We start from the raw sequence: 547263 nt of genomic DNA, 5'->3' as shown, positions 1-547263 counted from the left end.
TTAAGATTAGGGTTAGGAGAAAAACCGATCGGTATACTGAGTCTGTTCAGATTTCTTAGAATCCTTGGGATTGCTCGACATTGGGAAGCCTTTGGTGTCAGGAAGTGCAGAGTAGGTGGTCTCATTTTCTTAACCATGGATCTCCTTCCCTAGACTTGTTTCCTAGGGTGAAAACATACATCAAGTAATTTTTAGTACAAAGAAGAAGAAAACCCTAAGAACATAGCTTATCGTATTCTTCTTCTTCCCTCATAATGCATAGCAGTAACCTGTCTCCCCGTCCCCTGAGAACCATCTTGTGGGTATCACCTGGGCTTTCACACTCTAGTATTAATTCCTACATATCCCTGTGTTTAAAGCACTCGTTATTTTTTTGTGGAAGACTCATTTAGGATGGTAAGTGGTCTTGTCGGTTTGTGCGTTTTTCTTTCTCTTTGGCATTATGTACAGCCAAGGTCCCTGGTTTCAGCTGCTCACAGGAAAACGATAAAAGAGCTAAGGTGTTCTTGCATCGTAATTTTTGGGGATACCATTCACCTTAACACAGAGAGGGCCCGAGGTATTTGTCATCAGTTTTCTTACCTTAGATCTTCAAAGACGAAAGTATTTCTCCAACTAAAACACAATGATTTAAATGTGTACCAGATAACTAGGTAGAGCCCCACAGGTTTCAATATCAGCTTCTTTACATGAAAACACGGGGTTTATTTATTTTATTTTATTTTTTTTGCAGTACGCGGGCCTCTCACTGTTGTGACCTCTCCCGTTGCGGAGCACAGGCTCCGGATGTGCAGGCTCAGAGGCCGTGGCTCACGGGCCCACCCGCTCCGCGGCATGTGAGATCTTCCCGGACTGGGGCATGAACCCATGTCCCCTGCATCGGCAGGCGGACTCTCAACCACTGCGCCACCAGGGAAGCCCAAAACACAGGGTTTTTGTTTTTTTACATAATTTCACACCTTGAGGGTATGACCTTTTATTAAAGAGAGCGGTGGGAATGACTTAAGTTTCAGGCTTGGCATGTCATGAATTCCCTGCCACCTGCAGCAGGACTTGGGGACGCTGCTTCAGAGCAGCGAGGAGGGAAGATGAATCTCCAGTTCGCTTCCTTGTGCCTTAACTGGATGTCAGTGTCCAGTCTCAGCTGGGTTCTGAAGGAACAGAGGCACTGCGGTAGGAATCTTGTTGGCTGGTAAAACGCAGTTTAAATGTGCGGCAGGAAAAATGGGTGACAAAGCTCCTGGTGAAGGATGGAGGAGGTGGGCGTAAGTGAGCGCACACCCGTTCCGGTGAAGGTGGCGCCCTTGGGTGATGCAGGCTCGGGTGTGGTCAACCGTGTGCTCTCAGATCTAGAAAGATACTTGAGGACGTTTCAGGTTGCAACATGTAGAAAGGCCATGTAGGAATTATATTCATTTGTCTGTTTTAAAGACCACAGTTTATTTAAAATACTTCTGTAAAATTTTATTTTATTCTTGTAAATTTTACTCCCAATATTTCCTCATTAATCGCTATAGTTGCCTCAGGTCTTTAGCTGAAGCTGCAGTCAAAGGGGGAGGATTCCGAGCCAAAGGTAAGATAGAGGGGCAGGCCCTGGGTGTGTGGCGGTTCTTCCTCAGGCAGGGCCATTGCCACCAGCCGAGCAGCTGGGCCCAGGGCTGGGGCCCAGGGAGGTCTGTGAAGAAGGAGGAGCTTTGCCAGGAGAGTGTTGAATTGGTTAAAATAGAGCCCAGGGTGGTGAGTTTGTGAGTCACCCTTGACTCACTGTTGCATAGGAATGCAATAGCAGGCTGGGTGAGGATGGGGGTTGTCAACTCCCTGGACACTAAGATGACTGCTGATGGTGTCAAAGGATTATTTATGTTTTTAAAGGTCTAAAGCACGATATAGTGAAATAGTGACCCTAAGGAGAAAGTCTTCACGTACATCGCAGGCAAGCCCCCGTCTGTTGAAGAGCTGACATGACACACGGGATCCTGAGCTGGGTGAAGTAGTTGACTTTAGGCGCTGCTCCATTAATTGCCCAGCAAATCCGTAAGCAAGCTCTGGGGAAAAGAAACGGTGTGTTTGGTGAACCCTAGGTGATCTTACCAAACTGTTAAATCAGTGCTCATCAATTTAAAACGAGTTTTCAACCCTGCCACACATCTGACTCACCCGTAGGATTTTATAAAATCACAGATGTGCTCATCACCCTCCCAGAATTTTTGATTCAGAGAGTTGGGAGTGGGGCCTGGGTCTCTGCTTTTTAAGTGGCTTTACCGGTGACTGTGCCCTTGCATAGGATGACTTGGAGGGCCCAGAGATTGGCTTGGCTAACCGGACAGGAGTCTGAACTGAAGAACGTTTTTTTTTTTTTTTTTTTATCTGGGAATTATATATGGTTCTTTATTCTTTTTTTTTTTTAACATCTTTATTGGAGTATAATTGCTTTACAATGGTATGTTAGTTTCAGCTTCACAACAAAATGAATCAGTTATATATATACATATATTCCCATATCTCTTCCCGCTTGCATCTCCCTCCCTCCCACCCTCCCTATCCCACCCCTCCAGGCGGTCACAAAGCACCGAGCTGATCTCCCTGTGCTATGCGGCTACTTCCCACTAGTTATCTACCTTACGTTTGGTAGTGTATATATGTCCATGCCTCTTTATCGCTTTGTCACCGTTTACCCTTGCCCCTCCCCATAGCCTCAAGTCCATTCTCTAGTAAGTCTGTGTCTTTATTCCTGTTTCACCCCTAGGTTTCTCATGTCATTTTTTTTTTTTTAAATTCCATATATATGTGTTAGCATATGGTATTTGTCTCTCTCTTTCTGACTTACTTCACTCTGTATGACAGACTCTAGGTCTATCCACCTCATTACAAATAGCTCAATTTCGTCTCTTTTTATGGCTGAGTAATATTCCATTGTATATATGTGCCACATCTTCTTTATCCATTCATCCGATGATGGACACTTAGGTTGTTTCCATCTCTCTGGGCTATTGTAAATAGAGCTGCAGTGAACATTTTGGTACATGACTCTTTTTGAATTATGGTTTCCTCAGGGTATATGCCCAGTAGTGGGATTGCTGGGTCATATGGTAGTTCTATTTGTAGCTTTTTAAGGAACCTCCATACTGTTCTCCACAGTGGCTGTATCAATTTACATTCCCACCAACAGTGTAAGAGGGTTCCCTTTTCTCCACACCCTCTCCAGCATTTATTGTTTCTAGATTTTTTGATGATGGCCATTCTGACTGGTGTGAGATGATATCTCATTGTAGTTTTGATTTGCATTTCTCTAATGATTAGTGATGTTGAGCATTCTTTCATATGTTTGTTGGCACTCTGTATATCTTCTTTGGAGAAATGTCTATTTAGGTCTTCTGCCCATTTTTGGATTGGGTTGTTTGTTTTTTTGTTATTAAGCTGCATGAGCTGCTTATAAATTTTGGAGATTAATCCTTTGTCAGTTGCTTCATTTGCAAATATTTTCTCCCATTCTGAGGGTTGTCTTTGGTCTTCTTTATGGTTTCCTTTGCAGCGCAAAAGCTTTTAAGTTTCATTAGGTCCCATTTGTTTACTTTTGTTTTTATTTCCATTTCTCTAGGAGGTGGGTCAAAAAGGACCTTGCTGTGATTTATGTCATAGAGTGTTCTGCCTATGTTTTCCTCTAAGAGTTTGATAGTTTCTGGCCTTACATTTAGGTCTTTAATCCATTTTGAGCTTATTTTTGTGTATGGTGTTAGGGAGTGATCTAATCTCATACTTTTACATGTACCTGTCCAGTTTTCCCAGCACCACTTATTGAAGAGGCTGTCCTTTCTCCACTGTACATTCCTGCCACCTTTATCAAAGATAAGGTGACCATATGTGCATGGGTTTATCTCTGGGCTTTCTATCCTGTTCCATTGATCTATCTTTCTGTTTTTGTGCCAGTACCATACCGTCTTGATAACTGTAGCTTTGTAGTATAGTCTGAAGTCAGGGAGCCTGATTCCTCCAGTTCCTTCTTTCGTTCTCAAGATTGCTTTGGCTATTCGGGGTCTTTTGTGTTTCCATACAAATTGCAAAATTTTTTGTTCTAGTTCTGTGAAAAATGCCAGTGGTAGTTTCATAGGGATTGCATTGAATCTATAGATTGCTTTGGGTAGTAGAGTCATTTTCACAATGTTGATTCTTCCAATCCAAGAACATGGTATATCTCTCCATCTATTTGTATCATCTTTAATTTCTTTCATCAGTGTCTTATAATTTTCTGCATACAGATCTTTTGTCTCCTTAGGTAGGTTTATTCCTAGATATTTTATTCTTTTTGTTGCAATGGTAAATGGGAGTGTTTTCTTGATTTCACTTTCAGATTTTTCATCATTAGTATATAGGAATGCCAGAGATTTCTGTGCATTAATTTTGTATCCTGCCACTTTACCAAATTCATTGATTAGCTCTAGTAGTTTTCTGGTAGCATCTTTAGGGTTCTCTATGTATAGGATCATGTCATCTGCAAACAGTGACAGCTTTACTTCTTCTTTTCCGATTTGGATTCCTTTTATTTCCTTTTCTTCTCTGATTGCTGTGGCTAAAACTTCCAAACCTATGTTGAATAAGAGTGGTGAGAGTGGGCAACCTTGTCTTGTTCCTGATCTTAGTGGAAATGCTTTCAGTTTTTCACCATTGAGGATGATGTTTGCTGTGGGCTTGTCATATATGGCCTTTATTATGTTGAGGAAAGTTCCCTCTATGCCTACTTTCTGCAGGGTTTTTATCATAAATGGGTGTTGAATTTTGTCAAAAGCTTTCTCTGCATCTATTGAGATGATCATATGGTTTTTCTCCTTCAATTTGTTAATATGGTTTATCACATCGATAGATTTGCGTATATTGAAGAATCCTTGCATTCCTGGAATAAACCCCACTTGATCATGGTGTATGATCCTTTTAATGTGCTGTTGGATTCTGTTTGCTAGTATTTTGTTGAGGATTTTTGCATCTATGTTCATCAGTGATATTGGCCTGTAGTTTTCTTTCTTTGTGACATCCTTGTCTGGTTTTGGTATCAAGGTGATGGTGCCCTCGTAGAAGGAGTTTGGGAGTGTTCCTCCCTCTGCTATATTTTGGAAGAGTTTGAGAAGGATAGGTGTTAGCTCTTCTCTAAATGTTTGATAGAATTCGCCTGTGAAGCCATCTGGTCCTGGGCTTTTCTTTGTTGGAAGATTTTTAATCACAGTTTCAATTTCAGTGCTTGTGATTGGTCTGTTCATATTGTCTATTTCTTCCTGATTCAGTCTTGGCAGGTTGTGCATTTCTAAGAATTTGTCCATTTCTTCCAGATTGTCCATTTTATTGGCATAGAGTTGCTTGTAGTAATCTCTCATGATCTCTTTTATTTCTGCAGTGTCAGTTGTTACTTCTCCTTTTTCATTTCTAATTCTATTGATCTGAGTCTTCTCCCTTTTTTTCTTGATGAGTCTGGCTAGTGGTTTATCAATTTTGTTTATCTTCTCAAAGAACCAGCTTTTAGTTTTATTGATCTTTGCTATTGTTTCCTTCATTTCTTTTTCATTTATTTCTGATCTGATTTTTATGATTTCTTTCCTTCTGCTAGCTTTGGGGTTTTTTTGTTCTTCTTTCTCTAATTGCTTGAGGTGCAAGGTTAGGTTGTTTATTCGAGATGTTTCCTGCTTCTTAAGGTGGGCTTGTATTGCTATAAACTTCCCCCTTAGAACTGCTTTTGCTGCATCCCACAGGTTTTGGGTCGTTGTGTCTCCATTGTCATTTGTTTCTAGGTATTTTTTGATTTCCTCTTTGATTTCTTCAGTGATCACTTCATTATTAAGTAGTGTATTGTTTAGCCTCCATGTGTTTGTATTTTTTACAGATCTTTTCCTGTAATTGATATCTAGTCTCATGGCGTTGTGGTCAGAAAAGATACTTGATACAATTTCAATTTTCTTAAATTTACCAAGGCTTGATTTGTGACCCAAGATATGATCTATCCTGGAGAATGTTCCATGAGCACTTGAGAAAAATGTGTATTCTGTTGTTTTTGGATGGAATGTCCTATAAATATCAATTAACTCCATCTCGTTTAATGTATCATTTAAAGCTTGTGTTTCCTTATTTATTTTCATTTTGGATGATCTGTCCATTGGTGAAAGTGGGGTGTTAAAGTCCCCTACTATGAATGTGTTACTGTCGATTTCCCCTTTTATGGTTGTCAGTATTTGCCTTATGTATTGAGGTGCACCTATGTTGGGTGCATAAATATTTACAATTGTTATATCTTCGTCTTGGATCGATCCCTTGATCATTATGTAGTGTCCTTCTTTGTCTCTTCTAATAGTCTTTGTTTTAAAGTCTATTTTGTCTGATATGAGAATTGCTACTCCAGCTTTCTTTTGGTTTCCATTTGCATGAAATACCTTTTTCCATCCCCTTACTTTCAGTCTGTATGTGTCTCTAGGTCTGAAGTGGGTCTCTTGTAGACAGCAAATATATGTGTCTTGGTTTTGTATCCATTCAGCCAATCTGTGTCTTTTGGTGGGAGCATTTAGTCCATTTACATTTAAGGTAATTATCGATATGTGTGTTCCCATTCCCATTTTCTTAATTGTTTTGGGTTCGTTATTGTAGGTCCTTTCCTTCTTTTATGTTTCTTGCCTAGAGAAGTTCCTTTAGCAGTTGTTGTAGAGCTGGTTTGGTGGTGCTGAACTCTCTCAGCTTTTCCTTGTCTGTAAAGGTTTTAATTTCTCCATCAAATCTGAATGAGATCCTTGCTGGGTAGAGTAATCTTGGTTGCAGGTTTTTCTCCTTCAACACTTTCAATATGTCCTGCCACTCCCTTCTGGCTTGCAGAGTTTCTGCTGAAAGATCAGCTGTTAACCTTATGGGGATTCCCTTGTGTGTTATTTGTTGTTTTTCCCTTGCTGCTTTTAATATGTTTTCTTTGTATTTAATTTTTGACAGTTTGATTAATATGTGTCTTGGCGTATTTCTCCTTGGATTTATCCTGTATGGGACTCTCTGTGCTTCCTGGACTTGATTAACTATTTCCTTTCCCATATTAGGGAAGTTTTCAACTATAATCTCTTCAAATATTTTCTCAGTCCCTTTCTTTTTCTCTTCTTCTTCTGGAACCCCTATAATTCGAATGTTGGTGCGTTTAATGTTGTCCCAGAGGTCTCTGAGACTGTCCTCAGTTCTTTTCATTCTTTTTTCTTTATTCTGCTCTGCAGTAGTCATTTCCACTATTTTATCTTCCAGGTCACTTATCCGTTCTTCTGCCTCAGTTATTCTGCTATTGATCCCATCTAGAGTACTTTTAATTTCATTTATTGTGTTGTTCATCGTTGCTTGTTTCATCTTTAGTTCTTCTAGGTCCTTGTTAACTGATTCTTGCAATTTGTCCATTCTATTGTCCATTCTATCTCCAAGATTTCGGATCAACCTTACTATCATTATTCTGAATTCTCTTTCAGGTAGACTGCCTATTTCCTCTTCATTTGTTAGGTCTGGTGGGTTTTTATCTTGCTCCTTCATCTGCTGTGTGTTTTTCTGTCTTTTCATTTTGCTTATCTTACTGTGTTTGGGGTCTCCTTTTTTTCAGGCTGAAGGTTCGTAGTTCCTGTTATTTTTTGTGTCTGTCCCCAGTGGCTAAGGTTGGTTCAGTGGGTTGTGTAGGCTTCCTGGTGGAGGGTACTAGTGCCTGTGTTCTGGTGGATGAGGCTGGATCTTGTCTTTCTGGTGGGCAGGTCCACGTCTGGTGGTGTGTTTTGGGGCGTCTGTAGACTTATTATGATTTTGGGCAGCCTCTCTGCTAATGGGTGGGGTTGTGTTCCTGTCTTGCTAGTTGTTTGGCATAGGATGTCCAGCACTGTAGCTTGCTGGTCGTTGAGTGAAGCTGGGTGCTGGCGTTGAGATGGAGATCTCTCGGAGATTTTTGCTGTTTGATATTATGTGCAGCTGGGAGGCCTCTTGTGGACCAGTGTCCTGAAGTTGGCTCTCCCACCTCAGAGGCACAGCACTGACTCCTGGCTGCAGCACCAAGAGCCTTTCATCCACAGGGCTCCTTAATTTGGGATGATTCGTTGTCTATTCAGGTATTCCACAGATGCAGGGTATATCAAGTTGATTGTGGAGCTTTAATCCGCTGCTTCTGAGGCTGCTGGGAGAGATTTCCCTTTCTCTTCTTTGTTCTCACAGTTCCCAGGGGCTCAGCTTTTGATTTGGCCCCGCCTGTGCATGTAGGTCGCTGGAGGCCGTCTGTTCTTTGCTCAGACAGGACGGGGTTAAAGGAGCCGCTGATTCGGAGGCTCTGGCTCACCCAGGCCGGGGGGGTAGGGAGGGTCACGGAGTGTGGGGCGGGCCTGCAGCGGCAGTCTGCCGGCGTGTCGTTGCAGCCTGAGGCGCGCCGTGCGTTCTCCCGGGGAGCCGTCCCTGGATCCCGGGACCCTGGCAGTGGCGGGCTGCACAGGCTCCCCGGAAGGGCGTGTGGCTAGTGACCTGTGCTCGCACACAGGCCTCCTGGCGGCGGCAGCAGCGGCCCTAGCGTCCCACGTCCGTCTCTGGGCTCCGCACTCCTAGCCGCGGCTCGCGCCCGTCCCCGGAGCTCTCTCAAGCAGCGCTCTCAATCCCCTCTCCTCGCGCACCAGGAAACAAAGAGGGACGTAAAAGTCTCTTGCCTCTTCGGCAGGTCCAGACCCCTCCCCGGACTCTCTCCCGGCCAGCCGCGGCGCACCAACGCCCTGCAGGCTGTGTTCACGCCGCCAACCTCAGTCCTCTCCCGGCGCTCCGACAAAAGCCGGAGCCTCAGCTCCCAGTCCCGCCCGCCCCGGCGGGCGAGCAGACAAGCCTCTCGGCTGGTGAGTGCCGGTCGGCCCGATCCTCTGCGCTGGAATCTGCCCGCTTTGCCCTCCGCACCCCTGTTGCTGTGCTCTCCTCCACGGCTCCCAAGCTCCCCCACTCCGCCTCCCGAAGTCTCCACCCGCGAAGGGGCTTCCTAGTGTGTGGACACTTTTCCTCCTTCACAGCTCTCTCCCGCTGGTGCAGGACCCGTCCCTATCCTTTTGTCTCTGTTTAGTTTTTTCTTTTGCCCTAACCAGGTACGTGGGGGGGTTCCTTGCCTTTTGGGAGGTCTTAGGTCTTATGCCAGCGTTCAGTAGGTGCTCCGTAGGAGTTGTTCCACGCGTAGATGTATTTCTGATGTATCTGTGGAGAGGAAGGTGATCTCCGCGTCTTACTCTTCCGCCATCTTCCCGGAAGTCTGAAGAACGTTTTAAAATAGTTTCATTATTGAAGTGTATATAATTAAATATATATCAATGGGTAATTAAAATTCACAACTTAGCCTGCATTATAAAATATTATAAACAAGCCTCCAAGAAAGGCAAAAATAGCAGATGTAAGTGTGTAAACCTTTCACAGTTTGTTTCTTGTCATCTTCCCTTTTGGAAGGGGTTGGTGTGACAACCTATCAGTAGCTCTCAGATGTCCCATGAGAATGGCACGTGTTAAGTTTATTTCCCAGAGATGGGGCTGGGCCGTGCTGCTTCACACCTCAGTCTCGAGTGGTCTTTGTTGGCCCAGCGGCAGATTCTCCAGGGCATGAGCCACCTGGTCTGAGCGTGCAGACATTCCGGAGGGCTCCGCAGTGCAGTGGCCGCAATTTTCAATCTAGAATCGGGTTCAAGTCCGTGCTATCCGTGCTCTTATCCTGGGCAAGTTGTTTTACTTCTCTAAGCCTCACTTTCCTTTTTTTTTTTTTTTTTTTTGGTAAAATGGGAATGACTGTAGTATTCACTCTGGGATTTTATGCAGCTTCACTGAGATAATGTACATAAGAATCTTAGCACAATGTAGGAGGTGCTCAATAAATATAATTTGTAACTAGAGAGCTTGGGTCCACAGTATGAATGGATCTACTTCTGTATCAATTTAACAAGCATCCTGTGGGAAACCGAGTAGTGTTCTCTGTGAAGGATTAAATAGGATTACTTTCCAGTTTACTTTTATTTCTGGAGTCTGTAACTGGACGTTATTCCCTTCCTACTTGATTTTGCTACTGCACAGTACCTACATCTATTTTAGAATTTTGAGGTTGTGTGTTTTGTAGTTGGCTTTGATATAATGTGTGATATTTAAATGTTTTATAAAGGATTTTTCTCTGTAACTTAAAGGAAGCTGTTTGGAGGCCTAACTATGGAAAGGGCCCATTTTTTAACAAGCACTGTCATTCAACCTGGCCGTCATGTGTCCGGTGGCCTCTCCCTACGTCCCTTTTCCCACTTGAAGGCATATGTTACATTTTTAGCCTTCAGAGATTTGACTTAGGGAGAAAGGAGGATAAGTAAAAAAATCAGTTCCCAAGTTCGTAAACAGCGATATAATTGGGGAAGCTTTCAAAACTTAGTTATAACCCCCACGTTAAAAGCTTTAAGGAGCTAGCTGCTGCTTGTTTTTTTTTGTTTTTATTCTTTATTTTGTTCATATGTTAGAGGACTGTGTACCTCCACCAGCTTGGGGGCCTGTAATTTGACTCCCTTTTCATTCCTAAGGCATCCTCCTTTCCTCAGAGCAAGCATAAGGACAAAAATGCCTTAAGACAGAAAGTCTGTTCCTTCGAGTTAGAACATATGTGTGTGGTTGACGTTACTGCACAGGAGCACGTGCATAACATGGCCTGTGGCTGCAGCTGGGTGGAGCTCACGATGGATCTAATAATGGATTTAAATGTTTCCCTGAGGTAGATAAAATGCTTTGGGGAGACAAGAGTTCCCCACGATCCTAAATTTCACATACAATGGACAGCCTCCTTCTTGTAAACCAAACCGGGCTGCCTTTGTGCCTCTTAATAGTTCTCCGTCTTTCCCTGACCTGCGGGCACATCTCTGCCCTCTGGACATGCCTTTGGCGTGAGGGCCTAGCCAGCAGGAGCCCTAGTGCTGACTGCACACCTCGGATCAGAGTAGGATGGGGGTGAATCTAAGACTGCTGTCAGACCTGAGAGATACTCTGCCGTTTGCAGGGGGGCTCACACGGTCTTCATCACCGCCACTCTCTGACTCAGTACGACTGTCGCCCAGGTCCTGCCCCCGGCGTGGGGAGGTGGGCGCTGCTGAGACCGTGGACACTTTTCTGAAGGTGCCTCCTGCGCACGTGTAAGGGCAATGATTTCACATCTGTACTGGTCCAGGAGGAGTCAAGTTAGGGCTTGTCCCGTGCGGCTTCCCCCGTAGTCACCAGCTGCGGTCCTTCTCCGCAGCTCAGCTTGCTCTGTGGGTGAGGGCCCTGCCTGGCTTTCACTAGGAGCGGGGCGCTAGCGGTGACTCCCCTCACTGGTCGGATAAAACCGGAGTGAACTAGAAACATCTCCCCTGCTGCCTGCAGACGACACTCCGAATCGAAGGAAGCAATCAGTACTAACCCTGGAAGTAGAATTTATAAATGGAAAGCCCTACTCTGAGTAAAATGTCTTACTAGCTGGAGGGAGGGGGTGTGTCTTGAGGCAGGTGACATGAGGACTGCCTGAGAGAAAAGTATCATGACCACCTGTCCTGTGCAAGGCACTTGGCTACGTCCTAGGGCTGACGCCAAGTCCATCACTGTTCCTGGGGGTGGGGCTCAACTCCAGCTGAGCCGAGTGTTATTAGGGTCAGGGTGTGAACAGGGACCCTCTTCTGGTCCAGGGACTGGACGGGGTTTCCCTGAGGAATTGAGGGTTAGGCTGCTAACCTAATGGGTGAATGGGAGTTAGCCAGGTGGTGGTGGGAATGTTCTAGAATCTTGAAGAAAGAGTATGTTCAGAGCCTGACGAAATGAGGAAGTGAGAGGCCTTGCAGGTATCTGTTCCTAAGCAGATGGAGTCCAGAGCCACTTAGGAAGGAGAGCTGGCAGGCCTGGGGTGTGGATCGGACCGAGTGAGTGGCGGGGCGGGGGGGGTGGCAGGAGTGGAGGCGTTGGCCTGAGCAGCTTGGTGGCGGCCGTGCTGTCAATGGTATCGGGAGCGTTTGAGGTAGAGCAGCTCTCCTACACCATCTCCCTGCAGTTCAGGACTTTTGAGTGCTAAGGGCTTCCAGGACATTTAAGTGGGCATGTCGAGTAGATCGTTTGATATAAAAGGACAGGTTGAAGGGGTGAAGGTGAGGCCTGGGGTGGTCGATTTTGGTCCTTCTGTAAGCAGGTGATGGGGACTGAGATGACGTAAAGGGAGGTGGGAGGAGAGCCCGGGCACTTTCACCAGAGAAACCTGTACAGTCGGAAAAGTAAGAGCCCACGCCTGCCTTGGGCCTTCAGTTGATTTAGGACTAGCGAGGGCAGAGAGGTCACCTAGACCCTCGCCACCCGGCGTAGTCGGGACTTGCAGCATCAGCATCGCCCATTCTGCCTGTTAGAAACGCAGATCCTCAGGCCCGGCCCAGACCTACTCAGAACCTGCGTATTAACAACGGCTGTGGGTAATTGATATGCACGTGCAAGGGTGAGAATCACTTGCTTGGCACCTCACTGGGTGAGGTGAAAACCTAAGAGAAACCTTGGAGAAAACCTAAGAGTTGAAGCGGCTTGTTCAAGATGCCACACCTGACCAGTGACAGCCTCCAACTTCCAGGCCAGGCTCTGGCCGCCACGATGACCTCGACTTTTGGGATCACATACCACAACCTGCAGCCGGACGATCCCTCCAGCTGCTGTGACCACCCGAAGTGGAGTTATGGGTGAGACTAACATCAATTCATGTAGACTCTTGGCATATGGGCTGACTAAGCTTAGTGATTCTGGAAGGACTGCATTGTTCTCATGAACCACGATAGACATGGCTTTCCTGAACCTGGAAGTGTTGAACAGGTTTATCTCTGATTGTCTTTTCATTTAACTATGTAACTAAAATAGCTCCCGGGAGACTCTGAAGAGTGAACACGGAGACTCTGCTGCTTCCCCTTCTCCTCCTCTAAATGCTGTCCCTTGTCCCCCTTCCTTTCTCCCAAGGTCATTTTTGTTCCTTCTGGTTTCCAGGGTCCAGCATTCTTCTTCCGGCTTCACCTCTTCCCTGGCGGTGTTTCAGGCTGGTGTCTGGGGAGTCGTGTGACAAAGTCGGGAGCCCTTCACCGAGACTGTTTCTGCCACGTGGCAGCCATAGGCCCCTTTTGTCTCTCCCGCCTGTCCGCCAAGTCCAGACAAATCGTGCAAATCCAGATTGTTAATTCAGGCCCCCAGCCCATGCCTCTGGATTAAGTGAGGCTCTTGAGGACTCTCTGAACAAAAGTAAAAGTAGAGTTGTAAATGGAAGAAAAAATAAGGAGATTCATGCTGTTTTAGTGATTATCAGGGAAGCCTTCCCTTTTTTCTTCTCTCTGGAGCATTTCAGCTTGCTCGCTCCTTGCTGCCGTTACTCACATTTGCCCACATGCGGCTGGCAGCAAGCCCTCAGCACGTCCTTCCAGGGCGGTGGGCCCCTCAGGAACAGGAGACTCCGGAAAAGCAGGGATGACTTTGGCCTCTGCTTCCTGTCTGTCGCCAAAGGTTAGGTGTTGGCAAATTACAGCCACCCTCCTGCTTTGGTATGGCCTGCCCAGCTAAGAATGGTTTTTATATTTTAAATGGTTGAAAAACATCAAAGGAATAACATTTCATGTTGTGAAAATTATATGAAATTTAGATTTCAGTACCCATAAGTGAAGTCTTAGTGGAACACCACCACATTTTAAAATCTGCATATTGCCCGTGGTTGCTTTTTGCTACACTGGCAGCGTTGAGGAGTTGCCACAGAGCGCATGCGTGGCGCACTCACTTTGCCCTGCCGTTTGGTGCCCTGCACGTGGCAGTGACGGTTACAAATCAACAGTATTTTCAGTGCTGCCTATTTTGCCATGCCACACATTTATTTTTTATTACCAGTGTGGTCATTATGTCAAAACAAGAGAAGGGGAAAGTGGATTTCAAATATCACAGCTTTGATGGAGTGTGGGTTATTTTGTTCCTGAATTAAGTGGCAACACGCAATGATATGGTAGCTGTCACATTACAAAGAATACAATATGTGTTGGCATTACCAGTCTAAACATCCAACAAATGACTTCTAACTCACAAGGAAGCAATGGTCAGGAAAATTAGAAAATTTAAAATTGAACATCTCATCACAGAATTCCTTCACAGAAATAAAAATGGAAAAGGAGGCTGCAACCAAAGACAGTTTCTGATTGGCTCGTTTATTAGGCAAGCAAGGAAAGCCACTTACCTATGGTGGGTTAATTCAACCGTGTGTGATGCAGCAGCTGAAGAAACACCACCAGAGAAAGTAAGCCTGTTTAGAACTACCAGCCTTTCGATGGTAAGAGTTGCTCCAAAATTTTGCAGACAACAGGAGTGACATCAATCGTCAATTAAAAAACAAAGCAAATGATTTTGAGTGTTTTTCTGTGACTCTTTTTTACAAGAGTTGATGTATGTTAGCTTACTTGAGGAACCTGTGCTAAGTTGGAAATTAGCCTTTGTGCACACCCTGTGGTGTAACAACTACAGACAAAAATATTTTCAAAGTTGAGAAACTGAGTACAACCTGAAGTGGAATCTGCTAAGATGTGCTACAACTGATGGTGGAAAAAATATGTGAAGAGTAGAAAAAGGATTAACAGGACAAACTTACAATGCTTGTGATAATATAACATGTTAAAGTGTAGGGTTATTTGTTGTATTATTTAAATCACTGGGTATGTTGTGCAAAATATTTGAATCATGTGTTATTGAACCAATATTGTCAACAGTGAACTTCAGTTGCTGTTGTGGACTTACCTGGCAACAGTTCCATGAATTCTTGTCAGAAATAGTAGCTGAAAGTCCTGACCTGGTCTATAACACAACAGTTCAGTGGTTTAATAGTCGTAAAGTTTATTTCAATTTTGACCTCAGGACCAAGACTGAAACTTTTCTGAATAAGAAGAACTGCCCTCAACCACTATTGTCAAACACTGAACAGCTTTGGAAATTAGCTTTTGCTGCAGATTGGTAATGTTTCCTAATGAATTCTATCTAAAATCACAAGGGAAAACTGTTTATACATGGAATTCACACTACGGTAAAGTCATTTCAACAAGAACTAACGTTGTTGGGATCGCAACTAATGTTAACATGTTGTCAAAAGTTGAAACAAGAAGGAAGAGTTCCATTATTCCCACACACGTTTGCAGCAGGTATATTATCTGAGCTCATACTGCAGTTCCAGGAGCCATTTTTAGACCTTAATGTAAACCCAAAAGAAATGTGCACATTTCAAAATCCATTAGCTGCAATTGAGGAGCTTCCACGTAACCTTCAATTGAAGTGATTAATCTGCTAAAAAGCAAACATCAAGAGAAAAATCTAATAGAATTCTATAAATGTCTTTCTTTCTTTTCTTTTCTTTTTTTTTTTTTTTTTTTTGCCACTCTGCACAGCATGTTGGATCTTAGTTCCCCAACCAGGGATCCAACCCATGTCCCCTGCAGTGGAAACGTGGAGTCCTAACCACAGGACCACCAGGGAATTCCCTATAAATGTCTTTCAAGTGATAAATGTGCAGTTAAAAACCTTGTGCTCATCGACTGATATCAGTACTGGGAAGTACCTATCCGTGGGAAGACATTTTCAAACATGAAATATGTAAAATCTCATTACAAATCAGCATTAGCATATAAAGGTGTGCAATTAATTTTGATACTAATCACTAGCTTTGAACTTCAATTAAGTGAAATGTTATCTCCCCCAAAGAATTCAAATTATTCTTATTACTAGACCTGTATTACACAAAAATTATACTCAATTATTATTATAGTTGGCTTTCACCAATTAAATTTTTTTTATTAATTATATAAATTCCTACACAATATCCTAGAGTTTTGCTTCTTGGTCCAGAAAACCTAAGACATTTAATATCTGGCCTCTTAAAAAGTCTGCCTTTGGGGCTTCCCTGGTGGTGCAGTGCTAAAGAATCCACCTGCCAATGCAGGGAACATGGGTTCAAGCCCTGGTCCGGGAAGATCCCACATGCTGCAGAGCAGCTAAGCCCATGCACCACAACTACTGAGCCTGTGCTCTAGAGCCCACGAGCCACAACTACTGAGCCCTCACGCCTAGAGCTCATGCTCTGCAACAAGAGAAGCCACCACAATGAGAAGCCCGCGCACCACAATGAAGAGTATACCCCACTCGCCGCAACTAGAGAAAGCCCACACGCAGCAACAAAGGCCAATGCAGCCAAAAATAAATAAATAAATAAAAATCTGCCTTCTCCTACAATAGATGGAGCAAAGAAAGAGTAAGTGAATTCAGTCTCCAGATGAGTACACCAAAAGGCAAGTTTGGGACAGAGGTCCAGGACCCTCTGGCCGTACTCCCAGAAACAATCTCTGCTCCCCAAAGAGTCTTTGGGCCATGGTCTGTTGGTATAGGACCAGGCCATGATGCAGAGAACCACCAACGGGACAGCCCCGTGTCCAGCAGCAGGGAGTGATAGACCAGTTTGTGGCTCAAAGCTTGTCTACTGACAAGGTCTGTCCTCGGATGCCTGACCTCCACTCATCAGTTTGCCCGTACAAAGGCGTTGAAAGGTTTACATTTTCCTCCTGATGCAGACTTCAGCCGGGTGTCCAACAATTCAATTCAATTCTGACACTATCTACCTGGAGTCAGCATCAGATTCTGCATGTAAAAGGGTTCAGTCCCACAAGACTGCTCCCACTTCAGATGCCAACCACAAGTTCTCAGACTCCTGTGCTTCTGATCGACTAGGGTACTCAACTTCTCTGGGTCTCAGTTTCTTCATCTGTAAAATGGGGATGAGACTATCACCCACCCTGTAGGTTATTGTGGGATTAAATACATTTATATTATATTATAAATAATCTTAGAACGGTGCCTGGCACATAGCAGAGCTTAGTAACTGTCAGTTCTTATTAGTTGTTCTAGCTTTCCAGAAGGTAAGGACTGTTACCTGCAGCTCAGTAACTGGCCTAAGGTCACAGAGCTGTTAATTTTGGAGTCAGTTTTCAAGCCTAGGTTTTCAGACTGAGCGAGTTCACTCACCATTACCCCAAACGGCCTCCCATCCAAGCCTCCACCCCGACTCCAGCTCTGTCTCTTGCCTCCTAGGCCCCCGGTCCATCACTTACCTGATAGCATTCTCACAGACAAACATTGACCTCCTCCATTTAAAATCCTACCCCATCACTGCCAGGATATAATTTAAGGTTCTAGAAAATTCATTCAAGAGCTGACACCCACCTGCCCCACTGAGCCGCAGCCTCCTGTGTTCCAGCTTCACCAGCCTCTCAAATGTGCCTGCATCAGCCTTTGCTCCCAGCCTGATCTTCTGTGATGCCTTCCTGGTCCTTGCCAGTGCCCCCTCCCTCCATGACCCAGGGTCCTGCCTGTGTTCCACGGCTCCTGTGTGCACCCGCAAACGTCGACCAATGTGTCAAAGTTAACAATGTCTCTCTGGCCAGCACCTGGAGGGCAGGGCCTGCTTCTCCTTCCTCCTCTCTCTCCAGTGCTTGGGGTAAAGTCAATACAGGATGCCGGACGCCTGTGGAGTAAAAGAATGAATGGGAGCATGTGCTTCCTGGAAAGGAAGAGAATTTGGCCGGACCCGTTAAGTCTCTTTCCAAAAGCTTTTTGAAGTTTGTGTGTTTGGGACTCCCTGAAGCAGGAAGTTGCTCACAGAATCATGGATGGAGAGACACCATGTCTCACTCTTGTACCTGGCAGAACATTCTCAGGCCAGAGAGAGGAATCAGCTACCTCTACCCCTCTGGCTTTAGGGAAACAGAGGGGTGCTACACCTCCATTCATGGTGTTGACTGAAGGAAAAACACACAATGTAAGAATTATGAGTTAAGTTTTATTCAAGGATCTGACTGAGGACTATATAGCCCAGGAAACAGCCTCTCAGTAGCTCTGAGGGGACTGCTCCAAAGAGGTGGGGGGAGAACCAGAATATACATGATTTTTGGCTCAGGAATACGTGCAGTCAAGCACACATCTTGGTAAAACACTACTGCTAGTCACAAGGAGTAGGTATCTCAGTTAATGATTTTAGTGCTTTTCTATGTAGGGGAAGATGCAAGAATCTGGGTTCATTAAAGTTCTTTCTGAGATATACATCCAACTATCTGAGGGGTATGTTTTTTCCAAAGCACAGAGTGCCTCTTCCTGTTTTCTGTCCTGAATTTCTTTCAGGGTGAACTAGGACTTAATCCTTGTAGAACTGAATGGAGGGTAACATTCTTTGTTTTTACAGTGGATACCACCCTGGGGCAGATTCTTTTTGTTTTGTTTGCACAGATCGGAAGCTTGGGGCTGGGGGCCATCGAAGGTGACCTTTGTGCACCCAGCATCCAGGCTGAGCAGGCCTGGGTGGGGCTGGAGTGAGGGTGACATGCCCGCTATCAAGAGGCCAGGGTAGGGGTGCAGGTGGTTTGAAGGAGGCTGGAACAGGCATTGGACCACAACCAAAGACTGGGAAACGGGTGAAGGAAAACAAAAAAAAAACAGGTAAGAATTGCACCAAGGGAGTTTTGTTTTTTGAACCTGAAGACAATTTTTTAAAAATAGACAAGTTTCTTTGGGTCTCTGAGTATTTAATAAATGGTTATATGTTTTATAAGTCTAAATTGCAAAAAAATCTGTGGTGATGAAAAGTCTGGGCTTGAGAAGTGTGCCCATCTGGGTCCCAAGTGATACTCCTCCGTTGAGAGACATGGAACAGAAGCCCAATGTCACCACATAGACCAGAGTCACAAGAGTAGCATCAGGGTTTTATAAGGTGAAAATAAACCCTATTCAAGATTAGATATGTAAACCTCGGGTTGGGAGGTGACAGCAAGTGTTAACATACTGTCAAAGGAAACTTCTTGGACCTTAAAACTACCTCTAGAGCATTGACGGCTCAGTCTTTCTAGAAAGGCCCACGGCTGCAGGGGACCAGCTAACTGCCCATCTGTGATGCTTCCGGTCAAGCAGAGTGGTGACTTTTGCCCTGGAAAGGGTGAGTCTGCATCTCCTCTCCTTTCTCTGACTAACTTTCAACACAGAGAAAGGGTTTTTGTTTTTGTTTTTGTTTTTTGCGGTACGCGGGCCTCTCACTGTTGTGGCCTCTCCCGTTGCAGAGCACAGGCTCCGAACGCGCAGGCTCAGTGGCCATGGCTCACGGGCCCACCTGCTCTGCGATATGTGGGATCTTCCCGGACCGGGGCACGAACCCGCGTCCCCTGCATTGGCAGGCATTGGCAGGCAGACTCCCAACCACTTCGCCACCAGGGAAGCCCAAGGGTTTGTTCTTGTGTGACCAAGTTCTCCCAAGACACAGCAGCCTTGGGATGAAAGAGGAACTGTGGTGAGAAGACAGAATCTCCCTAGCTCCGCCCCCGCCCCGCCCTTACCTGTCCATGCCCAGCCCTAGCTCTCCCCAAAACCTGTGGAGCGTGATGTCACAGTCCTCCTGCTGCTGGAATGACCCGTCTCCAGGCATCCTGGGCTAATCTCCAGCAGGCCCTGAAAACACTGTCTGCCCATCACTTCCCTGGCGGCCTGGTCTCAGATCTGCAGAGCTGAGAAAGTGGGGCAGCCCCTTCACCCCAGCGCTCATTTTCCCAGGGCTGCCCTGGGCCCCCAGTGCTGGGGGGCTGGGAAAGCTCTGGGCACGCCCCACTGCAGGACTCCTTCCAGACAATTCCACTGGTTTGCTGTCCTCAGCTCTGGCTTCTGGGCCTCTATGTCCTTGGGAGGAATTATTTCCTCTTTCCCTTTTGCAACCGCCCCGGCAGCTGCCCTGGCTGGCCTTCGGGGCCGCGGCAATCCTTAGGTACTAAGCCACATCAGGCACAGCTGAATGTGAACGTCCACTGCTCAGAGTTTGATTTGGGTGCCATTTGGGGCATTTTCTAGAATGATATTTTTTGTGACAAAATTCCAGCTATAGTTTCTAACTGCAGTAAGGACAAAAAGGCAATGAGTTTCCCAAACTAGAAGCATTCAGAGACTTTTTGAGTTTCTATGATAATACGCCAAAAATCTCTTCAACTTACCTTTTTTTTTGTTTTGCTGAAAATGTGATATTTCACCCAAATTACTTCAGTAATTTGCATCTCTAAAAAAAATGACAATTTCCTGCTTAACCAAGCAAAATTAACAGTAATTCCTTACTGTCACATCCAATACCAGGTCCACAGTCAACTTTCCCCATTGTCCCCCCAATATATTTCACTGCTGATTTGTTCAAACTAGGATTCAATCAAGGTCCAGACATTGCATTTAGTTGTTGTGTTTCTTAAATCTCCTTAGATCCAGAAGTTTGTTCTCTATATTTTGGGTGATAGAACAGTTTTCCCCACTCTAATATGTTTAATAGTTTCATTTTTTACATTTAAATCTTTGATCCATTTGTAATTTATTCTATTGTTATCTTGTGAGGCAGGGATCCGATTTTGTATTTCCCCAAATGGCTATGTGGGTGTTTCAACACCTTTTATTAAAAAGTCCATCTTTCTCCCATTAATTAAAGATTTCACATGTATCCTTTGTCATATGTTAACTGTCATAATTGCTTGGGTCTTTCGTACCTTCTAACATGTTGCATGGTGTGTAAGCCTACCCATATGCCACAAGCACACTGTTTTCACTGCAGAGGTTCTGTGGCACGTTTTAGTATCTGGCAGGCCAGTACCCCCAATTTATCACTCTTTTCCTCACAGTTTTCCCGGTTATTCTTGCTGGTTTATTTTTTTCCATATGACTTTTCAAATAAATATATCTAATTTCAGAAGAAAATTCTGTGAATGATGAATTGACTTGGGAAGAATTGATTCTCTTTGATGTTGAGTCATCTTATCCAAGAACATGGTCTGTCTTTTCATTGGTTAAATCCACTTTTGTGTCTTTCAGGAGTGTTGTAAAATTTTCTCATAAAAGTTTTACACAATTCTTTTCAATTTTACGCTGAGGTATTTTTCCTTTTTTGTTTGTACTGTAAGTGGGATTTTTCTCTTCCCTTATATCTTCTAATTGGTTATTATATGAATATAGGAAGGCTATTTATTTTATGGTATTTTAATGTTAATTTTATATCCTTACTAAATTCTCTCATTTTTTTTTTTAGTATATTGTCCATGGACTCTTGTGCTTTTCTAGTATGCAATAAAATCATCTGCAAACAGGGATGTTTTATATTTTCCTTCCAGTGGCTGTCATTTTGTTGTTCTCTCATCTAGCGACATCAGCTAATAATTCCAGTGCAGTTATTGGAGTGGTAGAAAACATAGTGGGTCTCCTTGTCTTACTCCTGACTTTCTTTATAATTTGTACAGTTGTACCAGTTATCTTTTGATTAGTGTTTGCATAATATATCTTTTACTATCCTTTTACTTTCAGGCTTTCTGTATCCTTTTGTTTTCTATCTGTCTTTTGTCAACAGCATAGAGTCAGACTGGACATTTTTATCCACTCTGAAAGTCTTTTTGTTTTTAATTGGACTTTTAATCCACTTAGATTTAATATAATTGCTGATGTATTTGGAATTGTACATTGATTCCATATTAATTATATGTTAGATTTAATATAAGTAAGAATATATTTGGAATTATACATTATTTAGAATTATATTACCTACTCTTTTTGTCCCCAGTGATTTCTATTTCTATGTAATTTTCTTCTTCTTTTGGGTTGATAGTATATTTTTCAATTATCATTCTATTTTCCCCATTAGTCTGGAAGTTATCCAACACTCCACTTGTCTTTTAGTGGTAACCATAGAGATTAAAAAGTGTGACACTCATTTATCTAAGGTTACTATTATTAAAGCACTTCACCCTCTTTCTAGACAATGCAAGGATCTTAGAATATTTTTAACTGTACATACTTCTCAATTTACATGATATGATTATTATATCTGAACTCTATTTTTAGCCCACAGTAGATTTTATTGCTTTCTATGAAGTCAGCAGTCGGTAGGATTTACCCACAGTAAGATTCACCCTTTTTCATACTCTTCATTCCTTCCTGCATCTCTGAGCTTCCAACTAGGATTGTTTTCATTCTGCTTGAAGGACACCTTTTAAGTTTTTTTTGTTTTGTTTTTTGTTTTTTCTGGTATGCGGGCCTCTCACTGTTGTGGCCTCTCCCGTTGCGGAGCACAGGCTCCGGACACGCAGGCTCAGCGGCCATGGCTCATGGGCCCAGCCGCCCCGCGGCATGTGGGATCCTCCCGGACCGGGGCACGAACTCATGTCCCTTGCATCGGCAGGCAGACTCTCAACCACTGCGCCACCAGGGAAGCCCAAGTTTTTGTTTTTTTTAAATTGCAGTCTACTGGTAGTGAATTACTTTAGTTTTTGATATTTGAAACTATTCCTTACGTTCATTTTTTAAAAAATAAATTTATTTATTTATTTTTGCTGTGTTGGGTCTTCGTTTCTGTGCGAGGGCTTTCTCCAGTTGTGGCAAGCGGAGGCCACTCTTCATCCCGGTGCGCGGGCCTCTCACTGTCACGGCCTCTCCCGTTGTGGAGCACAGGCTCCAGAGGCACAGGCTCCAGAGGTGCAGGCTCAGTAGCTGTGGCTCACGGGCTTAGTTGCTCCGCCGCATGTGGGATCTTCCCGGACCAGGGCTCGAACCCGTGTCCCCTGCATTGGCAGGCAGATTCTTAACCACTGCACCACCAGGAAAGCCCTCCTTACCTTCATTTTTAAGGAATTTTAGTTTTAACGTTTAATTTTTAAATAATTTCAGGATTATTAAAAAGTTAAAAACATAGTGCAGAGGGTTCCCGGATACTTTGCATCCAGTTTCCTCTAAAGTAACCATGTTCTGTAGCCACAGTACAATTATGAAAGTCAGGAGGTTAACACGGATACTATACTACTCACTGATCTACAGTCCTTATGCAGATTTCATCAGCTGTCCCACTAACGTCGTTTTTCTGGACCAGGATCACGCGTCGCATTTAGCTGTCATGTCCCTTCTGTCTCCTGTACTCTAGGACAATTCCCCAGTCTTTGTCTTTCAGGACCTTCACACTTTTGAAGAGTTCCATCCCGGTATTTTATAGAATTTCCGTCGGATTTGTCTTTTCTGATTTTTTTGTGATTAAATTAGGGTTATACATTTTTGGTAAGAATACCAAGAAGTGATATTGTGCTCTTCTCATTACATCACACCAGGAGGCATAGGCTTTTGTTATATCTTATTACTGGTGATGTTAACTTTGATCCCTTGGTTAAAGTGGTATTTTTCAGTTTTCTCCACTGTAAAGTTATTAGCTTTCCCTTTGTAAGTCATAAGCATTTGATGGAAGATACTTTGAGACTATGTGTATACATTATTTAATACTGTATAACAAGTTACCCCCAAAGTTAGTGGCTTTAAAGTAATAACCATTTATTATCTCACAGTCTCCTTGGGTGAGGAATTTGGGAGAAGCTCAATGGGATAGTTTCGCTTGGGGTCACTAGGGCTGAGGTTGTAGTCAAGATGTCCATCAGGGCTGCAGTCATCTGAAGGTTTGATTGGGCCTGGAGGGTCTCCTGCCAAGATATCTCCCTTCCAGACTGTTGGTAAGAGGCTTTAGGTAGTCACTGAATTCATGCAGAAGCTTCATTTCCTCACCATGGGGATCTCTGCGTATGACCCCTATAGCATCCTCACATAGCACCTAGCTTCCACCAAGTCCAGTATGCCAAGAGCTTTAGGTAGAAGCTACAAAGTCTCTATGACTTATCTCCTCACTCTGTCATTTCCTCAGTATCTTATTGGTCGTCCCTAAATGGGGAGGGGTCTACATAGCAGCAGGAGTACTGGGGCCTGGGGATCATCGTTGGCCATCTCCATGGACCTCGGTTCCTCTGGGCTTTTGACCCCACCTTCTCAGGCATCCTTCCTTCTCCATGAAAGGCAGCTGACGTTTGCTGCGGAATTGTTTGCTTAGCCTGTGTGTCAGTCAGGGTCCATCCAGAAGACAGAAACCACACAGAAATTTGTACAGGGCAAGCTTAGTATAAAGAAGTATGAACAGGAGTACCGGGGAATGGCTAATAAGAGGCCGCTAGAGAATACAGGCACAGAGACTTCCCTGGAGGACCAGTGGTTAGGACTCCACCCTCCCAATGCAGGGGTCGTGGGTTCAGGCCCTGGTCGGGGAGCTAAGATCCTGCATGCCGTGCACTGGGGCCAAATATAGAAAAAAAAGAAATAAAATAAGAACAGGCACAGGGAGCCGACACCACACCTGGGACTGAGACAGGCCCCTGCCAGGACTGAGATCCAGACCCCGCCGTGCGGGCACAGTTCAGGGGATTACAGGGACTTCCCCAGGCAGGATTTGCTTGCATTCCACCCTGCAAAAGGAGGTACCACGTCTCGGAACCCTAGCGGCTGCCTCAGGAGGTGCTGCAGAGGCCCCGCAAGAAGAGGGTCTGGCTGGCCGCCATCCTGAGCGAAGGCACCTCTGCGAAGCGCCGAGCAGTGTGTCCAGGGCACGGGCTCCTGGCAGCCTCACCTGCCGGCACTCTGCCCTGAGCCACCCGCGGAAGCCATCCGTGGGCGACTTGCTGCCAGCCATCGAAGGAGACATGACTAGCCAGCAGCACTAATTCATACCGACGGAACTAAATGACTAATACGAGGTCAAGCGTTTATTTCCTTTTGTAAGGAGCGAAAACATAGCTTCTTAGTTCCAATCTAACCGCCCCCTCATTTGCCAAGTTGCCAAGGTCCTAGCTGCGTTCAGCATAAACTCTCAGCAACAGCCCCGGGGAATGGATGGATACAGTTAAAGGGTTTGGGACCTCCCTGGTGGTCCAGCGGTAAAGACTCCGTGCTCCCAATGCACGGGGCGTGGGTTCTACCCCTGGTCGGGGAACTAAGATGCTGCATGCCTCACAGCGTGGCCAAAGATTAAAAAAAAATAAGTGTACAGTTTGATTAGTTTCAATGTACGTATACACATGTGTAACCACCACCATTGTCGGATAACAGTTCCATCTCCTCCAAAACCCCAATTCCCAGTGCGATCCCTCCTTTCATCTGCCTCAACCGCCGATTTGCCCAGAGCGTTTAATCGGTTAAAACAACCTTAAGATATATATAGGAGAATCATTTCCTGAGAGGACAGACAAGAAAGACACAATGAGGAAGAGTGATAGGGGCTGCAGGGACTTGCTTTACCAGATGTCAGAAGGTTCTGTAAAGCCACTGCAACCAAATCAGGGTTTAGGAACAGACCACGAGATCCGAGGAAGAGCAGACAAGCCTGAAATACGGCCCACCGTCTATGGGTGGAATTTAAGACATGACAAAGGCAGTTCTCTCCAATGGAAAACGTTTCCTGGTGCGTGCGTGTTCTCAGTCTCAGGGGCTGACATACGTAGTTATTTTAACACAACATGGACACGCTTCAAGGATTTACAGGATCAGAGGAGGAACAAAGTGGGTAACAGAGGATATAACACTTAAGAAGGATTTTGAATGAGAAACGAGTTTGTTCCGGGGACAAGGAAGTCTCGTTTTGGACTTCTGACCTCCAGAACCGTAAGACGATCCACCTGCGTTTGTTAAAGCCAGTGAAGTTGTGGTCATATGTTACAGTAGCCACAGGAGCCCATGCAGGCCAAGTAGATCAGGTTGGTGGTGCCTCAAGTCTGAGGGGAAGATGGAGGCGGAAAGGCAGACTGGGGTTTGGGGCAAGACCAAGGGGCTTACGTGACAGGGTGGCAGTGACTCCCGTTTTCGGACCATCACGCTGGCAGGAGGGTTTGGAGGCACACAGCGAGGGGAGGTACTCTCTGTTCTGCACAGATGACGTTTTCATCTTGGTGACCTCACTCTTGAGAACAGCCTCTCAGGGGACGTGTTAGTGGGTATCGCTGTCACGGTGCGCGAAAGGTCACGTGTGTTTTTCTGTTTCAGGGTTTCTGCCAAGTTTCTCTTGACCTCCCCCTTTGACAGGCTGGTTAATTCATTCAGGCGTCACGAGGCAGAAGAGCTGTGGACAAGAGGGAGCTCCAGGTGAGTCAGGCCGCCAGGTGGAGAGGAGGATTCAGGTGGAGGGTGACACCGGAAACAGCAGAGGCCATGCAGGAGGGACTGAGGGGCCCCTAGACACATCATCTGTGACACTTGCTGCCTATCTTGGTCAGAAGGCCACACCTGGCTCCTCTGGGGGCTGTTCTTTGGCCGTCACCTCTGCTGTCGTCCAGGGTTTCTGTGCATGGAAACCCCTTTACTGAGGTAGCCCAGGGGGCCTTGTGACCAAAAGAGCTGAAAACATTCTGATTATCATGAGTTATTATTGTTATAATAATCATTATATGTAAATCTCTCATCTAAAGTTCATCTGACCCAGTTTAATTAATTCCAGGATTCAGGTCAACGCGTGGTTATTTTTGTGTTTGCTCAAAAGGGTGTTTCTTGCAGATGGCAAGCAACATGAGTGTTTGCTATTTGGTGACAAATGGAGCTCAATTAAAAGCCCTGTCACTTTCAGGAGTGGCTGTTTTGCACAAGGGTCATTCGCTCAGTCGTGCTGGACAAGGAACCACGCTTGTTAAGAGGTTGCCGTCTTTAAGCGAAGCCAAATTCCCACTACGCTCCCCTGTGCATGGTGAGATCTGAGTCCACAGGACACGAGGCGCTCGCGCCCCGCCCCTCCTGACGCTCTCCAGGCAGCCTTGGTGACAGCCGGGCACTGAGACGGGCGCAGCGGTGTCCTTTTAGGTTCTGAAGCACGTGGTGGGGAAACTGAGCCTGTGCCGCCCAGACCTTCAGATTCTCTTGATAGATGAGAAGGGAAAAGCATTTATAAGATAACAAATTAGGATTTCTGTGTTGCCATCTGTGATCTGGTAGATGATCAAGAATGTACATTTCCCTTCCTCCCAATGCGTTTCTGGGTGTCTTTTGAGAAAATGCAAGAACTGAGGATTTTGTGTCAACCTCTGCGGCCTGTGAGTCATTCCCGTCAAGAGTAGTTAGAACTGAGGGGTGGAGGTGAAAAGGGGGGAGAAACTGAAGGCACAGGAAGGGGCTGTAGGTGGGGACGGTTTGCTCATGCGTACGGGCTGAGGGTCCCCGTGCGGGCAGGATGTTTTCACGGGCAGCCTGAGGCTCTGTCCTGTCATCCTGAGTACCTGGGAGGGAAGCTGAGAAATAAACAGGCAAAACAAGGTTAACAAAGCTCTTCCATGTCAGTGGACAAGGTAGTGGGACCTCATTTTTACGAAGTGTTACTGTCATCAGTGTTGTCCTGGGTACACTGTGAACACAGAGGTGTGTATAAAGGCCTCCTCTCTGGTCCTCTAAACCGTACTCTCCTGTCGAGCCTGTAGTCCATCACCTCCCCACCCTGTTCTCAGGGTGCTGGGGGGACCGAGCATCCTTCCCAAAGACTCATTGACTTGTCGCCTTTGGTTCAACACAGACCAGACTTGCAGCCAGTTTGCCTTTGAAGGGAAGGTGAAGACGTAGCTTCGGGAGTTGGGTGAGCAATGACAAGGCTGTTGGAAAGGGGACACTGAGAAACTGAGTTCATTGGGATTGGCTTTTTATTTGCTTCCTTACTCAAAAGTATTAGCTGTTTATGATTTCAGGGTAATGATCTTGTTTAGTACAGCAAACAATGATTTAGTGCCTACTGCCATGTGTCTCTGAGTGTCAGATGTTGTCAGTGATAAGATGGACGGTTCATTTATAAGAGCCATGCGGGAAGAATGGGAGGAAACACCATGACATAAAGGGACCCACTGATTGTGGGATTTGTTCTAATATTTGAATCATTGTAATGCAAATAAATAGTGTGCTTGTTTCAAACTGAGGGAATAAGTCAAGTGTGACGGGGGAGAAAAAACATTAAGACGAGCAATAAAAATAAGGATCCTTGGTATTAAGAACGCTTCCTTCATTTGATGTTATGTGTTAGGTAGACTAGGGTAGGTTACAAATCAATGTAAACCTAAGATGGTTTGGAGTTTCCTTCAGGCATTGGCGTTTCTTGTAGGGGAAGGGGGCCCAGGTGCCTGAAATGCACAACCAGGCGTGGGAGCTGCAACATGCATAATATTAATTAGAGTTCAATATTTATTTATAGTCTTTATTTTTAGGTAAAATTTATATAGAGTGAAATGCACAAATATTAAATGCGTATTTAATGAGTTTTGACAAATGCATACAACTGTGTAACCAAACATCTGTCAAGTTATGGAAATCACCATCACTCCAGAAAGGTCCCTGATTACCCCTTCTAATCAATCCCCACCTACAATACTCAGAGGTAACTATTGTTGTGATATTTCACTACAGATTAACTTTACTTCTTCTGAAACCTCATAAAATAGAATAATACAGTTTATATCGAATACTTTCTTTTAATTAAATTTTCTTTCACTCAACATAATACATTTTAATAGCTTTTTTTAGGTGTAATTTGGCTTTACCATGAATTTCACTGATTTTAAGTGCCTAGTTTGATGAGTCCGTAAATTCAGAATCCAGCTTTTAGAACACTTCCATTACCCTCAAAAGTTCCCTCTTGCCCATTTGCGATCCATCCCTACTTTCATTCCAGGCAACCATTGGTCTTCCTTCTGTCTCTATAGCTGTATAGACATATGTGTCTGGATTCTTCCACTTAAGTTTTTTTTTTAAGATCGATGTATCTCTTTTTTTAACGTGATTTCAAATGTGTATACATAGCTATATTTTATATTTTATTTTGGTATATGTCTTTTATTTATCTATTTTTTATGGAAGTATAGTTGATTTATAATATTGTGTAATTTCAGGTGTACAGCATAGTGATTCAGTATTTTTGCAGATTATACTCCACTTTAGGTTATTACAAGATAATGGGTATAATTCCTTGTGCTATACAGTATATCTTTGTTGTTTAACGTCTTAAGTGGTTTTAATGTCCATTTATGTTGTTACACATATCAGTAGTTAATTCTTTTTTATTACTAAGTTGTATTCTGTTTATAGATATACCAAATTTTATTTGTTGCTTCATCAGTTGATGGATTTGGCCATCGTGAATGCTGCTGTGACTGTTTATGTGCAAGTCTTTGTGTGGACATATATTTTCATTTCTCATAGGAAATGGAGTACAATTACTAGGTCATATGATAAATGTTTGTTTAACATTTCAGGAAATTGCCAGGTGTTTTTCGAAAGTGGCAGTACCATTTTACATTCCCACCAGCAATATATGAGTGTTCCAGTTTCTTCACATCCTCACTAATGTTTGGAATTTTCAGTCCTTTGATTTTTTTTTTTTTTTTTTTTTTTTTTTTTTTTTTTTGCGGTATGCGGGCCTCTCACTGTTGTGGCCTCTCCCGTTGGCTCCGGACGCGCAGGCCCAGCGGCCATGGCCCACGGGCCCAGCCGCTCCGCAGCATGTGGGATCCTCCCGGACCGGGACACGAACCCGCGTCCCCTGCATCGGCAGGCGGACTCTCAACCACTGCGCCACCGGGGAAGCCCCAGTCCTTTGATTTTTAGCTATTCTACTAGGCATATAATAGTATTTCATTGTTTTTTTGTTTGTTTGTTTGTTTTTGGCTGCGCCATGTGACATGTGGGATCTTAGTTCCCTGACCAGGGATTGAACCCATTCCCCCTGAAGTGGAAGCGTGGAGTCTTAACCACTGGACTGCCAGAGAGTCCCTCATTGTGGTTTTAATTTTCACTTCCCTGATGACTAATGATGTGGAACAACTTTTCAAGTGCTTACTTGTTATTTGTATACCTTCTTTAGTGCAGTGTCTATTAAAATATTGTGGGTTTTTTTTATTGGGTTGTTTGTTTTCTCATTACTGAGCTGTAAGAGTTAGTTGTGTGTTCTAGATATGTCTTATTGGTTCCACCGCGTGGATATATGATTCACCAGTAATTAACTGCTAAGTCAGACAAAGTACAACACATTTTAAAGAGAGGCAATAAAACTCAGAGTCTCAATAACAACATGAACAATATCCAGCAAACAATAAAAAATTACAAGGCATCCAAAAAAGGCAGGAGGGACTTCCCTGGTGGTCCAGTGGCTAAGACGCTCCATGCTCCCAATGCAGGGGGCCCAGGTTCGATCCCTAGTCAGGGAACTAGATCCCGCATACCACAACTAAGAGTTTGCATGCCTGAACTAAAAGATCCTGCATGCCACAACTAAAAAAGATCCTGCATGCCGCAACTAAAAAAAGATCCCACATGCTGCAACTAAAAAAGATCCCACGTGCCACAACTAAAGATCCCATGTGTTGCAACTAAGACCCAGTGTAGCCAAATAAATAAGTAACTATTAACAAAAGCCCAAATACAAATATTTTTTAAAAACCAGGAAAATATGATCCATACCTAAGAGGAAAAATTGTGCAAGAGAAATAGAAGCTGAAAGGTTTATTTTGGCCATGCCACACGGCTTGTGGTATCTTAGTTTCTTGACCGGAAATTGAACCTGTGCCTCCTGCAATAGAAGCTCAGAGTCCTAACCACTGGACCTCCAGGGAAGTCCCCACATTTTCCAGTCCTGATGAGAAATATCCTCCCAAAAAGTTCAACAAAACCTAAGTAGGATAAACACAAAGAAAAACCACATCTAGGTGTACCATATTTAAATTGCTAAAACTCAAAGATGGAGAGAAAAATGTTAAAAGTAGCTAGAAAAACTCCTCATATTACATACACAGGAACAATAGGAATGATTCTGACTTCTCATTAGAAACAATGTGAGGCAGCATAATGGCACATTTTTATAAGTGCTAAAAGGCAAAATTGTGAATCTAGAGTCCCATTTTCAGAGAAAATAGCCTTTAAAAATAAAAATGGGGCTTCCCTCGTGGTGCAGTGGTTGAGAATCTGCCTGCCAATGCAGGGGACACGGGTTCAAGCCCTGGTCCGGGAGGATCCCATATGCCGTGGAGCAACTGGGCCCGTGAGCCACAGCTACTGAGCCTGCGCATCTGGAGCCTGTGCTCCGCAACAAGAGAGGCAGCGATAGTGAGAGGCCTACACACCGTGATGAAGAGTGGCACCTGCTCACCGCAACTAGAGAAAGCCCTCGCACAGAAATGAAGACCCAACACAGCCAAAAATAAATAAATAAAATTTTTTAAAAAAATGAAATGATTCATATTCAGAAACAAAAAAGTTAGGAAAATTTGTAGACAGCATGCTTGCTCTACAAGAAATGTTAAGGAAATTCTTTAGGCTCAAGGGAAATTGTACTGAAGGAAACTTGAATTAACACACAAAAATGAAAAGAACAAGAATGGTGAATATGGGAAAAGTATAAAATATTTTCCCCATTTCCTAATTTCTTTGAAAGCCAATTTGATTAAAAGTAACAATATTAACATCTTGTAGGGCTTATAAAAAATGTGGATGTAAAATTTCTGAAACAGTATGACACGAAGGGAAGGAGAAAATGTAAAATGTCCGGGAAGATCCCACATGCCGCGGAGCGGCTGGGCCCGTGAGCCATGGCCGCTAAGCCTGCACGTCCGGAACCTGTGCTCCACAACGGGAGAGGCCACAACAGTGAGAGGCCCGTGTACCGCAAGAAAAAAAAAATTTTTAGTAAAGGTAAAAAAGATTTAAATAATCCTTTTGATCCACTTAACCTGTTTATCATTAACAAAATTCTACACCTAACAAAAGCAAAACACTTCTTATTTTTAAATACATATTGAACAGTCACTAGAAAAGACCACAGAATAAAACTCAACACTTTAAAAAGTATTGAAATAATACTTTCTGGTCTCAGTAGGATTAATTAAGAAATACTTAGAAAGTCCCCAAATATTTGAAAGCTAAGCAACATACTTTTAAATAACTCATGGATTAAAGAAGAAATCAAAATAAAATTAGAAAGTATTTTAAAAATACTTTAAATAGGATTTTAAAATTTGTGAAATTCAGGTAAAGTAGTGCATAGAAGGAAACTTATGGCTTTAAGTACATATATTAGATAAGAAGAAAAAGTTTAGCATCAATGATCCATAAAGCTAAAAGTGAAGAAAGAAATTAAATCCAACAAAGTAGAAAGAAGGCAATGTGAGCAGAAATTGGTGAAATGAAAACTGTGCAGAAAATCAATAAAACAAAAAGATGAATAAAATTCATAAATGCCTCAAAAGACTGAAGAAAAAACCCACAAATTATTAATATCAGGAATAAAAGAGAGACATCACTACAGATTTGAAAGGCATGAAAAGGATAAGGAAATATGAACAGCTTTCTGCTAATAAATTCAGTAACTTAATTAACATGGCCAAATTCTTGAATGAAGCAAATTTATAATAGTCAAAGAAAAATAGAAAGTCTGAATCACTCTATATCTGTTGAAGAAATTGAATTTGTAATTATAAACTTTCCCGCAAAGAAACTCAGGGCCCAGATTGCTCACTTGTCAATTCTACCAAGTATTTAGGAAATAATAATGTACATCTTGTGCAAATTGTTTGGAAAATGGACAAGGAATCCCCTGACATCAAACCAGGCAAGAACATTTCAAGAAAAGAAAATTACAGAAGGTAGTCCTTTAAAACACAGATGTAAAAATTCTTACCAAAATATTGGCTATTAGAATCCAACAACATATAAAAAGGGTAATCATGACCAACTAAGATTTATTCTAGGAATTCAAGGTCATTAAAACATTCCAATCAGGGACTTCCCTGGTGGTGCAGTGGTTAAGAATCCGCCTGCCAGTGCAGGGGACGCAGGTTCAAGCCCTGGTCGGGGAAGATCCCACATGCCGCAGAGCAAGCTAAACCCGTGTGCCACAACTACTGAGCTTGCACTCTAGGGCCCGCGAGCCACAACTACTGAAGCCTGTGAGTCTAGAGCCCGTGCTCCGCAACAAGAGAAGCCACCGCAATGAGAAGCCTGCGCACCACAATGAAGAGTAGCCTCTGCTCACCACAACTAGAGAAAGCCTGCACACAGCAACAAAGACCCAACGCAGCCAAAAAGAAAAAGAAAAAAAAAAAAAGAAAGAAAAAGGGGCAAGATATTTGAACATATACTTCACAAAGGACACATTAATTGCCAATAAGCTCGTAAGAAAGCGTTCAGTATTCATCAGTAATATGCAAATTAAAATCATAATGAGGTACTCCTACGCCCCAGGAGAATGGCTAAAATTAAAGAGCCAAAACACCAAATGCTTGTTCAGGACATGAAGTCACCACAACTCTCATATGTTGTCATGAGCGTATAAAACGGTACAATCTCTTTGGGAAAATGGAAGTTTCTTGTCAAGTGAAGCATTCACCTCCCCTATGACTAAGCGTTTCCACTTGTTTACCCAGAAGAAATAAAAACGTATGTCCACTAAAACAGTCGTGCAAGGATCTTCATAACAGCTTTATTTCTAATAGTTAAAAACTGAAAACAACCTACATTTCCATCCCCAGGAGAGTGGATTGTGATGTATTTATATGATGGAATACTACTCAACTACAGAAAAGAACAAACTACTGATATATGAAACCGTATGCATTTAAGAACATTATGTTGAGTAAAGCAAGCCAGATGGAAAAGAATACACACTATTTGATCCTATATATGATGTTCTAGGACATGACAGGCTAGTCTATGCTGATAGAAACCACAACAGTGGTTTTCTCTGGGGCAGAAAGATTAATAGGAAGGACGTGAGTAAACTTTCCGTGGTGCTGGAAATGCTCTTTATTACTACTGGGGCTAGAGTCACACGGGTTTATCCATTTGTCAAAACTTGTTGAATGGTATACTTAGGATCTGTTCATTCCACGTTATGTGAATTTTGCCTTAACAAAACAAAAAGAAAAGGAATAAAAGCTAAAGGAACAGACCTAACACATTTAAAAGAAGATGAATGGTTAATTCCCAAATGTACAGTCCTTGACAAGGCCACCTTTGAGATGCAAGGGGCACCAAAAATGCTTTTCAAAAAGCATTACCACTGAATTAAACAGTGATTATGGGAGGAAGCAGGAGTTAATTTGAGAAAAGATATAGGGCTATGAGTAGTTTCCAAGAAAGATTTGCGGAAGTCAAAGGTCTACAGCCAACCACGTTACGTTCACACTACTGACTTCAGACATGTAATAAAGTGAAGGGAGTCTTCACATTACTTATATTTATTATAGAATTATCTAACACAACAAATGTAAAACATAAAATGAATTTACCTAAACTAAACTATTTTTTTTAACCACTCACCCTTTTCTTTGAGGCAGGGTTAAGAATCCAAATTACCTTAACCTTCAGATGGGCGTTTATGGAGTCTCTTTCCAGGATGACTTTGTATCAGATTGGATGCTGGGGGTCAGATCCTGTCCCAGGACTCTCCTCAGAGATCCAGAGCTTCTGGCCAAAGACTAGACCTACAAATGTCCAGAGAGTACAGGGACCACCACAGCCTTCCTGCAGGGAAGCAAGTTCTGGGGGGCTCTGAAAGCACAGATATTATATATTCAGTGAACCCCAATCTGTCGGCTGTGGGCGTTATGCCTGCTGATTCTGGCCCTGCTTTCCCCAGCCATCTACTTGTGGAACAGCCAATTACACATCCTGATAGATGTGATTGCCTTCCCTGGAAGAAGGCAGCTCTTGTAGTTGGTTACCCATCAGGAGCTGTGGCTGGGACTGAGATTTCAAGTCTCAACTCATACACACTCTACATCTGGAGTGACATCCTTGTGTTACTATTTCACAATCAAACGGAGCAAAGATGTTGCAGCCATGGACGACTCACCCTGAGAAGTGCCCCGGAAGGAGAAACCCTGGGCTGTGGCCAAAATTAAGGGAGGAAAAACATTATAAAAGGAAAACCAGTGGCCCCAGGCTGTGAGGACGGCCTGGAGCTCCTGCAGGAAGATGCCCTAAGAAACCAGGACCCGGCCTCTCACGCTGGGGTGTGCAACTTGGATGGCAACTTGGATGAGTGGTGTGTGTCCTGCCTGTTTTGCATTTCAGAGAGAAAGGAAGAGAATGAAATAGGCTTGGTCCACAGCAAATTCCAGGCCTATTTCTTCCGCTATTGCAGTGCAGGGGCTCCCGGTCCAGCAGTATTTTGAATGACAAGGGTGGGAAGTTGTGGGTAGTTGGTGGGATAAGAAAGGAGGGGCTTCTCCCATGGAGCTGGACCCAAGAGTAAGGAGTCTTTGGGGAAAGCCCGTGCTGTGTTCCAGGATATTCTATTGTTATTTTCTAATCTTTTAATCTCATAGCCTCTGGTTCACACACTTAATCTCATTAACCTTCAAAACAATCCGGGAGGTAAGTCAGATGATTCCCGCTTTACAGATGAGGGGCCCAGAGCGATGAAGTTGTTGATGCTAGATCACACAGCCAAGGAGGACCAAGGCTCAGCCCAGGTTGGGGAACTCCTCAGGAGTGCATTCTGGGGCTGCCCTGTGTTCTCTTAGAGCACACGGGGGCCCTGGTCCGACAAGGCCATTGATCTGGCGGGAGCTTCACTAACGACTCCAGCATGAACATCTTCCAGGAGGATTCTTCACTGGGCAATGAAGCAAGAAATTTGCGGCAACGCCTGATTTATGGGCCAGGCAGTTAAGAGTGCTTTGCCAAGCTATGAGCATAATTTAAAGGAACCATGGCAGGAGGAAAGGCCTCATAACTCACATCCTTTAAGGGCTCTTAGAACAAGAGACACGTTGGATCATTGAAAACATCTCTGCTCCTCGGGCCAAAAAAGATGGGTGTGTTTCTGGGTATTTCGGTCAAAGAACAGGGAGTCTGGATGAATATACATGGCGGAAAAAAGTAAGGAAAATACGTGCAGGTCGTAAATTTCTGGCTGATATTTCCTTTGTTATTTTCTGACCAGCTTGGTATTTATTCAACCACGTGCTCGCTCTTCATGCCTCTCCCCACACCTTGTAAATGCCACCCTCGGAGCCGAATAATTTTTCATTGAATAGAATTGAAATGCTGCCAGGAAAATGGGTTTGGGGATTGCGGAAGCAGAGCTACAGAAGACAGAGTGGAAGAGTCCCGGTGGGTCCTGGCCCTTTTACATCTCTCTGGGCCTCAGTTTCCTTTTCTGTAAAATGAAGAGTCTGGACCCATCATCTTCCCTAGTTTGAAAGCTCTGTGAATTTCTTGCAATCATGACAACCCACAGTATTATCATTCAGCATCTGGAATTAACACGCCCCCTCTGCTAAACCCCCGGAACCATTTTCTCTAAGTGTTTATCACTTTTCATCTCAAGTTCTAATTATTTATGGGCATTTCTTTCCTTTTTCCCCTCCCCGCCTGGACTCTGAGTGCTTCGGGCGAGCTGTCTTTTTCCCCCTTGGACCCCTCCCAGCCCCCGAGTGGCACACTGTCACCCAGTAACCCTCTGGTGTGAATGAAAATGAATGAATAATTGAAGATGGCCTCTACTCACTATTTGTCCTGAGGTCGGATGACTTTGAAACCGACAGAACGCATCTCGGTACTTAGTAGAGTGTAGGTTCCCCTGTCTCGGCACAGAAAGAATTCAGTGAGAGGCAGAGTGACAGGTAAGGAAAGAGTTTATTAGTATAGGACACTTGTGACAAATACAAGCGGCGGGCAAGAGGATGCCGTGCCCAGGACAAAGTGGGCTACAGTTTTATAATCCAAGGAAAAGTGGGGAGGAGGATAAGACCACCTTCTTCCTCATTCTTTTTTTTCTTTGCGGTACGCGGGCCTCTCACTGTTGTGGCCTCTCCCGTTGTGGACGGACGCGCAGGCTCAGCGGCCATGGCTCACGGGCCCAGCTGCTCCGCGGCATGTGGGATCTTCCCGGACCGGGGCACGAACCCGCGTCCCCTGCATCGGCAGGCGGACTCTCAACCACTGCGCCACCAGGGAAGCCCCTTCCTCATTCTTGAGTAGACGTCACGCTTCCATCATCAGCTCCTCCTCCACGTTGGGTGGGGGAGTTTTCTTGTCCCTACGTGGTCAAACTGGGCCTATCATGGTACTATTCAAATTAGCAGAAGGGTGGTATATGCTAACAATGGTAAATCATCTCAGGTTTTAGTGTAATGTCACTCTTTCCTTATATTTTTATTTTTAGTGTGCACAGAGGACCATGTGCTAGGAATCGTTGACTTACTGAGCTCACCAGGCAGGATGTGGGTCTCACGCCACCATTGTTTTATTGTTTGGGGGCATGTCTCATGCTTCTGTTGCATGGTTTTGTTGCTAAGTGAGCCTGCTTGTTTTTGTGGTTAAACAAACCTGCTTTCTTGAGTGATCATTAACTTACAGGGTCTCCCATACTTTTTTCTCTATTTACAATCCCCTAGTGGGATTAACTATTTCACCACCTACTTTGTCCCTTTACTCTGTCCCTATCAACTTGATTTAGAGTTTTTCTTATAAAAAGTACATTATTTCTATTTGATAAATTTTACTATGTGTGTTTCAAAATGCAGAGTTAGAAATACGTTTCATTTTTGTAAGATACTATTATTTTAGAAGACTCATTAAAATGAGTCTTTTCTATTGCAGACTTTAAATCAAAGCACCACGTTTTTCGTGTTTTCTGGAAGATGCTGCTCCACACATTTCATGGTGGCCACTGTCCCCTCTCCGCCCCAAATTGATCACGTGAATTATTGTTGAGCAATAATTCCCCCTGTCACTGTGGACACGATATACCCATTGATATTGGCTCTGACCAGGTTGGCTGGCTTTGGCAATGGAATGTTAGCAAACATGGTACAAGCAGAGGTCTTTTTTTTTTTTTAATACACCTTTATTGGAGTGTAATTGCTTCACAATGCTGTGTTAGTTTCTGTGGTACACCAGAGTGAATCAGCCATATGTATACATATATCACCATATCCCCTCCCCCTTGAGCCTCCCTCCCACCCTCCCTATCCCACCCCTCTAGGTGGTCACAAAGCACCGAGCTGATCTCCCTGTGCTATGCGGCTGCTTCCCACTAGCTGTCTATTTTACATTTGGTAGTGTATATAAGTCCATGCCGCTCTCTCTCAAGTCCATTCTCTATGTCTTCGTTTATTCCTGCCCTGCCACTAGATTCATCAGTACCATTTATTTTTTCAGATTCCATATGTATGTGTTAGCATATGGTATTTGTTTTTCTCTTTCTGACTTACCTCATTCAGACCTAGGTCCATCCACCTCACTACAAATAACTCAGTTGCGTTTCTTTTTATGGCGGAGTAATATTCCATTGTATATATGTGCCACATTTTCTTTATCCATTCATCTGTCAATGGACATTTAGGTTGCTTCCATGTCCTGGCTATTGTAGATAGAGGTGCAATGAACATTGTGGTACATGACTCTTTTTGAATTACGGTTTTCTCAGGGTGTATGCCCAGTAGTGGGATTGCTGGGTCATGTGGTAATTCTATTCTTAGTTTTTTAAGGAACCTCCATACTGTTCTCCATAGTGGCTGTACCAATTTACATTCCCACCAACAGTGCAGGAGGGTTCCCTTTTCACCACACCCTCTCCAGCATTTATTGTTTCTAGATTTTTTGATGATGGCCATTCTGACCGGTGTGAGGTGATACCTCATTGTAGTTTTTATTTTTTTATTTATTTTATTTTTGAATTTTATTTATTTTTTTTATACTGCAGGTTCTTATTAGTCATCAATTTTATACACATCAGTGTATACATGTCAATCCCAATCGCCCAATTCAGCACACCACCATCCCCACCCCCTCGTGGTTTTCCCCCCTTGGTGTCCATACGTTTGTCCTCTACATCTGTGTCTCAACTTCTGCCCTGCAAACAGGTTCATCTGTACCATTTTTCTAGGTTCCACATACATGCATTAATACACGATATTTGTTTTTCTCTTTCTGACTTACTTCACTCTATGACAGTCTCTAGGTCCCTCCACGTCTCAACAAATGATTCAATTTCGTTCCTTTTTGTGGCTGAGTAATATTCCATTGTATATATGTACCACATCTTCTTTATCCAATCTTCTGTCGATGGGCATTTAGGTTGCTTCCATGACCAGGCTTTTGTAAATACTGCTGCAATGAACATTGTGGTGCATGTATCATTTTGATTTATGGTTTTCTCTGGGTATATGCCCAGTAGTGGGATTGCTGGATCATATGGTAATTCTATTCTTAGTTTTTTAAGGAACCTCCATACTGTTCTCCATAGTGGCTGTATCAATTTACATTCCCACCAACAGTGCAAGAGGGTTCCCTTTTCTCCAGTATGTTGAACAATAGTGGTGAGAGTGGACATCCTTGTCTTGTTCCTGATTTTAGAGGAAATGCTTTCAGTTATTCACCATTGAGAATGATGTTTGCTGTGGGTTTGTCGTATATGGCCTTTATTATGTTGAGGTAGGTTCTTTCTCTGCCCGCTTTCTGGAGAGTTTATGTCATAAATGGGTGTTGAATTTTGTCAAAAGATTTTTCTGCATCTATTGAGATGATCATATGGTTTTTATTCTTCAATTTGTTAATATGGTGTATCACATTGATTGATTTACATATATTGAAGAATCCTTGCATCCCTGGGATAAATCCCCCTTGATCATGGTGTATGATCCTTTTAATATGTTGTTGGATTCTGTTTGCTAGTATTTTGTTGAGGATTTTTGTATCTATATTCATCACTGATATTGGTCTGTAATTTTCTTTTTTTGTAGTATCTTTGTCTGGTTTTGGTATCAGGGTGATGATGGCCTCATAGAATGAGTTTGGGAGTGCAATTTTTTGGAAGAGTTTGAGAAGGATGGGTGTTAGCTCTTCTCTAAATGTTTGATAGAATTCACCTGTGAAGCCATCTGGTCCTGGACTTTTGCTTGTTGGAAGATTTTTAATCACAGTTTCAATTTCATTACTTGTGATTGGTCTGTCCATATTTTCTATTTCTTCCTGATTCAGTCTTGGAAGGTTATACCTTTCTAAGAATTTGTCCATTTCTTCCAGACTGTCCATTTTATTGGCATAGAGTTGCTTGTAGTAGTCTCTTAGGATGCTTTGTATTTCTGTGGTGTCTGTTATAACTTCTCCTTTTTCACTTCTAATTTTATTGATTTGAGTCCTCTCCTTTTCTTGGTGAATCTGGCTAATGGTTTATCAATTTTGTTTATCTTCTCAAAGAACCAGCTTTTAGTTTTATTGATCTTTGCTATTGTTTTCTTTGTTTCTATTTCATTTATTTCTGCTCCGATCTTTATGATTTCTTTCCTTCTGCTAACTTTGGGTTTTGTTTGTTCTTCTTTCTCTAGTTCCTTTAGGTGTAAGGTTAGATTGTTTATTTGAGATTTTTCTTGTTTCTTGAGGTAGGCTTGTATAGCTATTAACTTCCCTCTTCGAACTGCTTTTGCTTCAGCCCATAGGTTTTGGATCGTCGTGTTTTCATTGTCATTTGTCTGTAGGTATTTTTTGATTTCCTCTTTGATTTCTTCAGTGATCTCTTGGTTATTTAGTAACGTATTGTTTAGCCTCCATGTGCTTGTGTTTTTTACGTTTTATTCCCTGTAATTCATTTCTAATCTCATAGCGTTGTGGTCAGAAATGATGCTTGATATGATTTCAATTTTCTTAAGTTTACTGAGGCTTGATTTGTGACCCAAGGTGTAATCTATCCTGGAGAATGTTCCATGCACACTTGAGAAGAAAGTGTAATCTGCTGTTTTTGGATGGAATGTCCTATAAATATCAATTAAATCTGTCTGGTCTATTGTGTTATTTAAAGCTTATGTTTCCTTATTTATTTTCATTTTGGATGATCTGTCCATTGGTGTAAATGAGGTGTTAAAGTCCCCCACTCTTACTGTGTTACTGTCGATTTCCTCTTTTATAGCTGTTAGCAGTTGCCTTATGTACTGAGGTGCTCCTATGTTGGGTGCATAAACATTTATACTTGCTATATCTTCTTCTTGGATTGATCCCTTGATCATTATGTAGTGTCCTCCCTTATCTCTTGTAACAGTCTTTATTTTAAAGTCTATTTTATCTGATATGAGTATTGCTACTCCATCTTTCTTTTTATTTCCAGTTTCACAGAATATCTTTTTCCATCCCCTCACTTTCAGTCTGTATGTGTCCCTAAGTCTGGAGTGGGTCTCTTGTAGACAGCATATATATGGGTCTTGTTTTTGTTTCTCTTCAGCCAATCTGTGTATTTTAGTTGGGGCATTTAACATTTACATTCAAGGTTATTATCGATATGCATGTTCCTATTACCATTTTCTTAATTGTTTTGGCTTTGTTTTTGTGGGTCATTTTCTTGTGTTTCCTGCCTAGAGAAGTTCCTTTAGCATTTGTTGTAAAGCTGGTGTGGTGGTGCTGCATTCTCTTAGCTTTTGCTTGTCTGTAAAGCTTTTGATTTCTCCATCATATCTGAATGGGATCCTTGCTGGGTAGAGTTATCTTGGTTGCAGGTTCTTCCCTTTCATCACTTTAAGTATTTCATGCCACTCCCTTCTGGCTTGTAGAGTTTCTGCTGAGAAATCAGCTGTTAACCTTATGGGAGTTCCCTTGTATGTTATTTGTCGTTTTTCCCTTGCTGCCTTCAATAATTTTTCTTTGTCTTTAATTTTTGCCAATTTGATTACTATGTGTCTCAGTGTGTTTCTCCTTGGTTTTATCCTATATGGGACTCACTGTGCTTCCTGGACTTGGGTGACTATTTCCTTTCCCATGTTAGGGAAGTTTTCCACTATAATCTCTTCAACTATTTTCTCTGGTCCTTTCTCTCTCTCTTCTCTTTCTGGGATCCCTATAATGCGAATGTTGTTGCGTTTAATGTTGTCCCAGAGGTCTCTTAGGCTGTCTTCATTTCTTTTCATTGTCTTTTCTTTATTCTGTTCTGCATCAGTGAATTCCACTATTCTGTCTTCCAGGTCACTTATCCGTTCTTCTGCCTCAGTTATTCTGCTCTTGATTCCTTCTAGTGTAGTTTTCATTTCAGTTACTGTATTGTTCATCTCTGTTTGTTTGTTCTTTAATTCTTCTAGGTCTTTGTTAAAGATTTATTGCATCTTCTCGATCTTTGCCTCCATTATTTTTCCCAGGTCCTGGATCATATTCACTATGATTATTCTGAATTCTTTTTCTGGAAGGTTGCTTGTCTCCACTTCATTTAGTTGTTTTTCTGGGGTTTTATCTTGTTCCTTCATCTGGTACGTAGCCCTCTGACTTTTCATCTTGTCTATCTTTCTGTGAATGTGGTTTTTGTTCCACAGGCTGCAGGATTGTAGTTCTTCTTGCTTCTGCTGTCTGCCCTCTGGTGGATGAGGCTATCTAAGAGGCTTGTGCAAGTTTCCTGATGGGAGGGACTGGTGGTGGGTAGAGGTGGCTGTTGCTCTGGTGGGCAGACCTCAGTAAAACTTTAATCCACTTGACTGCTGATGGGTGGGGCTGGGTTCCCTCCCTGTTGGTTCCCTGGCCTGAGACAACCCAACACTGGAGTCTACCTGGGCTCTTTGGTGGGGCTAATGACAGACTCTGGGAGGGCTCATGCCAAGGAGTACTTCCCAGAACTTCTGCTGCCAGTGTCCTTGTCCCAATGGTGAGCCACAGCCACCCCCACCTCTGCAGGAGACCCTCCAATGCTAGCAGGTAGGTTTGGTTCAGTCTCCCCTGGTCTCACTGCTCCTTCCCCTGGGTCCCGATCCACACACTACTTTGTGTGTGCCCTTCAAGATTGGAGTCTCTGTTTCCCCCAGTCCTGTCGAAGTCCTGCAATCAATTCCCACTAGGCTTCAAAGTCTGATTCTCTAGGAATTCCTCCTCCCGTTGCCAGACCCCCAGGTTGGGAAGCCTGACGTGGGGCTCAGAACCTTCACTTCAGTGGGTGGACTTCTGTGGTATAAGTGTTCTCCAGTCTATGAGTCACCCACCCAGCAGTTATGGGATTTGATTTTACTGTGATTGCGCCCCTCCTGCCGTCTCATTGTGGCTTCTCCTTTGTCTTTGGATGTGGGATATCTTTTTTGGTGAGTTCCAGTGTCTTCCTGTCTATGATTGTCCAGCAGCTAGTTGTGATTCTGGTGTTCTTGCAAGAGGGAGTGAGAGCACGTCCTTCTACTCCACCATCTGGTTCCTCCTCCCTCATTGTAGTTTTAATTTGCATTTCTCTAATAATTAGTGATGCTGAGCGTCTTTTCATGTGCTTCTTGGCCACCTGTAAGTCTTCTTCGATGAAATGTCTATTTAGGTCTTCTGCCCATTTATTCATTTTTTTTATTTGCAGTACGCGGGCCTCTCACCGTTGTGGCCTCTCCCGTTGTGGAGCACAGGATCCGGATGCGCAGGCTCCGAGGCCATGGCTCATGGGCCTAGCCACTCCGCGGCATGTGGGATCTTCCTGGACCGGGGCATGAACCCATGTCCCCTGCATCGGCAGGCAGACTCTCAAGCACTGCACCACCAGGGAAACCCCTGCCCATTTTTTAATTGGGTTGTTTGGTTTTTTGATATTGAGCTCCATGAGCTGTTTTGTATATTTTGGAGATTAATCCTTGGTCAGTTGTTTCATTTGCAAATATTTTCTCCCATCCTGAGGGTTTTCTTTTGGTCTTGTTTATAGTTTCCTTTGTTGTGCAAAAGCTTTGAAGTTTAATTAGGTCCCATTTGTTTATTTTTGTTTTTATTTCTGTTACTCTAGGAGGTGGGTCAAAAAAGATCTTGCTGTGGTTTATGTCAAAGGGTGTTTTTCCTATGTTTTCCTCTAAGAGTTTTATAGTGTCTGGTCTTACATTTAAGTCTTTAATCCATTTGGAGTTTATTTTTGTGTATGGTAGTAGGTAGTGTTCTAATTTCATTCTTTCACATGTTGCTGTCCAGTTTTCCCAGCACCACTTATTGAAGAGGCTGCCTTTTCTCCATTGTATGTTCTTTCCTCCTTTGTTGTAAATTAGGTGTTCATATGTGCATGAGTATATCTCTGGGCTTTCTATCCTGTACCATTGATCTATATTACTATTTTTGTGCCAGTGCCATACTGTCTTGATTACTGTAGCTTTGTAGTATAGTTTGAAGTTAGGGATCCTGATTCCTCCAGCTCCATTTTTCTTTCTCAAGATTGCTTTGGCTATTCAGGGTCTTTTGTGTTTCTATATAAATTGTAAAATTTTTTGTTCTAATTCTTTGAAGAATACCATTAGTAGTTTGATGGGATTGCATTGAATCTGTAGATTGCTTTGGGTAGTATAGTCATTTTTACGATATTGATTCTTCCAATCCAAGAACATGGTATATTTCTCCATCTGTTTATGTCATCTTTGATTTCTTTCATCAGTGTTTTATAATTTTCTGAGTACAAGTCTTTCACCTCCTTAGGTAGGTTTATTCCTAGGTATTTTATTCTTTTTGTTGCAATGGTAAATGGGATTGTTTCCTTAAATTCTCTTTTTGATTTTTTGTTGTTAGTGTATAGGAATGCCAGAGATTTCTGTGCATTAACTTTGTGTCCTGCAACCTTACCAAATTTATTGATGAGTTCTAGTTGTTTTCTGGTGGCATCTTTAGGGCTTTCTATGTATAGTGTCATGTCATCTGCAAACAGTGACAGTTTTACTTCTTCTTTTCCAATTTGTATTCCTTTTGTTTCTTTTTCTACTCTGATTGCCATGGCTAGGACTTCCAAAACTATGATGAATAAGAGTGGAGAGAGTGGACAACCTTGTCTTGTTCCTGATCTTAGTGGAAATGCTTTCAGTTTTTCACAATTGAGTATGATGTTTGCTGTGGGTTTGTCATATATGGCCTTTATTTTGTTGAGGTAGGTTCCCTCTATGCCCACTTTCTGGAGAGTTTTTATCATAAATGGGTATTGAATTTTGTCAAAAGCTCTTTCTGCCTCTATTGAGATGATCATGTGGTTTTTATTCCTTAATTTGTCAATACGGTGTATCACATTGATCGTTTTGTGTATATTGAAGAATCCTTGCATTTGTGGGATAAATCCCACTTGATCATGTTGTACGATCCTTTTAATATGTTGTTGGATTCTGTTTGCTAGTATTTTGTTGAGGATTTTTGCATCTATGCTCATCAGTGATATTGGTCTGTAATTTTCTTTTTTTGTGATATCTTTTTCTGGTTTTGGTATCAGGGTGATGGTTGCTTTGTAGAACGAATTTAGGAGTGTTCCTCTCTGCAATTTTTTGGAAGAGTTTGAGAAGGATGGGTGTTAGCTCTTCTCTTAATGTTTGATAGAATTCGCCTGTGAAGCCATCTGGTCCTGAACTTTTGTTTGTTGGAAGATTTTAAATTACAGTTTCAATTTCATTACTTGTGATAGGTCTGTTTGTATTTTCTAATTCTTCCTGTTTCAGTCTTGGAAAATTGTACCTTTCCAAGAATTTGTCCATTTCTTCGTGGTTGTCCATTTTATTGGTACATAGTTCTTTGTAGTAGTCTCCTATAATCCTTTGTATTTCTGCGGTGTCAGTTTTGATTTCTCCTTTTTCATTTCTCATTTTACTGATTTGTGTCCTCTCCCTTTTCATCTTGATGAGTTTGGCTAAGCGTTTATCAATTTTATCTTCTCAAAGAACCAACTTTTAGTTTTATTGATCTCTGCTATTGTTTTCTTCATTTCTCTTTCATTTATTTCTGCTCTTACCTTTATGACTTCTTTCCTTCTACTGTTTTGGGTTTTCTTTGTTCTTCTTTCTCTAGTTGCTTTAAGTGTAGGGTGAAATGGTTTATTTGAGATTTTTCTTGTTTCTTGAGGTGAGATTGAATTGCTATTCCCTCTTAGAACTGCTTTTGCTGCATCCCAAAAGTTTTGAGTCACTGTGTTTTCATTGTCATTTGTTTCTATGTATTTTTAAAATTTCTTCTTTGATTTCTTCAGTGATCTCTTGGTTATTTAGTAGCACACTGTTTAGCCTCCATGTATTTGTGGATTTTACAGTTTATTTTTTCCTGTAATTGATTCCCAATCTCAAAGCGTTTTGGTCAAAAAAGATGCTTGATACGATTTCAATTTTCTTAAATTTACCAAGGCTGGATTTGTGACCCAAGATGTGATCTATCCTGGAGAATGTTCTGTGTACACTTGAGAAGAAAGTATATTCTGCCACTTTCGGGTGGAATGTCCTACAAATGTCAATTAAATCTATCTGGTCTATTGTGTTATTTAAAGCTTGTGTTTCCTTATTTATATTCTGTTTGGATGATCTGTCCATTGATGTAAGTGGGGTGTTAAAGTCCCTACTGTTATTGTGTTACTGTCGATTTCCCCTTTCATGCTTGTTAGCATTTGCCTTATGTATTGAGGTGCTCCTATGTTGGGTGCATAAACATTTATACTTGCTATATCTTCTTCTTGGATTGATCCCTTGATCATTATGTAGTGTCCTCCCTTATCTCTTGTAACAGTCTTTATTTTAAAGTCTATTTTATCTGATATGAGTATTGCTACTCCATCTTTCTTTTTATTTCCAGTTTCACGGAATATCTTTTTCCATCCCCTCACTTTCAGTCTGTATGTGTCCCTAAGTCTGGAGTGGGTCTCTTGTAGACAGCATATATATGGGTCTTGTTTTTGTTTCTCTTCAGCCAATCTGTGTGTTTTAGTTGGGGCATTTAACATTTACAGTCAAGGTTATTATCGATATGCATGTTCCTATTACCATTTTCTTAATTGTTTTGGCTTTGTTTTTGTGGGTCTTTTTCTTGTGTTCCCTGCCTAGAGAAGTTCCTTTAGCATTTGTTGTAAAGCTGTTATGGTGGTGCTGAATTCTCTTAGCTTTTGCTTGTTTGAAAAAGCTTTTGATTTCTCCATTGAATCTGAATGAGATCCTTGCTGGGTAGAGTAATCTTGGTTGTAGGTTTATCTTTCATCACTTTAAGTATATCATGGCACTCCCTTCTGGCCTGCAGAGTTTCTGCTGAAAAATCAGCTGATAACCTTATGGGGATTCCTTTGTATGTTATTTTTTCTTTTAATATTTTAATATTAAATATTTTTAATATTTAATATTTTTTCTTTGAATTTAATTTTTGTTAGTTTAATAAATATGTGCCTTGGTGTGTTTCTCCTAGGGTTTAACCTGTATGGGACTCTCTGCGTTTCCTGGACTTGGGTGAGTATTTCCTTTCCCATGTTAGGGAATTTTTCCACTATAATCTCTTCAAATATTTTCTCAGACCATTTCTTTTTCTCTTCTTCTTCTGGGACCCCTATAGTTCAAATGTTGATACATTTAGTGTTGTCCCAGAGGTCTCTGAGATTGTCTTCAATTCTTTTCATTCTTTTTTCTTTATTCTGCTCCTCAGCAGTTATTTCCACCATTCTGTCTTCCAGCTCACTTATTCGTTCTTCTGCCTCAGTTATTCTGTTATTGATTCCTTCTAGCATATTTTTCGTTTCAGTTATTGTGTTGTTCATCTCTGTTTGTTCTTTAGTTCTTCTAGATCTTTGTTAAACATTTCTTGTACTTTCTCAATCTGTGCCTCCATTTTATTTCTGAGATTCTGGATCACCTTTACTATCATTACTCTGAATTCTTTTCAGGTAGTTTGCCTATTTCCTCTTTATTTATTTGGTCTTCTAGGTTTTTACCTTGCTCCTTCATCTGTGACATACTTTTTTGCCATCTCATTTTTTTTTTTTTTTTGATGGGTGGGATTGTTTTCCTGTCTTATTGGTTGTTTGGCTTGAGGCTTCCAGCACTGGAGTTTGTAGGCTGTTGGGTAGAGCTGGGTCTTGGTGCCGAGATGAGGACCTCTGGGAGACCTCATTCCGATGAATATTTCCTGGGGTCCAGTGGTTTGAACTCGGAGCTCCCACCACAGGAGCTTCAGCCCGACCCCTGGCTCATGAACCAATATCCCACAAGCTGTGCAGGGTGGCAAAACAAAAAAAAGAAAAAAAGAAATAAGAAAAAAAGGAGCAGAACAATAATAAAGAGTAAAAAATAAAATTAGATAGGAAACTAACAGATATGTTAGAAAGAATATAAAAATAAAAATATAGATGAAAAACAACTGGAAGGTAAAACAGAACCACAATAGTAAAAAAGAGGAGAAAAGAAAAAAAAGGTGGAAAAGGCTTTGGCTGTGAGGGGGCGGAGCTTAGGAGGGGTGGGGTTTACGCAGTGGGTGGGGCCTATGCTTAGGACTCACAGGGCTGGAAAAGGCCCTGGGGGGGTGGGGGCTGGGTCTTAGGCTCAACCCTACAGAAGGGACCCAGGTGTGCCTCTGGTCTCCGAGGGTGGGGGGACCCGGCCTGGGAGCCCACCAGGCTTCCCAGGCTCAGGTGGGCGAGGCATATGCCCTCTGCTCCTCTCCCACTCCTCTGGTCCTGGAGGGCCCCTGCCACCTGCCTCTCCTCTTCTCTGCCAGCCTCCTTCCTATGCCCCCAGGACCAACATGGCCCAGAGTGGGCCTCTGAGGGTGTAGGACCTGGCTCAAGAGCTGGGAAGGCTTCCCACACTGATTGAGCAGGGGAAATGCTAGGCTCGCTACCCCCTGATCCAAGCTCCCGAGGGTCCCTTCAGGCATGGGGACCCCTCCCCCCACCCAGCCACCCCTCAGGGGCGCCGGTCCTGTCTGACTTCCACTTCTCCCCTCTCAGTCCCCCCACCTCCTACCCGATTGCTTGGGGGTTCCTCCCATCTCCTTGGGCATCGAGGTCCCCCACCAACATCCAGCAGGTGCCCTAGTTGTGGGGAGACCCAAACTCCACGTCTTCCCACGCCGCCATCTTGACTCCGCCCCTTGCAAGCAGAGGTCTTGAACGTGTGGTTTTCCTCGCCTCTGGTGCTCTGCTATTTATCATAAAAAGAACATGGGGAATAGACCAGAAGCCACACTGCAGCCTAGATCCACCAAAGTGCAATCAACCTGCCACAACCTCTAAAGGTCAACAAGATGCAGAGTGCTGGGGTTGTGTGTTAGGCAACGGTATTGCAGCGATAAGACCTCGATGACAGATTGACGTCATAATGGAGTAATTATAGCTCAGGCATACAAAAAGGAGTCAGCGGCCATGAGGATCTGGTCTCAGACACGTCCTTGCACCCCTGGGAACTTGGACTTTCTGTGAACTGTACCAAACTCAAGGACACCATCAGTCATTTTTAAAACAACACCTGCCAACTGCAACCTTGTGGTCTCAAGGCTGTTCTCCCTTATAACTATGTAACCACCTTGGACCCCAACCAATCCTTCCTGCCAGCTCCCATTATAATTCTTGATAAACAACTCATGTAGCTAACAATGGCCTTGCAGTTTTTGCCTTTACAAGCTTTCTCCATTTTGTGGTCCTGTGGAACACAGTTCAGGTGCCCCTGGAATCCGTGTCTCCTGGCTACAATCCTAAGAAACCCCAAAGAAATACCTCTTTATTTCAATCAGATCCCCATTTCTGAAATTTTGGTTAACAAACAATATTTCCAATTTCTAGTTTTGTCCTTGTATGGTTTACTTTCCCCCAACTTCTCCATCACGCCTGTCTTTGTGACTTTGGGGATAGAGCTAGAAGCCCTGCTTGGATGTCTACTTTTTGGTAGATACAGGTCCATCAAGCAGGGGACTTCTGGAGTTTCAAGCCTTCATTTTGAGAACTGAGCTGAGTATCTCTGATTCTCTATCATTGTATCCATATTTAATTTGTTGTTCTTTACATTTGGAGTATAATGTAAGGAAACTTTACATGATTCACTAAATTTTCTTTAAAAATTAACACATTTTTTTTATCACATTTTATGGAATCAGAATTTCCAGGTTCCTCCTCCTTATTAAATCAATGGCTGAAATAAACATTTTAAATGGGATTTTAAAAAGTTAAAAATTAAACAAGACTTAAAATAAGGGTATTATTATTACTGAAATGAAGCAAAATTCACATTACATAGAATCAAGCACTTTAAAGAAGGGTGTTAGTCTTCTTTTTCTTTAAGCCCCCTCCTTTCATGAACAGAACCCTTTGTTTCTCTCCCCATTCTTAGCCACAAGATTTGAAGAGGTTGAAACCCATCCCCAGCTCCAGGAAAGGATCCCTAAGTCAATCAGGGAATCCCAAGCCTCTGGCCATCAATAACTAGTTCAAGGAAGGACACAGAAACTAGTCAGAGGCAAGGAGATGCAAAGAGGTCTTCCTGGGGCTGGTGGGCTTGGAGACAGTCTCTCCTCATTCTGTAAATCCACTGGATGGAACAGTATGAGGGAAGGATTAGAATTCCAGCAACTGCATTTTTTCAAAAACGTTCTCATTTTTTTTTTTTACCTTTTCATCCACTAGTTTTTTTTTTTTTTCACGGTACGCGGGCCTCTCACTGTTGTGGCCTCTCCCGTTGCGGAGCACAGGCTCCGGACGCGCAGGCTCAGCGGCCATGGCTCACGGGCCCAGCCGTTACGCGGCATGTGGGATCTTCCCGGACCAGGGCATGAACCCGCGTCCCCTGCATCGGCCGGCGGTCTCTCAACCACTGTGCCACCAGGGAAGCCCCATCCACTAGTCTTAATCTACTCTAGTAAGTGGCCAGCCAGCTACTTCTTTCATCTTAAATGTTATGGTAAAGTGTAATTCAGGCTATGCCAGAGTCAGAAGGGGAAGGAGGAGGAAGGAGCCCAGAGCAGTTAGAGAGAAAGAGGGTGGGGCTGAGGCAGAAGACTGGAAGAGAGAGGAGCTCCTGCATCCTCACTGCCCTTCTGCTCCTGGCCTGGGTTCCCTGGCTGGGGTGGGTCTAATAAGGACTCGTGTGTGTTTGTGTGTGTGTGTGTGTGTGTGTGTGTGTGTGTGTGTGTGTGGTGGGGAGGGTGGGGGCACGAATGCTCCCCAACATCCATCAGTTCAATCAGTTTCTAATTGCACGTGCAGCATCCAAGGGTTCTGCACCCTTGGATTCAACCAACCGCAGATCAAAAATATTTGGAAAAAAATTCCAGAAAGTTACAAAAAGTAAAACTTGAATTTGCCACACACCGGCAACTAGTTACATCGCATTTATACTGTATTTACAACTATTTACATCGCGTTTACGTTGTACTCAGTTTTACAAGTAATCTAGAGCCGATTTAAAGGATATGGGAGGATACGTGTAGGTTACGTGCAAATACCATGCCGTTTTGTTTTGTATGAGACTTGAACATCCTCGGGTTTTGGTATCCTGGGGGTGGGGTGTCGTCCTAGAACCCATCGCCCTTGGACCCTGAGCGACAACTGTAATCTTGGAAGTAGTGGAGGAAAAATGGAACTAACAAGCAATGAGGGGTTATTCATTTTTCATTTCTGCTTTTTTGACTTTGCATCTTCAGGTGGGAGGTGAAGATGCTGGAAGTCATTGACTTTGACCCGCCTTATACTTCATACCTTCTGCTCAGGCTTGGGGCATTTTCCTCACTTGTGAGATCAGTCTGTTTGACTAAGGTGGGTCATAATCCTCCTCTCCCACGTCACAGTGCGCCCGGGCTTGCTACGGGTCTGATTTCTACTTTGGTCCACACGCGTGAATCTATGGCTGTGGTCTGGGGACTCCTGGGGGTCCCCAAGATACTGCAGAGGGCCTGCAAGGTCAAAACTATTTTTCATGATGATCCTACCACATTAGCTTTCGTTCATTCTCATGAATGTAATGTGGGGTTTTCCAGAGGTCACATGATGTGTGATATCCCAACAGATTGAACGCAGAAGCGGACATGAGATTCCAGCTGGCATTTAAGAGATTTGCAAAAATTTAAAAGAATGCCACTCTTGCAGTGTTTTTCTTTTATGAAAATATAATTATTTTTCATAAAATGTTATTTCCATGAACATGTAATGGGCTTAATGTTTTAAAAATCTCTTAGTTCTAGTGTGGTGAATATTGACAGCTATTCTCCACATCAGCAAAAGCTCTTTGGGGTCCTTAAAGGGAGGAGCTAAACCCAAAAGCCAGAGGACCGCTGCTCTAGGGTCAGAGTATGTACACTTCCTCACTACACATTCTGTGCTCAGCCTTGTGGGAATAAAAAGAGAAGGTTGCAGACGGGGCCCCTGGGCATTTTGCCTCTTCTCTGGACAAGGGTCTGAGCCGGTCTGCCCTGTGGGATTGCCCATCGTGGGTCTGCTCTCGTAGGCACTGAGCCTTTCCTGTGCTGCGCCTTCCAGACCACCTGCCTCCCACTCCGGCCCCAGAAGCATCCTGAGAACCTCAGGAGGTGTCATTTGCACTGAGAGACTGAATATAGCATGGAGAGACCACGTAGATATAAATAGAACCTCTGCAGCTACGGGCCCCAAACGCCCAGGACTTGGTCAGTGACTGCCAACTTCCCTAAATTTTGCCCTGACTTCCAGCTCAGGACCAGCCAGAGAAAGCTAAACTTGCGCTTTTCTTAACCAACCACATAGGATGCCCACTTCTAGTCAGCTGCTTCCAGCTTCCCTGTGCCAGCAGCCTCCCATCAGGGACCCCCTGAAGCCTCCCCTCTCGTTCACGCTAAAGCTTTCCCACTTCCTGCTTTGCTTGCCTTTGAGTGTCTGCCAGAGGCAAATGTTATGGGTTGAGTTGTGTCCCCGAGAAATTCACTTTTTTTAAATTTTTGCCTTGCCGCATGGCTTGCGGGATCTTAGTTCCCCGACCAGGGATTGAACCCCGGGCCCTCGACAATGAAAGTGCTGAGTCCTAACCACTGGACCGCCAGGGAACTCCCAGAAATTCGTATGCTGTAGTCCTGATGCTCAGCAGCTCAGAATGTGACCTTATTTGGAGATAGGATCATTGCAGATGCAATTAGTTAAGATGACATCACACTGGAACAGGGTGAGCCCCTAACTCAATATGACTGGTGTCCTTAGAAAACAGAGACGTTTGGAAATGGATCTGCATAGAGATCTGCACCGAGACCCGGGGATGCAGTTACTAGTCAAGGAACACCAAAGGTTGCCAGCAAACCACAGGCAGCCAGGAGAGACGCTTGGGGACTTTCTCCCTGACACCTTCAGAGGGAGCACGGCTCTTCTGATTCCATGCTCTCAGACTTGGCCTCTAGAACCGTGAGAGAACACATTTCTGCTGTTTCAGACCCTCAGTGGTGGGTGCCTTGTTACAGGAGCCTTAGCGTACCAATACAGCTCCCTTGCTATAACAAGCTGGGAAGAAATGAGAGCCTTTGCCTGCTGTCACTGGGTGGTCTTCATCTATTTCCACAGCACCACATCCCTGCTGGGAAGGACAGGTCTTCAGATGGAGTTAGCAGGACCCCAGGCAGCCAGGCTTTCAAAGGGTCGAAGGCTGCTAGAAGCTGTTTCTCAGGCTGGGGTACTGGGCCTTGGCACAGCCCGGGGGTTGACCTGAGACGATCCCATAGGCTCCAGACTGACCATCAGTATTTCTGTTCCATCACCTCTGTGGTTCGTTACCAAAGAGCTTCCCATGAGACAGTGAGAGGCCTGGGCCTTGGCTCAGGGCGGTGGTAGGCTAGCTGCCCAGCTGGCTGCACCCCGACCCCAGGCCCCGGGTGCTCACAAGACAGCTGGAGCCCTGGAATTCCATGCTGCTGTTTTACTCCCATTTTGTAAAGCATTTGGGCTCATTCAAAGGTGTCCGTTTGGCCTTCCATGTGCGTGGGGAACAAGGGCCTCTTGCCTCACATGGCATGCGGAGGCCGACTGGAAACAAGTTATTTTGAGACCAGCACAGTCTGTACGGATAACAGTAATAGTATTTTATTGCTGAAGTCGTGTGAGAAATGTTGGGCTTTGGGGGAGAAGAATGCAGATGAGTTTAAAAATAGAAGGCTGTAATTAGCCAAGCACGGATTCGTTCTGGAAGATATCGATTACTACGGCAACCACACATCCCACTTTCTCCAGGACAGCCTTCGTTCTGTGGAATTTGATTCTTTTCAGTTAAGGTGATCCATTAAATGTCTAAATGCAACTTACTGTTATGGAGTTGTACGACTGTTACGCACACATGAATTCACAAATCCAAACAAACACTCGGTGTGTCATCACTCAATTTCTTTCTTTTTTTTTTTTGTTATGGAAATATAGGCATTGTAGCTGTGGTCCTTTCCTATAGGTTAAGAACTAGTTACGAAGATAAGAATCCAGGAGGGCGTGTGTCAGACGTGGGGCTGCTAATAAGGTGTGAAGTGGGGAGTTAGGCTTAAACTTGTTGGTTGGAGAGCTGGACGTTTTTTATTGGACGTAAATCCAAGAGGCCAGTTTTCAAGTCTTTGCTCTGTGCTGCAAGTTGTGTCTCATGGAATTCCAGAGTGGTTCTGCAGGGGACATGCGTGTGAGCTGCTCTGGGTGTGGATTATCATGGCACATATGCTGTGCTTACCCATGAAGTGACGGGTGTGCGATGAATGGGATTTGCACGAATGCGCCCCTGCAAAGCCCAGAGCCCAGAGCTTGGGGCTAAAGAGACCAGAGCCCCTCGGGTGGCAGCAGCATGGGTGGGGTCACTCTATGGACAGAGCGTAGGAAACCATCTTTCCATTTCCTGCCTCGGTTCTCAGAGGAGGTGATGGCTGTGTTGTCCGGTGGTTGGAGGGGGATACAGGGCAGCAGGAGTCCAGGAGGCGAGGACACTGGGGGTGGCGGGTGGGAGGCGCCCACTCACCGCTGGTGGATGGTCATCTTAGCACCAGAAACCTCCATTTTGGAAACTTGCATTTTGTTGCTATTTGTATTTTCAATAAGGATTCGCCTTAGTTTTCTGCAGTCTTAGTTATATTAACATTCTTTTGCAAATATCAGCTAATTTTGGTTATCCTCAGGGAGTAAGAGGAAAGAGACTTTGATCTAGGACTGGAATTATGATGGGCATCATGGAAATCAGAGTTAACAAAAACAACAACAACACTCCAAGGGGAAAGTTAATCTTGGAGGGAAGAGCCTGGGAGCCCTGGAGATGAGCTGAAAAACGCACTTTATCTATGCGGGATCCCTCTCCAGCACTTCTCTGCTCGAATTTTTTTTTTTTTTAAATCAACTCATTTTTACTTTTTTTTAAAAAAATTAATTAATTAATTTATTTTTGGCTGTGTTGGGTCTTCGTTTCTGTGCGAGGGCTTTCTCTAGTTGCCGCGAGCGGGGGCCACTCTTCATCGTGGTGCGCGGGCCTCTCATTGTCGCGGCCTCTCTGGTTGCAGAGCACAGGCTCCAGACGCGCGCAGGCTCAGTAGCTGTGGCACACGGGCCTAGTTGCTCCGCGGCATGGGGGATCTTCCCAGACCAGGGCTCGAACCCGTGTCCCCTGCGTTAGCAGACAGATTCTCAACCACTGTGCCACCAGGGAAGCCCCTGCTCGAATTTTTGAGGGGTTTGCGCTTTGGTTTTAAAAGGAAGCTGTTCTGTGTTCTGACTGTGTGCCGCCCTAGGAGATGGCATCTCAGAAAACTCGCCTCAAACACTACCTTTGGTTTGTAAAACAGTAAAACCATTTCTCAACGTGTGCTTTGTGGACCAACAGCACGGGAAGCTCCTGGGGGCCTGTAACTGGCAGAATTGCAGCTTCCTCTTCAGACTGAACGTCTGAATCTGAATCTCTCTCTGGGCCTGGGGATCTGCATTTTCAGCACACACCAAAGTTTAGGAACCTCTGCTGCAAAATCTCAGCAAGTCCAGCTGAACTCTGAACCTTGCCTAACCTCCGCAGCCCCTTAAAGGGGAGGATGCTTTCGGAGCGCCGAGGCCACGTGTCCCAATTCCTTCTGCCTAAGTGCCGTGGGCACGTGTGCGCCTTTGTAAGGCTAAGGCCCAGCCGAAAGAAAACAACAGGCGGACATGCCCTGGGTGGGACTCAGAAGATGTGCCGTTTCCAAAGAGAGAGACACTAAACCCCGCTGATGACTCTGTGTGTCTAGCCGTGTGCCTTATACAGAGCACGGAGGCCCCGGGAAGGATCTACGGGGGGACAGACCGAGCGGCGCTCCTGAAGGCGCCTTGTCCACAGTGTCACCATGTGTCTGCGTCTGTCTTTTTTTTTTTTTTTTTGCGGTACGCCGGCCTCTCACTGTTGTGGCCTCTCCCGTTGCGGAGCACAGGCTCCGGACACGCAGGCTCAGCGGCCATGGCTCACGGGCCCAGCCGCTTCGTGGCATGTGGGATCTTCCCAGACCGGGGCACGAACCCGCATCCCCTGCATCAGCAGGCGGACTCTCAACCACTGCGCCACCGGAGAAGCCCCTGCGTCTGTCTTTGGAGAGCTCTCAGCCCGGTGTGTTGAACAGCTGATACATGCTTGTAGCAAGCAGAGCTGGGCAGCCGAGCCATCTGCAAATGGGAGCAAACGTCTGGAATGGTTTCTTGTGGCAGTGGGACCGTCGCTGGTCTTACCGACAGAGGCAGAGGAGAAACCACAGAACCTCGTTAGGTCCTGCAGGAGATCCGGCAGCGGCGCCAGGATACGTAAGTCGAGGTCAGTCCCACCCCCCCTCCCCCCCGCCACTCCGTCTTCCCAGATGTCACCTTCTTAGTCATATCTTGACTCCTCCCTCTGAAAGGGCACACCCTCTCTTCCCTCCCGTTGCTTTACGTTCCCTCAAAGCGTTCCTCCACACCCACCCCATAAACGCACGTGCTCAGCATCACTCCCTCACTGGACGGTGGGCCCCGAGGGCAGGCTCCCAGGCTGTCCTGGTCATCACAGGATCCCCGGTGCCTAGAGTGCCCCTGGTGCGTGGAGGTGCTGGAACAGTGTTTGTTGAATGAATCAGTGGTAGACAAGGTGCTCAGAGGAAGAGCCGTGGGCTCCTTCTCGCCCCTCTGAGTGATACCTGCCCACCGCAGCAGGAAATCTCCAAGTCAACGTTGCGAATGAAGCCGAGCGGTGCGAGTGTCTGGCAAAGCTGGCTGGACGCGGCAGGGGTGTAAATATGCAGCTGTGGATTGCACACTCTTAGGCCTCACCCTTGGGCTGAATCCCATCCACGTGGAACCCCAGGTGGTCTTGACAGTGTCCCCCAACACACACGGCACTCACCTGCCCCTCGTACCTGCCATTCACCAGAAGCCTCCAATTCTTTAAGGCCAGCTCGAGGCCGGCCCTCCAGGCAGCACGTCAGGTCCTTCTGACGTCACCAACCCATCCTGATCTCTGCTGACTCCCAGTGCCCATGGCCTTGGGGCCGTGCCGCCCGGGGCAGCTCTGCCTGGCTCTGGGTCTTGTGAGGTGAGAAGCAAGTGGGATTGATGGACCCCTGGGTGCAGGGTCTGGGCATCTTTTATCATTTAAAAGATTTTATTTACTTATTTTCTTTATATTTTGGCTGCATCGGGTCTTAGTTTGCGGCTCGCGGGCTCTCTCGTTGAAGTGCTTGAGCTCAGTAGCTGTGGCGCGTGGGCTTACTTGCCCCGCGGCATGTGGGATCTTTGTTCCCCAACCAGGGATCGAACCCTCGTCCCCTGCATTGGAAGGTGGATTCTTTGCCACTTGACCACCAGGGAAGTCCCTGGGCATCTTTTAAAATCCCTCAGACCACCTTGTAGGTGGGGGGCCCCACAGAGGCTCACATGGAGCCCCTGTTGGTTGTTTAATTGTTCAGCCTCCATCCCTGGAGGAACCACAGTCCGTTTTCTCCCATCTTCCTCTCTTTAAGTGACTAGGATGTGAGGGACCCCTTGTTGAGCTCAAGAAATGTTTATCAAACAGATGCACGTAGTTGAAGAATTATCTAGAACAGAAAGGCACAGACGGTGAGGGCTGTCCCTCGAGCCACTCCTTTCCCCCCATAGCCATGCTTCCCAGAAAACCGTTTCACCCGTTGAGCTGTTGCTTCTGGGCATTACCTCCTGTGTTAATTTCCTGTGGTTGCTTTAAAAACTACCGCAAACTTAGTGGCGGCAACACAAATCTGTTATCTTACAGTTCTGGAGGTCAGAAGTCTGCAACGAGTCTCACTGGGCGAACATCAAGGTGTCAGCTGGGCTGTGTTCCTCCTGGAGAGGCCGGGGGAGAACCTGTTTCCTCACCTTTTCCAGCCTCGGGAGCCCGTCCACAGTCCTTGGAATGTGGCCCTTCCTCCGACCTCACAGCCATAGTCACATCACTCTGACCTCTGCTTCCATGGTCTCACCTCATTCTTGATCCTCTCGCCTCCCTCGTCCATCTTTTAAGAACCCTTGTGATTACACTGGGCGCACTGGGATGATCCGGGATCATCTCCCCATCTCAAGGTGGTAAATTTCGTCACATCAGCAAAGTCCCTTTTATCACATAAGGCACCGTAGTCACAGGTTCCAGGATCTGGACGTCTTTGGGGACCATTACTCTGCTGATCACGTCCATATGTGCTGATACTGTCATTTCCTGACACCCATCTTTTCCGCATTATCTGTTGATTTCTTATTACTAGACTGGAGGATTTCACTCTTAACATCTTTATTCACCTCCTCCCCTTACACTCTCAGTGTGTTATTATGACAATGTAACAATTGTTCCCTGCTGAGCCAACTCATATACTGTGATTTCATTTCCTTTCTTGTAGAGCATTTTCTCCCCTGGACTTCTACTTGCTTTGATCTCTGCCCTACAATTTAGTATGGTCATATTCCCGTGCTTCTCCCGGAACGCTCCCTGTGAGAGCCTTCTGACCTCAGGTCCCATAGGGTTTCTGGGCACCGCACAGCATGGTGGTTGGGTTTTAAGCATGTATATTCTGAGAGAGAGACAGAGAGACACACACACACAGAGAAGGAGGAGAGAGGTGGGAAGAGAGGTGGAGAGAGAGGTGGGGGAGATGATGTGTCGGGGGGGATGGTGGAGAGAGAACACTGCTGCATTCTAGTCCTCACATTCTATTCCCAAAGACCCTCTGAGTTTCAAGGGCGGCAGGGGATAGACACCATCTCCTAAAGGGAGTATGCTACCTCCTGGAAGGATATGTGAGACCAGAAATATTACATTGACAATTTTGGAAAATATTAACCTACCATACAGTGTACCACAGTTGTTGTTTTCTTTTTTTTCTCAAACAAGAAATTTGTTCTTTAAGAGAGACTGGTGCCACCCAAATAAAAAGTATTTTTTACTCCACTCCACTTGCTTTGCACCGTACACCCAAAATACAGCTTCTATTTCCTTGTGTGCACAAACCACATTGTCATGAGCTTTTAAGAGAACTTTCTCTCACGCTGTTTGCATCTCCTTTTTTTTTTTCATTTTATATAATAATTTTTCTTTGCTCACTGTTAGAAAAATTGCTTTTAAAATAAGTAATCATTTTCTTTCAAAGGATATATCCAGAAACAGTTGTACTTCCTAAAAGTCCTTCAGTAATTTGTTTTATCTGAGAAAATATAAGGTGTTTTGACAGACAGATTTTTGGGGGGGGGGATTTTTTTTTTTTAATTCAAACAGAAAGTCACAAAAATTATCATCCTCATCAGTTCACTCAGTCCCATGTAACTAATTTTTTTTTCTTGATCTTTTGTTAGCACTTTTATGAATTCATCAGTTTTCCATTAGAGTTCTGAAAATGCTTATTCATTCAGTTCAGCAGTACAGTCAGTTACCAGAAACCTGTACTTGTCAGAGTCTTTTCCATGAATTCCTTGAAGATGAAACCCTTTTATAGGAACATTTTTGCAAAAGCATCAGAGTACACCCAGAACTGTCTGTAAATGACAAAAGACTTGAAAATGACCACGGGTAAAGATTTCATGAAAGTTCATAATAATTCAATTGACAAAGAAATTTAGTTATTTCTGAGATATACATTTTAAAGTAATAACTAGAATTATGACTTATAACATTATACCAGAACATATAATATTTTTAGAAATTTCATGTCATGTCTGAAACATTTATGTTAACATATTTCCATACAAGTAACCCAAAGAAAGTTTAGTATTAGTTGTTTTTTTGTTTGTTTTATACTGCAGGTTCTTATTAGTCATCCATTTTATACACATCAGTGTATACATGTCAATCTCAATCACCCAATTCAGCACCCCACCATCCCCACCCCACTGCGGTTTTCCCCCCTTGGTGTCCATATGTTTATTCTCTACAGACATAGATTTTTGTTTCATGAGAAGGCTGATGTTAGGACAATGGCCATGCAAACTGTGACCATACCCTGTCACCCCCCACGCCCATCCCCAGCTTGTTCTTATTTCAAAAACAACTCTTTGGAAAATAATTTTAAGCAACAATATGATACAATTTTAATTACAATATGATATATAACATTTGGGCCAGTTGACCCAAATCGACATTAAATCGAAACCTCCAATTATTTAGGCAAAAAGCAAACCTAATAAAGTACGTGTGGATTTCACGGTATGTACAATATTAAAATCATGCCATGGCAAGCCGGGGCTGCCTGCAAGCCCCTCTGCGATTGTGTATCGTGAGTGCCCCTGAGGTCTCACACAAGGAAGCCTTACTTCTCTGAGCCCTGCTGATGCAGGGGCTGCTTGGACCTTCGTGAGACCTCAGTGGCTTTTTTTATCTTAGGTCCTGATCACGGAGTAGATTGTGTTTGGTGCTTGGGGAGCCTGATCAATGGCCCATGCGACCCTCTGCCATGGAGGGTGTCCGAGTGTGTTTTCCACTCTAGGCTGCCTTGTATGGCAGTGCATGTCGTGCACTGAGCAACTCCAGGGGCACCATTCTCGTCACACTATCTTAGGTCAGTTTTCTGGCAGTCAGCAGTATCTTGAGGAAGGGGTGCTTCTTCCTAACTCGTGCAGAGGTGCATGCTGCCTGGGAGGTGAAGGAATACTGTGACTGGAATCAACGAATTGGAGAATAACCCTACCTCTTCCGCCCCATGGCTGTGTGACTGTCCTCTGAGTACTAGTCTGCTCAGGTTGCCATGATAAAGTACCACAGACTGGGGGGCTTAAACAACAGATATTATTTTCTCACAGCCCTAGAGGCTAGAAGCCTGAGATCGAGGTGTCAGCAGGGTTAGTTTCCTCTGAGGCCTCTCTCCTGGTTGTGTAGATGGCCATGTTCTCCAAATGTTCACATGCTCTTTCCTCTGTGTGTGTCTTTCCTTTCCGGGTCCTAATCTTCTCAGTAAGACAAAGACTGGTCATATTGGATTAGGGCCTCTCCCTAATGACCTCATTTAACCGTAATTACCTCTTTAAAGACCCTCTCTCCAAATACTGGGGGTTAGAACAACCTATGAATTTGTGAGGGGAAACAGTTTAGCCTAGAACACTGTGCCCCAGCGTCCTGATCTAGGGCTTGTAATGATAACCTTCTTAAAGGAAGTTACATGAAAGTACTTTGCAGACTGTAAAGTGCTGTGCAAATATAAAGTGTTGCTGCCTCCTTTGTCCTCCTGACCTGTGCCTGGATCTCTGATGTGATTGCTTAGATCTCGAAGAAATACCAGGCAGAGTCCCTCCCCTAGAAGGTGGGAAGAGCCAATAAGGGGTGGTGGGGCTGGGCCCCGAGGTGGTGGCTCGTTCTTCCCGCATCAGGGGCCTCTCTTCCCTGCCACCCCAGCTGGGTGGCAGAGCAGCATGGTACCTGCTCTGTGCCATGCCTCTGGTGGGGGGGAGGGGGCAGTGTGGAGGGAGGAAAGGGAAGGGATGTCCTTACCAAGATGTAGAAGGCCCGAGAGTTCTGGGTTCACTGGCCTTCCATATAGTAGAAGTGGTGGCATCTTTACTGGGGGACCAACAAGTTACTGGCGACTGGCTCTGCCTTCCCTGAATCACATCAGATTCTCAGCAATGTGAGCAAGCATTTGCCCGGGGGAGGGGCGGCAGCAATGAGGATGGATTTAGTTTCCTCTGGACCACTTGCTTCATTTTGATGATAACAGTTCTCAAAATTTATGGAAGTGCTCTTGCTTTATGAATCTACCCTTTATTTCTAGAAGAGTGAGGAAGGAATGTCAGATCTCCTCCTCGGATGATAAATGATAAATCTCTTCCTCCGCGCCCCTTCTGCAACTTCCACACTCTCAACCTGGGCTTTGAAATCAGGAGTCTGAGCAGATGAAGAGACAGGAGTCAAGAGCATGTCCAAACAGTAATTTTTCCTGTTTTAATAATAATGTGTATCGCCTTGGGGTTCTTAGTTTCTTCTTTAGAGCCAACACAACTGATTTATCAATTTGTTTTCCTTTTTCCTTTGACTTCATGGCTCTTTCTCGTTATTTCCTGAGTATAGCTTTGCTTTGCTTCCCCGCATGGGTAACAGAAATGGTTCTGATGAATCTTGGGAAAGGCCTGGTCTTACTCTCTGATGACACGGCTGCTCAGAGGGAAGTCTGGCCAGTAGAGAGCGCTGGGATTCCTGTTCATATCCCTGGTATGTGGTTACATGGGGCCATGAGCATTCAGTAGGCTCATGTGGTCTCAGAACCCCACAAAGGGAAGAAAAGCACCCCTCTAAGGCTTGGGGAGTATTAAATGAGTTGGAGAAACCAGGTCTTATAACTTTCTGAGTGATCTGCACCAAGTGGAAAGACCCCTCTTATACTCTCTTCAGAGGCCCTAGTGGTGGGGGGTAGGAAGGAGGCTTCCCCCTCCTTTGTGTCCTCTCTTCCCTCTCCCTAGGAATCCTGCGCTTTAAGTTACCTCCTCTCCTATCAGGAAATCAGGGATTTAGTGTCTTTTATCTATTAAAGAATCCAGAAAGGATGATTCTTTTTTTTTTTTTTTTTTTTTTGGCGGTACGCGGGCCTCTCACTGTTGTGGCCTCTCCCGTTGCGGAGCACAGGCTCCGGACGCGCAGGCTCAGCGCCCATGGCTCACGAGCCCAGCCGCTCCGCGGTATGTGGGATCTTCCCGGACCGGGGCACGAACCCGCGTCCCCTGCATCGGCAGACGGACTCTAAACCACTGCACCACCAGGGAAGCCCGAGAGGATGATTCCTAATCTCAGAGAATCGCTAATGGAATTTCAGGCATTTCCACGGAGTGTTTTAAATGGCAGGGCAGCCTCTGACTCACATGCAGGTGGCCGAAATAGACTGGTGTGGCTCTGCCAGGTATCCTGGTGGGCCTGAGACAAATGTTCATTTGACGTGAATAGATTTAAGTTGGGACACTGTTAATAACCCCTGAGGAGTTCGCTCAGAGAAGTGTATCTGACGGAGGCCATCTTTCACTCTTGCCCATCTCTGTGGTTACGAAGTGGCCCCTCGTAGCCAGAGCGTTCACATTACCGCTGGAGTCCATGGTGGGCCTCCTTCTTCCTCCAAGGCCCCGGGGCTGGAAGGCTGGATCCAGGGGCGGGCACCAAGCCAGAGGCATATGAGGAGCTCTGGGGGGTACTGCTGACAGGCCGTCTTCTCCTGGGGACCGGAGGTTGGGCTCAGCAGCTGGCACATCTGGGGCCGGGGATCAAGCGTGCAGCCCACCCCCTGATGAGTGCCCAGGGGCATCGAGCCGAGCCTGTCCCCTCAGACCTCAAGGCCCACCTGCCGGCCTGCAGCTGGTCACTCACAAGCAGCTGAGATGCAAAGCCTGGCTTTGTGCAACCTTGGGCAAGTTCCTCAAACCCGTCTGAACTTCTTTCCTCGTCTCTAAAATGGGGACGAAGCCCGCCCTGCAGGGTAGTTATAGGACAGGTGAGGTGATCTGGGGAGAAGCTGGAGCCTTTGTGGGATGCGCAGACACGAGCTGCTCTCACCACATCTTCTCAGATGGGGTCGACCCCGGATTTCCTTCTGGAACGTTCTCCCATGCCTCAAGGTTTCCAGTGGGCGGAGGGTAGGTGGTGACAAAGATGTTTTAAAGCCGGAGAATCACGGGATCCTAAGTCCCCAGTGACACCCGTTAACCCAGTCACTACTTCCGGCCCCGGGAAGTGCAGGTCAAGGGCCTGGGGTGCCCCCGGGGTCGGCTGGAGGCGATTGACACCAGGGCGGCGTGCAGCCCCGCGGAGCGCTGCTGTCCTGGCGGGGAGGGGCAAGCCGGCTGCAGCTCCCTCCCACGCTCTCGCCCTTGCCCTCCCCTGGTGGGGCCCCCCGCACGCTACGCCGGCGCCGCGGAGCTTCGCAGCCTCTATTCTGGGGTGCGGCTACAGGCGGCGCGGAACAGAGGAGACGACAGGCTGTCTGAGTTGCTCTCCGAGCAGACCCTCATCCTGCTGGTGCCAGCACCCTTCCGCCACGTTGGGCCGAGCTGCGAGGCGGAAGGCGAAGGCGGCTGCCCCCGGCCGGAGGTCACGTGACCCGGAGCCCGCGGCACCGATTGGCCGGACTCTCCCGGGCCACGCCCTGAGGGCCGGGCCCTTCGCTCCCAGAGGAGGTGCGGCTGCCGGCGAAGTGGCGTCCTCAGGTGCACTTGGGTGGGGACATCTGGGCTTCTCGGCTTCCGGGTCACGTCGGGATCTGTGTTGCTGCGTCTCTGGTGGCTGGACACATTAGCTGTGCTGAGCTTGGCGTGCTGCAGGGCAGCCGTCCGGAATGGGGCTTTCTAGAGAGACTGCTCCAGGGCTGCGCTAGGGAAAGCAAGCCCTCCACACGGGGTCACATCCTCGCCGTGCCCCTGACGTGGTGCCCGAAGAAAGCCCTCACCGCCGTGAAGGAACCCTCCCAGGAAAATCCTTGCAGAGGCCATCTTCCCCTCCCCTGGTCCCAACTTGCTTTTCACTCCTGTTCCCCGTGGGGAATGCAGATTGGACCTCAGGACACCCCGCCTTCCCCCGCCTTCCGCCTCCCCCCCACCCCCCCGCCCCGGGTTCCCCAAGGTTGATATTCAGTGAGACGTGTACTGTGACTCACGGTTGCAGGCATTATTTCTCTCCGTCCCGGCAGAAGGTGGCAGGCTGCAGCTGGCCTTCATTCCTGTGTCTGGCGAATCACAGCTGTGATTTCTGAGTGAATTTACAGCGGAGCCTGCTGAGGAGTCCCACGAGCTCTGCCCGCATGACCAGCGGGTCTCCCTCCTCCACATCATCCTACAGCTCGCTGCAGCGCCAAGCACGGTATAAGCACCGACTCAGGAGACCTGCAGAAAATAGGGAACCCTGCCCAGTGGGACTCACAGTCTGGAAAGGGAGAGAGAACAGGCCCTTCAACAATTATAGTGCAATATGCCACAGCTTCCACGGCCAAGTAGCCCCAGTTAGGCATTTATTTGTCAAATACAATGACCCTGTGAGTTCGATGTTACCTTCATTTCACCCAGGAGGACTCTGAGACTTAAGAAGTGAGACGCTGTGAAATCACTCTTGAGTTTTCTTCCCATTCATCAACTTCTAAGGTATCACCTGTTGTAGTTTTAAATGGTTGAAGTCCTTTGCGGTCCCCTCCACTTAATAATCGATACCAATGTTGCCTCAAAACCAACAGGGCTTCTTAACCCCTATAGGACCCCTGTCTTCACTGACTTTTTTCTGAAGAAACTTAACTCCAGAACTTCTGATTGAGATCTAAGGATATCACAGTGGATACACTATTCCATAGAACTCCAGGTTTTCAATGTGAGAGAAAAGGAAAGGGGGACAGGAGAGCAGACTACATTTTCCAATGAACTGTGGGAGGGTCCCTGACCCAGGAGACAGGGTCCAGGTGGCGTTTATGGGGGTGCACATATGGAAAAGGTGAGGAAGCTTCCATGGAGGAAGAGGAGAGAGAGAGAGAGAGAGAGAGGGAAACTTTAGAGCCTTTGCAATGTAAAGCACTGGGTTGCATCTTCAGAAATTCCTGCAGAAGAGTCTACATTATTCTTCAAGGCTTCTGGGGTTGATTTATTTTACTTTATATTTTGTTATTTTATCTAATTTATTTTTGCTTCAACCCGCAGAGGAAGACTTCAAGGCACTGCAGTTATATTCTGGCTATCTAAATTGATCAGAATATGAAAACACATTTACAGACTTCCCTGGCGGTCCAGTGGTTAAGACTTTGTGCTTCCAGTGCAGGGGATGCAGGTTCGATCCCTGGTCAGGGAGCTAAGATCCCACGTGCCTTGCGGCATGGCCAAAAACAAAAACAAATAAAAACCCAAAATGTATTTAAATCGATCTCAAAACACTTGAGCAGATTTGATTTTCTTCCCAAAGTGAGGTACAGTTGAGTAGCCCTGGAAGGAAACTGAGCAATGATTCCGTCCTTCCCTAGATGTGGTCCAGGCCCCACCTGCATCAGAAGGTCAGTCCCTGGGCCACAGTAGGACCTGCTGAATCGGACTCTCTGGGACAGAGTTTGGGAATCTGCAAGTTTAATGAGCGTGGTTAGGACATGGAAGGTGGAAAGAAGGCTGAGACCATATTCGAGGCCCAGAGCTTTTTTTCTAGTTGAATATAGCAAAAAAAGAGAAAACAAACCCTAGTCTTTAATAATCTTTTATTTCTGTCATTGGTCAGTCTGCCCAGCAAAAGCTTTGGGGTGGAAAGTGCATGGAAGGAGGCCTTTGCACCCTGTGGATTGGTGTAGGTCGTTTAGGCAAGTGTGAGAAAGCTCCCTGGGAGCTTCTGAAATGTCTTCCCCTAATTTGAGAATTAGACCTAAGAACCTTGCTACTCCAAGTCTGTTCCTTGGATGGTGTCACTGGGAACTTGGAAATGCAGAATCCCAGGCACCTGCCTTATAACAGGGTCCCCAGGTGGTCCACCTACCCAAAAAATTGGACAAGTGCTGCTCTTGATAATAGTGTAAATGTGCAGGCTGGACACAGGGGCCAGAGGGAGAAGGACATCAAATTACTTTTGATAACAATTTCAGGAGAAGGAGCACTGTTGCACTCTTCTCTGTGGCTCTGAAGCTCCACCCACCCACCCACCGTCTCCACCAGTGAAGGGGCTCCCTAGTGTGTGGAAACTTTTCCTCCTTCACAGCTCCCTCCCAGAGGTGCAGGTCCCGTCCCTATTGTTCTGTCTCTGTTTTTCCTTTTTTCTTTTATCCTACCCAGGTATGCGGGGAGTTTCTTGCCTTTTGGGAAGTCTGAGGTCTTCTGCCAGCGTTCAGTAGGTGTTCTGTAGGAGTTGTTCCACATGTAGATGTATTTTTGATGTATCTGTGGGGAGGAAGGTGACCTCCACGTCTTACTGCTCCGCCATCTTGGTCCACCTCCATGACTTCTTGAGTCTCCTCCATGGGTACCTTCTGCATATTATTTCTCACATCATTTGAAAAATCCTGATAATTATTTTTTTCCAGTTTTATTGAGAAATAATTGACATACGTCACTGTATAGGTTTAAGATGTACAACATAATGGTTTGATTTACACATATTGTGAAATGATTACCACAGTAGGTTTGGTTACCATTCATCATCTCATATAGCTACAATAAAAAGAAAAGAAAAAAATTCCTCCTTGTGATGAGAACTCTTAGGATTGAATCTCTTAAAAACATTCAAATATACTGTACATCAGTGTTAACTATAGTCACCATGCTGTACATTACATCCCTAGTACTTATTTATCTTATAATTGGAAGTTCGTACTTTTCATTGACTTGAAAAAAAACACACAGTGTGAGAGCTGTGAGTTTCAGTTGCAGGGGACTTACTGAGGACTAGAGCCCGGGAGACATCCTCTCAGATAGCTCTGAGGAAGTGCTCCAAAGAGGGAGGGGGAGAGGTCAGAGTACACGTGATTTTGGCAAAGGGGTATGTGCACTCAAACATAGACCTCAGTGGAAGCTTACTGCTCATCATGAGGGACAGATATCTCAGCTAATGATTTTACTGCTTTTCTAAGTATGGGAAGAAGCAAGAATCCAGGTTCATAAAAAGTTTCACCTGAAATATTTCTAACTCTCTAAGGGCCTGTTTTGCCTCATTCTTCATCTTCGCCCTGAATTCTATATATAGGTCAGCGACTGCAGTGACTAATAACTCAATCCTTGTAGAGCTGGATGGTGGGCAACATTCTTTGCTTTCCACTTTTGACCACCTTCCTCCAATTCTCCTTTCCCCACCCCTATTTTTCACTTCATTTTAATGTACTGCAGTAGTTCCCCCTTATGTGTGGTTTTGCTTTCTGTGGTTTCAGTTAACTGAGGTCAACTGTGTTTCAAAAATATTAAATGGAAAATTCCAGAAATAAACAATCCATAAGTTTTAAATTGTGCACCATTCTGAATAGCATGATGGAACCTCATGCCCTCCAGCTCCATCCCTCCAGGATGTGAATCATCCTTTTCTCTAACATGTCCCACCCGTTAGTCACTTAGTAGTCCCCTTGGTTGTTAGATCACCTATAGCGGTATCACAGTGGTTGTGCTCTAGTAACCCTTATTTTACTTAATAATGACCCCAAAGAACAAGAGTAGTGATGCTGGCAATTAGGGTATTGTCTTACTGTGCCTAATTTATAAAGTAAACTTTATCTTCAGCATGTATGTTTAGGGAAAATCACAGTATATATAGGGTTTGGTACTATCCTCGGTTTCAGGCATCCACTGGGGGTCCTGGAATATATCCCCCAAGGCTAAGTGGGGATGACTGCATGTATTAATTGGAAGGGCATACTTGGGAGCTTATCAGTATCCCATTCTGAATTGTTATTTGGTAGTTCTACGTGTTGAATCTCTCTTCTAAGTGACATTGGGAGCTACAATGACTGGACACCAGTTTTTTCAAAATCTTTGAATATGCAAAACCTTTCCCATTCTTCTGAAGGTAACCAATCAGAAGCAGTGACTCCTTAGAGCTGAGTCAGATCTCGTGCTGTAGATCATACTTTTAGCATTTTAACTAAAATTGCCTTTAGGACTGAGGAATCTGATTATCTTCACTGTACAGTGGAGGGGCAGGGTTCAAATCATTTGGCTAAAGCCACATGGTAACTTTGGAACTTAAGTGAGGGGCATAGGCAAAGCCACAGCATTCAATGGTAGTTATTGAGATGACACAAAATAGGAATAAATATAGTAATGCAAAGAGAATTAGAATTCAAGTTTAAAAATCCAACGTCTGAGGAAAACCATCAAGCCATCTGCATCATGAAAATGTGTTTCATGGTAAAATGCTATTTACTGTCGTTTTGAGTAAAACAGATAACAAAACCAAACCAGAGTTAAAAAGTTCAGAACTTTTTTTTAAAAAAACTGAAGTATAGTTGATTTATAATGTTGTGTTAATTTCTGCTGTACAGCAAAGTGATTCAGTTATACATATATATATATTCTTTTTCATATTCTTTTCCATTATTGTTTCTCACAAGATATTGAATATAGTTCCTTGTGCTATGTAGTAGGACTTTGTTGTTTATCCATTCTATGTATAAGAGCTTACATCTGCTAATCCTAACCTCCCACTCCATCCCTCAGCCATCCCCTCTCCCTCTTGGCAACCACAAGTTCATTCTCTATGTCTGTGAGTCGGCTTCTGTTTTGTAGATAAGTTCATTTGTGTCATATTTTAGATTCCACATATAAGTGATGTTATATGGTGTTTGTCTTTCTCTTTCTGACTTACTTCACTTAGTATGATCATCTCTATGTCCATCCATGTTGCTGCAAATCCATGCTCTGAGAATTTTGTTGTTATTATTGTGTTCTCAAATATTTTTGCCTGAAGAACTTTTCAGTCTAAGGACTTTTCTCCCCTAGAGGAATGGCTTTTCAGTCTTTCTGTTGAAATTACTCTCACATCTCTTCTGACAGAGTTGCAAACACGCCGACAACCCCCAAATGATCTGATATGGGATCCTTAATAGGTGTGGAGGTGTTCTCCAGACAAGAAGTGCTGCCCTCGCTGATGGTGCTGGTTCTGGATTAGAAAGCCAGGTGGGAGTTTGTTTGACAGATCTGCCAGGAACTGCAGGATGACTTTCCTGATCTGGAAGAGTGAATCTCACATACTTTACCCATTTGTAGGTATTTTAAAATAGTTTTTGTAAGATGCAAACTTTACATGTACAGTATCTTGGGGTTCTCCCATGTTTATTGCAAGAAGAGCTCAGTGGTGTTTATACTGAATTTCGGGTGCTCTCTATGACCCCAGCCCCCCTCACCCACCAACTTCTCTCTGGTTCTCAAACTCCACTCCCCTGGGACCCATGGTGCCGATGACTGACTGGTGTCCTTTAGGCTTCATGCTCCAGGACCCATTCCTCCCCCTGGGTCTTTGGCCAGAGTCTTTCTTCTGCTAAAGCAAATCTGCCACTTCCTTCAAGATTCTGCTCAAGACTCTCTCTTCTGAGGAAACTTTCCTAAAAACCCGACTCCATATTTTCATCATTGGCCTACCCCATGCCCTTGGTAAGATGAAGTTTGACCAACGACTCTATGGCAATAGACATTTGCATTCACATAACTTTTCTCTTCTCTTGAATTATTTGCTTAAATTCCCAGGACTGAGTTTACTGAATCAAAGCAGACAGGTATTTTTATGGCTGACAGAATTCATTCATTCAAAAAATATTTGTTGAGCAGCTGTGGGGTGCCAGGACTGGGCCAGCTGCTGGTGGTGAAACAGCAAACTGTCAGCCTTCCTGGAACTTACCACTAGTAGAGGGAGAAGACCACAAACAAACAAACAAATAGATAGATAGACAATCAGGTAGATGACCACCATAGAGAAAAACAATGCAGAGTAGGAGGCCTGGAAGTGCCTGGTTGGGGGATGGTGAGGAGGGCTAGGGAGTTGCTGTTTTACACAGGGAGGTCAGGAAAGACCTCCATGTTGAGGAGATATTTGAGTGGAGACCTGGAAGAGGAAAGTGAGTGAGCCATGCTGATAGATAAGGGAAGGACAACTCAGAGGAGCGGTAGGTGCAAATGTCTTGTGTGTCCCCTTCAGAGACTTCCATTAAGTGCATGTTGGTACACTTGACGATATCCCACAGCTCTCTTGAGACACTGTTCATTTTTTAAAAAATTCTTTTTTCTTTCTGCTGTGGACTGAAGGTTTGTGTTGCTCTCCCCCCACACAACCAAATTCATGTGTTGAAGCCCTAATCCCTAGTGTGATGGTATTTTGAGGTAGAGCCTTTGGGAGGTGATTAGGCTTGGATGAGGTCATGGAGGTGGAGCCCCATGATGGGATTGGTGTCCTAATGAGGGGATGAAGGGACCAGAGATTTCTCTCTCTCTCTGCCATGTGAGAACCAAGAAGAGAGAACTCACCAAGAACCCAAACATGCTGGCACCCTGATCTCAGACTTTCAGCCTCCATAACTGGGAGAGATGAATGTCTGTTGTTTGAGCCACCCAGTCTTTGGTATTTGTTACAGCAGTTCGAGCTGACTAAGACACTTTCTTTTCCTCAGCCTGTGTAATCTCAACCAACCTGTCTTCAAATCTGCTGTTGAGCCCCACTCTTCAATTTTTCTTTGCAATTACTGTACTGTTTAGCTCCAGAATTTATATTTGTTTATTTTTAAAAATAAGTCCCATCTCTTTAGCGATATTATCTGTTCAGTGGGACATAGTTCTCATGCTTTCTTTTTGTTCTCAGGCTTGGCCTCCTTTAGTTCTTGAATTTATTTATAATAGCTGATTTAACATCTTTATTTAGTAAGTTCAACATCTGGGCTTCCTCAGGGGCAGTTTCTGACAGCGTTTTTTTCCTGTGGGCCATACTTCCTGTGTCTTTACAGGTCTAATAACGTTTTTGTTGCAAACCGGACATATTAAATCATATGCTGTGGAAACTCTGGAAATCACATCTCTCACACTCTGTTAGCAACAGCTGCTGTTTGTTTACGAACTTTCCAAACTAAATGTGTATAGTCTATTTTCTTCATCGTGTGTGGCCACTGGGATTTCAAGAAAACTCGCAGACAGGACAATAATGGCAGAGTCTGGGAATAGGGCTTTTGGGGGGAGCAACTTGCCCCAACTGCCCCAGCTGGGAAAAGGAAGATGGGCCCAGGGCAAGTGAAAATGCTACAAAGTTCACATTTCTTACCAAGATTTAGTCATTTTTATTGAATAAATCTCCTCAAATTGTTGCAAGCCTTTGGTTAATTTTCAGAGTACTGAAAAAGTTGCTTTTGACAATTTTCTGTTATTTGCAGCCAAACCTAATTTCAACATTTGCTTGAAACTTACTTTCACATCACTTACATTCAGGTTTGCAAAACCTTTGCTCATCACTCACTGGATTCCATCTTTAATCCAACTCACCCACGTGCTGTCAGATGCTCCCTGGTCATTTCCTCTCTGTGGTAACTCTTGCCCCTCTAGGACACTTGCCTTTATCCCAAGCCTTTTTCACATCTGGGCATTTTGCTTTCCATTTTCAACTGGGGCATGAGGACAGGAAGGGGCTGTTTTCTGATTATGTAATCATCATGCTTTCCATGGCTAAGTGATTGGAGAATTGACTAAACTTTATATCTGGGCTTCTAGGTCAGTTTTCTTGATACACCTTTTTAAAATTGAAGAACAGATACAATGAGCTAACACTTTATTGGGTGTGTGTGTGTATGTGTGTGTGAAAATCCCTGAGAAGCCAGAGTAGGGGCAATTGATTGAGCAGACAAGGAGGGAAAGCAGACAAGCGGGTGTGTTACTTACCCGTCCCAGCCTCGCCAGACAGGCTGGCTGGTTGTTTGGTCCCATGCACTGTCTCCGGGCTGGCTGTATGAACATGCAGCTGCTCAGAGCCATCCTTCAGGAGGGAGGCAGGTAGAATTCATCCACTGGATCCTCCTGTTCCATCTCCCATTGTCAAAGTTCCCTTCACAGAGATCAGCTTCCCACACTTCTGGGTCCTGCCACCTTCCCAGGAAGCCCCAGGGGTTGGAACCTCTCCTGGGCTACTGTCACCCTTTCTCTGGTCAGCCTGTCTTATTTCTCTTAGGGAGCACATGTTTTTTGTTCCATCTTTCCATGGGGCCCTTTGGCTTGGTGGTGGAACCACTATTACCTTCTGCTTCAGAAGTGGTCTTGGTGGGTGAAATGGTCCCAGGATGCTTCCCACTTCGGGATGCTGTCACTTTCATTAACATGACCGACAGCCCTTCCTTAAGGGGGAAAAAGACAAATCATAAAAACAAACCCAACAAACGAAAAATAAGAGACATTGGTGACTTATTTAAAAGAACCTGGGGACTTCCCTGGCAGTCCAGTGGTTAAGTCTCTGCACTTCCAATATAGGGGGCGTGGGTTTGACCCCTGGCTGGGGAACTAAATCCCACATGCCGCATGTGCCAAAAAAAAAAAAAAAAAAAAGAACCTGAAGGGTATGCCCTTGCATCCCCCAACCCCCACTGATCAGGGGATGTGGCCAGTGCCCATGGAGACTGGCCAGTTCTCTGTGTGGGTGGAACTAGGTTTTCCGAGGCCCGAAGCTTGTATTATTGGAGGGTCCATTTTAATAACAAATAACATGAAATTATGAATATGGAGTTAGGTTTGATGGTGAATATTTATTTAGGAGAGAAAAAATCACCATCGATCATAAATTTAATAGCACACCCATTAAAAAGTCCAGAAAAGTAACACACTATTTATTAGTTAGCTGCCCGAACCACCTCTTTCCCCCCCTCTCTATTTTTTGGGCTGCATATTCTTTGCTTTCCTCTTCATATGACAACGATTTTAAACTATATTTAGAAAGAGAGAATAGATTGGTCATTTGGTCTTTCCTCTGGCATCTGTGATCAATATTTGTTATTGATAGTGTGGCAAAGATTAATTAATTAGTTAATTACAACCTCACAACTAATTACTGGTAATATCATGTAAAGTTTTAGGATTGTTAAAATTGGGACCATCTCTATTGAGTTTCTGTCACCCGTGAGCTTTAGGACTGCAAGGCATTTCAACTTTCTTGTGATTCACTATTCTTAAGTATTCTTTGAACCAATCCTCTTTAACCAGATGGTCATCAACGTCCTTGTTGTAGTGGTGTTAGGAGTTTTACGTTATCTTCATCAGTGTCACAATTTAGTGTCACAGAAGCAAAATATTGAAATCTTATTTCAGTCTGATCCTATGACTCACTTCTCATTATTAATTGGATACCATGTCATTCAAGAAACAATTATTTCTATTAGAAATTTATGTCCTTGTCTTAATGATCGACTACTTTTAGGATCATCTAAACTTTTTCATTATTAACGTTCTCTCTTTGATAGCAGAATGATTTCTGTTGTTCATTTCTCATCTTTGTTGCTTTTTAAATATTCTATTTTTTTTTTTTGCTGTATGTGGGCCTCTCACTGTTGTGGCCTCTCCCGTTGTGGAGCACAGGCTCCAGACGCACAGGCTCAGCGGCCATGGCTCACGAGCCCAGCTGCTCCGCGGCATGTGGGATCTTCCTGGACTGGGGCACGAACCCGCGTCCCCTGCATCGGCAGGCGGACTCTCAACCACTGCACCACCAGGGAAGCCCTCTATTAATTTTTATGTGTATTTTCTTTCAGTGCTTTAACAAATTTTAGTGTCAAAAAAGGCACTTTTTATACAAGTCCTTACGAGTCTATAATTTCTCATTTGTTTTATTGAAACATTCCAAAGCACATTTTCAAATTGCAGTTAAACTGGCATATTCAAATTTTATCAATTTTTCTGAATAATTCTTTTTCTCATTCCTGCTGTGTTTGGATTTCTCTCTTGAATCTTTAAAAACATATATTAAAGTCCTTAAAATATTGTTATATCCAAGTTACAAGGCTTGAATGAATTTATAGTGTTATCTCTCTACAAATAGACTCTTCAAATAAAAATCCAGTTGATAATGTGTACTTAAATTACTCAATCACTTGAACCTGAAAAAAAAACCATATAATTACTGCAAAATATTACAGTAGTTAACAACTTTAGGTCTTATGAAGGCAGTTTTTTCTCCTATGAAATTAAAGAAATGAGATGCTCAAGGCAAACATATTGTGATATTTGTGTCACCAAGCCAGGTGAATTGGAACAGAGGGCAGGAAGAGTGTTCCTGGAAATCATTTCTGCACTAGATTAGTTTCTCATTTTATTTCTCTGTTACAATTTCTTATATTTTCACGAATTTTGCCCATTTTTCACTCTAAAAATGTTAACGTATATATTAATACATTTAAAGTCTTTATTTGCACATGACAGTTCTGGATCATCCCTGGGTCTGTTTCTACTGACTATTTTTTCTATTTATGGTTGATACTTTCAGGTTTATTCACATGTACTTTAGGTTTTTTTTCTTGTTGTTTTTTGTTTGTTTTTTAATTAAATACTACAGTTTGAGTATAACAGAGCAGTGAAAACAGACAGAAATTATAATATTTTCCAGGAAGTGCTCGCTCTTTTTTGAGTCAGGTATCTTGGTCTAGGATCTGATCTCTTCAATCTAATCATTAGTTGAGCTGAATTAGCACTGGGTTTGTCACTCTGGTTAACTTAATTCACCTCTGTTCCTAAATATCTTGAGTGTGGGATTACCCTCCTTCCAGCAGTGCTGTGAGATCTGATACCACAAAATTTCTCTTTCTTGTGTCATCTTCCTGCCCACCATTTACTCAGTAAATTTCTGTGAGAGAGGGTTGGCAGACAGTGATGTCTGACTCTGTGTTTGGGACTCCACCAGATTCAAATCTACACATCAGCTCTTAAACACTCAGTTTCTCCTTATCCCCTCAATTTTTCTCTACCAGTAGCAAACTTGCTTTTCTGCCCATCCAGGCTCCCATACTTGACCACTTACCCCAGTAATGGAAGAGGCCATGCTCAACAAAGAAGGGCTCATCCCTCTCTAGATTTTAGTTTATTCAGACTTCTTTTGAATCTACAACTCTTCAATGGTGTTAAAGAAAAATACAATTTCAAGCTTATCCAGCACTTTCTCATAGCTATGGTGTAGTGGTGGTCTTTTACATCTTAACCAGAAGTGGAACCTCTTCATTTTGTTTTGATTTTGGAAAATCTGCTCTTTTATATTTTGTTTCTTTTAAGCCATTATTTGTTTTGTTTATTGCTTTTGATGTCTCTGTTAATTTAGTTACTTTTTTCTGAAAAATTTTCCTTGTACTTCTAATCCTGTTCTGAGTTCTGTTACCTGTCCTTTCAAATCCTGTACTTCTAAAGGTTTCTAGTTTTGATTTTTACACTTTTTTTTTTTTTTTTTTTAGCCACATGGCTCAGCTTGTGGGGTCTTAGTTCCCCTATAAGGGATTGAACCTGGGCCATCGCAGTGAAAGTGACAAGTCCTAACCACTGGACCGGCAGGGAATTCCCTAAGTTACGCTTTAATAACATCTATCATTTGCTTAATTCCTTTCACCTCATTGCAAATATTAGGTTACATTTTCATCTGCATTGTGCAGCATAGCTTTCTGTTTTGCTCTCGTTGCCTGTAGGGACAATATTATGTTCTATTTCTCTTTCCTCTTATAACAACTTTATATTAGAATTGACCATGATCCTTTCTATTGTGTTTTGTTTTTAAGTGAAATGAGTTTTTCTGTATTTATAGGAGTGAGGGATACAGCAAAATAGGTTTTGTAGCTTCCTGGCTCTAGTGCTCCCTCTTCTGCTGCTTTTGCAAAGTGACAAAAAATATTGTATTCAATATTTTCAGAGATCTGACTTTCTGATCCCCTCCCCCAATTTTTCCTGCACCACCTCTGTTCTCTGTACCCTTTATTCCTGATCTCTTCCTTGTGGAGTTTGTCTTGACAGGTAGCTTCCCTGTGCTGTTTTTGAAGGCTTCCAGACTGCTCCTTCATGGTCAGAATGGTGTGTCATGGTCCCCTCGTGCTCCCCTGTGAATTGGATGCTACAATTTTCAAATTGGACCTCTGTGCTGTCAGTGAATACAGGTGAGCAATGTTGTGGTTTTTCTGTTCTCTGTACTGTCGGAATCCCTTTCTTTCCTCCCACACAGATCCTCAACCATACGGGTCTTGTAGCTGTTGGTGATTTACCCCACATGCTCATTCTGCAAGATTCATTGGAATACCTTGTTAATTATTTTGTTGTAGAAGTTCAAGGTCTTTGATTTTTTTTTTTTTTTTGCTGTACATGGGCCTCTCACTGTTGTGGCCTCTCCTGTTGTGGAGCACAGGCTGTGAACGTGCAGGCTCAGTGGCCATGGCTCACGGGCCCAGCCGCTCCGTGCCATGTGGGATCTTCCCAGACCGGGGCACGAACCCATGTCCCTTGCATCGGCAGGCGGACTCTCAACCACTGCGCCACCAGGGAAGCCCAAGGTCTTTGATTTTGATACACTGGTTGCTTGGTCTGATTTGATGGAGGAATTTGAAGAGATGAAAATATTATGCCTCACAATCTCCCCAGAATCCTTGTCATAATTATTTTCATATGATTCTAAAGGAAAAAAAAAAGATTTTACTGATGATTCAACTCTGATGCCAGTCAACTGGGATATTTCTAGAGAAGATGGTTCTGTTCTGGTTTGGTGGCTAAACAAGGCTATGTCACCATCTATGACTGTTTTCACAGAATCCCACAAACTCTGATCTGATTTCTTCACACCTCTTATTTTCCCTGTTTTGGGCTGAATTGTGTTTCCCTAGATTTATGTTTTGACGTCCTGATCCCTGGTACCTCAGAAAGTGACTGTACTTGGAGATAGGATCTTTAAAGATGTCATTAAGTTTACATGAGGTTATATGAGTGGGCCCTAATCCAATAGGACTGCTGTCCTTATTAGAAGAGGAGACTCAGACACAGAGAAGTACAGAGGGTGACCATGTGAAGACACAAGGAGAAGGTGGCCGTCTACACGCCAAGGAGAGGGGCCCTCAGAGGAAACCAACCCTGCTGACACCTTGATCTCAAACTTCTGGCCTCCAGACTGTGAGAGAATAAATGTATTTAAAGCCTCCCAGTCTGTGGTACTTTGCTATGGCAGCCCTAGTGTGATTCAGCCCACTCCCCCCAACCCCACCCCCCGCCCCCGAACAAACAAATGCACAAATGCTTGTGAGAATCTGTTCCCAGTTCACCACGTCTGGAGTGAAAAGACCATACCGGGACCTTATTTTCCCTCTTGTTATATAAGAATAGCTCCCTAGACGTTTTACTCCCTTAAAAAACTCATTTTGTGGGAGGGATAAGCTACAATATTTTTCATTTTATTTTGTGATCTTGGTTCAGGCAGAACTCAGAGGTGACTGACCTTTTGTCTGTTTTCTTATAATCTGTTCTCTTATAGCTGTACCTTCAGATGTTTAAATTACACTAAATATATTCTCTGCCTTCTCTCTCTCAGACTTTCACTGCAAAGGCTTTCTGGAGAAGGAGTATGACAGAAAGAGGCAAGCTTTGTTGGAATAGAGAGGTGGGTTCAAACCTTCTGTCTGTTGCTCATGTGTGGGATATTGGGTGAGGCACCTAACATCTCAGAGCCTTTGCTTCCTCCTTTTGAAACTGAAATGATGCTCCTCCTTCAAGGACAGGCCCAAGGGTCACAGGAGACAAAGCTGTCATTTGCTTCCTGGCACATAACGGACATCAAATAAGTGCTATTTTCCATTTTTTTTTTCTCTTCCTTCTCCCAACCACAGTTAGCCAGAAAAAAAAAAAAATCATGGATCAAGGAAAATTTCAGTTAATTGAATATATGTTTAAATGTGCGTAAATTAGCAACGTATTACTCCCTGCACTCCAAATGAACTGTCCTCATCGGGAGTCCAGAAGGGTGCTGCTTACACACTCGGGAAGCACACCACGAACAGCTCTCTGAGCGTGGTCCTCTCTGCAGAAACAGAGGCTGCTTCAAGGATTCCCTACGTATCGTTTTTATTCAGCAACTGGCAAGCTGGTGTCCTACCTAGTGGTCAGCAGGAGGTAGCCCATTTCGAAAAGAGATGAGAAGACATTTCCTATGATCTTCAGAAGTCTGAAGAACTATCAGTTCATCCTTTTCTCCCCATTTACAGAGGTCCGGGCAGTGTAAAGCCCACTGTGTGAGGGTGGCAGGGGGCATAGTACGTGTGCAGCTGCCGGGGCAACCGTGGGACTGATAAAAGAGGTCCTGCTCAAGAGAAAAAGAGTCACTACATTAAGAGGCACACTTTTGAATGCTTTTCTTAAAATATGAATGATTTTAAATACACAGAAAAAGTTCATGACAAACACAGCCCATTTACCACCCAGCTCTAGCGAGTTCCAACATTTTGTCATACATGCTTCCTATTTCTTTAAGAAGCAAAAGAACACACATGCTGGCAAAGCTCCCAGTATATCCTTCCATGATCCCTTTCTTTTCCCCGTCCCTCACCCAGAGGGGAACTGTCATCTTGAATTTGGTGTTTACCTAGAATGGCATTTGAAAATTCTATTAACATCCTATATGTGAATCCCTATTTTTTTGTGTTGTCAGAATGTATTTTATTGATGTCATACTGTGTATATTTTTTCTATGACAAACAAATAATGCAATAAACTCTCTTGTGCCATTTTCCCTATGGAACTTCTGTAAGAGTTTTTCTATTCTTTTCCTAGAAATGGAACCGCTGGATTGAAGAGCAAGTCTTTTCTTTCCAGAGTGATTGTAGCAAATTACCCTTCAAATACCCATGTGTAAGTTATCCCATGGCTTTATATCTGCACTGATACTGAAATCATTAGGCTTTTGCATATTTTCCAATTGGGTGGTTATAAAATATTTCAGTGTTTTAATTTATCTTTCCTTAATTAGTATGTATATTGAGCATCTTTTAAAAAAATGTTTTGTTGAAAAATAGTTGATTTATAATGTGTTAATTTCTGCTGTATAGCAAAGTGACTCAGTTATACATATAAATATTCTTTTCCATATTCTTTTCCATTATGGTTTATGATGGGATATTGAATATAGTTCCCTGTCCTATACAGTAGGACCTTGTTGTTTATCCATGCTATATATAAAAATTTGCATCTGCTAATCATACTGGCCACCTTTTTTTATATTTCTTGGTCTTGTATTTACCTCTTCAGGATGGGGGCTGGTTTCCAGAAAGGTCACACCAGGAATAGAAGCCTGGAACTTTCAGCCTCACCCCCTCAACCTCTGGGGAGGGAAGAGGGGCTGGAGGTAATCACCAATGACCAGTAATTGAATCAATCACATCTATGTAATGGAACTTCTATAAAAACTCCTGAACAATGGGATGCAGGGAGCTTCCACGTTGCGGAACACATCGAGGTGCTGGAGGGTGGCCTCCCTAGAGAAGGCATTGAAGTTCTATGTCCCACCCCCAACCCCCATGCTTCTCTTCCATTTGGCCATTGTTGAGTTGTATCCCCTATGACAAACTGGTAATAGTAAGTGAAGTGCTTTCCTGAAGTTCTGTGAGTTGTGCTAGAGGATTATCAAACCTGAGGAGGGGGTCTTGGGAATTTCTGATTTATAGCCGTTTGGTCAGAAGATTGGGTGGCCCAGGATTTGTGAATGATGTCTGAAGAGAGGGCAGTCTTGAGGGGCCGAATGACCCCTTTTAACTGACTGACTCCAGGTAGAGAGTGTCAGAACTGAATTGAATTGCTGGCCACCCAGCTGGTGTTGGAGAGTTGGAGAAGTGGTGTTGGAAAAGACACCATATATTTGGTGTCAGGAGGAAAGAAACCTCTCAGGACTGTACATAATGTGTGTGTGGTGCCGTCATGGAGGGAGCAATTAACAAATTCATTCACTGATTCCACAAATATTTATTGCACAACTGCTTGACACCAGACACTGTTCCAGGCACTTGGGTGGTGAATAAAATATAAAAAATCCCTGCCCACGTGGGATTAGATTCTAATAGGGAGCAAAGAAAAAAAAAAAAAGAAATCAACATGTAGCAGATCAGGAAGTGTATTCGTTTTCTAGGGCTGCCTTAACCAAATACACGGACTGGGCAGCTTAAACAATAGAAATGTACTGTCTCTCTGTTCTGGAGGCCGGAAGTCTGAGATCAAGGTGCCAGCAGGGTTGGTTCCTTCTGAGGCTGTGAAGGAGAATCTGCTCCAGGCTTCGTGGTCATTCTGTTTCATCGTTTCTATATCATCTTCCCTTTGTGTGTGTCTGTCTCTGCGTCCAAATTTCCCTTTTTCACAAGGACACAGTCATATGAGATTGGGACCCTAATGGTCTCATTTTAATTTGATTAGTTCTGTGAAGCGTCTATCACCAAATAAGGTTCCGAGGTAAATGGGGGTTAGGATTCCAACATATTTTGCCGGGGAGGAGACAATTCCACCTCTAACAAGTAGGTATTGGAGAATACAGAGGGCAAGATTGGGTAGGTTTGTATATAGAGAGTGGTCAAGGAGGGCTTCCCTTAGAAGGTGATGTCTGAGCAGAGACCTGAAAGATACTAGGGAGCAAGTCCCACAGATGTCGGGATGTTGGGGGAAGACCTCCCAAGGCAGGTTGGTGGGGGGCTCTGAGACCCTTGCTGAGGGTTTGAGGGGCAGCAAGCAGGCAAATGGGGCTAGGATGGAGCTGGTGGGGAGGGTCATGGCCACGTCTGCTCTAGTATGAAGGGCTGTATCAGTTTCCTGAGGCGGCTGTAACAAAAGACCACAAACTGGGTGGCTTAAAACAACAGAAATGTATTCTCTCACAATTTTGGTGACTGGAGTCTGAAATCAAGGTGTCGCCAGGGCCATGTTCTCTCCCCTGGTGGTTGCCAGCATTTCTTGGCTCACAGCAGCATCATTCTAACATCTTCCCACCTCCGCTCCCCCCTCCCCCATCATCTCACGGCCATTACCCCTCTGTGTGTCTGGGTCATCGCTTGGTGTTCTTCTTTTTGCATCCCTGTCTCTGTGTCTCTTCTCCTCATCTTATAAAAACACCAGTCTTATTAGATGAAGAGGCCACCCTACTTCAGTATGCCTTCACCCTAATGTACATCTTAATTTTATCTTTAAAGAGCCCATTTCCATATAAGGTCACTTTCACAGGTACCCAGGAGTTAAGGCCTCCACATACCTGTTGGGGGACACAATATAACCCACACAAGGGCCTTGTACGTGAGGTGGGGCCACTAGACAGTAGGGGTTCCTGTGTGTCTGATACTCTGCTCAGGGCTCTTTGATGCGTGGAAGTAGCTGCATGGAATAGAGCATCTTTTTAGCGACACATCCCTTGCCTACTTTCAGAAAAGCTTGGATGCAGCTTATAAAGGTCAATGCATAGGTAATAGGACAATTATGAAAGAAAGGACAAACTTCTAACGACAAGACTGAGAAATAACTATGTTCTGGCCCCAGGAATGCATCAAGGACTGAATTCACTGGCCGCAAAGGCAAAGGGGAGAAATTGGTTTAGTTCCATAAATGCCTTATTTTTAAATTACAACGTAAAAGCCATAGGTTAGTATGATGACAAAGGTCTGCAGCTACAGTTTGACAAAGTCGGGGAAACCTCCCCAGCATCTGTTTCCTGTCCTGATGCTCTCGCACCTTTGCCCGGAAGTGAGCATTTTGGGGACCAGCTGAGGGTGTGCAGCATCCTGTTTCGGAAACCTGAAAGCATCGTATTATCTCTGAATCCAAGGAGGGCTTTCTTTGCGGAGAGTTGAAACCACACGCTTCCTAATGATTCAGTTGAACACATCGTTTGCATTTAGAAGTCCGAGAGGGAGAGACAGCTAATGGAATCAGTAGGTCGAGACTGTGCTGAATTGACCTCAAATCACCCTTAAACGGACCACACCAGTCACGTTACCTGCCCCCCCATCTCCCCACTGTGTGTCACCCCAAATCCTGCTTCTTTTTTCCCTCCCACGTCCCGGTGAGTCCTCCTTCAGCACCTCCTGTGTACATCACTCCGTATCCTCCCTGAGCCACAACCCCAAATCACCCCTTGTACCCGTTTCTGGATGACGGCACCAGCCTTGACTAGCCTCCCAGACCCCTCTGCTCTTAGAGGAATCTTCTCAAAACCTAGCACGCGCATGTCAGCCCTTCCGTAAGAATGGTCAGTGGCCCCAACCCTTCAGCCTGGCCTCAGAGAGTAAGTGGAGGGTGGAGACACACAGCCCTGCATCCCTATATTGATGCTCCCTATTGAGGCTCTCTGAACCGCAGTGTACTTTAGCCGAGTTGGCTACAGGTGTCACTGGGGGGATCCTGCTGACCCCACCCTATAACGTCGGGTAAGGATGCCAAGTGTCTTGGGTGGCTTTGCTCTCCTCTCCCCTCCCGCTGACACCACAGTTCAAAGCTCAGGGAGCAGTCTTACTTCTTTCACTTTTAGGTTCTTAGGGGGTGCACCATCACGCACTAGCCATGGTGTTGTGACGTTGCCAGGATCTGGGGTGTTGGGCAATCTGGATGGAACTCAGTGATGAAATGGTGAGCCCTTTGGTTCTCAGCTGCATGCCGTCTCATGCTCCATCCGCACAGCTAGGGGTCCACCTTTCTGAGAAGAGAACCTTCTAGAAAGCAGACGGTCGCTTCTTTTTTTTGCTATAAGAGTCTCCATTTTTAACCTAATATGCATAATCTTCTTATTTTAGGGGCTAACATGAGAGCAACTTTATGGAAGAAATGATAACTTTCAGTTATGCCCCAAATATTTGTTTCAGGGTGGTGAGAAGGGGTGGTGGGTTGCTAATGAAATAATTAGAAGCGGCTGCTTGAAGTTTCCTCAGTTTTAATAAAGCGGACGTTCCTAATTAGGGGTGACAGATGAGGCTGACAGGCATTTAGACAGCCAGATCCACCTGAAACAATTATTTTACAGACAGATTATGGTCATTACAGCCTTCGAAGCTTCCAGAAATTTCTGTCAGCTCATGGACCGTGGGTTCCTAGAAATCTAGTTTCAGACATCGGAGGGGTCTGAACATCCATGGGGAGGCCACCCAGGATGCTTTGTGTAGATGCTGGATCTGGAGGTGGATAGCATGTTGGCTCCCCCTGTTGCTAGCTATGAAGCCAGGGCAGGTTACTGAAAGGTCCTGAGCCTCAGTTTCCTCATCTCTAAAATGGGGGTAATCAAACCTAGCTCATCAGGTGTTGTGGGGAATCTCATGAATTGATGTACGTGAAGCACTTAGCCCAGCGCCCAGTATTTGGAGGCCAAGTAGCTTCTGTTTTTACTCTGTGATCAGGTGCTCACAAGCAGAACTTTCCGTGTCGACCATGATCACGTGGGCAGCCTGCTTTTCTTTGTTCAAATTCTTTCTTTGAAGGATGGATGAGAAAAGGGCTTAAGACTCCAGACTTACAGGAAGCTGCTTGCTCAAAGCAGGGCTTCCTGGAGACTGATGATATTACAGTCTGGAAAGGCTAGAAGGTCAGGGGGCGTGATTGGCTTTCTCCTTTTGCATGTTCCGGGAGGGCCTATTTAGGCTCTGGGGATGTGTTCCCCAATTTTTCAGGGTCAGGAAAAAAGTGAATTTGTAGCTGGACAGTCTTCCTTCTCCGTGCTGTGCAGTGCCGAGGTTGGCCCCTCAGGCTGGGGCAGTGCCGGGGAGGACCGGGGAGATGACACCAAGCATGGTTTGACTTGGTCTCAATTGCTCGTTGAGGGTAGAAGGATGGGTCGTGGAAGGCAGGTCCTGGCCTGGGATGTTAGCCATGGGTCACTCTCCCGTCCCTACTCTGGGGTTTCCTGCTTCGGTTCTCTTGGGTGGAAATTCCAGTAGGGAACTTGGATTTTTCCCGTGCAGTAACTTGAAAGATAATTGATGATAATACTTCTTGACTGTAATTGTTGAATCCTGGTATGGTCCAGGCACTTAGCTAAGCTTTCGCTCACAGTGACTCATCCATCCTGGCAATACCACTCAAGATAGGTCCTGCCGAGGGTGCTGAGGCTCAGGGAGGCTGAGTGACTTGCCCAGAGATGCACAGAGTATGTCAGATACACACCTGAGTCCAGAGCAGCTGCGTGTAAACACTGCGCTGCTCTGTCCTCCAGGGCTGTCTTCCATGGTCAGTTCCCCCTGTGGCCTCTGTAAACTCAGAGCAGACACACAGCTAGGCTTGCTTGCTGGGCTGTGAGCCCACCTGGACCTTGTGTTCAAGGAGCTGGCAAAGTCGACAGGCGCAGGTAACAGAACAGCGTCATCCTGGGTGGGAGTGCGAGGTGCATGCGAGCGGGGTTGGTGGACTGACGGCAGGAGGTCTGGGTCCTGCTTCTGACTGTCACCACTGGAAAGGGGACATTCAGCCATCGGCATCTTCTTCTGGCCTGAGGAATGGGACTGTGTCCTTCTGATGTAAATCCTTACCATTCTAGGTCTCTGTGTGCTGTAGGACTTTAGGAAGAAAGGAAGCCATACGTGGCTAGCTGGAGCCAGGGATGCACTGGTGCTCTCTGGCAAGCTGTAGGCTGCATTATGTGCTTTCCAGACTGATCTGGGCTTTGTACTGCTCCCAGGCGAGCCCTGGCTTTGCCCTGCGTGAACCCTCGTACTTACCTGGTGGAGCCCTGGTCCCATGCCTTGCACTGCCCTTGGGGAATGTGTGCAAGCCTGGCATGTCCCAGTGCCACCTAAGCAGGTGAGTTGGCCCAGTAATCCCGCAGAACCAGCCCTGGATGCCCAGGGTCACAGAGTCACAGAGTCTGGTTGCCTTTGCCTCCCTCTTAGTGGAGCTGCTCCCCTAGCCCTCCTTCATCCTGGGAATGAAGAACTCCAGAGGGACCCCAGACTCCCTTCTCCCTTGTGGGACCCCCTGATATCAGTGGATGAGAAGGGGGGGGATTGCATCCCACAGAGACTCCTCCTAAGCCTGTGCTCTGGCTTCATGCAGACAGACCGTGAACCCCGGAGGATGCGTTGTAGCCTGAAGGGAAGGCAAAACAAACCTCAACACTGTGGATTTTTCCTTTTAAAAAATGCACCAGGAAAGCGTAACTAAACACAGACATGCAGGAAAAGCGAATACAGTTCCTCAGGCTCGCTTCTGTTCTTCCAGGATGCATTTCAGAGGGCGATTGACCTTTCTAGTCGTCTCATTATCTCCTCTGAAGGGTGGCAGCCTGCAAGGTTTAGCGCCTTTTATCGGCTGAACGGTGGAGGTTGCCGAGTGCTCTAGAAGTGGTTTATGTTTAGACCGTGTTCCAAGTTATGCAAGACATCCCCTCCGGTGGATAACGGCAGGTCCCCAAATCCCTTGTCTCCTGTCCCTTCTGTCCCTCCCTCTTCCCTTCCCTCTCTGCCTGCTGCCCTCTCCTAGTTAATAGAGGAGACTCCACCTTGGATGTCCTCCTCTCCTGGTGGCCATTGGGAATTCATACGTGGGTTTCAGCCCCTGCTTCCTTGTTAATGCCCTCTGCTTTGGTGACAGTAGCCTGGACAGTAAGAGAAAAGCCCCCTACCCCAGAGTCTGACAACTTGGGTTTGACCCTGGCATAGCCTCCAGCAAACCTCTAAGTGGACAGGTCACTTAACCCCTCTGAGCTCCCATCTCCTTGCCGTTCCATGAGGTGCCAGTAGCTCCCACCCACTCGGGTGTCGTGTGCTCTTTTGTTCTTTTCCCATGAAACTTGAGGACAGGGCCGGTCATATAGAAAACTATCAAGGTGAACTGTCATTGTCATGATGCCTTCAGGGTGTCGCCGCAGCGTCTTCTTGGTGGAGCCCAGACACCGATCAAATCATTCCTGTTCAGATTGGAGAATCACAAACCTCAGGTCTCCCAAGATGAGGGAAAACACGTGGGGTTCCAGACCTGACAGTGTGGCTGGCTTTCCTTGTGTGTGTGGTTCTATTTCTGGATTTCCCTTTCTCTGCCGATTGGACGCCTGGGGGTTGGGCTTTATATTCAGTTCCCAGCGCTGCTGTATGTAGCAAGTTACCATGGACCGGGTGGCTTAAAACAACAGACCTGTATTATCTCACAGTTCTGGAGGCCAGAAGTCTGACATCAAGGTAGCGACAGGCCCCAGCTTCCTTTGAAGGCTCCAGGGGAGGATCCTTCTTGTCTCTTCCAGCTTCTGGTGGTTCCTGGCATTCCTTGGCTTGTGGCCTCATCACTCCAACTTCTGTTTCTATCTTCACTTGGCCTTCACCTCTGTGTCTGCCTTTTCTTCTTTGTAGAAGGACACTAGTCATTGGATTGAGGGCCCACCTTATGATCTCATCTTAACCTTAACTAATTATGTCTGCAAAGAGTCTATTTCCAAATAAGGTCACATTCTGAGTTTCTGGGTGGACATGAATTTCTGGGAAATACTATTCAATCTACTATAGGTATTAACATTGGGGTCAGCATGGGGTAGCCCCACATTCATGCCCCGGTGACCTGGAAGCTCCTTTCTCCAGGCCCTGATACAGGCTGACCAGACTGTAGAATGTTCCTCTACTTTCTTTCTCCAGCACCCAAAGCAGCTCAGACATTCCCTCTTACTCTCCACTGGCATTTCCCTGACTCTTCTTGCAGACTTATCTTTTGAAATCTTCCTATTTTTCTGTCATCCCAGGTACCCTACAATGAAACCAAAGGCATGTCTGAATACACTGTAGCTTCTGAGAGGGTAAATAATTTTTTTAAATGCTAAAATGTTTAAAACAAAAACATTTTAAATTTGAAAAGAACACAGAAATATAACCACAATCTATAAATCAAGAAATCGGTGGGGCTGCAAAAACGTCCAAACCGAAGTCTGTCTGTTCTGCCACCCTCAGCTCTGTTGTCTGTCTCTGCGCCCATCTTGGGCTTTGCGGGGATTTCATTCTGCTGGCTTTGTGCACACAGAACAGACCTCCAGGTCTTGGCAGCCCTTAGGGAGCAGGTTCTGGCAGGCAATTATGGACAAGACTCCTTTCCTTTCAGGAACTAGTGGTATTTTGTTCGTATGCCCTTATGGGCTTATGCAGCACTTCGGTGCTTAGAGGCAGAATTTTGTCATCTCTTTGTGCACAGAGATGTTAGTTGCAAGTGGATGAGTGGCCTCTTTGGCCCATGGCGGGTGAAGGCACAGCCCAAGGTTTGGTTCCCCTCCAGTAGCTGGCGATATGGTTGCGGGGCAGGGTAGTGATGGGGGTGGTGGTTCCAGCTAATTTGTTTCTCGTGTGTCTTTGGCCCTGGCAGTCTCCCTCTAGCATTTCCCGGAGTGGACAAGACCCCAGAGACTGTTTGGATTCTGTTTGACATCAATTACCTTGGTCAAGCTGTGTCCTAGGGCCATGAGGGCAGCTGTCTGACTGCATTTCTCATCTTGGGCTTCTCCCGTCTAGGGCTTGTTAAGGCCCATTAGCCAGTCGTGCATCTCATATGAGTAAAGATCTTTTTTTTTTTTTTTTTTTTTTTTGTGATTCAGCTTAATTTATTATTTAAAAAAATTTTAAATTGAGCTATAGTTGATGTACAATATTATATGTTACAGGTGTACAATATAGTGATTCAAAATTTTTAAAGGTTATACTCCATTTATAGTTATTGTAAAATATTGGCTATATTCCTTGAGTTGTACAATAGACCCTTGTACAATATATCTAGCTTATTTTATACATAATAGTTTGTGCCTCCTAATCCCCTACCCCTACTTTGCCCCTCTCTCCTTCCCTCTCCCCACTGTAACCACTAGTTTGTTCTCTATGTCTGTGAGTCTGCTTCTTTTTTGTCATAAGGATCATCTTATAAGGCAGCTCTCTGTGATTCCAGCACAGGTAGGAACTCAGGAATGACATGAATAGAGGTCTTGGCTGTTGTGTTGTCATCAGAGAGCCACTATAATGCTCTAACAGGAATGTAATTAATATGATAAGGTTCTATTTTTCTTGTTGCTATTTTTTCTTTCTTTATTTTTATTGTGATAGAAGGAATGTGTGAATTATGGGGGAGGAAGTTAAGGAGGGCCTCAGTGCATGTTGTCTGGAAGGACGTGGAAGGGGGTGGGGGCAGTGTCCAACCTGGGCTGAGGGAGTTAAACCTTTCACTGGGCCCTTCCAGATCTAGTGTCGGGAGGGTTAGAAAGCAATTACAGTGCACTGCAATGCGGGCAGGCTGGGCTTTTCTACTAACAGGGGCAATGGGTAGTGAACTTGTCCCTCCCCTGTGGTGGAATAGAGTCTCTGCCTCCTTGGATCTGGGGTTAGGGTGGGCACTGTGATTGTTTGGGCCAGCAGAGTGTGGTGACAAATGGCTCAGCTCCTGGTGAGACAGGCTGGGACCTGGGGCCCTTTACTGCAGGGCTTGCCCCTGGACAAACATCTCCTCCAGCAGCAGATACAAAGAAACTATAAGGGACTAAAAATAACTGCGTGCATGCACAGCTGGAGCAATGTATGAACAGTAAGATACAAAAAGGCCACAAACCAACTGCAATTTCTGATGTGCCAGGAGCATAAAGCAGGGGACTGCACATGGTCCTTGCACACAGCACAGCCCAGGGGGTGGGCCGTCCACCTAAGCTGTCCCTCTGGGCCCGACCCACCGATCCGTCCCTACCCCCACCCCATTTAAGAAACCAGCTTGCCCACACTCAGGGAACGAGCAAGGGAACCTGTTACTCGTTTCCTCTCCCTCGTGCTGCAGCACGAGTCCCAACAAAGCCTTGCCCGTGTTCCTAGTCTGGCCTCCGATCAATTTCTATTGATTCAAGAATCCTAGAACCCAGGTCAGTAACATTGGTGCTGCCCTTCACTGAGCAGTCTGGGCTTCTTCCCTCTTGGAAGCGCTGTCGTGTGAGGAGTGGGACACCTGGAGACATCCACGCTGGGAAAAACCTGCATCTGGTGGCTGTGAGCATCCCGGGCCACGAGCAGGTACGTGGAGACAGAGCTGGGCGAGGAAACCAAGGCGCCCAGCTGACGGCTCATGGATCCGAGACACGTCATCCCCGCCCACAGTTTTGTGGGCGCTCCCCTGCCCACAAAACTGTGAGCAAAATACGTGGTTGTTTGAAGCCTCTATGGGTGGCTTCACGTGAAGCAACCCGTACCTGGGGCATTTTGTCAAGACAAGATTGGTCACCCAGCTGGGTCGGGGGGGAAGCTCTATGAAAAGTGGCCCAATAAACTGGTAGATAAAGATTTCAGCTGCTCTCTCAGGTGAAGGCGAAGAGGGGCGTCTATTGGGGACCAGCGAGGGTACACGATCACTGTGCAGGCCTGGATGAGGCCCCATCACCCTGCCTCCTGGTGGGGCAGGGCAGCTGGAACAGTCAACACACGCGATCCCCATGTCCCTTGTTCCACCACTTAGCAAACGCCTACTGAGCTCACAGCTGCTTGGCACACGAGACAGGAGGAGTCGACAGACAGACTCTGGTCCCAAGAAATCCGTGCCTGTCCTCGGTGGGACGGAGTTCCTGCGGGGTTACTGCGGAGAGGGAGTGGGCTCGCTGGGAGTTTGGCCTCCTTGATTAGGCAGCTGACCAGTGTCTTCAGACCTGGTATATCCTGGTCGACCTGCCCCATCTCTGCCTGCTGGATGCCCTCCCTGATGGCCAGTTTGGGGAGAGACCCAGCCAGGCGTGGCGTAAGCGGCAAGACCCTGCTGAGGAGGTCACGGACACCCCATCAACTAGTTTCCTTCATCATTAGCCAGCGTTGGGCCCCTGCTCGTCTTGGCTCCCTGGCTAACATTCTGCTGCCCCCTCCTGGCTCTAGCCTAATGACCTGTCACTACATGGGTAATGATGGTTTGTCCTGGCTTCCATTTCTTCCTCTCAACACGAATCTGTGTATTTGCTGGGTCATCTCGGAATGTTTAACACATAACTGGCAGTATAGCTTTCAGTTCAATATTATCATTGTAGCTTGCCATGTCATTTTGGACTAAGTGTTATAATCTTTGAGCCTCTGTTTTCTCAGATAGAAAATGGACTAATATTACTGATTTTGCAGGGCTATAAGGATATGGAATTCCTTGCACCTATATGTAAATGTGCTAACAAGTGGGTTTTTTTTTTTTTTGTGGTTATGCCATCAAACAATCGGAGTCCAAAAAGGGAAGAATCATCAGCTTGCCTTGAGTCTATAAAAGTAGAAAAACCATGTTTTTTGAGACTGGCCTGTGGAAGAGAAGCTGGAATGGAGAGCTACAATGTATTGACAGTGACCTTCAGCAAGGCGGCCCTCTCACCTCTATACCAGCTCTGGTAGGGACAAGCTGTGTTTTGAGAAACTGGCCTTCTCATTTTCTTGTCTTTGGGATTCCTTGATGCTGGAGGGCAGAGAGGCAGAACCTGGTCTGCTCAAAGCATCTTTTGTGGGTGGAATTGAACTCCCAAGTCTTCCTTCTAGAGATGACTTCAGGGCTTTGAGAAAAAGAAACATGATGCTGTGATTTAGGAAAACTGTAACTTGAGCAATTACTGAGAAGACCCAAAATAATGCATTTCTTTGTAAGAGAGGAAAGATCATATTATACAATCAAAGCATGTAAAATGATGTGTGCATTGTGTTGGTTAAAGAAGCCTAAGGTGAGCTTCGGGAAAGCATTAGCGGTGGGAGGTGCTGGCTGTTCTGCGTCCCACTGGATACAACGTCCATCCCTCCTCATGGGTCCTGCCAAGAGATGAATGAGAAACACCTTTTTGTAGGATATCTATTGAGCTTAGGTGGCTGAATTGTAGCCTACCGGTTGTTAATGCCCAGGTCACAGTGATGGACAATGCAGACAAGAGGACCTCTTTTTTTTTGAATTTTATTTTATTTATTTTTTAATACAGCAGGTTCTTACTAGTCATCAATTTTATACACATCAGTGCATACATGTCAATCCCAATCGCCCAATTCAGCACACCACCATCCCCACCCGCCCATGGCTTTCCCCCCTTGGTGTCCATACATTTGTTCTCTACATCTGTGTCTCAACTTCTGCCCTGCAAACCAGTTCATCTGTACCATTTTTCTAGGTTCCACATACATACGTTAATATATGATATTTGTTTTTCTCTTTCTGACTTACTTCACTCTGTATGACAGTCTCTATATCCATCCACGTCTCAACAAAAGACCCCATTGCGTTCCTTTTTATGGCTGAGTAATATTCCATTGTATATATGTACCACATCTTCTTTATCCATTCGTCTGTCGATGGGCATTTAGGTTACTTCCATGACCTGGCTATTGTAAATAGTGCTGCAGTGAACATTGGGGTACATGTGTCTTTTTGAATTATGGTTTTATCTGGTCATATGCCCAGTAGTGGGATTGCTGGGTCGTATGGTAGTTCTATTTTTAGTTTTTTTTTTTTACATGTTTATTGGAGTATAATTGCTTTACAATGGTGTGTTAGTTTCTGCTTTATAACAAAGTGAATCAGTTATACATATACATATGTTCCCATATCTCTTCCCTCTTGCGTCTCCCTCCCTCTCACCCTCCCTGTCCCACCCCTCTAGGTGGTCACAAAGCACCGAGCTGATCTCCCTGTGCTATGCGGCTACTTCCCACTAGCTATCTATTTTACGTTTGGTAGTGTATATATGTCCATGCCACTCTCTCACTTTGTCATAGCTTACCTTTCCCTCTCCACATATCCTCAAGTCCATTCTCTAGTAGGTCTGTGTCTTTATTCCTGTCTTACCCCTAAGTTCTTCATGACATTTTCTTTTCTTAGATTCCATATATATGTGTTAGCATACAGTATTTGTCTTTCTCTTTCTGACTTACTTCACTCTGTATGACAGACTCTAGGTCCATCCACCTGATTACAAATAGCTCAATTTCATTTCTTTTTATGGCTGAGTAATATTCCATTGTATATATGTGCCACATCTTCTTTATCCATTCATCCAATGATGGACACTTAGGCTGTTTCCATCTCCTGGCTTATTGTAAATAGAGCTGCAATGAACATTTTGGTACATGACTCTTTTTGAATTATGGTTTTCAAAGGGTATATGCCCTGTAGTGGGATTGCTGGGTCATATGGTAGTTCTATTTGTAGTTTTTTAAGGAACCTCCATACTGTTCTCCATAGTAGGTGTACTAATTCGCATTCCCACCAGCAGTGCAAGAGTGTTCCCTTTTCTCCACACCCTCTCCAGCATTTATTGTTTGTAGATTTTTTTTTTTTTTTTGCGGTACGTGGGCCTCTCACTGTTGTGGCCTCTCCCGTTGTGGAGCACAAGCTCCGGACGTGCAGGCTCAGTGGCCATGGCTCACGGGCCCAGCCACTCCGTGGCATGTAGGATCTTCCCAGACTGGGGCACGAACCCACATCCCCCGCACTGGCAGGCGGACTCTCAACCACTGCGCCACGAGGGAAGCCCTATTTTTTCTAGATTTTTTGATGATGGCCATTCTGACTGGTGTGAGATAATATCTCATTGTAGTTTTGATTTGCATTTCTCTAATGATTAATTTTGTTGAGCATTCTTTCATGTGTTTGTTGGCAGTCTATATATCTTCTTTGGAGAATTGTCTATTTAGGTCTTCTGCCCATTTTTGGATTGGGTTGTTTGTTTTTTTGTTATTGAGCTGCATGAGCTGCTTGTAAATTTTGGAGATTAATCCTTTGTCAGTTGCTTCATTTGCAAATATTTTCTCCCATTCTGAGGGTTGTCTTTTGCTCTTGTTTATGGTTTCCTTTGCTGTGCAAAAGCTTTAAAGTTTCATTAGGTCCTATTTGTTTATTTTTGTTTTTATTTCCATTACTCTAGGAGGTGGGTCAGAAAGGATCTTCCTGTGATTAATGTCATAGAGTGTTCTGCCTATATTTTCCTCTAAGAGTTTTATAGTGTCCGGTCTTACATTTAGGTCTCGAATCCATTTTCAGTTTATTTTTGTGTATAGCGTTAGGGAGTGTTCTAATTTCATTCTTTTACATTAGCTGTCCATTTTTCCCAGCACCACTTATTGAAAAGACTGTCTTTTCTCTATTGTATATCCTTGCCTCCTTTGTCATAGATTAGTTGACCATATGTGCGTGGGTTTATCTCTGGGCTTTCTATCTTGTTCCATTGATCTATGTTTCTGTTTTTGTGTCAGCACCATATTGTCTTGATTACTGTAGCTTTGTAGTATAGTCTGAAGTCAGGGAGTCTGATTCCTCCAGCTCCGTTTTTTCCCCACAAGAATGCTTTGACTATTCGGGGTCTTTTGTGTCTCCATACAAATTTTAAGATTTTTGTTCTAGTTCCGTAAATATGCCATTGGTAATTTGATAGGGATTGCATTGAATCTGTAGATTACTTTGGGTAGTATAGTCATTTTCATGATATTGGTTCTTCCAATCCAAGAACATGGTATATCTCTCCATCTGTTGGTATCATCTTTAATTTCTTTCATCAGTGCCTTATAGTTTTCTGCATACAGGGCTTTTATCTCCCTAGGTAGGTTTATTCCTAGGTATTTTATTCTTTTTGTTGCAATGGTAAATGGAAGTGTTTCCTTAATTTCTCTTTCAGATTTTTCATCATTAGTGTATAGGAATGCAAGAGATTTCTGTGCATTAATTTTGTATCCTGCAACTTCACCAAATTCATTGATTAGCTCTAGTAGTTTTCTGGTGGCATTTTTAGGATTCTCTATATATAGTATCATGTCATCTGCAAACAGTGACAGTTTTACTTCTTCTTTTCCAATTTGGATTCCTTTTATTTCTTTTTCTTCTCTGATTGCCGTGGCTAGGACTTCTAAAACTATGTTGAATAATAGTGGTGAGAGTGGACATCCTTGTCTTGTTCCTGATCTTAGAGGAAATGCTTTCAGTTTTTCACCATTGAGAATGATGTTTACTGTGGGTTTCTCATATATGGCCTTTATTATGTTGAGGTAGGTTCCCTCTCTGCCCACTTTCTGGAGAGTTTTTGTCATAAATGGGTGTTGAATTTTGTCAAAAGCTTTTTCTGCATCTATTGAGATGATCATATGGTTTTTATTCTTCAATTTGTTAATATGGTATATCACATTGATTGATTTGTGTATATTGAAGAATCCTTGCATCCCTGGGATAAATCCCACTTGATCATGGTGTATGATTCTTTTAATGTGTTGTTGGATTCTGTTTGCTAGTATTTTGTTGAGGATTTTTGCATTTATATTAATCAGCAATATTGGTCTGTAATTTTCTTTTTTTGTCGTATCTTTGTCTGGTTTTGGTATTAGGGTGATGGTGGCCTCATAGAATGAGTTTGGGAGAGTTCCTTCCTCTGCAATTTTTTGGAACAGTTTGAGAAGGTTGGGTTTTAGCTCTTCTCTAAATGTTTGATAGAATTCACCTGTAAAGCCATCTGGTCCTGGGCTTTTGTTTGTTGGAAGATTTTTAATCACAGTTTCAATTTCAGTGCTTGTGATTGGTCTGTCCTTATTTTCTATTTCTTCCTGGTTCAGTCTTGGAAGGTTATACCTTTCTAAGAAGCTGTCCATTTCTTTCAGGTTGTCCATTTTATTGGCATAGAGTTGCTTGTAGTAGTCTCTTAGGATGCTTTGTATTTCTGTGGTGTCTCTTGTAACTTCTCCTTTTTTGATCTAATTTTATTGATTTGAGTCCTCTCCCTCTTTTTCTTGATGAGTCTGGCTAACGGTTTATCAATTTTGTTTATCTTCTCAAAGAACCAGCTTTTTGTTTTATTGATCTTTGCTATTGTTTTCTTTGTTTCTATTTCATTTATTTCTGCTCTGGTCTTTATGATTTCTTTCCTTCTGCTAACTGTGGGTTTTGTTTGTTCTTCTTTCTCTAGTTCCTTTAGGTGTAAGGTTAGATTGTTTATTTGAGATTTTTCTTGTTTCTTGAGGTAGGCTTGTATAGCTATAAACTTCCCTCTTCGAACTGCTTTTGCTTCAGCCCATAGGTTTTGGATCGTCGTGTTTTCATTGTCATTTGTCTGTAGGTATTTTTTGATTTCCTCCTTGATTTCTTCAGTGATCTCTTGGTTATTTAGTAACATATTGTTTAGCCTCCATGTGTTTGTGTTTTTTACGTTTTTTTCCCTGTAATTCATCTCTAATCTCATAGCGTTGTGGTCAGAAAGGATGCTTGATATGATTTCAATTTTCTTAAATTTATTGAGTCTTGCTTTGTCACCTAAGATGTGATCTATCCTGGAGAATGTTCCATGCATACTTGAGAAGAAAGTGTAATCTGCTCTTTTGGATGGAATGTCCTATAAATATCAATTAAATCTATCTGGTCTATTGTGTCATTTAAAGCTTGTGTTTCCTTATTTATTTTCATTTTGGATGATCTGTCCATTGGTGTAAGTGAGGTGTTAAAGTCCCCCACTCTTATTGTGTTACTGTCGATTTCCTCTTTTATAGCTGTTAGCAGTTGCCTTATGTATTGAAGTGCTCCTATGTTGGGTGCATATATATTTATAATTGTTATATCTTCTTCTTGGATTGATCCCTTGATCATTATGTAGTGTCCTTCCTTGTCTCTTGTAACATTCTTTATTTTAAAGTCTATTTAATCTGACATGAGTATTGCTACTGCAGCTTTCTTTTGATTTCCATTTGCATGGAATATCTTTTTCCATCCCCTCACTTCCAGTCTGAATGTGTCCCTAGGTCTGAAGTGGGTCTCTTGTAGACAGCATATATATGGGTCTTGTTTTTGTATCCATTCAGCAAGCCTGTGTCTTTTGGTTGGAGCATTTAATCCATTCACGTTTAAGGTGATTATCGATATGTATGTTCCTCTGACCATTTTCTTAATTGTTTTGGGTTTGTTTTTGTAGGTCCTTTTCTTCTCTTGTGTTTCCCACTTAGAGAAGTTCCTTTAGCATTTGTTGTAAAGCTGATGTGGTGGTGCTGAATTCTCTTAGCTTTGGCTTGTCTGTAAAGCTTTTGATTTCTCAATTGAATCTGGATGAGATCCTTGCCAGGTAGCGTAATCTTGGTTGTAGGTTCTTCCCTTTCATCACTTTAAATGTGTCATGCCACTCCCTTCTGTCTTGTAGAGTTTCTGCTGAGAAATCAACTGTTAGCCTTATGGGAGTTCCCTTTTATGTTATTTGTCATTTTTTCCTTGCTGCTTTCAATAATTTTCTTTAAGATTTGCCAATTTGATTACTATGTGTCTCAGCATGTTTCTCCTTGGGTTTATCCTATATGGGACTTGCTGCACTTCCTGGACTTGGGTGGCTATTTCCTTTCCCATGTTAGGGAAGTTTTCAACTATAATCTCTTCAAATATTTTCTCTGGTCCCTTCTCTCTCTCTTCTCCTTCTCGGACCCCTATAATGCGAATGTTGTTGCGTTTAATGTTGTCCCAGAGGTCTCTTAGACTGTCTTCATTTCTTTTCATTCTTTTTTCTTTAGTCTGTTGCGCAGCAGTGAATTCCAGCATTCTGTCTTCCAGGTCACTTATCCGTTCTTCTGCCACAGTTATTCTGCTATTGATTCCTTCTAGTGTAGTTTTCATTTCAGTTATTGTATTGTTCATCTCTGTTTGTTTTTTCTTTATTTCTTCTAGGTCTTTGTTAAAGATTTCTTGCATTTTCTCGATCTTTGCCTCCATTCTTTTTCTGAGGTCCTGGATCATCTTCACTATCATTATTCTGAATTCTTTTTCTGGAAGGTTGCCTGTCTCCACTTCATTTAGTTGTTTTTCTGGGGTTTTATCTGTTCCTTCATCTGGTACATAGCCCTTGCCTTTTCATCTTTTCTATGTTTCTGTGAATGTGGTTTTTGTTCCTCAGGCTGCAGGATTGTGGTTCTTCTTGCTTTTGCTCAAGAGGACCTCTTTTAAAAATGTAAACTAATGAATTTCACAGAAATTACTCATTAGATGATGGTAGGATGTGAGCAGTGAAGCATGTTTTGTCAAAATATCAAATGATGTAATTTGGTAGGATAAACCATTTTACCTTAGACGGAAGGAAGCACCAGACCATTCCTGGTTGGCAAAGAGTGGGATTTTCAAAATATACTGCAACTGTGAAAGCAATAATAGGAGTTTCTGTGGCTGCTGTTGTTGCCTGAGTGGCAAGCTACGATTGCACTACTCTTTCTACTCCACCCATCCAACCATCCATTCACCTACCCACCCACTTACCCATTCACCCACCCATCCATCTACCCATTCACTCATCCACCCATCCACCCACTCATCCATCCATCCATCCATCTATCCATCCACCCACCCACCCATCTACTCATCCATCCACACATTCATGAATCCATCCAGCCACCCATCCACCTACTCATCCATCCATCCATCCAACAAAAAAGCACCAACTAAGTACTGAGTATTGTGGAAGGTGCTGGGGACAGATGAGTGAGACAATATTTGGCTGTAAGGAGTTTGTTGTCTACTGGGGACGACAGACAGGAAGAGTTAATATACAGTGCAGTACTAGCTTATGAGCTCTGAAGATGGAAATTTGGAAGCCTGGTGGGGTCGGAGGAGTTAGGGAAGGATATCTGAGCTCCCCAGATGGCCCCAGATTCACATTCCATGTGGTCTTGGAGGGCGTGCCCTGTTGGGGAATGTAGACATTTGATAAAGAGGGCTAGTGGGGTGGAATATTGGCCCATCCTTATAAGGCCCAGCACGAAGTTTGGAAATGATGCTGCACAACAATGATTATTAACCTGGGCTCCAAGGACAGGGGCCCAGGGCACTTGGGTTTGAGAGGCAGGGCTCCTAAGCTCCACCCCTGCTGCAACTGGGCAACTCATCTTTTGTCTAATTTAAATAATGAACTTCCGCTTGAGAGGTCTGTCAGAGAAAAGTTTCTGCAGCTTAGTTTAGAAACCATCAGAGTAGATGAGGGGGCTCCAGCTATGGCTGTGGCTGGGGAGTTGCTTTAGACAATCGCTCCAGGGTAATGTGGAGGGTGGCTCCAGGGGAGTCAGCTAGAAGCAGGGACGGGGGCTCTTCTCTTGGGTACCTGAAGGGATGGAGACATGCCCATGGGTTTCTGCTGGCCCTGGTGAGTGCTAAGTGGGACAGATGTGTAAGGGGCCAGGGGGTGCAGAAGATGGGTTAGTAACTCTACCAGGTGCAGCAGCGAGACTGGCGGGGAGGTCACACTAGGAAAAGTGGGATGAAATAGTGACGGTGTCCTGAGGGTTTTATTTCACATCCAGCAGGCTCTGGGAAATGATATAACCCAGGTATATTTTTACGCAACGTCTTCTGTTCATGTTATAGTGTGAGGCAATCAATATGCCATTTGGAAACTCCCTAGAGGGGGCTGGGGGCCAAGGCTCTCTGGAGTCAGAGCTGAGGTGCTGGAGTTGGGCAAAGCCAACCCCATGCAAAATGGAACACTGAGAACATGGAAAACTCTCTTAGGAACGTTTCTTCAGTTCAACATTGGACTTTGGTATTGTTAAACTTCTCTAATTGAGACACTTAGAGCTGTGACAAGCAGCTGTGAACTGCTCTGTGAGTCCTGAGGTCCCCTTCCTCTTTTAAAGTTTCATGAGGTGCAAACAGCAGATGGGTATAGAATGGGTACTGCCTGGGTGGGCAGGTGTGGGAAGGAGCAGGGCCGCCTCAATGCAGGGATCTGGCCATAGGCAGAGCGTGTGGACAGGTGGGTGGGGGAGGGGAGGGGGGAGAGAGACAGAGACAGAGAGACAGAGAGAGAGAGAGATGGAAGAGATTATTACAAACCCATGACACCGTTCTTGATTTATATGGGGGGAGGTCTGACCTCCTGGTGGTCCTGTGAAAGGATATGACACTTCAGAAATGATTCATGTTCCCACATGCAGAAAAGGCTAACTTCCTTGGACACACACACACAAAGAAGAAACCAAGGACATATCAAATTTTTCTTTTATTGTTCCGGTCAAAAAAAAGAGGAACACCTCAATATGTAAACAGTTTCCCTAACACAGCGAGTTCTTAAAGATATATTTTTTTATTCTAAAAAAATTTGGCATTGTAGTGATTTCTCAATACATAGTTTGTGCTCTCGCATTTTGCATGCTTTCGCCTCATTGTCCGTGCACAGATGTACTTGGAGTTGCGTTACAAAAGGACTGAAAAGTGGGTCAGGAGCCAAACCAGCACTTGAGCCCTACCTGGCTTTCCTTTCCAAAAAGCGTGGCGGGAAGGTTGATAATACTGACTTCAGAAGCCAGTCTAATCACTTATCACGAGGAAAAGTCAGAAGCCTTGGTAGGATTTTTTTGAAAGATGCATTTTCGTATTTTTTTCTGTTTATCATTAAAGGATTGTTGGTTTTGCTCAAGTAAAACTTCATTTTTGCATTGTATTGTTTAATATCTATAAATCTCTCTTATAATAACCCTTGTTTTACGATTTTTCTGGACTTGTAATTTACTACTAAATGGTATGGAAATTCCACCAATGATTTACTCTGTCTCCACAGACTCACTGAATCATATCAAAGTGCTTGACAGTTTTGTCGAGGACATTTTGCCTTTTTCTAGTGAAAGTTATTCTGTTAAAAAAATTCAATCCTAAAGCCTTAAGAGCCTTTTAAGCACAATGTTGGGTTTATTAATAAATGCTGCTGTACTATTCTTTCTGTGGTCTGTGTTCCTTAGCCTGGAATCCCGTCTTCTACAATTTAGCACCAGTTTTCAAAATGCATATCTCATCAAATCTACAATAAGCCATCCCAACCCATCTAGGCTGGCCTAGGTACCATCTCCCAGTCTTGCTTTGTGTATGCCTATCTTTGGACCCTCTCTCATGCTGGCTCCTCAAACTGAAAGGAAGGCCCTCTCTCCTGGATCTCTATCTTCCAAATCCCATTTAATCTCAAGGAATGTCAGGACAAATATCCCTTCCTTTCCCAGGAAACCACTCCTTATGGCTTTCTTTAAATTTCACAACACTTGTTGTGCCCTCTCTATTAGGCTGTCTTCTTCCTAAAACTAGAGTATGTTAATTTCCCTCTTAGGCCTCAGTATCTTCATTTGTAAAATGGGAGTCAGAATTTGCTCACCAGGCTTTTGTGTGGCTTGATGCACTCAGCACGAGTTGTCATGTGGTGAGAGCTGGTAGCCATGAGGTTGTAGACTTGTTGAGGGCAGAGGAAGAAATCAACATTTCTTAGTCTTCAGAGTAACTTGCCTAGGGCACCACCCACTGTACTACAACTTTTCATGGACCAATACTCAGTCAAGGTCATGTAGATATAGAATAATAAAATATGGAGCATCAGCCAGCTTTCAGAATATTTTGAGTAGAGTTCTTTCTTTTTCTAGTTTTAGTCGGTGGTTTAGATCCCTGAGAATGGAAATACAAGTGCATGGCTGCTCCCAGCATTGGTGAACTTCGTGCACCTTGAAAATGAAATATTTTATTTCTCTGTAGGAGAAATTTATCAAAAACTCAAGTTCTTAAAAGAATTTCTGGGAACAACACTGAAGATCAAATATGTCTGTGCCTTGTCTCTTTTTAGAAGACCTGCATTCTCTAGGAATGGATACTGGACCTGGAACACCAACATGCACCCCAGTGACACCCCAGCTTGATGACCTGGTCCTGGGAGCGACCGTTCTTTGTTTTGCTTCAATAGTTCCTGACAGCTCTGTGTGATGGTAGGAATGAGGACTTCCAGGTCAAGAGAAACATGGATGTCTAAAAACAGGCAGTGCTCAAACCAGATTAAGAATTATCCTCAATTTCACAGATTCAGATTAAAAAGACTATTGAAGTTTACGCACTGCTCAGGACTTTTGAACTAGCGAACTTTCCAGAATAGTTTTCTTTCTATCTTAGGAAATGGCTCACAGAACAACCTCATATTTTTTAGGGCCAGAGTAAATATTTGGGGCCTTAGTATTGTGCTATTTTATTGGGAAAGACAAACATAAAGATTATCTTTCAATTAGTAGTGGAAGAGAGTGATATGGTTGAAATAAAGCAGTTGAATGAAAATGTTATTATGGTGTAAGCTTTTTGCCTCCTTAATTACGTTCTGCTTGGTTTAGTATTAATTCTTTTTTTTTTTTTGGCTGGCCTGGGATCCCAGGTATATGCTTCAGGAAAGGTAGAGTTGGATTCAGGTTAAAAATAAGTTGCCAATAACCTGCTGGAGCTGACTGAGCTGTTCATGGATGAACCTAGGATGTAGGCATGCACTTATTTTCTATCAAAGATGCTAAGCTTCCTTGGGGCTTTTTCTACTGTAGAAGAGAGTATAGTGCTTCTCTGGTAATACCTCATTTTTCTAGAAGGTACCTAACTCACACGCACAACTTGTTTATTTGCTACAGGTTTAGTTGTGGTGAAAGAGAGGAGAGAAGGATGTGGTTGGCAAGGGGATGCTGGAGACAAGCATATGGGTGGTGATGAAATTTCACTGCTGCCAGCAAAGGAATCAGTGAAACTCTTAAAAGCAGCTAAGACTTCAAGCTAAACCATCTTGGGCTATTTAGTGTAAGGAAGGATGGTATAGACCAGATCCTATGGTGATGTAGACTGGAACAGATACTGAGTCATAGACTCAGAGACTGTGGGATTCAAATACTTGCTGAAAAAGATGAAAGTAACAACAGACACATTTTTTTCCCTCAAGCTTACATGAAACATTCACCAAGATAAACCACATTCTGGGCCGTAAAACACACCTTAACAAACTTAAAAGAATAGAAATTACGCCATGTCTGTTTTAGACCGCAGTGGAATTAAACTAGAAATCAATAACAGAAAGATAGATGAAATATCTCAAAGTACTTGGAGGTTCAACAGCACACATCTAAATAACACATAGGTTAAAGCAGAAATCTTAAGAGAATTAAAAAAATATTTTGAACTCAATGAAAATGGAAATACAACTTATCATAATTTGTGGGATGTGTGAAAGCAGTGCTTAGAGGGATTTAGAAGGAAGAAATAAAATTGTCTTTGTTTGCAGATGACATAATTGTCTAAATTGTCTATGTAGAAAATCTGAAAGAATAAAGCAAAAACTCCTGGAACTAATAAGCCCTTATAGCAAGGTTGCAGGATACAGGGTTAATATACCAAAAGTCAATCACTTTCTTTCCTATATACCAGCAATGAACAAGTGGAATTTGAAATAAAAAACACACCACTATTTACATTAGCACTCCCCAATATGAAATACTTAGGCTTAAATCTAAGAAAATATGTATGTGGAAAGCTACAAAACTCTGATGAGAGGTATCAAAGATGAACTAAATAAATGGAGAGATAGTCCATGTTCATGGATTGGAAGAGTCAATATTGCCAAGATGTCAGTTCTCCCTAAATTGAACTACAGACTCAATGCAATTCCAGTCAAAACCCCAGCAAGTTATTTTGTGGATAATGACAGACTGATTCTAAAGTTTATATGGAGAAACAGAAGACCCAGAATAGCCAACTCAATATTGAAGGAGAAAAACAAAGTTGGAGGACTGACACTACCTAATCTCAAGGCTTATTATAAAGCTACAGTAATTAAGATGGTGAGGTATTGGTGAAAGAACAGACAAACAGATCAATGGAACAGAATAGAGAGCCCAGAAATAGACCCACATAAATAGTCAACTGAACTTTGACAAAGGGGCAAAGGCAATACAATGGAGCAAAGATAGTTATTTCAACAAATGGTGCTGGAAAAAACGGTACATTCATATTAAAAAAAAATGAATCTAGGGGACTTCCCTGGTGGTCCAGTGGTTGAGACTCTGTGCTTCCAATGCAGGGCATGAGGGTTCTATCCCTGGTCAGAGAACTAAGATCCCAAATGTGGCGTGGCAAAAAAAAAAAAAAAGAATCTAGATGTAGACTTTACACCTTTCACAAAAGTTAACTCAAAATGAATCATAGATTTATATGTAAAACGCAAAACTAGAAAACCCCTAGAAGAGAACCTAGATGACCTTGAGAAAACCTAGATAACCTTGAATATGGCAATGACTTTTAAAATACAACACCAAAGGCATATTTCATGAAGGAAAGAATTGATAAGCTGGTCTTCATTAAAATTAAAAATTTCTACTCTGCAAAAGACACTGTCAACATAATGAGAAGACAAATCACAGACTGGGAGAAAATATTTGCAAAAGACTCATCTGATAAAGGATTGTTATCATCCAAAATATATGAAGAACGCTTAAAACTCAACAATAAGAAAGTAACCTGATTAAAAAATGGGCAAAGAGATTAGACCCATGCACCTATGGTCAACTATGTGACAAAGGAGAAAAATGACAGTCTCTTCAGTAAGTGGTGCTGGGAATGAAATTAGAGGTCTCTCTAACACCATACACAAAAATAAACTCAAAATGGATTAAAAACCTAAATGTAAGGCTGTATACTATAAAACTCTTGGAGGAAAACATAGGCAGAACACTTTCTGACATAAATTAGAATAATGAAAATAAAAATAAATAAATGGGACATAATTAAACTTAAAAACTTTTGCACAGCAAAGGAAACCATCAACAAACCAAAAAGACAACCCACAGAATGGGAGAAAATATTTGCAAACAAAGTGACCACAAGGGGTTAATCTCCAAAGTATACAAACAGCTCATGCAGCTCAATAACAACAACAACAAAAAACCAAACAATCCAATCAAAAAATGGGCGGAAGACCTAAATAGACATTTCTCCAAAGAAGACATACAGATGGCCAAAAAGCACATGAAAAGATGCTCAACACCACTAATTATTAGAGAAATGCAAATCAAAACTACAATGGGGTATCACCTCACACTGGTCAGAATGGGCATCGTTAAAAAAATCTACAAATGGACTTCCCTGGTGGTGCAGTGGTTAAGAATCTGCCTGCCAATGCAGGGGACACGGGTTTGAGCCCTGGTCTGGGAGGATCCCACATGCAGAGGAGCAACCAAGCTTGTGTGCCACAACTGCTGAGCCTGTGTTCTAGAGCCCGAGAGCCACAACTACTGAGCCTGTGCGCTGCAACTGCTGGGGCCCGCGTGCCTGGAACCCATGCTCAGCGGCAGGGGGATGCCACCGCAGTGAGAAGCCTGTGCACCACAAGGAAGAGTAGCTCCCACTCACCTCCACTAGAGAAAGCCTGTGCACAACAATGGAGACCCAACTCAGCCAAAAATAAATAATAAATAAATAAATAAATAAATTTATTTTTTAAAATTTACAAATGATAAATGCTGGAGAGGGCGTGGAGGAAAGGGAACCCTTCTACATTGTTGGTGGGAATGTAAATTGGTACAGCCACTATGGAGAACAGTGTGGAGGTTCCTTAAAAAACTAAAAATAAAGCTGCCATAGGTTCCAGCAATCCCACTCCTGGGCATATACCCTGAGAAAACCATAATTCGAAAAGATACATGCACCCCAATGTTCATTGCAGCACTGTTTACAATAGCTAGGACACTGAAGCAACCTAAATGTCCATTGACAGAGGAATGGATAATGAAGTTGTGGTACATATATACAATGGCATATTACTCAGGCATAAAAAAGAATGAAATAATGCCATTTGCAGCAACACGGATGGACCTAGAGATTTTCATACTGAGTGAAGTAAGTCAGACAAAGACAAATATATGATATTGCTTATATGTGTAATCTAAAAAAATGGTACAGATGAGCTTATTTACAAAACAGAAATAGAATCACAGATGTAGAAAACAATCTTATGGTTACCAAGGGGGAAAGTGGGGGGAGGGATAAATTGGGAGATTGGGATTGACACATACACACTATTATATATAAAATAGATAACTGATAAGGACCTACTGTATAGCACAGGGAACTTTACTCAATACTCTGTAATGACCTATATAGGAAAAGAATCTAAAAAAGAGTAGATGTATGTATATGTATAACTGATTCACTTTGCTGTACAGCAGAAACTAACACAATATTGTAAAACAACTATGCCCCAACAAAAATTTAAAAACAGTGGGCAAAGACCTGAACAGACACCTCATCAAGGAAGAAGTACAGTGGCAAATAAGCATATGAAAAGATGCTCCAAATCTTATATCATCAGGGAAATGCAAATGAAAACAATGAGATATCAGTGCACCCCATTAGTATTTTTTTTTTTTTTTTTTTTTTGCGGTACGCGGGTCTCTCACTGTTGTGGCCTCTCCCGTTGCGGAGCATAGGCTCCAGACGTGCAGGCTCAGTGGCCATGGCTCACGGGCCCAGCCGCTCTGCGGCATGTGGGATCTTCCCGGACCGGGGCACGAACCCGTGTCCCCTGCATCGGCAGGCGGACTGTCAACCACTGCGCCACCAGGGAAGCCCAGTGAACTCCTATTAGAATGGCCAAAATCTAAAACACTGACAATTCCAGATGCTGGCATGGATGTGGAGCAACAAGAATTATCACTCACGGTTGGTGGCAATGCAAAACGGTGCAGCCACTTTTGAAGGCAGTTTGGCAGTTTCTTACGAAACTAAACATAGTTTCATCATATGATCCAGCCTTCATGTTCCTTGGTATTTACCCAAATGGGAAAAAAAAAACCTTGATGTCTACATAAAAAACCTGCACACAAATATCTACAGCAGCTTTATTCATCGTTGTCAAAACTTGGAAGCAACCAAGATGTCCTTTGGTACATGAATGGCTAAATAAACTATGGTACATCCAGACAATGGAATAGTATTCAGCACTAAAAATAAATGAGCTACCGAGCCACGAAAAGATGTGGAGGAACTTAACATGTGTATTACTAAAGGAAAGAAGCTAATCTGAAAAGGTTATATACTGTATGATTCCAACGATATGACATTGTGGAAAAGGCAAAACTATGGAGACAGTAAAAAGACTAGTGGTTGCTAAGGTTTAGGGGGAGGCAGAGCACAGAAGATGTTTAGGCAGTGAAACTATTCTGTATGATTCTACAATAGTGGATACATGTCGTTATACATCACACATTTGTCAAAACTCATAGAATATACAACACCACCAGTGAACCTTAATGTAAACTATGGACTTTAGGTGATAACGACAATCAAGATATCAATTGTAACAAATGTAGCCACTCTGATGGGGGATGTTGATAACGTGGGAGGTTGTACATGTGCAGGGACAGGGGGTATATGGGAAGTCTCTATATTTTTCACTCAGTTTTGCTGTGGACCTAAAACTGCTCTAAGAAAATAAGGTATATTAATTTTTAAAAAGATGAGAAAACTGTTTCAAAGCAGTTCATTTATTTATCCAAGATCACACGGCCCATCTGGGGATGGAACCAGGACCAGAATCCCAGTCTCCTCAGACTGAATCCAGGTTTCCTACATACCAGTGAAAAAAAAGGCTACTTTATGTATGACCCGTTGCCTGTGGCTTCAGGGAAGCATATGGTACATTTCAGAAAGAATATCACAGTGATGGTGAGGGGGGTCCGGGAGGAAGTGATTATTATTGTTATGGCTTTGGCTTTCTGGAAATTCACTTATGTGGACCAGCTCATAACGGATTGGGAAGGATAAGTGTGTGTGTGTGTGTGTGTGTGTGCGCGCGCGCGCGCGCGCATGCGCGTGCACGTGCATGCGTGTGCATGTATATAAGTGCATGTATATTTGTGTATATGTGTGTATGCATTTGTCAGTTGATGTGTTAGTTACAAAAGACTGGAAACTCCCACTGCATTGTGTACGTTTAGCGGAGTCTTTTAGAAAAGGAAAACAAGCATATGAAGATACAAATAGAGAGGAACCACAGGAGAAGAGCCCACACGTCTTGTTGATGCCTGTTGTAATAGAATTAAAAAATAAGATGGAAGTCAAGCTGCTCAGGTTGTGGAAAGTTCTCACTTATTCCCTAACACCCATCTGAACACGGCCAGCTGACCCAATGAAATGCAAACTCTGGGATCTGATCTGGCCTGACTTGTACAGTTTGGGCATGACTTAGAGATTTGAATGTTAAGATCGTCTCTCTGAAAGCAGGCCATCATCTTGAGTACCACAATGTCCAAAGTTTCCGTGAGGTCGGTGTCCAGCGGGATTGCTGCTGAGACATTCCTGGTTAGCAGAGTTTATTCCAGCCTGATTTCTGGGGCCAGACTGAATTGAACTCTAAGAGCTTCAGTGCTAAATTCCACTTCACCTTTCATACCAATGTCAAGGAGTTTTTTTCTCAGTTTCAAAGCCAGATGGAAAATGGCAAGTTCAAGGAGAAATAGTACTGGGGGGAGTTTGCATCCTGGCGGCAAAAATGAATATCTCTGATTTGAAATTAGGGCTTCTAAAGGAATTTGTAAGTAAATTTTAAAAATTGCCTTTGTTTGTACTTGAGCTTATTATTGAAACACTATATATTGTGGACCAATTTTAATCTTTTAAGCAGAGATTAATAAGATGGCAGCTCTTTGGATATCTATTACATCAGATGATGTGAACTTAGTTTTGGTTTTGGAACCTTTTTTTTTTTTTTTAAGGCAAATGTGATTTGGGTGTGAGAGTGTGTATGGGGATGATGGCTTAAAGAATAGCTTTTTTTTTTTTTTTTTTTTTTTTTTTTTTGCGGTACGCGGGCCTCTCACTGTTGTGGCCTCTCCCGTTGCGGAGCACAGGCTCTGGATGCGCAGGCTCAGCGGCCATGGCCCACGGGCCCAGCCGCTCCACGACATGCGGGATCCTCCCGGACAGGGGCACAAACCCGTGTCCCCTGCATCGGCAGGCGGACTCTCAACCACTGCGCCACCAGGGAAGCCCTTAAAGAATAGCTTTTTAAGGAGGAGTTTGGCCACCTAAGTGCATGCCATCCTAGGAGGAATGGGTAGGAATATCTCACACCTGGCATGCTGAATGAATATCTATTTGCCTGGGCACTGTCCCATGTGTCCTTGGTTTCCCCCAAGGCTATCTACAGGTGGAGCAGTCCTGGGGGGCCTCAGCCCCCTGGGGCCTCTGCCAATTCTCATCAAAGACTCCATGGAGTGGTCAGTACCAATAGGCTATGGTTGCCATGGCAGCAGCCATGAATGTCCTGGGTAACCAGGCACCACATAGGTGCTGGGTTTTTCCCCAGAGCACAGTCTGTGCAGATGGTGAGGGAGGAAAGACCACTTTGCACAGGCAGATTTTGGGGTCATTGTTTCAGAATCCTGTACACGCTTGATAGTTCACTGTTGTCCCTGCGTGGCTCTCACTTTAGATGCAGAATCATTGGGTGGAATAAAGATATTCAAGACTATCTTTGGTAAGCTGGCTAGCCTAGTCACAAGGACAAGAAGGTTTCCCTGGAAAAATACAGCTGTCTCTTCCGCACAAGACTTCACTGATGTTCTGTTCAGTATGGGCTGATGTCAAAATGCCCGACCATCACTCGTGGGCTCTCAATAGCTCATGTTTATGCAGCAGGAGCAAAATATTGTACGTTTTGGTCTCAGGTAGTCAGACCATGAACATAGTATATGCTCAATTAAAACTGGTGGTGGACAATGAAGTGGTAAGAAATAGGACTAGCCCCAATAATAGGTTCTCTGCTACTGCTCAAGAATGGAATGAACATTCAGAGGAAGGTGCCAGGAAAGATGACTGTTAGTGGTTAGCTGAGGGAGGAAATTCAGAAAGAGGAGCAGGGTAGAAGGCTTGGATGACCACCTGAGGTGACGTGAAAGCTGCGTGGGCACCTGGGAACAGCACAAGTTGTGCCTCCAAGAGCTGCAATCCAGAGGCGTTCCTTGCAAATAAAAAGAAAAATCCAAAACATTGCTGCCACATTTGGTGGCTCTGCTAGAGGAAAGAGAAGGGATGTAAAGTTTCTTGACTGGGGCAGCATTTGTTTGGTTGTGGGGTAGATTTGTGGTGACAGATCAAGACCTCTCACTTAACAAGAGGAGACAAGGTCAGACCATCTAGGGAGATGGCTGAAAAGTGAGAATTTCTAGAGGCTGAAGAAAGATATGTAAAGGAAAACAAAGCAGTGAGGTAATCACCATGGGAAATGAGAACTCTTTTGGACTTCCTTATACTTACTTCATTTATGCATTAGTATTGTTTGATTTTGACTTACATATGGGAGGGGCATCCCTGTGCATAGGGGACTCAAAAGGTCTTACTTCAGTTCTTCTAGGGAGAGTCATCATCCCTAACCCACGTGGGTGCTCTGTGGGGTCAAGTGTGCTGGCCAAGAGAAGCTCAAAAGATACAGGCTTCCCAGCAGACACTTCTGGGGGATCATTGTCTAAATGGGCAGAAACCAGGGCTGGAGGGAAAGGCTCACCCAGAGAGGTGGTGGGTATGAACAAGGCTTCTGGACTACCCAAGGCTGAGCCAATGGACAAGGGAGGAAAAGGCTCATGCCCACCGCGCCCCCCCCCCCCCCCCGCATCAGCCATGCTGAGAGATGATGCCAGAATGGCACCTGCTGTGCCTGGATCTTAGAACAGTGTTCGTCTCCTTCTCTAAGAAGGCTGGCGAAAGACCAAGAGGTTCCAGTCATGCACAGCTGTCGACAACCCAGCTCTGTGCACTACAGCTGATCCAGTTCCGCTACTTGTGCTTAGTGGTGATAGACCCAATATTGAAATATTCCATAAGGCATTCAGCTTGGACTGGGGTTTTAGTAGCCAAAGAGATCCGATCCTGGATTCCAGGGACGTTTGCTCCTTTGGATGGATATTTTGTGGTTTCCATTAGAATTTTAGAAATGATGATGAATTACATGTTTATTTCACTAGTGCCTGTTGGTAGCAGATATTTACATTGCCTGAGAGAAACAGCCCTTCCTATTCTTATAAAGATTGGCTGGTTGATATCACAGTATTCATGATCCCTGTTAATACAACGGGTGTGTAGCCTTAATCTTGAAATGGTCAATTACGCTTTGTTAGTAGGAAGATTTAGTTCTCTGAAATCAAGCTCTGTTGCTTGTGTGGTCACAAATCTCTAGCTGACCACAGGGCACGTTAGGATTGATGTCTAGGGAGGGTAGTGTCTAAAATTAACTTTACAAATACCATTTTCACTGGTGGTAAATCTCAATCACTTAGTCATGCTGACTACTTCAATTAGCTATTCTCTGAGTGCTAAAGTATTTTGTCCTCTTTCCCCTACGACTCTCTTATTTGAATTAGGTGGATGCATGAAGCTTTCTTTCACCAAGGTAATGAGGCCAAGTAACAGTTTGACTCCTTTTAACATTTATTTAAGTTTTATGGTGTTGAACTTTGAGATTTTTTCCCCTCCCACTTAGTTATGCTGTTCCATGCAGTTGCAAGATCGCAAGCTTTTTGCACGATTGCAGATACCATCAACTACTTAGTTTCAGACACAGGACCAAATTCATCTCAATTTCCATCATTTATCTGTCAGCAATACAACATCACAATGATTTATTACAAAATTTTTTCTTTTCCACCTAACTTCCAGGAAAGCACTCATAAGAGAACTTGATATATTTTTCAATAGAACTAAAGAGATAAAAAACGTAACTTGGCTGACCTATGTCTGGATTTGGAAATGCTTCCTTAGAATACAAGTGAGTTCAGCTTAGTGATACTAAAGAATGTCATTTAGTATTGATTTATCTCAAAACTCCATGGTCTGAATTTCTTTGATCCAATTGGTAACTACAGAGTTACCAATTTTTATCTTGCGCTTCAGACTCAGAAAGCAGCAAACAATGCAATAACCCTTTACTACGCTTCTGTTTCTTCCTGAGCTCTTTCACAGAACCGGTTTGTTTTCTAAGAGAAGCATTTAGTTTTTATTTGCATGTTAAACTTTTAGCTGAGTACCTAGAGGGAGCCAGAACAAGTACAACTAAACAGGAGTGGTGGTTTAAGATTCTTCTTATCACGCTGATCAATTGGGAGCTAGAGGAAACTAGCAAGGGAAGATGGAGAGACAGCTCAGCAGTCTAGTTAGTTCTATTCCAGGAAAGAATTAGAAGGAAGGCATGTAGGGGAGGGGAATTTGTTCGGATGTGTGACAACTACTGCAAGTCTAGTTCATCCCACTCAGCAGAGGCCCAGGCCCCAGCTGTCTACATATTTAAATACCTATGCATGTCAGCGAAGCAATAGCTCAGTCCCTGGAATTCCCATTTTTTAAAATTGTTTATTAATGAGTAGTTGTGCCACATCACTTTCTGAGCTGGCCACTGGCTCTTGCCTGACTGTTTACTCTATTTACCACTCTTGGGGGAATGGTTATGAAAAGAAAGGAGCTTTTCTTTGAGACTCAACTCAAAGTCCTGTGAAGCAGTTGTCTCTCTTACAAAAAAATGAGTTATTTTTCCTTGAACAAACCTAAGCACAATACTGGAAAATAGAGTCATACTGGAAAAGAATGTCATCATTCTAATTTGCCCAGGAATATTTTAATAGTACAGTACAATATGTAATAGTACTTAATGGTATTAATAGTAGTTAATAGCACAGTACTGGGGTTGGCAAACTTTTCCTGTAAAGGGGTCAGAGAGTAAATAGTCTTCTGGCTATGTGACCTCTGTTTTAGTTACTCAGCTCTGCTGTGTATTGTGAAAGCAGTCATAGAAACAGATAAACCAATGGGTGTGCCTGTGTTCCAATAAAACTTTATTTATGGACACAGAAATTTGAATTTGATATAATTTTCGCATGTCAACAAGTATCCTTCTCTTGTTTCTTTTTTTTTTTCTTTTTCCCAGCCATTTAAAAATGTAAAATCAGTCTTAGCTCGCAAGTGGTGCAAAAACAGGCAGTGGGCCAGATTCTGTGAGCAGATTTGGTTTGCTGACCCTTTTTGTAGTAAAAAGAGCCCATGGGTTTAGCCTCAGCACCTGGATTTGAGACCAGGATCTGTGATTGACTTGCCTTGTAGCCTTGGGGAAGTTACTCAGTTTGCCTAAACCCTAGTTTTCTGTCTATAAAACGTAAATTATAATACTCAAGCTCTGATGGTGGATTAGAATTAAATGAGAAAACTTGTGCAAGTACTCTGAATGCTCCAAAACACCATACAACGTAGGGTGTAATATTGTTTGGTTATTATTGTACATACTGTGCTTTGTCAAAATCAAATAGTAGCCTGACAGAGCTTGGACTGCTAGATGACATTCTACATCAAAAGCTCTCCAAGACGTTGAGGGCAGAAATATTAGGAAGAGGTATGCTTTACTCAATTTTAAATTAAAGGATAACATTTTCTTAAATGCGGGGTGGCCATAGAGTCTAGAAACAAGGTCTTATTAGTTGATTATATTGTAATGCAATATCAATGAATCATCTATTATGTATATGTTGCCTATGTTTTTTGACTTTATAGCCATCCATTGAAATGAAACCATAGAAGATAATGTTTACCATTTATGTAGGACATTTAATCTTCGACTACCCTTATGACTCTTCTGAATCACATAGAGTATCACCCAAGTCAAGGAAAGAAAGACTGTAGTCAGACCCTTGGCAAGCTGTTTTGGAAATGACTATGAATATATATATATATACATATATATATATATATATATATATATATAATTTTAAATCTTGTATCACTTAGCTAAGCAAATGCTTTCACATTATTTTGCTGAGTTAAAGTAGTTTTCTAATGGAATTTTTAGAGTCTCTTTCTCTGCCCACCAGCTCCCATATTTATAAACAGTTTCTGAACATCCCAAAGATACTGGCTTCAATCTAAATAAAAAAGCAAAGGGGAAAAAGTAAGAAACCTGAAATGTAAGAAAATGTAGGAAGGGAAAACATAAGAATGTTGCTTGGAGACTTCAAAACTTAGGCTTTTAAATGAAGTCATAAATAATTTTTAAATTAGAGTATAATGAAAAACAGACATTTCAGAGCCCTAGTCTGGTTAAACCAGCAAGAGAAAATTGTGCTTAAGAAATAGATTGACCTTTTTAGAAACAGTAGCTGGATTTCTGTTAGGGAACATAAGATATTGAACTAAATCAATGGAACTGGAACTGGAGAACTAGGGAAAGAGAAAAAGAGAGGGACAGATGGAGGAAGGGAGTGGGGAAAGAGAGGTTTTCTTCTCCTGGACATAGAGTGTCTATGTATTGGACCAACCAGGCTAAAAGGCCATATTTCGAAGGGATGGAAAAGTAATGACCTGACATTACAGTGATTGCAAAGGTGTTAATCCAAAAGAGTATAGTTTGCCCATGGGACATCCAAGGACATAAACAATTTTATCAGTTACATAAAGCTGACATAAATAAATAGGTGCTCTTCCAGTTGGAAAGCATGTTGAGGTGGGTGGAAATGACAATCTGAGGGTCTTGTCAGCCCTTGGGGAGGTCATGCTCCCAGCTGAGTCTGCCCTTTCCTCCAAACTGGAGTCAATTGTGGCAAACTGTAACCCTTTAGCCCAAAGTTCTTATCTGGCTAATGGATACTGCCATGCTTTTATGGGAAAGGGACTCAAATACATCATCAAACAGACCAAAATATCAAGTTGAGTGTGATCCTCATTCATTATGAGTATTGGTGCATTAAAATAGGCTTATTTATTTCCATAGCTCTGGATTTGCTAACAAAGTGACTGAGTGATTGGAGCCTGGATATGGTGGAAGAGAATGGATAGAAATTGTAGGGTCATCTTTGCTGAACTGTTAATGAAAAACACCATTCAATACTTGCTACTTAGAAAATTCAGTCTTAATGAGCTTTTTTCAGTTCCAAATTTTAACAGTTGACACAAAATACACTGTTAAACTGTGTTATCAATAATTGTAGAAAAATAGACATGTTTGATAAGGACATTCTAATAAAAGGTTCTTCTGGAGCATCCTCATTTAAAGATTCAGAGGCTCACATTACAAAAATGAGATTTGGTTCATGTTCCATCTCCAACCACATTGACACCAAAGACAGTGAGAAATAGGGAAAGACCTCATACCTGGGTGCCCTGTCACAGATACAGAACTGACGTGTGTGTCTGACCAAAGGGTTGTCAAGGCTCTTCATTCAGTTGTGCTCAAGGGCCCCCAACTGCTCTTCCAACCAGACAACAGGGTCTATGTTGTCCTTTAAGCATTAGTAATGGACTTAGAAAGGCCCATTGAGTCTTTAGGAGCTAAATTAGCAGACTTTTTGCAACCCCAGCTGATCTTGCTTTGTGCTACCATGCCTGGCCCTGCAACTCTGGTGATGCTGCAGGGATAGCGCCCCCAAGGCAAGAGGGCCCTTCCTAAGGCTACACTGAGGTAAGGCCACAGTACCTCCCCACAGCCTGGCAAGAAGTGTATGGGGCTCCCTCCTCCTCCTCAACTACAACCTCCTCTTTGGAGTATGTGGAATGAATAAATGATTCAACAAATATTCAATGCGAAAAGTGAAATGTTGGCAAAAGGAAAGAGTTATGGCCAACAGTTTTGTTTTCCATACTGTCAGTACCAAGAAGCAGTTGTCTTGATACAAGGTGTCAGAAGTGGGAGAAGAGAGACCCAACCCCCATGTCAAATTGAGGAGTTACTTTCCTTATCTCTGGGACATGCTTTTTAGTAGACAAGGTCCCCAAACTACAGTGTGAAGGCCTGTGATATCTGGTCAGGGAAGGCAAGGGCAGCAGGGAGGGACAGCTAGTTTGAGCTCTTTGACCTCCATGGTGCAAAGCCTCAAACTGAGCACAGCTGTAGAAGTTGAAAATGAACTTGGATCCAGTCAATGAATATTTATGATGGATGATTATGTTAGGGAACAAACAGTTTATAAATGCCAACTTAATGTGAAAGATCTGTTTCAGTGCAAAATCTCCACCTGCCCTTGAGGTTTTGTCTAAGATTCTCTTCCTTTTCTTATTTTTTCATTTGAAAATTTTTTCATTTTGAAAATTAGATTTTCAGTACAAAATACTATTCCTTCCTTCCCTCCTCCTCTCCTCTCCTTCCTTCCTTCCTTTCTTTCTTCTTTCCTTCTTTTTATCTTTGCAGATTAAAATGAATTAAGGCTGTAGTTTTTTGTTTTCTTTGATTGGGAGACACTTTGGATTTGATTTCTAACCTGTGGCATACTCTAGAAATATTTCTTAGACAGTCACCAAGATTGTTGATCTAATCTTTAAATATTGAACTCTGGAAATTTCATAATAATAAACTAATAATAATAATAATAATAAATACCAATGCAAGGAATGCTGATGGATAAGCCCCCCAGGTATAGGAAGAGTGCCAGATGGAGTCAAGGTGTGTGAGATCAGTGACTACAATATACTTCGCCCATTACATGCCATTATGAATTTCATGACTTTAGACCCAAACCACCTTTTACTAATTTAACATGTCTCATTTTTTAACTGTGATTATAGAGTGAAAATAGTTGGAGAGTCAATGGTTTTGTAGAAAAAAAGTTTCTCAAACTGTGGTACTACAGAGGGTGAGAGCTAACTTGAAAAGCATAAACACATAATTCCCGTCATTGGTGGGAATTCCCTAGTGGTCCAGTGGTTAGGAGTTGGCACTCTCACTGCTGGGGCCTTAGGTTTGATCCCTGGTCAGGGAACTAAGATCCTATAAGCTACGAGGTATGGCAGAAAACAAAAACAAAACAAAACCAAAAAACACACATCATTGGTGACATGCCAGAGCATGTCCTCCTCCTGAAATTCTGCCCCAGGCTAGTCAGTGAGGTCTTGTTACTTAAAAAAGAGACCTCAGTTTTGTAAACATTTCACAGTATATCAGCATACTGGTGGTGTGTTTTGCCATCTACTGAACCTCCAAACTTCTCCCAGACCTATGGCTTATTAGATTCAATTAAAGGGAACAGTGAGGTACCCAAACGGCTGCCAGTCTGGGACACAGAGCAAAGGCCATGCACTAAAGGGCCAGCGGTCAATGGGACCAAAGAAATCCAGAAAACAGGACATCAGAACCGAAATGCCTACTGTACTTTGGGAATCCTTTTTTTTTTCTTTTAATCTTATTTCTAAAGTTATATATCTAAACCTACATTAATTTTACATCTATGTACATTATTTAGAAGTTTTGTTCTACAGTACTTTTGTACATGCTGGGTTTTATTACTAACTGCAAAAGAAAATAATTACATAAGGCATATATATGTACAGTATTTTGTCATTACCTCACCTGGGTCCTATAAATGCAATGCCCGCAGAGGGCAAGCACCTCGCCCTGTAGATGAAATTTATTGAGATGTATAAAACTGAGGGCTCAACTCTATGTCTCACTGCATGAATGAATAGGCACCAGAGACCTTCCTCATCATATCCCAGGTAGACTCTTTGATGCACTCTTTTGAGTGATCTGGTATTGTACAACACATGCAGGTAAGTAGCAGAAATCTCTAGGACTTGGATGTGTCGTATTCAGGGAGGAGACCAGGCTTGGGTCACAAATGAGGGCACATGACACCTTAACCCAATCTGAATCTGCCTTGTCGATCTGAATAACTGAGAGGGCAGGTAGATATTTTACACCTTGAAGATTTTTTTTCTGGTAATGCCAAACTTCAATATAAGGAAAGAACAAAGTAAGAGAGACAGAAAAGAAAGAGAATGAGAGACAAGGGAAGGTTGTGGGCGGAGAGGAGAAGGGGTGGCCCAGCCAGGGGACTAAACTTTGGATTCGTTCTCTAGATTCGCCACATCACCATTCCTCTCCGTCTGCTCCTCAGGGTTCTTTTCTTCCTCCTCAGTCTCCAGTTCTGCGTGTTGGTTGAGTTTGCTGGAGACGGACCAGCTCAGGGGCAGCTCAGCCCTGCTGGCTAACTCGGCCAGCTCTTTGGCACTGAGAGATGGGGTGCTGGTCTCGTAGGTCTCGTGGAAGCTGTTGTAGTCGACTTCGTAGAACCCGTCCTCCAGCGTCAGAACAGGGGTGAACCGGTACCCCCAGAGGATCTCACTAGTGATGTAGGAGCTTCGAGCTTGGCATGTCATCCCTGCAGAGAGGAGAACAAAGGCTTTAGTGTGTGTGTCTGTGGGCTTTGTATCGCCCAGGGGACTCAGGGAGACAGGCAGGACTGCTGCATGTGATGTTGAGACTGTGACCCACATAGGCTGCTATAATAGGGAAGAACAGAATCTGACTCCATATTAAATCTGCTTCTTTTACTTTAACATTGTATTCAATTGCTTTTGCTACAAGTTAAGAATGTTGCCTATAGCCTGAAATATACAGGATATCCCATTCTCAAAACTCTGACCTTTAAAGGTATAACACTTTCCCATTCATATAGAGGTAAAAAGTTGCAGAACAGAGGATAACATTTGTCTTGTTGGAGGTTTACAGGGGCATTATGACCTGACCTACATGGACAGCTGCAAGAACAAAGGATTCTGACCCCAAGAAGTCTGCAACAACCAGCCATACCCCCTCCTCTTTTAGTATAAAAGAAGCCTGAATTCTAACTCAGGTAAGATGTTTCTTTGGGACGCGAGTCCACCATCTTCTCGGTCTGCTGGCTTTCGAATAAAGTTGCTATTTCTTGCCTCAACGACTCGTCTCTTGATTTATTGGCCTGCCGTGAGGTGAGCAGTACAAGTTTGGACTTGGTAACAGTGTCACAACTACAAGGAGGTGTCTTTCTTGTTGTAGACATGTGCTACCATGCAGGAGGGCATGTGGTGGAGATACCAGGCTTCCGCATGGAATCCCAGGGAGCAACGTGAAAGTTCTGGCTCACACCAGGCACTTGCAGGCACTTGCCTGCAAGGTCAGGCACACACACAGGAAAGCATGTGTGCACATGCACACAGGTGCACACTCATGTGGTTGTGCCTTGTCCACTTTTTACTCCAGGATCATCTGAGGTCATGACTTTTGTCTCACACTGCTTTTAGAGGTTTTGCCTGAGTCCTGCTGGGATTTGAGTCTTGGTTTTGGCCACAGACTTAGAATGAAATTTGACATTTTAAACTAAACTTATGCTGCCTTTCAGCTGGAGGCCACAGATTTGTGGTACCCTCCCATTGCCGTGACACAGAGGCAGCTACTGTGGTCACCCAAATGAGGTTGGAAGGGATGCTGATCTGAATGTGTACTTTCCCCAGGACCAGTGGAGATGGTTGTTCAGATCGTGTGATAATATAATACTTTAAAGTCGCCCCCCATCTCACCCGCCCTTCCTGCTTATAGACAAGAAGACTTTTTCTAATTTGCACAAAAATGCCATATGAGCTACTGGCAGCCCAGGAGCTGGGGATAGCTTCCTTTTAAATGTGAAAAGGCAGAACAAGGGAAATCCCACCCACCTCCTTAGAAAAGGAAACTAGGCAACAGGCTTGGTGTAAAATACGGGGAAGCCATTGGTGCATTTTTTTTCTGAGGTCGAAGAATTCTCTTATGAAACTTCTCAGGAAATGGAAGCGTTCATTCAGCCATTCCTTCAGGGCTGATTTTCCATTAGCTCAGTAGGTCCAGTACCAAGGGCCCACAGTGCTTTTAGGGGCCTATCGTAAAGTATATTACATATTACATAAGGTAGATTATATACTTATTATATTATATAATTATATAAAAATATAATTAGAAAATTTTTAAATGGAATAAAGGGCCCGCAAAGCTAAAACCACGTAGGACTCACCATAGTCCTACTGCAGCCCTGTATTCATTCATCCAGGGAAGCAGCCAGCCAGTCAGTCAATATATTATTCCTTAGGACAGCCTATAATATATATTAGGCAATTGCTTTATGCTGAATGCAGGTGTGGTAAGGAGAAGAGGGCACATGTAGGTTTTACACAGAAGGTTTTACATAGTAGGTTTTTCAGATCTACAAAATATTCCCACAGCAGTGCACCTGTTCCTCGTGGCTAGAAGAAGAATGTTGGGGCCCAGGGACTGAAGTGACTGACCCACTGCAGCTGGCAGAGTCTGAGCCCATACAGCCCTCATTCACATTCTGCTCTTCCTCTGAACCTCAAAACTGAATGCTACCCTTCTTCAATGTTTCCCTGATTACCCAATTATTTGGTCTGCCCACCCCCATGCCTCTGAAACAAGTAGAGCAGGGTTACTGGGCATTGCAAAGCAAAGAACAACAGCATCTTGCTTTTATTTCTCAACGTTTCTCTTCTGAGTTACCAACTCTTTATCTGTGTTTGGGAGTGATGGGGGAAGACAGGTGATGACAGGGTTCTGTGGGCTCAGAGTGAGGCACAAACAGGAAGTCAAAAAGAAAAGGTGATAAAATGACTTTCAAATTTTTCTTCCCATTGAGGAAGCATATGTTTATTGTGACATGACTAGAAAACAGAGACAGGCATATAAAATAAAATTCACCTAGATTTTGATTTCTGGCTATGTAAATGGCCAAATGGAACTAGAAATTAAAAATACAATTATTAAAATTAAAATCTATATGGAGGTTTAACATCCAATTGGAATTGACTGAAGAGAGAATTAGAAACTTGGGACACAGGTATGAAGAAACAACACAGGATGAAGCCAAGAGGTTGTCATTGGGACTGCTGGAGAAAGGACCTCTGAAAACCCTCTCCTCCATGAAAGCAATGAGAACGCTGGCAGAAACGGACAAAGCAAACTCTTTTAGAACTCTGTAAATGAACTCCAGGAGTGTTTGCTCAAGAAAAATGGCTGAATTGCAGTAAGAACCCTGAGCTTTGGGAAATTTAAATTTTCCCCCTGCTCAGCTTTACGTTAGCCTTAAAAATCAACAGCCTGCAATCATGGTGCAAAAGAGCAGTCTAGCAACTGCTGGAGGGGTCAGAACAGGATTGGAGCTCTTTCAAAGCCTCATGCTCAGAATTGTCATCAGTTGAAGTTTCTAGCAGTTCCCTAGAAAATCCCATTTACAAGGCTTGTCTCTTTGTGACTTGGGACAGAGTTTGCCCAATGCAAATAACTTGTTCCCTTGGGCTGTTTGTCAAAAACAAACAGTGGTTAAACTTTGTACTCTCCCCCAGCCCAAATTCCTATGTTGTTCTAACCCCCAGTACCTCAGACTGTGACTTGTTTGAGAGAGGGTCTTTAAAGAGGTAATTAAGTTAAAATGAGGTCATTGGGAGGGGGTCCTAATTCAATATGACTGGTGTTGTTATAAGAAGAGGAGATAAGTTACACAGACATGTGTAGAGGAAATACCATGTGAGGACATAGGGAGAAGATGGTCCTCTCCATCTGTAAGCCGGGGAGAGAGCAACCAACCCTGCCAACACCTTGATCTTGAAATTCCAGCCTCCAGAATTAGGAGACAATAAATTCCTGTTTAAGCCGCCTAAGTCTGTGGTACTTTGTTATGGCAGCCCTAGCAAATGAATGTGCTTATTGAATTCCACAGGGATAGTAAAATACCTTTTCATAGTACCACTTTAATAGGATTAATTTATGTAATCAAAAATGAATAAGAGAGATTTAAACAAATGTTTGTGGATGCTTTCCCAATTTTTATTCACCTTTGGTGTCCTGATTCATTTGAAAAGAGATGAAAAGAATATTAATATATTTGTCTAACAATATCGAAAAGTATTTCTAGTGTAAGCTGATAATTTCCATTTTCTTCAGAAAGATTCCTGTCTTACATGTTGACATTGGTCCCAGTCCATTCTTAGAAAAATTGTGATTTTTACTGATGTTGAAAAAGTAACAAAATAAAACCAACTAAGGTGCAGCCACCAAAATTACATCAGTGTGTGAGAGTGGAGCCCTTGTGATTTTCGATGTCACTTAACTCACTGAAGTGTGACCGTGACTCTAAGACCAATTTTTCACGGATTGTGTTTCAGGCTTTGAAATGAGTGTGAGCTGAGGATGCAGAATTTTCTTTGCTTAATAAAAAAGATTAAAAATGAAAAACATGAAAATATCCACAACACTAATAACGGAAAACAGGAATGACACATGTATATTTACCACGCACATAAAAGTTTAGATACTACCTGTCTATGTATGTACAGAAATATAAAGTAAAAGGAGACCGCCTGGTCATCAGAAAAAAAAAAAGATTCAATCAGTGTGTATGCAAGTTGTGTTTGTTTTTCATATCAGAAAGATCATTACGGTGTCCTGAGGTAGGTTTTTTATTTTAAAATTAATTAATTAATTAATTTTTGGCTGCAATGGGTCTTTGTTGCTGTGCGCATGTCTTCTCTTGTTGCGGCGAGCGGGGGTTACTCTTTGTTGCGGTGCGTGTGCTTCTCATTGCAGTGGCTTCTCTTACTGTGAAGCACGAGCTCTTAGGCACATGAGCTTCAGAAGCTGTGGCTCGCGGGCTCTAGAGTGCAGGCTCAGTAGCTGTGGCGCAGGGGCTTAGCTGCTCCATGGTATGTGGGATTTTCCCGGACCAGGGCTCGAACCCATGTCTCCTGCACTGGCAGGTGGATTCTTAACCACTGCATCACCAAGGAAGCCACTGAGGTAGGTTTTTGAAGTGAGTGAAGTAATCTCTGGAAAAAGAGAAGCTCCTTTTGTAGAGATGAATAAAACCTGAAAAATCTGATCTCCAAGTTCAGATCACAGCCTTTACTCTGAGCATGCTGGCTGTCTTGCCATTTGCATTTATATTTTTATGACTGTATGTGTGCTATTTGCTTTATCTTGAATGCCCTTCCCCCGGTGGACTCCTGTTCATCTTTCAAGAGCTGATTTATTATCTCCTTTCTAAAGCCCTCTGTGACCGACCCCACTTGAGTTGGAACTAGGAGCCCACGGCTATCAGGACATTTCAGTGACACCCCATCACAGCCTTCTCACAACCTTTGCAGCTCATGCTAAGTGTCTGGTTTCCTTGTTGGACTGTGGATGCCTCAAAGTTCGTTTATCTTCTTTATTTCCATATTCCTAGCATTTACATAGTGCTTCAACATTGGAGGTTCCCCCCAAATACCTGTTGTTAAGTGAAGAGAATGGACCTAAGGAACTATAGAGAAATGTTGACTGGAAATGTCTGACATGTATTATTAAATTAAAAGATGGCTTGTGGTTCTTAGAAAAGAAAGTGGGAGATTTCTGTTTCTGCGTCATGTCAGATTACCTAGGAATGACCCTCAGCTAAAATACAAGCTAGACACTGGAAAGTTACAAACTCCCGAATTTTAATCAAAAATAAGTTCAATAACAAGTAAGGGATGGAACTTCTGGGCTTGGTGAAGATGGAGTCAGTGCAGCCTTTGTCTCCCGTTGCTTACAATGAAGACTTCTAGACAAAACACAAAATGCAACAACCTGCAGACTCTGAAAAGTTACCACTAGTGGGAAGATTGGGGAGGGGTACCAAAACTTGAAGAATGACTTGTTTGGGGGTAAATTTCTTGTTTTTTTTTTTCTCTCTTTTATCATCTGGCTTTAACCTGAGAGTGGTCCCTATGCAGAACTGGGCTGTGGTGCTGCAACAAAATCTCAGAGAGAAACCCTGTCTTTCTGGCCAAAGGACCAGGACAAGGTCCCCTCTGGGCTGGAGAATGGGGGTGGGGAGCTCTCATTAATTTTGTATCTCTGCACCCAGCTCTCAGTGCTGCGTAGTCCAGAGCTGTGAGAAAATCTTTCTGGCCAGAGGACTGGGAAAAGAGGTCTCTGTGGACCAAAGAGTTTGTGGCTGCGTTTTCCTCTCCTCACTGCCTTACTCTGAGAATGAACTCTGAGCCTGTGAAACCGGGCAGCAGTATGGGTGGCCAACACGTGGAGAGAAATCCTGTCTTCACAGACAGAGAAGAGGGGGTCTGGGAGCTGAAAAGGATGGGGAATCTCACAGAGGACAAAACTGAAGAAGAGTATCCCCTAATTCTGTGTATGAATTGATGCAAATCATGAATAAAAAGAAACGATGAATGAAAAGAAACTACTATGTGTTTCATAACATATAATCATACTTTGAAACGACTTCAATGAAGAAACTCTAATGGGAGTTCAATAATACTTAGAAACGAATGATACTGAAATGTAGAATGTCAAGATTGTGGGATACATGGAAAGTAAGAAACATGTATAGACCTAAATGCTTATATTAGAAAAGAAGAAAGTCTGTGCAGAATATCCAACTTAAGAAATTAGTAAAAGAACAACAGGATGAATCCATGGGAAATAGGTAATAAACATCAGTGTGTAAATGAATAAATTAGAAAACATAATATTGAGTGAAAAAGCAAGTTGTATAGAATATATAAAATGATACCATTTGTACAAAGCTAAAAGTAAGCATAAGTAATATATCATTCAGGGGCACATTCAAAATTATTTTTTTAAAGAAATTAAGAGAATGATAAAAATAAGTAGTTACGTTAGGGTGGAGAAGGAATACAGAAGGAGATATAGCAGTAATGTTCTAGCTCTTAAATCGAACAGTCAAATTGGAAGTGTTTTCTTATACCCTGTAATGTAATACGTGACATGCATTATTTTGTACTTACCAAGTGCTATACTTTAAAAGCTTGCTAATTCCATTTGTTGTTGCAGTATTAGCCTGCTTATCTTTTGTGCAAAGGCTCCTCTTGTTCTGTGTTTTCAGAACTGTTTTTTCTTCTTTTTTTAATTGAAGTATAGTTATTTACAATGTTTCAGGTATACAGCAAAGTGGTTCAGTTATACATATATATATATTCTTTTTCAGATTCTTTTCCATTATGGTTTATTACAAGATATTGAATATAGTTCCCCTTGCTATGCAGTAGGTCCTTGTTGTTTATACAAACTTATATTTTTATGTAAAGAATTGGAAACAATAAAAAAGAATTGTGACATAATCTAATCTATATAATTCTGCTTTGTACCATCATTTAAATGTTTCCAAACATCTGTTGGCTCAAAATAGCTATAATGTCTTTTCTTAAAGTTACCCTGTGATAAGAACTGTTAACCACTCATTTATTCGGGTCATGTTTATTAAATGGAATCCATGTGCTAGGTAATGAGTTCCCAGCCTCAGGGAGCTTACAGTCCGTCTTCTCATTCCTGTAGAAGCTCAGAATCAGGAATTCTGACTGGAACTTCCAGAAATGAGGACCCTTGCCTGCATGCCCTAATGACCAAGGGTTCATGATAACTGACATCCAACTGGGTGCCTGGGGTCTTCGGAATGTATGGTGGGGGCAGAGGAAGGAGGGAGGCTCAGTGCCTCTGGGGCGTAAACTCCATCCATGGTCTCCTTGGCTCCGTGACCCAGCTAGTGGGGTTAAACAGAAATACATGATTGTGTTTCTCACCCTTCAACTAGTTTTTCATGCATTTTTATTTCCTTGATGGTGAGTCAGAAACTGGGTCTCTGTAGAGTAGGATGCTGTCTACTTAGCCTCCTTGACGGCTTTCTGTGCAAATAACCATAGGAAATTCCACAACTGAGAGTCAGCTTAGAGGTGGACAAGACAAAATTGGGGGGGAGGACGTGACATGTGAGACCTGTGCTATAAATGATAGTCCCCGTTTCTTCTCATTCCTCATTATCACGTCACTGTCATCTTCATGGAATATTCCCAAGTAGTTACTGTGAGCTGGGGATTCCCTAAGCCCTTTACCTTGTCTATTTCATTTAATCCTTATAACAACCCCATGAGCATGTGCTATGATTCTATCCCTGTTCTACAAATGAGGAAACTGAGGTGTGGAGACCACTGATGTCACATCCCTGGGGAATCTGGCCTCACAATCTCGAAAGAAACAGGTGGACACTGACATTGCAAGACAGCATTGAGGCCAGTGGGGTTAGAGGAGGAATGGCCTGTTGGTGTGTTCGTGGGTCAGTCATGCCTTTGACTTTGTGTTTGAGGAGTCTGCTTGATTTCCATAGCAACGTTGTCTGGTCTAAGTTATTTCCCCAAAGCCCAAAGGCACGTGCGCATGTGTGTGTGTATGTGTGTGTGTGTGTCTTAAAAAGAATTATTGCACTTCATAATTTCTCCACTGAGAGCTTCTCTGGTTAATCTTCCAAGAGTTTAACTCACTTGAAAGTGAATAGAAACAGCCCATCTTTTTGGTGGTGTTTCATTCCTTGAGTAAGAGTACGTTAGAATAAGGAGTGATGAAGGAGGGACTGCTTGTCATTGGTGGTGAACAAAAAGCCCAGGAAGCTGGGAAGCCAGACTGAGGCCCAGTTGAGGGATCTAACAGGCACTGAGCAAACACAGGTCAGACCCTGCAAGATGGAGATTTAACAGGCAAAGCCTTATTTTTAGATTCACGGCGACAAATGATGACTGGAGATGTTTTGTGCAGAATACCAATATGATGAAAGCCATCCTCAAGAGAAAGCCCTCTGGATAAAGCTGGAAGTATGCACTCAGTAGATAGAAAATGCATCAAAATTGCCTGGAGAATGTGATTCCAATAAAATAAGATGGAATAAACCACCCTCACCACTTTGGAATTCTGTAAAATTAACCTATATTGCCAATATTCAGAAACAAAGAATTGACTGCAGGCGTTTTGTCTTTTTATTTCAAATACCAGGCTACATGATGTAATGTTTTCCTTTACTCTTTGTTCTCATTCTCAATAAAAACTGCACTGAATTAGTGCAGTAATAAAGTGTTCTGCACTAATGTTTATAAGTCTTTGTGAGGGAGAACGATCTTGGTGATTTTCCAAGCCCAGTGTCAAAAAGAAGCAGTATAGAGTAATCTCTGCCATAATGTAATGGTAATTCTAATTCATTAGGCTCAGCCAACTGCTGATCATTTAAACAACAACAAGCCCTGTCTTATGCTCAGGTTAAGAATACCTTCAATAAACAGTTGTACTTCTTCTGTTACTGAAATTTTGGGTGGCCAATGAGGTTCACCTTTAGCTACACAAAAAAAATATTGAAAAGTGTATTTTTTTTAATGTTTAGAGAAAGGCATTCTACATGTGTACTCCCAATTGTACTCTCACCAAAGTAACTGATAAATTCATAAATCAGGTATTGAATTAAGTAATACACATTATTTATTAAGTGTTTATTGTATGCCTGGCACCAAATGCTTTATGTGCGTCAACCAACTAACAACACCTTACAACAGCCCTCATAGGTGGGTGATGCTACGATATCTACTTAACATATAAGCAAACTAAGACAAAGAGAGGTTAAGTGAATGTTCTGGGTCACACAGTTTTATGGACTGAATTGTGTGCCTCCAAAATTCCTATATTGAACCCTAACCCCCTCATGTGACTGTATGTGGAAATAGGAACTTTAGGGAGGGAATTAAGGTTAAACAAAGTCACCTAATCCAGTAGGACCATTGTCCTTGTAGAGGAAGAGGTACTAGAGAGCTTTCTCTCTTTCCACGTGCCACATGAGGACACAGCCAGAAGGTGGCTCTCTACAAGCCAAGAAGAGAGGCCCTACCAGAAACCAATGCTGATGGTGCCTTGCTATTGGACTTCTAGCCTCCAGAATGGTGAGAAAATAATTTCTGTTGGTTAAGCCACCCAGTCTGTGGCATTTTGCTATGACAGCCCTAGCAGACTAAGAGTAAGAGTGGAACTAGGGTTCTAATTTAGGGAGTCTGTCTCTAGAGCCTATGTCCTCAACTGCCACACTATTATATCTATTTTTGAAAACAGGGATCATGTGTTCATTGTCACCTTTATAACTCCTGTAAGTTCCTTATACTTATATTTACAAAATAAAATGGAGAGTAGATGAATCATCATGGCCCAAGTGATGTTGCCACTGGGTGTTGTAACTTGACTGCCAAATAATACCTGCTCACCATTTGTCTTTCCCATCATATCTACCATTTGTTCCCCACCAGCTCTCCTAAGCCTGTCCGTTCTTACCTTGTCTACCATACAAATGTACTTATTCTCTACTCAATCTGGAGCAGTGGCTACCAGATTCAGAATGTTGCTTGGAGACACTAAACAACCTTGATTCTTTTTGAAAGAAATCATGAGATAGCCTCAAATCAAATCATAAACTGCAGGATTCTTCTTCAACCTCTCCCATTCTATATTCGTTTCTCTCTTCTCCAACAGTTCCGGGTTCCCAAAAATCTATACACTTATCATTGGCTCTATCCTACGAGCACACAAAGCAGCTTTGGAATTATCACACCTATAAGTCTACTGAAGAATTGTTTGTACAAGACTCAGACCTCACAGCAGAGGACCAGATATGCTTCTACTTGAAACAGGAAAGCCCCTGTGACTTTACAAGAAAGCCCCAGTATGTACCAGTAAATAGTGAGCCACAGACCGCCAAATGCACTTGAAAGCCAATTAGACCACTTCCCTGCTTCCAAAAATTCTATAATAGAACACTCACCAATCAAAGACTCTCTTAACATTTCCTCCTTTTACTCTGTAAGTCCTGTGGGTTTCTACCGAAGGAAAGAGATAGTAGCAAACTATCTCGTATGATCTGAATAAGCAACCTTTTGTTAATAGTACAGGTGCTCTGTGTACTTTTGAAACCATCATCCGCAAACCTATGAGGTAAACTTAAAAATTGAAATTCTTTTTAATCTTAGACGATTCCCACTGAGGTAGTGCAATCCAAGTACTGAGTTCCAAAGTTATTGGATTCATCCTTTTTTCTATGTAGCCTTGTTATCTGTTTTATATCTAGTTAGGTTCATTTGTTTCTAATGGTATTTCCTTTTAGGATTTGTTTTTGTGATCCTTTTTTTTTTTTTAAAGAAATTTTAAACCACTTAAATAGTTCAAAAATTAAGTCAGCATAAAAAGATATATTCAGAAAAGTCTCATTCCCACCTCTTCTTCTATCCTGTTTCTGCCCACCTCCTGTATGTGGCCATTTTCATTTGTTTCTGCTTTACCCTGTGTTTCCTTTTGTAAAATAAACAAACTTAGATGCACACACATTCTTATTTCTCATTTTGACCCTGCAGAGGGAATATATTTCAGGACAGGAAGCTGTATGATGATTTTCTTCTGCTAAAGCAATTTGAAATCTCTGGACGTGCTCATTTCCTTTTATCATAGAATCCATAGGCTTATCAATGATACAGTGGAGCTGAACAGTGGGAGCTGGAAGCAGACTGGCCCAGGTTTAAATCTGGGCTGCCCAGAGCCACAGTGTGGCCTGGATAGGCTACTTAGCTTCTCTTATTCCTCATCTGTCATAGCTGGGAAAATAATGACCAGAGTAGAGAAATGATCTACAAGAAATTTCACAGGTGAAAGCCTTGACCTAGGGCTCTGTTTGAGGACATCACTGGCAATTCTCTTAGTGCCATTCCTTCCCTTGGTCATGCATAAAAGCTGACCTTTCTTGTAGAATTAGCAGCATTGATCAATAACATTTTTTCCCTTACCTCAAGTGATTGGTTGCTTGTTGATTTTTTTCAAAAGGAATAAAAACCATTCAGAGAAAGATCTGGAGACATCATGTTTCATCTTCCTGTCGATGTCAGGGTTTATTTTATGCCTTACTATTCTTTGAACATTTCAAAATACCCTTTGGTGCCTGATATTTGAAGAGTCACTCGTCTCTTCATTGTCCCCCATTATTCTGCATTGTCCAGGCAGTGGTTCTTAACTTTTTTTGGTCAAGGACCCTTTTGGGAATCTTATGAAATTCATGGATCCTCTCTTCTTAAAATATACAAACATACAACAGTTTGCAAAGGTTCAAGGGCTCAGGAACTCACTGAAATTTGTGGGATCCTAGGTTCAAACAAAACAAAGAGAAGCAAAACCAAAAGAACAAAACAATTCTGCTTTAGGAGAAGGTGTGTGTGTGCATGTGAGGAGGAAGAGGTTTAAGGGAAAATAGAGAAGAGAGGGTTTCATTAAACTGCAACTGGGTTATGCGCAGGTCATGTGCTTTCTCAGTGGCCAGTGCTCACCCTACCAGAATCTTCCTCACCAAATTGCAATTGTCAATATTTGTTCCTACATTTTCAAGTCTGGGGATGGGGGTTCCTGTGGGCAGGAGTTCTGTCTTGGCCACTATTTTATCTCTGTCCCCTGCTATAGTGTTTGGCAATGGTGTTTGATAATATGCCCAGTAAGTATTTGTTAATGGCTAAAGGAATAAAAGGGCCCAGGTGATAATAATTCATTTATTCATTCATCATATAATATTTATTGAGGACCTACTATGTGTCTGGCATTTTGACGAATTCTGGGCATCAAAAGATGACATGGTCCCTGGGTTCATCGGATTTATAGTCTTCTAAGAATGGAATAAACATCTAAATGAATGTAAAATTATAACTGTAACAAATGCAATGAAGAAAAGGTGGATTCTTCTATAAAACATAACACGGAAATCACACTTGGGTTCACGTGGGAATTAGTGAAAGTGTCCCTGAGGATGTGGCATTTGGGTTAAGACTTTAAGGATGAGCAATGGAATGAGTGAGGTAGGGGTAAGTGGACTATATCAAGGAAGCATTTCTGGCAGAAGGAGGCTCTGTTGGAGGAGGGCCCCTGAGATGTCCAAGGAACTGAAAGACTAGTGTGTTTGGGGTAGGGGTGAGGGGAACTAAATAAAATATTGCTCTGGCTACAGAGGGAAAAATGACTTGGAGGAGGGCAAAGTGTGTGTGGGTAGAAGAGTGAGGAAGCTACTTCAACAGTACAAAGAAGAAATTATAGTTATCAGAAGCAGAAGAGAACCAGTGGAGATGGGAGACTAAAATGGACTGAAGATGTATTTAGGAGGCCAAATGGATAGACCTCTGTAATGAATTATTCATGGGGGTGAGTTAGAAGGAAGAGCCAAGAATGATGCCCAGATTTCTGGCTCAGGCAATGGGATGGATGGTGGTGCCACTGCGAATCTTGAGTGCAGGAAAATTACATGTTTGGTTTTGGGAATGTTAATTGTATTGTGACTTTGAGATATGCAAGGATATTGAATAGGTCCTTGGGATAACCAAGTCTCAAATCCACAGAAGATGTCTGGATTGGGTATATACTTGGGATGTCAGTGGCATGCGGATGGAATTGAAGCCTGGGGGCAGATGAAATTGCCAAGGGAAGGGTTTGTGATGAGAAAAACTGAGGGTGAGACTATTGTGAAAATTTAACATTTGAAGGTGGGGAAGGATGAGCTTGCCCAGCATGTTGAGAGAGAGAGAGGGTGGCTAGAGAGATAGGAAGAAAGACAGAAGAGTGGAGGGTGACACAAGCCACGGGACAGGAGTGTTCAAGAAAGGCAGGTGGTTAACAGTGCCAAGAACCGGTGAGAGAAAATTGCCCCAAACCGAAAAGTATACACTGGATTTCAGACATGGTGGTCATTATCAACTTAGTGAGAGCTGATGGGTAAAGGAGTCAGTGAAGTGGTAAGAGAAGTGGGTTTGGGGTGAGGAAATGGGGTGAGTGAATTTAGGAAAGTTTTTCAAGAACCTGACTATGAAGATGAGGAGAGAAGGCGATAGTTAGCAAGGGACATGGGATTGAGTGAGTTTTTAAAGACGTGGGACACCTGCCCACGTTCAAATACTGATGCAAAAGGCTCTGGTTGAGTGGGAAGGGCTCCATGTAATGTAGGAGAAGATGTAATCAGTAGCTTATGGTTCTGGAGAGACGGGTAAAGCTAGGAAATCAAGGTGGCAGAAGGAGGCTCTGTCCTTATAGACCGTGGGCGTTGGTCCAGGTAGATTTGTGATATGGGGCAGAGTTGAGGGAATTTCTGTCTAAAAGTGCCTATTTTCTTATTGAAGTAGGAGGTGGGTGGGGGAAGATTTGAAATTTTCGGTGGAGAGTGGGACAGCAGACTGATCAGAGAAACAAAGAAGGATTAAGACAGGAGGATAATCATGAACTTGCAATGAATACTTGTTGCTTATATTCCTTCTTCCTAAAGGTACTTAGAGTTTTATAGGTGCACCCCCTCCACTATAGCCCATGAACTTTGGGGTCCCACTGGGCTTAAGCTTGTTGATACATTTCATTTTCTTGGCCACAGTCATTGGTTCCAGAAGACATATGATGTTCCTTCAGTGGTTCTTCATTCAGGATGAATTTCAAACCATCGCATAAAGTGATGGGCAGAAGTAAGCTCTCCTCATGATTGTGAACCAGGGCACATATAGCCCTGCTGGCTGCTGGTGGCCATATTGGGGCTGTGAAAGCAGAGAGATAGGAACAGATGACTGGGAGCAGACACCTTATCTGTCCATGGACTTTGCACTTGTGAGAGGCAACAAACCTCCTAAGTGTTCTAGCCTGGTTGTCAACAGCATCCTAAAACAATGTCTGACCCTGGCACCAGTTTGCCCTGATGTGTGTTAACCTTCTCTCTAGCCAGACTGCTGGGGTTAACACATGGGTCCATTGATCTGCCAACTAGACCAAAACCAAATGAAGACTAACGTATTCATTTTTGTCAGTAAGAATTTATTGAATACCTTCAAAGTGCCATATATATTCTGTGCTTGGTGATGGGGATTCAGTGATGACCTTGACCTCATAAAGTTGACCATCCAGTGGAGGGCTGCAGTAGGGCCAATGACCCAGCACCACTGATGATAAATTCTCATCAAATTTCAGTAAATGAATGTGAATGAGTTTCTCATTATCACTACAGCAGTTCAGGGTGATTGGCCATATTCTCCTGAATGGCATATTGCCTTAAAAGGTCCCCCAAACTTCAATTCCTTCAATTCAACAAACTTCAAAGCTGCTCTTGATGTTCATTTCAATCTACTTTTTCTCATCAAAAATACTAATTTTAAGGGGATGGGCAAGGAGACGGTGGGAATTTTCTCTGGGTCTAGACCTACATAGAGATGTTATCAAATGTGCTAAGCAATAAACCGGTCCTGATGCTGACGTCCAAAGCACACACACATACACACACCCACTCACTCTGGGGCCCACCCCACGCTGCTGCCAGACACTCCCCTGTCGGTGCTTGTCCCACGCTGGCCACCAGCCTTTCAGTTTTCACCGTGCTCTCTGTTGGTCGAGGAAGCATCACTTTAGAGCCGATTCCTGCAGTGGGGATTTCCCTGGAGGGACCCATGAACATGCAGAGGGAAAGTCTTTTGGAAAGTTCATGAATGCAGTCTTCTTCCTGATGACCCCAGGTTATTCCTGGCTGCCCTGTGTCTTCCCACTCATGGTGTGAATGCTTTTCACGGCTTCGTGGGGTGGGTGGAGAGGCGCCAGCTCTCAGCTTTGACACACTATAAGTTACACTTTGAGTCCAAAGTTGCACAAGTGGCCTGGACAGCAGGGCTTTCATTGACAAGAGCAAAACTTTGTGGAGAGAAAATAAAAAGGACTTGGGAGTTCCAGAAGCCACAGCTAAGAGAATTGAAGTCTTCCTGTGCCATTCAGGAAAGTGAGACCAGCTGGGAAGAGGGGCGACCGGGTAGAGGTGTTGGGGATGTGACTAGGGTTTGCACACTGCCCGGGTTTCCAGGAAATGGCTCAGGACCCCCTGTCTTGGGCCTGACTTAGGCGTGGGAAGAGGCCAAGACAAAAGGCCCTAAAGAGTTTGAAGTGGAATCAGAAATCGTCAGGACTCAGTGCCTTTTCTGTGGCCCTGGAGGATTTCAGACGTCATGGAGCAGGCTAGGGTCGGCCCAGCTTCTGTGAGGCTGGCTGCCAGCACCGACAGGGGAGTGTCTGGTAGCAGCGTGGGGCGGGCCCCAGAGTGAGCGGGTGTGTGTATGTGTGTGCATGTGAGTGCACTGTGCCTGTTTGTGTGTAGGTGGGTGCGTTTTGCCCTTGTGCAAGCTCCCCTCGTGTGTGTGCAAGTGCGTGTGTTCCAGAGCGTGTACGCGGGAGTGTGTGTGTGTGTTCCCACATCGCTCCACCGAGAGGGTGGATCCACTGGCAGGCCCAGTGGGGAGAGGTGCCCAGAAACTTCTACCCAGGAGCCTTGGCACCTGCATCCAACACAGGGACACCATGGGATACTCTCGAAGACCTTGGGGGGAGTAGCAACGAGACAGAATGTACTTAAGCCACACCCCTCCATCCCTCGGGCCAAAATGATGTATAACCCACCCCAATTCAGAGTGCTCCTAGGATGGCGGAGGGGGACATCTTGAATGACAGTTTAGATCTGAGTTAACCCCATTTAAAGTTGGAAGTGAGGGAATTCCCTGGTGGTCCAGTGGTTAGGACACTGTGCTTTCACTGCCGAGGGCGCAGGTTCGATCCCTGGTCAGGGAACTAAGATCCCACAAGCCACAAGATGTGGCCAAAAAAAAAAAAAAAAAAAAAGTTGGAAGTGATTGTCACCTTTTAATTCCCAAATTTAAGGTTTCTTTTTTCTAGGAGGAAACAAAAAGGGACCTTACGAGAAGAGTTAATTTCAGTCGCAGAGAAAGTCAGTTCTATCCGTACTTATCTGAGTGTTGTCTATAAAATTATAAACTCCCCTTGAACATGTTTTTAAAAGTTGGCTTAAAATCTTTAGAACTCCTTCTCAAATAAGACATAAAATGACATTTATAACTAAAATGCCTTTGTCTTGGAGGGAAAAATCAGAGTCTGTGAGCCTGAGGATGCCCTCTGATGAGTTTACAAAACTTGGGAAAACTTATGTGATCCTATTACTCTTTGTAGAGTTCAACATAAACATCCTATTTCAACTGGCTTTAAGATTCTAGTAAAACCAGTTTTGAGTTTGATAATTAGAACAATATAGACATTTGGGTGTGGGGCTCAGTTTTTTTCCAAAGACGTAGGATCTTTTTGATGGGTAAAGATGTACAGATGGACATTTCTATGGACCTGTGGGCTCCTGTCCAGTACATTGATTCATCGGTGTTAAAAGCATGTACTGCGGTTTTGAGAAGACTAAAACGTACATGAACTACTGCCTACATTGTTTTTGTGGCAATTGAGAGTTAAAAATGTTGAGGGAAACTCTAGATGATGACCTCATCCCACCTATCTAGCTTTTTATAAAACCCCAAACTCAGGTGAACCTGCGGGCAGGCAACAGACGGGTGATCATATCCTGCAAAAATCAGTTACATGATTGTGGAGCTCCTACTATGTGCAAGCTCACTGGATTGGCTCTGCAGCTGACCATGCCGCTCCTCTTGGCCACCAGGGCCCTCTTCTGGGGCTTCGGGGTCCTCTGTCTACACTCTCTCCCTGGATGACCTCATTCACTCATGTGATTTCATGTGCTGCTGGCTTTCGAACCTCCAGCCTGACCCTCATGTCTGATCTCCAGACCCAGACATTCACCTGCCCACTGGGCATCTTCCCTCCAATGTCTCATTAAATGCTCCTGATGGGACACGTGCAGCCACTTTCCCTCCAAGCCTGCACCTCACCCCAGGTTTCTGATTCCAGGTACCATTACCACCAGCCAGACAGAATTCTCTCCTCCCCCCAGCATCCACTCCCTGAACACATCTGGTTGATTCTGCCTCTGAAATATTGCTGGGATCTCTGCTGTTCCCTCGCCTCATGGCCACCACCGTGACCTGTATCACCTCCAGCAGCAACTCCAGCCTTCAGCCTTTCTGCTCTCCTCTCTTTTCTCCTCCTGCCACCAGGGTGACCTTGGAACAAAGCAGATCTGATTCCAACTGTGTCTGGCTTAGAGCCTTTCAGTGACTCCCTAACACTCCTCGAATAAAACCCCCAATCCTTAGAGCCTTCTCTCCGGGTCTCTGCTCCCACTACCTGAAGTCCATCCTCCTCTCGCCTGGCTGGCTTGAGACCTTCCTCGGGGGCCATATTGCCCTCTCCAGGGGGTCTTTCCTGACCCCTGCACTGAGTTAGACCTCCCTGTCACTCTCACCCATCACACCCGCCTGTTCCCTTTGAGACTCTCACTGCAATTCTTGATAAAATGCCTGTATTCCCCGATAGAATATAAATGCTGCGACAGCAGGGACTGTTCCTGTTTTATGTTTCTGGAACCGTGCCCAGAGTGGGACACGGTAAGTGCCCAATAAAGACCTGGGGAACTAAAGAAATGAGAGGAAATGACAAAGCATAACCAGCATTTCTTTCACTGATAACCCTTACAATAGCACAAATCCAGTTGGAGAGGGAACGCCTTCACCTGGGAAAAAGATAATGGGTAGTTAGAGGCTGCATGTGGTCAAACCTAAATGATCAGCCCAGGGAGTGTTTCCAAGTTTAAAGGCTGAGGGATTCTCTCTGGGTTGGGGCCGGCTGGGAAGGCTCTGGACCGGGATGCCTTTAGCTGGGCCCTGAAGACCTCGCAGGATGGGGCTTCAGGTTAGCAGAACCCCTGGGCCTTGAAGTTCCCATCTGTTACGTGCAAACAAGCTCTGGGCTAAGGTACTACCATTGAGAACTAGACACTTCAACAAAGGCTCAATTTGGCATCTTGTGGATACCATTGGCATCCCAGTGGGTGACCTAGGTCTCTAGACCACCCCTTGCCACAAATTTGCACCTGGGCATTTGTGTAGAAAGCTGAAAGTGAAGAGAAGGGTCTCAGCAAAGGTGACACAGTTACAAGAGAAAAAGAACATCAACTGATTTGCATTTGATTTGGCCAAGAATACGAAGCCAGGAACACCTATCAAAACAACTTTTAGTTCTCCAGCCTGAGCTTTGTCTCTGCCTGTAAGAGGCATGTGCACAGCCCTCGATTTTTTTTAGGGGTGATTTACGTGTGGGAAGGGAACAGAATGGGGGGACCTCCCCTCCTGATTTTCCTTTAGGTCTATGAATCTGTCCTATCTCTCAGAAGTGTACAAAGACTGGAGACCCTTCACTGAAAATTAAGTATAGTTTAAGCCTGGCCTAGACATAGTTCACTTTTATTGCCTTTTCATAATTGTTTATGTTTTCATTAATTTTACACCTTGGGAGCCACTGTTGGATCAATTTGCAGAGATACAGTTTCTGTGTCTCAGAGGACCCATTTGTACTCTGCCTTGTTAATAGCCCGTCAGAAGGAAATGGCTTGAGAAAGACGAATACTGTATGATCTCACTTATATTTGAAAAAAAACAAAAAGCCATCAAATTCAGAGAAAAAGAGACCAGATTTGTGGTTACCAGAGGTGGGGGTGGGGTGGGGAAGGGGAACTGGAGCAAAGTGGTCCAAAGGTACAAACTTCCAGTTATAAGAGAAATAAGTCCTAGGGATGTAATGTACAACATGATGACCATAGTTAATACCACCGTATGGTATATTTCAAACTTGTTAAGTGAATAGATCCTGAGAGCTCATCACAAAGAAAAAACATCTTCATTTCTTTTTTTGGTATCTGTATGAGATGATGGATGTTAACTAATAGTGATATTAGTGATAGTCATAGTGTATTGTGATAGTCATTTCACAATACATGTAAGTCAAATCATTAGGCTGTACACCTTAAACTTACACAGTGCTGTGTGTCAATTGTATCTCAATAAAATTGAAGAAAAAGAAGGAAATGCTTTGAGCATATTTTAAATTCTTCTTAAAGTTAGGGGCATACCTGCAAAACAATAGCCAAACTTCCTACCCTCCCTCCTTTCCTCAAAATCATTTTCTGGAAGATTCAAAGGTGCCCTTCCCCTAGGGGAAGGGAAAGTGATGGGCAAGGGAAGAAGCAGCAAGTGTGGGAAACACCAACTGCAAGAAAGACAGTGTTTTTCTTTTGAAAAAATGAACAAACAAACAAAAAAACCCAATAAAACCAGACCCTAAAGGATTTTTTAACCACAAGCAACAGATTTTTAAAAACAAAGAAGACCTTTACAGACTGACTTACAAATCTAGTGACATTCTTGTGATCTGTTGGAATTTCCTTGCTGTTCAACTAATGGTGAACAGTTAATGAACTCGGGGTCCCTCCTACTTATGATTCTATTCTGCTCCCTTTCTTCAAATTTGGATTCTTTCCTGACATGCGGAAAACTGGGTTTGGCTTGTAGCGTGTGAGGCAAGCCTTTTGAATGAGCACATCCTCGTAAACGTGCGTCATACTGTTAGAAAGGAGGCATCATCCTGTTAGCCTCCTTAAGCTAAATTCTGTGTTGAAGCCTTGATTTCAAGTACATGTATCAACTAATCTCTACATTCCTCATTCCAAACCATTTATGGTGAAAAGTGTAACCCAGGAGGGTAGGACGTTTCAAATACAGGGTTTTGATGTTAAATGAGAATCAAACATTTCTAAGGATCGAAAGGAAACTTGGTGTGGCGAGATAAACCCTCACCACGCTTCATCCTTGGGCTCCAAATCGCCACCAGGTGTCTGGGTTCCAGCCCGCCTGAGCTCCGGGCAGTGACGGGACCATCCCTTTGGTTTCTATTCTCACTTCTTGCTTGTTATTATCCTGGCATGATACCATGTTCTGGGAGCCTCATCATTTGCTTGGCTCTGCCTTTTAAGGCAAGAAGGGTCTGTATAACGACACCGTGTTCCTCTTCGGGCTAATCTCTGCCATCTCATCTCACTGTTCCTCGGGGAGGGATGCTGCGATGTTCCAGCCGGTGTGCCGGAGGTGCTGAGCAGAGTTCCCCAGAGACAGGAACAGCAAATGCCTGGATTCTAGGCCACGGTGTATCTGCAGTCAGCTCAGACGCTTTGTGACAGGGGCACTTGCGCAGCGCGGCGCAGATCGTGTGCGCGGGTGAGACTGGAGGCGGGGGGGATCCCCTCCTCTGTCCCAGTGGGAGGAAGACAAATCATATGTCAGATGGAATAATACACGAGTATCTAGCACGGTGCCGAGCCCTTAACGCGTTCCTAGTCAATGGCACCTTCTATTAAGCCTAGGCTGTTATGTTATGCTTATTGTATCCTCAATGTACTGGTGATTCTTTTTAGCTCATTTCCTTGCACCCCATGATTTTTGGGGTCTTTCTAAGAGTGCTTTATGAAGTGTAGAGACCTGGCCGAGGGGCGTGTATGTTTTTAGGGTCAGGGTGGGCTGGGGGAGCGGTATTTTGTGGCTGTTTCGTGGCTTGGTTCTGAGTTAATGTACTAACCATGTCTTTTATTTTCTGTGTTCTGATGCTTTGACACCTGGGGCCTTGCTGACCCTGGAGGGACTGTCCCTCCCAGGGTTAGCCAATCCCTGCACATATTGATTGATAGTAAACAGCTTGCCCGTGAGAGAAAGTTTTAAGTACAAACTGACCCGTCCAGAGTCGACGCTCCGAACCCATCCCTCTATGAGGTTTTCCCACTCCTGGGCCACTGTTCACCTGCCCTAATCACCCCCGGGCCAGGTGTCAGACAGCCAGGGGCAGCTCCTAGGCTCGGAGTCCGCTAAAATCATCCAAACCAGCCCATTCAGTCTTGCCCCTCCCTCCTGTGAAAATGGCTAAAGGAAACCTCACTGAAAATGGAGCGGGGAAGCCCTGAAACGTACAGACCCGGGCAGGAAGAAAGGTTTCCTCTGACCCTCCAATGCAAGCTGCCCGCCGCCGTCTGCAACTAATGGCAAACCCCACGGCCTGCCCCGATTCCCTGCTTTCAAGCCGCCTCCTCTGTTCTCTGGACTTGCCTATGGTTCACCATAGTTGGCTCGTCCCGAACTGCAATTTTTTGCTATTCCTGAATAAACTCATTTTGCTGGTAAAATACGTGGGTTTTTTGTTTTTTTGTGTGTGTTTTTAGGTCAACGCTCGCCACAGAAACCACAATAAAAGCTTTTCCCATCGTTTCCCCTTTCCCTCTGCCTCCTGGCCAATCCCAATGCTTCTTCCCATCACACACCCCCTCCATGGCGTGGCGTGCCGTGGGATCTGTAACAAGTCGTCTTTGCAATGGCAATCATCTCCTGATCTGCTGGCCTTACGGAACCTCAATTTTTCTACTGACACATAGAAAAGTTGTTTCTCTATTTTAAAACAGTTAACCCCTGGAGGAAATGAAGGGCAGGGTCTGTGGCTTGGTTGACAACAGTGTAGCTGGGGAGGAAGTAACAGCACCGCTAACAGTGATTGTGTTTCCTGAACCTCAGATCGGGAGCCGTGATCTGAGCCAGCACCATGTGTCAGGTGTTACGGGCATTATCTGTTCTGGACTGGAGTAGTCAGGACAGGGTGGCTGCTGCCACAGATGCTCTTTAGACAGTCCTGGGGGGATGTCAGGAGCTCACGGAAGAGGCAGCTTTGAGCATGACCTCTGCCTTTCGCTTTCAAGAATTGAAATGCTCCCCAGGGCTTCCCTGGTGGCACAGTGGTTGGGGGTCCACCTGCCGATGCAGGGGACGCGGGTTCGTGCCCTGGTCCGGGAGGGTCCCACATGCCGCGGAGCGGTTAGGCTCGTGAGCCATGGCCGCTGAGCCTGCGCGTCCGGAGCCTGTGCTCCGCAACGGGAGAGGCCACAATGGTGAGAGGCCCGCGTAACGCAAAAAAAAAAAAAAAAAAAAAAAAAAAGTGCTCCCCAAAAGAGCTAGGACTTGGGGATCAAGGCCTGGAAGGGGCCCACAGGGGAAGAGGCTCTGCCTGAGAGGGTGGAGGCTGGCTGGCATCGTTGAGGCCGGCTGCTCTGTGTGCAGAGTTTGGGGCCATAGTCTTGCAAGTAGTGGCTTCCTTGCTGCCACCTGCTTGCCGAGCTCTTAGAATGTTCCTCAGGGGAGCCATGGGGAAGGCCGCCTGGCCTTTCCTCTGGGAACTGCTCATGCACACATGGTGGGCATCAACCTGGAGAGCTGGTCCATGGCCTCAGGGGGATGGATGTCATCCGGTTAATATTTAGATTGGGGGGATGAAAACCAGAATTGTTTATTTTCCTTTCTGGGTAATCTAACTTCACTCCTTTAGCATTTTCTTCTAACCAAACTGTCAGTAGGTACACGTTTTCTGCTCCTGGAAGAGAGGGTCTTGATTTCACTGTGCTACTTCCTGGACCATAGATGTCACAGGACCTTTCTCAGCCTGACGAGATGATGGAAACTAGCCTTCTCCCCTGTTTTTTGTTATTTCCCAGGGTCCATCATTTCTAGAGCCACATTCTACTGGATTTATTATGCTGGGGTTTTAAAGTTTTTTTTTTTTTTTTAAAGAACTTGTAATGTTAAAATCAACGTGTTTCTCTTTTCTCTCCCTTTGACTTCTATTTAATTTTTTTCAAATCCCTTGTCAATTTTTATTAAAAATTTTTAAAAAATAAATTTATTTCTTTTATTTATTTATTGTTGGCTGCATTGGGTCTTTCCAAAGGTACAAACTTTTGTGCGGGCTTTCTCTAGTTACGGTGAGCGGGGGCTACTCTTCGTTGCGGCACGTGGGCTTCTCGTTGCGGTGGTTCCTCTTGTTGCAGAGCAGGTGCTCTAGGCACGTGGGCTTCAGTGGTTGTGGCACGTGGGCTCAGTAGCTTGCAGGCTTGCAGGCTCTAGAGCACAGGCTCAGTAGTTGTGACGTCCTGGCCTAGCTGCTCCGTGGCACGTGGGATCTTCCCGGACCAGAGCTTGAACACGTGTCCCCTGCATTGGCAGGCGGATTCTTAACCACTGCACCACCAGGGAAGCACCTCTATTTAATTTTTGCAATTAAAATGTCCATGAGCTATGGTGGAAGAGACCTGAGAAGTTTCGACCCGAGGAATCCTAGCACTTATATTCCTAGAAGGAGGATGGGATGGCTTTTCTCCTCTGGCCACTCCTTCAGTTTCCTCTAATTGTTCAGTATTGTTCCACAGACTCAGAATTCATTACAACTGTATAACTTCTCAATACAAGTTATTAAGGAATATAGAATGAGAAATTGAAGGAGATTTATAGAGAGGAATATTTTTGTAGGTTGCAAAAGCCGTCCATGACAGTCTCATGATGAAATCAATTGGAAACTAGGGTTTCCGTGGTGGGAAGCTGTGGGGATGACAGTAGTCTTTTGCCAGGGGCTGTCTGCACCATCTACAGAGATGCAGCCATGAGCCTCAGATTGCCTTTGGTGGGCTGTCTGTTGCTGAGGTTTCAAAAGGCGCTGCTTCCAAATGAAGTAGCCTGGATTCTGATTTAGTGACATTTGTATCTCGTATGTTTATTCTACGTCACTGAATGGAAGGTGACCATATGGCATAAACTTGATTCAGTGAGCATCTTCTATATGCGCCAGGGACATGCCCCTGCCAAGACCTTCATGGGCGATGCAGCCCTGCTTCCCTTGGACAGCCTTGGTGGCTTTGTTTTTTTTTTTTTTTTTTCTTTTTGCGGTACGCAGGCCTCTCACTGTTGTGGCCTCTCCCGTTGCGGAGCACAGGCTCCGGACGCGCAGGCTCAGCGGCCATGGCTCACGGGCCCAGCCGCTCCGCGGCATGTGGGATCTTCCCGGACCGGGGCACGAACCCGCGTCCCCCGCATCGGCAGGCGGACTCTCAACCGCTGAGCCACCAGGGAAGCCCGGTGGTTTTGTTTTACGTCCCCTTGGTGGCCTTTTTGGTGGAGAAGGGTTTGGGGAATATCTCTCAGTTCATTGGAGGCCGTGTATTTCACTTTACAACTCACAGCACTTCATAAGGACTCCTTTACTGTGAAAATACTGATCGTGAGTGTACACCAATGCGTGTGAAGGTAATAACTTATGACTTGATCTACATTAATCAGAAAATGTATAGTGGAAGACCAACTTTAAAGAATGCTAAAATGTTTGCATAAAAGGGTGTCAGGTGGAATTATTAAGACTGAGAAGGGGTGCAGAGACAATGCCAAGAGGGAGAGCATCCCTAGTGATTTGTACCAGTCGAGGCAAAGGCCCAAAGCACAGAAGACTGAGCTGGGCCCCCTGTATCCCAGCTCATTTCCTGTTTGAACCATAGCTATTTGCATATCTGTCTCCCTTTCCCTTTCCCTATTCAAGAGTAAGCTTTCTACCTAATGCAGTATTTACCCAGTGCCTTGCAAATAGCAGGTGCTCAATAAATCAATGGATGGATGGAATCATGAAAGAAAAAAATGAGACAGATAATCAAGGAATGGGCCACCGAGGTCTGCAGTGGAGGTGAGTTTGCGCTGGTCTGCACGTGGGCCCAAGGGATTCAGGCAGAGAGTGTGGGAGAGGGGTCAATAGGAGATGAAACTGCGGGTCCTTCTACAGGTACTTCTCCACAGCCCTGGTCCCAGCAGCGGTGCACAGATGGGCTCCATCCTCTCCAGGCTCCAGGGAGCCTTCCTGCCTGCAGGGGGCGCCAAATCACCCAGCACCATCTCATTTGGTGCATTCGCTTTTGCAAAGGCTTTCTCAGCTCTTTGAGGGATGGTTTTAGTCTGTGGAGATTCTGCGTGGTTTGACACGTTTACATTGGGCACAGCGCTCCCTTTCTGCCCTCCCTTGTACATTTCTAGCTCTGCTTTTAAATGAAGAGGTGGAGTAGACTTGTGGTTGCATTATTTTTCACCTGACCATTTTATAGGGTCTTTCCTCGGCGACACGTTTGGGGTAAAATCTTCATTTTTTTTTTTTAAGTTAAATGTTTGACTCTGAACTATACATGCATTCCTCCATTATGAGTTGGAATCTGCCTTTTAGCTGGAAGTCCTTCAAATATAATTTTAAGATTTTTATTAACAATCTGACTTGGGAGCTCCCTGTACCTCACTGATTCAGTGATCTGATAAGAAGTTTGTATTTCACAAAAGTGACAGTGTTACTCTAATAGAAGAAATGGAAGAAAGACCCTCCCTGGGTCAGGAAGAACACCCAGTAGCTTGCTTGCTTTCCTCTCTCTCTGTCTGTCACTCTCTGTCTGTCTGTCTGTTTCTCTTTCTAGGTGCCTGGAGACTAGTTCAGCCCTGGACTCTTATAAGGATTGAATATCCTCAAACCTCTACATAAAGCACAAAGATTCATGGCAGAGTATGAGAGAGACAAATGTCTATTTATCTCTTTTTGGACTTGATAAACAAAAGGATGTCCTCATTTGTGGAAATAACAAGGAACTCTCATTCCAGCTCTTAAAACAATCTGTCTGGCGTGTCTGCATTCTAGAAAAGTAGTGCACTAAGATGTGGCTTTGATCCTGCCTGGCCCACTTGAGGCTGATTCAGAATGTCTGGGGCCAGTTCCCTCTTGTCCTCTGTGAGCAATCAGCCCTGACAAGGTGGGTCTGGGCAGGAAGGAGGCAGCCCACAGTCGTTGTTGGGAGTAGGCTACCCTTGTCTTCCTGTCACTCGCTGTGTGACTTGGGGCAAGTTGCTTTGTCTTTCTGAGCCTCAGTTTCCTTATCTGTAAAAGAAGAATAATAATACTTTCCAGGTTGCTGTGAGGTGTACTATACAAGGCATGCAGGGAATCTTACCTGATCCACTGTAAGCTCTCCATAAAGAGAACAGCTGGAGGGCAGCAGCCTCCACACCTTTGTGCCATTCCTCCCTTCTGGAATATTCTTTCTCCTCCTCTGCCTGTCAGAGTCCCATCTAATGCCATGAGGAGGCCTCTCTGAGCATCCCAGCCAGCTTTATCCTCAGGAATTCTGATTCATTTATTGTCTGTACCACTCACTAGGGTCTTTTCATGTTCTGTCTATTGTTTTTCCCTTGACCATTTTTAAGGGTTTTATTTATCACTATTATAAAAAAGTTAAGTGTGAATCTTAGTTCCTCAACTAGGCAGTAAGTCCATGGAGTTTACTTTTCATTTTTATTTATTTATTTATTTTTGGCTGCGCTGGGTCTTCGCTGTTGTGCGTGGGCTTTTCTGTAGTTCTGGCGAGCAGGGGCTACTCTTTGCTGCGGTGCACGGGCTTCTCATTGCAGTGGCTTCTTTTGTTGCAGAGCACGGGCTCTAGACACACGGGCTTCAGTAGTTGTGGTGCACAGGTTCAGTAGTTGTGGCATGCGGGCTCAGTAGTTGTGGCGCACGGGCTTAGTTGCTCTGTGGCACATGGGATCTTCCCAGACCAGGGCTCGAGCCGGTGTCCCCTGCATTGGCAGGTGGATTCTTAACCACTGCGCCACCAGGGAAGCCCAGTCCATGGAGTTTAGTGAATGTATTTTTGCACCTCCAACCTCATCCCTTAATCAGATAACCTGAAGAGAATTTTGTATCTTTTGCATAAGCTCACTAAATACTTGAAGATAATATCTAAATAATATCCCTAGAGTGGGTTACTTGATTCATTCTACTGGCACTACACAAAGCTTTTGTTCTTTTGAAGTGGGTTCTCACTCCCGCAGCCAGCCTGGATCAGGTGTCACGTACATAAATAAAAATCATTCAGTAATTCAGCAAGTGTGGACGCCTATTATACGAGTCAGGCACTGTGTTGGTTATGGGATACACTAATGAATAACACCAGACACAAATCCTGTCGTCTTGAAACTTGTGGTTTGGGGGGGGTGATGAACATTGATCAGTGTATAAAAGCTGTGATGAGTTTTATGTAAGAAAAAGGTATAGAAGCCTATGGCTGAAGATAAGGGTGGGGACGTGGTATAAACTGGTGAGTAGAGAAGGCTGTCTTGGTGTCAGAATTAACATTACCCACGTGAAGGGGAATGTGGAGAGAAGGGAGTTATTGGACTGGTGAGCCAGCACCCTGTGGTGGGAGAGTGTGGGCTGGCCATAATGGGAAACGGGGCTAGAGCGGTGGGCAGGGGCCCACGCGCAGGCTGTGGTCATATCAATAACTCAGCCTTTCCTCTGAAAGCAATAAGAGGTCACTGGGGGCGTTTTGAGGAGGAACCAGAAAGGACCTGATCTGCATTTTCATTGAAAAGGGCTGCAGTGTGGACAGTGGGCTGGAGGACAGTGCACGTGGTCACAGGAGGGCAGCTAGAGGCCTTCCTGATGGTCTGGGTGATTGGAGCAGCTGCAGAGAGGGAGAGAGTGGATGGATTCAAGAGGTAGGAGTTGAAATGGGCTGAGCTTGAAGCTGGATTGGAGAGGGGCATGGGGAAGATGCAGGGGTCCGATGTCTCCTGGGTTTCTGGAATGAGCATCTGGAAGGATGGAGGTGCTGTACGCCAACATGTGGACTCCTGCGAGAGGACCGCGCTTAGGGGGTATTTGTGAATTTAGTTTGGTTGTGTTGCGTTATGGTGCCTTTGAAACCCAAGCTCCAAGAGGAGCTTTCACGGGGGCCGTTGGATGAAGCATTCAGGAACTCTAAGGACAGGTCTGGGTTAGGGGTAAGCTTAAGAGTCACTGGTGTGGGGTAACTGAAGTTGTGGGTGGGAATGAGAATTGGAGACAGGATAGAATGAGGGAGAAGAGGGCTTAGATTGAACCTTGAGAAACTCTGACATTCGTGGCTGGGTACAGGAGTATGAGCTTGAACAATAGCCTGAGGGATGGACAGAGGGGAAGAAAAACCACGGAGGTTAGATGTCATAGGAGCCCAGGGAAGAGAGCAGAGCCAGAGGGAAAGTGTGGTCAACATCAGAAATGGCTGGAAGGACAAATAAAATGAAGATTGGAACTGGCTCATTGGATCTGGAGACTAGACGTCATTGAGGAGCTGAGTGAGAGATGTGTTGCTGGACCAGTAGGGTCAGACCCCAGTGGGAGGTGTGGATGGGCAAAGAGAAGAGGGAGGAGGGAAGTATAGACAATTCTTAATTTGCTTGTGTGGGGAGAGAGAAAGAGAGCAATGCGGAGCTGTGGAAACAGGGGAGAATTTCTTTATCTTTGTTAGTTGTTTTTTTTTTAAATTAATTAATTAATTTATTTTTGGCTGTGTTGGGTCTTCGTTTCTGTGCGAGGGCTTTCTCTAGTTGTGGTGAGCAGGGGCCACTCTTCATCGTGGTGCGTGGGCCTCTCACTGTCGCGGCCTCTCTTGTTGTGGAGCACAGGCTCCAGATGTGCAGGCTCAGTAGTTGTGGCTCACGGGCCCAGTTGCTCCACGGCATGTGGGATCTTCCCGGACCAGGGCTCGAACCTGTGTCCCCTGCATTGGCAGGCGGATTCTCAACCACTGCACCACCAGAGAAGTCCCCTTTGTTAGGTTTTTAATAAGAGAGACTTGAGTACAATTACAGACCAATGCAAAGTATTCACTGGCAAGGGAGAGGCTGAATATTCAGGAGAAAGAGGATCTTATCTAGAGTGTTTTAGGGTGAGTGGCTGTCCTTGTTTGCCCAGGACAGAAGGGTGTCCTGGGACCCAGGACTTTCAGTGCAAAACCCAGAACAGTCTTAGGTTAACTGGGATGTTTGGTCACCTGAGTTTTTAGAGAAGGTGAGAGGGGATGAGATCCAAAGCATAGGAATAGGAACCTACTTCTGCAGGAGGAGGGCCACCTTCTCTCTTGCAATGGAGGAAAGGAAAGGATGAACTGAGGTGGAGGGAGGTTCATAGGCTTGTTCTGCAGAGGAATCGAAGGGTGCTCATCTGATGTTTTCAATTTCCTTTAGGAAGTAAGGGGTGTGATTATTTGCTGAGGGGGGATGAGTGGAGAAAGTTTCAAATGCTTCTCATGGAGCCTGGAAGAGCAAGTTGACCAGAGAAATATAGTGGTATTACTGGGTGGTGGTGAAGGGCCATGTGAGGTTGGGTGCCATGAATTTATAACAATGCTCATTTGCCCGTCACGTGTATGGGATTATCCAGCAGAGATCAGCTGCTCAAGGGCAGCTTAGAGATGGTGGATTGTTGGCTTCCCACAGGGCTGACATTTTTCCAGCTGGTGCAACTATTCTAGCAACAGAACAAAAGGGTGAAAGGAAAAATTTAATGTACTGCCAAGAATTTTATTAAAGTGGTGGAAGACAGAACTTAGGCTGCATAAAGAAAAAGTGAAGAACTTAGGCTGGAGAAAGGAAGAAGTGATGATGGATTTGGAGTAAAATCAATGGATTGGTAAGGTTGGCGGTAAGGCTGTGAGCCCAGGGTGGAGGCTGTGGTTGAGCTAGAGGTGGGAAGTTGTCACCAAGCATGCCAGAGAGCACAGGGCATGAGGCTCAGAGGGTGCTGGCTGGGACCTGTGAATGTACATTGTCTTCATGGGACGTTATAACAAAGGAAGGGAGGGACAAAAATACTCTAGGGGGAAGTAGGGTGAGTGATTGATGGTAGAGGCAAGCTTCTAAATGTGTTGAAAATAAATAAAGCAAATGCATTTAAATGCTTTAGGGAAACTACCATTATCAACTGGTCTTTGATTCTAGGATGAATGGTGTTATGGGTTGAATTGTGTCCCCCTAAAATTCGTATGTTGAGGTCCTAACCCCCGTGTCTTCAAATGTGACCTTATTTGGAAATAGGGTCATTGCAGATATAATTAGTCAAGTTAAAATGTGGTCATTGGGGTAGCCCTAATCCAATAGGACTGGTGTCCTTATAAAAAGGGGAAATCTGGACACACATACACACACACACACACACAGAGCACCACGTGAAAATGAAGGCAGAGATCAGGGTAATACATGTGTAATACAAGGATGCCAAAGATTGCCAGCAAACCACCAGAAATTAGGAGAGAGACTGGAACAGATCCTTCCCTCAGCCCCCAGAAGGAACCAACTCTTTCGACACCTTGATCTTGGACTTTTGGGTCCAGAATGTGAGACTAGATTTCTGTTGATTAAGCCTCTCAGTCTGCGGTACTCTGTTATGGCAGGAAACTAATACATTTTGGGATTATGAGACTTCAGTCAGTATTTTATACACTCTCCTCTTTCATAGTTTTTCCCTATCCTGTCTCTAGTTCTGATGTAATTCTAATTTGGTGTCTGAACAAATGTATTCCTCTAATTATCTTGCCTCTCTTACTCTCCTACGTAATATTTTTAATCTTTAACAGGCTACCCTAGGTGAGAATTTATGACCTGTGTTAGGGGCTTGAAATGCTTTCCACAGAAAGTTGGAGACACAGTCTCAGTTATAACAACTTCCAGAAAAATTAGGTAAGACGACTCCGTACTCTAAAGCACAGTCCTCAAAGTGTGAAGCCACCCCGCTCCAGCACTGACCCCGTGACGACAAGGAGGCTCAGGCATGGAGACCCCAAAAGGGTCTGGAGCCGTGTGCAAGAGATGCCCATGAGGAAGCTGGTGGTCTCTGGGCAACTTTCACCATCTCTTAGAAGCTGACATTCTGCCTCGTGAGAGCTTTATGAGCACTGGGGACCACGGACGTAAAAGCATCCTGCACACTTTGTCAGCTTGCCGCCCATCTCCTCAATGTTTTCATTCATTCATTCCTGGGGCCAGCGAGCCAATATCCCTCAGGGCTGCTGTGTCCGAGGCACTGGGATCGTGGAGCATGCAGCATGGCCCTCAGCGCTGGGCAGACAGAAGCCGCTGTCAGCTCTCTGGCTGGTCTCCTGTCTTCCTGGTGTAACACTCCCCTGTATTGACCAGTGGGAAATAACGTTTCGGTGTCTCCTGATAACTCCTCCCAGCTCGCTTTCGTTCAGTGGCAATCCCAGATCCCCTTCCCACAGTCCCTGTAGACAGCAAGTGCAGGAGAAAGGGCACCGGCCAGTGGGGGGTCAGCACCCTGACTGTGCCCTCGGGCAGGGCCTGTCCCCACCTCCCTCCCACTCCCACTGGCCTCCTTTGATCTTCTCAAGCGCTCTGTGAAGCGGCGGGGGCAGTAGCTGCTGCCATTCCCGTTTGACAGAAGAGCAAATTTACGATTAAGTGACCTGCAGGAAGCAGAGGCGAATTCCTGGAGGAGCCTCGATGTGGTGGGTATTCGGGGTTCTCCTCCCCAGCAACTGCTTCCTCATCCTCTCTGCACAGCGCCTGGCTGTGTTTGGGGACACAGATGTTTTCCTGGGCTCCAGTGAGGACCCCGTGTCCAGGCCAGTGCCAGCACGCGTGGACCTTCCTGAGGCCACGTGGGACCCAAGTCAATCACAGTGATTCTCAGAACTTACGGGGCTACAGGAAAGGACCTTAGCCCTTCCCCTTTGAACTTGAACCTGAGAGGTGTGAGAGAGGCTGGCTGAGACAGAGGCAACACAGAGGAAGTACAGCTGAGAGAAGGAGGAAGGGAAGGTCCCATGACATCATTTGAACTCTTGGGTCAAACTGTACCTTAGTTAGTCCGGCCTGGGCTTGTGATACTGGTCTTTGTGCTCCAGCTTGTGTGTGTGTGTATGCACACATGTGTGTTACTGGCACTGAAGAGGGTAGCTGATACCCAGTGCTACGATGTGAAACCCTGAGCCCCCAGACCAACTCCCACCCCCAGTGGTAGCCACATTGCTTTCTGAAATAATTACGCTTTCAGAGATGACATCTCTGAATGTGACATGCAAATCAAAGCTGCTGTTTTTTCTAAAGAAGCCGAATGAGCTCACGGGCTGTTCTTTACAAGAATTTCAACAGACTCTTTATTCCAAGGAAGAAGCGATTCTAGATTTTATGTGGACCTCTGTGCAGGCTGTGATTGTGTATGTGAGTGAGTGTGTGAAAGTGTATGAGGGGGAAGGTGGGACATAGGTGGGGGAGGATGGACGAGAACAATGATGGGAAAATTCTTTGCAAAGTTAAAGAAAGGTCTTGTTCAAATATGATGTGACCTTCCATGATTGTTCAGTTGATTCTTGGCCTCTGAAAGCTCCATGATTAGTGCAGCGCCTTCCCTTGATTCTTCCTGATGACCCGGGAGGTCCTGGCGGTGATGACTCACACCGGTGGGCTAGTATTTCTTCCTTAGAGACCATGACCTGGAGCCCAGCCTCGAGATGGAAGAGAAGGGAGCAGAGGCAAAAAGGAGGCCAGGCCAGCAGGTGCTGTGCTGGGGACGGGTTTTAGAGGAACATCCTCCCCTGGCCCCGCTTCTGGTGCTGTCACCACCTTCTCCTCTCCTGTGTCAGGAGTTGGTTGATGCCACTACTGGGACGCATGCAGCCCAGCCCCGGGGGCATTGCATGGACACAGTGTCACACCACCACCTTTGTCCCGTGGTTTCTCTCCATGTTCCCATAACACACGGGACCCCCGTGGGCTTAGGGATCGCGCCGATGGTGGTCACTGATCATCCTGGCCCAGCCGATGGGGACCCGGGCGGGCATAGCATGCTTGCATATTGCATTCACAGCAGCAATGCTGTTTTTGTTGTTGTCACTATATATTCTATTTTATTTTTCATTTGAAATATTGTTAGTGCCTACCCTAGGTCCAGCCTTTTTCCAGGTGGGAAAATTCAAAAGCAAGGGACATAGGGAGAGGCAAATACCCTTGGGATGAGTGAAGTATTCAGCACCCTCTCCCCTTATACTCTCCCTTGGGATCCAGCCTTCTCTGCAGATGGAATAACAGACCCACCTCACCTCTCAGACCTTCTCTTACCAATTCACTCTCAAGATTTCAGCTAGGCTCCAGGCTTTTAAATGCACACAGCCTGAAAGACGTAGCTCCTGGATCCATGGATCATTTATGGCTCAGTGTAAGCACATTTTCAATGGGTTTGAACGGAGCAGAGCACCTGTGGGGACTGGGCTTGAGAGGCCATGTTTCCTGGGTGCAACGTGATGTGCTGTGCCCCCCCAAAGTGACGCACCCCTGCTCCCCAGACTGGCGTCTGCTGCCCACCACCACCTCCTCCTTGCCTAGCATTACGGGCACTGTGTTTGCTCCTGGAGACCGGCACCTTCATCACATTGCTTGGGGCTCCTTCCGTGGTGTGTCCAGGGTCTAGGCTGGATAACTCCTCCCTGGAAGATACATGCTGGGTTTGAACCCATGGGCTTCAGACCCCTCTTGACTGCTAAGGGGCCTGCCTCAACATCCCCAGCAGCTCACCTGTCTCTGCTGGTCCCTCCGATGGCGCAGCTGCAGACTCGGCTGGGTTTGCGGTGTAGACAATGGCTTGCGGCTTGGTTTGTGGTGTAGACGACGGCTTGTGGCTTGGTTTGCAGTGTAGACGATGGCTTGCGGCTTGGTTTGTGGTGTAGACGATGGCTTGTCGCTTGGTTTGTGGTGTAGACGATGGCTTGCGGCTTGGTTTGTGGTGTAGACGATGGCTTGCGGCTTGGTTTGTGGTGTAGACGACGGCTTGTGGCTTGGTTTGCAGTGTAGATGATGGCTTGCGGCTGGGTTTGCGGTGTAGACGATGGCTTGGTGGCCCTTGTCCTGGACTGGCTTCTGGCCCCCGGTGCCCCCACCTCGAGGTGGGCGGCCAGCGCCTCTCATGCCCCAGGCTGCGCAGAGCTGCAGGGAGTGAGCCAGGTGGAGCTCCTGGAGCTGGGAGCTGGCATCCGATCCAAATGCAGTTTTCATTTCTGTTCTCACCCAGCCTGCCCGCTTGGACGGCGCCCTGGAGAACAGACCCTTGGTCTGGCTTCTGGCCAGGATGCTGTGCTGGTTGGGTGTGGGCTGAGGACAGAGGTGGTGGTCGTGCATGACTTGGCCCCCGGGGCTCTCTTCTCTGGAAGGTCCTGGAAACCACTGGAAAGAATGGGGGATGCTTGCTCCTCCTTCATCCCTGGGAGGTGTCGTGGCGCTTGTGCCTCCTTCTGACCTGGAGAGAGGTTCCAGGTGCGTCCCTGTGCTGCTCCACTGGAAGGTCCGGGCGAGGGGGAGGGGCTTGCCCTAGGGTGGAGGGGGAGTTCGGGGTGCCCCTGCCCTGGGGCCTGCACCGGCCTCGCTCCCCGGGACGAGGAGTCCCCTCCTCCACTGCCACCAAGCCCCAGGTGTCTGGGACCCGGGAATGCCCTCCCGCAAGCGGCTCCAATCTTATTCCAAGGCCCACGTTGGCCAGAGTCGCAGAGTTGGCTGTGTGGGCACCCCTAGGCCTGAGGGGCTGCAGGAGACCTTGGACATACCTGCTAGGGTGAACCCACATAGGTCCCAAGGACCCCCGCTGGACCAGTTGGGAGACGGAGACTAGAGAGAAGAGGTGTGTGTCCTGGGGGGGCACCTCTGCGCTTGCTCTGGCCCCATGAAGCACAGCCAGTGGGAGCCCAAGGGGGAGGAGCTGGTCCTGAGATGGGCGGGGATCTGCCCCACCATCCCCAGGAAGAGCCCCACTTCTCCATCTGCAGCAGGACCGAGCTCCATGGGGAGCATTGGACCCTCTTCCCCGCCTTCCTCTCTTCTTCCTTTAAAGGGACACTGTCACTGGCTACGTAAGTTATGGGGTCTGATGCAAAGTGAAAATGTAGGCCTCTTACTCACAACTGTTTAGAATATTAAGACTGTGACAGTGGAGCATTAAACTAAGTCAGGGCCCTGTGTACAGGTTGCTGGCTCATAACGCTGACCCCGAGCCTTTATAATTTTTATTAACCTAATTTTTTTTTTTTTTTTGCGGTACGCGGGCCTCTCACTGTTGTGGCCTTTCCCGTTGCGGAGCACAGGCTCCGGATGCGCAGGCTCAGCGGCCATGGCTCACGGGCCCAGCTGCTCCGCGGCATGTGGGATCCTCCCGGACCGGGGCACGAACCCGTGTCCCCTGCATCGGCAGGCGGACTCTCAACCACTGTGCCACCAGGGAAGCCCCTAACCTAATTTTTTACTGAGGTATAGTTGAGTTACAATATTAGCTCAGGTAGTATAACACAGTGACCCAAATTTTTATGGATTATACTCAATTTAAAGTAATTATAAAATATTAGCTATAAAAAATAAAGTAAAGGGACTCTCCACTGGGAGAGGGTCCATCGGGATGACCGCAGTGAACCAGAGGGGCTCCCCTGATTTTCTGGACTTGGTGGAAATCACACTCCTCCAGTTTTGCCATATCATTCCTCATAGAAAGACAAGTAAATAAAGCAGTGATTTCTCAAAACTGACCCATCCGGGCCACCACCTGGTTTGGAAAAGTCCCTGCAACGTGAAGCATCTTTTCAGGGGAAATGGCACACTGTGTTCTCTGGCAGTGTCTTTCCCGTGGTTGTCTTGCAGGCTGGTGAAGTGGTGAGTGCGGAATTTGAACTCAGGTCCGTTGGCTATTCAAGTTCATCACACCATGCCTGACTGGACTCAAGCTCTGAGACTCATGTTTCTGACTAGGATGTTTTCTTCTAAAACAAGGCTCCTGTTTCTGTAAATATTTATCGATCACTTTGTTACACATGGAACGGAATTTCTTTGAGTGAGGTGGGGGCAGGGGACATGGCCATCTGCAGAAAGGGCCCAATTAACTGATTTCATGCCAGCCACAGCCTGATGGAGACACTCATTTTAGTGACTAAGTTGAAAATAAAAGCGAGATCAGAGCATCGCAAGCATGTAGCAGGAACGCACAGTGAATTCAAGGGGGAGACGGAAGATTTGGACCCTGAAGACAAGCATGACATTGCAGTTTAGTTTGGGTGAGAAAACTGAGATCTCTTGGAAATGCCTCTGCACGTGTGCGAGTGTCTCTATCAGGTTTCTGCTGCTGTGCGGCCATTTAACATTGGTCCTAAAATATCCTCAGTGCAGAACATTTGAAATGAGCTTTTCATTTGCTAAAATGTTGCAGCGAGCAGGCAGAAGTGATGCTTGTGTGCAACTTTCTGATGGTTTAAAAAGCCTTGCAGAAATGGGGGGTGGTGATAGTTTTTCTTTTTTTTTTTTTGGCTTGTCTACAGAATGAGTGGAAAGAGAAAATGTACCCAAATACTGTGCTCATTCCCAAGGGCACACCAGGCAATGCAAACACCAGAGGCAGGACTAATGGGAGGGAAAGGGATGCTGAGGCCAAAAGAACTCTCTGTGGCACAGATCCTGCCTCATCAGGGCTGGAAAGGACACCAGAGGCCATCCCCGCCCCCCTCCTGTGGCAGGTGGGAAGACAGAGGCAGTGACCGCTTGCTCCGGGTGGCCCAGCCGGCTAGTGGCAGAGCCTGGGGCTCACCTAGACCCTCCGTTCCCCAGGCCAACCCTCTTTCCATTCTGCCTCCCCCAAACATTATCTGTCTAGAAATGTTGGCTCCCACACTTCAAAACAGAAATCTCCTTGTTCTCTTTCCCCATGTGAGTAATTTGTTTTCAGTGTTTACATTAGCTGGAAACAGAGCTGGGAATACTCCTCACTCTGTTTTCAAATGAGATGTATTTTGATCAAGTTTCCTGGCCTCAAATGCTTCTCTGCTTCGTCAGGGCTTGTTGGTTAGAACTTGGTTCGTGGAAGTTCTCAGAGCGGCGGGTGGAGCTCGGAGGAAGAGTTCCAGGTTGTCCCTGGGTTTTGTTTTTTTCCAGGCACGGCTGGAACCTGCAGCACAGTCAGATCACACTGTTCCACATAAGAAATGTGCTGTGAGGTCGCATTCCTGACCATGAACTTGGCACCAAATGAGTCGTAGAAGTGAAACCAAAAGGTGTGACCAAGGGTGGGTAGATGACCCTTGAAGACCGAGCCCCGGCTTTCAGCTGCCACCCCATCACACCTGGGGCAGATCTCTTGTGACCCCAACTGCTGGAGATGCTATAAGCGTCCAGGTAGGTCTGAGATGCAGCGGAGAAGATGAGAATGGAAAAAGGGAAGCTTGAGAAAGAGAAAGAGGCAGGAATAAAAGAGGGGAAGAGCACAGGAAGACACAGCCGGAGGGCAGGGGAGCTTGTGCTCACCACGGCCCGGGACCTCCCTGCCGTCCCTCAGCTTCCTCACTGTGGAGGGTACTCACATGAGCCAGTGGTCTCCAGCCCAACCCAGTGGAAGGACCACAGTCCACAGGTGGGGGCTGTCAGGGACAGGGTGACGCTTGGTCAAGTTTGCGACTTCAGGATTAGGTCTGGTACACTCCTGGCTTCTTCTGGCCTTCCTAACTGGGTAGAGATTCAAAACCTTTTGTAAAACTACCCAAGCACTTCTGCGTCTAGCTGTGTAGGCAACCGGAAAACTGTCCCCTTCAGAAATACTTAAAATGCCACCGACACACGATAAAAACGTAGGTGTCGGTACAGATGAAGCTGGGAGGAAAGGCCAGTCCCAAGAGGCAGGAAGAGGGAACGGGAGGGGAAGTGGAGATGGCTAGGGGCCACCTCGGTGAGGTTGCTCTGGGTCCACCTGGGTGGCGGGCTCTGCCTGGAGGGCTCCGCACAGCATCACCCGCAGAGCCTCACCATCTGGGGAGCCTTTCCCGAACGCGTCCACCTGGCACACACCTGCAGTTTCTTTTCCCCGTTTTTATTTTTTTGTGATTTGTCCCCTTGAACTTGACCGAGAGTGGCCACATTTCACCAACATCAGTGCCCCAGAGTGCAAGGACCTCCTGAGGCCCCAAAGGGGCAATAGGAAATATCAGAGCCGGTGGACATGCTTTTAATTGGGCACCACTCTGGGTCTTGCACGTCCTGCCCTGGGCGGGGAACACTGGACACAGGTGTTCTGGCCCAGCTGCGATGCTCTGAATTCAGGTGAGCTGCAGAGCGGGCTAGCACACAGGGCACAACTCTCCCTTTAGCCACCTTGTCCCTTTCATCTCCTACTATGGCCACAGCATGTATTGTTCCCACGAGGACAAAACAAAGACTCTTGGATGGTTATGTCTCCTGTCACCCAAGCAGCAAACACACACACACACACACGCACACATGCACACACACACAGGACTCCACGCCTTGTCTGCTTCCCTGTGTTAGAAATATCTGGGCTTGGGACAAGGCATGCTGGAAAGGCCCATTGGCCTCCGAACACCCTCTCTGCCTGTTTTCCACCTCGAGACAGAAAGAGCTTACTGCATGCAGGCCTGGCACCAGGAATTGCACACTTTGCTTTATTAACCGCATTGATCTTGGGGAGCCCTGTCTTATGCTGGTGTCTCACTCCGTGGACTGTCACATGATTTTAAGGACGAGAAAGTGAGACTGTCCACTTCTAGCAGGTCATTATGACATCTTTGAGAGAAGGCAGCATGTGTCAGTGGTAAGATAGTGTTTTAGAGTTTCTTCAACATTATTCAGACTCACAGGGCAAAGATTTGCATTAAATTTTGCCACAACTTTAATTACTGACTGAATGCCCTATTCAACTTTACCATTGAAAAGGTCTATTGAAATGAATATTTCTAGTTTCCTAAAATTTTTGTAGAATAGGCTAAAAGATATGCCTCTAACTACAAGAGTAACCAGCATAATTAACTTTGATTATTTTGATTATTATATAATTAATTGGATACTGGTTAATAGTATTAGATACTCTTGGTAATAGTCTTGATAACCCCTCCACACCCACACTCTGTATAACTCTTTGAAACTGAGAATGTGATTGACTGTAATGATTAGAATGTGACTAGAATGTGACTGACTAGTAATGTAATAGGGAAGAACAAATCTGACACCATGTTGGATCTGTTTCTTTTACTTTAACCTTTGTATTCTATTGCTTTTGCTACAAGTTAAGAATGTTGCCTATAGCCTGAAATATACAGGATAGCCCATTCTCAAGGCTCTGACCTTTAAAGGTATAACATTTTCCCATTCATACAGAGATAAAAAGTTGCAGAACAGAGAATAACATTTGTCTTGTCGGAGGTTTACAGGGGTATCATGACCTGACCTACATGGACAGCTGCAAGAACAAAGGATTCTGACCCCAAGAAGTCTGCAACAACAAACGACACCCCTCCCTTTTTAGTATAAAAGAAGCCTGAATTCTAACTCGAGTAAGGTGGTTCTTTGGGACGCAAGTCCACCATCTTCTCGGTCTGCTGGCTTTCCAAATAAAGTCTCCATTTATTGCCCCAACAACTCATCTCTTGATTTAATGGCCTGTTGTGCGGTGAGCAGTACAAGCCTGGACTCGGTAAGAGTAACAAATCCTTTTGTAAGTAGCTTGTTTCTAACAAGCTACTTTGCTTTTAACAAAACTACTTTTGCTTTTAACAAAACTAAAACAGGGGACTTCCCTGGTGGTCCAGTGGTTAAGACTTCACCTTCCAATGCAAGGGTGCAGGCTCGAGCCCTGGTCAGGGAGCTAAGATCCCTCATGCCTCACGGCCAAAAAATCAAAAGATAAAACAGAAGGAACATTGTAACTAATTCAGTAAAGACTTTAAAAATGGTCTACATTGGGCTTCCCTGGTGGCGCAGTGGTTGAGAGTCCACCTGCCGATGCAGGGGATATGGGTTCGTGCCCTGGTCTGGGAAGATCCCACATGCCGCAGAGCAGCTGGGCCCGTGAGCCATGGCCACTGAGCCTGCGCATCCGGAGCCTGTGCTCCGCAACGGGAGAGGTCACAACAGTGAGAGGCCCGCATACCACAAACAAACAAACAACAAAAAACAAACAACAAAAAACCCCTAAAACAGGACCTAATTCATGTCTCAGCATGTGGATCATTTAAAATATTTTTTGATGATTAATCAATATGTAATTTTTAAAGCAAATTATTCCAAAGAAGTTCAAAGAACTGAGTGGCAAGCTATAGTGATATGCATTCTACCCCATTTATGTATTTATAGGAATAATACTTATCAGTACTTGTAGCTAAACAAATAATAAATCAGAATGAAAATAATGCTCATCCCTGTCTCAGACTACCAATAAGTAATAGTATCTACAGCTACATGTGAAAAATAAAAACTCCACCCAAGTCTTTAAGAGATGTATATCTAATAAAATTTTTCTGTTTGTACTTAATAATTATTTACCCAAAATTAATATATTATTTATTTATTTATGACTGTGCCACATTGCTTGTGGGATCTCAGTTCTCTAACCAGGGATTGAACCCAGATCATAGCAGTGAAATTCTGGAATCCTAACAACTAGGCCACCAGGGAACTCCCTTTAATGTTTTTTTTTAATATATTCATATTTTGATTATTTGTATTCTACTTATGTTGTAATGATATCTATGTAGAAGAAAGCAGTTTAATCCTTGAAGCTTTATGATTACAAGAATTTTTTTTCAAATTTAAATTTGTATATGTATTCTTGTTGCAAAGAAGTCTGACATTGTAATCAAAATATCTGGAAGCACAAAAATGTAACACACTACAATAGAATTCTCTGGGGGAGGTGAAATGAAAATACAAGTTCAAGGGAAAAAAAGACACTGTAAAATGTCAGATGTTTAAAGAAAAGCTTGTCTTGTGTTTTTAAAATAGATGATAACTATTAAATTGCTATATATTTATATTTCATAAAATATATTTAAATGAATTATGTAATCATTTTATAGTTAATGTCAGTATTTACAGTATGCCAAAATATCTTTTGCAGTTACTTAAACTTATGATAAACATGTTAGATGTCAAATTAAACCTCTGTGAGAGGCCTGTTTGCCCAAATTTTTAAGGAGTATGTGAACAGAAAAGTTGTATAAACCCCCCTTAGACCTCTGACGTACAGCACTCAACTAATTCCCTAGTAAAAAGACAAAGATGGTTCTACTGAATTTTTAAAGAATCCAACAGCATCCTATTTATAAGAGGCAGTCCATCAAAACAGTATGGTACTGGCACAAAAATAGAAATATAGATCAATGGAACAGAGTAGAAAGTCCAGAGATAAACCCACGCACTTATGGTCACCTAATCTATGCAAAGGAGGCAAGAATATACTATTGAGAAAAGACAGTCTCTTCAGTAAGTGGTGCTGGGAAAACTGGACAGCTACATGTAACAGAATGAAATTAGAACACATCCTAACACCATATACAAAAATGAGCCCAAAATGGATTAAAGACCTAAATGTAAGGCCGGATACTATAAACCTTTTAGAGGAAAACATAGGGAGAACACTCTCTGATATAAATCGCAGCAAGATCTTTTTCGATCCATCTCCTACAGTAATGAAAATAAAAACAAAAATAAACAAATGGGACCTAATTAAACTTCAAAGCTTTTGCACAGCAAAAGAAACCATAAACAAAACAAAAAGAAAACCCTCAGAATTGGAGAAAATATTTGCAAATAAAGCAACTGACAAGGGATTAATCTCCAAAATATACAAACAACTTATGCAGCTCAATATCAAAAAAACAAAACCCAATCAAAAAATGGGCAGAAGATCTAAATAGACATTTCTCCAAAGAAGACATACAGATGGTTAAAAAGCACCTGAAAAGATGCTCAACATCACTAATTATTAGAGAAATGCAAATCAAAACTACAATGAAGTATCACTTCTCACCCGTCAGAATGGCCATCATCAAAAAATCTACAAACAATAAATGCTGGAGAGGGTGTGGAGAGAAGGGAACCCTCTTGCACTGTTGGTGGGAATGAAAACTGGTACAGTCACTATGGAGAACAGTATGGAGGTTCCTTAAAAAAGTGAAAATAGAGCTATTGTATGATCCAGCAATATATGCTACTCCTGGGCATACACCTGGAGAAAACCATAATTTGAAAAGATACATGCACCCCAATGTTCATTGCCTTATTCACCGTAGCCAGGACATGGAAGCAACCTAAATGTCCATCAACAGAGGAATGGATAAAGAAGATGTGGTACATATATACAATGGAATATTACTCAGCCATAAAAAGAACAAAATAATGCCATTTGCAGCAACATGAATGGACCTAGAGATTCTCATATTGAGTGAAGTAAGTCAGACAGAGAAAGATAAATATCATATGATACTGCTTATATGTGGAATCTAAAAAAAAGTCTACAAATGAATTTGTCTACAAAACCGAAGTAGAGTTACAGATGTAGAAAATAAACTTATGGTTACCAGGGGTTAAGGGGCGAAGGGATAAATTGGAAGATTGGGATTAACACGTACACACTACTATATAAAAAATAGATAACTAATAGGTACCTACTGTATAGCACAGGGAACTCTACTCAGTACTCTGTAATGGCCTATACGGGAAAAGAGTCTAAAAAAAGTGTGGATATATGTATTTCTATAATAGATTCACTTTGCTGTACACCTGAAACTAACACAACATTGTAAATCAATTATACCCCAATAAAAATAAAAAGAAAAAGAGGCATTCATAGAACAGAAGAGTACAGAAAGTTTGAAGAAAAATAATAATAAGAGGTATATCAGGCAAATAGTAACCAGAAGAACACTTGTGTAGCTATATTAATATGTGACAAAATGGACTAGGGCTAAAATTATTGCAAGAGATGAAAAGATCACTTCATAATGATAAAAGTTTCTACTCGTCAGAAGATATAAACATGCTAAATTTATGTACATCTAATAACATGTCTCAAAACAGAACAAGAAGAAATGGACACATTCACCAATGTAATGAAGACTCTATCAGTAACAGATAGATTAAACAGACAAGAAATCAGTAAGAACCCATGTATCTATACAAAGAACACAATTAACAAGCTTAATTCATATCATGAACACGTGTCAGACACTGCATCCAAGGGCTGGGATCACATTCTTTTTAAGGACATACAGAGTATTTATTAAATTGACTATGTACAACATCAGCAACCAAGACTTGATAAACTCCAAAGAACTATCATTCAGTTCACATTCTCCAGCCACAACAAAATTAAATTAGAAGTCAATAACAAGGAAGATTAATAAGATGCCATGCTTTTGGAAACAAAGTCATGTCTAAATAACTTATCTGTTAAGGAGCCAAGATCATAGAAACTGGATAACTCTTGGAATTGAACCATAATTTAAAAACTACATATTAAAACTTGTGGGATGAAACTAAAGGGACTCTTGGAAAATTAACTCTAAATTATATTAGAAAAGAAAAAGAGGACAGAAAATGAATAAGTGAAACACCCACTTTAAGAGAAAAAAGTAACAGAAATAATCCAAAGAAAAAGAGGTAAAGAGACAATAAAGATAAAAGCAGAAAATAATGAAAGAGAAAACAATAATGTAATGGAAAGGATTAAGTCGATTCTTTGGAGGCTAATGAAATTGACCAACCCCTAATGAGATGAGCACAGTGGGAAAAAAAGATAATTTGAATGAACAGTATTAGGAATTAATGAGTGTACATACTAAAGATGCCTTGAGATGTAAAAATGTAACAAGAAATACGAATTTATACCAGTAAATTTGAAAATTGAGATGAAATAGACAAATTTCTAAAACATATGTAACTTCCAAAAACTGACTCAACTAGAAATAGAAAGACCTGAATAGTCCTATAACTATTAAAGAAACTAAATTGGTAGTTAAAAGACTTCATAAAAAAGAAATACTAGATGCAAAAACTGAAGTGGTTTTATTGTGGGCTCTTTTAAACATTCAAAGGATAGATAACTGATTGTACAGAGATTGGAAAAAGGAAATATTCCTTTTATAAATTTTAAAATTTTAACAAACTAATTATTTAATTAATTTTAAATTGAAGTATAGTTAATTTACAATGTTGTGTTAGTTTCAAGTGTATAGCAAAATGATTCAGTTATATGTATATACATATATGCATATAGGTATATATAATATATATATTCTTTTTCAGATTCTTTTCCATTATAGGTTATTACAAAACATTGAGTACAGTTCCCTGTGCTACACAGTAGATCCTTGTTGTTTACTTATTTTATATATAGCAGTGTGCACGTTAACCCCAAATTCCCAGCTTATCTCCCCCCCAACACCCCTCTATCCCCTTTGGTAACCATAAGTTTGTTTTCTATGTCTGTGAGTCTACTTCTGTTTTGTAAATAAGTTCACTTGTATCCTTTTTTTTTAGATTCCACATATAAGTGATATCATATGGTATTTGCCTTCCTTTTAAGGCTTGGTTTAGTCGTCCGTTGAATGGGATAGCAACAGTACAAACCTTTTGGGATCCTTGTGAGGATTAGAGGAGATAATGAATGGAAGTCACTTGGGGGAATAGTCATTAAATAAACAGTAACTATTATTATTATTATTATGGATCACACAACAGTAAAACAGAGCGTTAACATGGGGAGGTTGTCCCCGAGAGACCCTAGCTGACAAGGCCATCCATGGTAGGGGATGTGGTAATCTTTGCAAGAGTCACTTCTCCAGGGAAGGGTAATCATTACTCACTCTGGTTTTACAATAAACATTTAGCAATTGGCAGGATGCAGATTCATGGCAATCGGAAGTAGTTCTGAATCGTAAAAGGAAACAGAGCAAGATCAGGTGGAGAAGTAATTTTTAATGATTCCACCTAATTTCAAGGGGGGGAGATTGCCACCTTGGTACCAGTAAGAGTTAGAGCTGGGATTCACACAGCTCTGTCTAGGAGCATAGCCCCTCCTGCCTCTTTCAGTGGTTCAAGGCAGACGAATAAGACTGAAATAGGGTTTTAGGTGGATCCAAGGGTGTGTTGGGTGAAATCGTTCATCCCTCCACCAAGCATCACAGAAAATCTTGTACTTGAAAGTTTACTCCCTTTTAGTAATTTAAAGTGTATCTGAGAAACAAAATACCCTGACGGAGAGTTGAACAGCAGTAGGGGGTGTTGTGTGAGTGCGTGCTAGAGGTTTGGTGGTTTAGTTATTTGGAGAAGGGAGTGTCAGACGTGGTTAGGGAAGGCTTCCTGGAAGACACATTATGGAAGCCAGAGAACGGATGGGATGTGGGTAGAAGGAGGAAACGAGCACACATGCTACGATGCCCGGGAAATTTGCTAGTTGTTTTTGACGTGTGATCTCATTTTATACCGCACGGCCACCCTGAGAACCTGAGAGCAAGATACTGTTACTCCACATTTTGTAGGTGAGAAGGCTGTGGGCTGCACTGGTGAAATGATTTTCCATAAACCAAACGACCGGGAGTGGGGGGATTCTAACCAGGGTGGGAGCTCAGAGGAGAGGGGAGAAGATGGAGTATGACGGAGAGACTGGGGAATGGGCAAGGTCAGCTTCTGTCGACCCACGAGTACCCTAGTCCTGGCTTCCTGTTGGGTATTGCCAAGTCCCCAGCCTGGATCCTTTGGGCCGAACCTCGGCTGAACTGGACCCTCATGGTCTGGGCAGGATGGCATGACTCGGGTGCTGCTATATGATGATGGGAATGAACTGCTAAGAAGGCTGCTGGCACCATAGGGAAGAGCCTTTGCATTCTATTACAAGTTAATCACCAAAGGGATGTTGCCTATAAACTTAAATTATACATATTGAGCATTACGTTAAAATACCTTTGTTTAGCTCACAGGAAACACCCTGACCAGGTCTACCTGTGAATGGCCGCAGGAAGGAAAAAATTAACACATCCTCTCAGGAGGCTGACTGGGACCAGGAAATGTTTGACTTTACTCCCTCCCCTTTTACTACAAAAAGAAGCTTGAATTCTACTTCAGGCAAGGTGGTTCTTTGGCACACGAGTCCATCATCTTCTCGGTCAGCTGGCTTTCTGAATAAAGTCCCTATTCCTTGCCCCAAACACTCTTTTCTAGATTCACTGGCCTGTAGTGCACCGAGAAGTATGAGCTTGGACTTGGTAACACCGGGACATCCACCTCTACCAGCACTGCTGTGTCATTTCAGGCAGGTCCCCCTACCTTTCCGAGATGTACTTTCCTCATCTGTAAAATGGGAATCCAAGGCTAGTACCTCTTTCATTGTTTTCCCCTTAGGAATCAAATGAGACGACAGGGGCAAAGCACCCAGACCAGAGCTGGGTGTGTAACAATAAGTGCCAATGAGTGTGAGTTCCTTCTGGCTCACCACCTGTATCTCTAGGTCAGCGTTTCTCAGCAGCACACCATGGGTACTTTGATCTGGAAAATTCTTTTCTGTGGGAGTGCTTGGCAGCTCTTTGCTCTCAGCACATAGAGCCCCAAGCTCTGCGCATCCTGTCTGGACCAGGAAGTCCAGCCCAGCCTAGGGTCAGCCCGCAGAGCCCTGGCAGAGCTCAACAGGAAGAGGCAGTAGGGGTTCTTGGATCAGCGTGGTTGGATGTCAAGCAGCATCCCCACTTTTCTCCAGCATCTCTCATCCCCTGTTGTGACGACCAAGATGTCTACAAACATTGCCAAGTGTCTCTTGGGGACAAACTTGCCGCTGACTGAGAACCACCGTTCCAGGTCCGTCTCATGCAGTGGGACCATATCCAAATGGGGCTTGGGCACAGGGCAAGAAGCACTCCTGCTAGGGAAGTGCTTCTTGCCCCCGGGTGCACATCAGAGATCCTGGGAGCTTCTCAAAAGAACTGGTGCCTGGGCTCCACCCTGAGAGTCTGCTGTCATTGCCTGCGGGTGGTATTTGCTCAAAGCTCACCAGATGGTTCTGATGCAGCCATAGCTGAGGACCACCGGTGACAGGCTCCCTGGGGACCGGAACCCTCGCTCCTGGTGGCCTGACCTCGGCTGCAGGAATGCTGGCAGTTCTGTGCATGCTAAAAGCACGATGAGCACCTACTATTGTAAGATGCTCCTGAGAGCTGGGGCCTGCTTCACTCACTGCTGTGTCCACACGGCCTAGAACACTGCATAGTATGTGCTCAGTTAATGACGAACGAATGAATGAATGAATGCATAAAATCCAGACCACTTGCTCCATTGGGGTGGCCAAGGAGGGGCAAGGGCGGCTCTCCCCAGGCAGCCCCCCAACCCCCAGCCTCCCAGGTGGGCTCAGGCTGCCCTGCTTGGAGCTGCCAGGTGCCCTGGGCTTAACTCAGCGGACGTCCTTCACATCATGCTCTACGTGTCTTGCTTGGACTGAGCCCAGGGGACCTCAACTGTGTTTTATTTACTGTCCTATTACTGTGTCTGGTCTAGGGTCAGTGCAAACCCCACAGCCCTTTCCTTTCATTATCTGGAGTTTCAGAGGTGATGGCTATACCTCAGAGATATGAATGTGCACAGAATAAACCTCAGTGATGTTTTCCAGCGGCTGACTGCGCTGGTTTTAGAAACTGTCCGCCAGCCCCATGGACACCTCGGCTGCGCTGTGTGGCCTCTGTACCACCAGGTGGCGCGCACACTCGCGCGTCTTTCAGGGATGGTCAGACGGCCCAGGTTGCTTTCGGTCGCCGCTGACAGCGCTGGGGAAAGAGCACCGGGCTGTCACCGCGAGCGCCATGTAGGAAAGGTGCTGTCGCAGGGAAACCTCGGGCTGCACCTCGGGCTGCACCCCGGGTCCTCGGGACCCCACTATCTCTGGGAGGAGCTGTTCCCTGATCTCTCCTTGGTCCCGGGGTTTGGGAGGGGACAGCTGCAGTGATGAATTTAGCCCCGGGTGCCTTAGTCTTAGGCCGCCTCCTCTCTGCCCCAACCTGAGCAGAAGTTTCCAGCCCCAAGGAGAGGGTGTGTGATAAGAGAGGAGGCCTTGACCTCTAGATTCAGACCCTGGAGGCTGTCACTAGAGGCCTTTGCTTCTTCTAGAAGCAATAGCAAACCAGCAAGCTGACTCTTACACGATTTCCGTGTCCTGGAGAAGAAGAATTTGGAGGTCTGCCCCTGAAAAGTCTGTCAGTATTACCCCCATCCCCAAATTCCTGTTGCTAGAGTCATCTTTAGGGCGGACGCCCCTGCAGTCCCCATGTCCATGGGAGGCGGTACACTAACCCTGCCTGAGGCATCTGTCAGATTTCCTAACTGTGGCTTGGACCACCACCCCTCACGTGTGGTCCCCACGACTAGCAGTGGCAGCATCCCCTGGGAGCTGGTTGGAATGCAGAACCCAGACCTACTAAGTCGGAATCTGCCTGTCAACACCATCCCCAGGAGACTCGTGGGCATCTGAAAGCTTGACCTGCGCTGGGAGAGGCCGGGATGCGGGGCCCGTGGTCTGAGGGCGGTAAGCAAGGTTGGCGATGCCTGCAGCCTGGAGAGCTGACCGCTGGGTCAGAGGCTGAGAGAGGGCTGTGGTCCCTTCTTCCATGGGTCAGGCATGTGTCCTGTGACCCCAAGGAGCTCATAGTCAGGTGGCAGATGGGCTCTAAGCTCCCCAGGGCAGGGCTTGTCCTCTGGCCACCACTGTATCCTGCTACCAGCTGACACCTGATAAATCACTGTGGAACGAAGCATGAACACGGAGGAACAATCCCAGGGCCCAGTGGAAGGGCCCCCGAGGGCTGTGGGCATGTGCACAGGGTCCTGGGCGTCTGGAGGACACTGGCATGTTAGTGAGGGGCTGTGCCCATGGTGGGCCTGTAGGGAGGTGACAAGTGAATGAACGAAACAACAGGAAAGCAGAGGGGTCGACCTTCCTGCCTGATCAGTCGTTCTCAGTGGGTAGCTTTGCCCACCCCCAGTGACACTGGCCACTTCTGGAGACACTTCTGATGGTTACAACTGGGGGAGAGCTGCTACAGGCAGCTAGAAGGTAGAGGCCGGGGACGCTGCTGCAAAACGCCCTACAATGCACAAGATGGCTCCACAACCAAAAGCCTCGGATGTGAGCAGCGTCAAGGTGGAGGAACCGTGCAAGAGAGCGGAGGGCCTCTGTCCACATCGCTGGAGATTTCCTGTCTCACAGTAGCTCTGCATCTCCCTCACGAGCTCCACTTTCTCCAGCGCTGTGGCCTGAGACCTTAAGAGGAGTGACTGCAGCTCTGGTCCCAGTTGACTGTAAGGGTAGGGCTCTTGGCTAAGCTGAGGCTGTCCCCGGGAGTTCTATCTGTTCAGTGGCTGAAATCCATCATTGGTTCTAGACACTTTCCCCAGATGCCAGCATGCTGGCAGTGCCCACCACCCTGCTGGCCTTGGACAGTTGCCTCTGACTGCAGGACCCATCCCTCCTGTGGCTTAAGGCAAGCTCCAACCTGCTGCTCTGGGACAGCCTGGGGGCTGGGGAGGAAGAGGACTTCTGTAAACACAGCCCGGGGACAATGTCTTTTCCATGGCAACAGCTCAGCGCTGGGTCTGCTCACAGGCACGTGGGGCATATGCAGCCTGTGTCCTACCCAGACAGCAAGTTGGCCAAGAGAGTTTATTTTCAATCCTTTGGGGGAAAAACAATAATATTGCTCATGAGAATGAAATCCTTGGGTTTGTGAAATAGTGGTGATTTTATTTGCCCTTTCATTTCTTCTCCTGTCCTTCTTCTGTTTTTTTCTCCCCTTTTGTTGTTGTTTGTATTAAAATTTTACACTTTGTTTTTCATATGGTTTTACCCTGATTAGGCTATTTTCCATAAAGTTTTTCTATAGTAAATTTCTCTAGAATACATATTAATAGTTAATCTTATTTTTATATGACCGTTATAAGCTCCATGAGATCAGGAGCTGTGTCTCTCCATCCAGCCATTCACCCATCCATCTCCCCATATACCTACCAACCTAACCATTCATACATCCAATCATTTATCCAACCATCATCCATCCATCCATCCATCCATCCATCCACTCATTTATCTCCCCACCCACCCACCCATCAATTTATCAACCCATTCATTTGCTCACCCATCCATCAACTCATTCATCCAGGCAGCCAACTGTCCAACCATTCGTCTGTCCATTCATCTACTCATCAGCAAACATTTGGAGTGCCTGCTGTCTGCCCGGCCCACACAAATATCCTTCTAGTGGAGGGTATAAATTCACAATACAATGTGTTAAATGCAACCTGAGTGGTATGTACAAAGTCCTATGGGGCCAGAGAGAAGTTGCTGGCTAACTTGGCGGGTAGTCAGAAAGATCTTAGAGAAGAGAGATTTATCAGGAACGCCTTGGAGGATAAGTGGAGAGCAGTGGAACCAGCATTTAGGTAGAGGGAACAGCATTTAGTGAGTGGTTCATTGGGGCTGAGGCATGGGTTGCTGAAGTGAAGGTGAGGGCAGAGATGATACTGGACAGGTAAGTTAGGTGTACATTGCGAAGGGCCTTCAGTGACATACCAGGGAACTTGCACTGAATCCTATAGACAGTGGGGAGCTATTGAAGATCTGAGGAAGTGAGTGATGTGGTCAGCACTGTGCTTTAGATAGATACCTCTGGGTGCAGGGAATAATAGTTGGGAATTATGGCTTCTCCACAGCAAAGTCAGAGAGAGGTGGGGAGTGCTCTCCTAAGTGACTAAAAATTCTCTGGGAGGTTTAGAAACCTCTGTTCTAGGGTCCTAGGATTGCTTGTTGCACAATTCCCAGCAACACATAGAAAGCCACTATGATAGGTGGTGGTGCCTGGACCTGGAAGGGAGTATAACAGGACCAGCTACAGAGTTTTGCATGTGTGGTTGAGAGACCCGTGTTATCCAGTAAACTTAGGGATGATGACCATAACCGTGAAGTACATGGCCTTTGGAGCCAGAATGAGTGATCCAGACCGTAGCTCCAACATTTACATGCTTTGCTCTTCCGCCTTCAAGAGTTGGAGCCTAATTTCCCTCCCCATAAGTGTGAGCTGGACTTAGTAACTCATTTCTAGTGAAGAAGTGATGATGTGTGACTTCAGAGATGAGGTCATTCAAGGCACTGAGGTTTCTCTCTGTCTTTTTTGGACCACCAGCTTTGGGGAAAACTATCTGTGATGTTGTGAGGACACTCAAGCAGCCTATAGAGAGACCCACAAGGCAAGGAACTGAAGCCTCCAGCCAACAGCCACATGGAAGCGGATCCTCCAGCCCCGTCAAGCCCCTGGGAGACTGCAGCCCTGGCTCATCTGCAATCCCATGAAAAACCCTGAGCCAGAACCATTCAGCTAAGCAGCTCTTGGTTCTCGATGTACAGAAACTGTGAGACAACACCTACTTGTTGTTTCAGCCACTAAATTTTGGGGTACGTTGTTGTGCCGCAGTAGAGGACCAGTACGGAAGCCCTGTGCCCTTGGACAAGTGAATTAAATCTCTGCTTCCTCACCCACAGAATTAGGGTGATAATAACAGTGTTTCCATCATAGAGGGTCAATAACAATTTTGTGAGTTAGTCCATATAAAGTACTTAGCACAGTGCCCGGCATGCAGTAATTGCTCAATCAGTGGTGGTTAGTTTTAACTATTACTGGTAGTCATTGCATGAATTTTGGGCAAAAGTGGAAGAGTGTGCAAGAGGGAGGAGATATGGGAATACATGTATATGTACAGTTGATTCACTTTGTTATACAGCAGAAATTAACACACCATTGTAAAGCAATTACACTCCAATAAAGACGTTAAAAAACAACTTAAAAAAAAAAAGGTGGAAGAGTGGGGAAGAAAGAGAGTTCTTGCTGGATGAATAGAAGGTGGGAATTGACACTCATCCTAACTAGTTGGTGAGCGCTGCCAACCCAAACACATCACAAGGGTGAGGATGTCCGCAGGCCAATGAGGGAGTGAATGAAGGGGAGGGACCGTCACCATGGGAGGAGCCTCTGTGCTCTGGGGGTTGTGCTGAGCCCTACGCCCTCTTTGTCTCAGGAACCTCTCCTGCTGCCTTTTGCAGTGATTCAACATATCATACTGTCTCCCCTTCTAGACTTGGTTGAAAGAACCCTATCTACTGACCTGAAAAATCTTTATCAAACATCCTCATTACTCATATTGTTGAAGTAACTGTGTATCTGTGAGCATCAGTTCCCAGGGAAGCCCTGAGTCAGCAGAAGGGCCAGTTACTGTTGTGACAACTTTTATTAAAATTCTTATTTGACTCTAGCTAGATATTTGTATATAAGTAAATGGTCTACAGCAAATCTTTTTTTTTTTTTCCTCTGATACAAAAGCTAGATGTGTAGATCCCATTCACTTGCTCTCAGCTGGTTTCCCCAACTGGCCAGGAGTGTGTATAAATAACAGCCCATTCTTACTTGTTCTTTTTTTTTTACTTTTCTTTTTTTTTAACATCTTTATTGCAGTGTAATTGCTTTACATTTCTTACTTGTTCTTTACTCATTTTTTCCCCCTTTTGGAGTGAAAAGAGCATATGAAGATTCCAACTGGGTGCAGAAATTCCTGAGGAAGAAAGCCCTCTGGGGACAGATCAGAGTGACAGATGTGCCCAAGAATGATGTGAGTGAAGGTAAAGCGAAACTCTGCTCATCACAGACTGTGACCCTGGTCCAGTCAGCCAGGGCCTCAGTGAGCAACTGACTGTGAATTTCTAAGGGCTCTTGCAGGAAGGTCAAACCAGCATGCATGGCGACTCTGTCTCTGCTGGCTTCCAGAATATTTGGCTGCTGGCCAGGGCACGCCCATTTCAGCCCTGTGATGGGACTGTTTCTCAGAGCTGTGCTTCCCGTGACCACCTAGCATGTTTCATACTCCCCCCCTCCTGCCCCCCCCCCCCCCCCCCCCGCACAAAACCAACAGTTCTGAGACTGCACCAGTCTCCAAGGATGTTCACTGTCTGAGCCACAGAGCGGCCGACCAGCCAACTCTGGGCCCCACGTGGCTGCCGTTGAAACCTGGGGTATCCATACTGTGACGGTTCCTTGTATGTGTCAACGTGATGGGGCCGCCAGCCGCCCAGGTCGAACATTATTCTGGGTGTGTCTGTGAAGGTGTTTCTGGATAGGGTTCATATTTGAATTGTTGGACTAAGCAGAACAGAGTGCCCTCTGCAACGTGGGGAGGTCATCCAATCCATTAAAGTCCTGAATAGAACAAAAAGGTGGAGGAAGAGAGGGTTTGTTTCCTCTGCTTGACTGAGCTGGGACATTGGTCTTCTCCTGTCTTTGGATCTGGACTCGGGCTGAAACTACACCATTGGCTCTCCTGGGTGTCCAGCTTGCCAACTGCAGATCCGGGGACTTTTCAGCCTCCATGGCTATGTGAGCCGATTCCTTATAAGTCTCTTTATCTGTCATCTATCTATATCCACCTGTTAGCTATTATCTCTCTATCTGTCATCCATGGATCTTTACCCCATTGGTTCTGTTTCTCTGGAGAGTCCATACTAATACGCATACTGAACAGAACGCCGCAGCCAGAACCTCCATGACCCTTCGTGGGGCTTTTTTAACCCACACCTCTGGGACCTCAGGGCTCACTGAAGAATCCCTTCTCCAGAGCAGGCGGCATTCACTGTCTGCGGCAGATCTGGGGTTTCTGTGGAGGTTCCCATCAAGGGCACTGGGATGAGGATTATGCCAGTTGTGGAGGGAGCTATGACCCTAGAGCTGACTGCAAGATTTCTAAGTAACCTCAAGAAATCTGTCTGTTAGGTATCGAGGAGTAAAAAGCTTAGTCCCGTGGCCCCGGTCAGAAATAACAATGCCAAGGTTGAGATTTCCTCTTGTCTTTTTAACTTTCCAGGGGTTGAGAGTTTTCAATGCTTGACGTTTCCTGGCATTTTTCATGTGATGCAACAATGTGAAACTCTCAGAGGAGGGGAGGAAATTCCCAAAGTGTCGGCACGGATGATATGATCCAAGTGAAGGATGATCTAGAAAGAGCCAGACGGTAATCTGATAACTCGCCAAGCTTCTCTGATTGCGCCTGTCTCTTCATCTTCTGTGGACTGTTCCTGTGTTGGTTTCAGTCCAAGAGGAGAGTGACAGGTGCTTGTGGATGAATTTAGCACAGGATCCTGCGCTGTCCTGAGCAGAATAGAAACCTGTAACTTGGTCAGGAGCTTCTGAAAAGTGTGTGCACAAGCCTGCTGGTTTCACCCTGATCCATCCCCCAAGGGCTTGCTTCCTTAGGACATCTGCACTCAGATTCTTAATAACCTTTTTTGAAAAAGGGAAAACATGAGTAATGTTTTCTCATCTTGCTGTTCATTAAACGTTCTCTCTGTGAATGTATATGTGGCTGGTGAATTAGGCTAGTGAAGTCAGCTGGCAACAAAAAATAAGAAAAAGAAGGGAAGGTAGAAAGGGCGTTTTCTGGAAGGTCAGGGCTCTGGGCAGCCACCATGGCCAACTTAGACCACCGTCCCTGGAGCCCCCGTGTAATCTGAGGTCAGGGTGTGTGATTGGGATGCTGGCCTAGGCTGGCTGATGAAGGTGTTGGGTACCTGTTTCTCTATTTCTTTATCGGGGCGAAAGAGGTCTGGCGTGCCCACGTGTTGGGGGGCTGGCCTGGACCTGACACTTTTCTGTCTTGTCCATTTCTTTATTCCACAAATATTATCTACTTAGATGGTCTGTGAGGAGATAGCAGAAGGTGAGAGATTACTTGGAAGGATGGAGCGTTTGTTTCCCATGGCTGCCATGACAAATCATCCCAAACCGGGCGGCTTTGAAACAACAGAAATGGAGTCTCTTGTAGATCTGGAGGCCAGAAGTCTGAAATCAAGGTGTCAGCAGGGCTGTGCTCCCTCTGGAGGCTCTGGGGGAGGATCCTTCCTGCTTCTTCCAGCCTCTGGTGGCTCCAGATGTCCCTTGGCTTGTGGCCACATCACTCCAATCTCTGTCTCCGTCTTCACGTGGCCTTTTCCTCTGTGTCTGTGTCTTTGTCTCTTCTATCTCTTATAAGGGCACTTGTCACAGGATTTAGGATGACCTCATCTTGAAATTCTTAGCTTACTTACATTTTTGAAGACCCTTTTTCCAGAGACACTGGAGCTTAGGGTATAAACATCTTTTGTGGGGCGGGTCACCATTCAACCCCCTACATATCGGTTGGTGCCCGAGCAGTGACAGAGTGGTCCTCTGTTGACCCAAGAACTACTGAAGGGGGCTCCATCTGACCCTGCAGCCTGCTGGGAAGGTGCTGCAAACCCAGCAGCTTTCAAGAGCTCTGGAGCCACAGGGAGCAAAGGCAGGGATGCTTCAGGGAAGAGCAGACCCTTGGGAACAGTGCTCAGGCCAAACCAGATCTCCAACATCCACGCTCACCTTTCCGAGTAGATCCAGCCTGCTTCCACCCACGCTGCCTCTCATCTCTGAGGGAAGCATTCCTGGAAAAGCGTGTCCTCTGAATCATATTACCATCCTGATTTACATTATAATTTCTTCAGCTGTGCGTTCCCAGAGGGAGGAAATCAGCTACAAGCCATCACCCAAAATTCACATATAAGCACAAAGCAATCCCGAAAGAAAAGTCGTGTTTGCAGAAAAAGACGGGGCCAGTGTCGCAAAGGTGGATTCCCCGGTGACAGACGTGGCTGTGGACTTCAGTGTGATGTGGCCGTTGAGAAACCCCCATTTCTGGAAGCATTTTCACGGTTCTTGCTTTTTTAAAGAACAGCATTTAACGAGAGCAGCTTTGAATAAATCCTTCCTCAGGGTTCCCTGAAAGGATCATCCTTTCCCTCCCATCCCCCTTCCTTCGCTTAGCCCCCTGGCTTTTCTACAGTTTTAGGAGCACATTGTCGATAATATTTCTCAGCAGAGGAAACACAGATGCACTGTCTCTTCAATGGTCGGAATGGTCTGTTTGCCCAGCTCAGCATGTTTGTTTGTTTCCAGGAAGAGGGAAGGAAAGCTCAGAGCCTGGCAGGTGGTAGGAGGGGAGATGACGGGAAGGAAGCCAAGGCCAGGGCAGGAGTGGGCAGAGTTCTGCTGGGAGCGGAGCGTGACCGGGTATGGGGAGGGGGCTGCCTCACCATAGCAGATTGCTGGTCTGGACCCTGGGCCCAGCTCTTTCCTGATATACTGCAGAGGAGGAACCCTTACTTGGGTAGGCGGAGGGAGAGGGCGTGGCTTTTGCAGTCTGATGAGCTGGCTGCTTGCAGCATCAAACTGTGCAGGGCGGGTGGGAGTGAGGCCCAGAGTGCCTCTCACTGATGGCCTGAGATGGAGAATGACCACATCTGTGTGAGGCCGACCTGCACAGAGGGGAGATGTTCCCCATGGAACCTTCTCCAACAGCAAATGAACTGGTCTCCAGCCATAAGTAAGAAGTCAAAACGTTCCCTCTGATTGTTGTATTCGTTTGCTAGGGCTGCCATAAGGATGTGCCATAGACTAGGGGCTTCAACAACAGAGAGCTGCTGTCTCCCAGGTCCGGAGGCCGGAGTCTGCGAACAAGGTGTGCGCAGTTTGGTTTCTTCTGAGGGTGGTGATGGAAGGTCTGTTCCAGGCCTCCCTCCTGGCTTCTGGGGCTTTGCTGGCAATCACTGGCGAATCTTGGCTTGAAGTTGCACCACCCCTACGTCTGCCCTCATCTTTATGTGACATTTTCCCTGAGCACGTGTCTGTGTCCAAATTTCCCCTTTTTATAAGGACAGCAGTCATTCTGCAGTAGGGTCCAGCCTACTGTAGTATGACCTCATCTTAACTAATTACATCTACGATGACCCTATTTCCAAATAAGCACACATTCTTAGGTCCTGGGGGTTAGGACGTTACCGTATGGATTTTGGGGGATACAGTTCAATAATAACAATTGTAAAAAGTCGTGTTGGCATAAGCAGCTTAGCGGAGCTTAGATTGATACTTGAAACAGTCACCCGAAGATCAGGAATATTTACTATTGACTTGGGTTTTCTTTTGCTGAAGAGGGTCAGGAGAAATCATAAAGGGCAAAGCTGATAAGCACTCAACTCAGCTGAGAGAAAAATGGATTATTCAATGGACAGTGTTTGGACAATCAGCTGGTCATTCAGAGCAAAATGCAAGCTGGCTCCCTAGCTGAGTCCAGTTGAATCAAAGATCTCGGTCTAAAAGTTAAACTGTTGAAAGGACTATGGGAAAACAAAGTGGAGTTATTTTATGCTAATAATATAGGAATAGGGAAGGCCTATTCCTATGTTCCTAAAATATAAGCATGCCTATGACATAAAACTGAGATCTTATTAAAAAAAAAGTGATGTTTCACTACATAAAATATTATAAAAATATCCAGGCTAAAGATAAAAAAATACCATTAACAAAGAAAGCCATGAGACAAAGGATAGATTGTGAAACACACGTATGTGTAAAACATGTAACTGGCAGAGTGCTAATTTTCTTTATATAAAGCAAGACTTTCCAAATCAATAAGAAAACGCTAAAAACCCATTGGAAAAAATGGGCAAAGGGCAGAAAAAGCAGCACCAGGAAATATATAAAAAGATGCTCAACTCCACTCTAAGAAATGTAAATGACACCTAGTTTTCACTTACCCTGCTGGCAAAGACCAAGGAGCTGCTTATATCCAGTGTGGGTGAAAATCTGTTTACTCAGGCACGAGCCCCTCTGGAGGCAGGCTTTTAAATCAACACAACCTCTTGCGGGCAATTTGGCAGTATCTTTAAAAGCAAAACATGCATATCCCCTTTTCTCCCATCAATCTCACTTCTAAGAATCTATTTTATGGAAATCAAAGAGTTTCCTTATAGTGTTGTTTGTAATAGAAAAAAATGTAGGAAGCCATCTAAATATTCATCAGTAGAGGACTAGCTCTATACATGATCACACATCCATAAAACAGACTATTATTTTGCAGCTTAAAAGAATACGTGATTTCCTTCACTGTGCAAAAGCTTTTAAGTTTCATTACGTCCCATTTGTTTATTTTTGTTTCTATTTCCATTCCTCTGGGAGACGGGTCAAAAAGGATCTTGCTGTGATTGCAGCTGTACTTACAATAGCCAGGAGATGGAAGCAACCTAAGTGTCCATTGACAGATGAATGGATAAAGAAGATGTGGCACATATATACAATGGAATATTACTCAGCCATAAAAAGAAATGAAATTGAGTTATTTGTAGTGAGGTGGGTGGACCTAGAGACTGTCATACAGAGTGAAGTAAGTCAGAAAGTGAAAAACAAATACCATATGCTACACATATATATGGAATAAAAAAAAATAGCTCTGAAGAACCTAGTGGCAGGACAGGAATAAAGACACAGACATAGAGAATGGACTTGAGGACGCGGGGAGGAGGCAGGGTAAGCTGAGATGAAGTGAGAGAGTGGCATGGACTTATATATACTAACAATTGTAAAATAGATAGCTAGTGGGAAGTAGCTGCATAGCACAGGGAGATCAGCTCGGTGCTTTGTGACCACCTAGAGGGGTGGGACAGGGAGGGTGGGAGGGAGACGCAAGAGGGAGGAGATGTGGGGATATGTGTATATGTATAATTGATTCACTTTGTTATAAAGCAGAAACTAACACACCATTGTATACTCCAATAAAGATGTAAAAAAAAAATCTATTAAAATAAATAAATAAAACAATAAAACAAACAAAAAGAATACTTGAATCCGTACATAGATTACATTGTGAAAAAGCAATTAACCAGGAGCAAAAACGTATGCTTCCACTTGTGTAACAAAATATAAATATGTATTAATGCATGTGGACGTATGCTTGAATAAATATGGTATATTTCTGGAAGGCATACAAGTGGCTGTGAACCGTTCTCTCCCGGTAGAGGCACCAGAAAAGAGGGGGTGGGCGGGGGATGTATTTTTCATTACACATTCTTTTATGCTATTGGAATTTCTTACCATGTACCACTATTACTTGTAATGTAAAAACATCAAAATCAAAATGACTAAAAAATTGAGGAGCCAGACATTGATCCTTCTTTGGCAATCAAATGGTTTTGCTCTGATGACTCTTATGTGTACAGCTGAGGACAGTGGCAGGTAAAATTTAAATGCTTTAGACTGAAGCAAATAAAGAGAGATTCATTACCCAAATCAAGCTGGCTATGTAGGTGGTGGATCAGGGTGTCTGTTGTGTGGGAGGAAAAGAGCTCCTATGATTTAAAAAACAGGCATTGGACTTCCCTGGCAGTCCAGTGATTAAGACTCTGCGCTTCCACTGCAGGGGGCGCAGGTTCCATCCCTGGTCAGGGAACCAAGATCCCACATGCCGCGTGGTGCAGCAGCGAAGAAAACAAAAGAAAAACCAGGCATTGAATCTGGTGGTCTGACCTCCACATGCCCCCTTCCTTGCGTTAGATGCTCCCAGGATACAAGGGTAGACGGGGGCCGAGGTATTTGGTCACAGACCTCAGACTCCTGGGCACCTAGGTGCCAGGACACAGACATGATGGGGAGGGAGGGGATAAAGGAAAAAATGAGGGCTGGGGGCAGGAGGAGAGAGGGGGCCTGCATCAAAACCCGGAGGACGCACCCTCCCTAAAGGCAGGCAAATTCAAGCTCCTAAGAATACTTGGTCAAATAAATGAGGAAAGTGAGGCCCAGAGTGGCTCACGTGGCTGCCCCAGTGGGCTGGTCCCCTAGTCCACGCCGTCCTCTCACATGGAGCATCTAAGGCCCCCAGAGGGCAGGGTACCTTCTAGGACACAGGGAAGCCCCTTAGGGCGGAGGGCGTCATCCACACAGACCGCCAGGGCCCTTAGAAGTGCTTTAGGTGCTGGCTTGGGTTAGAACAGTGTGACAAGGGCGTCCTCACTTGGGACAGGCTGGGCTGGAGACCTGGGCTGCTGGGAGCCTGGAAGGTTCATACCTGGCTGGGCCCCAGCCACTGGCTCAGCCACGTGGGATTGCACGCCGCAGGATGGATATTCCAGACGACAGAGGTTTTCCCCTTAAATGGCAATGTAAATAAACAAACGCTTCTCGGTTGAAGCCAGAATTCTTTCGGCAGTGTGGCGAACACTCCCCTTTCTTTGCAAGCGGACGATGCCCGAGTGTCATCTAAGCATGTTCTCACGTCCCCGTGCCATGTTGCTGAAACCTTAAATACCGTGCTGCCCTTCAGTGCAGACCTGATCTCAGGAGACTGGAAGGTGTAGGAACGTGGGCTTCTCTCCTGAATAGTTCCAACGGCTGCATGTTCGGGCTCTTTCTCTTTGGTGTAGGGCTCTGGGCTTTCCTCACTTGCTGCCAGACCCAACTCTCACTGCTTTCCACATGCCAGCTGTTTGCAAACCCATTTCCTCCCTTTATTTACTGCGTCCGGTCTGCTCTGGTCTGGGAATCCTGTCAACTGACCTTAGGATTTCTTATTAGAAAAAAGAAAGAAACAGGCTCTGCTTATCTGCACGTCAGCCTTAGATACTGTGCTAAAATGCACGAGGTTTAATCAGTGGATACTCTGATGTCTTTTGTGGTTGCATTTCTCCCCTCACTTTTGGGTTCTTAGTTGGATTCTGGAATCTAGATGGATCAAGTTGCTGGATAAACAAGTGTCAGATGACTGACATTTTTTTAGTGCTCTTTAGACCATATTCAATGATTCTGAATGATTTAAAATTTCTTGTTCTTGTTCACTGAGTCCTAGCATCCAAGATGGAAGGCATCCCTCTCGTCTGACCTGGTTCAGGTATAGAACACCTGATGAGAAACAGGCAGCTCTCCAGTTCTTAGTTTAGCTGATATTTTTGCTAAGGGCTTGGCAGACAGTTTTTTTTTTCCCTATAAAGATAATTTTAGAGCTAACGTGTTCTAAAGTTACCTGAATTATATGTGATGGAATTCCCAGCTCATCCTGCTGAGATTCAACCTAAGAAAGAATTACCAGCTAATAAGGAGGATGAGTGCTTTTTCTAACCTGACATTTTTAGGAGTTTGAACTATCTGTCATTTTACAGGTGAGTTAGAGCCTCAGAGCACTAGAGAGATACCAGTATTTAAAAAGCAAGATTTTTTTTTTCTCGGTTGTCTGCAATATTTCAGATTCTATGCTAAGCTCTTTTATGTAATCTCATTTAAGCCAGGCAGGTTATTATCCCCTCTCATCAGGTAAAGGAACTGGGGGTCCGAGTAGACCAGGTATCTGGGTCAAGGACAGGGTAGGGTCAAGACGTGAATGCACCTTCTGGTCACAAGAGGTCACTGCTCTCCCTGGTGAATTGCACCGTCTTGGTCAGCCTAGTGGAGTGTGTAACACAACCCACTGCTGGTGACAAAGACTCTCCCTGACCTGACTTTAGGGAGGCTCCTCTGAACCCTCTCTCCAATGAGGCCTTGACTTCGGGACTTATGTGTCTGTCTTTGCATCGCCCAATTTTAGCAAAAGTCCTGCTAAGTCGGTTTAGCCAGAACCCCCATTCCCCCTTCCTTGATATCTGATCGCCCTCAGTATCTGATCTGCTTCTTGGTCCTCACCACTCCCTAGATGATCACCCTGGCCCGCCTTCAGTAAGAATCCTATTAGGTTGCTTTAGTCAGAATGTTCTCTTTTTTTTGCGGTACGCGGGCCTCTCACTGTTGTGGCCACTCCCGTTGCGGAGCACAGGCTCCGGACGCGCGGGCCCAGCGGCCATGGCTCACGGGTGCAGCCGCTCCGCGGCATGTGGGATCTTCCCGGACCGGGGCACGAACCCGTGTCCCCTGCATCGGCAGGCGGACTCTCAACCACTGAGCCACCAGGGAAGCCCCAGAATGTTCTTTTACCCCAACTGTTTCCTCTTAGTAGTTTTCCATCCACCGACAACTTCCCCCTCCACCACCTTGGCTAAAAGTCCCTGCTTGTCCACACTGTATTTGGAATTGAGCCCAGTTCTACACTGAGATTTTGTTTCCCCTATTGTAATAGTGCCTGATTAAAATCTCCTTTTACTGCTTTAACTACTCTCAGGCTCTGGTTTTTCTTGGACGCTGGCAAGTCTTGTTCTGGGATACTGAATTCCAGTGGCCAAACAGGTGGGGAAGAGGGATGCAGGTGTCAGATAAGATACCTGAGATTATTCATTACTGAGACCTGTCTGTACTGATGCTTGGCTGGAAACCAGACTTGGGTGCTTAGTAAATATTTTCTCTTAGTCCTACAGTTTTAGAAAAGGTATTTAATAGACACAGTGACATTATGGGTGGAAGTGTTGGCTAAAATATCAGATCCAAAGAGAGCATGCTGGAGGTCAAATGGAGGATTCTTTGAATATATTCTGAACTAATGTATTGTGTTGGCCAAAAAGTTCATTTGGGTTTTTCCCTAAGATGTTATGAACTTTTTGGCCAACGCAATAATTCAATTGTAGTGAAGATATCATTAAATATATGCATATATATATACATAATGTGTATATATGTATATTTATGTACATATATGTATGCATATGTATATAATATATACATATATAATATAATAACATATTATATTATTATATATAATAATATAATATATATAATATTATATATAATATATAATATAATATTATATTATATATAATATATAATATACACATATAATATATTATATATATAATATAATAATATATATTATATATATTATAATATATATTATAATATAATAATATTATATGTTGCATTATAATATATATTATTATATATTATAATATACATATATTCTTGAAAGTACAGTTAAAGTGCAGGAGAGAGTAAGAAGTACCATTTAGGAAAGAACTTTCAGGGTCTACAGCTTTTAAAAAGTGATCCTTTTCTGGTTGACTGAGCCCAAGTAAGGAAGAGAATGATCTCTCCTACCCTCCACTGTCCTTCATGAGATGAAATTTTGATGAATTTCCTACCCTGGGATCACTTCAAAATCACGATTTTAGAAGGTTATAAAGGAGAAGGGTGACAAGAAAAATTGGTAGGCAAAGTGTATATTCCTTTTCTTCTAGCTCCCCTTTCAAAGGGGTTCCACCTTGTTTTTCTCTTTCCTTTTAAGGGGCTCGGTGTTCACATTCTGTTTCTTTGTTATCAAAGCCTCCCAAGAAGAAGGCGTTGAGTTTTTCAGAGTGTTACTTATCTATCTTCTATCCAACCACAGTCCCTAGTTCTTAGTAAGCATTCAATAAATCCCCATCCTCCTTCCTTTCCTCCTTTCTTCCCTCTCAGGAATTAACAATCTATTGGTAATAGGAGAAAACAGTTGCCACGGAGTGTCAGAACACATGACATGTCATGCTGGGCTATTTGTATGTTGAATCTCACATTGATTGTGAAAGACAAGGCTTAGTCTCTTATCTCCTGTCAGGCATCAACAGTGGGTGGGAAGCTTGGGTGACCTGAAAATCCTTTCCTCACACCATTTAGTTCACATCAGGGAAGCAGTGTCTCCTCACCATCTTCCAGGCTGGTTTGGGTCCCAGGCTAAGAATCAAAGGTTGGGTCTCAGATGGCCAAGGCACCAGCTTATTCATCATCAATGGTCCGAGCTGCTGTATCCTTAGTGAACTTAATTTTGGATTGAGGATTTAGAAAGATGAAAGACATCCACTGCAATCAACTAGAGACTGTCCTTATAAAAACCCTTGCCTTCTCAGTATAGCATTATGTAATTAAAATTGACAAATAATCAACACATGATATAATTACTTAAAAATTACTATTACTTTCATTGTGGTCATCATTATGAACTATTCTATGTCCAGAGGTTTATCATTTAATTTTTTTTTTTAACATTTAGGTGCTTCCACTCTATAGCATACACCTGACAGTAACCATTTCCCCTTGAATCTTGTTTAAATTTATAAAATTCAAGGACTGTCGACTACAAGACTTTTAATAAAATGTGGGTGTAAATTGTTGACTTCAGCCACTGTCTGCTGGGCAGCTACACACCTTTACAGCTGTAACAGGCATTGGTGGGATACGAGGTCTTTGTTGTGGGAACCTTAGGAAACCTCAAGGTTTTTAAATTTGCCAATGCACTGTGAATATTTTGCTCAATTCTGGGGACCTGGTTACCAAAGATGGCACGTGGCCCAGGTAATAGCCTATGGCCACAGTCAAGGCAAAAACATGAATTAAAAAAAAAAATCCATAGAGTCCTTTCTTTTCCAAACAGAAGATGGATCAGAAGCAGGCAGAGATCAGAGTAACATATTCATGGTGAAACTTCAGGTGACTTTTCAATTTCAATTTACCTTCAATGTGGGTGAAGAGTTGGCCACCAAGCTGGGTTCTGACCCCTCACTTTGCTGGCTTTCAAGGAGCCCAGCAGATCTTGTTGGAAGCTGGAAGGACTTGACACCCACTGGGTGAAAGCACCAGCTGAGTCTGACTTCTGAAGAACTCCTCTTGGATGACCTGTCCTGCTCCTGATTCACAGTTTTGCCCCTGGCTGGAATGGTCTCCAGGTTTAGCTTCAGGCCACAGTGCTTTTCTCAGTTTTTGGCATGAGTAGAAATCAGTAATAATAATGGGGTGTAGTGAGACACGGCTGGAGCCACCTGGCAGGGGTGGAATCGGTAGAGTTACTAGCACACCTGTGCTTACCTGGAAAGCACAGCCATTAGAACTCCGTGGACCCTGCAGGACCTGTTAAGTTAAAACAGGGGCACAGATATGAATGTATTCATTCATTCAACATGCTTTTGCTGTGATCCACCACCGTGGATCAAATATGTCTTCTGAGATGTTTTGCTATGTAATTAAAAGAAAATTTCTCTACCCTCAGCTGATTGCCCACTTATTACAAGCAATCCCTGACATAGTTGAATTCTAACGCACTTTGATAGTCACTTGGGGTTGATGGCAATGGAATTTGATATCTGTGTCCACTTCCAGAGGTTAAAGAGCATTGAGAGCCGCCCACATTCCCATTTAACTTTTGTGTTTCAACTTCCTCTCCCTCTCCCTTTGAGAAATAAATGCAATTTATTTTTTTCCCTTTCAGAATAATTTCCAAGGAGCTGCATATGGGGTTCAAATTGTGTTTAAAGCTCATGGGTTTAAAGTAGACAAGATCAAGTATAACCTCTTCAGCTGTATCAACCCCAATTCCTGCACTTACATTAAGAATAATGCCCCATCCTTGTTTTCCATTTTAGTAAAAAGATCAGGAAAATGATGCGAATGTGGGGGCCAATATAAGCCATGTCTTGGTTGGACGTACTATGTCCTCCTGGTTCAGAGAGGACTTCGGGGTCCAGGGCTTGAGCCCTTCTCTCTCCCTGAAATAGAGTTTAGGCCCTGGCTTCACAGTGAATCAGGAAGACAGGAGAGTACTTATAATTCACTTTCAGAGAGTCAGAGTATTGACAGTTTGACATTCTCCAAGAAACAGATCTCCCATTGAGATCCACAATTGCCTGGCAATATGCCAAGGAAATATCTATTTAGCCCAAATTTCTAAAATCACTTCCCTCAACTAAATGGTTATTTAGTTAAAGTTAGAATAAAAGGGATGGATTAGATATGTTAAGTTTTACTTTTAATATAGAAGGGGTAGTTTTTCATACGTATCTTTTTTTGTATTGTAAATAACAACAACAAAACAGATTCTGTGAGCAACCTTGTAAGAACAGTCTCATTAATGACTAGCTATACTCTGTTTATGTTCCATTTTGCTTTCCGGCTTCTATTAAAAAGTGTTAGTGATCAGGCTTCCCTGGGGGCATAGTGGTTGAGACTCCGCCTGCTGATGCAGGGGACACGGGTTCGTGTCCCGGTCCGGGAGGATCCCACATGCCGTGGAGCGGCTGGGCCCGTGAGCCGTGGCCGCTGAGCCTGCGCATCCAGAGCCTGTGCTCCGCAACGGGAGAGGCCACAACAGTGAGAGGCCCACATATAGCAAAAAAAAAAAAAAAAAGTTAATGATCAACAGATGAATGGATAAAGAAGATGTGGTACATATATACAATGGAATATTATTCAGCCATTAAAAAGAATGAAATAATGCCATTTGCAGCAACATGGATGCAACTAGAGATTATCATCTTAAGTGAAGTAAGTCAGAAAGAGAAAGACAAATACCCTATGATATCACTTATATGTGGAATCTAAAATATGACACAAATGAACCTAGCTAGGAAACAGAAACAGACTCACAGACACAGAGAACAGACTTGTGGTTGCCAAGGTGGAGGGGTATGGAGTGGGAGGGTGGGGTTAGCAGATGGAAGCTATTATATACAGGATGGATAAATGACAAGGTCCTACTGTATAGCACAGGGGACTATATTCAGTATCCTGTGATAAACTATATTGGAAAAGAATATAAAAAAGAATACATATAGATATGTACGTATGTATGTATAACTGAATCACTTTGCTGTACAGCAGAAATTAGCCCAACATTGTAAATCAATTAAAGAAAAGGGTTAATGGGTAGGGAGAAACATTCCTGTGATACTCTCTGTTGTGACAGCAGGAAATTAATAACACTAATCCAATTTGGAACTCTATCAGATCAACTATTTAAATGTGATAATCTTTCCTTCTGAAATTGACGGTGCCAAGTGCTATGTCATAGGTATTTTCTTGCTTCTTGAGGACAGAATCGATGTTTCAGGCAGCACTCCAGTAATGACTAGTTCAATGACATCTAAGCAGGGGTGGGGTGTAAATACTGTGGTCTCTTGATGAATGTCACCGACTGGGGGGTGGTGTCTCAAATGCCTCTTTCACAAGGAGGGGGCCCCGGGTCGGTACCTGAGCTGGAGGTGAAGGAGCATGTAGGTCTGGGCTGTGATGGATGAGTCCTCAAGACAGAATCCTGGGTGATGGCTTGGACCTGACAGCCGCGGTCCAAATGGCCAAATCCCGTGGGCAAGAAGCAGGTGTGAGGCGAGGCGCGCTGCGTGGCTCTTGGGCAGGACGGGGGAGGCCGGGGCAGCCATACGCAGGGTGCAGGAGCTGTGCACAGAGCCTTGGGCCTCTCTGCTGGGCAGACCTTCTTCCCTGAGCCCCTCAGGCAAGGGATCTGGGGAGGGTGGATGCCACAGCACAGCTGATAATTCAAAATGAATCGATCGGCGATTTGGGAAGAAAAGCAGAAACCCTATCACGCGAGCTGAAACAGAGCTCCCAGAGCCCCAGATGAACCCTGTTGGGCCAGCTGCTGGGCCAGCAGCACCCTTCCTGCCAGAGGGCCTTGGAAGGGAAGTGTAGGGAAGGTTCCGGAGGGAGAAATCTCCAAGCTGGGAGGCAGATGTGGCAAGTCCAGGACTAGAGCCTCAGGTAGCCGTGTGCCCTCAGGCTTTCCCTTTCTGAGACAAGGCCGACTGGATCCACGGATGCCCTGCTGTGTGTTTACCCTGGTAGTTCTCACCTTCCCACTCCGATGGCTCTTTCAGCACCTATGAGCTCACGTTCCACCAAAGAGGGAAGGGTTGTGGGGTGTTCTGGGCAAGGGATGATGGGGCACTGTAAGGACTTTTCCATACTGTCTGATTATAGAATAAGGAGCCAAGTTTTAGTGGATTTTGCTGTATATAATTTTAGATAAAGCACAACCGATCAAGTGGCAGGCGTGTCAGGGTCTGTGTTCTAGGTGTCAGTGCAATAAAGGTTGCAGACTGTTAGTGAGGATGCAAACACTGTGTCCCTTTATTATCACTCTGACGTGGTCGACAAGGATAGAAGCAGCTTACATGGTGTTATGGCCTCACCTGTGTCCCCTCCCCTCAAATTCACGTTGAATCCCCAAACCCCAACGTGCCTGTACTTGGAGGTGGGTCCTATTCGGAGGAAAAAAAGGTTCAATGTGGTCATAAGCATGAGGCCTTAATCCCACAGGATTGGTGTCTTTTTAAGAAGAGGGAGGGAGTCCTCGCTTCCAGCACAAAGAAGAAAGGCCCTTTGAGGACACAAGGAGAAGGTGGCCATCTGCAAATCAGGAAGAGAGCTCTCACTAGAAACCGAATCTGCCACCACCAGCCCCATCTGGGATTTCCAGCCTCCAGAACTGTGAGAAAATAAATGTCTGTTGTTGAAGCTGCCCAGCCTGTGGTATTTTTAATGGCAGCTCTACACCACTAATACGTGTAGCCTATATATACATAGCACCATCATGCTGGGGGTGATGCTACGGAGAGAAAGCCACCTAAGATGGGGTCATAAAAAGCACCAGGAATGAGGCATCATGAAAACGCACACCACAACCGCATGCAGCCTTGCTACACGCACCCCAAATTTGGTTCTAGGCATTATGGCAACCACAAGGGAGACCTGGCTAGATACAGAACTTACAGCACCCATCACATAAAAGGAAATCAATTCTTGAGCAAAAGTCCAGCTATTCTTAGTGCTGTGACATGAAGAAATGTCTCCTGAGAGCTTGCAACAAACTGGTGGGACTGCGAACTTGAGTCAACATTGCCTTCTAGGAGACACAAGGTCCATTTCACGGGGCTGGTTATACTTCACACAGCTCAGTAAAACCCTTTTGCAGTGGACTTCTAAGTCCAGGGTTATTCTGTGTTTCTCTGGTAGGTGCAAAAGCTGGGTTATAGACCTTCTGGAAGAATGTGGGGTCTGCATAACTTCAGGCAGGCCTCCCCATGTGCTTCACTCCAGACCAACTTTCTGATAAATATTGGAGGGAGTGAGCTTGAGATTTCTCCCTGACAATTTTCTGGAGTGCAGAGTTTCTGAACTCCTGGTTTAGTTCAGAAACATACATTTAGCAGCCAGCGGAGTTGGGGTAGAATTGACATTTTCCTTTGTAATAGGAGGAGCCTAATATGGCTATCTGTTCTGCACAACTAGTGCCCAAGTCTTGGTGCTAAAGACCATACTCTACTAAACAGAAAAAAATCTTTGGAGAAATGTCTGATTCCATAGCAGGGACTGGAAAAACTCAAATGTGAGCCTGGAGCATCTTTTTGTGCCATAAAGGAAGAAAGCACAAGAGGATTATGGGGAAATGTTCAAAGGATAAGAAGCCTGCCAGTAGGGGGTCTCATTGGCCAAATCTCAAATACCTGGAGCATCACAAATAATTAATGGTAGAAGCAGATTGTAATCCATTGGATAAAATAAGACTCCGTGAGTCCATACTGATATAGGTAGGTAGGTAGATAGATAGATAGCTAGGTAATGCAGGGAGAAAAGCTCTTCCTTAGTGTTGAAAGCCAACACCTAAATGTAGAAAGAATCATGGAGTTAGAAAATTGCCATTTGATAGCCATCCTAGTAATAGTTGATTTGGGTAAGAATCATCAACGGATGCTAAAATGAAAGTTTGTCGAGGAACAGGATATTTATGTGGTCTCGAAGTGTCTATCCGCAAGATGCTTTTTACAAAGTGAAAAGCAATAACTTTACAATGAAGAAGCCTGGTAGGCACCCCTACCCAACATCACGTGCCTCCTGATCTGATGTACAGAGAGGGGCCCGGCTTCACTTCTATTGTATTCTTGTCAAAAATGCAAAACCTGAATCTAACCACAAGGCAACATGAGAAAAATCCATATTAAGGGACGTTTTACAAAGTAAAGGGGCCTCTACTCTTCTGAAAAAGTCAGTGTTTGGAAAGTTAAAGACACACAGAGGAGCTCCACTAGGTCACAGGAGATTGAGACATGACAACAAAGTACGGCCTGTGACTTTCTTTGATAATAAGAGAAATTATTTGGAAAATTGGCAAAAGCTGAATCGTCTTTAGATTAGATAATAACCTTGTATCAATATCAATTTTCTGATTTTGATGATTAGACTGTGGTTTTGTAAGACTGTCTTTGCATTTACAAAATATACACTGAAGAATTTAGGGTTAAAGTGGCAGCTTGTCTACAGTTTACTTTCAAATGATTTAAAAAATCTCAAATTCACATACATGCGTAAGTGCATGGATCTATGTTGATACCTGTATGTAGATTGAGCAAATGTGGTAAAATGTGGAAGACGGTTTCTGCTGTTCCTGACTCGTGATATATAGCACGGCTAACGGGATCAACGTGGGGATCCGAAATGGGTGAGGGATACTGAGGGTCTATAACTGACCTCATAACAGATTCTGGCCCCGACACTTGTCAAATTGTTAGCAAAGAACTCCTGGCATGTTTGGGATCCATAGGGGCAGCTCAGGAGGTACCCTTGACAGGTCCCCGAGCTATCACCAATGGGCACTGTGGTCTCCTATGCTCAGTATGGTGTAACGGGGACCAGAGAGAGAGAAGACAAGAAGCTTAGGGTCCACTTGGGAGATGACAATGACACTTGGAAAAGGAGGGGACATTACAGGACCTGGTTAGGGGTGAGGCTGTGTCATGTGAAGGCCTTGCAGAGGAAGGCGTGTTTGTTGGACTTTACAGGGTGTGGAGAATTCAGAATGGGAGGAAAAGAAGCCACAGAAAGCAGTGTGGGGAAGATGGGGAACAAAAGCGAACCAGGAGAGAAGCTGAGGCTTTCCTGTGTGGGTTTTCCAGTGAAAATCCATTCTAAGGAAAATGATTTTTGTCAAGGCAAGTTCCAATGTGCAACTGTTTTTCAAGCGTTTGTTATGATTATTCTGAACCAAGCTCCTGCGAGTAGGTAGCAATACAGCCAAAGCAGGTTGTGGTCTTGGTGAGGTCTTCCTCCCACCATATTTGGTTGGGTCAATGGCAGTTGTGTTGACAGCAAGTTGTTTGATTGAGGCATTTCCAATGAATTTGTTAAGGACAACTTTCTTTGTGGACTGAGTCCCATAATCGCCTGATAGAGGGCGGGGTTGTGTGGATGTGTAACTCATAGCAAAGGTTGAGTGTCTTCATTGATGGCTAATCGCTATACGTCCCCCTCAGCCTCCTAAGAAAATGGGAGTGCAAGTGGTAGGGGACAGAGGGGAGTTGGGACCGAGAAAGGCTCTTTCGGGGTGGAATGGAGTTTAGGACCTTCAACCTCCAAATGAATTGATGTTAAGAATAAATGTTGACGTAGAAAACAAACTTCTAGTTACCAAAGGGGAACAGGTGCGGGGGAGGGATAAATTAGGAATTTGGGATTAACAGATACATACTCCTATATATGACATAGATAAACAACAAAGACCTACTATAAAGCACAGGGAACTATATTCAATATCTTATAATAATGTGCAATAGAAAAGAATCTGTATAACTGATTCACTTTGCTATACACCAGAAACATTGTATATTAACCATACGTCAATAAAAAATAAATTAATAAATACATATTTTAACTTAACAAAAGAACAAATGTTGCTGGGAGAGAGTTGTATAACTTTAAGTAGGGGGAGTAATTTTCAGTCAAAGAAAAACAGAGCAAGCACAAAAGGTAGTGTCAGTGCGAACCCTCCCGAAACAAAGACACTCACATTCTTTAATTTTTTTCCCTTTAAACCATGATGTTAATAATAGTACTGTTTACCGATGAATCTCTGCTTTTGAACAGAAGTTCAATTTTAGCTCTCTCTCAAAGGTCAGGAACCCTCTGCCCCCCATTATCTTCTCCTTCTGGGGGATTGCAAATGCAAAGAGCAAAGGTAAGTGATTTCCTCTCTCCTGGGTTCTGGCCGCTCCCCCTTCTCCCTGGAGGTGCCTTGCTTGCTGCTGTCACTGGTACTTATTATGTGGCACACATCTGAAGTGGGATTCTGGCTGGGAGTACAAGAGCAGAGCTCCTGTACCCGCTGGTGCACCTCCCCATTAAAAATGTTCTCTGTATATACATTATTCCATTTTGTATAGTAACTTGTTTTTATGTCCAGTCCCATCGCCTAGAACAGGAGAGAGCTAAAAGCAGTTTTGGCATTTTTAAATGGTTGGAAAATACCCCAAAGGAGAATAATATTTTATGACACGTGAAAATTATGTGTCCATAAATAAAATTTTATTAGGACACAGCCACGGTCCTCTGGAAACATATTGCCTGTGGCTGCTTGAACTCCAAGGCCGCAGAGTTGAGTAGTTGTAATAGAGACATCACAGAGTCTGAAGTATTTACTACCTGGCCCTTTACAGAAAACATTTTGCCACCCTCCTGCTCTAAAATGTGAGTTCCCTCAGGGCAGGACTGTGTTTGTCTAATGTTGCCCAATGCCAGGTACATGGGAGGTTCTGGAAAATCCCTGCCTGCGGATTGAGTACGTCTCAGCCTCAGACACTTTGCCTGTAGAGTTCTTACCTTCAGAAAGCCCGCTTAGGATGCTTCAGGTGTGGGCTGGTGTGTCCTGATCTAGCACCTACCCTCATCCTTCATCACTGCAGAAGGTGAGGGTTATATAGTGAGAGACCCTTTATTTACTTATGGATTAGAAACTTGGGTAAAGGAATCTCCCTTTCCCATGATTTGCTCTTCTGAGCTCTCTGCTTTGTCCTGTGGCAGAGTGAGGAGATTTGTGAGCAGAGCCAGACAACGTCAGAGGGAAATATCCATGTGTGGGATGACGGGGAATGAAAGTAATGAGGGACTCTTGTTATGGGAGCCCCATCTCCTGTCCCCACTGAGCCTCCAGTGGACTAGACCTACTTTAGAAAGGGGACCAGAGATATGTCTACTTGGAAGAGCCCCTTGTGTCATTTAAGACCAAATTCTGGGACAAGTTTGCCTTTTGGATCGCTGCTTTAAACTATCTGTATTTACATTGGATGGACTTTATAAGATGCCTGGTGAATATTGGATGGGGAAAGGATCTTGTAAAATAAACAGGCTCGTTAAATAAAAAGTCTTTAATTTTTATTTATTTATTTTTATTTATTATTTATTTATTTATTTTTTTGCGGTACGCGGGCCTCTCACTGCTGTGGTCTCTCCCATTGCAGAGCACAGGCTCCGGATGCGCAGGCTCAGCGGCCACGGCTCACGGGTCCAGCCGCTCCACGGCATGTGGGATCTTCCCGGACCGGGGCACGAACCCGTGTCCCCTGCATCGGCAGGTGGACTCTCAACCACTGTGCCACCAGGGAAGCCCTAATTTTTAAATTAAATGATACAACAGCCTCATTGGGAAGGCAGATGTAGTCCTTGGCTCTCAGTAGAGTTGAGATAAGATGGTGCCAGGTGAAAAGGAAATGCTGCCAGCCATCTAAGACACATTTAGAAAGGCCAGACCTTGCTTTTTACAAAACCATCAATGTATTCATTCTTTTGAGCACCTACCATGTGGCAAATTGTGCTAGTTGTTGGGGTAGAAAAAAAGGGCATAATCTTTATCCTCAAAATATAGAGTCTGTTGGGGACACCCAGCCATGTGATCAGTCATACACAATGCAGTCAGATATCATGGAGATTTGTAGAAGTGCAGGGGAAGCAGAGAGGGAGGATGCCAGAGTTTGCCAAGCAGTCAGGAAGGTTTCACAGGAGGCAGCATTTGAAGGGAGATTTGGTGGGTGAGTAGGGGTTATTGGGAAGATAAATGGAGGAGGATATTCTAGGCAGAGATAATGTCAGCGCATGTGCAGGCCAGAGGCAAAATAACCCATGGTGCGTTCAGGAATTTCAGTAGCACAAGCAGGTAGTGGGGAAAGTGACAGGGCTCCTGGACAGGTGGCAAGACTGTGACATGCAAACGAGATTGGACTTGATTCTTTACCCAGAAACTACTGAGAATGTTTGAGCTGGGGAGTGAGGAGATGGGATCTGTAAGTTACAAAGTTTACTCTACTAATTGCAAGGAGGGTAATTGTAGAAATGAGAGTCTATAATTAGGGAAGTCAGTATGGAAGCAGTGTAATAGCCCAGAGGGAGGGAGTGGTGTTGTGAACCAGTGCAGTGGCCAAGATGCTGGAGAGGAGAGGACGTTTGGATACTAGAGACGGGTACGAGATGGAATGGATAAGTTTAGCTCGGGCCACCACATACGGTTGTGCAGGTTGTACACTGCACAACTCACTAAATCTAAGTGGTACAGATATATTTATGACACAAATTTCCCAGCAGATGGCAGTAGAGTTGAGGAGGGATGGCTTTTCCTCATTTGCACAAAGGAGCCCTGTGGGCTTGGGGAAATGGTTGGGAGAGAGAAGACTGCAGTGCCCAAGGGAAGGGAGAGCATAAATGACAACCACGTTTCTGATCTGGGCAACCAAAGACTATTGGTTAACACACAAGTCCACAGGATACCATCAGCTGGTGACACGTTCTGCACCGAGTGACAGAGGCACAGTGATGGGAGCCGGTTTCTATCTGGTGGGCAGAGAAGACCTCCCTGTACAAGAGCTCTGTGCTCAGAACGGAGAGCCCACGCGGCTGCAGCGTGGTGAGCTGGGTGGGAAAGTGGCTGGAGGTGAGAGCAGACAAGCATGCTGGAGCCAGGCCAGAAGGGCCTTGTTGGCCATGGCAGGGAATCTGGATTTTCCAAGTGCAGCCAGAATCCATGGGAGGGTTTTAAGCACGAGAATGACTTGCTCTGGTTTACATTTTTCTTACCATCACTCTGGCTGCTGTGTGCAAAACGGATTTGTGTAGGGTGGTCACAGTTAAACAGGGAGACCCAGTTGAATGCCATGGGCTCCACATTATGACAATCTGTGGCAGTAGCCACAGAGATAGACATATTTTGGAAGTCACATCTATAGGACTTCTGGCCGGTAAGGGCAAGAGATGAATCAGGGATGCTCCCGAAGTTTCTGATGTAAGTCATTACGTGTTTGATGATGGTATTTATGAACATGGGGAAGATGGAGAGGGAAGCAGATTCTAGGGGATGCTAGGATATCTAGTTTCTGCTTTGGTCATATTAGTTGTACAAGCATCTAAATAGGGATGCCAAGTAGGCAGCTGGATCTTTGAATTCAGAGCTCAGGGGAGAGGTTAGGACCAGAGATAGAAATTTGTTGTCACATGCGAAAAAGATGGTAATTAAAGCCAAGGTCCTGGCTGAAATAACAGAAAAGGATAATTAATGGAGGCTAGGACTCTGGATGGAATGGGCCCTGAGATTTTGGGGAAAAGGAGAAATAGCTTGAAGATGAGGATGGAAAGGAGCTTTCACTGAAGAAGGAGGGAAAGCAGAAGTAGTGGTGAACGCTGGGGAAGAAAGGCTGGAGAAGGAGGAAGTGGTCAGCATGTTGATGCGAAGAGGCCAAGTAAGACGGGAATAGAGGGGTGGCCTCTGGAGCTAGCAGGATGGATGTTGTTGGTGTGTGTCAGTGGTGTGCTAGGAATAGTAGCTCATTTGGAAAGGGAAGTAAAACAGTGGTGATGGAGATGCAGACAATTCTTCCTAGAAGTAATGTGGGAAAGAGCATTGAGAAGTGGGACAGTACTGGAAAGGGACACGGTACCAGGAGAAGTCTACCTTTGTTTTTGTTTGTTCTCAAAAATGATAGATATTAGGAAATATTTTTATGTTGTCGGAAATAAACTATTAAGAAAAAAATTGATGATGGGGGAAAGAAGATGGTGTAGTCTAAAAGTCTTTGAGAGGGCTGAAGGGATGCGGTCCAGGTTTGGCCCTGGGTTGGACAGGGCTCCGGACAGGGGTGAAAGGCCCAGGTGGCGGAGGCGGGGGTGTGGTGGTGAGATAGGGGCCGGCGGAAAGGCCAGTGCTCCAGTCTGACTGCTTCTGTTTTCTCAACGAAGTGTGAAGCCAGGTTGTTATCTAAGAGGGAGTGATGTTGCAGGATTGAAGAGAGAGGAGGATGTGGGGCTCATGATTTTGGTGGATGGGAAAATAAAGAGACTAAGCATTTAAATGTAAATGCATATGCCTCGGGTCCATCTGTGGATTTTGTTTCATCATAAGAAGACACCCCAGACTTCCCTGGTGGTGCAGTGGTTAAGAATCTGCCTGCCAATGCAGAGGACAGGGGTTCGGGCCCTGGTCCGGGAAGATCCCACATGCCACGGAGCAGCTAAGCCCGCGAGCCACAACTACTGAGCCTGCGCTCTAGAGCCCGTAAGCCACAACTACTGAAGCCCACGCGCCTAGAGCCTATGCTCCTCAACAACAGAAGCCACCACAATGAGAAGCCCGCGCACCGCAATAAAAAGTAGCCCCCGCTCGCCACAACTAGAGAAAGCCCGCACGCAGCAAAGAAGACCCGATGCAGCCAGAAATAAATAAATAAATACATTTAATAATAATAAAAAAAAGGAAGACACCCCAGGGCGGGACCCGTGAGAAACACTGAAGGCCATGGCACATTTTTGCCTAACGTCTTCCCCGTCTCCTGTCTACTAGGCCATCTCCTGCCCAGGTTACAGATTCTCCTCATTCATGAGATGCCCCCTTCCACCTGGGTGAACATGTATTGGAGTGAACTCAAGGAAAGGAGTGCCACTGCGTCATTCCAGCCTTCAACGTGGCAATAGAGGACACTTTGCTTTGCTGACACGGGAGCTCCAAGTGCACCCAGCTAGTCTCTTTGATGTCAGGAGTGAGCATTTCTGGTCACAGGTGAGGTTTTTGCGAAGTCATCCACCAAACACAGGGGGTGACTCTGTGCCAGGTCCCCGCAGCAGCAGAGGCTTTGAGGTGGTACTGGAGACATCCCTGCCCTTCCTTGTTCTTGGCCTGGTTTGCTGATGGCCAGTGAAGCTGCCAGCCTCCTCCCAGGTAGCCGTGACCCATCTGTTTTTAGCTTCATGAATGTGGCTTCTTTCTTCCCCCAGCCTTGGGGGCTGACACAGGGTCTGCAGGCGAGGCTGGACCTGCTGAGGTCCCTCTGGGTGAACATAAAGGACTCATGCTGTAAAGACCCAGGGAGGTGTTTGGAAATCTTTCTTGCCCCATGTTGGACCTTGTGGGTTCTTAAGCATTTCTGTAAGAATCATAGACATTTTTGTTTTGCAGCATCATTTTTGTTCTCCTTAGGTTGTACACCTTTTCCAACTTTGGGGAGAGAGTCAACATATATAACCAAGTATCTAAAGCAAATACTTTATGGCTAATACTTTGTTACTACTTTAGCTCTCTGAGTTGTATTAAAGATACTTCATTGAGGGCCGATGTGAATGTAGCATTAGTTCCTTTCAGGCTCAACATTCAGTCTTGTCTCCTTGGAGCTCCATGCTGTGTGCTCTTCTCTAATATCATTGCCCACCAGCCTCTCCTTTATCCATCAGCTTTCACAGATTTCTATTAATATTCACCCTATAGAAACTATGCCTGAGAAAACGTAAAAGAAAATGTATTTACTTCGCAAATGTTCAATTAAAATCGTCTAAGGATGGCCTCAGTGACAAGAGAAAAATTAGCATCCTCCTCAAACCCCCAAAAGGGTCTTATTGGATGTTTTGCAGTGAAATGGAAACCCCAGCAGGGTTTACTTGGGCTGGTCAAAGCCTAGATCGTTTTATTATTGTGATTTCTGGCAGGAAGCTCAGCGTCAAAATGGATTCTTCCCTTTCAGTGTTAAACTTTCTTTTTTTCTCCCCTAAGGGTTTTGGCACTGACTGCTTGGTTGCACTTTGGGTTATACTTGGCACGGCACCAGGCTCTTTTAGATGGGGTTGGCCCAGTGTCAAGTGGCATGGTTGCCTGATAACGTAGAACTGGGCAGAATCTGAGAGTATGAACAAGTAGGTGCCCTTTCAAGAGACTCAGTGCCAACTGTTATGAAAGAGCAGATTGCCCGTACCTGCCTCCCGCGGTCTGGTGAGGGGAGCCTGATGGGGAAGCTGAGGCCAGTAATCAAAAGGGAATATATCACTGAGCGATAATCGTCCACACGCTAATGACCTTTAATCAATAACCACTACTTTCAGTGTGCTGTTGTGTACTATGCCTTCCCTGGAGAGGCACAAGGGAGACAGACTGGGAAGGTGGGCAGCCCTGAGATGGAATCTTGCCTTACTACTTCACCAGTTGTGTGACCTCGGGCAAGTTACTCTCCCCAACTCCCTACTCCAGAATCAACCTCCTCATTTGTTAAGTGGGGATGGTATCTACCTTTCAGAATTGCTTTGAGGATTGAAAATAATATATGGAAAGCATCTAATAAAGCAATTGGCATTCAATAGGCACCTAATGAATGCTGGATGAGAATAGTATGATTTACAGAATCATAGATTCACTCTCTAAATTTATTGAGCACATACTATGGTCCCATGATGAATGACTTGCCTGTATTATCTCATGGAATCTCCTTATAAATATAAGTATCATTCCCATTTTTCAGAATGGAAAAAGGTTTGGTGAAGTTAAGGAAAGTGATGCACCCAATCACATGGACAGTTGGGAGTGGAGGCAGAATTTGAATTCATCCTGTCTGACCTCAGAGTCTTAAGCAGTGAACAGAGAGTTTAAAGGAGGGAGGAGAAGCTTTGCAAAGTAGCTAGACAAAAATTCATTTCATGGCAAGTGTGGGGCTATGAGCAGTATACAACAGCCAACCTGTCAAAATGTTTGCATGAAATTTTGTGTCAGGCCAAAGAGGTTAGTTAATATTGTGGTAACAAACAACCCAAATTTCAGTGGCTTAACCCAACCTAAGGTTATTTCTCAGTCATGCTACAAGTCCCAAGTGAGCTGGCAAGGGTCTTCTTTTCAAAGCCGGTCAAGGGTCCAGAATGATGGAAACTTCACTGTGACATGTGCTTCCATGAGAACTACAGAAGTAGGAAGGGAATTATCCTATTTAGCTTGTAAGGTTTCCAGCGGCGTGATACACATGACATATGCATATACTGTTGGGACAAATGTAAGTCACATGACCGTGTCCAACAGGAACAGGGAAATGTGATCCTGACATGTGTTTAGAAGGACGAAAGCTGGACATATTTCACAAACAACACGAATGACTACCGCACATTTTAAACCCTAACTTGCAAAAGGTTTTTAACTCGGTCTAGGGGTTTTCAAAACCACTTGGGTACCTGTGGTAGATTGTATTATTTTGGTCTGAATTATTTATTCCAAGTCCCTGTGAGAGAATTACATTTCCCCATTCCATGGACATCAGGCACTGCCATACGACTTGCTATGACTAATAAATGGCAAGCAGAAGCGAGATGTTTCGTCATTTCTTTTTTCTCCCTGCCATGAGAATGCCTTGTCCTAAGTAGGCCTGTTCCTTTCGTCTGTATCTTGGAGTCAACAGGATGTGAACAGAGTTGCAACTGACATGTAATAGGAATGAGAAATAAACCTTTGTGCTTTAAGCCTTTGGAGGTGTTTGTTACTGCAACATGCCTAGCCAAACCAGACTGTACAGTATCTTTTCATTCTCAGTAAATAGAGAACAGTGGAATGGGCCATATAGAAATTCACATTTACTGTCCACTTTGTTGAAGGATATCTATACTTTCACGCAGAAGTATCTCTAAGGGCTTATTATGTAAATAAATATTCTTCAGTTGAATTAACAGCACAAAAATACATTCTCCAAATTGGGGCATCAGCTGACACCAGAGCATTCTTATAAAAACCTAGGAGGGGGATTGGGGACATAGAAATCTTGTTTTCAAATGCAGACTCTTGGTCCTGTCCTCCCTGAGCAGCTGCCTTAGAAGACTTGAGAATAATCTATATTCATGTCCCCTTTGGGCAGAAATTATAATGATGAAATGTTACTATCTATAGGAATGCAAAGTCTATTCTGAGCCCAGTGATCCTCATTAATTCAGAGCTCATCATTCGTGGTAGGTAACTGGGAAGAGGCCAGGCTGGCATTTACTCTCACGTTGTGAGTGTGCATTTCTTGCACTGGCTATCGCAGGTTGACATTTGCCATTTTGACTGTTCAGAGTGCCTTCTGAGGAGAGTCAGTTGTCATCGTGTGGAGACGCTAGCTGCACAGTCCCTGGAAACAGTGGAGCCAGTCCCTGGGACTGACCCTCCCAAATGCCTGGCTTCCCTCCTCCCTACTGCATTTCCCCCGTGCAGTCTATGGGGGAAGGAATGATCTGATCTAACAGGATCCGTGAAGCTGAAAGGTCACCAACGTTGTAGGTACCGTTGTTGTTCCCATTTTAGAGAGGCAAAAGTGAGGCCTTAGAGAAGTTAAGCAAGACAGTGAATACGGCAACTGTGGTTTGAACCCAGGATTGCCTGACAGTATAAATGACACAAAGAAGTACAGATAAGCTGAGCTATGGCCAAGAGAGACTACTTTTGAAAGAGAGGAGTACTAAATAAGTAATAGAACAAACAAACTCACTTACAAAGTGAGTTGGTGTAAAACACAGGAGCAAGGGCATGCTTAACTGGGGAAGAAGCCCCTCTGGCTTCTGGCTGTTTAGCTATTTAGCAGAGGGGTGTGTGTGTGTGTGTGTGTGTGTGTGTGTGTGTGTGTGTTTGCATGTGTGAATAAGTTATATGGTTTTCCCCAATGATCCTCTTCTGGTCATTAAAAATTGTCAGGTAGAACTGCTTCACTGGCATCATGCTGTCAGCACTCATATTACTGAATGCCCTGGGAAATAATAAAGCTCGATTTATTTAAGGATGCACTAATTAGAGGCTTCCCACTCTTTGATACTCATCTCTTAATCTGAATGGTGCAGTTTCTTCCCAACATGAGTACTGACTTCCGAGTTTGAGTCAGAGCTAACTTTTACATGCTAGTCTATTTTTTACCTTGGGTTTGAACTTTAAATTGTATATATTGTGTGGCCATTCCTGACTTCTACTGAACATCTATTTTATGAGCTCCTCACAGCCCATTTGGAGAAGGAAGAACAATGGATTTTCTGTTATTGATGTTTTAATAATGAAAAGTTTGATAATTATCCAGTATTTTTGTCTTTTCAACCACAATAGTCTATGGTGACCTCAATACACTGCTATCTAAGTTATGAGATCCTAAGTGCCTTCTAAATTAGGAGAAATGTTTCACAGAGGTATAATGTTTAACAGAGGTATAACGTTTAACAGGGTTACAGTCTCTTTCTTCTAGAGGGGTGGTGGAAAAGTATAAAATTCTATGTGTGCTCTACTGCATCCAGCCTCAGATGGTTAGGACCAGAACAGTGTCCCCAAACTGCTTAGAATCACAAAAAGTTTACCATATTTAGGGAGCAGGTATTATCAGTTTTTATCCAGTCACTGGCACTACTTAGGTGTATTACACTGAGGTAGGCATTTGGGAGGAAGCCCTGAATAGATCACCTGAACCTAATGCTCGAAGAAGAAAGGATGGTTGGATTTCTTGATGTTGATGAGTGGTAGATTTCCATCCAGGAAAAATAAATTCACATGTCTTTGAATTTTTTAAATTGCGCCTTATAGAGATTTACCATGAGATTTTCACCCAAGATCTTAGCATTCCAGATCTTATCAGTTAACTCTTTTCCTAGGCTAGGTAGTTGGGGTTACAACTCTTAAAAGAAAAATGGTAAATCTGGAGATAATGACTTGCCAGTGGAGAGACTAGCAGCTACCTATCTAAAGGGGAAAATAAGATTTGAAAAATACAATGGCTATGAAATATCATTAGTAGAAACAGCTTAAAAGTACTGTGATGCTAACCCTCAACCATCTTAGCTGAGAAATGCCACCTGTTCAAACTCTGTGATCTCTTATTCTCCTCTGTTATAGAGAAGTGGCATTTTGACTATGGCAAAGGAAAGCGGTTCTTGGAAATCAGATTTGACAGAACATTATATTCTTCCAGGAGTATTTTTGTAGACGGTGCTTATTGAATTTTGATTTCAGAACAGTTTTGTGGCAGATCTCATTTTAATATATGCTTGTTAAAAATTCATGTGAATGTAATAAAGAATTTTAAAATGAACTGATAACATTGGAGACCGAAAGAGAAGCCTTAAAGAAAAAGAGCTAAGGATGGGAGAAAAGAGAGCCTGTCTGCACGTTAAATACCAGTCATCTTTTTGGGTGCATGCTCTGCAGAATCTTCACGAACCAACAGCATTCATGATGCAAAGAGCACTGAACTTGGAGGCTGGACATCATCCGTGGTTTAGGGTTTCAAGGTCTTGCTCTGCCCGTAACTATCGCACCTTAGCCAACTCGCTAGTTTTGCTGGGCATCCATTTCCTCACCTGTAAAGTAATTAAGAGTAGGGCGAAGACTCTTGCAACTCAAAAATCCTGTGATGTGATTTATGTGACTAAGCTCTCCTCATGTGAATAAAGAACTGAGCTTTCCTGTGGGGAAGGATGGCTTGCCCTCACCTACTTCCGGTTTGCTTGCCTACTTCTGACACACACTCCCCCTCCTCCTTGGTAACCCGTAGATACTGACGTCTGGACAGTCAGCCCTGCTTCCTCATCTACAAAGTGTTATCTAGTATATCTTCACTAAGTTGGCTTCCTCCCACCCTCCACTTTCCCCAGCTTTCTTCGTAGTATATAAATATTTCAGAAACTCTCTTCTTTGAGAAAAACTTGAAAGATAAAAACCCCACAGGGATGGAAGGGGAGCTCATAGACTAAGGCTTGGAAGAGATCTCAGCCGATAACAGTGTGCTAACCTGATTTGGATTCAAACAGCAGATTTAAACAAAACTTAAAAAGACATTTATGAGACAAATGGAAGTCAGAGCATTTAGTAGATATTGGATCTTAAGAAATGATCATTAATTGTTTTAGGTGTCATAACAGTGTTATAGTTATGTTTTTTAAATTAATTAATTTTATTTTATTTATTTTTGGCAGCATTGGGTCTTCGTTGCTGCACACAGGCTTTCTCTAGTTGCAGGAGGTGGGGCTACTCTTTGTTGCGGTGCGCAGCCTTCTCATCGCGGTGGCTTCTCTTGTTGTGGGGCACGGGCTCTAGGCGCATGGGCTTCAGCAGTTGTGGCACATGGGCTCAGTAGTTGTGGCTCATGGGCTAGAGCACAGGCTCAGTTGTTGTGGTGCACGGGCTTAGTTGCTCCGCAGCATGTGGGATCTTCCGGGACCAGGGCTCGAACCCGTGTCCCCTGCATTGGCAGGCGGATTCTTAACCACTGCGCCACCGGGAAGCCCTACAGTTATGTTTTTAAAAGAGTCCTTATCTTTTAGAGACATATTGATATATTTGCAGATAAAATATGATGCTGGAGGGGCAGTTAGTGAGTGGGTGACACAGATGAAACAAGTTTGGCCATGAATTGACAATTATAGAAATTGAATGATGGGTACATGGGAGTTGATTATAGGATTTGGTCTACTTTTATTTAAGTTTTATAGTTTCCATAATAAAAAAGGCAAAAAAAAGAGCTTAAAACAGATAATCAGCAAGGACCTACTGTATAGCACAGGAAACTCTACTCAATATTCTATAATAAACTATATGGAAAAAAAATCTGAAAAAGAAGAGGTATATGTATATGTATAACTGAATCACTTTGCCATACACCTGAAACTAACACAACATTGTGAATTGACTATACTCCGATATAAAATAAAAATTAAAAAAAAAAGCTTAATGGGATTCATTCTAAGGAGACATATTTGCTGAGGTGTTGGAAAGGGCTGCCTGTCATAGTTGCATAATCGTTGGGGGTAAATATGGAAGTTCATCAATCAGAAAGCCTATAGTGAGGAGCTGGCTGGCACCGGGCCCAGCTCTGTGTGGCTGTCATCTAGCCTCTATGCCAATTTGCCCTCTATAAATAGCAGTCTATATGAATGCTTTACTATTTAAGGCTCACTTGCCACAGCTGCTCGGCATGTTTGTTTACGTAGCTATGAACCCTCTGTAAACATCACTATCTCCAAATTGCCCCTGTGTCAGGAACATAAAGGGCCCCCTTTAAAAATATATTTATGGGATGAGACATGGCCAGTTCCCAGATGTCTGGGTGGCTGGTGTCAGAATTTTCCAGGGTTTGATTCATTTTCAAAAATAGAACCACATGACTGGAAGGTTCTTGAGAGGTGACACATCCCCCTGACTTGGGGCAGGACCAGACCGAAACCATCCACCAAGAACGTGGGTCTGTCTTTTGTGGGTGTGAGTCTGTCTTTTATGAGGCCAGAGAACTCACTGAATGAAGGACTGGGGCCAGGACCTGCAGAACATCAAAGGTGGGCAAGACTCACCTCCCGCCTTCAAGGAGCTTACTCCCGTTTTCTAAAGACGAGCCTGACCCTGAGTGATGTGACGAAGCAGACTTGGGGCAGCACAACTGGGGTGGGCCTATTATGTGTCAACCAGCTGGCCTGTGAGGGGCCTGAGCACCCGGTGGACTAAAGGACCTGCCGGGTCAGCCTACTGCGTGGTAGCTCGGATCCCCAGCAAATACCACGTTGGGGTCGCTGTGTGCCCACGACATGCAAGACAGAAAGAGGGAGGGCATCGCATGGAGGTTGCAGTGGTGGCGATGGTGAGGCTCGTCCTTGAAAGAGGCATCCTAACTGAGGTCACTGAGAGTAGTTTCAGGTCAACTAAGTCATATTTGAAAGAAAGCATGAGTCAAGCAGAGGCCCCTTTGTGTCAGCTTGCGGTTTTCATGGTTCCTGATTTCCCATCTAGCCTTCCAATGAATAATTAGATCCTTGTGAATCTGTTTTCCTCAGGGTGCATTTGGTCCACATCTATTTTTTTCCTGTGGCTTTGATTCATTGAAACATTCCCCCCACCCCAAGGGCCTACTTAATACCCATAAATCCCAACTGTGCTTTTCATTCACAAAGAAAAAAAGTGTGCCTCGTTAAATTAAGAGATGAGATGTGCTGGAAAGACTGAACTCTACGAATCCTATCAGGAAAGGATCAAGACGTGTCCAGCTTCCAGACAAACCCAGAACTTTCTAGAACACTCTTTCCTCCACTTTCCAAAAATTAGAAAATTATTATTATTACCTTTAGAAAGTTAATAGTGGTTGCCTTTGATTCTTTTTTTGCTGGCAAGTACCCAGTTTTCTCTATGAAAGCAGTAGAAAGGCCACCGAATGCTCAGAGGTATCACTATTAACTACCAACAAAAGGATGTTCCCCTATTTGGAAAGGCTCAGTCATTACAAGCTATCTTCAGAAAGACACGGTCTGCCCCAGGGAGAATTCCGACTCACAGACATCACAAAGGTAAGTTGCTTATTCCGGACTGACTTATTTTTAGAGCTTGGGTTTTGATTTGAGGGAACACAGCTCCTGCAATTCGAAGCTCAGATTAACACCAGTAAACAGAGGGTACGTCTCCACTGGCTTTTGCTTCTTGAGCTCAGAGACGGAAGGAGAACAAGGCTTGTCCACTCCCCTCCTTTCTGTCCTATCCGGAGAGTTTATAGGGAGAAATCTAATATTAAAAGCGCATCATTAAGTGGTCAGTTTATGCTGCCAGAGACTGTATCTCAGTGGTTACCACTAGGGGGACCCAGAGTCCAGGTGCTTGGCCGAGGTGGGAGTAGTTTCTGGTCTGTGGGAAAATGACGGAGCTCTCTTATTGAGTTGGTTTCTCCCCGCCCTCCTCCCCCCTCCTTCCTCCTCCCTCCCCTCACACAACTATTGGCTCACGAGGGCACCCCAAAGTCAGGCTCAGGGTACAGATAGCCCAGTGCACATGTGCAGTACTTATTTATAATTTCACAATGATTATTTTTGTTTTAGATGTTCCTTTTGCCTTATGCAAAGGATCACACTTCATGCAAAGCCTTTTACTCACATTTTCATTGTTTGCTGCATTTTAAAAAACTATTGCAAAAGTTTTTACCACTATAAGAGAAATTTGTTAGAGGTAATGACTTTGCCTGTTGGGTCCAGGGAGGCTGAGACATGGGAGTAATGACTTTCATTTGACGGATGACTGAGGTCAGGTTATGGGTGGATGAAGAGTCTGGGGTCTGGCTGGTGGCCGTGCATTTTCAGATTGTGTAAACCTACTTGAGCCTCAAGTTGAAGATCTCAAAGCACAAGAAGGGCAGATTGTATAACTAAAAAGGATCCCAAGACTAATGACTCAGAAGAATAGTAAAGCAAAGCTTGAATTAGTGTTCTAGTTTATACTTTTCCCACAGGCACTATTGTTAGCTTAAGGCAGAGTTTATGGCTCTATTTCATAGAAAGTTACAGATAAATACAGGCAGAACCTCTTTTGCTCCTCGGATGTGTAACACGTATGGAAAGATATGAGTGAAGACTTCAATAAAAACAGACCATTTCTCTATTTTTAGAACAGATCATCTTTGTTAAAATACACCAGTAGTTAGCTGTTCAAAGCAGATGGGTCAATAGGATTATGATGAGTGGATATCAATATTTTTTCTTTCCTGTTAGAGTTATTTACTGGGTCTGCATTATTATATCTACAGGGGATTTGGCAGGTAGAGTATAGAGAAAAGATACCAAGTGCTCAACTGATATAAAAGAAAAAGCAAGGCTATGGGTCTTGCAAATGGCTCCCAAAGAACGGGCAAAATTGTATTTTTATTAAAGCAATTTGTCAGGCTTCCTTTGAAAGGCTTAACTTCTTCCTCCTGGCTTGGCAATAAATAACCTCAAGTATTTAATTTAAACAATGCTTTAAAACAATCTAAAAATTGCTTTAGAGAGAGATCAAATTTTAATTTAAGTAAATATTTGAAAATTTAAAATATATTAAGAGGTGTTTTAAAAAATTGTTTATTAATTTATTTTCCCAAGGGCTTTTGAAAAGCTAAATTGTTAGACTTTGTGGTGGACATACTTAAGGTTATAGGCCACATACTACTTCATGAATAAAGAGGTGGCGTCAATAGTGAGTGAGGTTCAGTTTTCCACATTTTGTCAAAAATAAGAATGTGAGGTTCAGTTTAAAATGAGCATTGATCCCACAGATACCCCCGGATGGAGCACACCTTACCTGTAGCTTCCACCATGCCTTCTAGGATGACCACGATTTCCAGTTCCTCTTTGGGCAGCTGGGCTTTGGAGATCTCCCAGAAAGGACTCTGTTGGTTAATTTCATGGCTAATGATGAGTGGTGACACCAGAAAGAGACGGTCATCGCCAGTGTAGTACCCTACGTTGATATCCGTCTGGTTCAAGGGGATGAACTCCCCCTCTGAGGTCTGTTTGGATTTGATCAACTTAGCTCTGATGGAAGCCTCCACGATGTGGGAATTCCTCAGATCCCCTACGCGAAACATCAGGCACAGTTTCCCATCCCTCATGGAAATCACTGCATGGGTGGAAAAAACCAGGGTCTCTGCCCTCTTCTTGGGTTGAGATATTTTTACAAACATGCATCCCACCATGAATGCATTGACAATGGACCCCAAAACAGATTGGATTAAGAGGAGAATAATTCCCTCTGGGCACTTGTCCGTGATGACCCGATAGCCATAACCAATGGTGGTTTCTGTCTCTATGGAGAATAAAAAAGCAGAGACGAACCCATTGAGGTTGGTGACGCAAGGAGTCCATGAAGGGTCCTCTATGTGGTCCATGTCTCCTCGGATGTATGCAATTAGCCACCAGATCATTCCAAAAAAGAGCCACGTCACTGTGTAAACCATGACGAAAATCAACAGGTTGAATCTCCACTTGAGGTCTACTAAGGTGGTGAAGATATCGGTCAGGTAGCGATAGGTCTCCCTCACGTTGCCATGGTGGACGTTGCACTTTCCATCTTTCCGCACATACCTCTGGATTTTCCTTTTGGTCCGGTCTCGGCTGATGTGTCTTGGCAGGTCGTCCCTGGCCTGCTTAGGCAACTTTGGCTGGTGAATGGCCACAGGGCTCTCAACATCCTGGTCCATGGAGTCACCCTCCAGGACGTTAGCTGGTGGTTTGGAAAAAAGAAAAGAAAAACTGAATGAAAAGCTGGCTCTTTGGAGGTCATGGAAATCCCACTGTGGATGGAATATGGTAGGAAACCATCATTTGACCATTTGTGTAGCTATTAACAGTGTAGATGAAGTCTTTTTTGGGGGGTGTCATCTGAATGGGTTGCCTTGGACTCCTGGCCTCTGTGATCTAGCTTGTGTAAGGACTTCACCACCCTTCTCACAGGGACAGAGCTTAACTGCTGTGAAATTGTCTCCCTGCCAGCAAGTTCTAAGAGTCAGCTTTCACAGTGGGATGTGTCCGCATTCTCTCTGAGATGCTGTGGTATGTGAGAGGCAGTGCACTCTGGATAAAGAAATGTTTAGATTCAGACAGTATTGGGTCTACCACTCAGCAACTGTGGGCTCCTGGTCATGCTATCAGTTATGGACCAAACTGCACCTCCACTCCATCCCCAAATATGTTGAAGCCCTAACCCCCAGTGTGACTGTATTTGGAGAGGGGGCTTTAAGGACATAATTAAGGTTAAATGAGGTCAGAAGGGTGGAGCCCTGATCCAAGAGGATGAGACACCAGGGGTGTGCACACAGAGGAAAGGCCACATGAGGACACAGTGAGAATACAGCTGTCTGTAAGCCAGGAAGAAAGGTCCTTCCAAACCAACCGAGGTCACCAGAAACCAACCTTGTTGGCACCTTGATCTTAAACTTCCAGCCCCCAGAACGGTAAGAAAATAAATTGCTGTTGTTTAAGCCTCCCAGTCTGTAGTATTCTGTTATGGCAGCCTGAGTAGAACAATAGACTGTTAAAATTCACTGATTGATCCTCAGTTTTCACATTTACAAAATGGTAATCATGATAGCCAATTCATAGGGTTGTTATAAAGTTAACATGTGCATTATATGTGCCTGCATGGAACAGACATGTAATAAACATTCTTTTGTAATAAGTTGTTCCTTTGCCACTCTCCTTATATTTAGGGGCAAGAATTTTGAGGGAACTCTTTAAGGTGTCAGTCAAATTTCAGTTTAAAAGAAATTCTGGATTTTATTGGTAAGTATGCATGCCTTTTACCCTAATGGTTGACGCAATGCCAAGGTTAAAAAACGTGTGGGGGAAATGTTCTCTCTCTTTCTATGTGTTTACACATTTCATTTGGTTTCTGCCTCAACATTTAACATCTGCAGTTTTGGCTTGCGGTTATTTTATTCCTCACGGCCTTCATGATTAATGCATCGGTACAATCATTTGATGACGAAGCATTAGGAAAACTCTCCCGGAATCCGAGTGCAAAGGGACATTTGGAACTGATGCTGCTGTGAAATACATATAAACCACTGTATGAAATTACTTGTTTAGCCAATAATTTCAAAGCTTTCTGAAAGTTTTATAAGCAGTTTCTTCCCTCAGGCTTTTATTCTGTGTCATTTGACTTTGCCATGCATTTTCTCCCTTTGGTTAAGGGAGAAACACAGTCCGTTGAGAAAAAACGTTTATCTGAATAAGAAAACAGCTGGGGATGGGACTTGAGTGGTACCAACTTAACTTATGGATTAACCTTGCTCATGGTTGGATAGTTTCCTTCATTATCAATCCCATAGATCCGGTTTTAGACTTCAGTACAAGGAAGAGGCAGCATTTGGTCTGCAAGCTTGATGTTTGGTCCGATAGCTTTGACTTTAGATCACTACCCTCAGTAACTCTTCATTTGTAAATAAAACCTTGCTTTTATTTCAAAGCAGATACCAGGACAGGAGTCGAAGGAAGCAGCTGAGAGTGGGACAGGATGGAGGGGGTTGGGGTATCTGGATGGAGGTCACGGAGAACGTCCCTGCTCACTGCAGGCACCCCTGGCAAGGTGGGATGTTTGTGGCCCAGGGGGCCGCGTGTCCGAGCTCTCGCTGCTAAGTTTGCCCTGAGAGGGAATCTCTAAGTGTGACTTCACGTGGGCTGAATTCAGCTCAGGATCGGCCAGCGTGGAGCGGCCTTGTCTGCAGAGCTGCAGTGTGGTCTGGCTCTGGCCCAGGTGAGGAGCTCGCTGCCTGTGCAGAATCACCCTGGGTTCTTGTTTCCACGGGGTGGGAAGTGGAAGAGGGGGGTTTGTCTGAATAGCTGACTCCCAACAGTCTTCTGCCATCTTCCATGCTTTAACATTTCATGGAGGCAACCTACACATACCCCAGCCCCCTGTGTGAAGCTGTTTTCTGCATTTTCTGGCTCAGTTGTAACCTTCCTGTCTGAAGGGTTAATGGAGGAGTAGAGATAAGTGCTCTGGACAGTCTCGGGAGCCTGCCAGTTGATCCTCCAAATCCATTTTTTTCCTTTTCCTAGCTCAGGGCTGGACCACATTTCCCGGCCTGCTTTGCATTGAGGAGTGGCCACGTGCCGAGTCCTGGCCCATCAAGAGTGGGTGTGCCCTTCTGGACCAAGGCCTGAAATAGTGGGTGTGTCCCCTCCTATGCCCTTGCCCCTTCTACGAGGGATGATGGAGTCATGAGGTGGAGGGGCCTGGGTTCCCAGCTGGTGGCAGAGAGCTGCCATCCAACTAGAAACAAGAAAAAAAAATTGCGTTTGAGCAGCTATGTATTTTGTGTCTGTTATCAAATTGAGCCTTCTGTCTAATTTTATGGGCAGCAGTATTGACACGGATAAGCAGACAGAAGAGTTCTCAGGGGGCTAGTGTGGGAAAGAGCAGGGAGAGGGGAAGAGAGTGAAGATGGGGTGTTTGGGTTTGGTGTTGTTGAAAAGAAACAGGGATCCAAAAATGGAGTCACTTGTGCTAAGCTCTACATCAGTCAATGGGGACTGAATACCTATCCAGGTTCAGTCCCTCCCAGGGATGTGACCTTTTACCAGTCAGTCTGGAATTTTCTGGCCACAGATGAGGTAGCCTACCACACAGACCCCTGCCTTCCCCCAAGGCAAGTGACCTTGCTTGAAATAATCCTCAATTGTTTATGACTTCCTGTCCCATCCCCTTTAGGCCTTTAAAAACCATCCATTTTGTACAGGACCCCTCCTGTCTGTTTGCTAGATGGGATGCTGCCTGATTCATGAATTGTTGAATAAAGCCAATTTTTTCTTCAAATGTACTCAGTTGAATTTTGTTTTCTAACATTGTCTCTTGAGAAATAAAACATTGCCAGCCATATCAGTAAACAAAGGATGTCAGAGTCATCAGCAATTGCAGCCCTCCAATGGTGAGCTGGTGAGCGCTGAGGGAACTCAGGGAGGAAACAAAGAATACCTGCCATCTAGCAGCCAGCAGACTGTGGCCACTCCCCATGGTGAGCCTTGAGGAAAGTGTGGGTGTGAAAACACAGGGTATTGGCCCCATAGCTGAGGTTCATATCAAAAGAATGGTTTCAGTGAGCCTAGACTCTTGCATTTTCCTATGCATAGAAAAGCACTAAATTCCTTAATTTGAGATACCTAACTTTCTTTTATTAACAGTAATCTTTTGTTCCTACTACCCGCCCTTTGCTGTAAAACTCCTGTATCTCCTAGCGCCCCCCTCACCTCCTCAGAGCAGTTGTCTGAGGGTTACTTGAGATGCTGCCTCCCAGGCTTGAAGTCCTCAGTGTATCTGCTGAATAAAACATAACTCTCAACTCTTAGGTGTGCATATACTTTTTTTTTAGCCGACACTAATGAACTAGCATGTGGTTAATTGAATGTCTGTGTTTTGTGTCAGGGAAAAAATATCAATGTATATGCTACTTAAGTGCCTTTTAAAAACAAACAAAAATGGAAGCAAACAAAGAAAGCTGAATGTCCCAGGGAGTATGGTGGAAAGGTGTCTTTGGAGTGGGGGAGAACAATGACTCTATATGGGATCTGTTTCTTTTACTTTAACCTTTGTATTCTGGTGCTTTTGCTACAAGTTAAGAATGTTGCCTATAGCCTGAAATATACAGGATAGCCCATTCTCAAGGCTCTGACCTTTAAAAGTGTAACACTTTTCCATTCATGAGATAAAAAGTTGCAGAACAGAGGATAACTGTCTTGTTGGAGGTTTATAGGAACATCATGACTGGACCTACCTGAATAGCTGCAATAACAAAGGCTTCCGACACCAAGAAGTCTGCAACAACCAACTACACCCCCTCCCTCTTTAGTACAAAAGAAGCCTGAATTCTAACTTGGGTAGGACTGTTCTCTGGGACACTAGTCCGCCATCTTCTCAGTCTGCTGGCTTTCTGAATAAAGTCGTTATTCATTGCCCCAACAGCTCAGCTCTTGATTTATCAGCCTGTCCTGCGGCAAGCAGTACGAGCTTGGACTTGGTAACAGCCTCAGAGGCACCACTGCAGGTGAGGCAGTGGGTGCACGTGAGATGCATCCAAGGGAAGATGGGGAGGTAAGCTGGGCCTCCCACTTGACAGTGGCTGGTGGGGAACAGGCAGAGTTGAGAAATCAAAAAAGCCAATGAAATGTGAGAGTACCTGGAGAGTAGAGGAGACTGAAGTAGGAGTCTCAAGGGGCAGAAGAGGTGAGGCCAGCAAGGAGAAGAGGTGGGGTGTGGAGTGGGCAGAAGAAGGCAGCACAGCCTCCAGGCCTTGCCCAGAGCAGTGTCAGGGAGCCCTGGACTGGGGAGAGGGCCATTCCAGGTCTGAGCTGTGAGCGTGCTTCAGCACCCGGGCAGGAATGCAAATGCGCGTGCGGGGGGGGGGGGGGGTGTGGAAATACGGAAGGGAATGTTGATTATCTAGCTCTTAACGTTTCTTTCTTTCTTGGAATCCCAGGTGTGAATTTGACCGGGTGATGTGAATTGCATTTGCAAGAGCATTTGAGCTGCTCGGCGTGGGGAGCTGCAGCTGCTGTTGGGAAAGCAGACAAACCTACCTGCCTTCCGGCACAGCTGGGGACACAAACGACTTCCCACCCCACCCCCTCTCGACCCCCACCGCCTCTCAGGAGCTTGCCCTGGGCCCCCAGCCATGCGCATGTGCATCAGAGTCCCGGTGAGACCCGCCACCCTGGTCCTTCAGCATCGTGCACGTGGCTTGACCAGAGATAATGTATAGGAACTCTCTGCCAACTGTGAAGTGCTGTACAGCGTGCAAAAGGACGGGAGGAACGGCGCCAAGGATCTTGATGATTTACTTAACCTGAGTTATTTTGGTTTAGAGTAAATGTGACTCTGTGAAAAAGCCGCTCTCCCGCCCCCCTCCACCCCCATGTTCTTTTTCTTTCTATTAGAAAGATGACCAATTTACATAAAACTAGGTAAGGTGCAAAATAGCCTGGTGTTGAACTTTAACCTCAAAGAAATAACATGTGACTGAGTTACAAACTGGAAAGGACCTGATCCCAGAATTACCGGAAGCACCTCGAATTTGGGGGGCACCGCTTGTGGAGAGAAGGCTGCTGTGAATAGATGCTCTCCTGATGGGAAATTCTACATTGAAAATTGTATACGAATTCTATGGGGGAAACTTACAGTGTCTAAGAAAATGTCCGAAGAGCACTTCAAGAATTTTTAGTATCGTGGGGGAAAAACCCAATGGAAAAACGGGATGGATCTCAAACGCACAGGAAAAATCAAAGACTGGAAGGAAATGCACACATGTTAATAGGGAACTTCTGAGAGGGGGGCTATGGGTGCTTTTAATTTTCCTCTTAAACATTCTGATTTTTCCAAATTTTCCAGAATGACTTTATATTCCTTTTACCATCATAAAGAAAAAAAGATATTTTCTAACAAAACCTTGAGACTCTCCTGGCATGTGATCGATGGAATTTAGCACATAGAAGCTAAATAATTATCAAGTACTTGATCTGAAGGTGTTCCGTCCCATATATCTGGTAACTTAGAAATGGAGAGATTTGTTTCACATGACTCTAAGAAAATCATAAGTAACCCCCATGGGGTGCTTGTGGGCAGAGGAGTGGTGGGCGTATACAGAATGCCTGCAGGTCTGAGACCACTGGAGGCCCCCAGTGGAGTGTAGATTAGAGGCAAGGTTCTGCAAACTTTTTCTGCAAAGGGCCGATAGTAAACAGTTTAGACTTTGCAAGCAAGCAACACGTCTCTGTTGCATACTCTTTTGTTTTTTGAAAGACTTTTTACAATGCTTTAAAAATGTAAAATTATTCTTAGCTCATGGGCAGCACAGAAGGAGGCTGCAGCCTGGATCTGACTCCCTGGGCTGTCATTTGCTGACCTCTGGGTTAGAGGCATGCTGGTAAGAAGAAATGGCTAGCTGCTGGATTAAGGGAGCAGCCATGAGGGTGAAGAGGGGGCAGTGGATTGGGAGCTGAATAAGAAGCAAAACTAAAATAATTTGGAGATTAGAGACTGCGGAGGGGTGTGGGCAGGAGAATGGGGGATGACAGGATGGTTGAGACCAGAAGGCAGAGGATGATGTGGTGTGGGCAGGTTTAGTTTCAAGTGTCTGCTCTCTCCTATGGGCTGAAGCTTATCAGTGACCTGGACCGAGCTCTAGATTTGGAGGTTGTTAGCACATGTGCATGGAAGTGTAACTATGGGCATGGGTGAAAGTTCTTCTGGAGGCTGTGGAGTAAGTAGAGGATATAGAAGACAGGATTCTGGAAAACAATTACAATATGAAGCCAGAAGTAGAGAACCCAGAGCGGGTGCTGAGGAAGGAATGAGAGATGTGAGGAGAAGAGGGAGGGCAGGCAGGTAGCCAGGTGGCAGGTGGAACTGGAGTCTTAGGGGGGCAAAGGGGGCATTTGGCACACACTGTAGGGACAACTGGAAGAAAAATGATGCATCCCTTCCCTCTTCCTTATATCAGAATAAATTCCAAGTGGATCAAAGATCTAAGTACAAAAAAATAAAAACTACAGAAGGAGTAGAAGATTTGAATGTTTTTATAGTTCTCCGAGTTGAGAAAGCCTTTCTAATTGTAAGAGGAATCCAGAAACTATCTTGGAATGCTGGTATTTTTGTCAATATAAAAATTATAAATGTTTGTAAAAAAAAAAGCAAGAAGGCAAACCACAAAAAATATTTTCACACATCACATATATATTTCTGATTTACAAAAGCAATAAATACCCCCGTAGAAAAAACCGATCAAAGGAAATGAATATGGAGTTTATAAGAGAAGAAATACTCGGAGCTGAAAAGCATATGCTCAACCATGGCAAAGTAAAAGCAGTGCAAATATAATAACATTTTTTTACTCTAAAGTTAGTAACATTAAAAATAAACCATAAATACAGCATGTGGAGTATATGTGTTGGGGGGCAGTGGAATTGTGAACGTGCATGTATTATCAGATGTGTAAACTGGCAAAGTCTTCCTGGAGGAGAGAGTGACAGTAGGTCTCACAATTTAGAAATGATTAGATGCCTCGTATTAGCAATTCTGGATCTAGACATTTATCCTAAGAAAATAATTTTACCAACATTTATCTATTGTAGGCAGGGGATATTGCAGCCTCAGTTATAATAGTTAAAAATTAGAAACAACTTAAATGTCTATCCACAGAGCACTAGTTAAACATATTGTTGCAGCTCTAATCAATGGAATATTGTGCAGTTATTAAATATGATTTCCCAATGTTTTGGGGTCTTCAACTCTTTGTGGAAGAATCACCTTCTTAATGAGGACATTTACCTCCTCTTAAAAATCTCAGTCACTTCCTTCAGGTCCTCACATCTCTCTTCCTTATGCTACTGTTTACTTTTTCTGTAGCACTTTTCACCTTCCAGCATGAAAGAGTTTATTTATTGTGTTAATTTTTTATTGTCTGTTGCCACTGTCAGAAAGGAAGTTCCTGGGTAGAGATCTCTATGTGTTTTATCTACTGATGGATCTCAGGCTCTGGAAAAAGTGCCTGACACAGAGCAAGCCCCAGCAGCTATTTATTGAATGAATGAATATGTGTTTATCAACCTGGCAGGTTGTCCATGCCATAGCGTTAAGTGAAAAAACAGAATAAAACATATAGTTTACTTTGCATATATTGCCTTTTTGCATTAGTGAGTGTGTGTAGAAGAATGTCCTCCAAAATGATCATTGAGATCAATCTCTGAGCTGTAAGTTTGTTGGTGTTTTTGCTTTCTTTCAATTTTTTTATGTTTAAACTTTCCGTTAATAGTTCTATCATCTAAAAAATCAGTAGGCAATATAAAGCTATTTCTGTTCTAAATAAACAAAACAAATTCTGCGTACAGCTACTGAGTCATGTCCACTGGGCTTGGCACCTGGGATTTACTAGTGTAGTGTGCTGAACCTTGTCCCACCCCCAAATTCATGTCCACCGGAACCTCAGAATGTGACCTTATTTGACAGTAGAGTCTTTGCAGATGTAATTAAGATAAGGATCAAGATGAGATCATACTGGAGTAGGGTGTGCCCCAAATCCAGTTAAAACATCTTCATATGACACAGAAAAGGACAGACAGAGGCACAGAGAAGGCCATGTGATGGCAAAGGCAGGGAGTGGAGTGATGTGGTCACAAGCCAATGAACACCTGGAACCCCTGGAAGCTGAGAGGCAAGGCAGGATTCTTCCCTAGAGCTTTTGGAGGGAGAATGGTCCTGCTGAAGCCTTAATTTCAGACTCTGACCTCCAGAACTGTGAGAGGACACACTTCTGTTGTTTTAAGCCCCCCACTTTGTGGCAACTTGTTGTGACAGCCAAGGAAACTAATACAGTTGGTGACTTTGAACCTGGGGAGTTTTTAGCACCTTTGCATCCTGAGAAGAAGCTGAAGCGGAGAGGCTGACCCAACAAGGAAGGGGGGAGTGTGGGAGTGAGGGGTCTGGTGGAATGGAAGTCAACACATAGTGCTGTCAAGAGCAAGGGTGGGGGGATGGGCACGTACAGAAAAAGGGATGAAGCTTCCTCCTGAAAGGTTAAGTGTGGTATGAGGAGGAAAGGAGAAAGATGGGAAGGGAATATTGGTGACATCTGTCTCAGGCTCTGTGTCATGGAGGAGCTTCAGATGGGCTCATTTTCCAGTGTGAATTGCAAGAAATCTGTACTTCAGCAGACTCATTGAATTGAATCTGCATCTCACAATGCAAATAACTGAACTCTGCGTAATCACAGATCAGCCAAAGGTGTCCCCATCCTTACTGGTCAAGAAAAGCACATGTAAACAGATACCTGTACACTCCTGTTCACGGCAGCATTCGTCACAATAGCCAAAAGGTGGAAGACATCTAAGTGTCCATCAACAGATGAATAGATAAGCAAAATGTGGTCTATACATACAATGAAACATTATTCAGCCTTAAAAAGGCTACAACATGGATAAACCTTGAGGACATTATGTGAAGTGAAATAAAGTCACAAAAGGACAAATATTGTATGATTTCACTTATATGAGGTCCCTTGAGTAGTCAAATCCTTAGAGACAGAAATACGAATGGCGGTTACCAGGGGCTGGGGGAGGAGGGAATGGGGAGTTAGGGTTTAATAGGTATGGAGTTTCAGTTTGGGAAGATCATGAGCTCTGTAGATGGATGATGGTGTTGGTTGCGCAACAATATGAATGTACTTAATGCCACAGAACTGTAGATTCTACAGAATGGTTGGAACGGTAAATTCTATGTTATATGCATTTTACCACAATAAAAAAGTAAATTGTGTTAACAAAAAGAAAAGCATGTCTATATGTCTATTTTCTTTTTCTTTGCGGTACGCGGGTCTCTCACTGTTGTGGCCTCTCCCGTTGCGGAGCACAGGCTCGGGACGCGCAGGCTCAGTGGCCATGGCTCACGGCCTAGCCGCTCCGCGGCATGTGGGATCTTCCCGGACCAGGGCACGAACCCGTGTCCCCTGCATCGGCAGGCGGACTCTTAACCACTGCGCCACCAGGGAAGCCCAGCGTATCTATTTTCTAAACGAGAGGGGAAGATTAGCTTCTAAGATGCTTTCTTGTCTTACTTCAGGAAAAAGTTTACAAACAGCAGTAATGAATTACAGGTGATGATGCTCCAGACAGAGGACAGGGTGGGGTTTTCCTGTTATATTCATGCCTGCATTTTTCCACTGAGGCTCCCATTGACGACTGGAACACATTTGAGAGAAAATTCAGAGCTGTAGTTACAAGTGGTGCTTAAAGCTCAAAGTCAATAGTTTGCCTCTGGCCCCTTGTCCTGATGCTTGTCGTTTTGCATAAGTCCTTGTGTGAAGAGTCTCCTTCCTTGGGGGCTGGTGGTGATGCCTGCCACTGATGTCTGATGTGTCGTAGGGAGGTGAAGTCGCTTTTATTTGTCCTGTACCTTGAGCTGTTGTAACTATGGGAGACCATTATAATAATCAGAAATTCTGACAGACTGGAAAGTTTAAAGTCATAGGTGTGTGTGTGTGGCAGAACGGCTACTACGTTCCACTGGGAATATGTGACAGAAACTAAAGGGCAAATGTTCCTATTAAATATCGTAGCTTGGGGGCTCCACAACATGAACCTAAATTTAGAATGCCTAGTACCCACTGCCAGGTCAGAGGACTAACCCTGGCTGCTGTGCACGTGGATATGACTTTGTACAATGTGCAAGTTCAGTGCTCAAAGGAGGGAAATGACAGGTCACTTTGGACAGATCAGAGGAGACCAACATTCAATACCATGATTTCTCTTCTCACTGGATTTCAAGAATCTGAACCTTGGATAGTGAGAACCAGTAAGAACCTCTCAGGACCACTGCATACAGTTGTGTAGGTTGTGCACTGCACAAGGGTGTCCAGAGGAGGGGAGCAAGATGACTGAGATCCAGTCAGTGATTTGCGTGCCTAGCTAGCACTTCTGGAACTCTGGGCATCATTTATTTTGTCCTCCTCCTTTTTAAATTAAAATTTTTTTATTGAAGTATAGTTGATGTATAATATTCTGTAAGTCACAGATGTGCAATATAATGATTCACATTTTTTAAAGGTTATATTCCAGTTATTATAAAATATTGGCTATATTCCTTGTGTTGTACAATATATCCTTGTAACTTATACCTAATAGTTTGTACCTGTTAATCCTCTACCCGTATGTTGCTCCTCCCCGCCTTTCCTCTCCCCACTGGTAACCAGCGGTTTGTTCTCTATGTCTGTGAGTCTGCTTCTTTTCTGTTATATTCACTAGTTTGTTGTATTTTTTAGATTCCACATATAAGTGATACCATACAGCATTTGTCGTTCTCTTTCTGACTTATTTCACTTAATATAATGCTCCTCAAGTCCATCCATGTTGCTGCAAATGGCAAAATTTCATTCTCTTTTCATTACACAGGAAGAAAGTGAGGCCCCAGGAAGCCAACTGACTTGCAAGGAGGCAGAGCCAGAGTGAGCTCTGAGTCCATGGATTCCAGTCTAAGTTTTCCCACCTTCCCTGTTCTCTGAAGATGGGGCTGCCTCAGGTTTTCCCCTTCTTCAGAGACCTTGGACTTGGCGGTTCCCTTCTGGAGTGAGAATTCCTCTACTCTTTCTCTCCTGATGAGTCCAGTGCGTGCCTTCGCCTCAGCCAGACCTGAGGCATCTCTGTTGGGCTGCTCACCAGCTGGGGGACTTCAAGCTACAGGTTCTTTATTTGTAAAATGGCCTTGCTGGGTTGATGGGAGAATGAAATGACATAATTGCATTGGGCAGTGTGGCCTGGGACAAGGCACTGGGCTTTGGCAGCAGGCAGGCCTGTCTGGGACACTGCTTTCCCACCTCCAATCCGTGTGCATTTGCTCAGGGCGCTTCAGTCTCTGAGTGTCCGTTTCCTCAGTTATAAAATGAGAATCATAAGACCTACTTTGCTGGGTTACTGTGAAAAAGAAATAAATCACCTGGTCCGTAGCAGACATTGAACAAATGGTTACAAGTTATGGTAGTGTCTGGGTTGAAGAAGATACCCAATTTGTAGCTATATTAATCACAATTTTTATAAGCTCCACACTGTCTTGGAAACTGTGAGAAATTCAGATGCAATCCAAGACACAGATGGGTAGACCCATCTGGAAGCGAAGAACCTGCTTGGTGATGTGAGACGCGCACACTGTCCCATATCAATGTGAGTTGCACTCTACACGGTGGATGAGAGACTAAGAATTTGCCAGCATGTCAGAGACAGGGGTAGGCCGTGGCTGGGCTAATTAGCAAAGGCATCTTGAAGGAGGTGGGAAATGAAAGCCAACCTTTAATGAGCATATACTATGTGCCACGTACTGGATGGGGCACCATAGCCACCAGGAAATGTTGACCCACCCTGCAGGGGAGGCAATGAAGATCTGTCGGGTTGAGTGACCTGCTGAAGCTTATGCATCTAAAATGGGGCCGGAATAGGACTCTCCGTCAGGTTGACCTGATCCTGAAACTCATATTCTTTCCCTTCGGCTACTGTGGAGAGATGTGAGGATGTGTGTGCGTATGTGCATGTGTGTGTGAGCAACGCAAGGGAAAGTGCGGCAGTGAGAAGGATCTTGCCTCACTTGGGTGCCCTTCGAGTGAATTACCCCATAGAGTGGAAGAGATGGAAATAAAAGGGTGATGGATTTGTGGGGTTGTGTCTGGGGTAAGGGTCACTCTAGAGTGGGGAAGGTGGAGGAGAAGGGAAAGCGTTGCAAAAAAAAAAAAAGACCTTCTAGGACTTCGTGTGCCCAAAACCAGTGTAGTAAGTGGGAAAATTCAGGTGTCTTTTATAAAATTTTAAATTGGGAAGGGGGACTGGCCGTTGGAAGGCAGGATGAATATTTATCGAATCCCTCCTGTGGGTCAGTGTTGAGCTCTGTGGCTTCACCTGCTGTTTCAGCTCATTCTCATCTTTCAGGAATCGGTGTGGCAGACTTGAATCACTGATGCAAGAAAGGCTGAAGTCTTCACCCGAGGTTACACGGCTAGAACTGTGTTTGGTCGAGGGTGCTGGCTGCGCGTCTAGGGCTCTTTCCATTAATCAAACAGCACAGAGATGCACAACGCCCCAGCCCAGTGGTGTTGAGGGCGATGGGCGAGCTGTCCCAGAACATGAGAGCATAGAGGGACCACAAAAGAATTGAGACCATAGGTACCCAGGGGGTATCGACAGAGAGTGGTCTGAGGAGGGAGTGAGAGAGGGAGTTAGCAGAGGGGAGAAGGCTCTGCTGAGGGGAGGGTCCAGGTCAGGGAAGCCAAGGCCCCATATTTAGCAGAGGAGAGGTCATTGGGTTTGGCAGCCAGGAGACCACTGGCGACTCTGAATAGACCGGTCAGAATGCAAGTCAGGCTGCAGGGGAAGAGGGTGATGATGGGCTGAAGAGGCAGGAGACATTTTGTCTGTAGGTGGAGGGAGGGGGCAGGGTGGCCGGGAACAATAAGCATGAGACCTGGATTTTCAAACGAGGGGAGGGGGGAGCTGGTGGAAACGGAGCAATGGGGAATTCTGGACGAAAGCACTGGCATGGGAGTGAATAAGATATCCCGGGGTTGGGAAGGGGTGGAATTCAAGCATCGCCCGCAGAGAGAGGACCACCCCTTCCTGTCTGCTGAAGCCACCGTGCCTGACACAGGAAGGATGACAAGCTGTGTCCAGCTCAGAACGGGGACAGCCGTTCCAGTCCTTTCTTCTTCCTGTCCCTGGACTGCGGTCCTCCATCCTGGAGAGCGAACAGAAGAGATCTGACTTTCCAGCCTTGAGGAGGGACAAGGAGGGGCCGGGAGAGGTGAGAAAGTAGTTTCTTAGCTCTGCAGTAGAGCTGAGCCCCAAGACAACCTCCCGAAGATTCTAGAACTGTGAGGTGCCCAATATTCTATGAAGGGTTTGGTAAGCTCTAGGGTGAGGACAGGGGAAGCTGTTTCAGAATATCCAGTCCCTCCCTGACTGATGGGCATAACGTTTCTGTCAATTTTCTGGAGCAGGACAGGCAGAGCCTAGTCAGGCCCCACCACATTGCGGGTTTTCACAGTGGAGGAAGGACTTCAGCCCTCACGTTAGTCAGAGTTCCAATTTTGGACAATTGTTTCAGCTCACTGCTTCCCACAGACCCCTTGCTGTTAAGAATTCTAGCAAGTGGAAAGCTGAATTTTGTTTCCTCTGCTGCCCCTTTCCTGGGAGCGACAATAATTGGGTTTCAGGAGAAGGGTCCTGGCAGTTCACTCTGAGAAGTGACCAGGTAATTGAGGGCTCAGGATAACTGGTCCCCATCATGAAACACCTGTTGGGAGACTCCACCTGCTACCAGCAAAAAAATTGGGGGTGGGGGCTGGAGAGCAGGATTCAGGGTATTTTCTCTGCTCTAACAAGGTATGCTTAATTTTACAAGAAAACAGTTATTTCCCTGCATCATTTCCCCCCTCAACTTCACCTTTACTGCACGATCTATAGGCATCCTGTCGTTTAACTTTGCACTTAAAGTTTAAGTGATAGCATTTCGAGCAGATTAAAGCCGACGGCCTCTTTTCTTATGAAAGCTTGTATCCTCCGAATGTATTTCAGTGATTACACTAATTCCTGCATCAATGAAACTGCATTGCTTTTACTGGAGATGTGGCTTAAATTCCTGGTGAAATTCCGGTTGGAATGCAGAAGGCCTACATTTTGCACTTCATTAAATCTGTGTTGTTCTGGCAAGATCTGCTGTTGGCATTTGAGAGTCTTTTGAAGAGAAGCCTGTTCCATGCAATCATTGCCTTAGCACGCAGGAATGGGTATGTCCTCCGCCAGGGCTTTGCGGAGGGCAAATGCACTGGATTCGGGGTCTGCAGACTCAAGTGCCCAGACAACCACTTGGTTCCTTATCTTGGGCCACTGACCTTCCTTCCCCACCTCTCGGTGCCTTTTTTTCCAGAAAAGGTGCCTTTTTGCTGGTAGACAACTTACCCCATCAGCTTTCATCCTGAAAAATATTCCCCATCTACAATTGTTTTTTTTCAGGATGAAATAAGAAATTCCTTTTAAAAGGAAGCTTGAAAAGAATGAAATAATGCCATTTGCAGCAACATAGATGGACCTAGAGATTATCATACTTAGTGAACCAGAGAAAGACAAATATCATATGACATTGCTTATATGTGGAATCTAAAATATGACACAAATGAATTTATTTACAAAACAGAAACAGACTCCCAGACATGGAAAACAAATTTATGGTTGCCAAAGGGGAAGGGGGGTGGATAAATTAGGAGTTTGGGATTAACAGATACACACCACTGTATTTAAAATAGATATACAACAAGGATCAACTGTATAGCACAGGGAACTATATTCAATATCCTGTAATAAACCATAATGGAAAAGAATATGAAAAAGAATATATATATATATATATATATATATATAACCGAATCATTTTGCTGTATACCAAAAACTAACACAACATTGTAAATCAACTATACTTCAATTAAAAAAAAAAAAGGAAGCTTGATATATTTTTGAATGGTCTCTATCCAATGAAATACATTGCATCTTATTTTCCCTGGGAAGCAAATAAAATACAATCTTAGCCATATGTTCTCAAAAGACTTCCATGAGGTTTCAGTAGATGTGAGAATCACATCTCACCATTTTTCACACATATGAGGCTTGCATTCCCCCAGGTTTCAAAGAAGAGAACGGCTCTCCTCCACCTGCATCAGACAGGTAGGTGTGGCCATTCCCTCACCTCTGCCCCAACTTCCTGGGCAGCCCAGTTTCTGTGAACCTGCACCAGCATTCTGGGTTCTCTTCAAAGGGCACTTGACTGACGCAGTCCACCAGGCGACTGGGTAGGCATCAAATCTCACTGCCTTCACTTTCCGCAGTCTCTTGGGCTTTCAATGTTTTTCTCATTTGTTTGAGTCACCGTGTGTTGCCCCCAAGGTTCTGAGGGGCTGGCAAGCAGAACCTGAATCTCTAGGCTGGATGCCGGTTTCTGGTTCTCCATTTGGCCAGGCTCCAGGGATATCATTTTTCTTTTCATAATTAAGTCACTGTCTGGGAACATGTCATAAACAGTGTGGGGTGGGTTTCCTCCCATTAGGGCTGAGACTGGGTGGCTGGGTCAAGGTGTTCCCACTGGGAGGGGTGGAGTGGAACGCCCCTCCTCCCTTCCAGTCTGTGCAGAAGGGAAACTGCTGAGGCCTCAAAACGCCCCACAAAGGGGAGCCAGTCCAAGGATTCCACGGAGGAGAGGACAAGACATGGGGAATCCTCAGACTCCCCGACGCCCCCTCCAAGTCCAGGAGACTCCCTAAATTGGGCTAAGACCACTGTTTTGCTGCTAAAGCAGCTCCACGGGGGGTGGCTGGGAGGGGGGAAGTAAAGCCTTGATCAGAGAGTTTGCCTATTCCTGTGCTGCAAAAACTCCCACCACGGCTGATTCCAACCTATCAACTGTTGACCAGCTCTCAAAATTGCTGAATATGTAACAGTTGCCTCTCATGAGCCGGGATGAACCTACTTCTTCACCCGGCTGGAACAAGTTCTACCTCCCAGAGTGAGGGTGAAGGGATCCTGTTTTGAAGGGGAAGGAAAGTGAAGGGATAGTAGGTTTAGGAAACGCTGCCGACTCTGTCTCGCTCTTGGAGTGTTCTGGAACAAGCTAGGCTTGTTCCGAATCATCCTGTTTTATAGATATATAATATTACAATTATTTGTAATTGCTTAAATGTGTTTCTCCCAGAATTCCACATCTAGGTTCCACAGAACAGGTATCTGAAATACAGATTTGCTGGTTCCTGGGGTGCAGTGGGAATTGGAGACCGTCGGGTCCACACTTGGCCTTCTTTGCTGTTTGCTCAGGGCTGCCCCCCACCCCCCCACCCCCCGCTCTCTATCTGGCTGACACGGTTGGCGCTGCAGGCTGCTCTGACTCTCAGTGTACCCACTGTTCTCGGGGCCCATCCACCCATCCTCCCTCCCCTCGACTTGGGAAAGAGAGACTCAGTCACCCGGTGACAGCAAAGACGAGAGTGACATATTATCCAAACAGAGGAAGACTCTCTGACATGCATGGGAGGTTACCTTAGACTCTGTTGCTAGACTCAGAGGGTAGATGGAAATCGAGCTTCTAAAATAGAATCACTTAACCAGAAACAGGTACAGCCCAGGGCTGGGAATCACCTACAGACTCTTTGTGCTGCTTTTTCTGCTTTCACCCAGCGCATTTTTTCCTGTGGGCTTGAAAATGCAATCTTTCTATGTTTAAGTGTGGTACTGCCCCTCATGGCGCCAGGGAGACCCCAGACCTCAGCACCCAGGCTTTGGGCATTTTTGTGTATTTATCCCCTCCAGCTCTTCTCCCCAAAGCTCTCGCCTCTGGTGGAGGCTGGTGCAAGGACCAGTGCGGTATCCAGACCAGACCCCATCCCAAAGGGTCAGTGCAAGTCCCGGACCCTCCTCAGAGGCACAATGTGGGGCAGCCAGGCAGAAGGGGTGCTTAAAGCCTCAAGTGACTTAAAGTCCTTGAAGTGACTCATTTGGTGGAAACCCACAGCTGGAGGCAAAAAAGAACAGGACATCTGCTCTGAAAGAGCCAAAGCAGCCTCGCTGGTGGGGAATGAGGGCAAAGCCCCCATTCCTAGAGCAGCAGCTGCTGCTGTTATTGGAGACAGATGGAATTCTTAGGGGAAAATATGCCACAATCAAATGCCCATCCCTGAAAAATGCTTGCTGTTTCCTGATGTGAGATTATCACATCACAGCATCCCATGGACCACCCATGGCTGGGTTTCCAAGGGGAGAGGGAACGGTGTCATGGAGCTCATCTGTGGACGTGCCATTTGGGATGCCCTTGGGGTCTGGACTCCATAAAGGAAAGAGGATTCTCTCCTCCTGGCTCTCATTGGCTTCCCAGCCAGCTTAGGCCTTGGGTGAACTTCACATAGAGTCTAGGGTGAAGTGCAGCTTCAGGGCTCACCTCAAAACAGATGAGTTGAAATATGCATCCCTGACGCCCTAAGTGCAGGCTTAGCGCCCTGTCTCTACCATTTTGATCCCATAACTTCCACTGGGAGCCACATGTCACTCACTGGGCTAGGCCCTGGGATAGAGAGATGAATAAAACCTAAATCCCTGCCAGAGGACGCCACGTTTTTTTATGGCTAGAAACTGGTCTGAGGTCAGGGCAGGAGTGTGCAGAGATTTTTTTTTGTAATTAGAGAAGATCTTCCTTTAAAGGTTGTGTTGGAATAGGGGATGTCAACTTAATGGGCATGGGGTTTCCTTTTGGGGTGATGAGACTGTTTAGGAACTCGATAGAGATGCTGGCGGCACAACTTTATCAGTGCACTAAATGCTATTGAAATGTACTTCAAAAAGATTAGTTTTCGGAATTCCCTGGAGGTCCAGTGGTTAGGACTCAGCACTCTCACTGCAAGGGGGCACGGGTTCAGTCCCTGGTCGGGGAACTAAAAGGCTGCATGCCACAGGATGTGGCCAAAAAAAAAAAAAAAAAAGGTTAGTTTTCATGTTATGTGGATTTCACCTAAAAAGAAAAGTTGCATTGGATGGTAAAAGTCCAGAAGGTCATGCCTCCCCATCTGCAGAAGCCTGAGAAGCATACGGGCAGCTGGGAGATGGAGCGTGTTGGGATGCCTGCCCGGGGCCGCTGGCCTGGCAGGGAGATGGACAGAGGGTGAGGACCGTCCCCCCAGCTCCTTGTTCATGTACCATTCACCCCTACAGGCTCCGGTGCCGACCATCGTGCCGAAGCCAGCCTAGAACATCTGGCAAGTCATTCATAACCAGTGACTGTGATGAACGCCTGCGAGCTTCAACCGACGTTAGCATTTCACTGGATGGGAGATGCCATCCTTAATCATGTTCTTATGCAAATTAGACACAAGTTGCCACCACGGGCCATTGCGTTTGACTGGGTGACAGTGAGCTTTTCTCCTGAGATCAATTTCCCAACCAATCACTTTGGGTGCATCAACTTTTCCTTTTGTGGTGCTGGCATTCCTGGCTTGGCACTAATGTCATGGGGAGCACGGCAGTGTTCCAGAAAGCATGGCTTGTTCTTTCCTTGAGGGACCCCCCACCCCCCGCCCCACTCCGTCCGGGCTCGATGCAAAGGGAAGACCTGTTTCATCCTGCCTCACTTTGGGTGTGTTTGCTGGAGACGGAAGTCTCATTTGGGGGTAGAGTGGCCAGAAGTTTGCTGGATTTGTACCTATCATTCATTCGCTCCTTGCGGACGATTCCCCACCTGAACCTGCAATACTTTGTGAATATTCATCAGGCATTGGAGATATTTGCCTTTCCCTTCTTCTCCCAACTCAGGCTGTGTGTTTCTCTTGTGAAATTAAGCGCCTTTGTAAAGTGAAGCCGAGGGAAAGTCGAGACGGCAACTTCTCTGCGATTCTTTGCCAGTTTTGTTTGTTTGTTTTCTGGTCTCATCTTGCTAAAAGGAACAAACAGTTTCCCCAAGGAACAGCCTTGCATTGTGGAACACCTTTGGGCAGCTCTGACCACAGTAGGACTCGAACTGAGTCTTCCATCCTGGGAGGGAAAGAGATCTGGAAAGGGGACTGTTGATTCCTTCCTGTCCATCCATTCACAGCTAGTGAGGGTGGGGCCTGAGTGAGCTCTGGGGATGGGGTCAGAACACCAGCAAAGGCTCTCGGTCCACTAAGCCACAGTTCTGGACTGTTTCTGTATAGAAAATGGCAAATTACTGCACAATAAAGCTGTTTAGCCCTACATGGCTGTGTCTGGGGACTTAAGGCCATTCTGGTCCTAGGTTTTCAGGTCTACGTTTGAATGAGCTTGGAAGGCTTTGTGGCTGAGGTGTGCTTCTCACAGAAGATGCCTTTGGTAGAAAGGGAGAAAACTCCCACCTTCAGCGAGAGGAAATTCTTGGACTGTGCACTTGGTCAGCTCTCGGAGAAGCCGGGTGGAGGGATGGGTTTGGCACAGGGGATTCTGGGTTTTTCTGTTGCTGTATGTGTTCAGTGTTCACATCATACTCTTTTTAAACAGTGAGCTCGTTTTGATTCTCTGCTCCCACTGACAACTGGCGTAAGCCATGGTAACAGGCAGCCCTTGGGGGTAACTATGATGCCGGTTTGGTGTTCTGTATCTCCCGAGACCGACTTATTAACAACCCATAGATTGCAAAAGCCCTCGCGCTTCCCGTGCCTGGGGTCTGTCTGCTGCAATGCTGTTTGGGTTTCATGCTCTTGGGATATGGTCCTTTTAAAATTGCATTTTCTCCTGCTTCTGTGCTCCTCCCCTGTGTGTTTTGCTCAGCCTCCCACTGAATCACTCTTTCCTTTTGGTTCTCCAGCAAAGGTGTATTTGATTTCTCTAAAGTCACTTGATTGAATTCTGAACACAAGTACATACACTGAAGTAATTACATCTGCTCTTTTTAAAAGGAAAAATAGAAATTGGCGTTCTTCTCTCGACTTTGCCTTGCCTGTGGATGTCAACAGTTGCAAATGATATGTCCTTGAAAAGTCATGTTTTATCTAGCTTTGCAAACTTTCGGCTTATATCATAAATCCAGAGATGCTGGCGCTTCTAGCCATAAATCTAATGTTCCTATTTATTTCCTTTTCCCCGAGTCCCAAGAAATATTTTTCAAATAAATGCTCAGGTGGACCAGGAGAGATTTTGTTTGTGTGTTTTGCTTTAATGGACCCTGTGTTGGTTTGGATAATGCTGTTCATCACACAATAAGGCATAGTGGATTATGTGCCAGCTCTCTCCTTCCTGCACCAGCCGTCTCTAATAACTTCCTTTTTTTAGGTTTTTTCTTTTCAAAAAAATTTTATTGAAATACAGATGATTTACAATGTTGCATTAGTTTCAGATATACAGCAAAGTGATTCAGTTATACATATATATATATATATATTATTACAAGCTATTGATTGAATATGGTTTCCTGTGCTATACAGTAGGTCCTTGTTGGTTATCTACTCCATATATAGTAGTGTATATATTTTAATCTCAAACCCCTAATTTATCTCTTCTTCACCTTTGCCCTTTGGTAACCTTAAGTTTGTTTTCTATGTCTATGAGTCTGTTTCTGTTTTATAAATAAGTTCATTTGTATCATTTTTTTTTAGATTCCACATATGTGATATCAAAGGGTATTTGTCTTTCTCTGTCTGACTTACTTCACTTAGTATGATAATTTCTAATAACTTCCTGATATATGCAAAACAAAGAGAGCCTTTGTAGCCCACAAGTTCCTCCTTGGATGGGCTGATGGGCTCATTTTTTCTGGGAAGAATGAGTAACTTTTGCTGGAGAGAAACCTGGGGCGGTCACCAGAGGAGGGTCCAGGATCTGCACTAATATTACAGCCACCTGCCACGTTGTCACTACTGGCTATTTGAAATGAGCCTGACCCAAAATGAGATGTGCTGTAGGTGCAATCCAAACAGGGGATGTGAAGACATAATGAGAAAAGTAATAATGCAATAATGTAAAATATCTCATCAACAGTTTTCCTATTGATCGCATTAGAATGATAATACTCTGTATTGTTATATTGGGTTAAATGAAATATATCACTATGTTAATTTTACCTATTTAATTTTCCAGTTAAATGTGCCTCCTAGAAACTGTAAGGTAGCACGAGGGACTGGCCGTATGTTTCTACTGGACGGGGCTGCTGTGGAACATCTACTCCTCAGCAACGCCTACTCCTAGTGCGCTGGGACTGGAATTGATTCAGAGCAGCCAACTCCCTGGCCTAAGGGAGAAGAAAAGGGCTGCTATATGGGAGGAGCAAACTTGGAGGCCCAGGATTTGGGGAAATAAATGAATAAGGTTTGGAATTAAGCACAACTAGTCGAAAAAGGGTTAAGAGATTGCTGCTAGCGTGAACCACTTTCCATCTTTGGAAACGGTGGCGCCCATTTGTTCAAGCATGGGCTGGCTTTCTGCACATCAGCAATAACCTAATTTGTGCCTGGATGGAGAAAACAGACATTGAGAGCACCTTACTTTTGTGCTCTGCACAACAAGGGGGCTTGGCAGAGAGGAAGAGCTCTTGGAAAAACGGACACTTGCAAGTGGAAGAAGTGAGATGTGAGGACCAGGTAGTGTATCTTTTGGTTTAGGCGACTGGATGGCTCATGAATTTATGTGTAATTCTGTGTTCGTTAAAACTTCCTCGGGGATTTTGAAAGAAAAATAGCAATAATTACCAAGCACTGATTGGCATCCCGTGCTGAGGGTATGAGTCTCATATTTGAAGCACTGGTGACGTCGCCTGTATTGACAATCATGTAGTTTGTCACCCTAATCTTTCCTGCCAAATCAGTTCCTCCAGGGCAGCTTGTTAAACAGGCTTGCTGGGACTACTTTATTTAAAAAATCTTTTTTTATTTTTAATTAATTAATTAATTTTTATTTTTGGCTGTGTTGGGTCTTTGTTGCTGCACATGGGCTTTCTCTAGTTGCAGAGAGTGGGACTACCCTTCGTTGCGGTGCGTGGGCTTCTCATTGTAATGGCTTCTCTTGTTGCAGAGCACGGGCTCTAGGCACGCGGGCTTCAGTAGTTGTGGTGCACGGGCTTAGTTGCTCCACGGCATGTGGGATCTTCCTGGACCAGGACTCGAACCCGTGTCCCCTGCATTGGCAGGCGGATTCTTAACCACTGCGCCACCAGGGAAGTCCCTTGCTGGGACTACTTTACAAAATGTGTTCAAGGAAGTGCAAATGCTGTGACTCCCAGTAACTCTTCCCTTATTGCCCTTCCCCCTAGAGCCCTCAAAGACCATGAACTTCAAAAGTTATTTGTGTTTGGTTTGACCTTGTACCTTTGTTTAGATCTTTCCCTAATTTATTGGTAGACCTGACGGCTGAAAAGTATGACTAAAAATCTCATGAACATCCTGATTATGGTCTCTGGGTCTCTGATCCATTCTCCTTCCCATTGACCTTCCCTGACCCCTTCTTCTGTTTTCCCACCTCAATGTTGGGGTCACCCAGGGTTTGTCCTCAGCCTGCTTCTCTTCTCATCCCTCATTCTTTCTCTGGGAGAGGTCACTTGTGCTGAAACTCTCCTGATATTTAGATGACTTCCACACCCACCTCTCCAACTCAGATCTTTCCATTTCTACGCTGCCATATTGACTTGCTTGCTAGACAGCTCCACCTGCATTTCCCAGGGAACCTCAAAATGAACATTTTCAAGATGGAGCTCATTATCCCCAGGCTGTCTGGGCTAAGTATTCTCTAAGTGCCCCTGCAGAGCTTCCCTGAACCCTTCTTGATTCTCCACATCACAGGAGAATGGCTATTATGGATGCAATGGGTCTCTCATGTCCTCTGGTTTCCTGGTGGGTTTAGCTCATGGGAAGCACTGACAGGAGATGGAAAGGCAGGTGGACAGTGGAGCCTTCCTGTGGGCTCCAGGTTGAATTGAAATGGATTGAGCTCCTCTTTCTACCACCACAGTCCCATTCGGTGGCCCTCTCTCCCACAGTTCTCTCTGGTTTCCTTCTTTGGCACCTGTGGACTCCGGGTGGTGATGGCTTCAGCTGTTCCCAGCCCTGATGCCTCCCCATCCCGGGCTGGTTTCCCCTAGATTTCCCCACACCTCCATAGAGTCTCTCTCCTAACCTCCACACCCCCTCCACCATGTGTGCCTTCTGTGTCCTGTAGACCCTGTCACATACCTCTCCCATGTGTTCCTTCCCTTTACATGACTCCATGGATGTCACCAGCATCTGCTCAGAATCCCAAGCCAGAAGCCAGAGGCTTCCTTGCTTCTCTCTCCTTCACCCCACTGACAGTAGACACCAAATCCCATGGCTTCTTCTTCCTAAAAGCTTTTCCTCTTGTCCCCACTTTACTATCCCCCTGTAGCAGAACTGATTGTGTTGTGGAATAAATGAAGACCAACCACATGAGAAAAGCAAAGACTACTAGAGTTTGCTATAGCAAGAGAGTCAGCCATGTGACTTGCATTTTGGCAAAGACTCAAAGGCAGGCAGAGCAGTGGGAAAGCTTCATAGTGGAGAAAAGGGAAGGCTTCAGGTATGCCCTGATTGGAGGCTATAGGTCTGGAGAAGCTATGGGTGGCCAATGAGTAGGGGGGTATCCTATGTGATTGCTTAGGGGTGCATGGTTAGCTTTCTTTAGTTGGTACTAAGTTGGAAGCAGAGACAAAAATTAGGAAAGCTGTCAGTTATTAATCACGTCTCGGCCATGTTGAGCCAGTTGTTATGGAAGTCAATATTTAGCTTCCTGGGTTTTACTAGAGATGACCGTCTGGGTTTCTACACCTCCGACTACAGTCTGACCCAGGAAGCAGGCTAGCTTCCTGGGTTGTTTATTGCACATAAGGGGTTGGTTTCCTGGGCAGATTGCTACAGGATATGGGTCAACGTTCTATTTTTATACATGGTCTGGCCATTGCCTATTTGTATATGCAGTCTCTCAGGGTCACTGTCAGTTTTTAATAAGCAGCAAAAACAAAACGTTTTTTTGTTTTTTCTTGCTTATAAAGGTAACACATCCTCATGTAGAAAATTTCAAGCAACCAAGGAAAGTATAAAGAAGCAAGCAAAAAATTCACCCTGTGTCCTGCCACCAGAGGTAACTACTGTTAACATTTTAATGAACATCTTTCCAGGTACCTTTGTGCATCAACACACATTCAAACACACGTGCTCAGCCCATAAATGCTATTCTGCAGCCTCTTATCAGTTTTCATCTGGATTGTTGCAGGTGTCTCCAAGTCTAGATCATGGTTCCAGTCTTTCCTACCTCCACTTCCCTTTTTTTGTTTTTTTTTTTTTAAAAAAAATGAGGTATAGTTGATTTAAAGTGTTGTGTTAGTTTCAGGTGTAAACCAGAAATAGACTCCCCTTTCTTTTTCACAGAGCTTCCTCATGGGCTCTTTCCAGTTCAGATCCCATTGTGTTCCTGTCCTGCTTTACGTCGTACAGGGGCCCCACTGGTAAAGTCCAAGCTCCTTGGCAGTGGCTGTCCACGCCACTGATGATGTGACCTTGGTTTTCCCTCTGCCTGAACGTAGAGTTCCCAGGGTGCTCTAAGGCACGATGCTCTTTCACACATGTGTCCTTTCACATGACAATGTCTTTTCACTTCCACTGTCTTCCATGCTCTTTCTTACCCCCTACAACTTACCTGAGTCCTCAGGACTCAGCTCAAACTTCCCCTCCCCGGGGAGCTCCCAAGACTGTTGGTTCCCATCCTCTCCACCCAGTGCCTGCAAAGGATAACACTCAGCACATCGTATGACTATAGCTGGCTTCCATGCCACTCTGCCCTGGAAGACCCTGAACTCTCACAGGTAAGTGGCTACGTCTCACCCACTTTCTCCACATCCCCGTGCCTGTGATAATGTGGGGAACACAGTGGAGGCTCAGTAGACACTGCCTTAATGAGTAAGTTGGTGGATGGATGAAATTATATGAATGTATGTGTGTGCGTGTGTGTTTCCACACATATATCTATCTGTAAATGAACTGGTCGCATGTCAGGTTGATTTGGGGTATCAAATAGAAAATGCCATACACCTACCTTCTGTGGGGTGACCACTTAAAAATCTCAGTTATTGCCTTTAAATATGCTCAGTAGTACTTCTACAAGTTGCCGCCATTTTTATTTCTTCTATGTATAACTCTGTAAAGATCTTGTGGGAAGTGAAATGTTATACTCATAAAAACGCTTTGAGCTTTTTGCAGGAAAATTCACTTTTCCCCAAATCAACAAGGGAGCCACACTCCCTTATAAATAGTAGATAGCATGCATCCCTGTTTTCCCAGATGAGAGACTTTCAGGAGAGATGACTGGGAAGCAAGGCAGATGATCTATGATTTTCCAGAAACACAAAGAATTAGAGGTCCAACCTGCTGGAAGCACAGGTCAGGTGTGGGCTTTATCTAGGGTTTCCCACTCACGAAGCAGTGTCCTCTTGGGAAGGTGGAAGGGGCAAGAAGAGTGGCAGAATCCCCATTCCAGAACATTTCCCAGAAAGCTATCCTGCACTTACAGTAGTAATTCAAGTGAGACAAGTGAAGATTAAGTGGTTGCTGGACTAAAGGCCATCAAGAAAAAACTCAAGCACCATAGGATTGGTGTTGTATCTCTTACACAATGTTTTTCAGAATAAGTTCCTGAGATATTCAAGACTAGAGACCAGGCTTACTGGGGGTATGGGTTGTAAAGGATGGCAACAAGAAGAGGGTGTTAGGATTTTGCTGAGTTGCAGGCATCATAAATTAAGATCCAGGTTTATTCAATTTCTCCTTCTATGGCTTGTAGTGGGCAACATAATGCCCCGATGATGTTCACATCCCACTCCCTGAAACCTGTGAATATGTATGTTACATGGCAAAAGGAAATTGAGGTTGAAGATGAAAGAGAGGTTGTTAGTCAGTTGGGAGATTATCCTGGGTCCTTAAAAGTGGAAGAGGGAAGACCAGAGAGATGGCAGCATAATTTCAAAGATGGTAGAATGAAGCCACAAGTCCAGGAATGCAGGTGGCCTTCAGAAGCTGGAGGAGTCAAGCGAACAGACCTTCATCTAGAGCCTCCAACAAGGAGCACAGCCCTAATGACACCTTGACTTTAGCCCAGTGAGACTCATGTCAGCCTTTTGAGTAAAGCTGTAAGATAATTCATCTGTGTTATTAGTGCAACAAATTTGCGATGATTTGTTATGGCAGCGACAGGAAACAATTCAGGGCAGTAGATCCTGTACTAAATGCTTGGGGTAAGATGGGGAATAAGGACACAGCTCTGCCCTTGTGGGTTTGCAGCCTTGAAGAAAAGGTAGTGCACACTGGCCACTAGGGCAGCAGTGGTGATCCCAGGGCTCTTGTGTCTTAGTCAGCTCAGGCTGCTACACCAGAATACCAGACTGGGGGGCTTCAACGACAGTCACTTATTTCTTGCAGTCCTGGAGGCTGAGTCCTAGGTCAAGGCTCTGGTTGATTCAGTTCCTGGTGAGGACTCTGTAGTTTGCAGATGTCCTCACATGATGGAGAGAGAGAGAGAGAGAGAGAGAGAAAGAGAGAATGCTCTCTGTGGTTTCTTCTTAGAAAGCACTAATTCAATTAATGGGCCTCACCCTCACAATCTAGTTGCCTCCTAAAGATGCCACCTCCAAATACCATCACACTGGGGGTTAGGGCTTTAACGTATGAATTTTGGGGAGACACAATTCAGTCCGTAGCATGTGAGAATGCAGAGATGGTGGACTAATTGTCTGGGATGAGGTGTGAAGGAAAAGGCTGAGGAAAGCAGGGAGTTCTTAAGTGGAAAAGCAGAGGCTTAGGAAAATCCCAGACACAGGGAACAGTTTAAACAAAGCCTGGGATTACAAGAAAGCCACTTCCTTCTTTCTACCTGGAAGTCTAGTGATCTGGGATTGTTTTGAGTGTGTTCTGTGAGACGAGAGGGGTGAAGAGGGATATTTATTGAGTTCACTCTATGTGTGCAATTCTGTCTTCTCCCAAGTACTGTGAGCAGATGTCATTTGTATTACCATTGTTAAGATATAGGGGGGAGAAGTTACTGGAAAGTTTTGTAGCTTACCCAGGACATCTGACCTCCTGTCTCATGTCAAAGCCCACATCCTCCACGATACTCTACTCTGAGTAATTCCCCTCTGATTAAACCGTGGAGGAACAAGAGAGAGCACAAGGTTTCCTGTGACCATAAACTTGGTACTTCAAACAAGGCCTTGCATATACTAGGAACTCAATAAATGTTTCTTGACTAGATGAATGGGTCTTTTCCTTTCCTTAAGACTAAACATTTGGAATGGTAGCCTGCAACTTTTTCACACTCTCCAAATGCTACTTCATTCTCTTTGATTGCTCTATGGCTTGTGCTTTTTAAAATGTTCTAGCACAATATCCAAATAGATCCCAGCAAAAGTTTTAAGCTTTCCAATTGTAGGATTTTGTTGGCTATTGAGATTGGTGGCAAAGCCTTACATTCTTCTATATTTTTGACGATTTTTGAAGCCCTGCCGAGACAAAGCTAAAATCTCTCCCGTGGCATGTGTTGGTGTGAAATCAGTGAATGCTTGAACATGTGTGCAGAGCACTGTGTGAGCTCTGGTGGAAGGTTCAAGAGGATAAGATGTGTTCCCAAACCCAAACAAGCATAATGATAGGAAGAGGCACACTGCAGGCATCGAGCAGATCCAAGAAGGCAATTATCAGAAAGACAGCTGAGAAACCAGCTGTCTTTTCTCCCTCCCTGAAAGGGGCAGGTATTTTCCCCACCTGGAGAAGGCCAGAGGGATTTGTGTCTTGCCTTTGAGGAGTTCTTCAAAGTTCTTTTGTTTTCCAAAGATTTGGCTTCAGGAGACAAAGAGCTGGGTTGTTCTCAAGGGGTGAAGCTTTGAGGTTTAATCAGGAAAAGCTGGTAGAGGCCTTGCTAGGGGCAGGGAGGAATCCCCTAGATCTGAAGAAGGGGGTTGGTTTTGCAAGTGGGAGGGGACACCTGAGCACATTATGCGGGGAAGTGGCAGGATGTCTGATGGAGTGTGTGGTAGGCAGGATAACGTCCTCCCAAAGATGCCCATGTCAATCTTTGGAGCCTGTGAATATGTTATGTTACATGGCAAAGGGGAATTAAGCTTGCATGTGGTATTACGGTTGCTAATCGGATGACCTTCAAGTAGAGAGGTTGTCCTGGATTATCCAGGTGGCCCACCGTAATTACAAGGGTCCTTGTATGTGGTGGAGGGAGGTAGAAGAGGGAGAACCAGAGAGATGGCAGCACAAGAAGGACTCGGCCCCATGTTGCTGGTTTTGCAGGTGGAGGATGAGTCACGTGGGCAGCTTCTAGACAATGCAAAAGTCAAGAAAATGGATTTTCCCCTTGAGCCACAGCAGTGACACAGTCCTGCACAAAACTTGATTTGAGCCCAGTATTTTTTTGGGGGGGCGGGTAACAAGGATATGCCCTCCACAGATTTTATTAGAAATATTTATTAAAAAAGATATCTTTGGGGCTTCCCTGGTGGCGCAGTGGTGGCCGATGCAGGGGACACAGGTTCGTGCCCTGGTCCAGGAGGATACCACGTGCCGTGGAGCAGCTGGGCCCTGAGCCATGGCCGCTGAGTCTGCGCGTCCGGAGCCTGTGCTCCGCAACGGGAGAGGCCACAGCAGTGAGAGGTCCGCGTATCGCAAAAAAAAAAAAAAAAAAAAAAAGATATCTTTGGAGGTTTAAAAGGAGGTAGTGTAATGGGCAGGACAAAGTCTCCAGCCCTTCCCCCTCAGATTCCTCTGGTCAGCTTCTCTGCACATTCTCCAAGTTGCAGGCCTCTTGGCAACAGTCTCCGTGACCTCTCCTGGGTGGTTGCTGACACTCCCTTTCGTCCCACTTGGGTGTCTTTTCTGCCTTCTCATTTGCACAAGGAAGGCGATGCTGGTAACAGGAAAGAGGAGGCGAAAAACCAGAGCTGGGATGTCTCCAGCAGTGAGACAGGAATTCAGGTGGACTGACCCAACGGTCCAGACTTCTAACAGAATTGCCAGATAATGTATTTGTGTTGTTTAAGCCACCAGGTTTGAGGTAGCTACCCACAACAGCATTCGGAAACTAACACAGGGTGACGTGGGGATGCCTGGAAGCTAAGCCACTCTGCTGAGTCTGTAGCAGGCAGAGAAGGCTTCACTGGATGTAGAGGCATGAACTCCATGCTCACAAGGTCTTGTTCCCTTGAATAGATGGTGCAGAGGTCAGATGACAGCACAGACCAGGACCAGAAATCTTTCCGCAGGGTTTGTGGACTGTGTAAACCGTTTGAGTTACTTATTTAACCCCAGGGAGAGCTGGTGTCCCTCAGGAACAACAGCCACAGGACGGCTCCTCCACCCTGGAGGGCGGCAGGTGCTCAGAACTCGGAAAATCTGCGGTTGTAATGGATCTTGCCCCCAAGGGTTGTGAGTGCTCTGCTAATCCAGATGTTTCTAAAAGAATATGGTAATTGTTGCAGAATTGTACTTGTCAGAGCAAGCTCAGAAAAGAGATGGGTTTTCGGCTGTGTTTTGGCCAGGATGGGAGTGGCAGGTGGAGAGGTGGGAACCGGGCTCCACGGCATCAAGGATGGGAGGAGAGAAGACTTCCAGAGACGGATGGCAGGAGTCCATCTCTAGAAATTTCCACAGAGTTTCAGGTTTTCTCAGAGTTCAGTTTTATCTTGGGGAAAATATGACAAAATGAGTGTACTGGTGATAGAAAATGGAAGAATTCGTAAGCAGAGTGTCAAGTCTCAGCAAAAAATTTCAAAGATCCAGTTTCTTTCTTCTTAGACTGGTGTTTTGCTTCTCCCCCTGCCTGTCTGTTAAGTCCCAACATGGTAGGTTGAGATTTGACAGCTGCTCCAGGATCTTGCAGTTTATTTTTATTTTTTATTTTGCAGTACGCGGGCCTCTCACTGTTGTGGCCTCTCCCGTTGCGGAGCACAGGCTCCGGACACGCAGGCTCAGCGTCCATGGCTCACGGGTCCAGCCGCTCCGCGACACGTGGGATCCTCCCGGACCGGGGCACGAACCCGCGTCCCCTGCATCGGCAGGCGGACTCTCAACCACTGCGCCACCAGGGAAGCCCGCAGTTTATTTTTTTTGTTTGCTTTACTCAAATTCATACTCGGCTTTGTACTACAAAGGACAAACCTGTGGGTCTGAGTATCCCCACTGGGGTTTCACTGACCTGAAACTTGGGAGCCCCATGAAGCTGCAATGACAGGAAAAATGTCCAGGGATAAAACTGTGGAAAAACCTGAACATTAGGATTCCAAGATGATCTTTGCCTTGTGCTGTTTTACTAGGTAAAGAGCAATCAACCCTGAGTAGACAATGGATATTTAACCCTCAGATTATATGTATCTCTCAACCCTACACACCTACAGTTACACTTTTTTTTTTTTTTGCGGTACGCGGGCCTCTCACTGTTGCCTCTCCCGTTGCGGAGCACAGGCTCCGGACGCGCAGGCTCAGCGGCCATGACTCACGGGCCCAGCCGCTCTGTGGCATGTGGGATCGTCCCGGACTGGGGCACGAACCCGTGTCCCCTGCATCGGCAGGCGGACTCTCAACCACTGCGCCACCAGGGAAGCCCTACAGTTACACATTTTGATGGAGGGCACTACTTTTAGAGATGTATAGATTAATTTCTATAATTTCTAGCTTTCGCGTTGCAGCTCGGGTAGTCTAGGTGATAGGAAGGAGGTGGGTTGGGTAACACAACAGCAGGTATGTAGACATCAACTAGCTGGTCAGAAGGAAAGGTGGGTGGGAGCAGGCATTGGCATCCCTTCAAGGAAACTGGGTTTGTTCCAGGAGCAACTTTGCTTGGGAAACAGTTGAGCAGAGAATGAGTATGTGTGGGTGAGACTGGGCAAACACCGACACAACCTGAAGAAGCATCCTCTGCCGGTAGACAGAACACTGCACCGTGCCGGGGACCCTGCAGGAGTCGCTTCATAAATAAACTTGGATTTGATTTATCACTAGGCTGTGTGAGATGGAATTTTTATAGCACCCATGCCTAGAACCCAGCTGTAACTCTCTGTGTCGTGGAGACAAAGTAGAGACGTCAGGGCTGTCCTGGCCGCCTTCCAAGAGGACTTAGACTCCAGCTTAAAGGGAGGCTTTGTGTTTAAGCCCATCGTATTGAGAGAAACGAGGGAAGTTATGTTTGTGGGTCACGATTCTAAGAAACTTCTGTTAGCTTAAGGATGGAATCTAAAAGATGCTGGACATTAAAAAATGGTCTTAAGTCCTCCTGCTTGTTGTAAGGACATAATCTATTGAGGCGGCATGGGGGGCAGGGCAAACCACTGCCTTTGGAGCCAAAGTGCTGGAGAATGCATGACAATGTCAAGGAGCAATAAGCCCTGCACTGTTGCCAAGGGAGCTCCAAGCCAGTGTGAACTGACGAGCAGTAGGACATTATCTCAGGAGAGGGGGGCCTAGGCTACAAACTCACAGATCTGAACCTTCATCTGTGGGATCAAACATCTGGGTTGATATGTTTTTAAAAAGTACGGTTTTATTTTTAGCAGAGCACAGAAGTCTACATTTATGCAGTAGTTTTATTAGAAGCTACAGCTGGTAAGACCTGGGAGCTTGCCTGAAGCTGCGACCTCCTACACACTCCCTAAAGCCCTTGTTATGGGTTTAGGGTTAAGAAACTAACAATAAAGCCCCGGGAATAAGAGAACACTGCTTGTATTTGTGTTCCATGATGTCCTTTTGAAGAAGTCACTAAACAATCGAGGAGAGAACATCCTTGGAGCTCTGAAGGAATAGTCTTTTTGGAGGGAACTGCTTAAGCAAGTCCAAGAGACAGTGGAGAGAGCCGGACACACAGAGAGGATGCAATACCGCTTGCCTTCAATCTCATGAACATTCGCTAAATGTCCAACCTCTCACTGGAATTCTTCATGCCTAAAGTAATTCATGATGTGGCTGGAGTGTGAGTCCTGGGCTGCTGGGCATTTTATTAGGGAAATGTGGACAGCGCTACCTGCTGAACTGCTAAGGAGCTCGGCCTTGACCCCATCTCCCTGGGTGATGCTGGGCCCAGGGAGAGCGGGAGGGAAGTGGGACCTTATTGTTATGACGATGATGTGCCTCTTTTCACACTTACACATTGGAGCCCTCTGGGAGTCAAGTGCAAGGTTGGACACTCCCGTGTTTGCAGTGCATTTGCACTTGTCGAGTAGAGTGGGAAATGTGAGGAGCTTCTGTGCTTAGCAGACCCAGCGGACTGGGAGGTTGTAGGGAAGGAGCCCAGCTGTCCAGAGACATTTCAACTCCGAGGATGGGCTCCCCTTCAAATGCAATATTTACGGTGCCACAGAAGGGTCCTGACTATAAGCAACTTGGGTTCTGTGTACTGAGTTTAAAAGTGTGATTGTGGCACCTTTTAAAACACTTCCTCCCAGAAGGAAGAATGATGTGGAAAAATGATGAACATTTCACAAACCCATGTACTACTGTAAGCTCTTTTACTGTTATGAGGTCTTTGAAGACAGGAACAACTTTTTTTTTTTTTTTGATATCTGTACCCTCAGGCCCTAGCACAATACTTGATATATTGTCATTCCTCAGTGCATTCTTGGTAAATGAATGAAGGAAGGAAGGAGAGAGGGAAAGAAGACATTTCCATTGTGTGAACAGAATGCATCAAGTTCAAAAGTGTGTATTAGCACAGTTCAAGAATGGGCAGCAATGGAAAGCTATCCACAATGTACAGTAATCTCGTTCCTTTGCAAATTCAATTTAACCTTCAGTGGCTACTGAAAACCATGTCGTTAAAAGAAAAGCTCTCCAGGAATCTCAAGGATCTGTCATTCATCAAGTGGAAAGTGAAAAAGCACTGTACCTCAAGGCGTACTTCTCTGTGTCCTCATGAGACCTTGGACACCAGAGTCTACCACAGCCGTACCTTCCTTTAGAGGGATTTTCCTGGATAAGCTTCCCTGATTCATGCCAAGAGGCCCTGCTACTCTGCTCACAGCTGATTGGACCAGAGAGGGACACCTGACCAAAAAGGCAGCTGACCACCAGCCAATGGATGACCTGACATGGAGCCCCGCCCAATAGGAGATGACTCTAGTGTCCAGTGGCCGGTCACCCAGTCTCTTCTCTCCCTGGAAAGTGAGCCAGATAGAGAAGTCACAGGCAGCAGCGAAAGCTAAGAGGGATGCAGAGAGAAGGCAAGGAGAGGAAGCTCCGAGGGAGCAGGAAGGAGAGGAGAGCAAAGCCAGGAGCGGAAGTGGAGAAGCTGGGTCCCCACATGGCAGACACTCTGCTATTGGGTCGCCAGAGCCGCCAGAACCCAACGGCGCTGATAAATCCTGGAAACCGATGAGGCTTCAGTTCCCAGGGAACCTGGCTAGGTGGCCACAGGCATTAGTTCAACAAAATCCCTGACCCCAGGCAGTCCAGTAGACTTCCTCAAGAAGCCTCATCCATTTCAACAGGCCAGCTAGTCTAGGAGACGCAGCACTAAAGCTGTGATTCCAGGGTTCTGTGTGCTGTGGGGAACTGAGGGGACCCTAGGAAACTGTAAGGTTTTGCTTCTGCCTGGGAGGGGATTTAATACTTGAGTTGATAACGCAAGAAAAACCCAAGGCGGTGTATATTAAATTCCTTAAGTGAAAGGGAAAATGAAGGTTTCCAGGAGTGACAAGTGGGTGAGGGCAGCATGGGCCCGGCAGACAGCAGGGGGAAGGCCTCTGAGAAGGCAACCCCTGAGCTGGGGGACGCCTGCACAGATGCCTACGTGCAAAAGCACACGTGTGCGTGGCAAATGCATGCACCGTGTGCATCCAGGGTGGGTGAGGGAGGCCACCTGAATCTCTGCAAGCCCAGGGGGCCTCCTAATGCCTAAACATGGAAGCACGACTCTCTGAACTTCTCAGATGACCAGAGTGAAGAGTTAGGGCCCCAGATGGCCTTTCCTGGCTCGGGTGACAGCTGTGATCTTGGCTGTTCCCTAGGGCCCTGTAATCAGGACACTGAGGGCACGTCTGTTTCTTCCTAGGAACCACAGGTTACTGATAGAAGGGAGACCACAACGGGAGAAGCTTCAGCCAGGTGTCAACTGCAAAGGGCCACCGTGTTCTGTTCACACAGTGAGTCTATGTCCCAGTTTCATAAACAAAATAGAAACAGAGGGCTGTGTCTGCAGAGATGGACTGTGGTCTGCCTGGTAACCAGGTAGGAACGTGGCGTTCTCGGAGTTCTCCACCAGGCTCTGCTCCTGAGGCTGAAAGGGGACTCTGGAGAGGAAGCTGGGAAAGCCGATTCAGACAATGTTAGGGAAGCATGCATTTCAGAGGGCCCTCTGTTCTGTTTTCTCCTGTTTCTTTTCATCATCTGAAATACCTGTTACCAGCAGAACGAAGGAACACTCACTGTGGTGTTTTATAGGTGAGCCTTGGAAGAATCCTTAGCACTCTTGGATTGTAATGCAGGGGGCTGGTCCGATCCCTCCCTCTCCTTGGCCTCTGAGGCATCTGATGCCACTGCCTTCACTCCTGTGGGATGCTCTGGACTTCCTTGGCTGGTTTTATTCCACTGGGAACAGGCTGGACCCTGAAGCATGTACTAACTGACTTTGGAGCACAGGGCTGCTCCCTCATGGGGTCTGAGATCAGAGCCCACATGCCTGTAGGTAGTTGTCATGAATGTGTGAAAATGTCTTGGAGCCTGGATAATACCTGAGATATTGCAATCAAGGGAGAATTAAACATGGATGTCCTATGCAAGCCCATTCTTTACGTTTTGCACATGAAATAGATGTTACTAGAGGAAGAGAATTGCCAGGGCAAGGAAGGCCCACGCCAGGCAGTTACTGGGGATGCAGATGTGTTCCTGGTGTTTTTGTGTTTTTTTGAGGATAGCGAGTCTTCCCTGAAAGGAGGCCTTCTGGGATCCCAAGACAAAGCATTCTAATTCTCTACTGCTGCTTGCTTGAGCAAAATGAAACTGGCTTTTTAAGAGACCATGAGTCTGTGAGAAGTAGGAGGCCTTTTATCAGGTATCTTCTAATGCCATAGTTTGTGAGCAGAACACAGAACTGGTCACGATGGCTTGAAGCCTGTGGTTTGGACACTTGTGTCTTTCCAGTGCTCGGCCGTTCATAAACACCCGATAAGTGTCATTTTGTTGAATAAATAAATGAAAGAAGAAACACACTATGTCTTTATCTCCTGTGGTTCTGGCTGATCTGTTTTAAACTGTGCCGTAGCAGATGGGACTGGGACTTAATGCCATCAATTGCCTCAGTTTACTCACCCCTACAATGGGTGTGTGAGGTTCCATTGACGGTGCATGTGGGAGAGCCATGCCCACCAGGAGATGCAGGAGGGAGTGGGTTGCTGTGGGGTGAAGTATCCAGGCAGGCTTTGCCTCACCCCTAATTGTGGTTCATTTCCAGCTTAGATGTTTGCCATGGTGAAGGAGAGACATGGATTTCTTCCTTCGGGATTGGGAGTGCTGGATTTCCCTTCTAGGGGGCTGTCCCTGGGCCTTTAGCCACATTCTCAGTGCTGAGGGTTATATGGCTGCCAGCCATTGGCTGACATGTGTGAGCACATGCTGAGCAACGTGCCGTTGGGATGGGAGCGGCTGAGGTGTCTTAGGGCTTCGAGGGTTCCTGAAGGACTGAGGCTTTGCAACAGGTTAGCAAAGTGACAAACTAGCCAATCTGAGATGTGTTCATCACTAAGACGTATAGACTGCCAGTCTCCCTGAGAAACAAGTCTTAATTCCTCAAAGAGCCACATGGAAATCTAAAAAGTCAGTCACTGGCTTAGTTGGTTGAAAGTCAAGATAAGTAGAAATATCTAATGTCATGGAAGGAACAGAGATTACAATAAAGAAGGAATAATATCAAAAGGAACTTGGCTGACTTTTGTAGTCCCTGGTTCCTTATTTCTGAGGTATCCATGTTCAGTGGTATCCTGAAAATAAAAAATACAGAAACACACACGCAAAGACCCTCAAAGAAGGCAAGAAAAGGCAGTGCCCCAGGGATAGAAGGCTCTTTTCTGCGACTTTTTTCTTGGTTATCTAAAAGGCCTGCAAATCTTCAAATGCTACCTGAGAGCTTTTCATCTGTAGTTGAATGTCTTTTTTTAAAAATCAATCCAAAAGAGAAAGCAGGGAGAGGCTAGGTTTTCTTGAAAACAAACACACTGGCTTTATAGATGCAAATCTGTGTGCACTGGTCACCAGGGGCAATTACATGAAAGAAGGGCCTGAGCTGCCCTTAGTTTAGAAGGTTTAGATGTTTATAACTGTGAAAGCCAAGGGGCCTCCTCTACCTGCCTTGGACCCGAAAGGTGGCCCAGCCACCTTGAGTTCCTGGTCATAGCGTGAGCAGCTGTGATGGAGTGAGGTAGGTGCTGCCGTGGGGCCTGACAGCGCAGGGAGAGGGACAGAGATGTGGACATGGTACGAGCCTGGGGGCTGCGTGGAGGCTGCTGGTTCCCTCCAGCCCTCTTAGCCCTTGGTGAAGCCATCAACTTCTGGAATCTTCTGTGTTGGGTGAATGCGTCCTGCAGGATGCATGGACTGTCTGAAGTCTTTATTCAGTGGCTCTAAATGGTCACTTGGTAGAGATTGAGAAGGAAAATAAATAGCCAGTGGGGTTGGTTTCATTGAGGTGCTTTTGGATTAGAGCTCTTCTAGGTTTTCTGGAGGGATGGATGGCGTCCCGTTCCCTCATTTGGAAATGGAGCTGGTGGTACAGCTCTGGATTTAGTGAGATAGGTTTGTCAAGCTCCTAGCTCTGGACTCAGTGCCTGCTGGCCTCCTGTGTGACTTTGGCAGAACCATCATTAAAAATGAGCAAAAGCAAGGACTTCCCTGGCTGTCCAGTTGTTAAGGCTCTGCGCTCCCACTGCAGGGGGAGCGGGTTCCATCCCTGGTCGGAGAACTAAGATCCCACATGCCGTGCGGTGTGGCCAAAAATTAAAAAAGAAAAAAGAGCAGAAGTAGAAAAACTGACTCAAAGGAAACAAACACTACGACAGGTAATCATTCATTCCATGTTAGAAATGAAAGGCTGGACCTTGTTTTGTAATAAACACAGGGAACACGAGACCACCACTTGAAGGGACATGGAGGCCACGAGCCCCATGCTCAGGGAATACGTCCCAGGAATAGGGCTGGCTGGGGGCCCTGGGAGAAGACAGCTGATGTGCAAAGGGATAGAGGCTCAGTCTGGGGCTGGGGCTCCAGCCTTCAGAGCTGCACTGACATCTTTCTCCATCCTCTGCCCGGGAGGGCAGTCAGCTTGCTGGCATCTGCCACTTCCACACTGCTTTGTGGCCATCACCAGTGTAAAGCACCCAGGGGAGTGTCTGGCCCATTATGAGTGCTCAACTACAGCACGATAATTCCCTTTATTGTCAAAACAATCATTCCGTGTTATAGTAAAGCGACAGATGACCTTGACTTGGATGCAATCACACATCTGGCAACTGGCTGGCTTGAGCCCAGGTCGTCTGAACTGACATCCAATTCTATCGCAAAATGTGTCTCCTAGAAAACGACTCCTGATTAAAACAACAGCTGCAAGAAGGCATGAGAATCTCAGCTCTTGGGATGAGATCAGGTTTTGACCCCCTACCCCTGCATTTGCTCACTGGCTGTGAATGACTGCCTGGCGTTGTCTGGGGAAGTTGCAGGTCCTGGGTCCTGCCTGGGAGGGTGGCGGAGACTGGGAGGGTGGCGGAGACTGGGAGGGTGGCAAGGAGGAGACCCCCCTTGGTTTGGGGCCATGTCTCATGTGGCCGCAGCAGGGGGTTTTTTGTGGAGGCTGCTCCAACTGTCTTTCCTCTTAAAGCCCCCGTGACATAACTTCCTTGACAGAGTAAGAATGTGACTGTCCAGAGCAGCGGGGCATCACGGAGGTGGCTGGTCACAGAGGTCTGCAAGGTGGATGCAGTGTGACTTCCCGGAGGTCCTGTAACTCTTCTGTCTTTAGACTCAAAAGGTGTTTGCGGTCATTATGGTTGCGTTGATGAGAATATGTGTGGACGAGTAGCAACTGTTTGGGGAGAAGTTACTGTGTGCCGGGTGCTGTAAATACTTTCTCCTTTTTCAGTTCTGAAAACAAGAGCACGTGCAAATGGCAGGCGGAGAAGCCAACAGCCCAGAAAGGGGGGTGGAGAAAAGTCCTGATTTGCAGTGTTTGCCAATTTCTGTGGTGTAAACGCTCCCACCACTGCTGATTTTAGACTTATCAGCAGTTTTACAACCAGTTCACAAAATCCCTGAATATTTACCAGGCAGATCTCTTGGGCCAGAGGAGCAGCTCCAGCACATTTGAGGTAATCAGGGATTTTACAGATGTAGGAGGTAAGGATTAGAGATTTTTATTTTATTTTTTATTTAATTAATTAATTAATTTTTTTTTTTTGCGGTACGTGGGCCTCTCCCTGTTGTGGCCTCTCCTGTTGCAGAGCACAGGCCCTGGATGCTCAGGCTCAGTAGGCCCAGCCGCTCCGCGGCATGTGGGATCTTTCCGGACCAGGGCACGACCCCGCGTCCCCTGCATCGGCAGGCGGACTCTCAACTACTGCGCCACCAGGGAAGCCCTAGAGATTTTATAGGTAAGGAACTGGAGGCTTGGAGGTCACCTGCCCTCTAACTGTGGGTTGGCAAAAACCGTCCGAGCCTTTTTATTCACTGACTCCTGGCCTCCATCTGATCCTCAGCCCAGTGGTGACCTGTCCACGCTCAAGGCTGGGGAGGAGGCTGTCTCTCAATTCAGCTTCCTGCTCCCCCAGGTCAGGTGACACCAGTGGCCTTTGCAGAGCTGGCTTTGCCCAGCCACATCCCACAGCCTGTGGCTTGCTCTCCCTTCATCCTCTCTGCCCACTCTAAACTGTCTTGCTGCTGGTGCCTCTGTCTCGTCCTTGATGCTTTTGACCTCTCCTGGTGCCCTCTCCCTCCTTTCAACACTCCTGAATGAGCCCCTCTGTAGCAAGCAGTGAGATTGCACTAAGTGGCAGAGCCTTTGAGAACGTGGAAAGACAGGTGAAATGCTGCCTTTCCACCCCTGTTCTGGCAGCGCTCACCCTCACTCACCGGCGCCAGGCATCCTGGCCTTGCCGATGTTCCGGAGCCCCCCAAGATCCTTCTCTCCGTTGGGCCCTTGAGCTTATGGTTCCATCTACCTGGAATGCCCATCCCTTGGCTATTCCCATTACAGACACACCTCCTTTTATTGCACTTCACAGGTATTGTGTTTTTACAGAATGAAAGTTTGTGGCAACCCTCCATTGAACAATTCTATAGGCACCATTTTTCCAACAACATTTGCTCACTTCAGGCCTCTGTGTCACATCTGGTAATTCTTGCAATATTTCAAACCTTTCCATTATTATTATATTTGTTATAATGATCTGTGATCAGTGATCTCTGAAGTCACTATTGCAAAAAGATCACAAAGCACTGAAGGATCAGATGATGGTTAGCAGTTTTTAGCAATAAAGTGTTTTTCAAATTAAAGTATGTACATTGTTTTTTTTTAAAGACAATGTTATTGCACACTTAATAGACTACAGTCTAGTGTAAACATAACTTTTATATGCACTGGGAAACTAAAAAATGTGTGTGATTCACATTATTGCAGTGTTTGCTTTATTGCAGTGGTCTGGAAACAAACCCATAGTATCTCTGAGGTTTCCCTGTATTGGTTGCTTCTTGTCCTTTAGAAAATGTCTCCAGATCATCCCATCTAAGTCGCTTTTCTGGCCTTCTCTGTATAGCACCCTATTTCTTTCCCTCCTGGCATTCCTATCATCCTTAATTCTTTGACAGTCCTCCCTTCAAAAGGTAGACCCTGATTTCCCTCCTTTTGAACGTGGGCTGGACTTAGTACTCTCTTCTGATGAATAGAATGTGAATAGAATGAATAGAATAGGAGTGATACTGTTAGAATTTCTCAGGCTGGGTCATGAAAGGACAGCAGCTGCCTGGCTCTGTCTGTCCCAGATTGCTCTCTCTGGGGTGACCAGACGCCATGTTGAGAGGATGCCCAAGCAGCCCTGCAGGGAAGCCCACGTCAGGATGCCTCCCACCAACAGCCAGCGCCAGCTTGCCAGGTGTGTGCGTGAGCCCCCTTGGAAGCCGACCCTCCAGCCAGTTGAGCCTTGAGATGACAGCCCAGCCAACATCAGATGGAACCCCCAATAATCCTGAGACTAACCTGCCCAGGCAAGCCAGCCCCAAATTCCTGACCCACAGAAAATGCCAGAGATAGTGTTTCCCGCTATTTTAAGCCACTAGGTTTTGGGGTGTTTGTAAGGCAGCAACGGCAAATTAATACGAACATTAAAGTGCTATCATTATCCTCACTTTATGAGTAAGGAAGCTGAGGCACAGAGAGGTTAAATGACGCAACTAAGGCCACACAGGGTCAGAATTTGGACAGTGGTGGTCGGATTCCACAGCCCGTGCTCCTAACCACTACACTATACTATCTCCCCCCAAAATGTTCTCAAACCGTTTTTACTTGTGGACAATGTATCCCAAATGAGGGACAGATTGGGTGGTGGGGAGGCACTGGGCCTCCCCCTCTGCAGTCAGAGGCAAATTCAGGCCCTGCAAACAGGAGAGAGGCCTCTGACTCAGTTTGGTGTCCCACACCACAGGGACTGGGAATCCTGCCTCAGGACCACCAGCCATCCAGCTGTCACGTGCTGCTGCCCCTACTTCTGTGTCTGCTTTGAATTTCAGGTGAGCTTTCCCTGCTCAAGGACTTGTCCTTTCACCCTTATCTGCAATGTGTTGGGGTCCAAGAACCCTCCTCCCTACCTTTCATCAGAGCCTGCCTGGCCCTCTTGTCATCCGGAACAGGAGGCCCAGGATGCAGAGGGCTCACTCTTCTTTTACATTCCTTACCTGTGCTGGGAATGGACCTTCCCACCCCTTCAACACACATTTCTGGAGTCGGGGGGCACTGTGTTAGCCCAGGGTTGATTAGGGGATGGCCAGAGGGCCTTGGGCTGAGTTCCTGGGCTCAAAGGGACACAGCTGGTTCAGACAAAGCCAAGGAGGTGAGGAAGGAGCCGGAAGAAAGACACAGCCTGGGGTCCCGGGGATCTGGGTCCAGGCTCACACACCTGGGCTAGGAGGGTTGCCATGGCATACCTCTTGGAGTATGGGCAGGTTTGGGATATGTGTGTGCGTGTGAGGGGTGTGTGTGTGTGTGTGTGTGGTGTGTGTTTGGTGTGTTTGTGTGCATTGGTGCATGTGTGCTTGCATGCGCACTTACACATGCACACATGCTCACTGCTAAACTTTTTACTCCTTTGACCCCAGAGTCCGATAAAGTCTAGGGAGGAGGGGAGTGAGGTCCACCCATCATGGGTTATGTAGAAATAGCAGACAAGTAGTTAAGATGGTTTGGGGCCAGCCTGGAACCTTGTAGCTCCCTGGGGGCAGGGACGTTTAATCTGTGGTTCGCTAGTTTTTCTCAAATGTGCGGGCAAGATTTGACCTGAAGTCTGAGATACCGAATGTGGAAGTCTTCACGGGGTAAGGGCATCACACACCCTCTTCCTTTTTCATCAGGAGAATCTGAGGTCCCTTTGAACTCTCTCCCCAACCCCCTATCAGGACAGTGGCCCTGAGGGTATAATGACACCCACAGCAGCCATAAAACACAGGTTGGCAGTCTCTCCGAGCCAGGAGTGCCCAGAACACTCTGATAGGTTGAACTCTTTCAAGGAAACTCCCCTTTCTCTAGAAAGGATCTGCCCACAGCTGGGACAGAGTGGGCACCCAGCTCTACCTACTGGATGTCACTGTCCACAGCAAGAAGCCCTGCAGCTCTCCTCCCCTCCGCGTCCCAGGCCCTCGCCCAGAGGCCTCACGGAAAGAGCTAAGTATCCAGTGGGAGCTGAAGCGAGAGGGAAAAGCCCATCCACATGGCTTCCCTGCTTTCCCGGGGGCCCTGCTCAGCTTGGTGGCCCTGTGTTGCTGCACTTAGCATCCCTGCCTTGCCCACCAATGCCACGCTTCCAGTGGCTTCCTAGGTGGAGGTAGACACCTGGTCTGTGGAAGGCAACCCATAAAAGGTTGTGAGGTTTCCTGCCCAAGTTACTAGAAATTAAAACATTTAAGGGCCAAGCTGGCCACAGGGGCTCCAGTTCTAGGCTGATGGACAGGCTGGGCCTGAGCCTTTGCAGGGAGGAAAGAGGTCCCTCTTCCAGGCGTTGGCCACACAGGACTGCCTGCCCCTTGGCTGGACACCAAGCCAGCCACTCTCATGGGGGCCCCAACTAGGAGGCCACAAGGTCCCCAGCGAGATGCACACTTGCCAACCACACCGCAGCCGAGCGCACCCACTGACCAGAGCTGAGAGGACTGGTCACCGAGATGCAGGTGGTCTCCGCCACAGCCTTGGGCAGCAAGAGCCATGCTCCCTTGGGTCCTGGGGGACCCAGCCAGCTGCACTTTATGATTAGAGCTGCTCAGCTGTGGTCCCTGGCCCTGCTTGCACATTAGGATCCTGGGGAAGATTCTAAGAAATTCCAGCATCTGAGCTCCACCGCAAGTCTCTGGGGTGGGGCCTGGGCAGCTGTTTCTAACAGGCAGCTATGGGTGAGAAGAATGATGTTCCCATCTCATTTCAGCAGGGAACTCTTGCCTCCACCAGAATCTGCACCGAGGGATAAACATGGGCAGTTGAGGACAGGCTGCTCTGACTGCTGTGCGTTCCCCGTGGTTCCCCAGCTTCTGAGAAGCCCCGAGTCATCGAAAACCACTGATGGGCGGCATCCACTGGTGGATGGGAATCATGAGAAAGGAATTTTCCAAAGTTCCTGGGAGAACACAAGGCCAGCCCTCACCTACCCCTGGCAGGTGCCAGCCCTGAAGGTCAGAGCCTGCCGCCCCACCCTGCCTGGCGCTGCTGCTTGCAGACCCCTTCTCATGCCCCCCAGGACTTGAAAGCAAGGATGAAGCTTCAGGGGGCGAAGAGCGGGGAAAACATCATCTCTGCCTCTCTTCCATCCTCCTGTTCTGCTTCCCACTCCTGATTCCAGAGGGGCCACAGAGCCCATGCCAGCCCCTCTGGCTGCTCCGTGAGGCTCAGGCATGTCAGCAGGACAGGTGGCTCCATGTGTCATAAGGTCCTGGCCAGGCCCACTTCTGACCTTCTCCACCTACTGGCAGAGGCGGGACTAAGAGGACCCGCCCTTCCCTCCCTTCATCACACCCGATCCCGACTGGGGGATAGTGGGGCCTGCGGTATTGGGCAGCCATGGACTAAGCACTAGTGCAGTGAGGCTGCCTGAGCCCCTGACCCAGGCACCCTGGCCCCTCTGCTAGAGAACATGGCCTTGGAGTGACTCCTGGGCACAGCACCTGTCACCTGCTGCCCACACCTTCTGTGTTCCCTCTGTCGTGTGGAAGAGCCACCCTCTTCATTTTAGATCAGAGCTCGGCTGGGGGCTCACCCTATGGCACCTTTCTCAGAAGCCATATTCTTCCGGGTGGGGCTGTTGGTCTTCCCCAAGGACAACCCCCACCCCCGTCAGTCTCAGACCCCCAAGACTGACAAGGGCAACAGGGGAGTCCTCTGTGTGTGGCATCAGCTGGCTGAGATTTGGGGGTTCTGGTAATTGGGGGTTCACCAGGGTTGGGAGGGTAGGGCTGCTGTCCAGTGAAGCTGCTGTTCCCTGTCTGCTCTGTCCCCATGGTCCCTTCCAAGATTTGAATCTGAGCCACAGGGACTCCTGGAGTCCCCGTCCCCTCTAATATTCTCCAGTGACACTAGCTGTGACCCCTGTGCTGGATGACTCGGAAACGGCTGCTCCCTGGACCCCCTGCCTCCAGACTCCATCACCCTAGACCTTGGACCACCCCTGCAGGAGCAGAGGTAGACTGACCCCGTTTCCAGGAAGGAAAGATTTGTAAGTGGTCTGCATGTGCGTGGGTGATGCTTCCTCAGAGTCAACACCCAGGCCAAGACCGAGGCTGTTTCCTCCCCCACCAGCCCCAGATCTTGACAACCTCCTGGACAGAGAGGCTGGCTTTCACTAGGGCATCTGGAATCCGCCTCTGATCTCACCACCTTGCCTGTCCTGGAGACGTTCATGGTCAAGGGTGTGAAGCCTGGTTTCTGGGCCCCATACTGAACTGCCCAGCCAGGCTGTCTGCACAGGGTCTGCAGGGCATCTGTGGATGAACAGAGACAATCAGCTCCCTCACATGAGCCCAACTTTGCTGTCTCAAGAGGGGAGAGGGCTTCCGGGCACCTGCCCAGAGAAGGGGCTTCCCGGTAGCCAAATGCTTGACTTGGCCTCTTGCAGGGAACTGGCAGGTCACCATAATCCCTACACCTGGGGGAAGGCACCCTTTCACCTGCAAAGGCTAGAGGCAGACCCCTGGCTCATCCTCTGCCATACGATGAGCAGCCACGTTCAGGGTTTTATTTCTCCTGCAGGAAATAAACCAGCCAGATGACAGGCTTTCTCTGGGCACAAGGAAGGCCTCCCTTGTGGGGTATAAGTCTAGACCTGCACAGCCAAATCCAGGCTTCTGAGGCTCCCCTGAGATTCTCCAAGGCCCCGTGAGGAAGGGCAGAGCGGAGGGTCAAAATTCGACCTCAGGACTTCCTGGCTAAACTGCTCTTTTTCTGTGAGTTGCTGAATTAAAACCTCTCTTGGCAGATATGACACGGAGGGTCTGCCCACGTGCTTTCTGAAATCTTCTGCTTCTCATCACCCTCTGCATTATTTGTGATGATGTTTTGAGAGGTTATTTGAGTGACAACTGGCCCTCCTACTGGAGTGTCAACTGCAGGAGGGGAGGAACAGTGTTTAGATGACACACAGCTGTATCTCTGGTACCTGAACATTGCTTGGCTCATACGGAGAGTAATGAATGCGTCTTAAATAAACGACTGGCCTTTGCTTGTTTGAAAACTTTTGTTTCCCCTCGACTTATGCTGTATATCACTACACACCCAAAGGCCTTATTTAACTAGAGTGGAGCCAAGTCCTTGATCAGCAGAGTGGATTATTATGGCACAGGTTATGTTTAAATTGAAGTTGCATCAAGCCACTGTGTAAAACAATATGGAGATTTCTCAAAAAACTAAAAATAGAATTACCCTATGTCTCAGCAATTTCACTCCTAGGTATATATCCAAAAAAATGCAAAAACTCTAATTCAGAAAGATACATGCACCCAATGTTCATAGCAGCACTATTTACAATAGCCAAGATATGGAAGCAACTTACATGCCCATGGACAGATGAATGGATAAAGAAGAAGAAGATATATATATGTATATGATGTGAGATGTGTACACACACACACACACACACACACACACACACCATATACAATGGAATATTACTCAGCCATAAAAAAGAATGAAATTCTGCCATTTGCAACAACATGGATGAACTTGGAGGGTATTATGTTAAGTGAAATAATTCAGACAGAGAAAGACAAATACTATATGGTATCTCATATGTGGAATCTGAAAAATACAACAAACTAGCGAACATAACAAAAAGAAGCAGACCCACAGATAGAAAGAACAAATTACTGGTTGCCAGTGGGGGAAAGGGAAGTGGGGAGGGGAAAGAGAGGAGCAGGGAATTAAGGGTATAAACTGTTAACGTATAAAATAAGCTGCAAGGATATATTGTACAGCATAGGGAATACAGCCAATAGTTTATAGTAACTATAAATAACCTTTAGAAATTGTGAATCACTATATTGGACACCTGTAACTTATATAATATTGTACAGCAACCAAACTTCAATGAAGAAATGAAGTTGCATTATAGGCCAAATGCCATCTATGGACACTGACAGCCGGTACCATCTCTTTACGAAGACTGTGGTGAGTAAGGTTGAGGGCCTGGTGTTGTAAGAGGTGTCTTGTTGTGGAAATGAGTACAGAAGCAATTGACTTGAAGGGACTTTCTCCTTCCAAAGTAGCAGGTTGAGAAAATGGGACCATGTGAGCCATTAGTTGAGCTTCTGGGAAGCATGACAAATGAAGGGGGAGCAAAGGAAGAGGGGGACTTTAGCCTGCGATGTTCAGAAGAAAATCCTGAAGGAACTTGTTACTTTTTCATGGGATTTTCCAAAATGAGTTTCCAGGCCGTCTGCTGGCCAGCTGTATTTTTAAGGGTGAGTGTGTGCTTGGTCATCTTGTGATCTGCTAGTGCTTTGAAAGCACTTTCAAAAGAATGGGCCTCAGCTGAGGGGAGAGTGGGAAGAAGCAAATCATGCAAACAAACCAGAAACTCTGAGCCAAGGTGCAGGCTTAAGAGGCACCACAAATACTTCAACCAAAACTGCATGTTCATAATATTTCATATTTATGTTGAAAGCTCTTTGAAGTTTATTGAATTATTCTTTAGAACCACTTCTTAGCTTCTGAGCACAAAAATTATACTGCTCGTGCCTACTACCATACCCAAAGGAGGGTTTATTGTTATTAGGAACTGACCTTAGGAAAGTGCGCAAAGACTTCCTTAAGAAACTACTGAGCTCCTTTACAGAGAGAAAGAGCCAGACTCCAGTTAATAGTTAAAAGTAATGGGTCAAAAAAAGACAAAATATTAAATAGAACCTTAAATTTCTATTTATGATTTAAATGTTGAGATTCTATTTTTGCCCAAATCGTATCCAATCCAACTGTCTAGTATAGCTCATCAAAAATTCTAGAATGACACTGAAAGGCAACATAAAAATTCCAATAAAAAGTGCCAGTGATATGAAGATAAACAAAATCTATTTCTTTATAAAATTTTCTGGGGAAAATTAAAACTGAAAAGATCAAATCCCTTTAAAGTCCAAAGAGGAAAGAAATTATGCTGAAAATAAAATTATTTTCTTATTTGTTTTGAAAAAAGAAACAAAAAAACCCTGCATGCTCTCATGGAGTAGAAGCAGCGGTGTGCTGGAGCTCGTTCGATTGGCTGGTGAGAGCTGACTCTCAAATTTTAGGTTTAGGAGCTGGTTGTTAAACACGGCCATTGTTAAAAATTAAACTACGTAAACTTACAATTAAATGAATTATATTCAAGACAAAGGTGATCAATACTCAAAACTCATCACCTTCCTACTCCTTTTACTGTGTTTATTTCTTGAGGTTATTTACATCTGTTGTGTCTATAACGTGGAAATACCGCAAAATGGTGTTCGTGAAGTCACTTTGATAGCTGGAAATTGGCCGTGGTGGGAGTATTTATACCACACAAGTTGTCAAACACAACCAATCAGGCTCGGTTTATTGTTTTGCTGATTATCAAAATCAGTGGTTATGAACCAGGGGCGACTTTGTCCGCAGGGGACATTGGCCAGAAACACTTTTGATAGTCACAAATGGGGGTAGTGGTGCTACTGGCATCTAGCAGGTAGAGGCCAGGGATGCTGCTAAACGTTCAATATGCACAGGATGGCCCCCACGACAAAGAATGATCAGACTCTCTGGTCTGAAATGTCAATAGTGAAGTTGAGAAATCCTGGTCTGGATTCAAGGAAGTAATAGGGCATTGTTAATAATGTAGATTAAACTCAAGAGTGTCTCATGTCTGTACCTGTTGCATTGTGAATACCACCACAAAACCTCAGGAAATATTCTTCAAGTACTCAAAAACTGTTATTTGATTCAGTACAGAAGTTGTTCATGTCACTGATGAATGAGTGAAGTTCTGACTTGCATCTTCACCTTCTTTGTTTCACTAAATGAAGATCTCAACCCATATTCATGTTGGAACGACACTCGTTTGTCAATGACCACCATAGTTTGGCTGCAGAAACAAGCATTGTGGAAAAGTCCACAGAAACATTCTGTAAGAATCAATGGGCTAAGTGGAATTTACAATAAAAATTGCTACATATATTATTATTTGTAAACTGTGTGCTATACATCCTTTAGATCAGTACAATGTATTATAAACGTGTGTGTGTGTGTATGTGTGTGCACATGTTTTTCCTGGAGAGCCTGTTGATAAACATTTACCAGCACACCATTGGTTAGAAGCTGCAAAGTTATCTGATGTTAAATTTAACACTCTCTTTTCGTGTCCTCAGAAATGTGTTCATGAATTCTACATCTCGAGAAAGCACGGTGTAGCTCTAGGCAGCTATCTTCTGGGAGGGATTGGAGTAGGGATGAATACAAATGCATGATCGAGCTGGTTCCTTGGGTGGGTGGAGTAGGAGGCCTCTCTTGCAGTGTGACTTGTAGCAGGGCCACTGAAAGCCTACTTACCACCCCTTAAATACCTGCTCCAGGGGCCTGTCTCCAGTGTCTGACATGGGCCCTTGTGGAGACAGGTGGGTTGTCACTAGGCTAGAAAAGGATGGGTGAAGGGACAGAAGACATGGAGGTGGGTAACACAGTGCGTGACTTGATTTTCGGCAGGATTTTGAGCATGCATTTAATCCATTAGATCTCATGGTAGTGGTAGTCCTTCCAGAGCAGAAGGCAGAATAAACAGCTGATGGGTCTGGTACACTTTGATAGCAGGAATGGGATAGAAAGCAGTATGGGGTAGGGCCCCCTCGAGGGAGCTTGAGGAAGCCTCCCAGGAAGGGAAGAGCCATCCTCTACCTGCTTTTCAGTTGCACCAAAGGAAATGAAGGCTGAAGCTAGACAAATGTGGTGCAACTCTTATGAGGCCAACTTCGATGTCCTGAGGGACTCCCCACCCCCAATATGCCACATCTTAGTGATGGGAACTCTGTGTATGGGGTCGGAACCATCCCGAACCTCATTATCTGATAGCTTTAAGAATTGTGGGACACCCATCCTTTGTCCAGATGAAAAAGAAGGGATCCGGAAGGATGCAAGTTGCCTTGTTTTCACCCTGGAGAAATCTCAGGTGTGCGTCACCATTTGTGTTCCCAGGTTGGCCTTCAAATCCATGAATGACAACACAGGATGGGGTAGAGGGTCAAAGAGAAAGTAGAATTGTGGGATGTAAGATCTGCAAGGGGCCTTGGAAGCCTTTAGTTCAAATCCCACCCTTCATGGAGAAGGGAGCAACCAGAGGAGATTAGCAACCTGTTTCAGGGGAGGGGCTGGGCTACCCTTGGGGGTGTGACTGCTAATCCCACCCTCTCACCACTTCCCAGCCAAGATGAGAAGGTTGAGGAGAGGGCAGGAAAGTCAGAAACCCAGATGAAAGAGATGGTGGTCAAAGGTTTGGTTTTCCTCTCCCTCCCCCAATCCTGAAGTTGCCTTTCAAAAAAATTCTGAGATGAGAATTTAAATTTAATTTTCATGTTTCCACCAAAAGAGTGGATTGATTAGATTTCAGCTTAAATCAGTGTTTGTGTCTTATGCACCAAAGTTTGGAAAATTATCTGTACTTAGAAGGAGACACAGAAGTCTGGAAGTCTGGGAAATCATACGTGAGAACTGAAAATTTTTTTTAGCAATGTGGGCTTTCATGCAAATTATATTTCTACAGGACTTGGGTAAATTTTTTAAATTAAAATACCGTAGGTGGCTGTGTATAGATTTTTTATTTTCAAGCGTCTGTATGAGTCATCGTGAGTTGTCTGACTTTTTCTTCTCAGCCATATGTCAGCCTATTCGTCCTTCTTGAGCTGGTTGGTTGATAGAGTCAGTTCTCTGAGACCACCCCCATACAGGTCACTGTGACACAGCAGTCAGGGACAGCTCTGTGTGACATGATACTCAGGGTCATCTACTCTGTGATATGGAAGTTCAGGGAACCCACTGAGGGACCACGTGCTTTTACTTTGGCTTCTGAATATGCACATTGATAACAACACAATAGGAAGACATCTAAGCTGGTTTGGGAGTAACTGCACTTGTATCTTTAAAATGTCTGGTGGTCCCTGATTCTTACCAAATTATCAAGCTAAAGGACAAAGTAAGGAGGAAGAAAAATGATAAACTGAGCAACCAAAATAAAACAGTTGGATTTACATGATAGAAAGTGGCATTGGGGTTACAAAGTACACAGAATCACCAGTTCTCTCAATTTTCCTGCCCAAAGAACACGTAATGGACTCCCCTGAGGTAGTTTCCTTGTAAGACACTGCGGATTCTGTTCACAGCTTACCCTGCCATTGATATAGACCTAATAGGCAGATATTCTGGGTTCAATATTTTGTCTTGAGGGTTAAAAAGGGCTCTAAAAGTTTGTTTATTTGCTTGGATAAAACGTGGACTCAAAAATGGCCTAAACTAAATGAAGTTGAAATGTCAGAATAGCCTTAGTCTACCGTAGAGGGAGACAACCAAAGGCTTGGGGTAGATTGAACTGTTCAAGAGGAGTTATCCTCTTAAGACCTGACCAGCTCACTCAGGGATGATGCATAAGACACACCTTTTACCAGGAGTGTGAGAAATAAGTCAATGTGGGGAACTCCAATATTCTTGAAGAGTTCTATGCTTACTCTTCTCTGTGGGGCAGAAATTACAGTGGTAACTGCTACTGTTGAACTGAGATCCCTAAGTACAATGAGGGTAATTGGATCCCAGGGTGGCAGGAACCAAGTGTTGGCAGTTAATTGCAAAATACGAGGTGGTCATGCTTACTGTAAAGGATGGTGAAATCAAAAGCAGTGATCATTATAGCCTGACTCACAGAGACTATGGTATTATCTGGTTGATCATGGTGTCTCTAGAGAAGAAGCAAATGAACAGTCTACTAAATTCTTACCTGAGCTGTATAAGTGGAAGAGTTCTAGGTCTAGTGAACAGAAGTCTAACTTGACACAACAAAACAGAGAACCATGGTCCTTGAATCAGTTCTCAGATTTGGGTGTGTTTGTAGACTAAGAACCTCTTTAAAAAAGGGGAAACCTGGTCCCCAAGATGAAGGATTCCAGCACATTGTCAAAATTTTCTACTATTAATCTTTCTCCCAGTCTTCCCCAGAGGGATCTACAGCCACTTACCAGGGTTATTATGCACTGGGGAAAGGAAATAACGAGACATTTTAGAGTTTACCAGACACTGGATCTAAACTGATACAGATTCCAAGAGATCCAAAACATCACGGTGGTCCACCAATCAGAGTAGGAGCTTATGAAGGTCAGGTGATCAATGTCAGGTCCATTACACAGTGGGCTCAGTGGGTCCCAGAACCCATCCTGTGGTTATTTCCCCAGTTTTGGAGTGCATAATTGGAATAGATATACCTAGCAACTGGCAGAATCTCCATATTGGTTCCCTGACCTATGGAGTGAGAGCTTATGGTAGGAAAGGCCAAGTGGTAGCCACTAGAATTGCCTCTACCTACAAAAATAGTAAATCATACGTAACACTGCATTCCTGGAGGGATTGCAGAGATTAGTGCCACCATTGAGGACTTAAAGGTACAGTAGTGGTCATTTCTACCACATCCCCACTCAACTTGCCTATTTGTACAGAAGACAGATGTATCTCAGAGAATGACAATGGATTTATTGCTCAATAAGATGGTGATTCCAATTGCAGCTGCTGTTCCAGATGTGGTTTTGTTGCTTGAACAAATTAGCACATTCCCTGGTACCTAGTGTGCAGCTACTGATTTGGAAAATGACCTTCTTCTCTATCCCTGTTAATAGAGATCACCAGAGATAGTTTGCTTTCAACTAGCAAGGCCAGCAATACACCTTCCCCATCTTACCTCAGGGGTATATCAACTCTGCAGTCTAATGTCATAATAAAATCTTCAGGGACCTTGATCACCCCTCCCTCCTATAGGGCATCACACTGGTTCATTAAACTGGTGACCTTAGGTTGATTGGACCTAGTAGGCAAGAAGTAGCAATTATTCTAAACTTGTTGGTGAGATGTTTGCATGCCAGAAGTTGGGAAATAAATTCCACAAACCGTTCAGGGGATTTACACCTCGATGAAATGTCTAGGGGTTTAGTGGTGTAGGGCACATCAAGATATCTTTTCCAAGTTGAAGAATAAATTTTTGCATCTGGTCCCTCCTACAACCAAAAATGAGGCACAATGCCTAGTGGGCCTCTTTACATTTTAGAGGCAACATATTCGTTACTGGGGTGTGCTACTCTGGCCTGTTTACTGAGTGACCTGAAAAGCTGCTAGTTTATAGTGGGACCCAGAACAAAAGAAGGCTCTGCAACAGGTCCAGGCTGCCATACAAGCTGTTCTGCCACTCGGACCAGAACCCAGAACCCAGATAGAGCATATCTGATCATGTTTGAAGTGTCAGTGCAGATAGGGATGCTGTCTGAAGCTGTTGGCAGGCTTCTGCAGTTGAATCACAGTGCAGATCCTTACCATTTCATAGCAAAGCCCTGCCATCCTTTGTGGATACCTACTCTTCTTTTGAAAAATATCTTTTGGTCAGCTACTTAGTAGAGACCAAACACTTAACTGTGGGCCACCAAGTTACCATGTGAACTCAGCTGTCCATCATGTATCAGTTATTGTCTAATCCGCGAAGCGATTAAGTTGGGTGTGCACAGCAGCACCTCATTGTTAAATGGAAGTGATATACACAAGATGGGTATGTATGAGAGTGCTATAATTTTCAGTCAGTGCACCTGGTTGCTCATTTTGTCTAGAAGGAGAAATTGCCAGAGGTATGAGGCTATACAGAGTCATGGGCTGTGGCCAATAGCATGGATAGACAGGGATTTGTTAAAAACATGTTTAGAAAACTGGCAACAAGGAGACCAGGGAAAAGGTATGTGGATAGATCTCCCTGAATGGACAAAGAATGTGAAGATATTTGTGTCCCCTATAAAAGCTCACCAAAGGGTGACCTCAGCAGAAGAAACCTTTAATAATCAAATGGACAGGATGACCAGTTCTGTGGATACTGGTCAGCCTCCTTTTACAGCCACTCCCGTCATTGCCCAATGGGCTCATGAACACAGTGGTCATGGTGGCAGGGATGGAGGTTATGCACGAATCAGGAACTTACAAAGCCACCGTGTCTATGGCCACTGATGAATGTCCAATCTGAGAAGCAGATTGGATCAATGTGGATTCCCCAATATGGCACAATTCCAAGGGGGTAACCAGTCCACTACCTGGTGGTAGATTGATTACATTGGACCACTTCTATCATGGAAGGGTCAGCACTTTTTTTTTTTTTAACATGAATATATACTTAATCTGGATTTGCCTTCCTTGTGTGAAATTCTTCTGCCAAAACTACAACCCATGGATTTAGAGAATAGCTCTTCCACTGTCATGATATCCTACACAACACTGATTTTGATCAAGGAACTTACTTCACAGCAAATGAAGCATTGTAATGAGCCCATGATCATGGAATTTACTAGTTTTACTATTTCCCCCATCATCCTAAAGTGGTTGGCCTGGTAGGATGGTGGAATGGCCTTTTAAAGACTCAGCTGCAGCACTAGGTAGGTGGAAATACCTTGCAGAGCTTGGGCAATGTCCTCTGGATGCAGTATATGCTCTACATCTGTTTCCAATATACATTGCTGTTTCTCCCATAGATTCACAGATCCACTCACTATTACGCCTAGTTATCCGCTAGCAACATTTTTGCTTCCCATCCTCTCATCTTTAGGTTCTGATGGTCTAGAGGTCTTGGTCCCTAAGAAGTAATTCTTCCACTAGAAGGCACCATGATTGCATTGAACTGAAAGTTGTGACTGCCATCAGGCAAAGAAAGGGATTAATGTACTGACTGGGGCACTTGATTCTAATTACCAAGGAGAAATTTGATTGCTACTACACAGGGGGGTAATGAAGACTATGTCTGGAATAAAGGAAATACTTGAGAGAGTCTCTTAATATTACCAAAGCCTGTGATTAGAGTCAGTGGGAAATTACCAAACTCAATACATACTTGCAGGGCTGATAATGGTCCAGCCTCTTCAAGGATGAAGGTTTGGGTCACCCACTAGGCAAAGATAATAGTCTTTTAGATACACCAACATGGCTAAGCTACAGTCCCTAGTTATTCACTCAAACATCAATCTAGAAGTTGCTGTGAAGGTATTTTATAGATGTGATTAAAGTTCATAATCAGTTGACCTGAAGTAAAGAAGATTATCCTAGATAATCTGGTCATGAGACAAGTTGTAGAAATGAGGACTGCGATAGTTATGAGTATTTCTTCCTAATTTTTAAAAGGAATATATATATATATATATATGCGCTGTTTTCTTTCTTTTCTTATTCCCTTATTATCTAACATAAGATCTATTAATAATCATTAACTTTCTGTCTCAGCTTTTGAGGTACAGAATATCAAAGAAGACAGAACATCACTCAAGGGCTTTGCATCCTTTTCTAGGAAAAAGGAAAGTGTGTTTTTGGTTGAACAAAGAGTGTTTTTGTGTCACATTAGGTAGAATTATGACTTGGATATTGTCTTTGTTTGGAAATTAAGTATGTTGAAGGAGACATGCATGGTTGCCAAGTTGACAGGAGTGGATGGTGGTCTTTTAGCTGTAACAACACAGCTTAACTATGGTTCCCAGTTATTCACTCCAACACTAATCTAGATGTTGCAGCGAAGGTATTTTGTAGATGTGATTAAATTTTAAAATCAATTGCCTTTAAATAAAGGAGATTATCCCAGGTAATCTGGATGGATCTGATTCAACCAGCTGTAAGAGAAGAAGAAATTCTGCCCGTGGACAGAAGCTTCAGCCCATGCCCAAGAGTTCTAGCTTGCTGTTCCCTATGGTCTGCCCTATACATTTTGGATTTGCTTCCACAATTATGTAAACCAATTTCTCGCAGTAAGTATCTTAATATATGTCTCCTACTTGTTCTGCTTCTCTGGTAAACCTTAATGGATACACTTGATTTAACCTTCTGGTGGGTGTGGGAATGGGTATCTGCTCGTCAAACTTAGTAATGGAGCTGAAAGCACTGCTGGATCCAAGGAAACTTTCCAGATGGGTAATTCTGATTTATAGTAAATACAGTAATGACCAACTCATTTATAATGAATATTTTTTGGTTGAAGTAGATGTAGTTCTATGTGCATCACTTCCACAAAGTATGCTTTTTGGGAAAGGAAAAGGGCAGGGGTTTCTCTGGGCAAGTAAGTTTGAGAAATGATGTTAAAGAGATGTCTCTATTTCAAGATTTCTTAAAGCCTTACAATGATACTGCGCATGAGAGATCCAAAAGGAACATAATAGGAGGTGTCTCCTCATCTTATTTGAATATGGAACACTTTTTTTCCCCTCTGGGTATTGCAACACTAGAATTGCATGAGAGATATTTTAGGAAACACTTATCCATACATTTATGGTCCATAAATAAAATTCTGAGTGGGAAGAATCTTATCTCCTTAGCTTGCCTTTTGCTTCACCCATAGTAAATTAGACTCTAACCTATTTTTAAAGAGATTTTATAATAAAGACAAAGAGCCAAAAATTAAAGAGCGCTCCAAAATTATATTTGAAAGAAGAATTTTCATATCCTAATCTCAAAAGGATCCCCAGTGGAAATAGCATGCCAAGAGAATTTATCATTATTTGCACATATTATTACGTTTGTACCTAGCTGGTGAAGTGGAAATCTTCTAGTTTGTACATTTAGTATTCCTTGATAGAAACACACACACACACACACACACACACACACGTGCACATCCACATGCATATACACACGTATTTTACAGTAGAAATTCAACCAATTTACAGGTTAGAGTCCATGAAAATGACTGATTTTTTTTATTCTGGCACTTAGCATTTATCTTAGAATTATCATACTCTTAAATTCTACTCTCTAATTTTTCCAACAGCAAAAAAAAAATAAATAAACTAAAGCAATGCTGCAAAATTAAATTTTCTAAATGGGTTTAATTTTAAAAGACTAAATTATAAAGCTCAAGCGACTTGGGTAGAATGTCTCATGATTATGCTGCCACCTTAGTATTTTCTGATTTTTATCTATATAGCATATGTTTCTCTTGCTCTTACGATCTTCTTGCCAAAAATTCTGTAGAGTTTATTTGTCTTTCTCATCTTTACTTTTTACATCTTTTACTTTACATTCTAAAAAATTTTATCCTCCACTAAATCTGATAAAGTACATTTCAAACAAGATAAATATCTTAATTTACATATTTCAGTACTATGAAGATACTGCTGCCGTTTCTTTATGCTATACTATATATGCTCGTGTATGCTGGATCACAGCATCAACTCAACATGGATGCTGTGAAATGATTGCATCTCCTGAGGAAAAATGATGAGTTTGTGGGAAAAATCTTTTTCAGCCATAATACGTTAGTAAATTCATTATTAGTGAGAAAACCTATCTTTCCTATGCTCATCTATTGTTCTAATATTCTAGTTAGCCCCTTAAGGGCAGTCTTAGGGACTTATGGGTTGTGGTGCCCCTGGGGTGTGGTTACACAGTGAACTGTATACAGTAGGTGCTAAATAACTGCTTGTGTATGGTGATCCCTGTGTGTTGTTTCCTTCAACTTGTGCTGCCTAAAGGGGGGGTGCCTGGTGTGCCTTCATGGGCTGGGCCGAGAAAGGTTGGGTCAGAGGCTCCAGGGCTCAGTGGAGGTTCTCTGGACATTTCTGTAGCATCCTGGGTTCCACCAGGGCACATCCCGGGCAGTCACTCTACCTTCCTGTCTTCATTTTCAAAGGCAGGCACCATGTCCTGTTTATCTTGCTCTCCCCAGGACCAGGGCAATTCCTGGTAAGGAAAATGTAGCTGCTATTTTCTCCTTCCTGTGAGTAGGGAGTGGAGGAGGGTGTGGGAAGCCCTAAGGCTCTCCTTCGCCCTGCCCCCTTCCCCCCTCCTCTCCCTCCCCAAACAGGAAGGCGCATCCACGTGGAGGTGGGTTCTTTGGAGGTAGGATGGATTGCCGACTTTTCTTATAATTTGGAATCTAACATGCTGCACACTGAGTTCATGTCTCTAGTTCTCTCCAGCTGCCCCAGGTGGGCACCAAGCGGCCCCCTGCCCAACGCCTGGGTCATGGCTAACAGCTCGGGACTATTGCTCCATCATCATCCTGGGGTTATTGCTGTTCTGACCCTCCCCAGTTCCCCAATCTGCTCTAGGATTTCCAAAGATCTTTTCTGTAGCCAGTTTGAAGCATTGCCTCCGGGTATGCCTCCTTTCCCCTTGGCCACGCCCCCTTTATTTCATACCCTGGCTCCCTACTTTCTTTACCCCCGACCCTCTCTGGGTCATCCTGGTGTGACAATTTACCTAAACACTGTTTTTGCTACTTCTTTCCCTGCTTATCAAACCAATCTCATCTCTGTGGCAGAACACTGAAGATTTCAATTATCCATGTCTCATCATCGTTTATAGCATAGCAGTTAAGAGCAAGGATTCTGGAGTCGGAAGGCTGGGTTTGAAACCCAATTCTGCCCCGGATAACTGTGTGACCTCAGACGAGTTTCTTAGGTTTCCTCATCTGTGAAACAGCAATAAAGCATTTACTGTATAGGATTGTCTGATATGCTAGGTAATTGTTTGTGGTGAGAACTTTAGGAGATAATAGCACTCACACACATACAGAGTTATGCTCTTATTCCCCTAGCAAACAAAGGTCACTGCTGTCTGTTACTCCTCTACCTCATCTGCTCAGTGCTACCTCTGCTGTCCTTTTCCCAATGCACAGCTTCACCTTCCCCAAGTCCTCTGATTGACCTTGCTCAGCAGTGGTCGAGCTCTTGCATTTCCACCCTTAGGGCCCATGCCTGGTCTGTATTACTTTATCCTTGGGTTGTTATACTTGCTTCTTATATTTTGTCTTCTCACAGACATTGTCCTTGCCATGTATTCCAGCACTTAGAATAGAGCTAAGTTCATGGTTTCCGTATTTTTATTAAGAACTAAGTACTAAGTATTACACTTAGTTAAGTAAAGGTGAAGAATTGGCATCTTTTTTTAGAAGTTGAATTGCATTTTTAAAGATTAGTATAAAGTCGAGTTAACGACAATCTTATCAACTGTCACTTCTATTATCAACTCATGTAATACAAATCTTGCCTGTTTGCCTGAAGGAAATGAAGCATCTGGCGTAGACTTCTCAGTCTGGCTCTTTTACCAGTGTGTCTGGTATCTGTTGATAGCAAGAGATGCTTCATGAGTGCTAGGAAAGGAATCTTAAACTTTACAGAAGAAAGGGAAGCAATGGGTCCTTATGTGTGGAACCAGGAATGCCACCCTTGACAGCAGCTCAGCCCACTGGCAGCCCATTGTATCAGGAGCGTCAGGCATCCTTGCTCTCTGCTGCTCAGAGACTCAGGAATGATGCCTGTTTCCGAAGAATGGGAAAATGTTCCTAGTGTTCTTACCATCAAGCTGGTAGCAGATGTTTGAAAAGAGGAAGGGAAAACATGACCCAAAGCACTAAGGTCATTCTGCTTTTTCCAGGCTAGAAAAAGAACTGTGTTTGATCTATGGCAGGGGTTTTATTTGAACAGAAGCTTCCAAGGGATTGGGGTATAATTTTGTATGCCAGGACTTGCCTAAGTGAGAATTCCCAAAGGAAGGACCTATACCCCCACGTGTTGTCACTTTGCCATCTCAAAGTCAATGTTTCTATATACCTGGCTTCTGAGCCTCTTCTGTTTCTAAGTTTGCTGCGCTAGCCCTCCAAACATAACTACTTTTTCCTAGAGAACTGTCTCTTCCTAGAGAATGTGGAAAAAGAAGGCATCACACTTCTGGAGGTGTTCCTCTTTTCCTTTTTTTGTATTTTTCTAATTTTATAGAATGAGCTTGTATTATTTTTAAGATGGAAAGATAAGTCTATATATACTTCTAAAGGCAGCCACAGCACTACTTCTGTTCATTAGTTGCCTTTGAATCGACATTAGAGAATTCTGTGTTCTGGTTGTTGCATCCATCCCAACTCTTTGGTGAAACTTTTGGACCCCCAGACTCTGGCTCCTTCTCACCGTATTTCTTTTTATGCGTCAACACCCATCTTCTGTTTGAATTAAGACAATATCTTCCCATCTCCTGTATCCCCTCCCCCACAGTGTCTGTCCTTTTGCTCTGTGCTTGCCTGTCCCTGGCGGCCTCTCTTCTGCCTCTGTGACCCGACTCCCCTATCAAAGCTCACCTCTGACTCATGGCACTTTCTTGAACCACCTGGGTCCATCCAGACACAGCTGTCTTTTCTCTGAATTGTTACTGCCCTTCTTATCTGCAGCAACAACAGACTCCTAGTAACATGACCTTGCTTTTCAGCAGCTCTGTGCTGTTTTCAGAGCATGCTCACCCCCATTATTTCATCTTAGGGCTGGGATTAGGGGGAGGAGAGTGAGGATCTCACCCTCAGGCTCGTGCAAGTGCTGGGTTGGATCCTGTCTTTGTTTAAAATGTTGATATTTTGTTAACCATGAATTTTTCTGCATTCATTTTAATTTTTAAGTATATTGCATCAGAACAGTTTTTATCTTGATTCTTGAGTTCCTCATTGTCCTCTTAAATTTTGCACCTGAGATCAGTGCCTCACTGGCCTCACCCTAGTCTTGACCCTGCTTCATTCAGTCCATTCAGTGACAAGTGCCTGGGGTCTCACAGCCCATTTTGTACACAATGAAAGTCCTCTGTCCCTTGATTATAAGCTTTGTGAAGCGTCTTTGTAGCTGATACTGTTCTGGCCTTCCCACGTCAACATGTTGAGGTACCTGCTGATGTGTTTACTTCAAGGTGTAGCAATGTGATTAGGACCACGTGTATCTGATCAGGACCCTATGGGACCTTCCCAGAATAGACCCTCCTCATGTCCTCTGTCTGCCTTTTGTCTGTAGAAAATCTTTAGTCAAAGAATAAATTTAATCAGAGAAGTAAGCAAATAAAGAAAGAAAGGAAAACAGTCAAGCAAGACAAAATAATAACAGTTTGGCCATTAAACAGTCAAGGGTCTTTAGTTTTTCCTCAAGGGCTACAGATAATATTCTGAGTCATGTCCTCTGAGCTGTTTTGCAGATACTGAAACCCCCACCAGGTGGAAGAAGTTAACTGCATATTGCCCACAAGCACGTGGACCCCAGATAGGTTGGAACCAGAAGGTTAATGTTGTTGACTCTCAGTTACCTCACTACCAACCAATCAGAAGTGTGTCCACAAGTTGATTGCATATCCCATAACCTCCCTCTCTCACCCTGTCTTTTTAAAGCTTTTTCTAAAAGCCTTTGGGGAGTTCAGGTCTTTTGAGCACTAGCTGCCTGGACTCCTTGCTTGGCGCCTGCAATAAATGTTGCACTTTTCTTCACCAAAACCCAGTGTCAGTAGATTGGCTTTACTGTTCATGGGCAAGTGGACTCAAGTTTGGTTTGGTAACATATGTGGGGATCATAAACTTGTAAAAAGCCCAGTCATTGCCCTTGACCTGTCCGTGAGTGCATCTGCCTGTAGACCCCCCTGCACATCTAGGAAGTGGACTTCCTCTGCTTCAGAAATCGAGTGCCCATTTGATAGGGGAGTCATGGGGGCTGTCTGGGAGAGAAGAATTTGACTGAGAACAGCTCACTCAGGGGACCTGAGGGAAGTCAAACATTAGTTGGGGCCCAGGAGCTTCTGTTTCAAGCAGGAAGGAACTCCTTAAAAATTGGCCAATATTTCTGCAAAAGAACATATGCTATGGATTCTGGGATGAATGTAACCTTTGAAGGTTTACTTGTATGGTGGTGTGGCACTGAGATGACATTTTTGGAGTCATGAAAATGAAAATGAAATAGTATATACTTAAAATCTTCTACTCTTAGAATAAAAGTGTAACAGTGTATGCCTTTGAATGTGGTTATGTTGGATTTGGTGTGTTTCAGGTTGGCTCATGGCTGGATTCTTATCCTACCAGGTTATGGAGACTTCTTGTGTCATCCCACTACACAGGGGTAGTGTGTGTGTGTGTGTCTGTGTCTGTGTCTGTGTGTGTGTGTAGTGGGGGTGTCTCTGACTACCTGTTATTCCTCTGTTGGTCTGGGGTCATTCTGCCTGTTTGAGGATCAGAGATAGAGTGTGGATCTAAATTATTACCTTGAGAGAATAAGATAAAGAAAGAATATGAATACAGCGCTAAAAAGAAATGAGTTATCAAGCCATGAAAAGAGATGGAGGAAGCTTAAAGGCATATTACCAAGTGAAAGAAGCCAATCTGAGAGGCTACATATTGTATGCATGATTCCCAATATATGACATTCTAGAAAAGGCAAAATTATGGAGACAGTAAAAAAGATCAGTGAGTGATTGCCAAGGATTATGGGAGGGAGAGACAGGGATGAATAGGTGGAACACATAGGATTTTTAGGACAGTGAAATGATTCTGTATGATACTATAATGATGGATACATGTCATTATATGTTTGTCAAAACTCACAGAATGTGCCACAAGAGAGGGTCTAAACTGTGGACTTAAGTTGATAATCAAGTATCAATATTGACTCATCAATTATTGTTACAATTGTAACAACTGTATCACATTAATGCAAGAGGTTAATAATTAAGAAACTGAGGTAGGGAGAGAGGGGGTATAAGGAAATTCTTTGTAGTTTCTGCTCAATTTTTCTGTAGACCTAAAGCTTAAAAAAATGAAGTTTATTAATTAAAAGGAAAGAAAGAGAGGAGAGAAAGAATTTGTCTCATCTTCCTATTTGTCTCATCTTTTATCTTTCAACAAAGGGCCTTAGCTCTAAACAGCATGTTAAGAAGGAAAGCTTGGTTGGCATGGGGTGAAGCATGGCTCCTTCCAGACGCAGCGCACGTCTGCTACCATCAACCCGGCTCGAAACAGCCCGATTTCCTTTTCCAACCCACCCATCCTGCATTTAGTCAAATGGAATTTTCAATAATGTGGGTCATGACAGAAGCTCCTTGACATGGCAAATGTTCCCTGGGGATATCAAGTTTGATCCCTATCTGAGCTGCCTCGGTTGTGTGACAAATATTTTCACTCACAAGCGTAATTCAAACCTTGGCAGAGGCAGGGGTGAGGAGACAGACAGGGAAGTGTTAGATGGAGAAAGAAGGAAAGTGTTTACATCCTTGACACAGCAGCCTGGGGAGGTGACTTTCCCTGCTGTAGTCAGAGCTGGGATTTCTTGCTAAGGAAGAAAGGGTAACTGATACTTGCAGAGCAGCCCACATGCACTAATGAAAACTAGGATGATGAGGAACAAGATAAGAGCAGCACCCACTAATGTTCCCCACGAGCTGGGCACCAGTGTAAGCGTTTTAAAAAGAGAAATTTATTTAATCATGACAACAGAGGTGGGGTCTACCAATATCCCATTCTACAGATGAGAAGACTGTTACTAGATTTGGTTGTGTGGTTAAGATTGCATAGTCACTAAGAAGCAGAACAGAATTCAAATCCAGTCTTCCAGCTCAGGATGGTGGCCTTTCTCCAAACCATGTGGCCTCTGATTAGCTCCTCTGGACAGGTGACAGTTGTGAGTCCAGCACTGCCCAGCCCAAGGGGGCAGAGAGCAAACGGGTGTTGCCTGGAAATACCTAGACACATAATATATAATACAAACCTTCATGCCGTGGGAATCTAAATAAGGACCTCCCAAAAGTGTCTGTGTCTTAATCTCTGGAGCTTGGTGAATATGTGACCTTGTTTGGCAAAAGGGACTTTGCATTTAATTAAGCTAAGGACATTCAGATGGGGAGATTAACCTGGATTATTCATGTGGAATGTAATCACAAGGGTCTTTATAAGAGCAAAGCAGAAGGGTCAAAGTCAGACAGAGAGAGAGACAGACAGACAGAGAAGGAGGAAGCAGAGGTCAGAACACTGTAAGGCCATAAGCCATGGAATGTGGGTGACTTCTAGAAGCTGGAAAAAGTAAGGAAAAGGATTTTCCCTGAGAGCTTCCAGAAGGAACCAACCCTACTCACACCTTGGTTTGAGGGCTTTCTGGCCTCCAGACCCAGAACTGTAAGAGACTACCCCTGTGTGGTCTTCATTTGTTTTTATTTTTGGCTGCGCCCGGCAGCTTCTGGGATCTTAGTTCCCCAACCAGTGATCGAACCTGCATCCTAAGCAGTGAAAGCAGAGTTCTAACCACTGGGCCACCAGGGAATTCCCCTCTGTGTGGTCTCAAACCACTAAGTGTGTGGTAATTTGTTATAGGAGCAACAGGAAATTAATATACATAGGGAACACACACACACATACTACATGAACATGTATCTTCAGGCATTTAGGGCTGAGCTTGCTGACTCTGGCTCCCAGCCCTTTCTCTGCCCTCTTGAGGTCTGGCTCCCCAGTATGGTTAGCCTCCTTTCACATCCATGACTCCTCCCTCTGCCCACTTGAGGGCCCTTACTTTGACCTGGCTTGGATGATAAATTATAGTTGACCCTTGAACAACATGGGTTTGAACTGTGTGTGTCCACTTATCCATGGATTTTTTTCAATAAATACTGCAGTACTACATGATCCACGGTTGGATGAATCCTCCAGATATGGAGGACCCATTGATAGAGAGGGCCAACTACAAAGTTCCCAGGGTTTTCAACTGTGGGGTTAGGGGAGGGCTGCTCCCCCTAACTCTTCCCATTTTTCAAGAGTCAACTAAGTATGGTTGTCTCATCTCCATCAACCTGGCAGTTGCCTGCAAGTGACTTAGTCCCTGAACATTTAAAATTCCAGGCTGGCCTCCTCCTGCCGTCCAGCACACCCCCTGATACCTCCTCCTTGAATCATGGGACTGCCCAGAAATCTATCAAGCCTTTAATTTTACAGAAGAGGATGATGACTCCTAAAGACATTATTGTTCAAGGTCCCATGAACTCGGTGCCAAAACGTGCCTTGAGCTCAGGAATCCTCCAGTAATGGTTCCACGAGAAGTATCTTCCCCACTGATTCACATTGCTCAGGGCATGCTGATGGGGGTGCTGACTCACCAGAACCTAATACCTGTGTAACCTGCCAGGTCTGACACCTGAACCCTTGGACTTTGGTAGTCTCTTGACTGAAGGTATCTTGTCCCTGCTCAACAGTCTTTGCTATGGTTATGAACTGAATTTTTGTGTCCCTCCCAATCCATATATTGAAACTTAACCTCCAGTGTGGCTGTATTTAGAGATGGGGCCTCTGAGGAAATAATTACTGTTGAAAGAGTAAAAGAGGTCATAAGGGTGGGGCCCTGATTTTATAGGATTAGTGTCCTTATAAGAAGAGACACTAGAGCTTGCTCTCTCTGTCTTTTTCTCCTTATTTGCATGCACAGAGGAAAGGCCATGTGAGGACACAGCCAGAAGACAGACATCTACAATCCAGGAAGAGAGGTCTCACCAGAAACAGAATCAGCTGGTACCTTGATCTTGGACTTCTAGCCTTTAGAACTGTGAGAAATAAATGTCTGTTGTTCAAACCACCTGGTGTGGAATCCTGTTATAGCAGCAAGGACAGATGGATACAGCTCTCTCCCTTTGAGTCTACACCTGCCTGTCATTTATGCCTCTCAGTGTGTGTCCTCTTCCCCTCCAGCTTTCTCTCACCCTCCCACTCACAACTCTGCTTCCAAACATAAACCTTTCACCACTGACAAACAGGGCACAGAGGTGTCTCAGCTGTTGTCTGGCCTGACCATTCTCACTGACTGTCAGTGGTCTCCCACCCAAAGCCACTGCTCCCAGCTCCACAAGTTAAAAATCCCGTCCTCCATGTAAGGACCTGCTAGAAGACTGCTTTATCCATGGACCTCCCTGCTCACAGCCAGACCCATTCTTCTGCCTCTGTTGCTACAGGAAGTTTGGGTTTACTATGGCCATGTGTAGGGTGTTGAATAGTGTCCCCCAAATTCATGGCCATCTAGAACCTCAGGACATGACCTTATGGAAATAGAGTCTTTGCATTCGTAATTAAGTATCTTGATATGAGATCATGCTGGATTTAGGTTGGGTTCTAAATTGTCCTTTTAAGAAAAGGAAGGAATGCAGAGACAGAGGGAAGAAAGAGGCAGAGACCAGAGTGATGTGGCCACAAGCCAAGGAATGCCAGGAGCCACCAGAGACTGGAGGAGGCAAAGAAGGATTCTCCCCTAGAGACTTTGGAGGGACTAAGACACTGCTGACAGCTTGATTTTAGATTTCTGGCCTCCAGAACTGCGAATCAATTTCTGTTGTTTTCAGCCACCAAGTTTGTATGATTTGTTATGGCCTCCCTGGGAAACTAATACCCCAGTATTACAGTTATTCGATTTCACCCTTGCCCTTCAGGACAGGTGCCTTATTCTAGTTAGCATGGGGCCTCCCCTAGCATCCTGACACCTAGTGAGCTTGCAAACTCGTACACTGTGCTGAGTCACAGTGAATGTCCCCAGGCTGCTCTGTCATGCATTCTGTTGCTCAGAGATCTAGTGGCTGGGTCTGTCTTTCTCAGCACAGGGTGTGGGCCCGCCCAGATCCAAGGATGTGTGAATTGCTGGCAGAGCTGGATGCTAAAATTCCCAACCAGCACTCCAGATTCCCCGTCTGCTCGTTATGACTTGTATATTAGAAATGCTCTCAGGATTCTCATAAAATGGTTCTTCTAGGCAGATGTAATATTTTCCTCCAGAAACTCATATGTTACTTAGCTCTTCTAAGCCTCAGTCATCAAGGGGACTTCTGGTTCTGAGCATAGTTTGGGACTATTCTAAGGATATATCTTCTAAGGACCCCCAGACTCATATATACCCCCTTTTGAGAACAGGTGTTTTGGTAAAACTGGAGGAATGTAGGAGGCACCTCCTTAGACCACAGAGCCCCAGGGACAGCAATTTCCCCTGAGACTGTTGATTGTCTCCAGAGAGCTTAAGAGTTACTTCTGGAGGCTGAGATTCAGCCTGGGGATCCGTGGTGAGAATAAGTAGATTCTGTTTATCGTAGTTAATATGGCTCTATATGCAACCAAGATGAGGAGGGCCAGGAAAATTTAGGTTACAAGTGAGTTCTGAGCATTATAGAAGATGTTCGAAACACATTTTAAAGGAGATTTTAGACTAGCACTGTTCATAAGTAAACCACGTGGCAGTTTCCAAAGACTCACTGTTGTACTCTCATAATTAACAGGCATTCAGGTCTTAACATCTGGGAATGACAATGCACCGAAATTGCATTATCTCAGTGCATTGGGTTTTTGTCCTTGTTACAGTTTGTTTATATGTTGTTAACACAGAGTAACATGTGCATTAGTTAGCATACACTACTAACAAATAAAAACAACATCTATCACTAGTTGAGTGCTTACTAGAGAGTAGAAAGGCAATGTGATAAGTGCTTTATACATGTGTCTTAGTCAGCTCTGGCTGCTATAACAAAATACCGTAGGCTCAGTGCCTTAAACAACATTTATTTCTCACATTTCTGGAGGCTGGGAAGTCCAAGATCAAGATGCTGGAAGAGTTGGCTTTTGGTGAGGGCCCTCTTCCTAGCTTGTAGGCTACAGCCTTCTCTCTGTGTCCTCACAGGTGTCCCCTCTTCTTATAAGAGCGCTAATCCCATCATGGGAGCTCCATTCTCATGATCTCATATAAAACTTATCACCTCTCAGAGGCCCCACCTCCCAATACTTTCACTTTGGGAGTTAAAGGCTTCAACACATAAATTTTGTGGCAACACAAACTTTCAGGCCATATAACGGTATTATTTTTTTAATCTCCAAAACAAATCTTTGAAGAAAAGTTCATGCATTTTACAGGTAAAGAAACTGGGGGTCAGAAAAGTGAATTTCCTTGCTGAGGGTCACACAGGAAGTGGAGGGGATATGAACACAGCTCTGGGTGGCCATCACCCAACGATCATTAACTAGGTAGTACAAATGTGACACCTCCCTTTCCCTCTCCCATGCAGGCATTGCTAACGAGCATGGTACTCTTTTCCTGATGAGCCCTGATGTGGTCCTACAACTCTTTTGAGCCCAGCCTTCCAAGCAGTCAGAATTAATCAGCTGGAGTTGGTGTCAACATGGGAGATGCAAACTCCTTGCCTTCCTGGTGATATAATGCTTTCCATCTTGGTGTGATGCTGGCCCATTGCACTTAAGCCAGAAAAATTAGCTGCCACAGGGGGGAAGAGGTAGGGCCAGGAGTCTTTAAAATTTTTTATTATTTATTTATTTATTCTGTTGGCTGTGTTTGGTCTTAGTTGCAGTACACGGGATCTTTCGTTGTGGCACATGGCCTTCTCCCTAGTTGTGGCACGTGGGCTCAGGCTTAGTTGTCCCGTGGCATGTGGGACTTTAGTTCCTTGACCAGGGATTGAACCCATGTCCTCTGCATTGGAAAGTGGGTTCTTAACCACTGGACCACCAGGGAAGTCCCCCGGGGGTCTTTTTTTTTTAAAAAAAAATTAAAAAATTATTTATTTTACTGTGGTAAAAACATTTAACATGAGATCTGTCCCTTTAACAAATATTTGAAAGTACAATATAGTGTTTTTCATCCATTGTTGTACAGAAGATCTCCAGAGCTTATTCATCTTGCTTAACACTGGGTCTTCTTGAAACGTGGCCAGCACTTAGGTGGACCAACGCCTTCCTCTTCCACATGGGGCATCAGACTCTGGGCACTTTTGCCTGCCCCACAATTCAGCTAAGCAGGAAGCCAACAGGTGTGAGTGCAGCCATCTCAACTGTGGCAGCCTCAAAGGCCATGTGCAGAACCTGGATATATTTCTCCATTTGGCTGTTGCCTACTGCTGCTCTAATGTGGAGGGACGAGGCTGGGCTTTACAGTGAGATTAAGTGGAGTTTGGTTCTCGCATCTGCCGCTTACTAGCAGTGTGGCCCTGGACACCTTGTCTAATTTCTTTGAGTTGTGGTCTCTTCATTTTAAAATGAGGCCGTTGTGAGGATTGGATATGACAATATAAATAAAGTGATCTTGGCATCTGACAGGCACTCAGTACACAATGGATACACATCTTAGCTGTGATTATTGACAGTTATTTTCTCTATGTCTCTGTTCTATTTCTCTGAGTGGAGGGTAAGTTCCTTAAAAGCAAGGCCTCCCTGATAGTACCTCACAGAGCTTGCTTTGCACACAGTAGGACCTACTAAACATATTCCCCGAATCATGGTTGATGTACTATTTTAAAATTCTGGTCTCAGTTGACAGGGAATCTCTTCTCTTTTGTCCTCTACCTTGAATCCAGGCCAGCATCTGAGAAAATAGCTTCAAAGACAACAAATGAACAGGGGGTTGGAACATTCTCCCATCATCTGCATATAAAATTGTCTAAAGCTGTGTATAAACTTTGGAAGCCCCCTTGGGACAAGCTGAGCCTGGGAGGAGCTTGCAGGTGGAGGGTGGTTGAAGCACAACAGTTTCCTGATGGGCAGGGAACTCTGCATCCCTAGACTGAGTGATGCCCGTGGCAGACCTTTCAGGAGGCAAGGCCTGGGGCGTGCTCATCCTTCCTCTGACGGGGATTTTGTAAAGGATGCTGACTGTTTTCACACTGGAGAATACCAAAGAATCTTAAGAAGCTTCTTTTGCTCTGAAAGAAGGAAATGATCTCTGATAGCTTTCTTCATCTAGAATGAAGCCACACACATGAATTTTTACGTGGCATTTCCAAGAGAATGGGTCTGCTGCTCTACCTTGGAATCCCCAAATACGTGAATGTATTTCTTTGGGAACTTGCAATGAGTTTTAATGGACACAGTGATGCTGGGAATAAAACAGAAATGGTCGTGCCTGATGCCCATGGGAATCTAATACTGATTATTTTTGAAAGCAGAGGGAATTGGCCTACAAAAAAAAATCAGCATACACATTTAAAATGGAGTTAGAAAGAGCTGGCAGAAGAACTATGAAAGAATATTAATTAAAGTTTCAAGTTTGAACCTAGTCATGGGAAGGTCAGAAATATTTTTCTTAAGGTCATGGATCCATCAGCTGTGACTTTAATTAAGAATAATGGGGTTGGACCACCTCTGCCCTCATCTCTGTGTCATTACCATCCCAGGTGGAGAGACCTCTTTAATGTCACAGACAGAAAGCTAATGTGATTAAGGCCTTGTTTTCACATTTTTCAAGTACCAATTGTGCGCAGACATGAGAAGAAAGATCTCTTATTCTCAAGGCATTTGCTCATGCATTTTTAAAATACCATTCGTTGCTTATTGACTTAATGAAGCTGCTCATGGATTTCCAGTTTTCCTCCTGCATTAATTTTAGACAAATAATATTAATCAGGGGGCTTCCCTGGTGGCACAGTGGTTGAGAGTCCGCCTGACGATGCAGGGGACACGGGTTCGTGCCCTGGTCCGGGAAGATCCCACATGCCACGGAGCGGCTGGGCCCGTGAGCCATGGCTGCTGAGCCTGCGCGTCCGGAGTCTGTGCTCCGCAATGGGAGAGGCCACAACAGTGAGAGGCCCGCGTATTGCAAAAAAAAAAAAAAAAAAAAAAAAATTAATCAATGAGCTTGTCATTCTTGCTTTGATGGAAGATGGAAATATGAAGATTTAACAAGAATTTGGGCCCCATTCCAGAAGCAGTCATGGAACATGGAGCTTCTTTTTGATCTTTTTGGTATAGCATAGAATGTTCACTTTAATTTGCTTTTGGAGTGGTATTAACATAACTCAACAAATTGCTGATTTAGAACATCCTTCTTATTCTCATTTGCACATTTGTTCACATTCTTCCTACCATGCGACCAGCGTACTGTGATTGATTGTAGAAATTCCCTCTGCATTCATGATCTTTATGATATGACTTTGCAGCTTCAGCCAATAAGAGGTAGAGTCCCCCCCACCCACCTTGAATCTGGACTGACCTTGTGATTTGCTCTGGCCAACAGAAGTGAAAGTGCCAGTTCTCTTCATCTCTTGGAAATGAGCCCAGGCTGGCCTGCTGGAGGATGAGAGACTATGTGGAGCAGAGATGACCCATCTCAGCCAACTCAGTAGCTGACCTGGATGCATGTGTGACTACCCCTAAGACTGGGAGGAGAATCATCTAGAGAAGCCCAACTCAAATTGCTGACCCACTGAACTACTAACTTTGGGGAAGTTTGTTACATAGCAAAAGCTAGCTAATAACCTCTCTCTAACCTAAGAGAGGTTCTTTGGTTAATCTATCAAGAAGTCCTGGGCTTCCCTGGTGGTGCAGTGGTTGAGAGACCGCCTGCCGATGCAGGGAACACGGATTCGTGCCCCGGTCCGGGAGGATCCCACATGCCGCGGAGCGGCTGGGCCCATGAGCCATGGCCACTGAGCCTGCGCGTCCGGAGCCTGTGCTCCGCAATGGGAGAGGCCACAACAGTGAGAGGCCCGTGTACCGCAAAAAAACAAAAAACAAATAAAACAAAAAAAAAAACCAAAAAGAAAAACTCCTTAAAGAAAAAGTGACTCTCATTGTAGAGTCATTATCAAAAAGGCTGACACTTATTTTGGAAGCTTTATCATTTCACTACTCTCAAGAAAATTAGGGTAAACAGTTTCATCATCTTCAGCATACTGCATCCGCAGCCAATTCCAGCCTCCAGGCACAGTTATTATCTCCATTTCATAGATGGGGAGTCTGAGGTTTAGAGCCGTTAAATACCTTGCCCAAGGCTGTGCAGACCACAGGTGGAGTCAGGATTGAAACTTTTAGCACCTTCACGCTGCGTAGGTCTGTATGATGAAACCAAGTGTTGTAGAACGAAGTGGATCCTGATAACTGTAGGTGACCTACATATGACTGGGGGAACTGTGGCTCTAGTCTCCTCAAAATGCAAGAGTAATATTTTGCTGGATAACTTCTTCCCCTTTCCCCCACTTTGCAAGCATTTGGAGAAAACTTTGTAAACAGGGCTGAAGCAGTAAGGCTAATCAAATCAAAAGCATCCTCCCCTACCCCCTGCCCCAAAGGATCATACTGGTGCTTGCTAATGTGAATCCTTTCTGTTCAAAGTTTAGTACCTCATCCAAGGGCTCCACAATTACATTTCCATTACTTCCCACTGTTTATCACAGTTGGATTGCAAAAGCCAATTTATGTTGTGATTTCTCCTTTGCTAGATCTTTACCGTCTATTTTTAATTTTGTCTCACAGTCCAGTTGGAAGCCTCATCACAGTGTTGGCTCCATGGTGCTGTTGGGACATCGGCCCTGAGAGGGACCTTGTTCTCCAGCCACAAAGCATCCTCTGGACCAGCCATGAGGTCATGGGAAGACTGTGTCCTTGAACAGCTCTTTCTCACTCATCTAGGGCAGTTTCTGATTAACCTTACATCTAAAAAAGAAAGAAACAAACACTTCCTTGTGTATCCTAAAATGAAGAAAAATGATTGTGTCTCCCTAATGCCTCTGACCTGGCATTCGTGAACCCAGACTCAAGTGTTTTCATCACATGACCATCCTCCATGACAGCTCTTACAGTCCATACTGGAGTGACCTGGGCTTTAAGCTGGAGGCCAAGTTTGCTAGGGCTTCTGGGGGTGCAGGGAAGGGTGAGGTGGGGACAAACATTTTGTCCTTTGACAAGAAGAAAGAAAAGTTTCAAGAATACCTTTAGAGATGGGTTGGCAGCCTGGGACAACAGTATTTTAATGGGCATAAATTACTCCTGATAAAAAAAGAACCGGGATCCATGAAAGAAAATATAATTGAAGAATGTTTTGACCATAGCTGTCTAATATTTGAAGAAGTTTTTCTTGATGGGAGATTTTATTGCCACCCGTCTTTGTTTTTGTAATTCTCCAAGGCGACAGGCCAATAAAATCAGCTTATCTGTATGGCTTTTCTAATCTGTTGGCAAAGATTGAAGTGTTTTTTTAGCCTTCTTTAACAATGTCCCTATTTCCTCCCACCTTATTTTCTTCATGAATTGGGCAGGGGCTTTTTATTAATATTAGAGAGAGATGACTTTATCCATCAGTGGTTGAGTTGTAATTTGGTCTGTTTAGTTGCCAGTGAATTCACGGAGGTGTGCAGCCTCTGAGGCCAGCAGGTTCCTCCAAAAATGAGATAAGAGAAAGCAAGTGAAGAAATACTTCAGTCCACGGACCACGGATGCTGGTGTGTCTGCTGCCACCCTTCTGTTTATTGCTCTGTGGCCAGTCTTCCTTCGACATAGACCCCGAGTTTCCAGCAAAGCCTGTCCAACTCTAGGTGCTGTTCGAGTTCTGCGGACTCAGCTCTGAGGCACCTGTTGCCCAGATCAATCGCCAAGTTAATTATTTTTGTTCTTTGAACTCAATCCCCCTCCCTGCCTTTATCCCCGTGGCGTACCGTGAAAAGCAGAGCAATGCCTCTCTTTGCCCGTCTCTTTGAAGAGCATGATGTTAAAAATTTGCAAGCAGCAAAGCCAAACATTATGCAATCTTGTGGGAAGGGCACAGATGCTGGGGTTCAATGGCATTGGGAGGGGAAACTAGAGGCAGTAAGCAGCTAAGATCGATTGAGGACCTATTACCTGCTAAGTGTTTGGGGCTTGTTATCTCCTTTAATCCACACAACAGGTTTAGTTATTAGTGCATTTTGCAGATTAGGAACATGTGTCCACCTAGGGTAGATAATTCCCCCCCTATCACGCAAGGGCACGAAAATCCTGCTCTTGTCACCTTTCCTGCACCCTTTTCATCTTCTTGACGGTGAGAATATCTGTCTGCTTTAATCAAGGGGCATTTTTTAGTCAAGGTTTCATGAGACAATATGCACCAAAGCATATCTGTAAACTCTGAGGCATTCCACTAAAGCTAGTTGTTACTGCTTTCCACATGGAAATTCTCCTGGGTTGCTGGTCCTTTGGCCAGTTCCACAAAGTAGGCTGACCAAAGTCCTGTGATGCATGAGGCCTGGTCCAAGGCAAGGTCATGAGCCCCTTCTCTGAAGGTGCTGAACGTCGCACAAAGTAAGGGTGTCCCCTGCGGCACTTTGCTTGTCCTTTCGGGCTCACTGGGAGCCCTAACTCCATATTTACCCCATTAGAACCTGGGAAAGCTCATTCTTTCCATTTATCAGGTTGGGGTGGCCTCATCCTGAGGAAGCTGGAAGGGATTTGGGGTTAGAAAATATTCATGTTTTAAGTGTTATTTCTAGAATGCTCTCTATTCATTAAGGAAGAGCTTCTTTTTGAGAGGCTGGTTTCTCATGGCTTGTCAAACAAGGCAGGTTATTTCATGCATACGTGAAGGAATTCATACATGTAGGCTGTGAATGGGTGTCCATCAACCAGAGGGGCCATGCCCTGAAGGCGACCACGTCTGTGATACTGAGTCACCTCCCCCTTTCCACGTCCTCAGCCGTAAGCTGAGATGACACAGGCAGACACCATAGAATTCAAAGCCACCTTTTCCTGGGCACACGTGCTGTGGAGTGAAGAGCTTGGTTAAGGGAGCAAGAGCTGCCTCGTCTTGGAGGCTTCCTGAGTACCAAGCTGTCTGCATCATTGCATTTAGTTCTAGCGGGAACCATGCCACAGAGGAGCCACGCCAGGGAGGAACCATGCAAGGGGGGTGCTAGTTCCAGGGGAAACTGATTGCTCAGGGAGGTTAAACACTTTGCTCAGGTGGGAAGTTCAAAGCTGGGGTTTAAACACGGGAGAGTCTGATTCCAGACCCTACAGACTTAAACATATCATCACAGAGCTTAGGCAACGGCTGGTGCCTGACTTGTAATGTGAGGAAGTTAATCAATACTACCATCCCCTATCATAAATGGAAGGCAGGAAATCATACCTGTATGAAAGTAAAAGACAATCCATCCATTACAAGAAGTCAGAGTTTAGCCATTGTTTTCCAGACTTTTTGGACAATACCTCACGATAAGAAATATATTTTTTTATCATGGTTCAGTGGTCATATTTAGATATTTGTGTATGCATACACATATGAGTGGGTGTGTATAGACTCAAACCAAAATTTCATGGAATAATTTTTCCTAATTTACCATGTACTCCACACTGAAAGATTTTCTGTTCCCTTTTTCTTTATCTCATTTTTTTTTTTACAGTGCTGGTTAAATTTATTTTATTAAATTCATTTATTTTCACAATCTGTAGGCCGTGACCCCCTAGTCACAGACACTGTTTAATGGGGGCTATGTCTCTGGAACAGCCTGTATGAGTTGGAAGTTAAGACCTTCTACTTGTAGGCTGTTTGACCTTGGGTAAATCCCTTAACCCCTCATGCCTCAGTTTCCTTATCTACAAAGTGAACATAATGAAATAATAGCTACCTCAAAGAGATGTTATAGCAACTTGGTGTAATAATACAGATGAAGGGCTTAAACCGAAGAATGGTGAAAGTAAATAATTAATGTTAGTTTCCTAATAATTACAAGTGACTTTTCCACAATATATTTATTTTGCATCTGTATCTGCTATTTAATAACAGCAAAAAAATTAAGGCAGTTGGTATCTATGGGAGGGATGAAAGTCTGTCTATGAGTATGTTGGAGGTCAGGGTAATGATCATGTAAACCCAACTTTTCTAGGGCTTAGAGGCAGGTGTGGTTGATTTGAAGTAGAAAAGAGCAAAACTAAAATTCAAATGTAACTCTATGTCTTAGATTAAAGTATGTTTATAAAACAGACACAAATTCATAGACAGAAGATTAAATTATACTCAGTCTAAACTCTACATAAAGAAGGTGGGGAAACATGTAACACATTTTAGAAAAAATTCCATTGAGAAAATAAAATGACACCAAAATGTTGGTACCATTAAGGGGTAAATTCTGTTATCTGGAAGACTGCATCCTGTGGAGATATTTTCCCCATGATGCCTGTGGGAAGATGAAAGTTTGCTTTACGGAACCTTTCCCACTGTGATTTACAGTTGGTACAGCACGAGGTGCTGGGGTGAAATCAGGACAAGAAGAGGCTAATGGAGCAGGGCAGGCCTCCATTTTTAAGGACAAGGGACATTCTTTGAGGTAGGCCTGTGAGAGGCGAAATCACCACATAGAATTCAATCCTAATTTTGGGGAGGTTTAAAAGAAAAAAAGAGAAGGAAAATTAAGGAATCTCTTTGGGCCTTAAATAATCTCTTGGAATGGGTATTCTTTTGTTATACCCATTTTACAGATGAGGAGATGGAAGCATGAGGGGTTAAAAAATTTCCCTTAGGCATCAACCTCCTGGGATTTCTCCCTGTTTTGATGTAGTGTGATACAGTATTATCCTGCCCTTGCATTTAAGACATAGAAAAATTATAGGTTCTATGGGGGCTGAGGTGAAGGGATGGTCCAAGAACAATAGGAGAGACCAGGAATCTGACGTGACAGAACAGACTATGATTGGCCACTGTTTATTCTTTGAGGCCAGAAAGTGGGGTTTATATTTGCCTTGACCCAAGGTTGCACCTAGATCTTTTTTCATGTCTTTTTTATGGACACTGTATGGAAGTGAAAAGGCTGGAATGCTGCCAAGACAAGTCAGCAAACCTAATATCATTTGCTCTTAGCTGGATCAATGGCCTTCTTCTTGCCCTTTCTTAGAAGCTTAGTGTGTTGGAAACTCAGCAAAATTAAAGAACCGTTAAAAAGGATTAATTCATTAAAATGGATTAAGCCTGGGAACCCATGGAAAGATTGACTTCAGTGTCAAGGGGCAAAGTGGCTGGCTGTTTTGGAAGTCTAAGCTGGCAGATTCAAGGCCAGTAGCCTAGTTGAGCGGCCACAGGCAGGACCAAGCTTCATTTCATTCAGAAGTATTTGGCTCTAATTCTAGCTTCAGTTCTTTTCCCAAAGTGAAGTACTTGGATGAGATGGTCTCTGAGATCCCTCCTGCTTCTAATACTGAGATTTAAGGTAGTCAAAATAGGACCTTCCCCAACGCCAATCAAGTCTCCTTGTAAACTACCTGCCTATATGTGCTTTCATTACTATACACTGAATCTTTATGTTATTTGTCCATTTGGTTGCGGTTGGCAATAAGTTGGCCTCTCTGGATTCTCCTTTGTGCCTTTTTTGTGACTACAGCACAGAAAGATTTGGGTGTGGGTTGCAAAGAGTAAAACAAGTGAGATTGCTTGTGCAACCATGGCAATCGGTAAAACACACCATTGGGAGTAAGTGGTTAATAGAATACAACGATTCAGAATTAATAATTTATATGGTTTCATTTCCATGACACTGAATTATAACAACAATAAAAACAAGATGGCGATACACTAATATGTATAAAATAGATAACTAATAGGAACCTGCTGTATAGCACAGGGAACTCTACTTCACTTTGCTGTACAGTAGAAACTAACACAACATTGTAAAACAACTATACCCCAATTAAAAACAAAACAAAACAAGATGGTGACACTGTTGACTTGCTACCAACAGACATTTCTCCACCTATTTTTTTCCCCTCGCCAATCTACCATCCACAACAGAAGTTGTAAGTGCCAGATATCCACTTTTTCAGCCTCCCTAACAGCTAGGGGTTGGCCATGTTTTCCATTCCTGAAGGGAAGTCAGCAGACGAAGTGGATGAAGGAGAAATGAGAGAGGAGAAGATTCTTCCTTTGAATCTGATTGAGTCAGGATATTGTTTGTGGAGTTGTGGCAGCCTTCTTATCTACAAGAGAAGTAGGCCAAGAGAAACAAAGGGAAATGGACTCACCATAGTCCAGAGAATCTAGAGCTGCTGAACTGGACTAGTTACCTTTGGACTTCTCATATGTGAGATTTATGAACAATTCCCAAATATCCAAGTCACTGTAGTCAGACATTTCCTCACCTGCAGTTTAGAGCTTCCTAATTGATAACCTAACTTAATAACGCCCTTGTTAAGTAACCACTCTACACTGGGCATTGTTACATTGTTCTAATAATGCAATCCCATAAAGTATATCTTTTTTTAGTACTATTTTAGTGATGAAGAAGTGGTAGCCTAGAAACAGAAATAACTGGCCCTAGAACAGTGGTTAGCTAGTGGTCAAGGCAGGATTTCATCCTATGCTTCCAAACCCCTTACTCTGTGCTTACAGTACAAATGGGGCAGGCAGCCATACACATTGGTTCTGAAGAGACCCAGAAAAGGCTCCATCTCTTCCTTGAATCCTCCTCCCCATTGGCCTCATGTCCCATGAGTCTTACCCCTGGTATCTCCTTAAGGAGCCTTTTGGGGATTTGCACACTTGAATGTGGTTAAATCATAGTGCTGTCCCAAGAGAAATTAAACCTACATTCATACAAAAACTCGTATAAGAACGTTCATAGCATCATTATTCACAATAACCAAAAGGTGGAAATAACCCAAATGTCCATTAACTGACAAATGGATAAATAAAACATGTTCTATCCATACAATGGAGTATTACCCAGCCATAAAAAGGAATGAAATACTGACACATGCTACATCATGGATGGACATTGTAAACATGCTCAGTGAAAGAAGCCAGTGAAAAAAGAGCACATACTGTTCAATTATATTCATATGAAAGTGCAGAATAGGGAAATCTGTTGAGATAGTAGGTTAGTGGTTGCTTAGAGCTGAGAAATATGGGGGATATGGATAGCTAAATGGTGTGAGATTTCTTTTTGAGGTGATAAAAATGTTCTAAAATTGACTTCAGTGATGGCTGAACATATTTGAGATTATACTAAAAATCAATGATTTGTTCCACTTTAAATGAGTGAATTGTATGGTATGTGAATTATATCTCAGTAAAGCTGTTAAAAAAAATCATAGTGCTTCTAGGAGGAGAAGCACCTTAGCTAGTCATCCGTCATAGGTGGGCTCAGGCTCCAGTAACTTTGAGCGGGGGAGGAGGAGAAGATGTCAAAGTGAGGGGGGCAGGAGAAGCTGGAAACAGGGAAGCATGTCAGCCAGTGTAACAGAGATCTGCACAGTGACAAAGTGTCTCTCCTTGACCAAACTCTACTCAGGGTCCCCTGAGCTCTTTTTCAACCAGGTCTTCACTTTTGGACTTCTGTGTTTGTCTCCACATTGTCCAATTCTAGGAAGGATTCTGTTAAGTCAGTTTAATCAGAATTCCACACCTTTCATATCTGATCACCCTCCATATCTGATCAGGTTCCTCATCCTCCACCACCCACAGAGGGTGTCTGATCACCCTGGTAAGCCTTCAGCAAGAATCCTGTTAGGTCAGTTTAGCCAGAAGCCCCCTTACCCCTGATGTCTCCTCTTAGTAGTTTTCCATCCACGGACCCCACCCTGCTCCTTGTCTATAAGTCCCACTTGCCCACGTTGTACTCAGAGTTGAGCCCAATTTCTCTTCCCCCTGTAAAACCCCAATGCAGTAACCTCTACGTATACCTACGTCTACAGCCCTCCTTGAATGAAATCTGCCTTACTGTCCTTTAGCAAGTGTCATTGAATAATTTTATTCTTAACAGCAGCAAGAAGGTGTGTGTAGTTTCAGGGGAAGGGGAGGAGGGGGGAGGGGAAGGTGAGAAAAGGTGTTTGCAGGATGACCGTTCCTTTTCCCACTACCTTGAGCAAGGTGAGCCCCTTCCATGCAGCAATTATGGCCAACAGACAAGGGCAAGTTCTGCTTGGCGTGGAGGAAATAATAGCTCAGCCAACTGCAGTTGAGATCACAAAACTTTGTGTAAAGAAATAAAATAGTTCCATCTTGTAGAAAGGAAAAAACACCTAGAAAATATCTATTCAAATATTTGTTCCAAGTTCTCTCAAAATAAGCTGCTTGATAATTCTGGGACTTGCACTCAATTTCTTATACGACATTGAGAAGGATTACTGATTATCCTTTACTTAAACATTTAAAAAATGTGGTTAGGTTTGGATATTTCCCTCAAAAGTCCCTCAGAATTTCAAGTGAGCATTTTCACAATAGAGTTGTCTCTCTGGTTAGTCTTCCTATGGACTCTATTTTAAAGCTTCTGTTATATTAGTTTTTTCTTCAGAAATTCCTATGAAAATGTGGCTTTTATTAAGAGAGCCACTCAACCCCTTTATCTGTTAAATCTTGGACTCCTCACCCCTAGGATAACACCAAGAGCCGCTGACAAGTTTATCCTAGGCATTGGTAAGAAAGGGCTCATTCCCTGGCTATAATTCTCAGCTCAAGTCCTAGAAGAAACTGGAAATGGAGCATTCTGCAAGAGCAAAAGGAAGGTGTGGCTGGAACAAACTGTGCCCAGTTTTGCTGGAGCAGAGACTTCTTCAAAGGTAACCAGGCAGAGCGTGAGCTGGCTGCACAGCAAGGTACCCACTTATTCCACACGGGATGGTGGATAGGGAGGCTGCAGTGTAGGAAGCCCTTATTAGGCTGGGGGGAAGGCCATGGGGGAATCCTCTTAAACAAACTTCATGCTGAACAGTGAAAAAAAGAAAAAAAAATAAAGAAAAGAAAGGTATGGTTGTTGGGTCTTTATCTTGAAAACTGAAACAAAAACTATAAAAATAAGTTTACATTATCTTCCATTGAACATGCTTATAATCATAACTATGCACAAATTCTTAGGAAAAAAGCAAGGATAAAGTGTTGATTATTTTTCATCTGGGTGATTTTTCTGGCAACCCTGCATGTTAGTACAATCAATTAGCCTTCATTTTACACACTGAGATGATCAGAAAGGTCATAAAGAGGGTCAGGTCTGCAAAAATATGCTGAAACTTTGTTTCCCCAAGGGCTTTGGATAACATTTTGCTACTCGAATCATTCTCTTCTAAGGCACCTCCTCTTTGCCATCTTCTCCATCATTACCTCGTCTTTGGGTGTCACGGGCCCATCTCTGCCAGGTCATCATGTATCAATGACTTCCCCTGTGATGGGAGGAGATCCCTAACTTGATCACTGTAAATTGACTTTATGAAATCCTGCATCTATTGCAAGATTTTACATTTCACTTTGTAATTCACTTGTGATAGATTACCTGGCAACATATATGACTCAGAGAGACCCACCTATAAAGGATTTAATGCCTTAGTTGGGGGGTTGATGAGGGGTGGGGAAGAGAGATGTTGGAGATAAAGGGGTGACCAGTTGTTAATTTAGCCAGCTCTCTGGGAAGTCTTCCTGTTTATGACCCTTCTACTTCCTTACTCAATCCTCCAACTTTTCAGACTCAGATAACCGGGTCCCTTCTATATAATCTGGATATTTCAACCTAACCCTTCTGCCTCAGTCTACTGGATATTCCGGATCAAAGTACATCTCTGTTTTGCTTGAGTAAACTTGGAAACAGTCCCAACTTTTTGTTTCACTTATTGTCTGTGGTTTGGTACCAACCCTTTTGAGCATCCACCATGTACAAAACTCTCAGAGGACATCTAGGATTCCACCAAGGACCTGCCTACATGTTTTCTCCTGGACACTGTCTAGAGATTTCCATTCTTCTCATATTCACAACAGTACTTGGGGAAGCTTGTTTGGGGTTGCCTGCCCTCTGTGTACACTCAGCACTTTTCATAGGGCTCACTTGCCTCTTACACTGTGGTGGTTCATGGGTAAACCTCTCCCAGCCCCACCCCAAAGGCAGGGCTTCCCAAGGGTGTGGGCTCATCTCCACTTCGGTTCTCTGACTCTTGTGCTTCTCAACACTGCAAAGTGGAGATTCCCACCCTTTCCCTAACTCAAGGGGGTGTGTGTGGTTGGGACAAAAAAGATAATGTCAAACAACTTACATTTATTTGCCATTTTTATTTCTAAAACCCCGTCCCATAAATTATCTCAAAATTATTCCTCCCAGTCAGCTTTAGTGGTAGGCATGAAAGATATTGTCCTCCCAAAGGGTTGATGAAACAGTAGCTATAGTGACTGCTCAGAGAAAGTGTGATTGGCCCCAAATTATACAACCTGTGAACTATGGGCAGTGAAGCTGGTGTTGACACCAAGCTCTCAGTTCTTTCCACAGACACAGAGCAAGTTTAGGGCTTTGACATTACTGCATGTCAGGGCCTATCCCTGCGTCTGGTGGAGGAGAAGCCACAGCAGGGATGGAGTATCTGAATATCTTTCCATTATTTACACATTAGGGGGAAAGGTCCCCAAATCCCCTGGTGTTCAGGTCGGGGAGACTACAGCTGGCTGAATAATGGACACCCCCCCCCCCACCAAATGTCCACCTCCTAGTTCCCAGAACATGTGAATATTACAGTGAAAAGGGACTTAGAAGATGGGATTAGGTTAAGGATCGTGAGATGGGGAGAGTCTCCTGGATTATCTGGATGGGCCCTAAATGTCATCACAAGAGTCCTTATGGTGGGGGGGGGGGCGTAGGATGAGCAGAAAGACAAAAGTGATGTGATGACAGAAGCAGAGAGAGATTGGAAGCTGCTACACTGATGGCTTTGAAGATGAAGTATGGGGCCATGATCCAAGGACTATAGGCGGCTCTAGAGGCTGAAGGCAGGAAAACAGATTCTTTCTTAGAACCTCCAGAAAGAACTCAGATAGGCCAACCCATTTTAGATTTTTAGCTGTTAAAACCGTAAGATAATAAATCTATGTGAGTTTCATGTTGCCGCAAATTACCAGAAACTTAGTGGCTTAAAACAATACAAATTTAGGTGTTTCATAGCCATCTCTCTAGAAAAGAACACTATAATCAGTTAGAGGTTCATATAAGACCTGTTCAGAAGGAAATACACAGGAAGAAGAGAAGAGGTGTCTGCAATAAAGAACCAGTAGACCTTCAAGATGGCGGAGGAGTGAGACGTGGATATCACCTTCCTCCCCACAAATACATCAGAAATACATCTACATGTGGAACAACTCCTACAGAACACCTACTGAAGGCTGGCAGAAGACCTCAGACCTCCCAAAAGGCAAGAAACTCCCTACGTACCTGGGTAGGGCAAAAGAAAAAAGGAAAAACAGAGACAAAAGAATAGGGACGGGACCTGCACCAGTGAGAGGGAGCTGTGAAGCAGGAAAGGTTTCCACACACTAGGAGCCCCTTCGCTGGCAGAGACTGCGGGTGGCGGAGAGGGGGAGCTTCGGAGCTGCGGAGGAGAGTGCAGCCACAGGGGTGCGGAGGGAAAAGTGGAGAGATTCCCGCACAGAGGATCGGGGCCTACCGGCACTCACCAGCCCAAGAGGCTTGTCTGCTCATCCGCCGGGGTGGGCGGGGCTGGGAGCTGAGGCTCGGGCTTCGGTCGGAGGGCAGGGAGAGGACTGGGGTTGGCAGTGTGAACACAGCCTGAAGGCGTTAGTGCACCACGGCTAGCCGGGAGGGAGTCCGGGAAAAAGTCTGGAGCTGCCGAAGAGGCAAGAGACCATTGTTTTGGGGTGCACGAGGAGAGGGGATCCAGAGTGCTGCCTAAACGAGCTCCAGAGACGGGCGTGAGCCACGGCTAACAGCACGGACCCCAGAGACGGGCATGAGACGCTAAGGCTGCTGCTGCCGCCACCAAGAAGCCTGTGTGCGAGCACAGGTCACTCTCCACACCTCCCCTCCTGGGAGCCTGTGCAGCCCGCCACTGCCAGGGTCCCGGGATCCAGGGACAACTTCCCCGGGAGAATGCACAGTGCGCCTCAGGCTGGTGCAATGTCATGCTGGCCTCTGCCACCGTAGGCTTGCCCCGCATCCGTGTCCTTCCCTCCCCCTGGCCTGAGTGAGCCAGAGTCCCTGAATCAGCGGCTTCTTTAACCCCGTCCTGTCTGAGCGAAAAACAGACGCCCTTCTGCGACCTACACGCAGAGGCAGGGCCAAATACAAAGCTGAGCCCCGGGCACTGTGCAAACAAAGAAGAGAAAGAGAAATCTCTCCCAGCAGCCTCAGGAGCAGCGGATTAAATCTCCACAATCAACTTGATGTATCCTGCATCTGTGGAATACCTGAATAGGCAACGAATCATCCCAAATTGAGGCGGTGAACTTTTGGGAGCTATGATATATATATGTTTTTCCTTTTTCTCTTTTTCTGAGTGTGTATGTGTATGCTTCTTTATGTGATTTTGTCTGTATAGCTTTGCTTTAACCATTTGTCCTAGGGTTCTGTCTGTCCTTTTTTAGTATAGTTTTTAGCACTTGTTATCATTGGTGGATTTGATTTTTGGCTTGGCTGCTCTCTTCTTTCTTTTTCTTTTTTTAATTACATTTTAATTTTTTTATTTTTAATAATTATTTTTTATTTTAATAACTATATATTTTTTTATTTCTTCCTTCTTTCTTTGTTTTTTTCTCCCTTTATTCTGAACTGTGTGGCTGGCAGGGTCTTGGTGCTCCGGCCGGGTGTCAGGCCTGTGCTTCTGAGGTGGGAGAGCCGAGTTCAGGACATTGGTCCACCAGAGACATCCCAGCTCCACGTAATATTAAATGGCAAAAGCTCTCCCAGAGATCTCCATCTCAATGTTAAGACCCAGCTCCACTCAACGACCAGTAAGCTACAATGCTGCACACCCTATGCCAAACAACTAGTAAGAGAGGAACACAACACCACCCATTAGCAGAGAGGCTGCCTAAAATAATAATAAGGTCACAGACACCCACAAAACACACCACTGGATGTGGTTCTGTGCACCAGAAAGACAAGATCCAGCCTCATCCTCCAGAACACAGGCACCAGTCCCCTCCACCAGGAAGCCTACACAACCCACTGAACCAAACTTAGCCACTGGGAGCAGACACCAAAAACAAAGGGAACTACGTACCTGCAGCCTGCAAAAAGGAGACCCCAAACACAGTAAGTTAAGCAAAATGAGAAGACAGAAAAACACACAGGAGATGAAGGAGCAAGGTAAAAACCCACCAGACCTAGCAAATGAAGAGGAAATAGGCAGTCTATCTGAAAAAGAATTCAGAGTAATGATAGTAAAGACAATCCAAAATCTTGGAAATAGAATGGAGAAAATACAAGAAATGTTTAACAAGGACCTACAAGAAATAAAGAACAAACAAACAATGATGAACAACACAATAAATGAAATTAAAAATTCTCTACAAGTAATCAACGGCAGAATAACTGAGGCAGAAGAACAGATAAGTGACCTGGAAGATAAAATAGTGGAAATGACTACTACAGAGCAGAATAAAGGAAAAAGAATGAAAAGAATTGAGGACAGTCTCAGAGATCTCTGGGACAACATTAAATGTACCAACATTCGAATTATAGGGGTCCCAGAAGAAGAAGAGAAAAACAAAGGGACTGAGAAAATATTTGAAGAGATTATAGTTGAAAACTTCCCTATTATGGGAAAGGAAATAGTTAATCAAGTTCAGGAAGCGCAGAGAGTCCCATACAGGATAAATCCAAGGAGAAACACACCAGGACACATATTAATCAAACTATCAAAAATTAAATAGAAAGAAAAAATATTAAAAGCAGCAAGGGAAAAACAACAAATAACATACAAGGGAATCCCCATAAGGTTAAAAGCTGATCTTTCAGCAGAAACTCTGCAAGGCAGAAGGGAGTGGCAGGACATACTTAAAGTGATGAATGGGAAAAACCTACAACCAAGATTACTCTACCCAGCAAGGATCTCATTCAGATTTGACAGACAAATTAAAACCTTGACAGACAAGCAAAAGCTAAGAGAATTCAGCACCACCAAACCAGCTTGACAACAAATGCTAAAGGAACTTCTCTAGGCACGAAACACAAGAGAAGGAAAAGACGTACAATAACAAACCCAAAACAATTAAGAAAATGGTAATAGGAGTATACATATCGATAATTACCTTAAATGTAAATGGATTAAATGCTCCAACAAAAAGACATAGACTAAATGAATGCATACAAAAGCAAGATCCATATATATGCTGTCTACAAGAGACCCACTTCAGACTAGGGACACATACAGACTGAAAGTGAGGGGATGGAAAATATATTCCATGCAAACTGAAATCAAAAGAAAGCTGGAGTAGCAATTCTCATGCCAGACAAAATAGACTTTAAAATAAAGACTATTACAGAGACAAAGAAGGACACTACATAATGATCAAGGGATCAATCTAAGAAGAAGATATAACATTTGTAAATATTTATGCACCCAACATAGGAGCACCTCAATATATAAGACAAATGCTAACAGCCATAAAAGGGGATATCGACAGTAACATAATCGTAGTAGGGGACTTTAACACCCCACTTCTACCAATGGACAGATCATCCAAAATGAAAATAAATAAAGACACACAGCTTTAAAGGCACATTAAAAACGATGGACTTAATTGATATTTATAGGACATTCCATCCAAAAACAACAGAATACACTTTCTTTTCAAGTGCTCATGGAACATTCTCCAGGATAGATCATATCTTGGGTCACAAATTAAGCCTCGGTAAATTTAAGAAAATTGAAAACATATCAAGTATCTTTTCTGACCACAATGCTATGAGACTAGATATCAATCACAGGAAAAAAATCTGTAAAAAATACAAATACGTGGAGTCTACACAATACACTACTTAATAACCAAGAGATCATTGAAGAAATCAAAGAGGAAATAAAAAAATACCTAGAAAAAAATGACCCAAAACCTATGGGATGCAGCAAAAGCAGTTCTAAGAGGGATGTTTATAGCAAAACAATCCTACCTCAAGAAAAAAGAAACTTCTCAGAAAAACAACCTAACCTTACACCTAAAGCAATTAGAGAAAGAAGAACAAAAAAACCCCCAGAGTTAGCAGAAGGAAAGAAATCATAAAGATCAGATCTGAAATAAATGAAAAAGCAATGAAGGAAACAATACCAATACCAAAGATCAATAAAAATAAAAGCTGGTTCTTTGAGAAGATAAGCAAAATTGATAAACAATTAACCAGACTCATCAAGAAAAAAAGGGAGAAAACTCAAATCAATAGATTTAGAAATGAAAAAGGAGATGTAACAACTGACACTGCAGAAACAAAGGATTATGAGAGATTACTACAAGTAACTATATGCCAATAAAATGGACAACCCGGAAGAAATGGACAAATTCTTAGAAAAGCACAACCTTCCAAGTCTGAACCAGGAAGAAACAGAAAATATAAACAGACCAATCAGAAGCACTGAAATTGAGACTGTAATTAAAAACTTCCAACAAACAAAAGCCCAGGACCAGATGGCTTCACAGGTGAATTCTATCAAACAATTAGAGAAGAATTAATACCAATCCTTCTCAAACTCTTCCAAAATATAGCAGAGGGAGGAACACTCCCAAACTCATTCTACGAGGCTACCATCACCCTGATACCAAAACGAGACAAAGATGTCACAAAGAAAGAAAACTACAGGCTAATAACACTGATGAACATAGATGCAAAAATCCTCAACAAAATACTAGCAAACAGAATTCAACAGCACATTAAAAGGATCATACAACATGATCAAGTGGGGTTTATCCCAGGAATGCAAGGATTCTTCAATATATGCAAACAATCAATTTGATACACCATATTAACAAATTGAAGGAGAAAAACCATATGATCATATCAATACATGCAGAAAATGCTTTCGACAAAATTCAACACCCATTTATGATAAAAACCCTCCAGAAAGTAGGCACAGAGGGAACTTACCTCAACATAATAAAGGCCATATATGACAAACCCACTGCCAACATCATTCTCAATAGTGAAAAACTGAAACCTTTGCCACTAAGATCAGGAAAAAGAGGGTTGCCCACTCTCCCACTATTATTCAACATAGTTTTGGAAGTTTTAACCACAGCAATCAGAGAAGAAAAAGAAGTAAAAGGAATCCAAATTGGAAAAGAAGAAGTAAAGCTGTCACTGTTTGCAGATAACATGATACTATACTCATGGAATCCTAAAGATACTACCAGAAAATTACTAGAGCTAATCAGTGAATTTGGTAGAGTAGCAGGATACAAAATTAATGCAGAGAAATCTCTTGCATTCCTATACCCTAATGATGAAATATCTGAAAGAGAAATTAAGGAAACACTCCCATTTACCATTGAAACAAAAAGAATAAAATACCCAGAAATAAACTTATCTAAGGAGACAAAAGACCTGTATGCGGAAAACTATAAGACACGAATGAAAGAAATTAAAAATGATACAAACAGATGGAGAGATAAACCATTTTCTTGGATTGGAAGAATCAACATTGTGAAAATGACTATACTACCCAAAGCAATCTACAGATTTAATGCAATCTGTATCAAACTACCAATGGCATTTTTCACAAACTAGAACAAAAAATTTCACAATTTGTACGGAAACACAAAGGACCCCGAATAGCTAAAGCAATCTTGAGAAAGAAAAACAGAGCTGGAGGTGTCAGGCTCCTGGACTTCAGACTATACTACAAAGCTACAGTAATCAAGACACTATGGTACTGGCACAAAACAGAAATATAGATCAATGGAACAGGATAGAAAGCCCAGAGATAAACCCACACACATATGGTCATCTTATTTTTGATAAAGGAGGCAAGAATATACAATGGGGAAAAGACAGCCTCTGCAATAAGTCGTGCTGGGAAAACTGGACAGCTACATGTAAAAGAAGGAAATTAGAACACTCCTAACAGCATACACAAAAATAAGCTCAAAATGGATTAAAGACGTAAATGTAAGGCCAGACACTATAAAACTCTTAGAGGAAAACAGGCAGAACACTCTATGACAGAAATCACAGCAAGATGCTTTCTGACCCACCTCCTAGAGAAATAGAAATAAAAACAAAACTAAACAAATGGGACCTAATGAAACTTAAAATCTTTTGCACAGCAAAGGAAACCATAAACAAAACAAAAGACAACCCTCAGAATGGAGAAAATATTTGCAAATGAAGCAACTGACAAAGGATTAATCTCCAAAATATACAAGGAGCTCGTGCAGCTCAATATCAAAAAAACAAATAACCCAATCCAAAAATGGGCAGAAGACCTAAATAGACATTTCACCAAAGAAGATATACAGATTGCCAACAAACACATGAAAGAATGTTCAACATCACTAATCATTAGAGAAATGTAAATCAAAACTACAATGAGGTATCACCTCACTCCAATCAGAATGGCCATCATCAAAAAATCTACAAACAATAAATGCTGGAGAGGATGTGGGGAAAACGGAACCCTCTTGCACTGTTGGTGAGAATGTAAATTGATACAGCCACTATGGAGAACAGTATGGAAGTTCCTTAGAAAACTAAAAATAGAACTACCATATGACCCAGCAATCTCACTACTGGGCATATACCCTGAGAAAACCATCATTCAAAAAGAGTCATGTACCACATGTTCATTGCAGCACTCTTTACAATAGCCAGGACATGGAAGCAGCCTAAGTGTCCATCGACAGATGAATGGATTAAGAAGATGTGGCACATATATACAATGGAACATTACTCAGCCATAAAAAGAAACGAAATTGAGTTATCTGTAGTGAGGTGGATGGACCTAGAGTCTGTCATACAGAGTGAAGTAAGTCAGAAAGAGAAAAACAAATACCGTATGCTAACACATATATATGGAATCTAAAAAAGAAAAAAAAGTGGTTATGAAGAACCTAGGCACAGGACAGGAATAAAGAAGCAGATGTAGAGAATGGACTTGAGGACATGGAGAGGGGGTTAGCTGGGACGAAGTGAGAGAGTGGCATGGACTAATACACACTACCAAATGTAAAATAGATAGCTAGTGGGTAGCAACCGCATAGCACAGGGAGATCAGCTCGGTGCTTTGTGAACGCCTAGAGGGGTGGGATAGCGAGGGTGGGAGGGAGAGGCAAGAGGGAGGAGATATGGGGATATATGTATATGTATAGCTGATTCACTTTGTTATAAATCAGAAACTAACACATTATTGTAAAGCAATTATACTCCAATAAAGATGTTTAAAAAAATAATTAAATAACCAATTCAACACTGTGGTAATAATTTGCATGTGCAGACTCTAGTATCTTCCACCCAAAGACCAATGAGGTCCTCTGCCCCAGGACACTCACTGACTTGCTTTACCCAGGAGTCCCAACGGGGCTTTCAACTCTATCAGAGTCGGTAAGAATTCTGAAAGCCTTTTGAAGGTGGTGAGTTTCAAGCAGGTGACTTTCTCAGCTGCCAGTTTTCATAGCAGAGGGAGCCAGTCAAGCTTCAAGCCTTTGACAATTATATTGAAATGTGTGTATGTGTGTGTGTGTGTGTGTGTGTGTGTGGTCTTGTATAATGTATTACATTCTAGAACTCTTCAAACATGGAAAATTCCAATAACATTTTTTAGCACTTACATCAAATTGTCTTTATATAATTTCCTATAACCCCTTCATCAATACATCAATACATCTAGAAAACACAGTAACATAAGGTAGATTGGTGAGGTCTTGAGCTTTATCAGGACAGCTTAATCTCTTTTTATGACTTAATGTTTACTTCAGTCTAAATAAATATGTTCAGGCATATCTATTTACATGTGGAGGCTTCCATAGAATCATGATTTTTTTTTAAAAGTTTGGCCACTGAAATTTATATTCTTTTCTCCAGTGTTGGTTGGAAGAGTGGGCATGTGATGCGGAGCAAAAAAAATCAACCCACACCCTGCCAGCGATGTCGTTCTATCCCCATGGCCACAGGATGGCTGAGTAGACTGTGAAACTTAATTTCCCGTTTTAGTGCTTTTCTTTAGGTGACATTTGTGGCTGAGAATCTATGACCTCAAATCCACACTTCCCATAACACAGCATTTGAGTGATTTCCAAACATACTTAGTAGAACAAGACATCATTCCACAATGGAAATAAGTCTGTTGAACGCCGGGACCAGAGCAGGGGCAGAAGATTCATGGGTTATAGTTGGTCTGCCTGATTCATAATTACAGCATTTATCATGATTCCTGCCCCTCTAATTGGCTTAAGAGTCTTCCTGGGACAGTATTAGGTGGTACTTCATTGTTGGAATTTACTTTTGATTTTGTAGCCAACGTCACATCCGTGGCTGGTAATTGCTTCCTCAAATTGGTGGAGAAACACTTCCTCTTCCCCTCAAGTAGATGACAGACCAGAAGGTAAAGTGACAAGAAAGTGGTATTCTGCTTCAAATTAAAATGAGCAGAGGACACTTACTTTCCACTTGAAGAAATACCAGTATTGTACCCACTTTATTTCTCTCATTGTATTTGTGCTGGGCTCACCTTTCAGCTGTGTCCTTTCCATCTAACTCCTGACTTCATTGTAGCCAGAGGCATGGAGGAAGGAGGTCGCACCTCAGTGAATGGGGAATCCTTTTGGCGGAAAACTCTTGCTAATATTGCTCTTCACTTCTTTCCAAATCTCCCTCTTTAAACTTTATTTTTGGGTTCAAAATCTGTGTGTGAACAAAACTGCTCTGCACCCAATTAAAAAATGGACAAAGGATTTGAAGAGACATTTCTCCAAAGAAGATTTTAAAATCCCCCATAAGTACATGAAAAGATGCTCAACGTCATTAGTCACTAGGGAAATGCAAATCAAAACCTCAGCAAGATACAACTTCTCCCCCACCAGGAAACCTACAAACAAAAAGATGGACACTAACAAGTGTTGGTGAAGATGGGAAATTGGAACTTTGTTCGTTGTTTGTAGGACTGTAAATTGCTGCAGCTGCTTTGGAGGACTTATTGGAAGTTCCTCAAAAAGTTAAACATAGAGCTGCCATATGACCCAGCAATTCCACTTCTAGGTGTATGTCCAAGAGAACTGAAAACATAGGTCCACACAAAAATTACCATATGAATGTTCATGGCAGCATTATTCCTAATAGCCAAATAAGTCCATCAAATGATGAATAGATAAATAGAATGTGGTATATCCGTGCCATGGTATATTATCCAGCTATAAAAAGGACAGAACATGAATGAAACTTGAAAATATTATGCTAAGTAAAAGAAGCTAGAAATAAAAGGCCACATATTGTATAATTCCATTTATATGAAATATCCATAATAGGAAATCTCTAGAGTCAGGACATAGGTTAATGATTGCCAGGGGTGGGGGAATATAGAATGACTGATAACACGTACAGTTTCTTTGCGGGGTGTTGGATGTCCTGGCATGAGGTAGTGGTGATGATTCCACAACTTTGTGAACATATTAAAAACCACTACATTAGACACTGTACAAGTGTGAATTTTATGGTATGTGAATTATATTTAAATAAAAAATTATGAGAAAAAATATCACCTCTGAGGAGTGATACTGGGGTTCCCAGGTTGTCCCATTCTTCTACTTGAATTTTGAAAATTGTGTTATTTTCATAAAGATGATGATGGTAAAAGAAAAAATATGCTTTTCCAATCTCAGTTGCCACCTCCTTCCCCGATGACATCTAGTGCCCAAATGTCACTCCCAGAACCAAGGAGCCAAGGGTCTCTTTCTGCCTTTGTGCTCTGAACTTGATCCGTTTGCTGTCTGAGCCTGGCTCTCTGATTGAGAGCCCCTAGGGCCTTAGTCACCACTGTCTTCCCCCTTTCTTGTGGGTTAAATTGTGTTCCCACAAAAGATAGATACAAGTCCTAATTTCCACTATCTGTGACTGTGACCTTATTAGGAAATAGGGTCTTTTCAGAAGTAATCAAGGTAAGACCAGGTGATACTGGGTTAGGATGAGCTCTAATCCTATGGCTGGTGTCCTTAGAAAGGGGAAAATTTAGACACATAGACCAAGACATCATTCCACAATGGAAATAAGTCCATTGTGGACTTATTCAATAGACAATGTGAAGACACACAGGGAGAGGATCTTGTGATGTGGAGGCAGAGATCGAAGTGCTCAGCTACATGCCAAGGAACGTCAAGGAAAGCAAAGACTGCCAGCAGCCACCGGAAGCTGGAAGAGGTGAGAGCGTTCTCCCCTGCAGGTTGTAGAGGGAGCACCTGTGAGCACCTTAAGCTTGAACTTCTGGCCTTCAGAACTGTGAGATAGCAAAGTTCTATTGTTTGAAGCTATCCAGTTTGTGACAGTTTGTTATGGTATCCCTAGGAAACTAAGATGCTTCTTGAGTGCAGAGCCTGGCACACAGAGACTCGAGCATATTTTCATATTTGCCGAGTGAATGAATCTTCTGCTTCCAAACAAGCTGTCCTGGCTGAGGTGGGAAGAAGCCCCGGCCAATGGCTGGTAGAAAATTGAAATGGTAATCTCCGCTTCTGCAGGTGAAGGATCCAGAGAGCAGAAGTGGTTTACCCCAAGTAGGGAGCAGAATGGGGGACCTGGAATTCAATTTAGATCTTTCCACCCTGAGTTAACAGAAGAAGATGGAAAAGAGAAATGAACCTAATGAAGAGTCTAGTATGAGTCAGATGCTGTGAACTTGGCCTAATTTATTTCTCTCCACAGCCCTGTGTGACCAGTCTTCTCATTCACATTTCTGCAAATTAGGCAACAGACATAAAAACAGAGATTAGGATGCCTCTAAAATCATCTAGCATGTGGCAAAGCCAGAGTTCCACCCCAGGGCTTTATGATTTCAAGGTCTTGCTTCCCCTAATCTTGCTAGTGGGATCTATTCATTAGATAGCTTTCAGACTTCAGGAGGGCTTTCAAGTTGATTTGATGAGTGATCAGAATACATTTACCTTATAAACTCAAGGTTTGAACAAAAAAATTAATATCTACGTTTTTGAGTCACTGTGACTATAATGATTTTGATCTAAATTCATGAATATAAACATTTTCTCTAATCAATAGGACAAAGATAAGATTTTAATATATGCAATGTATTTTTGCCTTTTTGAGAGTAATAAATTGCTAAGATGAATATTATAAGCCATCAGTAAAACATGGATAGGTAAAACTTAAACATAAATAAGGAGGTTTTGTAGTCCATTTTTGCAGGTGAAGTGGCTGATGAACATTTCTGTAAAGGCATATAAAATATTTGTAGGTTATATTGTTTTAGTATTTTGGGAGTAGTAAATGGAAATAACTTTTTAATAGGATAAGTAAGGCATTTTCTTTCCCAGCATAATTAAAAATATTCTATAACAATTTAGAAAGATTAGTTTTCAATTTGTTTCTCCATTTTCTTAGGAAATTTTTATGAGGTTTGGCCTATTTTGAAGTTGCTGACATATCTGTGCATTGGGGGACAGCTTTTAACATCTAATGACCTACATTTACCCCACATGTCAGGGGCACTGAGTGTAGTTAAGCTAATGTTTTATAATCTTAGAAAAACTAGTTTCATTAGGGCAACTGGTGATGTAGTTGGGGATGATTTAGTCTGTTTTCCCACGGCTTTGAGAAAAATGAAAAGAAAACTACATGCCATAATTAAATTAAACCAGTAAAAGGAAATGCAACAGTTTAGCCCTGGAATGAGTTTCTCAAGCCTGTAAGTCACAACTATGTGACCCTGAAGGTCAAGGATTGTGAGAGATTCAATGGCAGTGGTCACATTTAAGAATATCCCCATCTGGCCCAGCATGCTTTCTTTCTGCAGGCCCAGAGCCCCATTGGGAGAAGTGGTTGAATTGCGGTGCCTCCTTTCTGGCTGACAAGCAGATGTGGCAGCCCGGGCTCACAGCAGACACTGCAGGGCCTTGAGACATCAGGCCAGTCGAGAACCACACCTGCCTCCTCAGTAGCCTGCACCTCCCAGGTAATGGCAGGTCTGGGAACCAACCCAACATACAGGGTTTGAGTTGAGAATGAGCACGTCCAGCAGGGGAAGTAGACAGAAGCCTAGTCCCGGGATGCTGTTGGCTATTTATGGCTAATTTGTGACTTTCTTTTCTGCAAACATCTTTCTCTGTAGAATTCAAGGGAGTCACGCATTTGCTATATGATCAGATTAGTGTGAATTGCATGGATTTTTCCATGAATTAAATAATAAACAGCAACCCACTAATCAGATGACCTTAGAATACATTTTAACAGCATGTCTACTGAAATCCGTGGAATTCACCTTATCATCTGGTGTGACAGCATCATGTTACAAGTGTTAATCGTAATACAGTGTGTGACCTTGATGGGCTGATTAATTTGGTCATGGGCTCTCAAGTTAGCTTTGCCAAGTTGTTCTGAAAAGGACCATAACCTGCCTTAAGCCAAAGTCATGGGCGAGAAGAACAACTAAAATTCAGATGGACTGTTGAAAAGTTGAATGAAAAGCTCTCCCACCACTTCATCCCAGAAACACACAAATCGTTCACTTTATGAGATTATGTATGGCCTTGTGCATAGTTTTAAAGAGACAGCAGCTAATCCACTAATAATGCAATTGACTTTTCCTTGTGTTAAAAATCAAATTAAAAAAAAATCAAATTCAATAATATCACCCTACTTTGTACCCTAGAGATCTAAGATGTGAGAACAGAAATACGAGTTTTCAAAGGCTAAGATCATCTCACTCTCTGAGCTCTTGCTGACTGCTGTTGAAGTTGGGAGCACTCAGAAAGAGAGGGTACCTGACCCCCAGGGTACAGATACACAGCTACATTGTCTCAGCATGACTTAGAGCCCCTGCTTTTTTGGGGCTAGCTCTTCCAAATTATCTTAATCTCTCGCTCTCTCTTTTTAAAGATACTGTTACTCTAAAAAATAAGAAATTTGCTGTAACTTTTTTTTTCCTGTAAAGTTAATAGCAAGCTCATTTGTAAAATTCAAGCAATGCAGGAAAAACACACAAAAATGAAAACCTTGGTATACCTGGGCTTTGGGATATTCATCCAACTCCTCTACACCTCCCTGAGGAGAGGACACAGTCCTGACATCTCCCTTGTAGTTAGGTGGCCATGAGAAGGGAGATGCATGGTACCTCTGGGCCTGTCTCACTAAAGGCCTTCCTTGTGATAGGGCGTAGCCTTTCTTTGTTTTCTCATCAGACTAGAATGGAAAGGTCTCCCAAAGTGACCTTGGGGTTCACATACTGGAGATGGCGAAGCTCAAAATGGCGGGAGTCAATTCACTCCATAGCCAGCACCCCCTATCATTTGGGCTTTACATGAATGAGAAATAAAATTCCATTGTATTGGATCATTACATGTCTGGGTTTATTTCTTAATGCAGCATTGCCTATCCTACCCTGACTAGTTCGATATCTTACCACCAGAAATAACAACATAACTTATTAGTAAATATAATTCCAGATATCTCTTTATGAGTAACGCTTACACACACATCTGCAGGCAAACGCAATATTTTCCCAGTAGGATCATAGCGTACCCAATATCTGTTTCGCTCAATTATTTCTGGTGCAGATATTTTCATATATTGTGTTCATTAATATATATCATCCTTATAAATGGCTTCATGCCATTTTATTGAATGATTCTATCACGGTGAAATAAATTAATTTTTCCTTGATGGAAATTTAGACTGTTTCCAATTTTTCATTATTATAAACAACTTTGAGATGAAAAACCATGTGCATACCTCTTTGTGCACTTGCCCAATTATAGCATCAGGATAAAGTGTCAGAAAAATTATGAGAGTGGGGTTTGAGCCACATTGCCCCACTGCTCTCCAGAATTTACCATAATCCACTTGTCAATTAACGGGTAGCGAAAGCACCTGTTTCCCCCACTTTCATCCGCCTGGTATCTTCAAACTTTAGAATCTTGGCCCATATAATAGCAAAGAGGGATCACCTTGGTGATTTTATTTTCATTTCTTTTTATCACTTTTGTTATTGACCTTCCTTTGCATGTCTATTGACCCCTGACTGCATTTCATCTTTTGTGAATAATCAAGCTTGTCCTTCTCTTTTCTTGTTTGTGAGGTTTATTTTTTTGGCCAGTGAAATGTGCTTTGAAACTGACATGACTACCAAGTACTGGAATTTAAATGATCTTTGGGGGGCTTAGAAGAGCATCCTCTCAACCTTGGACTTGTCAGGAAGCAATGCATTTCTGGCAGTATCCTGGTTAGTACAGCAGTGCTCTCCTAGGAGCAGTGAAAGGGGAGACACAGGGAAACTAGTCAAGAGACATAACGTTGGTGAAACATTCTGCAAATATAAAGATGTCTCAGAAGGATAAATGGCAACAGTGCCAACCCGGCAAGACAATTAAATGGCAGTGCTATTTTTATTGCTTAGGTGGAGAGCAGGGAATAGACTCATACCTTGGAAGAACCAAGAAATTGAAGGAACTTGGCCAATGTGAGGGTCCCTCCTCCCCGGTTAAGTTGGAAAGAATGTAAAATTGTCTTCTGGATTATACATAGAAAGGCTTTGGCTGCCCAGAACTCACTGAGGAAATCATACCAGGGCTGGCCACGCTAGCATTTGAGGAATTGCGCTGGCTAAAGTGACTCCCTCACCCACCTACCCCCAACCTTGGGTCATGCTGGAGGTTCCCAGACCCATGCGCCTCTCAGAGCTGAGAGTGTTGGGGAGAGTGAAGCATTGTTCAGTCTCAGAGAGTCTGTTTAGCTGCAGGAAGGAAAAGAAAGGCGTCCACCTAACCTAGCATCGGAGCTGGGAATGTAACTGAAGGGTCATCTTATTTGGCCATTAAGGAAATAGACGTGATCCCCGAATCTTGCCTTCATCAGCCCTACAAAGCCATATGGGTCAGGTAACAGAGCTGAGTCTCCAGAATGGGGTTTTGGCGAGAGGCAGTCCTCCAGGGGAGAAAGTTGGTGCTCCAGGGAGATCATCTAATCCAATAGGCTTTGCCTTAGACAAAGGCAGCCCCAGAAGGTTAAGAAACATAGCCGGTAAGTGTGCGTTCCGATCCCCATAAATTTGGGGCCTGGATGGGTGGTAAGGGAGCAATGACAAGGGCTTTGGGCTCCAAATTAGCACATGGCTGATCATGGGCCTGGATGAAGAAGGGGGTGGTCTCTGGGGGAGTAGCAAGAACCCGTTTGACTATGTCAGGTGACTTCTCTGAAAAGTACTCAGATCCCAGACTTCGGGGAGCAGGGATCTTATTTCCTGGAACTGCTCCCATTTAGGGGTCTGCTGAAAGCTTTGAGCCCTTGGCCTTAACCCCCATCGTATAAGTAAATGTGAGCACACACAATGTTGCAGGATATTTCAGACGTAGGCCATGGGACGCAGTGGTGAGACCATGACAAGAGCAAAAGCAGAGAGTGGAGGGGACGGGTGTCTGGGTGAACACGGGCTCTGCCCCCTGCATGCCCACCTCCAGCCCCAGAACTCCACCTGCCCCGCCCCCTCTGCTCCCCTACAGTTTCCTCACTTGAGGCAGCCACAGGGAAAGGTGGTGGCCATGCTGGCCTCTGAAGGGGGCAGAGCCAGACAGAGGCCAAGCCCAGAGCAGCCCTGGGTTCCTTGCCTTGCACTGCCATCCTAGAAGGTCTCCAGTGGGTACCTAGTGCTGGGGGTCCAGTGCCGGCCCTCCTGGAACGCCCTCCTCTGTGCCGGGCACTGTGCCGGGTGCTGAGGGCTCTAAGGACAGATAAGGCCCTTGTGTTTCAGGAGAGTGGGCTTAGATTTGTGGTGTTCAACTCTCAAATCCGTGGCGGGGAGGCGGGGGGAAGTTACGGCCCGGGCCCGAGGATGCTTCTATGCCCTAGGTACCACCGGCAGATAAAATAAATAATTCCCGGTCCGTATCCATGTTGCTCTTGTTCTCTGTGAACATATGCTCTTGGGGTAACAAACTACACATTGAAAGATCAACGTGTTTTCAGTTGGTTTCCACTTTTCGTCACAATGTATTTTCTCACCTCTCCCACCCTCTTGCTGGGACCGTGAGCTGTCTGAAGTCATCAAGTCATGCTGACCCTGGGAGAAGTGAGGGACCAGCCTGGACCTTGGTGGGCAGGGACTTGCTGGTTGGCAGAGCGGGTACCTCTGGCTCTAGCAGTGAAACCTTCTGATGAGGATCTCTTCACGGGGGAAGGGACGCCGAGGATGCTAGCTGTGCTGAGCATGGATGGTGGGGAGGCACAGGTGCACTGACCTGCTGTTCTGGTCCCAGGGGAAGCAAGCCCCTCACCTCCCAACCGCAAGGCAACCCACTCAACAGCGCTGGACCGAGAGATGCCGCTCTGACCCTGGCCACCAGCCACATGGGCTTCTCCAAGCTGCCCCCTTTCTGGCGGTTTCTACTGCCAGCTTTTCAGATCCTTGAATGATTGCTCTGGAACCTGAATGCCTGAGTTCAAATTCCAGCCCCCTCCTATTTTAGCTGTGTAGCTTTGGGCAAGTGGAGTTTTTCTTAACCTCTCTGTGACTCAGTTTCCTTATCTGAAAGTCTATTAGCACCAACTTTATAGAATTGTTAAGTTTAAATACATGATTGCAGGTAAAGCAAGAAGATTAAAAATGATTCAGTACCTCTTAACATTGTAGCATGGAGGCTGAGAATCTGGGTTTAGAGCCAGGTGATCTGGGTTTGAACCCTGACTTCATTCCTTCCTCTTGGTGTGATCTTGAGTGAGTTTCTTAATCTCTCTGTGCTTTAGTTTCCTCACCCATAGCACGAGGATAATAACTGCATTTGTTCCCGAAGGCTGCTGTGATAAACTAGTGAGAAAGTAAAGTGCTTGCAGAAGCCCACAACACATACTAAATGCTATACAAATACTAAGTTATTAATTTTGTTTTATAAATAAAAAACAGAGAGGTCAAGTAAATCCTCCACAGAAGTTACACAGCGAATAATGGTGGTTCTGAGACCATGACCAGATCCCCAAATAAAAAGAAATTGTTCCCACAATTCACCGAAGTATTTTCCTTATTGCGAGAGCAAGAGGGAGTTTCAGGCCTGAAATTCTCATCAGGCTGTGCATAGTCCTTTCCAAGTCAGCCAACAATAGAACACGATCCTGGTTCAGAAATCACCTGCCAGGGTTGGCTGTTTTTGCTGTTGTTGGGTCCGATACGGTTATGCTGAGGCGCACAGTTACCCTGTGAAGGGACTCCTTGTCTCCCTGGCTCTCTGGGGAGGGTTTTGGCTCTAGCTCCACACCTGGCCAGCCCTCCTGCCCTCACAGGAAGTCTTGTCCCCTCAGGTACAGCATCCGCCTGTGCCCAGATGCAGACAAAATGGCCCTCTCTTCACTCTCCGCTGAACACATAATCCAAAGGTTACAGATGCTTCAAAAAAGATCCTCCCCCAAACGTTCCCCAATCCAGTCCTTATTCCTCAAATCCCACTAGCCCCTCTCAATTATCTTATATTTCTTGCTCCATAGCCAGTTCGTCTAACTGAAAAGTATGTGTGCATGTGTGCGTGTGTGTGTACGTATGAGTGTGTGTGTGTGTGTACACATTGAGCACCGCGACAGTCTCTTTCCCTTCCATAGGAAATACCAGCAAAGCTGCAAAACATCTCCATGGAAACCAGCCTTTCAGTCCATTGGGCTTCTGCAGTGTGGATACATCCTGTGCAAGGCAGGCAGGGACTAATGAGGCAACTTAATAGAACATACAGCGTGCCAGTTTAGAATGCAATGGCCCTTCCTTGGGGCTCTTAATAAGCCAGTGACATCCAAACGATGACAGAACCCCATGTTTTACTCCATGAAAGCTTAAGTGTGTGCAGGCTTTGATTGTCATGAAACTTTTGTAGGTTCACTGCCCCACATGAGGTCATGAAATGTAGGTCTCTGTAGTAACCTACAACACAGTCAATTTAAAAATGACAGTTTCTCCATCATGGTAAGACTCCCCTCCCCCAGCCCGGTTACCTTTTAGGTCTCTTATGTGGTCCTAATGCGTTTTCTCTTGTTCTTTTGTCACACTGACATTTTTAATCTGCTGAGAAACAGAGGTGATTTCAAGAGGAATAATTCTGATTTTTTTTTTTCTTAACCTTTCCCTCACCCTCTTCTACCTTTTCTCCATTAGAGGATATGTATTAAGGCTCTAAACAATATATACTCAATCTTTTTGCCTTTCAGGCAAGGATCAAAATGGTTGTGAATCCTGCTGGTAAGAGGTATGAAGTGTAGGATACGACCCTTCAAAGGTTGGGTAGGAGCTTTAAAATATTAACAGATGGGATCAAACATATATTTGATGAGCTGAAAAGATTAAGTGTGTGGGTAATTTCCACAAGTATATTATTTTACCCCTTCATTAATATGAAAGCTCTTTTTGTATGATTATAATTGTCTGGATATTTGAATAGTTTTCCACATTATTTGGTCTCATCTACACTGGACCAATGGGATAGTTGCCTCAGGTGATTATTGTTTAACTTTCTGTTTATAATTTCTTCTGTTGTTATTCTGGATGTTTGGGGGCAGCAAACAGTCAAATATTCCAAATATGTTTCAATTTGATTGACCATTTTGCCTGGAAAGTTCTAGGGAAAATAATGTAAGATCTTATTATTTGAAAAGCCTATTATGCTAAGTTGTCTGATTTTAGAATTGAAATCAGAATGTCATATCCACCTCAAAACCTGAGGCTGTTCTTTTTTTGCTTCTTAGACTTGTTAACTCTTGGCATTTGAAATCCATCATTACTTATTATTAGAGTGATTATGACAAGAGAGTTTGAGAATGTTTGGAGCTCTGAAAGGCAATAATATATTTAAAAGAAAAAAATGTCTCAAACTATACTCCCTCTCAAATAATGTACTACTGGTAAAATTATGTGGTTATGCTTTTTAGTAAATCTGTCATTCTTCTTAAAACTGGCTTTTTCTTGTATCTTTATGCTACTGGTTCTGATGTACGTAAAGGCTCCTAAAAGAATGCAGGTATGCCTTCCCAGATTGCCATAAGTTGATTCATTTATCTCTTATATTTGGCTGTTGAGAAAGCCAGGTCACCAAGAAGCCATTAATTAAATTCTAAGCAATTTTCCCACCAGAAAAATCTGGAAAAAAGGATGAGAGGAAAATAGATTAAAAAACCCACCTAATTTTCTAATTTCGTGTAAATAGAAGTAATATTTCTTCTGCTTGAGAAAAAGAGAGCCAAAGATAGCATTAGGAGTATATCAGAATTCATAATTTTGAACGAAAGTAAATTGCATAAAGTTTTGAAGGAGGTTTTTCTGTTTGGGTTTCCAAAGTGAAACTGTCCGAATTTTACCTGTTTAAGGATGTATTTCATTGTTTGGTGAGGGAGAAATTGAAATCATATATATATATATGGTCTGTGTCCACCTTAACTGGGTGCACTGCAATTCAATTCTGACACTAACCACTTGGTGATGGTGCGAGATCCCACAAGTTAAGGGCTCAGTTCTCCACAGCTCTGTCCTTACTTCAGACGCTAGATGCATTTTAGGAGTCCCCAGACCATCTGCACTTCTGACCTCTATGTCTTACCACACTTCTAGCTATAAATTCTGGGGTTCCCACTATGCCTTTAGGTATGATAATCCACTAAAAGGTCTCATAGAACTGAAGAGAGTGCTAGACTTGCAATTATAGTTTGTTATAAAGGACCACATAGGTGGGATCTAGGAGAGAGGCAGAGCTCCCATGCCCTTTCCCCATGGAGTCAGGGCACTTTGCCCTCCTGGGATGTCAATGTATTCACCAACAGGGAAGCTCCACGGAGCCTCATGTCCAGAGTTTTTATTGGGGGTTTCAGTACATAGACACGATTCATGAAGTCATGGGCCATATGATTGAACTCAATCTCCAGTCCCTTCCCCTGCACCAAGGTTGGACTTGGTATTTCTGGTGACCAGCCCCCATCCTGGGTTGAACTAGGGGCCCATCATGAGTCACCTTTTTAGCAGAACAAACACACTCTTTTCACTGAAGAAACTCCAAGGGGTTTTGAAGCCCTGTTCCAGGACTCAGGGACAAGACCACATATATTCTTACTACACCACAGCACATAAATAATTGGCAAGACATAGCCCTCCTGATGTCTGCTCTTACTTGCCTAGTGTCAGGGACATGCTGTTTTGTGTACATTATTGCCAGATTTGTCACTTTCCCTCTAGCACTGTTGTCAAGCGCCTAATCTTTTATCTGGTTATTTGTTTTGATTTCTGCCAAAATACATCAAAATATCATGACACATGGGTTCTACCCATCTCCCAAGTTGCAGTTTTAGTCATTTTTATTCTTTTATGCCACCTCTCTCAACCCTGACTTTTATGTAAAAAATTGTTCCCTCAACATAGAAATTTGGGGGCCTCTATTTCAGGTTCACTTCTTCTGCCCTCCCTCCAGTTCCCACCCCACCTTGGGCCAATGGGTTAACCAGCAGTGTTGCTTCAGGGTCCTCATCAAGAAAATGAGTTTTTTCTCTTATGAAAAGAACTATGGTGCCTACGAAACACAGGGATATAAAATTTGCATTTTGAGGATTCCATATTTATGGGAAAGGCTTCAAGCAGTCCAGACTCAAAAATAAATACTCTAATGTAGATGGCCATAAATTGACAGGGGAAAGAGAACTTTCTGGAAGTACTTTTGTCTTATCAAATAGTTTGGCAGCGTAAAAACTTTTCCCATGCAAGGATTTATTGGTCTATGGACCTTTCTGCTTCTTAGTCATTACAATCACTGTAGCAAAGTTTTGTGAAGACATGATTAAATCTGTCTGTTCCCAGTACCTCAGGATGTAATATGGGAAGTATTTATTTATTTTAAATTGAGGTTAAATTCCCATAACATAAAATTAACCATTTGAAAGGGGACAATGCAGTGGCATTTAATACATTCACAATGTTGTGCAACCACCACCTCTATCTAGTTCCAAAACATTTTCATCACCCCAAAAGGAAACCCCATACTCAAAGCCATTACTCCCCTTCAGAGGATAATTATTTTTCCAAAAAAATCTCTGTTTTCAGTCATTCACTTAACGAATATTTATGTCTACTGTGTAAGGGATACATGTAGAGTACTTTCTTTTTCCTTGTCATTTTCTTACTTTTCCTAATTGTATTGTATATGGCTATAGGAAGATTCCAGACAACTGGGTCTGGTTAATCAACTAGAAAATTCTACTCCATTGATAGAGTCTGTATCTTCCATCTTATCCAGCAAAAGAGCAGACACACAGCAACTACCTAAGGAATGTTGAATGACAGAGCTTTGCTGTAATCATACTGCATTAGGATTATATTATCAAATTATCAAATTATATTATCAAATCAAAAAGATTTCTTTAGGCAAGCAGAAGTCAGGAGCAGCCAGAGATGTGATTTCGTATCTGAGTCAATGAGAGGATTCAAACTGGGAAGGAGAATCAGCTCACAGGAACTTGTCACACCTCTTTGTTAAAAAAAGCATTGCAGGGCTTCCCTGGTGGCTCAGTGGTTGAGAATCCGCCTGCCAATGCAGGGGACACCGGTTTGAGCCCTGGTCCGGGAAGATCCCACGTGCCGCGGAGCAACTAGGCTCATGCGCCACAACTACTGAGCCCACGAGCCACAACTACTGAAGCCGGTGTGCCTAGAGCCCGTGCTCCGCAACAAGAAAAACCGCCACAGTGAGAAGGCCTCGTACCACAACTACTGAAGCCAGTGGGCCTAGAGCCCGTGCACTGCAACGAGGAGTAGCCCCCGCTCACCACAACTAGAGAAAGCTCGCACACAGCAACGAAGACCTAACACAGCCAAAAATAAATAAATAAAATTTATTTTTTTTAAAAAAGCATTGCATTCACAGTGTTTCAAAGGAGACCTTCTGAACTGAACTGCAACTTGCAGCTACCGTTCTGGATGAGCCAGTTGCCCGGAAGTTGCCCTTTCGAGAGACAGCTGTAAGAACCATCGGGATGCACGTGGAAGATGACAAGTCCCTCGTTACATAAGGTCTGGGCGTTGGGGAGTAGCCCCCAGACACCATTTGACAATAAAGAATGTGTCAGGATACGGCAGTGACCCCACTCCTTGTGGGTGGGGAAGGCGGTGTCCCCAGGTGCCCAATTCTGTCCCCTCAGCCCCACTCAGCATCCAGCGTCCCTGGACCAGCTCCGGGGCTCCTACAACCTGGGAACCCTCATTTCTGAAAACCCGCACAGCTCTGTGCTCCATAGCCTCTAACTGATGTCTGGCTATTGTTTTATGTGGGGGATTTTCTGTCCAGACAATCTTCTTAATTGTGTTTTCCTTCTCAGCACAGAGAAGAATATTTTGCTGACAATATGCTTGAAATGAGAAGATGCCTTCTTTCCTTTGGGTGTTGGGGTCCATGGTTTTGCTGGAGGTGGTGCCTGTGGACCAGTGAGAGGGGATTTCTTAAAGAACTTTAAATCTACATAACTTCATTTCTCTTTTATAAGGATTTAAATCTCACCACCCATCTTAGGTTCAGTGAAAGACAGCTGCTCTTTCCTGGAGCCACAGAGCCAAGCCGTTTCTAACAAACATTTAGAGTGTGTCTTATATGACAGCACAATTTGCTTTAGTGGAACTGACATCTAAAAGGGGCCTTTATACAAAATAGTACATATTTTTGTTCTGGTCAACCTAGAGGGTCAGTAAGTATCAGAATATTTCAAAATTTCCAGTTAGTAAATCCCCTAGATCTTCTAGATCTCAGATCTTTTCTTAATCTCCCATTTAGCACCTTTATAATCATATAACTCTTAGACAAATATAATTCTGAGGAAACTTGTCATTAGACCAACATCCCCCCTTGTGTTCATTTCTTAGGCCCTCCACTACAGACTACCCAATCCTGGGTGGCTCACAACTGCAGAAATTTGTTCTCTCCCAATTCTGGAGGTGAGCAGTCTGAGACAAGGTGTCGGCAGGACCACACTCCCTCTTCCTTGCCTCTTCCACTTTCTGGGGGCTGCTAGCAGTCCTTGGTTTGTGGCTGCATCCTTCCAATCTTCAAGGCCAGAATCTTCAAATCTCTCTGCTCTGTCTTCACTTTGCCACCTCTGCTCTACATATGTGATTGCTTTTAGGGTCCACCTGGATAATGCAGGATAATCTCCCCAAGTCAAGTTCCTTAACTTGATTCCATTTGCAAAGATCTCTCCGCCTTTTATCTCCATATGAGGTAACATTTACAGGTTCCAGGGATTAGGATGTGGTTCTCTTGTGGAGCCCAGTTTTTCACTCTATTAAAGAAGTTAAGCAGACTTCTTTCCTGCAGAGCATCTTAAAGCCGTTACTACACTAATAGGCAGTGGGAATCTCAAGGGGAGAGGCAAGTACCCCCTACAAGAGTTGAATCACCAACACCACAAAAATTAGTCTGAGGATGTCATGGGACTAATGGCCCTAGGAATAAACTTTAGAAAATGTTTGGCTTTAGGATAACTTAGAAACTTCTTCTCCAGCATTAAGGACCCCATCCACCATTCCTAGATTTCTCTCTTACTATTTTCCTACTTAAAATGTCCAGCTTTAGTCAATGCGTCCTGATCATTGTTCTCCAAATATACCTGTGCTCTCCTGCCTCCACTTTCTCCTAAGATAATGACCACCCACCTCATCTTGACCCCCAAGCTCCCTGCCACCCCCTAATCAGAAGCACTGTCACCCCTTCACCTCCTCGGTAAAACCCTGTCCATTCTCGAAGGCCCAGCTTTCTCAAATTCTTCCTGGTTCTTCCAAGAAGGAGTCTCTCCCTTTTTAAATCTCACCTTTAGTGTTGAGATACCCCAGGGTCAATAATAATTAAGTACAGAAATGTCCAAATCTTTACTTTTTAGTTTTACAACCAGCAGATTCAAGGTTATCCCTATAATGACCTTGTGGTCTTTCCAATATGGAAAGACAGGGAGGTGAACTACAGCGTAATCTTGACTTTTCTCTAGGAAATGGGTTGTTGTGAGTTGAACTTCATTTGATTTTAAGTCTTGGTTAAAAAAAAAAAGGTGAGGTCTGTAGGTCCTCACTTACTTGGAATTTTATCATCTACTTCCTTAAAACAGGACAAGAGTTAGTTTGTTGTCTGAAGTTGTGTTAAATTTTTAATGTCAGCCTTAAGGTCCTGACTCTTGTTTTATAATTTATCACCCCTCCCCCACACTCTCCATGCCTGCTGGTAAGTACTTATTGATTACTTGGTTAATTATTTGTGATGGACTCACCCTTGATTTATTAAAAAAAATTAGATTAAAAAATTGTATGCAAGGAAGAATCCTGCATTTTGAGGAATGCAATGCTTGGCTTATTCAAAGTCTTATTCCTTCCTTCCTTGATGATCGTGGAGCAACATGAACAAGTCTGGCAGGAGAAAATGGAGAGAAAACCTTTTCCATGGGAGGCTCTGAGACATGCATCTGACACCTTCCTTTTCATTACAGCCGTGGGGGAAAAATGTGCATCTTACACGGGAATGAGAACATTCTGGCTTAAAAAAAATCCAGACTTTTTTCTTCCTATCCATTTTCCTATGAGAGCATCCTTTTTGAAAATGTGTGCTGGAAAAAAGGACTGCAAAGCCGTGTGCCTGCAGGTTAGGGACCCAGCAACGTGGAGGAGATAGTAATTTGGGGAAGGGTATTATTTAGAAGTCAGAACACGATCACCATGGGGCACCTTTCTTTGATTTAGTTGCACGTTTACTCCTAGGTGAGAGCCAGAGCCATAATCTGAATTAAATATCTACTAAGAAAGCATCCCTAGCAACCCAGCAGGGAGTGATGTTTGGTTTGGCTTTGACTTCAGGAAATCCAAAGCCAGGTTTAGCTCTCTTAATTCTGTGAACTGGACTGTGTGTGAATCTGGGGAGCAAACATCATCAATATCACATCTGTTGCAGGAGAGAGCATATGATATTGGGAGGAAAGGGTCTGTATACCGAGCTGAAAGGATTACAGTATTTAGCAATGAAACCCACAATGAGACTCTTTGGCAAGGATGAAAGTCCAAGTATAAGGTGAAATATTACTTGTCAGAACAAAGGTACAACAGGTAAAAACCACCACATATTAAAATCCCTAAGGTAGCTGAAATCAGTCAACAAGAATTTTTTAGTACCTAATGCCAACTCATAAGATCATACGGCCAGGCCACAGCCCTTGGACCTTTAAGAGAGTTGGGTATAGTACAAGGTAACAAAACACCACAATATGAATAGTTTTATAATGGGCTTGAGAATAGTGAGTAAAGTGAGGTGTGGGGATCATAAGAAGGTTCATTTTTGTTTTTGAGGGCCTGATAGGGGACAATTGCTATGCTCAATGCTTTGCATGCATTATATATTATGTGATTATACGAATATATATGTTTATTAGCTTTCAATCATATCTGTTAGCTTATGCATGTATATACATATTCAAATGCAATTATTTATACAAGCTTATATGGATAAGTATATATATTAGCTTATATATACATATCTATTACCTTTATACACATTATCAAAACAATGCCAGGTGGCTGTTATGCTCCATCGCAGGAACTCGGAGAAGAAGGGTTAAGTAATTCATGGGTGGGCTCACAGCTAGGAGGTGGCTGAGTGGCAGTCAGACCCTGGGAAGACCATGCTGACTGAAGATGCTCTCCCTAGAAGGACGACTGCATGCCAGAGATGTCTTGCTAACTGTGTAGAAACCTTTATGAATGCAGTTCTGGGCTGCAGAGCAATTCTCTGAGTCAATATTTAAACATCAAGACACACCCCCCTCCGCCTCCCACCTCCCTTCCTTTTAACGCCTTTGAGCCTGAAATTGTAATGTCTTGTGAGAGATTAAATCAAAGCAGAAAAGTGCACGAGAAATGTAGGCAGTGATGTTGTTACTGCCGAACACCCCCCCACCAGCTCTTTTCTCTCGGTGAAGCCGAGACTTGGTGAAATCTGGGAAGTGACTCCCTCCCACCAGGTGACATCGCTGTCAGCCTGTCTTCCCCAGCGCCAGGAGCCAGGTGCTTCCCCGGCAGGCCTCCCCTCTCCAGGGGAGAGGCAGAGGGAGCCGCGGGGAGCCCAGGGGCTGTCCCAGCTCACACACTTGTCCCCAGGAGGAAGAGTAGGGTGGGGAAGGGGGAGGGGGCAGCAGCCTAGCACCAGGGGACAAGCGGGTGACAGATGAGTGATGACAAAGTCTCTGAAGGGCCTCATTCCCTTTTGCTGGGGAGTATCAATGAGGCCAAGAGGGCGGCACAGGTAAAAAAGCAAATTCCTCCACCCAGATGTTCAGGAGTCCAGGTCTGCCCTCAGGTTTGGGCAGCGTCTCTCCCCTGCCTGTGCTGTCCTCTTGGGAGCCTGGGCTTTAGAGTTCAGTGTTCCTGCTGTTCCCTCTTATGATCTGAGGCTCACATCTCAAATGCCTTATATTAAGCTAAGTGCTTCCTGTACACACACCTGCTCACATCCTCCAGCTCTGGGTTGGCCACACTTGCTCGCCCTGTAGGCCATTGGCTCCCCTGCCCTCTGGCCTTCCTCATGGCCACACCTCTGCGCAGGGGACCCTTCTCTCTGCAACCTGAGGGCACAGAGGGACGCCTGAGATGCTGAGTTTCCACTCTTTGCCCTGATGAAACTTGTTGACGGCAGAAACGTGGAGAAGGGGGTTTGGCGGTTGATGCATTCCCAGCATTATCATGCTGGGAAAATCCCTTTATCCTTCTAAGCTTCATCCAATGGCTGCATCAATAAAATAGAAATACCCTTGACTTGATGGTCCCCAAAGCCAGGTGGCCGAGAGAGATGGATTCTCTCGGTGGTCACCAAGAGTGGCTCAGGTTTCCATCTCTGCATTACTCAAGTAGAGGCTGTAGCAGGGAGTGATACTGGAGACCGAAACCTCGGGAGGATCTGCAATTGACTAGAAAGTCCCACTATTGCTGCATAAGAAGAAAGAAGAACCAGAAAGACTGGTTCTTCCTGGTTTATCTAGAGCAGTGATTCCCAGTCTCTCAATGGGGAGTGACCTGCCCTGCAGAACAAATTTAGTCATGTCTGAAGACATGGCTTGTGACAAGTGGGGGAAGGTGCTACTGGCATCTAGTGAGTTGAAGTCAAGGGTGCCATTAAACATCCTTCAATACACACAGCTTCACAATGAAGAATTATCCAGATCTGCATGTCAATGGTGCCCAAGGCAAGAAATGCAGTCTAGATCTTCCTAGGGCCCAAGAGAAGTTGTCGGTGTCAGAGATGAGTTTCTCACCAACCAAGTCACAAACATTCATCAGAAGGTGAGGGTGAAAGTGATCTCCAAAAATCTTAAAGGAAGGAAAATGAACTTGAGAAAACAGATTTTCTCCATTTCCATTTTCACGAAGCACAGTAATAATCTGTACAAATGTAAGGCACCCTAAGCTGAAATTTACTCACTTAGTTTGCTGCTTTGAACATTGCTGTGTGTTTCTACCAGTCACATCCTTTAAATTACATGCGCGTTCTGGAGATGGCAAGGAAGGAAGCGTCATTCTTATTTGGAGAAGGCTGTTGTCGGGGGAGCCTCAGAAGGGAGGCAGCAGATGGAAACCAAAGGAGCAAGGAAGTCCTCACACTGAGGGACATGGGAGGGAGGAAAAGGGGGGACCAGGCAGGGCATGAAGCCCATCCCCATGGAGATGGTGTCTGGGGCCATTAAGCGGCATGAAGACTACGATCCATTTCAGGTCCTCTGAACTCAAGCTAGAATCTCTGATTCCAACTGAACAGGCCCGTAATCCCAAGCAGAAAGTGATTATCCTTGAATTTAAAAGATATATTCCAGTAAGGAAAGCACATGCCTCTTAGTAAAAAAATAACAGCTTTTTAGAGGAGCACAAGCAGGGAAGAGGCTGCTGGATCTCTCTCTTCTGCTTTGGATCAAAGGAAGCATTTCTGCCTAATGGTGGGACTGAAATGATATATTGTGAAGGGACCCAACGTATCATACCATAAAATCTTCTGCATCCATCTGCGTTCTGCTGCCCCTCCATGCTGGCTTCTCTGGGCATCCACTCTTGTGCCCCCCTCCCCGTGTCCTGCAGGTAACCCAGGAAAGAAGATACAGAAAGGAGGATGCTCTGGTCAGAGTTGCTAGTTGAGGTGGCAGAGCCAATCTGGCAAGTGTGGGCAGCCAGGATGGATAAGGGATAAGACAAGGCTCCCAGAGTCATGGGAGAGTGAGAGACTCAGCCTGGAGAACCTATTCCCAGAAGCACATGACAGAGATGCTGGGAAGGGGAGGGGCTGCTTGTCTGCACCTGTGCTGGCACCCAGCCCCGTGGCCCATCTGCATCAACCCGCCTGCAGGATGGAGGGGGACACGGTCTCAGGCTAGGAGATGCAAAAGAAAGGGAGGTGGGAAACTACCAAAGGAGAGTCTGGAGGAGATGCTGGGTGGCCAGAGCAACAGGTGCCCTCTGTTGAGGAGGAAGGCACATGAGAAGGGAGACTTGACAGGAGAGAGAAGGTTGAGACAGCAAGAAGGGTCAAGGGTACACTGCCAGGGAGAGCTGACAGTGATGGGGCATGTGGGGAGGGATTTAAGAAGACCTGAAACCTCCCTTTTCCAGGAACGAGAGGGAGCGATGCTTCCCTGTGCAGCTGTCACAGAGGAGTTCATTTAGATAATAATCACAAGTAACAAAGTGACGATTTAAACTGTGTAAGGGCAAGAACGAGTGCTCAAGAGCAATGGGTTTGTCTTTAAGTCGTGTTACTCTTTTTTCTTAGGGGGTGCCTTTTTGAAGTTTTATTAAATCTTTTATTACGAGTAATTGTATCCAAAACAAAAATAAATGCAGATAATAAAGAAGAGTATAAAATACAGAGTAAAAGGTCTTCCTACCCACTTCCAGTCATCAGAGGAAATGCTGTCAACAGCATCTGGTTTTAGTTTTCCTAGCGATTAGCATGAATTTAATGAACTAGATTTACACCTTTATTTTCTAAAACTTTCACTGCTCTTATAACCCATGGTGTCCTCTTTCTTGTATTCTTTTCTCTTTCTTGAAGTTTTATTTTTTTTTAAAGGATGCATGGGATCCTTTTTTTTAAAGGATGCTTTCTGATTGTAATATGCCTGTATTCTTTCCTCCCACTTACCTATCAGCTGGGTATGAATTTTCGGATGGAAAATCATTTCCCTCAGAATTTGAATTTAGTATTCTGTTGTCTTTTTTTTATTTTTTAATTGAAGCAGAGTTGATGTATAATATTATATAAATTACAGGTGAACAATACAGTGATTCACAATTTTTAAAGGTTATGGGGAATAGAGCAGGTATTTTATAATAACTATAAATGGAGTATAACCTTTAAAAATCAAGTCATGTGACTTTTGAGATGATGCTGTGACTACCTGTGTGAGGGTGAGCCTGAGAGACAGATTCCCATATTTAAAGTGTCTGAGTTTTATCAGGAGGGAGAAGATACATTTTAAAAAGCACCATCTGGTGGGCCTGATGTAGCCTTAGTCCCTGAGGATAGAGAGCCATTTCACGCCCTAATGACCTCATGCAAAGAACAGCTCTGCCCTGTCCTAAATATCCTCCATCGCCCTATACTCCCAATCCAGCTATGGGGTCTCTTACCAGCCATGAACAGAAGCCAAAGTCTGGGTACCCACATCTGCCTGGACCCATGACATCTTCCTTTCACCCAAGAGGGCGTAGGGCAGGGCACTGGCAATGGTGTGTTTGAGAGGGTAGGCGGGCATTTCCGCATGGGGATAAGGAGCCTTCAGTACCCAGCAAGGGGGACAGGCCCCATGGGTTTAATACCAAAGGGAACGGTGTCTCTATTCTCCCACTGTCAGGAACCCTAATGCTTTGGGACAAATGTGCCCCTGTGGAGAATCCTGATGCCTGCTTTCCTGGCTCCTGGCCTTGGTGGTTCCAAGTTGAGCTTCCTCTTCTTAGGGGGATGATTCTGGAGCAGTGGTGGTGGCCATTCCTGCCCTTGTGGATTATTCTGGTTTCCCCTGGGCCCATCCTGGCTCTTTGGCCTCAGCCCCCTGCCTCTCCTTTCCTGTCTTAGCTTTTCTGTGGGTCTTAAGTGCCTCCCCATCACCCACAGGATAAAACAGAAGCTGCAGACTAGCCCTTTTATGACCTGACTCTTGCCTATGTGCCCAGCCATCTGCTATCTCCCCCGCCTGCCCTCGCTTCCCCACGCTGGGTCCTGGGTCCTCGGTCAGGGCATTCATGTTCTCACTGGCTGCCTGGTGAAACCTGTGTAACCTTTGGGTGCCTTTATGATGCCCACGCATGCCAGCATGCACCTTCAGCTACAGTGCTTACCAGGTGGCTTCTGCAAGACCCTGATTCTCTGTGCTGTAGTCTCCCACCCCCTTCACCCCCAAACGCTGCACCTGGTGTGGGCCAGGACCCCATTTCCTTATCCTTCCAGGACTTAACACAATGCTGGAGTGATAATAGCAGCTCCGTGAGGAGAGGATAAATGATTAGAAAACCACTGTGCTTTAATGAAGCTAATTTAATATGAGGTGATTGTAATTGGTTCTCACTCTTCATTTCATTTGACACTAGAACATTTCAAGTCTGGGTTAAATTTGAACAATTACTTTAATCGTAGGAGGAGGAATTCCCTCTACATTAATGCAGACCGCCAAGACCTCTAAGTGCCTCACGAAACAGGCCCGTGGCTCCGGGCGGTGGGATGAACCAGGGTCCCCTCACTTCTGTCCTGGCCAGGAAAGGACCACCCTGAAGCTACTCAGGTTACAGTGGCCACTCTGCTCTTTATTTGAGGAGGATGATGAGTAACTGTTTCCTGTGCAGATGTGTTACGGTTGTGATAACCACAGGGTTAACTGAGGGGACAACCTGGGTAGAATGATCCGTGGGGAGGACCAGAAGGGCTCCTCTGGGGCTCACGTGCCCGAGAGAGGCTGGCGGATGGTGACAGAAAGCAACAGAAGTCAACTCTTCCCGTCATGATTCAGAGTGAGCCACGGCTGGCCCTGCGCACTGTCTCCTGCTGCAGGGATGCACTGCATACCTGTGACTGATGTGGAGAAAGAGGCAGAAGTGGGACTCCAAGAATGCTTGCGGAGCGCTGGGGGTGGGGCTCGGGAAGGGGCTCTGAAACTTGCAGAAGGCATGGGGGCCAAGCATCCCCACCTGTCCTGCCCTTGCAACTTCATCACTAAGACAGACATTTGATTGTAATCCACACTATTAATGGACCCCTGTGGTGTCTGACAGGTTCCCAGGTGTGGGGGGATACATCAGCAGGTGACAACCATGAAGAGAATTACTTGCAGAAATCTATGTAAGAACAACCTACAAAGGTACTCTGTACAGATCACGATCCCGGAGCCCCAGGCTATTTGCGTGCTTCTCAACATCTGCAATTTGTCACCATCTGACTTAGATTCGAGTGGCCAGGACAGAGCCCGACAGCCTCAACGTCACCTCTAAGGACAGCACAGTGTGGGATTTGGTTTCCTTGTTTGGGTCTCTGTGTGCCTACTTATGGACAAGGTTGGGAGTCTCCACTTTGGTCAGGCTTTCAGCTTGGTTTCCGTTAGTGCGTGGGTAGTAAAATCCTGGCTACTGACCGGCAAGTTCAGAGTAACTTCCTCTAGTGTGGGGTTTTCCGCCGTCCCATTTGGAACAGGGTTTCTGATGGATGAAGTATGAGAATATCCTTTTCTAAGATGCTAACAGAGATTAAAATGTCAAAGGGCAACGGTAAAAAAACAATAGGCTTTGAAACGTTCAATGACCACAGCCAATGAATGCAAGTGTGTAGTTTATGAATTTTAGATCCCCTGAACCTCCTTGTCAATATCTGTCCTTGCCTCCTTTCTCTTTGCCTTCTCATCTTCTCTTTGCGCATGATTTTGTCTCTTTCCTCCTTAATAGCGCCTTCTCTGGATCTTTAAAATGTTTATTTATTTATTTATTATTTATTTATTTATTTTTATTTCCTGGCCATGTCTCACAGTATATGGGATTTTAGTTCCCCAAACAGGGATCAAACCCATGCCCCCTGCATTGGAAGCTCGGAGTCTTAACCACTGGACCACCAGGGATGTCCTCGGGTCTTTTTTATACATATGTTTCCCCCTGTATTTTTCTCATGTGCATTTTCTTATATTGCATCTTTTTTTCTTCCTTTTTCTGTTTTTTCTTCCTTATCATGACCCTCCTCACTTCAGCAATGTGACAAATATATTTTGAAGTCTTATCATGTATTTATTAAATAAAGTTGTTTTTCCTTAAACATTTGAAAACCTGTTAATACTTTTGCGTCCCTTGCTTGCCCTTTAAAAAAATGATGAATGCTATTGTTTCTAACGTGGTTGATTAATGGCACGTGATAGAAAGAAATACTCCTCACCCTGCTCTAGAAGATGAAGAAGATACCCCATCCCCATGATGGTACTTGCATAGTCATCAAAAGCATTTGGACCCCTATGGTGATTGGAGATGAATTACTCTCTAGTCTAGTTAGACAGAGAGATATTCTAGTAACCAGATGGTTTTTGCTTGGCAGTTTAACAAGCAGAGTGTTTACTGGCTCTGAAAACTCATTCAATGCACTGTGTCCTAGGCATTGGTGGTTCTGTTTTTGTCCGTTTTCTCTGGTGGCCATGGATTTGATGTTCCCAGCACATTTATTGTGCAGTTCTTAAAAGAATGTTAATTCTTTGCTTAGCCCACTGATAGGCTCTCCTTCGATAATTAGGTATTTATTTCCTTGCAGGTTTCCTATGTAGAATAAATGTATAGTTGTATATAACGTTATTCAGGAATTTAATTTTGATGAACTATTTGTTAGTGCTGACCATGTGATTAACTTTCATCGTGAGCACCTTGAAAAGTAGGAGTATGTCATATATTTTATAATTTTTTTTTATCTTTGTCAGGATCACTGGACTGGAATGTTGGGTATGATTCCAAGGTCCGTTTTCAAACTTTAAATTTCCTTTGTGCATTGAGCTTATCTATGTGATCTTTTCTTTTCTTCTTCTTCTTCTATTTTTTTTTTTTTTAAGACAGAGCAAGTTAGAAGAATGGCCATGCCCTTTCATCTACCAAAGGGTTTGGAATTCAATTTTGGCAGAATTCTCTTAAGCCAGTGGATGCATAGGTCAAAATCCTTAGAACCATTGCAGAGGCAAACATGAAACTGAAAACCAACACATCAGGGAGGGTCCAGGGAGGGGCTCTTATTTAAATGCATCTGGATCCAATAGATATAGAAAAATTAAAATACCTTTATCAGAAATATTGACCAGTAGATCTCTTATAGTGCCCTAAATGGTTTATAATTCAGTTAGGTGAGCTAAAAAAATATTCACTGAACTAGAGATCAAATTCTAACAGGAGACTCACGGTAAAACCTGTTAGCATCACAACTCACACAAGACACTATTTGATTTAATGCACCATACACCCCAGACTCCACTCATGGAAAAGGATGCTAGATTCCAAGCCGTTGATCTTTCTAGCATTCAGAGAATCTGTGAGTCTTTTGTGTTGGAGACTTCGGACTTAGAGATTAGGACTAAGTCTGCGAAAGTGCCGTGGATTGTGAATTACTTGATGTGTCCCAATCTCGCTCCATATTTTGACAGCATAGGCATGTCAGTTTCATAGTGGTTCTGGTACCCTCACTATTTCATTCCAGGTCTGAGAAGAACACCTACTATGACTCAAGGGCCTTTCCCTGACAGAGAACCAGTTTGGTGTTCTTCAAACCAAGTGGCAAATCCTTGGAACGTTTTTCCATCTGCAAAGCTAGAGGCAGAGAGAAAGGTGGAACGGAGTGAGGTCAGGGAGTGACCCAGAAAGGAGAGCAGAAGAGAGACGTGGGAGCACCTTGTCCTTCCCTTAGTCCCTGTGAGCTGCCATTTCCATCGTGAAATTAGCATGTGTTCAAGACATATGAAATTAGGCAGAGGTTTTGGGTCAGGAATTAAAGCAATGCAATGTACAGAACCTTGTAACATTACCTTTTCTTGGAAGGGGGGGTACCTTTGGCGATAAGGGCTCATTGACTGTGCTGCAGGAGAACACTTGTATTTAACAGTCTCAGGATTTGAGGAATAGTAGAAGGAGAAGACAGGGGCCAGTTAAATTTGTGCAAGATCCATGGCTAATTTTGCAGGCCAATTTTAAGTAGGTGTTTATGGCTCTAATGATACTGGAGAAGTGTTTACAAGCTTCCCTTGTCACCTTAGATGTGAAATCCATCACTAGGAAAATGTACCTTTTCAAAGGAAAAAAGTCTGCATTGTCTATTTATTTCATATCCACATGGTCTTTAATAGTTAAACGTCAACACAGGAAATTGCATTTCTCAGTTTGCAGGAGGATTTATTATAATTAATTTTTCTTTTCTCTTCAAAACGCTTTGTGTATCCTGTTTACTTGGCTTAAGAGTTTAGAGCATTATACCACTGGTAGAGTCGAAACCTAAATCACTGCAAGCTGCTTACATCTCAAGTTCTCCATCTTTTAACGGTTCTCTCTGAAATTCCAGAACAGCACCTAACAAGTCTAACGACAAGAAGCCATTCTTTCCTCTCTTTAGATTATCCAGCCTATGGAATATCTGTGCATAAAACTTCAGCTTTAGACTTTGTCTAAACCTCTTAAAAATCAGTTTAAAATTATTGTGGGTCCCAATACCCAACGCAGTGCTACAAATAAAATTCATTTTGACTCTTTAGCTCCATAATGTTGGGGGAAAATTTCAGCACAGAATTGGACACCATGAGAGATGAATTTTGAAAAACACATAATGTAACGTCAGCACAATATGATCTGTGTTAAATAGACCTTGGCTATCACAAGAGTGAAAGACAAATCAGATAATCACAAGGGGATGTGTTTTTTGCAAGATTTTGTCGTTTTCCATTCAAAACCAAAAATGAAGAATAAATTTCAAGTTACTTACTCATGGATTCTGTCAACTTGGCCATCGTTGAAATCTCCTCTTTGTGCTTTTCCTGAAGGTGAGAAGAAAAGATAATTATGTACAAAGCACATCTTAAATATGAGTCAACACAATGGGTCTGTAACAACAGCTCTCTCTTTCTCTCTCTCTCCCTTTCTCTTATGTTAGAATTTGGTCACCAATGATGAAATGAATTTTAAAATCTCACATTATTGCTATATGATCAGTCAGTCACTGAAAAGAGATTTTTAGAATCCTAAAAACCTTGCCAGTGCTCTTGGAAATGACTGTCTGTCACATTGATCTTGGATATATATAATTGGTGACACATGACCAGTTTTCAAAACCTCCTTGACACTGGAGTTTTGATATCCATATGCCAGTCTTTTGCTCTCTATTTTCTCCTGTTGAAGCATTTTTGGTATTTTTGGAGCTGGTATTTTTGTAGTCATTTGGTCTCATTTTTTCCTAAAAGCTAAATAGATTTTGTACATTTTTCTTTGTCTTACTTTTTTGAATTCCTGGAGTTTTTTGAAAGTCATCACTTTTGATGGGTTTATGACCTTATCTGTTTTGGGCTGAAAACATTTTGTTTCAACTGGGATGTAGGCTATAACCCACTGAGTCTGAGAGCGAGAATGATACATACATAAATTGAATCTGTCCTAATTAGAAGATTACTTCAGAGCTATTAAGAATAATGGTCATCTCTTCTGAAAGTTCTCTTCAATTTCTTTAATTTCCTTAGGCTCCTAACATGTGTAGTAACTGAAACATTGGCTGCTATGATTTTACTTTTTTTTACAACCTTATTTTTTTTCTGATGATGAAACTAACACATGCTCATTATTTAAAAACTCAGAAAATATTGAAAAATTATAAATCAGAAAATATAGTTCTCTCATGATGCCACCCCACAGAGAAAACCACTGTAATGTTTTGGTGAAAATCTTTCTATTACCATTTCTATACCTGTAAATATATACAGATATGGAAATATAATCCCCTTTTTATAAATATAAATATCTATACTATACATACGATGTTGTAAGCTACTGTCACTTAACTCCGTATCATACATCTTTTATGTCAATAAAGGTAGAATACATCATCATTTTTTAGTGACTGCATAGCATTCATCATGAATTACACCATAATTTCCTCAACCAGATTCCACTGAATTTGCTTCAGATTGTCACTATTTTATAAAACGCTGTGATGAGCATCCTTGAACTCACATATTTGTGCCCTTGTCCTATCAACACTGAGGATAAATATCAGAGTAAGGTATGATTTGGTTAAAAAGTATGACTATTAAGAATTTTGACACGTATTGCTCAATTGTCCCCCACAAACTTTGGCTCTGACAGTGTTCAAAAACATTTGTTCCTGTATATTCTTGCCAACTTGCCAGTGGCTTTAGCACTCCTCCTCAATCTTTGCCAAACTGATAAGCACAAAGTGGTATCTTGTGCTTTTATACTGCCATTCTTCTTTCTCCGACCTTCTGTTTACGAATGACAGTAGCATGCTTTCACATGGAGTAGGTATGTCATTGACTCTGTCGTGTAGCTGTCCCCTAGCTCCTGTGCCATCAACACTCTGGTTCTTAGAAGCCAAAGGTGGCATTTATCTTCCCCCATGGCCACAGTTTAGTGTTGAGTTCTTCACAGCTGCTTGGCTAGCACTAGAGTCAACGTGTCATGGCTTGGGTGTGGAAGTACAATCAGCATCATTATTCATTCTTCTAGAGCCACCATCCCCAAACTAAAAGGGTCTGTGTCGAGTGTCAATAAACAACTTTGCACACCACAAGTACACTTGACTTGCACAAGCCCTGCAATAACGCAGTGAAACCAAGGCACTGCCTCTTACTTAAACTTACTTAAACTAATTGCCCTTGAGGACAGAAGAAGCTAAGAAACCATAATCTACCACCCTACTGTGGTGGCATTAACCTATGATGTTTAGCCTGCCACGTGGTTTATTTCAAGATGTAAAGGAAAAGCACAGCTACTGGAGAGGCTAAGAGCGTTGGGTGGCAGAGACAAGACCGGCAGAGAGGAACATCTCACAGCAACGTGGGTTCACAGGTACGTGCACAAGGCTGCTTCAAAAACAAGTCTACCCTGGTGGTTGATGGTAATTCATGCATAGATGCAACTCCATGGTGAGAACTCAGTGAAATTCATCCTTGACCTGTAGGAAACTTGTTCTATCTCCGCTTGCTCTGTCCTTGACTCTCCACCTCACCTCTTAGCCTAGTTCTGCTGCTGGTTTGGCCTCTCTAGTTACACCATCTCTCCTTGTATCCTGGTCTATGATTTGCTTTCCCTTTGTTCCCTGTGCTACATCAAGTCTTACTCTGGATCACTCACCTCTTCAGCTTGGTCCTCTTCTCATGGCCCCAGTGGTGAGAGTCCCCAAACCACAGGCACCCAGATTCCAGGCATTATATCCTCACAAAGCCCTGTCGTTTGTCTGTCTTGTGTGTGTGTCACTGTGTTATCTCTTATGACCCAGGGACCCCACCACCTTTTGTACTCCAGTCTTGCTGGTGGGTGTTCCTTGCAGCTATTTTTACCCAGATGTGTTGGATATCCTGGAGAAATCAAATACTGCCTGTGTCAGCATTTTCCTCTTCCCTGTGCCAGATGGAAACTTCTGACATTGAGAGGGGAGGGGCCCTTAAAAGTCCTAAATTTAGCTCTCCCAGTTTGACTCATCTATGGCATAACTTATGGTGGAAATCATGACATATGTTTCTGTGTAAGTGGTTTAGTCATTCGAGGAGATGCCTTTAAACTCCTTATGTCCTTCCCTCATTATCTGAAAGTTGAGGTTTGCAATTACATGACATGTATACTCGATAAAGGATTTACATTTCATTCACGCAAATTCTCCTCCTTTTTCTAAAGCCAAGAGCTTCCTCCAAAGTAAAATTCCTGGTTATGGGATTTACAAATACTGGAAGAGATTTGGAATGATAACATGTTAAACCTAGAAGAGAATCTTTTAAGGAATGTCAAGTCCAACTCCACAGTGATGCACTTGATGAAACTGAAGCCCATGCCAAGAAAGGAATTTCCACCAAGCTGGTCTCTTCTCCTTGTCAACCTCTACTCCCCGAGAACGTCAAGGTCTACCATATAGGGTTATATTGTAACAAGAGTCCTTATACAACAATCCTGGTGCTGTGTTGGAGTTTCTCAGATTTGCCTTCTCTGTGTTCTTTCTTGGAGCAGTCTCATTCACAACAGTGGCTCCAATATCCACAAATGGCTGATGGCTTCCAAATTTGTACATCCAGCTCTGACCTCTACATTGAAATATCGTTGACTGGACAGCACCACACAGCTGTCTAGTGCATGTTTCAAAGCAACGTGTTTGAGGTTACTCTCTATTCCCACACACTTTCCACCAGCCAAACCTCAGCCCCTCACACCTGGGCGATTTCTTCCATTCTCTGTCTTTGGTTTATGGGATCACAACCAACATTATACCTAAGCCAGAAATCTGGGAACTCCCCACCTCCCTTTTCTTCCTCACCCCCGATATTCCACTTAGCTTAAATTTGACCTCCCTTCGCTGCCGTCTCTTAAAGGGAATGTTGATATTGCTTCCCTGTGTCTCCAGCCTTACCTGCAACACTGAAGGTTTATCTTGAAACAATCCTGGGGGATCTGTCTAAAATGCAGGCTTGACCCAGGCACCCCTGCTTGAAATATGTCAGTTCTTCTCTAGCAAGTAAGCATGCAATCCTTGTCTTTTAACCAGGGCAGGCTGCCTGGATGGTTCTGTCTTTATCTGTCACACCCTAGTTGTAGGTACTTTCCTGCCTTGGCAATTACCCAATTTCCATTTCCTCCTTGTGCTCCCAAATTTATCCCTAAGAACTTCCCTGGGTACCAGTAAATCTCTGCAGTTTTCCCCTACTCCTCCTGATCATCTTTTCTGAGTTTTGTTTCTAAGCATGCTCATACGTGATCGTGTATCACTGCATAATTTATTATTTGTGTAAGGGATTCTGAGACCTTTGGAAAAGTCAAGTCCACCTCCCATAGCCTCTTCCAGAGGCTCCCATTGGCACAACCATCACGGTGGGAGGAAGTGTGTGGTAGACCAGAACTCTCTGCCACGGAAACACCCCAGGATCCTGAGCAAGGCCACATTTTGGCCACAGTTTCCTGGTCTGTTCATTTCAGACACAGTTTCCTGGTCTGTTCATTTCAGACATGGTTTGCTGTTTGCTGAGGTGCCCCTAGAAGTAGTCAGCTATGTGAAGAGGGCATCTGTACATGCTTAGCTGGGGAGAGAGTGTGAGTAGTGGCAATATTTTAAGATGAAAAAGACAGATATGTTTGCTTTGAGTCCTTAAGAAATATCTTTGCTCTGGGAGCCAAAGGCTTTGATAGTTGACATAATCAACTGGTTTACTCATTGTAAAATTAAAACAATACAGGAATCTTACTGTCTTGGAGAAAAGAGCCTATTTGGTCTGAAATTTTATTGTTCTTATTTACTGTGTCTGTGCTGCTTGGATGTTCTTACTATTTTGAGAATGTGAGTGAGTGAGAAGTATAGAGGTTGGGGACTTTAAAAGGTTTTTGTGTTGGTTTTACTTCCTATCCACTTACTATATTAACCTCTGGAAGCTTCAGTTTGCTTATCTCTAAAGTGGGGATAAGTAGTATCTATCTGTGTTTCTTCATTCACAGGCCCATTGTAAAGAGCAAATGAGAAAATGTGTATTAATGCACCCAAGTGCTATATCTGTGTGTGTGTGTGTGTGTGTGTGTGTGTGTGTGTGTGTGTGATCATTATTCCCTTTGGCTACCATGTGGGGGTCAAGGGTTATAGTCTGTTCTTGCTATTAGAGGGCAAATACTGACCTCTGGCATTTGTACCAAATACAACAGAGCAATTTTCCCTGAAACTAATAAGACCCAAGGCTGCCTACTTTCCAGGAGACCACTCATCATAAGTGTCAACAGCTGGTGGCCATGCACCCCACACCCCCATTTCCAACACCCTCCACCAGAACACAAGGTTCCAGAACCTTGGCACACTTCTTGAAAGAGCTGGGTTCTTTTGCTCTAAGAGGAATTCCATTTACAACTGTGTTGTCATACATTTAATGGAATAACAGAAACATCTAGAGTTTGGGGGAATCACGATGACATGTTTGAGCAAGCTATGTCCACAGATGCTGAGAAAAATCCCGATTGTCTTGTTAGAACCATACCAGACTCCTTGGGGAGAGTATTGACCCTCAGGGCCAGTGGGTATTTAATTTTCTTACTGTATGACTGTGTTCTCTCTACCATACCTGGGAATATAAATAAAAGCTCAGCAGTTTGCTTGGGACGTGTGCTGTGTGTGTGGAGATTTATACCCATACTTCTGTTTCAGTTAGGGGGAATGTGGCTCTCTACTGGAACCATGCCAGACACATACTTCTCTCTGTCTGAAATGACAGACGGGTTTTTAATGAGGGCAATTATAATAGAGTTTGGCTGTAGCTCAAAGCTACGACTAAGACACTGTGTGTGTATTGGGTGGGGGGGTGGATTCATGAATGCCAAGTTTTAGAGAGGGTGGAGGAGGGGATTTTCTGCTGCACGGGGCTCCCTTGCACACAGAGGGCAGCAGTTGGCACAGCTGAGTGAGGTCTGCGGGTTGAACAGTGCGACTGCATTACTTTCTGGAACCCAGAAGTAGGCTTTTAAGGATGAGGGGGAAACTCGTCATAGTTGATATATTTCAAACCAGTCACATTTGCATTTTGGATATTTTTATCTCTCTAAAAATGTGTGCTTATATTCATCAGAAAACTGTGATTTTTTTTAAGTTACAACCACTTAAAGGAACATTTATATAAAGTGGGAAATGATAATGTTATTTTATGAGTTTGTATCCTCACTGGACCTCACCTCCAGGTTAAAACAGGGGCCACAAATCTCCCACCTTATTCTTAGGTTTCTCAATAAACGTGCCAGCTGTGGTCTCCATCCACAGCTTCCCTTTTCCACTTTCCTGACATGATGCCATAGCAGGTCACCGGAGAACTGATTTAAAAGGGAAATGTCCCCTTCCTCAGGTAACCAATCAAGTAAGTGTTCTTACAATGTGGTACCACACATTGCCTTGAGTTGCTACAGAAAAATATCGGTCAGAGGATTTAAGAACCACTAATTAGCTTTTTTTGCCTAATAAAAAACTCATGGAAATGAGTAGTCAGCATGCAGCTATGGTTTGGGACAATAAAATAGTAATCCCTCACATTTATTTCACGTTTATTACACCCTGGCACTATGTTAAGTGCATTGCTAGACTATCTCATTTAATTTCCACCATGACCCCATGAAATTAATGCTATTACCCCCAACTTTGGGGATGGAGAAATTGAGGCACAGAGAGGTTCAGCAAACTGCCCTTGGTCACAGAGCTGGGAAGGAGTGGAGTTGAATGTCAAACACAGAAGTTCTGACTCATGGAACCAGAGTTAGAGGAAGAGCTTCACTGTGTCAAGAAGGGTCAAAGTGGGAACTCCCTGGCAGTCCAGTGGTTTGGACGTTGCCCTTTCACTGCCAAGGGCCTGAGTTCAACCCCTGGTCGGGAAACTAAGATCTTGCAAGCCTCACAGAGTGGCCAAAAAAAAAAAGGGGGGTGGGGTCTAAGAGTGATGTGGGGAGGGGAGACACGAGGCAGAATATTCCAGGTGGAGGAACAGAGGTGGGGAAACTTGGTACCCGAGGAAGAGCAGATCGCAGGAAGACTGGGGCCGAGAGAAAGAAGAGTAGCAGAGGGCTAGCTTAGAAAACTAGGGTGTAAGCTGTAGAGGACCAAGGGGAGCAGGCTGAGTCGCTCAGGAGGGAGACCGGGGCTAGAGTTGGGGTGATGTGTGAAGCTGTGGGAGGAGGAGGCTGGTGCCAAGGCCTGGACCTTGGGGAAACCCAGAGAGCCCCCTCTTAGCAGCCAAGGGACAAGGGATTTGAGGAATTAAGAACTTGTCCATTAGCGTGTGGTACAATTTTACATGGGACAGTTAGTTTTTATCCTTGATTTACTCAGTGAAATGCTCCTAGGGTGATCTAAAGATAGAATTTGTGGTAAAAAAAATTTGTAGGGGCGTGTTTGAAGGAGGAGGTGAAATTCATACTGGGCAGGCCACGCAGGAGGCTCTTGGAGATATGGCCTCCTCTGCGCAAGGTGAGAGCCCCTGTCTCCCCTAGACACCCTTTCTAAGGTCCCTTGTATACAGGTCACCCTGCGGGGTTCCCTAGGATGCATCGCTGCAGCCATGTTGACCAGACTAGGGAGGGTTCTACTGCATGGAGCCGTTAGGATGTCTTACAAAAATAAATTAAATGAATTCAAGGTTGTGCTTGGACTCATATCCTCTCAATTCCCCTATGCCCTTAGTCTTAGGTGGGAGGAGAGGATTTGGAACATCACCCTGGGTTCTTTCTTGGAAGTATGCTGAGCACATGAACGTCTTTCGAGAGGGACAGGTTGTGGGGCTAAGGGTTAGAAGCTGCTGGATCACATGGCTGCAGAATTTCTCCAAACCTCTGTGTGTGTCCTCCCCTGCTGGAAACCCCGTGGGCTACACTCTAGACTTCCGGCATCGACGTCCCAGCAATGTTTTGTGAATGCCCAATATTCCAAGGTTTCTTGGAATATTGATGAGTGACTCATTCCTCCTTTCCTAGAGCTCCTGGACATATAAAATATAAGACAGGCATTAGCACTCACCTCATATCAAGAGGTTTCCTTTAAAGAGAATACTGAGCCAGCCTGCAGAGAGGGACCGAGAAGACCTGAGCAGCTGAAACACACAGACAACATTCTCGTTGCCACCAACTCAGGTAGGCACTCCTGTCCCAGGACGCACCTGTGCTAGGTTCACTCCAGCTTCCCAGGACTCAACTGTGAGGTACTGAATCTTGGAAGCAGCCTGAAATTCTCTCTTGGTCTCATTTCACTCAATCTATTGCCTCCCTTCTGGGACAGCATCTCTCCGAGGCTCTTGTCACCTCCAGAGCTATCTTCCAGGAATCCTAGCCCTTACAGTGGCCGATGCCTCTCCCATTCACTTTCATCAGAGGCATCAGCTTTGCTAAACCATCTCTGTTCACAAGCGGAAAGGGAGAAGTTTCCATAATTATTTCCTTTCTTTTCCTTTCAGTCACCATACAAGTTCTGAGCCCAGTGAGTCCTCTAATTGCTGCTCTGCACTCCCAACTCTGCCCCATTTGGTGGTAAGTCAGGACACTTCCCTTGGAGACCTGGCTTCCACCTACCTCTCCAGGCCCAATCCCCATCACTCCTTGCTTCTAAACTATGTTCCAGTCAAATGAGCCCCTTTTGGTACCAGAACACATTGCATTGCTCCATCCCTCCTCCCATCTTCTTTGCCTGCACACTTAACTCCCACTTGTCTTCGAGGATCCGTTCAGATTTGACCTCTTGTTTGACATTGTACCCAGCTACCCGTTTTCTAGTGACTGTTCTCTCTGTACCCCAGCACCTGCACATACTTCTGTCACAGGGCTTCTCCTTCTCAGAGCCATGACTTCCAGAGACAACAATGATGATAACTTCAGGAACAACTGGAAAACTGAAAGGAATTCATCCTTTGGTTTCCAAAGAAGAGAAAGCAAAATCCCCCCAAACAAAACTAAAGAATGAATAGAATGGAACAGGATAGAAAGCCCAGAGATAAACCCACGAACATATGGTCACCTTATCTTTGATAAAGGAGGCAAGAACATACAGTGGAGACAAGATAGCCTCCTCAATAAGTGGTGCTGGGAAAACTGGACAGGTACATGTAAAAGAATGAAATTAGAACACTCCCTTTCACCATACACAAAAATAAACTCAAAATGGATTAAAGACCTAAATGTAAGGCCAGACAACATCAAACCCTTAGAGGAAAACATAGGCAGAAACTCTATGATATAAATCACAGCAAGATCCTTTTTGACCCACCTCATAGAGAAAAGGAAATAAAAACAAAAATAAACAAATGGGACCTAATGAAACTTAAAAGCTTTTGCACAGCAAGGGAAACCATAAACAAGACCAAAAGACAACCCTCAGAATGGGAGAAAATGTTTGCATATGAAGCAACTGACAAAGGATTAATCTCCAAAATTTACAAGCAGCTCATGCAGCTCAGTAACAAACAACCCAATCCAAAAATGGGCAGAAGACCTAAATAGATATTTCTCCAAAGAAGATATACAGATTGCCAACAGACACATGAAAGAATGCTCAACATCATTAATCATTAGAGAAATGCAAATCAAAACTACAGTGAGATATCATCTCACACTGGTCAGAATGGCCATCAAAAAATCTACAAACAATAAGTGCTGGAGAGGGTGTGGAGAAAAGGGAACTGTCTTGCACTGTTGATGGGAATGTAAATTGATACAGCCACTATGGAGAACAGTATGGAAGCTCCTTAAAAAACTAAAAATAGAACTACCATACAACCCAGCAATCCCACTCCTGGGCATGTACCCTGAGAAAAACCATAATTCAAAGAGTCATGTACCAAAATGTTCATTGCAGCTCTATTTACAATAGCCAGGACATGGAAGCAACCGAAGTGTCCATCAACAGATGAATAGATAAAGAAGATGTGGCACATATATACAATGGAATATTACTCTGCCATAAAAAAGAACAAAACTGAGTTATATGTAGTGAGGTGGATGGACCTAGAGACTGGCATACAGAGTGAGGTAAGTCAGAAAGAGAAAAACAAATACTGTATGCTAACACATACATATGGAATCTAAAAAAAAAATGGTCATGAAGAACCTAGCGGCAAGACGGGAATAAAGATGCATACCTACTAGAGAATGGACTTGAGGATATGGGGAGGGGGAAGGGTAAGCTGGGGCAAAGTGAGAGAGTGGCATGGACATATATACACTACCAAACGTAAAATAGATAGCTAGTGGGAAGCAGCCGCATAGCACAGGGAGATCACCTCGGTGCTTTGTGACCACCTAGAGGTGTGGGATAGGGAGGGTGGGAGGGAGGGAGATGCAAGAGGGAAGAGATATGGGGACATATGTATATGTATAACTGATTCACTTTGTTATAAAGCAGAAACTAACACACCATTGTAAAGCAATTATACTCCAACAAAGATGTTAAAAAAAAGTAAAATAAATTTCTGTTGTTTAAAAAAAAAAAAGAATGACTAGAATGAATAAGGTTTCCTTGAGCAGTTGTGAGTTTCCTGGCATGGGATGCTGAGTCATCATTTGTCCAGAAGGCTCCAGAAGGATTTCTGCTCCAGGAAGTGGTGCAATAGAATGACCTGTAAGAGCCCTTCTAAAATTGTTTCAAAGGGGAAAAAAATCCTTAATTTCTTTTGCTTTTGTTTGTATGGAGTTGTTTTTGTTATCTGATCAGAGGTGGGTGATAGGGGTGGTGGTGGAGGTGAAGTGGGAGAAATGACAGGAACAGACTGGAAAAACAACTGGTCACTGGTTACTCTGCCATGTAAGGGATGTTTAGAAAAATTCGCCTCACCCAGCAGGTTGAATCCTCTTTTAAAGACTTGCTCAAGTCCAATGGTGAGATACATATGGTCCCTAGAATGTCTTACGTTTGGCTGATGATTGAATGTTGTATTGGGGAGCCCTGTACAAAGGTACTGTGGCAGCTTTCCAGGCCCATTTCCCAGAGAAAACAATTTTTCTCCAGTTTCCAGTTTCCCCAGATAAAACAGTTGCTCAGAGTTCACGACTTCCCTGCCTTTTAACTTCTACCTATAGTTTCCATTGGCAGGAATGAGATAGCTTCCTTCGCTAGGGCTGTGCCATGTTGCCAGGAGGCAATTTGCCGTGTTCTCCCTCAAGAACTGGCTGGGTTGTAGTGAAGGTCAAGGGATTCATTCATTCATCCATCCATCCATTCATGCATTCATTTATGCTCAGTTTTGTGAGGTACAATCACGAACAGCCTCTGGGAGGGCCATGATCAAGTTTCTTGAAAGGAGATTAATTCAGTGGTGAAACTTAGGACTAGGCTGCCCAATATTGGATAACCCATGTGGAAATTCCCCAGTGATATGGGGAGCCCAGTGGAGTATAGTAATAGTTCCTTCCCAAGCCAGGCCACTCTTGGGCACTGTTGGTGTCCAGGGAAGTGGTGTGGATGCTTCTTTTCAAAACAGACACCATCCCTGCTGGACTGGGTCTTAGGGGAGCCAAATGGGTAGCTGAGAGCCCCAGGTATTGGAGTCACCAGGAGTCAGCCTGTTACTTATGCATGTGTGAGAAAGGATGCAGGGGACAAGGAGATGCAATACTTCAATCTCTCATCTGTGTCAATACTAAGATACTAAGTCGGAGGAATATTTTAAAAATGTTATTTTGCAAAATGCAATTTCATAACCAAATGTGACATTTACAGGGCTGGAGAATGGAGGAACATTTACTGACAAAAATCATATCATTTTCTTGTGCTTCTTGCCCATTTTCAGCTTGGACTTCTGTTTGGGCAGAGGAGGGAAAGGAGAGATGGTAACCCCTTCATTAGGTACCTCATGGCTGATTGTAGGCAGCACACATCTCTGAGAAGAAAGGAAAACAAGAAAACACCACTCCTTTATCCTTTGTCTTTTGTTCTTTGTCTTCCTTTCTTTTTTTTCTCTCTATTTACAATTAATCATCCAAATTGAGCTTCTGGGAAAATGACATACGTGTACTTTTCTCTATTCTTCCCACTAAGTACAACTAAAAAACCATGAACATTACAATCATACCTCAGAGATATAGTGGGTTAGGTTCCAGACCACTGCAATAAAGTAAATATCATAATATTTACCACAATTGATTTGGTTTCCCAGTGCATATGAAAGTTACATTTACACTATAATCTGTTAAGTGTGTAATAACACCAGGTCTAAAAAAATACACATACCTTAATTAAAAAAATATTTTATTGCTAAAAAATGCTAACCATCATCTGAGCCTTCAGCAAGTTGTAATCTTTGTGCTGGTGGAGGGTTTGAAATATTGTGAGAATTACCAAAATGTGACATAGAGACAGGAAATGAGTAAATGCTGATGAAAAAAATGGTGCCAATAGATTTGCTTGATGTAGGGTTGCCCCAAACCTTCAATTTGTAAAAAATGCAGTGTTGGCTAAGTGCAATAAAGTGAAGCACAGTAAAACGAGGTCTGCCTGTATATATATCAATACATACAACAAACATAAAAAGTGGAGAGAGGATGGCAGAGTAACCAGGGACCTTGAGCCTGAAGGACAACATGGTGGTGAGTTTCCTGTGTTTTGTTTTTGTTTTTTCCTTTTTGCTTCTTATGTCCTAGACCAGACACTATAGAAGTTGGCAATTTGGAAATGTCAATGGATACAGACAGAAATGCCCCCCAAAAGTCTGCCTTCTCTAGACCAAGGACTAGGAAAGAGGTAGTCTAGAAAGACAGAAAACTTTTAGATAATAACAGCTCTACTCCAGCCAAAACTACATGGAAAAAAATTGTGACATCACCCTGAGTGCAGAGGATGAGTGGGGAGCCTAGACTCCTACCCTTGCCAGGCTGTAGCAAGGCACCCCAAACCTCCTGCCAGGGGGGTATCAGAGTAGACAAAGTGAGGAGCCCAGATTTTCATTCTTTCTGAGGGGTAATAGGTTCCCCCTAGAGACCACATGGGGAGCCTGGACTTCTCCCCAGACTCAGCAGTAGTGAAGCAGCCCTCCCCATTCCCACTGGGGTAGCGTTAGGAGAATCCTAGTATAGAGTCAGGACTTCCACTACTACTCATCAATAACAATGCCACTTCCACAAAATGTAGTGGAGACCACAGGGGAAACATCAATGAGGTACCCCTCTTGTCCAGCGTGGTATCACTGGAGACTCATTGGGGAGCTTAAACTCTCATTCCCACCCAGTAGTAACAAGGATCCTCCCTCATCCTTATGTCAGTGGAGACTGACATCATACTAGGTAGTAATTAGGTGAAACCCCACAACCACCAGAGTGGTGTCAGAGGAGAACTGCTGTAATATGAGATTTAAATAAGATCCAGAGTCTTACAATCCTTCTGATGCCTAGGTTTCAATTAAAAAATTCACTTGTCACAATAAGGAAGAGAAAGGAGCTCAGACTGAATGAGAAAAGACAAACACCAACATGGACGTGACACAGATTTCAGAATTATCTGAGAATTTTAAAGCAGCCATCATACAAAGGATTCAACAAGCAATTACAAACATGATGAAACAAATTTTTAAAAAATCTTAGCAAAGAATGGTAAGCTTCAGCAAAAAATTTTAGCAAGTGTAGAGAAGAACCAAATGGAAATACTAGAACTAAAAATTACAGTTCCTGCAAAAAATGCTCAGTGAGTGGGCTCAGCAGTAGAGTGAAGGGGACAGAGGAAAAAAGCAGTGAACTTGAAGACAGAATAATATAAATTATTCAATCAGAACAATAGAGAGAAAATAGACTGAAAAAGGAATGAGCAGAGGCTTGGGAACATGTGGGGCTATAATAAAGATCTAAGAATTATGCCATAGAGTACCAGAAGGAGAGCAGAAAGAGGCTGGGAGTAAAAGAGTATTCAAATCTTCCCAAGTTAAAAAATAACCTACAAATTCAAGAAGCTTAGTAAATCCAATACAGGATAAATCCAAATAAACCCACACAAAGACACATCATAATCAAACTTCTGAATACTAGAGAAAATCTTTTTTTTTAAACATCTTTATTGGAGTATAATTGCTTTACAATGGTGTATTAGTTTCTGCTGTATAACAAAGTGAATCAGCTATACATATACATATAACTCCATATCTCCTCCCTCTTGCGTCTCCCTCCCATCCTCCCTATCCCACACCTCTAGGTGGTCACAAAGCACCAAGCTGATCTTCCTGTGCTATGCGGCTGCTTCTCACTAGCTATCTGTTTTACATTTGGTAATGTATATATGTCCACGCCACTCTCTCAATCTTGAGAGAATCCAGAGAAACGACACATTACTTACAGGGGAAAAAGAATTCAAATGACAGTGGATTTCTCATCAGAAACTATGGAGGCCAGACGGCAGTAGCACAATGTTTTTCAGTTACTGAAAGCGAAGAATCATCAGCCCAGAATTCTATACCAGCAAAAACATCCTTCATGAATTAAGAGGAAATCAAGCCATTCTTAGACGAAGGAAAACAAAGAGAAGTTGTCAAAAGCAGACTCACTCTAAAAGAATGGTGAAGGAAGTTATCTAAACAAAGAGAAAATGATAAAAGAAGGATTTCTGGTACACCATAAACTGAGAAAAGACATAGAAAGAGCAAATATAGCGGTAAACACAGTAGACTTTGTTTCCCGTAATGGTATAAATATGTTGAAAGTAAAAAAGATTGAAAAAGATATAACACACAAACATTAATGAAAGGGAAGCTGGTATGGCTTTATTAGCATATAGAATAGGCTTCAGAGCACAGAAAATACCAGAAACGAAGAAAAACATTACATAGTGACAAAGGGTCAACCAACCAAGAACATGTAGCAAGCTTAAATGAATATACATCAAACAACAGAGATGTAAAATATGTAAAGAAAAAACTGATAGAACTGAAAGGATGAATATGCAAAACCACAAGTATAGTTGAAAACTTCAACTCCTTAACAGTTGTTAGAACAACTGGAGAGAAAATCAGCAGAAATATGGAGGAACTCAGCAACTCCATTGACCAATAGGATCTAATTCATAGCGTACTGTACCCAACAGCAGCAGAATGTACATTCTTTTAAGGTGCCCACAGAATGTATACCAAGATGCAACATATCTTGGGCCATAAAACAAACCTTAACAAACTTAAAAGAATTGAAATCACATGGACTATGTTCTCTGACCAAAAGGGAATTAAACTAAAAAAAATTGTTTTCTCTGTTTTTGTCTTTTCTATGTATTTTTTCTTTTCTTCTCTTCACGCCACCTGCTTCTGCTTCTGCCACTCAGGCCTGCCCTCATTCTAAGTGTTGCAGTGAGGATGCAGTTAATGAAAAGATTTTGGAGTGGGATGTGGCTTTCATGTTCTAGGGCTTTAAAGGAAAGAGAGAAATAGAATTTTCATTCTCGTAGGCCTCTCTATGGGAGAGGCTCTCCTTTTGGAGAATTGATATGACCTTCACCTTGTTTTGTTCTAACTATCCCTGGGACCTTGTTATACAAAACCAGAGGAGAGAAGAGGATGGTTGAGATTCCTAGTCTGTGTCACTGAAAATGGGTTTGCATCATTTGTGCACTTTAAGTAATTTTGAGACAAAAAAAAATAAGTGGAGCAGAAAAAATAGCTTTCTTTATGCCTTATGAGACCTAAAAATTCGACCGTAAATTTCCAATTCAAAAGGCAGAAGTTGAGAGTGACTGCATCTGCTGGGGACCCTCTGTCCCTGTGGACCAGTCATCGCATAATTTTGTGCTGTGTTCACATGGCCCTCTCAGTGCTGCTGAGCTAGGAAACCCAGTCCTGTCCCCAAATAGTGAATCTTTCTCTAAACCATGTATTCCCAATAATGGGCTTCCCACTGACAATTCAGTGATCCCCAATTTTTTGATATTTATCCATAGGAAAAGAAAATGACTCCTGCCACCATTAGTTACAAGGTGGGCTGTTTGGCCCAGCGCAGCCAGGAGCCTCAGTTTCTGACAGGCAGCAGATGTTCAGGCTCCCTGTCCCAGAGGACAGCAGAAGGCAAGGGGGAGGGGTGGAGCTAGGATTCAGGGAGCTCAAGGCAAAAATTCTTTCCTGAGTCTGGAACCTCTGTGGGGCTGGGCATTGGGCAGATGGTGTTTGCTTTCTCCATCAGTCAGGGAGTCACGGCCAGAAGCATGGGGGATGGGGGCATCCAAACATCATTATTGAAGCTCTTCAGGCTCCCTGCATTTTAAAATCACTCAAGTTTGCTTTCTAAGTATCACAGAGGCAATTCTATACAATATTGTGGCATTCACTGGATCACATTCTCTGGTGTAGGGGTGGGGATAGAATTACTCAACTTAAAGCAGCAACCAGCGTAAACATTTTCAATTCCTTCCTGTGGCCTGGACCCTTTCCCCTGGAGGCCCTGCTAGCATTTCTCTTGCCCTCTCCCTAATTCATTCTTTCACGTCCTGAACTCAGGGTGATTTTGCGTTTCTGGCTCCTATGTGGGAATCTACCCTCTCTGTTCCTGACTCCCTATCTCTACTGAGATCAGCAAGGGAGCCTGTGGAGCAGGTGGTATTCAAACCAATGTGGAGAATGTCCTCATTCCCAGGATATTCATGCTAAGATACTTAGGGGTGAAGTATCTTGACATCTACAACTAATTCTCAAATGGTCCAAAAGAGAGAGAGGGAATCCACAAATAAGGCAAATGTGAAAGGTGAAGGGTACAAGGATGTGTACTGTCTTGTTACTTTTGTGACTTCTGTTGGTCCAAACATTTTCAAAATTAAAGCAAAAATGGGAAAGACCAGCATGGTGACAGTAAGCCAACTCTCTTCAGTCTTAGGTCTGATCAATGGTCTCTGCACTGGAGGAAGTGTCTGGCTAGGGTGCTGATGTGGATAAATATGATGGCTACTTGATTTCCTTCCAGTGTGAGATCACTTTATATGGTTCATCAGTCCGTACTCTGAATAGGAGTACCGTTGAGTGGCATCCTAAATGCTTCAGATTCTTTGCCTGTGGGCTCTTTCGATGCCTAGAGATGATTATGCTCCATTGCAGACATACTGAATTGAACTCTCTAGGGGTAGAAACAAAGAAAAAGTAGTATTTATTTAAACCATTGTTTGTGGAGATACCTACTTTGAAGATGATAAGACAAGGGCTTCTTTGTCTCCTTCAGAAAACAGCACAGAGACAAAGAAACAAAAAAGAATTTTATTTTTTTTTTGTGAAACTAGGAAATGTCTGTAGTTCCAAACTATGTATAAAGGATATGCACCATATGCAGCAGAAATTGGATCACGATGAAGCCTGTTAGTGAGAAAGAATGACTGATGGACACTGGTGATCTATGGCAGAACTGGCAGAGCATGGTCTTCTCCATCCTGGGGCACAACCAATGTTTAGAACAACAAGCTGAAGATGTAGGGCTGCCTGTGGGAGTCTCCCTGGACAGTGTGTGACACCACAGAGGGGCCACAGGAAACAGAAGGAAATGAGAAAATGCTCAGATCTGCAAGAAGCAGTCTCCCTGGGTGGCTGAATGGAGGAGGAATTGTGATGATTGGCAGCTCTGTGGCTGCCAATCTTTCTTAGCTGTAGTGATTTAAGGACTGCACCCTCTGACAAAATCCACTATTAGAGCTTCACTTTGAGCCAGAGACCCCCTGCTAATTTTCAGTGCTTTCTTGGGTTCTCTCTAGACTGTCCTTTCACAGATAGCTGATCCAGGGAGAATGCCCCTCATTGATGAGGAATGAGCAGAGAATCTATTCAAAACTTTTTGCCAAAAAAGAGACAAACTAGAGGCTACTGAGGGAAAACACAAGGAAACATTTTGTAGCAGAGTAGATGAAAAAGACAACAAAATGATTCTCCGCAAACTCAAAGAACTGGTGAAAAATAACCTTAATATTTCAAGAACTAAAAGCAGAGACTCCTGAGTTGTAGGAGGAAATGACAAAACAACAGAATAAATTAAAAATGACCTAGATGAGAAAAGTAAAGTGAATATAATAATAGAAGCTACCTTGGATATGGACAAAAGAAAAAAGACACTGATAAAAATACAATCGAGACATGGAGTGCAGACTTGAGAAAATGAGCAAAATAAAAAGAAAATAAACAAAAGAGTGAAAAAAAAAGGACTGAATAGTACATGATGGGCATGAAAGACAAAGGTGACTCAACATATTCTTTGTGTCCTTGGAGAAGAAAACAGAGTAAATCAATAGAAAAAAATATTTGAACATATCATTTAAGAAAATTTTCAGATAAAGCTCAATTCTTAACATTGATAGGGCATACTGTGTCCTTCTTGGAGGAGGAAGAAAATTCATGGACATTGATGCATATACTGATGTAAGTACTGGACTTCAAAGAAAAGGAAATAATTCTACAGGCATCAAAGTACAAAGAACACACTGAGAAGGGGAAATGCGGACTGTCTTTAGATATCTCTCTGGAAGCATTCAGTGCTAGAAGACAATGGAACACGGTTTGAAGTCCTTAGGAAAAGAAAGTGAGACAAATATTTTTATACCTACTCTTATTTTATACCTATACCTAGTTACATTTTATACCTAGTCAAGATACCTGAGAGATATCTTTTATTTTTAAAAATTTTTAAATTAAGTTTTATTGGAGTATAGTTGTTTTACAATGTTGTCTTAGGTTCTGTTGTACAGCAAAGTGAATCAGCTATGAATATACATATATCCACTCTTTTCAGGATTTCCTTTCCATTTAGGTCACCACAGAGCATTGAGTAGAGTTCCCTGTGTTACACAGTAGGTTCTCATTAGTTATTATTTTATACAAAGTAGTGTATATATGGCAATCCTAGTCTCCCAATTCATCCCCACCCCCCATCCATATGTCTGTTCTCTACATCTGTGTCTCTATTTCTGCTTTGCAAATAAGTTCAAATATGTATTGTTTTTCTATATTCCACATATAAAGATATTATATGATATTTGTTTTTCTCTTTCTGACTTACTTCACTCTGTATGACAGTCTCTAGGTCTATCCACATCTCTGCAAATTGCACAACCATAATTCAAAGAGACACATGCACCCCAATGCTCATTGCAACACTATTTACAACAGTCAGAACATGGAAGGAACCTAAATGTCCATCAACAGAAGAATGGATAAAAAAGATGTGGTACATATATACAATGGAATATTACTCAGCCATGAAGAGATATGTTTTAAAGATGCTAGCACTCAAGAAACATAGTTCTTGTTGCTTTGTGACCACCTAGAGGGGTGGGATAGGGAGGGAGGGAGGGAGATGCAAGAAGGAGGAGATATGGGGACATATGTATATGTATAGCTGATTCACTTTGTTATAAAGCAGAAACTAACACACTATCGTAAAGCAATTATATTCCAATAAAGATGTTAAAAAAAGAGAAAGATAGTTCTCCATGAGCCTTTTTTGAAGATATCATGCATCAAATCTCAGCTGCATTAAGTGAAGAATGGAGAAACAATGAGAAAATGTTGCAGTGAGTGATGAATCCATTTGCATATAGATCTAAGGATAAAATTGTCATGGAAATTATTATTACAGAAAAGAACAGAGAAGTGAAAACAATGGCAATGTTAAAATAATAATATAACTAACCAAATTCAGGTGGTAGGTAGAGAAGATGAAGGTAGTGAAAGACTGCAAAGTTCCTTACCTTACAGAGCAAGAAGATCAGATATGTTTAAAGCTGAAAAATCAAATAGGGAACTATAAGAATATAATTTAAGGGAATAAAGATAAACACTAGATGAACTAGGAATAACAGTATCACCAGATAGTGAAGGAGAAAGAGGAAAGGTGGATGAAAATCAAAGAACCTGAATTTGAATATAGTTTATGGTGGGGAGGCAATAGATTCTGTCTGAAGAACTGAGATACAAGTATAGGATATATTAGGGAAGAATGAAATGAGACTCGGTCTGCCAAACTACAATTTGCAAAAAGCACACAACAAAGCAAAGCAAACCTAGACCATAAAATGGAAGATAAAGAAAAATAAAAATATTTTAAAGATTTGAAGGCTTAATGTAAAATAATAACTCTAATATATGAAAGACCAAAATATAGCTCTAGGTAATTATCATGGAAAAATCTCCAAGATATATAGTTAAGCAAATCCTTAACCTTAAGTGATTCCTTAATTCTTTCTTTCCTGAGTCCTGTTATCCTCACAGTTAATATCTCAAAAGTTAGCCATCAATTGTTCTCCAATTACCTCATCTGTGATCATTTTTCTCCAACTTGAGTTTAATCCTTTCTCAGGGGAAGACCATGGACTCTCTGTTCTAAGTAAATCCCAGATCTCCCTGTTTCCCACCATCTTCACAGCTACTACGTTAGTTCGAGGCAGGATCACTTTTTGCTTGGTCTACTCCTGACCTCCCGATAACCATCTTGGACGTTCTATAGTTCATTCTCTACATGGCAGCTGGAGCCATTGTTGTCTTTGAGCATAAATCAGATGACCTTGCTCCCTGGCTGTCCAGCACACTTGTGATAAAATCTAGGTTTCAGGAGATCTATAAATCCCTGCAGGATCTCCAAGCACTTTCCCCATAACTGCATTTACTGATCTCCAGTTTTCTTGCTCTTCTTTCCACATGCCAAGCTCCTTCCCTCCTGGGGCCATTGTACTTGCCAGGAAAGCCCTTCCTCTATGTCCTTGCATGCCTCTCTCTGTCACATCATTCGGGTCATGGTTAAAATCATCACTTCCTCTGAGTCTTCCCTGACACCCTACCTAATATAGAGCTCCTCTCTACCCCCCATCATATTCTAACCCTATTTTTCTTTGCAACATTCATCTTTACTATGTATAAGAATGGAAAACGTAACCTGGGGTTAGACTGCCTGGGTTCAAATCTCAGCTCCGCTGCTTAAGCTGTGTGACATTGGGCAAACCCTTAAATTCCCTCTACTTTACTTTCCTCATCTGTAAAGTGGAGGTAGTGTGACACCCAGCTTATGGGACTCTTGTGAGGGATGAAAAGCCCTTAGAAGGGTGGCAGGCAGAAGATGAAGACTAAGTAGGTATTTGTTATATTATAAAATTGGTATTTATTTACTCACAGTTGCCTCAGTCACTACCCTAGGTTGCCACCCTGGTGTTTTAGTTTGCTAGGGCTGCAGTAACAAAGCAGTGCAGACGGAGTGGCTTGAAACCGCAGAAACTGATTTCCTCACAGTTCTGGAAGGCAGAAGTCTGACATCAAGGTGTCCGCAGGGATGGTTTCGTCTGAGGCCTCTCTCCTTGGGCTTGTAGATATTCATCTTCTCCTTGTTTCCCCACATAATATACCTTCTGTACCTGTCTGTGTCCTAATTTCCTCTTCTTATAAAGACACCAGTCATACTGGATTAGCACTCACCCTAAGGACCTCATTTTAAATTAACTACCTCTTTGAAGACCTTACTTCCAATTATGATCCCATTCTGAGGTATTGGAAGTTAGCGTTTCAGCTTGTGAATTCTGAGGGGACACTATTCAGCCCTTAACATCTGGAGCACAATGTTTACAGCCTGGTGAGCTCCGCATGTCAGCAGGTAGAAGTATGTTTAGTATATTTCAGTTTGTCCATAACTATCTCTTGAACAAATGGGAGTGCTTCTTCCCTCCTGTCTCTTGCTACATCTGGTATGTTCAGTTTCTTCATAACCATCCCTTGAAAGCACAAGAGTGCCTCCTACCCACGTCTCTGGCTCTGTCCTATGTCCATGAAGGAGGCATTTGAGGAACCAGCTGAGGGCTTGTGAAGGGTCCACCAGCTTCACAGAGGAGCTGGTGCTGGGCTCTTTGGTGGCTTAGAGACTGGAAAGGCTAGGCAGGCACAGAGAACCCTGAGCTTTGGGTAACGTGGCTGCAGGTCAGCCCACGGTAAGCAGGTGGTTCCAGCCCTCCAGCAGGACAGATCTCCATTCTCATCAAAGGAACAAACCAAGTTCAGTCCTTGGCTCTGCTCCTCTCCTGGACTGAGGCTTGGAAGACAGCCCTTCTTGGAAGCAGCTTCTGATCTTATGTAAGGTGTTGGAATCACCAGTGGTTGGAATTTCTCCTGTGAGTGCTGTGGAGAAGGGCTATATTTTACTCGTTTATGATCAGGTAAACCTCACTCTATACTACTGTTAAATTCTCCAAAGGTTGGTTGTGAATTTTAAATCCAAGTTTACCTTAAATGCACAGTGGTCAGGGTTGGGGGTTGGGTCACTATTTAAAGCAAAAAATAGTCAGTGTGCCTCTTTTGGCAAAAGGAAGCCTTCTAATTTGTGTTTTTTGTTTGTACATGTGGCCTTTATACATGTATACACACACACACACCACACACACCACACACACACACACACCACACACAGCAGACACACCACACACACACCCAGCCACCCCCCCCACACCACACACACACCACACACACACCACGAACACACACCACACACACACACCATAAACACACACACACACACACACCACACACCACACACCACCCACACATATACACCACACACACACACACCACCACACACACACTACACACACACCACACACACCACCCACACCACACACACACCACAAACACACACACTCACACACACACCACCCACACCACCCACATCACACACCATACACCACACACACACACACACCACACACCACATACCACACACATACACACACCACACACACACATACACTCACACACACACCACCCCCCGCACACCCATCACACACACACACACACACACCCCACACATACACGCACACACACACACCACATACCACACACATACACACACACACACATACCACACACACACCACACACACACACACATAGACCACACCCCCCTGCACACACCACACATACACATACCACACACACACCACATACCACACACACACCACACATACACACACCACACACACACACACACCACACACACATACACTCTCACACACATCACCCACACCACACACACACACCACACACACCCACACCCCCCCACACACACACACATACATTTTTGCCTTACCTCTGTAAGAACCTGGTATCTAAATCAGGTCTAAACCAGGAAGGCTTTATTAAGTAGTTCAAACTGCAGAAAAAATTATGATCCTAGTTTAAGCCAAAATACCACAAAAAACCTAAAAACTGCATCTGTCAGCTTTGGGGATCCTGCTTTACTCTGGGCACCAACCTGTACATTTTGACTTTGAAACAGAAGCTACAGGGACTGTAGTTACCAGGTATGGTTGGTCAGGGGGATGTGAAATATTAGGTTTTCTCCTCTTATATTTGTGCTGTCTGGTCGGGTGATTTAGTTGGACATATTTTGGTGGTTTTGTGAAAGAGTATAAAGGCCCTAAAAATGTAAGTTGCTGAGTCATTCTCATAGACAGCCTCGGGGTTTAATTGGAAAGTTAGGGCAGGCATCTAGACTGGCATGTGACATTCTTTGTTGCCACTATTAAAAAAAAGCAGAATTGAGGCAAAGATGAAGGGGTCAGATTTACACAAGAATAACCACAGCTGGGAGATTTTCCAGGACGTAGAACAGACTCTTAAAAAGGAAAAAAGATTCTGACAAGGTGAGTTCAAGACAATGAACAGCAGAGCAGTCCCCTTGAGGAATTCAGACACTTGACATTAAGAGCTGGGAAGAAACTGTTGATGAATCAATTCAGGAAAACTGAGGGGTGAGGCAAAACGTGTTTTGAATTCTTTTCTTCAAAAAATGTGTTTTATTTTGTATTATTTGATTCATTAATATTTTAGAGAAATAATTCCTTATCTGTTAGGTTCTCTTCATTTAAATTAGTTAGAATTTACTGATTTTGAATTAATACTCTTTTAGGTTCAAAGATTTTGAAATTCAGAGATGATTATGGCTGGACTGTGCCTTCAAAAGTAAACAAGACAGTGATATCTGATGATAAGGAGAAACTGAATGGCTCTTTGGCCATCTGCTATGCCCCCAACTTCTTCATGTTGATGGCTGTATCACCAGTAGTACCAGCTTGGATTTATTGAACACCTGGTTTAGAATGGGTGCAGAGAAAAAGCCTGTGTCTATTTTATAATTGTGTCCTTGAGAGTTTATTCTTCAGAAAAAGTACATCTGGTGCCCGACATTCTTATTTTTAATGTTTTGGACTCAATTTTGCTTTATTCACAATGTGCGGTTAACATCTAAAATCAATTTTTGTGCATAAAGAAATGACATTATTAAAATATTATTAAACTAGGTTTTCACAGGCGCTTGGCTATTTGTGACAAAATGCATAATTAGCAGGATTTAGGAGCTAATGGGTTTATAAGCCCATTATACATACAAGCTCCCCTTCTAAAATAATGTTCAGCTTGTACTTACATGACTTGCTGTGACTTGTGTAAGAAACAAGTTGTTCTATAGATTACCAGAGTCTTACTGTTTTGTATTATCTCTTGAAGCAACTCAAATATATGGAGCTTGGTATTTTTTGTGGCAGGGCAGCAGAGAGGGAAGAGCTTACACTATATTGGCAGTTTGGAGCCTGAGCTTAAACTGCTTGAAATGACTGGACTCTCAGAGAAATCCTTTGAAAATGTGGGCTTTTTATGGCCAGTGTGTCATCGGGCATCACAAGCCAGGTTGTAGGGCTGAGGCTGGTGCGGAAGCCGTCTGCGTCGACGCATCAATCCACATCTGATGTTTGATACAGGCGTGGAAAGGAACCTTCCACTGTTTAATAGTTTTTCTTCTTAAAATGTCAGCATTCAAATTAAATATTTACTCGCCATTGTTCAACACATTGCAAGATGAGTCAGGGAAGAGATAAATCCTAAACAGAAGTAAACAACAGTTTACCCAGACTTGTAAGCTCTGTTTGTGGTTAGGTACCTTAAAATAGGAAGATTTAAAAACATGACTGGGCAGAAGGACAAAGACAAATGCCATTTGACATCGCTTATATGTGGAATCTAAAATATGACACAAATAACTTATCTAAGGAACAGAAACAGACTCAGAGACATAGAGAACAGACTTGTGGTTGCCAAGGGGGTTGGGGGGGAGGGATGGACTGGGAGTTTGGGATTAGCAGATGCAAACTATTATATAGAGAATGGATAAACAAGAAGGTCCTATTGTGTAGAACAGAGAACTGTATTCAGTATCCTGTGATAAACCATATGGAAAAGAATATGAAAAAGAATGTATATATATGTATAACTGAATCACTTTGCTGTACAGCAGAAATTAACACAACATTGTAAATCAACTATACTTCAGTACAATAAATTAAAAACTAAGTAATAATCCTGTAGTCCTATTTGAATTAAAGATATCATTAACTGATGAAAAAAATATGACTGGGGCTCAGGGATGGGAGGGTGTCAGGCCCTTCTGCTGAGGTCATGTGATTGAATTGCCCTAATTTGGACTGTCACAGGAGTGTCTCTAAAATGGCACTTGTTTCCAGCAAATATACGCCTCACCAATGCCCCGTCTCAAAATGGGGATGACACTTTATTTTACTTCTACTGAAGTGATGGTACCAAGGAGTGATTTTGGGGTCTTTAGCATACCCATGATTCCATCAGCCTACAGTCTCCCCCAAATAAACAAACAGAAAAGTCAAGCACACAAAAAGACATTCTCTAGGCCCATGAAGTTTCAAGGATGTTGGTTTCCTTGTGTTCATTTCTTAGAACTAGACCCCAAGTGTCTCCTGGATAGAGAGCCCTAGCCCTAACCCCAAACTTAACTTGTGCAAGAGAACTCAATGGGAGTGCAGGAAAAGCTGGAGTCACCTTTGGCCAGGTGATTTGCATATAATTTGAATATTTGAATTCAAATACATGTTCCAACCGTTGTTTTTGTGCCAGGTGAAAGACAGCTGTATCTTCCATGTGATACTGAAATAGCTAAGACATATTCTACGTCAGTTGACACGAAAAATAGAAGTGACCGTGGTACAGAAAAAAAAGGGGAAGAGGCCTCATGCAAACACGGTCAGATAAATGGATGTTGTTTTTTGATACCCACATGCCACTCATGTCTACCTGCAGTTCTTGGCCATTTTGCAGGGCACAAGAAGAGAAGAGAGTGAAAGGCACAGGGTCGGGGAGGAGCAATGTGTCTGACCTTTCAGAACTCGCATCTCTCCTTCCATGGAATGCGGATTTCAGCTCCTCTGCTGGAAAGCCAGAAGTAGAACCATCAACGTCAGTTGACCAATTTAATCATTCTGTAAGTGTGGGAGCCAGCTTAGAAAGAAGTTGAGAGTTAAGTGGGACTTCCCTTCACAGAGCTATGCTCTTGCTGACACTTTAACATACAATAACTGAGGACCTTGTCCCCATTCCTTGTTCCTTAGGTCTTAATGGTAGGTCTTATAATTTGGTGATGGAGTTAAAAACCAAGGGTCTATGTTGAAGGGAGTGATGAGTTTTGTGTTGAGAGTAAGTGAATTTTTTCAAGCTAGGGCTTATTTCAACAATGGATTTTTTCAACACCTTAGAGATGAACCAGTGAATATCCTCCAATTTGATCAAGCCCCAGTCCCTCCTCTTTGCAGCCTGATGAGGTGAATAGAACCATATGACGGAAGTGTGAGCTCTAATTTTTCATGATTAAAGAACTGGAAGGAAAACAAAAAATCTCTCCAACTCAACTGTGTGAAAGACAAAGTTTGCAACATGCAAATTCTCCAAATCGAGGGTCTACCAATTCCCCTCCTTAGGGGGCTCATCTTCACAGTCTTTGAGCTTCAAAGTAGGGGAAATGGGCAGTAAACTTCTCTCTCTGCTTGGTAGGTATTTGCATACCACAAAGCAAGCTAACACAAACTGGGGTTTAGAGTTTTCTTCCTAACTCCACATAGCACTCACTGTTCTGACTCTGAACATGTCAAAGGACAAAGAAATAAAATGCACTTACTGTTGGTCTTCTGGTTCTTGTCCTTCCTGCCAGGTCTAAAGGCAAGGTTTCCTCTGCTATTCCACTCCCACTATGCGACAGGTTACACTAAGGTAATTTGTTAAAACTTGAAGTTGTCTTATTGAGAGTAAACCAGAAGACATACGCAGTGTTTCCAATTAGTTACCTAGAAGCATATTAGTAACAACCCCTCACAAATATAAAACATCACGCCCTGACTAGCTCAGTAGACCAGGAATCCTACCCAGACCAGATCTGACCATTTTACAAGGGAAGGAATGGATGTACACGGAGCCTGAGTGGCTCCAGTGACAGAGACAGGTCTAGAGCCCAGGGTTTGTGACAACTACAAATCAAGTGTGTGTTTTTCTTTTTTGCCACAGCATAACCTGACTTGTGTCACTGACACACTTGTTCATTTCCCAAGTGGTGTGTTAGTTTGGCTGGGCTACAGTTCCTGGCTATTCACTCATCACTAATGGAGGTGGTACTATGAGAGTATTTCATAGACGTAATCAGTTGACTTGATCCTATGTTACCTGTGTGGGCCTGACTCGATCAGTTGAAAGGCCCAAAGAGGAGGGTTGAGACTTCCTTCAGAGAAGAAATTCTCCCTGTGGATGACAGGTTCAGCTGCTGCCTGAGAGCTTCTGTCTTCCCTTCTTCTTTTTTTTTTTTTTTTTTTTTGCGGTATGCGGGCCTCTCACTGTTGTGGCCTCTCCCGTTGCGGAGCACAGGCTCCGGACGCGCAGGCTCAGCGGCCATGACTCATGGGCCCAGCCGCTCTGTGGCATGTGGGATCTTCCCGGACCGGGGCACAAACCCATGTCCCCTGCATTGGCAGGCGGACTCTCAACCACTGCGCCACCAGGGAAGCCCTCTGTCTTCCCTTCTTGACAGCCTGCCCTAGAGATTTCTGATATGACCAACCAGCCTCTTAATCATGGAAGCCAATTCCTTCCAATAAATCTCTTAATATATATCTCCTGCTGGTCCTGATTCTCTGGTTGAACCTTGACAGATACACCAAGAGAGCAATTGTAGTTAAAAACTGGATCTGATGGGGAATTCCCTGGTGGTCCAGTGGTTAGAACTCCACGCTTCCATTGCAGGGGGCATGGGTTTGATCCCTGGTTGGGGAACTAAGATCCCGCAAGCCATGCGGCGGCACAGCCCAGAAAAAACCAAAAGTGGATCTGATGTGCTGGGAGCATCTCATGAGGTTTCCGTATATGGATGGAAAGAGAAAGAAAAGCCTTGAATGGCCACAGCCCACTTATTCTTACTTCATGGAACCAGAAGCCTGATTGTTCGTATGCTTTTGTGCAACTCTTGCTGCAGAAGAAGACCTGGCCCTTCTGGGACATTGAGGTCCAGATTGCATGCTGATATAAAGACTGATGGACATTGGTTCACACCTACCGGGCACTGGTGGGAAGAGGGAGAGAGGGCAAGAGAAGTGTAGATCAGAAACTGACAGAAAGGAGTTGGAATGATCAATTGGTGATTCTTAGGAAAACAGAGCATGAGCAGATTTGCCTGCCACCAGGTCATGGTCAAGATGAGAGGTCACAAGATGAGCTTAAGACAGCCAACGGCTGCGAGAAAGGCAAGGGAAGACGGAGAACAGGAAGCCAGACTTTGGGTGTGGAAATTTAGGAATAAGCAATGAAGGTAACTGGGTGTTTCCAGTGGAAGACTATGCATTATTTAGAGCACACCCTTCTGGGTTTTCTGATTTGAGCTGTTCATTGCCGTGGAGATATTTTTATAATTTGTAAACGGTAGAGAACTGATTGCAATGCAATTATAATTACCAATCAAACAATTCTTGTATATAGACCTACAAATAAATTCTGCCAGGAGGCAGTTCAATCAATCTCTTTCCTGATGGGAAAAAACATTTCAACATTACTTTCCTCCATATAAATTTGTGGTTTGACTTCTTTGAACCTGTTGTAACATCTGTATGATTTCCTTGTTTAGTTAATGAGTTAATGCAATATTTGGTCTGTGTTCATTTTATGTTTGAGGGAAGCTGAAGGGTCACCAGGCCCCAGAAAGGCCCATGCAGTCATGCTTGCAGCACAGACAACGTAAACAAAAGTAAACTTTTTAATTTTTCTTTTTAAATTAGGGTAAAATTCAGATCCTTTACCCTTCCCTTTGAGATTAACATCAAGAGATGCTTTTATAGTTTTTAGAAGGAGAGTTAAATGCGTCCTCTGTGTTTTATATTTATATACACATTTGTTTATGTAGGTGTGATTTCTATCTTACCTGCTTCCAGAAACCACATTTGAAGTGGAGCAGAGGGTAAAAGGAGAAAGAATAATAGATTGCCTAGCAGACCTCACCTTACAAAGAGCAATATCATCTGCAGGACCACAGAGCAGATGGTGAGAAACCATATGATAAAAATAACAGAAGGCTACATGGTAAATATAGCATAACAACAGGCAGGCAGCTAATGAGACTGATGAACAGAAAGTAAAAGATGAGGAGGGAGGGGATCACCCAAGGTCACCAGGTCTGAGATATTAAGTTACGTTGCAGGTTGGATTTATGTCAACAGTCTCCAAAGAGCCCAGTGTGGTTTCGCTTTCAAGAACACTTGGCCTTCCATTTGCAGGTGGGGGCGGGGGCAGAAGAGTGCAGGCCTGGGGCAGCAGCAGACATTGCTAATTCTCCCCTCTCAATGGATACACTGGAGCAGGGATAGGAACCATCCCTGCCCTAAGACATCATTGGAACATTGGAGCACAAGTCTCCCACTTGGCCGGTGTCCTGTCTGCCATGCTGTCTCCAGCACCATGGTGATGGTGGGGATGGCGTTGGCAAGGGTCATTGAGCACTCCGTAAACAATGCAATAAACGGAGCAGAGGGGGGCACTTTATACTATTTTCTTAATAGATGTCGTTGTGCTGAGAGAGATAATGACTGCAAATTTCAAGGTGAATTGTATGAGATCAGTGAGTGTGGAGATTTATACTGTCTGGAATGTAATTCTAAAAAACTTTCCTAAAGGTCTTTTTAAGGAAAATATCACAGAATTAAATTAAATACGTTTCAATGAAAACATTGTGTGCCTCAGGAGGTAAATTACACATTTTATCAAGAAAAGCATTTGGGAAACTGAGATAATATATTAACACTCTATCTATCTGCTGTTAAGAGAAGGATCTAGACTAAAGCTGAACTCCAGACAAAAGAGGAAGAACATCTCCCTGGGATATGTGGGGAAAATATAGACAGAACTGGAAAAGTCCAGAGGCAGCAGCAGTGCATGTGCTCTCAGCAAGGGAAGAGGGAGTTGGATGTAAATGGTGGTTGGAAAATTAAGAGGACCAGCCTCAGAGCCCTGGAAATGAACCAGTCAGGGGACAATCTCTGTGTGGGTCCACGTAGCTCAAAACCTGTGTCATATCCTAAGAGTAGCTACACTGGGCTCCCACCATGGGCAGGAGTGGGGTGAGTAAGAAAGAGGACCTGGCAATTTTCAAATAAAACTAAAATGTTCCTCGGAATTCATAGTACAGAAAATGCTTGGACGTCTTTTACGTGAGTGACCGTTTTAAAACATGGTTCTCAAGCTGTGTGTTCGCTATCTCACTCATAGTTTAGAAGAGGGAAAAAGGAAAGTAGGTACGAATGAGGTCTTTTGCAGGTTGTGCAAGAAATTCACAGTGGCCCTGGGTTGGGGGAGGGGGGAACCAGACTGCAGATCCCTGAGCTGAGCACGGGGCAGTGAATTGTTTCTTGGGATTATCAAAGTAGCCTGAGTCAGTCCCCCGGAGGGTCTGGGAGTAAATAATGAATCACATGCTGTGAGGACAGGGAAGGAATAGGGTTTCCTGAGTGTGATGAGCTACTATTGACACAGGCCTGCTATTGACATATCTGGAGCCTCCAAAGCACATTCTTCATACTGGTGACCCCTCTTCTAATCTTAGTAATGACTAACATTTATTGAGCACCTACTATGTGCCAGGCATTTCTTTCCATGTATTAATTCATAGAAACAATCCAGGAGGTGTTTTTACAGACTAGAGTGGAAAAACTCATCAGGTAAGTTAGCTACAGTTTGTGTTTTAAACGTATAACCACTTCCCTGAGTTGTCAGGTTCAATAATTCTTGGATCTGCTTAAGCAGGGTTCTGATGGGAACATTTGCCTCAGGCTTTCACATGTTTGTATAATTTGAGTTTAGCTTACTCTGCTAATTTTAAGTCCTGTCAGGAGTTGGAAGAATTTATAGATATGATGCAGGGGGTTGGTGACTTGTAGTGATTTAAAGGAAGGAAATACATTCTATCTTTCCCTTTGTAGCCTCTCCCACCATTCAGGTAACATGGCATCTTTATCCTTCTATATGTTTTAAAGCTATTATGTTGTTCATACTTACAAATAAGGCAGCAAAGTCCTTTTTAGGACTCTTTGAAGGATGAACTTGGAAAGCCAGCTCATCTTCTTCCATTAGCGTGCTGGTTGACCAGATGGCTGCGGCACCTTTACTAGGCACTAGGTCGTAAAGTCTGGGTTCCAGGACATGGCAATTTAAACGAGGGACTGAATTCTCCCGAGGTCAGACTTGAGGGGTGAGGTGTTATGGACAGTAGAATTTGAAAAGCAAAGCACCAGAACAGGCAGAGGCAAGCCAGGCAGCGAATGGTACAGATCTCTGGGAGAATATTGGGAAGAAAAAAAACGAGATCACAGCTCTCCAAAGTGAGCTTCTTACATAGCCATGTCTTACATCCTGGAAGCATGGGAGGTAGGAGCCCTCACTAGATGCTGAGTTATCCCTTTTCTGTTTCTCATGTGTGTTGCAATAACTAGGAGGCCACACAATTGATGGAATTTCTCAGGCCTGCGGAAACAAGGGAGGACATGTGGCATTATAAGTCTGCTTAGATAACTTAAAAATTTAAGAATAATGTCAGCAATAGCCGCCTTTAAACAGAGATCTCAGGAGTGGAACAGACCAGTTAAGCATCTGTTTTACTTGCGGCCCAGTATTTATCTCTTTGGCTCAGGCCCAAGTACCTAGCTTGCAAGGACCCAAACCTATCCCCAGAGTTGCCTCTTGGGATCTAAAAACTCCAGATGGCCAGAATTGAAAGCTGTCTCTCTGGGTTTCAGAGGTCTGTTAGAATAATTCTGAGCTATTCCAGATAGTGCATTAGAAAATGGAAACAATTCAAGAATTATTTGTCTTGTTTTGTTTTCAAAATCAGCTCTTGGGAAGGGATTTAAATGAGTTATAAATCATTTCAGAGAGAATGCGTACACAGTACAATGTATGCCTGAATGTTTTGGTTTCTTATTATCAGATGTTTATATTTGATGAAGAAATTTGTAAATTCTGGAGTGACCCTTCCAGGGTCCAATCTAAAAGGTGATCCAAAGGTGGTCTGATGATGCCATTGTCCATTGTGTTTCTTTGTGTCCCTACATGCCCTTCACCTGATGCTTGGCTGGGTTCTGCTTCTGGCACTACAGCTTGGCCTGGGCACTCATGAGAGCCTCGTAGTAGGAACTGGGGAATTCTTTGTCCATCTCGTAGACTCAGACGCCAGTTCCACTGGGGGATGCACCATTATCTCTGTCACTCCAGATTTTTTTTGTCAGGCTCAAGGCTTCTTTCTACTTTGCCAACTCTTCTTTCTCATCCACTGCCTTCCATTCCCCATTTTTATTTCCCCTTCTGTCCTTGAGGGCTCCAGTGTCTGGCACTGGCTGTCCACTGACACATGAGTTGAATAACAGTGGAGGGGAGGGTCCTGAGTGGATGAGAACTAACGCAGGGAAGGGCAAGGTGGGTGGACTCAGTTAAGCTGTGGGTCCTGGACTGAGGACATAGCTTGGGGGACCTCACAGCCATGATTGTCATTGGATGTGAGTTGGGTACATTCATCTGACCCTGCTGCTCTGCTCTGCCTTGTGCCATAACCTCAGACGAATGCAGGAGCTCAAACCAAAGTCTGGGGCTGAGAGTTCTGGGTGGATGGGAATTGAGAGGTGAAATGCAAGGCTGATGTGGGCCCTGTGCACTCCCACCCACCTTCCTAGCAGAATGTCCAGGTGGAGGGCCAGGTGAGGGCCAGGTGAGGGTCAGAGGCCAATTCTACCCTTGACAAGAGGACAGGGGTCTGGGCACAATCACATGCTGGGCTCTGAGGCTTTTTCCTGAACAACAGCAGGATTTTTACTCTTGGATATTCTTCACATATGACTCATGGCTCCATCCTCAAATCTGGAAAAAGTCATTCAAAGAACAATGTGCTGGACTTCCCTGGTGGCGCAGTGGTTAAGAATCTGCCTGCCAGTGCAGGGGACATGGGTTTGAGCCCTGATCTGGGAAGATCCCATACACCGTGGAGCAACTGGGCCCGTGCGCCGGAACTACTGAGCCCACGCACCTAGAGGCTGTGCTCCGCGACAAGAGAAGCCACCGCAATGAGAAGCCCGCACACTGCAATGAAGAGTAGCCCCCGCTCACTGCAACTAGAAGAAGCCCGTGCACAGCAACAAAGACCCAATGCAGCCAAAAAAAAAAAAAAAAAACAAACCACCCCCCCAAAAACAAAACAGTGTTTTTCTGCAGACAGATGAGTAAACTGGCAGACAGATGGGGGGACTGTAGATAAACAGAGATGGAAAAAGGTGAGCCTGTAGAGTAAAATGTGTCCAAAGCAACAGAAGTTTGGTGTTTGGATGTATTTCCGACTCACAAAGTTTAACCACCTGTTTCTTCTTGTATTTTTTAAAGAAAAGCTTTTTAAAAAGCTATTAAGAGACATCAAAATGATTCTTGGGCATTAGGCTACTGTTAAAATGTTTTGATGGATTTAGAATAAATAAGTTGGAAACATATGGATTTCATTTTTCTTTAATTGAATGTGTGAATTTTAAAATAAAAGTAAAATTCCCCATGAAAATAGAGTTTAGTCTTTTTTTGGGGGGGGGAGTTTATTAAACAAAGGTTTCCATGCAAATCAGAATAAATATTTGTAAGGCATGGGTACACTAAGGGCTTCTTTTAGGTACAACCCAGGCCTAGAAGTCTCATCAAGGCTACCTGGATGTGAAAGGGACCACAGCTCTTATGGTTCCTGGAGAAAATATGTGGATAAACCTAAGTAAGAGGATTGTCTGGAGTCTGGACCTGTGAACCTCAAAGGGCAAGTCTTCCTTTGTGTCACTGGCATCAGTTAGGGAACAGGGCACCCTGGCTCCTGGCAGAAAGTTGTCATTCCACCCAAGAGACCTAATCTGTAGAGACAAAGGGTGGATGAGTAATTATTGCATCCTGATGACATTCGTTCATTCACATTACTCAACCAGACTCTTTGAACAGCCTTCTGATTGTAACTTGGCTCCCTCAGTAGATTTTTCTCCTGGCAGTGATGTTTCCTAAGTTGGCTTTCTGGTTTATCCATCAGTCTTCTGTGAGTTTAGTTCATGTGAGTTTGGCTCCCTGAGCTCAACATTCTCTACAGACCTGACAAAGTCAAGTTGCTGCTCTTGGGGCCTGAGGGCCAGACCCTGGAACACGGCAATAACTCCAGTCATCACTCGCCAGGCTCCTCCAGGCCAATATCACCATCCCAACTGTGTGCGCACTGCAGTCATTTCTTAGTAATGTAATTATACTGAGAGTGATGATGATGCCTACCATTCTTTCCTGGCTTATCATGTGCCATGCACCTTACATGAATCCTTCCAGTAAATCCTCACAGTGGTTCTATGGGACTAGTATCAGTCGTAGTTTACAGTTGAGAAAACTGAGAGTAAATCAAACAAATGATTTTTCCAAAAATCACATAGCTAACAGTCAGTGGGGATGCTTGGACTGAGGTCAGCCAGGGCAGTGCAGAGTCCATATGCCCAACCATACACTGACTGACCTCCTAAACTAGCTCAGGAAACATACCAGCCCTAAACAGACAGGAGAGCATGTTAGGGTTTGCAGACCTGTCTGGACTGATGTCATTTAATTAACCTTGATTTATAAGTGTTCGTGAATTCAAGAACCTTCATTAAAAACCCATTATGGGAGGGGCTTCCCTGGTGGTGCAGTGGTTGAGAGTCCGCCTGCCGATGCAGGGGACACGGGTTCGTGCCCCGGTCCAGGAGGAGCCCACATGCCGTGGAGTGGCTGGGCCCATGAGCCATGGCCACTGAGCCTGCGCGTCCGGAGCCTGTGCTCCACAATGGGAGAGGCCACAACAGTGAGAGGCCCGCATACCGCAAAAAAAAGAAAAAAAAAAAACCCATTATGGGAACTTTCCTGGTGGTGCAGTGGTTAAGAATCCACCTGCCAATGAAGGGGACACGGGTTTGATCCCTGGTCCAGGAAGATCCCACATGCTGTGGAGCAACTAAGCCTGTGCTCCACAACTACTGAGCCTGCGTTCTAGAGCCCGTGAGCCACAACTACTGAGCCCACGTGCCACAACTACTGAAGCCCGCATGCCTAGAGCCTGTGCTCCGCGACAAGAGGAGCCACCGCAGTGAGAAGCCCGTGCACTGCAATGAGGAGTAGCCCAAGCTTATCACAACTAGAGAAAGCCCGTGTGCAGCAACGAAGACCCAACACAGCCAAAAATAAATAAATTTATAAAAAATAAAAAGAAACATTCCCATCTTCATTAAAAAAAAAAGAGCCCATTATGTAGGGACTAGAGATAGCAAGGTGAACAATGATCCACTTTCCCACTCATTTTTCCTCTCTCCTCAAACCTCCAGCCCTTCTCTCCATCCTCACTCTCAGCCGAAGACCCAGCTTCCTCTTCGAACGAGAAAGCTGATGCCCTCATAGGGAAACGCCCACAGGTTAACAGGTGCCACCCGCCCACCTGTCCGCATCCTTGCCTATCTCCTCTGCCCTGGGTCCTGTTACTAGTCAGGAACTGCCCAGGCTCCCATCCTAGGCAGCCCATCCCCACACTGTACTTCTGATCCCCTCCTTCCCTTTTGCCTTCTAACAGACACCATGGCTCAGCATTTCTCTTCTTTCTTAACATTTTCAGCTTCTTCCCATCTTCTGTCATTACTTATCCTAAAAAGAAAATCTTTTCTTGTCCCCTTCCCCCATTAACCTCTACCACCATTTCTCTGCTCACTTTTACGGCAAACTCCTTAGAAGACCTACTCTTACTTCGCCCTCCATCTCTCTTAAACTCATTCCACTTGTGGGTTGCCCTCTGCCTTCCCTTGTGAGCTGCTCCTGCCTGGTGGACGCCACCACTGGCCCACGGGACCCGTCCTGCCGAGCCATCCGTGGCAGGTGGCACACTTGATCAGAGCCCTGCCCCCCCACGCCCCCCCCCCACACTGACACATCCTCTTCACTTGGCTTCTCATTGCTATTGTCGCGCTTTTTCTTTCTTTCCTTGGCTCGTTTCTCATTATTTAGGATACCCCAGGGCTCAGCCCTCAGACCTGTTCTCCTCTCCATTCTCACTCTGGATTTAAATACCTGACTGTGTGCTGATGATAGCCAAATCAGCACACAGTCAGGACCACCTGGACCTCCCAGGTCTCCACCTGGTCCTCCCTTGAACTCCAGACTCACATATCTGACAGACTCGGCTCTCCCGCCACCTCCCTCCTGGGTCACGCCACCATGTCTGCAGCAGCTTCATGACCAACCTCTCTGCATCCATCATGTCCCTGAAAATATATTCTCAACACAGTGGTCCTTTCAAAACATAAGGCGGGTCCTGGCAGTCCTCTGCTCAAAACCCTCCTCTTCCCTTCTCTCAACAATGTCGACATCACACTAAGGCCTGCACTCCCCTTCCTGAGGTCCCGGTGAGCAGGGACCACCTGATGGTGGACACAGGCTCCCCCCACTGCCCTCAGCCCAGGGCAGGTTCAGGGGGCGGTTCCATCTCCACCATTGATTCTAGAAATGAAGGTGCAGGGTTTGTGGTGCCCTTTCTGGACATGGTCACCGCTTCCAGGGTGAATCAGTACTCTCTCCAATCAACAGGCATTATTTTTGTAAAAAAAAAAAAATCTTCTTAAAAGAAAAAGGAAGCTGAAAGCAGAAATCTGCCTTCCAAGAACTGGAACTGTGGCTGCCTGACTCTGATTCCCCAAGCCCAGCTCTCGGTGGGGCATCTGCACCTTTCCTAGGAATTCCAAATGCCAAATCCCCCATCCTGTGTCCTCTTCTTTCTCCAGCCCAGTGCTTTTGTCCCCGAGCTGACCTGGAGAGCCTGGGGTGGGGAGTGAGGGTAGATAGAAGAGCAAGTGTCCAGGAACCCCCCCGAGGGACCAGGCCACTGGGGTCTCCCACCTTCTGCTCTGGGTTTCCTTGGCTTTCACTGCTGGAGGCTTTGCGCATCTGAGGTTGCTATTGCACACGCGGCTGCTAACAGCCCATTGTTTCGATTTTTCCATATTACAAAGGATAACCTTGGCCCTTTCCAGGACAGCCACCTCAGGACCGGTGCCTGCCAGCAGACTGTGCCCCATCCTCCCCATGTTTGCTTGTAGACGCTTCAGTGCAAGGACACGTCTGGCAGACCGCTCGGGTTCTAACTTATTTTTTAATTACTAAATAATTCAGAGCCCTAATGACATTGCTGGATGGTTTATATAATTAAAAGGTAATTAGTAAAGACCTGTGGTTTTGACTGTGTGTTGAACTTGGAAATAATGAAGTACCAGTAGGGATGATTGATAATATCAACTAACAATTACTGGGCTCAGGACAGGCTGCAGAATTTGCGGGGCTCAGTGCAAAATGAAAATGCCGGGCTCCTTGATTAAAAATGAAGAATTTCATGATGACAGCAGAGTGGTAAACTAAGCATTGGGCCCTTCTGAGCACCAGGCCCTGCGTATATTCATAGGATGTGGCCCGTGACTGGGCACCGACCATGTAAGCCTTGAGGGTCCATACTTCATTCTCCCCAAAACCCTTCAAGAGAAAAACTTCTCTTATTTCCATTTTACAGATGAACAAACTGAGGCTTTTAGAGGTTAAGTTACTTGCAAAGTCACCCAACCCAACTAATAATCAGGAGAGCCAGGGTTCAATTCTAGGCAGTGAACCCAGAGCAACAATCCTCAAAGTGACAGCTATCTGTCTATATAGGAAAACTACCATGTGATAAAGCAATTCTACCCTGAGCATATATCTAAAATAAAACAAAAACACCAGTTCAAAGAGATCCATGTACCCCACGGTTCTTAGCATCATTATTTATAATAGTCAAGATATTGAAACAATCTAAGTGTCCATTGATGAACGAATGGATAAAGAAGATATATATACTCAATGGAATACTATTCAGCCATAAAAAAGAAATTTTGCCATTTGCAGCAACATGGATGGACTTGGAGAGTTTATGCTAAGTGAAATAAGTCAGACAGAGAAAGACAAATACTGTATGATATCACTTATATGTAGAACCTAAAAAATACAACAAACTGGTGAATAAAACAATGAAAAAAAGCAGACTCACAGATACAGAGAACGAACTAGTGGTTGGTTACCAGTGGGGAGGGGAGGGAGGGGAGATACAGATACAGGAGGAGTGGGAGATACACACTATTGAGTGTAAGAGGCGCTCAAGGATATATTGTACAACATGGGGAATATAGTCAATATTTTGAAAACTATAAATGGAGTGTAACCTTTAAAAATTGTATAAAAATTTTAAAAAATTAATAAAGAAAACCAAAAACCCCAGTCACAGTTTCACATGTCTGTGGGTTGATAGTTGAACAAACACACAGTAGGAAATGTACATGGTGGACCCAAATGGACTCAGTCTGGATAACCCAGCAGCAAATGGATAAGGTGGCCAAGCCCAAGCTCAGAGCAGCGTTTTGGATAATTGAATTCATGAAATCACATATTTTGGAAAGATCAAACAAGAGCCCAAAGATATCAGACCCGAGGCAACCTCAGTTCAACTACCTAAGAAGTCATCCAGTGGAAGTGCTTGAAGCTCGACCAGCCCACCTGTCAATGCCCGTAGCTTCACTGTTCAGTGTATCTCATGTGGTCCAAGGTCGAGGAAACTTAACGTTTTTATTCTTCAGAGTCATGTTTCAAAGTGCTCAGCTCTCGAGTTGATGGCTTGATAGAAACTGTTTTGCACCTGGGTGCCATTCAAACACTATGTGCACATGCTGTACCCAAAACAGTGAATCCATGGTGGAAGGTTAAATAAAAAGACAACAACTGGTTTGAGAACAGCAACTGATTCAATCATGATGATTAAATCATGGACCACCCCCCTCCCTGCCGCTCCTTGTCCTAGCCAGTCCCCTTCACATTTCCTTTCCAGGTTTCTCGTGACAACTCAGAAAGCCTGAAGCAGGACTACCCTTCTTCCCTGCAGATAGCCTACTGGCATTATCTGCAATTTCTACACCAGTCAAGTGTTGTTAGGGGAAGCAACTGCCTGAGAATATTCCTGTGGTTTTTATCTAATGGCGTCAACACATCTCTCTGCAGGATGTGTATGGGAAAAACATCACTGATCCAAGAGATGCCTCTTCCCCTCTAAAAAGGAAAACTTGAGACTCAAGTATAAAATCCAGCTGAATAATTTGCTTTCCAAATTAAGGGAAAGAGCCGGGATGTTTTGTGAAGTCATCAAACCTAATGTGGAGTGAGTGACATGAGAAATTCTGGTTAGGCTAAAAGGCCACTGAGATTTAAACCCACAGGTGAGTTTGCTCTTCCTTCTGGAAGGTGAAACAGAGGAATGTTGCTGGACCCCCTGTGTTTCCACCCATCCCCAGCTGGGGCGTCTAGAGGTGTGCTCTGAGGCTGCTTGCCCCCCTTACTCTCCCTGTCCAGAGGCCTTATTTCCTGGGACTGTGGATTTAGACACTGGTTTTAGTCTGAACTTAAGAGAATACCAGGTTTCAGAACAAATGTGGGTGTGTATTGTCTGTCTCTTTCTCTGGAATGCAGCAGAAGTTCATAAACTTAATTTGTTTGACATTTTGCAAGATAAAATACAAGTTGGAGAAGAGAAACTCAAAGAAAGAAAGGGGATCATGAGATTTTCTTAAAGAAAGCGTAAGTCAAAAAAAAAAAATGACTTACATCTGACAATATCCTCAATAGGAGTGATGGTTAAATGGTTTCATTTAGGGACTGAGCTCCTTTTGGGATTTCCTGTCTGCTATCAATCTGCATCGTGAGAACAAAAACCATTCAGCTTTGAACAGCTGAGGCCTGAGAAACAAAACGCAGCAAAATGCTAGTTTAAAACGAAGTAACCTTCAAGGATAATTGAATTATTCCTGTGCCTGAAGTTATAATGTCACATTGCATTGTGACAATTGCTGCGTTCAGAGGGATTTTTTTAAAAATTACCTTCCTTAAAGAGGAACAGAGCTAATAAGTATTTCTTATAATATGCTCATCTTCTACCTCTTTCCTTGAACTGTGACTTGAAATTCCAAGCAAATAGCTTTGTGGGATGGCAACGATTTATTTAGCGGCATTGTGAGTTGGGTGAGTGGCAAAGCAGGTTCGATACACAAACTCTCAAGAAGTTCCTGAATGGGTCAGCCTTCCCTCCAGCAGGCTTGCTGGTCAACCAGCCTCCTCCTTCAGTACAGCTCAGCCCCACAGCCAGGAGCCAGAACTGGCCAGGGTGATGGAAGGTGTTAACATCAGACCCTTGCCAAGAGCTGTGCCCAGCATCAGAAACTGGGGAACCTGTTTGTTCGAATCATGTTTGTTTGCTTGTATCTTTGCTCAGGTGAAATCGTATCAGGGCACCTAGAGTATCGAGTAAACTATGCCCACCACTGAGTCACAGAGGGAAAAGTAAAGGTGAGTAGGATGGGGGTCATGGGGTAGGAAGAAAAGGAAGGCCGAAGTGGCATGTTGGGAGGAGGTCAAGGGAATAGGGAGGGCCAGCACTGACCCCATTGTGGGGCTGTTTTCTTTCTCAGGCTCCCACTCTGACAATGGCGACCCTCCACGATGTCCTGATACGCTTAGCTGTGTCTTGCATACCACCTACGCCTGAATCCAGTGCTAGACTGTAAACTCCTTGAGGACAGGCACTGTCTATTGACCATCTTTCATGTTCACATATGGCTCTTCGGTAAGGTTTGTAGAAGGAATGACTGAGAAAGCAAAAGGAATCTGTTCTTCACAGCAAGTCAATTCAACAAACGTCGATTACCTCCTGCTGTGGGTGGATCGGCTACTGAGGGTTGGCTGAGTGCTGAGAGATGGGAGGAGAACAAGGACAAGACACCGTTCCTCCCCTCAAATTGGTCACAGTCCGGATAGGGTCATAGCAGGTTTATGACCAGCTCCACAGAAAATGTGTACAAGTCAGGGTGCTGACTACAGTTTCTTTTGAGGACAAGGCAGTGTGCGATGTCCCCAGAACAAAGTTGGGCTGCATTTTCAGACTGCAATAGCACTTGCATTCTCAATGGCTACCTAGTGATCCTCTGTTTAATACTAAGCTCTTAATTATGAGTTTTCCCTGCACCGGAACAAGGCAGCTTAGTGGCGGTGGTGAGGGGTCAGCTGTGACAAACATTGGCTGCTCTGACTCCACTACTGGGTCAGTTAAGGACAGGACAGCTTTAAGCTTATCGTGTCTTGGGTTCACCCAAGGTCATTTCCAGGTACAGGGAAAGACCTATGGTCCAAAATAACATCTCCTTCCCCCCTCCTAAAGTCTGGGCTCCATTGCTCATGGTTTAGCATCACAGACAAAGTGACATGAGAGAGCTCAAAGCAGAGTCCCAGCTGTTGGGAAAAATCAGTGCCTGCCTTACAAAGAGGTGTGTGTGTGTGTGTGTGTGTGTGTGTGTGTGCGCGCGCATGCACGCTTGTTGGGTTGGGAGGAAACACAGTCAGTACTTCCAGGTTGGATAAAACCATGTTCAACAAGAAGCGGAACTCTCCCAAGCGTGGATTTGAAGGTGACCTGGGTTTTGTAGAATTCGAAGCAGCAGCAGAATAATGTTTTGACTGATGTATAGGCTTCTTGGGGGTCCTGAAATTTATAGCTTTCCATTTCAAAAGGAAAAAATATAGGCATTGTCCATGAAAAAGGGGTCACACCAGAATTTGTCAAGCACATTGTATGCCACCTCCCACTTCTGGAGAGAAATAATGAAAGTCTTGGTTTGGGGGAAAACTCAGAGTCTGCTATACAGGGAGGGCTTGGGCCGCTCCAGGGCTACCGGTCAAGGTCATCGTCTTCTTACCACTCAAGGGAAGTGGGGAAGGTGGGGAGGATGGTCCTCTGGGTTTTAATTCTTCCCCCAAAAGTAGGCTTGGTTGGGAGCTTCATGGAATGTGATTCTTTCAGCTGAAGGTTTGCAATAGTGAAGGAAGAAGAAGGAAGTGTAGAATTAAGCAAGGGTTTTGAGTTCCATGTTCCATCAGTCCTTCAAGGTTGTCTGCAACAATTTCTTTTGAGCAAATATATTTAGATAATTGTGTGTTCAATGAAATAAGTGTTTTTACTTGGGTCTTTCCACTTGTGGAGTGTTTCCCAAGCTGGTTCGACTCTGAAATCTTTTTGGTGGGAAACACTGAGAGCTCACAGACCATGTGCTCCAAGGAAAACAGAGTGAGAACTGGCTCTAAGTTTTCAGAAGGCAAACTTCTTTCTATATTTTTTCTTTGCACTGACATTACAGACATCGAGGACCTCATCAAATCAATCAAAAAATGAGTGTGAAGGGAGAACAAAGGTCAAAATATTTTTTAAAGATCTTTAAAAATAATATCTCTGTCTTGCATACCAACAAGAATGCATTGATATTGTGAACATTTGTGATACACGTATTAATAGAGTCATTACCTCCCCCCAAAAAGGAATTCAGAGAACATATGGAGAAGAGCCCATGAGCAGAGGTGGCTCAGGAAGGAGGAAGGGTTTTAACATGAGAAGCTTGCTCTACTGACACCAATGAGGAAGAAGATTAAAAGCCACGACAGTTCATGAAAGTTTGAGTTACTTGAGTCAGTACCAGGAACTGAGCATCATGCTTGAGGTGCTTTGTAAATAAGACACCACTTTGTGTTTCAGAGTTTGCAAACTGCCTTTATGGATGGAATGTTTTGCAGGCCAGAAAGAAAAAGTAGTATCACACTGCTATAGTTGAGATGGATAACAAATGAGGACCTACTGTATAGCACAGGGAACTCTGCTCAATATTCTGTAATAACCTAAATGGGAAAAGAATCTGAAAAAGAATAGATACACGTATATGTATAACGGAATCACTTTGCTGTACACCTGAAACTAACACAACATTATTAATCAACTATGCTCCAATAATAAAAAAAAAAAGACGAGAAAACATTAAAAAAAAAAAGAAAAGAAAAAGTAGTATCATTATTCCTGAATCGTAGGTCCTGATGCAAATTCCTCAGGGCGTCTCTGGAGCCTGCGTGTGTACATGAGTAGGTCGTGTGTGCATTCATGTGTGTGCGTGAGTATATGGTATGTGCATGATTGTGTGGACATTTGTGTGTGCATGTGTGCAAGTTTGTGTATACATGTGCACCCATGCGTGACTATATATGTGTGTCTGTACGTGCCTGTGTGTGTTCACATGTTTTACACCCATGTAGGCCCTCCCTCTAGGTAGTAGAAATAAACTGCTTGGGTCCTGGTTTCCAGCTCTGTCTCCAAATAGCTGGGTCACCTTCCAGGAGTCTCTCCACCTCCCGTGGTCATTGGCAATTCTTGGAAATGTAGGCTTGCCCCGGATCTAGGGGTTGGCAAGCTTCTTCTGGGAAGGGCCAGCTGTTAAGTATATTATTCTTCACAAGGCACACGTAGTTTCCGTTGAATGTTCTTCTTTTTTTCCCTCAACTTTTCAAAACTGTAAAAGCCACTCTGAGCTCAGGCCTTGTAAAAAGAGGTGGTAGCGTGGCCTGGCATAGCTGAAGGACCCTGTAGATGACCCTTTTCAGCTCCAGCACGGCCGGCTCCCCTGGCCCAGTGAATCGGTTGCTGCCAAGGTAGATGTTTCACCCTCCTGCAGAGTTTGTCATCCGATGCTCCCATTTGACCAAGCGGTCAATACAGGGTGGTGGGGACACAGCTCTGATTCGGGGGCCGGGAGGCTGACACCCTCTGCCTCTGTTTCTGGAGGGAGGGTTGAATCCTCACTTTGCTCCCTAACTGTATGGCTTTGCCCAGGTCAGTTCACTTCTCTGGTTGCTTGGGTAACTGTGTTTGAAACTGTTCAGATTCCTTCTGGATATGAAATCGTGCAATTTACCCTTAGTGCTGCTTGAGAGCAGGGTGTTTTGAGTTCCCTTGTAGCTAAACACTCAGCTTGCCCAGTCCCTCCCACACTGCAGCCCCAGGGAGCCCTTGCCCGTGGTCCAGGCCTGGCCTCAGGACACCAGCCTGAAGGAAGCTGCCCATCTGCTGGAGGTCGAGCTGTGGTCCTCAGAGCCATCCCTCCTCCTTGGTTCACCTGTCCTTGTCTTTGTGATTCATGGGTTGTCCGTGGTAGAAAGATTTCCCTCAATGTTGGCATCTATTTAAAATGTCTATTTGTGTTTTTTTTACATCTTTATTGGAGTATAATTGCTTTACAATGGTGTATTAATTTCTGCTTTATAACAAAGTGAATCAGTTATACATATACATATGTTCCCATATCTCTTCCCTCTTGCGTCTCCCTCCCTGGGGCCACGTTGCTGCTTTGCAGGCAGAGAAACCTTTCTGCTCAGGGAACCGCTTGCAGGATTCTTGATTCCCAGCGTGTGTTGGCTGAGCGTGGGCTCGAGGTGTCAGAGCCAGACACCGTGGGCATGTCGTCCAGGCTCAATGAATGTATCTGCATCTCTCCTAAGAAAGCCTCTGGAAGTGCATGATGGCGATGTGGCTCTGGAGGTGGACCCAGGCACTCACTTGTTACTGCCCCAAAGTTCACAGGCTCTCTGGACAGACCCAGAGTTACTCGTGAACGAGTCTTGATCTCCATCCCGTGCCCCCCTCCCTGATCTCCTCTCCCATCTCTGCCTGCTTGCGTCCTCGGGGAGCATCAGCTCTCTTCCTTCCTCTTTCCTCTTCGGGCAGAGACCCAAGTGTCTGCCCTGTTGCCAGATTAACCTTCCAAAGGTGGCAGTTTGCTCACTGATATCACAAGTTTTCCTTTACTCAGAAAAACTTCACAACTTCCCAAAGCCAAAAGCAAAACCCCAACTTCACTAAAACCCAGACGTCTATACTCTCCTAGTCTCCCATCTGCGTCTTTATTTTTATCTCAGAAAGTCGTCAAAAATAAAGATGTCTGGATTTCATGCCTGGTGCCTGGGTTCAATTGGTCAGAACTGGGCCCAGTTACTGGGCTGAGAACCACAGCCTCCAGGAAGCCTGCTCAAACCCAGCTAGTCTCATCAGCCCTTGAATTTGCTAAATGACAATGCGTGTTACTTCAAGAGTCAGAATAAAATAGCGAAGGCCATTAATTATAGAGGTTCCCCCCTCCCGCCCCCACCATGCCGCACAGCATATGGGATCTTAGTTCCCTGACCAGGGATCGAACCCGCCCCCTGCACTGGAAGCATGGGGTCTTAACCACTGGACCACCAGGGAAGTCCCTAGGTCACAAATGATAAATAATCCAAACTACACCATGCACCCTCTTGCCTCTCAGCCTCCTGCTGCTGCACAGCTTCCTGCTCTCTTTTCTCTCTGTTATTCTTCCATGTGGGCCTAGAGTTTCTCATCCTCAGAGAAACCTTCTTCCAATTCCAGTTCATCCCTGGGTCCCTAAGCACAGCAGAGGATGCCATGTGTTGGATTCCATCCATCCAGCACATCCACTCATCCTGCCTGTCCCATCCCCAACTTGACCGCCCCTGGAGAGCTTGGCGGAGGGATGGATCAGAATTAATTCTGAGTTGAGACCTGGTTCTTAGAAAAGGTCCCTTCTGTACACACAGCAAGGCTTACTGAGTCCTACTTTCAGGGTGGGACCGGTGGGGAGCGGAGGGAAAGTTTTGAAACAGGCACAGTGGGGTGATATACCACTGAAATCTTAAAGACATGGACAAAGGTGTCAGTGTCTTGTGGTTGGCAGAATTCCATGGTGGTCCCCCAGATCCCTAACCTCTGGTGCCCACACACCTCTTCCCAGTGATCCATTCAAATGCTAACCTAGATGCTTCTGTGAAGGGATTTTGCAGATGTAATTAAGATCTGAAATCAGTTGACTTTAAGGGAGGGAGATGATCCCGGGTGGGCCTGAACTAATCAGGTGAGCACTTAATAGAGATTGGGCTCCTCCTTACAGGAGAGATTCGAAGCAAGAGAAGGATTCAAGGCTGAGAGGGCGCATGGACAGGGCTACATGGCAAGGAACTGTGGGCAGCCTTTAGGAGCTAAGCGCAGTCCTGGGCCTGCAACCAACAGCCCTAAAACCTCAAGGAAGCAAATTCTGTCAACAACCATGTGAGTTTGCAAGAGGACCCAGAAAGGACTGCAACCCCTGCAGACACCTTGATTGGAGCCTTGTGGAACCCTGAGCAGAGGACCCCACTAGGCTGCACCTGACGTCCAACCCCCGGAAACCATGGTATAATAAAGGAGTGACGTGGAAGCCTCACAGTTTGTGGTAATTTGTTAATTGCAGTAGGACCACTGCATGATTTCTCCTCTCCAAAACACGCTTTCTCAAGACCATTTCCTTTGTGATTTATTAATACTCTGCCCCCGCCAGGCTCAGGAAGTCCTGGCAGGGCTGCCATCTCCTGGCAGATGAAATGACAAGAGGGGCAAGTTTTGTTATGGATGAGACATTCTCCAGAGCTGAGTGGGGTGGAAGGAAAGGGGATCCTAGGTACATTCTAAGAACTCTTTTTGCAACCTGCTGCCAAAATTCCTAACGTGTTGGCTGCAATCCTCCGAAAAATTGAACAGAAAAGTTCAATAAAAAAAGACTCTTTATCTTTTTTTATCAAGAGCTTCAAGGGAACCGAAGTCTACATCAGAGACAAGGTTATGTTTTAAATAATGGACTAGGATGTGTGGTTGCCCACCTGCTTACTGCGATAGCCTTTGTTCCCCAGTCCTGGGTGGTGACACCTGGGCACCATCCCTAGTGTTCCCACCCTGCCTCTGACCAGTGGCTTTTCCCTGAGAGCAAGAGCAGAGGGTCAGGGATAATGTGGTCATGGGGGTGGGTCATCTGGGTCTTTTCAAGCTTCTTGAAGCATCTCGTGTAATTACAACTAACCTGCCTCAATTTCAAATCCAAAGGCAACATGATTAATATCCTCTAAAAATAGTCAGTGAAAGGCACTTTTAATAAGGCGTCACACATGCAGGCTACTTTTAAATATAACCTATGATTAAGTCTGAGGATATACCCACTGGAGGAAGCTGGAATCGAGAACCTGTCCCAGCAGAGGGGGAGCTGCCAGCCGCTCCACTGTTGCCACTTTGTTGCAGTTCAGCCTCCTTCAAAGTCTAACTCTCACTCTGGTCTCACAGCCATTTCTAGAACCTCTGGCTTATGCTCCTTGAGGGCTGGAACTGTGACTTTTGGGGGTCTTATTCCCAGTCCCAGCACTGTGCCGGCACACAAAAAAAGCCTCATGGTATGTTGATTTAATTAGTTAAAATTCACTATTTTTTTCCCCTGCCAGATCCAACCTTGGGCTTCTGATTCTTTCCTGAATTCTACTCTCTCTCTGTCCAGCTTGATGGACAGGAGCATGGACCAGCCCCACCCCCAATCACTCTCACCCACAAAGCAGTTTCCTCCATGCCCACCCTCTCGAATGAATACTCTCACATTCCTGAGGTTGTTTGAGGGCTCAGCGTGGTCTCCTTTTGACCCAGGAGTTTCTGACGCCCATGGCCCAGATTCTTGCGGAAGTTCTGTGTGTGGGAAGCTTCCAAGGTCAAAGAACTCTTAGGCCAACTTTGTAGGGCTACAGTAGGATTATCCTGTTTTATAATCATGCCTTACCCCCGAGTCAGCATGGGATCCTGTGTTTACTAAGACAACCTCTCCCTCAATTATTCATCACAGGTTGGCTTGTTGAAAAACCAAGCCCCATTCAAGTTTGGTTATACTTTCCAGTGGATGCTGTCACCATTCACTTATCAAGTCTTTCTTAAGCGCCTACTCTATGTCAGGTACTGTTCCAGGTCCTGGGAACACAGCAATGAGCAAGACAGAGTCCTACCCTCATGGAGCTTACATTTTGGTGGGAGATCAAAGCAGGAACTAATAGCTGCATATTATAGGTGTAAATTTCAGGAGATAGTATGTGCTATAAATTAAAGGGTGTAAGAAGATTAAGAGTAATGGGGTGGTTTTAGGGTGGGATTCCCTCTCTGATGAGATAGAAAGCACATTTCTTTGAGAAGAAATAAGATGCACATTTCCTGGGGAGGGGGGGAGAATGATGTAGGCAGAGAGAACAGTAAGTGCAAAGGTCCTGAGGTTAGAAGTAGCTCGACTTCAAGCACTTCACCACCTTAATGCATCGATGATTTGGATACAGCTTCTCTTTTCTTTCCCCCTGGAAATACAGGAGGAAAGTCAGGTGAACTGGGATAAAGCAAAGGAAGGCAGTTGTGAGGAAGGTTAGAGTCCTCCACTTATTTGACCATAAATGGTAGCCCCAGCTGGGCAGTTGGTGTTTTGGAGCTGTGTGGGGCTGGGCCAGCCAGAGCAAATGTTCGTCTTGTTGCTGCTGTGGCTGGATGTCTGAGGACTGAGCAGAGAGTCTGGGGAAGGGCTTGGTGGGGTCCACGGAAACTGGGATAGGCAGTCTGCACTCCTCTTGTGACAGGCCTGTGAGGACAGGGCTGGCTTCTCTGACTCAGCAGTGTTGATGCTGGGGATGGTGAAAATGTTGCAGGCAGCTTCTCTACAAGGTGAGATTTTAGGGTGCCGGTAAACTTTTGTGATCCCCTCTAAACACCTCATTGCCTCCCAGCTCCTGACGCCCCCCCACTCTGGCATCCTCATAATTCCTTTTTGCCCTTAGCTTTCCCACCCTTCAATCCACAGGTGAAGAAGGCTCCTCAGCCCAGGGAAGGGTGACAGAAAAGAGCACTGCAAGTCAAATGGTGGCATTCTTGGCTTTGACCTCCAGAACAGTCTTGGGAGCCAGGGTTTTGGAATTCAAGAGCTGGACAGACTTTTTTTTGTGAGTTCTCCCAAGTTTGGCTTCAGGTACCAGGCACAGAGCCTGGGGAGCCTGGGAGAGCATAAAGCCTATACACTCCTGAAGAGAGGAGAGAAGATGTGATGACAGAGCAGCTGTTCTGTCTCCCAAAAGGAGACAAGAAACCTTACACTGGCGGCGGGGGGGAAGGTGGGAAGACTTGGCCAGGTGAGAGGAGAGTGTGGGGTCGCCCCCCAGCTGTCTCCTTGAAGCTGGAAGCCTGGAGGGGACAGGGGATGAGTTTGGGGACCACAGTGCAGAGGAGACTTGCAGCTAGCTTGCTCATGTTTGGCCCAGGGAATTGCAAACCTGTTTGAGATCCTGGCATCTAGACCTAGACCAGCATTGGGAGTTGGATGGTCCAGAGGCACGTGGGCTGGCAGAGACCACAGGGCTAGGAGGAGGAGCCAGGTCCTGTGGGGACCAGACAGCTGATGGAGTCGAGACCTAGGGCATCACTGTGCCAACCGCCCCACTCCCCCTGCCAAGCACACATGCTCTGCAAGGGAGTGGGGAGCAGCATGTGGGCTCAGGCCCCTACACAGACGTAAATCATAAGGGACTGAGTTTACTGTCAACTGGCAAGAGTTTTCCTGCTACTTCCCATTCACGGGGGCTCGTGTGGGCTCAGGTCTAGGGAAGTGGACTTTCTCCTCTGAACGCTTTAAGTTTAATTAATTAATTAATTAATTTTTGGCCGCGTTGGGTCTTCGTTGCTGCGCGTGGGCTTTCTCTAGTTGCGGCGAGCAGGGGCTACTCTGTTGCGGTGCGCAGGCTTCTCATTGCGGTGGCTTCTCTTGTTGTGGAGCACGGGCTCTAGGCACACGGGCTTTAGTAGTTGTGGCACATGGGCTCAGCAGTTGTGGCTCGTGGGCTCTAGAGTGCAGGCTCAGTAGTTGTGGTGCACAGGCTTAGTTGCTCCGCGGCATGTGGGATCTTCCCAGACCAGGGCTTGAACCCGTGTCCCCTGCACTGGCAGGCAGATTCTTAACCACTGCACCACCAGGGAAGTCCACTTTAAGTTTTAGGATGGTGAGATTTTTACTGCGATTTCTTACAGGTTATTTCAACAGGCAGAAAAGCCTTCCATTTCACCAAGAGAAATAAGGCTCAATGGGTGACAAGCTCACTGGAATACCCATGTCAGGGTCCTTGGAGAAGGTGGTCTAACGCAGAAGGAAGGGCCAGAGCGGGATGGGGGCAGAGCTGTGAGAGATAGAGTTTTGCTCAGGGCTGGCTGACTCTTGAGAGGAAGGTTCTTGGATAGTGTATCTGTTTCCTAGGGGGCTGCTGTAACAAAGTACCACAAGCTGGGATGGCTTAAAACCACAGAAACCTAAAACCTTATGGCTTAAAACCTTAAAGCCCTAATAGTTGTGGAGGCCAGAAGCCCAAAATCCGGGCGTTTGCAGAGCCAACTGAATGCTCTAGGGGAGAATCTGTTCCATGCCTCTCTCTCAGCTTCTGGTGTTGCCGGCCATTCTTGGCATCCCTTGGGTTGTAGACACATCACTCCAGTCTCAGCCTCCATCTTCACACGGGCTCTTCCCTCCCTGCCATCCCATCACCTTCTCTGTTCTTATAACGACACCTCTCATATTGGATTAGGGCCCGTCCTCATGACCTCATTTTGACTTGATTATGTCTGCAAAAGCTATTTCCAAATAAGGCCACATTCACAGGTACCAGGGTTAGGACGTCTGCATGTCTCTTTTGAGGGACACAATTCAATTCACGGTAGTGAATTAGGTTGCAGAAACCCATTTGTTTTGTTGGCTTCCTGGTCGGATGCTGGGTTTAGAGAAATCAGATGGCAGAACTTACCTCTTTCTCAAAGGTGATTTATACTCTATTCACATTTCTAAGGCAAAGAGTTGAGACCTATACATCTGTTCATAAACTCTCCAGGAAAGGCCCCTTTCTTTCTGAGAGTAAGGAACTGACAGCACACAATCCTTCTGCTTCTAGGCAGCCGCTGCGGCTCTAGAATCCTGACCTGGTGAGATGTGCAGGTCTGTACAGCACACCCACCCATGATTGGGCTCACACCTCCTGTAGGTGAAACTCACCCTGAGACTTCTGATTTCTGGGGGCTGAAAAGAACCATGCGTAATAGGTGGCAACTCTTTGTGTCAGAAGGTTTCCCCCGCACGCCCCGCCGACATGGCAAGCACGCCACGTTGGTATAATTCGGGAGAACGCCAACTGTAATTCTACCCACCTCCTCCACACTCCAGCGAGCAGCAAACAAAACAAACGCCACGTGAAGCTGGAACCTACTGCCTTTTCCCCCCAAAGCTTTGCAAAATCGAATATAGCAAGATGGCGTACGGGGACAACTTCATAAACATGTTTCCTGTAAAATAATGTGTATTGAAAGTCTGGTGAGAAATTCAAGAAATTTCTCCCTGAAGTTAAACACAAGGAATTCTGAGGGTATATACCCTGATCTCTTGACTGTAAGTAAATAATGTTCAATTATCCTAGAAAGGTGAGTTATAGACAGAATAAGAGGAATGGAAAGCACAGGGCAGGAGATTTTTCTCCTTTTTTGTTTTTATAGAATAGTTTCATAGGCTGGACCTCTCAGCAGGATACTGAAGAGACTAAAAGGTGAACATCGCTTTTACTGAAGCAAGTTAGTAGGTTAAGGGAACTCACATCCACACACACAGTTTCTCTCCCCCCCCTCTCTCTTTCTCTGTCCACTCTGCACAGTATGTCATTTTAGTTGTAGCAAAAATACCTTTTATATATTGATCAAAATTTGGCCCCTGACTTATCAAAGGTTCATACTAGCTGGAAAACCAAGGATTTTTAAGCATCGCTTACAAATGTGTCTCTAAAAGTTACAAATAAAAAGCTTTAATGCATATTTTAATTTTGTAAAAGGGAGATTGATAGATCGATTACTTGTATGCTGTTTGGATAAGAGAAACTGTTTTCACAGTTTCTTATACCAGATGAAAGCTAGAAATACCCTTGGGGGCCCAGGTTGCAATGTTTTTTTATGCTCCCACCTACCACCTCCTTCCATGGCTGCTACTTTACGCATTTTAAAGGTTTGAATATCCAAATACAAAAGCTGATAATTTAAGATAAGTGCCTCAGCTCTGTATTTTGACCTTTTTGCTGTTGTCAGTGGTGGTGGTGATGATAGGGGATGGTGATGCTGTGGGATGGGGAGGGGATAGTGGGTGGAGGGAAGGGGGATATCCATCACATGACTTTTAAATGGTTCTAGGGAATAAGAAAAAGGTAAAAGATTTTCACGTTGGGAGTTTCAATGCTTAATAATTTTCAGGTATGTTTTGAAGGCATCTGATGGTTATTCTTTAAACTAATGGTTCTCAACCCTGGCTGCCCAGTAAAAGCATGTGGGGAGCTTTGAAAACATACAACGCCGAGGCTGCTCCCTGCTGTGATTCTGATTTAACTGGTTTGGGGTGAGGAAGAGATGTGGATATATTTTTAAATCTCCTCGGGAGATGCTGATGTGCACACGGGGTGTTGAACCACTGCAGGTCAAACAGAGCATCCCAATCAGGCACAGGTAACAGAGGGGGACTCAGGTGGTGCTACCTCCTCTGAAGGGACAAGCTTGTTGTCTAACTGTTCAATAATAAAGCCACCCACTTCATTTCTCTTTTTTCATTGAAGTATAACTTCATTTCTTATTATTTACTATAAGATATTATAAAAATTTAGGATGGGACTTCTCTGGTTGGCGCAGTGGTCAAGAATCCGCCTGCCAATGCAGGGGACACGGGTTCGAGCCCTGGTCTGGGTTGAGCCTGCGCTCTAGAGCCCGTGAGCCACAACGACTGAGCCCGCGTGCCACAACTACTGAAGCCCACGCGCTTAGAGCCCATGTTTCACAACAAGAGAAGCCACTGCAATGAGAAGCCCGTGCACCGCAATGAAGAGTAGCCCCCGCTCGCCAAAACTAGAGAAAAGCCTGCACGCAGCAACAAAGACCCAACGCAGCCAAAAATAAAAATAAATTAAAAAAAAAATTTAGGAAAGGACACAGAATAACCAAGCTCTCACTCCAGATTTAATAATGGATATTAGTATTCTGCAATATTTCTTCTGTATCAGTTTTGAAAATGTGGCTTTTAAAAAATATCTGGTAAGTATGGATGGATTGAAAAATGTGGAATATATTTGGGCAAATGTACTTAGAAGCCATGCTGCTCATTTAGAGCCCTTCTATTTTAGTATACGTCAGGAAACTGGGTAGAGGCAATGGTAGAGACTAAAGGCTGGGCAAAGATGGGGAGACAAGATGAGAAAAGGGGTGCAGGATGGGCCTGAGGCTTAGGATGTCTAAGGCAACCACCAGTTTGTCTACTGCTGGTCCTAACAATGGCTTACAATTTTTTTTTTTTTTTTTTTTTGCTGTACACGGGCCTCTCACTGCTGTGGCCTCTCCCATTGCGGAGCACAGGCTCCGGACGCACAGGCTCAGCGGCCATGGCTCACGGGCCCAGCCGCTCCGCGCCATGTGGGACCTTCCCGGACCGGGGCACGAACCCGTGTCCCCTGCATCGGCAGGTGGACTCTCAACCACTGCGCCACCAGGGAAGCCCATGATATTTTTATTAAGGAGTTTTTTTAAGAAGAAATTACAGTTCAGGAAAGTGAGCACTCCCAAGAATTTTCCCTTTCTTTGTCACTCATCTGGTTCCTTCCACAGCTTTGCACCAAGTTCCTGGGTATTCTTTTGATCTTGTCCCCCTTTTTGCAGAAACATGGTGATTTCTTTGTTCAAAACCTGCACCAATACACCCTTGTGTAACTGGCTACTTGTGTGGTCTGTGCCCCATGGCAGAGGGAGGGCTTTCTTTGCTCCGCTCTGCTGACTGCCCTTCCATATGCCTTTTGACATTTCTTTCCAACAAGTACTACCTTGGGTTCTGGATTAGATTCCTAGGATAGCAACTGAAGTTTCCTTGGTCCTTCCATTTAGAGATGTTTATTTTAAAAAGATTGTAAAGGGTAGAATTTACTTCTAAAATACTTCAATAAATAACCTCTTCCAAGTTTCTCTAACTCCCTTTGGCAGAGACACGCTATATACATAACCCAGAGCCGTGTCCAAAATAGACGTAAAGAAGCAGAGCTGGCCTCTTCCTCTCTCTTTCTTCTCTCGGATCCTCGTCAACATCATGCCCTCCAAAATCTTAAACTGATCTGTTAAATTATAGTGTAATCAAAACCCTTTACCACGTTTTAACTTCAGGAAGCCTTGTGATCTTTGCTTAACCACTCAGAAACAAAACAAAAGAAAACAGAACAAAAACCAAAGACATAAAGGAGATGACCTGGGAAGCCTGGTTCTAGAAGCGGATTATTCATCCTTCCTTGATGTCTGTCTAAACTCGTAAAGGGAACAAGGCACTCGGCGAATCAGTGGAAGTTACTCAGAGCCCTGCAGCATCAGCATCACCAGGGAGCTTGTCAGAAATGTAGGACCCCAGGCTCCAGCCCAGACCTACTGAATCAGAATCTGTATTTTAGTAAGAGACCCAGATGGTTCCTGAGCACGTTAAAGTTTGAGAAACATGAACCCATCACACAGAATCAACACTTGGACCCCTTGACTCCCATGGGCAATATTAATTTAACTGCCTAGAAAATCTGGCTTACAACTTTCAAGACCCTTCTTAAGTAGTTTAAGGAAAATAAAGCAGCAATATATCGACATTTTCTCCAACTTTCTTTTGTTAGCACTGGAGCGATGATTCCCATTGCATGTTTTTCAAAAGAACCTAGAGAATATCACTTTATTTTAAAACTGTGTTCACAGTATCCTGTTTACTATTTTCTAACTAAAATTACATATGCCAAATAAGGAAGAGAAGCACACACAACTTCGAATTATGCCAAATCAGCTTCTTTCTGAATCCCGAGTTAACGGTCCTGGCATTTAGACATGAGGAAGAGAAGGGATTTTCTTAAAGGTTCATGAGGCAACATGGCTTTGTCCCCAAAGACCCACAAGATCAAGAACCACAAGTTCAGCTGCCGCAAAATGGGAAGAACCTAGAATCAGCCAGGATAGAGTGGGAACCTGGCCATCTTAATAAGATCCCATTAATAGCTCTTTCAGAATGTCTGCTCCTACTGCAGAAGCATTAGCACTCTTAACTAGAGCAGGCTTTGTTTCTCCCGAAGACAGCCTCCCTGCTTTGAAGACGGCAACCCCTGTCCCCACACCTCCTCCCCAGGACTCAGCATCTCTATCCCCACTCCCGCCTTCCACAACCTTCCTGAGGTGCTGACCTTCCCCCCTCCTGGAGGTCATTCTTTGGACAGTGTCTGTGGTTAACAGTGAACAGCCCTCTCTGCTTCCATCTCTCCCATCGCCCTGTAACATCATCCATCCTCCAATGGCTCCGTGAAGGCAGGGGGAGTTGTTGGAGGGAGGGGATCAGGGACAGAGGGGCTGTGAGGCGGAGACCAAGGGCGTCAGAGACCCACCCTAAGCCTGAAAGTGGTACCCTGTTCCAGTTGCCTATTTTTTTTTTTTGTGGTACGCGGGCCTCTCACTGTTGTGGCCTCTCCCGTTGCGGAGCACAGGCTCCAGACGTGCAGGCTCAGTGGCCATGGCTCACGGGCCCAGCCGCTCCGCGGCATGTGGGATCTTCCTGGACCGGGGCACGAATCCATGTCCCCTGCATCGGCAGGCGGACTCTCAACCACTGTGCCACCAGGGAAGCCCCCAGTTCCCTATTTTGAAAGATGGAAACTCAGGGTGAAGTCTCAGTGTAGAATCTTGAAGTTTCTCAGGGTAAAGTCATACTCCTAAAACCAGGACTGTTTCCATAAGTTTGTTTTCTGCATCTGTAACTCTGTTTCTGTTTTGTAGAGGGCATAAGGTGGGGGGAGAGATAAGTTGGGAGATTGGGATAGGCATATACACAATACTATATATAAAATAGATAACTAATAAGGACCTACTGTATAGCACAGGGAAACCTACTCAATACTCTGCATATGGGAAAAGAATCTAAAAAAGAGTAGATATATGTATACGTATAACTGATTCACTGTACAGCAGAAACTAACACAACATTGTAAATCTACTATACTGCAATAAAAATTAAAAAAATAAAATAAATAAAAATAAAACAAAAATTAAAAATTAAAAAAAAAACCGGACCGTTTCTCTCAAATGTCAGAGAAGTTCCTGTTGGTCCGTAAAAACTGCTGACGTTTCCGAAGTCCTTTGGGATGGCCAGTGATGTCACACATCTGTTTTCACTTGAAAGAATAAAGCTCGTGTGGGGCTTGGGGCTTCTTACCAGCCTGACTGTGGGCTTGCTTGTGGTCATGCCTCTGTTGGGTGGTGCCTGGTGCGTTGGGTGGGAGGTGTGCATTTCTCATGGGTCATGAAAGTGCAGAGGTGACCTTTCTTAAGCCCCAAGGTGAACCTGGAGACCACAGCATGGCTAGGAGGGCAGGACCCTGCCCTCCCATGTCCTGGAGGAGACTCAAGGGTGGCATGTGGACCGGAGGTGAACAAATTCTCCGAAACCTTGTGGGAACACTCAGGGTTTCTCTCTGGCAGGAGCTGGTGTCTGTCAGGGGAACAGAAAAGCTGACAGCCTTCGGGGAGAATCAGCCAGGGTCCCAGAGGCAGTGGGGATACCACGCTGGCAGACACATCCCTGCCAAAAACAGAGGCGTGCAAAGGCAGTGCCTGGAGCACAGGATTTGCCCTTTAAAAAGGAAGAGAAGAGGCAAGTGTCTGGTGCCAGGACCGCTGGGAATTCATCTCCTGCCCAGGCTCTCTCCGAGGAAGGGACAGCAGGCTGGGATGAATCACAAAGCCAGCAGGGAGCTGGTTCATGTGAAAGCCCAAGATTTGCCTGCAGGAACTCACACTGGCTCCTTCATCTTGCTAAGGGATTTAAACCGTATTTCTAAATGCTGGGAAGACAGATTTGGAGAGAACGGGGTTCTCTCCTCTCTAGGAAGCTGATTTGGGTTGGAAAATCTTTTGAAGGCAGCCCTGCAAGGAAGCCTGGTCTGCTGTTACCTTGCAGACCCCTGGTTGGGGTGTGGGCCCCCATCCTGTCTCTGTGTTCAGCCATCCCCAAGGGGCTGCCCAGCGAGGAGGGAGAACAGTAAGTCAGTCACAGGATTGTGTGAGGGCAGTGACTCCTGTGACGTCCACCTCCATGCTGGTGAAGCCGTGGGGAAGGGGAGGAGAAGCCCAGTCGGGGTCGCCCATGGCAGGAGGGATGACCTGCAACATCAGCTGAGGGCCTGCTCACCTGGAACCCACACGCATAGGTTTCACGTCCACTCTCATGCCCGGTGAGAAGCCCTGAGATGTAGATCACATGGAAACGGCTTCAGGGTGTGGTTTTGGCGGAAGTGGGGTCAGCTCGGGGCACCAGGAAATGGTGGATCTAAAAATAAGCTCTGTTATTCCTCACAATTGCCCGTCTCACTGACAAATTAAGTATTGCTGCTGATATTGCCTTTAGATAAACACAAGTATCATTTTTCTAGAAGCAAATTTGTCCCTTCCGCTGCCTTGCCTAAAATCTTGCTTTGGCTTTCAGTTGCCTCTGGGATGAAAACTAAGGTGCTTCTGGTGGCACACCGGGTCCCTGTGGTTTGGCCCTTCACCCCGTCTTCAATCCTCTCCCCTGGCTCCCTCATCCCGCCAAGCCCCTGTCCTTCCCCACGGCCACCTCCGATTTCCCGAGTTCATCGCGGGGGAAAGCTTGGCTCCTAATGCTGGGCTCCATCAGAGGTCTTTCACAACTGCCCCTCACCCATCTCGGGGACAGGGATCCCACACCCACCAGCACTAGAGTTGTCATATTCTCTCCACCCCTTAGTGGGAAAAGCCCTTGAGTGGTACTGCAGCACCTAGGACCCAGTAGGACCCAATCCCTGTTTGCTGAGGGAGTGACGATCAAACGAGATTGTAGATGGGAAACCACTTCCTGTGCTGGAGCTCATGAGAAAGTTTAAGGGAAGATTCCTATTATTATCATAGAGTGAACCTTGAATGCTGGGCTGTGTGCACTGGCTGTTGTGGGTTCTTCACCCTGGCTGCCCTTTTAAATCATTTGGGAGGCTCTGAAGTGGTACGTGTGTGTGTGTGTGTGTGTGTGCGCGCGCGCGTGTGTGCGCGCACCACAGACCTGTTGAATCTGTGTGGCTGGATGGCCAAGGTTGTCCAGAGCATCGCTTGTTTGAGTATCTTTGGCTGCTGATTCAAGCCTGGTTCTGTTGTCTTTCCTTAGAATGGTCATCAGATTTGCTCCAGAGTCTTTACTGGTCATGGAAAATTCCACTCCAGATCAGCCACTGCAAAATGCCTTTTGAGAGCTGTTCCCAGTGGATTTCATTTCTTTTAAATTTAAAAAATGTCAATAATGCGCTACTAGGTTTTTTTTCTGTTTTTGTTTTTTGTTTTTTTGCTCTAGAAAGGCATTGTGGATGGAGAAGATATTTCCTTCTAAGCCCCAGTCTTACCATCTGTAAAATGTGGGTAAGTCACTAGATATCAGAGACACTGGAGAAATTGAATTGTTAAAATATCTATGAAATTGTATTTTTTTAAATAAAAGACATAGCCAGGGAAAGAGATTCCTTTTTCTATTAGCTTACATATAATTTACAGATGTTGATGACAATTGTTATCTTTTCGCTATTTCTCAGTTGAAGTTTCAAATGCATACAAAACTTTTAAATATCCTGTTTTGATAAGAAAGCATTTTTCAATGTTTTAAAATAAGACAGGTAAAAATCTCACATAGTAAAAAAAAATTTTTTTCCTTCTGTTAAAAAGCAAAAACCTTCAGCCGTCAAATGAATGTACTTTTCTTAGGTTTTAAGGGGGATATCAGCTAATAAAGGGAGACATGACTCCATCTACTGAGATATATTATGCTGACTTGCTCCTGGGTTGGAGTGGAATGATGGGGGCAAGAGGAAGGGATTTTTTTTTTGGCTCTGCCCCACGGCTTGCAGAATCAGTTCCCAGGGCCAGGGATCAAACCCTTGCCCCCTACAGTGGAAGTTTGGAGTCCTAACCACTGGACTGCCAGGGAAGTCCCTGGAGGAAGGGATTTTTATCTTTTGTGTATAATGTCAGCAGAAATCATGGCACCTCTTTAATGATATTCTTACACATGTGAAACTAATAACAGTTTATGAACTCAGAGGGAAAAACTCAGAGCCATGGTAGTCTACTATGGCCAAGTAGACTACAAAAGCTATTGCTAAGAAACTGCCCCTAGCTGGATAGTTCTTCTCTCTTTCTCCCTCTCTCCCCACCAACTCCCCTTTCTCCCCATCCCTCAAGTCTACAAATTATAAAAGTATTTCAATAAGTTAATATACTACTACAGTGTTGCTGAATCTCTTAAAATCGCTTCTAAAGGACCCATCTTGGACACTCCTGGCCAGTGTGAATGTGGATTGAAGAGTGGACCTTGGCTGTTGAAAGAGCAAAGGGGAAAGAGTTCAAGGCCAGAGGCCTGGAATCCTGACTCTGACTACAAATCGTGGTGATCACCTACCCATGTGAACTTGGGTTTGGTTCGCCATCTGCCAATGGGTCAACAGCGTGTGCCATTCCTTGGTGGGCTCTTGTGAGGATCAGTTGGCTTAATGATTGGGATATTATCTCTGAAATTTGTATCAATCATCTGAGTTCCACCCTAGGAAAGTGTTTGCCCAATGTCCAATGTTAGTTCCTTCTTTCTAACTGGCCCAGTCATGTGGCCGAATGGCTCAAGGGGTCGCAGGTTCTGGCAGCTGAGACAGATCTGGTCCAATTCTTTAAATGATCTTGCATCTGGCTCGCTTGCTTATGTGGTCAGTGGGTCAGTGGACTGGACCTCTGGTAGAATGTAAATAGGGGCAGCCTTTCTGGGTGGCAATTTGGTTGAATGTTGTAAGAGCTTTAAACCAAAAATGTGGACCCTTTTACCCAGCAATTACATTTCTAATAATTTATGCTAAAGAGGCATTCTCAACTGGTGTGTACAAAAATGCTTATAATAGTAGTGTTGACAACACAAAAAGGAAAACAACCCAAATGCCCAAAATAAAGATGAAAAAAAATTCACAGTAAATAAGTTTTAGAATTACTTACAATGTAGCCGTCACAACTATATATTTATTCAACAATATTGCGTACCTATTATGTGCTGGGCAGTGCTTGGGATGCTAAGGATGTGCCAATGCAGTGGTTAATTTTATGCATCAACTTGACTGTGCCAGGAGGTGCCCAGATCAAACGCTATTTCTGGGTGTGTCTGAGGGGTTGTTCTGGGATGAGATTTACATTTGAGTCAGTGGCCTCAGCAAAGTAGATTGCCCTCCCCACTCGAAGTGGTAGACATCATCAAATCCATTAAAGGCCTGAATGTAACAAAAGGTGGAGAAAGAAGGAATTTGCCCCTGTTTTCCCCGCCTCACTGCTTGATTGGAAGATCTCATTCCATCCTATCCTGAGTTCAGATTAAGATGCACATTATCAGCTCCCTTGGTTCTCAGGCAACTACCGATCATGTTAAAGGGATAGCCGGGCGGGCCGTCGGCAAGGTGGTTAGAGTGCAGGGACTGAGTCCCACAGCAGAAGGGAGTAAGGTCAAAGACATCTACAATCTGCTCCTAGTTACTGACTTGGGAAGAAGCTGATGATGTATCATCAGGTAAGAAAAGAGCACAGCAAAATAGTGTATACTAAAAACAGTGATCCGGTTTGAGTTACAAACATAAATAAACTCATATATTTACTGTACATGCTACTTCGTTCCCTCTTTTCTTTCTCCTTTCTCCCTTCCTTCCTGCTTGCTGCTTTCCTGACTTTTTTTTTAAGCTTATTTGAATCTTTACAGTTTTCTACATTGAATGTAACTTACTGGTAGAATGAATAAGGGAGAAATGCCCAGGTAAAATAAATTGACTGTATTTTATTATCTTTAGTCAAGCTGTCTGAGCAGAGGTTTCATTACTCTCAAAATTTGTTTAGTTTTCGGAATTAGCTATAAACATTCCTGGCTTTGTAGAAAGGTTCAAACAATGGGAGAGTTAAAATTGTCCAGTTACTTTAAAGGTGAGTGTTATCTCAGGGAAAGAGAAGTTTGGTTTCCAGAAGTCTGGCCACACCCAACATACAATTTCTCTATACTTCCATCGGTAGAAGTTTCACCAGGGTAGTGCCAAAAAGTGCCACCTCTATGGAAACCACACAAAAAATTGTTATACAGGTTATACAGTTATATAGGTACAAATGTGAAGAGCTTTCCTGATCCACACATAAGCTTATATACATTTTGAAACTCATTTGTACTCACAAGATTCAGTATTGACTTTGCCGTAAAACTTTGTTGATTAAAAGTGCTTCAGGAAGGGGATGGTCTGGTTTAAGTGAATTACCTGGATTACCTCTTCCACCCAGGAATAAAGAGAATTTCAACTGATGGTTCCTAGGATTTCAAATTCAGTTGTTAAACATCTTTCTAGCCCATGAGCTCACTTCCCTGTGTTGGTGACTGTGCAAGGCTGGGCACAGTTCAGTCTTTGATGATGTGGGTTCCCACAGTGTATCTGGGGCATCATCCTACCCATAAACTTATTTCACCTTCAGAGGCCTATAATGAAGCTGTGAGTAGCATCTCCCTCCTGAACATATTCACTTGGCATTTAAAAAAAGTGTAAAATCATTAAATTGCTCATTTTAATTTTCCATACCCACTTAGAAGCAAGGTATGGGAAAAATAGCTCACTAATCTATTGACTTTATTTCCCTGAATTATCCCTACTCTATAGCTGGGAAACCTGACAGAGAAAGAAGTTCAATAACTCATCTAACAGAGCTTGGTATCTGTCAAAGCTCATTCTATAAACCGCATGCCTCAACGTTAACGCCAATCTCTCAGGCTTCTTGAAAGGAAGTGTGTTATGGTTAACAGCGCTTAGACCAGCACAGACATGTCAGAAACCAATGACCTGGAAATGACTGAGCTTCGACTTTTATATGGCTGAGAGAAGTGAGAGTGTTACTCACCTTGTCTCATCTGAAACCCACACTCATCCCTTTTCCTCGTCATTCACATACTGTGTTTGAGGGACATCCAAAACAGACGTACAAGTTACTAAGGGAGGAAGAAGATCTTTCCCTCTTATGTCTCCCCTCTGGCCTCTGTATACAAAATTTGGGTGTTTTATTTCTTGTTTGGGTGGTCTTTACTGAACTTTTGGAGATGGCTACAATCTGACTACATGGACTGACACAAGCTGTATTCATCTTCCGAGGAGAGCTATTTTTAAATAGTTTTAACAGTTTCTAATCTGTCTATTGGAATCAGAAAACTTTAGGCATCATAGAAATGTTATTCAAATACCACATATTGAATTGCTCTTCCATGAAACTCTTAGGGAGAAACACAGAGGGGGTGCAGTGATGTCTAAGTCTAGCCCTCGTTGGCAAGGAGGTTCGAGCCTGGCAGAGCAGTAGAGCATGCAGGTACGCAGCAGCCCATGAAGTGGCTGCAGGACAAGGCCCACGGAACAGTGCTCACGGAACAGTGGCCATGGAACGGTGCCCATAGAATGGTACCCACGGTGAGAGGAGAAGGCTCAAGCATGAGAGCACAACTTTGAATTTCGGTGGTATCTTCCAATATACTCTAATTGACATCTTAAATTTAGTGACCTGGACACTGCACTTAAGACGTTGCCTCGTTTATCATTTTGATTTCTCAGATGCCAGCACAGAAATTTCCATCCTTTCCTTTTAAAGCATTTTTAGGGTGTCAGAACCTCTGGCTCCAGCAAGCCCACCTTGCATAGATCTCAGGTCCATTTTCTCTCTCTGCTTATTAGAAACCACTGCTCATTCCCCCTCCCACTGCCTGAGATTCCTTCTCTTGTGCTCAGGGCTTCAAGGCCCTCGTTGGCAGTTTTGCTTTCTTTGCCAACTGAACGGGATTTCTCTTGTCTTTTCTCATGTAATTGAACATTTATGAAATTTGGGGATGCTCTAAGTGCACAGAGTGATCTGTTTTGTGGTTAGAATCCGAGGCACACATGATTCAACCAGTTCCTCTATGTCTGGAACTGGGCATGGGAAGAAGCCAGGATGGAATGGAGGGTTTGTCACTTAAGTGACTGCCCTGCTCGCCGACCTCATGTTTCCAGGGTTTATTATTCTAGCAATACCAACAGCTCATCTGGAAACTTAACAGGGAAAGAAATAACTTGAGTCCAGATTCCTTACATGAGTAAAGGAATAAACTAGAACAATACTTGCATATTGCAAGAGCTTGAGCAGTCAAACGAGGATTACAATTTCTCCCAAGGACACCCAGGCTCCAATCTCAGTGCTAACAGCATTCTGACACTTCTTTTGCCACAAAAAGACACACTTTGGATTGGTTGGGGTAACCAAATCAAGGTTAGTATAGTTTAACAATTACTTTCTTTAAGAAAATATTATTAAATAAATAACAGAAATCAGAGGTTTATTTGAAAATGATTGGTGGATTTTAATGAAATTTTCCTCTCCCAGACTAGTTTTGTGTGTCACCACAATGTCATTTTTCTCTACGAGTTGCTCTAAAATCCAGGATCTACACACTTTAAGGGAGGGCTATTGTGGATGACTTTGGTATTGTTTTGAAGATTAGATGATTATTTATAACCAGAAATTTTCAGGGGATTTATTCTTTCTGATCTGAGAATGCCACATAATCGCCCTTATTACCCAGTGCCCAACATAACTTTTTGTTCTCCCCATGAAAGCCAAATCTCACAGAAGATTCAGCATTGCTAATTTAAAATAAACTCCACTTCTGCAAACAACAGGAACGGAGGATCAAGACTCTTATCTCCAGAGTGTAGACCAAATAAACTATTTCCCTGAAAAATAAAATTCACTGAAAGAAACATATTTTAGTTCACTATTTTTATTATTTTGAGGTCTTGTAAAAAAGATCTTTACTCATTTTGCAGTGGTGGATCTGACCCGTGCCTCTCATTGTGCCAAAGGGGGCCATGCCATTTAGGTTATTCCAGATGATGGTGGGTCCATTTTATATTTACTCTTTGGTGACAGCTCAGTGGGAGCCCTGGGTTAGTGGCAGGCACTGGTAGGATACATCCTAAAACTCCATGTTTCCTGGGGGCTCCATTCATGCTGTTCAGAGCCAGACTAAATCCCCAGTGACTTCCATAAAGTCTTCAGTGAGTTTTACTCCACGGGCAGAGAAAAAGTAGGAGTCCGACATACATGAGTAGAGATGACTATGAGATGAATCTCAAGCAGCACTGGTTTTGCAAACAAGAAAGGAGCTAAAGGAGTTCTTTCTTCTCTCTGCTCTGCATCACAAAATAACACGGTCCCACCGCCTGCAGGATTAACAAATCTCCCATTCATAACCCTGCACATACTTGTCCCTGTGGTGGCTCAGGAACAACAAATCCCCAAAGACACATTTTGGAATGCTGCAGCCCAGTGTTTGCACGTGAAGGTGAGGATGAACCATCGAGCCACAACCCTAACCTCAGCTCTAACGGCAGCCCTCGCTCAGCCTCCTTCCCAGTCGTGTTATTTATTCACTGGAATGACCTCAACACTCCACACCTGGACAGCGGCCACGTGCAATCCCTCGTGCTCACGGAGCACACGACGTTGGAGCTTTCTTTGGGCTGGATCTACCTCAGCCTGGTCTCTCCGCTCACGAGATCTAATTCCAGTACTAATGAAGGCACTCAAATGGGACCATTTTTCTGTTGCTGGTTTACAACTCTGAGCCTACTTAGGTCTTCTTCCCTTCCTATCAAGGTCTGGCTATCTCCTGATCCCAGTTTTTCCTCTCTTCCAAGTCTGCCTTGCCCAAGGCTACCAGATTAAAATGGCAGAATAAAATCTGTGTATCCTCTCCTTTGCCCCCAACCAAAGCCATTACTTGAGATTGAAGACTCAAATTCCATACTGATGCCTGGACTCCATTTTCTCCATGGAGAGGTACACCAATACCCCTGCCTGACCTATCCTCATTGCCAATGCCCCCTCCATGCAGACTGATTTCTCATTTGAAAAGCACTCTCTTCCCCGTTTCCCCATCAAAACCCTACTTCTTCCAAGATTCCTTTACCTTCCACCATATGCTTTGATGTTTCCTACTGACACTAGCCCTTTTTAACATCCCCATTCTTTACTCAAAGCCTAGCACTTTCTTGTTTAATGCTATGCTTCTTTGTCCTGTGCATTATTGTTTCACTGATATTCTTATTTTCGTAAAGTCTAATGCCTCTGAAGGCTGAAATGAGGATGCTTTTTCTTTTTCCTCCTTTGTCTTCTTTATATAGCAGTTACTCTTAAAGACTTGTTGACTGACTGGTTCAAGAAGCTATGATGATACGGGGGGTAGCTATTAAAGGTCAATTTCTGGAAATGTGCTGATGGTCAAGAGATGTTTTAAACAAAAGTGAATGTTATATAACTATAATTATTCTTCACTTGGTTGCATGAAGTTTTGCCACGATAAGCCCGTTATTCAATTCTTGTAATGTGGCTTTTCTCCAGAGTACACCATTCTAATTTTCTGATAGTATCTTTTATTTAAAGGATAATAGATGAGACTATTAATTTAAAATAAGAACTAAAAACCTTCTGGATGGATTATCTGGAATTCCAAAAGACTAAGCAGTTTATTTACATGAAGAGAGCAAGAGAGAAGCCCTTACTTGCCATACTTTTCCCCACTTAGTACGATTGTGCATGTTTTATCTGTTGGAACAAAAGCCTTTTGTTTTTGTCTTTTTCCCCTGGGCATTGAGACCAGGTTAGATCTGCACATGCAGTAGAAGATAAAGACAGGCATTCCATCTCCAGCTGTGACTTTGCATGGCTCTCAAGCGAGCAGACACTTGGAGGTCTTCACTACAGGAAGAAGCCTACTAGAGGGGCTGCATTTGAGAAGAACCTAAGCCAGTCGTTCCCAAAATTTAGTGTGCATTCGAATTCCTGGAGGAGATATGCAGATGGGTTGCTCCATCCCCAGAGTTTCTGATTTAGTGGGTCTGGGGTAGGCTTGAGAATTAGCCTTTTTAACCAGTTGCCCTGGTGATACCATTGCTACTGGTTCAGGGACACAGTTTGGGAACCATTGACCTAAGCTGACTTCTGTGAGCTCTGATGCTTCCTTCTGCTCACAGAGATCCGCCTGTGGCCAGCAAGGAGGCATGAGAAGGGCTGGCTTGGGGCTTAACACTCCTCAGCTGCTGATGAGACAGAGGGCCACCTAATTCAGTCTCCTCAATGAAGGAATCCCTTTTATGACAGCACATCTATAACAGATTCTCTATTTGCTTCTCTCTTTGTGTCCTCTCTCTGTATATGCCTCACTACAATGGGTCTGGTCACCCCAGGAGGGTGAATATATATTTAGGGTATTCACTGGTGAGTCTTCAGGATACAGCTGAAAAGGAAGGGGTCCATTCCTTCTTTGCTATTATTGAAATTGGATTCCTTAAGAATAGGAATTTTATCTTATTCACACCATATTCTGCACAAAAGAAATGTCTGCAAATCTGAAATGTACTCTGGCTGATATGTCACGGAGTCCTGACTCTGAAAGCAACTTGGGGCTTTTTACAAATAAGAAGGTTCAGGGTGCCATGAGAAACCTCCAAAGGGGTATTTCATGCCCTATCTATTGATGGAAGATAGAGAGGTATGGACAACATAAAGCAGCAGGGTAAGTGTTTTCCTTGAGTGATGAATCCTGTAGATGCAGCCTGGTCATGTGGTCCCTGCATTCCAGACCTGCTCTCACTGATCACACATTTTGTATATGGACTGAGGTGTCATTCTGGTGAAATATGACTCATTTCTCTCATAGAGAAATGATGGTTCCCTCATAAAATGATGACCTCAGTCCATCATAGCCTACTCTATGGACCTCATAGAGGTCCAGTCTGATTTGTTGGCTGAAACTGTAGGTCATCACTGCCCTCTTAGGACTTGGAAACTCTCTGTGTTGGTAGAGACTTTAAAACACATGCACTTCAGCCCCATTTCTTAGCTCCTCCAACTTCTTTGTGCCTTCCAGTGATGGGGAATTCAGAGCTATGCAAATGAAGAGGACAGATCATATAAGCCCTGCCCAGCTCTGACTACAGAACATTCTTTCTTATATGAAACAGAAATGTGTCACTTTGTAACTTCTACCACTAGGTCCTAGTTGTATCCCTTAGAGTCCATCAGAACAATTCTAATCTGTCCTTCATCTTCAAATATTAAGACACCTGAAAACAATGGTCTTTCCCTCCTGTCAAGAATTCTCTAGGGTAAATAACCCCAATTCCTTCATCTACCTCTTATACTACATGGTTTGGACTTACCTACTATCCTAATTGCCCCCTTCTGCATGAGACTGAGTTGAGTTATATCCCTTCTAGGTTGAAATGTCAGGATGTGGCAGTGAAATACACCCTCTCTTCAAAAACACTCTCTTCATTAAACAGAAGCTCCACTATGAGATGTTATTCACTTTGGAATGGCAAGATATTTAAAGTGTTCAAGTGTTCAAGATATTTAAAGTGTTCAAGTATAACTGCACCATGGAAGGATGAACACACATTAGTGGTAGGTGTTCACTGTTTCAGGCCGGCAACCTTGGACCCTGCATGAATGGGCCAGGGCTTTGGCACCTAAGTTGGAGGAATGGAATGACATAAGAGGCTGGAAGCATTATGGATCACCACGACATTTCTTCTGGCTCTTTCTCTCATAGCTTTCTCATATATCTCCTCCTGACATTTCTCTTTTCTAAATGTATATTTGGCATTAAGGCTGATCTCTCCCTTCTAATGAAAAGGTATAGATTTTAGTTTCCAAGGGTACCTGCTCTCCTTGAGGCAGGCAGGAGTTCTCAAAGACTACTTCCAAATTATATGGTCTATTTTCAAAAGAACACTTGACTATTGTTAGATTAATTTAACCTAAACTTAGAGCATGTGTCTAACTTATATGCTATTCAAAACAAAATGCAAATTGCTAGTCAACAGCAAGTACTAGATACTGGAAGACAGCATCTAATGCTTCAGCCTTCTTAGACACAGTGTGGGTGTAATTGTCAGGATTGGAAACTTGCTCCCAAGCTTGGGTTGTGAAGTGAGCTCTTCTTTGTGTCTACTTTAATGGTTCAGCTACCAGAAGTCAAACAATATAGATTTGCATCTCTTTCGTAGGCATCACATATGCCTACTCCTAAAGTCAAAAGGTTCCCAACTAACTTATTTAAAAAAATACACCACTGGGGACTTCCCTGGTGGCGCAGTGGTTGAGAGTCCACCTGCCGACGCAGGGGACACGGGTTCGTGCCCCGGTCTGGAAAGATCCCACATGCCGTGGAGCGGCTGGGCCCGTGAGCCATGGCCACTGAGCCTGCGCGTCCGGAGCCTGTGCTCCGCAACAGGAGAGGCCACAACAGTGAGAGGCCCGCATACCGCAAAAAAAAAAAAAAAAAAAAAAAAAAATACACCACTGGAGAATGATTCAAGAGCTCAACAAAATACTAGTCCAACTGGGGATCTTTTCACCATTGGGACAAATCATTTGCTTTGCCCCACTCTATTGCTGACCCACACTAACTGTATTTCTTTGACGCCAGACATTTATATTAAAGTAGTCAAATTTGCATGCTTAACATTGGGTATATATGCCAAAGACTCAAGTGTGTTCACCCTACCAGTTTGCCTTCCTCCTGGGCATAGAGCTAAGCTACAATTTCCAGCTACCCTTGCAGTTAGGTGTGGCCATAGAATATGGGCAAGATTGATATAATTACTTCCAGGCTTGTATCACTGAAAATCTCCTGCATAATCATCTACTCCCTCTTACCCTATCTGCCAACTGCATATCAACTCTAAGGAGATCATGGAAGCCAGATGTTAAGATGAATAAGTGTCCATCAGCCTGGGTGCTGGTATGGCATCAGCCAAGTAGACTTATAGGGATGAAAAATAATCTTCTGTTTTGCTAAACTGCTGAAATGTAGGGATTTTCTGTTGCATCAGCTACCTAATTAATAGAGTTCACATAGCCTCATTGAGGACCAAACTTAATGACACATTATAACAAATAAATAATAGCATCTACTATTTATAAAGTGCCAACTTTGTGCTGGACATCGTGCTAAGAACCTCATTATCACATTAATCCTCATAACATCTCCGGAGTAGACATTATTATTATTTTCATTTTACAGATAGGCAAACCAAGAACTTGAAGTTGAGCAAGGTCACCCAATTAGTGTCGTGGATTGTATCATCATCCCCAGTTATTCACTTCTTTCTCTGTAGGAAGATTATATGTCTCCACCTATTGTTATGTGACTTGCAGTGCCCCACTCTGGGAGAAATATACATGTCATTGACCATTGGCATTGGTGTGACAAGTGACTTGTTTTGGGTCAACGGAATGTGAGTGGATAACTTATGTCATATCTTAGCAGGACTTTTAAAAGCCATTGCTTAATTTGGCATTCTTCTTTTCCCTCTGATACTGGAATGGAAAGTCCCAGGTCAGACTGGTCCTTCAGTCTGGATTCCAGTGTGAAGAAGACACTTAAGGGCAGTCACGCTGACCAGCAACGGCACGTAGCTTGAGGGAGAAATAAACCTTTGCTTTATAGGCAACTGAGAGGTTGTAATGGCTGTTACTGCACCAAACCTACTAAAAGCTGATGGATACATCTAGAACTTGATGCAAATGCAGTTAGTTAGACACCAGAGACTGTGCTCTTCATCACCAAACAACACCTGCCAGGCACATTGTCACACTTGCACACGTTCCTGTCAGATGATATGATGAAAATTTAAAGCACCATTGAAAAAAAAAAAGTCTGTTCTCATTCTGGGTAGGAAAAAGGTGATGCCTGTGAGTTTGAAGAGAAAACTGCCACAGCACCGGGATTAAAACTTAACTCATAGCTTCGTCTCTCACAACGCATACAAAATGTTTAGATGTAGTGTCCCACGAAAAAATTGGTGGCAAGGATGTGGATCTTATAGATTCACTGGCTGGTTCATTTTTTAAAGTTTTCACACTGGTAATCACATCTCTGTGACTGGGAGTTTGGAGGTGAATAGTACCCCAAATCTATCCACTAAAAGAACCACCAGTACTATACGGTCCCTGGTCCTAAGCACAGCCATCAACAGGAAACATAAAATGGGAGACTGAAGGGGTTACTGGGATTAATCTGGCCTGAACTCATCTGTAAAGACATGAAATAAATAGCCATTTCATTAAAATTTGGGGTTAACTTCATACATTGTAAGTAGGAAAGTTGATTGATGGTCTCACTGCATCTGGACAAAATAGAGATTTGAGTATAGCCACTTGAACATTGTGCACTGAGCAAAATCAGCTTCTGAGGTTTTGTTGAAATAACTATTCAATTCAGTAATAAATAAATAATTGGGCCTCTACAGTTGATTAGCAGGTATTGTTAGATCAAGGCTATAGTTTAGGGAACACAGAATATTCTTTTTAAGATGACATTGTCCTTCTTTATTGAAAGGAAGTAAAGTTGTATTATTAATTAGTGCTAGTAAAATGTTATCAAGTATGGGTATATTATATACTTTGTCAGAGGAGAGTCAGAATATCATTCAGGCACTAACTTCAGTTATCATGATCTCTTCTTTCTACAGAATTCTGATTATTTCTAGGACTAATTATTTTAAATACATTTTAAAATGTATTTTATCCCAAATGACTTTTTTTTTTTTTTTTGCGGTACGCGGGCCTCTCACCGTCGTGGCCTCTCCCGTCGCGGAGCACAGGCTCCGGACGTGCAGGCTTAGCATCCGTGGCTCACGGGCCCAGCCGCTCCGCGGCATGAGGGATCTTCCCAGACCGGGGCACGAACCCGTGTCCCCTGCATCGGCAGGTGGACTCTCAACCACTGAGCCACCAGGGAAGCCCCCAAATGACTTTATTTTATTTTTATATCTCTTTAAATACTTGAAGTACAATTAAAGAAAAATACCTTAATTCAACAGAAGTGTCTTGATAATTTTTTAACTTTACCAATTCCTCTTTTATTGATACTACCAAATTTAATAATTTTATAAAAATCGAGATGGAACCGATTCTCTTTTGGTACTTAAATGAAATTATTAAAAATAAAAGAAACAGTAAATGCCATCTTAGTAAGCCAAACCCAAATTTGTTGAATTTAAACATTTCAAGTCCACGAATTTTAGAGTGCTGATACAATGAACTAAAAAAACTACCTTGCTTTGAAAAGTATCATGACTTTAAACCTGGTAAAAATAAATAACTGCCTTTTCCCCTAGCCCCCTTCCTTCCCCTTATTCTGACTCTCTCTGGTCCATTTCCCTTATTAACCAACATAGTACTTACATAACATTTGATTAAGGAATAGTGAAAAAAAGAAAAGCTTTATCTTGCCTACCTGCTCATTTTGAAAAAGAAGGTTTGTCTTGTTTCCATGAAAATGCATTTTATCAACATTCAACCCTTGAAGAAAGTAATATTTTCTACCTGTGAATGGGGTTAAGCTTCCATAAGGCTGTATTTACTTTCTTTTAAAAATAATTGAAGTAATGTCGATTTACAATGTTGTGTTAGTTTCAGGTGTACAGCAAAGTGATTCAGTTATATATATGTTTTATATATATGGATGTGAATATATGTCTATATGTATATTCTTTTACAGATTCTTTTCCATTATAGGTTATTACAAGATATTGAATATAGTCCCCTGTGCTATACAGTAGGCCCCTGTTGTGTATCTATTTTATATATGGTAGTGTGTATTTGCTAATCCCAAACTCCTAATTTATTCCTTCCTCCGCCCTTATATTTACTTATTTTTAATATCCAACACATTTTCTCTATTCTTTATTAAACAGCTATTTTCATGTTTTATTTTCTTTTTATCCTGTAAAGTAAGGATAGTTTGTGAGAAGATAGGGAGGAATATGAGAGTGAACTGAAGAATTTTTATATACTCAAAGGAAACAGCCTATACCAGTCCTGTGTATTAAATGAAGACCTGGGTCATATAAGTGCATATATTTACTGATGTTTAGGAAATACCAGGGTGAGGTATCAAAATTATATTTTAAAAAATTACAAAATGGCTCCAGGTATGCAGGAATAAAATTAAGTTGCTCTCCTTAACAAATCCTACTTGAAATGGGTAAACCAATTATTCTGGAGTATGCTATTCACTGTCATCAGGACATAATGACACTTTGCTCAGCAATTAGCCACCCAGGAAGAAAGCAAACCATAGTTTGGTAAATTAGCACTGAATACATGAACATGGAATCTACCAGAACTAAAGATAATTGATTGAGCAATTTCATTCCCGTCTTTTTTTTTTTTAATTCATGAGAGAAATTGAACTTTAGACCTCACAAATACACTACTTTGTTTATCTAATAATCCATATTCTTGTCTGGATTTATCTTCATAAGTAATGTCTACTTTCCTTCTGCTGATAAGATCAGATGCAGCAAAGGCAGGGTAAACTGCCTTGTTTAAGTCCTAATAATACTCCATACATCACTTCTGTCTACTCTTATAAATTAAATGATAGACAAACGTGTCCATGTCCATCAGGAACCAAAAGGTAAATGTAGTGTAATATTTCACCCTTTGCCCAGATTTAGAATAGATTGCTTCTGCCTTCACTAGTGATCACAGGGGAAGAAAAAATACCGGAAAGTATAAACACACAGCTTTATCCAAGTCATGAGTGCTCTGCATGCATCATCTTTAGAAAGCAATGAAATACCCAACAAGGAAAACCAGGATACATATCATTTACCTTCATAAACAACAAACCAGAACTAGCTCAAGACCACACATGCATAATGGCATCCTCAAAAGAGAATGGCAGCCAGGGGTACTGTAGAGTCTTTATCAGTATTTCCATCCCGTTGCCAAACCGTACCTCGGCTCTGTAATTCAAACTGTGCCTTCTAACACCTGGATGCCCCCTTTTAAAGCTTCCTCTTTCAAAATGTGACTTCCACCTTCCTCTACTATTTTTCCTCATCAGTATCAGTCCAGGGGAGGGGGTGTGTGAGGAGCTGGTACCAAAGAAGAGGAGGGCGCGGCACAGACCAGTCTTGCCTAAGGTGAAGACAGAATGGCGTGAGGAACTTACCTGTTTCCCCTGTAGGAATGTTGAAATGGAACTGGAATGATAGTAAATCGGCCCCTCTTGCACAGTTTCTTCCTTGTTTCTATTAGGAGAAGTAACTCCTCCTCTGTTTACTATGCCTGCGACCTTGGAAATGTAGTCGCTCTGTTCACATGCTGACTTGAAGTTAGTCACTGATCTCACAAACACACCCTTTTCCCTTTCCTGGAGCTCACCAGCTCTGCTGAGAAGTCTGTCAGGCCTGGACTAAGAGTAAACTATTTCTCCACCCTCCTGGGTCTCAGGACCCTTAGACAGGAGTTGATTGGCCGGTATCTCGCTGACCACAGTTCTCCCACAGCGCCTTTCTGCCTTCTAAGCCCGACAAAAAGTTAGAGAGGAGAGCGAGAGGGTGAGGAATGAATGAACGCTTTTGAAGCCAAAGGGGCTCGGTTGAAACTAGACAACTCTCATCAGGGACTGATCCGTGGCGTGCGTGCGTGCCTGCGTGTGTGTGTGTGTGTGTGTGTGTGTGTGTGTGTGTGTTCCTTTTCTCCCCGGAGGATGGGATTTTCCCCATTCTCAGTTCAGCTCGGATCGTTTGCGGTTTCAATGTTCTTGACTTTGAATAGCTATTGTGATGCACCGCCATGCGTGAAATGGGTGATTTGCAAGCTTCTCTGTCCCACGCAATTCCGTGCATAATCATATATCCAGATTCTGCACTGGCAAGGGAATCGTTCCTTTATAGAAAGCGATTGAATTCCCGCGAGCAAAGGAACTTAATAGTGTTCGCTGGGGTAGCCATCCGGGGTGGGAATGCGGGCGCCTGTGCTCTGGCCTTGGTGCTGAATCCGAAACCCGCTGTCCAACAATCTCAGCAGTTCCTGGGCAACTTTGGGAGGTCTGATGGGGACTGGCCAGTCCTAGGCACCCCCTCGCCGGTCGCCGGCAGGAATCTGGGCAAAGCCTATGCCCTGGGACCCTCCGCAGGGGACGCAGCTCCCTTATTTCTTTGCTTGGATCTGGGAAAGTTTTGTACAACGTTTATTTGTAACTGGAGCTGCCTTCTCCCCTCCCACCTGGGTCGCCATGGAGACTTGAGCTCTTTCTCTTTTTCTCCAGGCAAAATGGGCGAAGCTTAGTTAGCTCAGCCCTGACTGTAGCAAAGCCCCTTCTTCTTTCTAAGCAGCTCCTGGGCATCCCTCTTCTCCGTTTTTCAGAAGAAAGGTAGGCAGGGAATGGTGCTAGCTGGAATGTGGCATTACACCCGGTTCTGTGGTGGCTCCTTGGATCATCAGACTTTGGGTAAAAGCAGGCAGGAGACACTGTAAATGTATAATAAATCTCCAACTCCTAAGTACTGGAGTCCCCCCTCCCCTCCCTTTTTTTGGGAGTGGAGGCGGGATTCTTTGGAAAATGCTGGTATTTTATTTCTCCACTAATCTCACCCCATTACTGTGGCTGTTTCTATCAAGATATGTTTCCTCCCTAAGAGTCTCTCCCTACTGAACCCGGTACAAGAGATATACCTGTGGATTAACCCAAGGTTTTACTGGGTTTGGGAAATACAAATGTTATTTCTGTTAAAAACTCATCCAAGCTTAATGTCTTGATGCAAATGAAAATATACCCAGGAGGAAGCAAGCCAGTGAATTCATCCAGCCCCCTAAATGCAGTAAACATCTCATTTTATCTGAAGGGTTTTTGTTGTTGTTGTTGTTTGTTTTTTTCTCTTCCAATTACAAAATAATTCAGTTTACTTCTAGGGAGAGCTTCCTATTCACTGTTGGTAGTCATCATATCACATCTCTGGCTATATTGATAGAGAACAGTTAGGAGTTATTGTTTCCCATTCTCTGCTTGTTTCTCCCCAGCCCTCACTTTTCCTTTTCCTCCTCATGTTTCTCTCTCCCTCTTTCTCTCTCTCTCTCTCCCTATCTCTCTTTCCCTCTCTCTCCCTCTCTCTCTTCCTTCCTCTCTCTCTTCTGCTCCTATACGCAAAGAAGAACAAGGATACAGCTTTCCACAAAGACAATGGGCTTTTCCCAACTGTAAATGACTACATAGCAAGCCACCCCTGCCAGTTAATCCGTGCATTTCATCTTTGCCAACGGATGTTGAAATGATGTCTGTAATAACTGACTGGGTCTCTCCGGGCCCTGGGCATGCAGACCCCCTCCTCTCCCCGCCCCCCTTGCGAGTTTTCAGTTGCTAATGAGAACCGTATGAAACAGATTTCCCTTCTGTTATGTAACCTGCTTCTCCCTCGCCTTTCCCTTGACTTGGGCATCCTGTTTCTCATCAGAGTGGAGATGCATGCAGCGGCGGAAACTGGGGAAGGGGAGTTGGGGACCCGAGGGCACAGAACCTCTTGCCCAGATTGATGCCAGCTTCTTGCCTTCGAGCAACTCAGCGCACCGCTTACCTTGCTGCGGACTTGGTGGCTTCATTCAATCATGATCTCCCCTCTTGGAACGGAGCAAGGTTTAATAATTCACTACACGATGGATGGCGAGGGGAGGAAATAAAAAAAGAAAAGGGAAGGAAAACTGGAATCAGATGGTCAAATTTTACATCAGCCCCGGGAGGCTTTAGGAGACTCCATTCTCCTCGCGGTGCATCCAGGTCTGGGTCTATCTTCCCGGGTCCCGCGGATCCCACCCCTCCGCCCGCCCAACCTCTCCGGCCAGGTGCGGCCGTCTTCAAACTGGCTCCCTCTGGCCGAGAGTGGAGAGGAGGGCTGGGCGCGGGGGCCAACGGAGGGGCGGAGGGGTGTGCGTTCGGGCAGGGGCGGGGGAGGGAGAACGGGTGGAGGGAAGGGGGAAAAGGCTAGAGTGGCGGAAAAAAAAAATCCCCGGCTAGGAGAAAAGTGATGGACCACGCAGGGAGACGTCATGAAAGCCGCAGATTCAAAGAACGCTACTCAATTCCTGGCGACTGGCTGAGCCCGGCTGTCAGCGCACGAACAGACGCGGCTCCGGAGATAAAAGCGAGCGCAGCGCCGCGTGCTGGAGAAAAGCTGCCACGCAGCCTGTTCCGTAGAGGCCGTGGGCGGGGACCCGGAGGGATGGAGCTGGAGACCCGGAGGCGCCCACCCACCTCCCATTTTCAGCATCAGTGTCGCGTTGGATCGCCCAGCTTGGGCGGGGACACTACGACGCCCCCCCCGCCCCCAAATGCGAGCCAATGCGGAAACAACCGAGTCAAGCCCCACCCCTCCAATACGAGCCTGGAAAATGTGGGGCTCTCGATGCCTGGGGATGATTTTAGGGTTAGCCTCGGGTTCCCATCATTCCCCCCCCAGGTCACTAAGTTATTCTCGAAGAAAAGCCTGGAAAGCAGGAAAGCCGAAGCTCGGGGATCAGTTTTTGACTGCTGGTTGGAGGGGGCTCTTTCTTTAATGTTTTGTGACATCAGGAGAAAGAGACTCTTGTCCCTGTCTCCCTCTGGGCTGAAATGGAGAGTCAGCTTGGGGCGCGGAAGCCGGAGCGCGCACTGTCCACGTGGCCGGCAGGGGGCGCAGGGAGCGGGCTGCGTGGGAGCCCAGGGGCCGCGCCCCAAAGCTTGCACCGCCGGAGACCAGCAGGCTGCTGCATACATTGCGTCCTGACCACGGCAGCTGGGCCCCGGTCCCCACTGCTGCTCCTCCCCTACCCGCATCCGGACGTCTCTGTTCCGTGGCATTGGAGGAGAAGGCGCCGTGGGCGTTTTCATACACAATCCAGGTTGCCTTCAAAGTTGACTTCGGCAGTCCCTGCACAACTGCCTCCTCCATCCTTAGAGTTTTAAACTTGCTTTGTATTGTTATTCCAGGGAGCACACCATAGTGGTCCCCTCTGCAACCCTTCTTTTTCTTATGATCTTCACAAAGAGTATTTCCACATTTCCGAATCCTTTCCACACAACTCGCTTCTACCTCCATGCTGTCCACTCTTGTATGCCATCTTTTTCCTGGGATAAATGGGTTGACAACTAAACTGTGAGAGCAATGAATACCATTGGTTGATAATTTTGTAATGGTCCTTTCAGTAACTGGCTGTTCTTGTGCCATGTTTTAAAGTGGCTTTCCTTCCACAACATACAGGATCTCCATTTCCAAGAAGGTGACCCTATTCAAGAGAAAGTGCTGGTCAAGACCTCTTATTTCCAAGATTATTTTATTCTACATTCATACTTTCTAATTACACAGCAATTCAGCCCCTCAAGAATGTCGTCTGCTGTCTAAGGATGCCTTTTGGTATGGAGAGGTGCTTGCTTCAAATTTGCATCATCAGTTATAGACAAGTCAACCACACACACAACCTGTGGGCTTATACTCACTGATTTTCCCTAAGAGGTTGTGTAATCTCACTTGCTCTTACTTCTGAGTCACATAGCTCAAATACAGAAGATATTAGTATAGGTACTATGTGATTTTTATGCTCCATAGTGCTTGCTGGATCTAGTAATTTTGTCAGAGATAAAGATAAACAAAGGACAACTGGACTCAACAATCCCTGAGGGATCCTGGAGTAAGGATGTGAGATGCAGGACTTTGGTGGAAACCTCCCTAGAACATTAAAAGGACAACTCACATTGACTATAGTTGTCTAAAGAGCATTCTATTTAATCTGCGAAGCTGCTAAGGGTACGTCCGCCAAGTTTGTTTATGTAGGTTTCCACCAGTGGAAGGATTTCTCAAGGCATCAGACTAAGTAAGTCAAAGAGGAGAATCATCTGTTTCTGCTTTGAACACTTTGAAAACTGCCCTAACTTGAAGCAGCAAGCCAGGGTGATACGGGCAGCAGCTCTTCCTGAATAGTGTAGAAGTTTGTTTTGAATGAGGTGGGTCACATATACATGGCATGGGATTTGATTAACACCAGAGACAAGAACGATTGGCTTAACTAAATTCATTTATTCCTGAGAGAGCTCAGACAGTGATCAGCATGGCTGTAGCTAGGAGGAGTCTCAGTGATGTCAGAAAATCAGGCAAGCTGTGCTTCGGAGCTGCCCACTGCGGCTCCTCTGAGCTCCCCAGAGCCCTGTCTCTCAGGCTACACTGTGTTCAGCATGCCTGGAATCTCACTTATATGTCTATTTTATGATTTCCGATGAAGGCAAGGGCTGGGGGGTGAGGCTCACAAGACTTTAGCTCTTTTGGTCTCTGTCTCTGGGGAGGTTAGTACTCCAAAGCTGACAAAGACAGTGGCTTCTAGGACTGATTGATTCTTTTATATAGATGAAACTGGATTCTCCCCATGTATCCAACTGTAATGGAGGCTTATTAGCTACCCAAACTGACAAACTGAATTATCTCAACTGGGTGCCATTTGTGGCAGGTAGTCTTGTTTTTCTCCATTATCCATTGTGGCAGTTTACAACCCGGGCTGTCTCCCCCGCCCACGTGTAGCTCTGGCTCTGCTTTGGGCAGGCTGACACTAGGAGCAAGGTGGGTGGCTGTTTCTGGTCTTTATCTTTACTTGTGTCGACTTGTTTTATTTTTAAGATCTTAGGCTGTTGTGGAGACCCAGTTTCTATTCCATTTCACTTCCCCCCCCCCACCTCTCTTTATCAAAAAATGAACAAACAAAAAACCAAATAAAACCTACAAAAAAACAACATCTTTAAAATGCAGAGATAGGTGTATAATTTTAAAATAAGTTACTTTAACTATAAAGGACATCGTTAAGAGAATCAAGAAAGATAAATTTTAAAAATACTCTATCCTGCAGCTCTACTTCCAATGGGCCAGATGGATTTCATCCATGTTTCTTATTTGGGGACTATCTATAAAGAGTTATTGTATTTCCTTTTTGGACTTTGATTATAAATTTGGAGATATATTCTTAATAAATATCTCCAGGTGAAAAAAATTCAGTACTCTTCTTAAGAAGGCGCTTTCGGATGGGTTTTAGCTTCATAGCATGTGGGGCATTTTAGTGTTGATTTTTAGTACTTTTATTCTCCAATCATTCAGTTATCACTTTCCTTTTTTGGGGGATACCTTTCATCTTCTACACATTTTCTTCACTTCGGAATTCCATTCAGTATTCCTAGTAATCTTTTCTTTATTTTTTAATTTTTTTTTTTTAGTTTCGGTTGTACAACATAATGATTATTTCTAACATCTTTATTGGAGTATAATTGCTTAAAAACAGTGTGTTAGTTTCTGCTTTATAACAAAGTGAATCAGCTATACAGATACATATATCCCCATATCTCCTCCCTCTTGCCTCTCCCTCCCACCCTCCCTATCCCATCCCTCTAGATGGTCACAAAGCACGGAGCTGATCTCCCTGTGCTATGCAGCTGCTTCCCACTAGCTATTTTACATTTGGTAGTGTATATAGGTCCATGCCACTCTCTCACTTCGTCCCAGCTTACCCGTCCCCCTCCCCATGTCCTCAAGTCCATTCTCTACGTCTGCATCTTTATTCCTGTCCTGCCCCTAGGTTCTTCAGAGCCATCATTTTTTTTTTTTTTTTTTTAGATTCCATATATATGTGTTAGCATATGGTATTTGTTTTCCTCTTTCTGGCTTACTTCACTCTGTATGACAGACTCTAGGTCCATCCATCTCACTATAAATAACTCAATTTTGTTTCTTTTTATGGCTGAGTAATATTCCATTGTATATATGTGCCACATCTTCTTTATCCATTCATCTCGTCCATGCCCTGGCTATTGTAAATAGAGCTTCAATGAACATTGTGGTACATGACTCTTTTTGAATTATGGTTTTCTCAGGGTATATGCCCAGTAGTGGGATTGCTGGGTCATATGGTAGTTCTATTTTTAGTTTATTAAGGAATCTCCATACCATTCTCCATAGTGGCTGTATCCATTTACATTCCCACCAACAGTGCAAGACGGTTCCCTTTTCTCAACACCCTCTCCAGCATTTATTGTTTGTAGAAGTTTTGGTGGTGACCATTCTGAGTGGTGTGAGGTGATACCTCATTATACTTTTGATTTGCATTTCTGTAATGATTAGTGATGTTGAGCATTCTTTCATGTGTTTGTTGGCAATCTGTATATCTTCTTTGGAGAAATGTCTATTTAGGTCTTCTGTCCATTTTTTGGATTAGGTTGTTTTTTTTTTTTATTGAGCTGCATGAGCTGCTTGTATATTTTGGAGATTAATCCTTTGTCAGTTGCTTCATTTGCAAATATTTTCTCCCATTCTGAGGGTTGTCTTTTCGTCTTGTTTATGGTTTCCTTTGCTGTGCAAAAGCTTTTAAGTTTATTTAGGATGCATTTGTTTATTTTTGTTTTTATTTCCATTTCTCTCGGAGGTGGGTCAAAAAGGATCTTGCTGTGATTTATGTCATAGAGTGTTCTGCCTAGGTTTTCCTATAAGAGTTTTATAGTGTTTGGCCTTACATTTAGATCTTTAATCCATTTTGAGTTTATTTTTGTGTATGGTGTTAGGAAGTGTTCTAATTTCATTCTTTTACATGTAGCTGTCCTGTTTTCCCAGCACCACTTATGGAAGAGGCTGTCTTTTCTCTATTGTATATTCTTGCCTCCTTTATCAAAAATAAGGTGACCATACATGCGTAGGTTTATCTCTGGGCTTTCTATTGATCTATATTTCTGTTTTTGTGCCTGTACCATACTGTCTTGATTACTGTAGCTTTGTAGTATAGTCTGAAGTCTAGGCGTCTGATTCCTCCAGCTCATTTTTCTTTCCCAAGATTGCTTTGGCTATTCGGGGTCTTTTGTGTTTCCATACAAATTGTGAAATTTTTTGTTCTGGTTCTGTGAGAAATGACATTGGTAGTTTCATAGGGATTGCACTGAATCTGCAGATTGCTTTGGGTAGTATAGTCATTTTCATAATGTTGATTCTTCCAATCCAAGGACATGGTATATCTCTCCATCTGTATCATCTTTAATTTCTTTCATCAGAGTCTTACAGTTTTCTGCATACAGGTCTTTTGTCTCCTTAGGTAGGTTTATTCCTAGGTATTTTATTCTTTTTTTTGCAGTGGTAAATGGGAGTGTTTTCTTAATTTCTCTTTCATATTTTTCATCATTAATGTATAGGAATGCAAGAGATTTCTGTGCATTAATTTTGTATACTGCTACTTTACCAAATTCATTGATTAGTTCTAGTAGTTTTTTGGTAGCATCTTTAGGATTCTGTATGTATAGTATCATGTCATCTGCTAACAGTGACAGCTTTACTTCTTTTCAGATTTCGATTCCTTTTATTTCTATTTTGTCTCTGATTGCTGTTGCTAAAACTTCCAAAACTCTGTTGAATAACAGTGGTGAGAGTGGAAAACCTTGTCTTGTTCCTGATCTTAGAGGAAATGGTTTCAGTTTTTCACCATTGAGAACAACGTTGGCTGTGGGTTTGTTATATATGGCCTTTATTATGTTGAGGTAAGTTCCCTCTATGCCTACTTTCTACAGGGTTTTTATCATAAATGGGTGTTGAATTTTGTCAAAAGCTTTTTCTGCATGTATTGAGATGATCATATGGTTTTTCTCCTTCAATTTGTTAATAAGATTTATCACATTGATTGATTTGCATATATTGAAGAATCTTTGCAGTCCTGGGGTAAACCCCACTTGATCATGGTATATGATCCTTTTAATGTTCTGTTGGATTCTGTTTGCTAGTATTTTGTTGAGGATTTTTGCATCTATGTTCATCAGTGTTATTAGCCTGTAGTTTTCTTTTGTTTGTGACATCTTTGCCTGGTTTTGGTATCAGGGTAATGGTGGCCTCATAGAATGAGTTTGGGAGTGTTCCTCCCTCTGCTATATTTTGGAAGAGTTTGAGAAGCATAGGTGTTAGCTCTTCTCTGAATGTTTGATAGAATTCACCTCTGGAGCCATCTGGTCCTGGGCTTTTGTTTGTTGGAAGATTTTTAATCACAGTCTCAATTTCAGTGCTTGTGATTGGTCTGTTTATATTTTCTATTTCTTCCTGGTTCAGTCTTGGAAGGTTGTGCTTTTCTAAGAATTTGTCCATTTCTTCCAGGTTGTCCATTTTATTGGCATATTGTTGCTTGTAGTATTCTCTCATGATCCTTTGTATTTCTGCAGTGTCAGTTGTTACTTCTCCTTTTTCATTCCTAATTCTATTGATTTGAGTCCTAGTAATCTTAGATTATAAATGCTTATAAACATTTTGAAATTACACATTTTAATTTTTGTCTCCTCACTTGATAAATAAATGAAATCTGAAGAATTATTTGATCAATTCTTTCTTATAGAATGTTTTATTAGTTCATCATTTAGCAGGTATCATTCTTTTTAATCACAGTGTCCCCAAGGAATTCATTAAAATTCAAATTTAAAAAATCATAACTTCAAATGTAATATTTCAAAGACCACAGCAGGTGATGATTACAAACAATTGCATGAACTACTCTCTTCCTGGAAATAATTTTAATTAACATGAAATCTGCACAACAGAAACATTGAACATTCAAATAAAGGAACTGAATTTGCTCTTCCTGTGGTTAACTATTTGCTAAGATGTCCAGATTCTTTGTTTCTTGCTGACATTCTTAACAGAGACTCTGCCTTGGAGGGAATGAGATGAAGTGCCTTCTTCTGTAGGGAACTGTATCTGTTTGTGGGTCATCTCCTACCGTCACCCTGCATACCAAGCAGTAGTTACTGCATTGGACCTTGTTTGCTTTCAGGAGAGATGGAGCTCCTGTACAACATTCTCAGGCTTCCTTAGCTCTCCCAAAGGAGCCTTGTCAGCCTTCCTTCCTAGAGATACAGTCCAAAGTCCAATTTCACATTCCAGATCAGCCTCAGTGGTCTGAAGCAAGATTCATATACTTGAGCTGTCCTGGCCCCAGTGTCCATGCTAAGTGATGGGTTTAGCCAGGGGTATTCTGTTTTATTATTTTATCTGTAAAATGGTGTTACAGGTGGTTTCTTGGGGAACCAGACTCTGAGATGAAGTTTAGTGTGCTGGATGTTTATTAGAGACATTTCTAAGGGATGTTATATTTATGAGATCAACATCTATGGAAGGGAGAGAGAGGAAGTGTGAATGAGCATAAGGGGAAGCATGACTGATACCAGCCTTGGCTGATCCCATGGGCAGCTTTGAAGCTAAACTGGACCATTAGAGTTGCCTTGTAATGAGTCAAAATAGCCCCTTTCCAATCAGTTCCTGGATGTGTGTTCTAGGTACTTTGCATCTGATTGCTAAAAGCTGTCTGCCAACAATTTTATGGCAGCACGGCTAAGTCCTTCCTTGAAGGGGGATCTTGGTGACAGATCTCCATGTCTACCACAAACGGTGATGATAACATTTACTTACTGCATAGGTTTCCTCTCAGTATTATATGACATAATTCATATAAAAAGTGGAGCGTGGGGTCTGGCTAGAGTAATGGCTTAATAAGTGTCAGCTACTTATTAATGGATGATGCTTGTCATTTTTATGATTAAGCAAACTCAGGATCGTGTGTTTTCAACTAGCTCCAGGTTTCTGTCCACCCCATTTCAAGTTCACTGGGACTTCAACCTAGGCTCATAGGAGACTTTGGTCACTATAGACAGTGAACTCACTTTCCCTTGCTATAGTAATTCTCAAAACTCAGTGATTTATTTAGGTAGCTCTTTCTTCCTATATTCTTTTTATTTTAAACTAAAGTGGAAGAAATGGAATACAGCATCAAAAAGTTCCAGAGTCTACAAGGAATCAAGCAACCCAGCCTGGAAAGTATAAGCGAGGGTGCAATTTAACACTGGGATTCATGAAACTGATCGCTTATGGCAAACAAAGAACAGATTTCATTTGCAGCCTCCAGTCCCCATGTGGTTGTCTCTACTGGTATTCATTTGCTGATGCAAAGTGGCAGGAAAGAGAACACTGGTTTAAAAAAAAAAGTGTAAAGATGATAGAGCCGCAGACTATAGCACTTGGAAGACACTCAACTTAGGGATTAGCTGGTCCCTTTTCAGTTTCCATGAGCCTTTCTCTCACCCCAGTTAACACACCCTGGACTGCCTTTACCACCTAAGTATGTTGATTTGTTTCCACTTTCCAACTCTTGGATTGGCTGTTCTTTTGACCACATCAAAGCCTTTGACACTAACTCTCATATCTTTAGCTTATTTCTTACATTTGATGCCCTGGAATAATTTTCCCTCTTCTCAAAACTAAGTTCTCAACTTTGACCACTATTGACTCATTCCTTGTCCTAGTTCCTGTCTTCTCAAATCTGTCTCATACATTAAACAGATTATTTATAGTATCATAAACATGAAAGGCACAAACATTTCCCATAGTGTTATGTGATCTTTTTCAAACAAGTACAATTCAAGAAAGAAAAATGATACAAGATAATACAATGATACCAAGATGGAGTTTTGCCCACATATTTCCTGGGGTAATAGGAGCTTTTAGAAATTTAAGCAATCTTGGACAAATTACTTAACTTTTTAGGTTCTCTAAAATAAGAATAATAAAAATACTTTGTATTAGTTTTCTATTGCTGCATAACAAACTACTGCAAGCTTAGTGGCTTGAAAAATACTCACATACTAGCTCATAGCTCTGTAGGTTAGAAGTCCAGCAGGGCATGAATGGTTTCTCTGCTTAGCATATCACAATGCTGAAATCAGGGGGTCAGCCAGGCTAAGCTCTTGTCTGGAGGTTCTTTCTACTGCCAGCCAGAGAAAACGCTCTGCTTTCAAAGGAGAGATTAGAGCAGGCTGATCTAGGTAATCTCTCTATGTTAAGGTCAACTGATTTGGGAGCTTAGCTATTCACAGCAGCACCTAGGTTAATGTTTGAATGAACAGCTGGGAGAAGGTGTTTGTATACCAGGGCTGGGAATCTTGGGAGCCTTCTTAGAATTCTCTACTTCATAGAGTTTTTATTAAATGAGGTAATACATGGGTACACAGTATATTGAAAGGAAGTTTTTGTTGTTGTTTTTTTTTTTTTTTTTTTTTTTTGCGGTACGCGGGCCTCTCACTGCTGTGGCCTCTCCCGCTGTGGAGCACAGGCTCCGGACGCGCATGCTCAGTGGTCATGGCTCACGGGACCAGCCGCTCCGCGGCATGTGGGATCTTCCCGTACCGGGGCAGGAACCCGTGTCCCCTGCATCAGCAGGCAGACTCCCAAACACTGCGCCACCAGGGAAGCCCTGAAAGGAAGTTTTCATGGAAACACCAAGAAACCCACGTGGTTTGCTGATCTGCTGATTCATCTTGTTGGCATGAAGCATCAGCTGAGGCTGTACTTTATCCACCATTCCCTGCCTCCTCCATCAGCTTCTTTGATTCCTGGGCCTGGTGTGGGTGTGTTTAACCCTGTGATGAAAGACTTCCGTAGAACACTCACGTCACCAGCGCCAGAGGCAGTAAGAACTGACACAAGGTTCAGTTCATCCTTGTGGGTTCCAGTCTGTTTGCATCGTATTGAGTCAATGCTGCAGTCCCCACATCTCTATCTGGTTTTAAGGGGTAAGATCTTAGTAGGGACTGCCTTTTTCTATCGCTATCTTGTATCCCACTTACCCTCTGTCAGCACATTGACGGATGGACTTCACCTGTACAGGTAACTTCAACTGTTATTGATTAGAAGGAGGAAATTTGGTGGTGCTCCCATTATTAAGTTGTCACATTTTTCCAGGACTATTGATCAAGGGAGTAATGAGATGCCCCAGTGAATTCCATTCAAAAATAGCCCTTCTTGCAATTGAAATAAAAGCAAAAATAAACAAATGGGACCTAATCAAACATAAGCTTTTGCACAGCAAAAGTAACCATAAACAAAACGAAAAGACGACCTAAGGACTGGCAGAAAATATTTGCAAATGATACAACCAAGGGCTTAATTTCCAAAATATACAAACAGCTCATAGAATTCAATAACAAAAAACCAAACAACCCAATCAAAAAATGGACAGAAGGGCTTCCCTGGTGGCGCAGAGGTTGAGAGTCCAATGCAGGGGACACGGGTTCATGCCCCGGTCCAGGAAGATCCCACATGCTGCGGAGCGGCTGGGCCCGTGAGCCGTGGCCGCTGAGCCTGCGTGTCTGGAGCCTGTGCTCTGCAACGGGAGAGGCCACAACAGTGACAGGCCCGCGTACCGCAAAAAAAAAAAAAAAAAAAAAAAAATGGACAGAAGACTTAAATATATATTTCTCCAAAGAAGACATGCAGATGACCAATAGGCACATGAAAAGGTGCTCAACATTGGCAATTATTAGAGAAATGCAAATCAAAACTACTATGAGGTATCATCTCATTCTGGTCAGAATGGCCATCATTAAAAAGCCGACAAATAACAAATGAGGAGAGGGTATGGAGAAAAGGGAACCCTCCTACACTGTTGGTGGGAATGTAAATTGGTGCAGCCACTATGGAAAACAGTCTGGAGGTTCCTCAAAAAACTAAAAATAGGGTTGACATATGATCCAGCAACCCCATTCTTTGGCATATATCCAAGGAAAACTAATTCGAAAAGATACATGCACCCCAATGTTCATAGCAGCACTATTCACAAAAGCCAAGACATGGAAGTAACCTTAATGTCCATTGACAGATGAATAGTTAAAGAATATGTGGTATATATATACAATGGAATGCTACTCAGTCATAAAAAGAATGAAATAATGCCATTTGCAGTAACATGGATGGACCTAGAGACTATCATACTAAGTGAAGTAAATCAAAAAGAGAAATAAAATACCATGTGATATCACTTATATGTGGAATATAAAATATGACACAAATAAACTTATTTACAAAACAGAAACAGACTCAGACATAGAGAACAGACTTGTGGCTGCCAAGGGAGGTGTGGGGAAGGATGGACTGGGAGTTTGGGATTAGCAGATGCAAACTATTATATATAGAATGGATAAACAACAAGGTCTCACTGTATAGCACAGGAAACTATTCAATATGCTATAATAAACCGTAATGGAAAAGAATATAAAAAAGAGTATCTATCTATCTATCTATGAATCACTTTGCTGTACAAGAAACTAACACAACATAGTTGTAAATCAACTGTAATTCAATAAAAGATAAATTAAAAGTAAATATGTCTTCTTGCCTATGTTATGGAGAAGTAACTCAGTTTCTCTCTAGTCATCAGGATTGATCATGACAAACAAGGACTTCTTGTCTGCCTGTTGGTTTAGTAGCATAAGGAGTCCAAAAGGCCAGGATGTAATGCAAACTTCCAATGCATCAGAGCCTTTATTATGTTTCTTGGTAGATGCCTTCCTCCCTTTGACACTAGGAACTCTAAACTCATGAAGCCAAGGCAGAAAGGTTGAGAAGCAAACAATATTTGGTGAAATAGTGATGGGGCCACTCTCTCCTTCATCCTATTGGTTATTGGATATGAATTCTGCATATTCTGGCTATGGCAGTGTCAGCACAAGTGTTGTTTGCCAGTTTAAGGCATTTACCACTCCCTATAAGACAGAATCCCTATAAGACAGCTGGGTGCTGTCTCCCAGCTTGTGCCATGACAGTCTTCAGAAGACCATTCCACCTTTGCAATAAGGAAGCTGCTTCTTGGTGATGAGACACATGGTAAGACCAGTGAACTTCACTGGAAATTCATGAGCCCATTGTCACACTTTATGTCCCACACATTGACCCCTGCTCAGAGGGACACTATGGTAATGGATAAGGGAGAGATTGTTCAAGCAGTGAAGGCTTGTTGGAAGAGATCCCACGTAATGAACGTACTACAGTTTGGCCTCCCGTGTCCCTCAAGGAATGGTGCCACATCAGGTCCTCTGCAGGGGATACTGACTTCGACACAAGACACAGATACCTTCACACTCTGTGCTCATTCATTGAGGCTGTTACGTGTACTTCTTCCCAGACCTCATTATCACCAATCCTGGTGATATGAATCAGGGCATATCTGTACCTCTGTCTACCTTTCCTTCCCCATTACATAGAAAATGTAAACCATCACCCACATACCTTCCCATAGAGAGATTTCCTTTTACCACCACCTTTTCTGAGCAACAGTCCACTTCTGTCTGGAACAGACAGATCAGGCCCTTGACTTTTCTTTCTTCTTTAATGGGTCATAAGAAATTTCCTATTAAGACATAAACATGTGTTGATGGAAAAGAGGCAGAGCAGTAGAATCAGGTAACATAGAAATCTGCCCAACTGTCTTGTGAGGTTTACTTGGACCGTCCATTCTGTTTGGACCCCAAGTTCTATATACCTGTGCTAGACTTGTCCACTAATGGCCCCCATAAAATCATGCCTCTAGTTATCCAAGACCTTGTGTGACTTTGAAGATAGAAAATGTACCTACCTTTATGGGTCTGGCTAAGGAGATTTCCAGGTAGAATGTTGAAAGAACCAAATGGCTTTTTTAAAGCTGCATATAATAAGGAAGTGTTTAATAATAACTGTTCCATTTGTAAGCAGAATTTAGGAGAAATTTAAAAGAGATAGAACCTGCTGGTTGGAAAATAAAACTGTTTCTCATCTCTTGTTTTTTCCCACCAGCAAACAAGTCTCAAGCTAAGGACTAGTCACAGGATAAGGATCAAATGAAGGATGTGACTGTAAGACCTCTGAAAGATTTAAGTGGTGCTGGGTTAATTCCTTAACAGACAAAAGGGCTTTCAAGAATCTTAAGGGCATTGTCCTCCAGAAGTTCTGTATGGCATCCAAAGTAGAGAGTGATCTGTCTTGAAAGATGATTTTAGCTTGGGGGAACAGGGTGAATCCCAGTCACTATAGGAAGCTCATGATACTTTTAAATTTTTTGCCAACTTGAACTAGAAGAGACAGAGTCAATTAAAAATGCAAAGAGGCTCTGGATCCCATAACTTCCTATGGGCAGGAAATAGGTTGGGAGAGCTACTCATGTACAAACATGGGGCATTGGTTATGTGAAAGAAAGATCTCTGAGAGGGCAAAGCTAAGACCCCCAAAGAGAGGAGCCAAGAACCATGAAGAACTACTGGGGGCAGAACTGGGCTTTAACGATGGAACATTTCCTGCCTGCAGGAGGCCCTGACAACAGTGTTTTGGATGTATTTCAGAACTGCTATGGGCCAATGACTCTTATATTACTTTAATAATATTACTTCAATTAATACTTTTTTAATTGAAAAAATTAATTAACCTGTTGCAATTAACCTGTTCTTGTCTCAACGTTGTATGTATGGGAAAGGTTTCTAGATTAAAAGTTGTTGGTCTCAAGGAGCCTTGCCTACTTCTGAATTTAATGCATATAAAGAGAATATGGGCCTCTAGCCTGATGACATGATTGGGTGAGAATTTAGGAGACTTAGGAAGGGATGATCGTATTTTGCCTACTGGAAACATTTGAATCATTGGGTCAGAGGGTTGGGATGGGGGAGGAGGCTGTGGAAGATTGATTATATGGAATTCCCCATGAGGTCATAGGTGCTGGTTGATGAAGAGGTGGAGAGTAATACCAACTATCATAGTAGTTGTGGCCATTAGCTTGGGCAGATTTCTCATAATTTCCAGACCTGATTGGACCCATCTTATATACACATGGTGCACTGTTACATTAATAGTCTCCAGTGAATCACACCATGCCCTGTGAGCTCAGGTGAAACTAGCAGAAGAACACAGCAATGGGTAGCTGAAACAGTGCCATCTCCATTTTACAATGGAATGCTGCTATGAACATCCAATTTTGGGTGGTTCAGTGGATCAGATAACACCCAGTTAATGAGGAATGGTTTGAGTTGTATGGTCACTTGGTGATCCATGGTGAACTTTCCATCTTTACTAGAGTCCAAAATCAAGTGAGGAGTTACTTTTCAAGTGGAGAGAACATGGCTTTATTCCTAAATCCTAAGAGTCTGCTCTGTGATTCTCCTATAGGGGCTTTCCGGAATCTCCATACACTTCCTTGTTTGACATCTGTAGCTACACTGCATGGTTCTTCCCCGAAGAGCCTGACCTCAGCCTCCTCCATCAAGGGGCTCTGGGTCTGGAGCTGACTTAGGTCTGGGAACTGGAAAAGGGGCTGTGAATCCCCACAAAGGGAATTGAATTAGTATTAGACCCACATTCCAGAAAAGAGTTTTTTCTGATTTTATAGGCAAAACCATAACATTAGGAGGAAGCATCTATTTTATTCCTAGGGATCTCTTCACCAGACATACCCTTGCCGGCCAAAACGTTGATCAGCACTCCATTACTGGGCTTATAATGGAATGGAAGTTCAGGTGATAGTTTCCAAAGCATTGTTATTTAGATGTAGGGTTATGATCCATTTGTTTTATTTTCGATCCTTTATTATTAGTGGATTCTGGGAACTCTAGAAAATCCTGGAAAAATCAATTCTAAATCATGAAGTGACTAACTCAGTAGACAAAGAGAGAGTTACAAATATCTGGAGATACTAGGTAATGAATTCTCTTACGTAATATTGGAAAAAATGAAGGTTTGGGGATGTCATTCATGCAGCTACAAAGGCACCTAGACATTTTCTCATAGTAGGGGAGTCTTCAAAAGTGTGTATTCTTATGTTTGTTTATTTGTGTATTTATTTAGTTTTACTTTGTTAGCCTTTATACTTGAGAACGGCTAGGAATAGGACACATCTCATGTTTCTTTTTGATGACCACAGTTCTTAACTCAGAGTGGGATGTCAAAAAGTACTCAGGCCATAATTATTAACTAATAAATTCAGACAAATGGGAATACCTTATGATAACTGATACAATTTTAGAGCATATTTACTTGAAGGGAAGTGAGAAGGAAAAAAAAGAACCCCACTGTTTTAGGTAACAGTTTTTTTTTAAATAAATCTATTTTATTTATTTATTTTTGGCTGCATTGGACCTTCGTTGTTGCGTATGGGCTTTCTCTAGTTGTGGCACGTGGGGGCTACTCTTCGTTGCCGTGCGCGGGCTTCTCACTGCAGTGGCTTCTCTTGTTGCGGAGCATGGGCTCTAGGCGTGCGGGCTTGCACGTGGGCTCAGTAGTTGTGGCTCGCGGGCTCTAGAGTGGAGGCTCGGCAGTTGTGGCGCACGGGCTTAGCTGCCCTGCAGCATGTGGGGTCTTCCCGGGCCAGGGCTCGAACCTGTTTCCCCTGCTTTGGCAGGCAGATTCTTAACCACTGCACCACCAGGGAAGGCCAGGTAACTGTTTATAAGCCAAACACAATGGGAAATAAATTGCTGTAGAGTGAAGTGCCCAGTGGACTCAGGCTCACATCATTAAATGACTTTGCTCATCACTGACTTTCAAGGGTCCTGAAACCAGGACTAAATCAAGTGCATGGTCTGTTGCAGTGGCACCGCAGTTGGAGACCTCTGACTCCAGATCGTCACTGTCACAGCAGTATAGATCCTGACTGTCCAACTCCCAGAAGGAGCATAAAAATATCTTTCTACATTTTAATTTCTCTTCTGATTTATGTTTTTTCTTTACACACTGACTTCACAGCCACAGTTGTATGATATGATTTGAGACAATGTTAGCTATAAATCACTGGATTTGCAGAAATGGGGAATTCTAGTTTATATTTCCTTTTCCTTGAAATGAGACAAATCATACACCATTCTTTTACCTTTAATAATAAATTCTGTCAGGACAGCAAACGACTTAGAGTTATTAACTGGCCTACTGAAATATTCATGATGCTTTAGGATGAAAAAATACACTTGGAGGATGTGTTTTTAAGCAGCTCTGTTTTCCAGGTAACCAAAAAAAAAAAAAAGCAACACAGTTTAAAAGGAAAAATACACAGATGTATAAGAAAATTCCCCACCTCTCTCAAGCAATTGACTGAAATCTATCAAGCAATATTTTCAGGTGAAATTTAGGTGCTATTACAATGTTATATTTTAAACTGCAGTAATAGGTCTCACCTTTCCCTTTCCTTCAGTCACGACTATAGAGAACCAAGGCTCTTGGATTAGAACTTAACCAAGCCATTATGAGAAAGGGCCTTTCAAAGAGTCTCTTGTGCACTAAGGGAACAGCTGTTTTCTGTGGATGTAGAGCCAATTTTACTCTGAAAACCCCATATGGAAACCAACCTAGTGATTTCAGATAAAAGAATCATTCCTATTGCTAGAGGGTTTCCTTCTTTACTGAGTAATAAGTGTTATTCCTGAAAATGAGTGTTTGCCTCAGAGAAAGGTGTGTGTGTGTGTGTGTGTGTTTGTGTGTGTGTGTGTGTGTATGCGAGCACACACACTATTGCTGCAATAGATAGATGTCAATGATAGAAGCAGATATGTCTGAAACTTGAGCTGACGCCACCCTAACACCACCCTGAGAGACCCCACCATGAGGTCTAGTCTTGGCAGCCTAAGCCCCTTCCATCAGACTATATATGGAACCTGGAGGGCTGAGGACCAGTACTAACATCTGGCTAGTGCTGCACTCTAGCTGAATAATAAGTTAAGAAAATGCATGAATGGTAACAGAAGAATTGATGGTCTATGGTGCTTTGTGTGTTAAGTGATTCCCTCTGGGTAGAGGTGATTCTCCAAGAGATGGGAGGAGATACAAGAGGGAAAGTTCGACAAGAATTTTCTGATGGTGAATAAGGTAGTTGAAACCCACAACTCATTGAGGACCCGGTTGTTAGCAAGCTGTAGGCGCTTTCCCTGAAAATTCTGGTAAATGTTTTATTGAGCATTCACCTTCCCTTCCCTCTTATGTGTAGTATTTTCTTTTGTAAATCATCTCAGCCTTTCAGTACAGAGTCATACATGCTGGTGTAAGGGTCTCCGTGTTAGAAAGAAGAAAGGGCAGTTTGATTATGAAGATGGTTGCTTGCTCTATCCTCTTTGGACATCTGTGGAGGAGTGGGGAGCAGTTCCCAGTTGTAGACCGTTCTCCAGGTCCTAGAATTCTTCTTGGTGACGTCAGCCCAGGCGCGGTGGCTTTCAGAGTGAACTTAGGTCTGAGGGACAGCTTTTAAGTGGACAGCTCAAGAGGATCCAAGACTTATCCTTCTGTATTCCAGCCAGGATATATGAAGACATACGAAAGATCTTTGAGAGGGGTTGAGAGTGGAAAGTCAATTGGCTGATGTTTCGGTTAAATCTCTGGTAACTCAGTCAGCTATTGTTGCATAAGGAACTAACTGATGGTGATAAGTATACATGAGGATGAGAAAAAGACTTAGTTGGACAAATTTATAAACTTGTGACAATATGAGGTTTATTGAAAACTTTTATGTGTATATTTTTATTACCAGTGCATAATCACCATATCAAAATAAGAAATGGAGAGAAAAGTTAAATTTGACTGTGAATTTTTTTATTATTGAGTTAGATGGCAAAGCATTGTGTGTGTGTTTAATATTATGAATATGGCTGTGCCAAAAGAATACAATATGCATAGGTATCACCAAACTAAGCACTATAGAGCTTCTAGAAGAAAACAAAAGAAAATGTTTCTGACTTTGGATTAGGTAAAAATATTTAAAAATGTGATACCAAAAAGCATGATCCATAAAATAAAATATTGATAAATATTTGAATTCATTAAAATTAAAATCTTTGCTCACACTATTAACAAAATAAAGACAAGCCATAGACTGGGGAAAATTCTTGAAAAATGTATATATATGATAAAATCCTATATCCAGAATATATAAGAAAATTTCAAAACTCAATAATAAGAATTATCCAGTCTAAAAAATAATGGGCCAATTTTTAAATAGAAACTTCACCAAAGAAGGTATGTGAATGGTAAATTCACATAAAAGCATTCTCACATCATTAGTTATTAGATAAATGCAAATTAAAACTTCAGTGAGATACACCTACATATCTATTCAAATGGAAAAAAACCCGTGAACAAACCAAATGAAGAAATTGGAACACTCATATGTTTTTGTAGGAATGCAAAAGATATGACTACTTTGGAAACCAGTGTGGCCATTTTTATTTAGTTAAATGTACTCTTATCATAAGTCCCAACAATCACATTAGTAGTATCTACTCAATGAAATGAAAACTTATGTTCCCACAAGAATCTGCATGTGGATGTTTAGAGCAGCTTTACTCATAAAGGTTGAAAATTGGAAACTATCCAAATGTCCATCAAGAGGTGAATAGACAACTGTTTTCATCCATACCATGGAACACTACCTAGCAATAGAAAGAAACAACTTGTGATACAAGCAGCAAAAAAATGGATCTCAAATGTATTATGATAAGTGAGAATAGCAAGATTCAAATGGCCACATACTGTACAATTCCATTTATATGACATTCTCAAAAAGTGAAACTATGGAAACAGAAAATGGATCAGCAATTGCTGGTGCCTGAGGGTAAGAGGAGAGATTTCCTACAAAGAGGCACCAGGGAAAATTAGGGGTAATATAACAGTTCTATATATTGATTTTGGCAGTGATTACAGGACTTTGTGTCTTGTCAAAACTCATAGAACTGCATAAATAAAAAAAAGGATAATTTGAAATGTATGTCAATTACAATGCAGGTAACCATACTTAAAATAAAAGGGCAAAATTAAAGTAATTCAAGATAAAGAAATAACATTGAAATAAATTATTGGTAGCACACCTGTGCTACCTTGCTAAAGGAAGTCCTTCAGGCTGAAAGAAAATGACATCAGATGGTAACTCAGATCTACAAGGAAGAATCAATAGATTGGAAATAGTAAATGTGTGTATGTTTGTGTATGTCCTTATATATTTTATTTTCTTAATTTATATTATAAATTATATATATTATTTCTTCTTATACTATAATTTATTATAATACCCTAAATTTATAATTTTAGGGTCTATACTATATATATGTGTAATATATATGAGTACAATAGCATGGGATTTTGTTTAAGCCAATACATTCTTTTGGGCACACAGAATATTCTTCAGGATGGACCATGTTCTCAGTCATAAACCATGTTTGAAAGTTTTAAAAAATATTTAAATTACACAGGTTATGATCTGTAATGTAAGTTAGATTGTAATGTAAGTTAGAAATCAAGAAGAGAAAGAGATATCTGGGAAAAGATATCTGGGAAAGCCCCAAGTATTGGAAATAATAAAGTAAATGAATATGTAAACACAGCATACAAAATTTGAAGGATGCAGTTAAAGTAGATTTTAGTGGGAAAAATGCAGCTTTAGAAATGAAGAAATATCCAGACCCAGTGCTTAAAGTTTCCACTTTAAGAAGCTGAGAAAAGTAATACCAAATTTAATCTTAGTAAAAAAAAATCAGTGTGGAAATGAATGAAAAAGAAAATGAATGAACAACAGAAAAAAATCAATAATGTCAAAGCTAGTTTTTTTAAAAAAAAGATGATTAATCAGATAGAATAAGCCTTAGCTCATTGATCAAGAGAAAAAAGACAGAAGACATATATTATCAGTATCTGGATGACAGAAATTACTACAGACCCTACAGACATTAAAATAATGATAAAAGAATATTATGAACAACTTTATGTTAATGAACTTGGCCTCATATACGAAATAGATAATTTCCTTGAAAAATACACCTTATCTTGAAGAATCAAGAAAAAATCCAGAAAATTTGAATATTTCTGTATGAAGTAAAAGAATTGAATTAGTAATTTAAAATATCCTTACCAAGAAATGAATGTGAGTTTGGTGGTGAGTTTTATCAAAGATTAGTGGAAGAAACAATATCAATTCACTGTCAGAAAAGAGAGAGGGGTTTCCCTGGTGGCACAGTGGTTGAGAGTCCACCTGCCGATGCAGGGGACACGGGTTCATGCCCCGGTCCGGGAGGATCCCACATGCCACAGAGCGGCTGGGCCTGTGAGCCATGGCCACTGAGCCTGTGTGTCTGGAGCCTGTGCTCCACAGCGGGAGAGGACACAGCAGTGAGAGGCCTGCATACTGCAAAAAAAAAAAAAGATATAGGCTTTGAATCAGAGTTCTAACACTAAGTAGTGGAAGTGTGACTTTAAAGAACTACTAACTTGCCTCAGGACTCAGACTGAGAAAGAAACTTCTGTATGAAAAGCATTTTTCTTAGAAAATTCTAGGAGACAAAGCAAAGGAAACTGTAAACAAAATGAAAAGGCAGCCCACAGAATGGGAGAAAATATTTGCAAATGAAGTGACCGACAAGGGATTAATGACTAAAATATACAAATAGCTCATGCAGCTCAAAATAAATAAATAAATAAATAAATAACCCAATCAAGAAATGCGTGGAAGATCTAAGTAGACATTTCTCTAAAGAAGACATACAGATGGCCAAGGGGCACATGAAAAGATGCTCAACATCACTAATTATCAGAGAAATGCAAATCAAAAGTACAATGAGGTATCACCTCACACCAGTCAGAATGGTCATCATCAAAAAATTTACAAACAATAAATGCTGAAAAGGGTGTGGAGGAAAGGGAACCCTCCTACACTGTTGGTGGGAATGTAAATTGGTACAGCCACTGTGGAGAACAGTATGGAGGTTACTTAAAGACTAAAAATAGAGCTACCATATCATCCAATAATCCTACTCCTAGGTATATATCTGGAGAAAACCATAATTATAAAAAATACATGGACCCCAATATTCATTGTAGCACTATTTACAATAACCAGGACATGGAAGCAACCTAAATGTCCACTGATGGAAGAATGGATAAAAAAGATGTTGTATACATATATAATGGAATATTACTCAGCCATAAAAAAGAACAAAATAATGCCATTTGCAGCGACATGGATGGAGCTAGAGATTGTCATACTGAGTGAAGTAAGTGAGACAAAGACAAATATCATATGATATTGCTAATATGTGGAATCTAAAAAAAATGGTACAAATGAACAGAAATAAAGTCACAGATGTAGAAAACAAACTCATGGCTACAAAGGGGGAAAGTGGGGGTGGGAGGGATAAAATGGGAGATTGGGATGGCCATATACACACTACTATATATAAAATGGATAACTAATAAGAACTTACTGTATAGCACAGTGAACTCTACTCAGTACACTGTAATGACCTATATGGGAATAGAATCTAAAAAAGAGTGGATATATGTATATGTATAACTGATTCACCTTGCTGTACAGCAGAAACTAACACAACATTGTAAATCAACTGTACTCCAATACAGAATTAAAATAGAAAAAAATTCTAGGAGATTATTATTGTTGTTATATCCCTGTATTCCATTTATCTGGTGACAATATTCCTTCCTTACATGTCAGCTCTCTAGAATCTAACACAAATGTGCAAGTAAAAGCCCTTTAGTATGGGGAATAATTTTTTCCAAAGCCTTTGGTGTTACAGTCATCCACTTTACTCCTTATTCCTTATTGACTTTTATTTTACACACAATCCTAACAAACTTGATCATTTAGACTTTCAGCCCACAGCAAGTGAGAACAAGTAAGGTCCTGGGAGAATATCCACTAACAGCAGAAATACTGCCGATAAAAAGCCAACACTGTATTTATTGAATGTACTGTATTAAATAATCGTGATTCATCAAGAAAATTTTAAATTAGGTTCATTGTTCTCTTTTTGGAAAGAAGGAAACCATGCTGTGCATCTTAGAATAATATCCATTAAAATAACTCAGTTATTTAAATGAATTCTGATGCTAGATGAGGAAGTTGTTATCTGGAGATAACTCATATGTAACAGCAGCTGATAATGCCAAATGATCAAGATGTTAGGACATACACCTCTTTTTATCTTCTCTTCTGTAAACATTTTATTCATGCTATCCAATTTCTTTGCATAACACATATCTGCCTTTAGAGCCAAGATTCTGGGAAGTATTTTTTATAATAGCAGGTGTCTTTAGGTCTTCTACAGAGAACTCCCTCAGTATGTGAAAGGATTCATAGAAGATATTAATCATTGCTGCTGCTTACAAAATTCCAACCAAAGAAGGACTTTTGTTCAAGAAACAGAAGGGGAATCATAAATGCTAATTGGAATCATCAGTCTAGATGTGGTTAGACACTGTATCCATCAAGGTAATGTATAAGAGACAATTTATCACAAGCCCTGAGTATTCTGTACTAAATGCTGCAGGCTGGGTTGCCAGTTTGTTGAGAAAGGCAGCAAATCACACCTGTCTTGCTGTAGAATAGCAACTTCACGGATGCTCTGGGAGCCTCAGAGCCCTGGCCTTGGGCCAGATGCCCCATGAATGTAAAAAGAAGCTCATGGTTTAGACTGGCTACATTTCTGCTGAGAACAAGATCACTGAAACATGTAGGAGGCCAACAGCATTGAAAAACACCCAGGACATGAAACCAGTTGGTGGATTTAGATCCAATTCTGCAGCCCAGCCATGTGTGAACAAAGGGGAAGTGAGTGCTCCCTGGCCGAGCCCTCTCCAGTTTTGGAGAACAGGTAACAACTATCTGCCTATGTATAAATGACTCCCACATTGTAAGACTGAAGAGTGAGGAAGGGGCCCGATCAGACAAGGGTATGTGTCACAGCTATTCAGTTGGTCATCAAATATGTTCCACTTCCTTCCACAGGTGGTTAAAAACACAGATCCAAACTCTACCACTGTAGTTGGATGACTCGGGCAAGTGCATTCATATCTCTGATTCCAGTACACTCACATATAAAATGTGGTTCATAGTAGTGTCTACTCATAGCATTGTTTTGTGAGATTAAAGACATTTTTTAGCATATTCAAGTACTTAGCCTAATACATAGCATAGAATTAACACCCACTGCATGGCTGGAGATGTCTGTTTATGTGTAGTCTAATTCTGGATTCCCTCTTCCATTCAATTGCATTTTCTACCTTTACACCAGCACCACACTGGTTTTGGTTACTATAGTTTTATAATAATTTTTGAAATCAGGTAGTGTTAGCACACTAAATTTGTTCTTCTTTTTCCAAGTTTTTTTTTTTAACATCTTTATTGGACTAAAATGCTTTACAATGGTGTGTTAGTGTCTGCTGCGTAACAAAGTGAATCAGCTATATGTATACATATATCCCTATATCTCCTCCCTCTTGCTTCTCCCTCCAATCTTCTCTAACCCACTCCCATAGGTGGGCACAAAGCACTGAGCTGATCTCTCAGTGCTATGCAGCTGCTTCCTGCTAGCTATCTATTTTACATTTGGTAGTGTATATATGTCAATGCTACTCTCTCACTTTGTCTCAGCTTACACTTCCCCTTCCCTGTGTCCTCAAGCCCATTCTCTACATCTGTGTCTTTATTCCTGTCCTGCCCCTAGGTTCATCAGAACCATTTTTTTTTTTTTAGATTCCATATGTATGTGTTAGTATACAGTATTTGTTTTTCTCTTTCTGACTTACTTCACTCTGTATGACAGATTCTAGGTCCATCCACCTCAGTACAAATAACTCAACTGTGTTTCTTTTTGGCTGAGTAATATTCCATTGTATATATGTGCCACGTCTTCATTATCCATTCATCTCTCGACGGACATTTAGGTTGCATCCATGTCCTGGTTATTGTAAATAGTGCTGCAATGAACATTGTGGTACATGACTCTTTTTGAATCATGGTTTTCTCAAGGTATATGCCCAGAAGTGGGATTGCTTGTTCATATGGTAGTTCTATTTTTAGTTTTTTAAGAGACTTCCATACTGTTCTCCATAGTGTGTGTATCAATTTACATTTCCACCAACAGTGCAAGAGGATTCCCTTTTCTCCACAGCCGAATTCTATCAAACATTTAGAGAAGAGAAAATACCTATCCTTCTCAAACTCTTCCAAAATATAGCAGAGGAAGGAAGACTCTCAAACTCTTTCTATGAAGTCACCATCACCCTGATACCAAAACCAGACAAAGATGTCACAGAAAAAGAGAACTACAGGCCAATATCACTGATGAGCAGAGATGCAAAAATCCTCAACAGAATACTAACAACCAGAATCCAGCAGCATATTAAAAGGATCATACACCATGATCAAGTGGAGTTTATCCCAGGAAGGCAAAGATTCTTCAATATACACAAATCAATCAATCTGATACACCATATTATCAAATTGAAAGATAAAAACCGTATGATCATCTCAATACATGCAGAAAAAGATTTTGACAAAATTCAACACCCATCTATGAAAAAAAACTCTCCAGAAAATAGGCATAGAGGGAACTTACCTCAACATAAGAAAGGCCATATATGACAAACCCACAGCCAACATCGTTCACAATGGTGAAAAACTGAAACAATTTCCTCTAAGATCAGGAACAAGATAAGGTTGCCCACTCTTACCATTATTATTCAACATAGTTTTGGAAGTTATAGCCACAGCAATCAGAGACAAAAAAGAAATAAAATGAATCCAAATCAGAAAAGAAGAAGTAAAACTGTCACTGTTTGCAGATGACATGATACTATACATAGAAAATCCTAAAGATGCCACCAGAAAACTACTAGAGCTAATCAATGAATTTGGTAAAGTGGCAGGATACAAAATTAATACACAGAAATCTCTTGCATTCCTGTACATTAATGATGAAAAATATGAAAGAGAAATTAAGAAACACTACCATTTACCATTGCAACAAAAAGAAAAAAATACCTAGGAATAAACCTACCTAAGGAGTCAAAAGACCTGTATGTAGAAAACTATAAGACACTGATGAAAGTAATTAAAGATGATACAAATAGATGGAGAGATATACCATGTTCTTGGATTGGAAGAATCAACATTGTGAAAATGACTCTACTACCCAAACCAATCTACAGATTCAATGCAATCCCTATCAAACGACCAAATGGCATTTTTCACAGAACTAGAACAAAAATTTTCACAATTTGTATGGAAACACAAACCCCAAATAGCCAAAGCAATCTTGAGAAAGAAAAACGGAGCTGGAGGTATCAGGCTCCCTGACTTCAGACTATACTACAAAGCTACAGTAATGAAGACAGTATGGTAGTGGCACAAAAACAGAAATATAGATCAATGGAACAGGACAGAAAGCCCAGAGATAAACATGCACATATGCTCACATTATGTTTGATAAAGGAGGCAAGAATATACAAGGGAGAAAAGACAGCCTCTTCAATAAGCGGTGCTGGGAAAAATAGACAACTACATGCAGAAGAATGAAAGTAGAACACTCCCTAACACCATACACAAAAATAAACTCAAAATGGATTCAAGATCTAAATGTAAGGCCAGACACTATAAAACTCTTAGAGGAAAACCTAAGCAGAACACTCTATGACATAAATCACAGCAAGATCCTTTTTGTCCCTCCTCCTAGAGAAATGGAAATAAAAACGAAAATAAACAAATGGGACCTAATGAAACTTAAAAGTTTTTGCACAGCAAAGGAAACCATAAACAAGACCAAAAGACAACCCTCAGAATGGGAGAAAATATTTGCAAATGAAGCAACTGACAAAGGATTAATCTCCAAAATTTACATGTAGCTCAATATCAAAAAAACAAAAACCCAATCCAAAAATGGGCAGAAGGCCTAAATAAACATTTCTCCAAAGAAGGCATACAGATTGCCAACAAACACATGAAAGGATGCTCAACATCATTAATCATTAGAGAAATGCAAATCAAAACTACAAAGATATATCATCTCACACCAGTCACAATGGCCATTATCAAAACTTCTACAAACAATAAATGCTGGAGAGGGTGTGGAGAAAAGAGAAACCTCTTGCACTATTGGTGGGAATGTAAATGGATACAGCCACTATGGAGAACAGTATGGAGGTTCCTTAATAAACTAAAAATAGAACTACCATACGACCCAGCAATCCCACTACTGGGCATATACCCTGAGAAAACCATAATTCAAAAAGAGTCATGTACCACAATGTTCATTGCAGCTCTATTTACGATAGCCAGGACATGGAAGCCACCTAAGTGTCCATCAACAGATGAATGGAGAAAGAAGATGTGGCACATATATACAATGGGATCTTACTCAGCCATAAAAAGAAATGAAATTGAGTTATTTGTAACTCAATCCAGTGAGGTGGATGGATCTAGAGTCTGTCATACAAAGTGAAATAAGTCAGAAAGAGAAAAACAAATACCATAAGCTAACACATATATATGGAATCTAAAACAAAGAAACAAAAAAATGGTTCTGAAAATCCTAGGGGCAGGACAGGAATAAAGATGCAGGTGTTGGAAGACTTTTAATCACAGTTTCAATTTCAGTGAGTATGATTTATCTGTTCATATTTTCTATTTTTTCCTGGTTCAGTCTTGGAAGACCTGGTTCAGTGCTTTTCTAAGAATTTGTCCATTTCTTCCAGGTTGTCCATTTTATTGGCATATAGTTGCTTGTAGTAATATCTCATGATCCTTTGTATTTCTGCAGTGTCAGTTGTTACTTCTCCTTTTTCATTTCTAATTCTCTTGATTTCGATCTTCTCTGTTTTTTTTCTAGATGAGTCTGGCTGATCGTTTATCAATTTTGTTTATCTTCTCAAAAACCAGCTTTTGGTTTTATTGATCTTTGCTATTGTTTCCTTCATTTCTTTTTCATTTTTTTCCTGATCTGATTTTTATGATTTCTTTTCTTCTGCTAACTTTGGAATTTTTTGGTTCTTCTTTCTTTAATTGCTTTAGGTGTAAGGTTAGGTTATTTATTTGATATTTTTCTTGTTTCTTGAGGTAGGATTGTATTGCTATGAACTTTCCTCTTAGAAGTGGTTTTGGTGCATCCCATAGGTTTTGGGTCATCGTGTTTTCATTGTCATTTGTTTCTAGGTATTTTCTGGTTTCCTTTTTGATTTCTTCAGTGAACTCTTGGTTATTTAGTAGTGTATTGTTTAGCCTCCGTGTTTTTGTATTTTTTACAGTTTTGTTTCCTGTAATTGATATCTAGTCTCATAACATTGTGGTCAGAAAAGATATGATTTCAATTTTCTTAAATTTACCAAGGCTTGATTTGTGACCCAAGATATGATCTATCCTGGAGAATGTTCCATGAGCACTTGAGAAGAAAGTGTATTCTGTTGTTTTTGGATGGAATGTTCTATAAATATTAATTAAGTCCATCGTGTCTAATGTGTCATTTAAAGCTTGTGTTTCCTTATTTATTTTCATTTTGGATGATCTGTCCATTGGTGAAGGTGGGGTGTTAAAACCTTCAACTATTATTGTGTTACTGTCTATTTCCCTTTTTATGGCTGTTAGTATTTGCCTTATGTATTGAGGTGCTCCTATGTTGGGTGCATAAATATTTACAAATGTTATATCTTCTTCTTGGATTGATCCCTTGATCTTTATGTAGTGTCCTTCTTTGTCTCTTGTAATAGTCTTTACTTTAAAGTCTATTTTGTGTGATATGAGAATTGTTACTCCAGCTTTCTTTTGATTTCCATTTGCATTGAATATATTTTTCCATCCCTTCACTTTCAGTCTGTATGTGTCCCTAGGTCTGAAGTGGGTTTCTTCTAGATAGCATATATACAGGTCTTGTTTTTGTATCCATTCAGCCAGTCTACATCTTTTGGTGGGAGCATTTAATCCATTTACATTTAAGGTAATTATTGATATGTATGTTCATATTATCTTTTTCTTAATAGTTTTGGGTTTGTTTTTGTAGGTCTTTTCCTTCTCTTGTGTTTCCTGCTTAGAGAAATGCCTTTAGCATTTGGTGTAAAGCTACTTGGTGGTGCTGAATTCTCTTAACTTTTGCTTGTCTCTAAAGGTTTTAATTTCCCTGTCGAATCTGAATGAGATCCTTGCTGGGTAGAGTAATCTTGGTTGTAGGTTTATCTCTTTCATCACTTTAAATATGTCCTGCCAGTCCCTTCTGGCTTGCAGAGTTTCTGCTGAAATGTCAGCTGTTAACCTTATGGGGATTCCCTTGTATGTTATTTGTTGCATTTCCCTTGCTTCTTTTAATATTTTTTCTTTGTATTTAACTTTTATAGTTTCATTAATATGTGTCTTTGCATGTTTCTCCTTGGATTTATCCTGTATGGGGCTCTCTGCACTTCCTGGACTTCACTGACTATTTCCCATTTTAGGGAAGTTTTCCACTACAATCTCTTCAAATATTTTCTCAGACCCTTTCTTTTTCTCTTCTTCTTCTGGGACCCCTATAATTTGAATGTTGGTGCATGTAATGTTGTCCCAGAGGTCTCTGAGACTGTCCTTAATTCTTTTCGTTCTTTTTTTTTTTTTTTTATTCTGCTTTGTGGTAGTTATTTCTACTATTTAATCTTCCAGGTCACTTATCCATTCTGCCTTAGTTATTGTGCTATTGATTCCTGCTAGAGAATTTTTAATTTCATTTATTGTGTTGTTCATCATTGTTTGCTCTTTAGTTCTTCTAGGTCTTTTAAAAATGTTTCTTGTATTTTCTCCATTCTATATCCAAGGTTTTGAACCAACTTTACTATCATTATTCTGAATTCTTTTTCAGGTAGACTGCCTATTTCCTCTTCATTTGTTTGGTTTAGTGGGTTTTTATCTTGTTCCTTCATGTGTTGCATATTTCTCTGTCTTCTCATTTTGTTTAACTTACTGTGTTTGGGGTCTCCTTTGTGCAGGTTGCAGTTTCATATTTCCTGTTGTTTTTGGTGTCTCCCACCAGTGGGTGAGGTTGGTTCAGTGGCTTGTGTAGGCTTCCTGGTAGATGGGACTAGTGCCTGTGTTCTGGTGGGTGGGGCTAGATCTTGTCTTTCTGGTGAGCAAGCCTGCATCCAGTGGTGTGTTTTGGGGTGTCTGTGAATTTAGTATGATTTTTGGCAGCCTCTCTGCTAATGTGTGTGGTTGTGTCCCTGTCTTGTTATATGTTTGGCATGGGGTGTCCAGCACTGAAGCTTGCTGGCCATTGGGTGGAGCTGGGTCTTAGCTTTCAGATGGAGATCTCTGGGAGACCTCTTGTTGATTCATACTATGTGGAGTTGGGAGGTCTCTGGTAGTCCAATGTCCTGAACTCAGCACTCCCACCACAGAGGCTCAGACCTAACACCAGGCTGGAGCACCAAGACCCTGGCAGCCACACAGCTCAGAGGAAAAGGGAGAAAAAAGGAAAAAAAAATTAAAAAGCAATAAATTTTTTTAAAAAATTATTAAAATAATAATAATAATAATTTTAAAAGACAGTAACCAAACCAATAAACAAATCCACCAATGATAAAAAGCACTAACAACTAGACTAAGATAAACATAGAAATCAGAAACAAATCAGTTGCAGAAAGCAAACCCAAGTCTACAGTTGCTCCCAAAGTCCACCACCTCAATTTTGTGATGATTTGTTGTCTATTCAGGTATTGCACAGATGCAGGTACATCAAGTTGATTGTGGGAATTTAACCCACTGCCCCTGAGGCTGCTGGGAGAGATTTCCCTCTCTCTTCTTTGTTTGCACAGCTCCTGGGGTTCAGCTTTGGATTTGGCCCCGCCTCTGCATGTAGGTCACCCTCAGGCATCTGTTGCCCACCCAGATAGGAGAGGGTTAAAGCAGCGGCTGATTAAGGTGCTCTTGCTCACTCAGACCGGGGAGAGGGAGGGGTACAGTTGTCATAATTGGAATGTAGGGTGAGCCTGCTGTGGCAGAGGCCGGTGTGATGTTGCAGCAGCCTAAGATGTGGCGTGTGTTCTCCCGGGGATGTTGTCCCTGTATCACGGGACTGGACCCTGGCAGTGGCAGGCTGCATAGTCTCCTGTGGGGGTATGGATAGTGACCTGTGCTTGCACACAGGCTTCTTGGTGGCTGCAGCAGCAGCATTAGCATTTCATACCCATCTCTGGGGTCTGAGCTGATAGCTGCATTTCACGCCTATCTCTGGAGCTCATTTAGGTGGTGCTCTGCCTTCTGTGGGTGCATGGAGCAGGAATCCCCTCTGCTCATGCACCCCAAAACAGTGGTCTCTTGTCTCTTAGGCAGGTCCAGACTTTTCCCAGACTCCCTCCTGGCTCACTGTGGTGCACTAGCCCCCTCAGGCTGTGTTCACACAGTCAACCCCAGTCCTCTCCCTGGGATCTGACCTCAGAAGCCTGAGCCTCAGCTCCCAGCCCGTGCCCACCCTGGTGGGGGAGCAGACAAGGCTCTCGGGCTGGTGAGTGCTGGTTGGCATGAATACTCTGTGCAGGAATCTCTCCGTTTTTCCCTCTGCACCCCTGTGGCTGTGCTCTCCTCCTTGGCTCCAAAGCTTTCCCCTTGCCCACCCCCATCCCCACCATTGAAGGTTCCATCCCTATTCTTTTGTCTCTGTTTTTTGTTTTTCTTTTGCCTTACCCAGGTACGTGGGGATTTTCTTGTTTTGGGGAAGTCTGAGGTCTTTGGCCAGTGTTCAGTAGGTGGTCTGTAGGAGTTGTTCCACATGTAGATGTATTTCTGATGTATTTGTGGGGAGGAAGGTGATCTCCATGTCTTACTTCTCCACCATCTTGAAGGTCCCCTCTCCAAGTTGTTTTGACTATTCTATATTCTTTGCATTTCCACACTGGTTTCAGGATTAGTTTATGAAGGACTGCAATAAAGCTGTCTGGGATTTTGATTGGGATTGCATTGACTCTACAGATCAATTTGGAGAAACGTTACATTTCAACAATATTGAATAAAAGAGGCCAATTTTTCCACATCTTTACATCTTTAATTTCAGTCAGGAACATTTTATAATTTTCAGTGTAGAGGTTATTCATATCTTTTGTCATGTTTATCCCAAATCATTTATTTTTCATTGCTAGTATAAAGAAATGCAATTGACTTTTGTGTATTATTCTTGTATCCTGAAACCTTACTAAATTCAGTTATTAGCTCTTGTAACTTTTCGTATGTTCCATAGGATTCTCTACATAAATGATCCTATCATCTCTGAATAAAGACAGTTATACTTCTTCCTTTCTAATCTAGATGCCTCCTGTTTTTCATTGCCTGACTGCACTGGTTAGAACCTCTAGTATAGTATTGAATAAGAGTGGTGAGGGTGGTCATCCTTGACATGTTCCTGATCTTAGGGATAAAGCATCTTGACTTTTGCCATTAAGTATGACGTTGACTGTGGGTTTCTACATATTTTTGTCAAATTGAGGAAGTTCTTTTCTGCTCCTAATTTCCTGAGATTATTTTTATTGGGCATGGATGTGGATGTTGGAGTTTGTCAAATGCATTTTCTGCAGCTATTGAGATGACCATATATGGTTTTTCTTTTTTTAGTTTATTAATATGGTGAATTACGTTGTTTTTGAATATTAACCAGTCTGCATTCTTGAGATAAATCCCAGTTCATCATGGTCTATTATCTATTTTATATAAGCTTTCTTATGTTGGAATCCACTCTCCTTGAGGATCATGAGCGTTGGTTAATCCAATAAGGCCAGAAGAAAATGGGCTAATATTTTTGTCTGATCTACTTAATATGCAGGAAGGTGGCTGACCTTGAAAAGAAAATGAACAAATGAGCTGTTCTTGCCTCTCTTGTTATCTTCATTGACAGCAATTTTCTTTTTCAGGGACTCTCCTCTTGATCAACACGATGAGACTCTGATGGGCAGCAGGCAATGGGGTTTTATGAGTGGTTATCTTGTAATCCAGCAATTGTCACACTTTAATGGCCATCAGAATTGACTGAAAGGTTTGTTGAGACATGGGTGGCTCATGATGTCGGGGGTGGGGTCTTACAAGGGAAGGAAGAAAAGCCTGCAGAACCGCCACATTCCTGAGGCCACAGAATGTCACAAGCTAGGAGTACCAATGGAACAATGTCTCAAAGAGGTGAACCTGTGCAGCCTTCACGCTTGGTAACCATGGTTACCATAGTCTCTCTTTCTTGGCCCCTTTTGTGATAACACAGTGAGAAAAGTCTCAATCCAATAGGCTGAGCAGTACATAGGGTTGGAACAGCCTCCTCTAGCCACCTTGCAGGAGGTCTGGGCAGGAGCTTGCATGAGAGTCAGCAGAGTATGCAGGATGTGTCTTGAGATTATAAATGAAAGACGTGGTTCTGCGCTTGCAAGCTTGGTGCCTCTTTGTTACTGCAAGTCCCCGTGTGGCCACCTGGTTAGTATTTGGTGTAAGTGAATAAGACGGCTCATCCATGCACCCTGTCCCCTCTGAGACCCTGGTGTTGGGGGAGGAAACCCTAGCACTGAGAGACAGTTGGACCCCTTCTTCCAGCATGGGGACCTCAGAGAGCTGGCTTGGGTTGTTAGCAGTTGTTATGGCCTGCTGCCTCGGTTGTGGCATCCGGCTCTTGCTGACAGAGAGGGTGGAACCCTCCCCCAGGCAGGGGAGTCCCCCAAATGCTTGGTCCGGGTGGAGAGGTAGGTGTAATGGCCTTGGATCAGCGTCCAGAGTCTTCTTGCATCTGGCAGCTCTCACTGAGGAGGACCACACACAGGCCCCCAAACGTGCCACCTGGGCCATAATGCTATGCTTGGCTTGCTCCCCTTCCAGTGCAGAAACCACCTATTCCTGCTTTTATGAACTTGCTAACAGTCTCCCATTTCCTTTCTGCCTGGTGACATGCTGTAAGTCTCTCAAACGAGACACTAGACCTTTTGTTCTAGAAAGAACTTATTCCATGTACACTTAAAAGAAAATCCCTTTACTCTGACAACAAGAGCCAGCTCAGGCCATTTCAGATACCTTGAGTCTTTTTACATTTAAAATTCTTTCCAAGTTCATTCAGGAAGCACTTCATGAGTGTCTCCTAGATACTGGACACAGTGCTGGAGGATCAATAAAACAGTCTGTGACCTCAGGCAGCTCAGGGAGCTCACAAGTTGGCCAGAGAGTGGGGCATGGACAGAGAATATTACTGTAATAGATAGGAACTGTGATAGAAATAAGTTCAGGGGGCTCTAGGAGCACAGAGGTAAATCTAACCCAAACAGGAAGGCTTCCAGAAAAAGGTGGCTTCTGAGATTAGCCAGGAAGTATGAGTAGGATTAGCTAGTCAGAATGGGGACAAGACATTTCAGGAAGAGGAAAAAGCATGAAAAAAGCCATGAAGGCAAGAAACAGCAGGGTGGATGGTGTATGTTTTTGTGCATGCGTATTTGTGTGCATATGCGGGTGTGCATTGGTGTATGCATGTATACACATGTATTTGTGTGTACACGTGTGTTTGTGTGTGTATGTGTATATCTGTGTATTCATGCATGTGCCTGTGTTTGCTGTTTCTGCAGATGTGTGGATGTACATGAGTATAGGTGTGAGCATGTGTTCATGCATGTATGTGTACATGGCTATGCGTGTGCAGGCGTGCCTATGTGTGCATGTGTGTGTTTGTACATGCATGTGCACATGTGTGTGAGCTCATGCATGGCTGTGTGGTGGGATTGGCAAAGGAGGGGTGGTGGCAGTGAATACAAGGGTTTCCACATTTCTGAAAGGTCAAGTGCAAGGAGTGGCAGGATGATGAAGGTGGAGTCAGGTCAGGGAGGGCCTTGAACAACACATTGAGGAGAGTGGCTTTGGGTTTTCCTTCCAGCAACTCTCTTGATGATATTCAAGGAGTGAGGTGCGTGATGGGAACAGATCAGGACAGGTATCTTCTTGTGTCTTTGGAACTTGTTGAGTTCCCCAGAGGCAGAGCCTGAGGCAGGGATTCAGGAGACTTGTTTTAAAGAGGTCACACTCTCAGAAGAGATGTGCAGGGTATGGCAGGGGAAGATGCTAAGCAAGGATGTGGGCTCAGCTGGAGGCCTGCTTTGGCCTGACTTTATAGTGAGATTGTACCACAGAGCCCATCCTGCCTCCTGGAAAGGGGGTGTGCATTTGATCCTGGTATCAGTCCATCATTGGCTGCAGACTGGGGGTGGGGATGGTGAGAGGGTGCATTCATGGACAAGACTAGGTCTCCAGAGGAGGGTCCGCTGAGAGCACTTATTTGTTGGCCCCTGAGGGGTGGGTGCACTGGCTGGTGATGCGGATCTGGGCAGGGCACCAACATCATCTACTAATAGTACAGAGTATTTTTATACATTCTCTGAGAAGTTCTAGAAATTGGGGCTAGTTTAATTTGATGTTGGTTGTTTTAACTGAAAAAAAACTTCCTTCTTTAACATTCTCTAGGAACAAATACCCTCAATAACTGTATTATTATTTTTTCAGAATATTTCTCAGCTCCATATTGGATTACCAAATTCTTAGCTTACTGGTTTTTGCCATAGGTTTTATGTCAAAGATCACTTCTGTAACATTCCAGATAGAAAACAGACATTCTTTTTACCAAAGTCTTAAAAAAAAGTTTCAAATTGAATAAGATGGGTTTGAATTAATAAAACCTCTACCTGAGAAGCCAACAACATGCTGAAACAGACTCTTCCATCTGACGTTGGCATGGTGCTTTGATACAAGGCTTTCCTGTCCTTAATTCATGAAGGTGTGGGTGGAGGGAGGGTACCAGTCATTAAACCTGAGTTTGACTACTGTTAAAGAGAAATTATTTTGACACTTGTTAAAACGATAAGACTTTATTCAAGACTATTGTAATAGGGGAGAGAGACTGACCTCAACTGCAAACACAGCTGGGGATTTATAACCAATGGGCAGAGTGAGAGGGAGTCAGTGGATGGGAAGTTACTAAGAGGAGCAGTGAAGGATAGGAGAAGTCTTGCTAAAGCCAGGCCAAGGTCTTAGAATATCAAGGGTGGGAGGATTCTCATTAGATGGATTCAGCAGGTATATTAATTACACTTTTATTTTTTAATCTTATGATGTTTTGATGTTTCTCAGGGATCTCAGAGACCCCAGGGACAGACTGCTCCTCCCAGGCATAACTAATTCTTGGGATGGGTAGGGCTGGACAGCTTGCCTGGAACCTGCCTTTCATGAGCAGACTGACCAATCAAGGCCTTGCCCCGTCCACTTTCTTGTCTAACTCTCACACACCCAGCCAATATTCCCCCTGCCCTAATCAACTCAGGGCTGGGTACCAGACAACTAGGGACCACCATGCCTATAGCCCAAAGTCTGCTGAAATTATTCAAACTAACCAATCCTACACTGTATACTTCTCTCTGTCTTGTCTTTCCCATAGAGACCCCAATAAAGGCTGTGGTCTATGCCTTCCCCTTGCTCCTGCTTCTTCCTCCTGACCAAAACTTAGTGTCCCTCCTGTACTATGTGGTGAGCTGTGCCTCTTGTTCCTAGGGAGACCATGAGTTACATTAAACTTTTCTTTCAATGGTATGGAGCTCTCCATGTCATCATTAAGACACATGCACAGGACAGCAGGCATCTTTGCTAAAACTGGGCTCAGCAGAGATGAACATGGAAGGTCAAATTCAGGCTGAGTGGAGAAGGCTCAGAGGAGCCTGATTAACATTGGTCAAGGACATTGTCTTTGTCACCCCCGTACTCCACTGCAAACATCCCCAAGAATGTGTTTCTTAGCCTTCTTAGCCTTCAAGCTTAAAAAGCAACAGGGCTAATAATTAATAATCATAAAGGAAGTTTGCCTTGAGACCCTGGAAACACAAGGCAGACAAAACCTAATGAATAGCAGCTCTGAACCCTAATGACTTTGATAAAAAGCAAGACTCATAGTCTTAGAGAAAGGCAGAGATATCATCTCCAGCATTATTCAGAATGAAGAACTGACATCTATAGGGGTTGAAATGCCATGACAAGGCCTTTCAGATGTACATGATCTTAATTTAAAAATTTCCAGTTTTAACCCTGTGTTATGTCTACTTCACGTCCTTAGAGAAGCACAGTTTGCTTGTTTTGTGGAGTGCAGGGCATTGATATCAAAGGGTGGCCATAGTCCTGATAGGGGAGGGAAACGTGTTCCAAAGAACCATGCGGGTTTATTGAAAATTTCCAGGGAAGCCTTATATTTATATCAAGAAAATAGTAAATTTTAAATGATATCCGTCTCTTCCCCAAATCTATTTAAAAAATTAAACAACCCTGAAAACCCTATCTTAATCTTCGTTTCTTTATAAGAAATGACCCTCTTCAAGTGTCATTAGAAAGACAGCTTATACTGCATTCAGCCCATCAGAGTAAGAGCCTGTGATGGGGAAGATTTGCTGCTTTCTGTTACCTCTCAGCCGAACAGGAATATTATCAGTTGTGTACCCAAGGCCTCCAGAGGCCAGATGAGTAATCACCACTGATTCACTCATCTAATGACAGAAAAACTGTTGAGTTTAAGCATTGATACTTCCAAAATGTAGGCACTGAGGCGCATTACTCAGTGAAAGAAGCCAATCGGAAAATGTTACATACTGTATGACCTCAACCACATGACATTCTGGAAAAGGGGAAACTATGGAGATAGTACAAAGATCAGTGATTGCCAGGGGTTGGGGGTGGGGAAGGATGAATAAGCAGAGCACAGAGGATTTTAGGGCAGTGAAACTATTTTATATGATACTATAATGATGGATACATATTATACATATATACATATTATACATTTGTCCAAATTCATAGAATGTGCAACACCAAGAGTGAAGAGTGATGTAAACTATAGACCTTGGGTGACAACATGGAGTCAATGTAGGTTCATCAATTGTAACAAATGTATCCCTTTGGTGGGGGGATGTGGATAATGGGGGAAACTGCACATGTATGAGAGCAGGGGGTATATGGGAAGTATCTATACATCCTGCTCAGTTTTGCTGTGAATCTAAAGGTGTTCTAAAATATAAAGTCTGTTAAAATAAATGTATGCAGTACATTGTGCCCACAGGCACATAGGCTGTGGAAGAGGGTGAGACTGACCTTGGCTTAAGCTGGCACGAGATTTGCTTCTTCCCCACCTCCCATGTTCTCTTGCATGAACTTGGTGACCCAGCCCAAGTCTCTCCTGGTACAACTGATTCTCATCATCAATGAAAGTTATGTTCGGGACTTCCCTGATGGTCCAGTGGTTAAGACTCTGTACTTCCACTGCAGGAGGCATGGGTTCCATCTCTGGTTGGGGAACTAAGTTCCTGCCTGTGACACGATGTGGCAAATAAAAGAAGGAAAGAAAGAAAGAAAGAAAGAAAGAAAGAAAGAAAGAAAGAAAGAAAGAAAGAAAGAAAGAAAGAAAGAAAGAAAGAAAGAAAGAAAGAAAGAAAGCTATGTTCCTTAAGATTGCTGTACACACTGCATTAGCAAATAGTGAATCATAGATCCTAGGGGAATTATAGGGCTGGGTTCCTGTGAGCCTCTGGTCATGTTTCCATCAACTGATCAATATAGAACCTTGACTTACCTAAGTTTCTGTTTAAAGATGCTTTATTTAATACATATTGTTGAGTCATTAACCTTGAACTCATGGCCAACCGTAGCATCATTCATGCCTGAATGAAGCTTATTTAACACATTTTCTTTATAAGGCACATCACAGCCTTCTTGCACTTAGGGAGACTAAACAAACAGCACTTCAGCACTACATGTGGGGGCCATTTTAAACAACATTACCAACAAAAAGTGCAGAACAAAAAAGTGGCACTAATAGATCAAGGAAAGGACACTTGTTTAGAGGACAAGAGCTGAAACAAGAAGGCAGGGCATCACCTGGTTCCACCTCAGCTGGGAACACACCTGTTGGGCAACTCAGATTACTCCCACTCTGTGCATGCCCACAAATTACCACTAAGACACCACACCTATCAATTTTTGCGCATCGAATAAATTGTAGGGAGTAGGTGAATTTGCATATATTAGATCTGCAAATAATTAGGTTCAACTGTATATGTTTTTGGTTCAGCCATAGAAAACTTGGCATGAGTCTAGCTTGGAGGACCTGGAAAACTTTAGTGACTTAAGGACGATGTTAGAACACTGTGTGGGTGTCTATTTGGAGATGAAAATGTTTTGGCTCCACCTCTCTGTGGGCCATGGGAAGAAATCCAGGGCACAGCCTATCAAGGTGAAGGCCCACAGCTTGTATTGACCCAGGTTCCTGATTATTTCCCTCTCTGGTCAGCACAAGTGTCCAGATCACAGAGACACTGCATATGCTTCTGAGTGATCCTCAGCCCTCACAAACCCCACCTCATGCCTTTTCATTCATCGAACCCTGTTTCTATCTCGACCACCGGGGAGCTTTCCTATGTACCAGTGACCTCTGTCTTTCCTTAGGGTGTCATAATAATTCACTTTATCCAGACTCTGCTCATTCAGGGTGGGCAGGAGAGCCTATCTGTAATCGTGGCATTCCATCTCACACTGTATCTCAGAAGGACATGAAGTGAATACACCAAACATAAATTGAGGCTTTGAGTAATATATACCTTGATGTAATAAATTTCAGTAAAGCAAAGGGACACAAGGAAACTTTTGGAGGTGATGGATATGTTTATTACCTCAATTGTATTGATGATAATGGTATCATGGGTGTGTGGGTGTAATGGTATCATGGGTGTGTCTAAAATCATCAAATTGTATACATTACTCATGTTCGTTTCTTGGTATATCAATTGTATCTCAATAAAGCAGTTAACATTTCAATCAACAATTTTTAAAATATAAGTATGTCCCATACAATATTTGAGACATGTTTATATTGAAAAAATATTCATTATTTACCTGAAATTTAAATTTAATTGGCTGCCCTTATATTTTTATTTGCCACATCTGGTATCCTTGCCCTTCAGGAGCCCTGGGGGGCACCAGAGCTGGCAGTAGTGTGAGAATCAGGCAACCTGTCTGCCAGTGACCAACAGTGAGATTTTGGGAAAGTTACCTTCCATCTGGGCCTCAGTTTCCTCATCTGTGAAATGGACATGATTTCTAGTATCTCCAGCTGTCCTTTTATAAAATTGACACTGAGAACTAGAGTTTGGGCCCCAATTTTCATATTCTTTCTTCTTGCTTGGTCATTTGGCACTTTTTAAGTTCCCAAAGAAAGCTAAGAAAAGAAATGTGAAGGTAGTATTTATTTCTGAGTAAAAGTTTTCTATTGCTGAAAGAAAGCCCACTCATCTGGGCCAAAATACCTGCTGCTTTGACAGGAAAATAAATTTGCTGAAAATCATGAAAGCGCTTTCTCCCTCACCTTCCTGCCAGACCCTGATGCACAGGCGATTAAGAGCATGTTCTCTGAGAAAGCAGGCTGGCTAGGTACAGGTATGGGCTGTAAATCACGTCTTCAGTGGAGTGACAGGCTGAGTTTCCATGCTCCCTGCCCTCACCAGGCTGTGCTCCTGTGCATTCAGGCTGGCCGGTGAACCAGGCCCCTGGACCGTGGGGATTTAGGATGGTAACACAAAAGATTGGTTCTGTACCTGCAACAGAGCCAGGCAAGCCCGGGTCACAGCTGTGTCTACACTTCCAGCAGTGGGAGGTGCTTTCCCCTACACCATGTTCACAGAGTTGGCGACCTCGGAGAAGGGCTGTGCTTTCCCTGGAGTCTGCTGGTGGACTCCGGCCAAGACGTGGTCTGCACTTCTGTGTTTGAACAGAGCACTCATTCTGGGTGGGGGTGTCGGGGGGGGTGGTAACAGGGGGAGGATTGAAACTTAAATGAGAGTGGGGAGTAAACTCTGGGATGCATTTGTTCCAAGCCCTCATTTCAGAAGCCTCAGGCAGCACTACCATCCTGGTCTGATGAGAGGCCCATCTCCCCTGGGGAGGTCTTAGCAGCTGTGGTCTCCTAGAGCTGGCTTGTTCTGCAGGTGGAACCCTCGAACAGCAGGCACCTGGCTCTGCTTTTCTTGGCTTTGAACAGAGTTCCAGCTGGGATTTGAAGACCACGGAACTCCTGCATGCTCTGACTGTCGAATGCTCTCTGAGGTCCTAGGTCGCTTTTTCATCTCAGGTAGTGGACAGCTGGGGTGAGATAAACCAATAAATTCGTTAAGGTACACAGGAATTGTAGTGTCTGTTCTTGCATGTGGAGATCCAATTGTTCCAGCATAATTTGGTGAAAGACTATCCTTTCTTCACTGAATTGCCTTTACACCTTTGCCAAAAATCAGTTGTCCATTTATGTGTGGGTCTGATTCTGGACTCTCTGTTCTGTTCTATTGTTTTATATGCCACACTGTTTTGATTACTGTAGTTTTATAATAATTCTTGATATCAGACAACATTAGCCCTCCAACTAAAGCAGGGGATCGAAGCTCTCAGGGCCAGGATGGGCTAAGCATCATTTGATCCAGTGGTTGGTGGTCTTCAGAAAGGATGCTGAGCCCCATTTGACATTTAAGAGAAGAGAAGCCTAACAGAGTAGAGGTTCTGGCCTGTGGAGCTAGAATGTAATAGAGAAGAATCTAGAACTCAGCACTCCTTTCTATTAGAACCTTAGCAAAATGCTCTTCCGATAATCAGATAATCATGGTAATAATGAGCTGCTATTATTATTATTGTTATTGTAGTGCCAGCTATGGAGCTAAGCATTTTACATGTAGTATTTCATGCAACTATATCTAGGATGCGGTGCTATTATTAGGTACATGTTTCAGGTGAGAAAACTGAGGCACACAGAGAGGTTAAGTTATGTGTGCAAGGCTGTGGAGCTACTAGAAGGCTGGACTGAGGCGCAAATCCAGGGAGGCTCATGGCACAGTCCGTGCTCTAAACCAGCAGGTTTCAGAGTGTGTTCCCTGAACCAGCAGCATTAGCATCACTTGGGAGCTTGTTAGAAATGCAAGTTATTACCCCTCCATTATTCTGACGCAGACCAAAGTCTGAGAACTACTGATAGAATGGGCCCATGTCCTGTCTCTGTTAGCAGGTGGTTTCTCTATGTTTAAATCTCAACTGAGAAATGAACAGTTGCAGAGGCTGGAGGGTGTGTGTACCTGTAGGCCTTTCTCTATCACTCAATGGCAATGATTTCAGGGGAAGGAGTAACATATAGAGAGGGCAGTATGGAATACAGGTGAAGTTCATGGGCTTGGAGGATTGGTCAGAGCCCAGGCCAACTTGTTTAACTTGTCTACACCTTCATCTTCCTCCTCTGTGATAACAATAATACCTACCTCCTAAGGGTGCTGAAGGGATGAATGAAATGAGTTGGAAAAGTACTCAACATAGGATCTAACCCATAAAGATAAAGACTCAATCAAATTATATTTTTTATCATTATTATTTAAATCCATTTAGAAAAACTTCAAAAATTGACCACAGATTGCAGGCCTTCCATGGAATTCTTGGGATAGGTTTGGGCATCTCTGCCTGGTAGGGTGGCCAGATAAAATATAGGATGCCCAGTTAAATTTATGTTTCAGATAAACAGAATTTTTTTTAGTATATCTCATGCAATATTTGGGACATACTTATACTAAAAAAATTCTTTTTTTTTTTGGCTGTGCTGTGCGGCTTGTGGGATTTCAGTTCCCTGACCAGGAGTTGAACTCAGGCCATGGCAGTGAAAGCACCTAATCCTAACCACTAGACCACCAGGGAACTTCCTAGATTTTTTTTTCAGTGATATCTAGAAATTAAATTTAACTAGATGGCCTGTAATTTTATTTAGTAAATCTGGTAACTCTACTACCTGGACAGTAGTGACTGTTTTGGGGTCCCTGTAGTGAAGGAAGGACTCCTGCACCGACTCTATAAGTCCTGTCTGTTTGTTTTGGGGTGGGGATTCGGGATGTGTTTACGTTGCCTAGAAATAGGCAGTGTGACCAGAGACTAGCAGAAGGGCTCTTGATCCATTCCCCTTTTACAATCTTCAGCTACATGTTATGAAACAACAGAGAGATAGATGTTTAAAAGAACAGGGTAGTTAAGGGACCTGTTAAAAGTGAGTGCAATTTGGCATACTCCTACTGAAAACAAAAGTAAAGAAACAGGCTGCTTTGTTCTGGGAGATAAAGAAAGAAAGAAAGAAAAAAAAAACCACATACCACCAACAAAGCAAGCCCACAGATACATTTCACCACAAGTATATTTATTTAGTCCTCTGAAATGTCTTAATATGGGGGCTAGATGTTCTGTTTTTAAATCTGTAATTACATGTAACTGTGTTGCAATGATGATAAAATTCCAGGATATTTATGTGGGGATTTAATGGCATTAATTTAAGCTGTGAGTACTGCTTAACTAACCTGAGAATATGGGCTTCTGTTAAAAATCCACTACTTCCAGATGAACCGGTTTGCAAGGCAGAAATAAAGACACAGATGTAGAGAACAAACCTATGGACACCAAGGGGGGAAACTGGGGTGGTGGGGGGGCTGATTGTGGTGGGATGAATTGGGAGATTGGGATTGACATATATACACTAATATGTATAAAATGGATAACTAATAAAAACCTGCTGTATTAAAAAATAAATAAAATTCAAAACAAAAATCCACTGCTTCCAGCTAAACCTGTGTTCCAGGAACAGTAAAGTTTAAACATTTAAAGGCTGTAAATTATTGATGTCAGCGTTTCTGACAAGCAGTGAAGTAGGTGACTAGGTGCCAGGAATTTGGAAAGCATTTGATCCCTGTAGGTGGAAATGCTCAGAGTGAAAATAGTGTTGTTACAAGTTTTCAGACCATCGGGGAGAGAGAACTATGGCCAGCTCTCCCCACCTCTGCTGGCATCCTCTCTCCATCTCCTTCCTTCCCTCCAGCCTGTGTCCAGGTCCTGGAACTCAGCCCTCTGCTCAGGTCACAGAATGGGAGGAAATAAACTAGGCTGAAGAGTTAAATGGACATCTGAGCAGAAGCCATTTAAGATGGGAACTAACACTCACACAGGAGACCTTGCATTTTATCCTCAACTATTCTCGTCCCTCCCTTTTCAAGGGGATTTTGCTTATCACGTTGATTATTTTTCTTCCTAACTGAAATTGTCTAATGTAATTTTAACTAGTGGAATAGCTGAACTTCATTTGATGGGATGGAAAGAAATGCGCTTTGTTTTCTTAAAAAGAACAAATGTTTGTCATTTCTTATTTATAAACACAATAAACCAGGCTGGGGAGAGAAGTGGAGAGGAAGCAGCAGATGCATGGGAAAAAGGGCATAATATTTATAACAGTGTGAATGAAACATTTAAAATGGGTAAATTAAAGCAATCCTCTAGCAAAAAGGATATATGTATTGCTTGAAACTCATATACACGTGTTCCAACCTCTTCTTTGGAATCATGCTGAATACAGAGCTACTTGGTAAGGGGACAATTTGATATGAAGCTTGTGTTTTTAAAGGAATCATCATGTGTGCTCATACATGAGTAAAGCACAAGTGAGGAAACCATGCAACATCTCACTTCAAGATTTTTGATCAGAAAATGCTGTTCTATACCCAACTTATAGGGTGGACACTAAAATCAAAGGAGAGGACAGCTGACTTTAAAATGTGGGTCACCTAAGCAATTCCACTCCTAGACATTTACCCAGAGCAATGAAAGCCCATGTCCACAAAAGACTTGCTTGAGAATATTCACAACCTCCAAAGCCCAAGAAAAAACTCAAATGAAAAACTCAAACTCAGAGCCCAAGAAAAAACTCAAATTAACTGGGGAATGGATAAACAACTTGTATATTCACACTGTGGAATATTACTCTGCAATGAAAAGAAACTGCTGATACATGGAAAAGATGTAGCTGAATCTTAAAAACATTATGTTGAGCAAGTAAAGCCAGATTTTTAATTTTATTTGTCAAATAAAAACAAATCTCGACTTCATTTGGAGAGAGTTTATTCAAGAGGAAATTGCAATGGGGGAGGAGCTACTGCAGTAGGGAGCCGGTTCCGACCATCAGATCAGCAAGCATCTCAGAGGTTAGCGTTAGGGGTTGTTCTTTGCAGAGTGGAGTGAATAAAGCCAGGAAGAAGCAGGTGGGGGAAGTAGGGTGAAAGGCGAGGTGACTGGATAGTAGATCGAGAGTGTTTTACCCTGAGGTCAGACTTTTATAGGAGGGGCAGTGAGGGTGGGACTGTTTTTCTGTGAGGTGCTATCTGTTGGCACTGAAGGGTGGACCAAAGTTCATGGGCCTGGGGAAGGAGATCCTTTTTTTTTTAAATTAATTTTTATTGGAGTTTAGTTACTTTACAATGTTGTGCTAGTTTCTGCTGTACAGCAAAGTGGATCAGCTATACATATACATATATCTCCTCTTTTTTGGATATCCTTCCCATTTAGGAGCATTGAGTAGAGTTGCCTGTGCTACACAGTAGGTTATCATTAGTTATATATTTTATATATAGTAGTGTATATATGTCAATCCCAATCTCCCAATTCATCCCACTCCCCCTGCTCCCATGGGGGGAAGGAAACTCTTAACCCAAGTTTGATTAAAAAACATTTTGTTCTGATTGATTAGTGAGCATAAGCAGTGCAGCTAATCTTTCATGATTAGCAAAGGAAGGGAATTTGCAGGGTCTGTGTCTGTGTCTGTGTCTGGCTGTCATACGTAAACAAAGTGGGCTTCTTAGAGTCTTATTAAGTTGTATGGGGATGGGTGCTTTTTGCAGTAAGATGTTTTCAAGAACACAAAAGGGTTGGGGCAGGAATGGTGTTCCTTGAGCCTTTGCTATTTTTCAGGACCACAGGTCTCAGGTAAATTTCAGCCTTGCTATATTAAGCAGCATCATTCTGTTTTTTATGAAATTCTATAAAGGCAAAACTAAGGTACAGTGGTAGCTGGGTTGCTGCCTGGGGGCAGTGGTGGGCATGTGGACTGACTGTAAAATATCATATGGAAACTTTTGAGGGTGACAGAAATGTTCAAAATCTTGATTGTGGTGATGGTTGAATTGCATATACATTTCCCCATATTCATGGAACTATACACTTAAAATGGGTGCATTTGATTGTATGTAACTCTATCTCAATAAGATTGATTTTCAAAACTGTAAGAGGGTTAGATCGTAGTGGCCATGAGTTCAGACATAGAAGCCAGGCATCACTTGTGAATTGTGAGATGGATACTGGACAATTGCTCATCCCCACTGTGTATCATTTTCTCCCTTAATGCCCACCTCCTAAGGTTGCTTAGAGCTTTAAAGACATCCAACTACTAAGAGCTCAACCGTAATGTCCATTATTGCTGGTGCAATTGTTACTCTGCACTTCCCTTCAGCTGTGTCTCTCAGGCAATGTGATGCAGTGGACAGAGAATGAGATTTCAAGGCAGAATGTCTGGGCTGGAGGTTCTTTACCTTCAATGCCTTCAGCTGTAAAACAAGAAATAGAATAATCTCGGCTCAGCTCTATTGCAGTATGGTGGTGAAAATCAAATGTGAACGTGCATATAAGCTAAAGCATTATCGTAAGTGGAAACAAGCCAGTAAATGGAATTCTTTTGCTTCTTTATGCCTCTGTATTTTCTAATTTGCTTTTCACAAAGAAGATGAATTATCCTTATAATCAGGAAAATATGTAAAGTAAATTCCATTTCAGAAAAAAGATGCTGTAGGCCTGGAATAAGTACTTATTTATCTGAAAAGCAGGTATATAAGAAGAGGTGATTACATAATTATCTTCTGAGGAGGCCCCTTTTGGAAGTGGAAGAGGGTGCTATCACTAATTACACCAAGACAACTTACATAAAACGGCACTACCTGGAGAAAAGTGAGATGTTTGTCCATTTACATGTAAAGTATATGTAGACAAATAGTCACTCACAAATGCCTCTTAAAAATCAATAATGTACCACTTGAGGGTGATTCTTATTTATTTATTTACTCTTTTTTCCCCCAGTTTTATTGAGAAATAATTGACACACACATGCTGTATGTTTAAGGCATACAGCATGATGGTTTGATTCATGTACCTATATTGTAAAATGATTATTGCAAAAGGTTTAGTTAACATGCATCTTCTCATATAGATACCTTATAAAGACAAGAAAAAAGAAAGGAAAAAAAAGAAAATCTCCTTATAATGAGAACACTTAGGATTTACTCTCTTAACTTTCCTATATATCATGCAACAATGTAAACTATAGTCACCTTGTTGTACATTACACCCTTAGTACTTGTTTGTTTGATAACTGGAAGTTGATCTTTCTTTAAAAAAATAATTAATTAATTTTTGGCTGCGTTGGCTCTTCGTTGCTGTGTGGGGGCTTTCTCTAGTTGCAGTGAGAGGGGGTCACTCTTTGTTGCAGTGCACAGGCTTCTCATTGTGGTGGCTTCTCTTGTTGTGGAGCACGGGCTCTAGGCGCATGGGATTCAGTAGTTGTGGTGCATGGGCTCAGTAGTTGTGGCACACAGGCTTAGTTGCTCCACAGCATGTGGGATCTTCTTGGACCAGGACTTGAACCAGTGTCCCCTACATTGGCAGGCAGATTCTTAACCACTACGCCACCAGGGAAGTCCCTGGACGTCTGTATATTTTGACCACCTTCTTCCAATTTTCCCTCCCTTCACCCTCTGCCTCTGGTAACCACATGTTTGATTTCTTTTTCTATGAGTTTTTTCTTTCTTTTATATTTCATATATAAATGAGATCATATAATGTTTGTCTTTCTCTGTCTGACTTATTTTGCTTAACATAATGCCTTCAAGGTCCATCCATGTTGTTGAAATGGTAGGATTCCTTCATTTGTTATGGTTGGATAATACTCCATTGTGTTTATATTCCCCCAACTTCTTTATCCATTCTTTTATCAATGGGCACTTAGTTTGTTTCTATGTCTTGGCTATTGTAAGTAATGCTGCCGTGAACATGGCGGTACAGATATCTTTTCAAGTTAGAGTTTTTGTTTCAGAAATGGAATTACTGAATCATACGGTAATTCTACTTTTAATTTTTTGATGCTCCTCCATATTGTTTTCCATGATGGCTGCACCGATTTACAGTCCTACCAACAGTGCACGAGGATTCCCTTTTCTCTGCATCCATGCCGACATTTGTTATCTCTTGTCGTTTTGGTAATAGCCATTCTCACATTAGTCATGAGGTGCTAGCTCATTGTGGCTTTAATTTGCATTTCCCTAATGACTATGATGTTGATTATCCTTTCATGTACCTGTTGGCCTTTTATATATCTTCTTCGAAAAATGCCTGTTCAGGTCATCTGCCCATTTTAAAAATTGAGTTGTTTGGTTTGTTATTGTTGTTGAGTTGCATGAGTACTTTATATGTTTTGGATATTAACTCCCTATCAAATATATGGTTTGCAAATAGATTTTTTCCCATTCCATAGATTGTTTTTTAACTTTATTGATGGTTTCTTTTGCTGTACAGAAGCTATTTCATTTGATATAGTTCCACTTTCTTATTTTTGATTTTATTACCTGTGCTTTAGTTGTCATATTTAAAAATTCATTGCCAAGCTCATGCAGCTCAATATCAAAAACACAAACAACCCAATCCAAAAATGGGCTGAAGACCTACATAGACATTTCTCCAGAGAAGACATACAGATGGCCAACAAACACATGAAAGGATGCTCAACATCATTAATCATTAGAGAAATGCAAATCAAAACTACAATGAGGTATCATCTCATTGTAGGTGTGAGGTATCACCTCACACCGCTCAGAATAGCCATCATCAAAAAATCTACAAACAATAAGTGCTGGAGAGGGTGTGGCGAAAAGGGAACCCTTTTGCCCTGCTGGTGGGAATGTAAATGGATACAGCCACTATGGAGAACAGTGTGGAGGTAGTTCTATTTTTCCTTAAAAACTAAAAATAGAACTACCATATGATCCAGCAATCCCAATACTGGACATATACCCTGAGAAAAACATAATTCTAGAAGAGTCTTGTACCACATTGTTCATTGCAGCTCTATTTACAATAGCCAGGACATGGGAGTGACCTAAGTGTCCATCAACGGATGAATAGATAAAGATGTGGCACATATATACAATGAAATATTACTCAGCCATACAAAGAAACGAAATTGAGTTATTAATAGTGACTTGGATGGACCTAGAGTCTGTCATACAGAGTGAAGTAAGTCAGAAAGAGAAAAACAAATACTGTATGCTAACACATATATATGGAATCTAAAAAAAAAAAGAAAAAGAACAAACGGTTCTGATGAACCTAGGGGCAGGACAGGAATAAAGGCGCAGACATAGAGAATGGACTTGAAGACACGGGGAGGGGGAAGGGTAAGCTGGGACGAAGTGAGAGAGTGGCTTGGACATATATACACTACCAAATGTAAAATAGACAGCTAGTGGGAAGCAGCCGCATAGCACAGGGAGATCAGCTTGGTGCTTTGTGACCCCTTAGAGTGGTGGGATAGGGAGGGTGGGAGGGAGATGCAAGAGGGAGGGGATATGGGGATATATGTATACATATAGCTGATTCACTTTGTTATACAGCAGAAACTAACACACTATTGTAAAGCAATTATACTCCAATAGAGATGTTAGAAAAAAAATTCATTGCCAAGACTCGTGTGCAGGGGCTTTATTCTTATGTTTTCTTCTAGGAGTTTCATAGTTTCAGGTCTAACATTTAAGCCTTCAATCCATTTTGAGTTAATTTTTGTGAGTGGTGTAAGGCAGCATTGACAGCACTGGAATATAGTCTATATTTAAATAAAAGTATTTTCTCAATGTTACATTTCCTGAACTGACAACCGTGTTTATTTTAAAGAGACTATCCTTGTTCATAGGAAATATACATTGAAATATTAGGAGGTAAGGAGGAACGAGGTATGAGGTATGAAATCTACTTTCAAAAGTTCCAGAGAAAACAAATTGTGTACAAAGTCATTCACCATGAGAATCTGAGAGAGAATATGACGAGACAAATGTAGCAAAATATTAAAAATGGATGAATCTAAGTAAAGTTTCCATGGGAATGCTCTGGATTATTCCTGCATTGTAAATTCAATGTTATTGTGAAATGCAAAGTTTTAAAAAATTCAGGAAGGTGCTAAGTAGTGATGAGTAAACGAGGGCCCAAAGTTTGGAGACCTCAGGGTGTCGTTAAGGCTCCAGATGAAAGTGGGGCAGCTGCAGGGATAAGCGGGAGACAGAGGCACTTCATGTGGTTTAGAAGGACAGGGGAGCCTCGGGACATAAGTTTCTCTTTTGCTACTGTAATTTGGACTATGTAGGTTTCGTTGGGGCCAGCGTGGGGGACAGGAAATAGACAGGCACTGAGTGCCCATGAATCTGACTCTTCTCGAAATTGAGCTCCTGGGCAACTGAGATTGTCCAGTACGGGTTCATCGCCTCCCAAACCCGGGCGCTTTATGGATTATAATAAAAAATGAAAAGGCAAACTGCTATCACAAAGGAAGGTACCCTATAACATCTCGAGTTATTTTCTCCCCAAAGTCCAATGTCAGTCCCAGCATCAGATCAAGCATGGAAACACCAGAAAATGTCACAGCTGAAGGATTTGTCCAGGTGCCAGGCATGGAGGTGGTGAAGTAGGACAACGAACTAAAGTGAAACTGACAATCAAGTCTTGGTTCTCTTACTGCGAAAGCGCAAGTAAGAGGCAAAAAAGAGGTTCCAACTCCCTGGTGTCCCATTTCCCCCATGGAATGGCATCAGGCGAGGGTCAGGCAGACAGAGTTGGGCGGGTACTCGCCAAGAGGGGAAAGCCTGGGGTGGAAAAGTACTCAGTCAGAGTGGAGAAAAGTTCCTCAGGCAGCACCTTGTTGAGGAGGTTTTGGTGGAGGCTCCTGGGCTAGGAATGCAGACATCTGCGTGAGCATGGCTGGCCTGGGGGACCTCAGTTCCTGACAGCGACCCCCTCCAGAAAATGGCAGTGCATCAAGTCTGATGTGGCAGGGGAAACAGTAAAGAGAAAGCAGAGCCCAGCAGAGAGCAGAGGTGGGAACGTGGTTTAAAAAATCAAAAGGGTGGTGAGCAAGATCACAGAAGACTACAGCCAATCCTGGCTTTCAAGAGAGGGAAGGATATCCTTGGACAGCTTTTAAAAGTAATCGCATGATTAAAACACAGAGATGCACACAGCCTAGGCTGACCTTGGCTCTCAACGCTGCTCAACAGCTTTGGATCCTCAGGCAGAGAACTTGAACTACACCTCAGTCTCCTCATGTGTAACTTGGTGAGTTTCACAGTATCTCTTTCGTCAGGTTGTTGAGAGGATTAAATGAGATGATGCTTATAAAAGCATGAGATGGTTTTGACTCACTCTGAGGGCTCAATGAGTGCTAACTGTAAACATACATCCATATGTAAACATACATGTATTCACGTAGTCATATATATGCCTGTATATGATGTTACATATGCAAGTAAATACATACATATATATAGTGGTGAAGTGTATTTGCAGTGAAAGTAAATGTAGTAGACAGTGGGGATCATTTGTCCAAACTTTAAAAGGAATCATACATTGAAAAGTGACTTTTGTTTAACTGTGGAGATGGGCAGTTTTTCTTTCCTGAAAGACATATTTATTAAGGACAGAAGCCTGTATTAACTCACCGTGGAAATGAAAAGGGACACGTCCCTAATGTCAGGAAGTGAGAAACGGAAGATTGTTATGGTTTACGTTGCTGACATTGCACGCACTCGCATGCACCCACGTACACTCATGCACACATGCAGGAATCCCGGGACTGCATGTGTGTTATGTGGGACCAGGGCCATGATTCCTCCTAAGGCCTCCTCTCTTCCAGGCTCTTCTTCTTCCCTTCATTCTTTCCTCTTTTTCTTCTTTATGTTCTTTTCATATTTCTCTGTTTCTGCTTTGTCCTTCTCGTGTGTTTACCTCTTACATCCTCGGTAGCTATGTTTATTCATTTGAAAGTCAAAAAGAAGGTAAGAGGAAAAGGAGTTTGTAACCTAAAAGTCCTTCTTTATGAGGGAAACATCTGTCCTTGTTCAAAAATAGCCATGACACTTGTTTCATGGAGAACAGGAAGGACCTGGAAAAGCGTATTTTCTACTTAACCTGTGGTGGTGAATCTTGTGGTCATGAGTGGGCTGTGAAAGCAGAGGGAAGGGGCCGTAGGGAGGCCCTGAGCTGCTGCTCTCCATCCAGAGAATTTCTGGCATGTTCCATGACCATGGCTTCCTCAGGGCACATGACTCTCCATCCCCTCAGTTCCCCTCTGGAGGCTGCAATGTCTCCCCCCTTTCAGCTCCCACTAGCCACTCTCAGGGGCCCTCACCCTGCCTTGGTGTGTGAGACAGCTCTGAACACAGGTTTCCACTCATGGTAAACTTATGGAGAACTTGTTCATACATGATAAGAAGAGAAATGTAGACATAGAGAAAGGATGTGTGGACACACGTAGGGAAGGGGAGGGTGGGATGAATTGGGAGATTAGGTTTGACATAAATATACTACCATGTGTAAAATAGCTAGCTAGTGGGAACCTGCTGTACAGCACAGGGAGCTCAGCTCGGTGCTCTGTGATGACCTAGGTGGGTGGGATTTGTGGGGGGGGGGAGGTCCAAGAGGGAGGGAATATATGCATACATATAGCTGATACACTTCACTGCACAGCAGAAACTAACACAACATTGTAACGCAATTACACTCCAATAAAAATAAGAAATGGAGACTATTATATGTTGATACTAATACCACTGGGAGATTTTGTTACTTTGTAGAAAATATCTGCAAATCTTACATCACTGTGTTTTATGAGCACTACAGTGCAGTGGAATGATGGACCCATATGCATTTTGTTTTTCTTCAGAACAACATAGATGCGTCTATTTGACATGGATGCATTTAAATAAATCAGTGAATTTATTGGGAGGAAACAGTCCGTATGCTAATTAAAAAAATAACCCATAGGTATGAAGACAGAATGCAGGAAAAAAGAAGAGACAGAGATATTTTATAACACTTGCATTCTAGTAACTTGTATTTTGTACATAAAAGAGAACTGATTTTTATTATTTTCTCCTATTATTATTTTTTTTATTATTCTCAAACACTGATGACAAAGGGGTAAATTTGATGAATTTTTACTATAGTATAGAAAATGAAAATCTAAATATTTTATTCTTCCTCTTTACTCAGTTGCTACCCATTTACATTCATGGCTAAAGAACTATTTTTGCGGCTAAAGAACTACTTTTGCAGTTGACTGGATGTCACACTTACTTCAAAACAATGTGAAGGTCCACAATTCTCATCATCCCGGCATAAAGCCAAGTGGAATGCCTATTATTTAAAACAATGTGCAAGGAAACCAATTATTGTGAAGAACATAAGTATATGTTAAATGTCTTCATGTGAATATCAGTCCACGTCAAGTGATTTTCAAATGCAGTTGTATTAACATCAAGTGCTTAGGCTTGGGAATGTGTCTGAGGCATAACAGCCGTCATTTTCTAAATGAACTTATATACAAAACAGAAATAGACCCACAGACATAGAAAACAAACTTCTAGTTACCAAAGGGGAAGGTGGAGAGGGATAAATTAGGAGGTTGGGATTAACATATACACACGACTATATATAAAATAGATAATCAACAAGGACCTGCTGTATAACACAGGGAACTATATTTAATATTTTGTAATAATCTATAATGGAAAAGAATCTGAAAAAGACTATATATATATGAATCACTTTGCTGTATACCTGAAACACTGTAAATCAATATACTTCAATTAAAAATAGAAAAAAAGAGAAAACTTCCAAGAAAATGTATGCATAACTGAATCACTTTGCTGTACACCTGAAACTAACAAAACATTGTAAATCAACTATACTTCAATTTAAAAAGTGCTGTGTTTTCCTTCCATTGCTTTTCTGTAAGTGTGTCCAGAGTCCTGTACGTAATTTTTGGTTTCCTGAGTGTCCACCCTGAAACTGACTTTTCCTCCTGCATTTACTGAGCACACAGTAGCTGATCAACTCATAATTTAATTGAATGACCAGGGCAGGAATATCTGGCTCCCACTGTGCTAGGTGACTTCTCAGACACTAAGCTGGGAGGACACCCTGCGTCTCCCGGCTCTTCACCCCAAGTCCCATTGTCCTTGGAGTGCGTGGTGCCTGAGTGTGCAGAAAGGAACAGTGTACTGCTTCAAATCTATAGTGTCTGGTTCCGTGAGCCAAAGGACCAGAAAGCTGTCAGGGAGGAGTGTGAGTGAAGGGGTAGGGGCCCAGTGATGCCCTCTGAGTGCAGGGCTGGGTGGCCCACTGTGGGTGGCCTTTAACGGTGGAGTAGGGAGTTGCTTCTGATGGCGAACTTGACTGATGCAAGGCTAGATGGTGAAATCCGCAGGCCGTTAGCTCCCCTGAGGGGTGGTCAGGATTCACAGGGTTATATACACATTCTCAGACTCTGGGGAGGGGTAGAACTTTCCAGGTCTTCTCCACAAACTCCAACGTGAGCCCTCCTGGGACTCCAGCCGACTCATCTGCCCAGTGACGGGGCCGCATTCAGAAGGGTCGATGAGAGAGCAGACACTGGTTTCTGCACCTCTTTGCCATCTCAGTGCATCCCTGCAAAGCCCGGAGCTAAGGTCCTCAGCATTTCTTGGTGTTGAGAGTTAGCTGAAGTTTATAGGAACAATTTTGCTGTCTATACTCTCTGACGATGGTGGCTGTACTCCTTGCTGATAAAGATATTATATTTCTAAGTATTGTGTGTGTGGCTGGGTTTTCTTTTTCTGAACTGTCTAAGGAGGTCATGACAAGTCTATAGCATCACACACGCTGTTCTTACAGTCAGTGGATGACATGGCTAGACCGTGATGCCACTCTGACTCAGCCTCAGAATCTTTATCTACAGAAAACTCTGGATTTTGTAACGAAACCCACCTGCCACCTCCTGGTCTGGAGAATGTGATGACAAGATGTGAGTAGCCAGGAACTGACTTTTTAAAAATGTTGGCTTGCCATTTGCTGCAACATGGATGGTCCTAGAGAAGTGAAGTAAGTCAGACAGAGAAAGACAAATGTCATATGATATCACTTACATGTGGAATCTAAAAATATGATACAAATGTACTTATTTATAATATAGAAATAGACCCACAGGCATAGAAAACAAACTGATGGTTCCCAAAGGGGAAAGGGGGGGGGAGATAAATTAGGAGTTTTGGATTAACATATACACACTACTATATATAAAATAGCTAAACAACAAGGCCCTACTGTATAGCACAGGGAATTGTACTCAATATTTTGTAATAACCTACAAGGGAAAAGAATCTGAAAAAGAATATACACACACACACTCATATATATATATATATATATATATATATATATATTCAGTTTTACATATATATATATATATATAAAACTGAATCACTGTGCTGTATACCTGAAACGAATGCAACATTGTAAATCAACTATACTTCAATCAGAAAAATAAAAATGTTGGCTTGCAATGATTTCTTGGACTACAGCATTTCAACCATCAATTGTCAGTAGGTATTTTATCAGTGATGTGGGAATGGTTTGTTGAATGCACTATTCCTGCTGATCGTACTTTTTCTTAGAACACCCTTCGCCTCCATAGCTGTTCTCCTTCCTCTTGGAGAGAAGGTCATGGGGCTGGCTGTGTGTACAATGCAGGTCAGGGGTTGTCACTGTGCCTTGGCTGGTGTGGAAGGAGTGGCCCACTTCACCCTCACGCCTTCTCCAGTGTCGTGCCATGAGATCCAGCCTGCTCTTACCATCAGTGACTTTGTACTCAACCCCAAGCAAAGGAGATTCAGAATCAACTATAATACAATTAGAACAGCACTTCTCTGCTAGTCATTCAGCTAAATGCTTCAAATCCCTTTTCTCTTTCATTCTTCACTGCAGCCTTGCAAGGTAGGTAGTATTATCTCCACTGAAGAGATGTATTCAATAGAAATGAGGCTTGGAGAGGTTAAAGAACTCACCCAGAGTCATATAAGAAGCAGAAGAGGAAGGATCGGAACCTAGGCCCTTCATGATTTGCTCTATGATCTTAAGCCAGATGGTTTGAAAAGCTCACCCCTTGCGCTATGAAGGAGACGGAGTGATGGCATCACCCATGTCACCAGTCTGCAAGGACAACCTGTTCTCCTCGAGTCCCCCTGCAAGCAGTGTCCCAAGTATGCTCCAGGATGTCACCTACTGGCTGGGTTAGAACCCGGACAAATAGACTCAACCAGAACAAGAAGGGGATATAACAGGTGAGTTTTGTGTGACAGAGGTGGGAGCGCAACAGAAACGCAGCGCTGGAGCCCGCTAGATGTGCTTATCTGAGGCATGCTTCCTTTGTTCTATTTCATGGCAAAGAAATATGTTCTGGATTATTTTAGGTGAGGGAGGGATGTGAAGAGCTGAGGGTGGCTGTAAAGGGGACTAAGAAACTTAAGCCTAGATTTGGGCTGGATTTTGGAATTCAAGAGTTTAACAGAAGCTGAATTTAGGAAAAGTTGTCCTGTCATTTTTGCTCAAAATTGTTGCTGTGTGTATGAGTGTTAAAAAAAAACAATATGAAGTTACCAGTGTTAATATTCATAATAAAAGTTAACATCTGTGAGGCTCTAACGGTCCAGGCTCCTATTTTTATTATTAACATCAATTTAACACCCTCAGAAAAGCGATTAGGCTCAACCTCCTCTGCCATTGCTGTCGTAATAGGAATAAAGGCCATTTTCTTCTGGTCGTAGATTCAGCTTTTAAAAATGGAGCATCAGCAAGACCCTGACAGTAAACAACCCCAAATACGGTGTGATCACTGTCTTGGCCAAGAAAATGAATATTTATGAGACTGTGTCTCGGCCGTTGGTTCAGATGCTGTGGGCTTCAGGCAGAATTACTATTCACAATCTGAATTGTACAGTTAGGTTGGACGTAAATCATTTTATTCAAAACTTCATCCCGGGGATTGTGAGGAACATGCTTCATTGTATTTAGGATGTGCTGACAACCTGACAAAGGACTCAGGTACCTGTGACATTTCCTGTGTGATACTGATCCACACCTGACCGTTGGGTGCTTTCTTGGTCTGGTGGCAGAGGGACTGGTGGATCCACAATAGCCCTTCAGAGTGAGCTGGTCTGAGAACCCGTGTCCTCCCCAGCCAACCCTTTGTCCCCAGAACGTCTGCTAATGTGCGACCTGGTGGCCTCAGACTAGCATTCAGTGTCAACCGGAGATTAAGTGTGGCACAATTTTTCTGGGATATACCTGATTATAATTAAGTCTAAAAATTTGGAAACACCTTGGTAGAATTTCTGGGACCCCAAGAGTCTGGACAACCATAGCAATGTCCTCCACACCAAATAGTATAACTATTTGTTATATGTTCTGATGTGGCTGCATTAATTGCAGTCCTCGGCTGGAGAGAGGAGTTCTCTGCATTTCCAAGTGTTTTTCAAGGGTTTCATTGGATACGGGTAGCCCTCCTACAGTTTGGGGGTGGTGGATGTGTGTGGTTTTGCCCACCCGTGGGTGGCTCCTTCAGACGGGAGATGTCCTGAGGTTTCTGACCTACTTTTGGTCTAAGGAATTGAACTTGAATCCCTCAGCTCCATTTTCCACCCTCGAGCTTGTTATGCTGTACAGCCTACTCTGTTCTTTGGGGTGCACTGTAGTGATAAGGGAAGAAATCAGTACCTTTTTGTGAAGCATCGCTGAAGCCTTATGTGCTTTCTGTGTTGCCGAGCTGTGTAAATTATCTTCTGAAGGAAGAACTCACACAGCTCGGGCTCACTTCAGTACAACTCTGACAGTTTGCTGGTAGCAGAGAGCAAGGAAAACAATCACCATTTGTGCGGCAAAGACTAGGGAGCTTTGGAACTATAAAGGGAATTGAGCTAGGAGCTCCTGGCACACCGAGCTGAATCATGTACGGTCAACGTCCTCAGAGCAGCAGGTGTCAAGATGGGATTAAACGCTCACAGGCTTTATTAGAGGAAACTACTGTTTGAGAGAAAAGGGAGAGGAAATCAGTGGAAGCAGGGAAGATGCATCCTGGACCGCCAGGCTGCAGTCTCTAGAAGGCTCTACAGGGCTTGGGCAGCTCACCTGTGTCTCTCAGGAACAAGGCTGCCCTGGTCGTTGGCTGGAGTAGCCCAGGGGAAGCGTGGCCTTGTGCAAACATGGTGAGGATGGATTTCAAAGTGTGACACCTGGAGGCTTTGGTCAAAATGTCTCTGCTGTTGGAGATCTGCAGGGCCCCTCACAGGGGCTGCCCGAGACTACTTCTTGGGGCTTCAGTCTCCTTAACTTAAAATGAAGAGCTTTTCTTCACGAAATACCTACTTTGTTTCAGAGGCTGGTCACATCCTGGAGTCCCAAAGGGGCTGCCAGAGGGAAACAGAGGAGAGGCCGTGTGCCCCCCAGCCCGGAGGCCTTTCCCTGCCAGCCTCCCTCCACACACCAGCGTTTCACTGGCTTCCTAGGACCACAGACCACAAAGCCCGGTGGTCTTCTCGTGTCTTCGGTCCCACGGCTATTGGTCAGGGTAACAGGCTGTAGCCAAGCACCGGCTGTTTGCAGCTCTGTCCCTCAGGGGTGGCTTGTTGCCTCTTCTTGTCCTCTCTGGACCAGTTCAGGCACTTTCTCTCACGTTCCTCTGCCAAGTTTGCAACAGGAGGGAACCCACACTCACACCCATGTTTAGTGAAAGCGAGGCTCCCACCTGCCGCTTCCATTTCCTGCCTGCCTGTGAGTCTGCTCTGCAACTGCTGGCTGTGTGACCCGGGGTATGATGTCCAACCTCTCTACACCTCAGTCCTTATTTGTAAACAGGGAGACTTGTACCAATTATTAACTATTATGGATGTTTTGAGGGTTGAATGTGATAATACAAGCTAGCGCTTCGCACGGTGCTCAACAAATGTCAGCTATTATTAGGTTGAACTATTTAGAATTGCCCTCTTCCTAAGTCAAAAGTCATTACATTTTAGCAGTTTTATATGGTTGAACTGAGAATTGTCATCGGACAAAGCTTTTGGGGTCGGAAACTCCCTTACCATCTGTGGGATACTCACTTGCCAGGTGGAGCAGCTGGCCTGGGCTGCTTCTGCCTCCTTGTCAGGACTCAGCATCTGCTCCTCCAAAATTCGTTAACTCCAAGAGGAGGAAGGTCTTAGGTGGGAACAGAGGAGTTGGTTCCATCTCACCTGTCCTCACCTCCTCCTCACAGTGATCAGTGTTCACAGTGGTGGCCTTGGACTACAGGAGGCCTCCCCAGGGTGGGTGCTCAGCTTGTGAAGGGAGACGGCCCTTTCCTGGTTCACAGAGCAAAATAGGGTACATCAGGATGACTCCTTGTATTAGGGTTCTGCAGAGAAGCAGAATCATAGGAGATTATATATATATATATACATACATATATTGAGAGATTTATTATAAAGAACAGGCTCACACAATTATGGAGGCTGAGAAGTCCCATGGTCTGTAAGCTGGAGCTCCAGGATAGCTAGTGATGTAGTTCAAGTCCAAGCTCAAAAGTCTGAGAACCAGGGGGCCAATATAAGTTCCAGTCTAAGTCTGTAGGCTGAAGACAGATGTCCCAGCTCATCAGTCAGGCAGAGAGAGACAATTCTTTCTTCCTCTGCCTTCTTGCACTCTTCAGGCCCACAGTGGATTAGATGATGCCCACCCACATTGAGAAGGGCAATCTGCTCTACTCAGACTGCGAATTCAAAGGCTCATCTCATTCAGAAACACCCTTACAGACATTCAGAAATAACATGTAACCAGCTATCTGGGCATCCCATGGCCCAGTCAAGGTCCAGGTAGGTTTACTGTGGTGATCTTGATTCAGTAAGAGCGTGTCTTTGTGGGAATGGCCGGCCTTGGGGAACCATGGGCATCCTTTAACACCAGCCAGGAATGAGAGGTGCTCCTTCTGAGAACACACTTGGGTCAGTGTGTGGGCAGGTCCTTCATGGTGAGGAAGAAGGGTCCTCGGACAGTGGACTGAGAGCCATGTCCTCGTCTCTGCTGGGATGCCCAAAGTCACAGGTACTCTTGTGTTCAAGGCATTCACTTCCTAAAGCCAGTGTTAAAATAACAATGTGTAGCTATTCACATTTGTACATGGGAGCAGCTTAATATGATGAGGATAAAGCACTGGATTTAAACTGCAGAATTAATTTACTCCTGGTCCAACTGTGTGGCTGTGTGCAAGCATCTTACCTCCCTAGAACCTCATATATGGCATGAGAGTTTGTGCCAAAGTCTGAATGACAAGTGCACCTTATCTCCGAACCTGAATCTGACTGATGAGTTCAAGCTCCTTCAAGCACTGTGTTGGAAGGATTAATTGTTGATATAAGGCCATGCCCAGATGACACCATATGTACTTGACAAAGGATTTATGTCCAGAAAACAAAAAGAACTCCTACGAATCAATACGAGCAAGAAACGCAATCCAATAAAAAAATTTGAACAGACACTTCACCAAAGAAGATCCAGGAATAGCCAGTAAGTACGTGAAATGATGCTCAACAGCATCCGTCATTAGGAACATACAAATTAAAACCATGAGATACCATTTCACACCCACTAGCATTAGCCCAAATCTAAAAACTGATAACATCAGATGTTTGTGAGAGTGTGGAGCAAGTGGAACTCTCACACATCACTGACGGTCATGTAAAATGGTGCAGCCACTTTGGAAAACCGTTTGACGGTTTCTTATAAATTTAGCCATATACCTTCCCAATGATCTAGCAATTCTACTCCTCAGTACAGCCCAAGACAGATGACAATATTTATCCACAAAAATATTTGTATAAGAATATTTGTAGGAGGTTTACAGATATCAGTCAAAAACTGGAAATAATCCATGTTTTCACTGACAGGAAAATAGATAAATACATTGTGGTATATTCATATAAGTGAATACTACTGATGCAGGTAATGGCATGAATGAATTCCTAAAACATTTTGCTGAATGTAAAGGACCAGTCAAAAGAAATATATACAGTGTGATTCCACTCATGTGATGTTAAAGAAGAGGCAAGTAGCTGATAGAAATCAGAACAGAGGTTTTTTTAATCGGCGTGAGGAAGACTACAAGGGGACCAGAGAGAACTTTCTGAAGTGATGGAAATGGCATCTTAATTGGGGTGGAGGTTATATGGGTGTATACATCTTTCAAAATTCACCAAATTATGCACTTAAGATCTATGCATTTTACTGTTTGTATATTTTACTACAATTAAAGAAAAATAGGAAAAAACAGGAGGAGAGAAATTAGAGACACTGAGAATAGCTTGCTCTTTCAAGGAGCTTTGCTTAGAGGAGAAAGGAGAAACAGAATGGTAACGAGAGGGGAAGTCAGGGCCAGAGGTTGTTTTGTTTTTTGTTGCTTTTTACAATGGGAGAAGTAACACCATGTTTGTGTGCTGATGAGAAAGATTAGCAAGATGGAGGGAAGATGCATGGTTCAGGAGAATAGTGGGCCAGGCTACAGGAGTGATGTCCTTGACTAGGTAAGACAGACGGTATCTAGAACACAGCAGGATTATTAGCCTTTGCCAGGAGTTGGGAGAGTTCACCTATAACAAGACGGAAGGCATTGCAAATGAACACAGATGCAAGATTAATATCTGAGAATTTAGAACAGGGCCAGTCTGCACACTGAGTTTTCCTCCAGTCTCATGTGGCCCCACCAGTGCAGTAAAGTGAACATAGACTTGGAGTTCAAGTGAGTAAAACAAAGTGAGGGGGGATGGTGAGGGAGTGAGAGAGTGATTATCCTGATTGGTCATGGACTCTACATTCCATAAACAAGTCAGTGAGGACAAGAGGATGGTGGGGAACAGACAAAGCCAGGATTGCTAGATTGTTGGTACTGTTAGGTCTGAAGGACTAGAGGAGTTGAATCAGAAGAAAAAATGTGCAGGAAATGCAAAATAAGCTGGGAGCTAAATTTTCAAGGAACAAGTGACAGTGAACTGGGGGTCAGTTAATGATGGTGGCAAGCAGGGTAAGTAACTGGTACCTAGCCTGATGAGTTGAAACCCAAAGCTAGGTGTCTTGATGAAGGAGGAAGGAAGACAATCTGGAGAAACCATGTCAAATGCTGCAGATAGATTACCCCCACCTCCGGGCCAGGTGGTGCAAAGAAGGGATGCTGAAGAGAAGACTTGACAGGGCTGAGGGCAAGCAGAGTCTCTGGGAGGGGGAATGGCATGTCCCAGTAGAGGAATAGGATGAAGAGACAATATTGGGGAAGAAAGGATTTGGGTGTAACAGTACATTTCATCTAGCTCCATATGTCTCTGAACCTGATGACATTTTGCTACTTCTCATTTTTGTCCAGTCTGGAAGGATCACACAGCTCTTATAGAAATTAACATATTACCTGATTGGACGTGTCATGACGTTGCCCTAATATGTGCTCACACTGTTCTAAGGTCTTGCCAAATACAAGAAGGATGATCAAATGACCAACAAGCACAAAATCAATCAATCAAAATCTACTTCAATCTTACTAGCATCAAACAAATAGGAATTATTGGAGTGGAAAAATAAGAAGTATTGATTTTTCTGGCATTAGAGAAAGTCAAGGATCACTTTCACACACACTGTTATTTGTAATGTCAACTGATACAATCATTTGAAGGACAGTTTAGCCAAAAGTATTCAAAATTAAAATGAATATACCCTTTGTTTCTTTCATATCCACTTTTAGGAAATTAACACAAAGAAAACTGCATAGTTATACAGGAGAGTCCACAGTGTTCACAGGAGAAAAATGATTGTTCATATGCCAAATGGCTATAAAAAAATTGGGCAAACACGTGATAACTCCAGACAATGGACTGTCTTACAGCTTCAGAATGGTTGAAGCAGGTATCTCTCTACATATTTTTAAAAGTCTCACTCTTACTGCAAAGTGGTGACTGTGTTACAAAGAAGAGAGTGATGTATTTGTCTTGAAACAGAAGGATGAGACATATTACTAAATGGAAATAAAAGCAAGTTGCACAATAGTTTGTGTGCATGAACTCTTTTGTCAATAATAGATGTGTAGAAAATTAATGGGATTTTCACACAGTATAGCTGTAGTTATCTGTGCATTGGAGGGCGCTTCCCATGTCCTCTTTGTTAACATCTAACGGGGTGTGCAGAGTGCCACTTCTGGATCAGAGTGCCTGGATTGGAATCTTGATTCTTATACCTGCCAGCTGTGTGGTTGTCGCCAAATCCCAAATTTCTCTAAACCTGGGTTTTTCCCTCTATAAATTAGGAATTAATAATATCTACCATTGTAAACTGTGAGGGTGATGTAGGAAAAATCATGGCAACTATCACAGTAAAACATATAGAAAGTGCTCGAATTAATAATTATTATTATTACTAGTATATTTTACATAACGGACACGTAATTGCTTTTTCTTTATTGGAGTATAATTGCTTTACAATGTTTTGTTGGCTTATACTGTGCAACAAAGTGAATCAGCTATATGTGTACATATATCCCTTCCCTCTTGGACCTCCCTCCCACCCCCGCCATCCCACCCACCCATCTAGGTCATCACAGAGCACTGAGCTGAGCTCCCTGTGCTATACAGCAGGTTCCCTCTAGCTAGATATTCTACACATGGTAATGTATATATGGCCAGTCTTAATGTCTCAATTCATCCCACCCTCCCCTTCCCCCTTTGTGTCCACTTGTCTGTTCTCTACATAATTGCTTTTCTATTCAGAAAAGAAATAGATTTTTTTAAATTTTATTTTTAAGGAACTTAGTTGGGACACAGTCCTGGAGAGATGTAACCTTACCTCCACATGAAAGTGGCCAAAAAAAGAATGAATGAATGAATGTTGAATGAATGAATGAAAGAAAGAATGAATGTAGTGACTGATGTTGGTGGAGAACCAAACGGATTCCTGTGGATATTAATTGATTTGAATCTAAAATCAGTGAAAGATTTCTTTTTAGTTCACAGGAAGCCAAGCAAGCCAGTGAAATTTTAGGGTGACATTGTATTTCACGTTTTATATATTCCTGATGTATCTTGTGTATAGTAACTTACACCTTGTGGTGTGGAAGGAGGGGTCCCTGAGCTTCTCCAGCAGCAGGGAATTTCCTGCCTGCTGAAAGCCAAGACTTTCAGCTTTGGAGAGGAGACAGGTGACTGAGGGAGAATAAATTTGTGGATACTCCTATCCCCAAATTACACCTGGTTACAACGTGGGCCAAGAGAAGACACCCCTCTCCTCCGGGGGGGCTAAAATAGAGACTAGGTGAGAGCCGACGGAGCAGGCTAAGATATACTAACAGCTGGACCCAGCTCTCGTAAGTCCCCAAAAGATGTGTCGATTTTCAGTCCCCTTACTCCCTAAGAATCAGAGAGCAATTCCTTTCCATTTTGCACCTCAAACCAGGGTGGGATGGCATGTTTTACTATGGAAAGCTGGGGTCTGGAGGCAATTCTATTTATGGAACAAAATTTTGGAGACTAAAGAACTCTACACTTTGGGATACTGAATCAAAATTTCAATTTTCTGCTCAAGCTTGAAGCCTTAGAACTAGGCAGACCCCCCCTCCCCCCTCCACCCCATTATCTCCCTCCCACCCTCTTTTTCTCTGTATGTCTTTCTTTTCTTCTTAGGGAAAGTATAGTTTTTGGTCACAGCCCTTGTCTTTGAATCATGTACATTGAGAGAACATAAACTGCAGTCCTTTTAGTAATTTAGATCCTACACTTTTAGCTCATTGGACATCAGTGAAGTCATCTCAATTCAAACGATCACTGGGAGGGGCTGGATGGAAGAGAGCGTTCCCAATATGGGAGGATGGTTTGAAACAGCAATTATCAAGATTTTTATTGCTGCTTGTATCTGTCTCCTACATATAACAAAACACATAATCAGCAACCACTGGTACAGGTTATCCTCTTGCGACTTCTGGCATATGCAGTGGTATGTTGTGTTTACAGCCCCTCTATTTGTATTAATGTCTCACATGGTGGCCCCTTATTAGCACTGAATATTTAAACTGGCACAGAGTAGAGCACTGGGCTCATGTATTTTGGATAAAAGCCTCTAGTCATTCTTCCTTATTTACACTCAGGAGTCATTCTTGAGCCCTCTATGATGCTAAATTCATTTTCTCATCTCTCTTTAGGCAAACCACCTTTGACCAAATGTATAATGTCCTTTTCACTGAAGCTTGGAAGAAAGAAACTATGAATTAGAAGGAAGTGTGATTTTCTGTCTTGGGAAAACTATGAGCCTAGGACATAGTTCTACTCTTGCTTGACCTCTAATCCTTAAACATAATCAACTTCATGCCACACAGGGCCAATAGAAGTTTATTTTTCTTTATATGTGTTCTTCTGGGTGTTATTTTTGTCTAGCAAAGGTTACATTTTACATTGTATTAGCTGGAACTATTGTTATAGAAGAAACACTATTAATCACTCTTAAAGTGATTCCTCTAGTGTTAGATATTTTTATTAATATTAGAACAATTGTGGATCAGTGTCAGTAAAATTTGAGCTTTTTCTCTTTACTCCCACCTTCCTTTTGTTTTTTTCCTCCACCCCTCCATCCCTCCTTTCCTCTCTCCCTTCTTTCATTCTTCTATACTTACTTTTTAGAAAAGAGTTAAACATATATTTCAGATAAGATATTAGATAGCTCCAGAACTATCTTTGGGTATTACTTATTGCTTTAGATGGAGGGGTCACCTGTCAAAGATTTCATTGCTTAGATGCAGAAACAGATCCACTCAAGGCCATTCTCTGACCTCACAACTGAATCAGTACACTGGCTTCCTAATCTGATGTCCCTGCCTTCGATTTTTCTGCCCTGTAAGTAAATAAGCACCCAGCCGTATTATATTTCCTAAATGATCAGTTTCATGAAAATTTTGAAGGCTCTTTTAGGGGAATTCTCACTAAAAGGACAAAGTCCACAGTCTTACTTTCTGTTTAGGACTTGCAATGAGTGGCTTCCACATTCTGTGGAAGCAGAATTTCATGATGCAGAGCTGTCCTTAAGGGAGGATGGGCTCCACATTGCCCCTACCCCCCACCAAGTGCATCTCTAACTCCAAACATTTGCTCATACCCTTCCACTCCTCGGATGCCTTTGATCCTAGTCTCACACAAATCCTATCCCCTCACCAAAGGTTCAATCCTACTGTCTCTTTTACTAGAAAGCTTTCCCTAATAGTTTCTAGTCTCACTGAATCTCACTTTCCTGAAATTCCTTCGACGTTCATTACTTAAGATGCCCTCCAGTATGAGAAACCCAAACACCTATACCCACCCAACTACGGCCGAGGTTGATCTTGACATGACTTTTCTATCTCACTGTTTTTATCAATATACTTTACTATTCCAGGAAACTCTTTCCCAGGAAATTAAACATTGCAAATAACTTTATTTGCAAGAAGTTCAGGAACTTCCTTAAAAAATTTTTTTTAAATGAACCTGAAACTGTTAAGAGTTTTTAATAGATAGCATCAAACAACTCTTTACCCTCCAAGGCTTTATGAAACCCTTCCTTCAAAACCCTCCCTTTGAAGAGAGCTTCAATATGGCAGAGGAATAAGTTCACCTTCCTCCCCACAAATACATCAGAAATACATCTACATGTGGAACAACTCCTACAGAACACCTACTGAACGCTGGCAGAAGACCTTAGACTTCCCCAAAGGCAAGAAACTCGCCTAGTACTTGGGTAGGGCAAGAGAAAAAAGAAAAAACAGAGACAAAAGAATAGGGATGGGACCTGCACCAGTGGGAGGAAGCTGTGATGGAGGAAAGGTTTCCACACACTAGGAAGCCCCTTTGCGGGCGGAGACTGCGGTGGTGGAGGGGGAAGCTTTGGAGCCGCAGAGGAGAGCGCAGCCACAGGGGTGCGGAGGGCAAAGTGGGGAGATTCCCGCACAGAGGATCAGGGCTGATCGGCACTCACCTGCCCAAGAGGCTTGTCTGCTCACCCGCTGGGGCGGGCGGGTCTGGGAGCTGAGGCTCGGGCTTCAGAGGTCAGATCCCAGGGAGAGGAGTGGAGTTGGCTGCGTGAACACAGCCTGAAGGGGGTTAGTGTGCCACAGCTAGCTTGGAGGGAGCCCAGGAAAATGTCTGGAGCTGCCTAAGAGGCAAGAGACCATTGTTTCAGGGGTGCGTGAGGAGAGGGGATTCAGAGCACCTCCTAAACAAGGTCCAGAAATGGGCACAAGCCATGGTTATCAGCACAGACCCCAGAGACGGGCATGAGACGCTAAGGCTGCTGCCGCCACCACCAAGAAGCCTGTGTGCGAGCACAGGTCCCGTCCCGGGAGCCTGCGCAGCCCACCACTACCAGGGTCGCATGATCCAGGGACAACTTCCCCAGGAGAACACATGGCGCGCCTTGGGCTGGTGCAACGTCACGCTGTCCTCTGCCACCGCAGGCTCGCCCCGCACTCTGTGCCCCTCCCTCCCCCCCGGCCTGAGTGAGCCAGAGCCCCTGAATCAGCAGCACCTTTAACCCCGTCCTGTTTGAGCGGGAACAGACGCCCTCCGGCGACCTACACGCAGAGGCGGGGCCACATCCAAAGCTGAACCCCAGGAGCTGTGCGAACAAAGAAGAGAAGGGAAATCTCTCCCACAGCCTCAGGAACAGCGGATTAAATCTCCACAATCAACTTGATGTACCCTGCATCTCTGGAATACCTGAATAAACAACGAATCATCCCAAAATTGAGGCAGTGGACTTTGAGAGCAACTGTAGACTTGGGGTTTGCTTTCTGCATCTAATTTGTTTCTGGCTTTATGTTTATCTTAGTTTAGTATTTAGAGCTTATTATCATTGGTAGATGTGTTTACTGATTTGGTTGCTCTCTTCCTTTTATATATATATATTTCTTTTTGTTTTTCTCTTTTTGTGAGTGTGTATGTGTATGCTTCTTTGTGTGATTTTTGTCTGTATAGCTTTGCTTTTACCATTTGTCCAAGGGTTCTGTCTGTCTGTCATTTTTTTTTTTAAGTATAGTTTTTAGTGCTCGTTATCGTTGGTGGATTTGTTTTTTGGTTTGGTTTCTCTCTTCTTTCTTTTTTATTTCTCTCTCTTTTTTATTATTTTTTAATCTATTTTTAATAATCTTTTATTTTAATAACTTTAAAAATTTTATTTAATTTTATTTTTCTTTCTTTTTTGCTTTTTCTTCTGAGCCATGTGGCTGCCAGGTGCCAGGTGACAGGCCTGTGCCTCTGAGGTGGGAGAGCCAAGTTCAGGACGTTGGTCCACCAGAGACCGCTTGGCTCCACATAATATCAAATGGGGAAATCTCTCCCAGAGATCTCCATATCAATGCTAAGGCTCAGCTCCACTCAACGATCAGCAAGTTATAATGCTGCACACCCTCTGCCAACCAACTAGCAAGACAGGAACACAACCCCACCCATTAGCAGAGAGTTTGCCTAAAATCATAATAAGTTCACAGACACCCCAAAACATACCACTGGACATGGTCAGCCCACCAGAAAGACAAGATCCAGCTTCATCCACCAGAACACAGGCACCAGTCCCCTCCACCAGGAAGCCTACACTACCCACTGAACAAATCTTAGCCACTGGGCCAGACACCAAAAACAATGATAACTATGAACCTGCAGTGGGCAAAAAGGAGACCACAAACACAGTAAGTTAAGCAAAATGAGAAGACAGAGAAACACAGAGAAGATGAAGGAGCAAGGTAAAAACCCACCAGACTAAACAAATGAAGAGGAAATAGGCAGTCTACCTGAAAAAGAATTCAGAGTAATGATAGTAAAGATGATCCAAAATCTTGGAACTAGAATGGAGAAAATACAAGAAACATATAACAAGGACTTAGAAGAACTAAAGAGCAAACAAACAATGATGAACAGCATAATAAATGAAATAAAAAATTTTCCAGAAGGAATCAATAACAGAACAACTGAAGCATAAGAATGGATAAGTGACCTGGAAGATAAAATAGTGGAAATAACTATGCAGAGAAGAATAAAGAAAAAAGAATGAAAAGAATTGAGGACAGTTTCAGAGACCTCTGGGACAACATTAAACACACCAACATTCGAATTATAGGGGTCCCAGAAGAAGAATAGCAAAAGAAAGGGACTGAGAAAATATTTCAAGAGATTATAGTTGAAAACTTCCCTATTATGGGAAAGGAAATAGTTAATCAAGTACAGGAAGAACAGAGAGTCCCATACAGGATAAATCCAAGGAGAAACACACCAAGGCACATATTAATCAAACTATAAAAATTAAATACAAAGAAAAAATATTAAAAGCAGCAAGGGAAAAACAATAAATAACATACAAGAGAATCCCCATAAGTTTAACAGCTGATCTTGCAGCAAAAACTCTGCAAGCAGAAGGGAGTGTCAGGACATATTTAAAGTGATGAAAGGGATAAACCTACAACCAAGATTACTCTACCCAGCAAGGATCTCTTTCAGATTTGACAGAGAAATTAAAACCTTTACAGACAAGCAAAAGCTAAGAGAATTCAGCACCACCAAACCAGCTTTACAACAAATACTAAAGGGACTTCTCTAGGCAGAAAACACAAGAGAAGGAAAAGATCTACAAAAACAAACACAAACAATTAAGAAAATGGTAATAGGAGCACATATATCACTAACTACCTTAAATGTAAATGGATTAAATGCTCAAACCAAAAGACACAGACTGGCTGAATGGATACAAAAACAAGACCCATAGATACGCTCTCTACAAGAGACACACTTCAGACCTGAGGACACATACAGACTGAAAGTGAGGGAATGGAAAAGTGAGGGAATGGAAATATTCCATGCAAATGGAAATCAAAAGAAAGCTGGAATAGCAATTCTCATATCAGGCAAAATAGACTTTATAATAATGACTATTACAAGAGACATAGAAGGACACTACATAATGATCAAGGGATCACTCCAAGAAGAAGATATAACAGTTATAGATATTTATGCACCCAATATACGACCACCTCAATACATAAGGCAAATGCTAACAGTCATAAAACATGAAATCGACAGTAACACAATAATAGTAATTGACAGTAACACAATAATAATAGTAGTAGGGGACTTCAACACCCTACTTTCACCAATGGATAGATCATCTAAAATGAAAATAAATAAGGAAACACAAGCTTTAAATGAAACATTAAACAAGATGGACTTAATTGATATTTATAGGACATTCCATACCAAAACAACAGAATACACATTTCACAAGTGTTCATGGAACATTCTTCAGTATAGCTCATATCTTGGGTCACAAATCAAGTCTTGCTAAATTTAAGAAAATTAAAATTGTATCAAGCGTCTTTTCCAACCACAATGTTATGAGACTAGATATCAATTACAGGAAAAAAACTATAAAAAATACAAACCCATTGGATGGTAAACAATACTCTACTAAATAACCAAGAGTTTCCTGAAGAAATCAAAGAGGAAGTCAAAAAATACCTAGAAACAAAGGACAATGAAAACACGATGACCCAAAACCTATGGGATGCAGCAAAAGCAGTTCTAAGAGGGAAGTTTATAACAATAAATTCCTACTTCAAGAAACAAGAAACATCTCAAATAAACAACCTAAACTTACACCTAAAGCAATTAGAGAACAAGGAACAACAACAAAAAACCCAAACTTAGCAGAAGGAAAGAAATCATAAAGATCAGATCACAAATAAATGAAAAAGAAATGAATGAAACAATAGTAAAAATCAATGAAACTAATAGCTGGTTTTTGAGAAGATAAACAAAATTGATAAACCATTAGCCAGACTTATCAAGAAAAAAGGGGAGAAGACTCAATTCAACAGAATTAGACATGAAAAAGGAGAAGTAACAACTGACACTGCAGAAATACAAAGGATCATGAGAGATTAATACAAGCAACTATATGCCAATAAAATGGACAACCTGGAAGAAATGGACAAATTCTTAGAAAAGTACAAGCTTCTGAGACTGAACCAGGATGAAACAGAAAATATGAACTGATCAATCACAAGCTCTGAAATTGAAACTGTGATTAAAAATCTTCCAACAAACAAAAGCCCAGGACAAGATAGCTTCACAGGTGAATTCTATCAAGCATTTAGAGAACTAGCACCAATCCTTCTCAAACTTTTCCGAAATATAGCACAGGGAGGAACACTTCCAAACTCATTCGACAAAGCCACCCTGAAACCGAAACCAGACAAAGATGTCACAAGAAAAGAAAACTACGGGCCAGTATCACTGATGAACAGAGATGCAAAAAATCCTCAGCAAAATATTAGCAAACAGAATCCAACAGCACAGTAAAAGGATCGTACACCATGATCAAGTGGGGTTTATCCCAGGAAGGCAAGGATTCTCCAGTATATGCAAATCAATTAATGTGATACACCATATTAACAAATTGAAGGAGAAAAAACATATGACAATCTCAATGGATGCAGAAAAATCTTTCAACAAAATTCAACACAGATTTATGATAAAAACTCTCCAGAAAATAGGCATAGAGGGAACTTACCTCAACAAAATAAAGGCCATATATTACAAGCCCACAGCCAACGTTGTTTTCAATGGTGAAAAACTGAAACCATTTCCTCTAAGATCAGGAACAAGACAAGGTTGCCCACTCTCACCAGTATAATTCAACATAGTTTTTGAAGTTTTAGCCACAGCAATCAGAGAAGAAGAAATAAAAGGAATCCAAATTGGAAAAGAAGAAGTAAAGCTGTCACTATTTGCAGATGACATGATACTATAAATAGAGAATCCTAAAGATGCTACCAGAAAACTACTAGAGCTAATCAATGAATTTGGTAAGGTAGCAAGATACAAAATTAATGCACAGAAATGTCTTGCATTCCTATACACTAATGATGAAAAATCTGAAAGAGAAATTAAGGAAACACTCACATTTACCATTGCAACAAAAATAATAAAATACCTAGAAATAAACATACCTAAGGAGACATAAGACCTGTATGCAGAAAACTATGACACTGATGAAAGAAATTAAAGACAATACAAACAGATGGAGAGATGTACCATGTTCTTGGATTGGAAGAATCCACATTGTGAAAATGACTATACTACCCAAAGCAATCTACAGATTCAATGCAATCTCTATCAAACTACCAGTGACATTTTTCACAGAACTAGAACAAAAAATTTTACAATTTGTATGGAAATGCAAAGGACTCCGAATAGCCAAAGAAATCTTGAGAAAGTGAAATGGAGCTGGAAGAATCAGGCTCCCTGGCTTCAGACTATACTATAAAGCTACAGTAATCAAGACAGTATGATACTGTCACAAAAATAGAAAGTCCAGAGATAAACCCATGCACATATGGTCACATTATATTTGCTAAAGGAGGCAAGAATATACAATGGAGGAAAGACAGTCTCTTCAATAAGTGGTGCTGGGGAAACTGGACCGCTGCTTGTAAAAGAATGAAATTAGAACACTTCCTAACAGCATACACAAAAATAAACTCAAAATAGATTAAAGACCTAAATGTAAGGCTATATACTATAAAACTCTTAGAGGAAGTCATAGGCAGAATACTTTGTGACATAAATCACAGTAAGATCCTTTTTGACCCACGTCCTAGAGAAATGGAAATAAAAACAAAAATAAACAAAAAGGACCTAATGGAATTTAAAAGTTTTTGCACAGCAAAGGAAAACACAAACAAGATGAGAAGACAACCCTTAGAAAGGGAGAAAATATTTGCAAATGAAGTAACTGACAAAGGATTAATCTCCAAAATATACAAGAAGCTCATGCAGCTCAATATCAAAAAAAACAAACAACCCAATCTATAAATGGGCAGAAGCACTAAATAGACATTTCTCCAAAGAAGACATACAGATTGCCAATGAACACATGAAAGGATGCTCAACATCACTAATTATTAGAGAAATGCAAATCAAAACTACGATGAGATATCACCTCACTCTGTTCAGAATGGACATGATCAAAAATCTACAGACAATAAATGTTGGAGAGGGTGTGGAGAAAAGGTAACCCTCTTGCACTGTTGGTGGTAATGTAAATTGATACAGCCACTATGCAGAACAGTATGGAGGTTCCTTAAAAGGCTAAAAATAGAACTACCATATGACCCAGAAATCCCACTACTGGGCATATACCCTGTGAAGGCCATAATTCAAAAAGAGTCATGTACCACAATGTTCACTGCAGCACTATTTACCAGGACATGGAAGCAACCTAAGTGTCCATTGACAGATGAATGGAGAAAGAAGATGTGGCACATATATACAATGGAATATACTCAGCCATAAAAAGGAACAAAACTGACTTATTTGTAGTGAGGTGGATGGACACTGAGTCTGTCATACTGAATGAAGTAAATCAGAAAGAGAAAAACAAATATCATATGCTAACACATATATATAGAATCTAAAAAAAAAAAGGTTCTTATGAACCTAAGGGCAGGACAGGAATAAAGATAGAGATGTAGAGAATGGACCTGAGGACACGGGGAGGGGGAAGGGAAAGCTGGGATTAAGTGAGAGAGTAGCATTGACATATATACACTACCAAATGTAAAATAAATAGCTAGTGGGAAACAGCTGCATATCACAGGGAGATCAGCTCGGTGTTTTGTGACCACCTAGAGGGGTGGGATAAGGAGGGTGGGAGGAAGATGCAAGAGGGAGGAGATATGGAGCTATATGTATATGTATGGCTGATTCACTTTGTTATACAGCAGAAATTAACACACCATTGTAAAGCAATTATACTCCAATAAAGATGTTAAAAAAGGGGGGGATATATGTATATATAGAATTGATTCTCTTGCTGTACAGTAGAAATTAATGCAACATTGTAAAGCAACTATACTTCAATAAAAATTAATTGAAAAAAAAAAAAGGGAGTCCAGGTAGCTAGTGTCCAAAAGACCCAAACTTCTTGAAGGCTTCCAGGGAAAGGTTTTTTAAAGACAGGGTGAGGGAAGAGCATTGTGTGTGTGTGATTAGCTCATGAACATTCTTCTGATTTGTTGTTGGTGGGGTAATTGGGAGTCAACATCATCAGCCTTCTAGTTCCAACTGGCCTGAGGTCTACATGCTTCTGGGCAGCATAAAGTTAACTTCTTTTACCTGCTGGGGGTTTCAGTGTCTGCAAAACAGCTCAAAGGATATGGCTCAGAATATTATCTATAGCCCTTGAGGAGGAACTAAAAGTCCTTGACTTTGTAATGGCTAATCTGTTATTATTTTGTTTTGCTTAACTTTTCCTTTCTTTTTTCATTTTCTCACTTCTCTGATTAAATTTACTCTTTGGAACTTGGGGAAGGCCTAGGAGGCTAAAGTTTTTCTACAGACAAGAGGCAGGTGGAGGAGACTGAGGTGAGTCTGTTCTGGGAAGGCCCCATTGTGTCCTGCTTGGTTACAATAGGGCTTTTGTGTAGATAAAATGAATTATACACACAGGACTCTGAAAGCATCGCTGGGCACATAGTGAGTGCTTATTGTGGTGATTGTTGTTATTAAGTGGAAAATCTCTTTATATTCCTAACATGTACAAGAGCCTCTTCTGTAAAGAGTTTCTACCCACACTTCTTTTATTACATTTATTTATTTTTCATGTAAATGCTCTAGTGAAAAATTTAGAAAACATAAAGAAAAAAACACCCATGCGTAAACACTCTTCCTTTGGTTGTATTTTATTTTAATTTAAAAAAAATGCTTGTATATTATTATTTTTATGAAATTGAGATCATATGGTTGTTTTGTATGCCTACTTTTAAATTCAGTATTATGCTTTGAAAAATGTTCTAGGTCACTGAATATCCTTTGAAAATAAGCATGATTTGAGACACATACAGGGAGAACACCATGTGAGGACAAAGGCAGAGATCGGGGAGGTGCATCTACAAGCCAGGAAAAGCCAGTGATGGCCAGCCAACCAGCAGAAGCTAGAAGACAGCATGGAACAGATTCCCCCTCTCTGCTCTCAGAAGGAACCAACACCTTGATCTTGGATTTCCAGCCTCCAGAACTATTTTGACTCAAGGATAACAGAAGATCAAGAGATCACTTGAAGACTATCACGATGGGGCTTTCTAAGAGCTGCATGGATGGGGCATTAATGACGTTAATCTCATATGTCAGTGATTTCAGCTCTTACCTATGGCACGTACACTTTCCAGTGCATGCCAACCAAGAAGATAGGTATTCAGATAGCTCATTCTCTATCTTCTGACTTCTTACAATGAAGACAGTCTATAACTAGAAGATCAAACCATCAAACATAATAGCAAGCAAGCAAACAAAGTAAGAGCTGTCAGATGTTTGGAAGAGAACATCTGTGCATCGGAATACTTTGAAGAACCCTGATGGTAGAGAAAATTCTGTGGCAGGGTCCAGTCTCACCTGTTTGCACAAGGATGGATGACTATATTTTACATTCCAAATGCTCCCTCTTTCTGCCTCCTCTGATGTGGATCAATAGTCACATATTGTGTCTGTTTCTGGGCTTTTTAGTCTTTTCCATTGGTCTGTCCTACAGAGGTTTTGTATATCCATTGGCAGTTTTTTTTAATTGAAAACTTATTTAAATTTTATTTTGAAACTCTTTGTCACTGATATATAGAAATGATATACACACATATATCTGCAGCAAATTTTTAAAGTATTACAAATTTTATTAAATTGTCTGCAGACTTATTTGGATTTTTTCCTTATTTTTTACTTATTATCTGTGATGAGGGTTTTGTTTCTTACTATACAATTTATAAAGATTCATTTCTTTCACCTGCCTTGATGTAATGGATACTATCTTCATTGCCAAATAGAAATTGTGACAGTGGGTATACTTGTGTTCCTCTGGATTCCAAAGCAAGGTTTACAACGTTTTGATATTAAATGTTTCATAGACACACTTTATCAGAAAAAGAGATGCATCCTTCTTTTGCCAATTTGCCATGAATTTTTAAAAAATGAATTGGTACTAAATTAATCAAATAGTTTTTCTGCATCTGCTGAGATGATCATTTTTTAAAACTTATTAATGTGGTTGATTGTAATTTACTGACATTCGATTGTTAAACCAAATTGCCATTCCTCAAAAAAGAAACCCAAACAATTTGTTCATGATGCATTAAAAAAATAAACAATTTCCTACTGTTGTGTAATATGCCATTGTCTAGATTAGTGCTTCACAAACTTGCTTATCAATCCTCTGGATTTTATTAACACAGATGTGCAAATTCACTAGGTTTGGTCTGGGGCCTGAGATTTTGCATCCAGTGCCCATGCGATCCTGATGCTGGCCCCTGGACCACACTCTGAGAAGCAAGATTATAGACATAACATGATTAATGTAAATAATCCCTTATTGATAGATACATCAATTAGAATTTTTTTGACTTTTAAAAATAACTCTGTGATGAGACTTGTATTTAAATCTTTTCCTATTTTCCTGGATATGGGTTTGGTAGGTCAAAGACTCTTAAAACTTACTATCAAATGCTTCTGATAAAGGATGTATACATTATGGTCCCACCAACAATATTAAGAGCTTCTCTATGTAGCAACTGGAAAGCTTCTAGAAATTGACTATAAATCCTTCTGTTTGTAAGTGCCCATGATATTTGTTTTCTATTATTAGTTTTCTATTGATGCATAACAAATTATCACAAACTTATCAGCTTAAACAGCATCATACTAGCTTCCAGCTCCATAGATCAGAGTTCTGCACACTGTGGCCAGATTCTCCATACGGTCCCACAAGGTTAAGGTGTTGACAAGATTGGGCTCTTAACTAGAGACTCAGGGGAAAAATTTGCTTCCAAGCTCCTTTGGGTTGTTGGCAGAATTCAGTACCTTGGGACTATGGGACTGAGGTCATCATTTCCCTGCTGGCCTTCAGACGGGGACTGTCCTTAGCTCCTGTTTGTCACCTGCATTCCTTCTCAGCTAGCACCCTCTCCATCTTCAAAACTGCAGTGATCATCGAGTCCTTCTCATACTTTGAATTTCTCTGACTGCTCCACCACCAGCTGGAGAAAACTCTCTGCTTTTAAGGGCTTGTGGTGTTACCTTGGATGCCCTTGGATAGCCCAGGATAATCTTTCAATTTTAAGCTTAACTGTGCCATGTAACATAACATGATGCTATGAAGCAATTATCTCATCATACCCACAGGGTCTGGAGAGTAAGTTAGGACATATTTGGGGGGCCCACTTAGAAATTCTACTTATCATACCATCCAAGTAAAAATTTGTTGTTTTCCCTTCACTCTCTGTCTTAACTGTTTCAATTCCTCTGTAATAATCTTATGCCTCTGGATTGTAACGTTTCCAACCCTGTTTTTCCTTTTATATTTATCTGACATGTTAGGGTTATTGATGTTGCTGAGGCACTCAAAATAAAAACTGAAACCCAGTAAATGGATTATAAACTAGAAATCGCTTTGATGGCCAAGACTATCACTGCTCTGCACACTTGTTAACAGAGTCTTTAGGGGTAAGCAAATGGATGAGTTTTCGCCTTGAGGTTTAAATTTTTCTGTTTAATTTTGAAGGTTCATTAGGATGGAAGTTTATGCACAGGATGGAATACCATTTTCCAGCATGCCAGGGATCTCATCTGTTCCAGTTATATGACATTCCCAGATTGTTGGTAACTAAATGCAAACTAGTGAACATATTGATGCTGTTACCCACAAAATCATATTAGCAGTGAGGGAACATTGTCTGTTAGGATTAAGGCCATGCTTCCTTTATCATAAGATGGACCTGTCTTGACATCCCCAATTGGAGGTGGCATCGCCCCATGCCACACATTATAGAAAATTGTTCTTCATTTGTTACAAAGTCACGCTTTTCTCCAAATGCAAGATTATAAAAATTCCCTTTGAAATAATTCTGTCATTTAGATGCATTTGCTTTGACTTTAAGAAGGGGAGGGGCTTCTATGTCCATTTTACCACAACTTCACTAACTGTCAAAATTATTATTGAAACTTTGTTAATTTGATAGATGAAAAATGATATTTCATTTTGAGTGAAACAGAACATTTAATGCTTATTAGTCATTTATGTTTCCTCTTCTGATTCTGTTCTTGTCCATTTTCATTGATTTGTAACCACTTTATATACTTAGAACATTAACATTTTATCCTGTGATATTTCTGACATACTTCTTGTCTCATTGCATGATTTAACAATTTTTTTTTGACATACAGACATTTCAAAGTATTATGAGATAATTTTTTTTTATTTGTGATTTCTCCCATCATTTCTTATGCTCAGAAGTTTGCTTTTTCATCCCAAGATCAGATACGTTTCTCCCCAGGCTTTTCATTATTTACGTTTTTTTTTTGATCCACTAGGAATTTCTTTCAGAGTACAATATGAGGTTGGGACTCTATATTGTTTTTCCCTCTAAATACTTAACTTGTTATTCTAAATTATTACATCAAATAATTATTTTCCTTTCTGTAATGATTTTAATGCCATCTTATATAATATAAAAGCCCTCAGGCTTTCAGATTAACTAAATACTAAGGTTGGGTTTATTTGTTTTTAATTTTAAAGTAATTATATATTCACAGGAAGTTGCAAAGATGGTGTACAGGACTGTTTAAGGATGTCTGTTTTGTCTCATTGATTTGTCTGATGATTCTTCAGCCAGAAGCATTCTTCACTAAGTTATACTTTTATATATATTCTCGAATATCTGATAGAATATAAGAATCATTCTTCACTATTTTATTTTTCAAAAACTAGTGTTATTTCTCCAGATGAACTTGAGAATCAGTTTTCAAGTTCCATTTAAATTTTTCTGTTGCACTGAATGTACAAATTAATTTGGAGAGAGCGTTGACATCTTTACGAAATTGAGTCTTTCCATTCAGAAATATAAAGAATCTATGTAGTTAAGTCTTTTTATGTTCTTCCTAAATTTTTAAAGTTTTTCTCATGTGAGTCTCATACATGCCTCATTAATTTATATTAATAGATTTCGTATTACTTAATTGGTGTTTTAAGATTTCTTGCTATTCTGACTGAAATCTTTTCTCAAACATGTTTTTGAATTGGTTATTAATGGTACATAGAGAAGCAATTGATTTTAGAAATTTCTTTTGTACCACAATTTACCTTTGAGATACCTCACTCTTTATTGACAAGAGAAAAAGAATTCCTGTTCTTCTGTTAAACATGAACGAAGTCATAACCTTATAGATTCTCTGCTATATGATGTGTTTCTGTTTTCAAGTAGAACTATCCTCATAAATACTATCTGTCTCATTTCAAACATTCATTCATTTCCTCACCCAAGTTTTTATTAAACTACCACTACCAATAAGATAGTGAATAAGGACCCCCCAAAGATGACCATATCCTAATCCCTAGAACCTGTTAATATGTTACCTGACATGGCAAAGCAGACTTTGCAAACACGATTAAACTAAAGATCTTGAGATGGAGAGATGACCCAGGATTACCAGGGTGAGCCCAATGCAAGCACAAGGATCCTTATAAGATGGAGGCTGGAGGGTCAGAGTCACAGATGGAGGTGGGACAGTGCAGACAGAGGGAGATTGGAAGTTGTTACTCTGCTGGCTTTGAAGACAGAGGAAGAGGCCATAAGCCAAGGGATGCAGAGGTTTCTAGCTGCTGGAAAAGGCAAAGACGTGGATTGTTTCCTGGAGCCTCCAAAAGGAACACAGCCAGACTGACACCTTGATTTGAGGACTTTGGATCTTTAGAACTGTAAGATAATAAATTTGTGTTGTTTCAGATCTCTAGGTTTGTGGCAATTTGTTACAACAACCATAGGAAACAAATACAGGAGCTCACTGAGGAAGAATAAAGGACAAGAAGCCACAGTTTGTACTGTAATGACTTACAGAGTGCAGTTCCCATAACAATACAAAAATACAAGTATTTAAGGGGAAGACAACAGGTGTCAAGTGTATGTTCTGAGAATCATAACTTTCTTGAAAATCTGACTCTGGGTTCTAATTGCTTGCATTTCTCCCCTTGGTCATCATCACAGACTCATTCCTGCTCTGTAAGTAATGCAGAGAACCAGCCTGGACACACTGGTCCACTCAGGATTCTGCCCCCTCCCCCTTAAAGCTAGTGCTGGGCCTAACCAGTGACCTCTGATCAGTGGGTATGCCTTTGGGGGGCCTCAGTGCAGTGTCGGGAAAGGAAGGAGGAGAAAGATCACCTGTATCAGCCTTTAACTTCCTCTCAGTGGTCTCCAGGGTTTCTATCCTGGTTCCAAACACTCCCAAAGCTGTATAAGAAAACCCTGTGGATGAAGGGACCCAGTTCCCTTGGTGGAGTTTAGTTTATCTGCACCTGATGTGTCACAGCCTCCTCCCTGTACCCTCAACATCTATACAAGAGCCCCTTTCAGCCCTGCCTGATACTTACTTAGAGATGAATTCTGATAAATTCACTTTTCTTCCTTTTCTTCTTTTCCAGAGATGCTTGCTTCCCATGGTGTTTAGTGCACCTCATGGACCAGAGTTCCACAAGGCTCCCCAGCTGGCCCACCACTTCATGTGGCCCTGTGAGGACACAGCTCTACCTGCGTTATATCCCCTCAGAGGCTGTACAGGTTCTGGAAACTCAGGCAGAGTCTGGGACCCTGTAACAACCCATGGTGGTGAGTCTGCAACTCACAGCTATTAAAACAAAAGCTGGATTTATGAGCACCATACATCAAAACTCGACATTCTCTGTCATTCTTTAATGGAGCAGAACTGTGTTTCCAGAATTTGTGTAGCAACTCCAGAAGAGTTGCTACATTTTGATGTTTCAGTTCTCTACTAAGACAATATAAGTAGTGACATATTCCTCATATATTCCTAGTTTTTTTTCAAAAGACCCTCAGGCTTTCAGATTAACTAAATACTAAGGTTGGGTTTATTTGTTTTTAATTTTAAAGTAATTATATATTCACAGGAAGTTGCAAAGATGGTGTAAAGAGATGCCATGTACCCATCATCCAGGTATCCCCAATGGTTACATTTTATACAACTATAGTTCAATATCAATAGTGACATTGATACAATGTGTATGAAGTTCTATGTCATTTTATTACATGTGTAGATTTCTTGTAACAACTACCACATCAAGATACATAATTGTTCCATCCATGCAAAGACCTCCCTCGTGTTACCCCAGCAGAGTCATAGCCCCCACACCACCTTGACCATTCCTAACCCCTACAAACACTAATCTGTTCTCCATCTCTGTGATTTTGTCATTTCATAAATGAAATCACGCATCATATGACCTTTTGAGACTGACTTTTTTCATTCAGCATTGAATGTTCAAGAACATTGTCCTTGAGATCCATCCAAGTTGTGACATGTATCAATATTTCAACTCCTTTTGAAAAGGAAACCCTCCTACACTGTTGGTGGGAATGTAAATTGGTACAGCCACTATGGAGAACTGTATGGAGGTTCCTTAAAAAACTGAAAATAGAGCTACCATATGATCCAGCAATCCCACTCCTGGGCATATATCGGGAGAAAACCATGGTTTGAAAGGATACATGTACCCCAGTGTTCATTGCAGCACTATTTACAATAGCCAGGACATGAAAGCAACCTAAATATCCATCGATATGGATATGTATGAGAGATCTAGTTTCTTCATCTCCTCACCAGCATTTGGTTTTGTCACTACATTTCTTTTAGCTGTTCTGATAGGTGTGTATTAATCTCTCGTCATGGTCTTAATTTGCATTTCTCTGCTGGCTAATAGTATTGAACATTTTATCATGAGCTTATTTGTCATCAGTATAGTTTCTTTGGTGAAATGTCTCTTCATGTCTTTTGTCTATTTTCTAACTGGGTTATTTGCTTTTTACTGTTGAATTTTGAGAGTTCATTATATATTCTAAATATGGGTCCTTTGTCAGACACATGGTTTGCAAATATTTTCTCCCAGACTGCAGCTTGTCTTTTCATCTTTTTAATGAAACCTTTCACAAAGTAAAAATTTTGAATTTTAGTGAGGTACAAATTATAAATTGATTATCTTATGCATATGTTTTTGACATCATGTCTGGAGCCCTTTGCCATTCCCTAGGTTATGAAAGTGTTCTACTCTTATCCTCTAAAGGTTTTATAGTTTTACACTTTACATTTAAATCTATGTTCAACTTTGAATTACTGTTTATAAGAGGTGAGTTTAGTCAGGTTCATTTTCTTTTGCCTATGGATACCCAGTTGCTCCTGCACCTTTTGTTGAAAGCCCATCCTTCCTTCATTGAATTGCTTTTGTATCTTTACCAAAAGTTTTGAATTTTGCCTCTTATAGAGCACGCAGCCCAAATTCAGATGCAATGAAACCATCGGCACTGTGGTTTCAAGCATCCCATTCAGTGGCTGTTTCTTATATGCTTGTGTGTCATCAAGAACAAGTTGCTCTGAGAGCCGAATGCAACAGGCAACGTACTGGCAGGCTGAGCAGATTGAGAGAAATAGAGAGTTAGTTTGTAGACTGGAGAAAGCATTCTTACCAAGATGTGCTGGGTTAGATGCAAGTGGCCTTTGAGGCCTTCACACAGCCATCTTGGGAATACTTGGAAGGTTCGGAGAAATGCTGGTGCATTGTTGAGACAGCCCTTAGGATGCAGCTTAAACCTAATGAGCCATTGTCTCCCATGTTAACAGTGCTTATACTCCTGGTTCGCAAGAGACAACTATGATTTGAAAATGCCTCTTGCCTTAAGATCTCCCCAGAGAAGTGACAAAAAACAAGCAACTCCATTTTTTTTTTTTTTTTGCACGATGTATGAACTGATGTCAAATTCATAGGTAAGATGCAGTTTATTTGCTTGAGTCACGGGACCCTGGATTTTCTGGGTAATAAGATGTGGCCACCATAACATAAACTTCCACTTGGGAAATCACTCCTTCAAATAAGGCTGTTGACTTCCCTTCTGGTTGACTTCTGCTCCTTTGCATACATGTCCTGCTTTGGGATTGGGGACACAGGACCACTGCACAGGGGCAGGACTGACCAAGATGAAGGGCCTGCAGACTTTCTGCTGAGGGGTTTGACTGAATGTAAAACAGAATGGTTGCCAGCTGGCCTCTGGAGTCCACCAGCACAGTTGGCTCCATGGAAACCACCACCAGCCTCTTGTCAGACCCAGAGTGACTGTGTGCTTAAAACAGGCTCTCAGCAATGTTATATCTGGCTGAAAATGCTTAAATGTTTATGACCTGGCAGGTGGTCAATTCGAGGACCAAAGTGCAGTTTAATTCCACAAGAAATAAAATCTAGGGTATAAAGGAAAGAATATCCCCTAGAGAAGAAGAATAAAATTGAAGGACCCTGGAGGAGAAAAGCAGATCATAAGGATAGCAGCTTTGTTGGATCTGTTGAGGGCCAGCTCATTGTCATGGGCACAGGAGGTGCAGTGCTTACCTGTCATGAAGAATTTGTGAATTCACGCAGACCTCCTGCTCCACCACTTCTCCAGCAGCTTTTATGTGTTCACCATTTTTATTGCATTTACTCCGTGTGTCTAGTGAACAGACTGCAGACCATAAGGTGAAGGGATGCTAGTGTGAATAGGAAAGAGACAGCCTTTGAAGGCCAAGTTAGACTTTTTCTGCACTTTAAAAAAATTGTGGTAAAATACACGTATAAAATCTACCATCTTAACCATTTTTTTTCTTTCTTCTTCTTCTTTTTTTTTTTTTTGTGGTACGCGGACCTCTCACTGTTGAGGCCTCTCCCGTTGCGGAGCACAGGCTCCGGACGCGCAGGCTCAGCGGCCATGGCTCACGGGCCCAGCTGCTCCGCGGCATGTGGGATCTTCCCAGACTGGGGCACGAACCCGTGTTCCCTGCATCGGCAGGTGGTCTCTCAACCACTGCGCCACCAGGGAAGCCCTTAACCATTTTTAAGTGTACAGTTCAGTGATATTAAATACATTCCCAGTGTTGGGCAATCATCCATCCGCATAACTCTTTTCATCTTGTAAAACTCTTATCTATAGGAAACTTTATTCCTATTAAACAATAACTCCCTGTTCCCCCCTCCCCCAGTCCCTGGCACTCACCGATCTACTTTCTATGAATTGACAACTCTAGGCACCTCATATCAGTGGAATCATACTGTTTTTGTCCTTTTGTGTCTGGCTTATTCCACTTAGCAAAATTTCCTCAAGGTTCATCCACATTGTAGCATAAAGCAGAATTTCCTTCTTTTTAAAGGCTGAATAACATTCAATTGTATATATAGACCACATTTTTCTTATCCATTCATCAGTTGATAGACACTTGGGTTGCTTCCACACTTTATCCATTGTGACTGATGCAGCTATGAACATGGGTGTACAAATATCTCTTTCAGACATTGCTTTCAATTCTTTTGTGTCTATACCTGGATCACATACTGGATCACATGGTAATTATATTTACAAGTTTTTGAAGAACTGCCATTCTGTTTTCCATAGTGGCTATACGATTTTACATTCCCACCAATGGTGCACAAGTGTTCCAATTTCTCCATGTCCTTGCCAATTCTTGCTATCAGCTGATTTTCTTTTATAATAACCATCCTTTTTTTTTTTTTTTTTTTTTCCTCTCCTGCCGCGGAGCACAGGCTCCAGACACTCAGGCCCAGCGGCTATGGCTCACGGGCCCAGCCGCTCTGCGGCACATGGGATCCTCCTGGATCGGGAAACGAACCCGCGTCCCCTGCATCAGCAGGCGGACTCTCAACCACTGCGCCACCAGGGAAGCCCCTAACATCTTTATTGGAGTATAATTGCTTTACAATGGTGTGTTAGTTTCTGCTTTATAACAAAGTGAATCAGTTATACATATACATACGTTCTCATATCTCTTCCCTCTTGCATCTCCCTCCCTCCCACCCTCCCTATCCCACCCCTCTAGGTGGTCACAGAGCACCAAGCTGATCTCCCTGTGCTATGCGGCTGCTTCCCACTAACTATCTATTTTACATTTGGTAGTGTATATATGTCCATGCCACTCTCTCACTTTGTCACAGCTTACCCTTTCCCCTCCCCATATCCTCAAGTCCATCCTAATGGGTGAGGTGATATCTCATTATGGCTTACATTTCACTAATGATTAGTAATGTTCAGTGTCTTTTCATGTGTTAATTGGCCATTCAGTATATCTTCTTTGGAGAAATGTCTATTCAAGTCCTTTGCCCAATTTTGAATCGCAGTGTTTGGTTATTTTTTGTTCTTAGGTACCAGGTTAGACTTTTGAAAGGGAGTATAGGGCTGCTTAAAAAATTTAGTGTAGCCCAGGAAGCTAAGCCTGAAATGGGGAGGCTAAAACCTTGTGTCAGCTTCAAAACCAAGTTGTTTTTTTGTTTTTTGAGATTAAGCCAATAATGTGGCTTCTGTGAGTCTCAGATTCTTTAAAGGCAAGAAGTTGGGGGCTTAGCTTGTGTTGCTCTCTGACAGTGGAGGGATGATTAGAAGTGTCTGGAAAACAGCCACATGGAAACCCATCCAAAATAGAATGAACCACTGCCTCAGCTTTCCACCTGTTTTATAGGTTTCATTTGAAAAGATGCTGCTCTTTAACGCTCTATACATTGCTGCCCATTTCTAGGACATGTCATGGGTGTGTCTGAAGGAGCAGGAAGTGTTCAGAGGGAGGTGGATGTCACTGGTGAGTTTAATTCAACAAGAATCTGCAGGACACCCACTGGGAAGCTGGCACTGGGCCTGGAGGGCACTTGAAAGAAAAAACAGGGAATGACAAGACGTCTGAATGATACAAAAACCCTGAAGAATTTCCAAGCTCACTATGGAGAGATGTCAACCCAGGCACAGTGAAATAAAAGTTCAGTGGGGTGTAATGGTTAGAAAAAGAAGGGATGGGCAGGCAGTTACCAGGATAGGGGAGTGTTGTCACCCTGGTCTGGCTCATGACACCTTAGCAGGTGACACTGACCTTCAGGATTAGTGTCAGTAAGACCCGTAATGCTTGCACTTCACTCCCCTTTCTCAGCTCCTGTTCTCTCGCAGAGGGCAGTGGGTAGGCTGAGGGACAGACGGGAGGGGTTTGCCGTCAACTGTTATGATGGCAGATACTCATTCAGGGAGCTCTCCTTCTAACCTTGCTGGAAAGCTCCACTCTGAGACCGTAGTTTACCATCTTGCCTGGAAGGTCCTTCCCCGAGATCTAGCATCAATGGAGCAGAAGGACATAAGTGCCTACTCTCAACCAGGAAGGCGAAAGCAAAGTTTCCTTTAATCAGCAGGGGCTGTAGGCAATCCTGGTTGTTCTTTTCCATGGTTAAGTGAGTGCAAGGCTTAATAGGGGTTATTAACCCAAGCCATTTCAATTTCAGTGTCTTGTCATCTTAAATTTGAAGCCTAGTATGCGCTTCTCAATGCCCATTGAAGAAAACCTCTAAAATATGACAATATTGGTGAACCCAAAATACAAATGACAAACTGGACTTTTTAGACTTAGAGATTTTGAAAATATTTGTAAGATGGGTATTTTCAAGAAAACTTTCACCATTCCCACCATTCAAATAGGAGTTGTTTCCTGGAAGACCTTTAAATAAACCTGTATGTTCAGCCCACTCATCTGCCAAAGGTGAAGGCTGAAATAACCAGGATGTGGGCCTGTCACCCCAGCTGGGTCTCCTTTATCTCCCATTGGTGTTTTCTGATGATGCCAAGCAGAGAACCAGAGGCTATAGTCTGACCCCTTCATGGTCATCTTTGCCTCATAGTTCCCTCTGGTTGAGGGTCAGTTGGAGGTAAGCCTAGGCTCCTAGAGGCTCTTCTGATTATGTTCCATGTCCCTTCGGTGTCTGCCTAGCAGATGTCTGTCCATAGGGAAATGCAGATCAAAACCACAATGAGATACGACTTCATACCCACTGGGATGGCTGTAATCAAAATGACAGATGGTAATAAATATTCGCAAGGATGTGGATAAATTTGGACCCTCACAGACTGCTGATGGGAATATATAATGGTGCAGCTGCTTTGGAAAGCAGTCCAGAAGTTCTTCAAAATGTTAAACATTGAATTACCATATGATCCAACAATTCCACTCCCAGGTATATACCCAAGAGAAATGAGAACAAGTCCTCTTCCATATGCTGGAAAAGCTATTCAGGAGCTGTTACAGCTGTAACCCATGTAGGCAGCCAACATGCATTCACTCATGTAATTCATTCATTCAACAAATGTTGAGTGTCTACTCTATGTCGGGTACTGGGAAACAGTAGTGAACAAAGAGATAAAAAGTCCTGCCCTCACTTACCTTACAAGGCAGTGGGGAGAAGGACACAGGCTATTAACTACATAAGTAGAATATGTATTGAATTAGTTAGGGGTGTGGGGGTCAGGGGAGATATTGCAATTTTAAATATGATCATCAGAGAAGGCCTCACTGGAAAAGGTATAGCTTGAATGAAGACCTTAAGGAGATGTGGAAATGAGTCAGACAAATTTCTAGAAGAACAATGTTTAAGACAACAGTACCTCAAGGGCAGTGACCCTGAGGTGAGTGTGTGCCTGGCACATCCCTGGGGCAGCAAGACCAGAGAGGCTGGATGTGAGTGGGTGGGTGGGTGAGGCTGCTATAAGGGTGAAGACTTTTTATCTGAGTGAAATGGGAAGAGTTTGGGGCAGAGGGGTGACTTGAAGTGACTTGGGCTTTAGGAGGATCACTCTGACTCTTTTGTGGGGTGAGTTGCTTGTTCACTGGTGCTCAGAACAAGGGGAAATCAGGGAGACCAGTTAGGAAGCTATTGCAATAATCCAGCAAGAAATGATAACATCTTGGACCAGGAGATCGCAGTGGAGCTGGTGAGTTGAAAGATTTCTCCCAGTGCCCTTGGTAGAGTGGCGGTGGAGGAAGTCGTGTGAGGTTTTGTTGTAGAGCTGGAAAGAGAGAATCTGGGTGAGTAAAATAGAGATGGATCAAGGAATGTCGAGAGGCGATATGGGTTCTCAAGCAGGATGCTGTGTATTTATACACAGCAAAAGGAAAAGGCTTGTGTCCTAGTCAAAAGATTGCAGCTGTCCATCTACCATAAAATTACAGAATTAATCCAGTTGCTGAGTTCACTATAAATGATGGCAGAAAGCAACATATGTAAATTGAGAGGATAAAATTGCTTCATTGGTTTGGTTTCCAAATCATGGAAAGAAAAACACCACATCAGTTTATTGAAGAAACACACAGAGGTGCTTCTGAGCCACAAGGCTGAAAACCGTTTATGTCTACTTTCATAATTGGTTTTCTGGATTGGCTGAGAACATAATACCACCATTCCCTTCAATAGCCTAAGGAAGAATTGATTCCTTTTCTGTCTTATAGGTTCATTTATTTCTTGCTTCACTTTGTGTGGTTGTAATAATTGCCCCCTTTGGGTGGTTCAATTGCCCTGTGTGGAAAATAAAGCAAAATATACACACACACATATATATATAATGGATAGGTCTGGAAGAGCCTCTTTTTCTAAGGATATGTAATAAAACATACATATTTACTTTAGGAAATTTGCTCCTTGATTGAATTTAAAATGTGTTGAATGTTGAAACTTTGATTTCCTTGTGGGTTTTCAGGAGCATAATTATTCCTTCAAATCCTTCCTGCCTGTTATAGGTGATGAGGATGGAGCGGTGAACAAAACAGATAAAACTCCACTTTATGGAGTTACAGCCTAGTTGGGGGAGACAGGAAATGAACAAATAAGTAAGTGTAATGTAGTATGTCAGATATGAGCTCTACAGAGAAAAACAAGCAAAGATGTGGATGAGGTGCTCCAGGGTAGAGGTGGTTGCCAATTAAATGGGGTGTGCAGGGAAGTCTCCCCTGAGAATAGTAGGTACAAAGGCCCAGAGGCAGGAGGACTGTCCAGGACCCCACGTGGTTGGGGCAGAGTGAATGGGCTGAGTAGTAAGAGATGGGGGCAGATCGGTAATGGAAGGGAGCACGACAAATAGGTGCTCATTGAACCTAAGTTCTCCTAACAGCCTTGTCTATGAGAAAGGATGTCAGAGGAGGCACAAGGCATGTTTAGGAGGGTTGTGGAAAGACAGAATGGGGTAAGATGCTTGCAAATCATGTATCCAATAAGGGACTTGTATCCAGGTTATATAAAGAACTCTTACAAGTCAATAATAAAAAGACAAATCACCCAGTTAAAACTTACAAAACAGAAATAGAGTCACAGATGTAGAAAACAAACTTACGGTTACCAAGGGGAAAGGGGAGAGAGGGATAAAGTGGGAGATTGGGATTGACATATGCACACTACTATATATAAAATAGATAATTAGTAAGGACCTACTGTATAGCACAGGGAACTCTACTCAATGTAATGACCTATATGGGAAATGAATCTAAAAAATAGTGGATATATGTATATGTATAACTGATTCACTTTGCTGTACAGCAGAAACTAACACAGCATTGTAAATCAGCTATATTCCAATAAAAATTAATTTTAAAAATGTGCAGAGGATTCGAATAGACATTTCTAAAAAGAAGATCTACAAATGGCTAATATAAATTGCATTTCCCTAATAGCTCATGATATTGAGCATGAAAAGATGTTCAACATCATTAACCATTAAGGAAATACAAATCAAAACCAAAATGAGCTACCACTTCACACCCACTAGGATGGTTGTAATGAAAAAAAGAGGTAATAACAAGTGTGGTCAATGATGTGGAGAAATTGGAACTCTCATAGATTGCTGTTGAGAATGTAAAGTGATTCAGCTTCTTTAGAAAACAGCCTGAAAATTCCTTAAAATGTTAAACATAGGATTACCAAATGATCCAACAATTACACTATTTAGTGTATATTCAGGAGAAATGAAAACGTGTGCCCACATAGAAACCTGTACACAAATGTTCATAGCAGCATTATTCACTGTAGTCAAGGTTATTTGTGGAAACAGCCCACATGGCCATCAACTGATGAATGGATAAATAAAATGTGGTATATCCATATAATGGAATATTAATTGGCAATAAAAAGTAATGAGGGATGCTTAAATGCTTCAACACGAATGACCCTTGAAGACATTTTGCTAAATGAAAGAAGCCAGACACAAAAGACCACGTACTGTGTGATTCCATTTATAGAAAAGTTCCAAGACAGGCAAATCCAGAGATAGAAAGCAGATTAGTGATTGTCAGGGGCTTGGGTTATGGGATAAAGGGGTTGGGAGTTTTCTTTTGGGGGTAATGAAAAGGTTCTAAAATTGCCTGTGGTGGTAGTTGCACAACTCTGTGAATACATTAAAAACCATGGAATTGTGTACTTTAAGTGGGTGAGTTGTATGATACACAAGTTACATTCTCTTAAAGTTATTAAAAACACACAAACAAGAAGGACCAGTCTGACTGCTCTGTGGAGAACCTTCTACAGGGATGCAAGCAGGGAGTAAGGATCCCAACAGGGGGACTGTTACATCAACCCAGACACAGAGATGAGGGTGGCTGGACCCCGGTGGTGGTCGTGGAGGTGAGGATTTTACATTCATTTCATAGCAGAGTGGGGGAGCTTTGCTGACTGAATTGATGTGGGGGGAGAGGGGAAGGGACAGTGTTAGTATTCTATTATGAAGACTGGGAGAGAGGAGCCAAAGATGAGGAGTGAACCCCAAAATGAGCAGCCCCATGGCCCACCACTATGGCTAAGGTAGAAGACTAGATGCTCAGGATGTGCAAGGGGATGTAGACCCCAGTCCTTGCTTCAGGAAGCTTATAATCTGAGTGCAGATTTTGACACAGGAACACCAAAAAAGTTAAATGAGCACCAGTACCAGTGCCATGCTGTTTTGATTATTGTAACTTTGTAGTATAGTTTGAAATCAGCAAATGTGCTACCTCCAGCTTTGTTCTTCTTTCTCAAGATTGCTTTTACTATTCAATGTCTTTTTGCTTTTGTGCAAATTTTAGGATTTTTTGTTCTAGTTCTGTGAAAAATGTCATTGGTATTTTGATTTTTTCCCATTTTTAAATTAAGTTGTTTACATTTTTATTATTAAATTGTAGCAGTTTTAAAAAATATTTCTTGACAGAAGTCCCTTAAAAACATATATGAATATCTTCTATCAGTCTGTGGCTTGTCTATTTAGTTTCTTAATAACATATATTTGATGAGCAGAAGTTTTAATATTGGTGAATTCCAATTTACCAAAATAATGATTTTAATGGTTATTACTTTCTGTGGATTCTCTAACAAATTTATGTCCGCCCCCAAAGTCATGAAGTTATTCTCTTTGGTTTTCTTCTAGAGTTTTACAGTTTTAGTTTTTATGATTAGGCTTAGATCTCTCCCGGAATAATTTTTGTGTAGGGTGTGAAGTGGGAATTGAGATACTTTTTTTTTCCATATTCACTTGCTTCCACATCGTTTTTTGAAAAAAAAAGTCTACCTTTGAATTGCTTTGGTATCTCTGTCGAAAAATTATTGGATCATATATATTTGGTTTATTCCTGGAAACTCTGTTTGGTTCCATTGATCTATTTTTGCCTATTCTTTAACCAGCACCGTACTGACTTGATGACTGTAGCTTTATTAAATTTCAAGTCAGTTAGTGTAATTTCTCCACATTTGTTCTTTATCAAGATTGTGTTGGCTATTTTAGGTACTTTGAATTTTCATATGTATTTTAGGATCAGCTTGTCAGTTTTTATTTTTAAAAAAGTGCTGGAGTTTGGCTTGGGTTTGCATTGCATCTACAGATAAATTTGGAGAGAACTGACATTATAACATGTTGTCATCTAATTTTTAAACATTGTACATTTATTCAGGTTTTCTGTTATATCTCTCAGTATTGTTTTATAGTTTTCACTATAGAGATCCTATACACCTTTTGCTAAATTTATCTCTAAGTATTTCATGTTTTGTGAATACTATTGGAAAGAATATTTTTTAATTTTTATTTTTAAATGTTATGTAATAAAATTCACATGTCTAAATACATACATATATATATGTATGTGTGTATATCTACATTTATCATCTATATTTATCTATCACTTATCTACCTATCTATCTATCTATCTATCTATCTTTTTTGGGGTGTCCATTCCTCTGAAGTGGCTAAATTACATTCCTTATTTCATGGTGCAAATTCATCATTGGCCCATGCATGGCAGGTATGTTTCATGTACATATGTATGTATTTTTAGTAGTGTAATAAGCATCCTTTAATCCACCTGCTATAGCAAAACTTCATTGACAATAAGCTACATCTAATCATATGCCTTCTCCCCAAATCTCGCTGCTCACCATACTCAAATATCATCATCCTGAATCTACCTCTTAATTTGTTGAATTTTTCCTTTGTGATTGGGCTTTAAGTGGTCTTTCTAGGTTTCTTCTATTACAAGTAATTCTGTAATAAGTATTCTTGTGCAGTATATTTAGTCCAAACACTGATTATGTACTTAGAATATATTCTTATAGCTGGAATTATGTCAAAGTACATCAAAAGACAAGATTTTTAAGATTCTTGTATATTTTACTGCACCTGTAAAATGGGCACATCTCCCAATACCTGGGTACTCAGCACAGATTGAGAGCATCACCCAGGCTTCTGGGAGAACACCTGGCCTGTACCTGTGTGCAGGGGTCTTTCTAGTCCACAGTCCACACCTACCCTCCATCTGTATATCATCCTCCATAACAAGGCAAAATGTTCCCTACACCTTGGTGTGTAGCCTGTAGAGAAACCCCTTTGTCCAGGGACTCAGGCCCTTCTCACCTGCCCTTAGTTATCCCTACCCTGGGGATAGCAATGACTTCATGGATAGTCATTCCCCAGGGAGGAACTGGATATATTTATCCAGTTCAGTCTAACAAGCCTTTGTGATTACTAATAGTGTTCCTGGCAATGACCTCTACCGTTTGCGGGGACTCTTCCATCTGCCCAGCACTGTTGTAGGCATCCTACAGCATCGTCTGGCTCAATCCTCACAAGTGTGCTGGGGAATGACTGTCATCACCCTCTTTCAAGATGGGGAAAAGGAAACAAGAGGCAGTGACTAACTGCTCAAGATGGCACAGGGACAAATGGTGAGGCAGGACCCCAGGCAGCTGTCTCATCCTGGAGGCCACGCTTCTCCATGAGGTGACCGAGTCACACCCTGAGTGGAGGGCAGAAGGGGAAGGGGGAGAGGAGGAAAAGGATGTAGCCCTGCCCTCCATGGACTTAACGGCCCAGCAGAAAACAAAGGACACACATGTACCCACACGTGAACACGTACATGAACACACCCACACCGCACATGCACACACGCTATCACACACACATCCACATGGTTACACATACACTCACACACACACTGTTACACACACACTCACATCACACATGCACTGTCACACACACACACATACACTCTCACATAGGTATACACTGGTGCATGGGGGCGCGGACAGCTCAAAGGTGACACTGCAGCAGAAAGGCCTGCACCGCTCTTCACAGGAAGGGACCCCAGGAGCTGCCCAAGCAGAGAAGACCCTGGGGTGATATGAGCTCTGGGTGCTGAGTGCTCACGAGCTGGAGGCTGAGGCTGCTCAGTGGACGTGGGGCCTCTGTCTGGGGAGCAGTGGAAACAAGAAGGAGCAGCTCACATGTAGGGGACTGTGAGGACAGACCACAGGGGACATTGTGTGATCTGGGGTCCAAATTCCAACCTGGCTACAAGTAAACTGTCAAGGGTTACAAATTATTTATGCTGATAATAACAATGTCAGATTGATAAGATAGATAGATAAAAGATAAAAAAAGGAAAAAATAAAAGAACAGAAGAAGAGAGGAGAGGGGAGGGGAAGGGAGGGGAGAGGCCAAAGTCTTCTCCCTCCTGCTTCTTCAAATTCTTTACCCGGTGGGGACTGGGGAGGGGCCATCCTCCCAGAATGTTTTCAGTATTCTCTATATACAAGCATCTTACCATTTCACTCACTAACATATTCTGGACCTGTTTATGGGGCAATAGTCTCAATTCTATTTCACTCTTTTAAGGCCTGACTTCGTATTAGGAAGAATATTATCCTTTCTTCTGCCCATTTTGGATCCTTTTAAAAGACCAACCACTTGCAGGTGCAGAGTCGGCTCCCGCTGCCCTGAAAGGGGTCTGACTTCCCCTGGGAGGAGCCCTTGCCCCCAGTGCCCACTTCATGTCCCATGGATCTCTTGATCCCTGGCACCCTCTAGGACTCTCCAACTGGCCTTAGATTACATTGTTCCCACAGCAGTGAAGGAACTGGAGACCAGGCTCTCATGGCAGAGTCCTAGAGGATGAACTAGGAGGCTCTGAGCCTGGATCTGCCTGAGAGATATTAGGAGAGCAAGGTGTGGTTTAATGAAATAAAAGTTGGTTAATGGAGCTGAAAGAAGGACATGCACCCTCCACAGAGGCCCACTCTGAAGGTGACTTGGCAGATAGGAGACCCTCCCCCAGATGACAGGACCACATGAGAGATGGAGCCATGGTGTCTGTGTCACCCCCAGTACAGGGTCACCCTCTTCAAGGAGCACTTAAATTACACAGGGACATGCTGGGTCCACAGAATCCATGAAATTATAAGACCCTGCCAGGTCCAGTGAAATTTTCCAGGGTTGCTAGGATTAGAATCCATCTGTTTCAATTAATATCTTTTGGGACACCCTTCACCCTTCACCCCTGCCTGCCCACAGGGACCACACACAAGGAGAGAGGGAGCCTCAGAGGAGGGAGATTCCCTGGGACTTTGAGGGTAGGACCAGGTTTCTCTGAAGCAGAAGAAAACTTTAAGTCAGGAGAATGGGTTTTACCCAGGGAAGAGGCCCCACCGCTCTGCCCCATGTGCCCTTGTGCACAGAAAGGGGTGTGGCCTGGCCTTGCTCTGACCCCTAGAGGGCCCCAGCTCCAGACTGTGATCAGCCCTCTCCACCTCCCCCAGGGCCTGTATAAGTGATTAGATCACTTTCTATTTCAGAGCAGTTAGGGAGAACTGTTTCCTAGAACCTGGTCTACTCTCCCCCAGCCTACCTGATCAGCCCTGGGAGGCTGGTGTGAGGATTGGTGTGAACTTTTCTTTAAATGTTCAGTAGAATTCACCTAGAAAGCCATCTTGTCCTGGGCTTTTGTTTGTTGGGAGTTTTTTAAATTACTGATTCAACTTTATTACTGGTCTGTACATATCTCCTATTTCCTCTTGATTCAGTCATGGGAGATTGTACATTTCTAGAAATTTATCCATTTCTACTAGGTGGCCTATTTTATTGCCATATAATTATTCTTAGTAAACTCTTATGATCCCTTGTATTTCTACTGTGTCGGTTTTAACCTTCTCTTTCTTTCTTAGTTTATTTAGTTAGGTCAATTTTGCTTATCTTTTCAGAGAACCAGCTCTTAGTTTCATTGATATTTTCCTTTTCTTGGTCTCTATTTCATTTATTTCTGCCCTGATATTTATGATTTCTTTCCTTCTACTACATTTAGATTTTGTTTATTCTTTTGTTAGTTCCTTCTAATCTGAATGACAATCTTGCCTGGTAGAGTATACTTGGTTGTAGGTTTTCTACTTTTCATCACTTTGCATATACGGTGCCACTTCCTTCTTACCTGCAAAGTTTCTGCTGAAAAGTCAGCTGTTGGTCTGATGAGAGTTTTCTAGTATGCAACTAGTTGCTTTTCTCTTGATGTTTTTAAAGATTCTCTTTATCTTTAATTTTTGCCATTTTAATTATAATGTGTTTTGGTGTGGACCTCTTTGGGTTCACCCTGTTTCGGACTTTCTATTCTTCTTGGACCTGGATATCTGTTTCCTTTCCCAGGTTAAGGAAGTTTTCAGTTATTATTCCTTCAAGTAAGTCCTCTGTCCCTCCTAGAGCCCTTATAATGTGAATATTAGTAGGCTTGATATTATCCCAGAAGTCTCTTAAACTATCCTCATTTTTAAAAATTATTTTTTCTTTTTTCTGTTCAGCTTGAGAGATTTTTGGTACTTTGTCTTCCAGTTCACAGATCCATTCCTCTGTATCATCTAATCTACTGTTGATTACTTCTAGTGTATTTTTTATTATTATATTTTTTACCGTGTTCTTCAGATCTGTTTGGTTCTTCTTTATATTTTCTCACTCACTGTTAATCTTCTGGATGTGTTCATCTGTTCTTCTACCAACTTCCTTGAGTAGCTTTATGATCATTACCTTGAACTCTTTATTCAGTAGCTTACCTGTCTTTACTTTGTTTAGTTCTTCTTCTGGGTTTTGTTTCATTGCTTCATTTAAAACATATTTCTCTGTTTCCTCATTTTGCCTACTTGCTGAATTTATTTCTATATATTAGATAGGTTGGTTAAGTCTCGTGATCTTGGAGAAGTAGTCATATGTAGGAGACATGCTATGGGACACAGGAGCACACTCCCCTCTGGTAATCAGAGCTATATGCTCTAGGGGCACCCACTATGTGGGCTGTGTGGTCCCTTTTGTGGTGGGGCTGACTATTGTGAGCATGCTGGTATATGGGGCTGGCCCCTGATCTGGTTAGCTGCCAGGTCCTCCCTTGTGAGGTTGCTGCTGGCCTATTGGTGTGCAGGTAAGCCCCTGGAGTAACACACTAGAGGGAGGACTCCAAAATAACACTTGCCAGCATCATGTCCTCATGGTACAATGTGCTCCCTAAGGTGGCTGCCACCAGCATCTATGTCCCCAGGGTGAGTCTCAGTTGTCTCTTGCCTCTCCAGGAGGCTCTCCAAGATCAGCAAGTGGATCTCATCCAGGTTCCTTTCAAATTGCTGCCTCTGCTTTGGGACTCAGAACATGTAAGATTTTGCATGTGTCCTTTAAGAGTGGAATCTGATTCCTCCAACCCTCTGGCTCTCTTGTACGCAAAGCCCTGCTGGCTTTCAAAGCCAGACATTTTGGGGGATCTTCTTCCTGGTGTAGGAACCCTGGTGGGGCTCAAACCCCTTGCTCCTTGGGGAGAACCTTGGCAATTGAGTTATCCTCCTATTTGTGGGTCACCTACCCAGGGAATTTTACCATGTCTCTGCCCCTCCTACTTACCTCATTATGGTTCCTTCTTCATATTTTTGGTTGTGGAGAATCTTTTCTTGTAGTCTTCAGGTCATTCTCATAGATAGTTGCTCTGTAAATTGTTGTAATTTTGGTGTACTCATGGGAGGAAGTGAGCTCAGGGTCTTCCCACTCTGTCATCTTGGCCACCCCCACACCCCAGCACAAGACTTTAAGTGTACTGGCAACACCAGAAGAGATATTGCAGGAAAATTAACTAGTAATTGCTGTATTCAAAATATGAATTCAAATATATGACTCTGGGCTGAAATAGCTCCCAAGGCAGGCCTGAAAGGAGGAGGAGAATGGGACTCAGAAAAGAGGGAGGGAGCCTCAGGAAACCCTGTGGTTTCAAGAGTCAGGAAATATATGACTGCGGCTGAAGGCAATTTCCCATGGAGATGGAGAGGGAGATGAGGTTGGAGAAAGCAGAAAACAATTCCCTTTTAAAATGCAGAGGGGAAAATACTTTGTCATCATTTGACTGGTCGTAAGAATGAGCTCAGCAATTTTGTACCAGATCATAAACCAATTGCCCTCTTTGCAAGATTAACTACTAGAAAGACCTACTGCCTTTCTCCTGTGATGGGATGATAATGCATGTGACGGATTGCCTGGAAAATAAGACATAGTAACGGGGGTCAAACACTGTTATTAAATCCATGTGGGAAAAGAATCAGGAGGAGGGGAAACTACTGTTAATTATGGCGAGAAAGCAGATTACACAGTGGCTAGAGGGTTTTTTTCACGGATGTTTGAATTTAATATATTTTGAGACTGTCAAAGAGGTACATTAGAATGATTAAATATATTCAGACTACTCTGGGAATTAACTACCTGCTCTTCTTTCACAGGGAGTAAATAAGATGGCCAGGTGATATTTTTAGTAATTGAAAAATGTTTCTTTGATTTAGATTTTATTTATTTTTCTTGGGAAAGATAGATATTCCACCTGTAGGAATTGGAAATGATCTTCTTTATAGCCCTGAAGTGAGGCGTTTGTGTCTTAGAGCTAGGCTGTCTCTGCTCAGATCCCAGCTCCTCGCTTCACTACTGTTTAATCTCTCTGTGCCTCAGTTTCTTCATTTGTAAAACAAGGATGATGGTAAGAGTGGTACCCACTTGGTGGGGCTACAAGAGGATTGACTGAGTCACTGTCTGTACAGCAGTCTGTCCACTCCCTGTAGTGTTAGCTGTGAATCGAACAGTCTGCTTTTTTACCAATTCCTCGCTTTCTGCTCACTTTTATTGTAGCTAAGCAGTGTATTTCTTCTTTATTATACATATTCGTATGCCTCCAGTTGTAGGGTCTGCAGTCTTTCTTGGAGGAGGAGCTACTTTTCATTTCCAGCTGCCAGATAAGTGGCTGGAGGTGATGGGGAAACTTCAGCCAAAACCCACAGGATGCACATGGATGTTGGAGGTGGGGGCATGGGTTCACACACTCACCCCAATACCCTCCACTCAGCACAGTCCCTAGAAACCTCTACTGAGTATTGGCTGTTGACAGGAACTGGTTAGAGCAAAAGCTATGAGGTATGGTTTCCAAATCCACTGGGTGAGTCATTTTGACCAATTGTTAGTTTGAATTGTAAAAAGTGGCATTTATATAGGTCAGAAAGGATGAATGTTGACAATTCTGTATGATTCAACATAGTATTTCATGTTTCCTCTGTCTGTTGATTAATGGATATAAATAGTTATATCATTTACTACTTTCCAGCCAGAGCTACCAATGTCAGCAGGCTGCATTAATGAGCCCCTGAGGACAAAAAGATAATTCTGTTCTACATCCGACCTCAGGTCTTTGATTAAAGTACTTTCTTCAATTCATAGATTACATTTACTAGATCCCTCCATATGCTGGGCAAGAGACAATACTTAATAACAGGTATTCACAGTTTAAGATCACTTAAGGTTCATCACCATCACCACCATCATTAGTCATATGTAGAAACACTCAGCCTTACTGGATGGCTTACAGGAATATTCCTAAGCATTTTGGGGAGTTCATAAAAGGACTCCAGGTTGAATATGAAGTGGAGGGATGGTCAACCTTATGCATAGGCTCACTTTGGAAGCATCTGGGCTATGATTTTGATGTGTAGGGTAGAAGAGGAAGAGCAAAAAGAAATATTCCCGTGACCCACATGTCTCTCTTTGTCTCTGGTCTTACTTTGGGAACAGGAATTCCTGGGTTAACCATAACTAGTATGATTGAGGAACTAGTATATTTTCTAGTCCAGTCTAAACTCCTCTTGTCCATGGGTACTGCTCTGGTGGCCCTCTCTGTTCATGCCACTCTTGCCTGAAGCTGTTCAGCATCTGATTGGTTGTGTCTTCCTTCATGGCTCTTATGAATAATTACAGAGAGTTTCAAACTTTGTATCTCCAAGGCCAAAAGCCTAATCTCTTCTTTGACGGTCATCTTCTACTGAGGGTTTTGCTTCATGTTATCCAAATGCTGGGTAGCAGATCCAGCTTTAGCAATATTATCAGTCAGGCTAGGCTAGGTTACGTTTCAATAACGGATAACTCCAAGACCTGAGACAGAAACTACAAAGGTTTATTTCTTGTTCACACCACATACCCACTGCAGTTCAGCTGGGGCCTCTGTGCCTATTACTTTCACTGGGACATTCTGGCTGGGAAAGGCTCCAGCACTATGCTTCCACAGTTGTTTAGGCAGAAGAAAGAAAATGTGGTGTGTTATACACCAGTTCTTAAAGCTTCCATATGAAAGTGACACATGACTTTGTTGCAAATCACAAGACCACATGTAACTTCCAGAAGATGCAGAAAAGTGCAGTCGATTATGCATGCAGAAATTAGACGGCTGAGATTATCTCCTGAAAAGCAATAATGACCACTGCTAATGGACAGTGGAATGCACGCAGGATGTCTGAGCTTTTACTCAGTACCCTAAGCATTCTGTCCTGCATCCTTGTTTGCTCAACTGGTTGCGCTTTTTTGGGTATTCTGTGATGAAGGAAGGAGTCATCTTTCATTTTCCTTTTTGAAATATGACTTTTGATTATATGAGTTATAATCAATTATATACCATAACTTTTCTTGTGCAAGTCCCTGAAACATCAATATACAATAGCAGTAATATTTGTTTATTGTATATTATTATTGTTCCAAAATAAACATAGTATACAGTTTACTGATTCAACCATTTTAAAGTGTACAATTCATTGACACTAAGTACATTCACATTGTTTTGCAACCATCAGGACCACACACTTCCAGAATTCTTTTCATTTTCCCAAACTGAAACTCTGTACCCTTTAAACAATAATTCCCTATCCCCCTTCCCCCCAGCACCTGGCAACCACCATTCCACTTTCTGTCACGATGAATTTAAGTATTCCAGGTATCTCATGTAAGTGGAGTCATACAATATTTATCCTTTTGTAACCAGCTTATTTCACTCAGCATAATGTTTTCAAGAATCATCCATGGTACAGCATGTGTCAAAATTTCACTTCTTTTAAGAATAAATAATATTCTGTTGTACTCATATTCCATTATACTCATATTCCGGACATACCACACTTTGTTTATCCATTCATCTGTCAATGGACACTTGGGTTTCTTCCACCTTTTGTTTATTATGAATAATGCTGCTGTGAACATTGGTATATACATATTATTGATTTCGATAATTCTGGGTGTACATCTAGAAGTGGGAATGCTGGATCATATGGTAATTCTATTTTTAACTTTATAAAGAAATGCAACAGCAATATTTAACTCAGTGTTTTAAAAGCTGTTTTCCGTGGAACTATGGCCCCATCAGTGACTCACAGTGCATTTCAGCCTTGTAAAGTACTGAGAAATTCTACAAGAAAGAAATCTTTTTCTCTTGGATTAATGCAGCATTTACCAAATTTATTAAACCATAGAATTCCTGCCCCATTTTTGATTGAGCTGTCTATTAAGACCTCATGGAATATGAGGTAATGTGGAAAATATTAGTTAACCGTTCAACTCAGTATCATGTGGGCTATATGAGAAATGGCCAGATGATCGAAAGAAAAACCTAAAATGTGGAGAGTAAAGATGCCATAGGGTGGTCAGCTCATTGGTCAGCATTCTCATTGGCTAAAAATTGCTAAAAATATCCGATTCCACCAAAAGTGAAAAACACAGTTGAGTAAAAGAGATGAAAGCTGCCAGGAAGAGAGGAAGGAGTAGAGAGGGAGTTGGGGGAGAGATTGCGCCTCTAGGGAAGATCTACAAGTACTGATGCTGTGAGGGCTACATTCACCTCCCTTGCTCATTCAATGTGCAATTTGAAAATGGATGTAATTTCTGTCCTTCCAGCTGAGGAAATGGAGGCTCAGACCACACAACTGATAAGCAGAGGTGTTGGGATTGGAGTTGTTCTTGTGATTCCAAAGCAGAGAGAGAGAGAGCAGTGGCTTCCAGTGGATCCCTAGAGCACACAGAGTTAGCTGCAGAAGTGAGCTACACCTAGCTGCAGGAGCAACCTGGGTGTCTGGAGAGGAGTCAGTGTGCAAACAGGGAGCCCCTCAACCTCAGTGGACCCTGATATGATCCATCTTAGGTGGAACCCTCAACATTTTTTTTAGATTTTATATTATATATATATATATATATATATAATCTTTATTGGAGTATAATTGCTTTACAATGGTGTGTTAGTTTCTGCTGTATAACAAAGTGAATCAGCTATACATATACATATATCTCCATATCTCCTCCCTCTTGCGTCTCCCTCCCTCCCTCCCTATCCCACCCCACTAGGTGGTCGCAAAGCACAGAGCTAATCTCCCTGTGCTATGCAACTTCTTCCCACTAGCTATCTATTTTACATTTGGTAGTGTATATAAGTCCATGCCACTCTCTCACTTTGTCCCAGCTGGGTTATGGTATATATAGAAAAAAGATAGTATTTGTATGATCACCTGGGATGAATGGGATAATGATGCTAGAGGCTGGCCCCAGACCTGGGGGCTGCAGACCCCCCAGACCTCCGTCCAGCTTCTCCATGGGCTGAGGGGATGACTCTCCATGTGTCTGTACCCCAGGCTGCCCCCTGTTGGGAGCTCTGCCCTAAGTGTGTCTCTATTACAACATAGAGCATGGAGTTGTGAGGAAAGCTGTGTGTGTTGGGGGTGGGGACAATGGGAACAACCAAAGGGAATAACCAAAATGCCAGCTATGTGGCAAAGCTGAGGATACTGTGCTTACTGTGCTCCTAAAAGGGGGTTTCAGGCTTTCATCAGTGGCCTAAGGAGAAGACTCTGGGACTGAGGCTTGGGGGAGCAAAGGGAGATTGGGTTCCCTTTAGTGTTGGGAGCAGTCTGCTCCCTGCAGCTGTGCCTCTGGAGTGGAAACTGAGAACTCCACACCCGAGAAGGGGCTTGATGGCAACAGGCGATGACCTTCCCGCGTTGGCTGAAAGAGCAGGTGGGGGTGTGTCCCGCCTTGGACACTCTTTCATCCAGTGGAGCAGTTTCTTTTTTTAAAACTAAAATTGGAACACATTTTATCATAAAATATAACATCATTACTTTCTTAGAAGAGTAATGCATTTTTATGGTATGAAACCTAAAATGTAACCTTAAAATAATGCAGGGAAAAAAGATTGGTGACGGTTTATAAGAAGCATGCTTTTAAGAATGACCTTTCTGAAAATTAAATCTTGTTCAGAAAGCTCTGTTTTCTTAGACGTCAGTGTGTGAGTATAGGTCAAATGATAATTTTCTTATTTTTTATAATAAAAATTGTTAAAATAGAAAGTTTTGTGTTTCCATAGGATTAGTTGTTTTAAATATAAGTAAAGTTTTAAAATATGAAATAATTTTAGATCTACAGAAAAATTGCAAAGACAGTGTCAAGAGTCCTCCTGGATACTCTCACCAAGTTTTAGTTTCCCCTAATTAACATTATCCTGTCCTATTAACATTAACAGTAACATTCTCATTTCATGTTACCATGGTACATTTGCAAACCTAAGACACCAACGTGGGTCCATTACTATTAACTAAACCAAACAGACTTTGTTTGAACATAGGTATACCTTTAGATAACTGTAGTACCTCCCTACACATCCATTTTCCAGAGGAGTTATTGAAGAACTTAGGTTTTCTATCTCTCATTCTTGAATTCAATATTTATATTTATAGTTATCGTTATTGTTATAGTTATATTTTCCTGACAAATCATCTGCCTCACATTTCTGGAACTCACTTTTACTGTGAAAGAAGGCTTCCTATGATTACCAAGTATGTTCTTTTATATGCAGTAGTTTAAGCAGAATAACTAAGCTACAATCCAATAGGCATTCCTCATAATGATTATTGTCATCTTTTAAAAAAAATATTGCGATATAGTGGATGTACAATAGTATATAAGTTTTAGGTGTACCACACAGTGATTCACAATTTTTAAAGGTTATACTCCATTTATAGTTATTGTAAAATATTGGCTATATCCCCTGTGCTGTACAATATATCCTTGTAGCTTATTTATTTTATCGTCATCTTTATTGAGTAAATCCACATATTGAAGTTCCTAATGAAAGTGAGTTTTTAAACACATGAAAATTATTTTATCATTCCTCTTTTTAAATTCTATTATATTATCATAATAAGAAGAAAGGGACGCTGTATCAGTCAGGGTCCTAGAAGGGGACAGGTGACACGCCTGGATGGGGTAATTGAGGACACTTCAGTAAGATGTCTATTTACAAATCTGAGGGCAAGTTGAAGGATACCCTCAAGGACAGAGCGACACTCTGGAGCAACAACAGTGGGGGTTATTGTGACCCCTCCCACCCCAGGCTTGAAGGTGCCAGAGAGGAGAAGTTGCAAGAAATGATGGCAACATAAATGCAAACAGGAAGTCAGCAGAGAAGTCTGTATCCTGAAACAGACTTTAAAAGCAATTTAACTACAACTGTTTGTGTCATTCATTCTAGATGTTATTGTCCACATCAGCTGTGCAGAGTCAAACAAAGGGAGAGATCAGACTTTCAGTTTTTAAAAAAAAAGGGAAAAATGAATAGCATGTCTGGTTTAACTTTAGGGTCACAATTCCCCTGCCATTCCTGGTAAATGCTGGGCTTAATGGCAGCTGTGTCAGAGCTTTGCTAGTTTTCTAGAATCAGAGTGGTCAGCATCTTTGCTGCAGAATGAGCTGTGCCAGCTTTGCTGTGTTAGCTACATCGTGAAGGGACACTGCTACCTTGGGCATCCTTTGCTCTGGATGCTGGCTTTGTGTTTGTCTGGGTTTGTCCCTTCTCTGTGTTCATGTGGTTAGCAGTTGTTTCCTGCCTAAGGGCCCTGTAAGCACGGGCACATCATTTTCTATCTGTTTCTCCATGTTTGGGTTGAAAGAATTCCTAGTTACATTCCTTATCAGAATGTATTCATATGTCAGTTTAACCTCATTAAGTCCATGATGAATTTTAAGATTTCTTTTTTGATCTCCAGCATGTGGACATGGATTTTTAAGTTATCATTCCAACCAGGAAGAACATACCCCAGTGTATGCCCAGACTACTGACAGGCTAGAAAGAAGAATGAGTTCTTTCTCCCTTTATTTATTCACATACTCGTGTTTTGACAAACACATTTTGGACCCAATAGTTGATAACTGGCTGAAACTCTACTTTGATTGTCATAATTAAAAAACAATTTGGAGAATATATTTATTTTAGGATTTCATTAGTAAGTTATGAGTTTGTGATGAAAACAAAATAATTTGAAATTTTTCAAAAGGTTAAAAAAAAGACATTACTAGGCTTGTTGTTTAGAGAAATAGGAAAATATGTGTCTTATTCAAAATAAATTAGGAAAGGTTGTTTTTATGTTAAATGACTGATGGATGTTTCCATGGGGAAATTTTCTCTCCATGAGCTACAGGGCTTGCCTTCAATACTGACACCAAATGCTCTGGGAATTGAAATCAATGACATCCAAAGTATCATTATTGGTAACAATAATAAACACAAGTAACAATGAGTAAGTACTAACACTGTACCAGGCTTTGTGCTAAGCATTGCACAGGATGATCTCAGTTAATACCCACAGGAGATAGGTCTTATGATGAATCTGTTATTACATAAACGAACAGGCAAAGAACTGAAATATACCCAAGATCACAAAGGGTTGGAGCCAAAATTTGGACCCAGTTTTTCTGATTCCATTGCCAGGGTCTTAACTATAGGAGTCTGTAGTCTCCCTGTGGTTCAAATTCATGCAGGATTGGAGGTAGGGGCATCTATGAGAATCTTTACAGGTTCGAAAGATGATCAGAACTTAGTGAAATGAAATGTAGCATGGTTAACTTATTAATGAAGCTGCACTCATGTCCTAAAACTCCCTGTGCAAATACAGAAAGGGGAGATGGTGTTTAGTATCCACAGCCACATAAAAAACCAGAGGTTCTAATTACTAGAATTTTTGAAGTGAGTCTACTGTGTTGATTTGGCTATCAACGCAAGATAGCATATGGGAAAGTGTTTTTTAAACCACAATTCACTACACAATGTCTCATGTACATACAAGTTTTGTTGTAGATATTAATTCTGCTCTAAAAGCTGGAGGCAGCACATGAGAAAGTGTTTGTAAATCACAAATCTCTACACAATATCGTATTTGTACATATCTGTTCCAGTGATAGATCTTGATTCTTAAAAGGAGGAGGAATTTGGAGCAATTCTCCCTGTTCTTGGCTGGAACCCCACCCTTTGTCTGGAGCATGGCTCTCATAGCTGGAGCCATACTTTACTCAGGAACATATTAGAGGAGGGTCTTCAAGTTAGTGAGGAAGCTAAACCCAGGTCATGTGATGAAGAAGAAAGAGCTCTCTGGGAGCTGATATCTGGGGAGAGCAGACAGGCCTCTTGAACAGGTCAGAAATGACTTGAGAGAGCAAGGAAAGGAGACTACTGGCCTGGGCTTTTACTGTGGGGACCTGGCTTGCAGGGTTTGAGGGAGTGCCCAGACTTTGTTACCAGCTTGTCCAGGTGTGGACCACCTGCAGAAGGGGGTGAGGCTTGAGGGTGGTCAGCTTTCAGTCATCAAACACAGAGTCAGACTCCTTATCACACACAGGCCTACACCAGCGAAAGCCAGCCTGAATGGGTCCATGGGTTTCCCACACACAGACACACTTTCCCTCTTGATCCTGAGTGGCAGCCAATCCCAACATGGCCACACTTCCTTGGAATCCTCTGTCAGCAGTCAGCCAGCCAGTCTCTAGGACTTCAGAAGTCTCAGGAGGGATCAGACATGTGTCTGTCTCCCCAGCTGCACCCCAGGTACAGGGGTTCACGGCACACTTTTCTCCCGACCCCTCTGGCCTCCCTCACTAGGTTCTAGGTGAGGGGCTGACACTCCCACCTCTCATCACTGGAGTGAAACTCACAGTGTAGCTCATTCCTAAGAAATTCTTATCAAAACCCTTCCTGTCTCTCCACCTCCCACTCTTTTACATTTGTAGTGTTGAGAGGTTCATGAGTGTTGGATCTGCTTGTGCTTCGGAGGCTAAATCCAATGAGATTTATGTCCGGCCTTTCAGTTGGGAACCGCCGTCTCTTGTACCTTGGGACTACATTTAAACATACTGCTACATCTGTTAGTTAGTTTGTTTATTACTTATTCATGACACATCCTCCAATTACTTTCTCAGAGGGATTTGAGATGACTGAGGATATAAATTCATGTTCAGTCAGCCAGTTTCAAATACAGTCAGAGACTTATTTCTTCAGTCTTCATCCCCTGAAAAGCATTGCATCCCCATGGGAAATGGCTAGGATGTTCCTCATGGTATCTCAGAGACACCGATAAAGGTGCTCAAGAGTGGGGAAAATATGTCTATAGGAAGTATAGCTCTTAAAGCATTATTTGAGATCAATGAGTTGTAAGTAGGTATATTCCGGAATCATCGCTGGAGTTTAACATCCACACACTGGGATCCACCCCCTGGCATTCTATTTTAGTATACCTAGGGTATTTCTAGTATATCTAGATACTTGCACTGAAAAATAAAAGATGTGCAGGTGTTTCTGATGTATACCCTCGTTAATACTCTCCTTCTTCGAATCATACCTCATCTAATTAATCTCATCTGCAGGACTAAACTTCCGTATATTTTTTATTTTGTTTTAAAATCTAGAATTTCACAAATAAAATGGAACATTCCTTGCTGTGTCTTGCACATAGTGGGATGTGTTTGTTCATTCATCCAGTATTTATAGTGTTACCGGCTGGGTCCCAGGTCCTGGGCTATTAAGACATCAGAGAGACCCAGGCTTTGAATGAAGTCAGAGTCATTGTCAGGAAGTGGCACCAGCTGACAGTGAGGCCTTGCTCCAGGGTAGGCTCCCTGGGGAGATCAATGATTTGTAATTCATCTCTGGAGTTAATTTACCCTCCAGGATGAAGTACTCCACACAAAGGGCTGACATGGAAAAGACCCTACAAGTATGCACCCCACTGTACAGTGGTGAATGGCTTATTTGATTTTTAAAAGAATTTTATTTTTATTAAGACTTTACTTCCTGACTCAAATCTTCCTACCTAACGCAATCAATGTGTGAGTAGAATTTCTGTCAACTGCATTATTTATGAATGTATGAGAAGAGTTTACCACTTAATGTAGTCCTTTGGGTAAACTATAATTTTTTTAGTAAAGAATCACTCAGCCAAAAAAAAAAAAAAAAAAAGAGTTTACCGAAATCTAGATGGAGGCAAGTTGGAGACTGAAGAGAAGTTCGGAACCTTCCAGAATCCTCCAAGTCTCGGGCATCAAGGCTCCATTCTAAGATGGGGATTGTGGGAAGGGAAACCAGAGTATGGATGCAAAATACATTGTTGTGATGTTTCCCACCATCCAGGTTTTCTCACCTTTCTTCCACTTGTTGTCAATCAATTCGTTTTGTGTTTACATATGTCAGAATAAATCAACTCACTTTTTTTAAAACAGTGAGAAACATAGAAATATATATTAATATAGCAAAACAGGCCATATAGACAGACCCTCCGATGGACTGTGCTTTGTCCCAGTGAAAGGTTTTCTGAAGATGGTGTACAAGCTGGGGACTCACAGGATGGTTAGGACTACACTAAGGAATTATAAGCGGGTGGATGGCACACGTTGCGTACTTCTGTCCTTATTTGCCAATTCTAATGAAAACTGTCCTCCCCCCCAGCGACATTCTCTCCGTCTTTCACTGGACTGATTTTACCTTCATTCTCAACACTCTCATTTGTCTTGTCTTGCAAGCTTAATTAAGGTTTAAGGTGGGCAGTGAACTCTTTATAATAAAGTGTCACAGTTGGAAGCTGGCCTCTTAGGAAGTGCAAAACTGGGAGGCATCTTGTCTGACTCTTTGGACTTGCTGAAATGATTCAAGGACCAATTTAGACTTTGTTGAAATTATAGTAACATTTTAGAAAATGACACACATAAATGCAAATGATGCACGCAAATGCAAGCATTAGGATGCAGGAGCCCTTGACCATCTGTGTTCCCCAAATGAAGTGTACATTTCTGTGAATATAATGGATGCATTAAGGATTGGGAATGCTGGTAACTCTGTGTTGGATTAATGTCTAGAAACTTCTGATTATTTTTGAATACAGTGACTTAGAACACAGAAGTTTCTTGTTTCCCTTTGTCATTTTTATTACACTAGATATTGTGTAGTAAAGTTTCTACTGTAGAAAAATTAGAAAATGTTTTAAAAAATTGCCCCGATACCACCAGTCATTGAGAACCATGATGAATAATTTGGTTTATATGGCTATATAATTAGTTAAGAGGGTATCATATTATGTACTATTTTTATTTGTTTAGTTCACTAATAAAAACCTCATAGAGCAGTCCTTTTAAAATAAACAGTAATTCCAGATTTATTAATTGAGCATCTACTATGTACCAGGCATATGAGATAGGAGAAAATGGGGGAACAAAACTCCTCTCACAGAACTTATAGTTCAGTGGAAGAGACAGTCCCTCATGAAGGATCATGGCAGATGTTGTTTCAAACTGTGATAACTGTGTGAAAGAGGCACACAGTGTGTGATGAGAGGATAAAATGGGAGGTGGGGCTGGTATAATGAGGAAGGTCAAGGAGGTTCCCTGTGAGGAAGAGAGCTTTCAGCTGATATCTTAGGAATAATTGGGAGATAGCTAGGGGAGAGCTTGTCAGTCAAGACAGTGAAAATCGGTGTTGTTTCAAACTTACCTCACTACAACCTTAATAATGTAAGCTCAGCCCCTTTCTCTCTCTCCTAGCCCCTTCACCCCTTTCCTCTTTTCTTGGGTAAGTAGCCTTGAGACCCATGAGTCCAGATCTGTGTCATCTTTAATTTGCTGGCCTGACTCTTGCTTCACATGTCCTTGCATCCCTGTCCTATTATGCATCCTTCTCTTTCCAGCACAGGTTGCTCCAATGCTAGGTCTTTTGTCAATAGGGGCTCCTGTGTTAGGAGAGAAATTTCCTATCTTTATCACCAGTTGCAGGAGGCCAAGATAAGCTTGTTCAATAACATGTGTGGTGTGATTGTGAGACCCTCTTGATTGCAAGTGAGAAGAAGTTTCTTCCAACAGAGCCAGAGTCAGATTTGCCCAGCAGTTAGGGGTTGATGCTGCCATTATGAACACAACTGAAGGAAGTGAGTGGTAAGATTTCCTAGGCCCTCTGGTGTGCGTCATACTTGTTTGGGAAGACCTGGCTCGTCCTCTTACTAGATCTGTACTCAGGCAGGTTGCTGACCTGAGTTTTCTCATAGATAGTGTAGGGATGATGACCTGCTGTGGACTTCTGTCATTTTGTCTGCTCAACACCTCTTTCCTTGGGGAATGGTCCTTCACCCTCTGGTACTGGGGAAGTTTGCAATCACAAGACACACCTTTCTGGCCACAGGGGTGTTTATGGAACTCAGGCTTTGGCCAATGGCAGTGACCCATGCTCTTGGCCACAGTGATCAGCCCCCGAATGGAAATGTGACTCAAGCGAGGTCAATCAGAGTCCTTCTTGGGGGTCTTATTTATAGTGAGAGAGACAAACCCAGTCTTTCTCTTTGTATTAAAAACTAAAGGGAGGGCTTCCCTGGTGGCGCAGTGATTGAGAGTCCACCTGACGATGCAGGGGACAGGGGTTCGTGCCCCGGTCCGGGAAGATCCCTCATGTCGCGGAGCGGCTGGGCCTGTGAGCCATGACCACTGAGCCTGCGCGTCCGGAGCCTGTGCTCCACAACGGGAGAGGCCACAACGGTGAGGGGCCCACGTACTGAAAAAAAAACAAAAAAAAATCTAAAGGGAGATGCGGGCAGCCATGTTTCCTATCACACAGGGGAAATCCTGTATGAAGCAGGAAAGAATAAACCAAAAAGAGTTGAGCATAAGTGGGAGGGGGAGAGAGAGAGTGAAAGCAAGAGGCAGAGAGGAGGTGGGGGTGTTCCAGGCTCATGGCCCTGCAGGAGACCCTTGTCATCTCCAAGCCCACCTTCATCTCTAGACTTTCTTGTTATGTGTTTCTTTAAAATTCCTTTTTTTTTGTTGGTGTTAGTTTTGGTTGGGTTTCCATCACTGGAAACTAAAGCTAAAAAAAGGTCCTGGCTAAAACAAATATCTACTTTATAGAGTTGTGAGAACGAAATTAAAATCTGTATTTTGTTAAGTGCATAATCAGCACAGTATCTGGAGAATGGCAAGTACTTAATACCTTATGGTTAATGCTGTTGGTAGAACTTGTCTATGTCTTAGAATCTGGCTAGTAAAGGGTGGCCCGTGTGATCCAGCAGCATTGGCATCATCCAGGAGCCTGTTAGAATCGTCAAATCTTGGTTCCCATCTATGATCTGCTCAGCCAGAACATAACATTTTGCTAAGTCCATGCATGAGTTGTATGCAAAATAAACTGTGAAAAGCACCAGCCTGGTGTGGTGATGAGTTTTTAGATACAGCATCAAAGGCACAATCTATGAAATAAATAATTGATAAGCTGGATTTCATTAAAGTAAAAAACTTCTGCTCTGCAAAAGACAGTGTCAAGAGAACGAGGAGAGGCCAGAGGTTGGGATAAAATATTTACAGAAGACATATCTGATAAAGGACTGTTATCTAATGTATAACAAGAACTCTTAAAACTCAACAAAAAGAAAACAAACAACTCAATTAAAAAATGGGCCAATGACCTCATCACCAAAGAATATACAGAAATGGCAAATAAGCAAATGGAAAGAGGCACCACATCATACCTCATGAGGGGAATTCAAATCAGTGCAACAGAATACCATTATACACCTATTAGAACGGCCAAAACCCAGAGTGCTGATGCCAAATTCCGGCTAGGATGTGGAGCAACGGAAACGCATTCATTGCTGGTGAGAATATAAAATGGTACAGCCACTTTTGAAGACAGTTGGGTTGTTTCTGACAAAACTAAACATACTCCTACCACTCAATCTAGCAATCACATTCTTTGGTATTTACCCAAAGGAGTTGAAAATGTATGTCCACACAAAACCTGAATGGGGTGTTTATAGCAGTTTTATTCATAGTTACCAAAACTTGGGAGCAATCAAGATGTCTTTCAGTAGGTGAATGGATTAGTAAACTGTGGTATATCCAGACAATGGAATGTTATTCAGCAATAAAAAGAAATGATTTATCAAACCATGAAAAGACATGGAGGAATCTTGAATGTGTATTACTAACTGAAATAAGCCAATCTAAAGGGTTATATACTGTATAATTTCAACTATATGACATTCTGGAAAAGGCATATCTATGGAGACGGTAAAAAAAAAAATCAAGGATTGAAAAAGTGGGGAGGGATGAATAGGAGGAGCCCCAAAGATTTTTAGGGCAGTGAAACTATTATATATGACACTATAATGATGGATACATGTCATTATACATTTTATCAAAACCCATAGAATATAAGCTATGGACTTTGGGTGATTATGATGTGTCAATGCAGTCTCATCAATTGTAACAAAGGGACCACTCTGGTGGGAGATGTTGATGATGAGGGAGTCTATGCATGTAAAAGGGCAGGAGGTATATGGGAAATCTCAGTCCCTAGCTCTCAGTTTTGCTGTGAGAACTGAATTGCTGAAACTACTCTAAAAAAATAATGCCTTGGGGGGAAATCAGAAAGATGGCGGAAGAGTAAGACGTGGAGATCACCTTCCTCCCCACAGATACACCAGAAATACATCTACACGTGGAACAACTCCTACAGAACACGTACTGAACGCTGGCAGAAGACCTCAGACCTCCAAAAAGGAAAGAAACTCCCCACGTACCTGGGTAGGGCAAAAGAAAAAAGAATAAACAGAGACAAAAGAATAGGGACGGGACCTGCACCAGTGGGAGGGAGCTGTGAAGGAAGAAAGGTTTCCACACATTAGGAAGCCCCTTCGCGGGCAGAGACTGTGGGTGGTGGAGGGGAGAAGCTTTGGAGCCGTGGAGGAGAGCGCAGCAACAGGGGTGCAGAGGGCAAAGCGGGGAGATTCCCACACAGAGGATCGGTGCCGACCAGCACTCACCAGCCCGAGAGGCTTGTCTGCTCACCCGCCGGGGCAGGCGGGGCTGGGAGCTGAGGCTCGGGCTTCGGTCGGAGCGCAGGGAGAAGACGGGTTGGTGGCGAGAACACAGCCTGCAGGGGGTTAGTGCACCACGGCTAGCTGGGAGGGAGTCGGGGGAAAAGTCTGGACCTGCCGAAGAGGCAAGAGACTTTTTCTTCCCTCTTTGTTTCCTGGTACTCGAGGAGAGGGGATTAAGAGCGCTGCTTAAAGGAGATCCAGAGATGGGCTGAGCCACGGCTAACAGCATGGACCCCAGAGACAGGTATGAGACGCTAAGGCCGCTGCTGCCACCACCACCAAGAAGCCTTTATGCAAGCACAGGTCACTCTCCACACCTCCCCTCCCGGGAGCCTGTGCAGCCCGCCACTGCCAGGGTCCCGGGATCCAGGGACAATTTCCCTGGGAGAACGCACGGCGCGCCTCAGGCTGGCGCAACGTCACGCTGGCCTCTGCCGCCGCAGGCTCGCCCCGCACTCCGTGCCCCTCCCTCCCCCCTGGCCTGAGTGAGCCAGAGTCCCCGAATCAGCGGCTCCTTTAACCCCGTCCTCTCTGAGCGAAGAACAGACGCCCTCCGGCGACCTACACGCAGAGGCGGGGCCAAATCCAAAGCTGAACCCTGGGAGCTGTGAGAACAAAGAAGAGAAAGGGAAATCTCTCCCAGCAGCCTCAGGAGCAGCGGATTAAAGCTCCACAATCAACTTGATGTACCCTGCATCTGTGGAATACCTGAATAGACAACGAATCATCCCAAATTGAGGAGGTGGACTTTGAGAGCAAGATTTACTATTTTCCCCCTTTTTCTCCTTTTGTGAGTGTGTATGTGTATGCTTCTGTGTGAGATTTTCTCTGTATAGCTTTGCTTTCACCATTTGTCCTAGGGTTCTAGCTGTCCGTTTTTGTTTTTTCTTTAAAAGTTTTTTTTCTTAATGATTATTTTAATTACTTCATTTTATTTTATCATACTTTATTTTATCCTCTTTCTTCCTTCCTTCCTTCCTTCCTTCCTTCCTTCCTCCTTTCTTTCTTTCTTTCTTTCTTTGTTTCTTTGTTTCTTTGTTTCTTTCTTTCTTTCTTTCTTTCTTTCTTTCTTTCTTTCTTTCTTTCTACTTTTTCTCCCTTTTATTCTGAGCCGTGTGGATGAAAGGCTCTTGGTGCTGCAGCCAGGAGTCAGTGCTGTGCCTCTGAGGTGGGAGAGCCAACTTCAGGACACTGGTCCACAAGAGACCTCCCAGCTCCACATAATATCAAATGGTGAAAATGTCCCAGAGATCTCCATCTCAACACCAGCACCCAGCTTCACTCAACGACGAGCAAGCTACAGTGCTGGACACCCTATACCAAACAACTAGCAAGACAGGAACACAGCCCCACCCATTAGCAGAGAGGCTGCCTAAAATCATAATAAGGCCACAGCCACCCCAAAATACACCACCAGACATGGACCTGTCCACCAGAAAGACAAGACCCAGGCTCATCTACCAGAACACAGGCACTAGTCCCCTCCACCAGGAAGCCTACACAACCCACTGAACCAAGCTTAGCCACCGGGGACAGACACCAAAAACAATGGGAACTACGAACCAGCAGCCTGCCACAAGGAGACCCCAAACACAGTAAGATAAGCAAAATGAAAAGACAGAAAAAACATAGCAGATGAAGGAGCAAGATAAAAACCCACCAGACCTACCAAATGAAGAGGAAATAGGCAGTCTACCTGAGAAAGAATTCAAAATAATGATAGTAAAGATGATCTAAAATCTTGGAAATAGAATAGAGAAAATGCAGGAAACATTTAACAAGGACCTAAAAGAACTAAAGATGAAAGAAGCAATGATGAACAACACAATAAATGAAATTAAAAATACTCTAGATGGTTTCAATAGCAGAATAACTGAGGCAGAAGAATGGATAAGTGACCTAGAAGATAAAATAGTGGAAATAACTACTGCAGAGCAGAATAAAGAAAAAAGAATGAAAGTAATGGAGGACAGTCTCAGAAGCCTCTAGGACAACATTAAATGCACCAACATTCAAATTATAGGGGTTTCAGAAGAAGAAGAGAAAAAGAAAGGGACTGAGAAAATATTTGAAGAGATTAGAGTTGAAAACTTCCCTAATATGGGAAAGGAAATAGTTAATCAAGTCCGGGAAGCACAGAGAGTCCCATACAGGATAAATCCAAGGAGAAACACACCAAGACACATATTAATCAAGCTGTCAAAAATTAAATACAAAGAAAACATATTAAAAGCAGCAAGGGAAAAACAACAAGTAACACACAAGGGAATCCCCTAAGGTTAACAGCTGATCTTTCAGCAGAATCTCTGCAAGCCAGAAGGGACTGGCAGGACATATTTAAAGTGATGAAGGAGAAAAAACTAGGTCCAAGATTACTCTACTCAGCAAGGATCTCATTCAGATTCGACAGAGAAATTAAAACCTTGACAGACAAGCAAAAGCTAAGAGAATTCAGCACCATGAAACCAGCTTTACAACAAATGCTAAAGGAAGTTCTCTAGGCAGGAAACACAAGAGAAGGAAAAAACCTACAATAACAAATGCAAAACAATTAAAAAAATGGGAATAGGAACATACATATTGATAATTACCTTAAATGAAAATGTATTAAATGCTCCCACCAAAATACACAGACTGGCTGAATGGATACAAAACCAAGACCCATATATATGCTGTCTACAAGAGACCCACTTCAGACCAGAGACACATACAGACTGAAAGTGAGGGGATGGAAAAAGGTATTCCATGCAAATGGAAACCAAAAGAAAGCTGGAGTAGCAATTCTGATATCAGACAAAATAGACTTTAAAATAAAGACTATTAGAAGAGACAAAGAAGGACACTACATAATGATCAAGGGATCGATCCAAGAAGAAGATATAACAACTGTAAATATTTATGCACCCAACATAGGAGCACCTCAATACATAGGGCAAATACTAACAGCCATAAAAGGGGAAATCGACAGTAACACATTCATAGTAGGGGACTTTAACATCCCACTTTCACCAATGGACAGATCATCCAAAATGGAAATAAATAAGGAAACACAAGCTTTAAATGATACATTAAACAAGATGGACTTAATTGATATTTATAGGACATTCCAACCAAAAACAACAGAATACACATTTTTCTCAAGTGCTCATGGAACATTCTCCAGGATAGATCATATCTTGGGTCACAAGTCAAGCCTTGGTAAATTTAAGAAAGTTGAAATTGTATCAAGTATCTTTTCTATCCACAACGCTATGAGACTAGATATTAATTACAGGAAAAGATCTGTAAAAAATACAAACACATGGAGATTAAACAATACACTACTTAATAACGAAGTGATCACTGAAGAAATCAAAGGGGAAATCAAAAAATACCTAGAAACAAATGACAATGGAAACACGACAACCCAAAACCTATGGGAGGTAAGTTTATAGCAATACAATCCTACCTTAAGAAACAAAAAACCGGGCTTCCCTGGTGGCGCAGTGGTTGAGAGTCCACCTGCAGATGCAGGGGACACGGGTTCATGCCCCGGTCTGGGAAAATCCCACCCGCAACGGAGCGGCTGGGCCCGTGAGCCATGGCCGCTGAACCTGTGTGTCCTGAGCCTTTGCTCTGCAATGGGAGAGCCCACAACAGTGAGAGGCCTGCGTACTGCAAAAAAAAAAAAAAAAAAAAATGGAAACAGGAAACATCTCGTATAAACAACCTAACCTTGCACCTAAAGCTATTAGAGAAAGAAGAACAAAAAAACCCCAAAGTTAGCAGAAGGAAAGAAATCATAAAGATCAGATCAGAAATAAATGAAAAAGAAATGAAGGAAACGATAGCAAAGATCAATAAAACTAAAAGCTGGTTCTTTGAGAAGATAAAAAAAATTGATAAACCATTAGCCAGACTCATCAAGAAAAAAAGGAAGAAGACTCAAATCAATAGAATTAGAAAGGAAAAAGGAGAAGTAACAACAGACACTGCAGAAATACAAAAGATCATGAGAGATTACTACAAGGAACTCTATGCCAATAAAATGGACAACCTGGTAGAAATGGAAAAATTCTTAGAAAAGCACAACCTGCCAAGACTGAATCAGGAAGAAATAGAAAATATCAACAGACCAATCACTAGCACTGAAATTGAAACTGTGATTAAAAATCTTCCAACAAACAAAAGCCCAGGACCAGATGGCTTCACAGGCGAATTCTATCAAACATTTAGAGAAGAGATAACACCTATCCTTCTCAAATTCTTCCAAAATATAGCAGAGGGAGGAACACTCCCAAACTCATTCTATGAGTCCACCATCACCCTGATACCAAAACCAGACATGCATGTCACAAACAAAGAAAACTACAGGCCAATATCACTGATGAATACAGATGCAAAAATCCTCAACAAAATACTGGCAAACAGAATCCAACAGCACATTAAAAGGATCATACACCATGACCAAGTGGGGTTTATGCCAGGAATGCAAGGATTCTTCAATATATGCAAATCAATCAACGTGATACACCATATTAACAAATTGAAGGAGAAAAACCATATGATCATCTCAATAGATGCAGAGAAAACTTTTGAGAAAATTCAACACCCATTTATGATAAAAACCCTGCAGAAAGTAGGCATAGAGGGAACTTTCCTCAACATAATAAGGGCCATATATGACAAACCCACAGCCAACATTGTCCTCAATGGTGAAAAACTGAAAGCATTTCCACTAAGATCAGGAACAAGACAAGGTTGCCCACTCTCACCACTCTCATTCAACATAGTTTTGGAAGTTTTAGCCATAGCACTCAGAGAAGAAAAGGAATCCAAATGGGAAAAGAAGAAGTAAAGCTGTCACTGTTTGCAGATGACATGATACTATACATAGAGAATCCTAAAGATGCTACCAGAAAACTACTAGAGCTAATCAATGAATTTGGTAAAGTAGCAGGATACAAAATTAATGCACAGAAATCTCTGGCATTCCTATACACTAATGATGAAAAATCTGAAAGTGAAATCAAGAAAACACTCCCATTGACCATTGCAACAAAAAGAATACAATATCTTGGAATAAACCTACCTAAGGAGACAAAGGACCTGTATGCAGAAAATTATAAGACACTGATGAAAGAAATTAAAGATGATACAAATAGATGGGGAGATATACCATGTTCTTGGATTGGAAGAATCAACATTGTGAAAATGACTATACTACCCAAAGTAATATACAGATTCAATGCAATCACTATCAAACTACTATTGGCATTTTTCACAGAACTAGAACAAATAATTTAAAAATTTGTATGGAAACACAAAAGACCCCGAATAGCCAAAGCAATCTTGAGAACGAAAAACGGAGCTGGAGGAATTAGGCTCCCTTACTTCAGACCATACTAGAAAGCTACAGTAATCAAGACAGTATGGGACTGGCACAAAAACAGAAATATAGATCAATGGAACAGGATAGAAAGCCCAGAGATAAACCCACACACATATGGTCACCTTATCTTTGATAAAGGAGGCAGGAATGTACAGTGGAGAAAGGACAGCCTCTTCAATAAGTGGTGCTGGGAGAACTGGACAGGTACATGTAAAAGTATGAGATTAGATCACTCCCAAACACCATACACAAAAACAAGCTCAAAATGGATTAAAGACCTAAATGTAAGGCCAGAAACTATCAAACTCTTAGAAGAAAGCATAGGCAGAACACTCTATGACATAAACCACAGCAAGATCCTTTTTGACTCACCTCCTAGAGAAATGGAAATAATAAAAAATAAAAACAAATGGGACCTAATGAAACTTCAAAGCTTTTTCACAGCAAAGGAAACCATAAAGAAGACCAAAAGACCCTCAGAATGGAAGAAAATATTTGCAAGTGAAGCATCTGACAAAGGATTAATCTCCAAAATTTACAAGCAGCTCATGCAGCTCAATAACAGAAAAACAAACAACCCAATCCAAAAATGGGCAGAAGACCTAAATAGATATTTCTCCAAAGAATATATACAGACTTCCAACAAACACATGAAAGCATGCTCAACATCGTTAATCATTAGAGAAATGCCAATCAAAACTACAATGAGATATCATCTCTCACCCATCAGAATGGCCGTCATCAAAAAATCTAGAAACAATAAATGCTGGAGAGGGTGTGGAGAAAAGGGAACACTCTTGCACTGCTGGTAGGAATGTGAATTGGTACAGCCACTATGGAGAACAATATGGAGGTTCCTTAGAAAACTACAAATAGAACTACCATATGACACAGCAATCCCACTACTGGGCATATACCCTGAGAAAACCATAATTCAAAAAGAGTCACGTACCAATATGTTCATTGCAGCTCTGTTTACAATAGCCAGGACATGGAAACAACCTAAGTGTCCATTGACAGATGAATGGATAAAGAAGATGTGGCACATATATACAATGGAATATTACTCAGCCATAAAAGAAATGAAATTGAGCTATTTGTAATGAGGTGGATGGACCTAGAGTCTGTCATACAGAGTGAAGTAAATCAGAAAGAGAAAGACAAATACTGTGTGCTAACACATATATATGGAATTTTAGAAAAAAAATGTCTTGAAGAACCTAGGGGTAAGACAGGAATAAAGAAACAGACCTACTAGAGAATGGACTTGAGGATATGGGGAGGGGGAAGGGTAAGCTGTGACAAAGCGAGAGAGTGGCATGGACATATATACACTAGCAAACGTAAAATAGATAGCTAGTGGGAAGCAACCGCATAGCACAGGGAGATCAGCTCGGTGCTTTGTGACCACCTAGAGGGATGGGATACAGAGGGTGAGAGGGAGGGAGACTCACGAGGGAAGAGATATGGGAACATATGTATATGTATAACTGATTCGCTTTGTTATAAAGCAGAAACTAGCGCACCATTGTAAAGGAATTATACTCAAATAAAGATGTAAAATAATAATAATTATTATAATGTCTTAAAAATAAATGAACAAAGAAACAAACAAACAAAAATACTGGCCTGATCACACCAGAAGCACAGGCAACAAAAGTAAAACTAAACAACTTAGACCACAGCAAAACTAAAAAACTTCAGTGCATCAGAAACATATGAACAGAGTGAAAGGGCAACCTACAGAGTGGGAGAAAATACATATAAATTATATATCTGATAAGATGTTAATAGACCAAATATTTAAAGAACTCCTAAAACTCAACAACAACAACAACAACAAAATCCTCCAAATAATCCAATTAAAAAATGAGCAAAGACTTGGATAGACATTTCTCCAAAGATGATATACAAATGGCCAATAACCACATGAAAAGATGCTTAACATCACTGATCATGAGGGAAATGCAAATCAAAATCACAATGAGATATCACCTCACACCCATTAGGATAGCTACTATCAAAAACCCCCAAATGTTTGATGATAAATATTGGCGATGATGTGGAGAAATTGGGGTCCTTGTGCATTGCTAGTGGAAATGTAAATGGTGCAGCCTTTGTGGAAAACAGTCTGGCAGTTCCTCAAAAAATTAAACCTGGAATTACCATATGATCCAGTAATTCCACTTTCAAATATTTAGTAAAACAAATTGAAAGCAGGCACTCAAACACATACATGTACACCCATGTTCACAGCAGCACCATTCATAATAGCCAAGATATGGGAGCATCTCAAGTGTTCATCAATGGATGAATGGATAAAATACAGACAATGGAACATTATTCAGCCTAAAAAGAAAGGGAATTCTGACAAATGCTACAACATGGATGAACCTGAGGACATTATGCTAAGTGAAATAAGCTAGTCACTAAAAGACAAATATATTATATGATTCTACTTAGATAAGGTATCTAGAATAGTCAAATTTACAGAGACACAAAATAGAATGGTGGGTGCCAGGGACTGCGAGAAGAGGGGTGAGAATGGGAAGTTACTGTTTTATGGGTACAGAGTATTAGTTTTGCAAAATGAAAAAGTTCTGGAGATTAGTTGCACAATAATTTGAATACACTTAACACTACTGAAGTGTTCACTTAAAAATGATTGAGATGGTAACTTTTCTTATGTGTTTTTAACATAAATTTTAAAAAGACTAAGACAAATGGCAAAAAAAAAATTTAAACCACTGGTCAACTGGGGGTCCTTTGATGAAAGGGTCTGAAGAAAGGAGATGTTACAAGTGTTTGTCCCACTGATTCCAAATAGAGACTCTCAGACGTGTGCCTCAGAAGTCAGAAAGTCAATGAGATGAAATAGTGACTTCATGGACAGGTTGACAGTGAGAATATCACCAACAAAGACTTGACAACTAGCAGCCTTAGTCTGTCACCTGGCTCGTAAAAGACTGTTCCTACTTTAAGTTTGACTTGGTGCTTGGATAATTGTTACCTTGTTCTATATAGTAAATGTCATCAGAATTCTTTTCTACCCTAACTAGGGCAAGTTCATTTCTGGAATAAATGCAGTCCTCGAAATACAGAGGGGCTCTGTTCCAGAAAAATTCATTTCTAGGTCAGCTGAGTGAAAGTTTGAAAACAATTCTAGAAGCAGCCTTTAAGTTATAAGTTCTTTTGATACAAATCTTAGAAAAGTACCAATGACCTGACAGTTCTTAAAACTAATTTCATTCACAACCAATGGTCGTTTTCTCATAGATAGAACCTTCTGTAGTTCAGTCAAGGAAATTGGATGTAGAATTCTAGTCCTAAGACTCTTCCCTCATGCTAGGATTCTGGTCAACGTAGTATAGGCACAGATTACTTATCCAAATGGAGGTCAAAATACTATAATAGTGGTTAGGAAAGTGACTGATGCCCACTCAAATGCATGGATTCTGGGAAACTTTGATGGAGACACAGGCTTGACCTCAGAGTAGGGCCTCTGAAAAGTAGCTCCCCAAGAAAGTATCCATGTCCTAATACCTGTGAAAGTTACCTTGTATAACAAAAAGGGGGGGGGTTGGTCTTTGCAGATGTAATTAAGGATATTGAGAAGGGCAGATTATCCTGGACTACCCAGGTGGGTCCTAAATGTGATCGTATGTATTCTTCCTAAAAGGGGGAGATTTGACATTACACAGGGGAGAAGGTGACTTGAGGAAAGAACAGAGAGAGATTTGAAGATGCTGGCCTTGAGGAGTGGAGTCTCGCAGCCACAAGTCAAGGACTACCGGTGACCACAAAGCGAGAAGGAGCAAGGGACGATTCTCCCCTAGAGCCTCTAGAGGGAACGCAGCCCCGCTGACAACTTGATTATGGCCTAACGATCCTCTTGCTTCTCCTGTTCTCCTGCCCCAGGTGTAATCTTCCACAGAGGAGCCCCTCCCGGCCCCCGACCCAGCACAAGGGGCTCAGTGCTTCCCTCTCTGCTGAGTGTGTGCAGGTGTGCAAGGCTTTTGCTTGAGGGGATAGTACATCTCTAGGAAAATAGTACATTCCTGTATCAAAATATGTTTGATGATACTCAGCTATTGATTAAGCACCAAAATTTTGAATTGTCTGAGCATTTGCCCAGAATTTTTGAACCAGAGGTGACTTAGCTGTCTGGAAGAGTCAGGATCACATGTTTTTCCCCACCACCAGAGGAAATGAGGGCTCATGAGCATGGTGTATTCTGCTATGGAGAAATACACGTTGCATCTCTGCAGATGTAAATATTAACCTACAAACATCCCACTGGGCAGAAGCCACACCTGTCTCCAGAGAAGGGGACTCCTACATGGACTCCTTCAGTTGACCTCCTTCCTACATGGACTACACTTTTGCTTCAGATCAAGTTCTGAGCCTGGATCCAAACTGTTGCTTCTTGGAAACATGTTTGGTTTTACCCAAAGCACTCTTCATGAGCTGTAGCAACTTTTTCAGGAAAAGTCTATGTGTGTGGTGGGATCTACAGTTCATCCCATGTATGCCCCATAGAAGAAAGTCCTTCTGCATCCTGCTTTTCCTGATATTAATTGACTGGCATTCATCACTAGCCATCTCTAGGCCAGGGTAGATCCTGTTAATGGATAATGGAGGAAATTTTGCATACTTTATGCAAAAATGGTGGTCCTTTTAATGTCTAAGCCAACAGAACCTAAGATTTAGGTTTCCCTGAACTTTATACTGAACTTACCACTTTATGCACTCTGAAAATACAGGAGAAGAGATAATGATGATGAAAAAGACCTAGAGCTTCTTAGTTATAGGCTCTGAAATGGTCCACTCTACTGAGGATCAGCGGGCATTCTTAGCACGTGTTCGATTTTGGATCACACTGTGCAACCAGCCCCCATTCAGGTGGCAGACAGGGAGAGGGAGCTGCAGCTGTAGTGAGTGACACTAGCTGAATGTTTGCAGTGGCCTCACTCTTAAAGCAAAGTCATGGAGATTTTTCTGGTGAGCTTTGTGAGAGTTAGACAGCTCTCCTGGCAGCTCTGAGAAAACTTGTGCTGTGCCCAGTTCCACACTGTGGTCTCTGTAACACCCTTAGGCTCTATCTAAGGGAGTGAAGCAACCTCCTTCTACTCAACTCAACCTCCCAAATTGTACCTTCATTTGCTTATACATAAAATCACTGGAATTAAAGCCACATGCCCATTCCAATATGGTCCTTCATCTAGACAAGACCAATAAATATGGGTAGGAATAGCAGCTGAGGGCCACTGCCTTTCAGAAAGTTTTCCATCTCCTTGCAGACACACACATCTGTGTCTTGATCACACTCCTGTAATCTGGTCTTCCTGTGACAATTGGGTCCATTGATCTCCTGTTTCTATTTTCAGTGTGTTCTCTCCACAAACACCTAGGGCAGTGCTTCCACACATGAAAGCATAATGAATAATTTTCTACCAAATTCTGGACATCTCTGGAAGTGTCAGCCAGCCAGTACTTGAAACAAAGCCCAATTTCCTATTAATTATACTCAGCAATATGACTCATATAGAAGGAGCACAAAACAAATTGGAAAAAAATAAAATAAGGCAGGAGAAACTAAGGGAGTGAAATTGGACAAAGGTAATAGGAGAAAAAAATAGCCATTGTGATGAGTCTGAATGAACAGAGTAGACAGAGTTGGGAGGTGATGCCTCCAGGAAGCTATCACAGAGAATAAGAAATCTAGGCGGAAATTATCACTGGCATATGAGTCATGGATAAATGAAATAATTGTGAGATAAAGTGTCCAACCAATTTAGTTCACTGATTGGTTTTATTGTTTTGGTTTGGTTTTTTTTCCCCGTGGAAGAGACTGGTTGTCAGACTCTTCTTTCCTCATTAAGTTGCCTGGTTTACTTTAAGAATATTGCTACCCCACTCTTTTTTGGGGGGGAGGTTGTTGGGATGCCAAATATTACACTTTGGGGATGGGCTATGTGGTGAGAAGACAGGGAACACAAGCTGACTTCAGAGAGAGTCAGAGCAGGTTCAAGCACAGGACCAGTCAGTCAGGGACCAAGTGCTTATAGCTACCCCACTCTCAAAGACATACTGGAAGACTGGTGCAGAGGAGAGAAACCTGTCCTGGGAACATGACAGAATCTTCTCAGGTAGGATTGCAGAGGGCCTTTGAGGAGCATAAGCAGAGTGGGGAAGGTAACAAAGAACATTGACAGCATTTATGAACTGATGAATTAGGGTGCCCTTTAGATTGAAAGATTCCTGGCCCCAGGATTATATGTTTCTGTGTACTCTGCCCTCCAAGTTGGGAAGCTGAGAGTTAGGATACCCATCTAGTCTGATTCCACAAGAAACAGAGAATCAAAGAATAGGGAGCAGATCGAGAAGGACAATCCAGGAAACCAGTTCTTCCCAGCTTGATGGTCAGTCTCCTGCTTCTTCCAGCAGTGGCATCTCACAGTTGATCTCCCAAGGTCTCCCAGTGCCGCCTTGGATCCTTTGGCAGCCTGAGAGCGTAGGTCATAGTAGGGTCCTTCCCAAGGCCGGTAGGGCCAAGACTTTTAGAGTGGCTATCATATTCTACGCACTTTACATACAGTCTACTAATCTTTACAGATGAGAAAACAGAAGATGACAGAGTTAAGTGATTTTCCCAAGGTCTGGTAAGTGGTGAAGTTGGGATTTGAGGCTGTCTGTTGCACAAGCCTGCATTCTTTCCACTGAGACACACTGTCTCCTTCATAAGATAACGCTTTGTTCAGAGTGTGTAGTTGCATCAGGAAAACAAGTCTATAATACTGCATGATGTCACACTGTGCTGAGATGTTTATCGTTGCTACTTTGAGAGAGAGTCCAGGTTTGCTGACTTTTCCTAGGATCCTTTCTATGTTTTAAAGCAAACATTTTGAAAGGTATTTTATGCAGACCCTATATCTCCTTCTTGAAAATTCTTTCCACAGCCCTTCTTGGGTGCATACTAAGGTCAGTTTCCATGTGGAGTTCTTAGAGATGATAAAACATACCACGCCTTTGAGTGCAGTGGTGCAGGTGGTGCACCAGAACCGAGAAAGAACATCAAACCTTCCACAACTACTTACTGAGTGCTTACAGTGCCTCTGTCTCTCTCTCTCTCTCTTTCTCTGTCTCTCATGCATGCATGCCTCATTTGGATTTTGAAATAAAGAGGATATCTCCTGTGTTTCCCTGTCCCACTTTCCCATTCTTTTGCTGGCACTATACCACTTTATTTTTTTTTTCCTGGGTAACCATCCTTTCTCCACTCCTGGTCCATGTGACTCTAAGTGTGGCTTGACCCTGGTATGAAAGCATAAATGAGGCAGCTCCTGTGAGCATATTCCATACTCCTGTCCAGTGAAAGGTTTGGGAATGGGCATGTGATCCAGGTCAGACCATTCACTGGACCTATGGAGAAAGAATGCTCTCTTTTATGGTTGCTAAGTAGGTGATATGTACACCTGATTCTACTGGGTTCCCACAGCAGAAAGCCAGGCTGAGCATGAAGCTGACCAAGAAGAAAGAAAAACAAAAGGAGATGGACAAGCCCTGTTGGTAATTTTATATCCTGCGCCCAGCCCGGGATCTGCAACATAGATCCACCAAATCTCCAACACAATCTTTCACCTTCGGTCATCAGGTATAGCTTGAGCTGTCAACAACACGATACTCTGACTTTCCCCTGCTATTGTTCTTGGGTGAAGAGCTTCTTTGGAGAGCTCACTGGAAGAGGGGCGACAGGCAGTTTAAGGGCCAGGCATCTTAGGTGTCTGGTCATAATCTCAGTCATAATACAGTTAGGCCTTCATATCTACTGGTTTCACATCTATGGATTCAACCAAATTTGAATAAAATATATTCAAGGAAAAGAGTTCCAGAAAGTTCCAAAAAGTAAAACTTGAATTTTCTGTGTACTGGTAACTATTTACATAGCATTTATATTGTATTAGATATTATAAGTAATCTAGAGATGATTTTAAATATATGGAAGGATGTGCATAGGTTATATGCAAGTACTATGCCATTTTATATAATGGACTTGAGTATCCTTGGATTTTGGTATCTGTGGGGGATCCTGGAACCAATCCCCTGCAGAAACCGAGGGATGACTGTCAAATGTCATCAAAACTCCTAGCAGAGGTCACAGACATCATTTCCACACTTGTATTCAGAAAGGATTTAAGTGTCAACAGCATCAACAGTTATTTGCAGGGTCATGTCACTGGATTTCTCATTGCATGAAACTGTTAATGAACTGAGGGTACAAAACCTGAAAAAGTGTGAAATGGAAATGCACCAAAACCTCTTGTTTCCTGTGATGTTTGTATACAACCAATTAGTTGCAGTCATCACCAAGGACTTGAATTCAAAATAAAAGTCTTTTCATTGTACTTTAAAAAGTAATTTAAAAAGGTACTTTAAAAAGTACCTACCACAGTCAGGTCTTTCAACTAATATAAAGAGTTAGTTGAGGATGTAAGTGTAACTTTCCACCCCATTCTCACAGCATACAAAAAATTAATCATTATGCAAAAGCAACCTAAGGACCGATCTAGAAGTTCAAACCACAGATTACACTTCGGCGCTACCGGCTGCACAAGTATGGGGAAGTGTCATCTTAACTAAAAATAACAATATATATGAAAGTATATTTCTAGTAAGAAATTTCAGCTATGACGGCATCCATCCTTCTGCTGTAAATTATATCACATTTGCCTGCTGGCTTAAAGAAATCACAGCCCTGGAAACTCCTCTAGATTTAATCTTTGCACTTCTATGCAAAGTCCTGAAAGGAAAATACACTTAAAACACAAGAATGTTCCCCTATTTAAGCTCTCCGTTCCCCAGGCTCTGTGCAATAATCTGTGCCCAGTGGCAGGAATAAGGATTAAGCCATTAGCATCATAAATTGCTTAAAAGACAAGGTATAGATGATATGAAAGATACATGGAGTGGAACTGAGCAAATTAGGCCTGTCCCTGTTGTTTTAATCTTTATTTATTAATGGCAATAATTCAGTCCTAATCTTTTGTATAGAACTTCATCAATTATGTGGAATGCAAAGCTCGTTAAGGTCTCCAAATAATTTTCTTGACTTCCTTTTTCTTCTCCTGCAGAGGCAAAATGCAGATGGCTCTAATTCCTTAGAATGGGGTCATGAGTAACCTCAACAGATACTTGTGGTTCCTGCTGTTAAAAGGGTCTGTAGGAATTCATCATCTCCTCCCCCAAATGAGGACTTTTTTTTTAAATTAAGTTTTATTGGAGTATAGTTGCTTTATAATGTTGTTAGTTTCTGCTACACAGCAAAGTGAATCAGCTATACATATACACATATCTTCTCTTTTTTGGATTTCCTTCCCTTTTAGGTCACCACAGTGCACTGAGTAGAGTTCCCTGTGCTATACAGTACTTTCTCATTAGTTCCTATTTTTATACATAGTAGTGTATATATGTCAATCTCAATCTCACAGTTATCCTACTCCCCCTTCCCCCCTTGGTATCCATATGTTTGTTCTCTACATCTGTGCCTCTATTTCTGCTTTGCAAATAAGTTCATCTGTATCATTTTTCTAGATTCCACATATAAGTGATATTATATGATATTTGTTTTTCTCTTTCTGACTTAACTTCACTCTATATGACAGTCTCTAGGTACATCCACATCTCTGCAAATGGCACAATTTCATTCCTTTTTATGGCTGAGTAATATTCCATTGTATATATGTACCACATCTTCTTTATCCATTCATCTGTCGATGGACACTTAAGTTGCTTCCACGTCCTGGCTATTGTAAATAGTGCTGCAATGAACATTGGAGTACATGTGTCCTTTTGGAATTATGGTTTTCTCTGGGTATATGCCCAGGAGTGGGATTGCTGGGTCATATGGTAGTTCTATTTTTAGTTTTTTAAGGAACCTCCATACAGCTCTCCATAGTGGCTGTATCAATTTACATTCCCACCAAGAGTGTAAAAGGGTTCCCCTTTCTCCATACCCTCTCCAACATTTACTGTTTGTAGATTTTTTTGGTGATGGCTATTCTGACCAGTGTGAGGTGATACCTCATTATAGTTTTGATTTGCCTTTCTCTAATGATTAGTGATGTTGAGCATACTTTCATGTGTTTGTTGGCAATCTGTATATCTTCTTTGGAGAAATGTCTATTCAGGTCTTCTGCCCATTTTTGTATTGAGTTGTTTGTTTTTTTGATATTGAGCTGCATGGGTTTTTGTATATTTTGGAGATTAATCCCTTGTCAGTTGCTTTGTTTGCAAATGTTTTCTCCCATTCTAAGGGTCATTTTTTCATCTTGTGTATGGTTTTATTTGCTGAGCAAAAGCTTTTAAGTTTCATTAGGTCCCATTTGTTTATTTATTTTCATTACTCTAGGAGGTGGGTCAGAAACCATCTTACTGTGATTTATGTCAAAGAGTGTTCTACTTATCTTTTCCTCTAAGAGTTTTATAGTGTTCAGCCTTACATTTAGGTCTTTAATCCACTCTGAGTTTATTTTTGTGTGTTGTGTTAGGGAGTGCTCTAATTTCATTCTTTTACATGTAGCTGTCCAGTTTTCCCAGAACCACCTATTGAGGAGGCTGTCTTTTCTCCACTATCCATCTCTAGAACATCTTCATTTTCTCAAACAGAAACTCGGTACCTATCAAACAACTCTCATTCCCTCACCTCTTAGTCTCAGGTAACCACTATTCTTTCTGTTTCTTTAAATTTGCTTATTCTAGATACCTCATGTAAGTGGAAAAATACAATAATTGTCTTTGCATCTTTGGCTTCTTTCATTTGGGATAGTACCATCAACGTTTATCCTTTATGTAGCATGTATCAGAACTTCCTTCCTTTTTAATGCTGAATACTATTCCATTGTGTGTATATATTCGATTTCGTTTATCTATTCACCTGTTGATGGGCATTTGGACTGTGTCCACCTTTTGGCTATTGTGAATAATGCTGCCAGAGCATTGGTGTACTCTGTTTGAATCCCTGCTTTCAGTTCATTTGAGTATATACTTAGGATTGCTGAGTCATATGATAATTCTATGTTTAACTTTCTGAGAAACTACCAAAATGTCTTCCACTGCAGCTATACCATTTCACATTCTCACCACTAGTGCATGCGGACACCAATTTCTCCACATACTCACCAATACTTGTTATTTTTCCTTATTTATTTTTTTTTTTTTGGTAATAGCCTTCACAACATATGTGAAGTGGTATTTTATTGTGGTTTTGATTTACATTTCCCTAATGATTAGTGATATTGAGAATCTTTTTTTTAAAAAAAAATTTTTTATTTAGGCTGTGCCAGATCTTCGTGGGATCTTTAGTTGTGGCATGCAGACTTCTTAGTTGCGGCATGTATATGGGACCTAGTTTCCCAGCCAGGGATTGAACCTGGGCCCCTGGCATTGGGAGCATGCAGTCTTACCCACTGGACCACCAGGGAAGTCCCAAGAATCTTTTCATGTGCTCATTGGCTGTTTGCATGTCTTCTTTGGAGAAACATCTATTCCCTTTGCCATCTTTTTAATTTCTTAATGTAAATTCATGTCAGTGATACTGAGCAGGACCCTATGGGGCTCCTGGGCACAAAAGCCTTTCTGTGTCCCCCATTTCTTGATTACAGGAAATAGGCTTTATTCAGCCTCTATGACCTTCCCTGAGTTCCAATGGGCAGGTTCAAAGAGTTGCTGATTAGGGAAGGGAAGGAATGTGGAGACAATGGAGGAACAGTCAAGAGAAACAATAGTGCAGCCTTGGGGCAGGGTCCTGGTTCCCCATAAAGGGATATACACAACAATACCTTTGAGCTATTTTGAACATACTGGAACACCCACCAGGTGGGAGAAGTTAACTGTATGCTGCCCACAAGTGTGTAGACCCCAGACCTGTTGGAATCAGAAGGTTGGTGATGCTGTCTCCCACTTACTTCACCACCAACCAATCAGAAGAATGTCCATAAGCTGATCATGCCCTCTTTGCGCCATTACTATAAAATTCCTCACTACTCCCTCCAGGTTGGGACACACAGTTTTGAGGGCATCAGCCCACTGTGTCCCCCTTTGCCTGGCAAAGCAATCAAACTATTCTTTTCTCCTTTACCCAAACTCTGTCTCTGAGAATTAATTCAGTGTCAGGTGACAGAGTCTGGATTTGGCTTCATAAGTTCTTTTTAATTATTTAATTCCTGGTCAGCTTGACTGTAGGGAGGGGCTGTGCTGAGCATGTTGACTCAAGAAGATTGGCTTACTGCATGGCAGTTTTTTCTACTATAAATTTAAGTTTCCCTGTGGTTTTATACTTCAGTCTTCTGAGTCTGACCAACGTGAGTTCATACTTGGGAGATGGATTTTCTCTTGAGGTGTTGGCAAATCAGTTTCTGAATTTGTGATGTAGAGGCCTAAACCCAGACCACTGTATATTCCCTACTGTGATGAAAGACCCCCTCTGAGGGTCTGGGGAGAGAACTATTGGTTCTCCATGATTTTTAGATTCACCTAAAAGCCGTCATGTTTCAGCTACTTGGAAACCACATGTGGCCCGTGTCTACTGTCTGGAGCAGTACAGACATGGAGCTTTTCCTTCATCTCAAAAGTGCTACTGGGTAATGCTGATTTAGAAAACAAAGTGTTTTAAAAAGAGCATTGGAAAGTGATCATGATAAACAAAATAAAACGATAATAATAAAAAAGGACTCTAGGATTAAGAAACAATGTTAGAACAGAGTTGAAATAAACCCTATACTTTAACAACTAGGGAAGAGTCCATTAGTATTATGTGTTATAGAATCATTTGTAAAATAAGTCTAATACTAGTGAGCATGTCACAGGGCTGATGTGACAATTAAGTGAGGAGTAACAGCCTAGCACATAGTAAGCATTATATAAGTATGTATTGACCATGGAAATTCACTGCTCAATTCTCCTGCTGCTGGGAGTGCTCACCCTGAGGCCATGCTTCCTGCAGGCAGGTCCCAGCCAATAACAGAGTGTGACAGGGCGTTAATGCACCCACATTGGGCAAGATGTGAGATCCCCATTGGCCTGGCAGAAAGGTTTTAGAGCTGTGCTATAGTCCAAGACTCTTCCTAATTCAATCCTTCTTCCTTCCTGCTCTCTTTTGCCAGGTGCCAATCTTGCAACATGGTTTGCAGGCTCTCCCCATTTCCATCTTTTCCCATTTTCCCCCAATACGTCTCTTGCATGTCTAATCTTGTCTTAGCATCTGCTTCATGGTAGACCCAAAGTGGAGAAATTGTTTGCTGCTATTAGTATTCTTTCCAGGAGACATGTCTTTATCTTTCTACCATGTGAAAACTCTTAGCAGACTCTTTCTATCAAAACTCCCACGTTAGCTAAGCAGCTAGTATTTCTTCCATTTCTTCTGAGTCTCTTGTGAGCTTCTCAGCTCTTCAAGCACAGGCTGTTATGACATCTTTTTGGTGCCTCTAATTTGAGGCTCTTGGAAGGGACATTCTAAGGTATATTCATCTCTCTGAAATACATTCAAAATCCAGATGTTACCTATTATTTTCACCCTTTGAAATAGGTTATTTATTTCTAATTGCTCTACTAGAACACCTGGATTTTTAATTGCCAGTTTCATGAAAAAAACTGGAGATAGTATTTTTTCCCCCGTTCCAGAAACTTCCTTCAACCTTCTTGTCTTCTTCCCCAGCTTGGTCAAAACACAAAAGAAAACCCTTGTAAGCAGTGGACCTGAGCTTCAAGTTTTCAATCTGTCACCCAATCAATGTTCAGTTGTTTCCTTCTGCAGAATTTTACTCCTTCATTGGTCCCTATCTCCTCTCCCAAGGCCATGTCTTTCCAAATCTTCACCATTACTTACTTACTTGGACAAAACCCAACATAGATGCCATTTTTTCCCACAACTGCAACACAACCTGCATGTTGTGCAAGGTAAAAAAAAAAATAAAACTACCATATGACTCAGCAATTCCACTCCTGGGTATATATCTGAAAAAACTAAAAACACTAACTCGTAAAGGTATATACATCCCAATGTTCATAGCAGCATTATTTGTAATAACCAAGATATGGATGCAATTTAAATATCCACCAACAGATGAATGGATAAAGCAGAAGTGATATATATATATATATATATATATCCATTCACATATATATATATATGTGTGTGTGTATGTATATATGTATATATCTTATGGCTGAGTGATATTTTATTATGTGGAAAAAATATATATATATATACTACATATATATATATTACAGCTATATGTATATATATAAAACAGCTACATGTAAAAGAATGAGATTAGAATATTTCCTCACATAATATACAAAAATAAACTCAAAGTGGATTAAAGGCCTAAATGTAAGACCGGAAACCATGAAACTCCTGGAAGAGAACATAGGCAGAACACTCTGACATAAATCTTAGCAATATTATTTTGGATTATCTTCTAAGGCCAAAGAAATCAAAGCAAAAATAAAAAATGGGACCTAATTAAACTTAAAAGCTTTTGCATAGCAAAGAAAACCTACCGAATGAAAAGACAACCTACTGAATGAGAGAAAATATTTGCAAATGATATGACTGATAAGGGGTTAATATCCAAAACACATAAACAGCCCATACAACTCAATATCAAAAAAACAAAGAACCCAATTTAAAAAATTAGCAGAATATCCAAACAGATATTTTTCCAAAGAAAATATACAGATAGCCAATAGGCACATGAAAAGATGCTCAATATCACTAATCATCAGAGAAATGCAAATCAAAATCACAGTGAGATATCATCTCACATCTGTCAAAATGGCTGTCACTAAAAAGTCTACAAATAACAAATGATGGAGAGGATGTGGAGTTTCCTCAAAAAACCAAAAATAGAATTACTGTATGATCCAGCTCTTCCACTGCCGTATATGTGCCTGAAGAGAACAAAAACACAAATTTGAAAAGATACATGAACCTCAATATTTTTATCAGCATTTTTTTTTACAATAGCCAAGATATAGAAGCAACCTAAGTGTCCATCAACAGATGAATGGATAAAGAAGATGTGGCACATATATACAATGGAATATTACTCAGCCATAAAAAGGAATGAAACTGAGTTATTTGTAGTGAGGTGGATGGACCTAGAGGCTATCATACAGAGTGAAGTAAGTCAGAAAGAGAAAAACAAATACCGTATGCTAACACATATATATGGAATCTAAAAAAAAGAAAAAGAAAAAGAAAATGGTCAGAAAAACATAGGGGCAAGACCGGAATAAAGATGCAGACCTACTAGAGAATGGACTTGAGGATACGGGGAGGGGGAAGGGTAAGCTGGGACAATGTGAGACAGTGGCATGGACATATATACACTACCAACCGTAAAATAGACAGCTAGTGGGAAGCAACCGCATAGCACAGGGAGATCAGCTTGGTGCTTTGTGACCACCTAGAGGCGTGGGATAGGGAGGGTGGGAGGGAGATGCAAGAGGGAGGAGATATGGGGACATATGTATATGTATAACTGATTCACTTTGTTATAAAGCAGAAACTGACACACCATTGTAAAGCAATTATACTCTAATAAAGATGTTAAAAAAAGATGTGGTATATTCCTATTTATATTAGCCATAAAATGGAATGGAATTCTGCCATTTGCAACAATGTGGATGGACCTAGAGAGTATTATGCTTAGTGAAATAAGTCAGACAGACAAAGACAAATACTGTTATCACTTATAGGTGGAAAATAAAATAATAAATGAATGTGTATAACAAAATAGAAACAGACTCACAGATATAGAGAACTAGTGTTTTCCAGTGAGGAGAGAGAAGCGGGGAGGGGTGAGATAAGGTTATGGGATTAAAAGATACAAACTACTATGTATAAAATAAATAAGCAACAGGATATATTGCACAGCACAGGGAAATACAGCCATTATTTTGTAATGACTTTGAATGGAGTATAATCCATAAATATATTGAATCACTATGTTGTACACATGACACTACTATAATATTGTAAATCAACTATAATTCAATTTAAAAAATAACAAAGTTATTTGGTAACCTGTTAGTGTGGAATACAGTGCATGCACACACACAAGGACATCCTCCCCAGAACATAACAGCATAGCTTAAGAGCACGTATGATGTGGTACAGAACCAAGTGTCTGTGAAGAACAAAGGTTTTGTTTCTGTGTTTTTCCCCCTCATAGCTCTATTTCACACAAAATGTATAAAAAACATTAATTCAAGGGCAAACAAATACTGAAAGCATTAAACACATTTTCAAGAAGCAGTAGCATTTTCAAGAAGTTAATGAGCAGTGCTCACTCTGCATTACTGGCTCCTGTGAAAGGGTGGCATCTGGCAGATGGACTGGAAGGCAGGTTGGCCCGGGGCTGGCACAATCATCTACTGGTCGATAATAGGGCTCCTCTCAGTGCTTAATTAAGTGGTTCTGATTGTTCGCTGAGTATGAGAAAATGCATTTGGAGATTCGCGCTGGTGGTTCTACCCTCCCAATTAATCTAGTTACAAATAGGTCCTTAGCCAATTCACTTTTTCATTATTAAGAGGACAAATCATAACATAGCATGAACTAGAAGTAATTTAGCATGTCAAATACTTTAAAACTTAAATGGGGTTGAAATTAAGTTCACTTAAACCCCAAGAGCAAATTTGCTTCCTGTTTCAGGACCCTTGCGTTTCCAGGTGATTTCACGGGGCACAGCATTTTCCTATCCCAGGTGAGGCTCATTAATGGGGCTGACATTTGGTCATCTCCAGGAGGGTTCAGTATGGCCCCCCACAATCTGGCTCGGCCACTACTGCTCCAACCAAAAGAGCAAACTGTGCACCTACAGGTCAAATTTATGTTCAACTATCAATATATGTACTATCACCAGTATGAATGTGTGTGTGTGTGTGTATGTGTGTGTGTGTGTGTGTGTGTCTCCCTCTCTTCCTTCCCTCTTTCCTTCCTTCTCTCTTTCTCTTCTGTCTCGTACTCTTTCTCCCTCTCTTCTGGGTATCTGACAGAGAAAGAGAGAAAGAGAACCACCTTCTTCGTCCAAAATCATACCTAAAAGCTAAATTAAATAATCATATATACTTAAAGTTAACAAATGGATTTAAAACTCAATAAACTTCTTCATTTAAAATATATATATATATATATATATATATATATATATATATATTTTTTGCGGTACGTGGGCCTCTCACTGCTGTGGCCTCTCCTGCTGTGGAGTACAGGCTCTGGACGTGCAGAGTGGCCATGGCTCATGGGCCCAGCTGCTCTGCGGCATGTGGGATCTTCCCGGACCGGGGCACGAACCCGCGTTCCCTGCATCAGCAGGCGGACTCTCAACCACTGCGCCACCAGGGAAGCCCCATTTAAAATATTTTTTAAAATTCTTTGCAATTTCATTTTCTCTGCAGATATTAGAGTTTTTACAGGTGACACATTTTCATCACATTGAGCAACATTTGCAAACATCCATTTTTAAAATGCTCTCTCTATAAGTAGTCCTTCCCTTCCCTTCCTCCCTTCCTTCCTCCCTTCCTTCCTTCCTTCCTCCTTTTCTTCCTTCCTTCCTTCCTTCCTTCCTCCCTTCCTTCCTTCCTCCTTTCCTTCCTTCCTTCCTTCCTTCTTCCTTCCTTTTTCTTTGTTTGTTTTTTATTCCTACCACCAAAGTAGATTTGGAAAGAAGTTTTCTATTCTATCCCTCTCAAAACATAAACAAATGCAAATCCCAAGCAACAAAAGTTCTTTTCATAATTTGTTCTTTGAAAGTGGTAGATAATATTTTGTTGCTTTGTAGTGTTGGAGGGAATGGGAATGGAAGACTTTTTCTTTTCCCTCTTTTTTATTCAGTTTACATTCAGTTTTAAATTTTATTTCCCCCTTCTCATCCTTACTGGTTTAATAAGGGATTAATATTCAACATATATAACAGCTCATACAACTCAACATAAAAAAAAACCAAACCAAATCAAACCAAACAAAAAACCAAAAAGAACCAAACCAAAATTTTAAAAAAGGAAAAAATATTGAACATCTACATGCTTCTAAAAGTCAAAAGTACCCATTAAGTTAAATTCAGAGAAGTATTATTCTCTCTTAGATACCTTCGTCTTATGTCCTTTACACCTTACAGATAATCAGTTTTCTTGTTTTCCGGTTTCTCCTCCCTGTGTTTCATTGAAGTAATTTCTTAATTGTCATTAAAGCATCACCTCTCTTTTCAAAGGGAATGTTAACTTTTCAAAACATCTTTTAAATAGTGTATCATTGTCACTTATTTTTTCTGGAACACTTGTCATTGCATAAAGAAAACTTTTTTTTTTTTTAATTTTGACAACTCTCTTAAGTATTTTGTCATCAAAAAGCCAGTGAAACTTTACCCTCATGGACAATTTTCCTGGTTATTCCTGACTCATTACAAAGTGTTGCACAGATTCTACTACCTGATGCAGGTTTTGTCAGGCACACTCTAATGTGGATCCTATGATCCGGACATCCTAATACACACTTCCCTGTAGAACCCCCTCCCCTTGACCTGTGGGACATGTGGCTTGCTTCTAACCAGTAGAATATGACAAAGGTGATGGACTGTCATGTCTATCATTATATTACATAAGATTGTAACTTATGTCCCGCTAGTGACTGTTTCCACTGACTCTCTCCCTTGCTGGATTTGATGAATTAAGTTGGTGTATGGAGAGTCCCCTGTTGCCAGGAACTGAAGGCATCCCTCAGCCAACAACAAGCAAGTTGCTGAGATCCTCAGTCTTACAGCCAGTGAAGAATTGAATCCTCCCAACCACAGATCCTTCCCCAGTCGGGCCTCAGATGAGACCCCGGCCCTAGCCTTCACCTTGATTGCAGCCTTGAGAGAAACCCTGCTGCAGCAGACCCAACTAAGCCATGCCTGGACTCTTGACCCCAGAAACGATGTGATCATGAATGTGGGCTCTTTTAAACCAATACGTTTGTGGTAATTTGTTATGCAGCAATTAATAACAAATGCACAGGTTTTACTTTTATAGATGCAACAACAGTTGCTGCAGCACCTTGCTTTTGAAGGGTGCAGTACATAAACTTCACATGTGGGGCTGTCTCCGTAATCTTCACCTAGAAATGGTTCTTTAAAATTCCAGTCAAAGCAGCCACTCCATCAGGGGTTCCACTACGCTGTTTTCCCATCAAGCATTTCTATTTTACAAATTACTCTTATGAAGATGTCTTCTCCAATAAAGTTTTCAGTTGGTGGCTCATAAAAAATGTCATTTATTATTCATCTCCTTACTGGAATAGAATGTAGCAAATACATAAGTGAAGGTATTGAAACATCTCTTTACTGGAATAGGATCTAGAAAATATATAAGCTGCTGAAGTATTGGAAACATCTATGCTTTCATTCAACTCTATAGCTAATATTCTCTACCACATAATTTATTCTAATACTTTTATCTTAAAATGTTAACAGTGTTTCCTAAATCCCTTCCAGATTTGTGGACAAAGGAAAGTAGTTTAATTTATTGGTATGTATTGATTCCTATGTATCTGTTTAGCCATTTTTCCTCAAAGGGCTGAATGAGTGCTTTCCTAATGAGGATTTTGCTACTGAGTAAGAGACTTCAAAGGAACCTCTAAACAATTATCATTAAGATTAATGGTATTTTTGAAATATTGAGTATCCAGTAACTTTATACACAACAAAGAAAAATTAGGCAGTGTCTTTATGTTCTGGTTTTTAAGTGTATTAGTTTTTTACTTTTTAAGTGTCTTGCTAATTGATGACATTAATAATTACCAGCTCAAGGCTCAATTATACACCTAGAATAAATTTCACTATTAAAGGAAAGTGAAAATGGTTTTAAATCCATGTTGCAAATGCAATGTTCTCTTATCTGGTCTCCTGGCTTCCATCCTCACACCCCGTTTGTCAATTCTCAGCTAGAGGACCATTGAAAAACCCATCCTGTCACATCCCTGTGCAGACGGTCCAGTGCCTCTCATTTCATTCACAGTAAGAGCCCAAATATTTCCAGATCCCTACATGACCTTCACTCTTTTCAGTCCCAATGACTGGACTGCCTCACACCCCACTTTCCTTCTCACTCATGCCTCCCCAACCAGGCTGGCCTCCCAGATTGTGCAAAGTGAGCTTCTACCCCAGTCCTTTGCTGCTGCACTTTCTTCTTCTTGGAGTGCACCCCCTCCAGTATCCATAAGATTCATTTCCTTGCTTCCTTTAGGGTCTGCTCAAACATCTCCTTATCAGAGAGGTCTCCCCCTCTATAGCTACATACAGATATGTAGCTATAGCTATGTATAGACGTAGCTATAGAGATAGATAGATAGACAGATAGATAGCAATTCCCCAGATACTCCTATCCCCACCTTGCTCTTTTCTCCGTATAGCATCTCTCATATCTGACATTGTATATATGTACTTGTTGTCTCTACATGAGAGTAAAACTCTTTTGTCCACTGTTCTAACCCCAGTACCTAGACTCTATCTGTCTTATAGAGGATGCTCAATAAATATTTATTAAATGAAAGAATACATTCAAACAGCCTTCTTGATAATATAAAATATTTTTATTGTTTTTATCTGAATTTGGTTTGGGCTCTCATTGTTTTTATCACGTGATATGGTCACAAAGAGGTTACCATAGGGATAGAAATTTTAGCTGTCATTGTGTGGCATCTGTGCATGAATGCTGATTTACCTTCTCCAGAGGATGTAAGTAACCTTCCGACCGTCTTCAGAAAGAATTTTCTTTACCTAAGCTTCTAGAAGAGTGTGCTTCCTTGAGCTCTGTGTGCAATGTCAGCCTGTTCTCAAGATGTGCAGTGAGGTCAATGGAACCATCTAGAATGCCATGAGCCAAATGCATTGTCTTTTCTGCATTAGGGATGTGTTGGTACCAAGAGCAACAACAAACCTCAAATCCTTGCTTCACTCCAATAAAACGAGAGGCCCACCCTATGTGGTCTCAACCTTTGCTGTCACCTAACAGTCACTACCCTGGATTATTAATGGGCTGCCTTCTCCAGCCCCTCATTACTTCATGTGGCCCGGCCTGTGGTCTCTGTTTATATTTCTTACCTACCAACTCCTCTGATTTCTGACAACTCTAAGTATCTTCACGCTGGCCTTTCTTAGTTTGTGTATCCTCATATCAGGTAGGCTGCTACACACTGCCCTCCACTGAGGGCATCTTTCCTCTTTCTGGTAGTCAGGTCTGCCTTTTCTAAGGGTACTTGGCATCAGTAAACTATAATTGGGAAAAGTCATAGTGAACAGGGAGAGGGGAAAACACAATTCCTGCTGGGCCATTCTAGACCTCTATTTAGAGAAAAACATTGGGGCTAAGGGTTCTTGCACAATGGTTTGCTGAAGTTATGACCTTGGAAAAGTCATTTAATATATCTGAAGCTCAAGATTCTTCACCTATAATTGTGTCCTGTCCCCATATGGTTGTTGTAGGAACCAGAATGAGTCCACCATAAAAGGCCAAGGACTTGAAAATGTAAACTAATGTCATTGCAATATTATCCAGAAGGTTCTGTTGGATTTTAGTCCCTTTACTTTAAAATTTGCTTGCTATATTATTTACACACAGCTTACATTTAAAAGTGTCCACTTTTTTATTAAAAGTGTCCACCTCCCTTTTCTGTTTCTCTTAAAAACACAGACATCAATTGATCTTCTAGTGACGCTCTGTTGTTGTGATAACCAAGGATTGGTACATCAGCAATTTGCCTTCTCGATATGAAGCGAGCACACAGCTGTTTGCCTGGCACATTCTTCACCATTTTAAGGTATTCTGCTACTCCTGCTCATCTGTGACATTAAAGGTCCTTTCAGTGAGCACACTGGGATGGAAGGGTGTCTGCAGATTTCAAGGTTAGGGGAGCGGTTAAACACAGCACTTGGTATGATTTTATGCATGAACATGCCAGCTTTTTGCAGACACAGACTCTTCAGACTGAAAATAAATGCCACTGGGTACAGAGTCTCACATTTTTATGGTACATTAATGCTGATCTTGTGTTTGCATATCAAAGAAAAATGGCTGAGCAGACATTTTAATATAGTGGAATGATTATTGTTTCTCAGCACGCAGGCAAGTACATCTGTTTAGTCTATGGGATTCATTACACTAAACTAATGGACATGTTGATGAGGGTAAGTGTGAGTTTAATGTGTAGAATAAGAGACAATCTTGAACATTTATGAAGCCACCACCTCTAGTGAGCAAAGCGAATTTATCTCTATTCAACTTTTCCATTTGTAAATTAGTGGTACATACATTGCCCAGAAGTCTTGAAGTTCAGCTCTGAAGGACAAAGATCAGTCGAGAGAACTGTTGCTAGATTTCTCCTAAACAATCCCTCCAGGCACATGATTCTTCACTGGGCAGAGGAAAGGGCTGATTTAAGGGAAATGGGGGGTGGGATGGAATGAAATGTAAGATGAATGCTAGCTTAACCTCTCACAGCCTACAACAACCACATGAAACTTATGAAAACTATTCATTGTGCATATGCACTGTGGCGAGAAAAGTTTGCACAATGTTCAATAAGTATTTATAGAATTAATGAATTGAAGTTAGGATCAAAAGGGAGAGAATGGAGCAACAGGGTAAGAAACATTAGTTTCAGATGCCCATTTGCGCCCATGGTCATGTTCCCCTTTCTATCTGCCCAGAAAGCCCTGAAGAGCTTCTCCAAAAAAGGAGATCCAAGGGTGATTTCAAGTCCTGGATGGGGTCCGCAGGCCCAGAAATCAAGCTTCCTGGGCTTCTCAGACTTGTTTATATATTTTGTCCAATGTCAAATATTAGATGACCTTGATTTATGAAAGAAATTCCTGGTTTAGGAAAAATGTTTTGGATACAGAAGTAAAACCTCGTTGTGTTTTGTTTTCTTTTCAAAAAGATCATTAATTTATTATTTATTAATCAAATACATATTCTTCTCAAGGCAGAGGGCCAGGTCCTATAGGAAATATGGTGTATTATTCTTTTCACTCAGTACTTTTTTTTCTCACTCAGTAAGTTTTTCATTTGCCTGATAACTCAAGATACTGTTGTAGAAAGCAAAAGTATAGATGAAAAATAGTTAAAAGTCAAGGCTTAGCACTGAATCCATTTCCTAAATAGGCCTGATTCTTTTCATTCTTTATTCTTAAATTATTTATACCATTTTTCTTTGACTTTTTTTCTTTTTTTTAAGTAGGTATTATTCAAGCATATTGCAAAATTCAACAGGGACAAAGGATCCACAGTGAAGTTTCCCTCCTACCTATGTCTCCCAACTACCCAGCTCCTATCCTCGGAGACAGCTATGTTATCAGTTTTTTACTTATTCTCCCAGAGGTATCTTCGAAGTATTTTAAGACAAAATGAGAACATAAGAGAAGACAGCTCTTAATCATAGCCACTCAATACTTCCCTTCCACATGCATTCTTTGTGGAGTATTATTTCTCTTCTCTGGGGATCTGGGATGGGGGTGAGAGTGTCTAAAATTTGAATCCTCTTAGGAGCAGATCCTAAGAAAGCAAATTTTCCCCATCTTCTGGAAGCTCAGGTCAGGTAAGTGGATTCAGAGGTGGAGTCAATGGTGAAATTGAGGTTGTGGGGTCCATGGCAGGCACTGGGAAAACGAAATCTCTCCCAAACCCAGCAAACTCCTCCCCCAGCATAAGTTGAGGGTCACACAGCATGTGACCCTGGGGCACAGCTGGTGATGCAAGGCCTTACAGTCCACATTCTAGGGCCTGAGGATAAGGAGATCTTTCTTTCCCTGTTGGTAGATTCCTTGCAAACTTTCAGGTCTCACTGTGATTCAACTCTCACCAACACCTCTCAGGTGAGGCAACCAGGATAAGTACGAGGGGGTCCAGGGCATACAGGTGTGTTGTACAATTTCTTGGTCTGTCAGGATGATTCGTTTCGATCTACCAAGACTTTAACTGAGCAGATTGTCAGAAATCCTGAGATGACTGTTGGCCGTGGACAGATCTAAGGTCACGTGTCCTTGGAATTTCAACGTCCTTGAGTTCATGACAGACCCTCCTTCAGCTGGGGCTGCAGCTCTTGGACTGGAAGTCTCACCATTCCAGCTGGAATCAGGCTCTGATCTTAGAGATATATCAGGACATCAGGGGCAAGACACAGCATCACCTGGGGGGGTTCCATCTCAAGGTAGTCCATAGATGAGTGACAGAATCTGTGTCCACATGCCATGGACAGGGGCTTCTGGAAGTGGTTCAAGGAGATATGGTGGCTCCAAGTTTCTTTCGACCCTTCAGACCTGGCCCTCCTGCTGTGTCAGGACCCTCCTCCACCCACACGCTGGAGACTTCTGTCCTAGGTCACACTACACAGTGCTTCCCTTTACCTAATCTTTTCTTTGATTTCAGGGAATAGACTTAAGAGTAAAGGAGAAGGGTGTTCACTTCAGTGAAGACTCAATCACTGGTCCTTTGCAGTTTACATGTGCTTTCCCCTCGAATATTTTACAATGTTTAAACCATTTTTATTATGAAATATAGCACACTACAAAAAAACTGTACAAAACAGAAATGTACAGCATAAGGATGCATCACAAACCGACCCAGACCAACCATCGCAGGTACCGCAAAAGCCACCCATCATCCCTCCCATCACTGCTCCACCCTCTCACCCAGAGAGCACCACCATCCCTACTTTCATAATCTCTTCCTTGCTTTGATTTATTCTTTGACCTCTTAAGCCACAGAAACACTGTGGCTTAGTTTTGATTTCTTTATGTAAATAAATTATACACATCATGCCTTGTTTTGTATCTGATTTCTCTCACTCAGTAGGTTTCTGAGATTCCATGTGGTTATATGTATCTAGAGTTTGTACATTTCTTATTACTTCTTACTATTTACTCTTTGTCCATATTTATTATTATCTATAACATACTGCTATCTATTTATCACTATTACTGTTTATAGATACGTGGGTTGTTTCTAGCTTTCTACTCTAAGAGTAATGCTGCTGAAAACATTCTCTCTTGGTGCATATGGACACATTTACATTTGGTATATACCGTGGAGTAGAATACCTAGGAGTGGAGACAGAGATTCGTGTTTGCCATTAGTAAATAAGGCCAAACAGTTTTCTAAAACAGTGGTACCAATTTACACTCCTACCAGCAGTGAGTGTGTTCCCATTGCCTCATGTCCACATCACCACTTGACATCATCTGCTGTTTTCATTTTTGCCTTTCCACTGGGCATGTGTGATTTTTGTCTTATATTTCCCTGTAAAATTTCGTGTATTTATTGGCCACTTGGGTATAATCTGTTCAAATCTCTTGCCTACATTTCTAGTTTGCTCTTTCTATTCTTCTTGATTTATGGGAGCTCTTTATATACTCTGAATATAAGCCCATTGCAGGCATTATAGGTTGTGAATTCCTTGTCATCTCTGTGACTATGATAAAAAATAATTATTTTTTGGTTTTTAGAAGTTATTTTTTTTCTGCATTATGAACTTAGATATTGCATTAGTTTTCAGTGGCTGCTGTGACAAATTAACACAGACTTGGTGGCTTGAAACAATAGAAATATATTCTTTCACAGTTCTAGAGGCCAAAAGTATGAAATCAAGGTGTCTTCAGGGCTGTGCCCTTTTTCTCTTTCAGGTTCTTGTGGCTGTCCACATTCCTTGGCTTGTGGTTACATCTTCCTCCATCTTCACATTGTCTGTCTTCTCCTCATCTATCTGTTATAAGGACACTTGCCATTGGATTTAGGGTCCACCTGGATAATCCAGGATAATTTCATCTCAAGAGCCATAATTTAATTACATCTGCAAAGACCCTTCCCCCAAATACAGTCACAATCACAGGTTTCAGGAGTTAAGACGTGGGCATAACATTTTGGGGAACACCACTCAATTCACTATCGAAGTTATATATTCACTTACTATTCTTCTAGTGACTATAATCCAAGGTAAAATACACTCTCCTGACTTATTAAAGACAAATATTGTGCCTCTATCCCTTCCCAGAAAATTCAAGAACAGTAGAATATTTTAAATTCATTTATTACCCTCATGAACTACATATTATTGCTGAAGTGTACTTTTATATGTTTATTGTAAGCCTAAAAGGACATTATTATCATTACTTTATGCAGTTACTACGTGGACAGCACAATAAAGCCAACAGAAGCAGTAATTTTGCTTGATGTATCCAATCAATGGAATAAGAACTATTTTTTTCCTTCATGTGGAAAAGGATCAATCGAATTTCATTTTCCCATATGAATTTTATTTTTTATCCATTTGTTTACTCCAGAAATGATAATTTAGTACCTCTTATGTGCCAGGGAATGGGAATAGAGGAAGAAGAATGGCAGACAAATTCTCCAAAGCATGGGTTAAAAATTTATTAAACTGGAGTTTTAGTCTGAAGAAAATCTTGAGATCATTTGGCACCTCAAACATTATTGTGCTAATAAGGAAACCGAGAGTGAAGAAATTGAATGACTTTCTGTGCCAGGAGGTCACAAAATCAGACCCTTCAAATCCTTCAGATCCCAGTCTAGCCCTTGTAACTTCTAGAGTAGACATGATATGCTAACTCAATAAATGTATTTAAAGAAGACAAGGCTATGTGGACATTTAAGAAAGATACGCAGAAAAATGTTGTTTTGCAGACACATGAATCTCCACCTCTTGGAAACTACCTCATGATGTATACCTTTGGTCAAAACATAATATCCATGGCCAAATCTGGAAATAGACAAGATCTATGGAATGTTTTAGTAAGGGAAATCTTTACTATGTTATTAGTGATAATAATAAAAGTTAACATCTCACGAACACTCACGATTCTCCAGGTATTGTGTTAAGAATATTATTACATGGGGGGAAAAGCCCACGTAAGTCATGCCAGCTTTACGAAGTTGGTGTTATTATCCTCATCCCCTTTTAAAGATGAGGATACCGAGGTGCAGAAGTTCAGGAACCTGTCTGTTCAGGTGATGTCATGGTGAGTGGTGGAGCCAGGATTCTAAGCTGGAGAGCTGAGGCTTTCTTCAGTCCTCCAGGCAGCCCTGCCCGTGGGTGCTGAGCCACAGAAAGGGGATTCCATCTTTTCCAGGACCTCTTGTACTGCTCTCACAAACCTCCAGGTTCACGCCTGTTTATCCCCCAGAGAGAAGGGAGGGAAGAGTGGCTCACTCCTTTTGCATCTCACCTACATCTCTTGCTAGAATACTTCTCTTCATGGTTCTTCTTCATATCTTGAAGAAATAACCACTATTTTCCACCTAAAATCTGGCCATTGTGTCAAAAAAGAGGGAGATCCATGGAAACAGTCGATGTGTCACATGTGCTGTGTCCACGTGGTGCTGGCATAGTGACACAGTGAACGGGACAGATGAGCAGGAAGGCTGTTGGAAGTGTCCTATTTTCCCAAAGTGCTCTCCCTCCAGAAAAAAATTACCCCAGAGTGTTTGCTTTGCAATCAGGCCATCTCTTGTTAAAAACACCCATATTTCTGAGAGGCATTAGGAACTGACAGAACATGATGCAGCCGCTATCACTTGTGAATTCATACCAAAAGGATGAATATGAATGAGGAGCAGGGGTTCTAAATGGATCCCTGCAGACTCATCGCAGCTCTCCCAACATTTGACAAGCTGGTTTTCAAAGGGATCTTCAGGGCACGGTTTGGCAGTCAGCCGTGAGGATGCCTAGTGCCACTTGGGACTGGAATCAGCATTAGTATTCTCTGCGGGGTGGATGCCAGCTCCAGCGTCTAATCACAAATGCCATATCCGTGCATCTCAAATGTCATTTAGGTAAAATTAATTCTGATTGATGGAACCCAGTTCTTGCTTTTAGTTCTTGAGTTGCCTGCTCTGACTGTAATTGGATTGAAATATACATAATGGAGTTGTGAGAGATGAGGATGGGTCGGCTTAGTCATCAGTGTCCTATAATTTGTCCCCCTACATTAAGACCATAAATAACATTCCCTGGCCTCTGGGAGGAACAGACAGTGATATTATGGGCACTGATCTTTTCCTTTTTCTTTCCATTTGCTAAATTAAACTTTGTAAAGTAAGCTTTAAAATGTTGAAAAGTGAAGTTCCAAGAAATTATGAGGGCCACTTTCTTCCTTTGTTAATGAGAGAGGCTGGAGGTAATATCTGAAGTCTCTTCACATCCATTTCTATGACTCTAAGATAGTCTCAGCATGTGAAAAGTTGATCTACACTTATTGTATAGTATAGACGAAAAAGTAGGAGTACTTTCCCTATTGCCTCCTCCACCGAAAACTGTGTTAATAACTAAAAGTAAAACTAACACATGCCATCTAAGAATTAAAATGTCTTAAATCTTTTTTTAATTCAAAATAGTACATAAACATGATAACAATTGTACGTTAACATGCCTGTGAAAACATCTGAAGCACAGTTGTCCTCTATCTTCTAATAATGGTGGTCCTCAGTCCCCAAACCACACACTGGATTCACTGTGGTTCTCTCTGTTGCTTCATTCCTATGTTCAAGCAATAAATTCTCTGTGATGTCAAAAAAAAAAAAATACTTTGGAGCCCAGGAAGGTGAGTGAGACCTGGACAAGAAGGACGACGAAGAGAGCAGCTAGTGTATCAGTTAGTTTCTGCTGCATAACAAACACACCCAGATAAGTGGCTTAAAATGACAACCATTTATTTGCTTACAGTTCTGTAGGTTAGTGATTTGGTTTAGTTCAGCCAGGAAGGCTTGTCTCTGCTCCATGTGGTGTTAGCTGGGTTCACTCATGTGTCTGCAGTCAGCTGGCAGTTCTGAGGCCACATGGAAAGCTAGCTGAAGGCTGGCTGCCTGACCTCACTCACAGGGCTACTGATAGAAGGGTTGATGGAGGCAACTGGGTTATGTGTTGTTGATTGTCCAGAAGGCTACTATGGCTTTGTTCACATGATGGTGGTTGCAGACTTCCTATGAACAGCAAGAGAGGGCTTACCTCAATGCACTAGCACTTTTCAAGCCTCTGCTTCACCAGCTTTGTGATATCCCATTGGCCAAAGCAAGTCACATGGCTATGTCCACGTTCAAGGGAGTAGACTCAGTCTCTTGATAGGAGGAATTTGTGGTGGTTCTAAAATGTGTCCACAATTCCTAGTCACCTCTGCTACCAAGAGGTGGAGGACACCCTTGAATCTGAGTTAATCTTAGTGACTTGCTTGTAACTTTAACAGCTGAAATGACCCTGCATAATTTTATTTATTTATTAATTATTTAAAAAAATTTTTGGCTGCCCCACACAGCATGTGGAATCCTAGTCCCCCAACCAGGGATTGAACCCATGCCCCCTGCATTGGAAGCATGGAGTCTTCAACACTGGACTGCCAGGGAAGTACCTGACCCTGCATTATTTTAAAAGTGAGGTCAGCAAAGGACCTGCTGAGACAGACTTGCTAAAGAAGCCACATGTAATTACTCTGGCTGACCACCCAGCTGAGCTCCCCACCAACAGCTAGCATTAGTTGCCAGACTTACTGATGAGCCATCACAACAGCCCAGCTGAGCCCTTCCAGAATTCCTGACCCACAAAATCATGAGAAAAATACAATGGCCATTATTTTAATCCACTGCATTTGGGGGTAACATTTTTACTCAGCAATAACAGCAAAATTAATCGGTTTAAAAACTCAAATGTAAATACTGTAGTAATAAAAATGTTAGAAGGAAATCTAGGAGACTAAATATGCAACGTAGGAATTGAGATGATCTTAAGCACACTGAGGGGGACCCACTTTGGTTTCTTGAAGATTCCATTCTCTCCCCCACCACCACACAACTTGGTGTGATCAAAGCAGGTTTTCCCACTCAGTTGGAGTAAGTGAAAGAATTTAAATGCTTTTCAGGACAATATTTAAGATTGCACATGAACTGTGAACCTTCTCATAACTCCCTGGAAGAGCTCAGGGATGCCCTCAGTTTCTAGGTAGCTTCCTGTCCAGGGTCTGAGTCTCCCTCCCCTTCTTGCCTCAGCACTGACCATCTTCACCAATTTATAAAGAAATGCCCCTCCCCTAGAAGTACAGGGCCCGTCTTGGGATTGATGCCTCTCTGCCTAGAAATGAAGTTCCTCAGGACTGCGTTATACAGCCTGCAGCAAAATCTGGGGATCCTTGGAGACTTCAAGTCAGAGCCTCTTTGAGGTCTCGCTGCCCAGAAGAGCTACAGATGTGGCTCTTACCCTGACCCCCATCATGTCCTGTAGGAACTGTTGGATCACACCACCCTCCCTTGTGTGAACAATCAGACCTGGTCCCACCCCTACCCAAGACAGACCCACATGTTCAGAGGAAAGAAGAGGATGTTCTCCTACTGGCCACATAAAGCCTCTCCTGCCCGCACGTCCCCACACACACTGCTATTTCACATGATACACTGTACAGTGTTAGCCTTTTCAATGATGCTCTGCTCCTGTACCCTCAGTTACCTAGACATATGAGCCAGTTCCCCAACTACATAAAGATCCAACCATTTCCTTGAAATTACTGCTTGGAAAGAGCTGGTTAAACACTTAAACCACATCCTTTCTGCAAGTCTCTACCTGAGGACGTTAGCTCTTTCTCCCCTTCCATCAACTTAAGTTATAACAGATTTCCTTTCTAGAAGGAGTGTAATGGACAGGTGTTTAATCTCCTCTGGTTCCTACAGAGGCCAGTTCAGCTCATTTTTCTCCCTTTGTTTGAACCTTGATCGTGGGAAACAACCTCTCACATTCCAAGGGGGCAAGCTCTGTCTTTGCCTTCTCCTGGATTCCCTTCCACAGGACTTGCCCTCCCCCAGCCTGTGGGGCTGGGGCTGCCTAGTCAGAGAGCCTCAGAGCACATGGGGAGGGCCACCTTCGCTCCTCTGCTGGCCCGTGCAGGGCCTTGCTCTCCTTCCAAAGTGGCCTTAGATAGAGAAGCTGAAGGTGGTGGTGGAGGGGGGGAATACTGATCTCTCTCAGTATCATTTCAGGGCCAATTAATCCAGAGGAATGATGATAAAGGGCTGTACTGGGCATTAGCAGTGAGAAGAGAAAGTTAAGAATAGGTGACAGAAATTTCATTAATTCATACCCCTTTTTTCTCCTGGCTGCACCACACAGCTTATAGGGATCTTAGTTCCCCAACCAGGGATCGAACCCGGGCCCCCGACAGTGGAAGTGTAGAGTCCTAACCACTGGACCACCAGGGAATTCCCATTTCATACCCTTTTTACATTAAGAAATGTAATTAATATTGCCAAGAACTTTGTAAGTACCCCAAATAGTGCTATGGAAAATAACTAGATGACAGACATGTCCCAGAGAAGCGGGTTCCCCTCTAGATGCAATGAATTAATACCACGAAGTATTTTACTATAGGGTTTCACTCTCTTCCAAACATCCCTCCTGGCTCATACTGGGTGAGAGTTTCTTGCTTCTCTCTCAACTGCCACTTCTCTGCGGAGGCAAAGAGGTTTGCCCATCTTTTGTGTCTCCACAGTACCACCAACCTCCAGGTTCCCAAAGACACCCCCCCCCCCCACACACACACCTTTCAACCACCCCGTAGCTCTCTGCAAGTCTGCCAGAGACTTTTTGCCCCTCAGGGGTCCCCTTGGCCTTAGTGAGCAGCTGGTAACAGCAGGAGCCACAGGAAACCGATGTGACCACAACACTCGGGCACAAGATGGACCCCTTGTAGTTATTGCTGCCACATCATGGATGTAGGTTTTCCATATGGGAAACTGAAAAGCAGACACAAGGACAGACAGATGGAGACCAAAGTGTCAGCTTTGCTGTTGACCACAGAGAGGACATTGGATGAGGCTCTCCTGCATTTGTGTGTTGGGCTCGCCACCTCTCTGCTTGTCCCTTCTCCCATCTGGTTTTTGGAGCAGCTCATGAGGGTAAAGTTGGGTGTCCAAATCAGATATTTTATCCAAGATTGCTGCCTCTCATTGGTCCTGGGTGGAGAGGGGAGAAAGGAGATGGAATTCATATTGTTTACACTCTTCTAATAGATCAGCTCCCCACAGTCATGGAACACAAGCCATCAGCAGTCACCCACACCTCCGCAGAGAGTGGCCAGTGAGACTGGAAAAAGAGGCCAAAAGGGTAAGTCAAGTAGCATCCCTTCCATGTGCACGTACGAAGAATGGGGACTCCAGGTCCCCCAGCTTTTCTGTTCTCTTAATGCGTCACCATTGGTTTAAGCATTAAGCCCCTGGTCAGGCAGAGGTGTACTGTCCTGCTCTGTGGGGCCATCCATCAGGCCAGTTTTACTCCCACCTTCAACAGCCCACTCCCCCTTGGGATACCTTCCTGTGACAGCTTCTGGGAAGGATATGTTTTGTTCCCAGAAGCTGTCCATTGGCTTAGAATACTGAAATATTTAAATTAACTTTGAGCCAAGCTTGAGTCAAGGCTGAATATTTATTCTTTTCTATATTTCTTTGCATTTTTTCCCAGCCCTATTGCCCAATGTAGCTTATCTGAGATTCTGCAATGTGATTAAAAGTCAACATTAGATGAACTGGGAATACAATGTCAACAACCTGGAGATGACTTGAAGTTGAATGTAAAGCCTTCTTTTATTAAATTCTGTTTTAGGAGACTAGACTAGGCTATAGTACAGCAAAGAGTAATCCCCAGATCTCGGTGGATTAACACTTTCTTAAATTTAAATTTAAGATTAAATTTCTTTCCATAGATTTCACTGTCCACAGAGGGCTCTGCTCTGCATCGCCATGGTCTTTACTTTGGTACCCACCTGAGAGTGTAGCCATTTGGAGTGTTGCTGGTCATGTGTCAGAGGGAACTTCAAGCTTAGCTAAGCACACGCTGGTGCCTACAGCTTCCTCCTGGAAGTATCAATGTCCCCTCTGCTCACATTCTATGGGCCAAAGCAAGTTACGTGTTGTGCTTGAGTTCCAAAGAGGCACGGAAGCCCAATTCTCCCACCTTCCTGGAGAACAAGAGCTGGAAGAGTGCAAACAACTCTAAGGACCAGCACAGATTTTCAGGGAGAGATAAAAGGCCACAAATATTAAATGTTCTTGTAAGTTAAAGTTCAACGAATTTTGTGTCTGAAGTAAAGTCCAAAATTAAATACTCTTGTTCTTGTGAAGTCAAGTCCAAAGTCTATAATTCCTGATTTTAAATTAACACTCAATGAAATTACAGCCCTCTTCCCTTTGTTAAGAGTCTGGCTTTCTTCAACCATCCTGTGTGAGCTGGGCCACCATCTATCACAGCGGACTTAATGCCTTCAGGACTTTAGATGTTGAGTTAGTTCAATTTCTCAGTCTCCACTTTAGAATATAAAGAGAAAGGCAAATGCTGTATGATAACACTTATG

At 43.2% G+C, this 547263-nt stretch overlaps 1 protein-coding gene and 1 non-coding gene across 6 annotated transcripts; both read right to left on the bottom strand.

Moving 5' to 3' along the window:
• Positions 1–109723: 109723 nt before the first annotated feature.
• On the bottom strand, positions 109724–397237 carry KCNJ6 (potassium inwardly rectifying channel subfamily J member 6). Of its 5 annotated transcripts, none has more exons than XM_060297791.1 (4): positions 396699–397235; positions 321252–321303; positions 203675–204595; positions 109724–117225 (listed from the first exon to the last, which is right to left on the bottom strand). In XM_060297791.1, the coding sequence occupies exons 2-4, from the start codon at positions 321274–321276 to the stop codon at positions 116900–116902; spliced, it is 1272 nt and encodes a 423-aa protein (XP_060153774.1). In that variant the 5' UTR covers positions 321277–321303; positions 396699–397235; the 3' UTR covers positions 109724–116899. The 5 variants fall into 5 exon arrangements, with proteins under 5 accessions (XP_060153774.1, XP_060153775.1, XP_060153777.1 ...); XM_060297792.1 differs by lacking the exon at positions 396699–397235 and adding an exon at positions 394295–394670; XM_060297794.1 differs by lacking the exon at positions 109724–117225 and adding an exon at positions 193059–193769 and having other exon boundaries at positions 396699–397237.
• Positions 397238–545043: 147806 nt separating this feature from the next.
• On the bottom strand, positions 545044–545116 carry TRNAG-UCC (transfer RNA glycine (anticodon UCC)). The gene has a single exon. It is a non-coding gene; the product is annotated as a tRNA-Gly (tRNA).
• Between the last annotated feature and the right edge of the window lie 2147 nt (positions 545117–547263).

Source organism: Globicephala melas, chromosome 4 (genome assembly GCF_963455315.2).
Source record: "Globicephala melas chromosome 4, mGloMel1.2, whole genome shotgun sequence".
NCBI classification, from domain to species: domain Eukaryota; kingdom Metazoa; phylum Chordata; class Mammalia; order Artiodactyla; family Delphinidae; genus Globicephala; species Globicephala melas.
The sequence above is the reverse complement of the archived record's forward strand: the minus strand, read 5'-3'. Positions and strand labels throughout refer to the sequence as shown.

What these genes read in the sequence shown, in the direction of transcription:
- KCNJ6 (XM_060297791.1), bottom strand. Translation starts at nt 321,276, where the DNA reads ATGGCCAAGTTGACAGAATCCATGA. An exon ending in CAAGTTGACAGAATCCATGA is followed by an intron (nt 204,596 to 321,251) that starts GTAAGTAACTTG and finishes CCAAACCACCAG; the next exon opens with CTAACGTCCTGGAGGGTGAC. An exon ending in AGGCATGGTGGAAGCTACAG is followed by an intron (nt 117,226 to 203,674) that starts GTAAGGTGTGCT and finishes TCCTCTCTGCAG; the next exon opens with GGATGACATGCCAAGCTCGA.